The sequence below is a fragment of the Phaenicophaeus curvirostris genome, chromosome 2 (assembly GCF_032191515.1).
Source record: "Phaenicophaeus curvirostris isolate KB17595 chromosome 2, BPBGC_Pcur_1.0, whole genome shotgun sequence".
In the NCBI taxonomy this organism is placed as follows: domain Eukaryota; kingdom Metazoa; phylum Chordata; class Aves; order Cuculiformes; family Cuculidae; genus Phaenicophaeus; species Phaenicophaeus curvirostris.
In genome coordinates, this window is record NC_091393.1 from 71807480 (window position 1) to 72381936 (window position 574457).

General features: G+C 39.5%; 6 protein-coding genes and 2 long non-coding RNA genes across 14 annotated transcripts; 3 read left to right on the top strand and 5 right to left on the bottom strand.

Annotated features, from left to right (window-relative positions):
* Positions 1 to 913: 913 nt before the first annotated feature.
* Positions 914 to 26500, bottom strand: ABCC10 (ATP binding cassette subfamily C member 10). The gene is made up of 22 exons (XM_069852448.1): positions 26368 to 26500; positions 17952 to 18148; positions 15636 to 17004; positions 14154 to 14381; positions 13797 to 13953; positions 12966 to 13105; positions 12429 to 12508; positions 12125 to 12296; positions 11227 to 11325; positions 10799 to 10988; positions 10335 to 10412; positions 9747 to 9938; positions 9204 to 9339; positions 8607 to 8802; positions 7508 to 7851; positions 7173 to 7342; positions 5474 to 5634; positions 4803 to 5056; positions 4334 to 4479; positions 3769 to 3866; positions 3479 to 3591; positions 914 to 1418 (listed from the first exon to the last, which is right to left on the bottom strand). The coding sequence occupies exons 2-22, from the start codon at positions 18110 to 18112 to the stop codon at positions 1283 to 1285; spliced, it is 4620 nt and encodes a 1539-aa protein (XP_069708549.1). The 5' UTR covers positions 18113 to 18148; positions 26368 to 26500; the 3' UTR covers positions 914 to 1282.
* ZNF318 (zinc finger protein 318) lies at positions 26335 to 54896 on the top strand. Of its 2 annotated transcripts, XR_011337019.1 has the most exons (11): positions 26335 to 26697; positions 32551 to 32696; positions 37729 to 38362; positions 39479 to 40903; positions 43951 to 44050; positions 44826 to 45112; positions 48014 to 48217; positions 48691 to 48790; positions 49827 to 49945; positions 50390 to 54537; positions 54654 to 54896. XR_011337019.1 is itself a non-coding variant. In XM_069852446.1 (10 exons), exons 1-10 carry the CDS (start codon positions 26359 to 26361, stop codon positions 53843 to 53845), a joined length of 6810 nt encoding a protein of 2269 aa, XP_069708547.1. In that variant the 5' UTR covers positions 26335 to 26358; the 3' UTR covers positions 53846 to 54896. The 2 variants fall into 2 exon arrangements, 1 of the variants encoding a protein (XP_069708547.1); XM_069852446.1 differs by having other exon boundaries at positions 50390 to 54896.
* Positions 54897 to 55551: 655 nt separating this feature from the next.
* LOC138718171 (uncharacterized) lies at positions 55552 to 57223 on the top strand. The gene is made up of 3 exons (XR_011337020.1): positions 55552 to 55853; positions 56513 to 56631; positions 56817 to 57223. It is a non-coding gene; the product is annotated as an uncharacterized lncRNA (long non-coding RNA).
* A 5976-nt stretch (positions 57224 to 63199) lies between these two features.
* On the bottom strand, positions 63200 to 64842 carry LOC138717494 (uncharacterized). The gene is made up of 2 exons (XR_011336874.1): positions 64618 to 64842; positions 63200 to 64460 (listed from the first exon to the last, which is right to left on the bottom strand). It is a non-coding gene; the product is annotated as an uncharacterized lncRNA (long non-coding RNA).
* Positions 64843 to 65624: 782 nt separating this feature from the next.
* Positions 65625 to 84398, top strand: FAM98A (family with sequence similarity 98 member A). The gene is made up of 9 exons (XM_069852450.1): positions 65625 to 65684; positions 65893 to 65971; positions 68961 to 69109; positions 70676 to 70810; positions 73276 to 73460; positions 75829 to 75909; positions 77254 to 77370; positions 80814 to 80981; positions 82491 to 84398. Exons 2-9 carry the CDS (start codon positions 65919 to 65921, stop codon positions 83250 to 83252), a joined length of 1650 nt encoding a protein of 549 aa, XP_069708551.1. The 5' UTR covers positions 65625 to 65684; positions 65893 to 65918; the 3' UTR covers positions 83253 to 84398.
* Positions 84399 to 91853: 7455 nt separating this feature from the next.
* RASGRP3 (RAS guanyl releasing protein 3) lies at positions 91854 to 154769 on the bottom strand. Its single transcript, XM_069852449.1, has 17 exons — positions 154565 to 154769; positions 122665 to 122855; positions 121044 to 121146; positions 120340 to 120402; positions 119048 to 119179; positions 117594 to 117741; positions 114787 to 114960; positions 114272 to 114388; positions 113694 to 113969; positions 107644 to 107721; positions 103363 to 103479; positions 101033 to 101148; positions 100190 to 100337; positions 96626 to 96662; positions 94178 to 94303; positions 93083 to 93447; positions 91854 to 92588 (listed from the first exon to the last, which is right to left on the bottom strand). The coding sequence occupies exons 2-17, from the start codon at positions 122732 to 122734 to the stop codon at positions 92580 to 92582; spliced, it is 2079 nt and encodes a 692-aa protein (XP_069708550.1). The 5' UTR covers positions 122735 to 122855; positions 154565 to 154769; the 3' UTR covers positions 91854 to 92579.
* Positions 154770 to 168564: 13795 nt separating this feature from the next.
* Positions 168565 to 364760, bottom strand: LTBP1 (latent transforming growth factor beta binding protein 1). 6 transcript variants are annotated; one of them, XM_069852452.1, is made up of 33 exons: positions 364336 to 364760; positions 364035 to 364111; positions 348115 to 348403; positions 315478 to 315653; positions 293998 to 294165; positions 272192 to 272416; positions 268435 to 268712; positions 257200 to 257302; positions 251611 to 251682; positions 239668 to 239790; positions 238789 to 238956; positions 235622 to 235855; positions 234625 to 234647; positions 233498 to 233600; positions 232840 to 232935; positions 230683 to 230808; positions 229413 to 229538; positions 228611 to 228733; positions 225137 to 225256; positions 221094 to 221216; positions 219023 to 219145; positions 213416 to 213538; positions 210564 to 210689; positions 202777 to 202902; positions 200456 to 200599; positions 193238 to 193420; positions 191857 to 191943; positions 188658 to 188786; positions 187210 to 187350; positions 184704 to 184874; positions 174742 to 174864; positions 172023 to 172172; positions 168565 to 170756 (listed from the first exon to the last, which is right to left on the bottom strand). In XM_069852452.1, exons 1-33 carry the CDS (start codon positions 364758 to 364760, stop codon positions 170587 to 170589), a joined length of 4974 nt encoding a protein of 1657 aa, XP_069708553.1. In that variant the 3' UTR covers positions 168565 to 170586. The 6 variants fall into 6 exon arrangements, with proteins under 6 accessions (XP_069708553.1, XP_069708552.1, XP_069708555.1 ...); XM_069852451.1 differs by having other exon boundaries at positions 168566 to 170756; positions 232840 to 232938; XM_069852454.1 differs by having other exon boundaries at positions 168567 to 170756; positions 232840 to 232938; positions 235622 to 235690.
* A 55480-nt stretch (positions 364761 to 420240) lies between these two features.
* TTC27 (tetratricopeptide repeat domain 27) lies at positions 420241 to 550338 on the bottom strand. Its single transcript, XM_069852457.1, has 20 exons — positions 550195 to 550338; positions 546543 to 546720; positions 541213 to 541342; positions 533694 to 533834; positions 531234 to 531336; positions 527081 to 527245; positions 522995 to 523131; positions 521226 to 521338; positions 503065 to 503131; positions 477095 to 477208; positions 457142 to 457237; positions 454855 to 454977; positions 448716 to 448943; positions 439623 to 439721; positions 437849 to 437901; positions 433519 to 433684; positions 427425 to 427622; positions 424462 to 424573; positions 423780 to 423880; positions 420241 to 420483 (listed from the first exon to the last, which is right to left on the bottom strand). Exons 1-20 carry the CDS (start codon positions 550283 to 550285, stop codon positions 420361 to 420363), a joined length of 2538 nt encoding a protein of 845 aa, XP_069708558.1. The 5' UTR covers positions 550286 to 550338; the 3' UTR covers positions 420241 to 420360.
* Between the last annotated feature and the right edge of the window lie 24119 nt (positions 550339 to 574457).

The window sequence follows — 574457 nt, forward strand, 5'->3', positions numbered from 1 at the left end:
TTGGTTACAGAGGGCTAAGCAGTGGGGTAACCCCCCAGAACCACCAGCCCAAACCCTACTACTGGCCTGTGGGGCCGAGGGCTGCATGCAACACGGTGTGAAGAGAGTTGACAGAGCAGTGAGCACTCAGCCAGGAGGGAGAACTGGGAGAGGGAACTGGGGCTTCATCAGAAAGATTATATTTTTAATACATTGATGGATGATGTACCTTTATCAAATAAAACAAATGCAAGCCCAGAAACACTGTATCAGAGAACTGTAAAATAATTTCTATTGGAAGGGACCTCTGGAGACCAACCTCCTGCTCCAGCAGATCTAATTAGATCAGGTTGCTCAGTGACTTTTCCGGATGAATACCTCCATTACTTCTCTCAAGAATACAAAACCAGATTGTGACACAGGACCCCATGCTCTGGCTGCAGGAGGAGATGGCTCCCACATCCTCAGGGGAAGGAATGGAACCTGTCTCCGGACAGAATTGCAAAGGTGTGTACCTGGTAGGTGTTGCCTCAGTGCTGGGGAGAAGGGGAAAACCATAGACTGAGTCCAATGATCCCCATGGGATGAGCAATCTAATCCTAAAAGTGAAAGCAATTGTGGGTTTGTGCAGCTGGGAGCAGGGCAGGAGGGATAGGGAGTTTCTCTTGGAAAACTAGTCTCCAAATAAACTAGCCTTACAGGCCTTTAATGTAATCACATTCTGGTCCTTACAGGGGAAAGCCTTCTCCACTGTAAACTAGAAGAAAAGCAAGGTCCCTGGGTGCAACCTTCTGGGCTTGGAATGGTCAGTGCCCTCTGAAAGTAGTGGGGAACAGGTAGAGTTGTCTTTATGCAGAGAGGGCACCATCCCTGTATCTCACGAGGAAGCTGTGGGTCTTGGGGGAAAAGGGAACAGAAACCTGAATAACAGGACTTTGCAAGGCTGTTTCTACTTTATTTTAAATTACACATGTGAGACCAAGTCTCAGGTAGTCACTATCAGTCACTGATTCAATGAGCAGAAAAGCCCTCTGTAATCTCAAAGGGGAGCTTTGGAGGGGAGCAGTATCTCACCAGCCAGGCTTGCATGGCCTTAAGCACCAGGTCCCATCTTCCCTACCGAAGGAGGGGCTGCAATGCCATGTTCCTGTCCATGAGGACAAACAATTGCTGCCTGCAGGCAAGAATTAGTCCTTCCCTCACCTCAGCAGCTCCTGGCCCTGCAGGTACAGCACTAATGGATGGAGAGGAAAGCCAGCAATGGAGTCAAGGAGGGCTGTCTGTGCTCAGCTCAGGAGGGAGGTCACTGCTGCCTGCTGTGCAGGAGGTGCTGGAACAAGGAGCCATCTTTCTGGCTTAGGCGGGTGGGTGTATCCAGCTCTGCCACCCTCCCAGCTTGCATCACCAGTACACGGTCTGAGTCCAAGATGGTGTTCAGCCTGTGGACAGGAAACACCAGGACAGATATTGGTGGATCGAGAAGAAACCCTGGATACTGCTTCCCTTGCTGTCAAGGGGTGGCCTAAGACATGCCCAACACCAGGATCTGAAAAGCTTCCCTCTGTGCACTTGGGGACACGCTGCAGTCCAGCTCTCCGGAGAGCCTTTGCACACTGCTGAAGTGCACCCTCTTCTTAGGAGCTTCCAGTTGCTGGGCATGGCAAGGCACCAGGAGCACAGAGGGAAGTTCTGTGGAGGGAGAGCTTAGGGCACACCTGATTCTGGGACTGCACAAGAAGTCTTCATGCTCACAGGTGAGTTACTTCTGTTTGCCCCTGCATTTGATAGGAATGGTTGGACTCAATGATCCGGTGGGTCTCTTCCAACCTGGTTATTCTATGATTTCCTCACTTGCCACCTCCTGAGGACAGGAGAAATGCACTTGTGTATCAGATGCCATTCCCCAGCAGTTTGGCATCTTTGCTTATGCTGCCACCACCAGACTACTAATCACATCACCCCCAGCACATGTATGTGCCCAGTTCTGTCCAGGCTGCTAGCATGCAGAAACCTCTGGCCATGAGGAGGGAAGACAGGGCAGCAAGAACGCCTTTGCACAGTTGTGACCTGTTCAGTGTAGAACTACAGCCCAACAAAGCTGCAAGTCACAGGGAAGACACTGGACCGGACTTAAGCAAGTAAAAAGTACTGAGTTCAGGACTCCAGTTACACATTCTTCCCAACAAAAGTGGCAGGTTGCAGCACTGGAAGTGACCTGGAGGGGCAAGGGACAAGCACGGATTCACTTCCCATCCTAGATTTCATCCATCCAATTAATGGTTCACCTGAACCTGAATGGCATGGAAGAACCATGGGTACAAAACTAAGCCCATCGCCACCTCTCCCTCCTTACTGCCCCCAATCCCATCTCCCTTCATTCCAGCGGAAGAGGGGGTGGAGCGATGTTCAACAGTCTTGCTGCCTTGCCTTCTGCCACTCCTTCTGCTGCTGGTTCTCCTCATCCATCAGAAGTGGTCTACCCCACCCAAACCAAACACACACCTCAGCCCATAGTGCCCTTACATTTCTACCTTATTTATGCATAATATCCCTAGCGTAGGAGCCACATTCCCTTCACATCCCTCCTGCCTTGTTCCTATCTGATGTATTTAACAAGACTCACTGGATTCACTCGCCAGGTGCAGCCCACCCTGCCTGCCATCCATCACTCCCACTTCTGTGCAGCAGGACACCAGCCCCTGCCACCTGCTCATTTGATTTTCATTTTTGTGGTAACCCTTGTGCTTTGAAAACACTCTACATACAACTGCACAACCCTCCTCCAGATTCTCCTTCCCTTGGCAAGAGTGGGAGCACTGCCTAACGTTAACCCATCCCTTCTCAGTATCCATGGTATTGAAGCTTTTCCCTCCTCTCTCCACCTGGAAGCATCTCCTACTCTTACATTAAATGTCTCAGCTGTAGGGCAAGCACTGCTGCCCTGTCCTGCCTGGGCAGTGTCTATCTTGCCAGAATCGGGAGCAGGCTGGGACCAAAACTCAGGGCTTTGGAAAACAGAAGCACCCAGCGTTCCGCCAGCCCTGGCCAGGAGCGAGCTGCAGCCACATTGCTGCCGGCTGTCCTGCAGTGCCCTCTACTGAGCCAGAAACACTGGCTCCTCCCGGGTCTCCACGCTATACGCTTCTGTAGAATAGTTCACCATTGCATCTTGCCTTAATTCAGAAGGACCACGAGGTCCAGTTCGCTCCCCTGTCCCCAGCAGGCAGCGCCCAGGAAAAGCCATGTGCCACACAAGGTGGCATTTTGCTCTTTGCTGTCCTCCATTTTCTTCTGGGTACAATGTTTTCACATCCTGCTCCTCCCAGCACCCAGGGGCTAATAAAGCAGAAAAGGCGAAAGGCAAGATCCAGCCTTTTGTGCTTGAAAAGCCTAAGTATGGAGATGTCCCTGCTCAGCTCGACCACGTGTGGAAGGCACAGCCACTACTCTCTGTAAGAGGTGGGATGAATTTAGGTGCAGAGCGCTGCATCCTCTGTACCTGTGAGCAATTGTCAAAACGGTTTTGTCAGCAAAGCGCTGGCGGATGGTGTGCTGCACCAGCTGGTCTGTCTTCTGATCCACATTGGCTGTGGCCTCATCGATGCACAGCACCTGCCAGGAACAGAGAGTGAAGGGAGCTCCCACCACCACCGGGGAGACCCCAATCCCTGCCAAGGGACAGCCTGGGAAGGTATCACGGGTTGTCTGTTCCCCACTGCACCCCAGCTCCAGCACGTGCCCATCGGCAGTTCACCCTACCCCTCTCTCCAATGGAGGCAGGGCACTCACCTTGGCTTGTGTCAGGAGGGCTCTTGCCAGACACACCAGCTGCCTCTGTCCCACAGACAGACTCTTTCCCCTCTCTCCCAGCTCGCTGTCCAATCCACCTGCAGGATTCAAGCTCAGCAGTCACCCCACAAAGCTCTGCACAGGACCCCAAATGTCTCCCTTAGTCTGACATTTTCCAAGTAGCGCTCAAAATCCCAGTTCTGCTCAGGCCTTGGGAACTGGAGGCTTTATGCTTGGATGCACACAATAACTGGCACAGAGATGTCACGCTTCACTAGAACTAGGGATTGGCTTCACCCTCAGGCTCTGCTTTAACATCTTGCTGGTCTCACCAGCAAGATCCCACCACCTAATCTATCACCTGCCAGTCTCATGCCACTAAATCTCAGGGAATGTCACCAGGATCTCACTAACCTGTTCCCACCCTGGTGCTATTGCAGCCTCAGCTAACCAATTCCCTACTGTGACCACCTGGCTCCTTTTCCTTAGCTCTCTGACTGAGCTGAGGCCTTCTCCCCTCTCCCCATACCAGGGCACACCAGCTTCTTGCTGGGTTCAGACTTACCCATCTGAGTAATGACATCCCGCAGGTGGCACTGCTCTAGCACCTCATGGAGCTCGGCATCTGTCCATTTTCCCTGGGGGTCCAGGTTCTCTCGGATTGAGCCACTGAACAAAAATGGGTCCTGGGGAATGATGGCCAGCCTAGATCTGCAAGCAAACAAGAACTGAGGATTCATGCTGTAGATACTGCAGGAAAGCAAAGGCCACTTTTCTTTCTCCTGGATTGGGTTTATCTTGACTTGCTGCATATCTTAGAGGCACAGAGATAAGGGTCACATATTCAGCCTGGTTCCCTTAGCACAGCTGTTTAGGAACAGAACAACTCATAAGAAGCTGCCACAATCAGACAAGAGATTGCCAGGACAGTAAATCTTCTGCTCCTCACTCTTCCCTTTGGCATCCAGCCACTGACAGCTCTCAGCCTCCGGCCCCACCCCTGGCTGCCCTCCTCTCTGCTCAGCCCTCCGTACCTCAGCTCCTCCAAGCCCACCAGCTTGCTGTCAACACCATCTAGGAGAATCCGGCCTGATTTCAGCTCCAGCATGCGGAAAAGGGCCAAGAAAAGGGTTGATTTTCCAGATCCTGTGCGACCCACAATTCCCACCTTCTCTCCAGGGTAAACAGTGAAGTTCACACCATTGAGTGCATTGGGCAGGCCTGCTCGGTAGGCCAGGACCACCTGCTGGAACTCCACAAGCCCCTGGCTTGGCCAGTCATCAGCAACCTAAGAGGATTAACAGTGTGAGACAGAGTATGACTGTGACCTGCTGTCATTTTCAGCCTCACCTCCCCACAGGCCAAGCCCTGTCCATCCCTTAGGACAGATGGCTACTTGGCTTCTGAGCTGACCCAATGCACAGCCCAGCCTAATCCTAGGCTTGTTTTTCTCTCATAGCTTGGACTTAGGACCTGTTCTGCTCTCCTATCCCTTCCTGTCATTCCACCAATTCCTGCCAAAGATAGGTAAGTACCAGTACATCCCCTGGAGGGGATGTACTGGTGAAGGATGAGTGATCAAGGTGGTTTCTGTGGGTGCAGGCCCTCCACCCATTCACTGGAACCCTGTGCCTTCCCCAGGAGGCAAGTGCTAGGCACAGAGCCAGAAGATGGGCCAGTCTCTGAAAAATATTTGAAGTTTTACCTGGACCAGTTTATCCTGGGACTCCATGGGGATGTCTGTGGTGTATTCCTCTGTCCGCTCCACACTCACCATCATGGTCTCCACCAAAGTGAAGCTGGAAATGAGGCCCGAGAGCAGGTTTGTGACAGACAGGGCATATGACAGCACGAGACCCACAAGTCCTGTGAGGACAAAAGTGTAAGCAAGAATATTACTGGCAGGGAAGAAGCGGGGCCCTTGGTGGCGTGACAAACAAACGGGAGAAGGCAGCACTCTCAAGTCTGGGATCCCACTCTAGGACGGAGACACACAGGAGGAGGGACAGGAGCTGAATCACTACGCTGTGGGTGACTTGCAGAGAGACAGGAAGCAGGAGCTCTGGATCCTGCCCCGGTGCATGGAGATGTGCAGCTCTGGACTAGGAGAGGAGGAACCCTGGGGCCACAGCCTCAGAGTGGGCATTTATTGTGGGTGGAAATATTTTACATGATTATGGTTTAGCTGCTATTTAGAATTTATTGATAATTTAAGGTAGAGCAAATAGCTGGATCTTTGGCAGTATTTAATCATAAACCAATTTAATATTTAACAAAGTGATTGTATGGAATCTAGTATAACCAAAACAGCAACTTATCCACAGATTTGAAAATGACAAGATTCACACAGTATCTACTACACATAATAATAAGAATACATACAAGCACAGAAATACAAAGATATACACGTACACAGAGATGTACTAGTATTTAAGCATTAAAGATATATGGATAACCACTCTCACAAAGGCACATGCATATGTTTAAGCACATAGATAGATAAAGAGACAGATAAAGAGACAAGTAAATAACTAGTCTGAAAATTTCCCTCTTGAGATTAATGAGAATACTCAGATACAATGCATCAGCATTCCTTGCCCAGTGATTAACAGATCTTGAGGGTTTTACTTCACCTTGGCCTTTTAATTTGTTGTGTTAGCAAATGATATCATGCAGTACATCTGAGAGGCATCCCAGCTCAGGGGGAGATTACTGGACCCAGCCTGCTGCGATCCAGAAGAGTTCAAAGGGCCTTTCATATGACTGCTTAGTTAGAGGATCTGAGATAATCGCTTTTCGTCAGATATTCTAATATTCATTTTGATGTTTTAATATTCATCTTGGCCACAACTTAGATGATGTATTTCTGGGAACTTCTATTAGTTACCTAAGTCCACCCTACCTGGGCCAAACTCCAGGCGTCAGGTACGTTCAGCTGTCATAGGGTGACTGATTGTCAATCTCACTCTCAGGTGGTAAAAGGCCTTCTCCAGACATACAGGATCCCCCAAGTGTGACAAGAGAGCATCTAAGCATGCTGGACCACTGCACTTTCATAACAGGCATCCTCTCTTATACCGTATGCCCCGTCAAGATGACAAACTGTCAGTCCATCCTTTGGTGATTAGGAGAATTTAGTTCCCAAACACAGCAATTTCAGTTATAATTAAGTTGTGCCTCAAACATCCCAGATCACTGCCTTTGAACAATGGGAATTCTTTCCCCTAGCAAGCCTGGGTAATTCTGATCAGTATGTGCCTGATACGTGTGCCTAGACTGTGGGGGAAAAGAAAGAAAAGCTGTTGCTCAGAAGCCATGCTAAATAGCCTAAAAATTGCCTGCGTGACCTTGCAGAGAGGGAGAAATTGCACCACCACAACACAGAACAATCTCTGGCAGCCTACCTGGATTTGCCAGTTGCTTCTGGTGCTGGACGATGGCAATTCCTGCAATAGCAGTAACAACAGCAACTCCAATCATCTGGAGGCGAATGTCCAGCCACTGCATTGCTGTGTTGCTGGCAAAAAGGCAGCGCTGATTCTGCTCCAAGCGCAGCTGATTCTCCAACTCAAACCTGACAAGCACATAACAGAGGTCTGCACTGGGCTACGCACCACTCAACATCCACTCCTGCTGCACCAGACCAGGGGCATTCCTGCCACGCTCTCAGCAGCCACACCTCAGGATAGCCCTGGTGTATAAAGCCCTGGCTCTCTGGCAGATTTTTCCTTTCACTCACCTTTGTGTTGCCCGCATGGCTCTGATGCTGCTCAGTCCTGAGAGAGTCTCTGAGAAGTGAGTGTAAATAGGAGACAGGGTGATGCTGTAAAGGCGCTTGAGCTCCCGGGACGTGCGCCGGTAATAGTGCTGGATGGAGAAGTAGAGTGCGCCCAGAGGGAGCAAGACCAGACCAACCCAAGGGAGGCCATAGGTGATTATCACCAGCATGCCCAGGAGCCCATACATGTTGGCCAGTAAGATGTTGAGGACAAATGGCAGGCTGTCATCCACACAGTACAAGTCTGAGGAGAAGCGGTTAAGAATCCGGCCTGTTGGTGTGGTGTCAAAGAAGGTGATTGTGGCCTGGCAACAAGGCAATCAGAAAGTTAGACTTGGTCAGTTGCAGCGAGATCTAGACACAGAACAGTGCCCAGTAGAGCAACATCAGGGGGAGAAGATAAAGCCACAAAGGGGCAGCCACCACAGCCCCATTCTTTTACTCAGCTGGAGGAGAAATCTCCGACTCCAAAGCCAGCATCTACTTGCATCCAAACAACTCATGCTGTTTGCATGATAAAAGTAAGAACCCCTTCTGTGGCGAATGGCAGACAGCTATCAGCAGGTAGCCATCGCTCAGATCCCATACTGGCCCACAAGTAGTCAGTAAAAAAACTCTGATCCTAGTCTCTAATCCCAACTCTGACCTGGGGATTCAAGGAAGCCCAAATCCTAAAGAAAGTTAACTAGTACATACAAGCAACAAGCCCTAAATCTTGCTTAATGACTCCTTCCAACCTCATCTGAATTTGAGATCATGATCCTGCAAAAGCTACTGATTCTATTGGCCCAGTCAAATCCAATGAGTGAAAAGAAGCACATGCCAGCCATAAAACACCACTCCATGGAATAGAACAAGCATTACAGGATGTGTTTTGAACCCTAGCTCAACTGCCCCTTGTGCTGGCTGTGGTGCAGTTTTTTGGATATAGTCCTAAGGAAAGCTCATCAGGTAATACCCTAAACCCACCTCCCAAGCCCTTACTCCCAAATACGAGAAGAATGTCAGGGAAAACTGACTTGTGGGAGCCCCAGCCTGCCCTGAACTTTCTGACTATTACCTTTAGAACCCTCTGGAGCAGTCGGTTGTGAATGACAGTGGCAGCACGGATAGCACCGTAAGCAAAGAGGAAGGCTCGAAGAATGGTGAAGAGGGAGTTGGCCCCTGCAATGCCTCCGTAAACTATCAGGTAGAAGTTCACATCCAGTGAACCATTGGAAGGGACTGGGGAGCTGTCCAGAGCTTGAACAGTGGAGCTGGAACACAGAAGGAGGAAGATTACGAATCTGCCAAGGTCTCCATGACAGCAAACACACAGACAGGGCATGAGAACCCAAGAGCATACTTCAGGAGAAATTAGGATACTTTAACCTGATACTCTTGTGAAAGACCCCCACTTTGGTACGCTGGGACAAACACTCCAATTCCTGTGCAGCTAGGGGTCCTCCATCAGCCCTAGGCAGAAGCCCTTTTGGCACATCATCAGGTCAGAGTGTTTGATTCTCTTTCTTTGTCAAAGCAGCCACACAGATCTCCTGCAGCAGGGTGTCAGTTTATCCCTGCTCTCAACAAGGATCTTCACAGGAAATGCACATAAGGGCAAAGTTGGAGTGTATTTCCAGCTTCCTTTGGCATCTCCTGACCAGTGTTCACTTACACAAGCCCAACAGTGGAGAAGAGAAGCAGCTGTGGGGAAGGCAGGGAAGCTGAGGAGACCATCACAGAGGTATTTGCTGTCTGGGATATGCTGGAGATCCAGTGCGACAGCCACCAATCTGAGATATTTCTGGATGCTACAGAAAAAGACAGACTGCGTAAAGAGGGATTCAACCTTTGAGTTAGCAAATATGAAGCAGAAGAAATGGAGAGAAAGCTTCTGGACAGCTTTTTCTATTGTCTCATTGCCCAGTCTAGTCTTCCCCTGCCTTCTCCGCTGTTAGTAGTAGAGCGGAAGCAAAGGAACAACCTGGAACTGCGGCAGAGGCAGGGCACTGCTAGAGGAGCAGACATGCAACTGCAGCAGTGAGACAACAGATTCTGTTCCCACATGCCCCCTCCCAACTGTGCTACATTAGTTTGAGGAAGAGGAAATGGGTCTTCTTGCTGCAGGGAGAGCACTTAAATTCCTAGCCTCTTTTTTCCTCTGGACTTCACGCAACCTAGGAACAAGAGGAGAGGAATGTCTAGAGATGTGTCTCACCTTGCATCAGGAGCAGTGAGAAGAGGATGGATAATGCCAAGCAGCTGCCCACTGCCTGCCAATATGCCTTGTACACATGAAAAGCCACTGCCCCTTCTTTCTTCTCTTCCTCCTTGTGGATGAGGTGATTGGTTTGGGTTGATTCTTCTGCCTCTGTCTCTATGGCCTCTTCTTGGCCCTGTTCATCAGGGGCTGTGGGAACAGAGGCAAAAGCAAAGGTCAGTGCAATGTAAAGTTCCTCCTGCAGCAGCTCCTTGCTGTGAACAGAGCAAGTCTATCCTGCGAAGGAGACTTTTCTTTCCCTTCTCTCTCTCCTTTCAAGATAGGTACACCAGTCCTGGCAAACCTTCATCCAAAGCTGGACCTCAAGTGGAAAAGCAGATTCAAACACTGCTCCAGATCAATCCCCAATGGTATGTGGGCCTCCTCTGCCTCTGTGCACACACCACCCACAGCTTAGCACTGCCACAGCAGAGTGAGGTGATGGAAGCTCTGCTCTAAGGCCAGCAGCCACCAGCTATGGGTTCTGTCTGGGTGCTCAGCTGAGCTGTGCTGTCCCAGGCATTCTCACGCTCGCCAGGTATAGACCTTCATCCTTCTGCCTCTTGTCCCCATCCTTGAACTTGTTGAAGGCTTCCACAAGTGGCAGGATATCAGCTGGTGTGCCTGCAAAGAGACATGCACATGCTTCAGAGTCCATGATGAACAGATGATGCCAGCTACTCCCTGCCTCTTGCTATGAAATGACCCAAGTTTGTTCTCTCGTAACATTCCTTATTTTCTCTCCCAGCACCTGCACCTTTGAAGGCCTACTCCATACAGCCTGCTATGGCTTTCAGCTCTATCAGCTCCCCATCTCCAGGGATGTCCTGTTTTATCTGTGCATCTGCACATTCCCTTCCACCCCATGTTTTCCCACACGCAGTATCCTCAGGCTCCTAGAACTGCTTCTCCCACCAGTTAATGCTACCCTGTTATGTCCACCTTTGCTCAAGCCATTCCACAGCTGGTGCAGAGGCTCAAATGAATGTCTGAGAAGACGAACAGTGTACCTGTCTTAACTATCCTGCCGTTGTCTATCAACAACAAGGCATCAGCCTTCTCCAAAAACTCCGTCCTGTGAGTGCAAAGGATCCTGGTCTTGTGTTTGAGAACTCCAAGAACACATTTCTGCATAAGATGGTTGGCTACATCTGCATCAACAGCAGCCAGGGGATCATCAAGGAGGTAAAGATCTTTCTCCTGAGCAGGAAACAAAAGACAAGGATATAGCTCCTGACCCTGCCAGAGCAGGCAATGCTGTACAGAAAAGTGCAAGCGTCTCTGTGTGGCACATGCCAGCATATTTAGGCCAGCATGATGCAGTTTAAGACATGCTGCTAGAGCACACTGTGTAGCTGGCACCTATAGCTTCCAGATTCTTTGCATCTGGCTTGGCACTGGGCACAAACTGCCACAGCATGACTGCTTTGCTATTTACCTGGTAAACGGCTCTGGCTAGGGCTATTCGAGCCTTCTGTCCCCCACTGAGGGTCACACCATTTTCACCCACCTCTGTCTGGTCACCTGCTGGTAAAATCTGAAACATTCGAGAAAATCCATTTAGAAGCAACAGGAAACTACTGGGGTGCCTCTGACAGTAATTCCTTGGGTGACACCTTACCAAAAAAGAAACAAGAACAAGAGCTACGCCTGCACCAAAATCATGCTAGGGCCCATCCAAACAGTTTAGCAGTAAAACCAACAGAGTTTCAGTAGCTGGAAAGAGTTTCCTCTTGATTTGGTAGCATAGGCATAACCTACTACTTCTCAAAATATACCTTGCCTTTGGGGAGTATTCATAGCTCTGCCAAAGCAAACAGGAGTTCATAGTGCTTGGCACCTCAGAAAATTGGACACCAGGTTATAAACTAGGAGGGCAAGGCCAGCTTCCTACCATATATAACATCCAGGTTTACAGGATAATAGAGCCATAAGCCTCAAACCTAGAATATATTTATTAGTGACAGGAGGACCACAGACTCAACTGTTCCAGATCCCAGGCAAATTCCTTCTGACCCGAAAAAAGCATCAGCTGCTGATAGGTTCTGCCTGAAAAACTCATCAGTCATCAGCTCTACAAGCACATCTCCTTTGCCCAGGATCATGATCTTTTGGCTCAGCAGCAGAGGAAACCTCATCTGAAGCACTACCAGAGTGATTTCACACCGTGGGGTCAAGTATAGTCTGTGACTAGTAATCAGAGTAATGCTGTGTGACTGGGAAATTGGAAATGCAGTTCACAGACTGAAAGAATGAGAAATGTTCCCAGGGAAGCTCAGGCAGGATGCAAAACCTGGCTAAGAACACCCAGGCAGGTTTACAGTTTAGGCACTCACATTCAGGTCCTCAGAGAGGGCACAGGCCTCCACCACCTCCTCATACAGCCTAGCATCATACTCCCGTCCAAAGAGGATGTTCTCACGGACAGTGGTAAACTGTATCCAAGGCTCCTGTGTGGTCAGACCAAATCCTTGCTCCAGGTCACAAACATACAATCGTCCACCCTGTCTGCAAGCACACCAGAAATGGGTGGAAAGGGCAACAAAGGAGAACTGTTGGAAGATCAAGATGCTCTAGAAATAGGGATAGCACTGGATTGTTCCTGCCTGCTATCCAGAAAGGAGACTTTAGGCTACTTACTTAATGAGCTCTCCAGTGATGGCTGCAAGCAGAGAGCTTTTGCCAGAGCCAACCTTTCCAACAACCCCCAGGAGCATACCCTGCAAAGGGAAATGAAAAGGAGCAAATTGATACACCAATATAGGGTGGCTCATCCAGATTTCTTGAGCTGCACATAGCCTGCAAGAAAGCTGACTGCTGTCTTAAACTAGAACTATCTCAGAGGACCAGTAGCAGAGTTGGGTATGGTTGTTGGGTAAACCAGACTCTTCATACCGCGGGACACAAGCCTGCAAGGAGTGTTAACACTGGTACCCAGCTATGTTCCCTGCCCAGTCCTCTCCTACAACAGTGGTGGAAAGCAGAGAGAGACAGTTCATCTCTTGTCTGTAAGCCACATCTACTCCAGCACTCTTCAGCTTTGAGAGACGTGGTATGTGCCCTGTGCCTCTTGATCAAGAGAACTCCTCACAAGACCAGGAAAACACGCCAACCCTGCTCCATTATTTGGCTTCTGTAGTGCCATTCCTCTCTGTTACCTCCTGTACCCTTGCCCACCTTTCTCACTGACAGGTTCTCAATATGCAGCTGCAGAGTGCCTGTGGATAAGGGCTGCTTGGTGCTTTGTTCTTCAACTGGCACCCATGAGAAGGCTGCACAACGCATCTCCATGGCAGCAGCAGTATCTGAAGGGCTATCTGCAAGAGAGAAGTAGCACAGCATTGCATTGTTATGAGAAGGCCAGAAAATGAGGCACCTGCCATCACAGATATTATCAGCTTCGTTCCCAAAAGGATGGGACCACAGACAGGGCACTGCCACAATGCCCTTGAACCAACCACAGAATGAGACGCTTGCCTACTGACTTGCCCTTAAACTTATACCTCCCACCTCTGTCCTCCAGCTCCCACCAGACACACAAGGCGATTTACTGGCTGTCAGGGAGACACTGTAAAGATAACCTCTTTTTATCATTGTTGAAGGTAAAAGAATGGCAGGGAGCTGGCAAAAGGTAAGGAGGGAGACAAAGGGAGCTGAGATGGCTCGGGAGAGGGGCACCCACTCAAGCCTTTCTGCCAGGCAAAGCCAAGGCTCTTGATGGCTTCACTAACAGAGGAGGGAGCAGCTTCTTCTAAAGGGACACTAACAGCAGGGCTCTGTGGGGAGAAGCAACGACCTGCAGGTGGTAAAGAGGAACATTATAGCCTTGTCCCCTGTTTTCCACAGAAATGAAGTGCCTTCACTCTGCCTCTGACAACCAAATGTCTTGAGTCGTGGGGAGACAGCCAGCTGCCCTCCAGTACTGCCCCTGGGCCTCGCACCTCAGTTATCTGCTCCAAATGCCCCCTGCCCAGGGTCCCAAGCCCACCAGCACCCTTTCACCATTACCTAGAGCGTAATAAGTTTCCAGGTCCTGGTCCATGAGTTCAAGGAAACGCTGGATTCGATCCAGGGAAACCTTGGCTTCCAAGGTCCCATTCAACACCCATGGGAAGCTGTTGAGGGGGAGAACGAGCATCCCGACAAGGGCCAATGCTGTGAACACCTGCATGGGTAAGGAAGCAGCCATGAGTTGGAGGCAGTACTTCCCCTGCATCCAAACACCTTCACCAGTAAGGGCCTGAAATGCTGCAGGGAGACACAGGCTGGATTCATTTCCCAGAGCAGATGCCTCAGGACTACAGCCCCGCTGTAGTTTGTCCTCTGCATGAGACAAGGCTGAAGCTCACCCTGCTACCTACTCACCTTCGCAGCAGTGAGCTGGTGACCCAACAGGACATAGGTGATGAAGATGGTAATGGAGATAATGATAGGAAGTGCTGCCCACAGATACACGCACAGAGCATCCAAGTAATTGACAGCTCGTAACTTTTGCAGCTCTTTAGCTCGGAAGGCATTTATCCTGGTGCTGAAGTGCTTCTCCCAGGTGTAAAACTTGATCACACGAATGCCACACAGGAATTCTGTCATTAGCTGCAGGCAAAGAGGAAAAGCACATGGAACAACCAGTATCAGCCTAATGCACCAAATGCCAGCTAGGCATCTGGGCTCAGGCCAGGTTTGCAGTTGCCTCCTACTAGAGGCCAGGCTAGAGATACCAGGAACCATTTATTGCTAATTGCAATAAATTGCTATTGGGGCAGCTACAGGGGAACTTTGCTCCCACTCATTCCACCAGCTTCCTCAACCATTCGTGCTGTGGAAAAGCAACCATTTGCTCAGGAAAAGGCAAAACACTACACTGTTTCCCAACTGAAGGATGTGCAATATGGGTGAAGGGACATGTGGAATTACTAACTCCAGCATGGATGCCACTTAACTACATTAGCTTGACAGTGCCTTGAGAAAGTACCGCTTGACTCTCAGCCCTGGTCCTGCCACGACACAGGTAGGCTATCTGGAGCCTGCCTGGCTCACACTCAGCAGCTCGGGTGTCCCTGCAGCATGCTGCCCTCTCACTCCTCTCAAGTCAGCCTGTGCAGAGCAAGCCAAGATGTGTCTGTGCCTGAGATCAAAGAACACTAAAATGTGAGAGTTCACTCAGCAGACCAGACTTGCAGTAGTTGGAGAAGTTCCAGCATACCCCCATAGAACTAGATGCACCTTCTATCATCAAGAGAATTGTTGCTCCCAACAGGTCTGCCATGGAGCTGACTTATGTTTCATGCTTCCAAAGCATGATGGAAATAGCGAGTGAAAATGCTGTGCCCTCATATTAGTGATAAAAGGCTAGAAGATGGGAATCCAACGTTTGACGTAGCAAGGAGACAGCACCACAAATATGCAGAAAGCAGTGGAAAAGATGACTGAGGGTGTCACAGTGGATATAAAATAACTATGCCTGTAACTGTTGCTTCTGACAAACTGCAAGCTGCCCCACCATTGATAACATTACTCAAGTGATAGGATAGAAGCCTCTCCAGAGGTAACAATCAGAACACCTACCTTACCTACTACGTATAGAATAGAAACCTGCGAGGGAACCTGACTTACTCCAGGGCAACAGACCTTCACTATCTTGTGGGTAGCAAAACTGCATCACCCTGAAACACTTTTGAACCAAGTATGCATGCATGTGCGCCACCCCCCTCGCAGCCATTTCCCCAACAGTTGTGATACAATTCATCTGCTTGGGATCATGGCAAGCAGCCAAAAAGCCAATGTTCTAAGGAAAAACAGGGAGAAAATACAGCAACAAACTTAAGAGAGCCAATAGCTGCCCCTTACCTTGACCCGTGAGTCCTTGTGTTTCAGCATCTCTTTGTTGTTCATCATGATGCGGTTGGCTAAGACCTTGTTGATGGGCACAAGCAGTAATGCCAGGGCCAAGCCCCCAAGGAAGGCAACCCCCACTTGCTGGTAGAGAAGGTAGAGTGTAATGGAAAACTGGAAAGGCAGGCTCCACACCTCATGGAAGCTGAGGCAGAAGTTGACCAACCTACCGGTGTCTGTGCTCATGAAGTTGACAATTTCCCCTGTGGTGAAGCGGGCAAGGCTGGTGCTGCTGACACGCAGAGCCTTGCGATAGATGGCAGAGATGACAGCAGCCCGCACCATCAGCGACACCTTGTTTACCTCATAGTTGAACTGGTTCCGCAAAAGAGCACCCAGGAAGGAGCCAGCAAAGAGCCCGATGGCATAGAGCACGCCATGGCTCAGGGGCTCCTGCCGTGACTCCATGAAGTTCACCAACATGTTCAGAAGCAGAGGACCTGAGAAATCCAGCAGGCTGCCAGCCAGCCTGAGAAGTCCAAGGGAGTAGAAACGAAGCCCAAAGGCCACATGAAGGACTGAAAAGAGTCGCACGGCCTCCTGGGCATGATGTGAGCTGTCTGGGGCATTGCTACTCCCATCACCTCCAGCAATGATTGGGCTAGTAAGAGACACGGTCTCCTCCTCCACTTGGTGCAGAACTGCTTTCTTCTGCCAGCAAGCATAGAACCGATCACAGACCCTGGCAGCCTGGAGCTTGCGAGGAAGAACATAGACATCCTGTGGCTGGTTCAGCTTCCACTGATAGCCACGTTTCATAAGAGGGTTCATCCAAACATAAAAGAAGCGTGAGAGCAAGCTCTCACCATCTTCTGCCACTCCCTGCTGCTCAGGTACTGGGATCCCTGGCTCTGAGATGTGGGGGTCTTCTTGCCAGGAGCGATTGACGGAGAGGAAGTCTTGCCTGCCAGTGGTGGGTAAGAGGTAGCCAATCATATACATGAGCAGAGAGGCCAGCTGAAGGCAGAGAATGGCAAATCTGGAGGAGGCAGCAGGGTGTGCAGGGGACCAGGCTGTCCCGCTTTGGTAGTACCACACTAGTGTGAAGATGAAGGAAGGTAGCGGTAAGAGAGTGAGGAGAGCCAGGATGACAGGGGCCCTGGTAGAACCGTGAAAGGATCTGAAAAGAATGAGAAGAGCGAGGCCATGTGTGAGCCATGTCAGGGTGGCAATGCCATTTGCCAGCACTTCCAGGTACACAGGGCCGAGCTCCTGCTGAGAAATGGTGGCTGGGATGGTATCAGCAAGGAACAGGCCGGCAAGTACGAAGGAGGCAGTGATTCTGAATCCCCAGCCTGTCCTGCAAGGTGCTCCAGAGCCAGACCTAGAGGAGGAAACAGCAGAGAAAAGAATTACAGTTGAAATTAGATGAATTCTCTGTTGGTACTCTCCCTTCTTCTGCCTCTACTCCCTCCTTTATGTGTTTACCCTTACTTAACCTCCTGGATTAATTTCCCTAGATATGTAACTACTTCAGACTGTAGGCACTCCTAAACTACATCAGGTCAACGTAGCCCAGCATCTGATCAACACCAGAGATTCAGACGCTACCAAAGTATAGCATCTCCCTACAAAAATTATTTTGCAAATCATGGTCAAATCAGACTCCAGTCCCTGAGGATTTAAAAAAGAAAAAACAGGCATATTCAACCTCTTTAACACGAATTCTGGAGGATCAAATCCTGTGTCACATCTCCGACCCTTGGTTCTCTTGTTTTTGTGGTATTTTGTCTAGAAACATTATTTTTATCTTTGGTTTCAGTGATGTTATGAACATCAAGTCCATAAATTATTGCCCAACAAAGTATTTAATATCACTCAATTCATTATCATTTGCGGCCTTTCAATATCAGTGAACACTGCCATGTTTATGCATTTCAGAAGAGGGTAAACAGAAAAACAATTTTGCGTTTCTCTGAACTCCTTATTACCTTACATACATCTTCCATGCCATCTTGCATTTACATCCTCTCCCAGAAGACCCCCAGTCTTCCCAATCCCCATTCACTGAAATTCTTCTGAATTACTTTCTGTGATTTTATGCTCACTACCCTCTCTATTCTTTCTGGATTCCTTTCTGCAATGGAGGGACCAGAGCTGTACACAGTACTCTGAATTAGGACAGATGCTGACAAACAGAAAAACATTATAATATTGCATTCTTCTCTAATTACATATTCAGCACACTATAGAGAGATCTAATTTCCAGCCTTCCCACCCCACGTCCAGTCCTACATAATAATCAAGAGCTAGACAAGTTAGTTGACATACCTTGGAGTGCCAAGGAAGCAGGCACTGACCACTGCAAGGATCACATGAGGAATCACATTTAATGCCAGCTGATTAAAGCAATGGCCAATGCTGCCATGAACCCACACAGGGAATGGATCTTCTGGGCTGGTCCCACACAAACCAGCCAGGATGTTCTCCATCCTTTGCTGGGAATTCAATGTGAGAGACAAGAGCTCCTAGGGTAGAAAAGAAAAAGTAGCATGAGGTACAAAATGAAGAAAGTACAGCCCCAGTCCAAGGGGGATTGTGATAAGAAATGAACATAAGGCTAGAGGCAACTTCCTGGGTCACACAGTCCAGGCCCTGCTCTTGCGCACTTGCTATCTCATCATCTACTTTACAGTAGTCAGGCTCTAGCTTCAAATAAGTTGTTCGCCCCCTTAAATCACCCCAGGACCTCAACATTTTGGCAATTTGAAGCTTTCTGCTTATTTCCAGGCTGATTCTTTTTTCCCCATGGCCAGATTATCCTTTGAAACCAATACCAGGAAGCATTTGCTTTTCTTTTGACAATAAGCATAGAACAATTGGGGTTGGAAGGAACCTTAGAACCCATCTAGTTCAAATCCCCCTGGCACGGGCAGGGACACCTCCCACCAGATCAGGGTGCTCCATGCCTCATCCAACCTGGCCTTGAACACCTCCAGGGACGGGGCAGCCATGACTTCTCTGGGCAACCTGTTCCAGTGCCTCACCACCCGCACAGTAAACAATTTCTTCCCTCTTCAGGCCAGCTTCCACAAAGGCTCTCCTTAAGGCAGCGTGGAACCTTAAACTTCCTCTGGATCGCACAGGAGGATGCTGGGGCCCACCCAGGAAAGCGGGAGGCACCTAAGAGCTACACGGGAGCAGGGAACCAGCACGACTCCGTCTCTGCGTGCAGCAGCACGCTGGGCAAGGCCCCGGCTCCACAGGGATGCCTGTTCTCACCCCCTAGTCCCGCCTCCAGCCCGGAGCCGGCCGAGAGTCGGAAGCTGGGCGCGCTGGGACGGAGCGCCGCGGCGCGGGAGCTGGAATACCGGCACCCGTCACGGCGGCCTCCCGGGCGCCGGGAAGCCCTGGCTAAAGCGCAGCCCAGCACCGGCATCGCCTGCCGAACGCCGCGCGGGACACCCACCCCCGGCAGCCCCGTCCCCGCGCTCCCGCCCCCTGCCCGACCACGCCCCTTTCCACTGGCCACGCCCCCCGGCAAACAGGCCTTCCAATGGCCACGCCCAAACGCATTTCAGACCACGCCCCCTCTTCACTGGCCACGCCCCCCCCTGCCCCTGGCCACGCCAGGCCGGGCGATCTAGGGCCAGGGTGGTCGTGGATTTGTGTCTTCTCTTCCCAAGTAGCTCCAGCCCGGCTCTTCTCTGGACTCACTCCAGAGCCTCAACATCCTTCTTGTGGTGAGGGGCCCAGAACTGAACACAGGATTCGAGGAGCGGTCTCACCAGTGCCGAGTACAGAGGGAGAATAACCTCCCTGGACCTGCTGGTCACACTGTTTCTGATCCAAGCCAAGATGCCATTGGCCTTCTTGGCCACCCGGGCACACTGCTGGCTCATGTTCAGTCGCTGTCAACCAACATCCCCAGGTCCCTCTCCTCCAGGCAGCTTTCTAGCCAGACTTCTCCCAGTCTGTAGCACTGCACAGGGTTGTTGTGCCCCAAGTGCAGGGCCCAGCATTTGGCCTTGTTAAACCTCATGCCATTGGACTCTGCCCAGCGGTCCAGCCTGTTCAGATCCCTTTGCGGAGCCTCCCTACCCTCCAGCAGATCCACGCTTCCACACAGCTTAGTGTCACCCACAAACTTGCTAAGGGTGCACTCAATGCCTTCATCCAGGTCATTAATAAAGACATTGAACAGGGCTGGACCCAGCACTGAGCCCTGGGGAGCCCCACTTGTCACTGGCCTCCAGCTGGATTTCACACCATTTACCACCACTCTCTGGGCCCGGCCATCCAACCAGTTTTCCACCCAGGAGAGTGTGCGCCTGTCCAGGCCAGAGGCTGACAGTTTCTCAAGCAGAATGCTTTCTCCCTCATATTCCTCTAGCTCCTTCCTGATGGTCTGATTTACCCTCCCCTCCTTCTATCACATTTGGCCCACAGTGGCTGGCACAGCATGAGCATTTTTACACCCCCACCCACCAGGCACGGGAATATTCATGGACTGCTGTGCTTCCAGAATCCGGCACCAGCAGGTATTGCCCAGGCAGCACTGTTACAGGTACAGCATTCACTGCTCTAGCAGATGCTGTAACTACAGGAGCGCTTTGCCTACAACACAGCAGTGTACCCAGAGCTCTCCTAGCGCAGTAACACTAAAAACACGTACAACTCCACATTACCGTTAACCTAAAGACAACCAACCACAAGCTAAACAAATCCACTCAGTTTTATCTGGATTGTGCACAGTGATTATGTCTGTCCAGAGCATAAACACACACATAAAATCATTTGGATTGGAAGGGACCTTAAAGGTCATTTAGTTCCCACCCCTCTGCCATTTGGAAATATCTTGTTTGCAACAGTAAGCTTTGCTCATTTATTTCCCGATAGGTGAATGTCACTGTTCAAGAAACAAACATTATACATGCTCTCCCACTCCTAATATTCCCTTACCCTTTTGGCCAGTGCTGGAAGTGAACAAAGAAAGCTACTGGCCTATGATTTAGAGAGCAGCCTCAAATACAACACTCTGCCTTTACTGAAAGAGCAAACTGCACTGGGGAAGGTGAGTAAATACTCGACTTGCCAGCTGAGAGAAAACAGACCTGAGAGGACATACAGCCTCATCCCCTCCAGACTGTTACACAGAACAGGAGCGTGCAGGCAGCATTACCACACTGCCTGGCATTTTTACCTGCTATGGGTGGATTTATAGCAGGTGCTCCAGATACTTCAGTACGCTCTCTCACCAGGGAAAATTAGAGTGCCCTTGTAAATAATTCATCACAGACAGCAAACTTTACTTTCAAGACACATCAGAGATAAAATAAAGCATTCTCTGAGCTTCAAAGTGTTATCAGTGGGGTGCTGAGGAAGTAAAATATCAGTAACATTCCTGTCTGGGAAAAGAGAGCAATGCGGCTTATGGAGTGTGAAACAGCAGAGATAATAGTAAGCTTGGAGACCACAGTACCCCTAATAACAGTTTCCTGACAAGGAGCAGGAAGAATGCAGTTTTCCTAAATGTGTATATATACATACCGTTCCTTGTTTAATGGTTGCCTCCGAGGATTCTGATTTCTCACAGCCCTGAAAGCAATCTTTGCCTGTGTGTCATAGCTACAAGGCTGTCTATTCATAACCAAGCTAGCTACTGGTCATGTACACTGTGTGTATCGGGCCAGACTGCTCTTTTTCCCTACAGGTCATCCGAAGGCTTCTAGAATACTATTTCCTCTATAGGCCTTTATAATAGAAGTTTTACATCTTCTCCACTCAAGGAAGCAATGTTGTGAAAGTAATGAATTCTCAAGACAGCAAACAGGGGATGTGTGAGGCTAAAGCATGAGCTGCACAAATAAAACTTATTTATTTCCAAACGAAACAAAGAGACCACCACTTCCCCTGACTTAAGACACCAGAGGAGTTCTCGGGTACCAGGACAAAGGCCATTCTCTCTTCCCTGAGCTGATCACTCTCAGAGCTTTTCCATTTCAGCCACATTGCATTCTAGCATTCTCCTTTTTTTACGTGCTGTGCTCTGCTTGTTCATCTCTCTTAACCTCTTTATCTTCAAAACCACAAACTTCTCCACTTCAGCTGCAAGAGGGACAGTTCTCGGATGCCATGGATCCCTTTTTGTTCCGAACAGTATTATCTACACTTATATGGGAAAAGAAACAGAGTATTAAAAAACCCAGTTGACCCTAACTGATCTGAAATCACTGGCACCTGTTCCACATAAATACATGCAAACAGGAGCAAGGCATGAATCTAAATAGACTTTCTACCTCTTCATGCTTCTTTTGGGCTAGTTCCCCTCCTCCTGAATATTGTTGGCTGTGACATTCATTGCTAAGTATCTGATGGATTTAATATGTGCACCATGTGGAGTACAGGCTTGTGGGTATAATTTTTACAAAGTACCTCATGCACTAGAAATAATCAGACACCTGATATTTATTAAAAAAAAAAAAATCAGAGCATTCAAAATGGGATAAAACCCAACATCAGGTTTAATTTAATCTACTCCACAGGCCAGATTTTATTCATTTTCTATTACCCAGTTTTTCAGCGCTCTCGACTCATAAACCCACAAAGAGGAAGAGCTATCTGGGAAAGGGAGACTGCCCACCCCTCCCTTCTCTGACAAGTTTATAACAGATTACTTAATACCCCTGCCAGCACTCTGAGTCAGGGAAGGAGTGTAAGCTGCATGCAATCCCATGGCACTTCTCAGCTAAAAGTAACTGTTGAGCTGAAACAGGAGCCAGCCTAGACAAGCCTTTAATTCAGAAATATTAAGCTTGTAATTATAGATGGACAATTGCTTTCGGAGATTTTACATTTGGATGCTTTTTCTGCAGTCCCAGCCAGGGCTCTGTTATCAGCTGAACCACCCTCAAATTCCATGACATCATGGCCAAGGATGGCTTGATTATTTGGCTCAGTACAAAATTTTTCATGAGCAGTCTGCTCTGCCTGGACCTGAAGACATAACATACATATTTTGCCCTGTTTTCTAGGGGAAGAAATAATGCAAAGTTCAGAAGACAGAGGAATATCTTACACTGCACCTTGTGGTGAGAACTCATTTTGTCATAAAAATATAGAAACTGTCTTTGTTCTTAGTAGCAACTTAGCCTTTTAACGTTAGAGGGAGTACTGCATGGTCATCTCACACCTCTGTATCTAGTTTTGACTTGGTCCTAAGAGGGTAAGCAATTACAATTAAGGTCTTACAGGTTTTTTTCTGTTACTGTACTGCTTTTTAACCTAATGGTCCAACCTGATTTAACTTCAATTCTCATTTATGTTTACTTGTTTATACTAAGGACTGCTAGCTTTTATCATTATGTTCTTTTCTTTCTCACTGTCATTTACTCCCTTGACTGGCTTATTTGAGGCCTAACAAGAATTCAAAGATATCTTACTACCCCAACATTGCCCTCATCATCCAATTAACTAAAATCGCTCCAAGCAGCAGCTAACTAAGTTTGAAGATGAGCTTTGGAATTCCAAAGGGGAGTTTGGGAGCTGAACTTGTAGCAGAGCAGACTGACTGGCACCTCTTCTATCCAGTAAGAGTCTGGAGCACCACACACAGAGTATCACAAAAACCTCTGCAAAGCAGATAAGGACTTTGTCCAATTCTTTCAATCCCTGAAACAACCTGCAGCACTTCCTCTTGCAAAGAGGTGAAAATTCTCAATTTGCTCTGCACCGTCAGGCCCAGATTTTAGTGCTGATTTTAGGAATAATTAACTGAATCCAACTAGAGGTGCTCAATTCCTTTAAAAACTTAACTCAGCAAAGCATGTGATTGAAAGAAGACACCACAGCTAGTATAGAGTGAGTTTATAAGTTGTAATTGTAAAGCCATGCTCACTAAGATGACAGGGCGCTACAAAATGCTAATGAGCATAGACAGTCAATATTTTTCCTCCACAAATGGAATTTTTCTCTTCTGAGCACCACAAGCGCCATTTGCTTTTTTCTTCCCCGGAGTGTATACTTACTGGTGTGCAGACACAAGTTCTAATGAAATTTCTGATTAGCTATTGGTATCTGGATTCCTTCACTTTCCAAATACCACTGAAATCTATGCCAGAAACCACCGAGACATCTGTAGACCTTCAGATACGAGACAAGAAGAAGTTAGAAAATATTTTCCTGTTCTGGCATTTTGCAAAGCTTTTAGATATTATATGCATAACTTTATATAAAGTGACAGAAAAATAAAATAATTGTCTGTGTTTCTTGGATTTGTGGATTTATACTAAACCGTTTTGACACCAAACTGAGGTTTTAAACCATTCTTTAAAACTGATGTAAAGAAAGCAACAGCCTGGAAGACCAAACAAGTCCATCTTCTCCCTCTTGCTATGCTGTTTTTGCTTATTTCAATCGGTGAAACTGAGCACTTGACACAGATGCCCAACACTAGTGCATGAAGAAACATTTGGGATAGTACTATATTCCTATATAGTGATAAACTACTTTGATGTTATCTACAAAGCAAAACTGGGGGGGAAATTCCTGCAAAACTGCTGCCTCTGCTGCTTAGGGTAGTTACTTAAAACAAGTTAAGTATCCATTGCCTTCACAGTCACCATGTTTTGTTCCCACTAGAAGCAGATCTGCAGTCTGTGGAGCATCCTCAAAGATGAGATTCTTATGCCCAGATAGTTGTATTTGAATTAAGGTCACTGATTAACATTATCACACCAATGAGAGAAGGGGGAGGACTGGACAATGGTAATGGAAAACAAGATACTCTATATATAACTTGTGCTTATTTTGATGATGGGCACAACCAAGCGTATTTCCTGAGTCTATGCAGTGGTGCACTCACTCAGAAAATGTAAAGGTGGGGTAATCAGTTTTAATACACAATTGTACCGAACCACTCCCAGCAGAAATAACTTATTACACTATCAGACAGACCCCCACCTGTCAAGCCTGCTGCTGTTTAAGTTGCTGTTGCTATAAGTAAGTAGCATGTTTCAAATGCTGCACTACGTTCTAGCACCTACATTCCCCCCAAAACTCAGGAAAATTTCATGCAAGTCTGCAAAAAATGACTGGGTCTCCAAATGCAAGCTCTCACATGTCACCTAGCTAATGATAAAATACAATTCTAACGCATGAAACCTCTCCCAATTTCTAGACAAGATACAAAAGGAGCTTGGGAAACAGTTTAATTAGAACCTTCATTTCTCTGCATTAATTTTTTTTTCTACTGATAGTCCCTTTCAGTTAATTGAAAACACTTTTCCCCCTCCTCACTGGAGGCAGCCCCCCATCATGAAACAGCAGAAACGTTTCATTATGAGAATCAAAACTGCTGTACTTACTTGCTAAGCAAAGTCAGCAGTGGGGTGCTCAGGTGAGAAAGAGAAGGCAAGATGCGATTCCTCCATACCATGTCATCCCAGCAAGGAAATCTGTTCAGAAATTTGCTGAACTGGAGGCTCAGTCTCTTCCCATGGAGCAGCCAGGGATTGCTCTTTTACATGTTTCTACTTAAGGAGAACGCCCATACTAACAAGCTTCACAACACAGTGTGTGAGGGGGAAAAAAACCCCAAAGCCCTTTTGCTTTTGTCCTGGAGGGTACTACTGAAAATGCCGGCAAATAAACTCTAACACTCATTTTCAAGCTTTAGAAAGCAAGCATCCTTTAATCAAGCCGGGGCAACACAAGGGCACAATCTCCATCATATGTAAGGAGACAAGAGATGGTTACAGAACACATTTCCCACTTACATGCACACATGTAAGTTTTCCCATAAGTCTTATGCATACCCTGTTACTTTCCAAAGACTAATTTTATTGTTATCATTAACTTCACAGCAATCAAACCTCTTGCTAATTTAGAGCCAGCTCTGTTTGACCATGTATTTGCGATGGGGAAAGGCTGGAGAGGCAGTTACAGAAGAAGACACATCTGTTCAGCACAAGACTTTATCTTTTCCTGAAGAACAAAGAGCATAAGAGAGCCTGCAAAAAACCCATTTGGAATAAACAAAACAAAAGCAACAAAAATCATGCTATAAAAAAACCTTCATGCTATCAGAGAGACATTCTGTCCGACTTCCAAAAGACACTTAAGATGAAAACTTTAGCTTAAATCAAAACCATTCCATTTTTACTAAGAGGAACCGATTTTTGCGTCGCTTTTGCCGCGAGCACCTCGAGCTCCGGCAAGGGGGAGGCCCCCGGGCTCGGGCTCAGCCTCCGCGGCCACCAAGGCTCGGCTCCCACCTCGCCGACCGGGCGGAGCTGCCGTCGGCCTTCACCCGAGCGTGGCCCCCTCGGGGCCGCCGGAGAGCAGCACCAGAAGGAGAAAAAGGAGGAGGAGGAAGGGCAGGACGCGTCCATCCCCGCCTCTGGCGGCAGCGCCGCCCTCCTCGCTGCAGCCACGTGACCACCGCGCGCCGGCCGCCATTTTGTGCGGGCGGCCCCCCACTTCCCCGAGCAGCGCTTCCGGCGCGCGCTCGCCACGCCCCCTCCCCTCCCGCGAACAGCGGGGGAGGGCGGGCGCGCGCCCGCGCGCGTGTGTGTGTGTGTGTGTGTGTGGTGCCCGGTTCGGGAGCGCGCGCGCGCGCGCGCACGCGCGGGCGCGGGGAGGGAGGGCGCGGGGGGGGGCGGGCCGGGCCGGGTCAGAGGGATCCGGGGCGCCCGCGAGGACCCCCCCCGGTGCCGCCGCCACTGTCGTCGTCATCGTCATGATGTACCGCTCCAGCAGCGGCCGCGTCGGGCCATCGTCGTCGTCGTCCTCCTCCTCCTCGCACCGGCTGAAAGACGGCGGCTCCTCCTCGGGGTCCCGCGCCCCCCGCTCCAGCACCGCGGCGCCGGGACGCGGCCGGGCTCCCCCTCCGCCTCCGCCTCTCTCCTCCTCCTCCTCCTCCTCCTCTTCCTCCGCCGCCGCCGCCGCCTCGCCGCCCCGCCGCCACCGCGGCGCCGCCCGCCGCTCCCCGTCGCCGCCCCGCGCCCGCAGGCCGCCCGAGCCGGGACCCGCCGCGCCCCGCGCCCGCCGCGGCCCCGAGCACGGCGACGGCAGCAGGGTGAGTCCCAAAGCCCCGCGCCGCCGCCGCTCCCCCGGGCAGAGCCGGGCCGCGATTCCTGCTCCTTGGGCCAGAAGAGGGGTATCTCCTCAGATAAGAAGTAAAAGAGTCTTCTGATCTGAAAATCTTCTTCTCTCCTCTCTCTATTTCTTCTTTTCCTAGAGAAGGAGCGATATTCCTGCTTTTTCTCTTAGAGAAGGAGAGATATTCCTCTTCTTCTCCTAGAGAAGCAAAGCTGTTCCTGCTTCTTTTCCTAGAGAAGAAGTATTCCTCCTTCTTAGGGAAGAAGACATAAAATAATTGATTCCTGTTCCCTCTAAGGGACCTGTTCCTTGGAGAAGAGTTGTCACTTCTTCTCTTCTTAAGAGATACTTCTTCCTAGAGAAGAAGAAATAGAAGAATCTTCTCTTAAGAATCTTCTATCTACTCTTCTTCGTAGAGAAGAAGAAATAAAATAATTGATTCCTGTTCCCTCTAAGGGACCTGTTCCTTGGAGAAGAGTTGTCACTTGTCTTCTTAAAAAGGTGTATTTCTCCTCTTCTTAAGAAGGTACATTTCTTCTTCCCTTCTTAAGAAGAAATACTTCTTCATCGAGAAGAAGAAATAGAAGAATCTTCTTCTCTAAGAATCTTCTATTTTCTCTTCTCAGAGAAGAAGAAATAAAATAATTGATTCCTGTTCCCTCTAAAAGGCCTGTTCCTTAGAGAAGAAAAAGGAGAATCTTCTCTAAGAATCTTCTTCTATCTTTTCTTCTTCTTCTTAGAGAAAAAGAAATAAAACAATTGATTCCTGTTCCCTCTATGAGAGAAGGAGAGATATTAGATAGTGGACAGGTATGGTTGGAGTTGATGATCTTAAAGGTGTTTTCCCACTGAATGATTCTGTGATTCTTCTCTTAAAGAAAAGAATCTGCTTTAGGCATCTTCTTCTATATTCTTGTTAGAGAAGAAGTAAACTAATCTATTTCCACATTAAGTAATGTTTTCCTCTCTGATTTCCGTTACATTTTTATTTTCCTCTTATCAGCCTAAGCCATTTTAGATAGGCTTAAAGATCATGGTATCTTTTGCAAAGGCTGTAATTAGTCGCTTTCCTCCGTTTGCCACTGGTTTGTGTTATTGTGTAAATATTGGTTTAATTTATGGGAAGATAACTTTTTTTAATATGATGCCGAACAAGTGGTTTGGGTTTTTCCTGCTGTCATGGTGTACAAAGGAGGCTGTGTTACAGATATATGTCTCTGAGGTATTCTTTGATAGGTGCTGCGTTGTAGTTGGAGCTGTGTACAGTGTTCCAATTTTCTCGCTCGGTCTTGGCAAAACCTGATCTGGGTGTGTGAAACTCTGGTTTGGCATCTGAAGTGTTACCACCTTGGATGCAGATGCCATCATTCGTATTAAACCTAAGTGTATAGATTGTTTTTTTCCATGGAAGTTTTTGTCTATGAAAAGGTGTTTGGGCAACACTACTTTTCCTTTAGAAGTGATGTTATAGAGTACTACTTTTTGAGCAAATGGCATTCGCTCACTTAGGTTTCCTCTTGTTACTCATTGGTGCAAGGATTGTTTTGTCTGATAACTGTTACCTGACATATGTTGTAGGTTCACTATGTATTTGCATTTTGCTGAAAGATGAGATTTCCATATTGGACTATTTTAGGCGATGGTTCCATGGTCACTCAATCCAGCATGTATACAATTAACAATAACAGTAAATTGACTTTTTCCTCTTGCTCTGCAGTGTATTCTGTCCCACTCCCTTGTGTTCACAGTTATATTTGTGAGGTTGCAGGGTGAGGTGATCTGAGGAAACAATGTGGCTGAAAGTCAATGTGATAAAAATATATTGTCTCTATTATTCATTGCATGATGAGACCCCAAGAGAGAATGGGGATTACCCTTTCTCTTGGTGGCATAGGTTATTACTGTATTTCTTTGGAGCTGTAGCCATACAAGAGATCAGATATGATTGTTGTGGGATTAAAATTCAGCTGTCGGTGCTGTTTGTTATTTAAAGGTGAGCTGTCCTGAAGGTACAGGAAGATAATGCTGTATTTGACAGTTAAGTGGGGAAGATAATGTTGCATTTGACAGTTAAGCCGAGCCAGGCTGACAAGCTTGCCAGTGGCCATTTGTTTTTTGGCTGTATTTCGCTGTTGTCTCAGTCTTATAAGTTGGTTGTGGGATAGCCCTGCAAATTGCATGTAGTAAGACCCAGGTTGAAAATAAGTAATCTTTTAAAAGGAGATAATTTTTCATCTAGTTCATGTCAGTTTGTGTAGTGGCTTGATGGACAGTTGTGTGGTCACAGCTGAGGGGAAAACAAACTGGGATACAGGAGCAGAACTTTCTTAAACTGATTTCACCATCGCTCAGTCTGCTGTTTCACTGCATCCATGATAGGCTGTGAGTCTGTGCTGACTGTAACAAAACTTTCAATGCTGAGTGTGTTGGTAGTGCAGACTTGGAGAAATTTGAACTAGGAATTTTTGACTCGAAACCTCCCACACTCCCTTTAGAGGGAAAAAATAAAAGCCATAAAACCTCCACACTTTACACACATGTTATTCTTGTCAAACGCTATTCTTCCAGTGTTATTTTGCACCCTTCCAGCTCAAGTTGCAGAAATCATCTAAGCAAATTATTGCAGGTTCTTGATATTTTTCTTGCCTATTCTAATTTCAGAGAAGGACTGAGAAATTATTAACCCTAGAAATTAGGCTTCAGCAAGTTAGCTAGTGTTGAACTGCTGAGCCAAATAGATTTTTTGTTTATTTACAAGAATATTACTGCATTTAAGGAAAAACTTTCTCTAGGAAGCAGCTCTTATTATAAGAGGCAATTAAATATAGCTTTTTTAACCTGTATCATGCCATCTCTTGCATATGCTAAAGCCCAGTGTAAGTAATTCCTAGAGTGTATATTGTGCTCATTTTTTCCATGGAAATTTGTATCTACTAAAAAGTGTTTGACGAATATTACTTCTGCTTTAGAAGTATATATAAAGAATATATAAAGGATAAAGTGCATCTACAGGCTGATTTTACTTTTTAGAAGTGCTGTTTACAAAAGTGGCATTAATTAGAGAAAGAAAAAAACTGAGGTCATGCTGATGTTTTCCAAGCAGTGAAACCAAGTGGATCAAAACAAAGCAGACAGTAGATATGTTGGGTCAGCATAATTGGGTTAAGTTTTAATAAAGTTTTAATGACTTAAGCCACCTTCTCTAGAAAGTTTGAGGATCCAAAGTGTGGAAATGCAGAGAGTTACACAAATGTCTTAGTAAGTGGCATTTTAGAGCTGTCACTGAAAGGAGATAAATGATGACAGAAGACTGAGGAAGAGGAATTTAAGCTCCAACAAGGAGGACTTGGAAGAGGGGAATATATGCATGAGGGTGGATGTGGAGCAAAGACGTCGATGAGATAAGGGCATGGGGTTGAAATGCATAGAAGTTTTGAGTGCAGACTCTTATTACTGTCCCTACCTTTCATATAAATCGGAGTATGGAAGGAACAGCCTTAGAGATTTCTTATTCCTTTTTCTTGATTCTGAGAATTATTTTGTTTGGTTGATTCTTTTTTTTTTTTTAAGATAGTGTGTGCATTCCCAGGTTATCAGCATCGTTGCCCATTTTCCCTTGCATAACTGAGATGCTGACTGCCAGTGGAGCTGTGTACTGGATGCTGTAAGTACGGATGGTGTTAGTTTCTTAGTAGCTGGGGAAAACTTTGTGGGAACTGGAAGAGCAAGGAGTGACAGCAAAGATTTGGGGCGAGTATTGAAAAACATAATGGAGGAGAGGAAGGTCAAGGTTGTACTGTGAGAGGTTTTGGTGGGCTTTATTTGTTCCTGCAAGGCTGACACATGCTGCTTTTATTTGCTCCTGCTGACCTGCGTGGTTGTTCTTTTTGTAGTTCCTCTCAGCTTCTTTGCTTTCTTGTAAGAAAATTGGCTGAAATTAGAGGACTGGAGTGTGCTGGGTCAACAGAGAAAGAAGAAATGAAGAATTGGTATGCAATCTGTGCAATAATGTGGCAGTGGTAACTGCTTTAGACACCCGCTCAGGAAAGGAGGAAAATGCAGTGTAGTGCATAAGCAGGACTAGTGGTGGTGTTTGGTGCTCCAAATGAAAAAGCTGCTAAAAGTGGAATTTCTCAAACTGAAAAAAAAAATAGTTGTGAAGTTCAAATATGTACCACTGTAATCGCCGTCTCTGGGCTATCTCTATGGCAGTCATAGGCAATCCTCACATCCCAAACTTTCTAAATGTTAACTGTTTCTTTCCTTTGCTCAGAAGTTCGTTCTGAGATGTGATTGACACTTCTCTGTCTCCAGTTTCTGGAGACAGTTGTCATATGTGTGTTCAACTTGCCAACAGTCTGATGACAAAATGATGCCCTTCAAAATAATCACTTCTTGAGGCAGCCCTCAAAATTCAGTGTTACACTAGGCACGTGAGGTTTTGGAGTGTGTTTGTATGAGGCGCATGCAGCTTGTGTATGTCAGCCAGGGTGTTGCTGGATCGTATTGTGCTGCACAGCTGATGTTACAAAGTAATTAAAACGTGTTCTGGTAGATGCTGGGATTCAGATTAATGAAGCAAAACTCAAATCATTAATATGTTACCTTTGGATGAGGTTATGTGCACAAAGTGTAGATTTGTACTGCAAGTAAATTTTGTTCAGGCAAATTCATGAGGGAATTCTTTCGCTTTCTTATTGGAGATTATATACTATTCTTCTTTTGGTCTCTTGGTTTCAGCTGAATCTGCTGCATCTTCTCAGGGTGGATGCAGACAACATAGTGCACCTGCTGCTTACTACTGCAGTTTTCAGTGGTGAAAACAATATACAGTGCATGGCTGCTTTGGCAGAACTGAAGTTGGTTCATTGCTTCCTGTTAAGCAAAATCTAAACCATGTTGGTTTAAAAAAGTAAATCAAGTTATCTCTGTCTTCAGGCAGTCTCATCTGTTTCTTATGGAACTGCCCTTACTTTGATCATTCCTGTATTCTAGTGCCATATTATGGAAAGATGTGAGGCACAACTAGTTAAGCATAACTTACCAGTTACGTCATTTTCTGTATTATGTGTCCAAAGGAAAGTCTGTGCAGAGGCGGTTAGCTTAGAACTTCTCTGCTGTGATTTTTTCAAAGGTGACTTTACTTAGCTCTGGTTTAGCTCTACCAATAATAAATAATGATAATGGGAATTCTATTACAGAAGATGTTTCTATGGTCAATAGTGGTTTTATTATTGTGTTGCACTTAACCTGCTGGAAGCAGCATGAAGTGAGGAAAACAGTTGAAAACATCATTGCTAGGAAAATCTTTGTTTACACTGGTTTATGCTTTGGTTCGTGTTATTGGTTCATGTTATTACTAAAGCTAAAAAGGACCAGAAATCCAGACACTTTTATTAGGAAATTCCTGGCACTATTTTCTCATGCAATGTTTGTTTAGCTGCTTCTCCTCTACAAAGAAAGTAGGACAGCAGCAAATCTGGGACTTCTTGAACTTCTCTCTGTTTTTTCCACCTTCCGAAGTGTTGCTTTATGAAATGTATTTTTGAGTTGACAATTTCTCTTCTAGGCAATGTAAATATAGAACACGTTATTGGCAGCTAGGGTGAGAAATTAAATGCAGTCAATACCCTCCCATTTCTTTAGTAACTAAAGGCTAACTAAATAACTAAATATTTGGAACAATTGTTCTTCTAGTTTGATTTTTTTTTTTTAATTGATCCATTCATCCCAAGTCTCATATGTTAAGCAGACCAGAGTCACTTGCCTTTCTGGAGCCAAGATTAAAATTCCCTGATTGATGGGCTTGCACTCTTTCTTCAATTTACAGAGACGTTCACCGAGTCTCCGCTCTGAGTCTTCACTGGAACAGAGTTTGCGGATTACTGTTGGTAATGACCGATATTGCATTGGCACACCAGAGCGAAGGAGGCTGCCTGATAGACTGGGCTCACCAATTGATAACCTGAGTGACAGGTATGGTCCTCCGCAAATGGGGGTTCACGTGTGTGAGACAGTAAAAACGTGGGAATGGCTGTATTGGGTGAGACCAAAGCCCGGTGAATGCCTAGGGAATGAGGGTAGGAGGGCAAGCGTGTATTGATGCTTCCCTGGAGTGCTCCCCCAGCCTCTAGCAAGTCGTGGTGCAGGGGCTTCCTGAGCAAAAGTCAGTGCCTCTGTTCATAGTAACAGGTATTTCTTCTCTGATTTTTGTCAGCTGGTTCTGAAACCTGTATAATCTACAAGTGCCCAGAGTATATTGCAGGAGGGAGCTGCTTCTTTTGATATTTCACATCTTCAACCGCCTTTTATTACTTATGAACGTACTTAGTCCTGACTGAAAGGAAGATTGTTTATGGGTAGTGTAAAGCTTCATCTTCCTCATTTATTGGGAGGAATAATTTAATTTCTTGATTATTGAAAATAATCCAGAAGAAAGCTCTAGTATAGTTAGAAGAAAGTTTATTATGTTGACTTTAAAAACCCTGCAGAAGAGAAGTCAACGTGGTCGGTCAGTCTCATACATCATAAAACAAGTGTTAGAATTCTTAGGGTCCCTTGTTTAGAGCAGGAGAGAAACATAGTTAACGAAGAGTTGTCTTGTGTGTTATAAATACCGTTGTGAACAGTGAAGTGTTAAATATAAGTAGATACTGTTTAGAAATCCTCACCTTCTGTAGGAGAACAGGTATAATCTGGCAGAAGAAGTAAAATCAGAAGACATATGCAAATAAGATTGTTTTCTTTGCCTTCAGTTGTGAAGTTAAAGGTGTTATAGTTTGTGCACCAGAGCAGACAAGTGCAGTTTCAGGTCAGGAATAAGCATCCAGCACAAGAAAAGCACTGTTGCTTCCATTTTTTATGCAAATATCCCCAACTGTTAAAAAGAGAGAGGGAAAGAGGGAAGTGAGCAGAATAAGTGAATTTCCTGTCAAGATTTTCTCAACTGTAAATTTGTTTCAGCAGGTGGGGAAAACCAAATGAGAGTTTAGTTTTCAGTACTGTCACTTTTACAGCTTTACCTCACTTCTCCTGGGATCAGCGTTCGGTTTGTAAATTCCCGATGCAGTTTGCTGTCTTCCAAATGAAATGAGCACATATGCCCTGGGGGAGTACAGTGGTTGGAGGGAGTAGGAAATTGTGTGCAGGAGGACAGGCACTGCTCTGGAAAATTAAGAACATGAAGGCTTGGGGTGTGTGTTTGTCCCATTGCTTCCTTTTTTCCAGTGAGGTTTTTTTATTTAACCTGTTTTGTGGTTATGATGCAGGGTTGGAAGTAGCATCAAGTACAGCGGAGTTACTTTAACATAAGAGTGAAAATGACAAATAACTTTCACTTTATCACTGTTACAGGACACAAAGATGTAAAAATACAGTCAGAATAGACTCCTGTGAAGGTATAAAAGTGACAGATGAATCAAAGTGAGAATAAGAGAAAGTGAAACTCTGTAGACCTCAGTTTTTAAGTGACTACCCATATATTCATAGTGTAGGTATGCAAGAATTCCATGTGGTTACATTTACTGGTTTTTTTTTTTGTCCTATCTATTTGTGCTGGCTGCACTTGACCAAGTGGTGCCCAGTGTCCAGAAGCTTCAAGTGTGTTACAACATCCCTTAGCTTTTCCTAAATCTTCTAGGTACTGCTTTTGACTTCCAGATTTCTTCACTGTGTAGCCATTTTGGTTGTTTTTAAGACACTTTGTATCCAGTTAAGGACATTGTTTATAATGTATTTTTTCATCAATATTTTTTTCCCCTCTGAGGGGCTGCCCTGGTTGTAGGACACTGACTTTACATCTATCACTAGACTTTAAAGCAACCCTTGTTGTGAATCGTCATTGGGTTTAATACTGGGCGTCTCACGTTCTTATTTGGCACGTGGTTCTTCCTTGTTCTCACTTAAAAGAATAAAAGGGAAAAAGCAGAGTGTTTTCTGAACACGTCTCTTCAAATTTTGAAGTAATTGCAGCAAATAATTCTGAATTTAATTATTCTCAGCTATTTTTTGCTAACTACTGAGAGATTTCAAGCAATCTCTTTTAAAAATCTCTGTAATTTGCAGGGCCTTGGGGTGATTGAGAGGTTCATTATCCTATAAAGGGAATAAAATACCAAAGGGTGGCAATCAGGGATACTTTTGAATTTTCCTGTAGCAGTGGATTTTTCAGGATGCCCTAGGAGGATTTTGCAAGGTGTGCATCCTCATGCAGGCCCATCTTGAAACACGTGTAAGAACTTGCCCCGAGTTTCTAGGGCAGCTGGTCTCCTGCACAAGTACAAGCAAGCATACTGAGTGCTGCTGGTCTGTGACATCAAGGTCACCTAAGCAGCTTCAGTCTTCTACTTCGACAGATGAGTATTTTTTTGTCTTCCAGAATCTCAGTCTATCAAAGAATATCCCTGTCTTTCATCTCTTCCTCTGGCAGTATTTTTAAGACATTCTAGTACTATCTGAGCTGGCACAAGCTATAAAGAGAATCTCACCAGTTCTTTCATCTGAGGTTAATCCAAAAGATTAGACCATATCACTGCAGAGACTTGGTCTGTGTTAAGCTGTGCTCTGAAATAGCATTTTTTGGCATAATATCGAGAGTGACAGTTGGCTTGAGTGTGAGCAGCTCATTTGACTTCCTATTCAAAGACTGACTGTTAATATGGGAGTCCTGTTGGTTGCTGGCAGCAGAATACCATTAGTTATTTCTGTTTCTGTATAAATAAACATGCTGAAAAGTAAATTTACCTTACACTAGTTGTAGTTCTCGGAGGTGTTGTGTCTGTGTAGTCTATGCTCTGTTCTGCTTCTCTGAAACGGCATATTCCAATAATTCATGGATTCTGTGCTGGTGAAGGAATTGAGATGGTCACAGTGGTACTACCTGGTATCCTTTCTCAGGGATGCAATAACCTGCAGTGTAGAAGTTTAGACGAAGTACTAGAAAGATTTTTCTTTTTCGCTGAGGGTGGTGAAGTACTGGAACAGGTTGCCCAGTGAGGTGGTGGGTGCCCCGTCCCTGGAAACATTCAAGGTCAGGTTGGATGGGTCTCTGAGCAGCCTGACTAAGGTGAAGATGTCCCTGCTCAGTGCAGGAGGGATTGGACTAGATGACTTTCATGGTCCCTTCCAGTCCAAACTGTTCTGTGATTCTGTGACATTGCTGACTAAAAGCACCCAAACCAGTTAAGAGGGATAAATCTCTGTTGGACTGTATTTACAGAAAACATACTCCAAAGAATCACAGTTTCTGTGAGGCCCTTTCCTCACACCTATATTTAATGTTTGGATTTTAAATCTGCATCTTAGGTGTATAGAGTGTATTTCGAATATCTTTCTATTTTTAAGTATAGTAGGTTTGCCTTTCTTTCTGAAGTGTGATTAAATATTCCTTCTGCTTTGTTGCTGCAGTTAGAGTATTTGAATCGTAGGTGACACCTAGCAAGCATTCATGCAAATTACTTGCACAAAGATCTGCTGAAGATCTATGGTGAAACACATCTGGTGAAACACACCAGGTGTATTCATGCAGTTTGTGTGGGTTTAGCAGGCTCCTGGAACAGGTGACACTGGGTATAGACATACCTTTATGCAGGCAGTGAACAACAGCATTTAATGTATGAAATTTAGTTCTAGCTACTTTTTAGATATTTTGGTGCTTTTGGAAGGGGTGAATATGTGTAGTTTGCTGGAAACTGGAAAGGTACCATCTAATACTGTGGCGCTGGTGTATGCCATTTTTGCCTTATAAATGTTTGACTGATAAAGCATCTTATAACATGCAGAATGCTTTGCAATGACGCAGGTTAGAGGTAAAGAAGTTTTTTGTTGCTTTTGTTCTTAAATAGGTGTGTATAAACTATGAAAATACTCAAGAAAACTACCTTGTCTGTTTATGTCTGTAATTCTCTAGTCTGCTTACTTTAAAAACTGGGCTGTTATTAAACTGCACGTTTTTTTGAAGATGTCATTTGGTGTTACTTGATTTGCGCCTCTCAGATCTATGGAGGAACTTTTCTCAGTAGGAAGAGGTGATTTTTGGGGATTCAGGCAATCATTCACAGTTTATCTTGATTTGATGTCTTGATCCACTTGGGTAAGACTTTTCTCTAGGGCTGATTCCACTTAAGAAGCACATTTGCTTCCCGTTCTTGGAGGATCTTGATATATTTTTTAAATACCTGTGAGTAAAACCAGCAGCTGCTTGGGTTTGTTTCTGCCTGATGTAAAGAACAGTCCCAGAAGACTTTTCAGGTATGGGAAAAAAAGCCTTAGTTAAAATGGTACTCCTGATTGCAAGCGTGTGTAGGAATTGGTCCAAGACGTGTAGTTAGTTATTCCGGTGTTGTGCCCGTTCCACATCCTCTGTGCGTAATAATGCAGAGCCTGGCACAAACCCATCCTATTACATTTACTATCCCTGGCTTATAGATATCAAAAACTATGCTTCTTTTTGGGCATAGCAGTCTGTGTGATTAGTGGCAATCCTGTCTGCAGATCTGTTACAATGGAAAATGTTGCTAGAATTTGCGGTCCCTTCTCTACAGCTGAAGATAAAAAGAGGATTTGGTTGCATAGCCAGTGTGAAACTGAATTATTCCCTGAATAATTCATATGAAATGTGATCGTGGCATCTTCCAGGGAGAGATGAGGAAAGGGATTGTGGTCTGAAATATGATAGTCACGTGTTGGTTTATTTTCTTAAATGTGTAGTCTTTCTCCTTCACAGAAATAAACCCATCCTATCAATTTTTCAAGGCTCTCTTTCTGCAGTATGAGTTGAATTGTTCACATCACTGTGTTTGCAGATGACTTCCTAGGAGGGATGTGTTGTACCATTAAAAATAACTCTCCTCCTCTCCTCTGCCCTTTAACTGTATAAAACGTTGCTTCTGTTTCGTGATAGAGATGTTGTTATGAAACTGATTTGGAAATCTCTTACTTTTGAGTAGGAGGAAGTCTTAATTTACTCTAACTCAAGTATTTTTGTCTGTTGTATGCTTCTTTCACACAGGGATGATATGGCTGATGGTCCAATATTCACTAGAGGCCCCTCATATCCTCGAGGCCCTGAGAGATACCCATCGCATGAAGATGAACCTTCGAGTCCGTTCATCATGAGACATGATGAAGACTACCGTAACAGAGATGTTTTCCTCCATCGTTCAGATTATAGCCCACATTATGGTCGTCGAGAAGAGCTGCCTCGTGGATGTGACAGAGATGGTGACAAACTCAGGAAATCCTCTTACCCATTGAGGCCAGAAGAGAGGGGACGAGAAATAAAGCGTCCGCGGTACGAAAAGGATGAGAAGATACATGGTATGAGTGGAGAGCATCAGAGTTTCTCATCAGGAACACGAAACTATCGGAGACGAAGCCGCAGCCGCAGTAGAAGCCCGAGTCCATCATACCTGAATGAAGAATTCCGAGAGCTTGACCGCGCAAGGAGGAAAAGAGAAGAAGAAGAGCGTAGTAGAAACTTGAGTCATGATGTTTCTGGCAGTGGTTATGTGATCCCTGGCTTGACTAACACACCACAGACTTCTGAGCCTCGGTATACTTATAGGCCTGAGGAAATCCCATCTATGCCCAAAAAATCTATTTTAAAGAAACGAGTGGAGATGGAAGTAGAGTCTACTATTCAGGTTTGATCTCTGTCTGTCTGTCTATCTATGTATTTCTACTTTCCCAAACAGTCACTTCATGATACAGAATGTTAGTTTGATTTCCAAAATAGGAAAAGCACATCTATACGCTTTCCTGTCTTTGAGAGAAGGTATCTTTTTACAGGCCTATAAAAGCTAGGATTGCATTAGGAACTTTAAACAGTGAAGGCATTTGATAAGAATCATATTTGTATAAAACCTGAGGCAGAATGAAATATCCTTGTTGAAATTCAGCCCAGGATGCTCAGGTCTGGGCCAGCTTTTATAAAAAAGCTGAGTCTTTTTGTACCAGAGGCAATCAGGACATTGATCAAAGCTGTCTGTCTGTCACAGTGCCTCTTTCTTGTTTCTTTATAGGCTGAGAACTGCCTAGTGCATTCTCAGTACGTCTAGTTGAAAACATCTTTGAGTTTCACTACTTTTATCCCCTTTGGACTGTAGGCTAGGCTCAACCCTACTTAATTTGTACCCAGGTTACACCAATTCAGTCTTAAAATTAGCACAGTGGAAAGATAAGCAGTTGTGACCACTGCGATAGACTTTTTATTTTTCTCGTGTTTTAGCTCAACACTTTTGATCTGCCTGTTGTACTGAGCAGTGTTGGTTAGACAGTGATGTATTTATCTCAGAAAGTGCTCCAATACTGAAGATCCCATTCTATACCTTTTATTGGTAATCCTATTTAATATGGCATTAATTATGCATATCTGAAGAATTGGCTCAGAATAACACCAGTGCAGTTGTTTTTACATGTCTTAAGGTGTTGAAATCATATTTGTCTATGATGAAACTCAAAGTGCTTACGAGGTTTCAATTTAAAAGTTTCAGTTCTTATGCTTGCAAAAAATTAATGAAATATAGTTGTAGTTTCGTGTATTCTATGAGATGGATATTCACTGCTGGACAGGACATTCTAGAATCATTAGGCAACTTGTTTTGTAATCTTTTGTGTTGTCTTTCAACTGTATATTGTATTTTCTCACTCTTGGCTTCAGCTGTGAACTCAAGAAGTTAACATGTTCCTTTGTTTGTTCTGTGAGGTGCATAATCCTCTCAGAACATGCTGTAGTAAATAGTAACTTCTCTTTCTTTCAGCCTGAGGGCTTTTCAAGTTGTCCAGCACCCAGCAAGGATCTTCCTCTTCTTTCTAGTCATTCGTCTTTGCCTCAGAGCAACGACACGGCTCCTTTTGCCTCTGAAGTAGAGAACTTTCTCAAACGGTTTAACAAAGACTCTGTTGTGGAGTCTGCAAACAAGGAGTTTCGTGATGGTTTATATGAGTGGAGCTCACTTTCTGGGGCTCCCAAAGATGCTTTCACATTTGAAGAGAAGTTTGGAAGTTTCTTAAGTCATAAGGAAAAGGCAGAACCCAAATCAGAGCCTGCTGATCGCCATACTGACTTCCTGCTGCCTCATGAGAGAGCCAGTCAGGATGGCAGTGGTTTCTCCCGAATTCTGGGCATGATGGCTGACTCTGTCAGTGCTCAGGAGAAAAGGAGGCGTAGTTTTCCTGACATTGAGGATGAAGAAAGATTTCTTTATGGTGATGAGGACGAAGACACCAAAACTGAATGTCTTCCGATTCAGAAGACCCCAGCAAGTTGTGGCAATGAGTTAATAAGCCAGAGAATGAGCCCACTTCCTTCTCCTGTTCCAGCTGTCAAGCCAGATCCTTTAGAAGAGCCTAATGCTGAGTATGCAAAGATCCATGACTTGCTCAAAACTATTGGACTTGACATTGGTGTTGCTGAAATTGGAAAACTGGCTGTTCGTACCCAGGAACGCCTTCATGGCAAAAAGTTGGCATCTCGTTCTCCTGATCGTCGCTCTTCAGATCGCCGCAGACTGGACTCTTGGGACTTGCGTCGCAGCCGAAGTGACACTCGTTCTCCTGAGTCAGGCCAGCAGCGCTCAGTATCACCTCCAGTCTCCTTCCAGCAATCTAAAGATGCATCCTCCCTTCAGAAATCAGAATATAATACGAACAACCCAGTGGGACAAGATATACCTCTGTGTACACCAGAACAACCTCTTCCTTCTGTCTCTCTCATTCCCTCAATTCCACCAGCTCCTGCTAGCTTGCCACCTACGCCTACTTCTGTTTCCCAGTACCAAATTCCGAACTATTCCCAGTACACTGCCACTCAAATGCCCCAGAACTACCCACCTCCCACAATGGCTCCTCCAGGGTATGATGCATATGGGCACTATATGGCATATGCAGCCCCTGGCTGGTCCATGTACCCCCCAGCCCAGCAGCCTAATCCTGCACTGCCGGAAGCTCATGGTCTTCTTACTATGGCCATGTCAGCAAACCCCACGCGTCCCAACCTCCGGGTGATTGAAACAGTCTCCATGGGAAAGGATGTCCCTGATTTAAAAAGAGATGATTCTGTGCTCATTCGTGTCCGTACCACTCCTGCTCATTCCAAAGTACCCCCTCGTCCGTCTTCACACCCTCTCAAAAATACTGCAGAAAAGATATCAGATGAAAAAAATCGGGCAGCTCAAAAGCAGAAGGTATGTTACCTATTCTAATACCTCCAAATATGTTGGACTGCTTGATTGCTGGGGTAGAAGTGTTTCATTTTTAGGTGCAACTTTGTTTTTCCTCAGTTGCTTCAGTTTAAAAGCAATTGGACTAAATTTGATTTTGTGGAAGATTTCTAGGCATTTGTCTGTATTACTCTGTGGCAGTTTTAAAAAAATGGATTTAAAGTTCCCCAGAGTTGTATGCACATAGGTTATGGATGAACAGATGAGCTCAAGCACAAAGTTGAAGTTCGTAGAGGCAGCCAAAATCTTACAAAAAAACTATGCATGGTGGCCCCAGCTTGGCTTTAGTCTGCTGAGCTTTCGATACTGAAATGCCTGAAGATGTCTTGATGTATAGGTACCTGAAGGGGTGGTATAGGTAAGATGGAGTGGCGATATTTTTCAGTGATGTCCAGTCGCAGAACAAGAGGCAGTGAGCACAACGTGAAACATGGGAGGCTCCATCTGAATGTGATAATGTGGTACTATAATAACCATGGTTATACCTACATTAGGCATTCTTAAATACATGCTAAAGGATATCATAATTCACAGTTGCATAGTTTTCCCTCTACATTTATGTTAATTATCTTTTATAGGAATCATAAAATCAGAAGAATGTAAAGGAAACCGTACTTCACTTGGTGCATCTGGCACCAGTTTAGGTTATGGATATTGATGTTTTCTTCTTCTAGTTTCTCTGTTTTGTGTGGTAGTTAGAAAGTTAGAACATATGGTTAGAAAGAATAGTTAGAAAGATAGTTTTAGAATAGGAAACTGTAGTTATGTAACTGTCAAAGGACTGGAAGATGCCTGAAAGTTGTTTGGGTTTTGCAACTGGTCCCCTCAGTCTTTGTTGTTAAAATAAGGGAATAGAACCATAGAATGATTTGGGTTGGAAGGGACCTTAAAGATCACCTGATTCCAAGCCCCCTGCCATGGGCAGGAACACATCCCGCTAGATGACTTTGCTCAAAGCCTCATCTAACCTGGCCTGGAACATGGGGCATCCACAACTTCTCTAGGCAACTTGCTCCAATGTCTCAGCACCCAGTAAAAATTTTCTTCCTTATGTCCAATTTAAATCTGTCTTTACTTAGTTTAAAGCTGTTGCCCCTTGTCCTGTCACTACAGGCCTTGGGAAAAAGTTTTTACCATTTTTCTTGTAAGCTCCCTTTGAATGTTGAAAGGCCTCAATAAGGTCTCCTTGGAGACTTTTCTGGGCTCAGCAACTCCAACTCTCTCAGCCTTTCTTCATAGAAGAGATGTTCCATTCCTCTAATAATATTCGTGGCCCAAACAGGTCCATGTCTTTCTTGTGCTGGAGGTCCCAGAACTGAACACGGTACTCCCTGTGAGTTCTCATGAGAATGAAGTGGAGGCAAAGAATCACCTCTCTTGGTCTGCTGGCTGTAGTTTTGTGCAGCCCAGGATACAGTTTGCTTTCTGAGCTGCAAGTGCACAGTGCTGGCTCATATCTAATTTTTAATCTATGTATGCATATCTGCATTAGAGGTGTTCTTTCGGTGTAGCTGTGTTAATGATACCATTGTGTTGGTAGATCCTCCTAGTAGAAGAGTAGCGCATAGCAGGGGCTGGAGGCTTTTTGCCTACTGAGTTGTATTGTGGTTCTCAAAAGAAGTCAGGATGTGGAAAGGTGGGCTTCTGAATCCAAGAGAGGCTCATAAAAAAGTCACTTTAAATTTTTGGTCTGAGATAACCTGCTTTTTGTTTGAAGTGACTTAAAGGGGGGTAAACTGCTACATCAGCAGATAAGTGAACTTTCACTGCTTGCAGGAATAATAATTTCTTCAGGTGACATACCCTGGTAATTTGTCTGTGAATCTTGGCAGAACTTCTAGGTCTTGGTCTGCACTATAGACCTCTTTGGCTTGGGCTTAGTCCACAATTTTTTTTTTTGCTGGGAAGGCTTGGGAGTATAAAAAATAGTGTGCTCCAGTTGATCCCCCTGTGCTGGCAGAAAACTCAAAGTGAGAGAATGTTGTTTTGGTTATTGGGAAAACAAACAAACTTGTAGCATTTAAGATGTGACCCAACTGTGTTGGTAGAACTCCTTCCAGGGTTTACTCCAGGCTGGATCTAGGGATCCTGCCAACATTTACCTTGCCATAGTAGTAGTGATTCTCTAGGGAAGACAAGGCTTTGGGTCAGTTGTTTGTTTGGGGTAAAGTAAAAGTAAAGTAGTAAGTTGTAAGAGCATTGTGGATTTGCCTTTTGAAAAAGGAAGATGGGAAGGAAATTGTAAGAACTTTTCAGATTTCATTGTAGCATATTGCCTGGTTTCTTTACGTGAGAATCAATGAAAACTAGTGAAAAGCAGATTTGTGAGCTTCTCATGTCAGTGTTTACCTTATTGAGGTAAAACACAAACTTCATCCAGATGTTATTAATTTAGGACAGTTACGCCAGCAAGATATATTTGGTGATAAAGTTACAATTGGATGGAAGCTGAAGCCTAAGTAATAGCTAAAAATGGCTGGAGTCAAAGCAGGAGACAAGGTGAAGGGCTGTGAAGTCTTTTGTCACTGACGGAACATACCAGCTGTAGAGATAGCGCATGAGGTTTGAAGAGCCGTTTAGGACTGGTCTTGCTCACCCCTGCAGAAGGTAGTGAGCTGAGCCTAAGTGCCTTGGGAAGTGGTGCAACAAATAAAGCAGTTTTGGGGAGTACACTGTGAAGAAGTTGAGTCACCTTCCCTGGAGGTGTTTAAGGCACAGGTGGACATAAGGGGCATGGTTTAGTGTTTGATAGGAATGGTTGGACTCGATGATCCGGTGGGTCTCTTCCAACCTGGTGATTCTATGATACTATGAAGCATGAGCACATGTTATAGTTACCTGCAGGTACAGAGGAAGAGATGTATTTGTTGTATTGAAGTATTGAGGAATGTTTTGAGAACAGTGAACAGTGTTGTGTGGCTGCCAAATTGACGTTTTGCTGTCATTCTTGCAAGACTGATGAATTTATGTTGGGAATAGAAGAAAATCCAGTCCCCTTCCAATCTGTTTAGGTAATAGAAGAGAGAGAAAAACTGAAGAATGAACGAGAAGCACGGCAGAAGAAGCTTTACTATCTCAAAACTGAATTGGACAGGCTTCGTAAGCAGCAAGGTACAGTGCATCCCCTCTTGCTTTTTTTTTGTTCCACTGGGATGTGTCACAAGACATGGCATCTGCTAGGAGAAGTGAAGACCGGAATAGTAACAGTCTATGGTTTAAAACTAGTATTTTCATACTATAAGCAATGCAGGACTCTTGAGAAAGCACTGACCTAGTTACTCTATTAAAATTAATTCTATCAAAATCTGGCTGTTAACACTGAAGCAAACAGTTACTCTTGCATACTTTTAGGCACCTTGATAGGTTAAGTGCATTACACTTTGTGCATTTTAGTGCTTCTTTAGAAGAAGTGAGAAATAGTAGCTGAAGATGTGTCAGTGTGCCTTTTAATTTTTCATTAATGTTAATTGGAGAATGAGAAGTCCTCTCTAGACAGAGCTAAGTTTTTTGGTTTTAAATCTTTTGCTTGGTTCAAGTAAATACTAATTTCCCTCACCTTTGGAAAATTATGCTTTCAAGTTAGAATGTACAATTAACTTTTTCTTGTTGATTACACAGGGAAATAGTGAATATTAAATTGATTCTTTCTCTTGAGAATCATGGTGCCACTGTTAGGGTTGTGCATTAAGGCAATCTTTATAGAGGTAGATCATGCGGATGTAGTGATGCTGTACCTGAGAGTCAGTTCCATCTTTACAACTACCTACTCAAGATTTAATGGTAATAGTTTATATTAGTATTTTACTTGTTGCTAGAGTAGTTGTACAGATCTTAAGGCAATTTTCCTGTTTCATTTCCAACTCTTCTACTTCCTTGATTGGCTCAGGAGAGATGTTGAGGAAGAAACGTCGTGAGAAGGATGGACACAAAGACCCCTTGTTGGTTGAAGTGAACAGACTACAAGAGAATATTATGAAGGAGATTTCAGAGCTGCATAAAGAATCTGATGCAGCTGACAAGAAGCAGTCTGAGCTTGACAAAGTAGCACAAATCCTGGGGATTAACATATTTGAAAAATCCCGGAAACCATCTGTGGAAACCAAAGATTCCTTGGAAAAGAACAGCAAGTCAGAAAATGCAAAAAATGTGGAGAAAATATCTTCTTCCAATAAGGTAAAGTCTTTTGGCTTGTATGCTAATGATTTTCCCACTAAGAGACAAGAGACTGTTGAGACAGCTGCCCCCAGATGTTTACTAGAGGATCATTTGATGTCATTTGTTATCACACCTCATATGCTGGTTTTGATGGTCCATGCAGGTGACAATCAAGGTATCAGTGTTTATAATTTCCCTCCGGCTTTGTGCAGTTCGGTACCATTTACTGTTCTTGATCTTGGTTTTGCTGAGGTGCTGGTTGGATTGAAGATCGTCATGTGTGTTTGTATTTGTTTGGTCTCAGTGCCATACCAGGAAGACAGACTTTTTTTCTTTGCAACATTTCTGGCATGGCCTGTCAAAGAGGAATGTTTGTAGCAGGAAAGCCCTCTGCAAATTTGGAGCATGTTGGTCTTCTGACTTGGTGATGATGTTAACAAGTCTCAAGACTTACCTATGACTGTCAGCTTAACATGAATTTTATGTACATACTTCGTTTCTCTCTTAAGAAATGTCAGTGTGCATCAGTATGGTCTCTCTGACATGGTCTATACTGCTGAGTGCCAGATATACCAGAACAGACTTACCACATTCCAGAAGGCTGTTTTGACTTTAGAAATAGTGTATGATAGTGACATCTGAAAGGTAATGCATGCAGTCAGGAGATTAATTATCCTGCTTTTCAGATGTTTATTCAAATATGAAGCTGAGGGAGGTGATTGGAGATGGAAAATGCTTTTTGTGTAGGCCTTACTGTTTTTTTTCTGCAGAGAAGAAAATGTAAGTAGGTTAGGAGATAACTTCTTACAAAGTCACTCAGATCTGTGGATTCTGTAAACTTTTACTTATGCTTCATCCTGGTCTGGTGCAGAGAATTTATTAGATGTCTTTCATTTCAAAGCTTGCTTTTCTGTTTTGTTTTTGTTGTTTCTCGAAACATTGCTGAAGTTTAGTATCCACTCACTTTTACAAATTGTTTGCTTCAGTCCCCATATTGTACAAGGAACGTAGGTAACAATGTCTGTTAAATCCTACATTGCATTAAGTTATGTTGTTTTCTTTTCTTGAGACATGGTATGTGTGAATATATTTTTCATTATTTTAACTTTCTTTGTTTGTATTGTCCACAGCCATAATGACTTGATCCTCTTTTTATAGGTCCTCATTTTAACACTGAAAATGTTGAATTCTAATCAGGAACGTTTAATATTTTTAGATACCTGTAGGCATATAAGTCTTGGTCTCAAGGATTCACTTTGTAATTCTGATTGTTAACTTTTTTAATGAAAAGAAAGATGGTGCAGGCCTTTTGACATGGAGATTGCTTGACTCTGACAACCTGAGGGCAAAGCTGCATGCCTTTCTGCTTATTTGCAAGCTACTTCGTGGTCCCTTGCTGCTGAACTTGTGTCTGTGTGTTACATTGTCAGTGGAGAAGTGAAGCTGGCTTTGTACTAAACAGACAAATCTTCCCTTTTGGGTTCTAAATAGCAGTAAATTATAAAGACATCTTTGAGCAGAGGTGAAGCACAAACTGGACTTAAGACTTGGCTGTCATGTATCTATGTGAGAAGCTTTGTCTTTTTAAAGTTCTGATTGAAGTAGTATTTTTATAGGATATGTTGAGTGGGGGTATGTCTGTAAGTAACAAACAATGACACTTCTTGGACATGATGAACATCCTTCCATGCACTTTCTGCAGATCTTAAGTTCATCTGCTCATTGTTTAGGAGAACGTCAGGTTTGCTATGTTCTTGCAGACTGAATGTGTGCAAATATTTACTGGGTCACTTCTTACTCTGACACCATGAACTGGATTCTACTCGGATATGGCCATCTGTGGATTGTGTGGTGGCCTGGCTATTTCTTCGTTGTTTGATTTAAATTGTATGTTGTGTGGAGTGATGTCAATAGGAGAGAATCTATTCCTGTTTATCAAAAGGAATTTAAAATAAGGCAGATGATATATAACAGTTTTGAATCTGCTTAAGTAAATTTGTTCAATGCTGATAGTGAATAACTTGGCAATCACGCAACTGACTCAGGTTTGCTAAGTTAACATGGTGTTCTTTCCAGACTGCCATGCAGATTAGAAATGGTAACATACTGGGCTTTCAGCCATTGAAAGTGTAACTCAAAGCTCAAAATACACCTAGTACTATCATAATCTAAATTAGTACAGCTTATTCATGATCTATTTCAGGATTTACTTACTTTGCTACTCTTGCCAGTGTTAGCATAGTATTAATTTTGACTAGAGTTCTGAAGTGTCTGTGTACCACTGTATGGCGTCTTTCTGTACAAATTAATGTAAGTGCAAATACCACGTTTAAATCAAAACAGCTTATATATGCGCTTAAGTAATTAACAAAACACTACCTTTCTGTTATTGCTAAGCAACAAGTCTTCTGGAGAATTCAGGAACTCTCAAACAACCTGTTGAAGCTGATTGAATTAAATACTTTTAGTCAACTAATTCTTACTTCCTTTTTCATTCTGCTTTCATCCAAGCTACTTTTATAGTAACTTACGAATTCTTCTAGAGGAACCATTTTAGGTCGCCTGGGGACTGTTTGGCTAGTAAATAAATTGGAATATTCAGATCTTTATGTGAATATCATAAAATAGGAAGGGTGCATGCCATAGGGAATTGGTTTTTTTGGTTCCTTGATTACCTACACCATCCAGCCATTACACCTGGGAGCCTTATTGGAAGCTCTTCACTGTGGCCACGCAGCATCTTAGTCGGCAATACCAGCTCTCTGAAACAGTGGAATTAGCCGGGGCGCTGAAAAGCAGGTGATATATATTTTTATTTTTTTGGTGTGTGTGGCTTCTGCTGGAGGCAGGTTCTGAGTTCTAAAGCATTATATCTGTCCTGCTTTGTCTTAGAGAAGTGTTTCCTTTTGTTCAATTTAGGAGTCAAAAACTACTAATGAAAAACCCAGAGGCAGAAGTCCGAAGCCAGCAGAATCCTCTTCACAGCCCTCCAAACATCCTTTCCAGTTGGCCAATATTTATGAATATTATGATGCAGGGAACCACTGGTGCAAAGACTGCAATACCATCTGCGGGACCATGTTTGACTTTTTCACACACATGCATAATAAGAAACACAGACAGGTATGTTGCAGGCTTCCTTCACTAAGTGCTCTTCATATTGCTATAAATAATAACACTAAAACATGCATCACAGAACTACATTTTACAAGAGTATTGATGGACCCAAGAGTTGCTTGTCAGATTATTTTTCCCTAATGTTGGACTTCAGCAGTTCAAGCAGCTACCAGTGTGTTCCCACTGCTATAAGTGGGGCCTGTGTTCAGTTCACTAGGGAACTAGCATTTGCTACTCGTGTTTCATATGTTTACCTGGTCTTTGCTATCATTTGTGCTTTACCCTTTTCACAGGTTATTTTTTCATTATAAGTTGCAAAATAGGAGGGGAAAGAGAGGCAAACATAGTTCCTATAAATATTTGCACGTTGATTTTAATGTTCAGTGTTCTGAAAGGATGTTAAAAAAGGAAAAAGACAAGTGTACTTGCCTTGCTAGTGTAATATATGAGCCTGTATACCTCTGTCACTGTGCAAATAGACCCTGGATCCTTACAACAGACCTTGGGCTTCGAAGACCCAGAGTGAGACCAAACAAGACTCCATAAAACGCATTGATAAGATAACTGTTCCTGCCAAAGGTATGTGATTTTTTTCTTTTAACTTGGGTATCATCTCCCTTTGCTCTCCATCAAGTTTTTGTTGCTTAGAAAAAGGATTTTAAAAACTTTACCTTGCTATAGGAGCACATATAGATAGTTTACTATTATGTAAAAGGCAAATGATTTAATTACCTGTTTGTTCTTGTGGAAAAGGTCATGAAGCAAGAGTGTAGGAAAACATAGCATGGCTCCTTCTCTCCTTTTTAAGAGTTCTGGTTTTTAGTTTGAATACTAGGTGACTTTTTCTTTCTCCAGTGTAGTTCTGAAGTGATTTTTGCTACCATATTTAAATTCAGAAAATGACCACAAGAGCTTGCTGTGTTTGGGCAGATCTTGTGTAGTACTCCACACATTCTAGCATCAGACTGCTCCATTCAGTACGTTTTTAGTAAAGGTGTCTCTGAAAAATCACTGATGGGTACTTCATAGAGCAGGGATACAGAGTATCTGAGAAAGCCTTATGGAAGGGGTTGTAAGTGATTTGAAAATTAATATAACATTTGAATTCTGAATGTCTAAATTGTCCTGCCAGTGATCAATCTCAGTCTATTAATCTGTTACATATTTCTAGTAGTGCCCACTAAAGAAGATTCTGAAACGTTTTAGATAACTGCAGCTGGTTCTGTAGGCACAAGGATGCAGTCTTGCTGAACTTGAGTGAAAATACTTATGTTCTTTTTATAAACTGGATGTTTATTCGAGCAGACTATACCCCAAAGATGGAAAATAGATTAAGACTGTAGGAAATGTTAACCTACTTGAAAAGGGGATAGCCTTAATGTGATGATGAGCTCTAAAATAATCTCCATCATAGTAATCAAGCTTCTTCACTTTATGTGAAGCTCCTTGTATTGGTGTTTCCCATACTGTAAGCATGAGGAGAGCAGCTTTAACTGTTCCAAAAGGAACATTATTAGACGTTTTGCTGTTGTCCTTTGATATGTTTATCTGGCTTTGCTAAGAGCTTGCATTTATTAAGTTTTGTTTCTCTGATCATTTTCTTCGGCCTTTTCAGGCTCTGAGTTTCTGATTCCCATCACTGGATATTATTGCCAGCTCTGTCATGAATTTTTTGGAGATCAGATCTCAGCAGAGCAGCATGTGAAAAGTCATCCTCACAATGAGAAGTATAAGGTTGGTAATGAGTGTATCTGGAGTGAGTCATTCCTTACGTTAGCTCCTACTTGTTTTGTTTTCCTTTCCTGAAGAATGGCATTTGACTCCTCAGAGTATATTTATGTGGTTATCTTCACTACGTTCTACTGAACTAAATAAGCAGAACTTCCCACTACACAGACACTAATCTTTCATCTGCATGGGGCTAAAATGGTGCATAAGTCCCAATGTTGATTTTCAAGCTCTTCTGTGAAGTGGCAGCACTGCTGCAAGCCACCACTCACTTTGCATTAAATTTCAGAACCTGGAGTTTGCACCATCTCAGTTTCTTGGTTGGAAGTTCTCTGCTCTCTTAGTGTTGAGATGGCACTTAGGGAACAAGTCAAAACTATTACAGAGCTGAATTTATTTATTTATTTTTCATGGAAACGGTGGCTAAAATTGTGCTATTTATCTCCACAGAAATACATAGATGAAAACCCACTCTATGAAGAGAGGAGGAATCTAGATCGTCAAGCAGGACTGGCTGTAGTTCTGGAAACAGAGCGCAGGCGGCAGAGTGAGCTGAAACGGAAACTAGATGAGAAACAGAAAGAAGAGAAGGATGAGAAGAAAACAAAAATAATAAAGAAAGAGGAAGCAAAGAGTATCCCAGAGCTTGGAGAAGGGACTACTGAAACTCAAGGAAAAATAGATTCTTCTGGGCGCAAAATGGGTATCAAGCTTAAACTGAAGAAGGAAGATAAGAAGGAGGACAAAAAAGAAGAAACGAAAGAGGAATCTAAAAAGGAATCACCAAGTCAGACTTCATTTGGGAAATTCAGCTGGAAAAAAACTGAGAGAGATGATAAAACCCCGGGAGGACCTATTCCAAAGGAGGAGAGTACAGAAGGAAACAAAGAGGAGAGCAAGTGTCAGTCTGGGAAACCCCATGTCAAGCCCATTGAAATCAAGCTGTCTGGGAAAACTGTTATTCCGCACACTAGCCCATGGACACCGGTTGTGTCCACGTCAACACCAGCAAAAATCCTACCCAATATATCAGTCCCCACCATGATTTTCAAGAAGTTTCTACCCAATCTGCCAGTCCCCACCATGATTTTCAGGAAGTCTACTACTGCAACTGTTAGCAAACCAGCACCTTTGAACACCTTTTTATCCATAAAATCCTCTGGAGCTACCACCAAACCACTGCCTGTGGTAAAAGAAACCAGTGCAGATCTTCTGCTGCCTCCAGATATTATCTCAAAGGCTTTTGGAGGAGAAGAAGTAATTTTAAAAGGGGCAGAGGAGGATTTGAAAGCAGCAGAGAAAAATCAGTCTTCTCAGACTTCTGATATTCCACCTCCTCCCCCTCCTCCCCCAGCAGTCCAGCAGGCAGATGTCATCCCTGCAGATGAAGTAGCTCCAGGTGTGTCTGAAAATGAACAGACAATGCTGGCAATGCCTGTGAGACCCCCTCCACCACCACCCTCAACTGCTTTCAGTGAACAGGCAAAAAAGGTAGAGAAGCGAAACTCTTGCTTGGCCACAGCCAATGCTAAAGATCTCTATGATATTTTCTACAGTAGTGGTGGAAAGGGTTCGGCTGACAGCAAGCTTGCAAGTTCTGCACTTCCAAACGGGGAAAACGCTAACCTAACAAAACTTGCAGACTTATCTGCAAACATTAGAACAAATAATAGCTCATTGTCTTTGAAAGATAATTCTGAGAATGCGGCTACTGAAGTTAGCCAAGTCCATTCAGCTGATAGAAGCTCAAAACTGGAGAAAACTGATATTCAGGAGACTTCAGTACTTCATACTGACATGAGCCCTGACATGGAAAATGGTATTCAGAAAAATGAAGGTAAAAAATTTCAGACTCCTCTTTCAACAGATCTTTGGACTAAGTTGAAAGAAGATTCATCCCAGTGTAATAATCAGTTAACAGGGAGTTGGGTTCTTGGTGAGGATCGGGCTGAAATGAACAAGAAACCACTTCAGCCTCAGGTTTCAGAAATGCTGGTCACAGAACTGCCAGAAACAAAACCTGCTTCTGGTATCCATACGCCTGCAGAAATTGGACTTGTGGGTATAGGAGGTAGAGAGGAGGTAGGCAGTCAGGAATTCTGTGATCTGCAGAAAACAGAGGTCCAAGAGAAAGTTGGACAGGAAGTTGCAAATAAAACTGCAGTTACTAACACAAATGTTCCTTGTACCTTGGAGAAAGATGCAGAGATGGAAGCAGTAAAGCCTGAGCTTAACCTATATCCAAAATCTTTGTTATGTGAAACAAAGAATGACATTAAAAATTCGGGAAATTCCCATTTGATAGAGGAAAGGTTAAGTGATAACTGTAGAACTCACTCAGAAACTGATAGTCCAGACTTGCTCAGTGATTCTCAAAACTCTTCAAAAAAAAAGCCTTTAGTGGCAGTAATGACAGAGCAGAATTCTATTGATGCCTCCTTAAAAGATGTAGAACCAAAAAGTGTAGCTTTGGAAGTATCTCAGCCAGGAATCCTTGACAAAGCTCCCCGAATTTCAGAGACACAAAATGTGATTTCAGAATTGACAAGAAATCCTGGGGAGTGGGACACTTCCAGAACTAGTAATGGGGAAGAACAGGTCACCACAACCCATTCTTGTTCTGAAAGTGGTTGGGATCTATCAAATACTCCAAATATAGAAATAAAAACTGGTTCTAGTGAAGTCAGTGCATTAGAATTGACAGAGGTACAACCAGACACATTTCTTGCCAACACAGAAACTAGGAGTAACATATTAGAAGCTAAAGAAAAAGTTCAACCTGACCCTTCAGGCCATGCAGTATTAGATAACCAAACCCAAAGCCAGGAAGTTACATGGTTAGTCAATGCCTGCTCTGCAAACATTGTTGAGCTCAGATCCGGTGTAGAATTAGTAGTTGAAGTTGAAAAAAAATCATTAGGACACACTGGATCTGATGTAACGTTAGATAATGGTTTTATCAAGGGAGATACAAAAGAAGTAGGGACTGGAGGTTTTTCAAGGAGTCACTCTGGTCTTGTTCAAGAGTCAGTAGTTGCTTTATCAGCAGATTTCCCTAGGGAACATCTTTTGGAAGAAGCTGTGCGCTCCCCAGAATCAAAGCATGAGGTTGTAAGAACCTCAGCAGCCAGTTACTTCCATCTGAATACCACTCACTCAGGATCGAATACCAAGCAATCTGAAAGTCTCTCCGCAAATGATTCTGTGGATAATAAGAACGTTTCTTTGATATCAGAAGATGTGAAACACAGTGAGTCTCCCTCTGAGAAAGCAGAGCTTGAGTTCAAAAGCACTGATTTCAGTTTGGGAGATAGTAAGGTAAAACACGAATGTTTCAGCATCCTTACAGCAGGACTTTTAAATGAGAATGTGGAAGAAATCTCAAAACTAGAAACTGTTGCATCCATTAGACTGGAGTCCAGTGAACTTAAGAAGCTGGGCATTGAAAAAACAGTGGACAAAACAGAGATTACTCATTTTGCTACATTGACTTCTGGTAGTCGGGAAGATAACTTTTGCAAACAGATTTCTCAAGCAGCTATGCCACAGCTTGGATTGCAGTCCTCAAATAGTAACACTACAGAAGTCATGCCGGTTCTAGAAATGCAGGGCATTTCTCCGATGTCTGAAACCCTTTTACAAGTGGAGGAGAGTAAAGGTTGTGCTGCTGAAATGCTCTCACTGAGTTGCGATGGAGGTAGCACAGAAGGCCAGGCTTCTGGGTGCATGGAAACTCTCTGTCCTGGACTCAAAAAAACACACAGAAAGGAGCATGGCTCAGGAGGCAAGGGAGTATGCACCATCCAGAGCAAGAAGACTGAGCAAACAGAAACTTCTGACAGTAGTTTGGAAGCTACAACAAGTTCAGGAATCACTGAAAGCTTAGCAGAAAGCCCAGTGGGTTGAAGTGAACCCAGCCAGTCCCAATATTTGAGGAGCCAGAGCTGGGAATATGTATATGGTTTTTGTTTGTTTTTTTTTTTTTTTTGTTCCAGGTGAGGGTTTTGGGTGTTTTTTGCATCCTGTGCTCGGACTTGACTGAAGTGAAACTCACATCATCGGAAACCAGACACATTTTTATTCTGTACATAATTAATTGTGTAAAATGTTTTTTCATGTGAATTTTTTTGCCAATTTATTTTCTACACTCTGCTATTAAAACGGAATCTGTCATTTATAATGCGTGCGTCTTTGTTGTTTATTTTGGGGGCTTTTATTATTTGACCATTCTTGGATGATTTCCAGCTCACCCTGTTTGTGTCAGTAGCACCGTGAGTAGCCCAGCCACTGGGACAAGCTCAAGAACAGCAATTTAGAACTTGAGGAAATGGAGACTTGCAGAAGAGCTAAAACTGAAAGTTTCTTTAAACTGTAATGCATGGTTTTGTTTACTTTTGTTGTTTGAAATGCAAGAATGTTATTAGAGTTGATTTTTTTTTGTTCGTTTGTTTATCTGTCTCTGTGATTTGTAATTACTGTTGTATTTCATCTGTACTTAAGCTGTTTCACTGTATTGTATAAGCACATGTATGGATGCCACATCACTAAGCAAGGGGAGAAAATCTGTCCGACTGGCTTTTAGAGAAGAAGACTAATCGGTAAGGCTCTGTGGCCTGACATCTGGACCAGACATATTGAGGTCGCTTATGTGGTTTGAAATGGGTTTTTCTTCATTGTATTGTGATCCAGTAACTATTTGTGTTAAATCATTTAGCAGCTGACCAGCTCTGAAGAAGAAGATCAGAACCGTGGTGTCAGGAATTGGACTCGCTTCATGTGATACAGACACATGCATGCCTACCCCGAATGGTCCTTGAGCTATCAAAAGCTCTAGCGTGATGGTTCTCATTTGTAAAGCTTGTTAAAGACTAAAGTATTAAATGTGTTTGCTTGGATAAATATAACGTTTTTATTTGTAAATTGTTTTAAAAAAATAAACATATGGTGGTCAACAAGACTTCCTTCTTGATTTTTTTTCTTAACTCAAAAGTGTTTTATTTCAGTTAGTTTCTAACTCCTGTAGTAGCTGAGAAGATTGAGAAACTGCAGACTATGAAGACATTGACCAGTTAGCCGCCTTGGTAAAAAACCTGATTTATTCCCAGCTGAAGTCAATGAAAGAACTACTGTCAACATCATCAGTGGAAGTTTGTTTGAAGTCATGAGCCCTGTGTAAAGCTCCAGGTGGGGGGTCAGGGGCAGAACCCAAGCAGAGTTCATATTTCTGTAATCACCACCAGCATGTGGACAGCCAGATTGGGGAAAATTACCATTTTTCTTCGGTTTCCATGACTGTGTGCGAAGAAGGTATGAAACATTTTTCAGAATCACTGTAGTAGTTTTCATATTATAAATGTAAGAACTACTTAAGGTGAATTTGGAAATAATAGTATTAATGTTCAAGTCACCAAAAAAAAAAGGGAAGAGGCTTTTGAGAAAGGCTTTTTGAGCTGTTTTTACAATGTGAAGCAGTTACTGCATTGAATATGAGAAGTCTTTGTTAGTATTGTTGCCCTACTTTCTTCAAATAACAATTTGCTATCAAAATGAAAGAAAGGTTTAACATGTTTTGATACTTTTAAAATGGAGTTGGGTAATGATTAGAGATTGCTTACATCCTGGTTTATTAAAACGTCCTTTGTATTTGTTTCTCAGTTTTCTTTTGCAAATGTTTTTTTATTATATATCTGAGTTTATTTGTATCCATTTGACAGCTAAAATTCCCCCCTCCTCCCCATTTTCTCTCCCAGTTTCTTCAGTGAAGTGCCTGGTCTCTTGCAAATCCACAGAGGAACAAGGGAGCTGATTTTCTTGCCTGCCTTGTATTGAGGGATATCAGTACAGGGAAGGCTGATTGTTTTGTGCAGTTCTGCGGTTTGGGTGGTGCTGTTTTGGAGTACACACATGCCTTTGGGTTAGTTTTCTTTTGCAGATTGGTTTTTATGAAGGTATCTCTGCAAGCAACAGCAAAAAATCATTTGGACAATCGTCATCTTCAGGCAACCTTATTCAATGCTGTGTTACCTGTGTGGGACATACTCTTGATTAACTTTATTTTTGGGGGAAGGACATAAATATAAATCAAATATCCTTGTTATCTGCTCATCCTCATTTGTTTCAACAAGTATTGGTAGTGTTCTGGCTGGCCATGAATTGAGAGCAGCTATCACCAAAGGAAAGGAAGAGCATTGCATATAAGAAACTGAGAATTGTTACCTCTTATTTGTTTTCAGCTTTCCAGAAGCTGAACCTTCCTGTTGTACAAATTAAACAGTACTTTTCTTCATGCCCTTTATTCAAATAATTGTCCTTCTGTTCCTGGATGGAGTAGGGCACTACTCCATGCTGGAAGAAAGATTAATTTGTTCTTTTTTTGAGGTAGGAGTCAAAGGTACTTCTGGAACCGCTGGAATGGACAAGAACAAAATGGATAGTGTAGATGGTATCTAGGCAGGTTGGTAGACAAAGGCTTTTTACATTGTCTTGCAATTTCATGAAATGGCATATGTTTTTTATTTATGTATTCTTTTTTGATTTTTTTGTGTTTGTTTTTTGTTTTGCTGTGGTTTCCAGAGGCATGCAGTAATGATTTATCCCCTCTGCTGGCAGAGCTGTAGCGTAGTGCCCTGACTGAGAAGCCTTAAGTTCAAGGCTGGGCTTGCGCTCTTGACTCCAGATCCTCAGGAGGAGAGGTGAGTTTATAGAGGGGATTTGCTTGTGTGTTTGAATGGTGCGATACTTGATCCTTCCTGTCCTAGTTCTCCGAAAGCCATGTAAAGCATAAGAAATTACCTTTCTCCTGATTTTTAGAAAGCTGCTGTTAGGAAGGAAATAAGTATAATTGCAATGTTTCTTTCTTTACATTGCTTCAAAACAGACACAAGTAACTTGTAAATTCAAAGGACAATGGATTAACTCAAAGCTTTCATTTGATGCTGCAACCTTTAGTCTGCTGTAATGGAGGCTGGCAGAAAGGCCTATCTCCTGGATGAAATTTGTTGCAAAACCAAGCTTTTTTAAGAGGCAGTGGAAGATGATCCGTGGAAAAGCTGCTGGCATTCTGTCTGTCTATTTTATGTCCAGGTGTTTTTTTAATACTACTACCAGTTTCTTTTAACATCTGTGGTTGAATTTGGAAAGGAGAAGCAGCCTTCAAATGTTTACGATTTACAGAAAACTTTAAAAGCAAAAGACAAAATTTTAGTTTTAGACAAAATCCTGGTCAGGTATATCTTGCTTCTGGCTTGCTGAAATCTTGGTTTTGACTAAGATGTAACTAAACAGCAGATAAACTTTTTGCAGGGGGTCATTGTTTCTTTATTTTATTTTATACTTTTAAATGGCAGGTGAGCCTGGAAGAAATGCATCAACCAGTGTTCTGTTACTAATTTTTTCCAAATGCATTTGTATCTTAGTGGTAAAAAGTAGTAGATTAAGGTATAAGGTCTCTGCTATTTCTTAAATCTTGCCAAGGGTGGAATTAAATGCCTAATTCCTAGCTAAGGAAGGCTGCCCAAAGATCTGAAATTTTACCCATAGAAACAGGTAGTAGGAAGATTATTTTATTAGCCTGGTAAACTCCAAACTATTTTCAGAAAAAGCAAGTGAAAGTAAGTTATGATAGTGGAAGTTTCTTTAAAAAAAACCAAACCCACAACCATCCACCAAACTGGTGCATCTCAAAGCATGATCAAACTATATTTCTTCAGTGCAAAGGGCAAGAGAAATCACAGGAGACAGGTTTTTATGGTATTACAGAAAGGTAAAAGGAGCAAAATCCTTCCCTGAGACAGAATTCAGTCCTCTTCTGCCTGCCACACAGACTAAGTGCAAACATCCCACTGTGGGAATATAGAGCAGCCATAAAATTGACTTTATGTGACTCTTCTAACTCTATGTAGCACGAAGAAGGGGAGAGATGCAGGCTGTAGTTGCTAGACCATCCTTTCTGTTAGTTGTTTTCAGCTAATATGGATGTATTCCTGACTGTACCTGATTGAGCAAAATAACACAGCTACAGACTTACATTCTGCCTTAGAGCAGAAAACCCGGGCTCCATGTTTAATATTAGTGTATGGGGTTTGTTTTGTGATACCACCTCCACTTTTTGGGCTGTCTTGTTGCTTGCGGTGAGAAGGCTGATTACCATACAGTAGCATTTTTAGACTCTAGTAAAACAAGTCAAGCTGCTGTAATAATTTGTTTGAAGCTGTACAGCAACTGAGGTTGCAGAGATCAGAGCCATCAGAATTGCTGAGTGGTGGAGAACAGTTGAATACCTGTAGGAAATAAAACCTTTATCAGAGCTGCTTTGGGGGAAACAGCCTTCCCTTTTCCAATAAGCAGGCTGAAGAATCTTCAGATTACAGACAGGAGAGCACACACACAAGGTAGTGTTTTCAATTCATAATCAAATATTTTTCTTCAAGAAACTGCTTTTGCGGGAGAGCTTTAACTAGAACCTAGGCGACACTGAAATAAGTACCAATCACTTGGGATAGCACTCTGTCTAAGTAGTTTACAAACTTTAGATGCACGTAGAAGCAGCCCTTCAGGAGCAGTGGTAGCTGTGAAGAATATAAAAAGCCCCGTGACACCTCTCTGGTAAAATGGTAGGGATGATCCTCACATCAGTACTCCCATTAGGTTGTGTTCATCTCCTGTCAGACAGGAAAAACCAGAAATTAAAGGTAAATGCCAAGTAATTAGATGAGAGAAGGACTCATGTATCTATGCACCTGAAAGATACCTATTTAGAAATGCTTTATTAGTGAGCGTTAGTCCATTAGCAAAGGAGTATCAGTCACTATTTTTTTCTTGTAAAAGCTGAAAGCTTAATGCAATTAAACCTATTTAATATGGTGCTTTCCAGATACTATTTAAACTTCATGTCCTCTGCCAGTTAGTTTCACAAAATACATTGCTTTACCAAGTGTACAAAAGAGGTTCAAAACTAGTATGTATTTTTTGGATCTCTAGCCATATCCTCCAAGTTAGGATTACAGAAGTAATTGGCACTTGTATTTCATGCATTCAGTGCCATGAATTCATAGAAGGGATTCAGTGTGGATGGAGGGGGGTGGGTGGAAATCCCATAGCTGCATTTGATACAGTAATTTATAATTCATATTTGATCTCTCTGGTGTAGCAATTAAGGCGTGGACCCCATCGATGAAACAACAAGCGAGATCAACTTTATTGAAAGGATGCAAACCTTACATAGCGTTTCTGTATCCAGTAACAGCTATCCCAGTGAATTTCCACCCGTGAGAATCCCACAGTACAACGATAGAGTGCAACACACTGTTTTCCACAGATATGCCCCTTATCTTCATGTTTTCCATCTAGTGCGTTCTTTCCTTATTAACTTACGGGTCTTAATAAAGATTCCAAGGTCTCAACAAGCTAGCAAGCATAAGAACATCGGCTGTTTGTTCTGTGCTTGTCACTAATATTACGGGTACACCAAGGCATTGGCTGCTTGTCCCAGCATACACGCAATACTGGAATCTTTATGCCTGCACTCTGGTATTTGATGTAATACAGGCATGGCTAGCCTGTTTCAGGCTGGCTATGGTGTCTACAGAAAAGATATCATCCAAGATACTACATGACCTGTAATTATTCCTCTGAGAGTTGAATTTGTGTTTCAGAACGCAAGGCTTACAGGTTGAAAGTTTACTTCAAGTTTGTAAGATGAAACCAACTCCCTTCTTTATAAGGTTAAGATCCTAGATCAGAGCATCAAATACATAGATTTTAGATATCCTAGTTCTTACAAATCTCTTCTCCTAGTCCACTACCTGCATTCACAGTCTGTTCAACTAGAGCTGTTTTCACTCTGTATTAAGCTTGTTAGATTTCTTCCGGACTACATCAAAATCTTTTGGCATTGAAAGCTTTTGATGCAGAGGGGGAAACAATTAGAAGGGCCTCAGATTTGGGAATGTAACCATCAAACCCACCAGATGCTCAGCAAACAGAATTTTAGGATGAGCATTGGGTTTGCTGTAACAAGCCCATTCTCTTTCCTGGCTTTTGGTTAATTTGCACAGGAGCTGAGAAAATGTTATCTGGAACTGCTGGACTTCTGGAATCCTATTCGGAGAAGGTGGGTGCAGAGTTGCATGGTGGGAATGCTATCTCTTTCTCTTCTTTTTGGTGTGGGGGCGTGTTCTTTTCATAATTATTAATGCAGTTAATCAGTGAGTCTTTTTCTATATTCTTAATGGTTAACCATGCTGTCCATGGATATGTCTGTAATGTAAGTTCTTTTGCCAGAATACAAGATGACTGTGTATGTGTGGATGCTTCCTTTCTTTTGATTAAACAGTATTATTTTAAAAACAAACATTAAACTTTAATGAAATAAGACTGGATCCTGCGTGGTGTTTGTTTGAAAATTATTCTCTCAAGAGGAGTAAAAAAAGTGCAGGTTACTTCAAGGTATTAATAGTGGCGAGAAAAGGCAATGGATTTTGAAGCTTCTTGATTCATGGGGTCCTTATGGCCCTACAATAACATAGTCTCTGCTTTAGAGTAGGGAAAAGGTTTTTCAAAATTCCTATCTCAAATCTTAATCTGGAATCTTCTAGCTATTTTTAAACACAGCTATCTTGTTAAATTATTCATGCAAACTTTTTTTCGTATTCACAGAAATCCCTTGTTAAATCATTTTGCAGTTATCTCACCTGAGGGAGATGATGCTGTATTCCACCAACAAAAATGTCCTGACGGCAGCTACCAAGCCTGTAAGAGAATAAAGACAAACAACAGACAGCTTGTTTGGGGTTTTTTGCATAGTTTTATCAAAGCTGTTGATAATTCTAGAAAATAACGTGTAAGAGGTTGCTTCACAGTGTGTAGATGGGCCCATCTTGCTTTATGTCTGTGATGAAAAAACCCCACAAACTAGTTTGCTGATGTTGCTCAGGGAAGGGGAACATTTTGTAAATATTTATTTTCCCCACACAAGGTCCACACAGTGCCAACTTGTTATCTAGCAGCAGTGCCTGATAAAAAGTCTTACCCATCCGTATAATCTTAAGTATTGAATTGTCAGCCCTCAGCGTGCTTTTGTGTTACAAATCACCTTTACCTTTCTCCTTCCTTAATTTGCTACTGCAGAGGCTGACTGGGAAACTAATTACCATAGCACTGACATCCTTTGGCTAATAGAGGTGTAATGCAAGGAGTGATTCGGATATCCTGTCTAGAAGAGATTGCCTCTACTGTCATTCCTTTCTTCAGTAACCAAAGCAGCAGAGTAGCAAGAGATTCAGCTGCTCCAGAAAATAAAATAAACGTGTATTTCAACTGTTTCAACCTGGATTTTCAGCAATAAGGGAGAGAAGTGTTGGCTGGAGTTGCTAAACCTGGTAACCTGGCAGAGGTGAAGCTGCCTGCAGCTCTGTGTCCCCAGGCCCGGCCAGGAGCAAGGCTGAGTGCGTACTCCCAGTAGGCAGGCATACGTAGAAACACATGTATGCATCTACACATGGCCAGCCACAGAGACACAGCTAAAACCAGAAAACAGCAGTTGTGCAAATGGAAACGGGACCAACAGCATCATCATGGCCCTCTCTTTGGGAGGAAGGTCCTTAATGGAACACGCAGACATGCATACGTGTCCTTCCAGTAACAGGCCCTAGATACTCAGTTTATGCAGCAGTTAGCCCTGGATCCTTGTTCTCTCCAGCTGCAGGCACCTGCTCATACAAGCCCCTGACACCCACTGCCCCACTGGGGTTGCTGGTTTTCAGACCCACCTGCACCCACAAGCAGGCACGGGGACAGTGAATCCCCTCAGTAACTGGCCTCTCATCTCTGATCCTCTCGGGCAGAACCTGATAGGACAGCACTGAGGAAAGTCCAAAGCTGAAAGCAGTTAAAGGCTGGAAGAATATTAAGAGAAGCATCACATGTGCTTCTGTTCTTGATCTTCCCATGGTATTTGGTTTTTGTTAATGCTACCAACAGGTTATTCAGCTAATCAGAGTGTGGTGTGAGCCAGAACTGGCGTTCCTAGGTAGCTCATAAATATAGCTGTATGCCTGGCAGCCTGTGGGAATTTATCTGCAGCACAGTGGCTGGATTCCGCTGCATCCAGGCCCTCTGGAAAAGTTGCATCCTCCTCAGAGGAATCAGTAAAAACTTCATTCGCGATACGAAAGTGATTAGCAGCACTTTAATGTGCACACTTTGCACCTTGTAACACAAAGTTTGTTTCATGCTGCTCCATAGCTGCAGATTTCAGGATGCCTCTCTCATGGGTTTTTTTGACAACCACAGAGTTAACAGGCAAGACCCGGAGTGGTGTGCTGTAAACACTGTGGAAATTACTTGGCTGCAATGAAATAACCCCCACTTTAAGGTTGCCAGCTTTGGCTGGGTTTGTTACAGACGTAACGTTTACACTATCAGGGTGTGTATCTTCAAACTCAGTGACCCATTCCAGGCAAGTTCAACAAGCCTCCTTTGTGATGGCAGCAGGTCCTTTTGGTGAAGCAAATACAGGAACAACCAGAAATGCCCATACTATTCCTTTCATGATAAACTTTTAGTCTTTAAGAGGTGGTTTTCCCCTAAATGTGTAGATTGACCTGAACCAGCGGCTGAGCCATCTGTTAGTGAAGAATCTCTTCTTTGTAGCCCTTTGAGGTACTGTTTCTTTGTACTTCTACTTATCACGAGGCTACACTCCCTATTTGACTGCAGCTTTTCTTCTTTATGCCTGCCAAGGGTTTTTTAATGAATTAAGGGCAGCCAGGACTCCTCTGGAACATCACCTCACTGCTCTTGATGGACTGGGATTATTTTTGGCACAAACGCTTTTGGCTTTCCCTGCCGTGGCCTGACCATTACAACACACCCATCATTCTTATCCACATTTCCTTTTTAGTAGTGATGTCCTCTCTGCCATGTCCCAGGCAATATGGCAATGCTGACTAAGAGAACTAAGAAGAGAAAGCGAAATCATCCCCTATAATCCTATGGAGTCTTCCATTATTAATGATGCATCTTTATCCACATGCATAGCTTCCTCCTTGAAGATGCTGGCAATGGTGCAGCTGAGAAAGATGAACACCCCTCCCCTGCCCCCAAAGTTTAAAGTGGTGTTTAAACAGCTGCCAGAGTGTTGCTCTGGGTTTCACTGCCAGCACAAAGCCAAACAGGCTCTGTTATAGCCAGAACAACTTCAGCATCCTATTAGGAAATATTTCTTTACTGAATGTTAAAGGATTTTCACCAGAGAGCGGGTAATTCTAGGCTTGCTTTATTCACAACTCAGTGAGAGGCAAAAGCCCATACAAAATCATCAGACATTTATACATTTTAACATAGCATTATACAATAGGTATTTACTTCAAAAAGTTCTTGGTGTTTTTCCATGTGCTCCTAGCTCTTTATTCTTAACTCGGAATTCCACAAAAATCCACCTTGATAATTCATCTCCATTATCTCGTTTTGATTCTCCCTCAGAAGTGATACTTCAATGGGTCATGTTCCTCCTCCAGTCATAAAAATCTACTGCCTGTATTCTAAGTCTGACATTTCTTCCACAATCTGTTGATTCAGCTGGACTGGGGCTGTACATGGGACAATTGAAGAGTATTCTTTTAGTTGTCATAGAAGATTAATTTCCAGTACCTACTCTTATTATATTCTTAATATAATACTCTATTTATCTCAATCAACTATCAATAATACCTAAGTCCTACATGGATATATTTATCATATTTTCTCATTTCCCTTAACATTGAAAGGGTGGTGAAGCGTTGGAACAGGCTGCCCTAGGAAGTGCTGGAATTACCATCCCTGCAGGCATTCAAAAAACACGTAGACATGACACTTTGGGACATAAAATCATAGAATGGTTTGTGTTGGAATGGACCTTAAAGATCATATAGTTCCAACCCACCTGCCATGGGCAGGGACATGTCCCACCAGACCAGGCTGCCCAAGGCCTCGTCCAACCTGGTCTTGAACACCTCCAGGGACAAGGCATCCACTACTTTTCTGGGTAACCTCTGCCAGTGCCTCACCGCCCTCACTGTAAAAAAAATCTTCCTAATAGATAATGTAAATCTCCTCTGAGCTTAGAACCATTACTCCTCATCCTGTCACTGCACTCCCTGATAAAAAGCCCCTCCCCAGCTTTCCTGTGGGCCCCCTTTAAGTACTAGAAGGCTGCTGTAAGGTCTCCCTGGAGCCTTCTTTTGGCTAAAGACGCCCAACTCTCTCAGCCTGTCCTTGTATAGTAGGTGCTCCAGCCCTCTGATGGTCTTCGTGGCCCTCCTCTGGACTTGCTCCAACAGGTCCATGTTTTTCCCGTGTCGAGGACTCCAGAACTGTACAAATTCGGAGTGGAATAGAGGTGCAGAATCACTTCCCTCAACCTGCTTTTGCTGCAGCCCAGGACACGGTTGGCCTTCTGGGCTGCGAGCGCACATCGCCAGCTCATCTTGAGCTTCTCATCAACCAGCACCCACAGGTCCTTCTCTGCAGGGCTGCTCTCAGTCTGAAAGAGGTGAGCAGCGTTACAGCCCCCCCTTGCCCCCCAGGTTTAAAGTGACTCTTAAAACAGCCGGCAGAGCGTTTCACTGCCAGCACAAAGCCAGGCAGGCTCCGATACGGCCAGCGCTGCTTCAGCGCCCTGTTAGGGAAAATTTCTTTACGGAAGGAGCGGTGAAGCCCTGGCACAGGCTGCCCAGGGAAGTGGCGGAGTCTCCATCCCTGGAGGTGTTCAAGAAGCTGGCGGTTGCACTGGGTGAGCGCTGAAGTCGTTTCCGACCCTGACGATGCTGTGATTCCACAGAAGCCACATCGTGGGGAGGACACCGAGGGGCCGCCACAGCCAGCGCCGCCGTGACACGCGACCTCCCCGGGGCAGAGGCGGGGCTGCTCCTGCCAACGCAGGACGGCCGAGAATTCCTTCCCTCCCTCCCTCCCTCCCTCCCTCCTTCCTTCCTCCCTCCCTCCGTTCCCTCCTTCCTTCCTTCCTCCCTCCCTCCCTCCCTTCCTTCCCTCCTTCCTTCCTTCCCTCCTTCCCTCCTCCCTTCCTTCTTTCCCTCCGTCCCTCCTTCCTTCCCTCCTTCCCTCCTTCCCTCCTTCCTCCCTTCCCTCCTTCCTTCCTTCCTCCCTTCCCTCCTTCTTTCCCTCCGTCCCTCCTTCCTTCCCTCCCTCCTTCCCTGCCCGACCCGCAACCACGCCTGCAGCCCCAGCCCCGACCCCGGGCACCGCGGTTCTTACGGCGGCCGCAGAGGCTCCTGCCGGCGCGAGGCATGCTGGGACTTGTAGTTCCAAAAGAGACGCATTCGCTCGCCCTCTGATGCATTTTGAGCCTCCTGCCGCCCCGTTCCCCTCCCTCCCCGTCCAGCCTGTTGCTGCGACGCCGCTCGCAGCGGCACATTCCAGCGCCTGTTCCGCCGTGGGGAGGGAGGGGTCCTTCTCCGAGGGCTGCCCGCAGCGCAGCCTGAACAGAAAAGCGGAATCCTTGCCCCGTCCAGGGCTTCCTTCCCACAGAAACACCTCGGCACCCGTTCTCGCGCCCGCGTGTCCGCTTGGCAAAGCTTCCCGGCGCGGCGGGCGGGCAGGGGGCGCCGCGGGAGGGAGAGGCGCCGGTCGGGCGCGTCGCGGGGCAGCCCGAGGGGAGCCGCGTGCGAGGTCAGCCGGGGCCCCGCCCCGCCCTCCCCAGCCGGACATGCCAACCCGGCAGGCGGCGGCGCAGCAGCGTGCGAGCAGCGTACGTGGGGCTGCGGGGACGGGCGCTCGGCGGTCCCCGCCGGCCCCGCAAGGCGAGGGGGGCGAACGTTGAGCCCGCCGGGCTGGGCCGGGATAGGGAGAGGGGAAGAGGCGCGGCTGCGGGGACCGGGGGCGCTGCGGGCGCGGGGAGGGCCAAGTCTCGGGGGTCGCGGCGGGTGCCGGGGGCGCTGAGTGTTGCTGTCGCGCAGGTTTCCCCTCCGTGCCCCGCCGCAGGATGGAGTTCGAGCTTCTGGAGAGCGATGTGTTGGAGTCCCTGGAGGACCTGGGGTAGGTGCCCCGGGGCCGAGCGACGCCCTGTCCCGCGGGGGTGGGGTGGGGGTCGGCTTGGTGGCTGTTGTCGGGGGCTCGGTGTCCCCAGTGTGGGCTGGGAGAAGGAGGGGGGCCCTGGTGTGGGGTGCCCGGTTGCCCACCCCGGGGTGGGTCTCAGCTCAGGGTAGCAGCTGGAGCGGTACCTGTTCATCGGAGGTGAAGGTGCCGCTGCTAGGAAAGGACTGGTGGTGGTGCCGGCTGGGCTGGGGAAAGTACTGGGCCACCCTGGCAGTTTTTCAGCTGTACAGCCTTTGCGAGCATTTTACTGTAACCCCTCTGTTCAACAGAATGGCCCTGTCTGAGTGTGGGGAAGGGAGAAAGAATCGTAGAATCACTAGGTTGGAAAAGACCCTTAGGATCTTTGAGTCCAACCATTCCTATCAATCACTAAACCATGCCCCTCAGCACCTCATCCACCCGTCCTTTAAACACCTCCAGGGAAGGTGACTCAACCACCTCCCTGGGCAGCTTTTGGGAGAAGTTGGGGTAGAGACAAACTCTTAGGCTTTGTATTTAGTCGAAAAAAGTAAGAGCAAAAAAAATAGTTGTAAATGACACAGTATTTTTTACCTTTGCTTTCTTTTTGAACATAGCGTACCACAGGAATCTTGTGTTGTTTAAAGTTGTTGCTCTGTCAGAGTCAGTAAGGGTTATATAAATATGAAAGGGAGATCGAGGAGAACGTGCTCTACTGTAAGCTTGCATGTCTGTAAACTGTTGAAAGTTCAGACAAGAGTTAAAATTGTACTGCTGCTGCTTCTATGCTAACAGCTGTACTTGCTCACGTTGACCACATTACCATTAAATCACTTTGTGGTTAGAGTCATTATACTCCAACAAATATTGTATTTCCAGGCTAAGTTGGTGATGATGGTTCAGTAGTTTGACAAATGGGCTTCTGTTCCGGCAGGTATTTCTCCGTCTGAAGTGTGAAAAGGTCCCTGTCATGATGCACATTCTGTGGTTGCCTCCTCTTTTTTTCCTGATTTTTTTTAAAAGGTCATTACTGTCTTGAAGGAGTTGTGATTTGTGCTCCTTTTCTGTGTAATTATAGACAGAAAGCGTTGCTGTCAATTTTTCTAATTTCTTAAGTGAAGTGAACAATGAAAGCAGATTAAAAAATAATCCATATCAACCAAGACTGGCAACAGTGACTAGAAGGAGAATTTGGAGGGCGAAAGATGTGGGGCTCCAACAGTATTGGTAACAACTGGGAGAACTACTGCATCTTTTAATAGAATCATAGAATAACTAGGTTGGGAGAGACCCACCGGATCATTGAGTCCAACCATTCCTATCAATCACTAAACCATGCCCCTCAGCACCTCATCCACCCATCCCTTAAACACTTCCAGGGAAGGTGACTCAACCACTTCCCTGGGCAGCCTGTTCCAGTGCCCAATGACCCTTTCTGTGAAAAATTTTTTCCTAATGTTCAGCCTAAACCTCCCCTGGCAGAGTTTGAGGCCCTTCCCTCTCATCCCTGTCACTTGGGAGAAGAGGCCAGCACCCTCCTCTCCACAACCTTCTTTCAGGTAGTTATAGAGAGCAATGAGGTTTCCCCTCAGTCTCCTCCAGGCTAAACAACCCCACCTCTCTCAGCCGTTCCTCATAAGGTCTGTCTGACTAAATGATTTCTGTTTCCTTGTCCATGGAAAGCACAAGGCTTGTCATTTATTCCCTTCCACTTTGATCAGGTGTTTCTGTTCTGAGTCCCAGATGTTCCTTTACACATGTAGGTCTGAAAATTCTGTGGGATGGGACTTAAACTTGCTCTGATTACCCTGTTGGAATTACCTGGCCTACCGTGGCAACGTAGCAGGGTTGTAATACATTACAGCTTCCCACGAGCTGATAATAGTTGCTAATTTAGCAGCTCTCTGTGGTTAGATTTATTTCTGAGTGTGACTTAGTCGTTTTGGTAGAATGAAATAATAAGCTGCTACAGTGAAGACCAGGCCCTTTATAGGGAATGTTAAGTGCAAGAAGAAAGTGTGGAGAATTAACAATTTAATTTGATCTTTGAGAGTTGGTTTTTTCTTTTTAATTCTGAGGCTTGACAGGAGTTGACTGGACTTGACTAGGTTGCTGTGAGGTAGTGGGTGACTTTAACTAGAAGCCTGAAAGGGGGTTTCGGTTGATTGTGCTCCCTCTTGGATGTCTTTCTGGTTTGGGTGCAGTACATCAAAATAATACTGTGTGTTTTTTCTTAAATATTATGGTAAGCTCTGACTTTGTGCTTCTACCTGTTTGATAAGGCAGATTTTCCCTAGTCTTCTTCCTCCCCTGACAGAGTATCAGTATGCAGATATCCTGAAAACAGTGCCTTCTAAGGCCTAATCTGTATGTACACCCATGATTTCTTACACCAGGCCTAATTTTGGCTTATTTTTTTATGCAGAGAACTGATTCTATTTATCATTCTTGTTCCTATTTATCCTCTTTTGAAAAAACACCTTATTGTTTTGTGATGTTTGTATCAAAGGCTTTGTTTTGCATGGCAACCCTTTAATACATGGTATGAAATGACAGAAAAGTTGGACTAGTTCAGCAGTAATTATTCAGTGTTCTGTAAAGCAGCACTCAAGAATGATAATTTGAAACTGTAGTTGCCCTAGATAAGTATATTGTAAGTAACATCTTGAAGAGACAGATGCACAGAAGTTGTACTGTATGTAACATTTTCTAGGATGAAACCTTTGATGATGATATTTTGTGACACAGTCTCTGTGGCAGTAAGCTAATGTGCAGGGGAATGCTGGGTTTACTCAGATACTTTCAGTATGTTTTTTCTTACAGGTCAGTGCAGGAATCTTGCCAATTTAGATATTCAGCATTGTGGATGTGATTAGAGTGTATCTCTCAACATGTATACTGCATAGAAGAAATCTATCACAGAACATCGGTAGCAAGCATTAATGAACTGTGCTTTTGTTTTGTTTGTCAGTTACAAAGGTCCATTGTTAGATGACGGAGCTCTGGCTCAGGCAGTCTCTCATGGAGCCAGTTCTCCTGAATTCACCAAACTCTGCGCTTGGTTGGTGTCGGAGTTACGACTGTTCTGTAAACTAGAGGAAAATGTGCAGGCAACTAACAGTAAGTAGTCAACTCTCACATGAACGTGCACCTAATACACTTTATGCATACCATAAAGATTTGGGCTGACAATTGCTAAATCCTTTGTACCAGGGAGTATTGTTGGAACACTGTTAGATTTTTGGATATTTTCCACCTCGGAGTTGCCTGATGAACAGCCAGTAGAGGTTGAAATAAAAGTGAGGATCAAGCAGACTTTCTTCTGATATTAGTTTTTTCTTTTAGTTGCTAAACTACTGAGTTTTTTTAAAGTTTCTGGATGGATTTAAGGCAACAGTAGAGTTGTTGTTTTGGTTTTTTAGTTACATCATGAGAATACTTTTATTTCAATACTCCTGTTTGTAATTTTGATGTAAGATTTTTACTGATTAAGGAAACACTCTCAGGATTGCAGTAACCATATTTTATTTTTATAGTTCATTACCTTAACTGTGCGCTGACTATTTTCTCCTCTTTATGAAATACTCATAAAGAGTGAGGAGGAGTCTGAAAGTATTTCTTTGCTTCCTCCACAAAACCAATAAACCTTAGTTTTAAAAGAAAAGGGTTTTTTTTTTTGTCAACTAGTCATAACATGCTACAGATCAAATTGTTAAATCGGTATGATAACCTGTACTTTTGAATATCTCATGTATTAACTCAAAATGCCTTTATGAGCTTAACTTTCAGTCTGCTCAGTGGCCAAAGATTGCTGCCTTTCAGCAGCTCTTTTCCTTTTTCTCTCTGTTTGACACATCCGTCCTTTCTTCTTTTTATGACTTCCCTTCTCTGTAACAATACAGCATCTCACCTTTTCTAGTAAAATAAGGTTCCTGCTATACGTTATGTGTAAAAGTACAATCTATAAGTATTCTACCACGTATTTCAAATTCTCTAAGCACAATGACAGAAACGTGTTATTTGTAGTAACGGAATGTCCTACCTTCATTTTGTGTGACTTGAGTTTATAATTAACAGACATAATGGGTTGAAGTCTCTTTTGAAAAGAACAAAAGGTGTTAACTCTCACTAATCACTTTTTTTTTGCATAACTTGGCTTAACAAATTCAGATTGGTTTCACTAACTGCTATCACAAATATCAGTCTATGCTTTGGTTTACGTGACTAAATTATTTTTAGAGTGTGTTGTTATGAAATAAGATCCATCGACAAATGTGATCTTACAGGAAGGAGAGCTCATAAACCATCTTATTGATGACTTTATCAGAACTATGTAATGCGTTTGTGGTGGGAACAATTAGTTGATACTTAAAATAACGCTCTAAAATTTGTGATGTTTTTAATGTCACTTTTCATTGTAGAAGTTGCCAGTGGCTGGCTGTTATAGCTGGGAAAAGCTGTCAGTGAAACATAAGTTTACAATGTAGAGGTATATCATGGCTCAAAATAGGTTGTGCTACATATTTGAGAAACCCAAAGAATGCATTGGGCTTCCATTAAAGCAGGGGTTTAATGTTAAGTAATGCTTTGTTCCACTTGTTATTTTTTTTAAATTGCTAATTCACTCTAATCATAACCACATACATATATCAGCTGTAAACAGATAATTATTCTTTTCCTTCTAAGGTCCAAATGAAGCAGAAGAATTTCAGCTTGAAATGAGTGGGTTGCTGGCTGAAATGAACTGTCCATATGCATCATTAACGTCAGGAGAAGTGACAAAACGCCTTCATAATCAGAAGAACTGTCTCTTGCTGCTTAGTAAGTTAAAAGGGTGCTTGCAAGCAAATCTGTTTTTGTGCAAGAATCATAGTACTGTTTCTTAAGCTTAATAAGGTACCGTTTTGTTTACCACTATGTACAAGAGTAGTTACCTAAAATGAAGAATTATTTTTCCGTGTAATTTACACTGTCAGATTATTCTGGCTCTCATAAACTTACCAGTCACTCTGTAGCCAGTATATGATGAAAAATATTCTGAGTATGAACCTTTTTCACATTCACTAGCAAAAAGCCTGTCCCATTACTTCTCAAAAGGAAGAGGGAATAATTTGTAGACTTGTGCCAGGATTTGGCCACTGAACTTTTTTTGGAAAGGTTGTAAAAATGACCACTAACATTGGATGCATCATCATTTTGTAGCTCCCACCGTGGTGTCTTGCAAGGTGCAATAAGACTTGCATTTTCCTGTGCTCTGACAACAATTGGAATGGTTGTGAAAAAGAGAAAATATTGGTCATCTCCCTTAGTAAATAGCTTCAATGTTGCTTTCTGCTGATTGAAAAGAAATTAACAGTAGCAATGTTGATGTCTTCCATTAACTTTTCCAGCTACCTAATCTCAATACCTAAGTTGGTTTTATTGCTGCTTAGGAAGTTTTTAGAGGAGAAGAAATAGTACTTAAATTTGTAAGAAGAGCGTGGTGTTGCTTGACATTAAAAAATGTCTTTTACAAGTGTCAGAGTTAGAAGTTATACTACTAATTTTAATCTGATCTTAAATTCAATGTAAGTTAATTTTTCATTTGCTTTCTCAGTTGCTGCTGATTCTTTGGCTAAACAGACTAAGCTTCCTTTGTATAGCTGTGAGTTTACATCCCTGCACACGACCGTCATTATCACTGCAGTATGTTTTGGGGAGGAGTGGCTAGAAAGCTGCCCAGCAGAGAAGGACCTGGGGGTGTTGGTCAACAGCCAGCTGAATATGAGCCAGCAGGGTGCCCAGGTGGCCAAGAAGGCCAATAGCATCTTGGCGTGTGTTAGAAACAGTGTGGCCAGCAGAACTAGGGAAGTGATTGTTTCTCTGTGCTCAGAATTGGTGAGGCCACACCTTGAGAATACTGTGTTCAGTTTTGGGATCCTCCTTACAAGAAAGACATTGAGGTCCTGGAGTGTGTCTGGAGAAGGGCAGTGAAGCTGGTGAGGGGGCTGGAGAGCAAGTCTTATGAGTGGCAGCTGAGGAAACTGGGGTTGTTCAGCCTGGAGAAAAGGAGGCTGAGGGAAGACCTCATCACTGTCTATAACTATCTGAAAGGAGGTTGTAGAGAGGTGGGTGTTGGTCTTTTCTCCCATGTGGTAGGTGATAGGATAATGATTGGACTCGATGATCTGATGGGTCTGTTCCAACCTGGTTATTCTATGATTCTATGATTCTAAGAGGGAACGGCCTCAAGTTGCACCAGGGGAAGTTGGGATTGGACTTCAGGAAAAACTTCTTTACAAAAGGCTTATTGGGCACTGGAAGAGGCTGCCCATGGAGGTGGTTGAGTCACCATCCCTGGAGGTAATTAAAGGACAGGTAGATGAAGGGCTTAGGGATATGATTTAGTAGTGGAGAGGTACGGTTGGACTTGATGATCTCAAAAGTATTTTCCAGCCTAGCGATTCTATGATTCTGTTTTTCAGCCTTTGTTTTTAGGAATTATTTGTTACTGTTACGGGTCATCCAGTGTGATTAATGATAAAAGTATTGTTTAAACATGCACATCTTTTTCAATTCAGACTTCAAAGTTGTGACAACTGCAAGCAGAGGCTCTGTGCTAAATTTGCATTGCTGTGATCAATATCTACTGCTGTAAATTTGCATGTATACCATGTTTTTGTTTGATAAAGGGGTTATAATCTGATGGTAGACTCTTGCAGCTCTGATAGTGAAGAGCACTGTAGGCATTCTACATTCTACATTTTCTGGAATGGTTATAAACCTGAATTGTCAATAGTATTTTTAGAAGAGGGTTTTTTTTTCCACTCTGCATCTTGCCTGGGGAAGTAGGGGAGATTGATCTAACATTTCACTTTTCTCTACTTGTTTCCCTACTTTTTTTCTAAACCCTCAAGGACTGCTTGCTTGTCTAGCTTAAAGTGCATATTCCAGTCTCTCATCCTGCTTATTTCCATGTTCCTAGTCTCCTGTTTTCGCTGGGCAAAGCCTGAAGGGAAAGAGCTGTGCTCTGTAGAACTCTGCGATTAATACCTGTTGGAGTTGTAAGGATTTTTTTTCCAGGTTTCAGTTGTACTAAAGTTTTCCCCCGTTTGTTGTGTTGCTAGTATTGCAATCAGTGATTATTAGAAATATGAGCATTCTGTGGATGCCAAATTATAGCCCCCGCCCTTCCTAAAACAGTCCATTTGCACATTCGTTGGTTGTAAGTACTTGAGTTCTTACAGATTCTAAAATAATTTAACTTGGCTGTATCTGATACTGAAATCTAATTTCTCTTACTCCAGCATACCTCATCTCAGAACTGGAAGCTGCCAGAATGCTGTGTGTGAATGCCCCTCCTAAAAAAGCACAGGAAGGAGGTGGCAGTGAAGTCTTTCAGGAGCTAAAAGGCATATGTATTGCTTTAGGCATGTCCAAGCCTCCAGCCAACATAACGATGTTCCAGTTCTTCAGTGGAATTGAAAAAAAAGTAAGATCCAAAGGAATAAAACTAGAATATTTGATGTTACTGTTTTGACGGGAAATAGTTCTGCTACCATGGAGAGATTTGCCTCTTGTGAAACTCCAGTGTTTGAATTGTCAAGGGGAGTTAATGTGGCTCAGAGTATACCAAGAGTCAGGATTTTGAAAATTAATTTAAAGGCTTTTTCCATGCCAAGGCATGAGGTCAGGGACTGCTGCTATCATTGCCTTCCGTGGTGAGGTATTTCTTACTCTGCTCTAGTTTTTAATGTCATCACCTGTTGCAGAAGCCATGGAAAATGCTGAGCTTAGGCCTCAGGAAGAACATTAAGGAGAAATGTATTCCAAGAAATACACCTAAATGCGTTTTTACAAGAACCAACTGTTCTAAAAACGTTTGTTAAAAGGTGTTTTAACTAAAGTCATGTTTACACCTTTTCTTTAAGGCTTCATCAGTTGTCGTGGTTCAGTTTTTTTGTTCCTTTACATGTATTTGTTACACAGGTTGTTGTGGGTTTTTTTTTTTCTCCCTAAGAAATTTACTTTGGTTTTAGTGATATATATTTTTTTAATAAATCAGAGAAATGAAAGGGAAGGGACTGTCCAGTGCACAGACCAAAGGTGGAGGACAAAGTTTTTAAGTTGCATTAAGTAACCTAACTTGCAGGCTACAAGAGAGCAGAAGAGAATTTTTGTGTATTTTAAAGAAATATGGGACTACAAAACTCCCCAAAATACCTTCAGAGACATTTTTTGTCTGACCTTTTAGTTGCATTGTGCTTAAACAAATCTAAGCAACTGAAAATAATGATTAATTTCTTTGCGAGAAATCAATTTGGATTGACCTGTTTAAAAAGAAGAGGAGGATGGTTTTCTAGCAGAAGGCCAGGGTATAAAATGGAAGCAGTTTGTTTTTTGGTTTAGGCATTATAATGGCCATTAAATATAGATACATAAGAAATCCGTGCTTCCATTTTCTGTAAAAGGTAGAAAAGATTCGTAACAATGATAGCAAGATTTGCTGGTGAAATAAACTCTATACAAATACAGAATACAAAGTAGAAATCTTTTGAATCTGAGAATTCTGTTATGTTTTACTGATTGAATTTTCTTTTACATTGTCTTGCAAGGTTAAATGAATGTTAATCTCAGTGTTTTATATCCATTGGTAGTTATACGAAGAAAACTTGAATGGTGCTTATAGCTTAATAAAATACATTGGGGGATTTCTAACCTGCAGAGTTTTTTTTAGGAATCATATATAGCTGTGGTGCTTACAGTCCAAACACTTAAGATGTAAGTAGTGTTTGAGAAGGAGAAAGTAAATCTGACTAATAACTGAGAAACTTCTTTCACTTTGTCAGTGAAAATACATCGCTAAGTTGAGCAAAACATGAAAACTTAGATAAAAATGTGAAAATTTTACTCTTGACTGTAAGGTGATAGTTATAATGAAATAATCCTAAATTTTTCCTTTTTTAACAAATGAATCTTAAAATAGCAATATTCTGATCTAGCATGTGAAAATCAAGCCATGCTTTTCTTCACACATGCATAATGTAGTTTAGAGTTGAATCTTTTTATAATTGACTTTCTCTGTTAATGACCAACCACATTAAAACCAGAAACTACTGGTACTTGAATGAGCTGCTACCTCTGCTATTCTGAAAGCAGTTGGTTTTAAAATCTTCACGTTAAACAAACTGGGATCAGTAGATTTGGAAAACCAGGTCAGTGAGTGTGTTAAATCAACTCCTGGAATGGACGTCCAAGGAAGTTGAAAAATGTGGTTTGCAGCAATGGAAAAGTGACATTTCACAACTGCAACCTGCTTTGATCCAAGTTTTTGCTGTTCGGTTTCTTCCCCCTCAAAGTCCTCAGAAATCTTGATATGGGAAAGATAACCTAAGTTGTGCCCAAACTTTTAAAATGCAAGTTAATCATTGATGTGAAAATTTTAATTTTTGCCCTCTTGATTGTAAAGAGGGACCCTTCTTTAGGTTGTGTTATATTTCACATAGTCTTAATACAACCTTTTTGATGCAAATGTGGGTTTTTTTCTGAATTAGAGGGATGTGTAGAATAATCCCTCTGTCTTCAAGGGGAGCTGTACCTCATGAAATAGTTCTATTTTAACTGCAGCTTTACTCTGTAGTCCCTTCTCTTATTTTTTTAAAATGATAATAGCTAAATCTATCGGAAATAAAAACAATTGCTTTCCAAAAGTGTGCTTGGTTCTTTGTTCCAGATAAAACAACTTGGTATTGGAAGTTGCTCTGTCATGCCTATGACTGTCAAGAGCCCTCTCCTGTAATTTGTATCTTGAAAAGCTACTTTTTGTTAGCTGATGCTTAGTTTTGTGTGTCTCCTAACAGCTGAAGGAAACCCTAGCAAAGGTTCCGCCTACTCATGTTGGAAAACCTTTATTGAAGAAACAGCTGGGACCAGCTCACTGGGTAAGTAGTTGCAAGTATTAGAGACCACTTCACTTTTTTAGGTATGTAAGATATTGCTATTGGTTCTTTGTGTAATGTTGCCAAATGATTTTTGTGATCTCTGAAGATAATTTCTTGCAGTATTTTCCATATATATTAGTACAATCAGTGTTCAGTAACTGATAAGGTCTTAAGCTTATGAATTTCTATGTGCAGAGGCAGGCAAAAGATTTCCAAAATAAAGGAGTTTTACAGTGGTGATGCTGATCTATATGCTTGTGCAGTAGCTTGAGCCTTCCTCTTCTGCTGCCTTGCCAGCAGTCTGTGTGACCTACCCTTGCTCAGATGGTGTCACATCCCATCCTGTGGCTTCTTTCTGGCTAACCTGTAGGTATTAATCATTTCCTCTTGTCTTTCTGTCCTATTTGAGTAGTTGGCTTCCTTCATAGCATCTTCTCTAAGAAGCAGTGAGTGTGCAGGTGGAAGCTGGGAGAGGCAGTAGAGCCACAATTGTATCTAGGTAGGTTTTGTCACCTGCCCTTCTGGAAGGATGGTGTGCCCGGGTTAGACGCTGCTGCACCAGCATAAAACTGTGGCTACTGTTGTAAGATGCCTGAGGGCTCTCTTGTGCCTCTTGCTTCAGGTTGAAGCCTATCAACTCCCAGCAGTCTGATTCCTTCAGTGCTTGTGATGTTGAGGCTGAAAGTGGGCCCCACTACCCCCTTCCAGCCAGGCTTCAGTCAGTAGATAAATTACTTCCTTAATGGTGTATATCTTAGCTGTTGCTGTGACTAAACCACTGCCTGCTACCAGGTGTGTTTCTAGTGATACCTTTTTCCTGTAGGCCACTTTGTACTGTTTGTGTGCAGGTTGTGCTTTAATCAAGACCCTCTTACAGTACTTTACTTTTAGTCCTCTATCTTTGTCCTTAAGCTTACTACTTTTTAAGAAGGCAAAGACTCCCTGGTCTCTAGGATTTACTGTACGTCCTTGCTTCTCCTTCTGTTTGTTGCAGGTAGACTTTTTGCACTTTTGCTTCTCTGTCCTGTTGGTGCTGAGAAATGCCTCAGCAGTGCACACAGTTTTTATGTCCCTTCTGAAAAGAGACAGCTGTGCTGTTAGAAGTGGTAGAAGGCTGAATGTGAGGATAACTGAGCCTTTGAAGCCTTCAGGAAAATAGTGTCAGCAGGCATAGCTTGCTGTGAGCCCATTTGACAAGGTAGATAATTTTGTGGGCTTAAGCCCTGCCTAATATCTCTGTGTATGTTATGCTCTTCCATCCTCTTCCATCCACATGGTTTATTATCTTAAGTAGAAGCATTTTATATATAATCTATAGATTATGTTCACAAATTTTTGTTTCAGGAAAAAATTGAAGCAATTAATCAAGCCATAGCCAACGAATATGAAGTCCGAAGAAAGCTGTTAATCAAACGTTTGGATGTTACTGTGCAGTCCTTTGGCTGGTCAGATAGAGCTAAGGTATGAACAGCTTGCCATGAAGTCCTGGTTGATGGTAATACTATATAATAAGTATCTCTGGAAAACTGCTGCTTTTGTTCATTCTTCCTGAGTAAGAAATAACCCTAGGAGTTGTCTGGTTTTGGTTTGATTTTCTGAGGAAGTTCATGACAATGAAAGATGAGCAAAGTCTGGACTTCAGCAAAGCCTTTGACACAGTTTCTCACAGCGTTCTGCTTGAGAAACTGTCAGCCTCTGGCCTGGACAGGCGCACACTCTCCTGGGTGGAAAACTGGTTGGATGGCCGGGCCCAGAGAGTGGTGGTAAATAGTGTGAAATCCAGCTGGAGGCCAGTGACAAGTGGGGTTCCCCAGGGCTCAGTGCTGGGTCCAGCCCTGTTCAATGTCTTTATCAACGACCTGGATGAAGGCATCGAGTGCACCCTTAGCAAGTTTGCGGACGACACTAAGCTGGGTGGAAGTGTCGATCTGCTGGAGGGTAGGGAGCCTCTGCAAAGGGATCTGAACAGGCTGGACCGCTGGGCAGAGTCCAACGGCATGAGGTTTAACAAGGCCAAATGCCGGGTCCTGCACTTGGGGCACAACAACCCTGTGCAGTGCTACAGACTAGGAGAAGTCTGTCTAGAAAGCTGCCTGGAGGAGAGGGACCTGGGCGTGTTGGTTGACAGCGACTGAATATGAGCCAGCAGTGTGCCCAGGTGGCCAAGAAGGCCAATGGCATCTTGGCTTGTATCAGAAACGGCGTGACCAGCAGGTCCAGGGAGGTTATCCTCCCTCTGTACTCGGCACTGGTGAGACCGCTCCTCGAATCCTGTGTTCAGTTCTGGGCCCCTCACCACAAGAAGGATGTTGAGGCTCTGGAGCGAGTCCAGAGAAGAGCAACGAAGCTGGTGAAGGGGCTGGAGAACAGGCCTTATGAGGAACGGCTGAGAGAGCTGGGGTTGTTTAGCCTGGAGAAGAGGAGGCTGAGGGGTGACCTCATTGCTCTCTACAACTACCTGAAAGGAGGTTGTAGAGAGGAGGCTGCTGGCCTCTTCTCCCAAGTGACAGGGGACAGGACAAGAGGGAATGGCCTCAAGCTCCGCCAGGGGAGGTTTAGGCTAGACGTTAGGAAAAAATTCTTTACAGAAAGGGTCACTGGGCACTGGAACAGGCTGCCCAGGGAGGTGGTTGAGTCACCTTCCCTGGAGGTGTTTAAGGCACGGGTGGACTAGGTGCTGAGGGATATGGTTTAGTGTTTGATGGGAACAGTTGGACTCGATGATCCGGTGGGTCTCTTCCAACCTGGTTATTCTGTGCGATTCTGTGATTCTGTGACTAAAAAAAATTTACTTAGAACTGTTTTGTTGGATTTTAAAACAGTGTGTAAAATGAGAAGGTAGAACGTGTGTAATTAACTATAAGCCAAAACATACACTTAAATAGGGTTCTAGAAAAAAAATAGTAACAGGAAGCTACTGATCCAACCATTTGTGTCCAGAGTACTGTAACGTGAGTCATTAAGTGCTGTCTGTGTGATGGTAGAAAAGCATCTTCCTGTTGAATGTCCCTTAACTTACTTTGTGCTGTCCACAGTGATCAGATTTCCTTAACTCAGTGTGTCTGCAAGTGCAACTCTGCAGATGCACATGAGAAAAGCTGCTAAGGCACTACATGTTCTTACCTCATAAGCAGGATGATATTTTATGTGCTTCTTTTGTCTTTGAACTGTGCAAGTCTCTGTGACTTGGCATCTGTTCTCTCTTGAGTATGTGATCCATATTCTGCTTTTGAGAATAACTACATTGTTTCCCCATTTCCTGTGTTTCATACTGAAAAGGGAATGACAAGACTCAAAAAATAGTACATATCATTTGTTTTCTAGGACTAAACTAGATCTGCTAACATCTTATAATTATGCTGCTGGCAGTGTTTGAGACTGAGTTATTGGTGATAGACACATGAATCAAGTGTTTTTTTTCTTGATAAAAATAAAACTACCATCATATATTTATTTTAAAATTTGAAGAGTTATCAGAATACAGTAGTATAACTAAACAGTTACTTCTCCAGATAGTAGAAAAACACCCCTAATAAAGTTTTTACTGCTGTAAGTTAAAAAATTTCAAGTTTCACCTGAAAGAATAATGTCATAGTCCCAAAATATTGTGCTCAGAGCTCAGTCAGACTTGCCAGGGAAAAACATACTCCTGATCTGGTGAATACTATTGCTTCTTCTGTCTTTAGTCAGCATCAAGTAAATGACATGCATGTTTTCCTTCATTTATGAATAAACCCTGTTCAAGCTGGAATGTAAAAGTGGAAGCTTTTGTTTTTAAAGACTTATCACCAAATCACTTGGCAATCATAGAATCATAGAATAACCAGGTTGGAAGAGACCCACCGGATCGTCGAGTCCAACCATTCCTATCAAATATACAATATACACTCACAATTCTTCTCAGTTGCCATTTTCTGCCTTTAGGTGGAAAATAGGATTTTTGGGATTTTAAAACTTGCTCCTAAGTTCTTGCCCTGTCAAGTTTTTTCTTGGAAAACCTGGTTTACCTGTCCCCACTGCTGTCACCTGGGGTTCAGACAAAAAGCAGCGCTTTTGTCGTGTGTGCGCATTGCAATCTGGTTTATCCTAACTGCATCACACATCATACTCTGATAACTGAAGGTCAATGTAACTCATTTATTAACTCATGGCTGGTAGCATAGATTTCACTCATGTCTGTCAGCTGGAAAACTGCTGTTGTACTTTTGAAGTGTTCAGAAAAGCCAGTATGGTTAATGCCAAAACACAGTATAGGGAGAGAACACAGTATAGGGAGAGAAGTTGCATGTGAGGCAAAGCTGATGTGTAGGATCTCATTTCTGCTTTGGGCACTACATATATGAGACAAAGGACTGAATTAGAACAATCTCTTGAGAGCTTGAATTCTGCCAGTAGCTCTTGATGGCTTGTCTTTGTGAAGAAGCTGACTGGAATGAACATTGTGAAAGAGTTAACACTGTCTTTTTCTGTTGATAGGTGATGTGAAACAGTGAGGGTCAGGGTGCAGGCCCAGGAGGAGGTCTGGAGGCTGGACGCACACGTTTCATTTTCAATATGTTTAGACATTAGCACTAATTTGTGTAACTGACACAGTTCTATCCTGTGTTTGCCTGCCTGAAAGTAATGCAGTCTGCATTACTTATAAAATCTTAAAATGTAAGAATGTCAGTGTCTTGTCAGTTCAGAATAGTGCTTCCTATATTACTTATGGAATTAATTTGTGAAGTGCTAGCTTTGTTGCTAGCATTTAGCTACAAAGTGGTTTTAGCTGGTTTTATATTAATCTTTGTTCTATTTGCAGTGGTGTCTTACTCTTCAGTGTTGATTTGATTCGTTTGGTGAGGTGTACCATTGCTTTCCTATTACTTTAGCTGACTGGGGTTTGTTTTTCTTCTCTCCAACAGAGTCAAACAGAAAAACTGGCTAAAGTCTACCAGCCAAAACGTGCCCTCTTATCTACTAAGTGCACTATTTCCATTGCAAACCTCTTGGCAGCTCGGCAGGATCTGTCAAAGATTATGAGAACAAGCAGTGGATCCATCCGAGAGAAGACTGCATGTGCCATTAATAAGGTACCTTTAGAGACAAATGGCTTGTTCTGTCATAAATATTTAAATAATTTGAATGTAGTAATAAATCATACTTTTTTTTTTTTTTAGGATTGTAATTTGGAAATAAAGAATAAGAAACTTGGTGTTAATGTATTCCAAATTGTGTGTCAGTGAGAACTGCAGTTTCACCTGTTTAGGTTCAGAGTGCCCCTGCCTAGGAGCAGTAAAAAATTGCTGAAATATCTTTGATTACTTTGTGTGAATAGGCCTGCTCTGTCTTATTAGAATTACAAACGTTATTATACTGCTGCTACCTAATTCCTAATACCTAATAATACCTAAATGTGTAAAATAATACCTACATAGTAACCATGTTTCTGGACTATGTAAATAGTACGTATTAAGATCACAAAGCAAGGATCTCACAGGTTAGATGATAGTCAACTGTGTAGTTTTTGCACTGGCATGGTAGGAATATGATGTAGACTTAAGAAGTTTTCTTTGTTTCAAAAGTTATGATTTTTACAGGAGTGATAGGCTCATGAAAGTATATGTGCTGAACTTAAAGCTCTGTAGCTATGGTGCTTCTGAATGTGTGGGTGTACATGCATGCTTTTGTGTTTTGGGTACCAATTGTATTTCAGTTAATATCCTAACTAATAGAGGAAGGAATGGTTGTGTGCTGATTTGACCAACTCCTTCCACCCAAATAACTTTTACACCTTTTTAGTGTAGTTGGAGTTTGGAATATAAAAGGAATTAAGTGGGAAGACAGGTTTGACTATTGTGAGATCATATGGTTGTTTTACTAGGAATGCAGGAAGGCCCTGCTAATGATCCATACTTTATTAACTTATCTCCAATATCAATATTAAATATTCTACAGAACAGCAACATAACGTAACAAAACCTGCTTCGATTTATTTTTTTTTTTTCTGTTATATCACTTTCAAATTTGAAGCAATGCAAGTCTCCTGTCCAATTTTAAGTCTTGCTAAATTCTTCATGTCATAGCATCCTTGGACAACTAAAGACTTTCTAGAGTCTTGCTCAATTCTGGTCAACAATGTCTGACACCTGTTTGTTGGTGTGTAATTTCATCTCTGTGTGTCCTTACTGAAAAATAAGAGTCTTTGCACTTTGTTTACCAAAGATATCATGTTAGCCAATGGCTTCTACAGCGATTCAGAGCACTGTTTACAAGTGAGACCATGTTGCAATGTACTTGTAGTTGTTTGAGACTTGCAGTCTGCACTTACAAATGGCTTAGTGAAAGACTGTATTGATGCTGCCTCTACTGGTGTGCCTTCTGTTTGAACAAAAAAAGCAGGTCTCCAGACTTGTATTGTTAGCAGTGCTTAGAGTACTAGGTAATCCCTGTTTAATTGTTAATTCGAGATAAAGGTCTGTCATATTCAAACATACTGAAGTTTGCCTTTATGGAATCCTTCTTTGTGGTGCGTATCAGTAAGTAGGACTCTTCTGTGATGTGTTACAACTCCTACAGCAATTCTCCCTTTCCCTTTGCAGGTGCTAATGGGCAGAGTGCCTGATAGAGGAGGGAGACCCAATGAAATTGAACCACCACCTCCTGAGATGCCACCGTGGCAGAAAAGACCAGAGGGTGGTTCGCAACAAGGCGGCGGCAGAGGAGGAAGAGGTGGCTATGAATCCTCATATGGAGGGCGAGGAGGTTATGATCATGGGGGTCACGACCGAGGAGGACGAGGAGGCTATGACTCATCATATGGGGGGCGAGGAGGTCATGAACAAGGAAGCCACGATCGAGGGGGACGAGGAGGACGTGGTGGTTACGATCATGGCAGCAGAGGAGGTGGAAGAGGAAACAAGCTTCAAGGAGGCTGGACAGATGGTGGAGGTGGTGGCTACCAGGATGGTGGCTACAGGGAGAGCAACTACAGAGATGCAGGTTTTCAAGCAGGTGGCTACCACAGTGGTGGCGGCGGTGGTGGCTACCAAGGAGGAGGCTATGGTGGCTACCAGTCATCTTCATATTCAGGAAGTGGCTACCAAGGGGGTGGTGGTGGTGGTGGCTACCAACAAGACAACAGATACCAGGATGGTGGGTCCCACAGTGACCGAGGGGGTGGGCGTGGAGGAGGGAGGGGTGGACGTGGTGGTCGTGGTGGGCGTGGAGGTCAAGGAGGGGGCTGGGGAGGCAGAGGTGGACAGAACTTTAATCAAGGAGGGCAGTTTGAGCAACACTTCCAGCATGGGGGTTATCAGTATAATCAATCTGGCTTTGGACAAGGAAGACACTTCACGAGCTGAGGTTGCTAAAAACTTTTGCTTCAGCAGAGCTCATCTAATAGAAACCTGGTTTCAGAGGCCTGGCTTAATTGCTGCTTGAAACAATACAAGTTTGTAAGTGGCAGGTAGAATGTCTTTGGGTAGGATGTTTTGAATTAAGCAAAGTACACCTTTCTGTAGTTCCCTCCTCCTTCCCTGCGCTCCCCAATCTGTCCAAATTAAATACATCCTCACTGCCTGCTGCACCCTAAACATCAACTAATAGCCATGCTTTTTAGATGTTGGACTGGTTCCCTCTGCTCAAAACTTTTTTTTATGCTCAGACTACCTGCTGTGTTTGCCTTCTGCTTTGATTTAAAGAAATACCAAGACCTATCTGGTCAAATCTGTCTATTGTACTACACAAAAGAACGTATGCATTTTCCCTCCTAATCATCGTTAAATTACACATTCTAAAACCAGTTCTGAGTATTGCTTTTTGGCTTGCTGACCTCTTATTTCAGTCACGAAGATATTACACCTGTGTGCATTCATGCACAGTGAACTCTCTCCGACAAACAGGTTTTTGGTCTATTACATGAGCTCTACTGTGGATGCTGTGTTTGGTAGCCTTACTTCCCACTAAGCAGAGTTTTCCCACTAAAAGTTTTCCCACCTGCTCAAATCTGAAGACCGACTGCTGCCAAAATTTGCAAAGATCATTTAAAACTAAGCTAAATTGTGAACCGATAGCATATGTAGGCCTGTAGTTAGGTGTAGCAATTCAAACTGACCTGCATCCATCCAAAACAAGTTGCTCCTCCAAACCTAATTTTTACTTGAAATCAGCTAGAGGAAATTACAAACAGATTTGTTTTATTTGCAAGTTGATACCACTGGCTCAGCAAACCTAGGGCAATTTGTTTTGGGGGTTGTCTTTTTAAATAAATGCACTACGGCCTGGGAAGATTAGTTCCTGCCTGGAGGAAGCCCTTTTATTATTGCTGCAGAAAACAAAGCCTGGCTGAATTTGATGTTCTAATGTTGTTTTTTTTTTCTTCACTGAAAGCCACATAATGCTTCTTGCTGGGTTTTTTTTGTGTACATAAACATTGTCAAGCTGTGAAAGAAAATGGCTGAAGGTGTGCTGTTGTATAAAAGGTGAGCAATAAAAGTATCTTTATGTTCCCTTTGCTTTAGTCTTTTTTCTTGGTAATAATAAGCAGTTGCTACAGTAGCTGGAAACTTGTGGGGGTTTGTGGCTGCTTCACCTATACTACATCTTAGTCTGTTTTACATGTGCTAGTCATCCCAGCCCTACTGTGTATTATGCCTCCTGAGAAGCTGTCGGAACAGGAGCAGACAGGAGGAACTGATCTTCAATTACTTTGAGTTTTGTTCTGTTTCTCCCTCTGAACTGGTGTAGCAGCACAGCCTCTCCTGGGCATTGCTGTGTAAAGTTGTTTTATAGGCTGTGTGAGCACCTGTCTCCCAGGTTATGTTCTGGCATGCTGTGTGAACATGGTATGCTGCTGCTGGGAGCTCTCCTGATGTTCTCCAGACTTGTGGAAAATGCAGGTTCCTGCTGTTGTGCTTGGGTCACTGTGGCAGAGGGCTATGCTGATGACAAGAGTTTCTGGCTGCCTGAAGTGTGCTTGGGGCTGAATCCAGGCTGATGCAGCTAGGAGGAGTTCTTTGGATTACAAAAACAGCACGAGCATTTGAGAGAATTTGTGTAATGCTGGTGTTGCTGTAATTGAAGCTAATCATGTATTAATCTGACAAAACATAGTTGAGAGTTGATTTCCCTGTATTTCATTCTGTGATCAACCTGAAAATCTGTTTAATTTATTGTGGCCACTAGGTGCTGCTAGTGATTCACAGGTTGGAAGCAAAGGTCTCTGTGGAAAGTGCTCGGGCATCTAACTTGTTTCTTATTTTTTTCATGTTTCAAATAAATTTAACAAGCTTGACGAGAGAAGAGTTTTCCATATTGAATCCGGGTCTCTGAGGGTCACTGATACAGATTATCTCGGTGTAATACAGTTCAAATTATGAACATCTAAAAGTGAATGTCGCTGCTTCACAAACCTATTGGTGGTTTCTTACAGTGGCGAGCTCCAGAGATGACATCTCTCTTGTGGGAGGGTAATATCTTGTGAGCATTAGCTGCTGACCAGCTGCATTCACGCAAAAATAATTGGTCTTTTATTTAAAAAAACCCACCCTAGTATTCCTACAACTGGGTCAGTCCTGGACTGGGAAAGGTAGAGAGACTGACAGATTTAAAGAGCCTTTTGCTGGGAATGTAATATCTTCAGGTTGACAGCTCCTGCTTTTCTTCAGACCACTTCTCACTGTAAAGAGTCTAGTGTTTTCTGTCTGCATTAGAGTGCTGCAAAGTTGTTCCTAGCAAGAGGGAACCCAGGAGGCTCTTCAGAGAGCCTCTGGTTGAGTTGTATCAGCAGCTTCAGAGACATCTCTGTTGTTAGTTTCTCTGCAAGGCTGTAACTGCTGCAGTGGATACTCTTACTTTTGCACGCTATGACATGGTGATATAATGCTGAGGTGGGGTAGGAGCACAGAGCTTCCCCTTCCCCCTTATTCTATCTAGCTTTTTCTTCTCAAAATGTTGCTTCTCCTCCTCCATCTTGCAGGACTTGGGGTAAGCCAAGTCCTAGTTTATTGCTGTTTCAGGGGGAAAGTTTAAAAAAAAATTCAGAAGGCAAAACAGGAGGCTTTACTCTTTCAACAGGAAAGAAAACATTTTGCTTCTGCCAGCTGTTGTTATTTTTCTTTACTCTATTGTTTCCTTCTAGTGTGCTGTGACTTCTTTGTTCTCCAGAGAAAACAAGCTTTGTATATGTGGAGAGAGCAGCTTTGATTAATGAAAGCAAACAGCCACTGCTTTGTTATTGTCTGTATGATGCTCTGATATTTACTGTTTTCCAAACATGATTCCCACTGCACTGGGAAGAATCTCTTAACCTGAAGCTGGGAGACGAGAGGTAGGTTGTGGAGACTTAGACTTGTGGTGGATTGGATATACGTGCTTGGTTTTGTTGTGCTTGAAAGCAGAACTCCAGCAGATCAACAAGGCATTTAAGTCAGCAAGCATTTATACAGGGGAACAAAGTGAGCTTCCTCTTAGCCATAGTTGTTGCTACTCTTCTCCCACAAGCTTTAGGCATCTTGTTATTTTTTTTTTTTTCCCATGTTTGTCTTTCTCAGAAACTTCTGTTTCCTAAATGCTTCATTTGCATTGCCCATCCGTTCCATCTATTAGGATAACCCTCTCTTGAGTGTTGTCATTGTGCAGTAAAATAACTGGGGAACAGGACACATACTTGTTTTCCACATGAGGATCACTAGTATGTGACTTAGAATACCATGATCAATATGCATTGTGGTCACAGTTGGGTTTTCCATGCAGGTCTAAGGAACGGATAAAAAAATTATTTTTTACCGTGTGCAAAACAGTAACTGAACCAGGGAGAGGGCAGCAAGGGCTGCCATGAATCACTCACCCCACTGTTCAAAGTCTTTTTGCTGGTAGGTGTTCGCTGAGTGGTTTATCGTCTTTAGGATTGGTGTTGGCTGGTAATTCCTAGCTTGCTTGATGATATCCCCCTCCTTCGCTAGTAAACTCCCTGAACTGTGCACTTCATGGCGATACATGACAGCTGGTGGCCCCCAGAGGGGCTCCTCTTGCAATGGGTTAAACTTCTCAGCTGGAGCACATACTTCATGTCTCCATTGAACTGCTGTTTGCATCTGAATTAATAAAAGTTGCAAGTGCCTTGACCAACTTCTGGCCTAATTAAAACCAGACACTAGTCAGATACCTGAGATAGAGCTGTGAAGAAAGGGAGCGAGTTTCCTGTCAGTAGATAGATATGAGAAGTGGCTGGAGCTTGAAAAGTCCTGTGGGATGAGAGTATTCCTTGTAATGGGTTATTCTCCTGGGAGATCAAAGTTAAACTGTGCTGAAATGGGAAGAGTTGGACGGGGAGTCAGAGGATTCTCACTAACACCTGATGACTCTCTTTGGGTGTCCAAAAGGCTTGTGTGGGTTCTTAGAAGTGCTAGGAGTTAATTCAGCTCCCTGTTAGGCTAATGGAGGCCAGCACACAAAACTGTCAGCTGTCTGCTCATTGCACTTGGTTTATTCTTAATTCTGCAGTGGAGAGTCTTGGTGGTGTTGCTGCTAAAGACTGCCAGGCTTGCGGTTCTCTTTCCTCTCTGAATTTCTGATTTTCCTCGGACAACAGGGATGCTGCAGAATTATGCATGCATTTTTAAGGTATTGAGTGTGATTTAGCAGTCCCAAATAAGCTGGGACTAATAAGCTAAACTGCAAGCTTGCTTTATCACCCTCCTAGCATTCCCTTAGGTTTGAATCGCAACAGCATTGTGGCCCTGGACCAGCACACTGATGTGGATGTGAACTTGTTTCCCCTGTGTAGGCTCTCAAAATACTCATGTGCTTATTTGTTTCAGGTTGTGCCCTTTCAAAAGGAGACAAACTGAAAAAGCAAGTGCTATTACCAGCTGTAAACACTGTGTTCTCCCCTCTTCAGCTGAAAATAAGTTGCACCTCTAATGGCTTAACAAACAAGGCTAGAAGGGAAAAAATACTTTTCTCTTGTGTTTACCTTGTGCTTTTTATGGCTCTGAGTGCTGTCAGTGTCATTGTTTCCCCTTTATTGTCCAGTAATTTCCCTTCTTGTCCACGTGGGCCTTTCCCACAACACAGGAGAGAAAAACAAGTACAAAAAGTAGGAAAACACTATTGTAAAACCAAAGAAAGAGGGAGACTGCCTGTGCTGTGGGCAGGTGGGAGGTCATAATTCGTTTTCACACATGAAGCAGAGATGAAGGTGATAAGGACTCTTTAAACTTTCCGGCATTGGCTTAACTCATGGAAAAAGCAGGCTTTTTGGCTAGATTTCATATGGTCCCAGCAGTAGCCTTTTGCTGATGGCTTTTTCTGTCTCCTAAGACCAGATTGTCAGCAACTGCAAACAGCACTTCAGAGTTCAGCACACAGATTTTTCCAATGAGTTTAGCCTCTTGGCTACAGTGCTTATTTTGAAAATCCAGTTCAGATCAGTGCTGGTAACTCAAGAAATTGTTCCAAAGTTACATCTATTTCTCCAGTGTCCCTGGGTGGGCCAACTCTGTTGTCAAGACTCTCTTGAGAAGTACTTGGAGCTATTTTTTGTGCTGTACAGAGGCCCATCAGTTAGCAGGCTGATGCTGAATGAAGCAAACTATGGTTAGATTTTTTTTTTTTTGGCTATGATGACCATGAAACAACAAGTCCTTGTTTCTCCTGCCTCTTCTGTCTCCATGAAATCTTCAGTCGGATCTCCTTTCTTCCTTCCTTCCTTCCTTCTTTCCTTTCCACTCTGCTCTACTGGGATCCCTTTCCATTCATGGTGTCACGTAGAGAGGGAGAGCTGTCTCAGTGCGCTTCTTCCCACGCTTACTCACCATCTGTGTTATTTGTTCTCGATTTTGTGCAGTGTGGTTTTGTGTTGTTTCCACCCCCCCGCCCCTTGTCCAGGATCCTTCACACGCTGCTGTTTCCCATACAGGTGCCTCTAGTGTCCCACACTGTGAGGACCCTCCTGTGGCTGCTCAGGCTAACTCAGCTAAAGATGTCCAGGCTCCACATTATGAAGACCCTGGGGGCTGGCTTAGGGTGTGCATTCACTCCGGCTTCCACAAAGGTGTCTGCAGGGGTGACAGCACCCAGTCCACTCTGGTTTGGAAAATGTAGTATTTTAGGCGGCAGCTGCTCTTAAACTTGCTCTGCAGCTCAGCTTTTTGTCGTCTTCTGTATTGAAAGGGAAAAAGTCTCACCTTTCCCAGTTGGGGAGAATCCATGTTTCAGTCTAGCTGTGGTTAGCAAGCATGTTACTGTCTCCTGCGTTGCCCCCACCCCACAACTTCACCTGCCTGAGAAAGGCTCCTTGGAGAAGACAGCTTGTGTCTAGGAAAGTGTCTCTTTCTACAGCTGAGATTATTCTTTTAAAGACTGAGGGGGCAGAGGAGAAGACTGTGAGGAGATACAGAGCAGTGGATAGACCTGCAGTACAAACCTGGTTTGCACCTCACCCTGAAGGAGCCAAACATCCCCTTGACTCCGCAGTTGAGGCTACTACCTAAAGTCGACAACAAGGCTGAAGCTGTCTTATTTGCAGCATGAAGCTGTGTGCAGGTCTTGCGCAAGCACGAAGTCCTAGTGGGTTTGGCTTGACAAGTTCTGCGCAGGCATAATCTTCCCTCTTGCACTGTGTGGTAGTGGTTGTTTTCTTGGGGGGTGCTGTGGGATTGGAGTTTTGTTTGTTTTAAAAACACTTCCCTTCCCCCCTGCCCAGTTTCTTAAAAGATCCTGTGGGCTGAGACAGGGATGAATGGGTGTGCTGGAAGTCTCCAACATCATTTGTGATTGTTTCTCATGTTAGCTGCTTAATTTATCCAGTGTTCTTGTCATTATAACACTTTCTCCTGGACACTCTCCTGGAATTGCTGCATTTTAAAAGGCAGGATTTCACCAAGACCAGCAGAGGTGCATAACTCAGTCAGGAGCCGTGATCGCTGGTTTGTTTTGCCTTTTGTTAAATAAGAGGAGGTGAACAAGAAATTCTATGTTGCTTTGCCCAGACTGAGAAACTAAAATTGTTCAGAAAAAGATGTCAGCTTGAAGTAAGGAGAGAGAAAGATGCTTTAAAAAAAAAAATTCATGTATTCAGGCCTCCTCTGAGGTAAAGAGCTCATCTTCTACCAACTTCTTAAAATGGTTGCTCATGCCCTGTCAGCTCTCCCCGCTCAAGTGCTTGCTGGGAAACTAGCAGATCAGTGTTCTGCTGCAAACAGCCTGTTAATGCTGCTTCCCTCCTAGTCCCCCTTTTAATTATTACATCCTCTATGATGAGGATATAATATCCTTTTTGGTTGGCGGGGAGCTGAAAAAAGGCTGTATTTCTACCCAGCTTCTTCTTTTCAAGTTTTCCACTGTCTGTGAACCCTTACTGCCTGCAGCACACTCTGTGTTCCCCTTCTTGAAGTACTTAAACCAAAGAGTTTCCAGGGGGAGCAGGTGCTTGAAGTTTTCGCTTATCATGTGTGCTTCTCCTTGGGTGCTGCAATACTTTGCTTAGAAAGATCAGCTGTGTAAGCCTGCAGCCCGTGCTTGATCTGCAACTGCTGCTTGGGTAAACACTGAACTGACCAAAGCTACCAGACTTGCTGGAGACACATCGATGAAACCTCTACAGTGGGTTGAAAATTAAGCAGTCTATTTGCTAACAGAATGGTCCCACAGAAAGTGGGAGCTGCTTCTGTAGATGATGTCATTTTTTCTTGCTTAAATGTGAGTCTACATCTTGATGACAGTATATGTGGAAAAATGGTGTCCTGGAAAAGCCCTTCCTCTGAAGATCATAGAGCACCTACTCATGTAAACGGAATATGTGAGAAGCTTGTGTAAATATCTTGGGGAGAAGGTAAGTGAGAAGATAAGATCATGTACAAGAAACATTCTTATCCAGAACTAAATGAAGGTGGGCATGGTTTATGGGCTTGACAGAAATAGGAAAGCAAGTACCTTTCAAAGGAAGAGTTACAACTACCTTTTAAAAGCCTGCTAGAAATAGTCTGAGGTCTACAGATTAAACTCTTATGTGATGTTAAGCATGAAGTTGCACATGAACATTTCATTTATAAAGCGTTAGAAGGCTAATCTCAACAGATCCATCAGCAGCCTGGATTTAAACCAAATTTCTCTATTCAAATTCTTCGCCACATCGTTTTCATTTGTGTGCAAGCCATAAGCTGTAACGGTAGCTGTGTGTTCAGCCTGTTGTGACATGTCACCTGATCCCCTCCAGGAAATAAAGACCATATTTTTACTCGTGCCTGTTCTTTGTTTGTTGCAGTAAGTGAAGAATGCTTCTGGGCCCTCTTCCTAGCTTGGGAACCTGTGTTCCCTGCAGTGCTTATTTCTCTGAGTTCAATCTGAGTTAAGCAGCAAGAGGATGCTGTCTTTTTTCTTACCATAGACTTACCATCGTTGCTAGTTGTGTTGGAAAACAAAGGAAACCTGCAGGAATCAAGATGCAAAGTTGAGCAGGTATCACATAGTTGCAGTGCAGTTTACAGTGGAAGTACCACAGGGGAGTGCAGTTGTTGGTTTTGGTTAGGGAAGTCTACCTTCTGATCTTGAGGGCTCCTTAACTTGGTGAAGGGTGCAAGAACTTGAATTTTGTAGGAAATCTTACAGTTGGATTGTTTTAATATGCACTGTGTGCAGCCCATGCACCTGTGTTTTTACAGGGAGATGAGGGGAAGAAGAATAATGCGCGTGTGCTGCTTTGGAATGCTCCTTTTAATTTTGAGCTTTGTGCTCTTTTGTTTTGTGTTTTTTACCAGAAGGCAGCTCTGCATTTAAGGTAACTTCTCCTGAGAAATGCCACTTCAAACCTCATCCTCAAGCCATTACACATTCAGGTGCCAGATATTGTATTAGCAAACTGCTACTACTAGTTTGGAGATTGCTCTTCAGTACATTTAATCTTAACGTGCAGGTTGCGCACCAGAGAGAAGCATATCACATACACATACATAGACACACACTTAAAACTAAGATGTTTATTACATGCTAATTTTACCACAATCAGCACTGGCAAAGAGAACCCCTCTCCATTACGGTGTAACCAGACATATGCATCGTGTCTTGGAATTCCTTCAGACTCAGCCACGTGCTGTCTATTTAAAGGATCCTGCCTGGGAACTGGTATTACTGTGCTGAACTTCAATACGCTCATTGTAGCAATGTAAAACACGGCCAAAACTCAAAACCCCAGGTGTGCAAAGAATTTCAGCATAGAATACTTGATGAAAAGTTTTTGTTTGAGATTTAATCAGCATACACACATACTTCTTTCCTTAAAAGATCATCATGAGCCTCTGGAAAAGGAGTGTTACTGAACAAACTTAGATGCTTGGCTTCTGTCCTCACCATTGTTGTTGCAGGCTGAAATGATGCAGAATATTTAAAAGAGGCCAAATATATCCTTGCTGGCATGTAGAGGAAGTTTCCACAAAAGTCATACAAGAAAAAACACTGAGTGCAGAGATCCATTCTGCTGTGTCCATGCAATGTTCATCTAAATGGCTTACTTGTGAGGAAATAAATAGTACTTTGTAACATCTCTCAGCTAAGAAAACAGGGTAATGGTTGAATTTAAACATATGAGATAAAGGAGAACTTCCCATGGCCAAATGGGGTCTATGACAGTCCGTCAATGCTTGCTCCATTACAGTTGTTGTCTTCATTTTTCTGTGCTTCAGGGTGAGCAATCAGCTATCCTGTAACCAAAAGAAAGTAAGCACTTACATGCTAGCAAAAAGATGGTTAATAAAAGCATGAGGCTTTGAAAGGACAAATTTTACGGGTGAGAACCACAGAAAGCAGCCCAATATCCTGCCCTAGCCTAGACTCTTAGGTTTATCAGAAGTTCTTGTGACTATAATACAGGGTCCTGACCTGTGTGTTGCAAGGGTACGACAGCACAGAATTTGGTCAGATATCCACCAGGCTAACTTAATGATTTTCAAAAAGGAATGTGTCCCACTCCTAAAAGCACATACTGACACCAAGAGCCAAATGTCCAGTCACAGTAAATGCACGCTGCAGTGTAGAAAATAGATATCTGCGGATGATTTGGCATTCTTCTGAAAGTGACTCTTGTGCAAGAAGCAAAGGCAAATTTGAATGAAAAAGCATCCTGAAATTCATAAAATAACCCTATGAGAGAGACCCTAGCAGATTTAAAACTGTCTTGGACTCCTTTGCAACTCACCTCAAATTCTTGACTTTCCGGAAGGGTTTCTATTCCGTTGTGATCTTGTGTATGTTGTGGGGCCTCAGCTTCTAGCTCTATATCAGCCTGAACATTGGGCTTTTCATTCTCCCATTTTGCAAAGCCTTTGCTCTTCCCAGCTTTGCCATGGAATTTGGACTTCATTTTTGGGAAAGTGTGGGAGCCTGAATCGTTCCAGCCTGGCTCGTGCCAGAGTGGTTCTGTCTGCGTTGCTTGGCTGGTGGTCGCCCTCTGCAGCCGCACTGAAATTTTCCTCGAAGAGCCAGTGACAAGGGTGATAGCTCTGCCATCGAGGTCCTGGTGTTCTGCAGCAACACTGGGAAATTCAAATACTTCATCTTGGACTAAAAGAGAAGGTGGAATAGGTTATTTTAAATATTCTACTTCAAGATCTTTACAAAAAGTTATCTTAAGTCTCAGGTAGGGGCTTAAAGGTTCAGAATAAGAGCTGTCTGTTCTAGAAGGTTTGTGCAGGTCTTTTAATAGGTAAATCACTTTCAGGACTAGGTTTTTAGATGCTGTTACATATAATAATCACACAATGGTTAGCAGAGGTACTTTATGCAGGGAGCACTGGGGCATGTGGAAGAGAAGGTAGCAGTATCGCTTAGCAGCAGAACACTCAGAAGGAGGTTGCTCTTTATTCCTATATGAAGTAGTGGTATAATTAGCAATATCCATACGGTGTTTGGAAACTGTTTCTGGTCTTGTGTGCACACATTTCCCTCTTATTCCATCTGTACACTCAGGGGAGAAGGGAGAGCTAGCGTCCAATGTCTCCCTGCCCCTAAGTGGCCTACAAGGAGAAGTACAGGTTCCCTAATTATAATTTTATTTCTTCTCAGCTTGGATAGGGACACTGTTATTGAGGGCAGGGATCCTCAGGGAGGAGACCAAGGCCATCACCACAGAAAGAGATGTACTCTGAGGGCTGAATACAAGCTACAGTGCAGTGGAAACTATATGGGCTGCTCTGTGTGTTGCTGCGAAGAGAAATTAAAAATGGTAGCAAGGAAGCTTTCCATTAGAGAGGATTCCAGTAATGCTTTATAAAAGGAACAGAAGTGCTCTTACCTGGAGGCAGAGATGGACTGCTGGGCAGAGAGCCGTGGTTGCTGCCTACTGAGGTTCCTCTGGAAAATTTCCTGCACGCCAGCACAAGCAGGTCTCTGCATTGCTTATGACAGTTGGCACCGCAGTCTGTAAAGAAAGGAATTGTCAAGTCACAAAACGTAAACCCACAGCTGCCTGCTAATCCCTCAGCGCTATTAGCAGACAGATATCAAGAAAGACTTTGAAGGAGCAAATACTTTGACAGAAGGTGTGAAGGAAGTTACAGAAATGGATCATTTGTTGTAAACTGTGTTACAAAAAGTGGATCATTTCCATAGCACCATTAATAAAAATCTGGCAGCAGAAGGGAAGAGGGTGGTAGTATTATCACCAGAAATTAATCTAGAGGAAGAGAGCTGCAACTACTGGTACGGTCCTGTGTACACTATGCAGAAAGCCTCTACGTCACTGCACGAGTTGCCAAAAAGGGTGTTTTTGTTTTTTTTTTCTCATTTAACCCAGCAGAGCCCACTAAAGTAAACGCATTTGGTTAGAAGATGCTGGACCATTCATACTCTGACCCTCTAGAAGGACAGCTGGAGGACAATGAAGGCCACTGTAGATTAAAACTAGTCCAAGTAGCTCAGTGAGTAACATCAGCATGGAGTAAGCTCTGTGGATGCATATCATCCACCTAGATGAAACTGAAACCTAACCTCTGCAGGGCTTTGCTTCACTGCCAGTACACTCATCACTAGGTACATTTATCTGAAGTGCGACTGTAGTGAGGAACTTAACCTGCAAGAAAGGGCCAAAGAGTGGAGGATGTGTGCCCCAAGCACAGGCTCTTCCTCCTCCATGTCCTTTGCCCTTATCTGAAAATTTGTCTCACTTGTTTTGGTTGCTGCTCCATGGAACCAATGTTTTGTTCTAGGTGAGACATTGCCTAAGTATCATGTTTATAACTCTCTTCTAAAAGAACCGTTCTGCTCAGGGCAGCAGCTGCAGCATGACAGGTGAGAGTTCTGGTTTCTCCCATCACCTGGTTCATATGACTAATACAGAAATGCCTTCCCAGCTGTGGCTTTGTCTGTCCTAAAGGTAACAAGACCCCATCCAAAATGCAATAAAGATCTCTCTTAGCACTGGAAAACATCTTTCCTCACTTGTAGACCACACTGTGTAGCTTTATCTCATTATCCACAGCATTAGCGTAAGCAGCAGACCTGAAGAGATTAATTCCTCCTCTCTCCTTGCAAGTGCGATGTCAGAGGTTCAAAACAGTAAATGACAGCTCTGTGCTCAGAGGCAGAAATCATCCATAAAGGGCAGAGCACCACAGTGCTGCCTGCGTACACAGCAGCTGGTACTCACAATGGGCAGTCACTTAATTACAGTAAGATCTGAGCAAGAAGCTCTGCTCTCTTACTTTCATGCTCCATTGCCTAGAGTTTTGACTCTACAGAAGCACCTTTGGTCTCTCTCCACTGGGCTGCTGTTACGACCAATGATGCAGGACAGAGCTCAACTTTCAGATCTCAAGTTGAGTTTACAGGGCTGCAAAGCCTCACCTTCCCACTCTCATCCTACCAGTAACAGAACACAATTAGCCCTTTCTGTAGCTGCTCAGATGACAGTAATCAGGAATAGCTGTATTACCTATGGTGGCTTAGCCATGGGCATTTTCTCCAAGAAAGAGATGTTCATATCCTAAAAAAAACATTCTCCACCCTCCTCCTGGGAGCGAGAGTAAGATGAAGTGAAAAGAGTTTGCACATAAATGACTACATTTTTGTAAATAATTGAGATGCAACTACACAGTGCACTTCAGCCAGAGCTGCTCTGCTTGGGAAATAAATATGCCCAAAACTTCAAAGCCCACGAGAAACACTACGGTGTCGTTCTCGGTCTGACCTGCTCAATATGATTCACATATTGCATAAGAAATGAAACATTTTATGTGAGCAACAGAGAGGGTTGTCTGTAAGAGCTCTAGGATTTTTTAAAGTTGAATGTCTGGAGGAGATCTGCTAGGCCACCTAGAAATTAAATATTACTCTGTTTCTAGCTCAGGCACAATTGCAATGCAAAGGCCCGTTAGCCTTCACAAGAGGCATGTGAATGTATATGACAGACAGCATTGTGAATAGACTTTTTCCTGACCCCAAGTCTTGTGAGATATATTTCAGGATGTCTCAGCGTCAGGATGAGAACACTCGGTTTTCTAAGATGCAAGGTCTTTGAGACCTCATGAAGGTGTGCCTTTAACAGAACCTGTGTGTTCCTGCTGGGTGCTATGTCCTCTAATGCAGTGAGACTTCATGGCATACCAGCAGTCATTGTTCATAGTACAAAGACTATAAGAATAATTTGGATGAGCTGATGTCATCTTTGTAAAAAATACATTTGACCTACTTGTGTTAAAAACCACAACCTATAGCTTGAAAAATCCATGAAATATTTATTTACCTTTGCATTTGTAGCCTTGTTTGATTATACCCCAGAGCTGCAAAGAAAGACAAAAGAACGTCAAGGAATTAGAAAAGAGAGCTGGAAGGAAAACAAGGTCACAATGAGGAAGTACCAATGGCTACAAAAGCACAAACAGGATACAACTGCTCTTAACACCCTTCCTGTTAGACAGACCTCCCCCTCTAATGGTGATAAGACTTGTGTGGCTTCCCCCTTATTTCTACTACTTATAGTGGGGCTACCAGAGAAAGAGAGTCAGAGATGGCATTTTCTTCCACGAATGGGTGAAAAATTGCCATCATATCAAGCTTACTGAGACCAACAGAGTACGTTCTGCTTCTAGGCTCACTTAATGTTATCTGTGGGGGAATTTCCAGTGTACATCCATTCCCCAGATACGTGAGTGATCCATGCCATTCAAACACAACAGAAGAAAATACAACTGGGGATAAAAGCTGAGTTTTTGGTTCCAATACTGATCCCCAGCCATAACAAACAGATTTGTCCTCTTGATTTTTCCATTTAAAAAAAAAAGGTTGTTACCGGAAACAGGCAGAAAAGCCACTAAATTCCATCTTTCCCTCCTCCTAGAAGCTGTCCCTGTTGATGTACACAGCTTCCAGGAGGCAGTGTGTGCGGCCCCACTTTCAAATGTCTTGCAACATGAGTTGTACTGCTTGGAAGCAGGAAAATTCCCTAGCAAATTGTTATCTATGCACTCAGAACTGCTGCATCTGCAGCCATGGCATTACAGGAACAAGCATTTTCACTCTGAGATGCAGAGAGAGGAAGGGACAGTTTTTCTAGCACTAGCATTAAGGGAAAAAGATTGGGGACAACAGTGTTTATTTATCTTGACCTCATTCAAAACCTTAACAGAGAGGATGAGCACACCCAGGCAGTTGAAACTGCACGTGGCTCCTCGTTTATAAGAATCTGCACAGTGTGCAGGGGGTGAATATGGTCATTAATGAAATGTTCAAGATTGAGACTACAGAACATTCAAAATACAAAAATTAAAAGAAATAAACAAAAAAGAATAAGAATGGGAAGATTCTGGGGAAAAAAAGTCCCATATACTGCAAAAAAGAATTTGCAAGGGAAAACAGTGTCTTGGAGAAAGCAAAACAGATTAGACAGAGTGGAAGAAAGGTGAATATGGAACAAAGTGGAATAAGGTCCATAGAAAGCCTGCATGATGGTTGGTTACCTACCCTGCCTCGTGGTGCAACTCATGCTGTGGGACAGAACTGTGGCCCCTCCACGGGCATACCAGTTTCACACTGCTTAATGACATTAGGTTTTATCTTGACTTTTAAAATTCATATAAGTTTAATAACGGATATTTTATTTGGGACTGCTTGCATTACACTGTCATGTCAATTAAACTTGCTGCACTGCCAGTGCACATTATGTTGACTGTGAATCAGTGCATCAGTTTGAAATAAGGTTTCCACCCGTGGATGAGCAGCACTGTCACGCAGAACAAATACGCAACATATTTTGCAGTTGGTTCCTGTCCTATCAGCCCAAATCATCCATAGGACAATGCCAGTGACTGCGGTGAGTTGACAGGAAAAAATGACCTTATTTCCATTTCCTGTACAACCCCTTACTCATTTGTATTCCTGCACTGGATGTAATCAGGGAGACATGAAAAATCCAACAATGGCCAATTAGCAAACTGATGTGGGAGAAAAATATCTGGTGGAGAGGATATTGTAGGGCAGTCCTTGGACCCTGCTTTGCTATGGAAGCCTTCCAAACACGAACCAAGTGTCACGAACGCAGTGACGTCTTCCTGAGGCTGCAGGCAGCCTGGAACAATAGATTCAGGCCAGTGACCGCCCCTGCCCCATCAGTCTGCTGGAGCTCAGGAGCCCACCAGCATGCTCCTGAATCAGCACAGACCATGTCAACCTTGAGTTCTAGCGGAAATAGGTGGAATTCCTTCTTCTCTGTGGCCTCGATCAGTGGTTGTGATAGAAACTGTGAGCATTTGAACAAGACTGATGCATCACAAAAGAGCAAAGCAGAAGGTGGGAGCATGAATCATAGAATCATAGAATAACCAGGTTGGAAGAGATCCACCGGATCATCGAGTCCAACCATTCCTATCAAACACTAAACCATGCCCCTTAGCACCTCATCCACCCGTGCCTTAAACACCTCCAGGGAAGGTGACTCAACCACCTACCTGGGCAGCCTGTTCCAGTTCCCAATGACACTTTCTGTGAAGAATTTTTTCCTAATGTCCAGCCTAAACCTCCCCTGGCGCAGCTTGAGGCCATTCCCTCTTGTCTTGTCCCCTGTCACTTGGGAGAAGAGGCCAGCACCCTCCTCTCTACAACCTCCTTTCAGGTAGTTGTAGAGAGCAATGAGGTCTCCCCTCAGCCTCCTCTTCTCCAGGCTAAACAACTCCAGCTCTCTCAGCTGCTCCTCGTAAGACCTGCTCTCCAGCCCCCTCACCAGCTTTGTTGCTCTTCTCTGGACTCACTCCAGAGCCTCAACATCCTTCTTGTGGTGAGGGGCCTAGAACTGAACACAGTATTTGAGGAGCGGTCTCACCAGTGCCGAGTACAGAGGGAGAGAGGGACATGGACAAGGTTTGGAACACCAGATCTGGTCTGAAAGGAGGCATGTTTTTGCACTAGCAGTACTGTTATTGTTACTTTCAACCACTTCAAAAAGTTCATGAAGCACAAGCTGGAGATTTCACGGCTGATGGCAGAGGCAGACCGGCACTGGAGAGCAGGCACCATGTTCTGAGTTCACACCCTGTACATGGGTCACACGTAAGTGGAGCACATGGGCCTCTGCCCCTATTGCTTAAACTGACTACATGTGGACATTTAATTTTAGCGGAGTGTGTACATCAATGTAACTTTTAAATCATAGTCATTCCTTTCTCTTTACTATACTCAAAGTGGAAGTTGGGGGAGGTTTATAAACAACACAAATGTTGACATAACAAATTATTTCCCAGCTATGTGTAGGGCACTCTAAAAACTAAGTTATGGCTAAGAGAAAAGGCAAATTAAAAAAAACCTCAACAAATAAACAAAAAATATTCTTATTGTACAGAACTACTGGAAACATTTTCGATTTCTCAACCAAATTAGAAGATCTGTTAATTCAATAGAGAAAAGATAAAGGCTGCTATGGCCGTTCAGAGAATTATGAACATAGCTATGTTGCCTTGTGCAATTTCCTGAGAAAGAACGGCTTTTGCTTCATCTACAACCTCTGTTGCAGACACTCATTTTCCCTTGAGCTTGTTTACGTGGAAAATCAAGCCAAATTAAAGAACTCAAGATAAACCAAGTAAAGCCATTTGTATAGTCTCTAATATCCGTTAGTTAACATTATTTTATTTTTCCCCTGCAACAGTAATTCTTAAAAATGCCAGCATTCAAGAACCACTAAAACAAAACTTGATAGCACAGCTACAATATGAGCGAACACTTTCTGCTTCTAAATGCAATGAGATATTTGGCGGAGAGACTTCAGCAATGCAAGGAGCCAGTGTTTAAGATATACTATTATTAAAAACATACTTACAAATCCTGCACAGTGCTCACAGAAAGTTGGTTTAAGATACGTCATCTCCTGAAAGTTGTGAATAAACCCTGGTCCCATTTTACACTGGAACTGCGATTTAGCTCTCAGAAAGTAAGCCATCATTTCTTCTTTGCTTATAAGACCATCTCTGTTATGGAAGAAAAAGTAGAGTAGATCTTTCATTCTTTGAAAGAGCTGTAATGGTGCTGGCAGAGAAAGAACCTTAGAGCCTTTGTGGTTCTTATCCTTCGACTTTGGTTTCTTACCTGATCCTGACATCAGAGCACAGACCAGGTCATTACGTGAAGGACCCTGACTTAGTGCTCACACAGACCAAGCAGTTATGCCCCTGGCTGACCACCAGCTTTGACAGCAAAAGAGATTCTGGACAACAAGAATTATCAAGCCTAACTGGCTAGGAAATATATATACCTCCTAGAATACTTGTTACCTGCTCTCTGCTATGTACCCTCATTTCCCCTGTCCTGTACACAACTCATTTGTTTCACCAGTCTGATGCTTAGTCTGGGTACAGGATCTCCATTGTAATTTGATGCTACTGTAGGGGTTTTGACTCACTCCCAGCAAGAATTGCTCATTAAACTATAACATAAATGATTTTTAAAGTACCAGGTAAAGCAGGAGTCCAGCTCGGGTGGTCTTAGGGAATGGACTACAGCATAAGAAGTCAAATAATAACAGAAATCAGCCTTCAGTCACCTTCAATTCCTTAAGTGAGATGTTAGGCACGAGAAGAAGCTTGGGAGACTCTTTCTTCAGTATTTGTTTTTTCACGAGTTCTTAAATTCAGGAAAATAAACATAAAGAAACTTCCAAACTTACTGATCTTTGTCCAGCACACAGAAAGAGTCCAGAAAGGGGAAGTTGGCAGCTATACTTTCGAAGTCTTCCTGAGAAATATAGCCATCGTGGTCATGATCATAGTTCCTAAAGACAGACTGGAATAAAAAAGGAAATTGTTGTCCTATCCTGAATCTGTACCAGCTCTTGAACCTTATGATTACAGGTAAATGAATGTTCAACATTACTAATCAGATGCTCTGCTGCCTTGCTTTCCTTTTATTCCTTCTCAATACTGCAATAAGCGTATTATTCAACTGCAGGGGAAAAAATGGCTAATCTTTAAAGAAAACTTGACCTCAGTATTTATCTAGCCATGGTCCTCCACACCTCTTCAGACATAATTATTCTTGTTTTATTTTTCTTCTTTATTGGAAATGCCACTAAAAATCTGCCCTGTGTGACATATTCCCAGTGCTTAATTAAGTATGCTTTTTAGTCACAAAAAAAAGACAAAGAACAAAAACAACCTAAAAGCAGCTTTCCCATGAGTATTTCAGATGTTTTTGGCTTCACTTCTCTTTTAGCTTGTCACCTCTGCTCTGCCACAGTACTGTTTCAGTCTGATTTATTCACTAGCACTTTGAATTCCAGATCACAAGCACTTTGTACCTAACAACTCGCTCTCACCAGACTACCACAGCTCACCCCTAAGTGACAATAGACATGGGATCAGACTTAAAAGGTAATTCCTTCTTAGGAATTACTATATTCTGTCTAAACTATTGCAGGTATACACAGGGAGTCTTAAAGTTACATATGATGCTGATAGGAAAAAGATGAGTGTCAAAGTAAACATGACTATCTAAAAGACACGCATCAAATCACCAACTGTCTCTTTAGATTAAGATTTGGTTGAAAAAGACAAGAACTGAATATGCTGAGACATCTGAAAGACGTGTACATTGTCCTTATTTTATTGAGAATGTGATGAAGCCCATTTCTGAACCTCCATCAAATGACCTGTAACTGATGACTGGCAGACCTCTAAAATGTGTTGTCAAGAAGGAATTAATATGCAAACCCAATTAGTATTCAACACTTTTAGTAATAACCTCCCCATACACACTAAAACACAACTCGAAGCAGTTAGTAGAGTGCAAAGACTGGGAAAACACAGACAGTTGTACAGAGCAGTGCGGGCCTCCTAGTAAGCTATATCCATAACAACCCCAAACGATGTTTTAATCCTGTCACACTCAAGATCTTACATCCTGAACCAGGCCAAAATTGTGGAATGGGGGACTGCATCTCCCTCAACCACAGGAAAAAGAACAAGCCTCCCCTACTCACACATTCTGAAAAGATTAAGGAGTTGTGACAGACTTTCTATTTAAACAAGCCATCAAAGAGTGATTTTTATCAGCACATATGGTACTGACAAAAATGATATAGGAAAAGCATATGCTCTTCTGGCATCCCACATTAAGAGAAAAATGAATATTTTATTAAAAAGAGCATGTACAAAAAGTAAACCACAAGATATATTTGAGTGGGAGAACTGAAGACTTCCTTTAAGTTATTTTAACAAAATAATCCCAATTAATGACCTGTAACACAGGCAGAGTCAGAACTTAATAATTCCTCCCAGTCTTAGTTATTAATTTGTAAAAAGCAGAAGGAAAGCTTGCCAGGAACCAGGAAAATGTTCCTGGTTCAGGGACATTGTTCAGGGACTCACATCACTGAAATTCCCTTACACACCAGCACAATAAGGCTTAGTCTCTCCAAAGGAACCTAGTAGTGTTTGTTTTGTTAGCATTAACCAACATGTCACCTTCCAAACTGAAGCTGGAACATCCCAGCTATAATTCTTCATGACCCCATGCCCATATTTTTAAACTGATGGCAAGATAGTGCTATCTTTGCTATATGCAGTATGGTCTGGACAGTCAAATGATAGCAAGTTGAAAACCAGAAATAAGGTTTCTAGAAAACTCTGGATCTAGTAATGCATGCATCCTCATTTCTGTGTAATTTTGCTTCTGGATACAGGGTGAGTGGCTAGAGCTGCAAAAACTCAACTTTGTCCTTTCAATTTATATTTGCTCGTCAAACCTATTGAAGAGCAGCCAGAATTTGGATGCTTCTGAAAGTATGTTCCTTTGCATCCAAAAACTTGCTTACTAGTGCCATTGCTGGCTGCAGGAATAAAACAAACATTTCTGAAAGTACATACTCAGATTTGTTATGGGATGTATGAAATTCGTCCCAGCCATAACAAATCTCTTAAAAAGCTTGAAATTAATTATAGATATGACATTGTTAAAGTTATTGTTGTCTTCAGCCAATACATTCTTTGAAATACTTACATCCACCAGCTTTCGTATGTGTTTATTAATGACTGTAGGGTCAGGTTTTGGTACCACTCCAGATGCCCACTCCAGTGGCACTACTGGCTTGTTAGGTGTTGTCGGGGAGGTAGGCTGCTGAGAGATGGATCAGAACACAAAAACTTTAAAATCTGAATTATGAAGTTGGATTTCCCATTAAAAGCAGATCTATACATCAGAGCTACAACCACAAACTACTGGAGTCCCCGTGTTGTAAAATGTCCTTAGCACAACATCAGGCAATGAGACTCAAAGGAAAGGGGAGAGAACAGAGGGTCTCTGGACACAGTGGGCATCAGAAATAGGTAAGTCTGTTTTTTTCTTTCCCACAACACAGCCTGGCTCTTGCTCCCATCCAGAGGGACCGTGCCTGGAAGCTGGTGAGGGAATCTAGCAGTCTGAGTAAGTTAATGCTTCTGCTCTGTGTAGCTCCAAGAAGCGAGCAGGGTGCAGAAGCAGGTGCTCAGAAATCCCACAGGTTTCCAGCCAAGGCACACCAGGATGCACAGCTTAATTCATCTAGGCAGCCTGAGCAGAAGGGTTAACCTTTGACTTGCTCTGCAGTTAACACCAGCCAGACTACTTTATTTTGAAAACAGCTTGGTCTTGAGAAAATGGTAGCTGACAGATCACTTAATGCACAGAGCACGCAGTCCAACTCCCTCCATGCCCCTACAGTGCTTTGGGAGAAGCTCTGGCACACAGCTCAGCTTATTCAAGGAGAAAATATAGGACGAACCTTAACATGATTTCAGGTAAGGCTTCAAAAATCATCAGCTAGCACAAAACCAACTGACCTTCTCCTGCATCTACCACTGGACATCCAGCAGGTGAAGTAGTGTCAAGCAGAAAAAACTCAGCATGATTTGGATTGGAAGGGAGATGGCCCACAGCCTCAGAAGGCTGATAAGCTGATAAGCAGGGAATATGGGTCTCGTCTATCTCCCTGAAAACTGGTGTGACTTGAGAGAGAGATAATTAAGCCATTTAAAAATTTTACAGTCATTATTGTTTGTAACAAAGGTATTGTAGACTGCTGCTGGGATGAAAAATGGTCACAAGGTCATACTCGACTGTGTTCAGGAGGAAAAAAAATGAAGGATGTGTTAGTGGATTGTTTTATTATTTGGCTTCTCCTTAGTCAGCTGTCAGAACAGCTTTCATCCTTGATGGTTCTTGACTCATCATACAAATCTGCACAAGTAAGTTTGGAAAGAAAAAAACCCCTACATCCACAGAATTCAGTTTCAACAGGAAATACAGTGAATCTGGATATCCAGCTCTATATGGCAAAAGAAGTCACAGAATGTTTTAATCCTAAAATTAATGTCACCACTGATGGACCAACATGCTGGCAAGTGTTTTTGCTCTAAAAATGTGCAGAAATGCAGCAATCCTTTAAAGATTACATCTTACATGATAACATGTAACACGGCAGTACTGTGATGTTCATACAGCTATGGTCAGAGATTTGAAATGTGCCTTCTCTTAAAGAAATCTTAGACTAAAGAGACTCAAAGCATCAGTAGCAAAGTGTCAGAGTGGTGCTAGACTAACAAGTCCTCACAGTGTCCTAGGACTCTAAAAGTCCTTTTAACTCCTGTTAGTCCAAATGTGCAACGGCAGAAACAGACTGAATCCACTGGAATCTTACTCTTTCTTCTGGACTATTTAATTTGAAGCTTTATTCAATTTTTATGAGTTTTGACAAGTTGCAGTGAAAACTTCATGTTACTGCCCACTAGCCAAAGGGAAATGTTGCTTGTTTCTATTTCACTGATAGACTCATATGAGCAACCATAATTTTATTTATGTATTTGAAATGCATGCTATGAGGAAAGGTCCTAACCAGTGTCCAGACACTACCTAGCTGAATTTATTGAACAGTCAGAAACACTGTATCTGGTCACATTTGTGATTCAACCTGTATCTCTTTTCTGTTTCACCAACACAAGGATAATGGTATCATAGCCTGAAAAAGCATTTCTAAATGCATACAAACATGTGTTTGGAGAAAGGGAGGCTGAGGGGAGACCTTATCATTTTGCAACTACCTGAAAGGAGGCTGTAGTGGGGCAGGTGTTGGTCTCTTCTCCCAGGTGACAATGATAGGATGAGAGGGAATGGCCTCAAGCTGTGCCAGGTGAAGTTTAGATTGATTATTAGAAAAAATTTCTTCCCTGAAAGGGTTTTCAAGCATTGGAAAAGGCTGCTCAGGGAGGTGGTTGAGTCACCATCCCTGGAGGTATTTAAAAGTTGTGTAGACATGGTCACAGGGACATGGTTTAGTGGTGGACTTGTCAATGCTAGATTTACAGTTGGACCTGATGATCTTAAAGGTCTTTTCCAACCTTGACAATTCTGTGACTCTGTATTTTGGTGTTGAAATAACTTCTACTCAAAAGCAAAAGATGTATGTGTCTTCAGTGGCATGGCTGTAGTAGGCAGAGATGTCTTCTAGCCAATAGCTGTACTGCTAAAAGCCCCCTAACAAGAAGATAGCTAATGTTCAGGGAAAAATAGGACAGTATGACAAGGAGATGCTATACTACAACTGGTGGTCAGTCTTCAGTATTTTCTTAGGCTGCTACACTGACTGAAGAACTCTTCCCAGTTTAACAGAATGAAAGTCTTGCTCAAATCCCCATTGACAGCAGGCTTGTATGCTAATGGATCAGCTCCACTTTTGCCTCAAAAATGACAGCAACAGCCTGAGGCACTTTCTCTGCAGGGCACCTGCATGGGAGTTTTGCCAGTACAACAATAAATTAAGGAGCAGTTGGAATGATATAACTATAATGTCATATTGCCTTTGACTAATTTTTCCACATACAAAAGCTCTACAGATTCTTTTCCCTCTAAATTATCTTGTGTACTTTAGCACTCCACCAAAGAGAAGTGTGCTTCAAATAGTCCGGCATCTGTCTATTCAGCTGTAGCTTTCGACCCATCAGGGTGCTGCGGCAGCTCAATGTCACTGGTTATTTATTCATTGACCATCATGCAGAAGTCTCCTACAGTTTTTGGGTACTGTTAAAGTTCATAGCACTCTTAACACTGCCTTTGTCCTTCTGAAAGCATGGGCTGGGGATCAAAGCAGCAAGGTAATAATTGTCTTCATCTACAACAGTGTCCCATTAGTCCTTCCACAACATAGAACTGTAACAATTTGGCTTTGCTGGCAGTGGTGAAAGGATGAGGGAGCCAGAATGATTGTGATAAACGGGAACTACTGTGGTCAAATCATACCCAACAAGGACCGGAGACTTAGTAATGCAATTCCAGGTGTTCAAACTGAGTAACTTCTTTACTATTGCTCATCATCCCTCACTGAAAGCATAAATACATAGTCCTCTAATTGGTCTCCAAGACTGATAAATTATCTGAAAACACAGAGAAGCCCTATACTTAGAAATTCATTTTTTTTACTTCTTAGCTTTCAAGAATACTTCAAAATAATAAAAAATGCTGCAATGAATCACCTCAGACTACTGGACTCTGCTCTCACATGCTGCTAAGCATTTACAGCTGCCATTAGTCTCTGCTGCTGTCAGACTTGAGAGGAATCAGCCTGAAACCATCATGTGCTTAGTATGATAGGTAATAAGGATGTTAATGCAGTGATGAAATGCTTAGAGGGAAGAGGAGTCCCTAAACTTTGGCAACGGTAGAGACTCTAACACTTGAAATGAAAGCTCATCTGTTAGTTAGATTCATCTGTATCCTCAGACTTGCAAAGCGTAATTAAAAATACATCAACACATTATCTTTAGTAACATATACTAAGAAAAAAAATCTATTCTAAGCTGTTTAAACAGTGCTGGAAGCCCAAGACGCAGTCAATTCTGCATAAGGAAATAGTTTATAAAACAGTACAGCTAGTGCTGTGCCTTACCTAAACCAAATCTTTGGATTCAATGTTGTTTTAAATAACTGCACCAGCATCCAGAAAATGAAGTAATGGTTGTGCAAGAAATAATAGATACAAACTCACAAAGAATATCTTCACATAAAGCAGAACTACGTTTTCCAGCACTTGCAGAGGTTTTGTTGAAAAATAATTAATAATGAAGTCCGACATGTTTCACTATTTACTTGTCCCAATATGCACTAAAAACCTATAGTGACTGTGTTTACTGTACAAGCATACACACTCCATGAATATGGTTAAAGAAAATAATTAACTGTCATTTAAAAATTTAATCAGTTCCATGCAGACAAAATAAGCAATATGTGAAAATGCAGTAAAAGATGACCTACAGATTTGGAGTTCCTTGGTTCTAGCACCAGTGAGAGCTTGTAGATATCATCCTCAGTGTGATAGAGATCCAGGGAGAGCTATGTGTAAGAAAGAGAGAAAACCAGTAATATTTATTAGATTGGGTCAGTTATGACAGGCTTGTAATCAGACATACACCTCCCACTGAAGCTAAACAAAAGTTTTACTACTTGGAGATCAGGATACATACTGAAGCTGCTTGCAGGTGCTGGGAAAGCAGCTTTTCACAGAGCTAACAGAACCCACATTGGTGAGCGCACAGCTGAGCAGGTGCTATACTTGAAGTTTGTCACATCCTGACACGTGGAGAGAGGGACTGTGTGATGAACCTTCTCCAAAGAGGGACATTGCCACCGAAGATCATCCTTACACAAAATACATTCTTCTATTGGTTCAATGGTCGTGATGTCTCAGAAAAATGGTGTGGGGAATATAAAAAGTGCAGAAAAGAAATTATGAAGGGGCTAGGCTAGAAGTACTTCAGATTGTGTTCTTCCTGAAGAAGGGTCAGAGCATTGCAGCTTTTCTACAGAGATCAGCTCATGCAGCAAAAGCATCTCTGGAAAGCCCTGGGCAGCAGCTGACACATGCCCAGGAGAAGCAAGCCAGGTTTGACACTGCTGTTGATGCAGCAATCCCTGCTACTTATGCCCAGCTTGGGCTGTTCTCAATCCCCTCATACAGAGTAAGGCAAATTTGTTTTCATCTTCTCTTTTAAGAGAAATGAAAAATTTTTCTTCCATACACTCATTATTTTCCATAGAAGATTTATTTAGAGAAAAGAAGGGGTATAAATGCACTTCAAGCAAAATGAATCTGTTTGGTTTTACTTCAGCAGCTGCGGTCTTGTGCTGATGCAGATCTGCAGTAAATTACTCCTTGCTTGGAGTGATGAAGGAGAAAAGTAATCAACACTGTGGCTAATGGTTTGCAATGAGAAGAAACAAAAAGCATTTTTCCTGTGATCATGTCCTTATATTAATTGGCTTTGGAGTAATTGTCACGACTTGAAGTTATCATCCATGTTGCAAATCCCCAATTAAGCTAAGATTGAGTTAAAAGGATGTTTCCCAGAAGGCAGATAGAATTAGTACTGATTAAATGATTCAGACAGAAGGTTATTTTTAGAGAACCTGAAGTGTCAAATCAGTAATGAGCAGTAACGGTGACACGGTACTCTAGAAACAACCTTCTTGCAAGCAGAGTTTTGTGCAGTGAGTAAGAAAGGAGTTATGTCCTTTCCCAAGGTAGGTACACATCCCAGAATGAGTACATTGCTTTAGAAATGTCTGGATTTTGCAATATTAATTACTGTGTTGATTTTTGTGCTTTGTAACTTGGTTATGGGCGCAAGTGAAAGCCTGAGCATCCTGAAGGTTCTTTCACCCAGTCAGCATGCTGCTGTCACAAGGGAATGCAAGGACATGTCCTAAAGATAATATAGATCCAGTAACTGCTGTAATAAATATAATTCCTGTCTTCAGCTATTCAGTGACTGTATTCTTAGGTTCCTTAGTGGAATGAAATAAGCAGAACTCAGTTGGAGCACATGATATTATCAGGTCAGGATGGGACTGGCAGTAGAATTGCTGGTTCAAAAGATCTTGCCCTGTTTCTACTAAATAGCGCAGTTTTCTCAGCAGGGTGTGGATTCAGGGACAGAAATGCATGAGTATTCACTGAGCAAGTTTGTATCTACCCCTCCCTGAATTAGCTGACCTTATCATAAGCAGCAGTTATGAATTCATTAGGCACAATGTGTACGCACGTAGTGGACAAGGTATTGTCTAGTACAGAAGTTTCAAATTCTAGCAAAAAAAACTACAAGCACAATTACTATGCAGTTATATAAGTTTTAATTTTACACCATATTTGTAGTTTTGCTCTGACAGATAAAGTGTAGCTTTTTTTTTTTTTTTTTTTTTTTTTTTTGGTATGTGGAACTTACTGAACACAAGTTAGGGAGGGTCACTTTCAAATCAGTTGTTTAGATATTTCTCATTCTCTGCACTAGACTGTACAAATGACTGGGACTTTCCAGTCATTTGCATATTGTCTCACAACAGGTTAGAGAAATAGCTGCCGAGAACTAAAAATAGTGGGGAAAAATGGTGGCACCAAAGTCCTAATGCAATTAGTATAAATAGACTATAGACTATAGACTAGGCGAGAGACTGAGGTCCTCTTCCAATCCACAGAAAGCGATGAAACATTTACCCACAGGCTTTTATTCATGTTGTGAAATAAAAACAATGTGGAAGTACCGCATAGCAGGTAAGAAAATCCCTGAAGCATCCTTACCAAATGTTAGGTTTTCTAATGATGAAAATATCATTAGCACTGTTATTCCTCTCCGGTGCACCGCTAAGCTAATGCTTACTGCTTCTACTTCTACTTCTTAGCTCCATGTTTCAGATGCCAGGGACCAGTACAGAATTGGGTACAGACTCAGTGGAGATGGAGCAAGTGAGGCCAACAAGGTGGGAAAGGAGGAAGAACCGCAAAGACTAAGAGCAAGTGTGCATTAAGATGTGAATCTGTCTTCATGTAACATGCTCTGGCTCAGTGGCAGCTGAGTTGTGGCATGCTTATTTCTCTCACCCATACAACTCAGACTCACCTATATGTAACTCAGTGAGGTCTCACATCACTGAAGCTCCATCTCAGCTTTTGCAGTCTCCTAGGCCAGTAAGCCTGGCGTTTGTCTCACTGCCCTCATACAACAAACCTTATGCCTTATTTCTGGCATTTTAATATCCATGCAAAATACTGGCTTCTTTCAGCTACTCATTGAAAGATAAAATTCTATGAGCTAGAAGCTGATTTCTTTATGCTGACAATAAGAGGGAGGATGACGACTTTTAAGTTTGTGGGCAGAGATCTAAATCAAGAGAGAGCCCCAGCTTTCAAAATGCTGATCATTCAGTAGCTACAACTGAAAACCACAGAGATTAAAGTTCTCCTGTTTCCCATTCACCCTTTAGGTCTATACGCACAATAGCATCTGAAAAATGCCCGTAAGACCCTTGACCAGGTGGCTTGGAGTTTACTCCCAAGCTCTTGCCTCAGCTTTTAAGCCAAGCTCTCACTTCATAGTTCTTAACACAATCACCCCGAACATCACCATTTCCGAACCACATGAAAAGTATCAGCTTCCCCAGAGAGGACAGACCTCCACCAGTGAAGAAAAGAAAGACCAGGGCAAATTCCCACGTGCCCATGAAATACCCATTTTATCTTATTCGAGTTGCTTGACTAGCAAACCAGCACCCAATGATTTACTTCTCAAGCAAGCACAGGCCAGGCTGTTAGCACTTGTTAAGCGTGGTGTAAAAGGCAACACTGCAAGGAATGGAGGCCAGGCAAGAGATTTACACATTGCTTATCAGAACTAAACACCTACTAAAAGCCTGCCTAGATAGAAATGGCTTAATGGGAAAATGGCACAAGTGAACAAATAGTTGGGTCAGCTGATTCACACGCAAGCGAAAAGCACTGTACATGTCTATGCACATTTACCAGTTTTGAAAGGGAGTTATAAATAAGGTAAAGTAAGTAATAAGTAAATAAGGTAAAGATGAGAGAATTTTTTACAGTTTACATTAGAGATGGAAGACCTAGCAATAGGTTATTTATTCAGGCTCTGAAAACTGAAGATGACTTTGGCAGCAAGGGAGGCTGAACCTGCTAAAAGACCATTTGCACATAGCAAGGTTGACTATTTTTAGTCTGTTTTTGTCAGCTTTGGGCTGCAATCCTATTGTTCTTCTCCATTTCTCTGACCCCAGCCCATAATTTAAAACTTACTAACAAAAAGATTGACAAAAACATTTCACCTACTATTCATTATTACTATTTAAGAGAGCATTGCAATATCAAAAAACCCAAACCAGTACTGCAATGTATTCATACACACAAATGAGGACAAAACCTACATACTGGAAGAAAAATGAAAAATATTCATAATAATATGACAGATGGCAAAATTCAGGTCCAGGAACCTTATGTAGATATTTGTTTTTAGTTTTTCCAGGAGACACTGTCTTAAATCAAAACTTCCACACTGTCAAGCCTACTTAATTCACAATTACAATTCCAGTGGCTACTATGAAGACAGAATTACCCTCAAAAATTTTTAGGATACCTATAGATATCTGTCTTTGGGTGCCTATGGCTGTCTACATCATTACTGAAAGGTACCACCATGGAATCGTGCTAACAGGTAAAAAGCAGCACAAGTTAATTTGAAACTATGATCAGGTCCAGAATCAACATGACAGCATGCAGCTTCATTTATTTACAATCAGATTTACAATCATCTGTAACCAAAATCAACACTGTTATGTTAGGAATTAATACGTCAGAGCACAGTTAGCGAAAAGTACTTGTCACGTGCTCAGTTACTTCTAGTAAATGAAATATACTGAATTAAATGTTATGTAAATAAAAATAAAATCTGTATAATTTAGCTAAAAAACATCAAAACAAGGAAAATACTTTAAAAACTGAAAAACAGGTAAAATATGTAAGCTCAGGTTGATACAGTGATGGTGAAGAATCTGCAAGGTCTTAGAAAAAGATTTCTACTCCTTTAAGAAAGCAGGCTATCACCCAAAAGAGAGAAAAACAGCAAGTGAAAATGTCAGTAGTGGTTCAGGTTCCATGTCTCACTTCACATTGCCGAATTTCTGCCCTTTTGGGATCAGTCTTTTATTGCTCAGTTCTCTAAAACCTGAGGTTCCACTTCCCCCTACTCACAGCCAAGCCTCAAGTGAGAAACAATGCACTTTCAGAAATGAGCAGGGAGGGAAAGAATGACATGGGATAAGAAAGTGACTCTCAATCCCTACTAAACCAAAATAAAGTAATAAATATTTGCCTTTACAGTCAATTTTTTTAATTAGGTAGGTGTTGCAGTGGGCAACACATGATCCCTTCTCCTCCCTGTCTCACTAACTATGATTAGGACTTGTTCTGAAATTGCTCCATACGAAGTGCAATAGGAGAAGATTTTCCTATTCCCCTAAACTTTCCCACTCCTCGTTACAAAGAAGCAACGAATATATCCGCACCATCTTCATTGCTTCAAACTCAAGCTCATATTTGTCAGCCTCTGTAGTGCAAACTGTTCACTTGATCCATCCCAGCATAAATCCACCACTAACTCCAATTTCTAGATGTTTTTAATTCCAAGCCACTGTTTTTGCCAGTGACCTGAACAAACTGTGGTGCCGGGTCAAACACTGCTGCAGTTTAGATCAGTACTAAAGTGACTAAATTTCAATAGAAATAGTATTTGGCCTGATGGTTCAGGCTCCACGCTTCAGTGTGTTTTGAAATAAAGTGTAGTGTTTATTAAAATGACAGTCACTGTCTACATACCTAAAAAGGAGACTGAAGATTAATTCCTTTTAGCATTGTCAGCTGCAGCTTTTTTTTCTTTCTTTCTTTTTTTTTTAAATGTTTTATTCAGTCTTTGTGAAATCTCACTTTCCTTTGATTTGAAATTGGACATTCAAATCCTTCTCTGTAATTTGTGTGAAGTTTCAAACCTCCCCAAATGTAGCCACTGCCAAGGGGAAGGAGGAGAAGAAAGAGCAGGGGCTGCGGGGGCTCTTTAATGCTTTTTGCTTTAATGCTTTTTATTTACTGGATAGGAGAGCAAGAACAGAGTGATGGCCAAGGTGGAATTTGACTTGTGTGTCCATGTCAACACAGCACCTACCTTTGCACAGGAGTCATAAGCCTCTATTCTAAAAAGTCAAAACTTAGTTCTTGTTTCTCCTAACACAAATACAGCCCTATATCTGTCATTCTTAAAATAATTACTTGATAACAATCCTGTTTCTGCTTCCAGCCATCACATACTACAGTAATGAAACTCTCTTCATGAGATCTTGTTTCTGTTTTGTATTCTCTTCCTTTTCTTTTACAAAACTGGGATAACAATATGCACTTATCTCTGTAGACGTTCCTACTGACATACAACATCTAAACAGTAGAAGTGAATTGAAACTTGCTCAATACTTACGGTTAGCAGGTTAATTAAATCCATATTAGGCTCTAAATGATGAGAGGCAGTTTGTAGGGAAACCAGTTCACTCAAGGTGATGGAAAGCTGCTGCATTTTCACTATATTTACTTTGTTCTCATCTATCCAGTCAGGAAAAATTACATGGACAGCGATCAAGTCTTTCAAATGAACTCCTAAAATAGGAATTTTGAAGCCAACACAGTCAGCAAAAGCCTTGCGGTAGTTGCAGTAGTTTCCATTGGAAGAGACCAGCTCTGTCATTTCATTCCAGTCCTACAAATAGCCAGAGAAACAAGCCTCTGTGAAAGCATTCATAGCATTTCCTGAATTTGTTTTAAATGAGCACAACTCATGTCAGGGTGCTGACTGTTAATTTCCTCTCTGGCACAGGCAATTGAGCAGAGGATCTCCATGGGCTGCTCCTTCTCCACCAAGAGGAATGCAACCAAAGTACAGTTTAGGATGCCCTGCCATCATCCAAGTATTGTCAGTGAGACATCCGCACTGTAGAACCCATCACACTTCAAAGATGTGATGTTCTGCTCAATATGTCTATATTCTGGAGTCCACCATACCTTAGTGACTTCTGAAGACAGATGAGAATGAGTTTCTTTCAGGCGAGAAATAGAGCTGTGGCTTAGACCTCCTACAACTGCCATCAGTGTGTTGAAGTTCTGGAGGTGAAGGAGCTTCTGCAGGAGAGATTGGTCATGCATAGTTAAAAATTAAGGAAGGACATGCAGTAGCTACCCAGCGTCACACATGACAAGCAAAATTAGACAACTTATCACTGCTAAAGCAGAAATCACTAAACCAGAGGACATAACATAATGGTTCAGCATTTCTGTTTTTAATTAGCCTATCTCCACAAGAAACACGCAATAGTGATAGTTGTCTACCAGAATACGACAAAGAAAATTATTTTATAGTTACATCTGCCAGTTAAAAAATGCAAGTGTACCACGCCTGATCAAATAACATGCAGTGATGTTGAGCAACCTGTTCACTGAGGAAATTACTTGTTTACTCTGTTTAATAATCTCAATTATTGCTTTATACCGAAGGAAAACCACTCATATGTAAGACTTACCTGTGCAACATTGATAAACTTCGTGATTACTTCTGCCCTTTGCTGGGGTGTTGGTTTGCTGAGAACCATGAGCTGGACCCATTTGGAAATACCATTAAATAAAGCAATAGATCTCTCCAAAGTAGGATTGTTCTCCAAGCAGCCATGGATCACATAGCTTTGGTAGTCTGTGAACTAACAGAAAAAAGGCATTTTCAGTGTGTCCTTGGACAACTTAAGAATCAAATTGAAGCTTTGATCATTTGTTTCTCTTAAAGCTCCTGTTGTTTAGAAAGTAACCAATACTCAGGGCCAGCAGACACTGCTGCACATCAGTTCTTTCTTATAACTTTGTTGTTGTCAGTTGGTTTTTTTATTACTTAAACGTCAACTTAAAACTTTAGTGCTTATGTGTTGGGTAATAGAGGAGCATGCATGGTGAACGTGATTATTGTTTCCATGGAAACATATTTCCCATGATTTACTCAACACTTATAATGTTTTGTTCTACGTAGTTTTACTTGACATCCTCACTGCATGACACTCTATAGGAATTATCTAGATCTACAAGCAGGAAGCATATAAATAAGAGCTTTCATCCCATTCCAGTATCCTGACCAATTCCATTGCTGATGTAAACAGGCCCCAATGAAATCAATAGGAGCTCTGTCACTCTTCACAGGAGCTTGAGCTACACCCCAAGAAGATATGCTAACTATTTTCTTTATCCTATGTAAAAAAAAAAAAATTCTATAGCACAAGAAACTACTACTAAATCTTAGTTTTTTTGATGTTATTATTTATTCCCTATATGTTCACACACATAGTTCTACATGGGAGAGCTAATACTCCCAAGAATTTGATTTCCCTAAATTTTTGGGAAACATTTTTCAGTTGTCTCTTTAAGATGCATTATCACAAACTTGTGACATAACTTTAGCTTGTGCTAGTATTAGCAGCTAACATGGCTTTCTTGGTCTTAGATGATCAAAAATTGCCTGCTAGAAGACCATGTAATGACATACACTCTTACAAAACCGAGGCTCATCTCAGAGCTGCAGAGAAACAGTATCTCAGTGTTCAGACACTTTAAAAAGTTTGTTACAGTTAGCACTGCCTTTCCTTCTTCCCCACTTTTTAAAAATAAGTAAAACCCAAGATAGGATTCAGACTAATCATCTTTTACAGTTATGTAGCTTTGAGATAATACTTCAGTGCATCTTGCAAAAGTAAGCAGCACTCCTACATTTCTAAACGGTCCACAGCAGATCGCCTGGTCTCATTGAGGTCTCCAAATAGATTCTAGTTGTTTCTCTGTAGCAGTTCTCAGATATTATTTAAATTAGATTAGCAACACTGAGCTCATTTATCCACCTCTCTGTTTTGAGATATGGCTTACACTTCATTTCCTGGAAATGTACCATTCTTACAACTTATTAGTTACCAGTCTCATATAAACAACAAACACATCTTTCAAACCTCTTCATTGTATTACAGGATAGTATATGACGAATTAACTCTAAGTGGCTGCAGATAAAAACCTGAAATAGCAAAATTTGAGCCTAAGAAGTAACGTACAAATTAGACACAGTGAGGAAAAAAGGAAAATTAATTACAGGTCTGAGTTTTCTTTCTGGAATTCCCAAAGGAATTAAATTATATTTTAAGTCTACTTAGTTAGTTTCTTGTCTCTCTCTTCTTCATCCAGGTTAGCATTGCACAGACCACAGTAGGGTGTTTTCCCATGATTTGAAGTCCAAAGTAATAAACCTTTGAACGTTATTAAATGACATCAAAAGCAATTTTATTTAGACTAGTCTCAGCTCCTCATTGATCTCTTTTTTCCTTCCTCTCATGAAACAAACAAACAAAAAAAATCGTATATTTTTCTTAGTTTTGGAGTTTGATTTCTTTCATGCCTCTAAATACTTTAAAAATGCCTCATTTTTTTCTGAGGAACTTGCCATATTGAGAACATACTGCTTCCATTTGCTACCAGATACAGTGGCATCATGTGACCTTCTCATATGGTTATTTGCCAGCAGAAATCAGCCTTTCCTTTGCCATTTGGGTTACTCATTTGTTTTGCTTTAGCTCCTATTTTCATTTTCATCGATTTTTGCCTCTTATTCATGTACAATCCCGTGTGAAAAGAAGCAACTGTGTTTGAATTTTCCTCAGTGTCAATATGGGAGAAGGAGGAAAGTGAAGTTGTGTTGTCTCTGTTCTTGCAGGTTTTCAATATCCAATGGGCTAAGTCACCAAGGAACATGATCTGTCTTAGGGCTGATCCTTGCTTTGGGCAGAGGGTTTGCCTAGAGGCCTCCTGAAATCCCTTCCATCCTGAATTATCTTCTGATCCTAAGTTGGTAAATGCAAGGAAGAAGTGGTTGGGAGTGAGCAGAGACGACAGAAGTACTACATACATTTCAATTTCTACAGAAATTACTAATTGCAAAGACTCTCATGTTTCCTGAAAAATAATTAACTATTTTTCTCAGAGGAAAAAAGAACACATGAAGATTTTGAACACACGAAGATAAACTAATAATATTAGTTTAATCAGTTAATGCAACACATGGCTGCAGTAGCTTTTAGCAGTAATTTTTACCTAGAATTTCTCCACAAAACTTCTGTCACTAAAAGCATCAGTCATGAAAAAGACCAAGGAAATGCTGGCGTAGCCATGGCTAAGTACATCATAAGAAGGAATATAAAGATTTGCTTCACTGAAATGACAAGGGGAAAAACCCACAAATGTTAAATCACATGAATGACCTTTAAAGACAGGCTCCTAATTGCAAATGACAAAATTGTAAGCTTCTTACAGAAATTCTCCTAAAAGATTTATACTCCAGAAAAGTGAGATGTTCGGCTAGCTCAATGGGCTCCAGATGGTCAAAGAGCAGGCAGGCTTTTCCTTTCTTGGAAATCCTCTTTCTCTGTGTAACTCGTCTCATCCAGTCATAGGAAGGACTACAACAGAAAATAGGTACAAATCTCATTTCTGTTTGGGCACATGTGAGCGTAGCCCATGGTTTGCACACATAGCATAAAATTGCCAAGAGACAGGTAATGAGTTTTCTCATTTGTGACATCTGGCACATCATAATAAACACTCAGAGTAAAACCCGTTCAGGTGCATAACAGAAGATAAGGGTTTTAGAGGTGCTACTGCAAATAATAAACAATAGCAGGTTTCTATCAGACCAAAACAACAATGCACTTTTCTCTATGATACAGGAATCCATAATTAAAAAATGCTTTGGAAACCCAAGAAGAACAGGTCATATCCAATTCTAATACAAAATTAAAAAAAATACTTGAATAACATTAAGGATTAATCTTTACTCCATAGAGCTACGGGTCCATGAAATAATTGAACAATATAAACTGTCAGTCAAACAGCTAACAAAACAGTAAGAAGTGGGCAGACAAAAAGACAAATAATTTATTTGCAAGCAATGGAATAATTCCTACCCATATACAGTAAAGGCACTTCAGAAAGCAGAGAGAGGTTGCTGACAATACTTTAAAATGAAGACTTAACCATCAATGTTAACACAATTTCACTGGTCCTGTTCTTGCAGACTGTTTTTCAGCCTGCATTGTGATCAATAGTACTGTCCTTCCCGGTCACTATAACATTTTTAAATAAGGAAAAATCACTATGCATATTGTATACTTAAAGAAAATCTAAAATATCAGGTGCGATACAAGAGCTTGCCTGGTGATGTTTAAAAGGTAATTTTCATTTCATCATGTCAAAGAAACAGTAGCATAATAATTTCGATGCAATTACATTTTGATGCAAAACTACAAAGGTGAATGCTAAAGGTTATTCAGTTAAATCATAGAAAAGTAGTATACAGAAAGCCATTAGGAAAAAAATAACAGGTTACTGATGAGAGAACAGAAAAGCTTCCCTGAGAAAATGCAAGATTTACACAACATGCCAGTCACTGCACTGCCTGTCATTCTGTATGAAAAATTACAGGAAATAAGTAATATTAATCACTTAACTGGCACTAGCTTTGTCAGGAAAAATATTTATTTTCAATTTATACTCAAATCTTACACACAGATAAGAATCTTTACTGTGACACTACAACTAGAATTTCAAATTTTTAACAACTTCAAATTTAGAAGACAATACAGTCTTTTTGTAACTGCTTTTTTGCTCTCTCAAGATCATTATGGCTCTTGATGTTTTTATATTTTGCACAGAAACAGAATTCTGGTGTTACAGAGAGAAAGATGTTGAAGCTCATGACATCCTTACATGCTGGAGATATCAATGAGATGGATGTGATCCTCATATCCAAGCTGGCTGGCTACTTCTTGAAACTCTTCAGTCAGACGAATCAGCCCAAGATCCAAGTTAAACTCCGCAGGGAATTCCAAAATCCAGTATCTGAAATCCACAGACAGCAGCTAAGAGTTGCCCAGGGGGTTAGGCATAACATTCAGTGGTTGCATATACATACAAACATTTTATTTAATAGGACTTACAACTGTTTCAGACCCACTGGTCTTTGGGCAGAGAGGGTGGACTACCTCAACCTGTTACTTCCATTATTATTGGTGACACTGATGTGGCAAAAGCCACTTTATAAATAATTTCCTTTGTTTAACCCCCCACAGCACAACACAGCAGCATTCTATTAAAATGCAAAATTGAAATGATGCCTCAGTTGACACACGTGAAAGGCATGCACAGTGTCCTGACTCACACTGCCAGGACACTCAAAATGAAACTTGGATTTAGCCCTGGTCATAGGGAGTCAATTTCTCTGCCTAGAAAAGATTTTTCAATTCAAATGTGAATTGATTGACAGTTCTACCACAATAACCATGTAAATGAGATGTCTCCTCTGCTGTTTAAGGGGGTATGGAAAAGGCTTTATCAGTTCTGCTTTCAACAACTCCCCTCACCTTTTTCATAGAGGAAGTCCAGAGGAAGGAGGAAAAAACATTTGTTTGAGGCAAGTGTTTTATATTATATAAACTTAAAAATTCATGCTTGCTTTTTGGCAGAGAAATGTTCCTACATGAGCACAGCCTAACACGTGAAAGCTTTCCCATAGAAACGGGGTCAGAGACAGTCATGCAAGAATCAGTACGTGCCTGACTTGTATGGCATCGCTAACACACTCTTGTAATCATGAGTTACGTAGGGATTGTGTGAATAGAAGTTAACAGTCCAGAGACTATTTTCCTCCGACACACTAGATTACATCTCGAAGCAAAATGTGTCTCTATTCTGCATGGCACTGAACTAATCTCCCTCTAGGAGACGTCACACTCAAACACCAGGTAATTCATAGCACAAGTTTTCAGTCACCTCAATGCTGTTAAGTGTCTTAAAGGCTGTATGGCTCAACTTAAACAATTGTTTTCAAAGCACAGAAATTCACTCTTCACTACGGAGTGGAGATCAAATAGAAAAAAAAAGAAAAAAAAAGAAAGAAATGCTTTCTATTTCCATGGTTTAGTTTTAATGTTTACAAAAAGAAATTACTTCAATAGTATTCAGAGAAGCATAGTATGTTAGAGAACCAGAAGCTTGCTTACCTCATGAAAAAACAGATTTTTAATCTGAACTCATTGCAGTTCTCCCCACTGGCATCTCTATACGTATGCTAGTTAAAGAATGCTTTGTGTGCCTTGATTCAGTAATGTTGTTTTTATCCACAGAAGACTCTGACACTAGATCAGCTGAATAAAAAAACAGTATCAAACTTCTCTTCCAGAAATAAGCACAGTATACTCTGATACTTCATTCACTCTCACAGCATCTTAGGGGACAAAGACCATTTCCTGGCTGCCACTTTGTTTTTTGCACTAGTAAAAATGCCTCTATTTTACTATTGTGAATATTCTGCTAAGTGATTTCTTACCAGCCCTGGCTAAACCAAATATGATAATAGTTAGGATTCTTTAAGAGGTATAAATGACATGTAGGTGCTTAGCGACCACTGAAAGTTTATAGTATTCAAAGGCGAGCCCACCACGATACATTTGAAAGTTTACCTTGGCCACCTATTTCCACTTACCCAAAGTTAGTGCAAAGTGTGCCTCAGTATGCTTGTACGTATGGAAAAAGTCCATAAGCAGAATCATAAAGAAGCTCACAATCCTCCACCTTTTAGGTTGAAAAAATTCACTTCTAACCCTTGTTTATCAGTAATTAATTGACACATTTTTACATGCAGTCAACAGAAACAGGCTGCTTCTCATGTTGTAATATAGATTTGCAAGACTTTGTGAAAGGATATGTGGAAAGAAGCTTGCCAGCCAGCTCAGTGGAAGGCAGATACCACCGGTGCATTAAAAGAAAGGTTCTTGGCAAATGGCTGGAGCACCGATTTCCTTTGTCATCTGCAAAAGAGAAACAATGAGTTAACCACATTACTCTTGAACAGAGAGGAGCTTTTATTCTTCAAGCAGAATCAGATAGAAAGAATCAAAAGTGGAAATTTTAGCTCATTGCCTACCAAACAGGTAGGAAAGAAAGCCAAAGCACAAACTCACTCCTTTAAAGATAACTATTGCTAGATTGTAGTGCTAAGTATTTAAAAGGAAAAAAACCCAAACCAGTGATAAGTAGCCATGGCCAAAAAAATGGGGCATGGACAGCACTGTGCTAACTGTTACACAAAGGAACTGCCAGTTATTCAAAGAACAAATCCAAAATTAGTTTATAAAAAAAGGTGAGATGATTTATGTACAACCACTTTTTTATTTACAACCACTTTATAGTTTTGTTTCAATAATTATATTATTAAAAAAGGGATTTGCCTTAAGGAATTCAGTGTCGAAGCAGCACGTCATATCTGTGTACAGGGTTCTATCTCCAGCTGCCTTACAGACCCTCGAGTCTCTGCAATATAGCTGCTGAAACTACAGAAAGAGTTATTCCCTGTCAGGCTGACTGAACATGAGTCTTCCTCAACATCTGCAATCTTAGAGTGTTCTCTGTCTGTCACTATTTTAAAAAAGAGTAGATGATAATGAGTGTATGAAATGGGAACCACATGTCAGCTGTACTTGTGAAGAGAATGTGTATACAAGGGAGAGAGACAAGACTTCCAACAAACAAGTACATGGGCTCTGCTAATTCTTTCATTAGGTTTTAGAAGAACAGGTTTGATGGTGGTCTACAGAAATGCACATGTGAGTATTCACTACAGTCAGTAGCAAGATCTGTCCATCCCTCAACTATTTAATCTCTCTCACCTTTAGATATTTTAGATATTATTTCCACGAGGGAAAAAATTTAGTACTTCATTCTAATCAAAAACTGTCCTGCATTTCAACAGAATCTAAATGTAGCTTTGTCTATTAAGGCCTCATTTCAAAGGATTCAAGCCCATCCATGAACTCATCTGGCTGCAATGTGACATATGTCATGATTAATAGTGTTATGGACCAAGGTCTATTTCATCACTTCTTTCTCTCCAAACTGGTGCATCACATTTTAATAAAAGTAAAAAGATTATATGAACCTTAAGTCATATTCTTGCCAATTATTGCATGATGATTTGGAAAAGCTTCCAAAAAAATGACTGGTCAGAAATGCAGCTGTGTAACCACTCATGACAAAGATCAATGCCAGAAATAACTACATGAATAATTCAACTAAACACTTCTTTTGGTGAAGGCCAGCATTTTAAAAAACACTATACCCATGATTGTGCATTACAAGAAAATTTAATACAGTGTGCATGTGATTAAAATGCTGGTCCATGTGATTCTGGGTCAAAATAAAACATGGAAAATTTTACAGACCAGAAATGTTGTTTGCCAAGGAAAAGACTGGCTAAATCAGAGAACAGCAGGGATTATATTATAAGATGAATTTCAGAAACAGCAAAGTAAAATATTGAAAAAGCGTACCAAACATTTCAATACAAGCATTTAAAAGCTCATCTAATGTTGCAGCCTTCCCAAGTGTGTTTGACCCCATTGTCCTTTAATTGTTGTCAAAATGTAAGAGACATTTTCACCAAGGAGAAGGATGCTTCTTCAGCTGCACAGCTTTTTCACTTTATTGTTGGTTGCATTCTTAGCTGGACTTCAAGGCAAATCTGAAGAAAATAAAAGAAATCATAATTATATAACTGTATGGAAGACTTATCAGGATGCAATGTTTAGCGTTCGACTCATCTTTTCCATAAACCAGTTTTCCCCACATGATACAGGGCATGTGAAAGACTGATGTAAACCTTCCCTACATTCTAGCTTGTGTTTTTAAGTGTTGTCCAATTGTTTGCCCACTAGCACAAAATCCATAGCTAGGGTCATAAAACAGAAACCAGATGGTAAGTGAGGGGATGCATGTACAATGACACACATTTTGTTTAGGTCATTTTATTTACACTTGATAAGTAAATTTTTTTTTAATAACACTTCTTTTATGATTTTAAACATAACCGTAAGGTTACTGGTTCATGGTAATGCTAATGGTCTTAATTGGCACAGACCACATAAAATGTTTAATGACACTTACAGCAAACATTAAAGTAAGAGGCAATTTTTCAAAGAATCTTAAGATTAGTCCCTGCAGCTTTTAAAAATAAATCTCCCCACAGTAGCTGAAGACTCACAGAAAGCTGAACAGAAACTTTGAAATTGGACCATACATCTGCTATGCATTTAATTATCAAACATCCATTTACCTGGAAGATGCACAAAATACTCTGTTACAAGCTTTCAGAGATAATTTTACAGATTATACCTAAAGAAGAGAAGAAACCAGTATTTTATTGGCTACCTGTGACTAAGCCCTGCTACTGCCTAGCCATAATGTTTGAAATGTGACAAACAATAACAAAATACACCCAGCAACTTTTCTAGAAAAAAAAGCCAAGACTAGAGCTAAAATAGTTCTTGAAGTGAAACAATGCAGGCATTTGCGAAAGCTTTTTTCAGAAGTTGTTGCACATAATGCAGCTTTTTAATGTTGGTCATGTAAAGCACAGATGAACTATATACCTTCTTTAATTCACCCACAAATACCAAGTTTTTGAGACCTACTGTATCACAGACCTTGTATTTCAAACTCGGTCCTGCTAAGACTGCCACCCTTCACCCTTTTTACTAACCCACTCTGACCCCCTTTCAAACGCCACCGTTACAATGAGCACAAAGTGCTCTGAGCTAGGTCCCTGTGAGCTTGCACCCCTACAGATGCCACTGTGTTCAGCCAGCCAAGGGGTATCAGGCAGTGGCATCTTTGCTGTCCCTGCTGGTGCTACCTCTGCCAGCCAGCTCACACCCATGGCACTGGCAGGTCCTTCTTCAGCAAAAGGCAGGACCAATGTATCCTGACACAACTCCCACTTTCCGAAAAAAGGAGAAAATACTGCTCATTCAGGCTAGGTCTGCGCTACTGAACTGACCATGGCCAGACCAGTTCCCAAGTGCCGAGGCCAACTAGAAGAGGTTGGCCTGTACCTACATCAGTGAAGTCTCTCAACATCCTGAACAGAATTGACGCATGCAAGCTGCTTGTTGCTGGTCTATGGTAACTCCCACCTGCACCTCAAATCCACTTAGGGGACCACTGACTGGTCAGGGACACTCTAGCAGCACAGCACATTGCATCCTAACACCTGGAAAAGTGTCCTGCATTGCATATTTCTTGACAGACCCAGCTTCAAAGTCCTGCAGGGTTCAAGCTGCTCTAAGCATGCAGCAGTTTTGCTTGGAAGACCTTCAGCCAAAGACAGTATTATTTATTATTTTTAGATGAGTTCCTACAGGCACATTCCTCCTGGTTCCATCCAACAATGGATTTAGACATGACACGCTTCTCCCTGAAGCTGAGAGAAGGACTCTGCTCACTGAGCAGGGAGTTCTACAAGTCAGTGCACACATGATGCTGCAGCAGCCCAGGTCAGCCAACAGGAAATAGAAGCACAGAGATGCAAGCATTCAATCCTGCCTTACCAGCACTTTCCCCTTAGCGTGAAGAAAGCGCTTTCCTCTGCTTGAATTTGGTGGTGCAGAGCTCAATCTTGAAGGGACACATCTGTTTTTCCAGGAATGACAATCAGGGGAAAACTAGTTCTTTCACACAACAGTAAGCAGTCAGAACACTCATCTAAGAATCTAAGAAAAAAAGGGAAGGTGGGTACACAGTGGTCCTTGGCTTTGAACTCATGCTCGTCGTTGTAGCAGAAAGCATCCTAACAGTTAGCTCTGGGGCTAGGCTGGGCAGCCCCAACCCTTCCTGACAGAGCTGTGCTGGCACACAAAACTACACAAAGTTGTCTGAAGTGGACGAGAAGAAGACTACAGGGAGATACCAACCTGCTGGTCAGATCACACATGAGCCAGGGTTACCCTAGGTTCAGTCTTTCTTCTCAAGACTGTTTATGTATTTAAAGTGGGGTGGGGGTGGAGATGGGAGGAGTTGGGGGAAGTAAATAGAGCATTTGCTTGGTTAACTTGCTTTGAGAGTTAGCCAGCAGCTGAGCAGTGTTTTTCAAGATCAAAACTTTGTACTCTACCACCTAACTTTTGCTAGAAATTCCACTTCAGGCACGTTTGTCCTTTCTGACCGTCCCAAAATCCTTCCCTAAGTGCCAAAATTACTGGTTTGATTTTTCAGAGCCAGCTATCTAGCTCTTCCAACTTCATCTGGCTTAGGTTTTTTACAAGAGGAGAAAAATAAAATAATTTTTACATTGGCTATTTCAAAATATTCTTTAGTCTGCTCTTAAAAAATAGAATTGTGAAAAGCTATTGCATTTTCTGCCTATGCCTTGAAAATTACTGAGTGTGAAATGTAGGAGGCGAAGAGAGTCAATCTGTTTTTTCAGTTTTGTTAGTATTGCCATCCTCCATAATCTATGGCATAGGAGAAAATAATCTCTGTCTTCTGTTTGCAACAGTGTAAAGCCAGCCGTATAGCAATTAACAAGTAATGCTCTGTGTAAAATCGCAGGATTGGGTTTTAATTATATGACAAATACTAATCTAATAGATGCCTAGATCCTGATACTACAGTACCATCCCCTCAAATGGCCTCTCTGACCCTTATAGGGTTTTATTCTTATAATAAAGGAAGAATAAGACATTTCCACTGGAGGAAGAACTGGCTGACTGAGGCTAAGCCACATACCCACAAATGAGCCAAAATCAGATATCAGATCTCTTGACTGCAGACTCCAACAACCACAACCATTACATCATTACTTGTGTAATTAAGTACTGCTGTTCTACTGGAACAATAAACGCCTTGTCTGTATCATGCCACAATGGTATCCAAACACACCACCACCTCTACAGATGGATGAGTAAAACACAACAACAAATTTCATCTACATAAATTAAATAAATTAGATACCAATAGTCAGTGGTTCAATGCAAGAAAAGTACAAAACCAAACAGGAAAATAAAAAATCATAGCATATTTTTTATACATGTAAAGAATTAAAGCCTTTTGAAATAACTGGTTACTATTAAAAGATTGATTGTCAAGGGTGTAGTTGGACTTCCAAATATAGACAACCTAAAGGATCTCTGCCCTCAGGTGCTTCCCAATGTAAGACTGAAACTTTTCATTGCCATTCAGCTGTTTCAAGAGCATTCAGGAAATCTGGATGAGAAAGAGAGCTCACTCAATGTGATTACACAGTTAGTGAATGATAGCATACTATAATAAAACTAAAAAATATTGGTTTTGCCTTTTATGGGAATTATAAATCCTACTGGGCTTACTGCTGTTAACAGAGGCTGTTAGGGATACAGGAGGCACATAACCCTCCACGGCTACCCATTCTCTTTTCTGGAGAGAGTCCAGAGAAGAGCAACAAAGCTGGTGAAAGGGCTGGAGAAGAGGCCTTATGAGGAGCGGCTGAGAGAGCTGGGGTTGTTTAGCCTGGAGAAGAGGAGGCTGAGGGGAGACCTGATTGCTCTCTACAACTACCTGAAAGGACGTTGTAGAGAGGAGGGTGCTGGCCTCTTCTCCCAAGTGATTGGGGACAGGACAAGAGGGAATGGCCTCAAGCTCCGCCAGGGGAGGTTTAGGCTAGACGTTAGGAAAAAATTCTTTACAGAAAGGGTCATTGGGCACTGGAACAGGCTGCCCAGGGAGGTGGTTGAGTCACCTTCCCTGGAGGTGTTTAAGGCACGGGTGGATGAGGTGCTGAGGGATATGGTTTAGTGTTTGATGGGAACGGTTGGACTCGATGATCCGGTGGGTCTCTTCCAACCTGGTTATTCTGTGATTCTGTGATTCTTAATCAGGTCCATTGAAATGACAGTCCCCGCTGCAGGTCTTGCTAGTAACTCACCACATGCTGGGAGGGGATTTCAGAGTGATTGTCAGGATGTGTGAGGGCTACAGCAGTAGGAATATGATCGATACAGACCTTAGCACTCACTCAAACCTACAGCTTTGTCTAAAGGACCCCCTTCATTTATGTAGTAAATGCAACCACAATATTCCTATGAACCAAGTCATAGTATTAGGAATATCATTCTTTATTTCATGAAATATGACAATTATGGGATGGACATTTCCTAATGAGGGGGAAAGCAGAAACACCTGCAGTGATGTGCCCAGAGTTTACAAGTCTGTGATGGACTTAAATACAAAACACAGAGTCTCTTATAAGTCTTGCTGTCACCCTGGCTGCCACATGCACACAGACAGTCACTTCAGGCGGATGGCTTTCCTTTACACTTTGTGCAGTCTAATTGCATTTTGTGTTCAACATTTTGAAAGTCTTGACATGGTGTTATTGTGGACTGATTTAACAGGTGTATTTAAAACAAGCGTGTGAGCTCTTGAGACACTTAGGTTCAGGAGTGATACATTAGTTTTAAAAAGAAACAGGTTACCCTGCCAGCAAACTTGTGGTCTTGTGCAAAAGCACCAAATAGCGTGAACAGAGTGGGCAGCATGCAGTCAGGTTTTAAATGTTTGCTACTGTCTTTAGAAAAACCAAAAGACATCACTTTTACTGCTGGAGGCTAATAAGGGGAGGTCCACACCTACAAGCTATGGCCATTTAATATTAAAATGTCAAGCCAGCACAAATCCCTATGTGGGCACTTTCTCATGGGTTTCAAGCTACTTATATTGGTTACAGGTGCAAGCTAAGCCAATAAGTTAGGTTTAAATAGGCTTATATTTGACATACAGAGTAATACTTACTTAGCTTAATGAAATTTAAACAGATTTTTAGACAAGCCAGAGTAAATGTACACGTAGCATTTTCCCCATTAATTAAAGGTGGACTGTTTTCCTTCTACTTATGGACAATAAATAGAGCCACACACGATCAGTTCAACTTTGACACAGAGGCACCTCTGTGGAGCTCAGTTAATCCATAAAATTTCCAGAGGCTTGCATACAGGAGACTCATATTCTTTACAAGATTGGGACATTCTTAGGAATTTAGGTAAGTCAGACCTCCCCTCGTCTCCCCCTCCTCCAAGCCTACACAACACATCACTGAATGCTTGCCTTAAACAGTTTCCATCTGGCTGCTCGAAAAGGTGTTAAATGCAAGCTGCTGAGCAGGGACATTGAAGCAGTAGCAGCGTGCAGAAAAAAAAGCTGAGAAGAAATCGAGAGTCTCCCGAGAAGGTTGAAGGGTAATTTCCCTTGATACACCTTTTTCCTTTATCCTGTCTTCCTCATGTCCAGGGCAAGTTCTTCAGGACAGTTCATCTGCTACCCTGTAGATGTAGGAGAGGCTCTAGCAATGAGGCCCTTTCTTGTGACTGGTTTCCGCACATATTAGTGTAATTACCATAATAAGAATCCCAGCTGGGACACATGAGGGCTACACCTTTGCCTACACAGGTGCAATTGAGACATCTGTTTGGGCTCAAGTCAAGACAGGTCTTAGTTTGTCTAACGCATGTTTCCTGAAGTTTTCCCTCTCCGAGCAGTTAAATATTTCTTGTAAGTGGTCAATACCAGTTTATTTATTACAGAACACACAAATCCATTTCTAGAAAACTCTAAGCAAGTGACATACATGGCTGGGTTTCTCCAGCATCCTACATGTGCCAAAGCTGTACTAGGAAGGAAAAGGCAATAATGCTGACTGTCAGACAGCCTAATGCCACCACTTCTGTCCCAGTTCATGACCTCAACCATCACATGCAGCTGGCTGCAGGATGGCACATCTGGCCCGCTGATGATGGTTGTCATGTGGAGCTGGGACACAGAACAAGAAGAGATTGTGGCACGACTCCATGAATGCAAGATACAAACCTTGCTGGGGACGGGAAAGGAATAAAAATGAAACATGAGAGTCTCGGGCATATCCAGAGTGACTCACCAGTACTCATTCACCTTTGCTACACATCTTCAGACAGTAGTTACGCAATAAACCAGAAGTAACTGTCTGCACCCTATTATTTCGATTCACTCTTTTTTTGGATCAAAGGGGAACTTCAGAAGACAATAAACAAAGTGAAATATCTGTGTCTGAAAAGGAGAGAGGATAAGGGATGGTTAAGTGCACGCTGCTGGTGGATGGCTAAAGCCAAATCTCATGTAAACAACAGACACTCTACAGGGGATGTTAGTGGCTCCACAGCTCTACAGACTCCATGGGATAAAGCTTTACCTATTCCATTTAATTTGTTTACCCCAAATCTCTGTAAAACTTATTTTGTTGCTAATTAACATAAATATTTTATTACTGATTTGCGTATTGGGAAACAAAAGGTACAGGCATTAAAACACCTTTCCTTCCTGTTTCCAAGGCTCAACTTCACTCCAGATACCTCTCCTTCCCCCTTGTTGCTGCAGCAGATTGCACCCAGCCTCTTCGCTGAGGCCACAAGCAGTGCAGGAGGTCAGGGTCAGTACACAACTGTTTATCTCTCCTGCTCCTTCCTTCTCACTCTCATCCTGTGCTACAGCATGGGTTCTCTGTGGATCATGGCCCCTTCAGAGCTTTACGTTGGGCTTATCCACAGGACACAGCCCCTTCAGGGAAATACGTGCTCCACCACAGAGCACCTCCTCGTTCTCTGACCTTGTTATTCCCTCTGTCATTCCCACAGCCCTTCCCTCCTCCTCTTCATTCTCTTGTTCTCTCTGTGTTCTCTCCCCCTTGACATTTTCCACTTTTTCTTAAATATGTTTCCACAGAGGTGTCACCAGCTTGGCTGACGGGCTCAAGTTTGGCCTGCAATGTGTCCCTTGCAAAGGCAGCTGGAAGCTTCTGTCGGACACAGGGCAGCTGAATGCCTCCTCCCACAGAGGCGATGCCTGCAGCCCCTCTGCTGAACATTAGGAATTTTTTCACAGAAAGGGTCATTGGGCACTGGAACAGGCTGCCCAGGGAGGTGGTTGAGTCACCTTCCCTGGTTTAGTGTTTGATAGGAATGGCTGGACTTGATGATCCAGTGGGTCTCTTCCAACCTGGTGATTCTATGATTCTATGAAAACTTTGCCATTTATGTCCAATATAGCCTGTAAGAGATGAGTATTTGCTGCCATAGAACAAAAGTATGCAAGCTACAAGTTGTCAAAATGTATATCATTATGCTTAATTTTGAGAGAAGATTCCACTGAGCTAAATATTTACTTTTGGGTTATCACAGGTCATCACAGGTTACCCGATTAACATTGAAGGGTATTATAAAAGATTTTGAGGCCAAGACATCTACTCTTCTATAGGAATACAGGTTAAATGGTTAGGACCACAGGTAAGAAAGCAAGTGGATATACAGATCCGCTCATATGCACTATCAAACTACTAGCTCAGAGCCAAATAATGTTAATAAATTAGCACATGGGGTACAATATTTGCTGATCTAACATCAAGGAGAAGCTACAGAAAGCATGAAGAATGCTAATGGACAGTTACATGACCAAATAGTTCAGTAATAAGAAAGTTGCTTGATTAAGACTTGAGGTGCTTAGGCAGCATTGTGTTCAGCATTCATTTTCTGTCAAATATTACCAAGAAGATATATGAGACAACAGTGGTTTCCTCACTTATAAACTTCCTAAAATAATGGATAACTTGATAACTGGATTTGAAAAAATAACAAAGGTTTTATTCTCAAATGCAATTCTACTGTTTTATGGAACTAGTTATCTACTGTACTTCAGCTTTGTCCCATCAACTTCTATATTTGTTTCCTCAATTTACCATGATGGCATTTGCCTCTAATGATGGCAGTAAAATCTGAACATACGCCCTTGAGTTTTTCCATGTACTATAACGATGACATGTTACTTCTACTTCCCATGGATCAAGGTAGTACAACTGCCCAGAATACATCAAGCTAAAAGGAAGACTAAATTGTTCATCTTCAAAAAGAGGAAAACTTTCAGCCACACTTCTCAATAGATTTGCTACAAAAATTATTTTGCTAGTCCCAGTAAAGCAATAATAAAATCATAAATATCAGACATTTGATTAATATGAATGACGCCAGGGGACACGGCTCTTCCGAGAACCTTGGCTCTTCTAAGAACCTTTGCCCTTCAGACACATAAGAGATCTCCAGCAGTGAGGTACAACCCACTGGGAAGGGATAGCTAACAGCAGTAAGAGTTCACATACTCTAACTCAAATCTTTTTTCAGAAACCAGATCAATACACTGTCAATACCTCTTACAAGTTCTACTCTTGCCTGTAAGCCTTCCAAGAAACTCTTGGCAATAACCTCTGCTATTCACAGACTTGTGTACATCTCTCTTCAGTCTTTCTGCTTTGTTAACTCAGTAACACAGGTCAAGTCAGGGAAAAAAACACCTTATCATCACGTATTCTTGACCAATTACAGTTACATGCCTTTAATCAGACTGGGCCACACAAGAATAGGCTTTTAAAAAGTTATTTTAAAAAACATGGAGAAATAACCAACCCTTCAGTTCTCAAAGGCCAAAAATAATTTTATTATCATGTATCTGTTAAAAAATATTTTATTTTTTTATTATTGTTTACCTTTCCCAGCTATAAACCAAGTTGAAAAATCACACTTATTTATTAATTAGATTACTAAGAAATCCTAGGCCCTATATACATAGACTTTCTGACATGTTCATCTTGGAGATCTATTTTTTCACCCACAAAGCTTATTTTGTCTTATTTTTAACTAAGCCAGAATTCTTCTATAATAGCACAGTCCCTGGGTAGTGTCTTTTTGAAAGCTGTTAAATCTTTTGAGAGTTATAACAGTTTTATGAGTCAGCACAGTTTTAAACCACTTGCCAATCAATTTTAAGGCAAAGAGGAAACATAAGAACCTCTAACTTGTCAGTAACTTTGGTATCAGAGTTCTTGTCTGATAAACCCACGGTTTCTGAATTGATTTTCTCTTGGAAGCAGCCTGTTTCACTCCACATTAAGTCTGTAATTTCCAGTTATTTCCCACTGCAGACTAACTGCTTCTGGCACAATAATTTCTAGGCCCACGCCGGCAGACAGCCACATTGCAAACATGAGTACCACACATTATAACGATGGCACAGAAATTACAGACGTGAATGGAGCTTCTCAAGCACATCAAGCTCTACAGCTTGTACTGGTCACCCAAACAGTAGAATCATAGAATCACCAGGTTGGAAAAGACCCCTTGGATCATCAAGTCCAACCATTCCTATCTGAAGCAGAGATTATAGAAAAGTGTCCCAAAAAAGCATGAGGTTAAAACACATCTTCTCTTTCCTTTTCCATCTCTGCACCTGTGTTGTATAAAGAGAAGATAAAATGATTATCTGCAGTCACGGATACCGGTGAAGAGAGTCTTTAACACTTCCTACCTACCCACTATCATTGCAAGCATTGATGACCATATCTGATTTCCCACTCTTTCTGGTTTCCAGCGTTCCCCTAGCTGAAAAACAACTGTAGTTACTTTACATCTTATAAAGCAAGAGTACTATTTCATGAAGAGAGGAGTTTAAGTGTGCGTTTAGTTTTTCCTCTTCCTGGCTATTATCCTACACACTACCTTATACCTCTCCCCATGAATTCACAACCTACACCTATCCTGGTGTGAGGAGTGACCTCCATGTGCAGGGAAAGCAGTTTCAATGCTGATATTTTCTCCTGTGACTACAATCAAAACATGAGTTGGCTTCAGAAATGTCTTGACCACACATTTACAGCCTGGGAAGTACTTATCAGTGCAGTAAACTAAAGGCAGCAGCTGGCAAAACAATAAAGGCAGGAAGAGGTTTTCAGAGAGCTAAGTAATTGGAAGCTAGATGTCTGAGATGGAGCAAGACAGAGTTAAAAGGACAGAGGGGAAGGACAGAACTTTGGTTCCTTTTGCTCATTTGGCTGCTATGGCGCATTTCTGATGGCATCATCCTTTTTTCCCCTTTGATGAATGTAGAAAGCAGTTCACATCTAACTGTTATTTCCCCACTGATGTGCTAATAGGTCCCAGACAAGGAGAGAGACTAGACCAGTTGCTAGTGATCAGTAGCCCTTCTCACTCCCTTGTGGCACCTTCCCATTTATTCGATAGCAGCCACTCTTTAAAGAGGGGATGCAAAGTAAAATGCTACAGTACAAACACAGATGCACATGGCAGTAGAGAGACCCACTGTGTGATCTCATGCAAATTGCTATCTGCTGCACGCTGACATGAATCAGGGATGCCTGCCTGTGCAGTGCTGCAGTTTTCCATCTGCAGAAGTCACCAATGACTCACAACTCACAGGCAGGCAGGTGTGAAAAAAAAGCTGGTAGAGCAGAAGCACAGCTTGGAGGTCAGGAGAGATCCAGCATCTTTTTTTTGCAAAGTTCTATCAGCAGATGCTGGACATAAAAACACAAAAGAAATTCCTTACATCTAGCTATTCTCTATAAGTTTCCCTTGGGAAGATGGCTGAAACACTGGCAGGCTTCAGATTTCTTGATGCAAATACAGTATTTTAAACATAGACACACAATGTTTCTTAAACCAGTTCAGAGAGTTTTAAAATAGTAAGTCTCGAACAGAGAAGAGACAGGGAGACACTATTTGCTCTTTCTAGCATGTCTTACTAGATTCTGTACTGTATATTTTCAGGGGTAACCAAGCAACTGTCAGTCAGCTGACTAAACCTTGTTTCCTTACTAAGTAGTCTACTAAGAAACACACTGGTTAGTATGACCACATCAAGACACGCAACAAATGTCTAAAAATGTTTATAATACAAGAAGTCATCTACAGAGTACAGGATATGAGAATAGTGTCACCACAGTTGATTCCTATATCCAAGACTTTGGAACAGAGTGAGCTTTATTAATAACCATGTACCTTCCTAACAATAAGAGAGTTTGCAGCCAATAAGTTAAATGACTTCTTTAAGAGGAGCATAAAGGCAGCACAGAAATCTGTCATCAAGAAATTTGAAACACAAACACAAGGTCATCTGAAGAAGGTGCTGTATATAAAAATATACGGAACAGCAAGATATTAGAAAAAGGGGAAGGAACAGAGAAAAAAAGTCAATCTCAAAGAAAAAAGGAGGAAAAGCATCTTACAGCTCTTTCCTTAATAAGTAATGTATTAAACAAGTAACTTTGATCTTTAGTTTCCTAATATTATTTTAGTAGTTAAATATTTATTGCATGAAAGAATATTTAACATAGGATTGCAGCTACAAAACTATCCTACTTCCACAACCACTGAACACATGGCAACAACAGAATTTCAGAGAAACAAGCCTTCAGAGAAACAGCCCTCTTTGGCGAAGTTTGCAATGCTCATGTCTTAAGATACAACACTATAATTCTCTAAAACTTATTTATTTGTAGTGCAACCTGTATTTTCTGCCTAGAAGAGTAAGAACTATAGAAAATCCCAAAATGCATACTGTGTAGAGATGCCATGCCAAAGATTCACCATTGTTTGAAAAGCAAAATAAGCAGTTGCTTTTCATGTAACAGTTGAGAATCACATACTCCATCAAATATCTTTTTGGCTGTATGGATAAAACCCCTTCGGATAATTGGTAGTATAACACCTTTGCAGTGGCTGGTTCAGGCCATGCCAAGTACCTGTCACCCTCACAAGTAACTTGGAAGACATTGAATTAATCCAAGCCTATTTGCTTTATATTTATAGAGGGAACTCATAACTATCTATGCCTTAGCAGATATTTATGGAATTTAAGGAGCTTATCAGAATCTCTTGAAGGGTCTGCTTTACTCCAACAATGAATAATAATAAAAAAGAGGTCCTGTGGCTACGTGGTAAAGCTAATATGAAGTGAAAAATTGGTTAAGTAAGAGAAGGAAATTAAAGGGTTAGAGGTGTTAGGAAGATCTTGGTTTAGAAGCTGAGATAGAGGCTTAGGGACTTGTTTTCCCTCACCCAGTACTCAGCACTGAAAGACTGAGTTTTTTAAAGCGGTTTTTAAAACCGCTTACTCCTTTTTAAGTTTACTTGCAGGAACAAATTATATTTCTATAAGCGCTAGTATGCCAGGCAACCATGCCCAAGTCAGTGCAAGAATTCCAAAAGGAGCATATTTTGAAAGACAGACATGAAGCAAATTGCAAAAGAGCCTTTACTTAAGACACACAAATCTGAAACCCACCTCTTATTTTGGTTCCACAATGTGAGCTTAGAATTAGATCCAAAAGAAGGATTAAATGCCCAAATCCTAGCTCCCTTTGACTTCCAGGGCCTGATTCCAGGGGTGTGATTCTCAGTGTAGTCTCTCACTTCTCATGTCCTCACACCAGAAGCTGACTGGTTAGAGCTTTTAACCTCTTTCTGCATTTTCAGTTATAAAGTTCCCAAACGTCCAATGATGTTAGCATGTAACTTTCATTTCATAGCAGATAGGTGCAGCCATGACGCCCAGGCTCTTTTTCCAAGACATCTGAACACTTGTGAAAGCTGTGAGAGATACAGGATCAATTCCTTCCATTCATGGAAGGATCGGAAATCTCCCATTGTCTTGGTTGAGGCTACAGGGTAGATTTACCAACCCCAGTACATCAATGAAATTCCATACTAAATGAAATAATGGAGTTTCCTTGGGCTGCAGGGAGAAAGAAAGTAAGGGAGTGACTGTATCATTTAAGGGGAGGAGCACTTCAATCAAGAATAGGGGGAAAAAAAGTGAATTCTAGTTCCTGCCCCAGTGCCTACTTAAGATAAAAATATAAGGACAGTCATTAGGGCAGGGCCTGGAAACCAAGAGTTTTAGGAAGGGTGGCAGCTGTTCCAGGAAGTACGTGTTCATGAATTCGGTAAAGCAGAGCATGAGTAAGCAAGCTAAAGTAGGCAAGACATCTTTAGCAGAGGAGAGTATTATTAGTCTTTTAAGGAAGCTATTTCATGAACAGTGTGATAAGGCTGGAATGTCATGGCTATTATGATTCGGATGACAAAAATCATTATATGTCCAGACAGTAAGTTGACTCAAGCCCTAGTTCAGCAAAGATTTTCTGATGTAATTTTCCCTGCTGGTAATCAATTATGTATTTGCATAAACTGTTTTATTTACTTCCCACTAGCAAACCCAGAAATTTCCAAACAAGCTCTGGGTTCAAACACTGAGTCACTGCAAAACAAACAGAACTCACGAATGCATATCATATGAACCAGGAGGATGATCACAGATTAGATGGAGCTAACTGAATTATGGGTTATGAATGGAAGCCTATCTGCAATAATGCTGTTTCAGATTAAGGAAATACAATTTGGTGAGACCAGAGTTTAAGTTGGAGGAATGTCATGCCTTTTTAAAGAATGTGAAAAAGAATATAACATCTTGACAAAGAATATATGCAACCTTGGGTCATGTGTCAAAGGCAGCCTCAACCACATGTTTAGCAAGCATATAAATATACCCAATATAAGTCACATTCAATCTATTTGGCTGTATCATGTATGACTTTCTTAAACACTAGCCTCTGATGTGGATTTTTACATTGAAAAACATCAGCCTGCTTCAGGCATTGGGGGGCAAAATATACTTCAAAAAGAATGGAAAATTGTTGTTCATCTCATAGACCCCGATCCTACACACATGCCCCGCACTCCAAATTCTCTTGCACGAGCCCACCACTAATCTGAGTAGAACATCTGTTTCCATAGCAGGGGTTGAAAAATGAGGCTTTTGTAACAGTAGTGGAAGGAATTGTATATGGAAATGTATTGATATACGTAACATGTAATATATATATATAAAAGGTACCAGTATATTGATTTTTGTGGTAGTCCAAAGCAGACATAATGCTCAATCACTAATATTAAATTTGTGCTGATTTTATTATAGATTATACGGCTATTTTCTGTTTGCAAGACCTAAATATATAAAGTATCTGAGCAAGAATAGCTCAGGTTTCACTAAATTTGCACAGATTATTATGCCTGGCAGGTTCTCGAGATGCTGAAGCCTCTTCCCCTTGCCTGAGAAACTCCAGATCATTAGTAAAGAGAATATGCATAAATCACAGGTGGGAGAGTACAGTGCATAGTGAGTCACACCATTTCACCTAATCGAGTGAGGTCAGAGGACACTGCAGAAAGGGGAGCAGTTATTTAGAGAAGTGAGACAGCAGATGGCCACGAAAACAACAGTAGTAATTCTTGGGGGTAATCACATTTTCTGCTGATCTGTAAACATCAGTCCTGTGGGGGTTTCCACATGCCCACACTTTGATCCTGATCCCATGCACACTAAGAGGTAAGCCAAAGTTTCTGATGGGACCACTCATGAGTTCAGCTCAGCCAATACATGTGTTTGCAGGATTTGTCTTTGCATCTGAACTGCACTCACCAACCCTGTTTTGTTGATACTGACAGTGCTTGTAGTCAATAGTCTTTTACCTTGCTACAAGAGAAAAGTTCTCCCCAGACCCAATGCCTGTAATCTGGTGATCAGGTGTTTTTTAGATACGTTATACCACAAAGCAACCCTATTAATGAAAAAGTACTACCATACTGGACATTCACATCAAAAATTAAAAACACAGAGAAGAACAATGAACAGCAAGTATTAGAAGACATGTGGATTTGTTTCAGTTTCCTTTGTAGTCAAACACTCCTAATTTAAAAGAGAAGACCAAGTAAAAACATGCCTGTCAAATTTGTGATCATACCAAAAATATGTTAAAAGCAAAGCAAAATTTCTGTGCAGGTTGTTCAGAGTACCTACACAAATGTTTTGTAGGCAGGCCTATACAACTTAGGAAAAAAGGAAAACCATATAAGTACCCCTTCAGTATTTTTAAAAGTAGTTTCCTCTCTTTATTCTGAAACATCCTGGGAGTGGCTCCTCTGCATAATCGCATTTTAAACTAGAGAGAGGGGCTGGCAAAACTGCAGTTACTCTTCGGCTAGATGTTCTGCTATAGAGCAGAAATACAGCCATTCAGAGAACTGTAAGGCTGCCCTGATGATTCCCTCAGAGCAAAGGAAAAGCACTTAACAGGAATCCTACAAGGCTCTCTGTGATGAGTATGTACTGATTTTCTGCAGATGGACAGCAATGGTCGCACTTGTTACCAAATCTCCCCTGCTTGGTAATAAAAAAAATTCCAGGATGAACTCTTTCAGTTAGGTATTGGACTTTCTGATGATGCATCAATGGGAAAACCATGGGCTGAGTGGTTCCCTGGACAAAGCATACTGAAATTTAATAAATGTACTTCACGCCTTTAAAGACCTGCCTGGATTCATATGAATGTAATGGGGCAGGGGGCGGGGATGTAATGGTGTGAATCACTATGTGCCCCAGTGGTGGTGCACACTGACCACCACATGAACAGATGTTGCAGCTAGAATTTGTCAGAAAAGCCATAAAGTCAAGAAAGTCTGAAAACTCTAATACTCTCATTTTCAAAGTATGCAGTAAGTATACCTACCAAAATGGGTTGGTGATAAGGATTGAAAGAATTGCATGCATGAGAATCTTGTAATTTTGATCAATTTTTTTAGTTTTGTGGACAAAGGATTTAAAATCTAGTCCTGAGAGACAGTAATGACAGATGGAAGCTGTAAATACAGCAAGGTTGTTTACCTTAGATTTTGCAGATCCAAGTGATAATTTGTTCTCTTTTATTGTAAATGACCTTAATAATCAATAGTGTAGAGGCTCAATACTGAGTTCTCCCACCACATTTGTTTGAGACAATTCAGTGACCACTATGACAAGGTGTTTTCAGATATTTATTACTGGAAGGTGGGCTCAGTGGTGCAGTCATTTAATTTTTACTATGCAATCTTTGCTAGTTCCCTTTCATCCAAGACACAATTCCCAAGGATGCTCGAGAATAAAATCAGTTGCACAAGAGGCACATATAGCTGTCTTGTAATTTCTAGTTAACTAGCAAAGCCATGAGCTATGGTTAAAAAGACAAAAAAAAGTCTTCAGGGAGAAATAAATAAAGTTTATCTTTCTTATGTAAGAAGTCTTTGAATCAGGATTATTCTCTCCATCTTTAAAGGAGGGACCACATGACTCACTAAACCTGCCAGTGTTTATCCTTGGTACTGTTCTGAAATTCAGGGTTTTTGACTTGATATACATGTTCCTCAACAGGACCCCACTGCTCTCTAACTCTGCCCCTCTTTAATCCTCTCCAAAGCACCTGGCATCCCTCAGTCTCATCACATATCAGACTCCATCACCCATTCATTTGTTCCCATTCCTCCTAAGTTTTCCTCCAAAAAAAAAAGAATAAAATCATCTCTACATAAATAATTGATCAAAAGTTCCTTTATATATATCCTATACTCAAATTCTCATGTTTTAAAGCAAGTAAACAAGACCATAACAGTCAAAAATTATCAGATGAGGAAATCAATCATTCATGAAGAAAACCATCAAAAATGCAAGTATCCAAAAATAAATTACATGAAAAACTTGGAGATATTTAGGAGACTTACTCCGTGTTTACGAGTGTGTGTTCAATCTTAATTGAAATACTTAATTGAAGTAATACAATTATGCATTATTATCCAGAGTGACTCAATTATACCTTAAGCAGTGCGTCTTCCTGTATTTCTCTGATTCTACCTTTTTCTTTCCAAAAAATCTCTGCATTCATCTCCAAAATCCAACCAGTTACAAGCAACCTTCTTCAGACCTATCACAATATTTTGAGAGGGTATCTCTGTCAATTCCCCACATGAGTACTTTTAAGCCAAATAATGAAATTGCCCTATACGCAGTTGCTTCATTACCTATTGGCTAGCTCTACAGAAAAAGGAAAATACATTCATCATAAACAACCTCTTTACTCAATCATTGGCGTAAATAAACACCATTTTCCCTCTGCAGCTAGTATGAGCACAAAACACCGTACCTGTCTTGTTCCCACAAGAGAAAAACAACGCTATTGTTAATCACAGGTCAGAAAAATATAGGCATTCTGGGCATGAATGACTGCTTATCAATGAAGTGACAAAAATATGCCTCACCCTTAAGTGTTTTTACGAAAGGTCTAAGATGAAAATAGGAAAGCAGCGGCAGTTTAGGAAAAAAACAAAAACAGGGAAAATCACTTACTGTACTTGGTTCTGCCGAGGTATTCAACACAAACATCACCCTTCCTTGTCCAGCTGCCAAGTGCTAAAGCATGAAATGAGCAGCTGTTTCCTTCAAGCTGGGGCTGTGTGTCTTAACTAGTCACATGCCCCTCCTGATAAATCTCACTGCTGTGCCAGGAGGTCAGAATCTGAAGATCATTATTCCCCTTATTAGAAAATCCTTTTCATAACAGCAGCCTTTGCTAAAGCATTTGACTGGAACGTGGCGCTATGTGCTCCATAACTACTTTTTTTTTTTTTTTCCAAATGACTAACACCAAACAGTAGATAAGCTTTAATCAACAGTAGGGGCAGCACAAATGGAAAGTTAAACACATCCCTGTTGATTGCTTCAGGTTGGTTTCTGACTTCACAAATTGCTGTGTTTAAATTCAGGAACTTAAGCCATCAGGAACAGGACAATTTAAAATGCTGTGGCATTCATAGCATCTTTAAGACCAGGCCACTTTATAGATCAAGTAAAATATGTGAACAATCCCACTTCGGGGTTAATTGTACTTAAAGCACAACATTACTACCTCTCATGTTTGGACAGTGACATGATCAGTGCCTTATTAATACTGGGGACCATTTTAATTTTGGTATCTAGCATTTTACAGCACAGCTTATGGGGCTGCTTTGTGCTAGACATTGTCTAGTCAGACTGCAATAGCCCTGTTGAGGTGGGGACTATGGGTCTAAAGAGAGAGAGAGAGCAAATCAAGAAACAAATGCTTCCCCTGCCCCCATGTTCCCAGATACAGGACAGATGACAGAGAGACACCGAAGTCAAGAAATTAACAGATTCTCATGGAATTTCCCAAGGTGATATGCAGACATACATCACTGCAATTCAACTGAGGCTCTGCGCCTAACTCCCTTTATCTTGGTCACATACTTAAAGATATCTAGGTATTTAAGGACAAAGGCATAGTGTCAATGAGATTTTAAGGGTGAGATGCAAAACTTCGTTTTCTGAAATGCTTATTTGCATCCCACTTATAGGATATACTGTGCTGGAATTCCAGTAGCACTTTAAGTTGAAAAGACTGACAGCACACGTGCAGTTTCCATATCTCAATATAGTATGTGGTAGTGGTATTTTATTGTTTGGTAAGCGATTCAGATCTTGCAAGATTACACAGTCTCATTGAATTATAAAGGGCATTATAAGGGGCATGGTTTAGTGTTTGATAGGAATGGTTGGACTCGATGATCCGGTGGGTCTCTTCCAACCTGGTTATTCTATGATTCTATGATAGGGCATTCTTTCTGAAATACCACCTGCACAAGTAGTACTGCAACTGAGATCCAAAAAAATTCAAGGAATTGCTCAGAGCTAGATAGGTGCCTGTTGTTAAAATTATCACATTGTAATAGCATCTCTAGCTGGCATATTTGTCAGAAACCAATGAAAGCTTGCAAATCACTGAAGATGAGGGCTGCAGCAAAAAAAGGGTAACTCAGGTTGCTTCCTTTGACCTTACTCAGCTCTTCTTATTTTATGAACTCGCACATGGTTATGAAATCACACAGCCATCAGCACTGCCAGCACAGCCTGGAGCAAGGAAGAAGCCCTCATGCTAATTGCCCGTGCCTTTGCTGCTGTCTCTTTTTTCTGAAACCACTGGGTTTCCGTGGCAAATTTTCATAGAAAATGCCTCCTACCTTACATGGTCTCTCAGAACCCAGCCAGATATAGAATCATAGAATGATTTGTATTGGAAAAGACCTTAAAGATCATCCAGTTCCACCCCTGCTGCCATGGGCAGGGACACCTCCCACTAGATCAGGTCGCTAAATGCCTCATCCAGCCTGGCCATGAACACCTCCAGGGATGGGGCAGCCACAACTTCTCTAGGCAACCTGTTCCAGTGCCTCACCACTCTCACAGTAAAAAAATTTCTCCCTAATCTCTAAACTAAATCTCCCCTCTTTCAGCTTAAAACCATTCCCCCTCATCCTATCCCTGCACTCCTTGATAATGAACCTCTCCCCAGCTTTCTTGTAGGCTCCCATGGATGTACTCAGCCCATTAGAAGGCCTTGCTGGCAGCCTGGGAAGTAAAGATACCCAAGCACTGGCGGTTGGAACCCCAGTGAGGGGCTTTCTGCCATCATAGAATCATAGAATCATAGAATCATTAGGTTGGAAGAGACCCACTGGATCACTGAGTCCAACCATTCCCACCAATCTCTAAACCATGCCCCTCAGTACCTTATCCACCTGCACCTTAAACACCTCCAGGGAAGGTGAATCAACCACCTCCCTGGGCAGACCGTTCCATTGCCTAATGACCTTTTCAGTGAATAAGTTTTTCCTTATGTCGAGCCTGAACCTCCCCTGGTGGAGCTTGAGGCCATTCCCTCTTGTCCTGTCCCCCGTCACCTGGAAGAAGAGGCCAGCTCCCTCCTAGCTTTTTCTTGGGTTTGGTGCCTAGTTTGTCCTCCTCTGTGCCCACACCCTGGAAGCATGTGTAAACAACAAGTAAGGGAGATGGAAGCATCAGCTGGAAGTCTCTTCGGTTTATAAGGGAGGCTCATTCCTGGTTTTCCCTCCTTTCCTCCTTCTTCTCGCTGTTAGGACCCTCATAGAGAGCACTGTGACTTTGCCCTTTCGGTAAAAAGAGCATCACAACTTTACCCTTTTGGACACACATTTGAAAGGGCAGAAACACACCAAGCGTGTGACAAAGGGCTGAGGATGGGAACCCCTGGAAGTCACCAAGCCAGCCGTGAGCCCGAGAGGTGCTGCAGGGTGGCCCCACAGCAGCCCCCAGTGGCCCCAGGTGCAGCCGCCTAAGAAGCCTGAGATGCGAGGTCATGCTTGGAATGCTTCGACGTAGCGTGATGCCACATTTTGAAGAGAGGTTTAGACTAGGTATTAGGAAGAATTTTTTTATGCTGAGGGTGGTGAAATGCTGGAACAGGTTTTGCAGAGAGGTGATGTGTGTCCCATCCCTGGAAATGTTCAAGATAAGGTTGGATGGGGCTCTGAGCAATCTGACTGAGCTGAAAATGTTCCTCCTCATTGCAGGAGGGTTGAAACTGGATGATCTTTAAGATCCCTTCTGACCCAGACCATTCTGTGATTCTATGATTCTATGATTCTATGATTGTGTGCCTCCTCTATCCTTAAGGAGCCTCTGTCAACCACAGTAAACTCAATAGGATATATAATTCCACTGGAAAATAAAAAATATTTTTTTTAAGTTTCATTATAGTGTGCAATCATTCACTAACTGTGTGATCTCATTGAATGAGCTCTCTTTCTTATCCAGATTCTCTGTTCTGCCTTGATAAATGGGCTAAGTAATGTGCAGCACAAGGACGAATGCTCCTGGAATAGCAGGCTAATGGCTAGGCAAACACCAAATGCTCGCTGCAGATGTACAGAACCGTTTTGTCCCAGTGGGCAATCAGGTTTGGCAACATGTCAACAAAATTGCTCCTCTCAGCCTTCTTGGCAGGATGCATTGAGGAGGCCTTCCCAAGCTTCCTGGGGAACTTTCATCAGGCCTCTAAGGAGAGCATCCCCATACATAGGGCTTTGTGATCCTGGGGCCATCTGAGCTGTTAAGAAGACTTTAAAAGAGAGACAGAGGAGGCTGTGAAAACTGTGAATTTAAAAATGAGAAAGAAACTCTTGAGGAATGAGTTCATTAAGTTTAAGGGATTGGTGGAATGATAATTTCAAAGAGAGACCGATAGCTGCTCCTGCAGAACTGTGTTGGAATGTCTTGCAGACCTTGGTTACAGATGACTGCTCACAGAGCAGTGTATAAAATATCAGACCTTCCTCAGAGAAAGGAGAAAGCACTCCCTGTACTTCAGAGTATGGCCCATTGACCAAATCAGTTTTCTTTGATAATGCCATTTAATTTCCCCTAGAAGGCATTTTCATTTGAGATCAAGGGAAACAGAACTTTACATGCAACTTTAAAATTAATCCTAAGTTTCTTTACAAACTTGGTTTCAAAATTACTCCTTCTTGATACTGAAGAAATGATTTAAATGTGTTGCAGATAGTCTACCAGTTCACAAATGCCATTGGTATTACTTTGTTTCTCTAATTATGCAACATCAATCACACTCTTTTATATTTATCAAGACCCTTTGTTATAATCAATTAAATACTGGTAGTACCGGACCATTTGAAACAGTAAACAAAACAGTAACCCCTTTGCACTGAACAGCTGTCTATTTTTACTTGGTAGTCATGATCCACACAGGAACGTAATATGATGATAATGACCGAATGGCAATATTCCACAGACAACTTGGGATACACTCTATAAAAAGAAAAGGAGCCTTTGTACTTTCTGAAATGAGTAGACAAATAAATGGTTTTTTATGGCTCAATAAAAAATGCCATAAACTCATTGCGGTTTATGTGGAAGAGTTTATCGGTTCCTCATGCTATGTGAATACATTAAAGTCATCATGAAGCAAAACAGAGAAATAACTGGGGTGTAATTCCTGAAAATAAAAAATTTCAAAAAACTTGTGGAGGCATTCTTTCTTGCCTATTATTTCATTTCTTTCATACAAAACCTCATAAGATAGCTAAAGCAGATACAATGCATATAATGTGTTCTTATATCTATCTGATGACATCTTCTGTTTGAAAAAGGCTTTGCTGTTTGTTAAGCAACAGTATATTAGCTTCCTTTTCTGTGAAGAAAACATCTCACGACTGCACTGAAAAAGGGTACATTTTTCTCTGTGAACACTGGTGCCTCAAATAATAACTAAGAATGAACAGATATCTCAGGCATGCTATGAGACCTGCTAAACAGGAATAACAACAAATGAGTATTGCAATGAATTGTGATAGGGATGGGTGTATGTAAGGTGAAAATTTTAATTCCAAATACAATGGATAGCTTTTAAAAAAGTCTCAAAGAACTAAAGAATGGAAGAGGTGCCCATTTTGGTTCAGTTTGAGATCAGGAAGTTGTTATTCTTTTATTGGTGCTGGATAAATGGATCCAGAGCCTGTCCTTCCTCTAGGAGAGTCCTTATTTCATGGTTTGTTTTCAACTATCATTTCTTGTTTCTTTTTGGACATACTTGGTTATGTCTTGTTTATGTGTCATTAATTATAGGTGCATTCATTTATAAACTGATCACTGATAAAGAGTTTATCTCCGAATTAGTGCTTTGATACTGTGCACAATTTTGCAGTATAGAGTTATTTCCTGAATATGGCAATTATGCATGGCTGTTTTGTGGGTTGTCTGAAAATGTCTTTTTCTGTTAGTGTGTTCTTTTGGAGTTATGTAACAGGACATAAGGTTCTCAATGGACATAAATGTCAGGTTATACTAACTGCAAGTCTGTGATACTACAGTTTTTTCCTAAATGGTTGCACTGTGATTTGACTGCAGACATTTAGAATATTGGAATCCACAACTAGTGAACGGTGCCTGGTTTGCTGGTCTGCCTCACTGCCCCATATATTATGCAGCCTTCGCTATCAGCAGACGTGAATGAAAGCAGACTACGGAAGCCTTCACTTGACAGGATGTTTTATAAATACCTAGGTGTGATTAAAATGTCTGCTATAAATAGCCCAACAACTTTACACTAAGGTGCCAGCTAAAGGGTGTCTGAAGGACATAATGGAAAGGAAATTTTGCTGAAAATATCTTATATAAGTTTCAACATTACATTAAATCAGTTTTTAAAGTCTATAGGATATATTATACCCTCAGCAATCTAAGCCAATTCCAAGTTCTTAAATATAATGCTCTAGGGGGCACAGGAGTACTGCAAATGCACTATGTACCCAAGGTACACCCAAGAGTTGCACTATGGCTAAGAAAGCAAGACCTGAGAAGATAAGGTATCATCAAATTAGGTCATCCTCAGGAATGACCCTTGAAATCGTTCCTTTCTTTGTATCAGCAGTTATATGTCATAGGTGGAGCCTATAGCCGTGCCTAGAGTTAAGACTTCTGGTTGCTTTCCATTGGGAAGAAAATGGTTTGAATGATTTTAAGTATATGAGAATACTGTAATTTAAACTGAAACTGGATATGCTATGAACTTGCCTGAAATTTGGAGTTTATGAGCTAAGATAAAACATCCAGCAATTCCATTCTGAGAAAAAATGGAGGGGAAAAAAGTGTTGTGCTCTGTTAGACAGTTCTTCAAAGCGTGGCATTGAAAAATAATAGCACTTCTAATCTCTGAAGCAGATATCTGACCTCAATGGTCAATTGCATCATAGGAGACAGCAGGGGTTCTATTTGTTAACCTAGTAAATACTTACTCTGTAGGCTTCTGACTAATGTCTTCACTTGCTCAGTAGAGATTTGGGTGTTTGCTACTGTGGCTGCCGAATTCTCTGGGGATTAATACATTCAGCCAATGGTCTGTGCCCTTAGTGCTTCTCACGCCATGTTCCAGAGGGGCTCCTACCCATCCTTCCAGCCCTCTTCCCACCACTTCTGGGTGGCTTTTAGTTTCCCCCTAAGTGTTTGATCTGGATAGTGGAAAATCCAGAAGCAGTATGCCTGGAATAGAGGGGAATATGCAGAAGAGGTTATTGAAGTTAGAAGGAGAGAAGTGCAGTGAAGTGCTAAGGTGCAGAAGGGCTGGATGGGGGAGAAATGGAATGGAATGGAATGGAATATTTCGGCTGGAAAGTACCCACAACAATCATCTAGTGCAACTGCAAAGCACAGATATAGAAGTAAAGAGGGTCCAAGAGGTAGAGATGGGAGGTGAAAGGATAAAGTTTGATGATAAGAATGGATCTTATAAAAATGGGGGGAATAGCATGACCAAATCACTTAAGGAAGTCTTTTCACTCATGTATGTTACTAGTAGCTTCCCTCTGGTTTGTCTTTTTTTCCTCTTGATGTCCAGCTTAGACTTTGTTGTCTGGCTTGTGGAAATGCTGTGCGCTCACAACTGTGAGTTAATGGTAACTGTGCTTTACCTCTTGTAACGTTTTCTCTGAAGAACTATAGGGAGACATTAGATTTCAGGGATTACAAATATGGCATGAAAAGTAGGGAACAGTCTTAATTTTTCTGCACCTTTGGTACTCAGATTTAGAAATGGGATGATAATGACTAGTGGGACAAATGAAAACCTCAAGCCTACTCAAACAAAAACAAAATCCACAAAATCATCTCTCCTTCTCCCTTATTCCCTCCCTCTCAAAGCACACAGTATTCACAGAGAAGTTAGCAATTTATAGTTCCTTCCTTATATCAACATATTTAAGAAATTGTAGTTGTTAAAATAGTTCCTATTATTGTAAGACTACGATGTATTTTGTTTCTAGTTAATTTTACTTGGTAATGTTTCACTGAGAGAGGTCATAATTCTTGGTTTTGTGTTTGTGTTGTTACAGGACATGTTCTGAAAGGGTCATCAAAAGCCTGCAGCATAAATTGAGTGCTAATTGGCTGTTACAGTGAAGAGGCTGTGGTGGAAAAGGAGTTTTTTTTTAAAGTAATATTAAGACCCTCATCAAATTAAGATCTTTAGTATTATTTATTTACTTTTGATGATATGTGCTTGAGCCAATAAACTTGTCTTTTATCCAGTGTATGGTCTTCAGACAAGGAATTGCATCAAAAGCATCTCTTGATATTCATTCAAGGTACTTGGATAGACCAGGATGTGGAATTCCTTATGTCTTGAAAAGCACCAAGTGCTCGACACTATGCAGCATGGGTCATTTTGGTTCCAAGTTTCTTAGTGCTTTCAGCAACTTTTTCTTGTTTAATAGATTCTTAGTTGTTTTATGACAAGATTGGATACTGCTTGTGAGTTTATGCAAGATGCTTCTCGTTCAATAGCGTAAGTCCCATTTTTACAAAAGCAGCAGAAGTTAATGAAATAGCTGATCCAAAGCAACAGAAAAATAACTGTGTATGTTTCTCACATTGTCAGTTATTGAAATGAAATTTGTTTCTTTTAGAAAGAATTTCTATGAAGAATTTGTCTCTTTTAGAAACAAATGAGAAATCTTGTCTTGTAATCTCTGAAGCAGAGAGATGGACTGAAAAATGCAAGTTGTTCTACACTGTAAATGCTCAAGGGTAGTGTCATTGCTTTTGCTAATAGATAGGGTGAAATTGTGCCATGTAGTCAAAGCAGGTGATAAGGACCTCTTCTGTAGCAATAAAATTGTATTAATGAATATTTTGAAAAACACAGTTAAACAAAGCAACAAAAGCTTTTTGCTGTCTATTACCAGCTAAGTTGAATAGCTATATTCCACATGGTAGATGTGCTTGTATCAGAAATAGAGCTTGAAGGACATGCTGCTGTAATTCTACACCTAGACACAGCAGCACAACTAAGCACAAAAATAAATCTGTCGTAAAGGGTATTTTTTCCAATACTACCTCTATTGCTCTGAAGTAGATTTCTAAACAGTTTTGAACATTTAGAAGAGATTAGTTTTCAAGGTTTCTCCAGGCATCCTCATTGTGGTTGACCTGCTGAGCATCTTCGAAGATGCATCTTTGTCTCCAGCCTCACAGTATAATTGTGGTATGGTAATAATCCAAAATAGCAATGAAACAATTTATGATATGATGTTGGAAAAATAAAGCATGTCAGGGTATAAAAAATTCTAAGAATGCTGAGCTATTTAATCAGAGAAACTGGTACACATTAATTTTTGTTCTAACTGAAGTGACCTATAGCTTTACAATATAAACTATCATGAATTAATAGGACAATTCCAGACCTGCTAGCTTGACAGAGCATTAAATTCCCCACAAAATGAGTTATTGTGTGTAGGATCGAATCATGCTAGTATAGCAGGCGACCCGCAATGCTTTGTATCACACCATAACTGCCCTGGCTGCTTGCTGCCTTTGTGCTATCTTGACTAAGTGGCATCACTTCTTTGTAGTACTGGCAACAGACTGGCCAGTTTGCATTTTCATACTCCTGGAGGTGTATGGTTCTGCATTATAAAACTGTTACACCAGGGCTGTATTTTGCATTGTGCAGTTGCTTGAGCCCACACAGTCTGTTTGGGGATCACTGTGATAATAAACTGGTCTGCAACCATTACTAAACAGGTGGCTGAGAAGCGTCATTTCAAATGCGATAACCAATGCAGATTGCAGAATCCAGAGCAAATTGCTGAAATGAGTTTACAGAAGAGCTGAGGACTGAAACATGGTAGTGTGCTTGCCATTTTCCCCTGCCGTCAAGAGCTGAGAAAGGTTTCTCCTTCCCATAGGGTACCTCTCTGCTTCCAAAGAAGTACTGTGCTATGGAACAAGGAGATTGCCAAGCCTGAAAATCTGTGGAAATAGGACGAAGAGAAAAGACAAGAATACTGCTCAAATCCACCATGTCTTTTTTTATGCTAACCCAAGACCTGAAGATGCCTGTATAGTTACTGAACTTGCAGACTCCTTGGATGAGACATTAGTCAGTGTTTCCTACTGTATTTTTGATAAAATTTTGCTATGAACAAATATTGGTAATACTAAGTCACGTAGTGGAGTTTTACTTTGTTGTAGGTGTTCTGTGAATACTGTCACTTGGGTTGTGTATCAGCTTCTGTGTTTTTAGGCACTTAGTTTCTTAAAGCACATGCCATCACTTTCCCCCTAGCTGTGTTTTCAAAGAAGCCCTGGAAGTTGTATGTTCCAACTCCTCTATTCTGCTACAGAGTGAGAGATTCTTTGTAGTCAAAGGAACTTTGAATGCTGGTAAGAGAATATGGATTGTGGGCAAGGTGGACTTGTACTCCACAGCAGTCTTTCTTGTTCCCCTTCTCTCTTTTTTTTGTTTTGTTTTTGTTATTACCATATATTTCATATTTCCACAGCACTGTTCTGCTGTTTTATGTTCATATAATATAAATGCACTGCTACTGATGATTGCAAAGGAGGCCCCAGGTCAAGTCTCCCTCTTTTTCTCATCTTTTGTGCAAATAATAAATCTTTTTAAGCTATCTATGTGTGTTCAAGTGATAATAAGAGATTTGACAATTTCGTATGTCTCCATTTGTTTAACATTTCTATGTTTCATCTGCTTCTGAACAGTGGCTCCTTATTTTGTACCACAAATTGCACATGGCCTGTGGGAAATGAGAAAACCAAAGGTAAAAATATAACTGCACTTTGGCATGAAGAATAACTTGCAAGGCAGCTTTTTCATTCGTCCTTGTTTATGCAATAATATTTCTCTAGTCCACTAGAAGAGAAGGAAAGCAACCTAAGTAAAGTTAATGGCTTTTTCCGATGGCACATAGACTTCTGGGAGAAACAGTCCATCTTCCATAGACACATTGACCTTCACCGTTGTGCAGTAAGCTGGTACAAAGCCTGTGCAACATTTAATTCCCATTTGAGCCAAGGAATTTGTGTCAACTTGAACAACTTTCACTGTAGTGAGTTGCTACTCATGTATGAAGAACATCATGATCTTCCCTTTAAACTTTTATCTTGAACCTGCTATACGTGTATGTTCTGTTGGAAGCAGGCAAGCTTTTGTGTTTTGGAAAAGAGGAATGGTAAGATTAGCATGCTGTGTTTGAAGTCAGACTAGATGATCTAATGACTTTGCCTGCCTTTAAATTTTATCAGCCTGTTGAAATAATTTTGCTGTAAATCAATGGGACTACTCATATGTTTAAGCACCTGTAAAAACATTTGCATGAGTCAGGATGTTATTCAGCACATAGTTATAAACTGGGTATTTTAGACATTATCAAAGAAATAATTTTTTAGCCCTAACATTTCTGTTTTAAGTGTTGAGCAGCTGCTTCTTTTTGTATAATTATTTTGACGCTGTCCAATTTCTTACTATGTTTTAGCTGGCTTTCTTTTCATGTTCCCTCTCCCCAGTTCTGCTATCTGAGTGAGACTACTGTAGACTGTACACGTGTTCTCAAAAAACACTTTGACTGCCCCAAACAGACACACTGGTAAAACTAAGTTGCTGCTCTGATTTCTTTATTTTATTTTATTTTATTTTATTTTATTTTATTTTATTTTATTTTATTTTATTTTATTTTATTTTATTTTATTTTATTTTATTTTATTTTATTTTATTTTATTTTATTTTATTTTATTTTATTTTATTTTATTTTTTTACCTGTAACATTAGCAGGCTTGATTGTGACTTGCAGCACAAAGCTCCCTTGTAAGGGCACCTGGTACAGTGGAATAGGGGCATAGGGAGAAATTAAGATACTTATGTTGGAGCAAGTGCATGAGGAATAATAAATCCTACTAAACTTGAGCTAATTTTGCACGAAAGCATGGGATAGTTTGTCTGTCACCAAAGTGCATTATTTTTTAAGTTAAATGATTTTTCTTAAGGTGAGTCACCTTTCCTGGAACAAGAAACCCCCACGCTGCCCACTCAGTATGGACAGTTAACTGAAGTGTTTGTTTGGCAACCGTAGACTTCCTTACATCTCCTGGCAAAATAATGGCAGGGTAGAAAGCATGTGAACCTCCACTTTCTTCTGGTATATCGAATTCTCCTGTTTAGTATTTATCTTGGAGTCTTAATAATTGCAACCCTGTTAGTACTTGTGAACACTCAAAAGTGTTTATATACAAAGAATCTCCTACAGAGACCTTAGAATCTAACAGGTAGTAAGATTTTATAAGGTGCAGGGGTGTGAATTTCATTCTGAAGCCTTCTGGAATCATTGGATCTTCAGGAAAAAAATCTGAGTTTGCAAACTTCGAACTCATGAGCTTGTCAGCTCTAACAGCGTTACTAATTCTTGCAGTTACAGAGGTAAGCTTGAAAACATTGGCCATAAGTTCTCAAAGGCAGAAAACCTTAAAGTAATTTCTGAGCTGTTTTTTTCTAAGATAATCTGACTTATTTTGAAAGAGCACAGTACGTTTAGAGCACCACTAGCCATACTGCTGACACATTTTCCCTGATTCCAAGTTGTTTTGAACCTGGCTTAGATGCCAAAATGGGAGAAGAGTGAAGAAAGAGTAGGGTAGCTTCAAGCCAGCGTCATATTCCCTGTACAGCATACTGTAAGAAACAGAAACTAGTTGAGTAGCCAGTGGAGTATGTTGTCCTTATAGTCAGAACAACAAACTCTGTTGTCAGTGGTGTCAGCAGCTCTCTTGGCTCCAGTGGATTTGCATCTGTGCATCTCATTAGAATTTGTTCTGTTAATTATTCATTAAGGATATGTATTTATTAAGAGTATCAACTAGGCAATTCTAAGTACCACCTATAATATTTTTTTATACGAATACATGTGGAAGTGCATCACTATATTATTTTAGCACCTCTTCCTGTATAATTACATCTCCTTACAGCTAAGCAATAGTTACTGTTTTGCTACTACATTAATGCAGTAAAAAGAAGCTTTAAAATAATGTTGTGGTGAGTGTTACAGACTTGAATAAATCTGAATGATAGGGTGTTTGTTGTTCAGTAGTATTGCACTAACTGATATCTCATGGAAAAGATTGCCTTTGTTTAACAGCAGAATTTGCAATGCTGCTTTGCTTGGGTGAGTATTTACCAGCAGTTTTGCCTCCATTCCTTCTCTCCATCCTATGAGTTTTACAAAAGCTTATCTGTGGTTACACAGTTTAACCTTACATTTTTTAATTGAAACAGTTGGGGTTTTTTGGTTTTTGTTTGTTTGTTTGTTTTTGTTTCTGCTTAGTCTTTGTGCAGTGAATCAGTTACTGAAATTGAAAGCAAGGAATGTTACCTGAGTGAGAGCATGCTTTGCTAGTTACTCAAATTGCAGTCTGAAGAGCTTTTATCTGTACAGGTTTCTATTTTTATCCATATTACAGGTGTTCTGTTCTTCACAAGACAAGACTTAAATAAATGAATACTTTGAAATGAGACAAAGAAAAGCCTGATCCTTTCTATGAGCAATGACTAATGTCTGCTTCATTGGAAGTGCTGCTTGGCACCTCCCTGGATCAGAGTTTCAGCTGACTGCTGTTATTTACAATTGTCCTATCGCAGCTTTTCACCTACATGGGTGACATCCTGCTTGCTATCTTCATAATAACAGACTCTAAACATAACAGCATCCATGGGGATACAGCAGAATAATAACACATCATACTTCCTTTTTACTCACCAGCAACTTTTTGCCATAAACCACTAATCCTAAGCAACATCAGAATAATAAATAAATAATCCGAGTAGTGTATGCATAGAGGTAGTGTGTTAACACAAGTGAGACTAATACAAAGGGTTTTTTCCATAAATCATTCAAAGAAGATGAAAATTGCAAGGTGAAATCCCAAATCTAGTATTCTATAGCTTCTATCCTCCTGCCTTCAAATCACAACAGCATTTCCTTTGTTAGAAGAGCAAAGGTCATATTGGAAATCAAAATCAAACACAATGTAAAAATAAATTCTCATTTTTCTTAATAGTCTGTCTTGTCAAAGCTAATTCCATGAATTAATATGGTCTGTACACTGGTATGTCTTAAATATGTCTCTTTTGTTAGGAATGGTTGGACTCGATGATCCGGTGGGTCTCTTCCAACCTGGTTATTCTATGGTTCTATGAAATAGGAGCACCTTACACAGGCAGTCATGATATCATAACTCTCTGTGTAGTATCTGGTAATAAGTAGACTAAAAATTTCCACTCACATTCTACTGTCAGTTTAAATTAGGCCTCAGAATGGTAACTACATGGTATTGCAATGCAAAACTACAATGAATAATATATATTGATATCTATATATAGTATATTTTTAATGCATGCCTGCATACATACACAAATAACCCACCATAATAAACTCTAAAACTAGAGAAAATTCAGATGCTTTAATTTTGGCTAAGTTCATATGTTCAAATATACCTCATGAGTACAAAATTAAATTCTCATGGAATTTCAGTTAGAAATGATGTATTTTGATATGTTTATGTATTCTAAATTAACACATCTTGTATAAATATATATTACATATACTTCTCCATTTATCTGTCTCTAAATCTATATATTTAACCCAATGCAGAGCTGACTTCATTATTTTTTCTTTGGGGCATATGGTTACTGTCAACATTTCTCTAGTACTGAATCACAAATTATAAGATGAACATGACTCAGGTGAGGAAAACAACAAAGTTATCTTATGGATATATGACAAAAAAACTTCTTTTGCTTAAGGAAAGTTCTGAAGAATTCATAATTGAATTCAGACTTTTTTACCTAAAACTCAGGCGTCCTACCAAACCTTTATCTAAAAATCAGATATAACTCCTTCTCCAAAGCTCATTCTGTTTTCATTCACCAGTCTGACTACATATAAAAAGACATGGAGAATGCAGCAAGCAGAAATGCCTGAAAGAGACACTTACCTTAATTTGAGAGGTATCTAACTTTCAGCACACTCCTTTTTCTTTTAAAGAGTTCTTTGCATGGTGCTGTGATGCTGAGATTATTTGCTGCCTGGCAGTGTCCTGTACATGACTCTCACACTCAGCAGCCCTGGGAGGGCCATGGAAGGAGAAGCAGGACTGTGCTCTGTTCATTCCCAGCAGCTTCACTGGGCTGGGGCTCTTCTGAGCTCAATTAGTTCTAGATTGTTTGGCTAAATGGCAGCCACACTTCCTTCTATTCTTTCCCAACTTAGTTTTCCTGCCTCCAGTGGTGCTTTTTCCTTTCTTTGGACTATAAATAGGCCTGCCACAACACAGTCTATAGCAGTAAGGAAGGCAGGAAATGCATTTAAACAAAGGAAAGATCTTAGGGTTTTTTGCCCCCCCTCCCCCAGCAGAAGAATTTGATAAAAGATTGCCCTGCAGACACTGTTCTCCTGTGGAGACTTGACTTGTTAAAAAACATGCTAGGATATAATTTTTTGTACTCAAAAAAAAAAAAAAGAGGAGAGATAGCAGCACTAGGACTTTCGACCTTAGCCTCTTAAGTAATTATCACCTCCCTTAAATATTTAATTTTGATTATATCTTTGAAATTGTTTGAGATTACAGAATCAGAACAAAGATTTCCTTTGGCTTAGAAAAGAGGACAAACATGGCTAACAGGTTATAGGATGACAAAATGTATGATATAGGAGGTGCAAATCCCAGATGCTTAAGAGTGATGTTTAAAGTCTGTGAATCACCAACTCATCTAAGTAGTTTCTTCCTCAGTGAGATCTACTTGCAGCCTGAAGTTGGAGACTAAGAGGTTAGAAGCCTTTAAGCAAATGAAGTGCACTTACATGCATGGAAACCTAATTGTCATGCATGAATTCAATGTGATTGGCTGTGCAGCTGTAGCTCTTGAATGGCAGCTGTGTTAAAATCTTCAAATACATTTTATGACTTAATTTGAGATAAAGAATTATTTTGACAGGCTTTAGGTCAAGTTTTCATCAGAAGCTTTCAAATTTTAAATATTTTCAGCTTAGTGGTTTTAAAAATACATAACCATGCTTCCAAGGACCTGTCAAGCTTAAAAACCAAACACAAACCAAACAATATTTTCCCATTATACTCAGTTAAGATGATAATGTTATACTGTACTTACCTGGCACTTTATCTCTTCTCACTCTTCCCACAATTTCTGCTGTCTGAGGTACACGCCTTTCTTTCAATTTATACAAATAGTGTAAAATGCTGTAAAAAGGCTTTCTGCTAGTCTTTACATTGGTAGTTTCATGTTAGAACAGCAATGTGCTTATTGAAGGTAGCTAAGACTGTAATGCATGGTTTGGGATTGGTGATTATTTTAGTGGGAAGGTAGAGATTTAAAAGGTTGCTAAGATATTGCTACACGGATAAGTAATTTTTCTTCTGTTTAAGGTTTCTATGTGAAATATACACATATGTATCCTGCTGAAATTGGTGAGAGTTAAGGTCCTGTGGCATTTGAGGAATTTGGAAAATGTTAAACCTTTTGTTTAAGTCATATTATGTAGGAAATGATCATGACTGTTAGCTAGTATGGTATTTTATGTATGAATTTGCAAATCTGTGTTAGTTTTAGGTAGGCTAGGCGATGCCAGAGAATTTTAAAAATCAAGAGCATCTTTAGGAATGTGCGTGCATTTTTGAGAACTTTGCAAAGACCTGTCTCTCATGACAAGAATGTGATTGTTTATGAAGAAAAGAAGAGACATACAAGTGATGGGTGAATAAAGATTTTTGTTGATTTCTCAAAAATCTATAATAACTGAAGACCAAGGTTTTCACTGAAAGTACTTTTTTTTATAAAGGTAAACCAGAATGGTGCCAGTAGAGCACAATTGGCAGGAGAATGCTTACACTGATTTTGCTGGCAGCCTTTCTTTCAAACACACACATCCTTTCTTAATGTTATTCAAAGCATCTCCGAATATTAAAAAGAGAATGCAGGGCTAAAGCAGAATTTTTTTCCTCTGTCACTCCAGTTTTTCCCACTGGAAGAAATTCTCACCCATGTGCAAACTTTTTCACTCCCATTTTACCCTTACAGTCTTGAGGAGTGTCTGTCTTGAGGGAGGTCTTCAGAGCTTCCACTTCAGTGTTTCCTTTGGGTATCGATCAGATAGCTGATGGAGTCACGAGAGAGCTAGGAGCAGAGTGAGAAAGAGTTGCTGAAGGCAGATACTTGTAAGGTGCAGTTACATTTTTCTGTGTCAAAGCAGAAGGGTTGTATGGATATTTTCTCCTATAGCCCCATTTTTACTCACCTTTCTTAAGCATTAGCCTATAGGACAAAAAATGGCTGTATGAGCAGATGCAGAGTAGCACTGTGGTGCCCAGAACTCGGGGGGATGGTTTTGGTCCCCTGGAATTCAATGCATCTTGTCTTTCAGGGCACTCTGTGCCCTGAAAATACATGGATGTGTGAACGTGTTAAGAATGCAAGCAAACTGTATTTGGTGAGTTCCTGTATGCAGAATCATCTTGTTCATGTAAAGAGAAATGTGAATTCTTTACCAGAGAACTCAGACTGAGATATCCAATGGCAGCATGACAAAAACACTGCTTTTTGCTGGAGACTTCAAAGAAGCTTTGCACAAATAATTTTGATTTCTACCAATGAGTCACAAAACATGAAACTAGATGCTTTGATATGATTTCCGCTCTAGTGATGATTACTGAGTTCGTTCTAGATCCGCGTGTGGCCTTTCACAATTAGAACGGTGAAAATGGTATCAAATTCCCACGACATTTCAGTATGGAAGGTTTTCAGAGCAGCCTCTGAAAGAAAAAGCTGAACTACTGAAGCCACCTCCTCTGCTTTTATGTTGCCCCTCCCTTGTGCTGCTGAGCAGCATTGTGTTATGCCACCCTTTCCACTGACATCAGTGGGAATGGGTTTGACATAAAGTCAGCACCAGCAGGACAGCACACTCTAGTTTTTCATGCCTATAATTCATTAAATAGCTTGAATTCTTTACAGTGTTATTCCTGTCCCTCTTGTCTCCTCACTTGTCTTCTTTTTGCTTTCATGTTTCCTTGCTTTATGGAATATGTTGCAAGAAATGACCTAACTTTCCGTGGTAAAGCTATAGTGAGGAAGAACAATAATAAACAGGTTTTTATCTTGTATAGCTCTTGTTTAGTCTACCTAACTTAACACCAGGGAAATAACTTGTCTCAGAAGTATTGAGTAAATTATAAAGACACAGACTTTCCTTTTGATTTTTGATCCTGTTAAACACAGATGGTCTTTCTGGACTGCAGTGCAGACTGTGGGCCACATTCCTATCTTCTACACATTGGTGTTGCTTCATCAGCTTCAGTGGAGCGGCACTAATTTGAGCTGTCTGGGGAATCTGGCCAATTGGTTTTAATGGATCTGTGCCAGTTCATAGCAGTTGAGGAGCTGTGAGTTTAAAGGGCTTTCTAATTGTAGTATATATGCACTCTACAGAAAATGTATCGTTTTCCTCCTCTCTGCCACTCAAGCAAATCATCAAAACACAGAAATATCCCAAAAGATCTACCACTTACAGCTATGGGGCAAGCTGAGGAACAGTTCATTGTGACCTGAAAAAAAGAACTCATGGAAAAAATGTGGGTTGGACTCAAGCTGTGAGTCAACATACACTTAGAAGATAATGTGCTGGTTGTCTGCCCTGTGTGTTTGTGGCCTCGTGAGGTTAGCGTAGTTATGCTCTGCAAGCCCTTACGCCATAAACTACCTTTGTGTGGTTCAGATTGGTTGTGTGGTAATGAAGGGAGACAACAAACAGAAGTCTAATTTGTTTTTCACCTTCTTGCTTACCAAAACACAATGCATGTTTTTTTCTCTGTACCTTATAAAAAGAACATACATTAAACCTGATGGCATAATAGTGAAGATTTATGTTAAAGCTTCATTTACAAAATATACAAGTTCTTAGGGCCCAAACTTTATGTGCATCCCCATTTCTTTCCTGTGACTGATTTCTGTATGAACAACCAGGAGTTTAAATCTTTTAGGAAGGAGGATAAGGAAATATTATCTTCATGGTATTGATGAGGAAATAGAGTAACTTGACAAAGGTATCACAGGAAGTAATGCTTTTATGTGGAAAGCTTATTTTCTTGGTTGTTTTTGCTTTTAATCCTTTCTCCATCTTGTATTTTACTTGTCCCCTCTTCACTTTCCAGTCATATCTTCTGACCTGCTTAGGGTATACATAATTCAGACTAGCAGAACAGGTCTTTGCTTCCAGCCAGCTCATGGTTTCATCTTTTATATATATATACATATTTACAAACTGATTTATGGATAACACGTAAAGTTTTCACGCAAGTGCCCTTGTGTTTTTTCCCTCGCTTGTAAGAAGCTGCTATAAAAAACTGCAACATTAACTCGCTGTTCTGCAAAACTCCTTTGTTCCACCATCCCTCAAAAGTGTCAGCACTGTTGCTGTAGAGTGGCAGGTAGTGTTTTGTTCCACAAAGGTAAACTGTGCTCCAAGAAGTTGTTCTTCTGGTGCTGCCCATCTTTCTCGGTGGCTTCTCTGCTGTCCTGGCTGCTCAGAATAGCATGTCAGACCTCCCCACCCCTGACTGCATTCCTTGTTCATACAGGGAGGGCAGCTGCTATCACTATTGCTAGCATTATCTCATTATTTCCTTTTTCCCACCTGTATCCATCCTATTTTCTTGGTTCAAACCTCCACTGAGAGAAAACCTTTTTTTTACAGCACTTAGCACAGCAAGGTGTCCATTTTTGACTCCCATGCATTATGACACAATGGTTTTAATAATGGATGGAAGATCTCAAGCATTGTAGTCCTGCACTTCAGCCTTTAGATGGGTGATCTTTTCTACTCTTGTATTTATTTTAATGTGTGTCTTCTAGAAATGAAATTTCCAAGGAAAAAAAGTGAGAAAAGAAACAGCAGTGACAAATTGTTTCCTCCTTTGTAGAATAATATAGTAATAGAAGAGTAACAATGGGTTTTACAGGTAATCTCTAAGAAAAATACTTCCCTGCCAGAATGTGCTAATTTTCATGGTTGCCAGAAGCTGGGTGCACACCATTTTACTCACCCCTCATAGTCAGATGTAGATTAGGAAAGATAATATTTAAAAATGGCTAGTATTCATCTACTTTTTTATTGGCTTGATGGAGTTAGGTTCTCATTTACACTGGTTTCCCATATGTCAGTGTGAATTTATTCTCCTGTAGCTTCCTTTGCCCCTGTTCCAAGGGGGTTCCATTTGCCAACCAAACATTTCTGGATTTCAAGGTATCGATTTCTTATATTGGCTAGAGCAGGGGATACAGATTAAGTTGTCCTAAACACTGTTGTGTCAGCTTATGGACAACATCGTAGTCCAAGCCCTTTAGCTGCAGTTTAGGGTAGGGCAGGGGTATGGCTATACAGTTCTCCGTTGGAAGTCTAGATCGTGTTGACAAATATGTTCTTCTGCTGCAGCGGTGAATTGACCACCATAAATCATAACAGAACATGGACCCTTTTTCTGGCACATGTGCTGGGAGTGTAGGTGATTGATTTGCCCTACCAAGAGGTGACATCTCTTCAATCCCAGATCTCTGTTGCCTGCACCTGTCTCTGCTGCAGACTCCTCTTCTAAAAGGAAGAGCTGCTCCTTCACAGTTCCTGTCAGGTGCTGTGATAGGATGTCACCTCCTGGCTGGCCGTAAGGGGCCTTTGAGAGGCCCCAGGGGACAGGAATAGCAGTGTGCGCAGTGAGAGTTCCTAAGCATGAGGTTTCCCCAGTGACTTCAAAGGCACAAGGATCACACAGTGGATATCTGGTTTGTTTTGTTGGGAAGATGAGTGTCTGTTTGTGGTTGTTTTTTCCCACCCCCTGCATTCCTAGGAATTGTTCCAGCTCAGTTAATTCCTCCCCAACCTCCTTGACCTCTATGTATGAGCTAGCTTTACATGAGCTGGACTAGCTAACTGCTTTCAGCTTGGGGTAGGAACTTTGTTGTGCAGGAGATTAAATAGTTGAGTTCTCATGCATCAGGAAGAGCCCTTAGAGTCAGCTGGATTTTAGGTGACAGCTTTTACCTTAGGTTAATGGGTGTTTTAAAAAACAGCCATCATAAGACTCTAGTTGCTCTGCAGAAACCTTGAAAATTCTATCGTGCTTTTACTCTGATTTTGACTTTAGGATTTTCAGTTGCTGTTCTGTTCTTTTTTGAGGCTCACGTTTCACACTTCTCCCTTTGCAGAAACACAGATTCTATCTTTGGAGCTTTTCCTAAACCACTGTTTCAGAGTTACGAATTTTCTTATTCCTTAAACACGAACAATGAGGCACTTCAGATGCTGTGCTGACCTCTAGTGACAAAGGCAGGTGGAAAAGTATCTGTGCTGTTAAAACCTGTGAACAGCAGGCTTCCCTGGAGCTCTCCTTTCTGCAGTTTTCAGACCAAAAAAAATGATAAAGACTTAATCTCTCCTACTGTACCTCCACTTTTTTATGATTTTTGCTTATATTTCTGTCCAGCTGTTGAACAGCTGGTGCTGAATTCAGATCTCCTGCGTGTTGTGTAATGGGAGAATTCTATTAACTTTTATTGATATTCATTAATTATTAAAAAAAAAATTTGCAAGCTGCCGATACTTCATTCCATTTATGATCCTACTATAAAAAGCCTTATATAAAGAGAGCTGAAATCCCAAAACTCAGAGTTCAAAAATTTTGTTTTGACTCTTACTTTTTGTCCATTAATTGCAAGTACCTTTTAGTTCATGTTTCATATTGTCAACAGGGGAGTTGGAAGAGTTCAGTGAGAGGCTACTTGTTCTGAAACATAGGAAAAAAAAAGATAATTAGCAAATTTCTCCAGCATTACTAGATCTCTTTCGAAAGATTTTAAATGCTCTCTTCCTCACAGTGTTGAACTGCTTTACTTTTCAAAATTTTGAAGTGTTAGAAAACCGCTGTGGTTCTTTATACACTGGGAGCACAGTTAATCCCTGTGTGTCACTGGATTCACTGGAGTAGCACCAAAATTAGGTGGGAAAATCTTAATACAGATGCTGTCAAATGCACTTCATAGAATCATTGAATAGTTTGGGCTGGAAGGAACCTTAAAGATCATCTAGTTCCAGCCCCCTTGCCATGGGCAAGGACACCTCCCACTAGACCAGGCTGCTTAAAGCCTCATCCAGCCTGGCCTTGAACATCTCCAGGGATGGAGGATCCATTCTGTGATTCTGTGATTCTGTGATTCTCTGGGTAAAGAATGATCAACATATAACAATACAACGTGCTTGTACAGCAGAATGAAGAGATGACAGTGGAACTCATGGAGATCTAAAACAGCAACATTAGAAGTATAAGGGAATCACAACAAAAGAGGGCTGCTACAAGAACCTTGTGTTTGGTGTGCCCTGGAGGCTGGTAGACCATGTGCGAGGAGCTTGTGCTGAGGGTCTATGCCCTTGAGTCCTGTATACAGCTGGGTATCTTGGAGCTGTTTGGTTAGGTGTTTAGACAAAGAAAATGCCTATAGTGTTAGAATTTCTCAGTCTATCTTCCTTGTGGTACGCATCTGCATGTTTTGTTAGGTCTAGTATTTGGTAGATGGGTCGTGGTTGGGATAATCCACGACATGTAGGAGTTGTGGGCAAAAGGACATCTTTATTGATTTTACAAGACTTTTTATACCCTTTCAGGAACTGCGCGTTCATATATGATTGGTTTAACTAGAGACCAACAGTTTATAATTGGATGACTCTTTCTCAGTTCTAACTTCATAATTGGGTGATTCCACCTGCGGCCTGGCAGCTTCCTAATCTTGTTTACTCGGCTCTTCTTGGCACCTTCCAGCTTCTCCAAGGATACACGGGCATCTGTTCAAGGCCAATGTTAAGCTCACACTCTGACTCCCCGAACGAGCCGTGGTTTCCCACATAGATGCAATGTTTTTAGCAAACACTCAGCCATAAACCAAGTTTTACTGGATGAAGTAAGGGCCAGCTTGACTAAAAGTAGTTATTGCTACCTGCTTGTGGAATAACCCAATACCAGAGCTACTACCAGATGTGAAAACAAGATATATCTCTGGATGCATTATGTATTGTTTCATTCAATAATGAAACCCTCAAAAGCTCCCTATCATCTGCTTTGTCTAATATTGCAATGAGTAATATTGTTAATGTAATTTGGAGGTTTTTTTTCAGCTTAAGGGAATTTTAAAATAATAATTTTCTATTTTCTTTAGTTTTTGGCAAACTGACATCTAAGCTTGAGCAAATGTGAATGAAAAGTCCATGTTCATTCAGCTCACTGTTGTGCAAAGGATTTCCCTTTCCTGTTTTAGTTTTGAAAATTTCTTATTCCATGTTTGCTGTTCAGCTCAGTTTGTTGATGCTGCAGGCCAAAGAAGAACACATTCATTGCTGAAAGCATATAAACATTTCTTGCTTGTGGTAAAATAAGGAAAATGAACATCATGTAGCTTTGGGTAGTTTTGGGAAGAATACAAACTTGACTTAGTGGTGGTGTCTTCTGTTTCTGTGAGGAGAGAGACCTCTGTGACAGATGGGATCAGTTTACCTTGGTGGAAGATTTTTCTTAGTACCGGATAGTAGCTATCAATTTCCCCACATGCCAAATCTGTATTTAGAGATTGAAAATTACTTTGTGGACTCCAGTGCCAATGAACAGGAAGGAATAGGTGCATGGGATAATAAGGCTTTGGGCCATGAGCAAATGAGAGGGCAAAAAGCAGAAGTAGGATTGCAGTGAGGACTGGCCCTGCAAAAGGGTATCAAAAAGGATAGAAAGTGAGGAATGCCTTTGTGGCAAGAGCTAAGCTGCAGCAGGAAGGGGAGGTGTGGATCCTGAGGATGGTGGCCACTCATAAAGTGACAGGGACCATTTAGATGTCAGGAAAAGTTTAATTCAGTTTTAGGTGGTGTCATGGTCCGCCCGTAAGTGGACGCGTGGTGGTTTGTTTCATTTATGATTTCAGAGTGCAAATAATTCAAAGAGTCAAGAGAGTCAAATTTCGATCTAAACTGGCACTTTATTAGTTATGCCTATAAAGCAACTTACAGAGATCAAGACAGACAGAGATCAAGAAGAGAGATGGGGAGAAGAGGGAAGGAAAAGGGGTTCATAGCTACCACCACGGGTCCACAGATGTCCAGCGTCTCTGGGAGTCCTGGTCCAGAAGGCGTTCCATTGTTTCAGTCTTTGATAGAGGTGATCCCACAGTGGAGGGGTGTTCTTCTGTCTTGGTCTTCTGTTACCCCCCCTAATTCAGGTGCTCCAGAGCTGTCTTTTGTGCTAGTCAATACACCTGTGACCCACCTTTGCCTGTGGAGATGTGCCAATCCCCACCTAGCAGGCCACACATGCCAAGAGATGAGTGTCTGCAGGTCTCCTCTCCTTGCGCATGTGCTCCTTCTGGTGGCGGTGGTCGACCTGGGGTCTCCTGATGCAGGCCAGTAGTCATCATCACCTTGCACGCATGCTCTATTGGCTATGGGTCTATGGGAAGTCCCGTCATTAATCTTCCTGTCTTTTCCTCCTCGCTTCATGGATCTTTCACAATGGTAGGGAGCAAGGAGGCTTGAAGACAGGTACAAAACATTTTTGAGATAAGGAGGCAGGTACAGGTAGTTAGGTACAAAGCATTTGTTCCGTACCAGCTCTGGCTGTTTTTCTGAGGCCTGCATTTGTGATTTATACAGTCAAGTTCTGAGGCTAAAAATGAGAAAATGTTGAGACAGAAATCGATCCTTTGACCGACTCTTACAGGTGGAAATAGATTATATCAGGCTTGTAACTTTGGAGCAGGTCCTACCCACCCTTCAGGGCATTTGCCTCCTGGTTAAGAAGTGGCAGAAATTGAACTTTTAATGTGAAAGAAATAATAAAAAAAATCTTCTTTGTTGCACTCAAAACTTTTCTGCCAGAGACATTCCTCATTAAACACACATGGTGGGATTTTTCAAAAAAGCTTGGCACAGCCTTTGTTCTGCTCCCACTGGAATCTGTGGAGGTGCCACAGGTTTCAGTGTGAGGAGAGCTAAATCAACATGGAGCACTTTGGTAAATCCAGCCCAGAGCGGATCCTGGCAGTGTGAGTAAGTAGGGATTGGAGGTGATGCTGAAACTGTCACATAGAAATTTTCCATGCTGGCTAACAGTATCCTCTCCATCCCCCTTGGTTTAGCACGAATGGAGAGCAGCATGTGGCAAAGCATGACTTGAGGGGAAGAGAAATCAGTGTAGAAAGAAATAAGAAATCCTAATTTCCTTCCTCCTCTGTGTCTTTTGTCAGAACAAAAACTTTGCTGCAGGACTTTCCTGCTACCTGAGGTTGCCACTCAGCTTTTCAAGAGCATATTGGTCAACAGCAAGCAACAATGCACATCGTGCACACTGCTCATTCCAGATGGGATTCTCCTGAGATGGGCTGAGCAGGTTGGTGTTCTGTTTTTTCCAAAGTGAAAGGCTCCCAGCATGTACTCGGGTGTGGGAGAAGAAGGGAAAGGCGTGATGTCCCCTCTATCAGATTTCCTGTCTCACATAAAGATAGGGAGCAGAGGCTGCTGTGTCAGGTCACAGCCTCTCCACATGGAAAAATGTAGCTTGGAAGGGACCTCTGGAGGCTCCTGGTGCAATCTCCTGCTTCAGGAAGGGCAAACTTCAAAGTTTGGTGAGGTCACTCAGCTGCTGTAGCACAGAGAGAAGAGTAGAGTAATCACAGGCCTCAAACACAGCTGGGACAGAACATGCAGCCTGTAGACTTCTGAGTCAAAATATACATCTGGTGATTCAGTGGTTTTGAAGGAAATTTGTCATGGCTGGCACCCAGCATTTCTTTAGTTTATGTCCTCCTTTCCCCACCAGACAGTAATATCACTTATTAATGCAGGTTATCACAGGTTAATCTTATTTAAACGCATGTTCTCTGGTACATGAGTGCTCAGATAGTAAAGGTTGGCAGAGCTGGTGCTGGTGTGCAAGGTCTTTCACAGCTTGATGCGCAAATGCAGCCTATGCTAGATGTTCAGGCTGTGCCCCAGGAAAGTCCAGATTTTCTAGTTCTCCTGTGTTAGGATGTTCCTGCATGTGAACGCAGTTGTTGTCTCCCAGTCCTTCACATTCTCCCAAAGAACACTGTCACTCTCTCACAAGCTGACATTGTTACTCATCAGGAAGCCTTCAGCAAATAGATGATTTTCCTGATTCACTCACTCTTACTTTTCCTGCTTCTTGTTTTTGGACACATTGCTTAGCTTCCCAAGGTAAATTTCAAGGTTGTTCTGATAGAAAAAGTTATATTAATACCAAATAATGACCTCCAACGAGAGTAGTAGCATCTGTGACACACAATTCACCTCCTTTTTGCTTAAATTGCTCCTTAATAGCTCCCTTGGCCTGCTTAGTGTTAGGAGAGTCTCCAGCAAGCACAACCTACTCTTCAAAGTGGGTGGCATTACTGAAAGAACAATACTGTAGTCTCTTCTAGAGGCAGCAGTGGGGTTTTTAAGTTTGCTCTGCACTCTGAAGGAACGCACTGTGGTTCAACTGTTGGCCAGAACAAGCCCATGACATGCTCTAATGGTGTCTGTCACCTTTCCTTTTGAAAAGCTGAGAAAGAGTGCCAAAGCCAGAAGCCCCTCCACTGCTATATGGACATCACTCAAGGGGCAGTAAAGAACCCAAAACTCAGATTCAAACCCCCGTGATGGGGAGGATCACTGCGAGCTAATACTTCATGACAACCGCTTTGGTGCCTTTAGCGTTTTAGGACTTCTCTTAGTCATGAATTTATTTGAATGTGTCATTTGCCCCTGACTAGCTGAATATTTGTCATGACTGCCAGTTTTGTCTCTCAGATTGAAATGATCTGTCCAGCTGTGACTGATTTTTTCTGAAGGAATGTTAGTGCTCACTTTGAATAGTTTTAACATTGGCTAATTTTTCACTGAATAGCATCCCAACATGAAAGTATCTATTCATGTCAGATGTCTTTCTAGCTGAAATGTGTGTAACTAGTTCTGTAGTAACTTCTCATTGACACAGTGGCATCATAAGAGAACAGCAGAATTCAGTTCTACCATGTCAGCAATTTTATTTTTTGTAGCAAGGAAATGGCTGGCTGAAAAAGGACTAATATTTTTTTTTAAGGGTCCATATGAATGTAAAAAGTCATGGTGCCATTTGGTATAAATTGTAATCAGTTCCAGACTCGGCTGCACACAGAAACTTGAATCACGGAATTTTAAGTGGTAGTTTCTGTATTTTTAGGGCTCTCACCTAAACCACAACTCTTGTTACAAGTAAAAGGCTACATCAGTGGTGTCCAATCCCTTGTCTTAATGATGTTAAGAAAATGTTTATTTAACTATGAATCAAAATTGTATTCCTAAGCCCTGCAGCTTTTCAGGTGAAATGACAGGACCAGCCTTACTACACTGAGGCAAAGTAGGTGGGCTCCAGAGGCTGAGGTCAGGTTGGCTGAATTTCCTTTAATTCCTTCAATTGTGGTTCCTTAGTTAAAGCATTTCTGAAGGCCTGGAGCCAGGCAACGTGGAGTACTAAGCACTGGTATGTAAGTGGAGGTTAGGCTGTTTGGTCTGCTTTTGGCTCCTGTGTGTGTTTTAAGGTATATTAGAAGTAAGAAGAGGCAAAGGGAAAGGCAGAAGCATGCGCAAAGTATGCTGTTTGCCTATAGTCTTTGTAATAGAAGAATGTGGCTGTGATGAGGACATGGCTATTGAACCAGAAGAATGTTTTCAAGCTTCACTCAGGGCTTGGGTCAACTGCTGCCCTCTTGAATCAGGCAGTGGAGATGGAAGGCGGCTGCACACACCAAAACCTTTTGTGAATTGCTATTAACACATCTTAGTAGGCCAAGGGGCCACTTAGGCTCAGGTTTGGTGGTTGGTTTGTTTTCCGCAGAACCAGGGCTAGTGTGTGTGCCATCTCTCTGAAACCCACACTGATAGCTTTTAACACTGTGACCAATTGCAACCATGTGTGTAAGGCAAATGAGATGAAAAAGCCAGTACAATCTGAGGTCTGTGAAGTCTGATGAACAGCTAGAGACAAGTGACTCAACTAAACCTCCCTGCTGAGAACATGGACCACATTTGGTTTGGCAGCAGTTGTGTCAATGCATGTGCATCCATCACCCTGCCCTGGCACCCACAGCTGGAGACGCGTGCTGCCGGTGCTTGTTGCAAGTGACAGAGGCGCGAGGAGCTGGAGTCAGTCTGCTGAGGAGAGTTACGGAGAAAGGTCATAGGAATTCAGGCTTCATTTCAGCTTTGTTGCTCATGGAACAGCTTGGGTTTGGAATGGCTGTTTTTTTGTCTGAAATAACACAAAGTAAGGGCTTAAAGTGTATATTGTCTGGGATTGGCAAAGTCCCAGGCTATTCTAAATTTGTTGTTTTAAAACGATGTAATACATCACCAAGAAGCTGATCTTGTGGCTCAGAATTACACATTCAGTGCAGCGTTTGTCCCCAAGCGAAGACTTCTGGGGGTACTGAAGTCTGAGTGTTATTTCCTCAGCTGTCATACTGGGGTACTCCCAGGAAAAGCGGAGACCCAAACTGCCACTTTAACTCCCTTACTGGGGAAGCACTGAAGGAGTGCTGGGTCGTTGAAAATCTGAGGCTGTGGTGCTGACCGCAGTGGCAGCTTTGGGGCCTCTTCCAGAGCTGAACACAGCCAGTGTCTGAAGCAGGAGGAGGCCACTGGCGATGGGAGTCGGGGGAGTGCTGTCTTGTCTATGAATTTGTCATGACAGCTGAAAGCAGACCAGAGCTCATCTTGAATCCAGTGAAAGGTTGTATTCATGACTTTGGTTTTTATTAAGATCAGAGGATTAACCTTAAGCAGGACAACTAAGAGCTCTTTAGTTACGGAATTCCTTAGTAAGACCAGACCTTCCTTCCTTCCTCCTTAACCACAGCATGTAAGCAAGAATTAATTATTATTTATTTCTGTAATTATACACCAGCAGTAGTGTTTGCAGGCCACCTCTTTTGACCGAGAGGAGTGACTTGCCCTCCACCCCTCTTCAGCTTAACTCTGGAAAAATCAAGGCAGATGGGCACATTGCAAAGAGTCTCTTCTTTAAAGATCAACCCCCCCCCCGCCCCAGTTTTACTCAGGAAGTTTTCTTGCATTTTAAGATACCATCCGATCTTAAGCATACACTATCTTCACTAGTCCTAGTGTCAAATTCCAGCAGATGGAGAGAAGGGGCCCTGGGAAGGACAGTTGCTCCTGCACGTTAACAGGCACATGAACTTTAATGAGATTGACTGAGTGTGCAGTACTGAAAGGAATAAAACTCAGGATATTTTTGGTTCAGTGGCTGACCTAAATATTGGAAAAAGAAGTTTGATTCAGAACCAAGTGAAATATTTCTTTCTTTTTTTTTGGTGAAATGAGAAATAAAAATCTAATTCTCAGACAATCAGACCAAATTTGACCCACTTTTTAAAGCTGCATGTTATCCTTTTCCTTTTAATGCAGGGCAGGTCTAAAAGACACAGCAAAAATATTGCATTTGGAAAATATCAAAAGGACCCTGTTTTGGGATTTCCAAAGCAAACTCTCTTCGCTCTGGAGAAGGTCAAAGTGAAACGTCAGTCAGTCTCCTCATCTCCTTCTCTCCTTCTTCTGAAAAACAGAGCTGATGGGAAGGTACAGTCCATCAAGAAAAGGAAATTCTCCCCCTTCTCTCCAGTATTTCTTAAAACTAGGCCATTATACTGAAGAGCCTTATTTGTAGATTTAGTGGGAAATATGCCTAAACCAGAAAAGAAAAAAATTCCATGGGAATCAGCTTCCAAGTCAAACAGTTTCTGTAGGTCTGTGTTTGAAATCTTCCCTCTGGAAGTCTAACTTCAGGCATGAACTAATTCAGATTCTGGTCTTATTAAAACAGCATGAGAAGGAAAAACCAGCCAGCCAGCTCTCTCTAACTATTGTAATGTAAATTAATTCTAGCACTGTAAACACCTGAGGGCTTGATTCTTGTAACATAAAACCACCAATAAAAGAAAAAAGAATGCCTACAATTAGTAAACAGCTTTTTTTTTTTTTCTAAAAAAAAAGGTGATTTTATTGAGGTTTAATATACAGCTTTAATATGTTAGGGTAATCATACAAGATCTCTCTTGTGTTCAATTTACATATTACAATACAGACATGAGCTCAAATCTTTTGTTTTAATGTACAAAAGTAATCCAATATTGTCCACTAGCAGCTTTGAACTTGGCAAGAAAGGTTCTAAAAACTTTAAGTGCAGTAACAACCATACAGAATACAAAATGAATATAAGGACTTTTCGCCAAGGTATATAAACATTTGAAAAAAATGGTGCCTGCTCCACAGGGCAGACAATTAGCAAATTAAAAAAAAAAGTCACTGACCAATGTTCCAGAGAAGGAGGAGCATTACCCTGTGTAACAGTTCTTACAAAATGGTCTAAGACTATCTGTATCATAGAATTTGTACTGATCAGAAAGAAGATCTGTAAAGAAACAGTAGGCAAGGAACTGAACAATCAAAAACTGACATAGTAATATAAAATATTTCCATCACTATTTAAATGCCAAATTAATCAAGCAATAGTAAAAACAAACAAACAAACAAACAAAAAACTAAAAACAAAATCCAAAAAACCAAAGCTCCTCTGTTTAAAATAAGAGCACTGTTTTTGCTTATTTTCAAAGATACATTTTTTCTTATGAACACACTATATACTTGATTGTTTCTTTCATACAGAGTAATGTGTCCATTTGGTCTGTCACTTCAGTGAAGCTGATTTACAATCAGCCCATCGTGTCTCACCTTTGACACACTTTAATGCTTTTCTCCCCTTACGTTTGCTACTCCGGTGCCTTCTCTTCACAAGTTAAATACTTTTCTTCCTTTTCTTTATACAGTGCAGAGTATATGGGCTTAGGATATGGAGGTTTTCCTCTACTCCAGTTCACTGTCTAGTTCTGAGTTCAGAGGTGTGCAGTAGTTTGGCTTGTCCGAAGGGACGTACCCCGGGAGACACAAACACTTGTATGAACCTTCGGTGTTAATGCATTTGGCATTCTTGCAGAGAGACATCCTGTTGTTCAGCTCATTGCACTCATTCACATCTGCAAAAAGGGGACATCAAAATGCATGCGCTTAAGTCTGGTGTGTAGGTAGAGCTCATTTATTTCCAGCACTGTCAGGAGTATAATATGCTGTATGAATACACTGAGAATTATATTTTCAGTTCAGATCAGGCAGAATTAGGCTGGGTCAAAAGCTATAACAGATGAGTATTTTATTGGGAAGAGATGGACGTTATCATAGGAAATTAATATTGTACCAAATGGCCTTAAATTGTTAGATCACCAACTCTAAATTCAGCCTAAGCTGCAAACAACAACAAAAAAATAATATCCAATTACAGGTTCTTATCTGATAACTGAAAAGTGGCTTAGAAGAAAGAAGCTCCAAATTCTTGGTAGAATATCTGTATTTTAAAAAATCAAATGATTTAGGAGCTGTTGGTGTTGTCAACAAAATAGTTGTGAGCAGCAAACTACCTGCACTTGTGCAGCACTGGCCTGAAATACACAGGAGCTACATCTTTTCTCTCTAAGGAGGCCAGCTTGTCATGAAGTCCTAAAGATTACAAGGCATGCAAGCAGCTCATCAGGATACAGCTGGGAGACCTCAGCTGTGGGTGACAAAGCACAATGCTAAAGCAAGGCCAGTAGAGACCTTAAACTGAAATACCCATACACAGGTTCTACTAGGCTTCTACCCTGAAGGATGTTGGTTTCCTTAATCTTCTCACTGACTTTTGCCATTCGCAGGTTTTGTTGTTTTAATTGAAGACGTAGTCACTAGATGTCCTAGTTGGCAGTTGTGCAGACTTACTACTTTGAGAGTGAGAGGAATAGTCTGGTCTGCTGATGGTTGAAATCAGTGAGAATGAGGAGCCAAGCCACACTAAGCAGTTATCAGAACATTTAGGTGATTCAACCACTCTAAAAATCTGCTCTTAAAATTACTCTTCTAGTCTGGATCCAGTTCCATCCTCTTAGCTCACTAAATAATTTGAAAACATTTTTCTATATAATAGTGTTACATTATTGATGTAAGTTTAAACTTTATTGCACAAATGTGTGTCTGCTCATTTCTAGGCCCTTAACTGAATGCAGCTGTAATGACCAAAGTTAACTGAAGAACACCAACATAGTTATTTCTGTAACACAATTTACCACCTTTTGCAGAAAATCAAAGTTGGCATCTTTAATACAATTCAGGTGACCATCTCTAACCCCTTTGTTCCAGACCCTCCTTAGGTCAAGTGACTGAGTAAACTGGCAGCCTAACAGAAGAACATGAAGTCATAACGCTGTTCTCACCAACACAAGTCATTTTGGCCATGTCCAGGTGGTACCCATCAAAGCAGTCACAGGTGTAGCCTTCCTGGACTCTTACACATCGACCATTTTCACATCCGTTCAGAATACCACATTCCTCTGCTTGTAACTCCTCAAAGCTGTTCAGAAAACCTGGGTGGAGAAAGAATTGCAAACAAGTTACAGAGCTGTTGAATCAGAATACCCAAATGTGTAGTAAGAGTCTGAAATTCTCTCAGAAGTTTATTGGAATGTGACTTGACTTTGCAGAAAATAGGACGGCCTTACCAGATCTGCACCATCTGGAGTTTTAAATGCACTAGAAAAGTGCTGCGATGTGTTTCAAGATGAAAATCAAATAACTTTGTGACCTCTCAAGTTTTTAAGTTTGTTTTAAAAATCTGTGACTTTTTTTTTTGTAAAGGAAACTGTAATTTGACAATATTTTTTTTAAAGGATAAATCAGTGTTTTCTAAATAGCAGCTTTTATTTCAGTTATTATGTTTGTCAACCTTTATGGAAACAAAGGTAAAAAGTGGCAGAGCCGTTTGAGGTAAAAGTTCCTTAAAACACTATTCTAGAAAAACAAGTGTGTGTGTGTGTAGGGGGGAAGAGATGACTTCTGATTTATCTGGAAGAAAACGTACTAAGAAAATCAATCTCAACTGCCTTAAGGAACGTAAGAAGAAATCACAGACTGCTTTCCTATTGTGGGTTTGGTTAACAACCCTTTGGCTTGTACTTCGGGTACTGGTGCTAGTACAAATACCTATAAGTACCAGTTGCTCCTTGTCATAATGCTAGATGATGAGCAGTCAAATCTAAGGGGTTGTCTCTGCCCTCACTGCTTTGTACAATGCCTGTTGGGCTCCCTGCCTTAGGGCCTTTCTGACTGTTGTGCTTTCATGTATAAGGAAGGAGTTATATTCAAGAAAGTATTTGACATTTTCACAAGTTTGGAGATTCTCTCCAGGACTGAATTGCTCATGTTAGCCCTGCACGAGGTTTTAAACTTTCTATGCATGGAGCAGTGAGGTATCAGGACTGCAGATGGCAGCCCATTGCATCAGAAAGAATTTTGAGGAAAAAGTCAAGAGTATTTGGGAGTCATAGCTTTATCCGCATAATGAATATATATGGCATAGAAAAGGAGAGGTAATTGGAGCCAGAGTGGAATATATCTCCCTAGCTGCTCCATAACTAATATAATTAATACAGGGACCCCACAAACAAACTATTGTTTTATCTAAAATCTGTTTACTGATTTATATTGTTGCAACAGTTGTGATACAAAGACTTCCAACACTACTTAGTAATATGAATTTCTCCTTTTCCTGTGGCAACTGTATCTGTCAGGGAATATCCCTCCAATTAGGACAGAGTCTTACAGTAGTGTTTTGAGGATTCTTGTGCATTTGCTTGCCACTGCATCTGATCCAGTGATAGGATGGAAGCAAGAGACATGAACTCTTAAGCCTCTGTCCCTAAGACAGTGGACTCAAAACTGTTTTAAAGCATTTATTGATCAGTGCTTATAACTTGCGAAGTGCTTCTTTCCCACTCAGTATTTTGTTCATCACACTAGTTACTCCGTCACCTTTCTGGGCTTTTCACTGTGTTTGGTACTTATCATCTGTGTGACATTTCAAACAAACATCAACACTAATTTATTGTTTAATTCAAATCATCTGGAAAGAAAGAAATGAAACATTTTACAATTCTGTGCAGAGCTATAAGGTCATTTAGATGCCAAACAGAAATGAACTCATCTGATTTGTGTAGTTCTGTAGAGATGTATACTATGAAGTGCAATGTACGCGAGAAATGCCTATCACCCTTCTACAGTGTGCTGCAATCCTCTTGTCCCGTTGTGACCTGTCACTGTTACTTTAAAAATAACTCCTTGTATGGGACACTTTGATAAAGAGCATAGTGGCAACTTGTAGGCTATATGTACAGAACAGGGAAGTTACCAGTTCCTCCAGATACCTCCACTTTTCTTCTGTAAAACTGTGACGAAATATGCTGAACATTACAGGGTGGTTGATTTTGAGAAAGATGCTGACAGCTGTAAGCACTCCTCCCACAAGTCTTAACAGTGAGCTGGGACAGACTCGTAAAGAACCTTGATATTCCTGAAGTTCAACTGAGATGCTGTTTACAATCCCTCACACCCTGCCTGGCAGGCCATTCCATCTATCCTGAAGGCTATATGCATGCATCCTCTCTGATCACACTGTGCTGTACATTTTTTTCTGTTGAGCTAGAATGACTTGCTTGCTGTCCATTTTCCTCACACAAATTCTGCTGGAAAATAAAAGAAAGCTGGTGTGAAGGGACTTTTTTTTTAATCTTAAACCAAATGCACTCTGAGGAAATCTGTCCCATGCTCCAAAGGAAAACGAATTTGTGAGAAAGAAAACTGGCAATCCCTTTGACCTTTGGCTGTAAATCTGTTGGTAAATACAAATTTAGTACACTTGGAACAAACTATTTCACTATATTAAAAATCAATATTGTGCTCTGATCTCAACCGGGCTCTTAATACAATACTGGCTCTTGAACCAGAACACCTGAGAAAGCTGGTGTCACAGGAATAACTGAAACATAAATAGGCCACACTACGAAGAAGCAAACAGAAGAATGAAGCCAGCTATAGGGGAAATAATCCAAGTTAAAACTCTCATTTCAAGTGTTTTACATATCAGAGAAATTTGCTTACGGTCTTCAACAAAGTATGGATTGGTTTCTGGAGTGTAGTGCTCCTCGAAGTCAACCAAAGCATCTTGTCCATATGGCTGTCGAGATCCTGGAACAGGAATGTTGCACAGCTGGGCATAATCCTCTGAGGGGAGAAAGAAAGTAGGATATGAAACTAATCATATTTGTTACACAGGCTGCATTACGTTAGTCCCAGTGAGCTGTGGTTCATGTTAGCTAGAAATAAACTTATCTTCCTAGAAACACCATAAATCTGCAATTTCCAGAAAGCATTCTCCCTTCAAGATGAATGTCGTTAAAATGTTAATGAGCCAAATACAGACTATTAAGTCATAACAAGGATAACACCAGGGACAGATTTGAGTAAATAACTGTACAAAAAGTTATGGGTGAGGTTCTTCTGGCCTGCACCGGCAGGAAGAGCAGAGGGATGCAGTGTATCCTGCTGCCAGTGCACCCCTCTCCAGGACTAGCTATGGTTACACTTGTCATTCTGGTGGAACAAAGGCTATAGGAGACCATCGTGGCTGCTAGCAGAAGCCACCCCAAAGGAAGCAAAACTGGAGCAGGTGGGACCATATTTCTGGCACTGTCAGCCAACCTGCAAAAATCACACAATGAAAAGATCCTTCTAAAATAGCACACACCCACCTACAAACAAAGGAGAAATAGCTGTACTCTGATTTTCTGCCCCTCTCCAACAGTGAGGCTACACAAGTTGAAGCAGACTCTTCATTTTACATGTTAGAGTCCATCTCTGGAATGCCGATGCAGAATTTGATTTTTTAATTTGATTTTTTGTGTCATCTCTGTTTCTATTACCATTTACTAATATATATATGAGATAATTTATTTGAAAATAGAAATGTTTTTAAAATCCAGCAATCCAGGTGCTCCTGTGCTGTTGCTACAGACTATTTAGCATTTATTTCTGTGAAGACTGCCTGATGTTCTGAGAATCAGGCAGAGTAAGAATGGGAAAGAAAACCACCAAAAGAGAGAGAGGAAAAAAAGCCCTAAGCAGATACAAAATCCAAGAACTGCAGATGCTTACAGAGCCAGAAACCTCATGCTGTGTAGAACTGTCCCAGACAGCAAATAGTTGGATAAATCTAGACTGCCTTTAGACAGTGCAGAGCACAGCCCTGCTTGCTGCCCAGCACTGTGATTTTATTTTCACAGGTAGTATTCTCCTGCACCTGGAACAGTTTAATTTTGTTCTGAAAACAACAAAATGTTCAAAAAGTCTGTTTGAATCCTGTGGTCTACAACTTGGTTCTTTGAAAGCATAGGACTGCACAGAACAGGCAAAAATTGTCAGTCCACATCCAGAACTGTCACAGCTGCCAGTCTGAGCCTGCAGAATGAACTCCTCAGAGAACTTAGAAATTGCAAATCATGTCACCTTCTGCTTCGATGTAAGGTGATTTCCTCCAATGTGCACCCTCCAGAATATACTTGTACATAGTAATAATTAAATTCAAGCAACCTTCTCCCAGGTGAAAAAGTGCACTGCGCATGAGAGACATCCCATGGCACATGAAACAAAGCCAGCATGAGAAAATAAACAGTATATAGCATGTTACTTACATCCCTTAATGCACAGCTTCCCAGTGAGATACTGTGATAGCAAGCATAGTTTTAAGAGCTGCCATAGGACCAGAAACACCATATTCTTCCTTCCCCACATCTAACCCCAGATAACACCCATGTGCAGGGACAGCCAGTTTATCACCTCAGTCTGACTTCTCCAGTGTTTTGTGTTGAGCTACTCATTATGCCCAAGGGCTTTGATACATACACAAAGAAAAGCTGGGCAGAAGTGTGAAAGCGCTTTCTCACAGACGTACACAAATGTTCTTGGCAAATGAAATCTATGCTCTACTGCAAAACACTAATTCATCTGGCCTGTGTGGAAGAAATCGCCACACAAAAACAGCCAGTGAGCAGCAGTGGGACAAGGCAAGCAGGTCTGAGGGATGACTACTTCTTCCACATGAATGCGACCTGAAAAAAAACCTTGAAGTTTGTGCAATACTATTTGATATTGCAAGGTTGCCAATGCAAACTTGTTTATTCTCAAAAGAATAAAGAAATGTTGACAAGAGAAACTTGTTTCCTGCCACACTGGTCCTTCATCAGTCCAGTTCTAGATATCTGCAATTTTAGGACTTATAAGTAAAATCCTGGCTACAAAACTATGAACAGCTGTGGTAGGGCATGCTGTAAACCTGGTATTTGTTACAAGGAGTTGTAACCATATCAAAGTCTTCTGTGAGGCTATAAATACAACAGTAATAATCTACTAAATTCTTGAATTATGCTTAGTTAATCATTTGTTAATACACTCTAATATTTTAATAACATACATTATTTGTTTATAGAGTTTTAATACAAAAGCTGACAGAGCATTTAAATAGCTGTAAGTCACTTTGGAATGTATATGCCTATTCTCTCTCTATGTAATTTATACAATTGTTTTGTTACATACTGTGATGATTTGGAATTACCTATAATACCCTCTTAATTCTGTATGTTCCACTTAGTTGTCCAAGTACTGTAGACTTTTAACTACCCCTGAATGACAAAAACATTTTAGTTGTCACAGAAATTAATATTCACTTTCAAAATAACCTTCCATGAAAATTAAAATAAAAAAAAATCTGTAATTCACAAACAATGATAAAACCTTTTTTTATATGGATTTATTTCCTCTGCTTGCTCATATCCTGGCTGTGATCAGGCACAATACAACTGAAGTTCAAGAGGAAAAAAGACATATTTTTAATATAATTTTGTCTACATTGTTCCATGTGTTTCGAAGTTTTTCTCATAACTTGCAAATGAAGCATTAAGACAGCTTTTTGTACAACTTAGGACAGCTGTTCTAAAAGGAAGCTAAGGTATGGTTCCAAAATGTAAAGGATATTTTTAAGTCATACGTGTACAACTAAAACAAGTGTGTTAGGGGATTACAGCTAGACGTACATGCATACCGGCACAGAAGTTTGCTGTAATGGTGAAAGCTAGACTGACAGAGACGATGCAACATGAACTAGATGGACTGACTGGCTTTTTGGTGCTTGTTCACACAAGTGCAGCTGTGCAAATATGCATCGGATTTGCATATACAATTGTAACTGCGCAATCCTAAATTCTCTAGTCAGAAAAGCTATTCCATATTTCATGTTTTTAAAACAAAATATTATACAAAAAAGTTTTTCCTGACACAACCATGAAACAACTGAACCACAGACAATCCCAGGTTCTGCCCGCAAAGCAAACTTTATTCCTATTCCAGCTCTTCAGAACAGTCACCATCACACATAGAGAAAAGGAGCCAAACCTATCAACACCAAGGCAGTTCCTTCAAATTATTTAGGAATGCAACAGTTTCATCATGGAAGAAATCACTGGAGAGAAGAACAAAGCCAAGAAAGCATTTATTACATGCAATACATGTCCCTTCCCGATCAGAGGTCCTGGACATCAGTCTGAATCGGTCAAGTTCATGCTCTCTAAGGAGATTGCATCACCTGTGAACCAATGCTGTAGATATTTCTGCTTTACATTTAAATGGTTCTATTTGGTAACTTAGGTGATTTCAGCAACATCTTCCATGAAGAGATGCTAAGGTTTGTGGTGGACAGCATTCATATATATTCTACAGCTCTTGATGCTACAGAAAAAGGGAAGGGTACCAGTCTTAAAAGATTGTTTTCATGAGTTAAGAAAGATATTCATGTTCTCACAAGGAGACAGCCTAAATGAAATCACTGAGGAAAAGCTCACAGTGGGTGTAAAGCTCTTGTTAAAACTGAAGTAACTCCCAATCTGATTATTTCAAAACCTCACAGAATCACAGAATCACCAGGTTGGAAGAGACCCACTGGATCATTGAGTCCAACCATTCCTATCAATCACTAAGCCATGCCCCTCAGCGCCTCATCTACCCATGCCTTAAACACCTCCAAGGAAGGTGACTCAACCACCTCCCTGGGCAGCCTGTGCCAGTGCCCAATGACCCTTTCTGTGAAAAATTTTTTCCTAATGTTCAGCCTAAACCTCCCCTGGCAGAACTTGAGGCCATTCCCTCTCGTCCTGTCCCCTGTCACTTGGGAGAAGAGGCCAGCACCCTACAACCTACAACTTCATCTTTTGTTCCTCAACTGATGATGCTCAAATTTCCTAAAACAAGCCTCTCTCTTCTACTACTCAAGGTAGATTGTTGACACTTGTCGTAAGAGTCAGGTGTTGGTCCTGCCACAAATTTGCAAATGGCTTTCTGACTCCTTGCTGACTCCTATGTACACTTGGAATGTGAAGTTCCCTGAGGAAAACCCTTCCAAGGCTATTCTGCTTGTCTCTTCTAAACTTCAGAAAAAGCACAGAAACCCCTCATCAACAGAAATGAAAGCAGCCAAAAATCTGAACACCTGAGCATATGACTTTGAGTATTCAAAGCCCAGTCACCGCAATAATTTGAGCTCAAAAGGTAATCCTTGGCAGAAAGGAAGGAGGCACAACGCCATCCTAAATGGAAAGACAAACAATGGTCTCCAGAAATTAATCCAGTGCCTTCCTGCTGATCTTTACCATTTGAACAGAAGACAGATGGAAACTCATCCTTTACACACATTGGTTTCCCCTGTGCATCCAGATCTTCATGGGTGACATTTGGCAGAACTTGAAGGAAACCCCATGTTCTCCAAATATGGAAACTCAGCCCAGAACTAACTCATAATGTTCATGAAGCTCCTTGCAACAAAAATGCAATCCAAATACTTTGTTCTGCCAGAAGGGGTAGAATTCAACAACTACAAACAAGCATCTCCAAGGGCCTGCACCCAAATTTGTCATCCAGCATCCCTTTTTAGTCTATGGAAAGACATAACCATTTCTAGGACACCATCTCATCCTAATTCCAGATGTCTGGAACAGGGCAGAGGAATTTAATGCTCAGGGTTCCTTCTTCTCTTTTTCCTGATGGAAGAGGAAACTGGTAGGACCAACACAGATGTGGTTTTCTTTATAAGAAAAAGTGTGTGAAATTGGCCAAGAGAAATCCTACATTACACAGCCCTAGATAATTCATGTTACCCACTACCCTCAGTATTTCCCTAATCTGGACTTTGTAAATGCTAAGGTGGAGATAAGGAGAAACTTCAAATACAACGTATGTGTTCAGCAGTTCTTTATGAGACTCCTAGTCCCACAGAACAGCTGTGACATCTACTGACTGGAGTTCTACCATCATCCTTTCTGCAGATCTTCTGAACATAAAGTGTTTCCATAAAACCCCATAAACTGCTAGAATTTAAAATGCACAACAAAAGAATAAAAGGTGTGTATAGGATTATGCAAATAAGCAGACTGATAAAATGAATGCTGGTGCCCTTTACAGTAGCCTAACAATGTGTTCGTAACCTTATCTCGCTAGTAAGATTACCAACAAATTTGTAGTTATAGATGTAGCGATGTATCCCCACCCACAGAAAATAGTTATTAAAACACCTGTTAAAACTGTGAAGTCCAAGTCCTACCTTACCCCCTTCTCCAGGTGGGCAGCTACAGAGGAAGAAAGCACCCTCCTTAACAGATTAGTGTATCTGTAGTTCAGAGGCATATAGTTCTACCTTCCTAGCATCCGAAGGTGTTACTGAAGCAAAGGTAGTACTGCACAGCAGTAATAAACTCCAAGAAGATAATTTTAAAAAGACAAAAATAGGTAGTCTCCCTAAATTAGACACCGACTCAACTCTCCCTAAATTAGACACCGACTCAACATTTTCTAGCTGTTACTTCTACCTCCTCCCTTCAAATTTCCTGCATCCTGAAACAATGCCCCTTGTCTAAAATCCACTCCAGTCCTGTAAGAGTTTCACAGGAGCTTCTGGAAGCTCAGCAGGTTCACAATTGAGGTGCTACATGTTCAGGTTAGCAAGAGGTGTATATGGCCTTATTCTAGATTTTTTCAGTCTTGACCAGTTGCTGTGTTCTCTGGCATGGATGCTTTGATCCTGCTGTTAAACCCATTGGTATCTGTCCTGCTGCCAGTTACTAGAGCACAGACTCTGGATGGAGACAGTTGGGTCTCTGGGCACTAACAGTAAATTGAGCCAGGAAGCAGAACTTCTGAAGTCAGGTCATACAACAGTTTTTTTTCTTTTTTTTTTAGGGTGATGGTGTGTAATGAAGGAAGGATGTTTTACTTTTGTTATCTAAACCAAAAATATCCAATTTTCTAATTTTTCTTAATTGGTCAGGTATTACAGATTACAAATAACGGACCTTAAATAACAGAGCTTTCTTAAGGATAATTGCTAAAAATTCTTTAGGCAAGTACAGCCTAACACCACAATAAGACCATTGAGGATACATTTCAGTAGTTAACATTTTGGTATTGAAAGCAATCTGAGAAAGGCTTTATCTGTAATATCATGATACCATAAGACCATGTTAGAACCAATGTAATTGAAAACAATCTGTCTTCGTTTCCTTCATTTAAAGTCAAGAAGGCCTGCCCCACAAAATTTCTTGTACAAGTAAGATGTACTCAATCATATTGCTACAGTTCACATTTGCACTATTTGGACCAGGAGTTTGAACTAGTATTTTGAATTTGTTCCTTGATGTTGTCATCAAACTACTTTTCAGTCTTACTGTTGTTAAGATGCTGCTGTTCAGTCACAGGATTTCAAAAGGTGCTACTCATTTTTGTCTCAGGCTCTGAATATTTAGTCTTATTTTCAGTAGGGGTTGTTAGTTTGATCAAGAACACACCAGTAGTTTCAAGAAATTTTAGCAACTACATTAATTCTGTTTTCATGCTGATGAAAAGCTGGATTTCTTTTTCATTTATATGGATCAGTTGTTACAGAAGTTCCCTATCTTGCCACTGCTTTTATGCTCAACATTTAAATCTTGTAATGAAAATGAAGTACTTTAAAAATAATCTGGGACACAAAAGTTAGAAGTTATTTTTTATTAAAGTTGGAATTTACTTAAGGAACTTGCAAATATATCACTTATGGTGGTAGTTCTGTACTTCCTTCTTTCTAAGTGCAGCATCTAGATCCTTGAATACAAGGGGAGTATAAATAAGGTAAAAGGAAACCACTGATAAGTGAATGATCTGCTCTATCATCTAACCCATTTGATGGTGGAAGTCAGTGATGGTAACTCTTTTCACATCCCTAGTCCTCTTTAACATGTGTTACAAATCTTCAGAATACCCCTAACTCAGGAAACAGGCAAATACCTTCAGTAGTAAATCTGGCCGACACAATACACAAGAATTTAAAAGTGGAGGAATTCCAGGTTCCCCAGCCAGGGCTTGAACCTGTGACCCGCTGGCCCAGAGGTGTGAAAGCACTCTCTCGAGCCAATGATGTCACTTTAAGTGCTGCAAACTGAAGACATGTCAAATGAATCATTTATTCAGTTCAGTCAGCTTTAAATTTTCTTGGTAAATGTTCATGAAAAGGGAAAAAGGCTTCCAGGTTTCTGTGTGTGTGCATGCACATGTGTGCAAGGACACATGAGCATATACCACCTTCAGTAAGAAATGTAAGTCTGTATGTTTGTTCTGAGATAATAAAGATTCAATATCCTTTTAGGTTTTTCAACCAACTATGTTCCAATGTATAAGGATGATTTAAAGTATTTGGGATCAAAGTAAGCCTCATCATTTCAGTTAAAGCAGATACTTTTCAATGTATATTAAACTTCACATAAAAAATATCTTACGTCTAGAAGGAGAAAGTTTTTATGATCCAACATAATGCTCTTCAGCCTTGACTGAGGGTCATCCAACTGATGTTTAGCATGTCATCCATCAGGAACCTTCATGTATTTTTAAAAATTAATTTCCTAGTTGGGAGTTGTACCCCACTGATGTTACAGGATTACTGCTTCAGAATCCTGTGGTCCTAATGATCAAAATCCTTCTAATTTCAAGCCTAAATATGTTTAGACTGAACTTGTTCCAATTTTTTCCTCGCATCAGGATGGGTGTTTAATATAAAAGCATATGGGAAACCTCCATGATTATGCTGTTGTGAAGTCTTACCATTTGCAGCCTTTGCTCTGCATTTAGGTTTGGCTTTTTAAATCTTCACTTGGAAGACAGGTTCTCCATTTCCTGAAGATTTTGGTAGTCCTTCTCTGTTCCTTTGCAGATTTATCCTTCTTTAAAAGTAACTAGATAGAAATCTCCAGAAGCATGTCTTGTGCCTACCTGAACTCTCTCTACTAGGAACAGCTTTCCTTCCTTCTCTCAGGACTGCATGCTTGCATGACACAGATGGGTCACTGTCACCATGTGATGAACTTCGTGCAAAGGAAAACTCCTTTATTCTGCTCTGTCTTTCCACCTGAGGAGCTCCAGGTCACAGCAACAATTCTTGCTATTAGCTATTGCCCTGTATTTATTTTACTATAACTTTTTGTTCCATTGCAATTGTTATTCTAGCAGGTGTAGTAATTCAGTGCCTGGGTGTGTCCTCTTATAAGATTTATTCTGACAAAGACATTTCAGAGATTTCCATATCTTATAAATCAAGTTGCTGTCATGTCTTGTTTTTCTTCTTTAGTCTTTTTCTGGGGTAAGCATCAGCCAGCAGTTACTCCAGCCAACATCATCAAAATCAGGCACTTTTTTCAACTGTTGCACTTCCAAAGCAAACGCGAACAAGTAAAGATATATAAGAAGAGGTTCAGGGATCTTGCAAGTAAATTATAAAAACATAAAGCTCAAGCAGACACAAAAAAACTGCATTAATGCCTCACTGAACTGTCTATGTAGTTTTAACTTCTGAGTTCTTGCTACAAGTAGAGCATATAATGCTTTGGCCACAACATTATAGTTAGAGTAGCACAAGCCCAACTGAAAATCTAGGTATGATCAGAGTAAAATGCTTTACTAGTGCAGCATGATATTCCTACATGGAAAATCATATTACTGAAAGAAACATTTGTTGTAAGAAAGCTACATCCAATCTAGACCTTGGAGTAGTTTATATAGGGGAAGAAATTAGTATGGTACCAGACTTTATATACCAGGCCTGCTAAAGATACTGACATACCCCAGGCACAGCATGACATGTACCTGTGCTGCTTCCACTGGTCTCTTCTCCAGTTCCCAGTTCCCAGTCCCCAGCAATAAGTCTGTGGGTCAGTGACAACGTTTCTCTCTATATCCATTTAGCTTTTGTAGTCACCACAAGAAGTGTGACTGAAATATCTTGGAACAATGTCTAATTTCTAAACACAAACAAATAAAAATATGACTGCCAGTCCGCTTTCTTTAACATTAAGTTATATTCCCTGGAAATTCTTCCTTATTGGTACTCCTTTTCTCTTATCTATCTTAAATTGCTCATCTCTACATTTCATAATACCTGAGCATACAGTCATATGAAAACAACTCATTCTTTGATAGGCTTAGTGATTCTAAATCACAACTTATCAGATCCTTATCAAATGCACCTAAGAGCAGCCAGCCTGGCAGAATATCACACTGAAAAATGCATCTGAATATATAACACCAGCAGGCAAAATCCCAAACAGTTTTGTAATCTGCTTAGTATCATGAGTGTGTGCGCACATGAACTTCATCTGATTTTTCACAGATGGTTTTTAATTTGTCATTCACGTTAAGGAACTCTGCTACCTTCAAAATGCCCTCCTGTTTCCACCAAGGTTCTACATTGCTAATCACTGATAGTTCCACCTGAAGGAAATGGGTCTTGTAATTGACAAAACATAAAAGCAGCTCCATTTAAAAAATCTAGACTGTAATGATTTCCCCTTAATTAATAAGAAAAATTTCCATTAGTTCTTGAAGGGTTAGGGTGCTTTTTTGTTCTTTCTCATATTATTAGCCCAAGCATAAACGCAAGGGATTAAATTGATTCAGTATTTCAGATTTCATTCCAAGAACTGATATGTACGTTTGCTTACCTGACTCCTTCATAGGACATAGTGCACACTGCATGCCCCAAGCTTCACCGTACAGGCAACAGCACTCAGTATATGTAGTCTGCTTTCCAACCAGAGGTCGACTACAAACAAAATCATCACTTAGATGCTGCCAGCAAAGATCCTGGTAGACCTCAGTTTCTTCAGTTTGTTCTGATGGAGAAGACAGCATTAGATCACCATTCCAGCACTGTTATTTTAAAAAGATACTCACATAATGCAGAACTTTCAAAACTTAGCTTAGAAAAATAACCTAGTTTTACAGACTTTGCTGAATACAACTTTAAGATGAGAAGTCATGAACATTTTTAAGTACTTGAGGTGGCTCATTTGTTGATATCTCAGCTTTGCAGAAAATTTAATAAAATTAAAAAATAATAAAAAATTTATTAGGGCAATTTAAAAGGACATTGGGTTGGACACCTAAAAAATAAAACTTCCTAAATCAGTAGTCACTGTTGAACACTTAACACTGACTCTTTCCATTGACTCAGCTCTGCTGTCCCTGTTACCAGAACCTGACAAAAACCAGTATGTTAGGGCAGAGGTGGATATTTGTAGCACTCAATCCACAGAATGAATCTTTAAAAGTTGTTATTTTGCTTTTCTTATATTGTTGTTAATGGCATCAGAAAGAACTTCTACAGCTAGGGCAGAGTTGAACAAAAGTTTTACATGGGCTCAACGGGAGACTGGACAAATAGTTGGAAGAGAGTCCCATTAACTAAGCAGACAAACTACATCAGGCTCAGGAAATCCCCTGAGCTGAAAATAGCTGGAGGCTGGGAGAGTGCTGGGGAGGGTGAGATGTGTTATTTATCTGCTCTTCTCATCCCTAATCATCCAGTTAAATCTATTGTTAGAGACGGAATACTGCTGAGAACCGCTGTCACATTCTTAGTAAGATTAACAGAAACATGTACTTTTGTCAAAGCTCGAATATTTCACAGGCATACTAGTTTTGACAAAGATCTCAGTAGGAGCAATTCCTAGTCCTAGCAATCTCTGATCACTGCTGATCGGAGGGAGAGGAACTATAAACTTAATTTTCCACATGGAGTGTAAAAACCTCAGCACAATTGCTTTGTAAAAACATCTGCAAGGCATTTTGTTCCAACGTAGAGTGAAAAATAAGTGTTGTCACAAACCAAGATTCTGTTTTGTCTGTGCACATCCTTCTACTGCATCTTTACATCATGGATAAGTAATGAATTGAAACCTGGATCAAGAGTAAAATGGTAAGTTCTGAAAATGCAATGGTGATTGGCATTTAGATACCTATTCTACAAAGAACTTGCCAGAATGCGCAGTGAAGAGCAATGGTGGGTCTCTGCAACCAAACACAAATTCTGCTGGCAGCAAAGGAACCAGCCTGCCCCTCTCTCCTCTGCTTTAGGGAGGACGTTGCCAGTAGTGATACAAGGGCTGAGTGCTTTGTGCTGGGTGAGAAGATCATTGCTGTGTCAGCCCCACTGTCACATGATGAAAGACCCTTCAGGCCCTTGCATTCTCTCCACATCCTAGATGAACCCAAAGGACAATCCCGTTCTGGGCTTGTTTAACTGAAGATTGAACAATAGAAATGCTGTGGTTCTTTCACAGTTTCAGGCAAGAAGACGGCAACGTTACTCCTCAAAAGTATCAGTCTTACAACCTGGAGTGACTAAAGCAGGCATTCAATCTGTATTCCCATTTTCTTTCACAGAAGCATCTTAGGAAAATTCATCACAAGTTGCAAGGACCAGAGGTCTGGATATATGGCTATACAGAGCCAATATTAATCAAACACATTGTAACATTTCTTTCAAAGATGTGTGTGGCAGAGGAAAAGCTGTTCAGACTGCAAAATGCTCTGGATTTCTGAGACGCTTCTAAGAATCTCATTATATCAAACATTTTTTTCTGACATCAGTGGCTCCTGAAGTTAAAAGAACAAGCAAAAACCTTACGTTAACAGTGATGCTGCAGCCCACAGCTTGAAAATGTTAGCTCAATGTACCCTAAATATTAATCAATTGAAACAGGTACAATTTCAGCTATTTCCTCTTATATCCTGTTATTTTTTGTTTTATTCTTTGCTTTGTTAGAAGCAGTCACTGACTTCATAATGAATCTCCAGAGTTAGCCACAGCCAAACTCCAGCCTTAGTAAGACGGCAAGCAGGCTGTGCCTCAATACCTACAAGGCTGGATGAGGCAGACACAGAGCTTGTGAATGTTGGGGCTGAACGCTCCCCAGCCCAAGCCTAATCTCACTAATACTTTCAGGTATCTCCTGTCTGCATTGGCAAAGAGGAGCCTTTGTAGAGTCCTATATCATGATGCCTTCTGGATCCACAGATGATGGTCCAAGCATTGCCGTCCAAAATCCTCCAAAAGAGCAGGCTCATCCAATCATGACCCAGTCTAAGCTTACTGGGGTCTGCAGCCATGATAGCACCACCTCACAGAGGTGCACTCACTTCAGTAACATGTATAATGGATCATACCACTTGAGTCTGCTGGTCTGATGCATCGCTTTTCTGTTGCGTCCAGAACCATTGGGTGTGTACAGAAACAGTTGTAAGATCCTTCTGTGTTAATGCACTGGCCATCAATACAGCTGTTTGGGTCCTGACATTCATCCGTGTCTTTAAAATGGAAGGAAATGTATCAAGGAGAGCCAGCACAAAGTAGTAGCATTGTGTCAACCCATGTTTCTGTTTTTATATTAGGAGCAGATTTCCCTCAGTGCCTCCTGTTAATTACCACAACTACCAATTTCTGGTAGAAAAATCCTCCCTGTGCCTATGGAGAAGGACAGGTAGATCAGCAGGATGTTGACATCTAATTTTCAAGTACTAGAGAGCATCTGGATGAAGAGGTGTGCTGGGGGGCCGGAGTGCCAGGCACACCCTACATCTACCAGAGCTATAGCTGCTTCCCACATTCCTATGCCTTTAAGACAGTACTAGCAGGCATTAGAGGTGGGCATACTCTCTGAGATTCTTCGTGAGCTGGTTAGGAGAATGGACCCTCTTACCTAGCCAAAGTGGTTCTCTGTTCCTTAGTTTGTCTTGTAGAGGAAAAGTGGAAATGTAGCTCAAAGGGAAGAACAGACCATTTTACTCAGCAAAGCCTGCACACTTTGTAAGAAACAATCACAGAATCCCAAAGTGCGATCTCCTACTGCGATTGCAAAAATTACTTCCTTTCATTATGCTATTCTGAACATTATACATGGTTTTCTGCTTACACAGCAAAAGCCAGTCTCCTGGTTATGAGCAATTTTCAGTTGAATACCAGAACCAAAGGGCTACAAAGTTGTGCAGACTAAAATGACCTTAACAAGGACCTGAACTGTAATTTCACATTGCATATTAACTCCTCGTGAAAAGTATCTGTCCTTGAAAAAAAATCACCTGCATTAATTTTATTTATTATGGTAAAACCAGCACACTTATTGAATGAAAGGTGAGCTTCAACATACAGGCTTTCACTGCTCACCCCACATACAAAGAACAGAAGGCTAGGTTGTATCTTGTCAGAGTGAAGCGGCAGTGTGCATAGAAGGAGGGAGCAACCTCTGATCACTTTGTGTTCCCTGCATAAAGGCTGGTAGCAGCTCTAGACTGTGCACTCAAAGGAGCACAAGTGGCTGTTTTGGAGTTGCAAACTCGTGGGAGCAATTTGCTGAAAAAGAAAGCAAATAAAGCAAACCCTGTTCTATGAGCCATTGCCATGTCAGCCAGAATTGCTGCCCAGCCAAGCAGAAGAGAAGGGAAATGACCCAATGCTGCTTAAAAAGCTGCAACAGGCTTTGGAGGCCCAGAGTTCCCTCCCCATGCTGGGAATACCTGCCCGATGGGCGCTCTGATGGGAATCCATCTGTACAATTCTGCTTGTTTTGCCCATCTGCATACCATTATAGTGACAAGACCACTTTAAATAAACTTACCAAAGCACTGGAGCTTAACAGGGTCATAGTATGTGCCTTGTTTGCAGTAGCACTCGTAACCTGGCTGCGTATTCAAACAGAAGCCATTTTTACAGATCTCCTGTCCAAAGAGTTGGCATTCATCAGCATCTGGGGAGAAAACATTAAAGGCCGTGTTACCATAATGAGGTCACGTAGAGGAGCAAGATAGAATAAAGCCTGTACACTTCTCTGTTCAAGCAAACTTCACTCTAAACAGATGGCCTCAGGAGCACAGATATCCACAGGAAAAAAACCCACTGATATGGAAGAGGCTACGGTGTGCTTGTGGCAAGAATGGGAAAGCACCAGGACTAGCGCACCAGCACTTTCCCTTACCCTTGTCAGAATAAATCTTGTGGCACACAGAGATTGGAAGAATCTGCAGCTCCCTTTTCTTTCCTTTGAAATCTTTCCACATTGCTCTTAGCTCCAAGTAAAACATATGAAGAATATGGCCTGTTCTTTTCCAATATAATTTATTTTACCCAAGGGATTCCCACCATGGGTCTAATTTAGGCACACCATATAATCACAAAACTAACTAAGCAGTTATGATTATGCTTGTGACTTTTTTGTGACTACCCTCCTCTCTCCACAGAGTTTGGTGACTCTGCTGTGCATGGCAAGGAATATTATCTATGCACTGCTCATGACTTTGTTTTTCAAAGCTATATGCACAATTTTTGTGGAGACTTCCCATTGTGCAGGAAGAATCGTGTCTATTGCTAAATATAAGGCTGCAATTACTGTAGAACAAGTGACAGCTGACAAAAGAGAATCTACCATGCTTGCAAATGAGCTCATATATAGCTTTTCATGGTTGTATACATTTTTTCCCAGTCTTGTATTTATGTACTTGTTACTGTTGGAATTCTATTCACTTCCTTTTTCCAACCTACTTTTCATTTGTTAGAATAGTCTATTAAACCTAGGCTGGTATTAAAAATGGCAATACAAACCACAATGTAAAGTAGACGGTTCTTGTCTCAATACCAATTGTCTTAATCCCTTGTCTTCTATAGATTTACTCCCCATTTACTCCAGGATAATGCAGCTTTTAGCCCAAAGCCGTAATTTCCAGCTTTATAGCAGTTTTAAAGGTGAATTATTCAAATGTTAACTTTTTTTCCAGAAGAACTGAAAGCTGTTTATTTTTACAGCCACTCTTCCAGATGCTAAGTGGCTTCAAACATTAAATATTTTAAGTTTGACTTTTGAGCAGCAAGAACAATGTGAAGATTAATGAAAGAAATGTCATGTACATGTCTGCCTTTTTCCTATGGAATACGGATTTGTGTTTGGGGAAAAATAGGAAAGCCTGTGAGTAGACTGAAGGAAGGCTAGCTGTGTATATTCACTTCTGACAGATAATTCCAATTAAGAAAATAGGAGTTGCCTCTACAAGCAAAAGCTCACAGAACATATGAGTTAGTCTAACAGAGGAAGATCACATTACTAAAAGTACTTATCCATTTATTGTTTGTCCTTTATGCCATTCCTAAAATTATTACAAAATAAACTTACTTTCCATGAAAATAGAAAAAGTCTTATTATGGCAAGGATTTCTGGAAGACATTTCCAGATGAACTATTTCCACACTTCAATATTTATGGAAGCTAGAGAGACTATCAGCCCTGAGGTAGCACAACACAAACAGTGCAGATTTTCTCTGAGACACATTTGGACATTCTGTACATCCAGCATGTCCAAAAACTACACTTCAAAGATATACAGAAATCTTAGATTGGCAAAGATAAACAACATAGTTAAACAACCTCTGAACAAAAATGCTCTCAGAGGGTATGAAGTCCTTTAAGATGAGCTCTGTGACAGTGTTCTGTCTTGTCTAGATGTAAACTGTCAGTCTGTTCAACGCTGGTCCCTGCTACCATCAAGTCTCAGGCTTGGATTCATTCCATTGCACTTTGCACTTTACTCCAAGTTGGTGGACAAGGCAGCACCTATAGAGACTGGAGGTCTTACGTGAGTTACCCTGTTTAAATGCCCACATTAGTTTGAACGAATCTGGGTATCAGTGCCTTATAACCTTCAGTATCTTTTCCATGCCCCACGCACTTTACAGGTGCAAAGAAACACCTGCTGAGGATAACACAAAAAAATATTAGTAGGACAGAGAATTTGATTCAACCATGGTCTATACTCACTAACTCAAAAGGAAAACTGACCTATTAGTGTCCTGCTTGGTGAGGAAGGATTGTTCAAAAACGTACACATAAAAATTTTTAGGAAAACCCCCCCAAAATCTTTGAAGTCCCACCAATCTTTGTCATCTCTTGGAATCACATCTGAGAGATCAGTGATTAAGCTAGACGCAACTCTGACAAATGTTTATCAACCATGTGATACTATGCCTCTATGAAGATCTTTAAAATTTTATCGCATTTTTATGTGATATGAACACACAGTACTGTCTACATTTAGTTCTTTATTTCTAAAACAGTGATTCCAATAGGAACAAATGTATAAAATGTGCAATTTTCTAAAGATCCTGTAGCTGCTACATAACTCACAGATAAAACGTTGATTTCATTTTAGCTAACACAAACAGAATGCATCTATGCCAAGGAAAATTAATCTCACAAATTATTAATATCAATGGCTACTTCTCAAACTCGAAGAGGAATTTTTCTGATCTCATTCTTCTTTCTTAGTGATGCTATCTCCCACCTGCCCACACCCACCAACTCCTTTTATCACTCATATTTCTCCACAATCTTTTGTTCAGTAATTATGTCATTAAGGTCTGTAATGAAGATATTATTGCTGAACTTCTCAGTTTTTATATTCATTCTTATTTGTAGGTCTAATGTTTAACAGAACTTCTCTTCTCTCTCCCAACACTACAAATGTTTATTTACAAATTTAAGGTGGCTTTGTATTTCATATGTAAATGAGTATTTGAGGTTTGTGGTCTCAGCAGCTACTTTTACAGTAAATAGCACTTAGTATAAATTAAACCAGAACATTACAAAGACTGTATAATTGACATTCTTAACAATCTGTCAGACAGCAATTTCCAGTAATGTTTCATATCACAAGCTATTTTTGTCATCTAATAAAATTTGAATTAGTACGTTTACGTTGCTGGCTCACATTTCTAGTTAATTAACTACCAGACCTTCTGAGATAATTAAACTTAATACAAGTCAGTACTGACCTTTGTAATTCTGAGCAAGAAGCCCGTAAGACGATTCTCCAGAGGGAATGAAGCCTTTTCCTTCAGGACACAAATCAGTAAATTCAGCTAGGAGCGAGAGAAAACAAAAATTATGTCGTTAAGAAAAAGCTACACTCATATGTATGTGCTACATATGCGTTTCAGAGTATTTTGAGAAATCTGAGGTGACATTTTGCGTTATTCACATCTGTCAGGCAATCATACACACCTTTAGCTAAATGGCAGATGCCAATGTGACAGCCCAACCTTCCCCTGTTCTCAGTTTGCAAAGCTAGCTTACCCACAGCATCACAAAGCTCCATGCAAACTAATTTCTCTTGCTCCTTGGCAGGAGAACGTAGTCCTGACTGGGTTTCATGGTGCAGTGCAGTTATAACAATACCACTAGCCAAATTACCTTAATTAAAGCTAGCATGGGCTTCTCTAAGCTATACTGCAAGCTGCAGTCTAGAAATACCCCAACTGAGATCCAACCCCCTGCACACATTCTTCAGCCGTTATACAGGAAAAACACTAATTGACTGCAACAGAATATGGTGTGGATTACAGAAGGAAAATATTTAAAGTGTGTTGGAGACTATACAGAATCTAATAAGCTTATCCAAGCAGAGAGGCTCTTTTTGTAACACATTTCATTTCAGTTTCACTGATTCTAAAGCATAGTTAAAACAGGAATTAAACATGATGATACATTGGTGTGAAAAGTAATCTTTAACCTCCAAGAGTTTCCATGTGGTCTCTTACGTGATTTTTTCCAGCTGGATTCTGAATTTCAGCCATCGCTGTTTATGTTGCAAGTACTGTTTTCAGTATTTGTGAAAAATATCATATGGCTCTGTTTTCCTAATTTAATATTTAGGGGTTAAACAACGGTCTGCAGACAACATGATTAATTGAACTGCTCAGTAAGTAGCAAAATGTAAAACTAATACCATAACATATATCAGTAATTCACAGTGCTGTAGAAAGAACATTACAAAGCATAGCAAGAGACTCAAAACCACTGTAATGCTTACCTTGGTTTTCCAGCTTGTGGGAGAAATATAACATGTTACCATAGCATTCTGTAAAAGCCCCTGTGGGAATCCATCTTTGTTTAAAATCAGTTGGAGATAATGTTGTTCACTAACAGGCTGTTTTTATCGCTATGGTAACTGCCATGAAACCAATGGATTTACACCAGGTATGAATTATTCCTACTAACTTTTCCTCCATGGAGGTTTCCCATGGATAAATCACGACTACATACTATAGAATATGGGATTTAATGGGCAAGCCTTTTCTGAAGGCACAGCACACTACTCTTAATATAAATACAATGCTTCAAAAGTTTGCAAAGGGATAGAAGGCCTCCTCTTACCAGTTCCAAAGACAGGGCATGGGAAGATTTCACAGTTATCACCCCAGCCAGCACCCAAGGTACAGCAGCATTCTTGTTTGGTTACATTGGACGTGAGCACATTGTCACAGAAATTAGCATCATTTAGATTGTAGTAACACTCCTTCTTTCCATCTTCATGTTGATCAGCCTCTACTGGTAATTCTAAAGGTAAAAAGAAAACATAAATCACATAAGATTATAAGTGAAATAAATCCTTTTACAGGAGAATTGGAAAAGCCCCAATACCTCAATGTCACCATAGTGAGGAGCAGCATTATCAGCCAGGGGAGAAAATGGTTAAGTACAAATTTTTGGCTAACTTTTTTGTTTTTAGGAAAAATGATGTAAGTTGATAACCTTTCTTTGACGTTTTCAGACCTGTTCTCCAACTTGGTCACAAAGGGATTCTTCACATTTGCACTTCTTCCATTTTTAAGCAATGCATGAAATACCTGCTCTCATGCTCAGCTACGTAACCACCCTGCCCACCTACTGACATTGTGCTTTCATGTATGAATCTGGAAGCTCTTTACAGAGGTGAGCAAACATTAGTCTCATTTTACAATTAAAGGAGCTAAGGTGCAAACCAAAAAAAGCCCCATTTTTAAAAGAATGAACATTTCCAGCCCCTCACTGGGAAAAAAGTGTGTTCCACACCTGAAAACAAGACCCTGTATGATTTTTGCAACAGTAACTGTCTGTAATGTACATGTCAAGTTAACTAACTCTGCTTTACTTGAAAATAGGCTTTACTTTAACATAGGCACCCAGCCAAGAAGTTAGATTTTCTGCCTCTAGTTGTTGAGTGGGTCCTCTCACGATATTTATAAGGACTGGAGGCAAAGTAGTCTCTCCCACAGACCAAATAAAAAAGTCCTATTAATAGTCAAAGACGTTTCTAAAGCAAGGCACTCCTAAAACACACCAAGAACTGAGTTTGAAAAGAAATATCTAGTTAAAGCTTCTGCGTTTGCAGAACTCTACCTAATCCTGCACTTCCACGAAATTTCTCAGGAACTCAGAAGTGGGATCCATCAAATAAAATTGTTATTCATACTTGATCAATATTAAAAACTTTTCATAGGTCATCCATAAGGTAACCGAGCTTTAAAATCAGAAACTCTTACACTTATTAATCAAAATGAAAACTTTGCTCAGGAACTTAAGATAGACAAATCTTGTGGCAACTAGTTTGTTTCCTTTTACTCTTGGAAAGTTCTTTATGCTTTGGACTTAACAAATGTTTAACTCACAGAAACCTACTAAAAATTATTGCATGTTGACTGATTTTCCATTGTTTGAGATTTCATTCCTTTCTACTCAGGCTCTTGCACAATATGCAAAACATGAGACATTTCTCAAGTAATGCACATGTCCAGGCAGGAATAAAAACCTTACTTTATACCTGAATGACAGTGCGTTTCAAAATGCTAGAAGATTAGTGAGACTCAAAGAGCTGTGGTGTATAAACTACTTTTGTTTGCCTTGCAATTCTTTTCAAGAAAATGCGTAAGGTTGGCCCACTCCCAAGTATCAGTGTACCTAGGAGTGAGAAGATCACTTGACCACCTCATCTGCTTGCTTCTCCCTCTGGTTGTCTTTTGAGGTCAAGCTCACCCTCTTTATGCCAGATAGAGGACAGATCTTCTTCTAGTCCCATCCAGTTAAAAAATAGTGGCTGTGAGGTGGGGGCTTGAACATAGCAATTGTCCAACAAATGCTGAGGGTATTAAAAGAACTCTAGCTCTTATTATCTCAGGCTTTTTGTCCCTGCTCACCTACATACCCCCAAGCAGATGGGGCAAGACAGCTTTACGGAGTATGCAAATACTAGATCCATTTTGAGAAAAGGATGCTTAAAAATTTCAGTATGGATTACCTATTATTGCAATTTAATAGAATGGACATGTGTAATTGTTCCTTTGGCTTCTACTTCTAAACAAACAATTGGGCTTATTTCTGTTTTCCTCAGAAAAATGACAGTTTCTGTTTTGTGAGGTTGAGGGACCTCTATTCAAATTTAGTACAACGTTGCCACCTACAAGGCAAACATTGCTGTTTTGCCAATATAACTAAGTTGCACATTAAAGGAAGCACCCAAGCCAGTGCTCATTTCATCTTGGTTAGTTGAGCCTGTGGTCTCCCCTCATTAGATAATTACAATTTTCCATAATGCACTGAATTCCATAAAGTGCAGTGGCTCTGCGGTATCAGCTGCTGTACAATAGGAACTACAGTAATACTACCCTGTGTCACAGAAACACAACTGAACTAAATCTGTTATTCCAGGATGAGAGTGCAGTACTTTACCCACCAAATTATACATTTTCCTTGGCCACTTGCCATCTGCCTACTGAACCAAAGCCAAATCTTCAACTGGAGAAAAACCACAGCAGTTTTCATGCTGCTTAGCAGAGAAAGAACACCAGAAGCTGCACCAGGAGGAAGGGGAGACAGTCTCATTGGGTCATTGTTTATTCCCATTTTGCATATGATGTGTTGGCCTCTCCTCCCGTTATCTATTCAGCAGCTTAAAAGTCTGTTGTTTACACAGCTGTGACTGAGGGTTAGTCAAGCAGGCGTCATGAATGTTTGGAAAGCAAATGAGACAAATCTTTTATTATTTTTTTCTAAACCAAGACCTGTCTGTGTCTACAAGCTTATAGTTTCTCTCTCATATAATATTAACCATTTAGAAAACAGGTTGTTTTTAAAGGTGGTTTCACTAGTTATGTTGATAAAATATGATGGGAAACAGATACTTTTTTTTCCGTATAATTGTTTCTTCAGTTTTTTTGTTGTCAGTAAATTTAAAATATCTCTCTACCTAAGGCACGCTTGTAAAGCAACATAATTTTATCAGGTTGCTGATGTGACTACTCTGCCATCAGGCTATAAAAGAGATTCTGTATAGCTGGTGGTAGATTGAACTGTGAAGTATTTATTAGAAAAAGATTTATATACCTTAGTATAACTTGATCCAACAATATGCTTTAGAATATGCTTGATGCAAAAATATGCTTTAGCGTTACAGGATCCACTGGATAATCAGGCTGTTAGCATATGCTTAGAATTCAGCATACATTTAAATATTTGCCTAAACAGCCTGTAAATAACTGAGATATACCCCCCCCCCCCCCCCATATAGAGCTGTTTGGAACTTAAATACTGCAGCCCTGTATCACTGCCTCTTATTCACAGGTGGAAATCAGTAATGTGACTGCTAAAGTGAAAAATCCTCATTACAAGTTCATGACTTCTAAAACCTCAGCAAAGACCCTGGAAGCTACACCACTTAAAGTGTGTGTGTGCAGTGTATTTGCACGTATGTGTGTACAATACAGGGATTAGTGCAAGTGATGCACATTTAAAAATATATCTAAGGCCATTTTCATTGGTGACTGAAGAGTTTCCTTTGAAGTCTTAGCGTCCTGGGAAGCCCTAAAGGTTCAGGGCATTCAGAATTTGTACTCAGACCCCAAATTTCTAGCTTTGGACAAGCTTTTGGAACAGATTTATAAACCATTACTTGGCAGACTCAAGTGTTTTATGCTAATGGTTGGTTAGAATGTGAAAGGTGGTGATTTTATTTTAATATAGATCAGTCTAGCAGGGACTTGTCTCATACAATTATAGCATGGTTTGGGTTGCAAGGGAAAGGTCATCTAGTCCTACCCCCCAGCAATGAGCAGGAACACCTTCAACCAGATTAGGTTGCTCAGAGCCCTGTCCAACCTGACTCTGGACATATTTGACCATGTTTGGCCACTAGAACTGCGACTTTTACTTGTAAATACTGTTAAATATCTTACCATAAATAACATATCACATCTCATGTAACCAGGAGCAAGCAGTGTCTAAATTAGCTGTAGGTACCTAACTGGGCCCTGGTACCTTAGTGGAGTTCTCTTACTGAAATTCTTTTTATTGGCTGAGCTGTAATTTGAATTTCTGATTGTACTGACTTTTGTATATATAAGTCAGATTCCTGTGGATAAGCTTCTGTTTTTACTATCCTTTATAGCTTCTGGATTCAGTACAATGAGATATATTAGTAATATTAGTACATATAAGTAATTTAGATGCATAGTAGAATATGCATTTTTCTTACACAGAAACAAATAAACCCACCACATTAATAAAATTACTGAAACTGCATTCAGCTTGGTACTTGTTAGAAATTAATCATAAATGACTTTATATATTTTGTTAAAAGAATAAATGAGAAGCCTTTAACCCAGACTCTTGGGTACAAAGATGTATAACAACAGTTTCCTCTATTACAAGAGAGAGCTACATTTTGTGAAGAGCTGGGCAGAGAGGAAGGGAGTAAGACAACGAAACCTTGCACAATTACTTTTTTGTTTGTTTGTTACTAGAACGTGACAATATGGGCTAGAATTCCTGACACGTCCACTGACGTGATTGTTGCAGGACACAGCTAACAATAGATGAATTTCCACTGAGTGAAATCTAAATAGGAAGAAGTCTCAAGACCCCTCATGGCAAGTAAACAGAAGTGTGAACACACAGCACTCCACAAAGCTAACAGCATTTAACCACATGCAAGAAGCTCCCAAATGGAAGCAACTTCACCTAGCTGGATGAGCTTTTCTTCATGCACAAAAACACAGAAAGAGAAATAAGTAAAACTGAGTAAACAACACTGAACTATAGAAGGATGTTGAGGCTCTGGAGCGAGTTCAGAGAAGAGCAACAAAGCTGGTGAAGGGGCTGGAGAACAAGTCTTACAAGGAGCGGCTGAGAGAGCTGGGGTTGTTTAGCCTGGAGAAGAGGAGGCTGAGGGGAGACCTCATTGCTCTCTACAACTACCTGAAAGAAGGTTGTGGAGAGGAGGGTGCTGGCCTCTTCTCCCAAGTGACAGGGATGAGAGGGAATGGCCTCAAGCTGCGCCAGGGGAGATTTAGGCTGGACATTAGGAAAAAATTCTTCACAGAAAGGGTCATTGGGCACTGGCACAGGCTGCCCAGGGAGGTGGTTGAGTCACCTTCCCTGGAGGTGTTTAAGGCACGGGTGGACGAGATGCTAAGGGGCATGGTTTAGCGTTTGATAGGAATGGTTGGACTCGATGATCCGGTGGGTCTCTTCCAACCTGGTTATTCTATGATTCTATGATTCTATATCTGCAACAGGGTAACGCAGATTAAATTCTTCCTTTCTGAAAATAGGCACGATTCAAGCTAATGCTGACAGATGGTGTTCACATGCACTGTAGGAGCTCTCAAAGCACCATGCCTGACTTGAGTATGTGGCTTGTCAAAGCCACAGGATGTGTGGCTATTCCATTGCTCTTTGGAGGAAGAGAGTATGCTATTCCTACATGATCATGCTGCTGCTGATGTCAGGGGAGGCTGAAGTACTCATCATTGGGCGAAACAACAAAGCTGATATTTGCTCATCCTGCATTGAGCACATGGGGCTTATGCCACATATACATGAGGAGGAAAAGACTGGTTTTGTTCCTTCAGCCAACACCTGAGCAAGGGTCACCCATTAGTACCTAAGTTGGAACAGGAACAAGTGAAATGAGCAGTTGTAGAAGAGTGAAGTGTGTATTGTCACCTCCTGAAATCAAAGAATCATGGACTGGTTTGGGTCAGAAGGGACCTTTATAGATCATCTAGTTCCAATTCCCCTGCCATGGGCAGGGACACCTTTCAGTAGATCAAGTTGCTCAAAGCCTCATCCAATTTGGTCTTCAACACCTCCAGGGATGGGGCACCCATGACTCCTCTGGGAAATGTCAAAAATGTCAATTGACTGGTCAGACTCTGTGGTGTTGAGAAGTGGAAGCCAAGAGAAAAAATATCCAGCAAGGCTGCAGGATGCACAGGAAAGCCAGAATTCTTTTTAAGAAGAATTAACAACAGTACTGTCCTCATTTTCCTCAGGAAGAAAGGTAAGAGAATAAATAGTAAAAACTCTGCTCTTAGTACTCTCACTTTTCTTTATTCTATTCCAAGGGTATATAGTGTAAAGTAAATCTTAGTGGGTCCTGCTTTGTGTGTCTTCTGGTCTCTTATGTGAGATCTTCAAGGATGATGGCCTTATCAGAGAAGAGCCAAATGTGAAGCACATGTTTTGCTAGGCCCAATGAAGGCTGGAGAAGAAGGAAGAATGGTGATCATCATAAAACTATGTCCACCGGTGACAACAAAATGGAATTAGTACCGACAGCAGAGTATTCACCTGTTAGCAGTACAATCAGCCACACTGCATTTTTCTTCTTCTCTCTCTCCACAGTAACATTTGTGTATGTCCTCAAATGCTCCTTGGACTTGACTTCTTTTTACATGGGCTCAGGTTCTCTGATTAATTCTTGAGCTTTGATTTTGTTTCAACAAGTAGCTGAACTCTCCCAAGTACTAACTTCCTCACAGTACCAAAACACAGACGGCATTCGCTTCTCCTGCAAATCTTGGTAATATAATTTAAAAAATCTTCTTCTATAAATTCACTGAAGATTATTAAATGCTGCTACCTCAGTTATCACCAGCAGATATTTAAGTTAATCTGCTTCATGGTGGAAAGGTACTGCAGTATTTTTCCTTGCAAACAGGAATGGAGGCAGTACCACTGGACACTGCAATGCTGCCTTAGCCATCTTACTTTTTTTTTTACTCCTCCTTCATTAAACAAACTCTTATAATCCTGAATCTTTGTCACAAGATTTTGCAAAGGTTTCAGTTCAGCAATCAGCTGTTAATGATATTTCACAGGCAACTTCTTGAGTGCTGCTGAGTACTACATTGAGTGATCTAAATACTTGTTGCAACTAGGTCACAGATATTTCATGCTGGTGGATGTTTGTAAAAATTTGAACAAAAAATAAAATCACTAAGGTCACAGACTTGATTCCATATCACATTTCATTGTTACAGTACAGCAAACAAGAGATTGTTTATTCCTAAATGCTGTGATCATTGATTACTGCCAAGTCTGTTGATATATAAAATCTACAAGGTGTTTCTGCTACATTTTCACTGCTAATGATTCACTGATAACAGGTTCCACCCTAGAAACACCTCTTCTCATACACACGCTTTCAAGAAGACAGTTTTGATTTTTTCTTTTGTAGTTAAAGCAAGAACAGTGTTTAAACCAATTTTACCTTTCCACTGGTTACTCATGCAGTGAAAATCATGCCAGGCATGCAAAAATCTGCTGGCATTTTACCTGGTGAGGTACGGAAGCGACACTGTCCGGTCATTGGATCATACTCCTGGTTTTCATCAGAGCATAGGCACAGGAAAGAGCCGTCAACATTTTCACAGAGGGCTTCACCACATACTCCACTCAGCATTTCACATTCATTCACATCTGGGGAAAAAAATCCAAAACACAAATCAATTCAGACCCACTACTGACAGTTCGTTCTTTCATCTGCTGTATCTGTGCCAATGTTGTCAGTCAGATTGCAGATGTGATCCCTGGGGAAAGATTAAAAACTCCTTAACTCTTAAGGGGATCCATAAACAAGTAGTCAGTCCTTTGAAATAAAGGCTTTGAAAGCCACAGCACAGTTTACAGACTATTGGAGGTTATTAGGTACTGCTTGTAGTCCAGAACATTGGCTTTCATTTTTTTTCAGGTTTGTTGGGCTTTCTTTCTCATTTTAAAACACTCCCTTTTCTTTGTACACTTTTCTTGAGATCTAAGATTCAGACTAATTTCACTTGTTTTCTTAACTTTTTTGTTTTCAAAGGAGTAAAATGAGCAGGTTTCCATGTCAGTCAGACTGAACTATGAAAAAAGAACTCCCTTTTCTTCTCAAAATCCCATTTTCCTCTCTAAATCCACTGAACAGTGAATTTCCCAGCCCCACTGCCATCATGTGCTTCTCATCTGCATGGCCTCACAGGCTGCTCTGGAACTCAGAAGAGATATGCTGAACACTGCAAATTTCCACTCCCCAGCCCCCCTCCTATATTTTTAACTTGGATTCCACATACCTGCTAACTAGTCTACACAGAAATGCTTATTTTGATTGATGGGAGAGTTCTCTATTCTCTACTGTTTAAAAAAAGGTTATCAAATAATGTGAGAATCACTTAACTTTACTCTTTTCTCAGTTACTGAAGTCTGTGTTTGAAAATATAATTTGTCTACAAATGGCAGAATCGGAAAATTAAAATTTGCATATCACAATTCAGAAATTTCTATAGTTGAGTATGATCTAAAGTATAACTTGTGAAGAAATGTTTTATCCTTTTTACCTCTTATTCAGCAAGACTGAAAATCTAATCATATGACTGAATGTTTTGTGTGTATTTTGATAAAAAGATGCATTTTAACTTATAGTTTGATAAGAACTTTTAAAAGTTCTTAGATATTTCTTTATCCATTTGCTGGATTCCTGTCATAAAAAATAAGCCATCTTTGGGGAATCTTGCTTGGCCATGAACTAAAGACAATTTCTTAAAATTGTTTTGGTAGATAACTGGCATCTAAACTTATAAAGTATTTTATATTATATAGCATATGAAAGAAAAAAAACCCAATACATTATTTATTGCTGCAGAATCACTTCATGGCAACTTAACATTAAATTTAGTTTCACAACAGCTTTTGCTTTCCTTTTTTATTTTTCTTTCTATGCTTCATTTGTCTTCATCTGCAAAAAATCACTGTATGCAAAAATATACCTTGGCATGTGGCAAACTAACCTTCAAATGGCATAAGCAATTTTGTAATAAAACTAATATATTAGGAAACACATATAAGCACTCCCATAAAAATTCTAAATCCTCCTCTCTGTTCAGTATTCTGCTTAGGTCTCTGTTCCTGGTGAACATGTTTCACCCTGAGCCTGACTTGAAGAAATATCTTAATGAATACTTTTCCTTGAACTGGTATTAATTTTTTATATTAGAAACTGGTGCTTCCTCACATGGCTCTTAGGTCCAGCCACCACTACTAACAGCAAATCTGGAAACCTATTACTCACAAGGAAAACGTGAAGTATTTACAAATCTACAAAAATCTCACATCTTTTCATGGTGATAGGTGTCTGTTCAAATATGATGTGCTTAGAGAGATGTGCCATCTAACTCAGACTGGCTGTACCACATGCCAGACATTATTTCCTGTAGGGGGTAGTACGGAGTTCTGATTCTTCAGCTAAGAGACTAAACAGATGTCGCCTTACAATAGACTGAAGTATCAAATGTAACCTATTGTGATTTATAGTTATGAATGGTCCTGACATGCACAATAGAAGGTTTTCCCGTCTTTTTTTTTTTTTAAAAGAGATAAAGTGAGTGCGTCAGTTTATTTGCTGTTGGTTTCCATTCAGTCCTGACAGTTTCTCAATAAACAAAAACACAGTTAAGATTCCATCTGGCATGAAGTGAGTAACACACAGCTCAACCTGGTAACTGCTGCAAATTTAACAAGAAATGAAAGAAAACAAAAATGTCCTTGTGAAGAAATGCTCATATGCTGCTTTTTGCTCTGTAGAACCTTGCAAGAATGACTATTTGTACCTGAAGACTCACCTGTACACCCTTGCCCCTCCTGTATATCCTGATATCCTTGGTAACAGAGGCAGCGGTAGGAGCCATCCATATTTTCACAGAACCCATGACTGCCACATATTGTGCCGTTTGCACATTCATCAACATCTGTAAGGAAGGATTTTAACAGGCAGAAAAAAAAACAGGCCATTTTTGCAAATGCATGCAGCAGTGTCCCTCTATCCATTCACAAGGAAAACACAAAGGACAAGACACAAAAATTTAATGCAAGCACACGTACAATTTAAGACATTGTTTCAGTGTTAGCTTTGTAGGAAATATGTCAGACAATGGTTTTGGTCAACTGTTTCCCACCTGCTTCACCAAACTTAACAATCATGACACAATGCTACATACCATAGGGTAAGTCACAGTTTAAATGCGACTATCTCTCTGACTGACTTACAGATTCTGTCAGTGTAGCATTAAACAGTCAACAACATGTGTGAAACTGAACCCACTGCACCTAGAAGAAGAGTTCAAGAGCACAATTACATCCGACGTGCAGAACTGTTGCACTGATCTCATTCTGGCCCTCAGCACAGAAGAGAATTTCATGGTGTATATGGAAGTGGTAAATACCCGTGGACTGAGCCTTCTGCGGGCTTTAATCCTGTATGTTTACACATAGGAATGATCTTACTCAGGTAGGGAAAGTAATTACAATGCCTGCATGTTTTTTGTACTGACCCTTTAATTTGTATTTCCTGTTTGTGGTTTGCTGGCCTCAGAAGAAAGAGTCATGTGCATGAGTAACCCTGTTCTTCGACTCAGCTGCCCATCAAACTATGATGAAGCAGATCTGCTTGTGGCAGAATATAGTTTATTTTTGTCTTTTACTAGTGCTAGGAGTGTATTACTGTTATCTGCACTCAAAGTAAGAACTAAACTGAAGGCCCTCACTATCTGTGGTCATTAAGGTGTCATGGTGTGTTTTTCAGGAGGAAGAATATTAACTGAAACTGGGAATTTACCAGGATACTAGGATTAGTACCTTCTGCCTTCTAAATTCCTCTGCAGCCTGAAGCAGAGAAATTATTGCTATATTTCTTTCCTAGAAACCACTGTAACTATTAAGTAAGATTCCTGTCCGCTTGGAATTACCTTCTGCATTTTGCCTCAGGGGTAATCACATTTTAAATGGTGAATAAAGTGATTTGCTTTTGATTTATCTGGGTATTAGCTACTATTGCTAATTCTGCACATTACAGTAGTCCTTCACATTAAGGAGTGTACCATTGTTCCACCTCCAGTGGAGACCTTAGGCACTCACTGAACTGAAGAGCTAGTGGGACTGAATCCTGCATTGCTATAGAGAGAGGACTTCTTTAAGCAGGTGAGCAGCACTGCTGCTTGATATCTTTCTGAAAAGAGAGAGTAGGGCTCATACATAGTCCTGTCTACTCCTCCTACAGCCTACATGGCTGTGGCAAACAAAGGCCTAGAAAAGGAAGCAAAGATGCACCTAGTTCTTCTCCTGAGAGCGCTCACTGAGCAAGATAATTTTCACTTTTACATTGTATCTTTTGCTCAGGTGAAAGGGAATTCTTGGTCTTTGAACGATACAGTCACATTTCCCCAAGCTATCTGAAATTGAGCAGCACATCATCACCATTAGCACAGGTTACCCACCGTGCTGCCCTCCTGCTCCCCAAGTGCTCAACTTCATCCACACTTGCTTCTCTCTGCCTCAGGAGAGAGACTTTTTTGGTGTCTGGAAAAATAGCTTTTCCTACGTGTTGTGGTTGCACTTTGAACAGGTTTAGAATTGCATACAGATTCTTAAGGCCAGAAGAGACTATCCACAACCACTTAAATAGGTTAAAAAAAGGTCTCTGGCAATTTCTGTAGCAATGTAGTAAATTATGGAGTTCTAAGAGCTTTTTCAGAAAGGCATCTAATTTCACTTTAGGATGTTTAAGTGATGGAAAGCTCACCTTTTCTCCTACTGAGCTCATGCACTGGTTAACAACCTTCATCTAAAATACAAAATTTGTGCAAAAACTGTATGTAGTACATACACTGAGACCTAGGAGATATATTTGAGTACAACTGATAATTATAAAAAATGACCTTGCAGATGGAACTCGCATAATAATTTATTTGGTTTGTTGGTTTTGTCAATAAAGGTTTTAATGGTCTTTATTAACCAAAGGAAAAACATAGAAAGAATTTATCTTAGAAATGGTTACTTGTATTTGTCAAAGAATACAACAGCTAGTATGCTTCATTCTCAAGGAACTGAATATGAACATTTGGGTCATTTCTGCGTACTGAACTTATTGAAATCTACCAGAAATTAGAATTAATTCAGCAACAAGAGTAAGAAATATATCTGTACTAAAGACATTGGCAAAGGCGAGAGGTCAAATATTACCATTGATTTCCTTTCCTTTTCCAGTCACCATTATGACAGAATTACAAAGAGATGCAAATGGAGTTACTTGACAGTTTTGTTTTTCTGGTCCCTCTCTCTTTCTGCTGTGCACTATACCTGGATAACATATCTTATTTTAATATTTAGTCTCATGTGATCATCAGAGTTTCGTGTATCTGGTCAGAAAGTCTGAATAATTTTATCTCTTATTCAGAAAACCCTGCTAAGAAAAGTTAAGAAAGCAACTTAAAAAATGAGTAAACAATGGCGGATTGACAGCTGGGAATTTAGGACAACAGACATTTGTATTTTAGTGGCCAACCACAGTTTAACAACAGAAGTTCCTGAGCCACAGGACACAGTTACTCTGTTAAAAGCTTAGACAGAAGTAACTGCCAATGGGGATTTAAAAAGTACCTGAAACACAGTGTTTCTCTTACTTAATAGCTAAATATTAACGGAAACAGATAGGGGAACGGATCATGCAGCTGGTTCTCCAAAGGTAAACTAAGGTCATTGACTAAAAGCACGCAGAAACCAAACTTGTAGCAAGTGTCCTAATTTAATGGCTATAATGTAGCCCCAGAAGATAGCTATGTTTTTAAAAAGCCACAGTCTGAACATGACCGGATTGTTCAGTGCATGGGAAATTACAGAGAAGGTCCAAGCACTAAATATTTTTCCTTGTCTAGACAACTCACTCAAAGGACGCTGTTTTACAGCCGGAAAGGGCATTTGTTTCTTTAATCATCCTGTAAAGCATGAAGATTGTAATCAGCAATTCTCTTGCTACACGGAGACAAAGCAAGGGGAAAAGCTAAATACGAAACTAATATATCCTATGTCTATACAACGACTAAAGCAGTACTCCATAATTACAACTTGATTTAGAATCCACGACTCAGTACTGTCTGCTTTAATCAAAACTCCATTGATCTAACGTCATCAGGATCTAAAGAAAGGCAAAACATGTGCATGCTGAAGTGCTCTTCCCTACAGCTCAACATGATGTTCCTGTTTTCTGCCAACCTGAACAAGATAAAGGCATATTTAACCTCATGTATCATATTTAAATACCACTGAAATCTACATACATGGCAAAATGTCTGGAAGAGAAGTTGTTTCATAGGACAGTTCTGTACAGCGCTTAGGGGAACAAAGCTGTGATTCTATGACTTCCAGGGCTGCCCATAACACCCATATATAAAAATCACTTTCATGAGAAAATTAGAAAAATGAATATTTTTATAAAGACTTCATCCATCTAGAGACAATAATGCTGCATGATCATTCCAACATTGTGGTGATGTGGGCAAGACAGATTCTCGTTTCTCCCTCTGTGATCATACTTCTCTAGCCAGCATCCAGATAAGAAGTAGTTGATGCCCTAAAACATCTTTATCAGCAAATGTGAGAAGGCTGGTGAATTCTGTGATTACCAGCTGGGAAAACAAGAAGGTAGCACACTGGCCATACTATGGATACTTGTATATGTTTGGCAGAAGCATCAAAATTACTCCCTGCAACAGAATAATCTCCCCACATAAGAGCCCTAGATTTGCCATACCCTTTTCCTAAAGCTGCCTTGTCTTCTTCACATATGGGCAGAATTCTGGTTGTGATGTACAGTTACAGCAAATATCTACTCTTTTGAAATATCTTTGCGGCAGAGGTACATTATTCGCAGCCCTGCTCCTTGGTTCCCTCATTTTCAGACTTCTAAGGTGTGCAGTCATCATAAATGGTGGACTACTTGTGTGTACAGATTTGTAAATGATTCTCTGTCACAAATGGTCTGTGGATGCTCCATGCAAGCATTCAAAAGGCTCAAATGGCTCAAATTCAGTGGACAAGGAAAGGAGAACAGGATATAAGACAGTAAGTGAGGGGAAAGGAAGAAGCAGAGGTTGGAGACCTCTGGTGGGATGTCTAAGTTTCTCTGGAGCGCCTGTTGAGGCAGGCAGTGAAGCTCAGGGCTTGGGGCAGAGAGAGGGGAAATTGAGGGAACTACTGAGAGACATATGGGATTGGACACAGAGACAGAAGAGGCGTCTGGGGCAGGGCATTGACTTAAGCATCAGAGAACCTCTAACTTGAGTTTCTGCCAACGCTGTTGACTAGCGGCCAACTGGGTAAACTGCTGCCTTTACAGGAACCCCAGAGAGCTCGACAGGGAGCTAGGGAGCGCTCTGAGGCCCTCCTTTTCAGAGAGCCTGGTGTAGCCAAATTGCTAAGCCGGGGGCCAAGCAGCAGTGGAATGTCACCACTACAAGAAAAGTTTGTCTGCACCTTGGAAGAAGACAGTCTCCACAGCTGTTCAGTTTATTTTGGCCAATGGCTGTAAAAACCCTATACCGGGACTGAACCACATGGGTTTCTTAAATGCTTTATGTTGTTGTTGTTTCTGACTTTTCAAAAAAAACCGAGTCAAACTCATACAAAAGCAGTCTGGAGATATGGAAAAACTGCTCCCCAGGCACAGAGAGGCATCTGAATCCATGAAAATTTCCTCAGGTTCTTTCTCTGATGATATAAACAGTTATTCTCACTCACTTAACGACATAAATTCACAGAGGCATCTAGTGTAAAGAACAGTAGCTCATGCGGCTGGAAGCCACATCCTTTCTCAGTACCTGGAATGTCACGTGTCCTTTTGCTTCTGATCCTTTTGTTTCATCTTGCCTTTTTGCATGAATCTTACACCACTGCAAATATTATCACTTATGCCATCAGTGCTCCCTTCAAATGAGGTTTTTCAACGCTAGAATTGTTTTTATTAAAATGACAGAATGGAGAAACTAATCATGGTAGAAAAGGAGTGCTGCTGCTTCAGAAGACTAGAAGTACCCTTGCTTCGCCAAGTTATTAAAATACTTTTCCAAGTACTGAATATAAAGTCTGATCTGTATTCCATACACACCACCAATTACTTGTGAAGCACACTCAACTGGTTTTGTACTTGTTGTTTTATTCTTCATTAAAAAGTTCCAAAACTACTCATAATCCTGGAAATAAGATCTTGTGATTTCATCTTTTTTTTATTTAGTACACGTTTGGCATTTTTGTTCTAATGGAGATTAACTTTGTACTACTTCATCATATGTGACGGTAACCCTTTCCTGAGAACGGTGCTACTTAATAACTGCCACAGATCCAGACAGAAAGGCTCATAGTTTCTGGTGCATCCCCTAAAATTCGATGCCATCAACATCCCCTAACCCTCCCCCCAACCTTTTTTTTTGTAAAGTTGTGTTTCTAGTACTGCCTTTTTCAATTTCTGAGAGTTTGATTTCACATAATAAGGGATCCTCTAACTTTGGTTTGGAATAAAGTGTTTGGTTTCTACTAAGAGCAGGCTGCATTCTTCTCTGACCACTTTTTTTATTTTTTTTTTTAGCTGTGCTCAAAAGTGAGGCAAAACACCTGCTACTACTTATCTTGCAGAGAAATTGAAGCTATTTAACCATATCCTTCCTAAACACTGGGTGAAATGTATACCTGCTGCCAAAAGAGTCCATGAACATGCTCTGGAATTATCCCCATTACTTGAAATCACAAAATACTGCCTTATCCATCAATTAGAGGAGTTATTCAGATTTACTATCCCTAGCCTATTTGACCAGGCTTTTGCCCTGGCAGTAAGAGACACATTCTTTCAATTTACGTCATGATTATGAAATAAAGTAAATGTTTAGAGAGGAAAAACCACCAAAAATACCACATTTTTTAAGTTATCAATAACAATTAACAGACAAATAGTGTGTTCGACGTCATGCTATATCTAAATATACAGCACTTATTCCCTTATATCAGCAATACTCTTGCCATTAATATATTTCATTAGGTATTGTATTACTAACTATATGGCAGGATATATCCCAGCTCAAATATTAAGGCTGTAATGCTGTATTTCCTCAGGTAAAAATAAGGGGAGTGAAAGCAACAGTCAGATAAAATTTTCAATACACCTCCTCCACTGATAGAAGAACCTTTTCACTATCCCTAAGTGAACTATAAGAAGAGCTGGCCCATGAAAGCAAATCGCATATGGATTTACTGGCCAATAATTTGGGACATAGAAAAGCTTGCTTACTTCTTAAATGCTTGAGATCCACTACTCAAAGGTTTTAACACCAAGCTGTCATCTTCTCAGTGCTTCTCCACTGCATGTATTCTGCTGAACCACCACCCTGTAATTTTTTCCCCTCCTGAATTTTTCTTTCAAGGCGTCGTCTTGGACAGTCCTCTCATTCATAAGAACAGCCATTCTTCAGCCAGTTAGGGGAATTTTTGTTTTCTATCAGCATCGCTGACTACACAAAACCACATATCTTCTTGGTGTCATTGAACTCAAGTCTCCTATTTTAAATTCAGCGCAGGAGAGCAGCAACACTAGGAAATGTCTGCATTCCATTACCAACAGGATATATTCTCATGCTATAACCAAATTAAAATCCTAGCTACACCTAAATTCTAAGCCCCAGATTGATGTTTCTCACCACTGTTATTACTGGAGCAACTTTTAAAACCTTATATGAAAAATACTTTTATAAGCATACCTGCATACACTTAGGAAGAATAAGCTGGCTTTAAGCACTGTAAAGACCTATTACTGCTTTTTACTGCATTTCTGCCACTTCAAAATGCCTGAGGTTCTACCATAGAATGCATCTGACCACAATTCTCAGTGTAGATATTTCTGTTGTTCACCTGCCCCTTTTCAAAAGACAAAGAGTCTTGACAAGCAAGGTTTTGGTGTCTCTCACACAGCAATGAGAACATTCAGGCAGCTCAGGGTTGCTGTTAATACACTTCAGAAGCTTTAAATGAAATAATCCTAAATATTTATGGCAGGAAGGTCTTACCCACTGAAACTTATCAGAAGCCTGAGATCCAAACTCACTTGACATGCATTTTATATATATTAATTCCTTCCAGTGTGGCTCTAATAGAAATAATTTCCCATCTATGAATAGATTTTCAGATTGCTGATTTCATATATCTTAACGTAAGAATATCATTCCCTCTTTTGCCATCATTTCCCATTGTTAGCTTAGTATTCCTTCTTTTTCACTGATTTCTTTAGCTCACAAAAAACATAATTCAATGTAAAGGCAGCAAATTCATTAAAAATTAAGAAAAGTAAAACACAGCTTGTATCAAACATTAACTACATTACACTGCCTATTTTGTGCATTTCCTGTTATACTACTTATAATTTTAAACAGCAACACAGCACACCCTGCACTTACAAGAACAAGAGCGAAGGGCCCATAGGTGGAAGATTGCAGTGTTAATAGTGTTTTTGGGGTTTTAGACCCAAACTGACCACTTTTCTAACTCAACTAAGAACAGCAAATCAATGGGAACGCATTATTGCAATTTGCCTCACCTTCACATGTTCGGCCATCTGCAGACACAGAAAAGCCCCGCTCACATATGCACTGGTAAGAGCCATCTGTGTTCAGACAATTCCCGTGAGGTGAACAGAGGTCAGATCTCTCACATTCATTGATATCTGAAAACAAAGGCACATTAATAGCTCGGCAAATCCTTGTACCCTTAATATTAAGCCTAAGTTCAATTAGTCTTAAAAGCAGCTCTTACTTCCACCAGCTATGTAAACAGCTATGTAAATGGGGCTCACTTTCCAGAGTAAACAAATCTTTTGGAATCATTCTTAAACTCCCTATAGGCAGGTATGTTCTCCTGTATAATTTTCTAACTATATCACTCTCCGTGGTGAGGATGAGGCAGATGAGAATGATTTGTTGGATATCAGTATAAGCTCCATAATAGACAACATTTCTTCTTTGTTACAGAAATTCTCAGACAGCTCCATCTAACTGCTTTTTCATTGCTGCACGCTGTTCAATTTGTGCATGTGGCTTCATGTGCTACCAGCATGTCTGGAGTTGCATCTTTCTCAGTAAGCTGCTTTTATATAATTGAATGCTTTTTTTGCTGATGGTGAATGGGAATGGTACCAAATAAAATGGTCCCTAAACAAAATTACATGTGTGGCTCATTCATCCACCATCGCAGATAATAGAATTTCTTATTCCTTAACTGGGTCTTTTGTTGCTTAGATTCTGGCCACTGTTACAGCCATACAAAATCCATCAAAGTAGACAGTAATTTTGATAGGCTAGAGAAATTATGACTTCAATACAATAATTTCAAGACCCATGACATCCTTTAAAGAATTTTCTTTAGATACAGACTGATTTTATTCTGTGTGTAAACCTTCTAAGCAAATGTCCTGAAGTTACAGCATATACGTGGAAAGAACAGAGGCAGCTTGGAGAAGGTGCCATCCGTATGAGGTGCACAACGAAAAGGCAGAGCTCCGTGCTTCACACAACACCTACGTGTTTTCTCTGAACTCATAGTAGATGCAGATCAATCATGAACTTCCTGAAGCTCTCTGAAAGGCGGGTAAGGTGAGAAATCAGCAATGACAAGGAGAGCACAGTCCTTTCACAGGACCCACGCTGTTCTCAGGACTAAGCTGTCAGTTTCTTAAAACTGTCAGAAAAGTACCAGAAACCGAACCAGCTGATTACGCAATGTAGAATGATGTATTAAAAGACAGGAAAACAATATTATGAATGTTAGAGAAGTGAGAGCCTAATTCATCCGAAAGAGCAAACTGTATGCTTTCTGATGTTTTGGACTCTTTTCAACTTTGCTCCTTCCCAAGACGAATGTTCCTAATTTCTAGTCTAGCCCAGATTCAACTTGCAGACACTGCACTCTGGGATAAATCTGCCATTTTAATTCAATAGCCGTCTACTTTCTATTATGGTTTCCTTTGAATGTAATAAGGCTATGATCACGTCACCTCTCATTTTTTTCTTCAACAAAATAAACAGCTTAAAAGCATTCAGCCCTTCCCCCGACCCAAGCCATCAGCTCGCTCTGGTTCATCTTTGACTCTCCTCAGGTGAACAGCATCCATTTTGAATTGTGGGCGCCAGAATGTTAATGTACAACAATATACCAAGAGCAGCTGTATCAGTGCAAAATAAAGAAATCTTGCTTACTGCTGTTGGATATTCTGATTTTTCAATCTTCTTGGGAGTGCATTAGTCCTACTGGCCACAGGGTTGCACTGGAAGCTCATATTCAGCTGACTGTTTCTGCCCCCTAGATCCCCTAGATTCTTCTCGGTGATCATGCCCTAGAAGGAAGTCCACTCTCCTACAAGCATGACTGAGATTCCTTCTTCAATATAGAACTAGATATACTGAAACACATATTATTTGCTCATACCTATATCTTGTTCATACCAAGATCACTCTGCACAACTGGCTGTTATCTGGATCTTAGACCAAGCCCATAAACTGCTGCTTTACATAGTGGAGTCAAGAGAACAGAGTGGTAACCAAAGCTGGCACTGATTTATATAGCTTGTGATCAATTTTCTTTTATCTGCTGAAAAAGGTCTAATGCAGCAATTTCCTACATTGAATGCAACATTTACTGAATTAGAAAACAGGCACATAGACTACTCAGAACTTTTGCAGGGAATTTACTGTTGGTTGCACAAGATCTTCAACATAGATCAGCTGGAATATGGTCACTCAGCTCAAGTCTAAACTATGCATAAGAGAACAGCCAAAGCAAAGTCCAGTTTCCTGCTTCTCCAGTCATTTAGAGCATGGACATGCTATTACTTTCCAGCTCTAATACCATGGTTCTTGTCTCATAAAAACAGATGGCAAAAGAGAGTCATGAGGCATGCCTGGGTGTTGTGCCAGCAAGGACTTGGGATTGTTCAGAACTAAAATCTGGGAAATATTTTTCTGGGTTTGGCAATGCTGACTCAGCCTCGGATAACCTATTCTCTTACTCCCCACCGATCCTTCACAAATCATCACAAGTGTTTTAGAGGCAAGAGTGACTTAATGCTAACTTTGGTGCTCTTTCTGTTACATCATTGATTCACAAACATATAACGTTCTGTCAAAATAAATGTTTCTGGGATCGGGAGAAAATGTATCACTGTATCTCTGTTAGTTTTAAGATAGATCCTCTTCCAAGTTCTGAAAGCTGAGATTTCAGCCTCATGAAATAACTTCTCAGCATATATTTACAGGCAGTAAAATGAGAAAAGTAAGAAAGTGCTACAAATGATAAACAAAATTAGTTTCTCTTCCTTAGCATGATCTGTGACTATCACAAGTTATGATTACAAACTTGCACATTTATAATAATTATATTTTTATAGCTGTTTCATACCTTGACATCCCCTATTCGTTATCTGCTGGAAACCATCTGGACAAGTGCATTTGTAAGACCCTTCAGTATTCATGCAGCTTCCTCTAAGGCAAACGTCACTAACTTGAAGGCATTCATCAACATCTGAAAGAAAAATGTAACTGAATTATTAGATGATGTAAAAACTGAAGAAACTTTTAATAGTGATACTTGCATACTAACACAGCAACTTGAAGCTACAATATTGTTTAATACCCGGGGGGGATTAAGTTTATTACATTTTGGAATGTAATTTTAATTTCTTCATCAAAGTTCTTGTATTTCTAGAAAGCTTTTAAATTTGAGTTTACGTCATTTATTCTTAGCAAGCATGTCTAATATCTGACATGCATCTCTAATCAAAGCCATCATAAAAGAGCTTTATACCATTCTCTCCCCTACTTTAATGGTGACTGTGGTTTTACAGTAGTACGAGTAGGAAGAAAATCCAAGCAGCTGTACATTTAGAAGACAGACAGAAAAGATGCCTACTAATGCAAATTTGTAGTTTGGAATATGCATCTTCGAACATGTTTAGACCACTACACAGCGATCCCTGAGCCGGAAATGACCCGGCTCTGTTATCCCCTAGAGAACTGGCAAGCCCGGGCATAGCTGCTGTGACAAGACGTGCCTGCGGAGACTACTCACAGAACAGCCCCATAGCCAGGAGGCTTGCAGGACAGGGACCACGCAGTGCAGACTGCTGTGCTAACGGTTGCTTTTTCAGAGGCAGTTCATGTGGTGCTATACAGCCACTCTGCAGGCTTTGCAGCTTGGCCATGAACCTGAACAGCTGCTTTTGCACAGTGCTGCACCCAAGCCATAAATCCAGCTCCGCAGTCAGGGCATGCAGGGTCTAGCTCCCAGCTGCCTATACACAATGTTCCCAGCATCAGGCCTCAGACTCTGCCGTAGTGATTTGACATCCTTGGGATAAACTTGTTGACTGACACACATCACGGCAACTTTCAGGACAGTGGCATTGTCTCCACCTAAAGTCTTTTCTTCCCCAGAGGAAACATAGCACAGTTGCTATGGGTACAGGACTAACTCAGCAAGTGTCTGCATTCCAGCAATATTTTAACATACAGTTTTATTTCCCTACAGTAAAGATCACAAAGTATTTAATGACTGAGCCTCTAGTTTTAAAAGAAAACAGAACTTAAGAGAGACAAGTAGAAGAAGCATCTCACAAGCAACTTTCCCTTGCCTCCACATTGCCCTACCTCGTAATTCACTGAGTCTATTGCTCCGATAATGCAGATGGTTTCCTTTGAAAAGCAGTTATCAGAGTTTTTCCACTGACTTTGATAATCCTGACTTCTTAAGCATGGATTTTAGCCAATTAGAATTGTAATTTTTTTCCTTTGTTGTAGGAATAAATAACTCTAATTAGAAAAGAGGATACGACCTCATTTCTACAGTTATCTCTGCAAAGCCCTTGCTTTATCAGAGTGCAGCCATCCTTGGGATTTAATCTATCTGATAAAAACAAGAAACCAGCATAGCTTTCTTACATAAATGAATGTTATTGCAGATAAAACCCCACTTCATGCTGACAAAGTTGTGACCTCTTAATAACCACACAGTTTATAATCATTTTCAACTGAGAAATATTATTTAAAACAGCAATTAATATTGTCTAGGAGCATGAGAAAAAATTAACGACTCCCTTGCGCTGAGTTAATGCCAAGTCTCACAACAAGAACCTGTCTTTTGCCAAATGCACTCAAAATGTTTTATCTTCCATATAGGATGCAAACCCTCACAGCTCCTATGGCTGCTGCAGAAGAATCTCCAGAAAAATTAGGGACAGTAACTCATCCTTGAGATGTTCAGTGCTTTTTACCACCTTTTATAGGTGCATGCTTTGAGCGTTTGGCTAACAAAATCTCTGAAAGCTCATACAAGAATACTGGAGCCTCCCATGCTTCAGACGGGCCCTTCCAGTAAACCAAGTTCTTTGAGATATATAGCCTATACACAAGCCTAGCTGGTGCGTATGCATACTTGCTGTGGATATACCCACCTGTGGATGCTCATATATAACAATTCCAGGCTACTAATTTCCAAGCAGACAATAGCAAGTCCCTACAGGTACTGCAGAAGGGAAAAGTTCTTCAGCCTTGGATAACAGAGCATACAGGCATTTGCAACAGGAATGGACATAAGGATTATTGCTTTCAGATAGAACTGAAGGTATGAAGGCCTAAGTCTAGCTTCTCATTTTCTGAAGAGTTCTATGCAAGGATACATGCAAAGTATGTATGCTGCACGAACACACCAACGTATGAAACAATTACTTGCAAATTACCTTTATTCTTAAACAAGTGAAACACTGTGCAAAGACATCCAGACAAAAACTTCAGCCAGAGAGTTGCAAAAAGCACAGCTGAAAATGAGCACAGCATAATTCTGCCAAATTCTGCAATGTCCCTAGAAGTTTGCACAACAGTATAATGATCAAACCAGCAAACCGCTTCTTGAGCTGCTATATTTTTAAGAAAATTTCTCAAGTGGAAGAAATCCTTATTAAATAAACAAGCACATTTGTTGCTAGTGATTTTCCAATCACATTGGCTTTACAGCCTGACATATTTTTGGGTATCCTCTAATGTCACAAATGTCCACTCTTGAGTCTTTGAGAAACTGGAGAGAATTTGAACCACTGTTATTTTTACACAACTGTGCTATGCTGTACATCCACAATTACTGCCATCTCTTTCCTGCTTTCTCTGTGAAGTGTTACAAAACACTCAGGTAAATAATCTGAAAATCAGAGGCCATCACGTGGAGAAACAATGGATGTCTCCTTAAGGAGAAGCTCTGCCCTGTAGTCCATGCACGCATCTGGCTGAACTAACAGTCAGAAGTAAAGTCATTTTCATGAAGATGGGAACATGGCTGTGAGGCTGAAGACTTCTGCTGACATGAAACGAGTGGGAGATTTAAACCTGTGGTCAATTGAGTTCCCTAGATGTGCGCTGAATACTTCAAGAAGTCTTCAAAAATAATTACATCACAAGGTGAACAAAAAAAGGGGAGGTGAATATACAGCTGATAAAGCAGTTGCACAAAGCACTCTTACTGACAGCAGAACAAGCGCAGTCTGTTCAAACTTAAGTTTTCAAAGTGCAAAAGACAGTCTGCAATATCCTGTACATCAGAAAATATTGAAAGGATACAATTAAAGCACAGAAGAATTTCTTCTACTTCAAGTGAAGAACAGATTTTGTGCAGGACTTGTAAGATGTCTGAAAATCTTCTGAGAACGAACTGTCTCTATATAAATAAACTATTCTGTCACTTGCTGGAGAAGCTGTAGATTTGGTTACAGACTGTTGTAAATGAGACAAAGATCCCAGGGAGCAGTTTCACCCTCTTCTTCCCTTGTATGATCCAATCCCTCTTCTTCCACCTTGAGAGCTTCTGAAATTATTTTTTCCTGGAATTTGCCCTTGAACAGGGTCAAGAAAAAAGTGAAGATAAAACATGGACCTGTCCTGACAGGTCACCACATAGGATGGAGAGCATCAACTGTTACATGACTTTTTGGGCTGTCTGAAACGCACCAAAGCAGTCTGAAGAGCAGTTCTGGAAAATATTTGGTCTTAACTACAATGGATTTAAATCCATTTGTGTATTTAATTTGGTCTTCTTCACCACAGGATGGTTTAACTCATCTTTTCATATGCTCACACATACTAATAGCATTTATTAATTCAAAATATCTCTCTGCAGAATTCATGGTTTGTAAAGCTACTTGCTGAAAGAACCAAAACGCTTGAAATGGTTATGCATCCCACTCTCTCACCATCTGCCTTTCTGCTATGCGTCAGAAAGAAAGAACTGTTTCTTGTTTAAGGTCTACAAGGTAAGAACTTATAAATTAGACTGCACCAATAGAAGATTATCATCACACATTTGGAAAAAAAAGGAGGTCTAACACACAGTCAGCAAAGCACTGGCACAGGCTGCTTGAAGAGATGATTGGAATCTCATTTGCTTAAGTCTACTCAAAGCAGATTAGATGAGTACCTGTCAGGAATGACACCATATGGTCTGTTCTACCTTTGGGAAGTGGGACGAACCAGTGATTCCTTCTACCAACTTTTTCTTTGATTCTTGACACAGTATCTCTGTATCTGTTGCAACTCATGAAGATCTTGAAGCTAGGTGAGAGCAAAATTCTTTGAAACAAGTTTCTAGTGACTTGCACCACCAGCCCACATCTCTTGAAGCTGACACAAGTGATGCTGGTACTCTCCAAGAACTCTGAGAAGACTGTGTTAAGTTCTTCGATGACCAGATTCCCCAGACAGGTCAGTAGCAAAGAATATCAGCTTACTGAGGAGATTTTATAAGATGTCCTTATTCCTTGTTGGTGAGATCTTCTAATGTTCCTCATTAAATGTGGGGAATCCAGGGTCACTGTTGATTACAGTCTGCTCTGATATTACAGGTTTTTCTTGGGAAGACAGCATTCAGTTGGCTCAGGGGAAACTGCTCTTCTGCCTGGATGACTTGACGAGGAGGATTCCCGATCTATTGCTGTCAAGCAGAAGGCAGGAACTACCTCCTAGAGTGCTGTGTGGAGGATAACCTAGCAGCAGAACATTATTACATAGACCAGCAGTAAGAAGCCATGTCTTTCATGGTCTAAGCAGCTTCAGAAAACACACCAGCCACCAGAAAGCTTTTATGTACTAATACCACATGCACAGTGAGGCCTTAAGTGAGTCTTTCCTTCTAGGGTGAGATAAGTAATTGAGGTACAATCTTTTCTGGAGCTTGCTAGTAACCAATCTCATGTGCTCAAGGTGCTGCTGAGTCGTGCAGCAGATATGCCGTATCAGGTGGTATAGACAATGACGGAGAAAAGGGAGTAGCTTTAAGATAATCCATTACGAAAAGATCGATTTGCCAGTTACCACCAATTAAATTGTTCTACTTGAGAGATAATGGAATATTTCTGTTTTCTATAAACACAGCACTTTTCCCTACATTTATGTTGCATCTTTTACCTCTTATTTTTGTTTATACAAGCTCAGTATGTAGACTGCCTTCTGAGAGAGTGAAAGCTGTGAGCTCCAGCAGATCCCCCTGGAGCTCATCTTATATTACATATTTTTCCCATACAGTAGACATGTGAGATTGTGGTGGCTGGCTACAGGCTCCCAAAACCAGCTGGAGAAGTGGTTTTAACTTAGGAGGCCCCCACGAGAATAGTGTATGCTGGCAGACGCTTTTGTAATACAGAACCTCTGTGTCAGAATTTGAGTAACAAGGTTTGGAAAGGCTTAATTGTTTTTGGTAATTATGTCAACTGCTCTTCCAATCTTACTGCTGGAAACACACGCGCTGATTTCTTGTATGTGGGAAGAAGACAGGGACGATTTCTAAGAATCCATTAAATACATGGGTGCGTAGGTGGAGATTGTTGAAAGGCTGACAGTAAAGTATAAAGAAAGAAGGAAGAGCAATGTATCTTTCTGCCCCTTTCTCAAAAAAGTTCATGCCCGTAGCTGAAATACTCAAGATATTATTGAAAAAAAATGAATCTGTAGCTCAAGTCCACAAGCTTACCTTCACATTGATCTCCAGTAGATGATAATGTGTAGCCTGGGCTACAAATACATCTGAAAGATCCTTCTGTGTTCCTGCAGCGTCCATTTGTACAGAGTGATCGCTGCTGGCATTCGTCTATATCTGTAGCAGAAGAGACGATGCAAACATAACACATCTGAAAATACCAATTACTAATCAAATGGTGAAAAAAACAATTCTCAACAAAACAGCAAAACAGAGTCTCAATATCCAGTACTACTACTTTTGGTCTTATTTATTTAACAAATACAGACAGTCAATATAATGCATAAAAGTATAAGGAATTGCAGACTGAATGCCTTCCTTGAGATGACTGTGTGTGGCATTCTCTCCTGGTGTGTCACTATATCCCTTAATGCATAAATGTGTACACATACACACATGCTGCTTGAGAGCTGCTTTTGTTTCTTTTATATCAAGCCAGACACTCCAACGAGTCAGCAAAACCCACAAAATACTTTCCAGCAGCATCACCACCTTTTAACAGGGTGTGGTTTTCAGATGCACACTGACAGGCTGTTCCCCTGCGAGGCTGTACCTTAAGGCTCCTTTAAATACTTGCCTTGTAACAGCATTAATCCTCTAAGTATGGGGAAATGTCTCTTTGCTTCCACAACCACAGCTAATCCCTCAGTGCTTCAGTTCTCATAAACTAGGGTCAGCTTGGGTTAAAAGACGGACTTTAACATCAAACTGTCTTCCCTCCCTTATTTATAAAATACTTGTTAAGGAACAGTAATTAAATCAATATGATAGGTTCTTAGTCAATCCTAGGATTTAGGCATGGCTGAAGGTCTTTCTGAAATTATACTCCAATTCAAACAGAAGAAAGTTACTCAATGACATTTTTCAGGTCTGTGTTACAGCTATGTAGTCTGACCTCTTAAGTAACGGTCCCTTGTGACCACAGAAGTTTTGAATTTAAGGATCACTGACTATATGGGCCTGCATGAAGCATCTGAGCACGTGTATGGGTCCTTCCTTTAGAAGGGTGTACTTTAAGAAGAACAGTCTGTACATACCAGCTCAGCTTGGCAAGGGCCCTTTTCCATGAAAGGCTCAGAGGAAGCAGTCAAACTTTGTCTACATACATTCTCCAAGACCAGTCTGCTGTGCGTCCTAGACAGCACATTTAACTCACTCAAGAAACTTACACCAATGTTTTGTTTCAAACTTCTTGACAAATTTACATGAACGATCATTTAGTTTTACTGTATTATTTTTAGCACTCAGAAGTCTGAAAGCGTGTGCTACACACAGACACTTAAGGAAAGACAGGGGGTAGGGGAGGAGGAAAAGAATTAAAACCAACATCTGACAAGCAATCTTCAGGTTTCTGAGTGCTTCTACAGCTTGGAGACATTCCCCAGATTTCTACCTTTGGGAAGAGGTTTCTGTAAGAAGAAGGATATTCATACCTCCTGTACAAACTCTAGGTTCTCTCTCAGACTACTCCACTCTGACTTCAGACCTAATTTTGTTCCACTGGAGCAGTCCTGATGGGAAATTTAGATATGGAAGAAATATAGAACCTAACACTTTGGAGGTACAGGTACTGTTCTTGGAAATACGACAACAAACTCTCTCTCTAATTTAAGTACTACTTGAAATGCAGTGACATCAATGCCGGTGTCAGCTCAGTGTTAACTGACACTGCTGGGTTCCTAGAGGGTGCAGCCTGGCTTTTTTCAATTCCACTTACCCCTAACACAAAACCAAAAAAAAAAGATGGAAAGAAAAGCAGTTAAGGCAACGAAAGTCACTGTCCCCAAATCTCCAAAATGGCAGAAATGCCAAGCATTTTGCAGAAATTTAAATTTAGCAATATAAATATTACGATATGTTCTTGCTTGGATTTATAACAAATGTCAAAATCTACAGTGTGACCATGGGAGTCATAAAATGGAAATACGTATTCTTACATCTTTGGTTGTCTAGCCTCACTGCTGAACATTAATTGTTTCTCCATTAAAAGGAATATTATTGGACAAACAATACTACATAAAAGGTAAGTGCAAACCTTATGAATTTAAATCATACTCTTTCCTACCTTCACACTGATCCCCTGATGCAGAGAGTTTGAAACCTTGGCCACAAATACATCTGAAAGACCCATCCGTATTTTCACATTGGCCATTTGTACAGAGATTGCCGTACTGACATTCATCTATATCTGCAAATACAAAGAAAGTGTAAGTGTATAATTACCTTGACAACAACCACCTTTCAGTTGAGCTTGGGAATTTATTCAAATTCTGCCATAAGTATGGTTATACTCAGTTTTCCTGTACATTTTGACCTTCACAATTCTGCAGCAAGTATGATTTTAAAAAAGTATTTGATCTTGAGCAGGCTTTAGTTCAAACACTCAACTATAGTCTGAGTCCACATGTCTAAACCAATGCTTTCATCCCAGTAATGTAAGGACTGCAGTTTAGGCTAAGAAACCTTTTTTCTTCCTTTTCTTTTCTTTTTTAAAATATGGGTTGTGGTATCAACTAACTGCGTCCATATCATCCTCACCTGATTAAGATAATTTTGCCCATAATTTTCCCAAAATAGCTTAAACCAGTGCAGCTTTAATACAGAGAAGAAGTCAGCGAGTGCTGGCACATTCATTCTTGCATTACAAAGATTTATACTTAGGACATGTACCTCTGATAAAAGTACTAGCAGCTGTGAATACCTCGTAACCACTGCCACTTATCCTTCTGCTATTGCAAGGAACAGTCCAGAAAAGAAGACGCAGCTCAGGCTGCCAAGGCTCTATTAGAAGCTGTTTTCTCCAAGCCCATTTTTTAAACATGTGCTCTGGTCAGAATCCCCCAACTTGCTGGCTCTGCTAGTTTTTGTGGAGCTTACCTACAAGTGTAAAGAAATGGATAGGGCACATCCTCTTGCAACCTAAAATAGACCCCCAACTGCATTTTCTGCTGTTGAGTTTTTACTGTTTTTTTTAAAGCTAGGTCAGTTAATGTGCAGGATTTAGAGGAGTTCTCCAGTGCATAACTAAAGACTCTATCCAAAACACATGTACATGTGAGACCTTCACAGATGACATTTTTCAAATGGACTTAAAGGAGACAGATTCTAAAGGACTTAGATGACACCTGAAGAATTTCAAGGAGATTTCTGCACTTCATACAGGCTCCTTTGTAAGGCTACTCTATATATGCAACAGGGAACTCGATTTATGTCTTTATAACAAAAGTCTTAGAAGCAAAATCCCTCTTCCTGATCACAAATAATTTTTTTTTTTTACAGGAGGACTTGAAAGACACTTTTTTTCTATAAGCTATCTCATAGATACCTACTTTCATTATTCTCTGAAAGATGAGTATTGAGATAGGCCACTCTCCCTAACCAACATGAATATTGCTACATTACTACTTACAAGCCATTTTCAGGAATTCCTTCTGAATGCAATTTGTATAAAAAAAACAAAGAAAAAAAGCAAACATATAAATAAGTAATATCTTTCATTACAAATGCAGGCAGAATTAATTCAGTATTCTAAAATAATATTGTCTTTTTCTTAGGAGTGGTTTTCACTTAAAAAACCAAAAGGGTAATTTTCAAAATTTATATATTTATTGTGGGATTGTAGGTGACCCTGTTTGTACGGAAAAAGTTTTATTTTTTGGCTTCACTGATGCAGAAAGAGTCTTACATCTTATTTGGTTTTATGTGCCAGAAAACATTACCCCAAATTATCCTGTCTTTTGCCACCATGAAGCACAAAAAAATCTATCAACAATAAGTGAGTAAAACTACTGATTATTTGAGGCCCTTTAGCTGTTTAGGCAGCTGTAGCATGGGGAGAGATGGAAAAAGGTTAGAGGTCTTCAAATAATCATCATAGCTCTTATTAGGTATTGTGAATACCTGCAGTAACTATTTTCCTCATATACGTTTATCATTCATGTCTTCTTACAAGCTCCTCTACCATCTGACTTTGACAAAGCCCATCTCTCTCCAAACACAAATGAAATTGCCCCTATTGTCTATATTTCAAATGCCACACAATTCTTATTTACTTACTTGAGCCTCTAACTCTGTAAATAAGATACCCTGTTGCAGCCTGGCCAAGAACACAAAGTGACATCCTCCCAAAAGACAACAGTACAGATCCACAGGTGCTCTGCTATGGCAGTTCAATAGGTGATACTACTCACATCCTTTTGCAAGCCTAATTTCTCAGATCCCTACTGTTGCAAAATGTGCTTGCTCAACAAAACACAACATTTGCTCTCAATGTCTATGATCAATACTCTAATTCAAGAATTTATTAAAACATAGAGAAGTTAATTCAGCAGTTAGGTATGCAAATTCCTAACTGAACAGCAAACCTTCTTCTTTTAAATACAGTTTCATCTGCTTACATCCATGCTACTTGAAAACAAAGCCTGCAATATTATTTGTGATTTCTGGATGAGATTCAAAGATGAAAAGACTTTCCCATAAAGGCAGAAGAAAATCCAGGAACAGAATCTAAATCTTCTGAGATGAAGTCCAGAGGATTAACTGATTCTATTGGTGACCCCTACAGTAGGGCTAGAGGTAGATGAATCAGCTCTGTTGACCTCTGTATGAGTTTTGAAATCTTCTGATGGGTCCCTAATGCTGTACAAGCTGAACATTGTTAGTTAATCATGTATCTGCACAATCCACCACAGTGATAGCAATGAAGATAAAATGGTCTACGAAGTTTTGACAAGCTATTTTTTTTTAATTTATTCATCAATGTACACCTCTATGTGTAAATGTGTAGAAATGTCAAGAAAGATGAAAAAAACCTTTGATTACAAATAAACTTTAGAAAATAAGGATTTAAAATAATCCCTGTACAACACAAATCCACCAAGGAACCTGGGACAATAGCAGTTTCAAGACAATCAGATGGCAGGGTGTGCAGGTGCCACTTTAAATTTCTTCCGATATGCATCTCACATTGCATATTCCCACCTGAACTGTAGTTCAAGCTGTTACACATAAGTCTGAAGAGAACCAATTGACTTGCATTTACTAAACAAAAGCAATTATGTTCCTGGCTTTATATCCTGAAAGATTCCATTATCAATAGCATCAAAGAACTACAGAATTGTTACACTATACTTTCTAGGGCATCAAGTTCAGGCAGAGGAGTGAGCAGAGGTAAAAAAAAAATTACTGAATACAGCACTGGGGAAAACTAGCAAAGCTGCAACTGACCTAAACTAACAGCAGAAACAAATTAATTTATGAAACAATGGACTTAAATGTTTCATAGATAACTTGGGAAATATTTTCCTTTCCAGTGTATTTGAATTGTCTCATATTGCAAAGCTTTAAGACAAGCTCTGTCTGCATTACATTTTCTAAAATGTGTATGGCTCATTTCCAACATGATGTAAGTCTAGGATAAACAGAAAATGACGACTGAGCACACCACTAATGATGTGAGTGAGATGTCTAGGCTTAGAACATTTCATAAAACAAAGGAAAAAGGGAAACTACATGCAGTAATACAAGGAAAAAAAGAATCAGCAACTTGGAACCAAGACTTATCCCTTGCGCAAGTTTAGTTTTGTTTGTAAATCCGAGCAGAGCAGAGCCTTCTTGTCTATCATTCTACTCCTACTAACCCGGTTAGAAAGAATTCGAGTGAAACTTATGCCATGGCATTTTCAACCAGGCAATTTTCTTAAACAGGTAGAGAATTTAAGCTTGATATCTAGAAAGAATGCAAATTTACATATTCCAAAAAGAATTAAATAAGAGGAAACCTTTCTCAAAAGAGCACATGGTGCATAAGATGCAAATGTGCACGGCCCACTAGTGTTTACCTGGTAAAATATCCCTTTCAGTTCCATATGTTCTATTTGAAGAATTTTGTTTAGTAATTATAATTGTATTGTTTGCAGTCTAAATTCAGTGTTCACTCACAGTAATACACAATTTAATCATATACACTGTGTCTGAGAACATAAAGCCATTTCAATTATTGAGTGAAATGGGGAGAGTTCAGCCACCAGGTTGTAACATGAATGGAATAGAAAATACAGAATCTTGGAACAAAATGATAACGAGAGATACAAGGAGTACTGAACGTACCATGGCACTGTCCATTCCAGCCTCTGAATCCTACTCTGCAAGGAATGCACTGGTAAGAGCCAGGAGCATTGACACACAGTGCATCCGGACAAGTAGCTGGAGTCAGGCATTCATCAATATCTTCAAAAGAGAAGATGAAAGGAAGTATCAGTCAAAGCAATAACAGAACACTGAACAACAAACTAATCTGTTTTTTCTGACTGTACATATGTTATACTAATATGTTTAAAGAGTTACATACTTCATCTGCTAGAGACCTAGGAAGGTACAAGTTCACACAGATTTGTACCAGTGAAGGGGCGTCTCTGAGATATAAATTAGTTCACAGTACATGCAACTGAATCTGAATTTTCTGTTATGCTGTGAATCTTTGGTAGGGCCTCCATAACATGCAGTAGATTTCTGGCTTAGATAGGCAAGAACAATTTTGCTTATGTCACCCCTTTACCATATTGAAATGTCCTGATGCTCTTCCTATTGTCAGTCTCAAAAGCCTTTGAAAGCACATTGCAAAACCAATAAATTGTAACTCTGACTTCTCAAAGCAAAAAGGAATTTGGTATTGTACAGTGTCCCAGAGTTATGCGGCATCTAAGTATTATGTGGACTATAGATTTAATTGTATGAATCATAACCAAAGAAGTTTACAGGTTATAGGGAGTTAACTATGTCTGAAAGAAGGCACAAACAACACATACATCACTAAGGCTGGCAATGTTTAAGGTGATAAGGGGGCTTCTTGGATAAAAAGAGGTTCTAGTTTATCCACAACAAAAGAAGACATAGGTCTTGAAAACCTCATGGATCTCAAGTCAAGGCTCTGGGCATCTACCAAGAAACTTATCCTGCACCACAGAAACCCACAATATATGCAATATATAGAAACTAAAAGAGACTGTGTACAAAAACAACATTCAAAGACAAATTGCTGTCAAGCGACCAATGATCAGAAGATGGTGGAAGTGAAACCGTGTGGACAACCTCATTCCAGTCTGCTCCCATACTTGAGTATCACTTTATAATACGATCTTTTATTACATAATAATTATAAACTTTCTTACAAAATATTTTCTTTATGCAGCACATAGAACTAATGAAATCATCAAAGTGACCTCTAAACCCAGCTTCCTAAGCTCCTGTCCCTTCCCTGTCCAAAGCCAAGTGGTCATGTCCTCTGCAATTAGAGACAGCTGCTCCAGCACAGAAAGCAGGGAGGCAATTTACCTCTGGCTTTAGAAACAAGCTCACAGAAGCAAAACAGCCTCCAGCACTTGTAATTTAACTGGACAATGCTCCAGCTTTCAGAGAATTAACATTCCAGCTCTAAATAACTCACTGGATGTGGGCAAATTACAACTTTTCATAGAATGATGATTATCTAGCTGAGAACACTTTCTCATAAAAGCAGCAACAGGCCTCTTCAGCTGATATGATGCAGACCTGCAAATGTTTCTCTGTGAAATTGCTGCGAGTTTTATTTAATTAACAAAAAAAATCCACTTTTGCTGAAACCTTCTCTCAGACCTGCCTGCCCTCGAAACACACAATATGAGTGATATCTTTGGTACTGAAATTTTCAGTCAAAATAAAGTCTAAATGCTGCAAGGCTTAAAGAAATCACAAGAAGATTTCATAGGAACACTTAATTGCATGCAATGATATTCAGCTATGCCTATAACACTGTTCTACATAAACAGCAGACTCTATAACATACATGCCCAGGCTAGGCACACAACAGACCTTGCACAAGCATAGCTTGAAGGCAGAGTGAAGATGGAAGTGAGGAAGTGTAAGTGAAATGTGTGTATTGTGTGCAGTTTGGAGGACTCTTGCCTTTGTTTTTGAACTGTGGAGGAGGTGGAAAGGAGTTATTTGTGGAATCTGGAATCTGTCAGTAGGGTGACTATAATGTGTAGGTGTAATGACACTGTGAAATGATTCCCCAAATGTGTCATTTCCTTGGTTTGATGGATTTGGTGTGGGAGGGTTTCTCCCTTAAGCAACCTTAAATAACTTTCAGCAGAGAATTTTGTTTCAGAAATTACACATTATTAAGTTAAATGATAGAGGACTACCACCACACTACTTAACATAGAAGTTAATAAGAAATTTGATGCACTGTGATGTTCTGATTTCTAGACACTTTTAATCACAGATTCCCTACTGACAGAGAAGATTTGGAAAAAACAGTCATAAGTGTAGAGTGTGTGAAACATCTATTTAAATTAAAAAAGCCTGAATAGAAAGAAGAATCTTTTAGCACTGCTCAAAACAGCAAATACAGCCACAGCAGCTTTAAATTGGTTATTTGCTAGGCAACCTAACATGTTAACAATATTATTCTGTCCTAACTAACTTAGACTGAAGCATGAACAAAACTATGTTTAAAATGAAATGGCTGCTTGTGGTTTTTAGTTCACAATTCAAGTTGAAAATGAAAAAAGAAGAATGGCAAAAAAAGGCAAAATTATCACACTGAAAAATAATGTGCAGTTTTGATGTTTACACTTCCTAGGATCTACTGCAACATGAACTACCTCCTAGACAGATATTTCCGTATTTTAAAAAATTCAACTTCTCAGATGCTACCTGCTGTAATATAGGAAAAGCTATAAATTGTTCTTTTCTTAAACAGAAATTTAGTAAAATATGTAGGAAAGGACTAACAATGAAATTAAGAAATTCCATGGTAAAAGCTGTTAAAATAACTGTCCTGGAATGGTTCTGTCCATAGAGGGGGAACTCTTTTGTAGCATCTTAAGTATAAATACCAGGAATTGAACTGTGGTTCCAGATATCAAAAACCTGAAAAGATTGAAGAGTACTCAAAAATATTTCTTGTTCAAGATTGCACCTTCTCAGAAGGTGCATTCTCTCCAACCCTTTGTAGCTCAAGCCATAGTGCTAAGCCTCCCTTGAACAGCAGGTAATGTTAATAATTCCAAACAGTGTTAACATTTAGCATTATTTTTGTGATACAAATGAACAGTAACTCCACTTCATCATCCAGGACATACTGCAGATAAAATAAACAATGTCCTTTTGAACATTCTGCCATTTTCAGCTGGTGTACCAGGGAAGTTAAACGATCTGAAGGCAAATTAAATGAAGAAAGTAGCTGTGAGAGATTACCGGCAGTAAGATTAAGCTAGAGAAATTACCCATGGAAATAAGCATAGAGTGGGTTGGTAGATGGAATTCTGAACACAAATAGATATAAAACCACTATGCCAAGACATTCCATCTGAAATCAAATAGCAAATTGAGATTCAAAGGAATTAAAAGCAACATACCATGCAGAAAAATATTAATTTCCATCTAATGGTCAGATTTCTTAAAAAATAAAGAAATAGATATAAAGTTCTCTGTTGAGATCAGAAACAGAAGTCAAGGTGGACAAATGGCTTATCCTATTGCAGTTGCTTGGCTTGGCAACTGTTACTGTATTACTACTGGCAAAGACTGCAAACCTACCTTTACATTCACCTCTCCTGTTCATTTGGTATCCGCTATCACAATATTCACATCTGTATGAGCCAACAGTATTTATACAAAAGCCATCCCCACAAGTATGAGGTCTTGAACATTCATCAAAATCTGCAAATGAAAAAGCGAGGTTAAGAGAAACTTTGCTTCACGATGAAATTATGGAACATCTCAGCTCCTCTAAACAGTGTTATAATTAAGCATAAGTAAGTAAGTTTGAATTTTTTGAAGCTGGTTGTAAGCCACAGCCCTACAACTCATCTTACTGAGCAGTTCCATCTTTACCTCACTGCTTGTAATCGCAGAGAGAATGAGATCTAGAAACAATCAAGCAGTAGAAGAAAGGCCAGTGAGCAGCCCTATGGTTGCAAATACAATACGCATCATTAGATGTATATTGTGCCCCAAGCAGCACTAACCTGAGGAAGATCACAGCCATTTCAGGCTGGCTGTGTTGCTCTGCAAAGTCCATGGCTGTTAGTAGCTATTTTAAAAATACAGTTTGCTACAACTGCTAGTCTTTGAAAGAGTTTTGATTTTTTGAATGTGTATTTTCCACCATAGAAGGTATTTCTACTAAATGGTAGCTTTCCTAAACAAGCATGATACTGAATAAAGTCTTGTTTTTCATAAATGGAAACTGGTAAAAGAGTTAAAAATGCGTCCAGACATCAGTCCAATACCAATGACATTGAGAAAAAAAGCTGAAAAGGGCATTTTAGGAGGGTTTAAATAAGCTTCTTAACTGATTTTTCTATTTTTATTTTCTACAAAGGAGAACAGTAGTTACCAATGCAGTCAGTTCCATCTTCACTGGCCATGAACCCAGCCTGGCAAATGCATAGGAAACTTCCTTCTGTATTTTCACAGCGTCCAAGGGAACAGAGATGGGGTGCCTGATTACACTCGTTAATATCTATAAAAGATATAAAACCATAAGAATATAGAGTAACGCATTTAGTTGTGATTAATTTCGTGCATTCCATGCCATGCTTTTGAAAACACTGATCTTGTAATTATTTTAACTATTTGAAGAAGTATATATTTTTATCTCCTTCAGAACTGAAAAAAAAGGCAGTAAATAGTTTTGGCTGGAAAAAATGCTCTTATTGCTAATTTTACACTGGCTTGAAGAATGTGACATGATTACTATTCAAATCACTTCTCTGTGTGCAAACTGGGCACAAGCTATAAGCATGGAACACTAAAACAATTTGGATAAAACAGAAGGATTTTAAGTAATTGCCATTTGGCTGCGTATCTGTGTAAATTATTTTTTAATACTGTAGTTGCACCTGACAGCATGCATTGTCAGTGTGAAGTTACTGAACTTCTGGTAGCATGCAAAGCTGATAATATGTAATCTGGCAACATGATATAATAAACTCTCCCTGATCCAAGTTACAGAGGAACAAGCATGCTCTGAATGAAGGAAAACTATCAATACAGCTACTTCCAAATCTGAAAGAGCACGTACATAGCCAGTCTAGGCTCTGCCTCACTTTCATCAGAGCCTTATCTTCCAGAATTTACTAGCTTAGAAGGGGATGAAGACCTCACTTTGCAGATCACCTCATGTGCTTCTGGGATGTTTGTAATATACTTTTTCTTTTCAGTAGAAGTTTGAAAGGGAAAACCTAACAAAATGATGGGATTTAGTCCAGCTGCAGAGCTGGTAGCTGGGTAAATCATTCTTTAATTCACTTATTCTTTCCCCAAACAGAAGTGCATTTCTTCCTAGCACTCTGACGATTTTAGATACCTGATGTAAAGCTGAGAAGCAATGGTCTATCTAATCACTTTTTCTCTCATCTCACAATGGGAAAGACTCTCATTCAATTTAATTAAATTGAAGTCCAGCTCTGAGTGGCTGAAAGTCTCTGTCAGAGACTATGGCAAACTGTTTAACACACAAAAATCTAGTTCCTATGTAGACTGCAAGCATTCAGTAGAGGAAGCAACTCCTGACTGCTCTGTAGCATATTTCCACCTATCAAACTCTATGTTTCAAGCATTTCATAGCACAGTTATTTTAGATTTTCAGAAGCACCCATTCATACCAGAGCACTTTGTCTGCTGCTCGTTAAGTTTGTACCCCTCGTAGCAGATGCAAGTGTATCCCACAGGCAGATTAACACAGTGTCCTGCTCCACAGATATCAGGATTAACTGTACATTCGTTGATTTCTACACAAACAAACAAACAAACAAAAAAACCTTTAATATTAAATTCTCCCAGATAGTTCAGTAAGTGCATAACATTCTGTAATCCAAATAGAAAGATCAGGCCTGAAGACAGCTGGAACATTTCTAAGTCCTGAGTTTCTGTAATAGTAACTTTATCTGAAGAATCTAGAAACTATCTAAGCTTTTCTGAGTGACATATTCTCATGGCCCATGCAAGTTCTATAAATGAGTACATAAAAATAAAGTAAAATTGAGATAATATCAAATAAAAAAATATGATTTAACCTCTGTATCAACATTTAAAAAAATGATTGAAGTGGGTTACCGATGCTTTTTACAGAATACTCATCTGTTAATGGCTTGGATGTATATAGTAAGATAAAGAGATTCAGATATAGGCTGCATTAGACGCTAAACCCCAGTAGTTTTAGAAATTATTGAAGTATATGCATAACTGCAAAAAATACTTATGACCGTGTTTAGTTGCAATTTAAACTAAGGTTATACAGCAGCATGAAATCATAATTCCTGAGAAAAAGTTATCATCTGTAAAGAATATTTTTTTATCCAGACTACTTGGAAATACATTGCATTTAAATTCAACTAAATCTTAAAGTGCAGAATTAAGACACTCAAACATCTCAAGTCTAACTCCATTCAGTTTTTGTCCGACAAATCTTACTTCACTTCTACTTTACTCTTGAACAAAACTCAGAACTCTATCTGAACAACAGATTGTTTTACTTGTTTCCAGCATGCAGCAATTTCTAGCTCCACTCCTTTTCCTAAGGAAAAAAAAAAACAGCAGAACATTGAAAACTATCTTTTTTTTTTTTTTCTAACTGATGTAAGTTCCCAGCAGGGTAACTTCTTCTCCTTGTAAGGAAGCAGGGAGGTAACTGACAGAAGGGGTGCAGTCACAGTAGACTTCCAAATTCTGGTTTGGGAGTCATCATTAGTAGAATTTATACACGGGATTGACAAACTGTACTTAGAGACAATTGAAGGGGGCAGCTGAACGCTTACAGAAGGAGAGGATATTTTTCTGTACTCTTCGAGTAGATTCATGAAGATTTAACTGCAGTCAGAACTGTACTGGGTGATTTAGGCCCTGTAGATGCTGCAAACAATTAAAAAATACATTCCTTCATAAAGGAAAGCCACTTTTAAAGAATTAAACTTTTATGAAAGCATGTGCAATTTTTCCCTGTGAATGCAAACTGGGAAACCTCTTGGTAGATCTAGATAACCTCTACCATATACTATACTGCATCCTGAAGTATTTACCTGGATATTGCAGTTACTTCAAAGCCTGTGTTAATTCTGAGGGATTAGACAATGTGACATTGTAATGCTTTCATATATACACGCATAGTACATTCACCTTTTTGTTTTCAAATCTAGAGCAAGTGAAATTTTCATGTCTTTTGGACACAGACATCGCTTAGACAGTTTCAGCTATGACAGGAGCATTACTTGCATTTCCATTATTTTCATTTCTTGACACATGGATGTAGAAAAGGCAACTTTACCACATCACAAAAGGAAGAACCACAAATATCAAAAGAACACTTCAAAATACATTTTACAATAATACCTCAACTGCTTTTTGTAGAACATGCTGATCTACAACCCATGAAATTGACATCCCTCAAAGAACGTGAGTATGTATACTTCACGAACACAAGTGCTAACCGTCTGGAGACCTGACTTGTATCCAAGAAGTCTTCAGTTCTGAACTTCAGTTGCAGATCACAATCTGAAGTGGAATTATAAGTTTTTCCTTCTATCATTTATTTGTGGGCACAAAAATGGAAGGTACAACCTGGGAGGGCTTAGTCCTGGCTCTGTGGACAGCACCTTTGCTGCTGTGCTGTTCTATACTTTCTATCTCTTTCCACAGTATTCCTTTCTGTTCAATAGCTACATTCTCTTTGCTACTACAGTTAAGAAGTAGCATGGAACATTACAGTGTCAGGAACTCACAGTCATGTCTTAATTTATTTTAGTCCTAAAAAGGAAGTACAATACCTGTAACTTGAGTAGGTGCAATTACTTGACTTGCACTTGAAGTAGAGACTTCAGGAGCAACTTCAACAGGCAGAGGAGGAGATGTTTTCTCAATCACTACTGTGGGACATGGAATAGAAATCAATCGTATCCAAAAACCCTCCTTAAAGCATTGAAAAAAACCTTAAAAAATTCACACACGTGTGAATTCACACTGAATGAGCTAGACACTATGGAGCTTTTCATTAGTTTATTCTGCTTAGCTCTGGAGTAGACAAAATAGTATAACTGGGTTTTCCATCATTCTGTTGCTGGTGAAGAAAAACTGAGGTGCTAAAGAAAGCACGTACAACGGTAAAACTTTTGCAGTGGAAGTTATGCGTAAGTCCACAGGCAGGCAGTAAAGTTTCCTCTTGAAAGGGACAAAAGGCCTCTAACTCTGTTAACATTAAAATTCTCATGTATGTAATCTGGGATATCAATTTTGCCTCAAATTCATCTTTGACTCCTAGAGGTCATCCAGTCAGTGCCAACCTTCCAACTCCTCCCACTTCAGCTTCCATCATTTCAGCGCCTCCCTCCCCCTGATTCTGCTCACGGAGAAATTGCTGGTGAAGCTGCAATAAGTTTTTCTAACTACACGTTCTTCCATACTAAAAGACAAGTCAAAACAAATTACCTGGAAACTGTGGATGCAGGTTAATTGTTGAAATTCCAGGAGAAAGCTGAGGCTGCCCAGGCTCTAGATAAGGCTGCTTTTCTTGATCAAAGGAAGCTAATTCCTAAAACAATGAGTACATTCTTACATTCATTACATTTGAAAACATTCTCTAAATTCAGCTATCATAACAACTCACAAACTCCTGGCTTAAGAATCTGCTAATATTCTCACATAAGCGGCTTTTGATAGTAGGCCATTAATTACCACCAATTTAAGCATGAAAGAACATGGAATACTATGTTTACAGAATGGCATACAATTTAACATCGATTTTATTTGAAGTAGCCAATCTGAGGAGCTTCTATTTGCATCTTTGGTTTTGTCCCTCCATAGGTCTCCCACACTGTGGTTTTCAATTACTTACAAGAAGTATTTAATTGCTGTTCAGTGTCATACAAAAATGTATAATCACGTATGTCTCAAAGACTTCCACCACTGTGAAAGGTTCTCTCTTAGGTATTGCAGTGATTACCTTATTTTCTTAAAAGTGTCAGATCCTTATAAGTTCTTAGGAAAAATGAAATGATGTGCAGCTGCAGTTATTCCTAACGAATGCCATTACTTTCAGCGCAGAGAACATGGAACCTTCAGAATGGGGGACTTAACACAGATATGCACCTGCTCTTTTCCACTGAACACACAGCAACCCTAAAAAACTAGGAAGCTAACTTAGGCATTAATGTAAGTCTCTTAATCAGGTGTCACAAATGTTTCTGAAAACTTCATACTGTTTCTCAACAATTCATTGTCACTAGCTTTCAGTATCTGTAGTTCTCCTTCACAGTGTCTGCATTTTTTGCTATCTTCTTTAAAATACAGGCTCTAGGAAGGGACAGAACAATATCACACTAGACCCTCCAACAACATCCTAAAGAGAGGTTAAAGTTATCTTTTTCCTGTACCTCAGTACCTGTCTCTGGTTGTATATAATAGCATGACATCTTTTTGCCTCAGGATTTGCACTGTAAGTGCTCAATGAATTGTTTGTTCCTCATAAATCCTAGATGTTTTTCAGATTTATCACTATCACATCTCATGCACATGGTCTGCAAGCTAATTCCTAGATAAACCACATCATATTTTACCTGATCAGGGGATGCAGTTGCCACTAAAACCAGAAAAAAAAAAAAAAAGAAAATTAATCAGCCTTTACATAACGTTTACTTACACATACCATATAAAACTACTAGCACATTTGAAAGTGGCTGTTGCCTTTCCACAAGAATTTCAGGCTCTAACCTCATTCCAAAATAGTGCAGACTTGAAGCAACGTTCCTGAAGCAAGTGTAAATGCTAATCTGAAACCAGAAGACAATTCTACACATTGACCAATGCTTATAATTATTTACTCAATATTCAGCTGCCTTCTATGCTTCTCAATTGTTTAATTGTTTCCTTACAAAACAATCTGAGTAACTCACAAGTTATTAGCTCACTGATTAAACTTTTTAAATTCCTTCCAAGGAATATCAACATCTGTAATTATTTAATGCCTTAATGTTATAGAAGTAACCACTAATGAATTTGCAAGAAATTACTGTAAAACAAGTAATCAAGTTTTGAAATTTGCCTTTTGATGAAGTAAGCAAAAGTGGTTTGCGTTTCTTTTCTCCATAGAAGTGGCTTTTTTTTTCTGGGAAGGAGAGGTAGAAATTTTTATTTTCCATTGCCGTTTGCCCTTTTTGAATTTATCACTCTTGCACAATGACATTTTCTGACCGAGGGTGAGAAAACATCTGTATCTGAACATGCGTCCACTCATACTGAGCAAAGCGATCGAGTTGAGCCTTGTCTCATTGTGACAGGTTAGAACATATTGTATAGCCATCTCTTTATCTCTCCCTCCCCATTCTTCATTCCCGAACTATAGGGTTAGTCTCATTTTTCTTTTTTTTTGTATAAGACCTCATATAAAATGTCAGAAGTAAATCAGGTAACACAATACATTCCATAAGGTGGAATAATTTGCTGTGGAAAGTGATGTCTCTTTGTTCCACACTGTATGCAGCTACTCCGCAAAGAAACATACCATTGAAGACACATGCACAGAAATATAGAAAGATTAAATTTTCCCACTCTCACCTTCTTGCACAGCCATCTCAGTCTCACTTTTCTGTGAGAAGGTCAGTGCCTCCACTGGCTCTTCCTTTGCTGGGAGAGGTGGAGGAGAAGTACCTTTAGCAACAGGTTGAGTAATCGGGGTCTTGCCAATGACAGGTGGCTGTACTCTAACTGCAGGGTGATGATATAGCTTGTTTCTGTGAGGACCAGAAACCGTATAACCCATTCCACCAGGGCAGATTTCCTTAAAAGCAGCTAGATTTGGGATGGGAAAATATTCCTTTTAGGAGTCTAAAAGTGCAATATGTTGACATAGTGGAAAATATAATGACTACCACTAATAAATTTAATCTAATATTGTATATACATTTTTACAAAAAACTACTTAAAGACAAGCTATTCATTGCATGCTAATACGACTGAGCATTCTCCCAAGAGCATGTTCTGGCTGTTATTCCCAGAAGGTTTCCACTCCAGTTTACCACCTTTCTTCAGTTACATTTAATCTATCATTATATCAATATCTTTTTTGTATTAATTCTCTTCAAAAAGTATATCCTTTCTGAGTATGCAAATTGCCATCATCACCTACATTACATAAGGAACGAAGATCACTATTTCTATCATTCTCTCTTTGCAGAAGTCAAAGCAAAAAAGCTCATCGCCCTTACACTAGAGGAGCAGAAGAATATTCAACCAGTAACAACATTCATTCACAGGACTGACTACATCAGAGGTCTCATACTAGCCCTGATCCAAATTCCACTGAACTGAATGAGTCTTTCCACTGACTTCAGTGGGCTGGATAAAAACAAAATGGGGCTCATAAAAAGCCAAATCATCACTGGAAGAGAAGGGAAATAATCTCATTTATAAAGATGCTACAGAAAAAGGTAATGAAAGTCAGGCAGCAGCAGCACCTGCTCTGATCTCTGCAGCTGCTCTACAAGACCATCAGGTTTTTGCAGTCCTACTGGAAGACTAGAATGAAAAAGAAATACAGGTCAGCCTTCCTTCCCATGTACAATAATAGCTATGCTCCTGTCACAGACAGGGAGCCATCCAGGAGTCTTGCGGAGGCAGTGCTTTACCGTCCTCATTGCTCTAGATAAAGGATGAAGGGTCAAACTGATTAAACTGAGTGGATTCAGAATGATTAAATACTTTTTGTTGGGAAATGCCAATATCCAATTGTGTCACAAAAATGGAAGGTGGGAATTGTGGCAAAGAAGGAAGACAGTGAAAATTTGATGCGTGTCCCTTCAGATGCATACTCAGGATGCAGGAAATCTTGTTTCAGGGCACATTCTCTCAAATGCACAATAGAAATGTGAGCCTTATTCTATCACAGCTCTGACAAGTGCTCTCAACACCTGGGTATACAAAACTGACCTCTCTTGGTCTCTCTTTATCTGGTTTACTTTGTACAAATATTTTAAAAGCTATCAGAGAGTGAGATCACAACTTTTTAATTCAATGGCTCTTAAATTAACACGGGATGCTGCAGTAAATACATTACCCCATTCTGGAGTATCTCACTTTCACACATTTTTCACAGAAAACTCTGAAAGGTTATGAATCTAACCTGTTATAGAAAGGAACATGTTTTTAAATAATGAAAGTTGTCATGAAATGGGAGAAGTGTTTCCCACACACCTCATCAGAATTTTCTAATAACAGACTTTCTCTCTGAAGGGTTTTTGTTAACAAAAATTACTAAAATAACCAATTACACATAATAGTCAAGGATGTTTTCTTATGAGTAGAGAGCTGTCAACAAAAAGATACTCCCTCTGCTCCAGAATGCACACAACTGGGCACAAGGCCTCATGCAATATTCTCACAAAAGTAAAGCATCTGCACTCAAATTGTGAGTCATCTGATGAGAATATATTTTTTCTCCATTATAAAGCTACAGAAATTTTACTTATCTGAAAGTGAACTGGACTTCTAAAAGCCAAATTAGTGACCTAGCAACCCAATAGGCATGCAGGAAACAATGGCTTTAAAAATTGATTGAAAGAAACAAAAGTCTTGGTCACTTCCATTTCTGCAAGCCCAAGTTTAAAAAGTACGGAATCTGCTGCGCTCATCATGGCTCTGATGCCAGCTGTGGATTTCCCAAAGCAGCTGGCTCATTTTGAAAATCTGAATATTTATAAGATACTCCAGAGAAATATATGACCTGTATCATAACAGTGACATCTGCAACAGTGACTTGAATGAGAAGAGTGGATTACCATAACAAATACATTACTAAAACAGTGAACAGGCTGGACATCATGTATATTACAATATGCAATGACACTTTTAAAAGATGAACTTGACCACATATTTTGGCAAAAAACCAATATTCAACAGATTTTGACTAAAGACTCCAACTCTGATCGTTTAAGTCTTAAGCAAAATCAGGGAATAGAAGGTACTCAAAAGCAATTATCAGTATCTGTAATATGAGGTATTAAGATATCTATGAGCAGCCTAAATCGGGGTGGTGAACAACCAAGCTAGTATTTTGCAAGTCCTTATATGTTTAAAAACCGGCAGGACTCCAAGTGAACACTGATAATACAAGTGAACTTTACCTATCAAGTAAGGAATGGTTTAAGTGAAAGGTGTCCTGAAACGTTTAACTACCAGTTTAATGTTAAGAAGGCAACACTGTACTTGTAACATTTCTCATAATGGATGGTAAAGATATGAAGGAAGGTTAGAAAGCAGAGATACTGCCATACATATCCCGCTAACTGTAATGTAAACTGCAACACATGTAGTTCTGTAACCTAATTCTCAAAAGTTGCCACCCTTTCATGAGTGCCTTTGTTAACTGAAGAGTATGAAATTGTTTTGGGGTTACTTTGCCTCTATCAACAGTAAGAACATAACGTACAATAAATTCATCCTCGTGTGACAGAGAATCAAAGTTCAAGGACATATTCTAAGATGCAAATCTGGAATTCTATCACAACAAATCAAAGATAATTCCTTTTTTTTTAAATCACACATCCCTCTGAACAAAAATACTAGATATGTGATTATTCTATCACGTAGAGAACTCATAATTTCCTGATGGATGCTTCTTGTTTAACCCAATTATTGGATTTTTTTGGTGTGTTTTTTGTTTTTAAGCATGCGTAACAAACATAGGGTAGGGGCAAGAGCTTTTATTTTTAATGGGCAGTTCTTACCTGTTCCTGGAAGTGGACACTTCTCACAGTTTGGGCCCCAAGCTTTGCCAACACTGCAACAGCAAAGCTGCTTACTGAGCTGAACAGAAAGAGGATGCATGCACTGCTTTCCTGCACTAACAAACCGGTAGCAGGGTCCTTTCTCTTCAGCAATGATAGGATTATCAGCTGCAATGAAAGTGGAAGACAGAATGGTACTGCTTACATGAAAAGCAAAACAAAGAAACAACACAACACTTTCAACACCAAACTAAGTGAGAAATGTAGTTGTTTTCTATGCCTTTTTTTCTTCTTGAAAAGGTGGTTGATCTCAGACCAAGTGAAAGCTCATTAACAAACAAAAGTATTTGCATTCATGCTGTTCACAGCTTTTTCTCTCTCCTAATTCTTTCTTAATTTTTAATCCTTCTTAATCAGAAGGAAATTGTGCCAAAGATAATCCTGGGCTAAATGCTTAGTAATGGAAACCACTCAGGTCAAAGCGACAGAGGTGGAAGAGGGGAGAGCAGAATACAAAGATGATTTTGGCTGAGGAACTAGCAGAGAAGGTAAAAAAATTGTGGGGAGAACTCCAGGCTGTTGAGAAAGAGTGTATGAGAGGCTGGATGTGACCTTGAAAGTTTTGTGGCAAGAGAAACAGGAAAAGATGGCAAGGAACCTGGACAGCCACTGGTCGAGACCAAGGCTTCCAGGACAAGGAGACAGAAAAGAAGTACAAGCACTAAGACTGACTAAATAATGTAAATAAGCTGAGAAGAGGAGACAGGGACAGCAGAAAAGATAGGGACAGCTCAGAAGTGTTGGGGTCAGTCAAGTAAATCCTCATCTAAAGTGCAACTAAGTCTCCATTTTGGTACTTTGATTAGCACTACTACTTACCGACGCATCTTGAGAGGGTAGGATCTGGCACAAACCCCATTTTGCAGGTGCATCTGTAGCTGCCCATGGTATTCAAGCACTCACCATTTGGGCATACTCCCTGTAACTGACACTCATTGATATCTGAGGGAAAATTGAAAATAATCAGGCACTGAAATATGTATTAACATTCTTCTTTCTTCAGAAGTTATCTTACCTTTTTTTTTAAACATGTGCAAGAGAACTGTTACAAGTTAGCACTCAAATCAACACTTTTCCCCATACTAACAATATTCAATTTATAACTATTTTAACCACTGCTGAGAACATAACAGAAGAACCATTACATTTATGCACCATTCTCAAGTACGCTGAATTCAAAAACCAAATACATTCTGTCAGGCTTATCAACATATCTTTTCCTGACTAGATGATTGATTGTGCAGTCAAACACAACTCACAAGAACATTCACAGAAACAAGTTTTAAGCGATGTAGTATATTTTATACAGGATGGAACACTGCATGACACATCTTATATGGTTTTTATTAGTATTTCTATTCAATAGTGTCTGAAGGTTCAATGAGCTGGAAGAAGCACAACGCAAAAATACCATCTCTAGCCTAAACAGCTTACCATCTTAAAAGCAAGAACGTGCTTCGGGAAGCATGGAACAAGTGATGTGGGGCAAAAAGAATTGCCAGAACGTAACTTTCTAATGATGATGCAGGCTACCTGCATTGGTGTCAATTTCAGGATCTCACTGAATTAATCTACAATGCCCCAAGCATTTGGCCCCAGGTCTTTACCATATTTGGGGTTTTGCCTATAAGTTACTTACTCTTAGAGTAAGTAGGACCTGTCTGACAATCATCTGGATACCATCTGTAACTAAGTTAGCCAAACTGGGATTTTATTTCAGGAGACAGTAACAATATAACTTGCACTGATAATCAAAACCTTAAAATAATTTTTCAAAAACCACAAAAAAATCCCCTAGCTTATATTTTTCTGTCATAAATTGTCATGCCTCCTCTTTCAGAAAAACAGAAACAGTACATTTAAATAGATCTAACTTAAAATGTTTATGTGTATTATTTTTACATCAGACTTTCCCTCCTTATCCCTAAGCTAGGAAAAAAATCCCTACCTTGCTGGGTAAACAGGCTTCAAGTGGAAATCAGGTACTTGAGCTATTTCCTTGATAATTGTGTATTAGTGATCATTTTATCTAAAATAAATATTTGCTACCTTTCCACTTAGTTTTTAAAAAAGCTTCATCATTTTATTTGACCTGATTGTATGCTGCTGCTTGATTCAATACTGTCAACAAGGGTAAGAAGTTGAATCTGTAAAATACAACAGACGTGCTGGAGTTTGCTTTTGGAAACCTACAGAAAGAATCTTTCCTACCTTCTGCTTCATTTTTCTCCTCAAGTTTGGCTACCTGTCCCATTACACAGGAGTGCACAACTTAAGCGCACAGGACAGCAGATTCTAGCGGTTGTCATGTCTGCTGCAATTTCTTCCAACTATTCAGTGTTGAGCCTACCCCTCAGCTCTTCAAATGCTCTACCTAATCTAGTATCTTGACCCCATTTGGATGAACTTCACCACTATGCACGTAGCCACATGTGACAAAGAACGATAATTTATATCCTAGAATCTTGGATAAAACTTGACGGAAACCACATGAATTACAAAGGATCAGCTCTACCTGACAGGAATTTTCAAGTGAAATTCCCAGACTGCATGACTTTATGACCTCAAAGGGAGCAAACTATTTAAAAAGGAAAACGTAAGAAAAGAACACAAAAAACTACTGAAATATTCACCTACAGCAGTGGGAAGATGTTCCACATAAGCACAGGATTATCTTATTTAAGGACTGCACTAATGAAGAATTAGTAAGTTAGACTCATTCTGATGCAATCAAGGACAATTTTTTAGACAGTTGCTTCATTTGCGTTGCTTGACTAGGTTTTCTTTTGTCCTGAAATCTCAAAATATGATTGAAGGCATCTACAGAATGCCAACTGATCCCAAAAGAGTTGTTTCAATGCCATTATCATTTGTGACTGTTGTGAGGAATGAACTTAAATCTTAGCAGCTAACAAATTGAATACGTTATTGAAACAATCCTGATAGAAATATATTGATGCTTTGTAAAGTTGCCCGGAGAAAGGGACATGTTGCTAACCCTCCACTTTTAAACATCAGGCACGCCAAGGAACATAAGATTATGAAATGCCTAGAACCTGATACAAAGCAAATACTGGAATACTCAAGAACCCACTATTAAATTTTCTACCTGTTGGCAATTTGGGTTGTCAGAGAAGTCCTCAAATGCTAAACCATGGAACAATTTTACTTGCTTTGATGAAGCACTGACTCTGTCATGACAAACAAGTTAGAGTAAGAGACACTTCTATTTATGTTCATTTCAAAATTAAAATCCCCGACACAATTACACAGATACACAAATAACACCTACACACATGTGCGAAAAGATTTCGGAGGAAGAGGAAAAACACAGAAGTCAAGAGATGGAAGAAAGAGAATATAAAAAATTTAAAATTAAGATACATATTTTTAACAAGACTGTGCTCTTTTATTCTAACGTGACTTTTGCTTTTTATTGTTTAATATTAGAATTGACATTGGATCATACAGCAAAAATAATTGCTCGCTATCTACACTGTAACAGCCAGACATTTGAAAACTATTTTCTCCCCTTACAAATTCACAATATACAATTTTATTTTTAAGATAATTAACATATACTGCTGGGAAAATAATGGCAGATATCTCCCTGGGGACATACACTTTTGCTGGACTATATATCCATGTAGAATTAGCAGAAACACTTTGTCAAGTGAAGACAGAACTTACATTTTAAATTAGTGAAAAAGACAACTTCTTTTAAATAGTAGTAATTTGACTTTAATTTTATAGCCCTTATTTTCTAGGAAAGACAAAATCTCTTGTATGTTAAACATTAAAATACATTGCTATTTGCTTGTATGTCATCATTATGAAAATTTTGGCACTTTTCCTTCCTATCTATGGAAGGGTATTTAAAAAAGGTAAGTAATTATACAGCTTAACAGGACTTCCGATGTTTAAAATGATTAATGATGCATTTTTCATTTATTAGATGATGATTTTGTTTTTATTTTGTTTGTTTGTATCAAACTTCATTTTAAGGAATGTTAAAAATCTATATGTGGATAAGTTTTATTATTTGAAAACTGAAAGTATATCGACATGTAAAACCCAAACATTAAAATCCTGCAAAGACAAAGATAAGAAGAGAAAAAAAAATATAAAACCTGCTTTCTAACTTGAATTTGAATAATTTTATTCACAATACTATTACCTGTACTACTCAAATGAACCATACCTTTTAAGTTGGTAGAACTATATCTGTAGGTTGTAGAAGATAAAAATGGTGTCTGTTGTTATAATTCTCAAGCAGTTTTTCAACTTTGAATAACTCAGCTACTGAATTGAGATGCACATATATATAGTTATTTACCGTGAAATGAAAAAACATATGTTCTGCAGCAGGGGGTATAAAATCTGGCTTTGCACTTAAACAAATTCTTGTTACAGGTTACAGACTTCAACTAGCGAGTATCCTTCAATACCCAGTAACAAGCTGTGTTTGGATTTTATAATGAATTTTTTTTTTAACATGGCTTATATTTAAGTCTTTATACAGATAAACTGTAATCATGAATTTTAAAGGAAATGGAATTTAAATATTATCTAAGTAGAAATTATGCACATTTTTACAGATCTGAACTTACTTCATGTCATTACTGAGAAAAACTGGTATAGGAACGTTATTGGATGCATTTCACGATACTCAGAGAATCCCGTTTTAGAGTTTCAGCTACTAATAGTGAAGATTTCATGGCATTATTTACTAAAGTGGTTAACTTATAGGTAGATGGGATCTTCCCATTATTCATCAATACACAGTCATCTTTGCAAAGAATTCAACTATTCTGCAGGGAACATTCACAGATACTGTCATTACTGCCTCTGTATTAAATCTCCTCCCAGATGAACCATTCTTCTACATCTAGTATTTGAAAATATAACGCCTTGTTCACATGTACTGTTATTGCTACTTGATGTGGGCACTGCTACATTTAAGTACCGGCTTATATGTGTGTAAATGCCAATAAATGCTCCTTCTAGAGTTCCTGAAATGGATATTCCTTTTGCTAAATTTGTCCAGTTTTTTTAAGTTAACTTTATTGTTTATGTTCTGATGCCACAGCATAACTTAATTATGGTGTATTTTTTAATGCTTCTTTTCCAAGTCATGTCTTCTCAATAAGCTCACAGAATTACTGAGCTGATGCTCTATGCTGAATTACACAAGCCTTTCAAGAGATTCAACAGAAACAAGCTACAAATCGATAAAAAACCTTGACTTTTTTTTAAGAAAAAGCATACATATGTGTAAGAATAGTTATTTAACAACCTTGGTTAAAAAAATAATAATAATTAAAAAATCCTTTCCAGATTTACTATCTACTTCATTTTTTTTCAGACTGTGGTGAAAGGCCACCTACTCAAAATATTTCCTACCACCTGCCAGCTTGCCCAGCTGTGCAAATTGCACTGGAATCAACTCATTCAGGCAGCTGGAAAATAAATCTAATTCAAGATTAACAGATTTTTTCTTCTTTTTAGCCCTCTATTTCTTGTATATCAACATAAACAATATTTCAGTTTGAAATGAGCATAGCAATGAGAATTTATTTGCTTCATTGTAAAAACCAGAGAAAAAGTTACTTTAAAATTGTCTGAATAATCTTTTGTTGTGCAGAACTATGAACTGATAACATGCTTGTAGAATGATTTGATCAAACACCTTCATCTACACAGAGGAAATGTTTAACGGGTTATGTAGTAGTACTATAAAACTATACATATGTAAATAAACTTTTTAAAGATCAAATAAATACTATTTTTCAGTTTTCAAGATAAAAAGAGTAATGAAGTTCCATTGGTAAAAAGACTTTGTTAGTGATGCAGGAAAAAATGCTTAAGCAAGGACCTTTCCCAGACAGCACCCTGCATAGCTCCACCACAAACTCTCACAGGAGGTGCTGCTATTTATGATTTATAGAGAACTGGTAAATAAAGCATTGATTTGTAATAGTTAGTGCTTGATAATATGAATATACCCTTCTCAATGGTAATAAGCTGGTGTAACTCCACTGGCATGAAAGAAGCACTGTCATTCTGCCATTCAGAGGCTTTGCCATAACCAGGGTCTTGACAGTGGTCCTGCAGTATTGTACAGATGAGACTGCTATGTCTCAGCTCTATATCCTCTTATAAGCACACAGCTTGATATATGGTGAGGTGAGCCACCACACTCTCCTCCAGGGCTACCACAGTGCTTCCAGTTTCACACAACTGAGATGCTATAACCAAACCACTGGTAATCTATCCCACAATCCTTCCCACTAAGCAGAACTTAAAACAGCCTCTCCTAACAACAACAGCTAGTGTTTGATACTTTCCCATACATCTTTATTGGTCTAATGGGTGTCAGGTCAACTTGCTCTCAGAAAATGCCATGTGTTAATGACTCACTGCCACTGGATTTCCTGGGAAAATAAGACCAAGCTAAACTGTTTCCTAACTGAAGCTTGTCTGCTCACATGAACAGCGTGACTATGAATGAAGTAATCTTCATGAATTACAAAAACCCCAACAACCCCCCCAAAACAGAAGTGAAAGGGGAAGATGGGAACATAGGACAGTATTCACTTAAACAAGAAAGCACATGGAACTTGCTATAAACCATAATAATTACATATAGTTTTACTGAGTCCAAAACCAACTGCATCTTCAAAGAACTTTACATACATAAGATGGAAATCAATGGATAACTCAGATATCAAAATAAAATTTTACTTTACTCATGTTTTTTTCTGCGTGCTTTCTAAGAATGTTCATGAAGAAATTCTATTTAGATTTTTGTCCAGGGTAAGGCAATATTCAGGGTTTCATATGAGAAACACCCCAAAATAACTGTGTTCTGAAAGCATTTTAACAGAACCTTGTTCCACAAATAGTTAACAGAATCAGATGAAGAACCAATCTCAGTTTTTCCTCAGGAATGCACAGACACAAATTTGCAATTGCATGGGCTGAATATCACAATACAAAACCAAATTTCATTAAGTGCAAGTGGAGGGAATAGTTACTTCAACAACCTATTTTCTTCTACTAACTATGATTTAGGATAGGACTGAATAGTCCACGAGATATAAAAACCCCAGCAAACTTTTGAAAAACAATGTAACCCTTCTTTGTTACTTTTCTCTAAACAGTTCTTTCTCGCTTAAATATCCAAAACGCCAATAGCTTTTCAACAACTCAATCTGTACCATGAAGGTCGGGCTCTTGTACTCAAATAGTGATTTACTTATTCAGCTGTCTTACACGCATTGCACACTGGGAAATTGTGACAATTGAAAAAGAAATGCATGAATCAAAACTTTAAAGTGAGAAAAGTTAGATATGGGATCAAATTATCCTCTAACGTACTTAAATTTAAGCAACAAAGCATTTATAGACCTAATGGAAGGTTTCCCTCTGGCTAAGGTATAGGTATTTGTGTACAGAAGGGAATGATGTAGTAGAACCACTTTATTTTTCCACTGTATGATCACGCATGGAAGAACTCTGTGCTGGAGTGGAGGAAGGTGTTATCTTCCAGTGTTCTGCTAGAATTCTCCAGTTCTTCAACGGCTTTTGAAGTAGATTAAAACATTTTTGGGGGCTATATTAGCTGCTGTTCAACACTACTTCGGTTCTCTACTGGAAACCTACATGCAATACTCTCGTACCTTTCCTCGGGCAATAGCATGCCAAATTGAATCACATTCAGGAAGTGAATCATTTCAGGTTTATTCCAGGATTAATGAAACCATAATGTAGCCTGAGTATCCCTTCTCCAAGGATAACAAACCATGCCAAGTGTAAACATCCAATCCTAGGAAAAATTCCTGTGCCTACTTATAACAAGATCTGTACCTGTCACTTACTGCTGAAAGAACACGCTTTGCTTGGTTACTGTCAAACATACTGAATTATTTATAGGGAGCATTGTAAAGCTACTGTAATGTCCTTTAGCTTGTCCACTCAGTGAAATACTTTCCTAGATTCCTCAGCAAGCAAATATGAAAATGCTTCACAGCTACTGGTCTTTGACACATTAACAGATCAACACAACCTGAAGAGACTGATACCTGCTACAACCAAGCAAAGAAGTGCAGGACAGCTAGCTGATCAGTGGAGAGCTGTTCTGCTATAGACAAAAGTTGATGGTTGGAGTATCATCTCTGCAGTGTTTCCCTTTGGCAGCCTCCAGCTGGAAGAGTATTTAGGAGGAGAAGATCACTGTGTTTTGGCTGTGTTAACCATTATAACAGCTCTTCAGACCACCCAGGCCCAGCTGGCCTAATGCAGAATCACAGGAAACACTTAGGTGATGGAAAGCTGTCTTCTCTGCCTCCAGCCTTGTAGCTCATTTGGACACATGGAGCAAGCCCCCTCTCTACCCTTTTCAGATAGCGAGTGAGGCCCATATTTGGTCACAGACATACTGGAATTTGAAACATTCCTATAAAATGGAATTCATTCTTTCACCTCCATGATTAAAAGACTGAATTTATGCTCAACAAAATCATCACATTTTGGAGCATTTAACCACATTTAAACATTTAACTTGAAAACAAAACTCTAGAACTGAACGTACATGTTTATTAATGTGTTCTGCAGTCTTCTGACAGTATGTTATTTATATTTATCTATTCATTTAAAGAAGATACTCTTGCTCAAGAAAACAGTCTATGAGTTAAAAAAAGTCAGGGGTCACTACAAGAATTTTGAACAATGCAACTGTAAACAAAAGTAGTCTTTAATGTGTTTTTTGAAAGAAATCATTGTTATCTTTCATTTAAAGAATGCAGTGACATTTCTTTTCAGGAGCACTGGTTTTGAAATGATAGTGTCAACTATAAAAATTGGATCAGGGTTCATTTTTTACTATAGTATGCTGAACTAGCTAAAAGACACTTAAAATTTTGATAAACAAGGCTGAAGAACACTAAAAAGCAATTAGTAATAATTAAAAAAATAATCCCTCTCAAAACAACAGTTCTCATTTGTATATAATGCATTTTCTATTTTACACATTTGGTAGGTGGTTTTTGATAATGTAAATAAATCTGTCTCAACAGAAAACAAAAAATTTAGATTCTCAAAGTCACAGTATATGCATAAACAGAAGAAAACAATTTATAATTTTGGAATTTTTAAGACAACATATGACACAGATGACAAGGCATAAAAACTAAACACGCAACAGCTTCTAGCTAGGACAGTCATGCTATTAAGAAGGTCTTATGAAAATTGGACCAAGAAAGGGAACTCGAAGAAGAAAGCTGAATCAGAACATCACAGTCTTGGTAGCTGCACTGAGATATTCAGAATAAACCTGCGGCTAGAAAGTAACTGCAGTCCTTCTCATCCCCTCTGTCTTAAATGCCTGGTGCCAGACGATACAAGCAAGCCTAACACTGGCAGCCCACAGCTGACTCTATGCCTAAGCAGTATTGAAACATAAATTTCTGAAGCAGGACTTCTGCACTTAGCTCTGATATCAGATTTCTATGCTTTTCAAAAACTCACTGGCTTTGTTTAAGTGACTAAGTAATAAAACTGAACAGAATATTTTTATCCCCTTTTGAAACAAAGCAAGCAACTTGCCTTTCAATAAGAACCACACACACTTAAGACACTTTGCTGCATTTAAGCAAAGCAAGTCATCTAGATGAATTATGTACTAATTACAATTTGTCAAAGTGTTGGGTAATGTCTTAATTAGAAATGACCTAGTGGTCAGTCATCAAATGTTATTTAGTGTTATCTGCCTTTACAAATGTTTTCATGCATTTAAGTGCTGTAATAAGCACAATATCTCATGTTGCAAATTAAGACTGGAATATATAATTTATATCTTATTTGTGAAAATTCAAAACATTGTGGTAGGTATACACTAGGCTTCACTGGGAGTGCTGGCTGAATGATCTCCAAATTGCAGGCAACATCTTTTATTTTCTATGAAAATCAATTACAACTGTACCTACTAACACCACTGAAACTACTGTTCCAACAGTTTCTGCTATAGCTATATTGTTAAACACCATGAAGAGCCTCAGTTCTAAGAAATAAATAACATCTAGATTTTACTGCCACCATTATAGTTGATTAAATAATAATCTATTCAGTGAGAACAATAGGGGGTAAAAAATCCAAAACAACAATGTTTGGTTGCTAATGAATTGATTGCAACATATATTTTTAAAACTACATAAAAACCAGTTGCTTATTCTAAGAAATGTGCCACAGATTTCTTCTGAGCTAACAGAGCAGAAGAAATCAATCCAACTAATTTTGTGCTGCTGCATGGAATTTACTGAAATGCAAGTTTGCAGAGTCACACTTTTCAAACACACAAACAATGTCCAAACAGCAACCCAGCCCAGTTTCTGGAGATATATTTATCTTTCAGCATACTCATCATAAAATATCTTCTTTGAAAGAAGGTTAACTTAGTAGATGAGTAACACTGAATAACTTTTCTTATGAAGCAAATCTCTTTTATTGCTTAAAAGTAATAATATATATATACAGCATGCAGAGAAAACAAATTTATCACTGTATTTCAGGAACAAATGTAGAAGGGCAGACTATACCTTCAAAATTTATTTTAAATCATAATGAAGCCAAGGAAGAGAAGCTTGAAGTCCTGAGAGCACATGATTACGCAATGTGATCCATCAACATACAAGTACTAGTTTCTGCAAACTCATATACATTTAATGTTAAGCACATGGGGAATTTTCAAGAACTTCCATGCACAACTTTTTACTTCACTGAAAAACAAGTGTTCAGGTATTTTTCCAGTTCTTCAAGATAAGATTTTTAAAGTGCTCTATTGGCAATATGTTAGTTTCCTGAAAAAAGAATCCAAACATTTCACCAGCTGTTTTTTTCATTTTATTTCAGTTTTCCAAGAAAACCATTTGAAGAAGGAGGAAACGGTAAATATAATTCCAAACAGGGAACCAGAAATTAACATTGCATGTGGGTTCTGACAAAGAAGTTGCAACTTCTTTGTATTTTGGTTTTATTGACAGCCTTAGGGCACCCATGTGTGTACATGTAATAAATCATCCCATTGAAAAGATAATTACTGAGGGGGAAAAAAGCTTTCTTGATAGCAACCACACTAAACTGTTTGAATTAGCATACCCACAGATGGTTCTTTGCTGCCCTACACACACATTAGAGAATAATGTTTCATTACATTAGTTCACTAACTAGAAAGGAAAAAAACCAGGACCTGGTTATTAATCACACTAATACCATAAAGGCTTTGTAAACTAAAGGAGGCTTTTGACTGCAAAAACAATGTAGAACAAAAGGTTAATGATGCTTTTAGGCCTGAGTTTTCAAAGGCAGTGAAAGTTGGATGCTATCTAGGTGAAAACAACAATCTATTTAGCTGCAGGCAGGGATTGAGAAACAAATCCCCATTACTATTTGGTCTGGCAATGCTGGCCCTTTCTGAGTGTGGACACAGCATGCACGCCTGTTCAGCAAAGAATAATCTAATTAAAATGTATACTTGCGTGTGGACATGCTGTGCCACTCCTTTCCAATTAAATTTTAAGGATTATTAGAAGAACACAAATACTCCTGTGCCAGCAGCTTACACAGTTTGCTCTTCACAGCTATTGCGGTTGCTTTGTTCCAAGTCTGTGATACAGACAGTTGTTTCTTCATTAACCCCACCCTCTTCTCTTCTAGAAAAGCATGTCTGCTTCAGATAAACACTCTGAAAACACCCATAACTAACATCCAGAATGACACAATCTCTTTCAAAATGGTTGGTAATACCTTACTGAAATACACGTACCACCTACACTGAGGTGTGAAAAGGTGGCCCATCCATGCCTGCACTCACCCCCTTCACCTTTTCATTTTGTAGTCCTCATCACTAATTTGCCATCAACATCTCCCTTTCCCTTTTATTTCTTAAGAAATCTCTACGGTCTTTCACTGCATCTCATGAGAACAAGCTCTTGAGATGCAGTTCTCTTCCATTTAGCTTTTTACTGTTTTGATCCAACCCAATTTTCTCTCACAGTCCTCCAAACACCCCTACCCCGCAAGCTGATAAACCTCTAGGTAGAGAACTGAGCAGCACACAGACTCAACTGTATACATTGCCCTCAGCAGTGGAAGCAGCGTTAAATCTGTGTTTAGTGCTCTAGAATTTTTTTTTTGGTTGGTAAAATAATTTCTTTATGTAGCTGGCTGCTGTGCATTCCTTCATTGACATGCTAACTGCAAGCTTTCAGTTAAATAAAGTTAGCTTTATTTCCAAATATATATATATGTCTACATATATCCTTCAATGCCAATTACTCTTTCATTTTCTTCTCTCCAATGCCACTATTATTTGTTGGGACCTCTTTGACACTCGCAATGTCAACAATGACTAACAAGAACCTGAACACAGATCAGTGCCATCCTTACTGGAACTCATTCTTCCCTTCCTTCCTTCCCAGATCTCTCTCTAGAACACCGCTGCAGTATTCCTCACTTCTTCTCAGAGGTCTTTTCTCTTGTTTATTTGAGCTGTGCCAAAGAAGTTGGACAAGCAAACTCAGAGCAAACTAAAAAACATCCTATGGCATCTCCAATATTTGGAAAGTGTTAAAAGTAGCCTCAGCACCTTTGCCCAAATATATATCAATGGACTGGATCAATTCATCTAAGTTGTAAATATCAAAGAACCTGTCACAGAAATGTGGTACTCAAAATAAACACAATCAATTGTGGGTGCTATTGTACCTTGACAAAATGTAGCATTGATCCTCTTGTAGCCTTGTGGGCATTCCATCATAGGACTATATCCATGGTAAGCTGAAGAAAAAAACAGGATTTCGTGTAAGTACTGCTGAATTATATGCTTCATTGAGAGCCCGACAGCCAAATTATTATGTATCTATAAGAAAAATGATTATAAGTTTTTATGACACATAGTTAAGCATAAAAGGTCAAGAAAGTAAAATTAAAGGTTGCACAGGTAACCTTAATTCCATTTCTTTCTCTATGTACACCACCTAAGTCTTCAGTTATCCAGTTAAACTTACATTTTTTTCCAAGAAAATAAATCTTTGAAATCAGGACAGTATCTTTCATTCTAGTTATTCTCAAATATTCAAATAGTTTCTCAAACCAGCTATAAATATCATGTGGGGAAAATAAAGTTGAAGATTCATGATGGAAACTCAGTGGTTATAAAACTGAAAGCAGCATCAGAAAGCAGAATTATCTTCAGTGTTAGGCATAATTGTGGGGTACCATTTTTACAGCCGCAATGAATTAAATAAAAATATTTGAAATGCCTGGAATATACAAGTAAAGTAAACTTTTAAAACAAGAAAAAAAAGGTCATGTTTCTGATTTACCTAACAAAGTTGCGGAATTTTAGAAGACTGTGTGGCTTATTGGTTCATCAGTGTAAACTGTCAAGGCCCTAACAACACAACAAAACACAGCCTGAATTCAGTTTTGGCAAAACAGAAAGTGTTCACTTAACTAGATTAAGGTTGCCTTTGAGACTGAAGAAAACTGTTTACCGATTCTTAAATTTTTATAACAGCACAAAGGAGAGCAGTAACTTCTTTGTTATGCACTAAAGGCTAACCTCTTGGCAAAGCCCAGTATTCTATTAAACGTATAGGACTAAAATCTTGGCACTGTGATCACCTAAGTGCCTTTAATACGGGTCAAGAGAGTTTTTCATAATTTGAATGCTACAACAGAGATACCTTGCATTTGGTCAGATCTTTTGTTCTTCTTTAGAAGTGCTCTAAATGTTCACAGGCAAAAAAACCCCAAACACATTACTCCCCAACTTTACTGCACATAAACTGTCAAATAAGGCAGAACAACTGAGTGAGATAATGTTTTCAAATTGGCTTCATTCCACATATAATGCCTGAATTGCACATTTATCCCTGCAGCTTATTTTAAAACTGGTAACTGGTTGACTATAAAGGCGGGGGGGGGGGGCGGGGGGGGGGTGGAAAAAAGACTAATTTTCATCAGTTCTAAATCTTGTCCTATTTATTGCAAAAATTTAACTGATGATCTTGAGTACCAGCTTGTGGAGTGAGACAGTTTTATATTAAACTGCTGTGAACTTAAATTTTATTTAAAATAATTGCTTAATTAAAACATTAAGAATCGCCTTAGAGATTGCTTAAAGTGATAAAATGGTTGAACATATAAATAGCACGAGTTTTGAACACATACTTTTCATCTTCACAGTGACTACAACCATTTTAACACAAAATCAAATTTCAAAATTTCATCTCTCAACAAAAAGTGGCAGCTACACATTTATTTTCAAGGCAGCTCCAATCTCTTCACAATGTCAATACTAAAACCAGTTGAAACACAAGGTGAGATTTTCAAAGCACAATGCATTAGACCATTTCTGGTCCCCCAAAAGGTCAGTGAAGCTACTAATGATCGTGTTGGCAGGTTCAGATTCATAATTGCACTGACTACGTCCTAACTTATACATTTCCTGTTACGCTTGATCCAATTCACACTAAACCCAGCAGAATCTTTCTAACTTTTTGTGGCCAAGAATGGTACCCTGCAGTACAGCCTGGCAGAGGAAAACAGAAGAAGAGCAGAGTTGTAAATGGAGACCAGCCTACAAGCTATTCCAGGCCTTCTCCAATGCTGCAATACGTTTTCCCTTCCAGGGTGACTCAGCTGCTCTAGAAAGTGCAATGGTGGAGTGAGGTCAGAAATTTTAACCTTTCCCTCCCTCCTCATCCTCCTACTCCCACACTAAACAGGAAACAGTGGCTTACTAGCAGCTGTTTTCTTCCTTCTACAAACAGCAGCAACGTAAGCAGGTTGTAGTAGAGTAAGGAGGTTACTCAGTGATGGCTAGTGATCCATGCAGGAGCTGGATTAAGTCCTACATTACTTACCCTTTACTCACTTTGACAACCTGTTTGTAATTATTAGCTGTTAGCAAAATGCCTGAACAATCATAACACTTCCCATGCAACACAGAAATGCACTTTGTCATAAATGTCGTCTTCTCTAGAAGCTCTCAAAAATGGAGATCTGTTCCAAAATTTTTTCTTTTATTTTTTCAGTGGTACTGAATAACCCATAAACTCATAGACATGGTAGCTGTCTTAGGCCAAGGCAATCGACTTTGCAACAAGACAGAGGCCCTAACTGAGCAGTGGCTGCTACCCAAAATATGCAAAGGGACAAAACTCTATTTAAATCCATGGAAACAAGACACATGTAAACTTAACTACATCCTTCAGTAGTTGAATGAAGAGAGAAGAAAAATACCTGCTAATGAGACCAAAGCATATGCTTAAATATTTTGCTGAAGTGGGTTTTGCAGAAGATCACATTAAACGCAACCTGTTTACATATTATTATAAAAACAGGTCAATCTTAAACAAAGTTTAGAAAGCATAAAACCATAAAAGCAAAAGGAAGTATGTTTGTTTCCAAAACATCTACAATAAAAAGGGTAATACCCATCTAGTGAAATACCAGAACAAGCCAAAATGACATGGGACTAATTTGGGACTAACTGCCTGCTGAGACACCACCATGGACACCAATTAACTGATAACTTACTAATAATTTGCTAGACTTCTATGACTTTCCATTCAATACCATGAATACTTATATCTAAATAGAGGTAAGGATCCCCTTTTTACCACTGAAGCATTTTCATTACTGTAAAAAAAAAAACAACTTGATGAAATACAAATCTTTAAGCAGGCACTTTACACTTCCATGAAACATAATCTACATTTATCTTTGGAAATTGTTTGCTTCACAGAAGCATAACACTTTGACACTAACATGAGGCTTACTTTGACAGCTATGCCCAAAGGACATTTAGGCTCAGATCCAAAACAAGTCGTGTGCCTAAGTTCAAATTGAACCACTGTAAAACTCTAAGATGCTGTAAGATCACTTACACTCCTGCAACACTCCAATTTTATCACCTTAATTTCTTAGAAATCTAAAAAGTCACCGTTTTCACTCAGACAGAACTGCCTTAAGTCACGGCATGATTGAATATCGTCATCCAGACTAAGAAATTACATTTACCTCTACCAAAGCTTCCTGAAAAATTCAATTAATATTCTTGAAGCATATACCTATCAAATTATATTCTTGATATAATTAGAGGACACTGTATTTTAATCTGAAGAAAACAGTGCACCCATTTCCTACTCCCTTCTTCAAACACTACTGTATAGCTAGAGTTCTCATCTAGAAAGATAAGAAATGTATCCCATTATGTGTAGGAGACACAACCTCTTACTTTCCAGGAATGCTTTAATCACAAGGACAGGATTGTTCCAAGTGGCAATGTTCTCTGTCCCTTCTTTAAATCGTAGTTTTCTTCCAAAAACCAATTCAGGATTGAGCCAGAAAGCAAGAGTGAGCATGACTCATACCATAAGTAATTAAGGACTGGGAAAGAGACTGGGTTCCTAGTCCTGTTCCAAGAATTGTTTCTACATTTTACAGATAAGGGCATCTCCTCATAAGTACAAAATGTAGATTAGAAACATTTTTGGTAGATAAAAGAAGTCTGAAGTGCTCCATCTTGCGCCAGTATACTAGCCATTAAGCTTTCATTATGAAAGACAGTGCATATTTCATTAGCATTTTAAAAAAATATTCTTTCTCAGTGCTTTGAAAAAAGGGCAGCACACTTCCCTTCAGGAGAGGTTTTAGGGTGAATTCAGGCACTTCTCTGTACCCCCCTAGGAAGCATCTGGGCATCATAGTTTGTTCCAGTGATTCCCTGTTTTCTTGCTCTTAATATCATGCTGAGCATGTTGGCATTAAGAAGCTGCCTGATCAACATGTTGTCCACCATGGATTCCAGGCTGAGGAGACTCGTGTTTTACCTAAGCTATGAAGAACTAGCATACGGGCTTCCCTTTGAACCAGGCACCAAAAATTTGTATTAGTACTTCCAACCAGTTTCTGGTTGAAGCACATGGCAGGCTTTTGTGATTTTCCCAAGGCACACCTATATCCACTAAGCAACATTCTGCACACTCACATGCTTCTGATGAACAAAACTTTCAGTTGTAGTTGAATTGCTATTTCACTGGATTGCTACTTCTTTAGAGAAACCTAAAAAAATCAGGACAAGTTTCGTAATTCATACACCACAACAGAATGTAAGTCTCTGTTAGAAACTGCATTTATGTGCTACAGGAATAAAAATCTAGACATCCAAGTCTTTTACTAACTATGAACCTCAAAGACCCCAAGAAGGCTCTCTTTTGGAAGCATATCAGAAGATAAAACATACTCCACACCACAAAATTTAAAAGCTTCATGAACTAGCACATCAGATTAAGTCAGTACAACTTTATATCAGACTCTTCTGTGGAAGGAGTCAGAGAAGTAGTATTAACACTAGATTTTCTGCTAGAATTGTATTTATGTCCACTTTAAGACTTGCAGAAAAAAAAAAAAATGCTTCCAAACACATCAAACATTGGACGTGCTTCCAGTGTTGCTCGCTGTATAAGTAACAAGGGCCTAGAAGACCTAGATTAAGAATGACTGCAACTCCCTGCACTATTTTTGAGCCACTAAATGCAGGTCCACACTGGCTGCAAAACAGAAATCATGTTACCTTTTCTCATCTTTCATTTAGTGATGAAAATATGGCATGACAAAGAAGTACTACCATTCCTGTGCAACAATAATGTCATTCACAAAAAAGCTGAAGAGACCAGCTTCACCTATCATGTAAAGAATTTGAAATGTCTTTCACATTATAATATGATGTCAAATCATAACAAAACAGTGAGGTCTTTGTCATTGCCTAATTGTTGAGGAAGATATTTCAAAACCAGAGCTAAAAAATGCAGCTGACAATTCAGAGCTTGGAAGACTTTGGCTTCAAACTTGGAAGTTCATCTGCAGTCCCAAGAGGTCACTGCATTCTCTCCAAGCAGTAACTGGCGCCTCTATAATTTAACATTTCAGTGCAAACTTTTAAAAAAATAAATCTAGCTGGAAGAGGCAAGATGATTCAATGTCATTATCCTTCCTGCACTGAGAAAACACAATGGTGCATCACTGACTTAAAGAAGGAGAAAAGGCAAAAAACCCCAATGACGTTAACTTTGCTGGCTGCACTGAATGTCTGCATATTGTAACTCTTCTGGCATGCAGGAGAATTCCAGTTTCTGTAACTTGTTCCTAGTCAAACCATAGCATACTCCCTCTACTATATTCCTTTTTTAAATTGTTTATTTATAAAGAAAAGGAAAAATAGTAATTGAGGGGGAAAAAAAAGCCATAAACTGATCCAGAGAATAACAACAAAATAGCACTTACATGGCTTCTTGGGACATTTCTGGCACTTGTTAAAACCCCAGGAAGTACCCACGGTTCCGCAGCAGTCTTCTTGCTTGGAAAGGCCAGGAAGTGCTTTGCCACACTGGAATAGTCAGGTAAAGAATACTCTGGTTAACGATACTGTACGATGCTCACTTCTAATACAACGTTATTTTTCAGTCATCTTGAATGAACCTCTTGCTGCGAGGCTGAAGATTCACTAGAGCTCTTAACTGAACTTAAACAGTGCCCTTGCATCTCAATGGCTCTTTACACAGGCCTGAGTGAATTAGGTGACGTATTTATTTACCCTGTGTCAGCTTGAAAAGAAGAGAAAGAAACAGAAGAGAACAGTATGTCACAGGAATGAGTGATTGTATTTCCAAGGTAGTAACTTGCCATTGGTACCTATTCCTTAAATTTTTCCTCATAAAAATGTGCTCATTCACTTTTTCAAAAGAATTATCTCAAATGCCTTTTTAATTATTACTCTCTTGAAGAAAGCCAAAAAGTATGACTGTGATTTCTAGAATGTTATTCCCTATGAAAGTCTCAACTTCCTGCTAACTTACGTTTAATGTTTTTGACCACTCACTGAAAACTCCAAAATTACGACAGATTCTGCTGCCCAGATACTAAAGAAGGTAGCACAGATAAGATGACCGAAGCTGAAGTTACTGATGTCTGTGCTATTCCAAACAAGTCTTACCCTATGCAAATATTTAAATTAACCTTGCAATAATTTCTAAGGCCAATATTCCTTTTATCTCTTCACCAAGAATATTCTTATTATGCTTTTTATTACTAAGATTACTAATTTTTAGTATGTTACGAAATAGTTATGTCCTCAACTTTTGCAGTTTTCTTCCATTTTGCACAGTAAAGAAAGCTTAAATATATTTCTGAGATGCAGAAAAAATACATCTAAATCTATCAATTAAGTATAAAATGGATGTGCAAAAACCACAAGAGAAACACACAACAGCTGCACTTAGTAATACTTTCAAAGCAAACACTGATATGAATAGGCACTGCAGCAAACAATTCAAATGTGCTGAAGTGTGACTCTCTCAGTATGCTGTGAACAGACCTTCCTTGATCTCAGTTTCCTTCCTGACAGCACACAGACCTCTGCTCACTGTCACTTAGCTTTCAGCTCAAGATAGCTGGCTCATCCTATGGTTGCTTGCCTTGTGGTTGCTTGCACTTCGGATGCTAACCCAGTCATTCTGCAGTATGGGATGCATGCTGAATGCACTGACAGCTTCCTCCACCTTCTGAAAATTTTTCTAGCATGCTCTTAATTGTCCTGACATCCAAGAGTCAATGTTTTCAAAGCAGAGTTACTCTGTGTAGCTTCACAGTGTGACTGCTAACAGGATAGCAGCCTAACCCACAACGTCGGGGCTCTGATTCATCAGAAGGTCCCTCTCTTTCCATGGCAAAGGCTGGCAAGGCATCATCCCAGATATCTTCTCTGCCCTTTTTTCACAGATAGTCCCCAGGCGCCTCCTGAAATACCTCAGCAACAAACTAAAAGCAGCAACAGTTTCTCACTTGAACACCAGACTGTAATGCGTGACCTGCAGCAGCTCTATCCTTGCTGCTTGTGAAGCTCAAAAATCTGTCAAGTAAGGGATGTGTGAACAGCCAGGAGCATCCTTTGTCTCAGTTCATGAAACAAAGCTTTCAGCACCAGCACAACTTGCTGAAGTTACAGTTCACCTCTGGCTGGATGGTATTTGGCTGTGTTAAAACAGTGAAGTGTCAAAGCAAATTGTGTCTTACAGACGCAGGCCTAGGCTTACACTATGGGAATGCATGTCTTTTAGGCTGTCTTGTTCTCCTCTGGCTTGGGCACTAGCAGGATTACTACGAGATTGACCATTCCTGATTTGTCAGTTAAGAGTCCAATCTGTTTCCAGAAGCAGCTCTTGGTGTGGCACTTCACAAAGACTTTTGAGATGCACAAAGAGGGAATTCTGCACAAGCCCCCTGCGATGCAGCAGCTTGGCTGTTCTCACAGCTGGAACTAGCTCCTTCAGCTGCTTCTAGCTAGATGATATACAGATCTTGCTGCAGTTCCCAAAAGCTCAGAAATCTTTCAACTGGAGAGTACTCATAATGTATCTTCCAAGTGGCTGCCCTAAAACCTCAGAGAATTCATGTTACGTCTTTACATAATGCTGACTTCTCAACACACATCCCAGGTGAGCATGCTCTATTTCACTTTACAATCATAGCTACTCAGTTTTACTTTATCATTACAGCTGTTTAGTTTCTTTCCCAGAGTATGGACTGCGTCCTCAAAGACAGAGAAGCCATTTACTAAAGCTGTATAATGTTGCTGTTACTGAGAATCAGATAAATCAGTTTGCACTCAACTCTTCTCCCTGCCTTGTGCCTCAGTTTTACAACTCTTCTCTCTCCAAAAAGAAGTGGGACGAATCAAGACTGGTGCTGCACCTCCCCTTATGATCTCAGAAATGGAGCATTCGGGCAGTGAGGCACATTAGTGTTCCTCTGCAAGGTCACAAGCTTCAAACATACATCCCAGCAGCTCGTGTGTGTCCAGGCAAGACTCCACTAACATGAGAACCAACATGCCACCCGGAACATAAAAGCTGTTATTTAATAGTAGTAAATTAAAAGCATATAAAACAAAAACACCAAAGAATTAAGAAAAGGAGGAAGAAAATGAACTGAAGCCCGCTTATAATTTAGGTGTGGTGCTATAGCATTTGCGCTCTATTGAAAATCATGATCTCCGTAGTCCTAACTTTTTCAAATTTCCATATAAAAACCATGAGTAAAAATAAGGATGCCAAAGCCTGAGTCATCTGGCAACTGTAGTTTGTAGTCCTGTCAGTAAAAACTGGCAATGATTAAAGCTGCTGCTTCCATTGCCTCTATGGTGAATTAAAGCTTGAAGAATCAATGATAATTTGGTTTATGTCCAGATCATTGTAGAAACTGGCCAGCAAGGAAAAGTAACTGCCACATGGGGCTCCTAGTGGTGTAAGATCTGTGTAATTTTTGACCTATGCATCAGAAAAAATGACTGCTCTGCAAAGTTCTTAGCAAAGCAGAAACAGAGAGTTCTATGACTAATAAACCCTGATTTCTCTGGTACATCTAATAACACTTCAGATACTTCCAACACTCATGGCATTGCACAAAGTGTTTCCTAGCCAGCTACAGTTTCTTAAGATGTTCCTCCCTTTCCCAAGCCCTAAGCATCAATGAACTGAAACTGTTTCTGCAGGTCTCAAAAAAATTTTAGGTAATTTCTATCCATTTCAAAAGTCTTACCCACTTCCTACTACTGAGAACTCCTCATTAGTTCTTAAGACAGTCTGTTCCAGTCTCTGAGTCACAAGTAACTGGAAAAGTCACTTGGGGGAATCCATAACTATTTTTAGTTTGTCTCACCATTCAGCAAAACTCCAACAAATAAGTACAAGCCTAAAATAAGCAGGGTAGCTAAACACAAGCACAAAACTTGCACTACGCATGAAGATGCCATTCCCTCAGCTTAGGTTTACACTTTTCTATCCATCATCCACACACATTTTAAACTCATCTAGCCTGTATTCCTGAGGGCTTCTGGAAAAGAGAACCGATTTTCATGAATGATACCTCTGTCACAAGCTTATGATTTGGAGATAATTCTTACTGGTTCAGAAGGCAAAGAAGTCATGAAGTATCAGTATAAAGAGCTCAACTGTGCTGAAAGGGGCTCAGCAGTAGCAGCAGTATGAGGCACACATGGTACTGCTATAAAACAAAGTTCTTCCTGGGTAAAGCACTCCCAGACACTGAAAGTATTGTTTCAAATCCACATATTTTTCTCCATGCGTGCCTGGGCTTCTATGCCAATATTTTATATAACTGAAGGAAGTACTGAATATTCCCACTGGTAGACTGAAATTCTGGCTGACCCTGTGCTGGTGCACAAAGGCCACCCCAAGCCACATCACCTCTTTGTTCATCTGTCCAGATTTCTGCCTCTGCCCCATCTCCACAGTCTTGGAATGCTAACAGCACTTGAGTTGTGTGCTGCCACCAGAGTTTCATGTGTTTTCCAATGCCAGGGAAAAGGAAGGATAATATCCTCAAAATCCCTTTCCTAAGGCAGCAGAAGGAATTTATTCAGCTCCCTGTAAAGTGCAGCAGAGGACCTAGTCTGGCAATTAGTCTCAGGGCAAACGCATTCTGGCCAAGGGACCACAACATTTCCTGGGACTCACTCCTGTGTGACCCATCTATAAATCCCTGTCACGAGATGTTATTTAAAACCACAATACAGGCATAAATAAAGGAGTGTCACATGATTAACTATGATTGAAATCGATAGGTGCTTTGCCTGAGTTAATAGCTAATGACTCTGGGATCCAGCTCAAAATACTGTATTTCACATACCACAATAGCAGTAGTGAATGGATACACTGTTTAACTTTCTGTAAACTCTTCAACAGGCACAGACCTTGGATTGTTGCTTCTTTTTTTTTTTTTTCTCTATAGGCGCGACAAACAAAGTAGGAAACCTCAAATTTAATAAACCATATTACTGAAACAATTAACAAGCATACGTAATAAGCTTACTGACCAGCTGAATGACAGGTTGTTACAGATGAAGAGTATTATCCAATGCAGCACTGGCTCACTAACAAGGCATTGTCTCATAAGCAGAAGAGAGAAACTTAAATACTTCCAGACTTTCTAAAAGAACTGGTAAAGAATTTGTTTTGGCTTGAGCAGAACATTCTTCATACGCAAGTAAAAATTATCCAGCTTTCTTCTATATGAGTAATTAAAACAATGTTTGGTGCTTTTGGTATGCAATATATCTTTAATCTTCTGATATTTCAGGGTATTGATCTTGCAAGGAATCTATTGTGAATGAATCATTAATCCTGGAAATGAATCCACACTGCTTTCTGACAGTCTATTTGTTTAAAAACTTCAGAAGCCAAACCATAAGCTTCAAGGAATTCCAGACGGTTATTTTATGACATGGTATTTTTAAGACTATTCTAAAGAAAAAAGGTTTCAAAAGTGTTCTAAGAGAAAAAGCACCAGTATGAAGCACAGAATTTTACTTCTCTAATTCTTCCTGCCTAAAGAATAGAAATAGGGAAGCTCATTTCATATGCCTGTCAAAAAATGAAAATACCTGAAATGTATCTCCATAGGAAATGCTTCGTGAAATCGGAAGTTCAACAGGTATAGTTATACAGTTGAATGAATAACCTCAACTAGCATCTTACTATTATCGCCTCCAGACTACATACACTACAACTGTATTGCATCAGTAGTACTGATATGCTAAATGATGCATTAAGAGCTATCAACACATTTTACTGCTCCAATTTCTAACTCAAAAACTTTGATGCTTTTGTTTAATAGTTCTCATTGTGAAAAAAACCAGTGATCTAACCTCAGTTCCTAAAAACTTTATGTATATTCACGAAGTTAAGTACACAATCAGTGTATACCCTTCCGTGAATAAAGTAAGTGCTAAATGATTTGCAGCCACAATTCTTATCATGATAAGATGTTGACATTTTCTGACTTTTCCCAGCTGCCACCTATCATTTGGCTTATTTTGTATTCTACCAACTCTTACAGCAGAGAACAGGATGGTGCTCAAACCAAAAGAAATGGATAGCTCTTATAGCTTTCAATAAAGTCTTTAGTGCTAGTATTTACCATGAATGTTATGTAGCTTAATTTATTTTTTTAAAAAAATATATCTCAATACACTTGTTTTGTCTGCTATAGGTGGTATATTTTGTTTTTCTTCAACATGATTTTTCCAAAATGGTGTATTATAACACATCATCTTTCACTTCACAATACCAGAACAACTCTTATTCATGCATCCTCCCAAAGAGAGCCGTAACAAGTACAGATCTTTTCTGCAACACCTTTCAAAGTACTTTGCAAGAGAAGCACAAAGCAAAATTCAGCTAACAAGTGACAAGCAAAGAGTGGAAGATATCTCCCAAACCCTGTAAGCTGGAACTGACCTAAGTTTAAAACACCTCAACAAAAAGGGAGGATCAGAATACAGTATATTTTAAATTCAGTGATCACTTTAGAAAGCAGTCCAGCTCCTCTCACTAGCTACACCAGCACAACTGAAGTACAGGGAGTGATGAACAAGCATGGGTAGACATGACTTCTCAGTCAAGCTTCTCTTCTGGATATTTTGGCATATGTTGCCTTCAGCCAGGTGAACAACTTCAATATCTGTCTCTCTTAAGAATAACAAGTCTTTTTTATTTTGGTTTTAAATTATATAAGTCATCTTCGGTAAAACCGACACTCAAAAATATCTGCTGAAGAGAACAGCATTACTTGTGAATCTAGTAAGAAAAAGACTGCTTTGGAGAAATTTGGAAATATCAGCTTCTCCAATTTCTTGCTGCTTTGCAAAAAATGCCTCCCTCTTTACAGTTAAGCAAAACAGAGACCAAATCAATTTTGAGAAAAAAGGCTTTTTAGCCAAAGTACTGAAATGCAGTAACCATTGGAAAACACATGAATATACTCAGTCGACAATTCAAAGTGATCTTAAGGGGAAAAAGAAAACAGTAGTTGATTCTGTTTATTTGAATTTTGACAGATAGCAGGCATTTTGCATTATTTTCTTGATTTAAATGCAAAGTAATCATATGCAAAATTAACAGGACTTGAGATTACCACACAATCCTTACTAAGTGCACCACTGACACTGTAAAAGCATTTTGAGAAGTAACAGGATATTCTGTGTCACAATAAAAGGCATTTTTATTAGAATTAAAATTAAAAGCAGCTGAAGAGGAGGAATTAAAGAAGAGAAATATAATCTTCCTTATTTGCTTGCCTTTTAAATAGGACTTAAGAGAATAAGTGGTCTAACACAACTGACTCCTTGGATTTCAGAAACACAGGACTACATGGCTGTAAAGGACCTTGTAGGACACCATGTCCGGTCTTCAGCAGTGTAACATACAGTGCTCTCCATAAATCTACTGTTCTCCATCTTAAGTGGGACTTTAGTCCTACTGCTTCCATTGTATCTGTTTCCCAACTTTGAGTCTTTATTTTCCCAAGACCATTTTCTGTATAACCAGTTTAGGTAAAGGTTTGTTTCCTATATTTTTATGCCGACAATAAGTTTCTGGCCTGCAGCTTAACTGCTAGTTTATGATATATACTGCAAAAATATTTTTGGTAGTAGGAAAGCATTTGATGAACCACTACTTTTGTATGAAACACAACATAGTAAGCTATCATGTAACATAGTAAGCTGTCCTGGAGCAACAATCGTTAATATCTCAGTGAAGAGAAATAACTGCTAGATGTTCCACTCAGAGACAATAGAGGCAGTCAGGAAAAGTGAACTGACTTGAGTAGAAAGAGAACCATACAGAACACTATTTGCTCTCTATTTTACTGTTTAAAAATTGAAATATTAATACTACTTTTATAGTTGCTCTTTCCACTTTATCTCACAATGCTGAGAACATTTCAGGAAACAGTCACAATTATGCATCACATGAATATGTATATGTATTAATGAAAACATGTATCTTTATTTAGCTATCCTAATTAAACTAGGAATTTTATTCCTCTAGCCCCTATCTCTCTCCTCCTGTCCTTCTAAGTTTGTAGACTGATATCTTTGGCAAGTCTTCTACTACCCTTTGCTCATGGTTATAGTCACTTAAGACAGTATAGGCAATTCAGTGAGTAGGAGGTATAGAAGAACTTCTGTGTTGTTAATTAGGAATGATTGGAGACCTGAGAATATGACCAGATTCTTCAACTATCTGTGTCATATGCCTTCCAAGTACTGATTCAGGGTGGCTCCAGTTGCTAACTTTAGCAGTATGTGCTCTTCACACTGCAGAAAATATGCCCTGGCTGTCTTGGGATTTGAGTATAGCACCTATCCTACTATTTTCCAGGATTACTGTTTTTAAATGAGATATATTAAAGGAATTTAACTAAGGTGAGGTGAGGAAGAATAAAGAATGTGTTCGGAGATGAAACATATTCTGCCGAAGACTGTGAAAGAAAACCAAAGAATTAAAATCAGAGAGGACTTACAATTGAAAGACCAGCTGAAATTCAAGGAAAAAGACAGAGAGAACAAGAGATGGAGGGAAGCACAGAATAGTAGAGGTTACACACAAAACCACAGCACAGATTTTGATACTGTTTTTATCCTGCACTTTTAGTCTGGACTGGAAGTAAGTTCAGCAAAGTCTTTATTAACTTGTTTGATTTGCCTGCGAGAGGCCACACACATATTCTTCCATCAATCTGCTCTACAGACAGTAAAGTCACCTCTGATCCCACCATATTTAATAAAACAATTCTGAAGCCAAATATACAATCCACCCTGCAAAAAAATGTATAAACACTGATGACTGTTGGAAAAAGTAAGGGTACCAAAATTACCCAGCCTAAACTCCAGAAAAGTACTTGTAACACATTGCTACTAAAAGGGAAAGCTCAGTTTAGCAGCTCGCCTGAACAAATAAAAAGAACTCTCATATTTAGCAAAGCAAATATCAAAGAAATGTAAAACCAGCTTCTTTTAGAATAGATCTATTTAAGAGTAAAAAAAAATAAAATTAGGTTTCTTTTCCAGTTCAAGGTCTATTTAACACACAAACAAATGATATGCATTGCCTGACTGTAAGAGAAATACATTAACATTTCAGGTTCAAACTTGAAAGATGAATGAGTCACTTAAACCTGTATTGATGGTAAGACCTTAAATAAATGCTCTACAAAACGCCACCCTAGAACTCCAATTCTAAACTGAACCATTAAATTAAATAAGAAAAGGCCTCTGAAATTCTTACTATACTCGTGTCCAAGACTGACTCTGAAGGGATCAATGACATTTATAAGAAATGAAAACATATTATTCTAAACCATGAGGCACTACCCCTTCTTGAGAGTACTGCAAAGACATTTTTCTGGTGGAACACTGAAAAAAATCATAAAAATTGGAAAGTAAGCATTTAGAGGGCAATACAAGTGTGCTTCCCCTTTTCTCCCGCTTTAAAAGGAGCATGTTACTGTTTTCTGGTGACTGATGACTAAGCTTTAGTTTTAAAACCACTGTAACGTGATGGGCATGTATAGCATAGTGCGAGTTTTGAATATGTGATTTGAAATGTCTCACTCATGCACACAGCAGAAAAAAAACAGATAGGAAGTTTAACCAGTGTAGCAGGTAAGAGAGAGAAGATGCAGCACACACTGCCAAGTGTAAGATCAAGGAAGGAATTTTGTCTTCTCCTATATAGGAGTGCAAATAACGTTTCATTTTGTCATGTAAAATTCATAGACTTTCATTTGAACATGTGTTTCAACATTTGACAAAGAACAAATTCAAGATTTTATTATTCCTGAAGCTGACAAGCATGAAGAGGATAAATTAACAGTGTAATCCCAAATCAAGCATTCAACAATTCGTGAATACTAGCCTTCAATGTTTCATATGCAAATATAACTCCAGTCTTCTAGAAAAGTTTGGGGGCATGACAAAACTTAAATCTACTTCTTCCACAGTGTTTTTCAGAATTAATTATTTTAAAACACCCTCATCCTAGCTTTAGCAGGGTTGAGGATCTTCACTTCCACAGCAATGAGTCATGAAACTAGAGTTAGTTCTGTCATTAGTAGGAATGCTACGATACTCTACAGAAGCCAATCACTTAAAGGAGAAAAATATTTCACAGGAAAAGTTCTTCGGAGATGACAGAGAATGTCCAACACTAAGGAACTGTGATTTCAGTTTGAAGTTCTGAAAGGTAACTGAAATCATTACCTTGGGATCTGTCACGAATATTACCCTCACTCTGCTTCTGATTCCATCTTGCTTCTCCTCCTATCTGTCCCCCATCACTGATCTCCTCCAAAGCTCCTTGCTCCTCTGTGAATGAGGTCTCTTCTTGTTTGTTTGTTTGTTTGTGCTGCCTGGGAGCAATTTCCTTGCTGTCAGCTCTAACATTGGGCATCACAGCATTCACTGACAGCTGGAAGAAATACCTGTAAAGGACATTTACCGTCCCTTTGAGGGGAAGGCAGACCATGCTGTCTGCAGATGAAATCTTTGCAGAATTTTGTTGACAATATCTAACAAGTAACTGTGGAATATATATATATATTTTGATGCTTGAACACTTGCTAATTTTGGGTGCGTGTTCTTGGAAGGACCAAAAGCAGAGTGACCTTTATGATAAATTTAAGTTTCACTTCAAAGCATGCAGATGATACAAATCTTCAATGAAACAGTGATAATTTACAGCCTGAGTAAAACAGCATATTCCTTCTCTAACATCATCCCTCAAAACAAGTGAGTGATTTTCAGAAACCTCTCAAAAAAATTCAGCCTGAGGCACATGTCGAGCAGGAAAAAATTCAGTCTGAAAAGTTAAATTTCAGCAAGGTGATAAGCAATAAGTAATAGGGTCTTACTGATTTTTTTACAATGTCTCCACATGTGCTTTTTTCCTCTCAATGTATATTTGTGTATAAATGCAAATATGCAAAAAATGATAATGCTGTGTTGCTCATTACAGTGCTTTGAAGAGCTGAAAGAAGATATGTAATTTTGAATGGTCATATGTAAAAACCTGATGTGATTGTATTATTTTAAACTGATCTAAGGTTTTAATGCTCTAGCAAACACTCAGTTGGCTTTCATGGTCTGATACAATGGTCACATTTCCATAGATTAAAAACATTAGCCCACAGTAGTGTAAAACATACGAAGTTCTTGAATATGGATTTCAATGAAAAACGCAGCTCCTTGAAAAACACCAGCTGTTGAGATGCACATGAAAAAAGACTCATTAAAGCAAAGAACAAGCTGTGGAAGCTAGTGTAATCTCAGTTGTTCAGTTAGGAGAGAAGGAACTAGAATTTAGAGTATCTTTTTTTTTTATTTGGAGAAAAAGCTTATAAATGGAGAAGTTGTGTATAGAATAACTGAAATCAGAATGTCAGGGGTCCAAGTCTGCAGAAAATAAAGATATGAACCGGAAGGAAAAGGAGGTTCAGGAAAATGTTATTTTGTAAAAAAATCACATACTTAAAATAGTTTTCTTTTAGAATAGAATGTTGAGTACGTCCTTTCCTGATGATTGGTGAAAAATTTCTTCATTCTTTCATAATATTGTTTTAAAGCTACCTGTCTCAAAAGTCTTAAGAAGCATTTCTTACCTGTGTCCCAATAGTCTCCTGGAAGCAGCGTCCAAGCTGAGTTTTAACTGAAACAGGAAACATATGAGGAATGGGTTGTTGATTTGTGTAAGTAGTATGTCCTTTCTGGGTCTTCTGATATGGAAGACCTTGGTAAGAGACCTGTGGATGTCCTGGCTGAGGTACTTTTGCTTTTTGTCCTGTCGATGTGCTGTCAATTCTTGAAACTTGATGGATCTGAACTGAGGCTTCAGGAGGATGTTTCACATGTATATTCACTATGTTAGGAGGGAACTTCACTAAAATAAGGGAAGGAAAAACAAGTGAGAAAACTTGGTAATAAATTATGCAAAAAAAGGTGTGATAAGCATCTCTAAGACAATTCTTTTTTGTACCTTTGAATTTTTACAGAATGCCTTAAAGTGACTGAAATATAAATGAAGCCCAAATTTAGGGTTTAGAGGGAAGGCTGAAAGAATGCACAGTCTCATTAACAAAGCAAGAAAATGAAAACTCTTCACAAAGGAAAGAATGACTTTATAGGATTGTAAAGACTGCTACATAAATATGGATGTCCAGATTGAGTGGTGTGACACTAATATTTGTGGTCATACTGTATAATAAGAATCTTATTCAAAGTTCCAGAATTCAAATTCTACTGGGTTATTTTTGGATATATTGTAAGCGTTATTTTCTTTTTCAGATCCATCATTTTTCTCTGGACACAGAAAAAGCTTCAGATTTTATCCCTTCACCTTTATAGACCTGCCAAGTCCTGAGTTTGCCCCTGCAACAGTTGCCAGCACCTCAACCGTCTAAAACCACCACTCCCTTCACTGAACTCCAGATTCAGGATTTAGCAGATAAAGAGGGAGGAAATGTTTTTCAGATATTTCCATTTTTAAATACAGTTGTAATTTTAAGTCTGGATATATAGACTGAGACCCTCCGATAACGTAATGTGCACAGAAACTGTTTATGAGCCTCAAGGCTTCTTAAAACAAAATGTCCTTTAAACATGTAACTCAAATTACTGGGGGAGGGAGCATGGAGTAGAGGTGCATAAAATAATTCGTAGATTGTAAATTACATAATGAAATTAGCATTTATTGTGTCTGGTTAGGTTCCTCTCTTCAGCAAGCACTGCACAGACTACTTGAGGCCAGCCAATCTATTAGATGTAACACCCCTTCCAAACATAAAGAACCAAAAAATATCAATTGACATACTTTCTCTACAATGCATACTGAATTGTTGAATCTTCCAAATCACCTACTTGCTTCCATGAGGACAGACTGCTCCTTTGAACTTTATTAGACATTTTCAGTTCTTATTTACAAATTTCAACCTCACAGTTTCATTTCCCAGGAAGCATATTTCCTTTATTTTAGCTACTTTAAAATGACATTATTTTGTAGAAATTACTTTTGGGTTTTTTTCCCAAGTATTAACATTTCTCTAGGCATATTTCAGTACTAATTAGTCTCACAAAGGAATTCCTTAAAAAACAAAAAAGACGTTTATTTTAATCTGTCCTGCATTGCTTTGCTTATGAAAGTCTCCCAACACACTGCAGACAGAAATGTCAGGAATAAGGTAGTAGAAAGTCAGCGCAATATAGCTGCAGGGCCCTAATGGCTCTTCAGATGTCGCCTGCAGCAGAAAACAACCTTCAAGCAAAATTTATTCTATGTGAGTTCTGTTACCGGTAAATTCACAAGGAAAAGATTCAGTGTTACAAGAAGCAGCAGTAAGGTCTGTCTTGGGATACTAGACTGTTTTGCAGGGCAAAGCAAGACAGCATAGTTTGCTATGGAAATAACAAAACTCACCCCAACTTAGCATCATACTTTTTTATGTATAAAGAAGGATCCCTTCACCAGCTTCTCCAGCTGATAAATCTAAAGAATACAATAGCCCTCAAAAGAAATCATTGAATTGCTCTGGTTTAATCTATCATTCCATCTAGAGATGTTCAAATTTAGGCTAGTTTCTCCTTCCATTTAGTATTATCACCACAATGCTCTCCAGGTCTTGGATCACAGCCTAGATGTGCAGATTAATTTTTGTTTCTGCCAGCCAATTCAGGACGAATTGTTTTATTCTTTCCTTGAAAGAAATGAAACACTCCTCTCTCCACAATCCAACATCCTCATTTGGGCATTGAAAGAGAAGAAAAGACATGGTGACTGCTGATGCTTCTGATGAGGACTTGAGGGTCAGGAATAAAAATATTCAAGAGGTCAGACATTTTAGCAGTAAGAAATCTATTGTGTGTTTTAGGACAGCAACGCTAAATCTGAAAAACAATCATACCTATTTTTTTTTTAATTGTCTAAGCTAATTTGATCTCAAAGTAAATAGTCACAGAAATAAATTTCTGCTCTGCTAAATGTTTAGGTAATTATACTCTCTAATTTGCTCACTCCTCCCCTTCTTGTTGTTGTTGGCAGGGGGGCGGGGGACTGGAGGTTTTATTTTGTGTGTTTTGGGGTTTTTTTGAGTCAGAAAAGTTCTGTGGAGCTCTAGGGAATAGTACTCCAACATGTCAGTGGAAACTATTTCCCAATGGATTCTGTAGCAGTCCCTAGAGAACAAATCCATTGAAATAATGGAGCAGATACTTAAAAGTGTTCACAAAATATTGTGTTTCTAGGAGGATACTGTCAACGCTTCCTTCACGGCTATGTCCATGTCTGAAAACAGAATTATTACATTAGATTATATTTACCACAAACATAAATAGTTTGGCATCTGTTAGCAATGTTACTCAGTAACTAGTTGTCTCAGGCAACAACTGAGACGCCTCATGTCTTTCCCCTATAATATTTTGTTGTCATTCAGAGGCAGCAATCTTGGAGAGGTAATTGTAAAATTACCCTCAGCAAGAAAAAGAATCAATCTGACAATTCAAACAAACAAAGTTCACACAATTCATATGTTGTGAAATTGAATTGCAGGGGTTATTCTATATGGGCGGGATCTCACCCACAAAAAAATGCAACCCAGAGTCACAGGACACGCAAAAGAAAAATCCAACACTTCTCTTCAAGACCATCAGAACTTGTTACCACACCAAAAAAGTACTAGGGAAAATGGAAACCTGAGGCTCACTTAAGTTTTTTTGACTGGACAAAATTTGATTAACCTCACAGCTTTTCTTGTTCCTGATCTTCTGCCTTCTTCTGCTTCCTCTGCCTTCTTCACAGCACCAGTAGGAAATGTTTTCCAGTTTTTACTATGATATTGTTATTGACTGAATCATATCATGGCCTATCTTCACCACAAAATGAACTTCTAGAATTCGACCAAATGATATAACAAAGATAAATACAGATTGTATTTTTAGTTTTACATAGCTTTAAATTTTATTACATTGAAAAGCATTGTCTCTTCCCTCCTCTAGTACCCATGGAATCACCTGCAACTTTCTATCTAGGTAAACTGCAATTTGTAGACCTGGTTCAGCCACAATCCTTCTCTTTTTGAACAGGTTTACACTCCTGGAAGAAGCCCCTGGCATTACCCCTTGACTCTGCAATCTGCATTAAATTCCACTGAAAGTGAAGTAAATTTACTTATAAACACTTTTCAATAGCACTGTCATTTCTTACTGTTTCAGTCATCAAGCAAAATACTTCCCAGTCATTCTGGTGGGCTTGTGATTAAAGTTGTGGTGTTAATATTTGAACTATGTAGACAGATCACTATCATTAGTGGTCAAAGAGTCAATACAATCAACTTCAAAGGGAAAAATACTTATCATGGAAAAAATTACCTTTTACACCTTGCTGTCCAGACATTGTCAGTGGTAAAGTGTGAGTAGAGTGGATAACTTGTGATCCTACAGCCTTGTTCGCCTGTTGTGGGTGATGGTACAGTTTGGGAGTATTGGCAGTCTGCACAGGGATCTGACAAAGTTTACCAGTGTAATTAGGAGGGCACTGGCATTTATCTCTAGAACTGCACTGGCCTCCATTCATGCATGGAAGGTGGCAAATAACTGAAAGGAAAACAGAAAGAACAATTTTATTAATGACTTTAGCTTTAGTATTATCTGACCACATATTACACAGAAGTTGAGAAGAAAAGGACTAGGTTTGGGGTCCTTTGCTCTTCTGATATCTGAGGAATGACTGTTCATCTGATACGCGCTTTTGATTGCCTTTTGGTAGAACACTCCCTTCCCCTCCTTGTGATCTCTGCCTGGTTCGCATCTTCCCTCCATGACAAACCCTCCTCCTCTGCCTGCTTTGCATTGTCTCACCAGGATGAACAGGGCAAGGACATTCTTACCTTAGAAATCCCATCTATTTTATTTCATTATGCTATTAAATAAGAAGCTAACCTGGTGCCTGTCTGTAACTTTTATTTACACTTCGGTACAGGTATTCTGATATAGCCAGTCTCTCATTTCTGAAAATTCTGGACCACCGACACTTCCCTGGAAGACTGGGGAAAACCTGGAGAGTACACAGAACTAGGGATAAAATTTCCATTTTTACTGTAAGCCTTGACTGTTTTCTGGAAAACAGTATCTTACTGAGTATCTAGATTTTTGCTTAATATTTATCTCTCAGTTAAAAGAAGCTAATTTGTATACTCACCCACAAAGACCATAAAAATGTAGAAAGAGTATACTCAAATAATTTCAGAGACCAATTCCTAAGTAATAAAGTATTTTAACTTGCAATATAAAGACAAGGGTAATTACTTCTGTGCCACCTAGTACTTGCACATTACAGCAATATCAGTTACTCAGAGATACAAACAGTAACAGACACAGTTCAGCAGTTTCTAAAAGTATTATGTGAGACTTTATAATCAACCATAATCTGGCTGAGCTGTCAACATTTTCAAGAACTAAGTGATGTAAAAAGAACAGGAAAAATACCATAAGCTTTGTTTAAGACAAACTAAGGTCATTTTTTCAAAAATAAAAGATTTTTTTTTGAGAAACAGCACATTTGTCAGCTTTAAGATAAGATTCTAAGTGCAAGAATAAATAAATAAAAATCTAGACTTCAGAGTAATTATGGCATTTTGCCAGAGTGGTATTGCTCAGTCTATATTGAATTACAATAAAAATGAGAAACTGTAGATAATGCAAGGTAATTAGGAGCCTAGTGCTTATTATTCTAAGTGGCGTAACCTCTGGACAACGGCAGCCCACTGCTATTATTAATACCACAGAACATCAGTACTGGAAAATGAACTTGCATGTTATGTGTCGCAAGAAGAAAAAGCAGGACATTCAGCAACCCAAGTTGTTCCAACCCAGATGCATAATTCGCTTGGCCCACGAAAAGCCCAAGAAACAGCGCAATAAGCCTGGCTCATCACAGAGCACATTGTACTGACAGGAACGGTACTGCCTGATAGCCAGACAGGTTCACGCACAAATGTAAACTGCCAGAACTGTTTTTCCACTCTGTTCTGCAAATGTATATTTAATATTTTCCTCATCTTATCTCATATTTTCATTTCATTTAGAAACTGACTGAAAGTACTTCAAGCTGTAGTACTGCATTAAAAGGTCTACTTGACTTTAGAAGACCGTCCATGCCAGAGAAGGCCTCACTTTTCTGGGTTCCAACATTGTTTGGACTTCATCCGAGTGCGTAAAAGACAACTCTACCGAACAGGTGTTACTTCCAGGCAAAATGAAGGATTTTGGACCCCAGCAGTAGTTAAAGCATGACAGATATTCCTGCCCCTGGCACCATTATGGATCCCTTAGACCGAAGTCCAGAGGAGTGCCACTAAGATGATCACAGGGCTGGAGCACCTCCCATATGAGGACAGGCTGAGAGAGTTGCGGTTGTTCAGCCTGGAGAAGAGAAGACTCAAGTGAGACCTTCTAGCAGCCTTCTAGTACTTAAAAGGGGGCCTAAAGGAAAGATGCGGATGTGCTCTTTATCAGGGAGTGCAGCAATAGAACGAGTGGTGAAGGTTTAAAGTTGAAAGATGGGAGATTTAGATTAGATATTAGGAAGAAATAATTCATGATGAGGGTGGTGAGGCACTGGAACAGGTTGCCCAGAGAAATCATAGATGCCTCATCCGTAGAAGTGTTCAACACCAGGTTGGATGAGGCTCTGACCAACCTAATTCAGTGGGAGGCGTCTCTCTGCCCATTGCAGGGGGTTGGAAATAGATGATCTTTAAGGTCCATTTTATCCCAAATCATTCTATGATTATTGTCCTGATCAGCCACAAATAAGCAAGTTAACGCAAACGACAACATACAAAGAATTTTAGAACAACTACAAAGAATTTTAGGTCCTTGTAAATATCTACCTCAGCAAGGTTGAAAACTAAGGTGGTTTTCCTCAGAAAGTAACATGGCACAATGAAATAGTGTAAAGTAGTGTTAAGGGAACAGCAATCTGGTGCTTGAAAGAAGTGCAGTGAAACAAAGACAAATAGCAATAGGGTCACTGAGAAATTCTTTGAGCAGAAAAAGCCTGTTCCATAGCTTTTCCTTCTACCCCCTCCATTTTGGAGGCAACAAAGTAAAGTGTAAAATCCAGCTTTTAAACAACATAAATATAACCAATATTGCCCTGCAATTTGATAAATTACTTTCTTTGGAGCACCTGTTCCTATAAAGCAGTCAGCACCTAGAAGGCCACGTGGTGCAGGCACCTCTGCATTGTAGGGTGCTCTTCACGCTCCCCTCTGCTGCAGAAGTCCACCAAGTTACAAACAGGCATGTTAAAAGCTTTGCTTCCAAGCAAACAAAAGTTTGTGCTAAAAATACTGGGAAGATCCCAATAGAAAAGGGCTCATTCATGTCCCTTTTTGTAACTGTTTGCTGTGGATATTCACACAAATAACTTGTGCAAATATGTGCAAACAAATGCCACTGAAAGGGCTAGCATGAGGTAAATAATGAAGAATGTTTAATTTCTCAGTATTTACATAGAACAGAAAATAAAAATTCCAAACTGCCCACACTATCATGTGGTGCAAGTCACTCAGTCACTGATTTTTGTAGATATATTTAAATCTCTTGAAGGTCTGGCCAAATGTATGAGGAATGAATTTTAAATAAGAATATATTAAAACCATTCTAATATAAAATTTGGTAATAAAAAAATAAAAAATTTTGAAAAATGCAACTGTAAATTGTACACAGCTACATAAAACCACATAGGATGCAATCCCCAGGCTAAACTGAAAACTTGATAATCTCAAAAGGCAAATATTATGAGAACTTAAAAAAATTAAACAAAACCCAAATCCAAATAATGAAGAATGAAGCATGCTGAAATAAAATATCAAATAACTTAAAATAGGTAGAATAAGCACACAACACACGCGATGTTTTGTCAGGTAGTTTATGGCCAGGAGACAGGGCTACATTTGATTACAACACTGGTACTGGAAATCATAAGCACCCAACTTCACCAGAGCTGGAAATAACCCAGAGACCATTTATCAAAAGTGAGCTGAAGCTGGGTAAGCCTCTGAAAAGGCAGAGGAAGGAAATGCTGCTTTTCCTTGACAAGGCTCTGGGAATCTCAGCTTACAAAGACCAAAAAGCCCTGGGGAAAGGACCACTAAAGATAGGAACAGGATACAAAGCCAGGGTATGTTTGAACAGGTCAACTTCTGATTAAAGTTTTTTGCTTTGTTTTCTTTTGTCACTGAGGTTGAAGAACTTAAAGAAACAGAATGGCTGAATGCTGCTAGAGGCATAGGGGACACTCCTGACAAAACCCAGACCCACATGCTAGGAAAGGCCATCTGAAGATGCTGGGTTTGCACATGTGTTCACAACTGGTGTTTAGACAAGGAGTGCACTGGAGCCTGATTCTCACTGGGCTGTTGCCATTTCCTCTGAAAAGGGGGAAAAAAAGGAAATAAAAATATCCATTACGGTGAGAAACCCTCTAACTGCCTAGAGCCTGGCAAAAACGTAGAGATAGGTCAGCACTAGACAACAAGAAATTTCAGTTCACTCGTGGGTATCTTACAAACAAAACAAATCAAGTATTAATGGACATAAAAAGGCAACAAATTCTTCATTTCAACCTGCTGTAAGACAAATCTCTCAGCTGTCTTTTAAGAATCAGCCAAATTACAATTAAGCTAATGTAATGATTTCTTAATATAAATGAATATCCATCCTTTAGAAATGTAGAGATAGGTTTAGGGAATTTCAAACTTTCTAAGAAATATTCTTATCCTTGGGCAATCTACTGGTGACAACAAGCTTTGATTTCTCTGGCATCTAAAGGCCTTAATTCCCCCCTGCCTGGCACAGCTTAGTGGGTACCACTGTTAAAAATGAGCCAAGCAGAGAAGGTGTGTCAAGATGTCCCCACAGGGCATCTCTGAAAAGCTGAATGCACAGAAAAAGGAGGATATTTGCAACACAAGTCCTGATAAAAGTTGCCACGGCTTTAGGTTGGAAACATAAGACTAGGGTATGACACCATGAACAAAGAAGCTAGGAAACCACTGATAAACAGTTTGTCCATGTAATTACATCATCTAACTTGTTTTCAAGATACTCAAACAACTTTGAACAGCTCCAGACAAACTAATTTAATCAATTCCGAATGTTTTCATTTAATCAAAATAATGCACAGCAAAACAAACTCCAAGCACCTAAATCCTCCTAATCCTTACAAAATAGCCCATGCTTACCCAAATAAGCCCTAAGGATTGATGGAAAACCTCTTCCTGTAACCAGTGTTGAAGAAAATGATGAGTTTTGGAATGCTCCTCTTCTGACTCTCCAAATTGCTTTTCTTTTATGCCGCAGGGAACGTGTCAGTTTCTGTCTCACCTTCCCTCACCACTCTTTGCCTTTTCTCCTTACCTGCTACCAACTATTCATGTGTAAGCACTATTCAATTACATCAGCAGGTTCTCCAAGGAAAATCTTAAACTGCTCGTTAGATTACAGTATTTCCACTGAATGCATCATAAACCAGCGGATTAATTTTTGTCTCGGAGTACTACACCGTTATCCAGTGTTGTTTTGGGCATCTTTCACCTATGCTGTTACTAAGCACGAAGGGCCTAGCACGCAATTCTACTAAATACAATTTTTCACAGGGAAAGAGGTGGCATTCATTGAGGGGAAGCACTGCCATATACAACTTTCTTCTTATGCAGTGCCTCTAAACACCATACATTTTATGTAAAAGTTGAAACCCAACGGTGCTATTCACATATCTACGCAATTATTCTGAACTTATATCTACTTTCTTGTTGCAGAAACTCTGTTACTTACATGAGGCACAGAGGCATGAGCTACAGTAACGATGCTGTCCTCCAGTTTAGACACTTCCCTATTCCCCTATTTTTTTTTGCCATGCCTTACTTGTTGTCTCTTTATTTTCTAAGTACTCCATCCTAAATGATTTTGTTTTCATATTCCTGGTTGTAATCCATAAGTGTTAGGTAAAGAAGTTGAAAGTTAAATAACCAATTTCTTTTTTTTTAAGTAAGATTAAGAGAACTTTGATATTACAAAACTGTGCTTTGGGAAGCAGAAGGAGAAAAGAAAATAAGCTTTAAATGGCCCTGTTTTAATACCACAAGACCTCTACATTCACCTCAGAAATTATCCTAATGTTTGTATTTTGATAACTTCTAAGAAAATCATTCTATCAAACACACTTTTTAAAAGCAAATTTGATGGTGATAGCTCCAGCAGCAGATAAAAAATGCTCTTTTCTGCTCACCACTGAAAACAGGAAAGGGATGCCCTGCTCATGTGAATAGCTTAGTCACCATCCACAGATCCCATGTTACGTACAGCTGCTACTCACTGATCCAAACAGTGAGGATTGGAACCAGAGCTGGTTCCAGACATAAGCAAACATGTAGAAATGGATACCCTGCTACTGCTGAGAGAGCAGTCAGGGTACATAACATACAGCATTATTGCTTGGGGGATAAGCCCCCCTGTCACAGCAATTTTTAATGAAATCTCTAGTACTCAACAATGTAAAAATGTTTTGAGGCTGTCCTCCAGTTTCCTTTGTTGAATGCATCAACAATGGCTTAAGTATAAAGCATGAAGTTAGCCAGAATAATACCCTGTAATACGCATAATAACATGCAATTATATTTTTAAAGATACTTGTAAAAGTAAGAACGTTGCTGCAAAATCAGTGCAGGAAAGGTGGGTAGAACAACAGTGAGCACTTTCTCAGTTGGGTACACCAAAAAATTACAATGCAAAAAAAACAATGGTAGAGCTGTCATACAGAAATATCACTAGTAAATAGTTCCATTAGATTTATTACTAGTTTCAGTAGTTTTAAATTAGCTTACATAAATATAGATTCCCCTCAAATGGCATGAATTTAAACATGTAATATTTGTAAAACAAATAATTGTAAATTAGTAGGAATGACAGACAACAACAGTATAGTTAAGGCTCATACTTCAAAGAACATCATAACTTCAAAGTACATTTCTTAAATAACGGCAGCTGTTTTTATTAGATTTGATAAATTTGCGAATTAGAACACCAAAATCTACTCCCAGGATTTTGTTTCTCCTTATTCTTTGTTTCTGCAGTCATAACTATCATCAATGTAATACATTCGAAGCTGTTATATGTGTTCCTTTGCATATGAACACCCAAGTCTCAATCCTGTGAAAAAATGCAGCAGTCACTTCAGCGTTTGCATTAACATTCGCATTTGTTCAGTAAGAAAGAAGTAAAACACAGAAATGTTCACAAGTGGAAAAAAACTACTTTGTCATTCAAGGTGATATGTTCCATTACGCCAGACTTCTGACCAGAAAGTGATACAGAGCTATATTAAATGAGGTCCCTTATACTACCACCTTCATACTGCATATTAGTACATGTATAAATATTACAAGGATCTTACCAAGTGAATTTTTACTCTGAACGCTGCAATACATTAATAGAAATCATCATAAAAGGCTGAACATGATACTGAACGCACTTCAGATGCCTCCTCCAGAAAGAAATAAGGTCTGCAATGAATGCTGAAAAGGAAAATTTCAAACAAGAACCCACCTCAAAACTAATGGCATGATAAGAAAAAATATGCAGCTACTAAACTGGATTCTCAGCTATAGGGAATTACCATGGTGACTGATTTCATTAGAATTTGTCTTATATTTCTTAACTATTATTACCAAGGGATCTTTAACAAAGCAATGCAGCTCCACTTGGGAATAGGATCATAAGTACTGCTGTTTATCCAGACAAGGAAACCAAGTCATTGCCAAAATAAACAAGGTTTGTGGTGTTATTCCTGTCTGGATCGTGCACATATTAAAAGAAACTCCCCAAACACTACAGATAAATGCAGAATGATGACATGTCCTATATTCACTTCTTACTTGCATCTGCCACTCCCACAACACAGTATCAGTGCTAAGCTGCATTGCAGGGTCATTTAATTGGTTTGCAATTGAGTGCATGTGATATTTCAACACTGTTAGCATCAAAGATGCAAGCAAACATCAGAGTCCAAGGATGAACTCAACTAATAAGAATTCTTAAACAAGAGAATGAGTTGCCCTCAAGTAGCAAGAACTGTCTTCACTCCACTCTAACACAACTGCAACCATAATCAACTCTGTCAGGAAGCCCAAAGCAGCAGGATGCCTCTAAAAATCCCAGAGTAAGGAGATCTGCGTACACATCACATATAGATGTACACATTTAACTTCTACATAGGACTTCTTTACCCAGAAACTACCAACCAGGATACATAAGCCTTGGGATGATGTTTTCGCTGCAAAGAGCACCCTAAACTCCTAAGTATTATGATAATATGGGGCTTTTAAATATTAATTGCTTTAGGGAGAACAAAGGAGAACATGAACTGTCCTAGAAATGCATCTCTCCTTCTATCATATTATGACAGAACAGATGAAATATCCTTATTTCAGTGTGAGGAAACCAGGCAGAGCAATTAAGGGGAAAAGTGTTTTAGCTTCCACCTCCTGCCAGTGGCATAACACAGCATTTGTTCGCCAGTTTCCAAGGCCACACTGGAAAAACGGGCCCTTTCTGAGGTCAACTAAATTCTGAGATCAAACAGATTCTCGTTTCCTCTATTGAAAATGCTCATTAATGTAACCAGAGGGCTACTTAGAGATATCTCTTAGACTGTGAAATTTATAAATATTTTTGAAATCTAGTTTTTGTTGATCCAACATGGACCTACAACTTTAAAGCAGAGAAAAAAAACCTGTATGCTTCTCCGAAAGCATGAAGTTTCATCCTTTCAGCACCTTTATTAACATTATCATCTTGAATTTAACAGCAGTCATATACAAGATGGTACTTACATCTACTTTGAAATCATCTCTAACAAGTATTTCTAGTCACTGATGCTCCAGAAAGTAATCAGGCATTTCTGTACAATGCATGTATGTTGGACAGACTGTTTCCACACACAAAGCAAATAGTCATTCAATCCTTCTGCTTTTATTCTATCAGCAGTAATTAGTTTATAAATGTGCCTGTCGTATCTTATCTCCTGTAGCACTACCGGGCTTCTCATGTAATAGTTAATGGCTAGCCTGGAATATGTCTCTGTGAATTCCTTAACTATCCTTACTACCTTCCTGCATTTAATAACTTTTAGTTTATACTTATCATTATTTTCCCTCCTTCTATTTGTCATCGGTGAACCCCTGTGTCCCACTTATCATTACAAAATCAGGTTGGGGTCTTCCTTCATCCTTGCAGAATCATAACTGAATACTTTCAAAAGTAATTCCGATCTTTTCAGGCTTTTCCATTTATTTTTCCTCCTAATCAATTCCAATTTTAATTTTTGTTTGTCAAAGAATCTCCACTGAAAAAAAGACAGGTGCGATTTCACATTTTAAAATATGCTGTCACGAATACTAAGGAATTGCTCTTGCTCTAGAAGGGTTCTTCCTGTCAACAGAAAAAAATAAAGAAATTTCCAAACAGCCTTCTCTTTCTGTCACTCTCACTATTCCATGAAAGATCATACCACATAGATTTTGTTTTTAAAAAGAGACATTGCACTTAGGAAGTCAACAGCTGTCAGCATGGCTATGGCTATTTGATGATTTATCAATTCAGTTACTCTAAATTTGTTGCATGCTTACATTTTTGAAAATAACCCCAAAAAAAGTTATAGATACACTATGCGTCTGTTGTAGCCAGCACCATTTTCAGATTGCAGTCATACCGTTTTACAAAATAAACTTAATATGCTTTCTCATACACAAACATGTATTTTCTTTGCAGTATATATGTTGACAACAAAGTTCCAAACCCAGGAACTACAGCAGTTGTTTTTTTTAAATTCTATTACAGATCTAGAACAATGCATTTAAAATAAAGGAAAGGAAACACTAAAAAAACCCCAAACCCCACTTCTGGAATGCAGTCTAGCTATCTCTCAGTGTTTTCACTGTTGTTCTCACAAGATTGGAAGATGTATTTCTTCAAATAAAACTGTATTTCATCAGTTCTTCTCAAGCTCCTCCATGTACCACTAAAAGTACAAAGCTTTAGCAAATCATGCTGTACCTTAAAGCCTAATTGTAGGAAAGTCTGTGATGCTACTTAATGCAGCACTATGTGGCAATTACCAAGGAAGGCAAGTAGAAGAAAGCATTGCAAAATCAGATCACATGCATCTTCAGGCATTTTACACTATCACATCACCTAAAAGCAAACTTTCCATTTAAAATTCATCCTCTAACTTAGCTGGTAAGTACAGGCTCGGCTTCTGGGATGATCATTATCTCCATGAGTAATTGAGCTTGATGAGAGTTGCTGAAAGGTTGTCTAGTGATTACCATCACTTAATGCTAGTGTCAACTCACTCTAAATTAGTTGTAGTAAGTGTAACAAATTAGGTATACACTAAAGAAGAAGAACTGCCTACTTATGAAAAAGGGAGCTGTCTCAGGCTACATGCTTGCCCCATTGCATCTCAGTTTTTCATTATAAAAGCATATCAATAGCGTGTCATCAGTCATACTTTAATAGAAACTACATTGTCAAGTATAGGAGATCCCAATAATAAAAACTGGGAAGCAGGTTCAGATCATAAAGGACAATGCTGCAATGCATTTTAGAAAAATATACTTTTGTTGAATAAGCATATTGACCAGCAAGAAATCCAGAGCAAGCATAAGATAATTTCACCACACTACATGTAAGCCTTCCTCAGTTTTAAACTCAGTACTTCAAAACATCTCAGAAAGAAAAAGTTGAATGTTGGTGACTTGAAAATGTGCACACAAATTCAATCAAGAGACACCTGATATGCCCCTAAGTGTTTCACCCATCCCTCAATGTGGGGCCAAAGGGCATGGAAGTCTCACAGGATCTGTATCATGTCCTTTCAAGCTCATGTGATAAGCTAGCTACCCTCAGACACGTCAAATGCAACCATAGGTCTGTGGTTTAGGTGACAGACATAAGCACCATTTGGCCGACAGCTACCAAAACCCTTAAAATATTACCATGTGGAAAGAATGGGATGGCTGAAAAGACAATATTTGAATATTTGAATGCCATCAGAAAAATAAAAGGCATGCTCTGTCATGGAAAACGGCCTAAAGCTGTGGTTACTCAACAAAGGTTATATCAAAAATTATGGTAGTTGAGAAATGATTGACAGGAGGATTTGGCTCAGTAATAGGCAGTATATTCACAGTCACTCTTTGCTAAATCTGCTTCTAATATACTCAATATCTGGGACAATTCAGACACTATTTTTAGAGGTAGTGGGATAGACAGTGGTAAGTGATGACTCACTCCTACCCTGATCATATTTGGTGAATCTATTCATTTTATTAGAGCTGATCCTGATGTCTTGAGCGTAACACAAGATACTAAATCAGTATACTAGGGGAAAAAACCTCACTACTTTCTGTTCATCAGGAATTAGTGCATTGTAAGTGACCAGCGTCAGACATTTGACAATGATGCTAATAAATACTGAGAAACTAGTCTATGCATTTCTTCAGATTTCTACAGTGTGTTGATGTTAATTTTCCTCTTTGTGCAAGACATATAACTGAAATAAAATCTCTTGGGAAGGTTGGGCTTGAAAGTGTAGCATGTTAACAACACTTCTTTAAAATCATCATTCTTTAACAATTTCCTGTAGAATACAAAATATAAACAGATTGCAATAACCTTACCATTGCTGACAAGTGAATAATAGACATTTATGCTGAGATTCATCCCATTTAAGCTTCTGTGCCTTCTTGAGCCATCTAAGTTTGGAAAGTTGTTACCTGAGGTTTCCTACTCCGTCTGTGAAAAGAGGCTTCCGCAACAGGCGTTTCAGGACATCCATAGGACAACCTGTTACAAAGGTGTCTCCAATCACCCACTACTAGGGTCCTGACTTGGGCACACCAGTAAGATTTGGTGAGTGGGATTGTGGTGGTTTTGGCTGGGACAGAGGTAATATTCTCCATAACAGCTAGTATGGGTCTATGTTTTGGATTGGTGCTGAAAACAGTGTTGACAACACAGGCATGGTCCAGTTACTGCTGAACAGTGCTTACAGAGACTCAAGGTCTTTTCTGCTTCTCACGTGATCCCACCAGTAAGCAGGCTGGGAGTGTGCAAAAGGTTGTGAGGGACCAAAGGAATATTCCACACCAAAAGATATTATGCTCAGCATATAAAGCTGGGAAAAGAAGAAGGAAGGGAGGGGGGACACATTCGGAGTGATGGCATTTGTCTTCCCAAGTCACTGTTACGCATGACAAAGCTTTGCTTTCCAGGAGATGGCTGAACATCTGCCTGCGATGGGAAGTAGTGAATGAATTCCTTGTTTTGGTTTGTTTTCTCACTTCTACTCTTCCGATTCTCTCCCCCATCCCAGCCAGGGGGAGTGAGCGAGCAGCTCTCTGGGGCTTAGTTGCCAGCTGGGGTTAAACCATGACAGTTACGAACCTCCAACTTTAGATCCGAACTGCCTATAAACACTGATCCACTGCACTCCATACCAGAAGACATCCTCCAATAACAAAACAATGTTTAGAACAGAAAACGAAAGCCACAAACTGTAGTCATTACAAACATATCCATAATTTCCATGCATCAGGAGACTGCTCTCTGATTACTGTAACATTACCACATTGCTCATTTAAGAGTGAAAAAGTTTACAAGAATAAAGACTAGATTCTTCCAAGTGGACACCAAATAGCACACAAATAATAGCTCATAATCCAGACCTTTCTGGACTAGTTAAAAAAAACATGAAAAACAAACTATCTAAGATTTTCTGGCACTGGCTATGTTACAAGAAGCTGGAAGGTTTTCTAGGGAGTTGACCTTGAGGCAGTGACACAATATGAGAATATTGGAAAGGATATTATTCAGAGACTGAGTAATAAATTAGATCATAGGAGACCAGTGAAAAGCAAGAGACTCAAATCCTGGAGTTCTGAAGAAGAAAAGGAGCAGAGTCAGTGCTAATGAGTGGGAATGATAAAGGTTACTCTACAGAGAATATACAGTTGGAAATCCATTAAAACCCACACAACTTAAACACTTCTCATATGTGTTGTTAAAACAACCTCAAAGAGCTGTATAATTGGCTATACAAGCTGAGTAAACCTAATTTACAGTCAGGACACTGGCTAGTCTTGTCCATTTCTAAGCAATTAAACTGTGCATCCAATTCCTCTGAGCTGCATGCAACCCCATTGACAAGCTTCATACCACAATGTTGTACCTGACCAAACATCCGCAAGTACAAAAAAATTCTTTTGCCCCCACTGTCACAATAGGAATTCTTGCACACATGTGACTTCAGACTAGATTGAAAAAAAAGGTGTTCTAGTACTAACATATATAGCATCTAAGAGAGACATGATGGACAGACACACTGCCGGAAGAGAATATTACAGCTTATGCTATGGAGCTGGTCTCCTTTGTTCCCTATACCAATAGTCTCCAAAGCAGGGTGTGCTCATGCCAGGTGGTGTGCAAAACAAGCTACTAGGATGCTGAAAAGAAATATGTTTTTTACTAATAACAAATAAAATAAATTTTCAAAATAGTTTATTTTATCATTATCTCATCTATTTTTAATTTCTGTTCTGTGTATGCTTTATTATGCACACACATATGATATGTAGAGTAATAAGTGTATATCATTTATAAATAAGCAAACACATATAGGGAGTGCGTGCTCAGAATTTTTTTACTGGTAGGGAAGTGCAATCAAAAAGTTTGGAGACTGCTGCCCTATACAGTCTACGAACACAGGCAGTCCCTCTTAGGCAGGAGTTGGAGAATTTGCATTCCTAAACTTCGATATGAAGAGTTGCTTAAAGTTCTGCAAACATGGAGCTTCTGAATAATGGTAAAAATAATGGTAAAAATTTTCCTTTGGGGCTCAACTTATCATCCTTAAATTAAACTAAACATACAACTAACAATGTATTTCACTAAAGAAAATAAAGATGAGAAATAGTCTTTGTGACTGGCTTTCTTAAAACTCAACTCCCTTCCTGTGCAAGCAGCAAATATCCAGTTTTCCTTCTATTCATTGACTGGCATCACTCAAGACATTAAGAGATTTGCAAAAAAATGTTTCAAATTGCTGTGGACTTGAACTTGACTCACATATGTAAATACCAGGTGGAATGTTCACTGGCCCCTTTTAACAGTTCAGATTTTTTATGGATAGAAATCTCAAAGAATTTAAATGAGTGTGTAATGATATGGCTTATGTTCCAGAAAAAAGATCCAGAAATCTCTGTGCATCTGCACTACAAAACAGGCCTCTCAATTACAGTGATACTCAAATCTAAGAATTAATTATAGATGGAATGAATAGGAGAAAGTTATACAGGCTACACTGTGCAGAGACAGGGGAATTACCTGGAGCAGAATAAACAAAAAAAAGAATAAATGGTAGAGGGAGGCTTAATGGGGAAAGACTGTGATTAGTAGAGCAGGGATAGCTGCTTGCACATTAAATATAAACCTGCTTGCTAAGAAATCTCTCTGTGATAAATGACATATTTCAACCAGTAAAGACATTTCTCAGACTCTTCTGTACTTGCATAATTCAAAGGCAACTTTCTTCTTTTTTAAGCTGAAGTTGGCATATACTTGATCTTCAGTGAGGTATGTGCAAAGACATTTGGTTTAGCAATAACAAAATTATGGCTGTACAAGGTAGAGTGTTTATTTGAATATGCAACAATGTAATCATTCAAATAAATGCACTCTTAGTTCTGTTTTTACAGTACTTCCAAGTCAGATGCACATAAACTAATCCCTATAAATTAAAACCATATACAGTAAAATAAAGCATTATGCATTTTAACTTTGTGTTCTGTTTTGCTTTAACTTTGAGAGAAACATATTCCATGTGGTTTTGAATGGCTGCAGGTGTGGATTTTGTACCGTTTCCATTTGTGGTTTTTCCTATGACTGCACATCCAAAAAACAGTACTCTCTAGAATATAGCTTGGCGAGTCCTTTGACAGCAGATGGACTTCTGCTTTGCAGTGATGGTCTGAAGTCCTTAAGGTGTGCAAGGGAGTGGATACGAGTCGCTAACAGGTTTGTCTAAGTTCAACCTCATTAAAATCATCTGTCTGAACAATGCATTTTCTTTAAGTCAGCATCTGGCCACTGTTGGAATCAAAGGAAAAGATGTTAAATTTGAATAATTATTTTAAGATTATGAAGAAAGAGCTCACAGATGCTGTAAGCTGTATGGCAGAAACCAGAACTACTTGTTGATGACAAGTACTGATAAATGCATAGGGGAAAGAAAACATTCCTTCTGAACAGATGAGGATATCAACAACAACAAAGTCCTTAAGATATAATTTTTCTTTGTAATTTGAGTATACGTGGCCAATGATTAACGTTTTAAAACCCTGAGCACTGCTCAGGCTACAGACTGATACACTTAGATCACAGGATAGAATTTTAGTCCACTATTGATTCAGATTAGGAAAGTCTATGTGACACTACCTGGATGGTAAGTAAATGAATTCATTCTCCTGTCTACTCAAATTTACTTCGAACAAAGGGAGATTGGAAAAAAGGAATACCTGTTAAATTGATGCTTATGATAACTGGTTCCTCCCAATGTGTTTTATGTTGGCTCTTCAAACTGGGAAATACCTTTTTTCCTAGTATTTTCTATAATGCAGAGGATGTAAACAGTTCATAAAATAGTTCCATCATTATTTGCCCTCTTTCTGTGTTAGCCACTAAGTCCAGTTTCTGAGGAAAAAATACTTGGCCTTTGTTTTGCTACAGCTGTTACAGTGCTGCTGCATGAATAAATATTTCAAGCATGGTCATCATTTACACAGATTGAATTTCAAATTACCAGCTAAAACAGTGAATAAACTCTAATGTCCTGATCCTTTCTTCTCTTTTCTTTTTTTTCTGAGAGAAAGACACACTTTGATAGACTGAGCAACTTACTTGATTAGTTTAAAAACTTAATCTTTTAACCAAGTTGCCCGAGAATTCTGAATTTTTCAAGTGTCTGCCAGTGACTGTTAAAAGAAAAAAAAAATTCATCTAGCAGCAAAAAGAGCATAAAACAATAAAGCCTGGCAGAGCAGAATTTATAATTACTGCTGCAAAAGTAGCAACAAAACTTCTACCAAATAAGGCTACAAGGTAGCCAGTATAGAGACAGTAAAAGGACTCAACTGACAATACCGGGGGAATAGCAAGGTTCTTATATCGTAACTATTTCAGAAAAGGACGATACTACAGCAAGTTCAAGCGCAAAAGCCAAGCCTATTTCAAAGTCTCACTTCACTCTTATCCACAGAGAATACACTACTAAAAACAGACTCTGAATTATCATATGCTGCTCTTGAGCTAAGCAGTTATTCCAGAAATAAGCTCCTCATCAATTAGTATGTCTGATGGAACATAATCAAGTTGAAAACCAAAGCATTTAGAAAAAATCCATTCTCCTTAGTTCCATTACCAGAAGGAATTAAAAAATCTATGCATGACATTTGTTATCAATTATTTTAAACCCTCCATTCGAGAAGCTACATGTACATCTGTTAAGTTTCAGCTGAAGCCATAGTAACAGCGTTTTGCTGGGACACAAGTTACACAGATCAGACATGATAGGTCATCTGCCCAGGCTGACACCATTCACCAAGTAGTAAACATCACTTAGTCATAGAGAAGAAAGCATCTCTTCTAACATGCTGCCATTCTAGCAACTCTTACTGAACCCAATAAAACAAAACAAAGAAGAAAATATGATTTGTTGAAAGCTGAACAACATTGTGCACCTCACAAGATGCCAGAAGAGTCTGTAAATTCTCACTAATCTACACAAATACTTCTACAAGGTCCTGGTCTTTTTTATGCCTTTATATGCCATCAAATTTGCCCTCAAATATTATTTACCATAAATGCCTTTCTATACCAAACAATATTGATAGATCTTCCTCAAATATCATAATCTTACAGTATCTCTTAAATGTAGTAGCATACGTGTAGTATGTATCATATGAAGCAAAGAAACAACTTCATTGCACAGGAAATGGCAGCAAGACAATAACATTCATTACTCTCAGATTTCCCGTCATACATAGACCACAGATAATGTGCTGGTTTGCTTACAGGTTTTTGCACAACTTCGAGACGCCCAGAAGTGCTTGAATAAAAAGCAATGTTAAATTCTACAGCACTGACAGAAATTCATGATCATGTACATCTGAATAAAATTCTGGCATCATATCAACTTTTTAGAAAATAACTAGTTTATGTTTTCATAGTTCTGAATAATTATGCTAGTTCTGAATAATTGTGCTCACTAGACTCTTTCTTAGATAGGCAATTCTGTCAGAATAAGAATTACACAGTGAGTCTTTACTAAATTCCCTTTGAATAACTCATTGTTTTAAAATACATCGGTCAAATTTTCTTTCATTACTTTCAACAGAAGACCAAAAAAAAATTTGAGCAAAACGTTGATGGTGCTTCTTGGAAGTTTCTGCCTATACATAATTGGAAACTTCTGGACAACCTCAGTTATCCAAATATATTTGTACAGAGTCAACACAGTAAAACAGGAAATTTTTTTGATAGAAAATTCCAACAGGGAATATGCCAAAATTCAATAGGCATTCTAACTTGAGCATTATTGCCACAGGGCATGGAATATGCAGATAAATGTGATACATGTTGAAAGTTCTAAACTATATGACTAAAAAAATGTACCTAGTCCTTCAAAATAGGAAGGACTAGTTACATTTTCACTATGGGTGCTATGACACCATGTCACCAATTGACATCTGGTGGATTCCTATTAACATGTTAATATGGGACTAGAGACTAATGGACCTCTTACAGATGAGAAGAGAATGAACAAACATCTTCTCATCACTTCTCTGTCCAGGAAGAATGGCTCACATGGACTTGAGGCCACAACACATATCCAACATAATTCTCAACCTCACAATTCCCTACAAAGACCAGTGAAGCTGGGAGAGAAACACTTGAACTGTCACTCAAATTCAATGAAACAAGAAATAAAGGGTTCCTAAAAATCTGCTCTTCTTCCATGGGAAGGCACACAATAAAATATTCCTTCATCCCCAATAACAGCCTGAGTAAACTATGGCTGTGCAGAGCAAAGTCAGGAGGAAGGACAACTGTGCAGGGTATATGAAAAGGGATCAGAAGAAAAAGGGAAGGCAACGCTAAAAGAAAAGATAGTGAAGAGCATTAAAGAGTGACATAAAGGGGAGTAGCAGAACAGTAATTCTATCACCACCTCTGCCACAATTGTCTTCTATGATCTTGGGGGAAAAAAAAAATCTGAAAACTCTCTTTGGCTTCCATCTGCAGAATGCTGCTACTTCCCTGCTTGACACAAATACCGACAAGTGCCCAATCACAAAGTTTTTACAGAAAGATAGGCACTCCACTAAATGGCATGCATCTATAACTTCTCATTTGTAACAGTTTGAATGAACCACTTTAAATGAGACTCAGTACTGCAAATGAACAGTGAATATAAACCTAAGCAGTAAATGACTGTTTCCTTTACTAAGTTCTGTCACTCCTGTGCAATGAATGAGGTGAAGATCCTGTGGAAAAAAACAGAACGTAAATCTATAATTAAATACACATGCACAACAGGGAAAAAATTAAAGAGCATGAAGAACATTAATTTGAGCATTTCCTAATTCCTTACTGCCTCATTTTACAGTTACAAATTAGTTGCTGTCCTCCCACTCGTTACAGAGAGAAAATTCATTTCAAAAATAGGTATTTTGGAATGTGGAATAATTTTTGAGGAGAAACAGGACACATCGCTAACTTCAACAGTGAATAAGACAGAAACCTCATGTTATTCTACACATATCCTCTCCTATGTACATACATTGACCCTGTTTTACAAGCCTCTGTAGATATAACAGGACTGAAATACTATAAAAACTGCACATGCATCAATCCAATAGAATAATGAGAATCATCTATTCAGCAGAAGCTTCTACTCAGAATATATGCTGTCATTCTTCAAGCCAATGAAATACTGGAGGTTGGTTAGTTTAACAGTGCAACACATCCCATTCACAAAATGAAACTGCAAAAGAGCCCAAAGTTTCACTGAAGCAGACAGCAAACAAGGAGATCCTTCCTTTTAAATACCAAGCTTTCATCACCTTCAATTGAAATGCTAGAGCTTTTCATGAGAACAGCCAAAATCTTAGCTACCTGAAAAACTACATTTCCCCCAATCTGTTTCTGGTTGTGGGCTTTTGTTTTTAATAGCTTATCCATATCTAATAAAATTTTCAGGAAGCAGGATTTGTTCCTTGCCTCGACACACTGGTACCAAGTTTCAGCTGAAATGACAAACTGAGCAAATTTTAAGAAGCTAAAATAACACATGGGAAAACTTGAGCAGTTTTAGTACAGGTACTGCAACTTACTGTATCTGAAAATAAAAAGTGTTTATGAAGTTCAGGACAAGGTTTAAAACACAGACACAAAATTTTACTCTGATTCATTACTAGAAAGAATGGATTATTAAGAACAAAGTGATGGCTAACTGCAAACTGTTGCCAGAAAATCTAAATTCAATCTTGTGTTCTGTTCTCCTTCTACAGAAATATTTAGATCTAACCACCTAAAGCAGTTCTCAATTTCCCCACTCACAGTATGTATCTATTATTAGTAATAGTAGTCAGTTTCCCAAACAGGGCATGTGAATTTATCTTTTCTGGATTTAAGAAGAACGTATACATTTAAAAAATATACTGAAAAAACACTGTTTGCTGCTTCAAGTACGTATTTTCTGACATGACATTCTGTTTCAAGGTTGTGCTTTTAAAATGTCAAATGATCAGAGTAAGAATTTCCATGAATTTCGGATAAACAGTAAGTAAACAAGTTTAGAACAGGGACTTGAAAGCCAAAAAACCGAAGCAAAATCTAATACAAATGTTAAAAATATAACAAAAAAAATTATCTCGAAAGAGCCAAATTACTTCTACTTTGTGTATCAGGAGACACGTCTATCAGGACAAGCCTAAGCTAATGAGAGGCACTAGTTTGAGAACAGGTATAAAAATTATTTCAGTAATATGTATTTTAATCTCTGATTCAAAAGCTAAAAATCTGAGATTATTGACATAACTCCATCTACAGGTGTAGATACTCTCTGGCTATTAAGAAGTTAGATTCACACAGCATTTTTATTTTTAACTGGAGAGCTTTGAAGTCATAGTCCAGATCTCTTTCTTATTCCTCTTCTGTAAAACTGACAACATTTAGAGATGTGGTGAATGCTTTTGGTCCTTTGAAGAGTGAAGACAGATAGCTATAGGCAGGTTAAAAATCCCTATTTATGTGTAGCAGCTTGTTTTTATACATTTTTAAACATAACGCTCCCTTATCTTTCCATCAAATACTCTTATGAGCTACTTTTGTTGAATATTTCTGCTCTATTGTACACAGTGCATCATGAGCTGCATGGCCTGAGGCCAGGAAGGAAGGTGTGGAACACGTCTTCACAGGTCGATTTCCACTCTCCAAGTTTTCAAGTATTTGAGAGGTCATGTTACAGCACAAATTTACATAGCAGACAAATTACATGACTGCCCATTCTCAGCATTTCATAATTGCAATAAAAAAAATAGGTCAAATGGAGGGAGGGGGGGAGGAGGAGAAGAAGAATTACCCTACCCTTTCAAAGGAGTCAGAAAATTAAAACTGTACTTAACCTTAGTATGTGCCAAAACATTGGTAAAAATCTCTACTGACAGTAAACACTAGTTAAAAGCATTTGATTTATAATTCCTTTACAAAATACTTTTCTTTTTTAATGCCTCAAAACAGTCATAAACAAACAAAACCTGTGCCATATTGCTGTTTTAAAATACTGGTTTTATTAGTCCAAAATACATATATTTTTACAAACATGCATGTTATCAGGGAATGGGTTATGAATTTCAAGAGCTTTCAGCCACAGCCTGGTAGTCTAGTAGGACTGTTAAGAGAGCGAACTGCTTTTTGAATCATCTATCGGGATGAAAAGAATAATAGTTTGGAATAGCATTTTTCTCCCTCAGAGCCTGAAATACAGTGCACTTTTAAAAAGGGCAGTTTTGGCCAGACTCAGCACTGCCTAACTTTGTGTTTATATTAGATGAAGACTAAAATTACAATGTTCATATCTGACATTCTTTGAGTACAAAATGGTAAAATAATTAATTTTAAGTTTTTTTAGAAAATGACGCTATATTTTCAAGATAACAACAAAATACCTTCTAAGACCAGATAGGGATATCATAATGTGAAATGACAAATTTAAAAAATGATTAGGTATGTCTCCATATATCTGTATTTCTCTTACCAAGACTGATACTTGCACAGAAATTGCTACCAACATCATATAGTGTACTGCTAAAATATGCCAATCATTATCCTAGACAGCTTTCAGGATCTGTTTAAACACAGTCAAGCAGCTGTGGGGTTTAGACTGGCATACTGCTGATACTCTTATTGAGCAAGCAGAGAGAATAAACATCAGCAGAGAAATGACTGGCTTCAATAACTTCAACTGGACTTAACATTATTTCAGTTTATAAAATGACTAATATGAAATCTGATTTACTCTTAGCAGTAAGAAAAATTTTTAAGCTGATGAATTTTTTAAAAGGATTGCATTTTTAAAGAACTCCTGAACAATTTGTTGAAGACAGAAACACTGCGATAGCTGGGCTTTAAGTGCATTTGGTCCCTATTCAACAAGCAAAAAGTGGAAACAGAACTGACATTTTCTCTATTTACTAACACAAACTCCGAGGGATGAATTTTACCAAAAGCTTCAGCTTAGCATGTTGTAGCCCTGCAGCTGAAAATTCAGATGAAAAATATGGGAGGTTTTTTTCTATGACACAAAAGAAACTTTTGGGAACATTTCTGAAGGATACCAGAAAGTTTGTCTAACATACAATGGTTCCTACTTAGTGCAGCCCTTCAAACAAAGAATAACAGATGCACAACTGGTATTAATAACAAAACATCTCCTCCCTCTGTCAGTCAAGAGAGGACAGCTAAGGACAAATACAGTCCTAGGTACTTACCTACTCGGAAGTTAGTGGCTGTCAGTGTATCAGCAGCATGGCCATTTTCACTAATGAGGGTGGTGGTATTTCCCTTCTCACAGTTGTTCTGACAGTTGCCTTTGGTACAAGTCACTTTACAGATGCTGGGTGTAAAGACCACCTTGATGCGACCAGTGTGATTTCCCACTGTCAGCCGAGGCAAAGAAAAAAAGAAGAATAAACAGATCACTTTGGTATCCATTGATTTCCTTCAAAAAATTTTGGGAAAAAAAAAAGGTGGGGGGGAGAAAAAGGCAACAGGTCTACAGGAGGAGGGCAGTCTGCAGTGCTCTCTCTCACAGATCTCCAGTGGTGTCTCTGAAACAGGAGTAGGAAGCTTAGCAAACAGAACTCCGGGATCCGCTCCAAAACCACATTTAAAGTCAAGTCACTGGAGTGGGATTAGTAATCACAATGCTGCACTTTATTCACAGGCAGACAAAGAGCAATACCAAGAGCATGACAGCTTAAATAGCCAACCCTGACAGGCAGATGTAATGTAAAGAGGCCGGCTGTGCACCTAAGGGTGAATAAACTCTTGTGTCCTCCTGCATACTTTTCCTGTTTCTGCACTTATTAAGTCACTATTTGTAGCTCGACCCCTGGAAATGTTTTAGGCATGCGGCATGTCTGAAAACATCTGTCTCAAATCTCCTGGCACCCCAGCCTGAAGTGGTCAAACCTTGTGACGCAGCTGCCGGGACCCATTTTTTCACAGTTTTTTGGCACTATTTTTCCACAAGGATTTACATATTATACACTGAGCTTTGCTGTCAGCTTTCCTTTAAGTAACAAATACCTTGGAGAAAAGGGTAAGTATCAATGCTTGAAAATAGTGGTTCTGAGCTCAAAGAGAAAAAATGGCTAGATTCTTTTATGTATAGAGACTTTTATACATATACACATATATATGTATATATACACATTTCTAATATGTACTTACAGTCATTTTAAAAACTTGAACATAATGAAGACTGAGCAAACACTAATTTTAAGTTAAGCTAATTAGAATGACTCGTTACAGAATTTGATTTAAAAACAGATGTGAAACCAAGTACATCTAACAGCTGAAGACAAAAAAAAGATATTAAAACTACTTATTAGGAAAATTAGGGAAAAATAACAGATTCCATTGGCAATTATTTAAAAAGCGAACAGTTTGTGCTCTGCACACTTATGAATAAATTCAGCAAGTTCTTGTAACTATATCACAGCCAGCATCTTTGTGGAAACTATTAATAAATACTTTCATATCAAGTCTAACAATCCCAAGAAATGGCACACAGAAAAAGATGAATCTCCTTTGTCATATCACAGAAATAAAAAATATGCTGGATAGTTGTCTAACCTAGCTTATGAAATACCCTCTGGACAAACATCTTCTTGAAAAATCTCAAGAAAATGATCTTCCCACTTCAAAAGAATATAAAGTCTTATTTCTGGCTCTTCATAAACAAATAAATTAAAACAATTGTGCCAACTGTTTTGTCTACAGTAAAGGCATTGCTCTATTTGAACAGCAGCTGTAGTACAGATGCTCCCACCTTACTCTCCCTAAAGAACAGTTAGAAAAAGCACAGCCCAGACAGACACAGGAATAAAATATATCAATTAAAGGCTAGTACTGTGATTTTAGTTGACTTAGAAGACACACTGGATTCCTGGATGCTGACCCTTTCTTACGAAAATTGTTACTACATTCCCAATGAACAGGTCTAAGCGGCTTGTGACTTGATGAGGCTAAAACTTCTGAGCTTTCCTTTGGTTTAGTAGAGCTTCAGCAGCCACACTGCCATCTTTGTATTTTATTTGCATAGTTTTACATATATCTTTTCCCAGAAAAGCCCTATCCATTTTATATTTTATATTTTCACATGTTTTAGTAACATTTTTCCTTTAGGATGTGATCTAATTAGAAAAACATGGTTAGTTGAGTCACAAAAGTCAGTCTTGCCTACACTGTAAAAACCAGTATTGGGGGACCCAGACAAGTTTTCCAGCCTAGCTAAGAAAAAATACGGCTTTGCCAGTATAGATGGAACTAAATCATGATTTAATTCTCCTTCATCATATTCTGTACTATGTTGTTGAGTGTTGAGCTGTGGCAAAATTTGAGCACAATGTTTATAACAAAAAAATAACATTTTAAAAACAATTTTTATCACATTGTTCAGATTTTACCAGAAAAATTCTGTAGCATAATTTTTTTGGTGTAAGAGACATCTTAGTATGAGACTGAAAGGAAATGGTAAATTTTGGGTGAGAAAATGTTAGCGTGTAAATTTGGGAGTAACAACACAGGAGCAAGAGTTGCACAGTACCTTCCAAAGCACAGGCTAGTATCTACAGAGATAAAGAATATCCATGGAAGAATATTTAAATGCAGCTTTTTAGGGAAGTAAATCATCGGAAAAGCAACATTATGTAAGCCCTACTTCCTAACAAATATTCAAATCTTTATTCAGCAATGCTTTCGCTATAAAACAAATTCCATTCTCACAGATACTCCTGTTTTAGTAGTTGCGAAGAGCCGGAAATAAGACAGCTTCATATTATTTTGACATTGGAAGATTTTTTCCATCTTTCTCAGGTTTATGAAAACTATAATAATTATTATTTTCTTCTTCTTACCTAGCAGGGCACAGCTTTTAACTTCTTTAATTCTTCTGGAGACATTTAGGAAAGATACAAAGCTAACGATGGCCTCTGAACTGAAAACTGACCAGTCTATAAAGAGGTGACTCAACACAGTGACATTATCTTCATCCTTCTCTGCAGTTCTACTGAAGCAGACAATACTTTCCTCACACATCCTAAGGTTTAGGGATTTTAATGGTGAGCATAATACATTCAGATTTAAATTGAAAACAGACCACAAAGCCTTCTCCTGAAAAGAAGTTTTTGGCAGATACTCTGCAAGGTTACACTCTTGGACTTCCTTGAATCCTCTCCCTTTCTTCTGTTCTGTAGGTTTTCTTTTTTTTTTTTTTAACTTCTCTAAAGAGGGAATAATTTGATTCTAAATAAGAAACTATATAGTTCAATATCACTTACCTGTTTTGGCAGTATTGATGTTAACAGCCACAATTTCAAGCTAGAAATCCATTGCTGCCTTGACCTCTTTTGGTTTTGGGCTAGTTTTTATTAAAGAAGGATACTGCATTTTTAAGGTAGCATATAGATTATTTTCCTCTTTAAATTCCAGAACCTTTGCTGATGATGCCACTGTGACATAGACATGACAAGATCTGCAACTTCGATTATCACAAACTCATTTCTGGAAAAATATCATGGTTCTACAGCATTGCAACATACCTGGAATCATTATTTTTTAAATATATAGACAGAAATGTATCATAAACTTTTCAAAATTGATTTTAAACATGTGGAAATGAAACACCTTGCTCTGATCTTAAGTATAACACCAGACTGAAGAAATGCAAATGTGAGATCAGAAAAATAAATAAGTCTAATAAAAAACAAGAAAAGCAGAAGATACAAACACCAAATAAATAACAAAGCTACTGAGAAAAATGGCAGAACTAGAGATAAATTCAGATTGCTGTTTTAATAAAGATAGGACAATCAGGATTACTAGTACTGGCTAAAATTTCATCCCTGAGCTGGCCAACAAATTCACAGTGAGGAGCCTTAGCCAACTGTGCCATCATCCTGCCTTATAGTCCAGGTTCGCTCATACCTAAAAACTCTTAGATACATTTGTCAAAGGGGATCAGTGGAAGAACGTACACGTAATTTCCAGAGTCTGTGAAACTCTCTTGAGCCAGATTTAAAAAAGCGAGATGCCTGGGTAGAGTGATGAGATTTTTCTTGAAAATTGGCACCACACGTATGTGATTTTCTTTCCATCTCTGTAAGTCACTATGATATAATACTATGAACACTGCAAGCTCCTGCTGTGATAAATTTATGATTTAGCAACAACTGCAAGAGAAATGGAAAATATAAGCCAAAGGATTTCTTCATAGAATCCCTTCTGCCCCCGTTGTCCATCTTGGTAAACTAATTATCTTTTTTTTTATTTTTCTGCATTAGCAGAAAAGATGTATGAGTTAAGACAAGGTAGATAGCAGGTTTTAGGTCATGACAGTTCAGCAGCCATGCCTAGACAGAGTTGTATAATGAGAAAGATTCCACCTCATCCTCCTAAGTCCATTAGTCTGTAATGCTACAGAGCCTTCACTTCTTTCTACAAGGATTTCTAGAAACACTTTTTTCTTGGTTTTATGGCTGCCCTCACAGCTTCAGCATTCTGCAAAGATTTAACCAGAAAGTATTCAGTAGACGTAGTGGGTCTCAGATTATCTGGCACATCCTTGTTTTGCAGGAAGAGAATGGCTTAGCAACCCTAGTAAAAGCAGAACTGGTAGTCAGTTAAAAACATGACTACACTGTACTGTCACATAGGTCAAGAGAGGCAAAGAGCAGAAAAATTTTTCACATGTCAAAATAAATATTATGATGTGTATGGCGTTATTGTGCTCTAAACAAAAGGATTGACAATAAAAATCACAAGCAATGGCTTATACTGTGGCTGGTAGAGTTTACATACTTCTCCCATAATCCTTGTACAAAACTTCTTTCTGGCTCTACTGTTAGAGGCATTTGTGGCTTTCTTTAATACCTTCACTTATGACAAATATCCTGAGGCAAATCTCCTGAGGAAACACAACTAAACAAAATTGTACATTTCCCACTAGTACCTCCAAAAGATGATATACATCACTCTGCTTTCATGACACCCTACTTCTACTCTGAATCCAGCATGTTTCCTTATGTGCATCTACACAGAACCTCATCAGACTTGAAGATTCTACCTTAAAATTATATTCTTTTCCCAAAGGTAATAGATTATCTCAGGCAATTTCATATTTTCAAATGATAAGCATGATGCATAAGGGGAACTTCGGAATGAAATCTCAAATCAAAGCTTTTAAACAGCAAATAGATTCAACATTTAAAATTCTCAGATTACCAACTCACTCTCTTTTATCTTAATTAAATGCTGACAGAGAAAAAAGGAAAGAAGCAGAAGGAAATTACTTACTTCCTACAACAGGTGTCTCCCAGTTATCTCACCAGTCCTCTTGGCTTAGTCCTTACCGCTAAATGTGCTTGTTCAGCCAAAAGGAAAACTGACATTGCATAAAAATCATCCACGTAAGTAAAACAGTTCAGCTTTTAGAACTACTGTCAAATGACCTTTCTACACTTTTGACAATAAATGAGAAAGTTTTGTCTTATCAACACTTACTCATCAATTTAAAATAAGTTTAAAAAAAAAAATATCCCAAACCTATTTTCCAAAGACCAGAACAAGCTGAAACGTGGTTATTGTACATCTTGGGTATGTCAGCATCTGGAATATACACTAACACTAAGAAAATTTAAAAAGGGAAAAGGAAAAAAAAAAAAAGAAGAAAGAGATAAATGCACACACAGAACAGAAGGAGATCCTCCCTAAATTTCAGATTACACATCAAGACAAATACAACCTCTGGTAGGATAGGAATGACTGAAAGAGATTATGAGAGGTCACCTAATCTCCCCTTTCTTCTTTTTTTCCCCAAAACAGCATGAAATAGCAACATTACACAAAAAGTTTGTTCAGCCTATTCTCAAAACCCTTCAGTTTCGCAGGTTCCACAGCCTCCCTAAGGAACACACTGCAGAGCTCCAGCCTCTCTTTATAAGAGTATTCCTAATACCTAATCCACATTCCCTTTGTTGCAATTCAAGTGTATTATTGCCCTGCTTTATCAATAGCAAACTCTGTCAAAACCTTATTTCTCTCAGAATCAATTTCTAACATACTTGAAGTCTGCTGTTGTGAATCTCCCTTGGTCTCATTTTCTCCAGACTAAAACCACCTAAACTTTCTATCAGTTTAACAGGCCATATTTTGAGGCCCTCTCTTCTTTCTTGTTTTGCTTTCAATATCACTTACTTGGTCTTCCATCTTTCCAAAAATACACTGCCCAAAGCTAGACAGTACTGCAGCTGAGATCTGATCAGAGCAGTAGAATTAGTTAATACAGCTTACGTAAAATGCTTCTGATACTATAATTTATTTTTTTCTCCCCTGACAGTGCACTATGGATATTTCATACTCGGAACCAGTCTGCAGGCCAGGCCAAAAGGGCACAACAGGTCTCCTAAATCCACTTCTGATCTGTTAATATGTAGATCATCTCAGTTAAGTGAATGTGGAACATTTCTCACACAACCTTAGCATGACTGAATTCAGCCCTCCCTCTGCTCTGAGCACTGAAGTAAAATCATCTGCATTCAAACCGTGCCCATCTGAAAACCAGGAAGACTAAGAGCCTTACTCTTTCTGTAAGTCACAAGCACAAACAAGTTTGAAAACTACACGGATTCAAAAAGACAAGGCACAGCTGCTGGGCAATTTCATTTTTGGCTTCAATATAAAATGCCTGTCTTCAGGTAGGGCAGTGCAGTTTTGCTCTTTCAGAAACTTAGTTAACAGTCTGCTTTCACACCTCACACCCAGTTCTCTTTTCACAGGCATTGGGAGAAAGTAGACATGGCAGCAAAACTAAAAATAAGACAACACAGCTGCATTTCATCCAAGACCCAATGTCTTCTCTGATGCTTAAACGTACTCCCCACATTTGCATAAGGTGACGTGTATGTGTGCACAGCCACTCAGTCAAACATTTTTAACAAGAAGGCAGTGCATCAAACTGTACTTTATTTACCATGTCTAGACAACTATAACTATGCACTGTTGACATGGAATTATTTCCAGCACTCCTACTTTTTGTTATTTCTGTGACTCCTTATTTTTCATAGAATGACAGAATGGTTTGGGTTGGAAGAGACCTTAAAGATCATCCAGCCCAGACACCCCCTGACAAGGGCAGGGATATCGTCCACTAGATCAGGTTGTTCAAACCCTCATTCAACCTGGCCTTGAACACCTCCAGGGACAGGGTATCCATGACTTCTCTGGTCATAGAATCATAGAATCATAGAACAACCAGGTTGGAAGAGACCCACTGGATCATCAGGTCAACCTGTTCCAGTGACTCACCACCGGCACAGTAAATAATTTCTTCCCCAATTCTAATTTAAATCTCCCCTCCTTAATCTTAAAACTGTTACCCCTCATCCTTTCGCTACACTCCCTGATAAAGAGCCCTTCCCCAGCTTTCTTAAAGGCCCTCTTTAAGTACTAGAAGGCTGCTATAAGGTCTTCCCAAAGCCTTCCCTTCTCTAAACAAGTCAAACTCTCTCAGCCTGTCCTCATAAGGGAGGTGCTCCAGCCCTCTGATAATCTTTGTGGCTCTTCTCTGGACTTGCTCTAAAATTTCCATGTCCTTCCTGTGCTAAGGACTCCACAACTGAATGCAGCACTCCAGGTGACATCTTATAAGAGCAGAGCAGAAGGGGAGAACCACCTCCTTTGACTTGTTGGCAATAATTCTCTGGATGCAGCCCAGGATACGGTTGGCTTTCTGTGCTGCAAGCGCACATGGCCAGCTCATGTTGAGCTCCTCATCCATCTGCACCCACAAGTACTTTTCTTCAAGGCTACTCTGAACTCATTCTCCACCCAGCCTCTATTTGTGTTTGGGGTTGTCCTGGCCCAGGTGCAGGACCTTGCACTTGGTCTTGCTGAACTTCATTAGATATGCACAGGCCCACCACTCCAGCCTGTCAAGGTCCCTCAGAATGTTATCCCTTCCCTCCAGGCAGCCTGGCATCATCAGGAAACCTGCACTCAATCCCACTGTCTATGTTACTGACAAAGATGTTACACACACCAGTCCCAATACCAACCCCAGAGGAATGCCATTCATCACCGGTCTCTGCTTGGAGTATTCCATTACCTAATAAGCTTAATCTTTGATATTCTGTCACTTTTCAAGTAGCCAGTTTTACTGCCTTTATGCAAACCAATGGGACTTCAAAGAGCAAAACATGATCCAGCTACCTATTACAACAGTATGTTGCCATTCTTATGGCCATCATTGCTATTATACACGCTTCTCTATGTACCTATTTCTGGCTAGCCACATCACTCCATCTTCACATCATTTCCTCCTTTTGTCTTGTTCAGATGCTCCTACTACGACCTTATCCCTCCAGTCAGAAAAATGCTCTGACTTCTTGCTTCTATTGCAGTCTTGTTTGAATTCATCTTCTTCTGAAGCCCAGACTGCTTCTTCAGCATTCTTGACAGACAGGCAAAGAAACCATGCAGAAGACTTGATGTTTCCAAGTTAAGAAGAAAACTCAAAAGAAAGTATCTGGAAAAGCTTTTTCCTTCCTGGTTATCACAGGGATACAATGCCTTCCTTGCTCACTGTCACAGCAGAAAGAAGAGGGACTTCCATCATTTCCCTCATCATCACTACCATCCAGAACACCCTAAACTACAGCAATTTTTTTGTTTTATCGTAGGACAGACAAGTAACCCACTCCTCAGTTCTCTTAATCTCAGTTTAAGATAGAGATGAAGGTAAACAGTGTATTGTTTGATCTAATCTATTGCACCAAACTTTCATTAATTTTGACAGATTCTGACAAACTCTCTGCTGTCTATAACACAGGCTTGTTGTGTTTTAATTTTATATGAATGTCTGCCACTTAAAGCATCAAAAAAGCACATGCAGGCAGAAGGGATACCATTTTGAAAAGCATTTATAATTGTATTTACATGCCCTTGTCATGGTTTAGCCCCAGCCCAGCTTGACTGGTAGCCAAACACGAGCAGTTGTGATCTCAGTCCTGCCTCCACCCAGGGAAAGCAGAATAAGGAAAGAAAGACTTGTGGCTTGGAAACTAAAACAGATTTAATGAAACAACAACAACTACAACAATAATAATGAAAATATTATTAAATAGGAAAATAATGTAATATGTACAAATATATGAAATTGCTCCCCCTCCCTGATGACTACGTCACTACAGGCACAAGGAAAAGATCACAGGCTGGACTAGCAGCAGGAGGGAGCTAGACTTAGGAACCAGATTAAGGAATGTGCGGATCTGCAATTAGGGAAAAAATACTCAGACAAGGTCTGTATTGGATAGTGGCCATCAAAGAAGAGAGCTTGACCCTCGTGATCCCTTGGTTTTAAACAGTGTATGATGTATATGTCATGGAATACTCTGTTGGTCAGCTTTGGGTTATCTGTCCTGTCTGCCCCTCCCTGCATCCCTGCAGATGCGACCCATTTTTGCCCCTTTCAAGGATGGCCTTGGTTTCCATAGGAATAAGTATAAACAATGGCCTGTCTGCATACACATGCCCCGTGTTACCACTTCTAGAAAAAAAACCAACTGTTGGAAAAACATGCAGTTAACTTTCAGAAAATGAAGTTACTAAGACAAAGCTTAGCTGAAAAGTTAGAAACTGATTCTATTTTAGGTCAAATCAGAACAGTGTGCCCCAGGAGCCTTTTGCTGATACAGCAACCCTTTACTGACACAGCAGAGGAATTCACGTTAATTACAATTTTTGTCCTCTGCAAGTGAGTGCATTACATACAAATTACACATAGAATTAAAAGCTGAGATTTCTGTGAGCAGGTTTTATGAATCACTTTTTGTCTTTCTTACCTTTTTTACCACTATAAAGATTCTCTATTTACAGTCCTCAGGAAACAAACATCCAATCTTGAACTATGGCCATTTTCCATGTTGAAGCAATCTAAAAAACTTTAATCAATAATTGGTAATGAGAACTAGCACTATCATTTCCCTTTATATAGCTTAGGATGTTCCAGAAAAAGATACCAACCCAAATAAATTAATAGAGGTGGCAATGTGGAATAATCTGATGGAACAGCCTCAACTCTCTTCAAATTGATTTATGGGCAGATAATTATTTTACTCTGGGGTTTGATTGTTTTAAAGGTATTACATGTAGACTAGATCCACAAATGGATGCACTGCTAAAAAGCTAATGGCATGAAGCAAGCAGTCTAACCAGCATACTGAGGAGGAATGTGCCCAACCCATGAAACAGGAAACGGAGAGGACATTAAGACTGCTTAATTCAAATTCTTTTAGGGGCCAGACACATTTCTTTGAGAAACTGAACTACTCTTCATTACAACTGGGTGCCAAACCCCACCATGACTACACTATTGCACTCCTTAGGGAGCTTAATCCTGCAGAAGAGTTTAACAAGGCTTAGTTGACTGCACCTCTAAGGACAGGCAGGCAGACAAGTGCTTCACCTACAAGTCTGGGTGGGAATTAAGCAGAACTTTAGCATCCAGATGGCCTGTCTTCTTCAGAGTAAAGCACTTCTGAAACAGGACTTCAAGCCAAAGTCTCACGTTTTGAAGTTCACATCCATGCTTCAGGTTTGGGGCTGGAGACAATTCCAGTTGTAGGGAATGCAGCACAGGATTCAGGTCCACAAGCCTTTTTTAACTCCCATTCAAGTTATCCAGATTCTTAGGTACCTAAAACATATCTGGACCCAAAAGGCTTTCACTTGAGGCATAACAGAACAAAAGCCACATTTAGCTAAATACAAACACTACCACCCACTTTATCACCAGGACTCAATCAAGAGGGTTCAAATTAGGCCTTTATACACCAGGAATGAAATTCATTCCCACCTGATCTCACTCATCTGAAATTATGCATTTTGCCTAAAGGTAATTATCTAGTCTCCATTCACAATCAGGACATCAGACTTTACCCTGCCCTAGGACAGTTTACAAGTTGAAAGAGTGTTACTTTTTTAGAAAGTTTTGGCCCTCTCAGCATACATGACTCCCTTAAACAAGAAACTGGTTCTTAGGTGCAACACACTGAAAGTGTTTACCTTTTCCAGGAAGAACAGGGAATAAAAATGAAATTAATGTTACCTTACTAAGTATATCCACTTAATATTCCATTTCCTGAAAGGAAGCAACTGAAAAGCACTAAGGAAGTCAACAAACTGTAAACAGTGACAAAGGACAGAACGTCATGGAATCATGTTATAAATTAATATAGTCTTCTCCGCATGCTGCATCACCATTAAAAATCTTTTCTCTCTACACTGCATAAAGATCTTTTTCTCTCTTAGTTTTTGGAGAAGGGAAAAAATGATCACAAATAAGGATGTCACTGATTTTGAAATCTCAGTTTCAGTGGGTATGAAAGGATCTTCTTGCGCTTGCTTTTTTGTCAACATTTGTTTGTTCCTTCTGGCACTGGCAATGGCACTGACAGAGAAGAGCACTTACCTATTTCCTATGAGTAAAACCAGACTTAACTACTTGCACAAGTTGGAACCAGGTCTTCATATCCAAGAACCTTGTATCACACCAACTCTGGGGTACACTTGGTTAAGGTACTTGAAATGTTTAATTGTGTGGGTTCAATCAGTATCTATATACAGCTAAATTACTATTTTTCAAAGACATCACAGAGGTTTTCCCCTACAGAATTTTCCGGAAAGCCTCTTCTCTTTTTCTTCTTAAGAAATCTTTGGGTTTTGAGCCAATTCTCTTTCATCACAGCAGTTGAGACGCATTTGTCTCAGTCTGTGTTTTCCCCTACCTATAACACATTTTGGACTGATTTTAATTCCGTTTGCCAGATCATTAATCTGTTTTTCCAACATTTTTGCCCACACTGCTGTTTATCAGTCTTGGCCTCCATATTTTAAAGCATAGAGAGATGATCATTCATTTTTAGGTAAACATAACATTTAAATTAGTTCCTATAAAAGTGCTAACAGCCTTTGCCTGTCATGCAGACATTCAGTTACTGGTAAGCTCAGGGTCATAAAATCTTTGTGGTGTCAAAAGAGAAAAATATAGTACTTTTTTGGGGGTGCTGATTTACTGGCCTCCTCAACTGTGAATCCTTTATAGATATACAAACAATCATGAAGAGAGCTTAGAAAGAGTATTGTTAAAATCCCTGCAGCTATAGCATATTAAGAGAAGCAGTTTGCATTTATACAGTTGTTCTGCCTCCAAGAATTCTAAAGAAATCCACAGTCTTTTATAATTGCTACATAAAATATGTCCATTTGTTAAAGTTATTTTTTCAGCATTTGTCACTACTTTATAAAGCAAAAGCAAAGCAAAAGTGCTGCTTGATTTCATAGAGTTAACTGCATTAGCATGAATGTAGTTACGCCACTTAATTTATATTTGGAGTTTAGCCTCTTGTTTTCAAGTCCCACTGGAATCAAATGCAAACTTTAAATGGCTGTTATGAATTGTCATGCCTTTCAATAACAATACGGGTAACGCTCTTAAATGGGAAAGAGGAAAACGATGCTTTACTAAAATTGTTCGGGCTTTATCATAAAAAAAGCCAATGTTGTTTGACCCTGATGCTGACTGCATCAAAATTCTTTCTTAAATGTTTTAGAATGTCCCTGAAAAATCCTCCTCCCACCCCGCCTCTTGAAGGGGAGCAAAGGCTTTGAACAGACATGCAAATGTTTTGCATTTGAGAAAACAAAACAAAGAGTCCCTGACATTTATACACTTATCCCATTCCCTTATTTGTATTTGATTATGTACAGCCTCAGAATGTCAGTTCCCATGAGTGACTGAAATGAATTTGACTCTACATTCCTTCCAAATAGACCATGTTGTGACTTTTCTTTTTTTTCCTGCTTGTTATTATTCTAACCGTTCACTCTCTTTTTTCCCCACCTCATTCTGCAAGCTAAACCTTCTTCAATTACAGTATAGCCTTAAAATCCCTCCCTTTCTATGAAATTTCCCAAACCATCTAACTAGAAAAGTCACCACTGTTCAATTCTAATAGCCATACATACACATGTAGACTGAAGTTCCAAGAAACACAATGCAATGCTCTAGTTAAGACAAGTCAGTGAGAGAATTATTTTGATATTTATGCAGAGCAATTCCACAAACAAATACCGCAAAGGATGGAAAGAATATCTAACCCACTGAAGACCTGTGGGAGCTTTTATCCTAAAGTCCACAAACACTGAATTATGGTAGAACATCAAACCATACAGATGCATTTACGTGGAACATGTGTCATATCACTCTATGCATTTATCTAAAGAGTAAACCATTTATGTTCTTTACAGCTGTTTACTCATATTGATTTATAGGGAAATGCTGTTATTAAAATCTAAGTGTCATGTAGTGAAGTCAGAACAGTGCAATTGCACAAAAATAGTTTAAATTGGAATTTCAAAATGACACCTGCTTTTGCTTAAACCAACCCACAAAGTCAGTGAAACCAGCATGTGTAAATTCTGTATCAGCTTAAAAAAGAGCTTCTCTAAGTTACCTGTTAGGTTTCCAACAGCAGAAGAGCCATTGTTATGCTGAAATCATAATAGAGCATTCTGCACATCACAGTTCTAAGAGGTGGAACATCTCCTTCCACATTAATCTTATTTCATGTATATAAACATATGTAAAACTGTGTTGAAAAATATGAGGCAATATAATATACCAATAGTTAGAAGCTACTTCGCTTTCATATGATTGTTTCAGCTTCATCTTTACACAAGAATTTAGGTGCTGCCCACAGAACCACGTGCAGATTCTAGAAGTCTAATACACATACACACATACTTGCCCAGCTTCCAGCCATTGTAGGGTCCATATTCACTAATCATTAAAGTCCATATTCACTAACCATTATGTAACCTCTGCTACTGAAATTTGAGACATGTTCATTCTCTACCTAAAACAGAAAGGAGACAAATCTCCTTAATACATTTGATAAGGAATTTTGGTAAAGATCAAAAACCCCCTCCATCAACCTAAAAGAAAGGAGTCTTCCATACTATTTTATTGTATAAACTCAACATGCAACATCGATTGCAAAATTTGCATGCGTTTTGTATTCTGAAGGGAACAGAAGGCCAGATCTGCAGACCAGACCCATTAAATAAAAAAGTCTGCTGCCTACCTGGGGCCTCAGTTAGAGATGTGGAAAGAAAACTTCCAGCTCTGGTCAGGCCCAAGGATTATCGCCCCCTACTGATTTACCAAGTAGGCAGTAATGAAATTCCAACAAGAAATCTGAGGGCAATTAAAGGTACTTCAGGGCCATGGGACATGTGATGAAGGGATTAGGTGCACAGGTACGATGAGGGAAGGAGTAGGAAGAGCCAGGTAGTAAATACCTAACTCTGAACCTGGTGTAAGGAGCAAAACTTTGTGTTCTTTGATCATGCATTGGCCTGCACGTCACCAGACTTGCTGTCCAAGGATGGGGTACACTTTTCCCCGAGGGTCAAAAGGATAATTACCAAGAAGCTAGAGAGGCTCATCAATAGAGCTTTAAACTAGATATGAAGGGGGAGTGGAACAAAACCAGGCTTGATAGAAAAAAGCCTGGGAATGGCATTCCAGTGTCTGAGGAATGGTGTGCTGGTGAGGACCTTTGGTCTGCCACCTCAGAGGAAGTGGAGGATAGCACTTCAAATAGCAGCAAAGATGTGAAGATTATTAATGGTTAGAAAATTCAGTGAGCAGTCACTTAGGAATTAAAACCATTCCCCTTAGGAGCGTAGTGGGATCAACAGCCCAACAGAAGTGCATCTACACCAACGCACATTGCATGGGAAAGAAAAAAGAGGAACTAGAAGTTATTGTAAGGCAAGAAAATTATGATATAATTGCCATCACAGAAACTTGGTGGGATGACTCGCATAACTGGAGTGCTGCTATAGCTGTCTATCAACTCTTCAGGAGTGACAGGTGAGGAAGGAGAGGCGGTGAGGTAGCCCTTTATGTAAGAGTGTTTTGATAGCCTTGAGCTCAATGACGGTATTGATAGGGATGAGTGCTTATGGGTAAAAATCAGTGGAGAACCTAAGAAGGCAGATATCATTGTGGGAGTCTGCTATAGGACACCCAGCTAGGAAGAAGAGGCTGATGAGTTATTCTATGAGCAACTGGGGGAATTCTCACAGTCACTAGCCCTTGTCCTTCTAGGGTACTTCAGTTTTCCAGATGTCTGCTGGAAGTATAATACAGAAGAGAGGAAACAGTCTAGGAGGTTCCTGGAGTGTGTGGAAGACAACTTCCTGTCACAACTGATGAGTAAGCCAACTAGTGAAGGTACCCCGCTGGACGTACTGTTTGCGAGCAGAGAAGGCATTGTGGGAGATGTGATGGTTGGAGAATACCTGGGACAGCCATCATAATACGATAGACTTCTTGGTTCTAGGAGAAGTAAGGAGGGGGGTCAGTAGAACAGCCACCTCGGACTTTTGGAGGGCAGACTTTAGACTATTCAGAAGGCTGGTTGATAAAGTTCCATGAGGGACAGTCCTTAAGGACAAATGAACCCAAGAAGGCCAGATGCTCTTTAAGACGGAAATCCTGGCAGCACAAGAGCAGGCCATCCCTATGTGCTGAAAAATGAGCCAGTGGGGAAGAAAACCATCTTAGCTGAGCAGAGAGATTTGGGTGGATCTCAGAAAAAAAAAGGAAATTATATGAGCTTTAGAAGAAGGGGTAGTCATCTCAGGAGGACTACAGGGACTAAGTGAGACAATTTAGAGAGAAAATTAGGAGGGCTAAAGCCCAACTAGAACTTAGATTGGCCAGTTCTGTGAAAGATAATAAAAAATCTTTCTACAAATACATCAACAACAAAAGGAGGGCCAAGGACAATCTCCATCCTTTACTGGATGCAGAGGAAACAATAGTGACAAAGGATGAGGATAAGGCTGAGGTACTTGACGCCTTCTTTGCTTCAGTCTTTACTGTTAAGGTAAGATGTTCTCTAGGTATTCTGCCTCCTGAGCCAGAAGACAGGGAGGGAGAGCAGAACAAAGCTCCCATGATCCGAAATGGTTAAAGACCTGCTTGGCCAATTAGACACTCACAAGTCTATGGGACCGGATGGGACCCACCCGAGGGTATTGAGGGAGCTGGCAGAGGTGCTTGCCAAACCCCTTTCCATCATCCACCAGCAGTCCTGGCTGACTGGGGTAGTTCCACTTGACTGGAGGCTGGTGGATGTTACATTTATTTACAAGAAGGGCCAGAGAAAGGATCAGGGAAATTACAGGCCTGTCAGTCTGACCTCGGTGCTGGGGAAGATCATGGAACAGGTCATCTTGAGTGCCATCACACAGCACACGCAGGACAACCGGGTGATCAGGTCCAGTCATCATGGGTTTATGAAAGGCAGGTCCTGCCAAACTAACCTGATCTCCTTCTATGACAAGGTGACCTACTTGATGGATGAGGGAAAAGCTGTGGATGCAGTGTACCTGGACTTCAGTAAAGCCTTTGACTCCACTTCTCACATTATTCTGCTTGAGAAACTGTCTTCCACTGGCCTGAACAGGTGCACCCTCTGCTGTGTGAAAAATTGCCTGGGTGACCAGGCCCAAAGAGTGGTGGTAAATGGAGCTGAATCCAGCTGAAGACCAGTCACAAGTGGTGTCCCCAGGGCTTGGTGCTGGATCCACTTCTGTTCAATATCTTTATCAATGACCTGGATGAGGGGATTGAATGTACCCTTAGCAAGTTTGTGGATGAGACTAAACTGGGAGGAAGTGTTGTGTCGATCTGCTGGAGGGTAGGGAGGCTCTGTAGAGCTATCTGAACAGGATGGATTGATGGGCTGAGGCCAATGGGATAAGGTTCAACAACGCCAAGTGCAGAGTCCTGCACTTGGGACACAACAACCCCATGCAGCGCTACAGGCACGGGGAAGAGTGGCTGTAAAGCTGCCTGGCAGAAAACGATGTGGGAGTGCTGGTCAACAGCCAACTGATTATGAGCCAGCAGTGTGAGTGTGCCCAGGTGGCCAAGAAGGTGAATAACATCTTGGTTTGTATCAGAAACATCATGGCTTGCAGGACCAGGGAAGTGATTCTGCCCCTGTACTCAGCACTGGTGAGGCTGCACCTAGAATACTGTGTTCAGTTTTGGGTCTCTCATTACAAGAAAGACATTGAGATCCTGGAGTGTGTCCAGAGAAGAGCAATGAAGCTGGTGAAGGGGCTGGAGAACAAGTCTTACAAGGAGCAGCTGAGAGAACTGAGTTGTTTACCCTGTAGAAGAGGAGGCTGAGGGGAGACCTTGTCACTGTCTACAACAGTCTGAAAGGAGGTTATAGAGAGGTGGGTGTTGGTGTCTTCTCCCAAGTGATAGGACGAGAGGGAATGGCCTCAAACTGTACTGTGGAGGTTCAGATGGGACATTAGGGAAAATTTCTTCACTGAAAGGGTTATCGGTCGCTGGAACAGGCTCCCAGGGAGGTTGTTGAGTCATCACCCCTGGAGGTATTTAAAAGACAGGTAGACAAGGTGCTCAGAGATATGATACAGTAGTGGACAGGTACAGTTGGACTTGATGATCTCAAAGGTGTTTTCGAACCTAGCGATTCTGTGATTCTATGCAACATCAATTGCAAAATTCAAATACATGTTGTATTGCCTTCCTGAATAAACAGATTAGGCTCATTTTCCTTCTCAAACATGAATTCATTCTTGGGATAAAGCACGTGTTCATAAAACAAAGTTATTTCCTTCATAAAATGCCATTATCAGCAGTAGATAAGGTGCTCTAAGCCTACTCTTGAGTTTTTCTTTTGCTTTTAGTGCAATTTCTGGTTGCCTCAGGCACTAATTAATATATTTTCCACAATATGTCTCTAAGACAGAAAAGTGGTGGCTTCATCATTGTACACATGAGGAATTGTAGCCTAGTAAGGGGTACACAAAAGTATCCTCTACAGGCAGGCAGCACACACCCCAACAACACTGGGCAATTGCTTGCAGAAACAGAAATTCTACATTTTTTTAGCTCAACGGAGAAAATCCACAATGCCACAAAATCCCTCAAGTGTCTCAGGCTGGAAAATAAGGTGTATATTTAAAAGCATTTTCTGAAGAATCATTTTACATCAGAAGTGGACAAAGTAAAACTGAAAACTTCTTAGCCTATTACTGCTGTAATAAGCAGTTCTCCCAATAACCGTGTTGAAAGAAATCCCAGGAAGTGCACATTAGGTGTAGAATTTGCTTATTATCATATATATTCTAGACCAATAGAAACAGCACAGAATTCCTTTTTCATCAGCATTACATTTATAAAGCCAGGGAGATTAGCACTGATACTTAGAGGATGATCTCTGCTCAGCTTACACTCAATAGTGGTTACTATTTAACAGTGGCATTAAAAGAGTAGTGGAAAACGTCTGAGGTAAATGTACCTGAATTACTAGAAATATCATCTTCCTACTGTTTTATAGACTAACGCGTTGCATACAGAATTTATATAGCTGAAATTTCTGTGCTGATGCTATTGCTACTGTTAGACTCTTAGCATATTTTTAACCTTGAGGTTTCAAATATTCAGGCAGATTACAGGTCAAGCGTGCCAGTATGTACTTTTAAGAAAGCAATGCATCCCTTGAGAATTACTCAGAGCTTATGGCGAGCCTATATAAGACAGGCTATTTGGCTGGCTTTACCACCATGTCCAAGTATTTTTAATGTTTACATTGCAAATATTGAGATCCATATGATCTCCTCCTTTTCAGTTATTTTTTGCTGATTGTATCAATTCCACTGCAAGCTTATTTTTGTCACTAAATATTCAGTCTTCCTACTGGTGTTAAACCATATTTATACTTTCTTTGCAGCTGTCAGTCTATCGCACAGGAGCTATTTTCATTTGCTTGAGAAGGCTCTGAATTTCCAAAGCCTTATACTGAAGTATTTGTTAATTCTACACAAAGATAACTCAAGATTAATTTGCAGTAGCTTAACTATACCTGTGTACTGATTAAACAGATACTTTAGAGTGTAGTAACTTTAACAACAGAAGATTTAGAAGCATGCAAGCAAAATAGCATTTTGGCTGTAAAGACAAGCACTTAAAATCATATAATGACATATTTATGGCTCTTGAACTTTCTTTTTTTCTATACTGAATGTGGTATCAAGTATTATATGGCTACTGCTTCTTCTCTAAAAAAAAGTTATTTATTAACAAGGAAATAAAAAAGTCTTTAAGTATACAGCACTAACTTTCTGGCTTTAGCGTTTTAATGAAACTATTACATTTTTGCCTTCTTCATTTTCAAGTACCTCCACATTGTCATTAAGGATTCCTTTGCACAATGAAATAAGAGACATTCAAAGAAATGAGATTATACATTTAAAAACACTGACAAAATACCATGAGATCATTATCCATTCTGATAAATTTCCTCATATTAACAAGAGAAAGAATGTCATTCCTGCCCTAAGCATGACATAATCAGCTGGAGCTCATCGCTCAATTCCAGACAGGGCTATGAACTGCTTATTGGTGGTTATCACAGAACACCTGACATGAAATTTCACATCCTAATCTCACTGCACTGTAATTAAAATACTGACAGTTGAAGTTTTTTGTGGAAACAAGTAGCTTTCTATCCTTGGAATCCATTTAAGCATCTCTAGAAACCAGAAGCCACCCTAAATAGAAATAGCTGGCCACATACTAGGTCTCCTGTTGAGGCTAGGGATACACAATCTTAAACACTAATAACACACAGCTCAAACTGCAATCCCTGTTAGCAGATATCTAAACTCCTTCATCAGAAATTGCAGTCACCAATTCCCACCTCACAAATGTAGAGGAGGAGACAAAACAGGCAATGTGACATTTTTTAGGCTGCTCAAAAGTGCAGTATCAAAAATTTCAACAATTGGCAAATAGACTCAGACTTAATCCTGCATTTTACCTCTGAGGTGACACTTGAGTCATGGTTGATCTTGCCAGGCCACAAAAACTGTTTCAACTATCTGTCCTTTAGGTGTATTAGGAACCATGCACTTTCCAATAAAGGCAGAATGTTTCATTAATGCGCTGTTCACTTATGGGCTTCTTAGGATTTGATAACAAGTGCTTTACATCTTCAGCTCCTGGCTTTCCTTCTCCCAGTCACATCGCTCAAAGTACTGTAATTAACAGAGCAACTCCAATAAGCTGGAAAGAGCTAGAAACACTGGCTTCTTGTCTTAGGGCTGCATGGAGTTATTATTTCCTTATGCTATGTTAGAAGAAAAAAAAAAACCACTCTCATGCAACTCATTTGTTTAGTGGCAGCTTGGTACTTGCAAGGAATGCTGAACTTATCTAAGGCAGACAGACTCAAACAGCCTGAAAGAAGGGAGCAAAACTAGCGATTTTTTTTGGCCAGTATCCAACTAGCAACAGTCACTCTAAGTGCCGGGAGAACTATGCAACCTGGGATTTGTATGCCCTTTGGCTAGCAAGAGTCAGAAGAGGCACAATCCAATCCCAGTGGCCACTAATATCTTAATTGGAAGAAAGTTACAGCCGATTGGAAGAAAAGCAATGGCCTCTGATTTGAAAAAGGGATTATTGGATGATGTTGACAACGTTACATATTTTTTTGAAGCTTCTGAGAAAGAGATGTAGTGCTTTGTGAGCAGTATGCTTCACTACTTGGAAAATGTTAAGACCTCTGGCTGTTCCCTCTTCTTCCTGGTAGGGTGGAGATTCTTATTAAAATTCTAAATTCTATGAACTTACACTTGAGGAAAAGGAAGCAAGGACTTGCATTTAAGTATAAACAGACAGACCATAAAGATGTGCAATGCAGAAATGCAAAGATACTCATGCAAAGAAACTATATTTACAGATTTCATTCTAACGAAAGGCTCTTTCCCAAATCCTCAGCAGAACATATTCCTCTGTGCTACAGCACAGGAAGTCTGTTAGGAGACTGCAAGTACCTTAGGTCTTATGTTAATAAGTCCAGGATTTAACTGTGGGAACTGTTCTCCAAATCAAGCCAGGAGACACTGTGTAATACCTAACCAATAATTCATCAAGCTTCTCATCTTTTAAGCCAAAACTTGTCCTCAAGGTTCCCACACAACGGGGCATGAGTCAAGGCCACAGTCTGGGCACCTACACAATCCCTTTTTTATAAATATAATGCAGAAACTCTCATGCAGCGAGTGTATACACTGTGTAGAATTGTATAAGTACATAATAAATTAAATATATAGAAGAAACAGTCACCAATGAGACCACAATCCTGGACTCCAGCTTTCCCAGAATGGTATCCATCATACCAAAGTAAAGGAAACCCTCATCTTATGCTGACTACACCCACGGTTATGCCCACTCTAGGAAGTGCTCACAAAGCACCTTTTATCTGAAGGAAAACCTATTATCTAGAAAAAGTGTTACGAGAGTCCAACACCCAATCAGGTTAATGTTTTCTTCATCCAGGAAATCTACTTTACCTCTCAACAGGATGCAGAATGCTGGAGTATTTGCTAACCTAAGAATTATCTCATGTTTAATTATTTTAACCTTTTTCCGTCCTGAAGTCTTACTGCAGTTCAGGTGAACAAAAGATACTTTCAAGATCTCAAAAAGAAAACAAAGGAAACCAGTGTCAGGGGCTGGAGCTTTTAATGGGGAAAGAAGGGAGTACGCTTTCTGCAGTTGTACTCACACTGAAAAGGTGACGCAAGCTGATCCTGGCCCAGCCTCAGTGGTAATGAACCCTCAGTGGACTGTTCTCCTGAGATCACTTTTTTTACTGGATAATATTTGGGTTTGATCACATATTCCTGTGTTTGGCCATGATGAAGATTCATCATCAGTGTCTGCGACGAAAGAGGCAGCATCCTGTTTTGTGGGAAAAAATCAAATAGAAGAGACAGAATGATGTAACAATTAATAAATGAAATTTAGAAACTACTGGTAAAAAATTACAGACAAATTCACCTGTACTCCGCTTTCTCAAAATACAGTTTGGGAAACTCACTAACTTTCAATGAAGTGCTTGATTTTCCATGTATTCAGCATTCTCATTGTCTTGTCAGCTCAACAAACACCTAACAAATAAAGACTACAGGGATTACCACTTCCTCTTCGACACAGAAAGAGAAGTATCATGGAAAATTCAGAAAGAAAGGAGGAATAGGATAAAGTCTTCCTCAAAGCCATGAGTTGAAACTGAACATTTTTAGCACACAGAGCTTTCTAGACTAGTCTGAGAAGCAGCAATGCATTTAATTCTCTCTCCATTTCTTACAACTGTTATTTCACACCGGGTATGTTAATTAGAACCTAAGCACAGTTGGCTTTCCCCCTCTGCTCCCAGAAACTCTGTTCCCTTCCCTATCATATACGCCTCTAGCCCTAGAGCACAGCACTGCTCCTCTTCTCCTTTTTCAGTCTGTCTCTCATCTCATCAGAAGCTCTGTCTCTGTTTCCCAAACCCATGTTATTTTCCCCACCCATCTTCTCTCCCATGCACTATTCAGCATCTCTGGTAAATGTCCCATAACCACGCGGCTTCCTTTCACAGCAAAACTATTTCCCCTTCCTGTTAAACAAGATGATTCCTTCAAGCTCACCAATTCACTCACTGTCTGTCCCAGTTCCTTACTTGTATTGTTAGATTTCTCCCTAGAGACCTTATCTTCTCACTGCACAAAACCTCAACAATTTTCAATAGAAATTCCCTTTCCTCTCTCTCAAACATACGGTTATTTAGCCACCATCAGCAGTACCATTTCGTTACTAACAAACAAACCGTCCTTCACTCTTCCACAGTGATTTACCCCAGGATAAACAAGCAAGGGAGCAAACTGAGCAGCTGCTAGCCACACACAATGAAACTGTGATCTGCTTTGGGGCCCCTTGACTACAAAGTTCCACTACCTAGCAAATAACAGCACACCTTCAAGTATTAAACCTACTAATAGCAAGTTTTCAAAAAGTTTTAGCCAACATGGATCACAGTGTGGAGATACGCATTCTGTCTAGAAAGCTGCCTGGAGGAGAGGGACCTGGGGGTGTTGACTGACAACCGACTGAATATGAGCCAGCAGTGTGGCCAGGTGGCCCAGAAGGCCAATGGCATCTTGGCTTGTATCAGAAACGGCGTGACCAGCAGGTCCAGGGAGGTTATCCTCCCTCTGTACTTGGCACTGGTGAGACCGCTCCTCGAATACTGTGTTCAGTTCTGGGCCCCTCACCATAAGAAGGATGTTGAGGCTCTGGAGAGAGTCCAGAGAAGAGCAACAAAGCTGGTGAAGGGGCTGGAGAACGGGCCTTATGAGGAGCGGCTGAGAGAGCTGGGGTTGTTTAGCCCGGAGAAGAGGAGGCTGAGGGGAGACCTCATTGCTCTCTACAACTACCTGAAAGGAGGTTGTAGAGAGGAGGGTGCTGGGCTCTTCTCCCAAGTGACAGGGGACAGGACAAGAGGGAATGGCCTCAAGCTCCGCCAGGGGAGGTTTAGGCTAGACATTAGGAAAAAATTCTTTACAGAAAGGGTCATTGGGCACTGGAACAGGCTGCCCAGGGAGGTGGTTGAGTCACCTTCCCTGGAGGTGTTTAAGGCACGGGTGGATGAGGTGCTGAGGGATATGGTTTAGTGTTTGATGGGAACGGTTGGACTCGATGATCCGGTGGGTCTCTTCCAACCTGGTTATTCTGTGATTCTGTGATTCTTCAGAGTGTAGTGTCAGTTACTAACCTAATAAGAGTAGCTACTAGGAATACATTATACCTTCCTCTGAGCAAAGGACAAAGAATGGGACGCTGTAAGCCTCCCTCACTTTCTTCTCAATTAAAGGTCTGCAATAAGTTCAGTCTGTAAAAGTGGAAAAAATGCGAGAGTCATGGGATTTGTAACAACCACCCCACGAAGATCCACAGTTCTGCAGGGTAAATAACTGTCTTCTGAGAACAGGGCATGGGCACTGCATCACAGAGGACAGCTGAGCAGCACTTCCCCGCAGTGGTGGGACTGAAGAGCTTCAGCTGAGTGAGAAGTCAGACAGTTATTGCATTGTTTGCTTAACATGCGCAGCATGAGGCAGCCCCTATCTCCAAAGCAATGCCCGATTCCTTAGTCATGTTATTTGAGGATGCTCAGTAACTGCTGTAGCCAATGGATTTGTGGTTAGAACAGACAATGGGGTTTTGTCCTACACAAGATGCTCTTGTTAACTTGGAGCAGTTTGAGAAAAAGCACAATCATTAACAGAGACACCATACGACTCTTACATAGAACAGAAACATAATCCTCAGACAATTTCCAAGTAAAATTTTTCTGATTTTACTAATTTTCTAATATAGCGCTTACACACTCATATTCAGTAAAAGTCTGTTCCACAGATTAAGAGAGAACGATGTGCTTTCTACGTTGTCTTTAGGTTTCATAACAGGAGATCAAAAGATCACACAGTGAGGGGACGTTAGAGGTCAGGCTCAGAATTCAACACAGCTTGATAAGAAGTACCCCCCAGGAAGATTCCTCACCCTGTGATAAAGCTGAAGTCTCTGCCTTCAGTACAGCTTATGTAGGAATTTCATTTCTTTTCAGAGTCACTGCAATCCTTCCAGCACAATCTAGCATCTCTACAGATCTCATTCAATGCCTATGTACTAGAAAAATAATTTCTGTACCTGGGTAGAAGAGGCTCTATACCGAATTCTTCGCATGTGATGTGTAAGCAGGCCACGACAACAGAGGTCAAACTACTACAGAAGTTCAATGGTGTAATTTTCTTTGACTGGATACAGATAGCTTCTGTCACTTAAGCACCTGTTCGTATGCACAAAAGTTTAAAAGTTGCCCAGTATTGAACATCATCTACTAGAGTGGAAGTGATCTAACAGGCAGCAGGCCTTTGCCAGATGGATGGCCAGCTTGACTGGTCTTGCTTACCAGAAGTGCAGTTCCAGTAGGAGCCGATATGGTCACACATGAAAGCATTTATGAGATCCCTCTGCTCTGACTGTTCTTTTGATACTCAAATTATTCTCAGCATGACCTAATTATTAAAAGATGTTAGTTCATAATCAAAAGGATACCACATAGTTAACTGAGATGCTGCATCTTCAACTAGAATCAAGGATACTGCTCAACTACATCATGGGAGCTATATGAGACCAGTCATGTAGCTCTGCTATCAACAGTTTTGGTTACAGTAGCTACTGAAAGTCACGGGGCTTTATCTTCCTAAACTAGCATGGGGTGGGGGGAAGGAGGCCAGGACCAGGTGGTGGTGTCCTTCAACTGCTGCAGGACTTCTAAGTAAGAAGATAAGATTTCTAGTGGGCTCACTAACACAGTAAGGGTTACTTTTTTTTTCTCACTTGTATTGATCCTGCAAGGTCCTAGGTTCTGGTTGGGAGCAATCCACAGTTTCAGTACAGGATGGGGGATGACATGATTGAAAGCAGCCCTCTGGAGAAGGACTCAGGGGTGCTGATTGATAACAAGCTCAATGTGAATCAGCAACATGTGCTCGCAGACCAGAAGACCAACCGTATCAAAAGAAACATGGCCAGCGGGTCAAGGGAGGTGATTCTGCCCCTCTATTCCACTCTTGTGGGACCCCTACTGGAATACAGTAGAAGAATATAGAACTGTTGGAACCGGTCCAGAGGAGGGCCACAGAGATGATCAGATGGCTGTCCTCTTCTATGAGGACAGGCTGAGAGAGTTGGCGTTGTTCAGCCTGAAGAAAAGAAAGCTCTGGGGAGACCTTATAGCGACCTTCTAGTACCTGAAGGGTCCTACAAGAAAGCTGGGGAGAGACTTTATACAAGGGCATGTAGCAATAGGACTAAGGGCAATGGCTTTAAATTGGAAGGGGGAAGACTTAGATTAGACATTAGGAAGAAATTCTTCATTATGACAGTGGTGAGACACTGGAATAGGCTGCCCAGGAAAGCTGTGGATGCTCCCTCCCTGGAAGTGTTCAAGGGCAGGTTGGATGGGGCCTTGAGGAGCCTGGTCTAGTGGGAGGTGTCCCTGCCCATGGCAGGGGATTGGAACTGGATAAGCTTTAAGTTCCCTTCCAACCCAGACCATTCTATGATTCTACGATCCCCGTGAAAGGAATATTCAGAACTAACCATTCTAATTGACCTGAGAAGACAGAGGAGAGCATGAGCCTCAGAGAGCAGGCAAGTAATGTTAGCACCAAAAATTATTAATACTAATGTAAAAAGTCACAAGGAAACATTTCAGGCCTAGTTTGGTAACAAGAATCACTCCAGTCCCTACTGAGCCTTAGGAAATTACCTCAACAGCTGTACTACAATGTAGGGTGACTCCTGCCAAATTCTGGAGCTCTACTTGAGCCCCTCATGCTGGTCTTGTCTTCACCTGGGGGCCCAGGTGCCACGCCCACAACCACACCTGCAACAGCTAGGTGTGCTATTATGCTCAGATTTATTTAGCTGTCCCAAAGCAAATGGTTCAGGCAGTTTAATCTCTGCTCAGAATATACAAGAACAGCAGTGCTAGGCACTGAATGGAGTGTTTTCATCTGTTCTCAGTGTTGGAATATCCACACTGAAAAATAAGTAGCAGGATAGACAGATTTCTTCACAATACTACTCAAGGTTCACGGCCATTAGGGTTAGCTGGTGCTATCTCACTACCACAGCCCATGGAAGGATACTCTAAGTAGGTCACAGACACTCTAAAGCAGGTTTTTATGATTTAAAACAAAGAAATGAAAGGCATACTCATAAACCAACGACCGCTATACTTAATGTTAAGAGAAAGATAGTTCTTAAGTATTAATAACAACTATCACTGCAACTGAAGGTACTTTATAGCTTCCCATCTTTAGCTTACCTCACATCTGAATGCTGCACAACACAGTGGAACTCCTGGGCATTGCTACAACACAGAACATTAAAGTACTAGCAATGCTCCCTGTAACACTAGTTAAAAAGATGAAATCGTTAGTTTCAGACTTTAAATTTTGCATGAAACAGCCACAGCTCTGAAACATTTTTGTATTACACAGGCTTATGTCACTAATTTATCAGGCAGTGTGTAATAGATGGTCAAAACTGACATTAACTTAATAAACTTGACAAAATCTTTCCATTGCTGAAGTGTAAACTAGGCAGACAAACAAATGTCTAATTGTATTTTCAACAAACAAACAATTTGATAAACACATAAAAAACCAAAACTGTCCTACAGAAGGAGAACAAACATTTGCAGCTAACCATCATGCAAAAGAATGCTCTCTTGCTTGATAAAAGCAAACCAGGAATGTGATGTATCAGAGTAACCCTGGCAAGCAGGAATGAGACCAGAAACATTTGGCATGAAAAGTACTGTCTAGACTAAATAAGACAAGCTTGACTCAGGCTGCTTTCTTCATTTTATTTACTGTAAGTCTTATGCTTCCACACTTGGCTCCTAGCTAGCAATACTTAAAAAAAAAAATAATCTAAATTGCTAACAGAATTGTTTTATACAGACCTACTTATTACTCCCTTCTTCACTATCTCCTCTAAAACTCACAATGATCAATCAAAAGGAGAAGAGAATCCAGCATTTTCCAAAACGATGAGACAAAAAAGAAAACATGCAGGACAGTTTAAAAGGCATGGAAACAGAACTAAATCCCCTCCTCATAAATTATTAAAATCCAGTTGCTAGTTCAGCCTGACCTCTGCCAGCTGTTTGCCCCTTATATTGCTTCTCTAATTTTTTTTAAGATACATGAAAAAGTTTAAACTTCCCAGCTGATGATGAACAGATGGGATTTCTTCAGAGCCCTTTACATTAGCATACCAAACATAAATCAAGCATGGCCTATCTCACAATGTTCTACCAGTCATAAGAAATTAAAGAGAGGAAGCATTCAAGATCTTTCCGTCACTGCAAAAGTTCTCCACAAAATTGATTTTATGTCAATAAATGTACTTGTAACACATAATTAAAAATACTGTCCCTGAAATGTGGTCCAAACACTGCAAAACAAGCATTGATACCTGCCTACCCTAGAACAACTAGTGCTGCATTAGTATTTTTATTATATAATATTATTATAAATGGTAATTCTATCAGGGATAAAAGGAAAGTTTGCCTACTAGATCTTTTCATTAGAACAAGCACAGCAAGTTTGTTCTACCCCACTCCCCAAGTGCCATCAAGGTACTGAGTCTTAACCATCTTCAAAGTAAACCAGCCCTTAAGAAAACAATATGCATGAAGACTAGGAATATCCAATATGAGACTGATGAACAACAGACACTACGTTGTAGCATCACAGTAAGGGCAACTCACAAGCTTCCCTTTTCACCATGCACCAATGAACAACCAGAAGCTACAATTTATTGATTATGTTGTGTATACCTTCACCAATACTTAACTAGTGAAGCTCTTCGTGAATCGAGATAAATTAATTTCATATCTGGATTGTTTTATACAAGCTCTCAGAAATACACAGACCTTCAATTTGTCAGCCATCTCCTACTAGCAAAGTTCAAGGAGGTAAACAAGAAAAGCCAACCCCCCCAAAACCTAGGCGTGTTGCTGACTTGTTCTCGTTGATCTGCTTTGGTTGATTTTGTTGGGTTTTCTTTTCCAGGACTTGACATTTGATAATACTACATTCATGTAAGATATGTTGTCAGTGTCTTTTAAAAATCAAGGAGGATATCAAACTCATTAGTAATTCAGCTTTTAAAAGAGTGGCTGCCAATGTTACAAATATTTGCACTAAAAAAATTGACTTTCTGGCATTTGCTCTATTGCAACAGTATGTAAAGATGAAATTCCCCAGTAAATGGCAAACTCTGTCAACCAGAGCACCGAGCAAGTTCCATACATAATCTTTACTGAAATTAACGTATAGATATCCCTTCCCTGTTTCACATTACATTTTCTATAGAAAAATCACTTTGTTTTCATACAGCTAGTGGCATGATACTGAATAGCACACTGACACCATGTGAAAAAAAATTACTCCAATAAAGACAAATTAACTAGTGATAATTTCTAATCTGTCCACCTACGTGACAGATTTTGGTATTAGAAAAGTATGCTGAAATGACAATTAAAAATATAAACAAACTCCCACAACGGCTGCTACACGATAAAGGCAAATGAGCACAGCTGCTGCAAAGGAAAACCAGGCATTACTAATCTACTCAAATTCTTGAGCATGTTAAAGAAAAACAGCGGACAAAGAGTCCAGTTGGTTGATATAATTTATTTGAGATTCGAAAAAGACTTTGAAGATTTATCTTACAAAAGGCTACTAAGAAACCCTAAATTATAAAACAGTGTGACAAGTCTAAAATGGGCAAAGATATGAAGCAGAACAGATATACTTTTTTCTTGGACACATATTAATTATGTTATGTCCTTTTGAAATCTATCAACGTGCACATGGTTTAGTAATACTCACTTCAGTTAAGTAAGTAACTTAGAATTATTTAAAATTCTGCTACAGTAATTCAGAAATTCTCAAATTAATTTGGTCTTCCAGACTAGCAAGCATATATTTACACAAATTCATTCTGAGAATACACTTACGGTCTTGTCTGAATTAAACAGGTCTGTCATTTAGGAATCTAATAAGTAAATAGAAGTAAATATACAGGTAATGAACCTAAAACCTCAGTCTACCCTTGAGATTCTGACACGTTAAGTCATGATTATGAAAAAAAAAACCACACTGAGCAAGTAACTACTACCCCATCATGGTTTTGTGTAGATGCAGATGGATTAACAAAAATGCATTGCCACTACAGCTCTCTATGCCTAGGAACTGTTTTAAAAGTATGACCTGGCTGGTGTAAGCAGAGCTTCTCAGAAGGGGTCAGAAATAGGGAATAGAATTATATCCTGTTTATAAATCAGACTTATGTACAAGTAGGAAAAGGTATGAAAAAGACAAAACAGTTGAATAGTGCCAGACAGGAAGAGAGAAGGATTTAAGAATACCCGAGATGCAGACAAAACCAAGCACTTACAAACACGACAATGTGTATCAGAAGCAATCAGAATTTGTGACAATTACTGATGTCTACAGTGACTGCAGTCAACCAACCAAGAGACTATAGCATCAGCCTGATCAAAGTTTCCAGCATATAAAACTGGATGAAAAGATAAAACTCAATGCATTACTGGGTGCAAAGAGCTGAGGAAAAAAATTACAAGAAAGGCTTTTAACCCACAAAGTTAAAACAGAGTCCATAAAGTGTCCAGACAGGGAAAAGCCAGACTCTGTTCAGTTCTGAAGAAAGTTCTTTAGGGACAGTATGACAGAAAGATATAAAATAACCCTTAATTAAAAATTAACACAATAAATTCTAGACTAAAAAGAAAATACTTTTTCCATACACTGCGGAATCAGTTTATGGAAAGAACCATCACAAGACATTATGGAACATAATTGCTTCCAAGGATGCCAACGTACATGGATGATGAACACACTTCAAATTTGAGAATGAGATCACCACAGAATAAACCTCAGAAATTCCTTTGCTACAGTATAATAAGCAATGCAAACAAAGCTTTTCTCCTGGTAAGGAAGTGCCAAGAAGTGTACAGGTCAGAGCACTTCATCCCTTCATATTACACACTGATATTATATGTAAGCACAATACTCACTTTGACCAAATATTATATGAGAATAAACTATGTTTTCATGTGTTTGAATGAGGTGATTACTGCACAATAACCATCTTAACAATATTTACTGAAGGCTTTCCAAATTTATGTGTCAAGGAGCATAAATGCATAGTAAGATACAACAGGCAAGCCTTCAAAATGTCAAGATTAAATCCAGATTCTACCTTCAGCACACGTATTTCTCAGCAGAAGCTCTTTTTAGTATACCAAATCAGCAGCAAGAAGCTCTGACCAACTGTACTGGCTAGAGAATAGGATCCCTGAGACACTCCAGGGACTGCTCTTAATAAATAAAGCTACAGAATTTAGCAATCCTAAGACTGAGAGTCAGGAAAAAAAGAAAAACCAAAACCTTTATCCAGGTTCTCCTTCACAGTGGCAACCTAAATTCAAGTGATGCAGCAATAGCATGCTCTCTGCCACATCTGGGAAGTCTGGAAGGGATGCAAGACAAAACCAGAAGTACGTGTGCTCTACCCCTGATGGTGAAAAGATAAGTAGTGAAAAGCTTTGGAAGCAGGAATAATATTTGTATTAGGTGAAGAACACTTTTCACATCTACACTTTCAAATGTACAACTACTTTCTTAGCTGAACTAGATAAACAACCTATATTATCTATTTTCATACCACAAAATTGAGTAATTAAGATTATGCTCTGTTTTAAGTCATCACAAAAATGGGATGTTTCTATTTGTGGGCAGAACCAGGGAAACGGGACAACAGCAAGCTGTTACCAGGAATCTAACTTTGAGGGTCAAGAGTTTCAAAAGCCTTGTGACATACATCTACAAATAGTCTGAATATGACATCACACAAAACCCCACATTTTCTAAGCAATTCAGGTATTCACGCAGGATCAGAGGACAGTAATTTCCAAAAGTTAGTGAATTTTAGTTCTTTTTTTTAAATTCAGCCATATAACTTCTTTTTCTTTTTTTCATTAAAACTGCACAGATATAATGCAGTATAACTACGTTTTCATGATCATGGATTTTCAGATAAAAAACTTCTGGGGAAATTATGTGTATGCATCTGCATAGAATCATAGAATAGTTTGGGTTGGAAGGGGCATAAAAGACCATCTAGTTCCAACCCTCCTGCCATAGGCAGGGACACATCCCACTAGACTAGGCTCCTCAAGGCCCCATCACGATACAGTCGACCTTCAGGGCTGCGAGTGCACATTGACAGCTCATGTCGATCTTCTCATCAATCCGCAACCTCGAATCCTTCTCCACAGGGCTGCTCTCAATCACATCATCCACCATCCCACATTGAAATTGAGGATTGACCTAACCAAGGTGTAGGACCTTGCACTTGGCCTTGTTGAACTTCATGAGGTTCTCACAGGCCTGTCCAGGTCCCTCTGGATGACATCCTGTCCTTCCAGTATGGCAACTACACCACTCAGCTTGGTGTCATCTGCAAACTTGCTGAGGGTACATTCAATCTCCCTGTCTAAATCATTGAGGAAGATATGAAACAGCATTGGTTCCCGCACAGATCCCTGAGGGATGCCACTTGTTATGGATCTCTATCTGGACATAGAGACGTTGACAATTACCATCCAACAAATTTCTTATCCACGAGAAGGATGTTGTAGGGGACCGTGTCAAACACTTTACAGAAGTCCAGATAGATGACATCCATCCTTTTACCTGTGTCCACTGCTGTGGTTACCCCATCATAGAAAGCCACTAAGTTGGTCATACAGGACTTTACCCTATTGAAGTTGCGCTGGCTGCCACTAATCACCTCCCCATCTTCCATGCGCTTCAGCATAGCTTTCAGGAGAATCTATTCCATGATCGTCCCAGGCACAGAGGTGAGGCTGACAGGTCAGTAGTTCCCCGGGTCATCTTTTCTACACTTTTTTTAAAAAGGGCACAACATTCCCCTTCTTCCAGTCACCAGGGACTTCTCCTGATTGCCATGACTTTTCAAATATTATGGAGAGTGTCTTGACAACCACATCTGCCAATTCCCTCAGGACTCTGGGATGCATCTTACCAGGTCCCATAGACTTATGTATGTTCCAGTTCCTCAGCTGGTCACGAGCCTGATCCTACTCTACAGCGGAAGAGGCTTTACACCCTGGTCACCATCTTGTTGTCCACTGACCAAGGAGGGGTGAGGAGAGCAGTTATCAGAGAAGACTGAGGCAAAAAATGTTGTTAGGTACCTCAGCCTTCTCCTCGTCTGTCAAGAGGAGGTCACCATTTTCATCCATCAGTGGTGGTACATTTTCTTTAACCTTTCTTTTCTGATTAATGTACCTGCAGGAGCCCTTCTTGTTAGACTTCATATCCTTTGCCAAGTTCAGCTGCACCTTGGCCTTCCTGATCCCATCCCCACATAACTGGGCAGCATTCCCTTTACACATCCCAGGTTACCTGTCCCTGCTTGCACTGCCTGTGTAGTTCCCTCTTCTTTAGTTTGACCACCAGGTCTCAACTCAGCCACCCTGGTCTCTTCCCTTTCCTGCCTGATTTCCTGCATCTGGGCACTGAGCGCTCTTGTGCTTTATGGAAAGCATCTTTAAATATCTGCCAGCTCTGTTCTACTCCCCTGTCCCCGAGGACCACATCCCAGGGGGTCGTACTGAGTAACTCCTTGAAGAGCTGGAAGTCTGCTTTCCTGAAATTTAGGGTCCTGACTATACTCCTCGCTTGCCCCAAATCTCCCAGGACCTTGAACTCCACCAGTGCACGATCACTGCAGCTTGGGCTGCCTTCAGTCTTGATGTCACTGATGTGATACTTGTATGTGTGACTTGTATTAGTATGTGTCACTTGTATTAGTGACCATCAGGTCCACTATTGCGTCCCCTTAGGTGACAGTCTCTATAAACTGGATTAAGAAATTATCTTCAATGCACTCCAGGAGTCTCCTGGATCGCCTACAGCTTGCCGTGCTACTTTAATCACCCTGACATATGCTGGAAAAGACCCCCAGTAGGATGAGAGCTTGCAAGCGTGAAGCCTCCTGAAGCTGGAAGAAGATGACTTCATCAGTTGGCTCTCCTTGATCAGGTGGCCTGTAGTATATACCAACCACAAGTTCCTATTGGTTCCTCAGTCTTTTATACTTTTATACTTGCTTAACTTAATCCTACTAGAAAAAAGATGGGTTGCTTGAAAATTGAGTGTTAAAATAATCTTTCAGAACATTAACCCAAATAATACAAAGACAATAATGTTTTTGTCTGAGACAGGTGCATGATTTTCAGCAAAAGTTACAGGGATAAATGTGAGCATTGATTTCAAATGAACAGTGACTCACCATTCCACTGCTAATGAGCCAGATGAATGGTATTATTACAATGCTGCACTGCTGTTATTTCTAAAATAAACAGGTAGAAGACAAGCTTATCTAGTGCACTGAGGTCAACGACAAAAGCTAAACTGCTGGAAATCTCAGTTTTACCACTGATCTTGCTATACTGAGCAATGCAGTTTACTACAGACACAAAGGTTAGAATAGACACACATTTTTTTCTCCTCTCCATTTCTATACCTGTAAAGCAATGATCTACATCATAACCTAATAAGATGCTGCAAACTATTTAACAGTGAAAGGTTTTAAGATCACACAGTGCTCAGTACATATGCAGAAGAACACCGAAACAGTTAAACTGGTTTTAATGCAATCTGTTGCCCTGACACTAACATAAACCCCTGATTCCACTGAAGTCAACAACCAAATTCTCATTCATTTCATTGCTGGCCATGATTTCATTCCAAGGCTTTGTTACTAGTAAAGCACAGCCCTGCACCTTCAAACTTAAAACCATGGACGCTATGTTCAGCAGCCTCTACACCATGCCTTGGAATGCCACAGTAGAGATTCCTCTAGGTTCCTGAAACCCACATGTAACACCCCTGGAAGGCAGTGAAATGCAAAAAAAACTTAAAGAACCCCATATCCCTGACTTCAGCCCATGATCAACATGGGGACAAAGTATGTGAAAGCAATTTAGGTCTTTTTTATAATAACAAGTCCAACTACAGTTCAATTCAGCTTGCAAGAAAGCAGCTATGAAGAATTTCTGACATACGGCTGAACCAACAAAAGAACTTGGATCTCCTAGTCCAAACCACTTCGCCTACTTTAAAAAGTATAAAAATACTGTGACCAAAAGCCCAGACTGCATTCCAGAGGTCTAGGAATAGCTTGTTTTCCTATTTGCAGTAGGTAAATTTGAAGTCTGTAAGGCATTCCTCTGGTTTTTAAGGATGTCTCCAATTTCTCCTCAAAAATTCACTTTGCTTCTGTCTCTACATGTAAAATTCTGCTTTCCGTAGAGCTATGAGCTTTGTTTTAAGAAATATTTTTTCAGAGTGGATTTTGAGAAAATGCAGTTGATACGCATCTTCCAATACCTTCACAGTACTTGGGTTTGGTTCACAGGTTTTGGTACAATGTATTACAAGTATATTCTAAGTCGCTGAATTTTGTGACTTAGAGGTTTACGTTACGCACAAGCATAACGCTTAATCACATTTCACAGTACTTAATATTTTTTTCCCCCTGTTGCATAAGGTACTTCTCTTAAACATAAGCTGAATACTGTCAGTCCAACAAGACTAAACTATAGAAAGAACAGGTTATAAGGTGTTTGAAATTACATCCTTCGGGGCTCAATTTAGAAGCTTCTCATCACATTCTTTTGATTTGTATGCTTTGTTATTCAAGTTTCTGCTAGAGATCTTTCTCTTTCCTCATTAATAAGCTCAAAAAAATACATGCTTGAACTACTAAACGTATTAATCTAATTTAAATTATCTTAAAACACCCAGTGACTGCTCAGCAAACCAGAAAAAAGCAGAATGTGCTTCTGGAAATAACATACTGTTAATTTAATGAACTACACACACCATCACTTACAAAAGTAAACACTTTTAATTGAAGAATATGATCAATATACATACATATATTCAGATTTTGTCAAAGCTGCTGAAGCACCACAGTAACCTAGAAAGATAAAGTTAAAAAAAAAATTCCTAAAAGGACCTAATTTATTTTAATATTTATTTTTAAGAAGGCTTTCATGACATACCATTCTTGATTTTTATTTTCTGTAAGGGGGGCGGGGGGGGGGGGGGAAGAAGGAAAAACCCCAGCATTTATGTACCTTCCACAACAAAACTATTCAGCTATGCCATTCAGAATCTACAAATTCATCTGTTTATGATATCGTTTTAACTAGCATACAATATATCCAGGTTTGTTAACTTCATGAAAAATGGAAAACTGAGTGTAGCATTTCCCTTTACAGGGATGAGTTCTTTTATAGAATTTTAAAAATCAAAACAAGATTTCAAATGGCAGTCACAGAACTGAAAAATCATCCTTAACATAGCTATAGTTTGGGCTGTAAAGAAAAAAAGTCAAAATTATTCTGTTACTAAAATTTACTTTAATTATAAAACAAATCTAAATTTGTATTTTTAAATCAAATGACTGACAGTATATTTTCAAATCAAACTTACTGCCAAAACCAACATAAAACAGATTGTTTACAGTATTTGCATAGGCTAATACATGTTGAATCACAAAACAGATCAAACAACCATATGCACATAGTAAAACATACATCTTCCAAAGAAAATCTACTGAGATAATTTGTCACGGTAGGAATGGAATCATGAATCATGGAATAGTTTGAGTTGGAAAGGGACCTTAAAGATCACCTGATTCCAACCCTCCTGCCATGGGCAGGGACACATCCTACTAGACCAGGCTCCTCAAGGCCCCATCCAACCTGACCTTGAATGCTGTCAGGGTTGGGGCATCCACAACTTCCCTGGGCAACCTGTGCCAGTGCCTCACCACCTTCATCATGAAGAATTTCCTCATGTCTAGTCTAAATCTGCCCCTCTCCAATTTACAGCCATTCCCCCTAGTCCTATCACTATGTGCCTTTGTAAAAGGTCTCTCCTCAGCTTTCTTGTATGCTGCCTTCAGGTACAGGAAAGTCACTATAAGGTCTCCTTGGAACCTTCTCTTCTCCAGGCTGAACAAGCCTCACTCTCTCAGCCTGTCCTTGTATAGGAGGTTCTCCAGCCCTCTGATCATCCTTGTAGCCTTCCTCTAGACATGTTCCAACAGTTCCATATCGTTCTTATGTTGAGGACTCCAGAAATGGACACAATACTCTACGTGGAGCGTCACCAGAGAGGAATAGAGGGGCAGAATCACCTCCCTCGACCTGCTGGCCAAGCTTCTTTTGATGCAGCTCATGATACAGTTGACCTTCTGGGCTGTGAACTCACATTGACAGCTCATGTCGATCTTCTCATCAATCAGCAACCCCAAGTGCTTCTCCACAGGCCTGTTCTCAATCACATCATCCACCACCCTGTACTGACACCACGTGTTGCCCTAACCCAGGTGTAGGACCTTGCACTTGGCCTTGTTGAACCTCATAAGATTCACACAGGCCCAATTCTCCAGCTTGTTCAGGCCCCTTTGGATGACTCCCCATCCTTAATAAATGAAAACTACTCAGTAGTATCTCAGAAGCGCTGATAAAATCCTGTATTTTGAAAATATCCTGTTCTGTGGTGCCAGCTAGTTTGTGAATTACACATCCTCAGCAGCCTGGCAAAACTTGTTCCACTGAACTTTTGGAAACTAGCATTGCTGCCAAACAAATCTTTTTGAGGCTTGTGTTTAACCCCACATCCAAACAGCCTGCAGAAACTCTGCAGTACTTGGTTCTGCATGAAGCAAATCCTCCTCTCCCTTAGTAAAGCAACAAGGATTTCAGAAAGCTGAGGATAAAATTGTGAAAAATAACATTACACATTTCCAGGTCACTTCACTACCTTGAATTATGATGATATGGAGCACATTCTTCCTGTTTCCAACACTTAAACATTCCTGTAATTGCCTGGTATTTCTTGACACTTTTTGAGTCCTTTGGCAGGGCTCGCTGCTCAGTGCTATTTTTAGAAATGCCAGCAATAAATACCACAGGTACCTGCCTTTACACACCATTTAATGATGAAAAGGCATAGCTATTTGGAACCCCTGGGCTTAGCACACTACTTCTAAACAAAGAGTGAAAGATGGAACAGTCACTGCTCATCTCCAGTTCTTTAAATGCTCTTTTCATAGACTGGTTTGGGTTGAAGGAGACCCTAAAGATCATGAAGTCTGAACCTCCTTGTCACGGGCATGGACATCTTTCACCAGACCAGGTTGCTTAAAACTCTATCCAACCTGGCCCTGAACACTTCCAGGCATGGGGCCTCCATAATTTCTCTGTGCAGCCTGTTCCAGTGCCTCACCACCCTCATAGTAAAGAATTTCTTCCTTATACCTACTCTAAATCTACCCTCTTTCAGGATAAAGCCATTACCCCTTGTCCTATCACTACAAGCTCTTGTGAAAAGTCTCTCCTCAGCTTTTCTGTAAGCCCCCTTTAGGTGCTGGAAGGCTGCTGTAAGATCTCCCTGGAGCTTTCTCTTCTCCAGGCTTACACGTATACCTGGTCACATACAACATGAGCAATGAACAAATGCTGTAAGCACACCACAAACTACAGGTCTGAGTGACAAAGGCCCTAGTTCTGCCCTTTTACCTGACTAGAAGACGCAGAAATCCTGCGATCTCTCTTTGGTACTTGCTGGCCAGGCAGCATGCCATCTTGAGATCAGTTTCAATTCTTCTCAGGGAAATGGCCAAATCATCCTGCTCAGGATATTGATAGGTGACTGTACTATTAGTAAAGCGGTGTCCCTCAGGGGTCTGTATGGGGACAAGCATTGTTTAATATTTCCTTCAATGGCATAGACAGCAGGATTGAGTGCACCCTCAGCAAGTTTGCAGATAACACCAAGCTGAACGGTGTGGTTGATATGCCTGAGGGACAGGATGCCATCTAGATGGACTTGGACAAGCTGGAGAAATGGACCTTTGTGAATGTCATGAGGTTCAACAAGGCCAAGTGCAAGATTCTGCACCTAGGTCAACCTCTAGTACCAATACAGGCTGGGGGATGAAGGGATTGAGAGCAGCCCTGCAGAGAAGTACTTGAGGGTACTCACGGGTGAAAAGGTGGACGTGAGCCAGCAACATGCACTCACAGCCCAGAAGGCCAAGTGTATCCTGGGTTGCACCAAAAGAAGCATGGCCAGCAGGCCAAGAGAGGCAATTCTGCCCCTTTGCTTAGCTCTGGTGAGACCCCACCTGGAGTGCTGCATCCAGTTCTGGAATCCTCACCACAGGAAGGACATGGAGTGGGTCCAGAGGAGGACTGCAAAAATGACCACAGGGATGGAATACCCCTCCTGTGAGGAAAGGCTGAGACGCTTGGGGCTGCTCAGCTTGGAGAAGGCTCTAGGGAGACCTGATTGTGGCCTTTCAGTTATTAAAGGAGGCTTATAAGAAAGATGGGTTGAAAATTTTTAGCAGGACCTCTTGTGATAGGACAAGGGGTAATGGTTTTAAATTAAAGAGGGTAGATTTTGACTACATACAAGGAAGAATTTTTTTACAATGAGGATGGTGAAACACTGGAACATAGGAGGGATGGAAGGAAGACAAGCAGGAAGGGAAAGGCAAGAGCTAACACTTGACTTTTATAACAACTGCACACATTACTATTTCAATTCTCTGTAACAAGTTTGACAATTAAAAATAAATATTTTCAAAAGACAATCACTGCAATTCACAGTTTAACTGAATCTGAAACTAATTCTTTACCTGACTGACATAAACAGAGTCAAAATCAGCTATGGTTCCTCATAGCACGTGTTTAAGGGTTCAGTTGAAAAAGTACTTCTGAAAGTTTGTGCCAAGCATGCTAAAAGTCTCTAAAAATAGGTCTTTTCTAGCAAGCACTATGATGTTAAGAAGCTGAAGACTTTAGCAACATATATATACTGTTTTCTATATAGTTAGGAATGTTTTCAAACTATTTTCAATTACTATAATTGCATTATAATCTGTATACCAGGTAGATGTTGAATCATAATAGCACCTACTTCCAATACAGGTCAATGGTATTTTAAAACTTCGTGAATTTTATTAAGAGGCACAAACTGAGTAAAGCAACACAGAGATCAATACGTCGATGATCCGGTGGGTCTCTTCCAACCTGGTTATTCTATGATTCTATGTCAAGCAACTTAACAACTGCTATGAACAGAGCTTATAACCTACCTCTCTCAGCATCAAAAAGGAACTTTGACTTTGAACTGTACTTGTGGGAAGGAAAACATTTAAAAAGCCTTCCCACAGAAGTTTGTATCTACAACAGTCCTGCCACCAAAGACCAAAATGTGTGGCAATCATCTGCTTTTATTGCCTCTCTGGTTTCATTCTTTTGGGCTGGAGGAATCTCCCCACATCCCTTTCTTTCAAAAGAGAAAAAATCTGACTATTCAAATACTTTTTAAAAAGTCGTGATCTAAGTAAAATGGCAACATGTAAACTTTTGTGTTAGGGATGCATTGTCTACACTGTAATCTAACAAACTGAAAGTCACACCTCCTAAACCCTGCACCTTGAAGCCCAGGGACACAAAACTCAGCATTCAGAACATGGTTTGTAACATTTGTTGAGAAGAATCTTTCAGCTTGAAAGACTAAAGATGAAACTTGGCACACTTGGTCTTGTTTCAAGAAGGAAACTTTCTTTTGCCAGACTTGAAAAGGAATGGATTTTAACATTTCCAGCTTGGAAGAGGAAAAAAAAAGATTCTTTTTATGATCACATAACTTAAAAAAAATAAACACAGAAAACCAAGCAAACAGCATCTTTGTCTTTTAAAACTTTAGCATATCTTAATGAGGATGAATATTTTGCCCATTTAAAGAAAACTAAATTAACTGAAAATGTTGTAGAGTGCCCATGAAGTATAACATTTTCAAGAAGGGAGCACTGCCAATGAAAGCAAAGAATGCTCATTTTAAATCAAGAATCATCTGCTTGTTTCCACAGCTAGTTTTAAAACAATTGTAAACTCTATCATTTCTTAGAACACCCTTGTTTACTATGAATAACTTCAAAATGGCTGCTCTCAGAAAGAGCTACCTGAAAGCATTTACAAAAAAGTACAATAATTAACAATAGCTGCTGTTTTAAGCTTTTTAAAAAGCCAAATAGACTTAGAAAGCAAACAAACAGCAAATACTACTAGTAATAACACTAAGAAGCTAAATGTAATACAGTGCAAGCCCTAGAGACCTCTGCCAGGATTCCAATCTTGCCACGTGAAACACTAAAAAATACACAGCAAGGCAGAAATTCCAGTGTAAGGATCATACCAGCCAAATACACATTGCACGAAGTAGGAATGAAAGAAGAGGAGCTCCGAGAGAGGAAGAGATTTCCCAATGTGAAAGAGAAGATGAGCAAGAATCAGCCACCATATCTCCTCCAGATCATTTTTATAGAGAATTTGTTTCATTTTCAGCAACGGCAACACAATACAAGTAAATATCAATTAAGTAGAGAGCACCTATAACATGTCATTCTGCTGTGAATTAACTACGCATCATGAAGAAAAAGGAGCTGCAGTTCATGTTACATGACAACACACGATAACATGACAACATCCTGCTACCCTGTACAGTGCAACCTAGATGGAGCATAAGTTAAAGGAATGCTGGGTCTCTGTCCATACTTACCTGGCCCTGCTAGATCTTACCTTTGGATTAAATTAAAGCACTCATTACAGAAGCTATGTAGTCTTTACACAGTTACACTCCTTACCTTGAAATTCCACCAAAGAATCCAGCAGGCTGAAGTTTAACCCCTATGACAGCTCTAGACGGAGCTTTGCTATGAAATGTGCAAGTATTTCAGGAAATACTACAGTCATAACAGCGAGACCAGTACTTTCACTTGGCTGAGGGACTCCACATGCAGGGAGAGTTAAGAGCGCTGACAGCAGAGCACTCAAGAAGAAATGGCAATATCCACACAAACAGTTCTCCAAAGGCACGTTAAGTGCCTAAAGGTACCGTGGCAGGAAGACTGAAAAAAGTGCTTATGTCCTCTTAAGATCTTGATCAGCCAAAGCAGACAGAAGTAAAATTTGCTCCCCCAGCAAAAAATGGCATCCCAACTACAGAAATGGTATCTATGAAGAGCGTGTGTCTCCCTTCTCCAACAGGAACCCGAAAAATGGATGAAATGCCATCCCTCCAAATAGACCAGCTATTACAAAAAGGACTGACAGACTGACAACTCTGGAATTGCCCCACCAGGAGCACTGCCCACAGAATTAGAAGTTCCCCCTCTACTCTTCCAATAACAGCAGAATTTAGCACAGGATCGGAGGAAAAGAGGGGGGAAACAAAAAAAAATACCCCACAGCTTATACACCTCTTTTTCCTTTTACAACCCCAATATCTTCAGTCTTCATCACCTGAATTCCCATTCCAAATGTTCCAAATGTACAGCTGTGGGTTACATCTCTTTCTAATCTCACTTCCAGAAGCACTTCAAAAGACAATCCAATTTAGGAATTCACTGGATTTCTAAACAGTCCATCAAAAAAATTTACAGATACAGCCCTCCAGGGTGCAACAGAAGGAAAATACTTCATGATACAAAGCATACTCTGCAGTGAAAAGCCGCTGAAATAGCAAAAGGGGGGATGAGGGGGAGTTAGCTTCTTGTTAAGGATCTGCATGTGTGCAACAGCTGGAATTCCCAAACAGGCATTATATAATAACAACAAAAGCTGTTCAAAGCAATAAAGAGGCACAGCTGGGATTGTGGTGACCAGCAGTTGTCCTTCAGTTTAGAGCTTCACGGTTCTAGTGCAGGAAGCAAGAGACACACCAAAGCTTTTGCTCCAGTAAATAAATCATAGAATCACAGAATAACCAGGTTGGAAGAGACCCACTGGATCATCGAGTCCAACCATTCCTATCAAACACTAAACCATGCCCCTTAGCACCTCATCCACCCGTGCCTTAAACACCTCCAGGGAAGGTGACTCAACCACCTCCCTGGGCAGCCTGTTCCAGTGCCCAATGACCCTTTCTGTGAAAAATCTTTTCCTGATGTCAAGCCTGAACCTCCCCTGGCAGAGCTTGAGGCCATTCCCTCTTGTCCTGTCCCCTGTCACTTGGGAGAAGAGGCCAGCACTCTCCTCTCTACAACCTCCTTTCAGGTAGTTATAGAGAGCAATGAGGTCTCCCCTCAGCCTCCTCTTCTCCAGGCTAAACAACCCCAGCTCTCTCAGCCACTCCTCATAAGGACTGTTCTCCAGCCCCTTCACCAGCTTCATTCCTCTTCTCTGGACTCACTCCAGAGCCTCAACATCCTTCTTGTGGTGAGGGGCCCAGAACTGAACACAGTACTCAAGGAGCAGTCTCACCAGTGCCGAGTACAGAGGGAGAATAACCTCCCTGGACCTGCTGGTCACGCCGTTTCTGATACAAGCCAAGATGCCATTGGCCTTCTTGGCCACCTGGGCACACTGCTGGCTCATATTCAATCGGCTGTCAACCAACACCCCCAGGTCCCTCTCCTCCAGGCAGCTTTCTAGACAGACTTCTCCAAGTCTGTAGCACTGCACAGGGTTGTTGTGCCCCAAGTGCAGGACGCGGCACTTGGCCTTGTTAAACCTCATGCCATTGGACTCTGCCCAGTGGTCCAGCCTGTTCAGATCCCTCCCTACCCTCCAGCAGATCAACACTTCCACCCAGCTTAGTGTTGTCTGCAAACTTGCTAAAGGGTGCACTCGATGCCTTCATCCAGGTCGTTGATAAAGACATTGAACAGGGCTGGACCCAGCACTGAGCCCTGGGGAACCCCACTTGTAACTGGCCTCCAGCTGGATTTCACACCATTTACCACCACTCTCTGGGCCCGGCCATCCAACCAGTTTTCCACCCAGGAGAGTGTGTGCCTGTCCAGGCCAGAGGCTGACAGTTTCTGAAGCAGAATGCTTTACTGAAGTCCAGGAAGACCACATCCACAGCCTTTCCCTCATCCAGCATCCATCTAGCTCCAGTCCATCAAAAGGAGTCTCTGCTGAAATCTCAATGTAAGTAAACTGGCTACTTGCAGCCCCAAATATTTCAACCAAAACGGATGTGGTACAAGTCATAAATGTTCACATCCAAAAGTTCTTACAAAACTGTCGTAACAACAGATTGTACTTTGTCCACCAAAGCACTAGAGGCTTCCCTCAAGGCAGTTTGCCACAACAACCTGTCCACTTCTCACGCCACTGTGACCTAAAAGGATCTATCAAATCACTAGCCTATTTTGTAACAAACTCACACTTCACACCTTTCACACCATGCCTAAGTGGGGCTATGGTCTTTAGACCAAGGTTTGTTACAACCCAATTAACAGCAAGAATACTAAATCCAACTGAGGTAACTACATATTACGTGTTAACTTATGGACTAGCACTGAAGCGTGCACCAGCACTGTTCAAAAACGACACCAGGACTAACACTTATATTGTCAACAAAAAATCATCTCCACGTTCCCTGCCAACACACACGATCCCAGTGCAGAGGAAGACCATTTCAACTAAACAGTGACTTCAGCTCCTGCAGCCTGATGACTACATTCCCCTAAAATGATGAATGGAGGTGTTCTTGAGGGCTGATTCAGTGCCTGGCAGCACATGGAGATGAGTAACTACCTTTGAACCAGTTGTTCTAGCACACACACAAATAGCACTGCCAAAGACTACAGAAGCGAGCATAGCTCAGTATCAGAATCTTAAAACACTAGTCTCAACTTACTGGTAATTGATGCCAAAGATCCTTTATGTATGCCTAGTACTGCTGCAGCAATTAATTTAACCACTAACCACTCAGAACCACATTACTAGGCCTAAAAAGCTTCTGACCTTCATTTGGAATAGTGTGAGGACACAAAACCTCAGCACTGAAAATGCAAACTCTTATGTGGTCTCTACATAAGGAGACCCCTGCGCAGAATGCCCTGCTGTAGTAAGAAAAAAACCCCATCAATTCTGTTTTAGAATTTCTAAGCTTGCATAATTAAATAGCTATCTATATTAATATGTTTAAGTTTGGGATGAAGAAGATCCAAGGCAGCTGATCTTCCTAAGACCAATTATTATAAAGTGCATGCACAACAGTGAGAGAGAATGAGAGGTGTATAACTTTTTTTTTAAATCCAAACCAAACGTTTTTAAAAACTTGAATAGCAAAGCAAGAAAAACCTCTAACTCACTCACTATTAGGAAACCCAACAAAGAATCAATTTGGCTAAGAGGTAAAAACGTGTTCTGGAGAACAGCTGAGACAGTCTAAGCTGGACAACCTCTCCAGGAGGAGAGGTGCTGTGCCCCTATATCCTTGGTACACCTATGGAGCTGGATGCTAATTCATTGCGTGCCAGGTGATTGGCTCTAGGTAAGAAGTCTGAGCGGAAAAGGTGTGTTAACAGTCACCCACAACATTTGTACCTAAGTACAAGCACTCAAACATTGTCCTCTCTACACACCCTTAGACATCTTACTGTCCCCATGTCTGACCTTAATGCACCAGCAGAGCAGGTTGGGTTTGTGAGGAAGGCTATACCTGAATAGAAATTCAAGAGGAAAATGGTGGGGGGCAGCGCGGGTAGGAACACACAGACTGAGACACAGAACGGGACACAACTCATCAAGAGAAAGGCAAAACAAACACTGTTATTTTTCCTTTCCAGTTATTAGTTGCAGAGCTAGAAATGCAATTCCCATTTGGGGAAAATAATGTGATAAAAGAGGGTGTTGCTGTACCGTGTTCCGCAACAGAAATGGAACAGGAGGATCGCAAATAATTTGAGACTGATTGCGACTGCAAGTCATTTGTTTTTAACCTGTGTTTAGCAATCTGCCTACTGAAGCCATAAGAGAACACAACAGAGCTCACATGTATCGATAAGTGAACATCTGTCATTTGAAGAGGGGCTTCAATAGAAAGATGATTATACACAATGAACAAAGTAGATGGTTCACAAAAATGTGCTGCCAATAAATGACATATTCCAACAAATTCAAGCCACCTTTTACAAAATCCTGGCATTCTGCTATAAGAAAATAAATCCTAAGTAGAAAGAAAAGCAAAGCTTGCCACCTACTGCCCAATGACTTAATAGTATGTACTAGTATTGTCTATCTCCTTTTAACAGACTATTTTAGCTTTGAAAATCATTTCCCTGACACAGAACTTATAGAATCGTGTCTTAAGTTGTCTTTTTAATAAAACAGAAAACATAGCAATGCACAAAATATCCAAAAGTGGTATTTTCCTTTAAATCAATTTTGAAATGCTTATAAAAATCCCTGACAAGCCTGAATTATCATATATCATAGCATCCAAACTGACAAAGAATTCTTTTTAATATCCTCCTCTGGTTATTCTATGATTCTATGATTATTCATTGTAAATAATTCCTTTGTCCTGGAATTCTGGAAATTCCGTGTCTCATTGGTAGAAATGATGGGTTTTTTGTTTTCAAGCACAGAGAAATTCTCTTCAATAATTACAATGCTTCAGTGAGTTAGTAGTCTGGAGGTAATTATTTTCCTAACACACCATGTATAAAGAGTCCCTTCCGAATAAGGGCAGGTCCTTTGCTTCATGTACGAAGACAGTCCCTCTTCGGGTCCTCTACTACATCTAAGGCCCTGTGAGATAATCTGCCTCTCACCAGATACCAATGAACAGAAACACTCAAACTTCAACATAAGACAACAGGAGTAATAAACCTCCTTGGCAGTGGTTAGATTAGTAACTGATTACACTTTGTCTGAGACATTCGTTTGGGATTCCTGAGAAGAGTTTATCAAAGTACAAGGCTGTGTGCCAGATGTAACCTTTATGGGGCTTAGGTAAAGTGCTCCTTAGTAGGAAAAAGTCTGCATCTCAGTGAAGTATCCAGACTAACACCAAAGAAGAAATTAAGTTTGCTAGAGATGAAGTATACGTCTCTTGGGGATCCCAAATTATGAGCATAACAGGCTATTCATAGATGAAAAATCAGAGAGGCATTTGTAATTAATCAGACAAGCCCCATCCTGAACATACATCTGCAATTGTCTAAGGCCAGCACACTCCATTCTCCGAACAAAGATTCTTGAAGCATCTAGTTATCTGCTACACTAGCCAAACACTAAGACTAAGTAAACCCCCTGAAGAGGGTTCTTTGTGTCTTTGTTATCTATTTAATAAGGTTATTAAGAATAAATTCTCAATACAGACTGGAATTATTAAGATAATGCCAAAAGTTCTACTGATACCCAAGAGACAAAATCAGCTAGTAGTTCCAGCTAACTTTTTTAACAGGCTGAAGATCAAATACGAAGCAAGATTTCTGATAAGAAAACTGAAGGCAGATACAGTAAGATATAGTAGTACTGCAAACATAGTAAGCCTTTTCTCCAAGTCCGATATATCTAAAACAGAGGAAAACGTCCCCAGTCAGTTGGATGATTACAACACTAAACAAAAACACCTTGATTTTTCTAAAGAGAGAATATCGTGAAATCATTTTTCTATACTTGAAATCAGCAACAAACTCTATTCTCACTTTGCTTTTCTTCCTTCAGAAGTTAAACATACAGATGTATTTTGACAATAGACATTAGTTTTCCAAATCAAACTACTAAGACCTATTCTCACAGCTCTAAAGAAGGGGGAATTGAGTGACATGAAAACAATTCCCATCACCTTTCTGACCATACATGCTCCAAGGGAAGTGGCTACTTGCAATGCTGTTTGCTTGGGGTTGTTGTTTTTTTGTTTGGTTTTTTTTTTTTTTTTTTAAATTTCATCCACATCCTATAATCACTACTGCAGGTTACCCTTACCTCTTTGGGTAAAAAGTCTCAGCTAAGTATAAAAATGTTGCATAGTTACCTTGGTATCACAAACATTTGCTAATAGTGCAACCTTCTTAAAAGTAGCTATTCTGAATGTCTACAAAGACTTTCCACCGTGTGACAACAGCATTATGTCAAACCAAATTTTAACAATACAAATACTGCTTACTAAAAGCACACTGTCGTGCTATCCACGAAAAGCTGTGCTCCTTCAGTCCCCAACAAATCACTGGAAAGAAGTAAAGTTGTTCTGATTGCTTACCAACATCTCCTGAAATAATTCCTTGATGATACATGATAAAAGGTACGATACTAGTAGAATTTTTAAAAAATAAAAACCGGAAAAAGCCACATTGGAGGAAAACATACAAATTTAAAACACAGTGACCAATGACATTGAAAAATCCTCATAAAGTCCTCACTACACATTCCCATGCAAAGACCGAATGGCCAGGCATGTGGGTTTTTTAAAGCTAGGAAAAAAAATAAAAAAAAATTAAAACACTGGTTTCAAATGGTGGCTTGCAGCCTTCTTTTCAACTAAGCTGAAAGCACCAGCATAATTTTAAACATAAATTACTTTCCTGAAAAGCAGTGCCTCAAAAGCAGAGGCAATAATTTCTATACACATGGAGTATGCCTGAACCGTTATGTCTCTATTTTGCTGTTATTAACATACTGGAATATGTTCATGCTAGTGTATCACTCAAAGAAAATAACTTGATGACACGTTAGTTAGGAGTTGCACTCGGTTTGCTAGGATTGTGGGAGGGAAGGCTACATTGACATTCTCAAAAGGAATGTGCCTTACAGAATAATACGTATAACCGACCTGCATAAAAACTTTTAAATTCCATTAGAAGAAATCAATAATCTGAGGGATGATAGGGTACACTATGGTACCCTGCAGCATGTCTCTTGTTAAAAGCATTGTGCAAAGGTACCTCAGAATCCACACCGAAACAGCTCACAATGGAAAATTAACCCTCCTGATTCTCCCTAGAGCCACCTTATATTAGTGAACCTGTAACTTGTAAGCACACTGCGAGTTCATTATATGTTAGAAGCCTGTACTGAAGGTACACAGTCATCAGCTTAACACCACAGACGGAACTGCCAGGTTTCCACTTCTCTGACACAATGCAGCAAACTCAAGGACTGCAGGGAATACCTCACCTCTGACCGCTAGAGTTAAATTTTGAAGCCTGAGAAGCAGTAACACCTCCATGTTCCAAAGCACATGGTTGTTGATACAAGCTCATAGGATTTAGACATTTTTTTATTAGAATAAATCAAATAGCCCTGGCCCTGAGATCTAGAATAGCAGAACCTAATGGTCCACGACTTACAGACAAAAGCTCTGATGCCAAAGCTAACAGTCTATGGTTTCATCTTAACAGTGTAGTCACAGCCAACTCAAAGATTTGATCAAACCCTTCTATACATTCAAAATGCTTAAGTACACACTTAGGTGTATCAGCTCTGAGTACACATACAGATGCCTAATACGGCTTAAACCCCAAGTTGCACCAAGAACAGGAAAAATCACATTTAAGAATTTGAATGTGGAATATTTTGCCTAGAATAAACACTATTAGTTTTCCAATTACTCAAATTACAGTTCAGTTGCTTCCAGCTCCCCTGCGAAGCTCAAAAGAAGAGATGGTCTCTACTTCTGAATAAAGAAGGCAGTGCTTCATACAAGCTGCTAGCTTTGAAGGGAAAAAGTATCACCAGCAGAAAATGTAACAACTGAACAATAAATTTCAGAAGTTAAGAAGTCATCAGACTTCCTAGTTTTATTTTGGATTGCAGTGGTTTTGATTTGTTTTGTTTGCCTTCTATGGCATGATAACTAGCTCAGTGCAGGAAGGGTGCACAATGAATCTTTTTAACCTTGACTTTTTCAAGGTGTTTCACACAGCTGTCTCCTCATGTAAAAATTGGTGAAACATGGATAGCTGGATTATAAACTGGGTGCAAAAACTGCTTGGCTGAATAGTTGGTATTCAGTGACACAAAATACAACTCACAGGAGGCTGAGTGGGTAACTATTTGTTTTCCTTAGAGATTAATACTGGAGCCAATACTGTTCAGCATCTTTATTAATGACCCAGAGAAGGAGAAAAATGCAGTCTCAGCAATTATACAGACAATTCCAGTTTGGAGGAGTGATTGTTACACCGGAGGCCTGAGAGATTTTTACAGGCTGGAGAAACAGGCTCATAAAGCTCAAAGGCAAACACAAAGTCCTGTATACGAGATACAGCGACTCTGTGCAGCAGTGCAGGTTTGGCACTGAAATGGCTAGAAAACAGCCATGCAAAAAGTGATCTGGGGGTCCTGGTGGACAAGTTGAACATGAGTAAGCAGTATGACCCCCCGTGAAGAATGAGAGTCATCTATTGGGCTGCATTAGCAACAGCACAGCCAAGCGGATCAAGGGAATGATTGTTCCCTTTATCTGGCACTCATGAGACTGCATGTTGAGTACTGTGTTCAGTTATGGTCTCCCCAAATCAAGAAGCTGCCACAGTGGACTGAGATCAGCAGACTGCCACCAAGCCTGTCAGGGACTGGAGTGCATAGCGTGTGGCGAGAGACTGAGGGAAGTAAGTCTGTTCAAGCTCTTAAGACTAGGCAGCTCAAAGGGCTGATGTTGCAATCTACAGCTGCCTCTTGAGACTACACAGACTTCTTAGAGGTATACAGCAAAAAGACAAAAGGTAACAATCAATATGCAGCAATGGAAATTTCATCTACATGAGACTTTTTTTTTTTTTTTCCAAAGAAGGTCAGACACTGCAACAGGAGCTCAGAGACACTGTGAGATCACCAACCTTACAGCCCTGAAAACATTCAAAGCTCAACTGCACAAAGCGCCAAGCAACCTCACTTTAAGCAGAGGGCTGGACTAGATTGTTTCTTCTTCCAATCTGAATTTTTCCATGCTTAGAAGCATCATGCTTAGAACACGAACACTACCCAGAAGTCTTTGCTTTCCTTAAAAAAAGTTTCATTTTTAAAAAAAATTAACAAGTCCATAGAACTGGATGATCCTTAAGATCCCTTTCAGCCAGAACCATTCTATGATTCTATGTCTTTTTGGACAGAAGTCCAGTATTCCACCAAGACCTTCCATAATGTATTTTTAAACAGATATCACAGGTTCAAGTGCAGGGCTCTTCTAACTAAAAAGCAGTAAAGTTTGACTTTCTCTGTACATCTTTAGTATTATAAAATAATTATCTATCATAACAGTGATGAAAATGGATGTCCACCAGAAATATTTACTTTCACAGTAGTTATTAACCTTCGAAAAAATGTTTCTCTACCCTTTTTTTAGACCATCACCTGGTCAGTCATCACATCTTAGAACCACGCTTCCTAAAAAATAAATGACATGCAACTAAAGATACAAAAGAGAATGAGTACACAGGACAAGAAATAGCTAAAAGAGCAGTCTCTCAGATTTTGCAGTAAACCTCCGCTAAGTGCTTGTACATCACACAATCAATAAACTTTACAGATTTTATATATATATATATGTTAATCCATAACTTGCAATAAGAGATTATATAAAGAATACATCCCACTTTCTATTACAACCACCATATAGTTGATTTCAGTAGGGTCACATCAGCATGCCCAGTTCCTCTTTCAGTAAGCTTTTTTCCCCCGATCTAAATTCACACTAGTCTCACATAAATGCACAAAAAGTTAGGGAACTATTGGAAAAGATACTACATCCTGAACAGAAGGAAAAAAAAAAACAAACCAGTAAACCAGTTTTAAGACACAGGTTGATAGGTACACTAAAATTAGCAGGTGATACACCTGCCTGTAATAACATGGGATGAGACCCAGTGATTCAGGAACTCTGGTTTGGTGAGGCCCTCCAAAGAAACATTTCTAGATGCTGACACACCAGTAAACCCAAATCTGCCACCTAAAATTTGTGCATCCACCTCTCCTTTCAAGAGCTTTGTTTAATGCAATGAAAAAGCAAACTTTCAAATTTCATCAACAACTGCCTCCAGAAGAGGCTGAAGGAATTGTGCTGTGACACATCAGCGTGTTTTGAGCTCCAGCTAGTTAATCCTGCTCCTCTTTCTGGTGACCATTTCCAAAACTGTACTAGGATGTTCACTTTAAATAAAAAAATTCTGCTCCCACAGCTGGTAAATACAGAAAAATCAGGCTGTTGGAGCTATACTGTTGCCAACAAGTGAGAGAATGAGATGTGAAAGGGACTCCCAGAGTTACTGAAGAGCTATCATAGGAATTCAGGACCACAAAGCATGTCTGTTATTGAGATCAGAATTCCCAACAGGTTCCAATAAGAAGCAGATTTTTGTCTGAGACACCACTTGTTTTCAATTACAGCCACCTACATTTTCTGCTAACATTCTTCTGAGATGAGACCCTGTACCTGATAATATCCATCTTCAGCCCAGGGCTATGACAGACTTTTCTAGTGCTAACTGCCTGTGTTCTAAATCCAGGATATTCCAGGAAATTAATCTCTCTCCAGGTTTCCTTCTGTTCAGCACTGTATTCTAAAAAGAGATCTCTGGGAAGAAATAAATGAATTTTCTGCTTCTCTAAGTATCATTGCCATTGTGATCCTCTGAAAACATGTAAGAATACGTCTCAGTGACTTAAGCTGGAAAAGTTGCATTCATATTCAAAACAGAAAAAAATGACATAGGATGGCAAAACAGAAAAAATAGAAGCACTGAAGAGACAACCCTTCTCTAGGAACTTATTTTGGTATTCCACGTTGGGTTCTGTCCTGACTATCCCCAGTCCTTGACAGCTCTGCATAGCAGCAGTGTCTAGATCAGCACATCAACCCCACTGATAATCGATGATCACACTCCTGCCATATCCTTCCCTATGTTTCTAGGAGTGGGAACAGAAAAAAGCCATTCCAAAAATATCTGGGCAGCCTCACGCAACAAACAAGAACACAAGACATTCAAAGAGGAATTGAAGCAGGAACTAGCCCATTTGCTCTGTGTCAATGGCAGAGACCTGACCTTAGAAGGATTTCCTCAGCCCTGTAAATTGTCCTAATACTCTACATGAGAACTACTGCTAGCATTCATTTCAATAGTTGTATCTAAACGTCAACCTTCTGCTGCCGCACTTTATACAACTGCTTTAGTTTGTGAAACAGCCTGTTTCCTCTCCATCCTCCACTCTGATGCCTGGCTCCTGCCAAAGCTGTAGGCTGGCTTTCTTATGACTCCAATGGCTCAGTTTTACATTTTCACACTCTGTTACTAAGCTGGCTGAAATAGATTTATCTTTATGTGACCTCAAAGACTTACAGTCCTATTTACCTGAAAAGGTCTCTTTACACGTAAGAGAATATCCTTCAGTTGAGAAGGGTCACATGAACAACTGAGTCCACCTGGGTTAACACTGTTTATGGAAGGATGCAGAGACATTTTGCATAGCAGATAACTGTTAGTCTGAAGTTACTTCTTACATTTGCATCTCTGTATCTGGGATGTTCTCTCATGTAAACAAACACACATTTTTGTGAAGCATGACATGCTCTAGGCACCCTCTAAAAACACTCTGAGCATCATAGCCTGGCAACTGTCATAGTAGCATAGAAGAATACCAGTTTATCATCTTCTCTTTTCATACAACTTTTTACCCCTAAACTCTCCTTTTCCAGGAATAATGGCAAATAAGTCTTCTCTAGGGGCATCCACAAGCTTTCTAAGCATGGTTTCAGAATGCTTGGAAGAGGACACTTTTTTTTTTTCAGTTAAGAACAAACCATGTTCTTTTCTCCTTTTTTTTAACTTTTCCTTTTTTTTTTCAGTATATCTTACATCCCAATTTGGATAACTGGCCTTTCACACAACAGGAAGAATTCCTTGAGAATGCTTCTGTGTGGAGGAAGGAAGAAGGAAAGAGAAAGACACAGAATACGCTCTACAGGAACCAGTACTGATAAGACAGAAATTGTTTGGCCTCTTTGTACGGATTTGCTATATTGCATTTTGTGGGGCTAAGCAGAGTAGCCAGGTGCTGAGAATTAGCAGTCCTGCTGGTCTGCATTGAAGGGAGCAGAAATAAGCCTGCTGATTTTACTGGTAATTTTCCCTCCACATTAGTTGCTTCAATAACCCTTGCTTCACAGATGGGAATGAAACTGGGCTCAGAGTACCATAAAATACTAAAATCAGGTAGCATATTAATAAAAACAACATATAATTACAGACGCTTCAGACTCACTTGAAGAACTTTAACTAATGAAAGTAATATCAAAGTCTGGCTGAGTCACCAGCCACTGAAGAGGTAGAGAAAAATAATCTCCAACAAGAGGAGTGTTTTCTTTCTACCTATGGCAGGCAGAAACAAACCTGAACCTCAAACGCAAGCAAGCAGAAGTATCCATTGTAGTAAAACTACACATGCTTATTTGAAAATAGAAAATATAATGCAAATGGAAGAATGCAACACAAACACCAAATCTTGCTCTCCTTGGTTATGCAAGGTGTTGAAATTCCATGCCAGACTCTTCCAGGCTAAGTGCAAAAAGTCATTACTAAACGTTAAGAATAACTCCTCTCAAATGAGTACAGCATTGTCATTCTAATGAAAATAAAGATAACCAATACTAAGGGATATTTTGTTCAGGTGAGGAGATCTGGCTCATAGGTAATCAAAGTTTAAAAATCCACTACAGTCTGACAGTTAGAATAGAAACCTCTTTAGAAAATCTGTGTAAGCTTCCAAGTACAATGATTTGAAAACACTTGCAAAGGAAAAATGTTTTATAAATGTACCATACTGGACTCCTTTGAAAGGAAAGGAAACACTTACTGTGGTTGTATTTGCTGAGGTAACCCAACAGAAGGCTTCTGCTTGATGGTGAATGCCATCTGAGTCATAGGGCCAACCTTCAACGGGGTCTGCACCTTCTGAGAGAAGGTCTGCTGGGCAGCCTGCTGGGGTATGGGCCACGGGGGAACAACAGGACTCCGGCTTCCAGTGGAAGATGTGTCTTGCGTGACTGTATCCTCACAGGAATTACCTTTTGTTCCTGGTTTACACACACAGAGCTGAGGTCGCAGGCACATCCCTCCGTTTTGGCATGGTGGTGCACAGTTAGCTAAGAAAAGACATTTTAAAAAGTACCTGTGAAACAAAGCATGAAGGAAAACGCAAACCCTCCCCACAATTGAAAAAAAAAAAAAAAAGTGTTAATTGTTAGTGTTAATTGAAGTAGGAGGGAGCTAAGCTAAGCTCCACAAGACCACATATAAGTTGGTATAGCTGTTACTGCTTTCCTACATAAGACATGCACAATATTCAAACACCCTCAAAAAGTAAAATGCCTGTGAACTAAAAATTTGGAAACACACAAGTTCAAAATCAAGAAATATAGCATTATTTTATATTTTCCTGTTAGCAGCCTTTTGTACTTTCCTTCCTGCATCCTCCTTCCCCATACTGTAACAACCAAACTGCATTCAATGAAAAGATATTATGCAGTTTATAGAATTTTACTACAGATCCAGGCTTGGATTTATTCTATTACTATTTAAAACCATAGATCCTTCGTAGGTACCTAGAAGGAATCCTTCAGTCGTATTATAGATGACCAAAATGATGTAGAGAAGTGTGAAATGATTCAACCCCCACCCCTCTGCAGCCCAAATGAAATTCCCTTCAATACCACCATTGTAATAGCATTAAAAAGGAGACACAAACCGCTGCTATACAGACACAGCTACACCTAGGGGTTGCATTCTTTGAAGAAGCAGTGGTGCTTGCGACTCCCCTGAACCAGCTTCTATACATCCTTTGTACTACCAGTGAAAAGGGATCAAATTCTTCAAGACAACTCTCATTCAGATACCTGCATGCAGATTGGATTAACTACGCTATTTGAGCAGCTCTATACACTGACTATAGAGGGAGTCCAAATCATTAGCTTCAACCCAACTCCTAGCTTGTAGATGTGGTTAACACAGACTCAATTCTATTCTGAATAAGCAAGAAACATTGAGAAAAATGAAATCCCACCAAAAAAGAAAAAAGAAAAAGAGAAAAAAGAAAAAGCAGTTGCTATTTGTATGTATATATAACACTGCAAAGGTATGCCTAATTTTAGTATTTATTTTGGATGCCTAAACTTACAATGCTATTGTAGTTAGAGAAAATTAAAATAATACAAAGATAACTAATTAATTCTCTTATCCATTGGATACAATTTAACAGTAAAACACAAGTCTAATTAAAATAGCTATCAAAATATCTTCATTAGTCCCATTAGAGATAGCATACAATTAAGCATTTATAAAAAGAACCACTGCTGAGCTACTTCACTCCTTCAAACTAAGCATACTTTTAATATTGTTAAAGACCTTTTAACACAGATATACCAGATCGTAAAGATGATAGTTTTTAGTAAAATAGGCAAGAACCCATCTTAAACTCTAACATGTGATTGTGCACCATATTTTGGTATATCAAACTGCACAATTATTTTATTTTTTCAAAAAAGAGTCAGTCCACAGCCCTGCTCCAAAGAAACTGGAGTACTTGGAACTTCAATCAAGCTTTAAACCCTGGACTTATACATAAAAATAAACACACAGACATATATGCAAAATAACTTATTAGGGTGGAACTGTGTTAATTTGGAGGACTAATCTATCAACTGGTAATACCATCTGACACAGACGTATCTTGTCACCAACTGTACACAACATCAGAACTGCCCTTCAACTTGAACTTGAGCTTTGCAAGGTGTTCTCCTCACATACACTTCTCTCTTCCTTATGCTGTTCAGCAACATCTCTCCTTTTCAATACTACTTAGCCAAGCTAGCTTAACTGCATATCCCTGGCAACAAAAGTAATCATTTGGCTACTTATATTTCTGTTTATTTTTGAAACTGTATTTTGTCTTTGACTGCTGGAAGACCAAAGACTATTTTCACTGTGAACTTGAGAGGGGACTTAAAACAAGCATATGTGGTAATACACAAGCCGACTCTTGCTTGTGCCTTACTAGATTTTGCTACAAACAGTAAAAGTTTCCTTATATGCACATGACTGAAATTAATTATATCTTTGGAAAACAGATTCAGGAGCCTTAGATCCTAATTAAGTTTCACTAGCTTTGGAGAGACCCTAAGACCAGAACAGTGACCCCAACATCTGGGTCATCTGCAGAAAATGTGCAAAGACCACAGTGAAACAATTTAGGAACAGTTGGGAGTGCTTCATAAAAATTTCACATAAAAATTTCTGTGAAAGAAAAAAAATTGGGATTTTCAAAAGTCTCATTTTTACATCATTAAAAAACATCCATACTGAACATATATTTCTCGAGATTTATAGCCATGCATCTATATTAACCCCCAGGCTTCTTAACCAGTTATTGAAAAAAACAAAAATCAAACACAGCAGCAAGCTAAGAAGACCACCCCAAAAGTCGATGTAACAAAATATGCAGCCTGCTACAACACTGATCATTTTGTATCTCCTAACTATCAAAAGTGAAATAACAATTCACGCAAAAAAATAACAGCCCTGAGAAAACTGCCACTCTCTTTTTCTTACAGTTAAGAACAAAAGCTATGCTTCAGAAGCCTAATAAAAAACTTAAGTTTCCACTTATCAAAGTGAACCTAATAAGGTTTCAATGAATTTAAAAATATGCAGCTGAAAATAGAACCTGTATTGAAACTATTTTTTTTTTCAGCCGAATAGACTTGAAGATTCTTATTTCACTGACAGCAATGTAAACCCTGAAAGTTTCACAGGTTTACATACACATAAAGCACATGAGGCTCTGCAGGACGAACCACATTGCTCTAGCTGGCCTTATAACAAAACAAGCACCAGCAGATCCAGCAACTGTATGATTAAGAAGACTCAGTTCGTACCAAATCATGTGAACAGTGACAACAGGTTGAACAACTGATCCATTAGATCTTCACAACAATGCACCCTTTGACTGAAGTTCTCCATCTACGTTGCGTAACAGAAGATCACAAAATAGGATAAAAGATCGCACTTTTAGGAAAGAATTAGAATGAACATTTTAATTGATAGAACACAGCAGTTTAGTTTGAAAAATGTTCAAGACAGCTGCAGCATGCCAAATGTATGACCTAATTATTTTGTTTGAAGACAACAATAATGGCACATCTAGCTGAAAACACCATTATTTTCCATAAAGCTAAGCTCCCAAACACTGAAGCTTGGAAGTATCAAGTTTAAAACTGAAAAACGGGCCAATCTATTCCTGCTAAAAGCAATAGGCTTGGTCCTATTCAGCTCAAGGTGGTCAGGACTGGAAATTCAAAATGGAGCTTGGCAAAGATGTAAACAACAAGACTAGGCTTTTTGGGTCAGATCACAGATCCACTTAGTCCAGCCTCCTCTTTGCACTGCTAGGGTGGATGCTAAGGAAGTGCAAGAATAGGGTGAGAAGTAGTATCAGTTTGTACAACTACAGCCTTGAAGAAGCAGAGGCTCAGCAACCTCCTGAGCAAGAGTGCCGGTTTTGTGTTTAATAACCATCAACAGAATTTTCTGTAAGGAGTTCACTGATCTGCCTTTTGAACTCATTTCAGCACCCAAAACTTGCCATGCCAAGGAAACTGGCTGCACTGAAATGCCACGCATAGCCACATAACCAACCTCCCCCAGCTTTCCAGAATGTGGTGAAATAACATGGGGTTCTTTGGGGCTGTTTTTTTGAGTTTTACGACCATGCAATCTGTACCTACTAAAAATAAATCCATGGTGCCACATCTGCTTTGGAAGTCCCTAAATCACAAAAAGCTGAAAGCATTTTCTGTGCCTGTATCCCAAATTATCCATCCTTTTTACGCATCTTTCCCTAATTAACTACTGCTAGCCACCATCACAGACAGAATACTGGGCTAGAGAGATTTACAGAGGCCTGTTACAGTTGTATTTATGACATTCTTTCAGAAAAGCAAGTATAAAATAACAACACTGTCATTAGGCTTAAACACAGCCCTTCCAGCACATGTGTATGCTGTTTTGGAACTGATGTATACATATGCACTTTCAGTCCATATGTTCACCTTATTTTGGTTAAAGAATGTGTGTATATATACATATATATATTTGCATGAGCAAGACCTAAAATAAAATATATATATATATAACAACTTTAAAATATGTAAATATTTTAAAACTTCTACAAATAGAGGATGTACTTCTGTTTTAACACTTACAAAATCAAGCATAATTTCATAGAATCCTAGAATGGTTTGAGTTGGAAGGGACCTTAAAGATAATCTAGTTCCAACCCTCCTGCCATGAGCAGGGACACCATCCACTAGATCAGGTTGCTCAAAGCCTCATCCAACCTGGCCTGGAACACCTCCAGGGATGGGAAATCAACAGCTCCTCTGGGCAACTTGTGCCAGTGCCTCACCATATAATTCATAATATTAAAATTGGTAACTATAAAATAGTATCATATATTGAAGGAGTTTAGATAAAAATTTCTTTTCACATTTCAAAAATGTCAAAATAGAGGTACAACCCACTCCACTTGTCAAGAATAAACTTTAATATTAAATTACTGATAATTCTTGAATTAAAATCAGATTCCTAAGCTAAGCGCTTTGATTTTACCTTGATTCACAACTACCTTCTTTAAACAGTAACATCTCATTTACAAGTTTATTTGCTTGTGTCTCAAGATCACATGGAGAATTGTCAACAAAAACATACTATTCAGTAAGAAAATCACAATATATGAATTTAAATGGCCCAATGGGAAGCGCCTAAGTTTCTAACCTTTCAGCTTCAGTTCCACCTTTAAGCATCTCCATTATCAAGCAACTGCTGTTAGTTAGTACTCAGATGTCCACAAAAACTTTTCAATGTCACTCCTAAATTTGTCACATTTGGACAGGATTACACTACAACAGCATTGCAAATTTTGTGTTAGTTCTAGTGAGTTCCTTCACTAGGTTTTTCCCTTCTGTTTCCACATAAAATTTAACGTGTCTCCCTCCTGCCCCTTAACCATATATAAACAAGCCTCTGTTTAAGCAGAATGCACTGACTTCCAACAAATTTCATCACTGCACACATCAACGCAGTATAGATCAACTTCTCTCACAGGACTGTGTAAATCCTGTCAGGCACAATACAGGCTAGAGGGCAAATACAGTAATTGGAAAGAGGATTGTAAGCATGGGGCTGTTTCAGATTCCAGAATAAAACAGTCAAGAAATGATGCATGTATCAAATTTACAGAATGCAGAAAAACCAACACTGTGACATGAATATCTCTGTGCTTAGAGCAGAAATTTCAAGTTCCTTTACATGCAACGTAGGAATACTGTTAAAGGCAAATACTGTCTTCCTTATTCCATTAATTCAAGTTTTCTATTCCTCAAGCACACAAGAAAACTAAACTAAAGCTCATCCTGGTTGAGTGCACATCCTAAACAAAAAGTTGTGATACAAAGGCACCTTTAAGTCCTACTGTGTTGAAAGACAGTGATGACCTCCCACTGATTCCAAAAGAAAAGTAGTGAAGCATTTCCTCTGTAAAGCAAGAAGCTGTGGGTTCTGAAAGGAAAGGAGCATATTCTAGCTTCCCTGAGAAAAATCTGAACATGGTGCTGACATTCCAGAGAAGAGCAAAGTTTATAAGGGTTTCCTGTTGTCCAAATTGCCTTATTGATTAGATCATCACCTACTCTCACACTTTATTCTGGACACCATTTTAAGACCTGTAAGTCACTGTCAGGACTGAAAATGGAACGTTGGAAACTAGACACCCAAAAGCTGACTGAAGGAACATTTGGTGCTCACCATCTAATGATTTTCTGGGGACCTAGTTCTCCATCTGAGTATCTGTCTCCAAACAGTTCTCAAAAGATGAATTTTAGCAGAAATACATCCAACAAGTCTAAACATTCATTGGGGATGGCAGAGGAGGAAATTGTGACCAAGGATGAGACAACCATATTGTAAGACCCTTCTAAGAAAAAGGTTGAAATTACTTAAATAAACAGAAGAAATAGCATTAACTGCACAAAACTTGTATGACCTGTACACTACTAACAGAGGAAGTATTACAGCCATCTGTGTCTTCCTACTTGTTTTTTATCATAACTATATCGTCTTAGGAATTCTTTCCCTAAATATATTTCAAATATAAGTACATATCACTGTTGGAATTCTTCACTGGTCCACTTCAAAACAACTCATGCATTCCCATGCTAGTGTGGATGGCTACCTAAACATGACCTCCAAGAAAGGAGGGAAACAAAACCAATGCTTTTTGGCATACAGATACCTTCTAAAACAAACAAACAAAAATCACAGTGTTTCTCTCCCAACCTAATAACAACATAGCATACTTTATTAAGATTATTTTCTATGTATCTTCATAGTATTACCTCTAAATGCTAAGATTTATCAGAATTTAATAGCTGCTATACTCAAATACTTCAAAATCCTAACTTCAGCAAAAGAACACATTCTATCAGTCATAAGGATATAACATGCTGTTTGATACTCAGCATTTTAATTCATGTTGTGTTTACTGAAGTTTATATAGCATAAATACTTAAGACTTACTTATACTGTAAAATCTAGGAGACTTTAAAGTATTTAATTGTAGAAGATCATAATTATACATATTCTGACCCTACAAATCCTATAGATCATTCTATCATTTCATTATAAAAAAAATCACTTTCATTACTGAATAGACTAAGCAAAGGAAACCAGCAGATTCACATGTTACACACTGTTCTTGCGGTAAACGCTCCAGTGTACAATTCTTTTAATTCTCTTAGCCTTTTCTCATTACAGCGCTTATTCATTTTGTAACACAAAATGAATTTGTAACACAAAATGAATTTTCCACAAGAAACATGCAGGGAACTGAACAAAGTAAGAGAAACTCAATAAAGAGACAATTGAAAAATCTTAACTGGATGCAGGGTTCAGATGACTGAAGTGTTACAGAAAAGAAATACCAGAGAAAAGACTATTAATCATAATAAAGTAATTAAAATGCTAAGAGCAATAAATTTTTTATTAAATCCAACCAACTCTCAATAAGAGATAACCATTTAGTTGAGCTCCTCTTAAAATGCAAGCCTAAATTGCTGTGTAGAGATAATAAAAAACCTGATTTGAATTATGAAAAAATGAATCTTGCCATAGGACACAAAACAATCCTTTATCAGGAAGCAGCTCTTCAAAACTCTAAGTTTATGCAGGGATTACTATCTGCATTTCGCAAAAAAAGAACGTGGCCAAGCAGAACTATTTTTAGCTCTGTATTTAAATGAATATCTTGCCTTGCTAACATGTACAGTCATTGCCCCCCTTCTGTGTGCATTCAGGAATGCACAGAGATGCTACAGCTTTGCTTTCTTTCTGTAGTCAATGGAGAGGATCTGTTTTCTAGGAATAAATTAGGCTACCCAAGTTAAGTAATGACACTTTTAAAGGTAAAACAAAGAAAAACTAAAGCAAAAACCTCAAACCCAACCCAGTATCAGTCCATGTCAGTTACAGAACACAGACTCACTTGACAACCTGAACCACCCATAACACGCAGACGCCCAGTACTGTAGTATCTGAAAAACGAGCCAGCTGAGGGAGGTGTGTGCCTCTTCTCTGTCAACCCTCCACTAAGCCAGTAGCTCTCAGGCAATCCAAGATTGCTTTAAGGTGGGATCACAGTTGGCACAAGCAGCCCCTCGTGTTGGAGGCTGTAAAGAAGTGTATCATTAGAGGTGCTCCACCCAATTATTTCTCAAAGCCTGGCAAAGGGCAGAACCCCACCCCACAATACATCCCCACTTTCCCAAAGGCAAGGAGGCTGGCTGATCCTGTACACATAGCTGCTTTGCACTGCTTTCTCACTTTGCTGGAGAGGAAGGAGAGGAGAACACATCACTCCTACTTCCAGCTCTTCTCCATGTTCAGGAAGACCAGCCTTACAGAAGAGAGGTGCAAGACTAGCACTGTAAGTAACGAACTATCACTTTACTGTCAACAGCCTGCAGAAAACAACAATGTTCTGTCACAGAACAATGAGAATACTGAACAATGGCTGGATGAACCATAGTTTACCCAAGCACCTATGCAGCTTTCTACACCACTTTCATGTCACACATCGGAAATAAACAGCAAACACATCTGAAAGGGAAAACAAGAAAAAACGTCCGCAGTTTTCTGCGTTCCTTCTGATCCTATATCAACAGACAAAGTGTTCAGGACTTTTCAACCATTGTATATTTATCACAACTTTACTACATGTCCTGCTTCTTTTGTCAACACTGTCTTCTGCAACAAGCTGAACGAGCTCACTGTCAATCTGTCACGTGCTTCAGTGCAGGAGCATCACATCTTGAAAAGTTTCTTTTAAGGTTTGCTTTGTTTGGTTTTTAAATCTATACACAAGTAGCATTTGTATGGAGTAGATACCGCATTGTTATAAACTTATTTGCTTTCAGTGGAGTCACAAGCAGCTCACAAAGAAAAGGGTGAGTAGGTTTCACCTCATAGTAACTGTGGACTTAAATTTCTTCAGTGAAATGTTGCAATGGCACATAGCATGATCGGCGTCTGTACAGAAAGGAGCAGGCAGCAGCTCCCTGTCTTCTCACAGTTCTTACTGACTCCTCTTGCAGGAGGCAGGCTGGCTGCCATCACTGGCCAAGAGAGAAACAATGTGCTTAAAGTCTGTGTTACTGCTTTAGCTCGGGTCAGGACTCTCTCTTGAGGCATCTTATCAATTGAATTCACCAAGGTTTGGGTTGTATTGTGGGACCACCTTAAGGCACATTGCTGTGGTTTGAGCTAAATTAAAGTCAGTTTTGTGACTAATTCAGTTACTTTAAGTAACTTCATTCTCTGAAAGCTAACTGCAGGTTTTTGAGATGGCATTCTTCTCCCAAAATGATAACACAGGACACTGGTATGCCAAAAGGCCAATGCCTATACTTAACCAAGGCCATCCTCAAGCTGTCGGAGAAGGGGCTGCACCTGCGAGGAGGGGAGAATAGGGCAGGTGACCCTAAACTGACCAACAGAATACTCCATCCCATATACACCATACTTAGTATAAAATTGAGAGATCACGAGGGTGGGTCTGCAATGGCCGACATCCAGCAAGGATCTCATCTGTCTGGTTGCTCCTGATCCCAGATCCATGCGTTCCTGAATCCAGTTCCCGAGTCCAGCTCTGTCCAGCCACAGACCCATTCATTCATGTCTGCTCTGCTGTGTTTTGGTGATGTATAGTCATCAAGGGGTAAGGGTGCAATCTCATACATTTGTATGTATTTTATTACTTCATAATTATTTTCATTATTATTATCATTTCATTAAAGCTGCAGTTTCAGTTTCCAACCCACAAGGCTTGTTTCCTCTCTTTTCCCTTCCCCTGAGTGAGGGGTGTTTTAGAGGCTTGACTGCATGGTTTTAGCTGCCGAACTTTAGGTAGGTGGGGCTAAACCATGACACACAGGCACTGTATTTCTTTCAGATACAGATAAAAACAAATAATAAAAAGCTAACCTCAAACCATGAACACTCCCAAGAGTGCACCTAATGTATTTCAGCCTCACACTGGCATTCATTCCATGACACCAGACTACACCTAGTCCACAATAAAATACTAAGCCCTGAAACACGCATACCATGGGCTTCAGGTCATCGAAACCAAAGGCTTTATTCTATAGATCCGCCCCCATTAGTACACACTGCTTGCAAATGCAGACAAAACCAAAGATTACAAGAATACAAATCCTCTCATTCTTCCCCATTCCCAAGAGCAATAAGTGAAAAATAAAGCGGAGTAGGACTAACAGAAAGGGCCAACAAGAGCTATCCCACTACAAAAGCCAATCTGTTTCTTACATATGAAATTAAAAAGTTTTATTTAGGTATTACGGTAGCAAGCACCAGCAGAGGCAAAACCAAGCTACTCAAACAATGGTTTTCGATTTTTTAATTTTCAAGTGTTTAAAAGCAACATCAAAGAACAAATTAAAAAGGACTAATGTGTAGGTCAGTTATGAGGTGAAAACAGTCAGGTCTCTTTAAAATTGAGACATTTAATTTTGATTTAGGGCATAATTTGAAGGAGATTGATACTGCTTTTACTGAGATGATGGTCTTAGAATAAGAGCAACATTGGGGAGAGAATGTTATAGTTAGGCTTTGTAAATGCAATGTAAATGGACAGAACTTGCTAAAACTCAAACCACAAAACTGTAAGTACATGCCTCAGGGACCATTTATGACCAGAAAGCTTCCATGAAGCACAGCTGCAAACATTTGAAGTACTCAGTTCCAGTGATAAGCTCTCCTGGATATACCACCATTTCCAAGAGCTGCACTGAAGACTAGAAAAGTGTAAATTATGAGCACCCAATATGAAAACAAATAGTGGTACAGAGTTTTATAGCTAAACTCATGTATGCTTACCAGTTTCCAGGTCTGGATCCTAACCCTACATCTGAAGAAGACCTAAGCATACAACCTTTCCCTCGCCTTCCCCAAGCATATTTAGTAGCACAACCTAGAAGCAACCTAGGGCATGCTCCATCCACATCTTGGGACAACTGGGGGTCTAAAACTGCCAGTCACATTGTGAATTACTCTTGTCCTGAAGGAAACACAAAGTTGCAGCATGATAACTCATCAATAGCGAGAAGCCTTGATCTGGAGGATTAGGGATCAGATGGCTCAAACTGAATAGCAATACACAAGCATAGACCATGCAGATTCAGGAACTGAACAAAGGGGACCTTTCCTCTGGACAAGTATTGGCATAACTTTCTAGTCTCCTCCTTCTCCAGCAGAAAGATTAAATTGCTGTGTATTTTTTTTATTCTGAAAAATAAATTAAACCTTGTTTCCCTACAGTGTATTTATTTAATGTTGAGTCAAGAAGTCTTTCAAGAGAGATGAGAATTAGCAAGATAATACTTAAGAGAAAAAAAAAAAAGACAATAGACTGTCTTATTTTCTGATAATCTTTCCAAGGCATCTGACACAGGAAAGAACTTAATGACCAGATTTCAAAGAATCTAGTCCAGTTCCAACTCCAGAATCCTCACCTTATGCCCATGCATGGAATAGATGCATGTACATGTACAATACTTTCAGCTAACAGAGACACAAAATTCTTTTTCTCTTAATTGACAACCATGGGGTATGTGGGCTCTGCATCTACACAGACTATTATTCCTCTCCCTATATGAGACTTACTCTAAACATAATCCTGCAAAATCCACCTCCTCATCTGTTTGCCCTATGAACTTTTCTTGCAACTCTGCAATAAGGAGCTTAAGCTCCAGTATTCCACTAAAAGCCAACTCTCTTCTTCCTACTAACGTTTGTTAATTCTCATTGTTAGGCTAGTGAAAGTTAGAATTCCTCCAGGCAACAATGGTTTTGAAACCATCCAGCATTGGGAACGCTTACTAATAACCAATATTGGTACTCCAGCAGGTAATTTCTTTCTTGACTTCCCAACATGAAAAACAGCTCCTTGTAATCATTAAGAAAAAGCAAACAAAACCAGGACAAATAGAAGAGCAAATTTGTAGGAAGTAGTAATAGCTAATAGAAATTTAGCAGCAAGTACCAAAGTAGAAGGCAACAGGTTTCAACAGGGTAAACATACAGCTGAGAGGTAGGAACTCCTAATTTCCAGCTTAGGCCTTCCAGACAGTTGTTGTAACTTGTCCAAGGCCACGTTTAACCTATGACTTTATTTCCATAAGTGAAATAAATAAAACCCCCCACAATCTAAGTTTTACTTGCCTTATAGCCATTTTATAGAACTAATTAATGTTCGTATAATGCTCTGGTTATGCAACACGTACTAACAAAACATTATGCCTACAGCCTTGGCAGTATCTTATTACTGCACTTGAACAGATTATAACCCACGATAACTCTGGCTGGAAGACAATCTTTGTTATAATGCTTTTCACATGCTTATAACTTTTCAAGGTCTCTATTGCTGTGGTTGAGCTTTCCCCACCTTTATCTTTACCCAAAGGTAGATGTTCAGAACGCTTCATAAAGTTGGTTTGGACTGTTAGACACCCTTCTCCCTATGTAAAGAAATTCTGAATACTTTTAATGCTGAACACTATGATTTCATCTTTTTAATTAGAATGAGGCAGTTCTTCATAAGCAAAGTTACACAAAGTTTGAAAAAGAAGTTCTTAAGATAAAAATTTATAATGCAAAGCAGAAATAAAAGGCACAGTTATGCGCCTAAAATCAGATACAGTAGGCTCTCTCATACAGGTAGATCACAAGAAAACAGCAGCTCACTTTCTGAGGACAGACTGTCAGGCTTCCAAGAGAACACAAATACTATAAACACAACAGGCAGTTCAGCTTCAAACTAAAATATAGGAAAAGGACTTAAAAAGTCAACTCGCCTCTCCTCCACACACATGCTGCCCTCTGACCTGCACAGAAACATTCCAAATGCCCCCTGTTGCTGCTACCAAGGGAAATGCGATGCAGCTACCACTGCTCCCAGGCAGACTACCACTCACCTGGGATGGAAGTCACCCAGGGAACAGCAGCCTCAGCCATAGCCACTTGCATAAGAAAACACAGCTAGCAAACAGCACCAAGCAAGACAAAGGCAAGCAGAAGATTAACAGCCTAGGCTGAAAGACCATACCTTTTTTCCTTTAACCTCTCTTTCTGTGGATTACAGGCAGGCTTACTCACACAGGTGCAGCAAAGCAGAAACACATGCTGCTTGTTCCAGCCCAGGATTACACCTGAGCTAATAAGCCTCCCTCGTCAGCGCTGGCTCTCAGCACTCTGGTTCTGGAAGCGTGATGCAGACAAATGGAAGTTGGCTCTGGAAAGAGCCAGTATGGGTCTGGGGTTTATTAGCTCAGGCTTTGCACCATGCAAAAGAATATAAACTGGCCTGAGAGACCACATAGCTTATTAAAGGGATACTGAGCCTGACCTAATAAACCCTGACAGATACAAACTGACTGTATGAAGTCAGCTCAGGTGTGCCCGCATCCGTGGCACAATTAATCTACAACTGAAATAATCCACTCAAAAAGAAGAATACACTATCAGCATTTATAATTTCTTCTTTTCCACTAGAAACAAAGGGGTTAACATTTGTTCAGTGATAGGGTTTCTGTTCTTTTGAAAGGAACAGTTGGGAGGTTCAAGAAAAGGAGATATCTGGATTTTATGACTGTGAGACTAATCTTCCACAGCTAAATCAAGTCAATGCTATCTCACAGTTTGCCTAAGTTACAAAAGTGTATTTAAAGCTTCCCTTGGCTTGCCAAGAGAAGCGCAAAACTGAGAAAACCCTAGCCAAGTGTATTGCAGCAGTGCTAGGAAGTGTCAGAGTAACATCAGAGCAAGCAGCAGGAATAATTAATGCTAAGGAGAGCCCAATATCAGACACACAAAATGAGAAAAAAAGATCAAAGAGAAACTCCCACAGGCCACCTCTCTTTTAACTCTTTCTCTGCTACTCCATTCCTTCAACAACTGTATGAATAAACCAAGTAATTAATGGATTTAAATGAAATTCTACACCGCTATCCCATAAAAATACAATTGTCTGACTTAATCCTTACTGAAGACACTAAAATAGAAGGGAATTAAAAAAAAAGAGATGACAAAAATAGAGAGAACAGTTGAACTCTAATGGGAGAAGTCAAAAAGACAAAACTGAAAGGACAAAACAAAGATAACTACTTAATCTATAAACAATAGTTAAACAGTATGGATTGATGTTATATGGAAATTAAAGTTATGAGAAGACAGTAAGACCCCCAGACAGGAAATCTTTTAGGGTTTATGTTAAAAATCATGAGAATAAAATTAGTTGGCAATAATACTGCAGTTAAAATACAATTTTTTACTTAATCCCCTGAAATTAGGAGGATTTTTTTCCCATTCTGATTAGTCTTTGAGCTAAGGCAGGTGTTTATTAAGCTCTGCAATTAGTCTCAAAATATCACTGTAAGCTGAAGGAAATCAATCTAGGACTTCTAACATGTTAAGCAAAAAAGGTGACTAACCTAACACAGCGGTATGTATTTTAAGCTGAAAATGTTAGTTTTGAAGACTATGCTAAAACACAGGTCTAAACTGGTCAGGGAAATGTGAAGTTTTGTATTTAACGGCCTACTGTAATAATGTCTTAGCTTCTTAGTAGGGCAAAGGTGCTTGACCTTACTGAGGATTACAAATGAGATTGCTACCTATTGTGAAAAATCCCACACAGGGACAAAAGCCTCAGAGTTTGCATCTTGAAAGTACTGTCTCTCTCAGAGAGAGAGGTCTGTTCTGCTGAACTAAAGTAATGTTTCAAGATCTGCCAAACCGACCCTCCAAGTCTCAGTGATAACTAGAGGGGTTTCCCAAAGAAGTATGTCATTCCAGTCTTCCATGACCTCATGGCAACATCACTCCAGTTTAGCCATTCACAGTCATCCTGAATCCTACTTAAATTAACAGACATATTTCCTCTTTCACATTAGAAAGGACAAGCACAGTATAATAGCATCGGCTCGATTAGTGTTATTTTAGGCACATATTTTACGTTTCTAAATATCCTAGTAAAGCTCTACAGGAGCTTCTTCAAACCCACTTCTTTTGCCTCATTCAGCACTGCAGAAATTCCATGCCCTACACATGGGATTGTCACGTGGGCTGCCAGTGAAGGGACAGCATGGGTGGATGGCAATTCCTTGCTCCCCACCTGTGCTTCTCTGGCAGGTTCTTTATCCTTTTAAGCCTCCCTATTCAAAAAAATTGCTAACATGCAAGCACTTACGTGTGGGAGCTTTTCCACAAAAAAACAACCTCCATAAAGCACTCTTCCAAAAATACTGCTAACTACGCTGAGAACATGAGGCACTCGCTGTTCATAGAATCATAGAGTAGTTTGGGGTAGAAGGGACCTTAAAGACCATCTAGTTCAACCCTGCCGTCATGGGCAGCAAGTTTTTAAAAGTCTTACGAAGAGTGGCTGAAAGATCTGAGATTGTTTAGCCTGGAGAAGAGGAGGCTGAGGGGAGACCTCATTGCTCTCTACAACTACCTGAAAGGAGGTTGCGGAGAGGAGGGTGCTGGCCTCTTCTCCCATGTGACAGGGGACAGGACAAGAGGGAATGGCCTCAAGCTCCGCCAGGGGAGGTTCAGGCTTGACATCAGGAAAAGATTTTTCACGGAAAGGGTCATTGGGCACCGGAGCAGGCTGCCCAGGGAGGTGGTTGATTCACCTTCCCTGGAGGTGTTTAAGGGATGGGTGGGCGAGGCGCTGAGGAGCATGGTTTAGTGATTGATGGGAATGGTTCGACTCAATGATCCAGTGGGTCCTTTCCAACCTCGTGATTCTATGATTCTACGTCCCACTAGATCAGGCGGCTCGAGGTCCCATCCAGCCTGGCCCTGAACACCCCAAGGGATGGGGCAGCCACAGCTTCCCCGGGCAACCTGTCGCAGCATCTCACCACCCTCACGGTGAAGAAATTCCTCCTTGTGTCTGTCCCTTTCCGGTTTATACCCCTTCCCCCTCGTCCTACCAGCACAAGCCTCTGAGCACTGAAGGTTAGCAAGGAGAAGCTCAGGGACGAGAGGCGAAGCGTTAGCCCCGCGGCAGAAGGGCAGCAGCGCGGTGCCCGGGACCGCCGGCTCCGCTCTCCGCCCGCCCCTCCCCGGCCCCGCCCGGCGACTCACGTTTGATGCACCTCTGGGAGCCCGTGGCCTTGCTCCAGCCGTGGCAGCACTGTCCCTGTCCCCCGCAGACGTTGACCCTGCGGGAACAGCAGTGAGCGGCGGGCGGGACCCCGCTCCCCCCGTCCCTCTCCCCGGCCGGGCCGCGGGGCGGGCGCTGGGCAGGGGAGGGAGAAGGCGGGAAGAATTAAACCTCCCGAAGGGCGCGCGAGGGATCTCCTCGCCTGGCTCCGGCCGGGAAAGCGGGACGGCGCTTCCCGGGGACGGGGGAGGCGGGGGGGGGGGGGCTCGGCGGGCGCCTTACCCCGGCGGCTGGTGCTTCGTGCGGAGGGCCGCGCCGGCGCCGCTGCTGTTGCCGCGGGGGCTCGGCGGGGGCGGCTTGAGCCGCGGGACGAAGCGGGCCGGCTCGGCGAAGGGAGGAGCGGCGGGGTCCGGGCGAGCGTGCCCCGCGGCGGCGGCCGAGCGGAGCGGGACCCCCGGCTTCCCGGTGCGCCGGGAGCGCTCGGGGCCGCCGTACCTCGCGTTCGGCGGCGGCGGCTGCTGCTCCCGCGGCTGCTGCTCCCCGAGCCGGGGCTGCCGGCCGCCCGAGGAGCCCGCCCGGCCGGGCTGCAGGACGTACGTGATCCTCCTCAGCCGGCCCTTCGCGGAGGCAGCGAGCGCCGGGGACAAAAGCGCGCAGGCGGCGAGGACGAGGAGGAGGACGAGGAAGCCCCGTCCGATCCGAGCCATTTCCACACGGCGGGACCCCCCCGGTGCAGGGGCTGGACCCCCCCCCCGGTGCTTCTCCTCTCCCTGCGAAAGGACGCGTGTGCGTGCGACCCGCGGATCCTTCGCCGCCCCCAACCTGCTCGGGGAGGGGGGTGTGGTGAACAAGAGGGAAAAAAAACAAAACCAAAAAAAAAACAAAAACGCCTCAGGTTCCCCCTGCTCGCCCCCCAAAACTGTTAGAAAAGTTCAGCAGGCAAACATCGTTGGCTGAAAGGAAACGGCGGGTGCGAGCGGAGCTGCGAGCCGGAGCGGGGAGGGAGGAGCAGCGGCAGCAGGGGAAGGGAGTTCGCTGGAGGCGGGGGGGGTCCCGATGGAGAGCGGATGGTTCGGTGGCTGGAGCTGCCGGGGGGTCTGCGGGCGGGGGTAAGAAACGGTCCTTAAGCCGGGCTGAAGGAAAAAAGAAGCCAAACAAAAAAAAAAAACCTCCCTCTTTTTTTTTTTTTAAAGAGTTCCTCGCCGAGTGAGTGTGTGCGGGAGGGGAGGGGGCGGGGGGCAGCCCCGGTGCCGGCCCCGCGCAGCCAATCTGGGGCCGCCGTGACGTCAGGGCGCGGGGGGCCGGGGCGGGGGAGCGGGGGGTCCCGGCTCCGGGGGCGCCTCCCGCACCCGGGGGGGCGAGGACGGACCCGCCTGCGCTTCTGCAGCGCCCGAGCGGCTCCGCGGTGGCCGGTGTGCGGGGCGGCGGAGGGCAAACAGGGAAAGTCGAGTCCAACCCCTCCTATCTGCCACCAAACCGTGTCCCTCAGCACCTCGTCCACCCGTCCCTTAAACGCCTCCAGGGAAGGTGACTCAACCACCTCCCTGGGCAGCCTCTGCCAGTGCCCAATGACCCTTTCTGTGAAATATTTTTTCCTGATGTCCAGCCTGAACCTCCCCTGGCGGAGCTTGAGGCCATTCCCCCTTGTCCTATCACCTGTCACTTGGGAGAAGAGGCCAGCACGAACGCGCTGCTCCGAGCAGCAATCCTAGCAGGACTAGGAGGGACCATATTCTTTCTTGTTTTTCTTTTGTGTTTGTGATGTATGTTTGCGTGAATTCCAAAAAAAAACCAAATACAAAGCACAGTTGTGCACTTGGAATGAATACATAAACAAAACTGCCCACCTTTTTCTCAAGTGTGTATTAACCCATGTCACCCCATAGTATCACAGAATCATTAGGTTGGAAAGGACCTACTGGATCATCGAGTCCAACCACAAAGTATCGTAAATAATGACAAAAAAAAATAACATTCACAAAATGCCCCAAAGGTTACATCTTTTAAAATACTCAGCAGCTGATGTGACTGAGCTCTTTCCAAGAAACTTTGCACACAATCAAACACTTTGCAAATGCAAGAGCTTGGAATCCAGGTCCTACTCCCTGGGTTCTCCTCTGTTTTTTTCCAGAGCTTTAAGGACACTGACCCTGGCTCCAAACTGATGAGATTTTGTACTTAAATGCTCTTGGCGCAGCTATGCAGCCGGCATGGGGAGCAGGAGGGTTTTACATTGACAGGATTCCAGGCAAGAGCTGGTGTTAGGAGCACAACGGTCCCTTCCTCCTTAGTCCTCATCTATTTAAAACTGCTCAAAAATAAATAGTTGTCTTAAATAGATGAGAGTTTGGTGCTTTCTACAGTGTAAGGGAGCCACACTGCCGTTAAAGGCTTCTGCTCCTGTGCTCTGAATTGAAACTCAGTGTTTGAAAAGAAAATGCCACCAGCACTGAGTGCTTCTCAACCCAGAGCAGGTTAAACTAGAATGAAACTCTGTGGTGGTTCAGAAAAAACCCAAAACCTGACATAAAGCCTGAAAGCAGCTCCAGCTTGAAGATAACTAAGATGTTAACTGTGAGACCGCTGCCTCCTCTCTTAGCAAACGTATAAATCTGTTGGTTTTGTAAGTTGGAAGATATTCTCAGCAACTCAATTGTTCAGCCTTCTGAAGGCTAATTATTGTCAATCCTAAGTATATGAAATGTTTTTACAGTTCTTAGGGAACAAAAAATACCCTGGAAGCAGAAAGGTGGGGTGAGGACTGAGTAAGGAGAGAGAAAATCATGTGGTACTCAGGACTGTTGCTCTGCACAGGACTGCTGTCCTTCAGAAGTTTTCCAGAATGAGATCACAGCTACATGTGTGGCTGGGTTTGTTGAACAGAGGGCAAAAACTACATCATTCCACAGCAGAGGCCAGTTGCTTTTAAGAAATGTGGGGTTCGAGTCATGTCAAGCAGGGGGCAAATGTGGTGTATTACTGGCTACTGTACAACAAATGCTATGGGACCTCAACAGAAATATATCCACAAAGGTGGATGCCTTGCATAAAATGATCTAGGTTCAAAAACATTCTTGAAAAAAATGTTAAGTATTAGCCAAGATTAATTGGTTGAGGTCAAGCACTCCTCACAAATTTATATGGCAGATCTGACTTTCAGTGTTCTCTTTTTTTGTCCTTTGACAAAGAAATCCACACATTTCTTCTCTGTTTCTGGTTTGGGGGACTTTTTTTTTTCTTTTTTACGCCCCGCCCTTTCCCGACCCCCGCACCAAAAAAATATTGGGAAGGTTCTGAGTGTTAGGTACCTAGCTTGGCTACAGTTATACAATGGGTTGGCCACAGAATTTTTAACAGCTAAGAGAGTACTTCAGTGAACCACCACTGCAGTCTAAAGCTCAGCTCAAAATTTCTTCACACAGAGTCCCTGCTTCCAGAGGATGAAAAGCACACCTGTCCAGCACAAAACAGCTTGATGCTGGCCTTTCAAAAACGAGCCAAGTGGCTGCTAAAGTTCCTGAGGATCCTCTAGTAAATGGTATCACTGCTCCTAAGAAACTTCTGGCTGCCTCCCCAACTCCTGTGGAAAAGGCACCGAGCGAGTTTGCAGTCAGAAGCAGAAGTCAGTATCTCACACCACTTACCAGACACACCGGCCTCTTAAAGAACTGGGAAAGCAATGCAAGCTGCTTCTGTTCCTTTTCCCCATGGTTTGGTACTAAAGAGTGAACACAGTGAAACATACAGAAAAGTTCTTAGTCTGTACACCTCCCACCAGAGGGACAGCCCTCTGGGTGCTCTGCTGCAAGGTTGTAGCTGAGGCTGAGAATGGCAGAACTGACTGGAAGACTGGGAGAAGGACAGATGCAAGCGGCAGAATTGCTTTGAGGGTCAAAGGCTTAATGGACAGCAGAGAAGCCAGTCTGAGAGCATGAGTATCTGCAACAAGAAGCAAAATAGCAGTATTTAAAACAAAATGAAAGCAAGAACTAAACTGCTGTACATGTTTTTCTTCACGTCCCATGACTTTGGGCCTAGTCTCATGAGTTGAGCAAGGAAGGGCAATTTGCTTTGAGCTGTCAAAGTTCACACACTCAGACCTCCGCAATTCTTTTTCAGCAAATGAAGATAAAGGACTGTGGCTCCATGTCTCGTGAAGGATGTGTCTAGTGCGTAGGCTCACATGCCAAAGCAGGGACTTTCACAGGGTGCTTCGGGGAAGATATACATTATGTTGAGAGTGAAGTCATCTGAACACAGGTGATCGCTCAGCCTTCCTTATGCAGCATAGTGCCACAGTGGCTCCCTGTGACCTGGTGTCCAGGTTGGCCAGGCAGCAGCTTGAATGATCAGCAATGCCCAATGTGTTGGGCTACAGGGCCAGCAAGTGGCCCTGGGGCTTTTGTGGAGCAGCAGGCAGCAAGCCTTAACGTTTCAAGGGCAGATAGATTGGCAGCTCACAGTTAACATATGTTTGATAAGGTTGAATGCTGTGTTCAGCTCCAATTTTGGCTGTGGAAGAGCACTTTTAATAAGTTTCAGTAACAGTACTCCAAAATTCTTCTTAGCTAAAGGAGGAAAAGTAGTCTGTATAATTTCATATGAGCTGAGAATTGGCTGGAGACCTGTATCTGCTGTTTTTCTTTTCCATGCAATACAAGTATCTGCAAAAAAAACCCCTGTATTTTGCAGGCTAAATTATACCTTTAGCCACAGCTTTGTACAGGTAATATGACTCTAATTTAGAGGGTATTTCTTTTAAACAAAAGAAAACAGGTTAGTCTGATTGTCATGAGAATAGGGAAAAGACATAATTGACCTTTATTATGTCACTAGAGTATATAGCATGTATGACTGAATACATATTTGAAGTAGATTTGCAGAGTAAGACCACGTCAATGTTAATGTAATTTCTACACGGTATTTTTTGAACAGAACTGTACCTTCCAACCACAACTGTTGTTTGTTCCTTCAGGCAGAAACTGTAATTATCTACAGTTTGCAACTAATATCCTGAGGCCTCAACTGTTCCCAAGTGTTACCACGGTATAAATATCATTAATAATGTTTCACAAAAAGACAAGCCCTGATGTGTGAGGCTTGGAAGGAAGTGGCTTAGCTTTTTTGAACCCATTCACTACTGGTGGCCCTACTTTGTGACTTGAAGATCCGTGATGATCAACCCTGTCGCGTCTCAGTGTTTTCAGACTCACACTACATTACCTTGGGTAAACAATCTTCTGCCTCCCCCTCCTTGGATTTACTACCATGAATGCATCTTTGTAGCACCTTCCTCAGCACTAACTGTGAAAGGAGTCATCATTTCCCAATGCACATTACTGCCACTGTGATCAGGGCTCTGTTGCCATTAGGCACTAAATCATACTGGCTTTTCTGACTGGGATTCACACAGTCCTGAAGCAAACTAGCTTTTCAGGGACAAAGGAACTTTTATGATGAGACTTGCAGCTTGGTCTCGACATGAATTCCTGTCTTGGAGCAATACGGGTCCTGTGTGGCACTGGGCATCTGAAATAGATTAGCATGCAGATAGTCCAGAGCTACAAGTCTGGATTGGAAAAGAAGACAGACTAATGATAGCTGGGGTAGCGGTCATTACTCCTCTTTGGACTACTACCAAAAGAGTTTGCCATAAGGACTTTTTTTTTTTGCATTAGTCACACTGAAAGTTGGATCCGTTTGGAAAAACTCTAATGCCAGTCTATCACTATTGACCACCACCATATCCAACAAAATACATGCTTAAGGCAAGCAGGAGTTGGCTTCTTTTCAAGTTTCTGACATAACTGTCATACTAAAAGAAGCTGTGTTAATATGCATAGTCTTGAATTCCATTTTCCTGTACTAGCAGAAATTTCTACTAGAATATTTGGCAGTTTCACAGTTATCCTCACATATATGAAATAACTGATTCAGAAATACAAGATTTTTTTCAAGATATGAAAGTTTCCACACTGTGCTGTTGCAATTTTTCTTCCCCTCAAGAAAATAAATATATCTTGTCTGTAAAACAATTAAAATATCCATTGAACTTTTTAATTACACTATTCCTTGTAATTGCCTGTTTCTTTGTACAATCCTGTGTACACTGAAAATAAACAAACTGTGGAGAAAAGTAGGTGGAAAGGACCACAAAATTGAGAAACACATTTAATTATTTCACTTTACCTTAGAAGATATATTTAAACTAACACATTCTTCACAAAAAACAAAGTAAATATTACAACAAATATTTGAAAACTCTTGCAGCATGGCTGTGTCATATGCCAAGAATACTAACCTCTACAAAAGTAAATTTCAGCAGTGGATCCTGATTTTTCACTATTACACTCTGTGCTCCTCAGACCTATGAAAACTGAAAGGAAAAAAAAATCCATGTAAAATAAAGCCTCTCCTGACTTGAATTAGCATCAAAAAAGTCTTAAAGATGTCATAATTATACATAATCCAGGCAGACCAGCCCATCAGCATAAGTAGAAAAGAAGCAGACGGAAGTGATATGAGACTATGGAGAGAAGAGCCACAGCTTATAGGAACACCAGCCATGATTACTCCTTCAGCAGCTGTTTAATAAACTGAAAGGTAATGTTTTCACCCTCTTATCTGTACTTGGTCTCCTCCTCTGACGGTCTGGGATGATGCTGGGTGGGTAGCTTGGGTCTCTACTGTCTCCTTTTGCTGTGCTCTCCATGTCACAAAGAGCAAAACTCAGCCCTGCTTTGACTTCTGTGTTAGGAACTAATACCTAAGCTTGACTGTCAGGGTAAACAATTGTTTAAAGACCAGCTGGGCACACAGAGCAGCTGATCCTGGCTCTCTGGATTAAAAAAAAAAGGCAGAATACTACTTCTAATGATGTATTTGGGGCAGCTTCCAGCTACACCAATGTTAGGGTTTGGGAGTATGTGTATAGGTCCTCTGTCTGCTGCTCTTTCAAGGTTTGTGGTAGAAGGTGATGAAATGAAAATTACAAGCTTTTTTTTTTTAACTAGGTAGGGAGAAAAATGCTGGGCTTTAATTTCCATCACCTTTTCTCCAGTAGCAAAAGGTGTCTGCAGAGGTGTTTAACGTCAGTCTGCAGTGTGGCTGTCTATGTTTAGCATCAGAACATTTGAATGCTCACCCTGGCCTGAGCAAGGAGCAAGAGGGCTTCCGAGGGCCCCCTCCGCCCTCAGTTATCATGTGAGTCTGTGATGAAGTGTGGCATCATGCCTAACAAGCAGCCTCAGGTGGAAACAGGTACAGCTTGTGCCCATTTGGGGTGAGACAGAAACCAGTTTCAAGAAAGTAAGCCTGCAGGGTAACAATGTACAAGGCTTCCTGGTGTAGATTGCAGGTGGTAAGGAGCTTGAGGACTGGAAGTGCTAGGACATGTCAGAAGGGATGAAGCAGACCCCACAAAAAGTCTAAACACCTGGGCTAAAACATGACACAAGGCACAGTCTGAACTGATCTTGCCACCAGGCAGGTTGTAACATAAGAGTACCGTAGGCAGCCTTACCTGTATTTAGAGAACAGAAATTCAGTCTTGCCTTATAGCAAGGGGGCTTAGCCAAGATGGGCCTGGTAGGGGCTGAAAACAGCAGATAATTAAAACATAGTTTGTAACTAGTAAAATAAAAATGTGCATGGCTGCTTCCAAAGCAGATGAACTGTAGCTGTCCCAAATAGCCTGCGAGATCCTGAGCAAAACAGGCATGTGGAGGTCAGAGGATGGCTGTGATTTCATTTGCCCTTATCTCTCTAGCTTCACATCTGATTCCTAGTTAAGGGCTTTTTTTTCTGAGGGAGGCTAAGTATGCCCAGCAGTAGTTCAGATGTTGTTGCATTCCTGTGCAAAGAGACAGCATCAAGAAGCCCTGTTCCAGAGTTGTCTTCTAGGAGAAAAGAAGAATGGGGGAAGGACCCGCCCAGCAGTTCTCAGCAGGGACTGTGATCCTAAATTGTGTGCAATGGACCACGATTCTACACAAAGGCGTGGAGCAGGGGTATAAACTGGTAGATATGCTATATTTCTCAAGGGCTTCAATCTCAGTGAGCTGAAATCAATGGAAAACATCCATACTAAGTTTCCTGGTCTCTAGGTTGAAGCTTCTAGGTGGAGTATGCTAGAGTATTTTGTGCAATGGCTTTAACCTGCCTCAGAGTCTGTCACGTCACCCAATCCTTTTTCTTTTCCTGTTAGTTAGAGTCAATTTTGCGATGTTCACCTGTTGAACTCAGGACACGGAGCCTAAACAAAGGATGACTATGAAAATTATTAATTTTTATCCTCCCTTAACAGCTGTGTTTAAAATAATTCTCTATAATTGTCAGATTGTTTTAAGCTTGCCCTCAGGGTTTACCCTTTTTCCCTAAAGCAGAAGCAGATGAATCTAAACTGTGCATGGTTTGTGGTCTGCCTGCAGCGTGCCCGTGACATCGTCCTGCTCTCAGACATTCTCGTGACAACCAGCCAGTGAGTCACGCAACCACAGCTCCTCATTGCAGGCAAAGGGAGCCCACCTGAGGGGCAGCCTTTCATTCCTTCCTTCATACAAGCACTCTCTTACTTTCCCAGTGGGGCTCCAGTCTGCGGCATAGGTGGTGTCTCCGCACAGGCGTGCTGGTTGTCTCATCAGAAGCCTTTTGCACACAAAAGCAGGCACTCCTGCTCCATGTCTGCAGGCTGATTTATTAGAATAGACAGATTTGCAGGGCGATACAATATTGCATGCAGCAGACAGGAACAGTAAGCACAGAGTCTTTTAGCTACGCATATTTATATTGCTATCTGAAAATAATCTGAAGATGTGCCTCAATGCTGAACAGTCCGTCTGTGCATTGGATTCTTGTTTGAATCACTTGTAGTTGGTGTGTAAAGAGTAAAGCCTTTATCTATCCAGACTAGGGTCATCCAGGAAAGCAAGCATTTGTAGCAATATGTTTCAGCTCATGTATCCCTTTTTTTTCTTTTTCTCATTTTACTTGTGTTGACATTTAGCCAGCAGCACACAGAAAATCCAGAAAATTGTCTAGATTCAGGATCCACGTGTAGATGAATTTGCTAGCTCTGTTTGTATTAAAGTTTAAAATTTTCAGGGGAAAAAAAAAAGTAGATTTCTATCCTTTTCTTTCAAAACAAGCATAGCATTTTTTAGGATCACAGTTTTGACTGATCAGAGTATGTACAGTCTTAAACTGAAAAGATGTCATCTGAAGACAAAAAGAATAATTTTCCTCTGTGCAGAAGCTTCTTGTCTATTCCTATTTAAAGCACATCAATGGCCATCTCTGACCTAAGATCAAGTAATTCCCATTCTCCTTCTAAGCCGGATTCATGTGTTTTTTGCTGTGTGGCTGTAGCTATGGCTGACAAGGATCAGGATTCTTCTCCAGGACAATAAGTCTGATGATTTCCAGCAAGGTCCCTTGCAGGAGTTTTTCAGGCAGAGTTGATTTAAAGGCAGCTGCAATTGTGAAAATCAGAAATTATGACTACCAATTATTTAAATTGAGAGAAACCCTCTCCAGTTGAGAGGATCTGAACAAAGACCATATGTAAGTCCTTAATATTGACTGGCAAGAGCACCATTGGGTTTTTTGAGTGTTTGCCAGTTTTGCGTAAGATACACTACATAAAGTCCACAGGGTCTGCAGAAATTTCATACGATTCTTTACAGTTCAGTTCATCAAATATTGGTCTTTTCAACTTTAGTGTTTCATTATTTAAAGCAGCTTTTTCAAGCCATGGCCATACAGTTATTCAGTCTTCTCTTGCCATCTACATATTATCATATATTTTTTGAAGTCCAGAATGGATTTCTACTAAATGATTTAGCTCTGCTCAAAGATAGGGCTGAAAATTGAACTTTCACTCCTACTAGCTGTTATTATGTTTGACTAGTTTTAAAATGAGGTGGGTCTTTTTCCTTCTGAAAAACTTAAGATTTGTTTATATTGCAGAGAGGATGTAGGTAATTTGACAACACAATTAAGCAGAACAAAGTCTTTTTACAAAACTACACAAATAGTTAGTTATTCTGAACAAAAGATTCACAACAGCAGTTTAAATATTTCCTTATAACTTGATGTAGGGTTTGTATTAAGAAAAAAAAGAAGATCCATATTCATAGCTCATGTATTAAAAGTGTTTGTTTAGAATCTGCATCCAAATCTCATCTCATCTCTCTTCCTCTCTGTGATCTTCAAGTTTTCAGGCAGGCAGCACCTGAGGACTAAATTCTGCCCTGTTCTGGAGAAACCATGGAGTTTTGCTTAACTTATGCATGTTTTAGACTGCTATTAAGAGCTCTCATCAGCACATTAGGGAAGTGTGTTTTTTCCCTTTTTTTAAAAACATGTTTGTACAGATGATCTAAGGCTGAATTTACATTTAAACTAAACTTCTTTGGCAAGTAATTTTCTTGAATGTAACTCTTTCCAAATGTTTCCACAGCAGATTTTTTTTTAAGTGCTGGTGATGTTGTCACAAGGCAGGTAGCTCATTATTATTCACATCAGAAATAAAAATAAAAAAAAGAATTCTGACTGAATTCTCTAGTGGAGCTTTTTGTAAATGAGTATATGGGGTTTATATTGTTGAAAGACCTACTGGAGATTCTCAGTTCCTCAAAGAAGGGAGCATTTTTCTTTATTTTTTGGTGTGTGTCTCTGCTATAAAGAAATGTATGATGGTTTGTCTTATATATTGAAAAAGAGTTAACGTGACCATCTAGTTAAGTATGACATACGTGTTGGATACTCCATTAGCTAGTATTCACAGTTAAAATAAATATGCTTTAAGGTACCTTTTTCCTCTCTCACTGTGCAATAATCTCCAGTACGTTAGCCTTTATCGTGTATCATGAAAGCTTATCTTTTCAGCAAAGGAGGCTTCGGGCTCTCTCTCACTGGTAAAGTAGTTTAGCTCTATGCCAAACAGGAAAAATTCACCCTTCCCCAGGGGTAAATAAAATCCCTATAAGCAAGAGTTCAAGTCAAGCAAGCTCTTCACTAGTTACTCTTTCCATGAGTCACACACTTTTTTCTGCAGAATCTGTTCAGCTCCTTGTCTCAGTGATATGAGTGTATCCCAAATTGCCCTTTATAGCCAAAAAGAATACTAACCTCTAATACTAACAGGAATAAGAGCCCTCTGCAGCTATAGACCTGCCTCTTTTCCTTCTGCTCTTTTCTTCACTTTCCCATTCCTCTTGCTGTTTTCATAGGTCTGGTTGTCTAATCAAAACAACATGCTTACCTTTTAGGTTTCTCATTATTTCTAAAGCAGCCATCAATCTTCCTAATGTTTTTCAGTCAGGGAGATGCTCTTCTTTCTTTATACTATCTGACGGCATCTGCATTAGGAAATTATGTTGTTCGCATGTGATCATTCTTCACGGCGCTCCAGGGCATAAGGCTTAGCTTGAAATCTGCCACAATGTAGGGGTGGACACCAAGCCTGGGTTCAAGGGCTAGCACCGCCTGTTACAGTTCACTTCTAGTTGGTAATAAGATTCTTATCTTGGGAAAAGCTAATGCTCTTTGAGCATACTTGCTGATCCAGTAATCAATTAATACTGCACAGTGTCTTAACTATTCTATGTAGCCATTGTTTCCACAGCATAATTCCAGCAAGAACAAGAAGTAAGAAAATATTTTTACTATTGTGATTAAAAAAAAAAAAGGAACAGCATTTCAGAGAATAACCTGTTGTGTCCAAAAAGTGATTAGCATCTTCCATGGCTAGGTGTTTTGTATGGTAGATGAGAAACCTTCCTTCTAAAGTAAGAAAGTAATACATTCAAAAGAATAATGAATGCTTAAACTAAGAACGTGGGTAAGAAGCTGTGAGTTAGTTTTCATCACTGTTAGTGCTGATTCCACATGTTACCAGCCCATCTAAAATACTATCCACAGCAAGCAGGCTGTTCCTGAGAGGGAGCTTTGTTTTTTATTGGGTATTAGAGCAGTACATGCATGAAGATCTGTGTATTGTCCAAGAGGATCTTGTCACAGACAATAATCCCACTGAAGCTCTTGGAATGTTTTCACAGTTTCATTTTCCAGGATATCTCCAGAAGTATTGCTGGTGAAGTCTTGGCATTGTGGAAGATAAATTACTCCCCCGACCTTCAGTAGCAGGTTAGGCCACTAGGTAGACTGTTGAATCCAAAAGGAGTTACACTACCGTTTTGGCTCCCTAAACCTGTAATTTAAAGGTGTTTAGAGTCACAGGTTTATAAGTATACTGGAGTAACATAAACTATAGCACAAAATGCTTTCAACTGCAGGCAATGAAGTATTTGTTTATCTGTATTTGTTTAACTAGTATTTGCTACCTACAGCTTTTCTGGTATACAAAAATAAATGTCATTAGGATTTCTATATAATAAATGTCAAGGTACTTGGAAGAAAAATCCAAGTCCTATAACAGGTTTTGCTTTGTATTAAAAGTACAATGGTGTGAAGAATGAACACTTTCCAGGTTCCCTTTTATCACTTTAAAGTGTTGTCTGGCTTTTCCAAACCATATGCATAAATACGCCTATAAAACCTGGAGATAGGAAAGCGCTTGTTTAAACATGTGCATGCCCACAGTACCATAATTTACAGAGACTCAGAGTTGGCACCATGTTCTGACATAGAAATTTAAGGTTGCACCACAGGTACCGAACAATTGCTCTAATGTCTGAAATATAATGGCCACACTGTTTTGTTTCCAAGTTCTTTAGGAAAAATCAGTACAGGTTTTTTTGGTATGATATTACTTCTCTAGGTACTGCAGAAAAATATTTGTGTATTATTTCTGAATATAGCTGTTAACTTGTAATACTATTTGAAAAAGCTTCAAAGTAAAGCTTAGGTACAACTTAACCAGTGGTGGCTGGAACTAAAACTCAGAAATTCAGTGGAAACACTGTGGCAGCCTGTGGACTCAGAAGCTGCAGGTGGAACAATAAAACATGAACAAACAAACAGGCTTTCTAAAAAATTTCCAAGCTACTTATACCAGTTACATTGTTATAAACCATCAAGTCAACCAAGCACTTTGTTTTATGAGGTGTTACAGAGTCAGAGGAAAAGAGGTTGGGGGACTGTATAAAAAAGTAACAGTGCAAGGTAGGAGAGGAAAAAAATTCCACATTTGTTCCTTAGAAGGCAATTCCCTGTTCTGGCTGAAGTTGCAATGTATGCTGTGTAACTGCACACATCCTGGTACTCCTCAGCCCAGAGATGTTCACTCAGTGACCCCCAAAGGTTTTCATAGCTTAGTCTCACAGGTTTTCCCTCCACAACACTGCAGGGTTCACTGTCCAGCCACCTCTGCATACTGCCACTCCTTAAACAGTTGTAAGGCAGAAAGATTATGGTGACATGTTCATTCTAAGCTTATTTTTTGACGGGAAGCCATCTCTCTGCTTTTCTGTTGTCCAAGACTGTCCTTGTCATCTCAACTCAAGGAGAGCACCTATGTGGGTTGATCGTGCTAAGCACAGAGCTGCCAGTGGCCTGAGAGGGTGTACTAGCCTGTCAGGAAAACTCTCTGCGAGGCTCTAAGAGGAAAAGGTAGTTCAGCAGTTTAAAATTACAGTTTTTTTTGAAAGAGACATTCAAAAAGGTGTGCCAAAAAGAGATCTTTGTAGCCTTGAAGGACCTCCATCACCTCTGCTGCATTTGACTCTGCTAGATGGGAGCCTTTGACAGAGTTATAGCAATAATTTTTTTCCATGCACTTTAGTAGTTCTCAGCAAAAACTTCAGCTATCTGGCTTTAAAATGACACTGCTGTGCCTCACTGTCTGCCTCAGATTAATTTCTAATGCTCTCTAGTGCTATTAAGCAGCTAATAATACTCACACCTATGTGCCACTTCTCATTTATGGACTTCAGCACACTGGCACAGCTGCACCCCCGTTTTACACAGGGGAAAAATCAAGGAACACAAAACCGACACTGGACTTTCTAATGCACGCTTCAGTTTGGGGAGCAAGAGGCTGATGATTACTTCTTGGTTGTTTCCTCTAGTGTGCTGGGGAAGGGTTTAATTAATCTCAGTGGACTTCAGGCGTGCAGCCGTCTACAGGGCTGAAGGCCCCACAGGGTTCCCACACATCCTGCAGGCAAGGCTGTTTGTGCTTCGGGTGCAGGGGCTCAGCCTGAAGTGTGGCAGCACCCTCCCGACACAGCCCCGGGGCACAGCACGTCTGCTACATCCAAACACAGCGTGCTCCCACATTACAACCATAAGCAGAAATAAAGTGGAGGGAGATGCACTGCCTTGGGAAAGTCAGTGCATGGAGTCAGAGGGAAGGAGAAGGGCAGAGGGAAACTCTGTAAGGAGAAGGGAATGCACTACTGAAAATTCCAGGACGGTGAGGGAAATTGCAAAAAGGGAAAGGGAAGGAGAAGAGGGGGATACTCTCCAACTCATATACTTGCGTTTTGATCCAGCAAAAAAAACTAGACGTCACTCAAGTGTCCTTTGAATTTGGGGATCTGGAATACAAACACAGTGTGCACCTGCACCTGGCAAGATGTGATTTAAGGATGTGCAGGCATATTTAAGCTTGGCATCCCCTATTTTGAGTGCCTAAATTTTGCACTCTTATTTTTTTTTCCACGTAGATATCTGTCCATGTTCCTGCCCTGTACTGGATACATTCGGATTTTGCCCAGTTCTCATAATTGTCACACCCAGGTAAATTAAAGCTTAATAGAACAGGAATCCAAGCTGCTATCATTACATGAGAACAAAATGGACTGTAAAGTAAGATCCAGGGTTAGATGGGTCAACAATACAGTCCTCATTGTTAGGAGCAATGCCATCATCCATGGCGCAGAGGCGTATCAAGGCTATCAAGACTTTTTGCCCCATGACTTCTTTTTTATGGCTCTTTTAATTTCCAGCCTCCATTTGTCTATCACCACTTTATATCAACTCCCTGCTTTTGGTATGAGAATTTTCTTTTCATGATAGCTAAGTTTGGGGCCTTTCCTGGGTGGATAACATGTATGTAGAGTTGATTGTGAGTCTATTGGCATATCATCTATGGATTAATAACAACCTCTATGTCAATACAAGTCTGTATTAGAGGATGCCAGTTCTGAATATAAGGGAAAGATATAAATCTGCTGTGCTTCCTAACACTTTGAAATAGTTAATATAAAACATTCCTTTCCTTTCCAGAGGAGTAGAGATTGTTTTTGTCTTAAACAACTAACAAAGGTGTGATGTTCAAGAATTATTAAGCAGACTAACAGATATATGAGTTAAATAACTAAACTTTAGTCTTTACAAAACATTGAATTAAGCATTGAAGAAAGGCTTGAATAATTAGAGAGAGACAACATTCATAACTTTTTAGAAAACACCAAATACTAGAGAGTTTAGTCTGACAGTGAAGCTTATCAGTTTAGAAAAGCAATGGAATATTGGGAAGCATACAGTTACTTGACAATCGCATCATGGCTCTTGTGTTGAACTAAAAATACACACTGGGCTCCTTTGTTGAGTACAAAATACTTTCTATGTGGTTAAAGTTTTAAGACATTTGTACATTTACTAGTTAGATTGTTAGGTAAAAAAAAACCAAACCAAAACCAAACAAAACCCAAACTGATTAGAAGTATATTCTAAGAATAAGCTATCTTTTTTTTATAGCATATGCATCCAAATACTCAGAAAAGAATATAATCTGACTTTCTAAAACAGTTTAAAGAAAGTCATCAGCAGCTGTTAGGTTCTAATTTCCTTTCAAATTAGATTATTAATTTAGGTGTATCTAGAAGGTAAATTTGGCTATCCCAGTTTAAATCTCAGTCTTGTGTTGTTCCTTAATTTGTAACAATTCCCTATTTACAAAGAAATTCTGAGTTGCTGGAAAGCTGTGCTATCAAACAGCTGGCACAGCCAATCAAAAATGGGATTTTTGTTTTAAAGTTAATATTGCCATTCATGGCTGCAGGGTGAGTGTGGCTTTAACCCAGCTGTTCAGGATAACAGGGAGCAGACAAAGGCGTGTTCCACCCATTCAGACCTTGCTGCACTGCTTCTATGTAGCCTTTGCTTCAGGAAATGACGGGAGGACACGGGCTGCCAGTTGTGGGGTACCCCTAGAAGTTCATGGGCAGAATTATGTTTCCTCAAAGTTCCTGCATCTTCATCCACATGGGTACAGACTAGGATAAGAAACATGTGGGGTGAGGAAGTGAGGAGCTGCAGTCCAGCTTCAATGACCTACTGCACAAGGGGACACCCCAGGCTGGAGCGGTCACCTCTAAGGGCTCCTTGCTTTGCCAGGGCTGCTGCCCCAGCACTGCTCCCTCACAGAGACTGAACCCTCAGCCTAACCCATTGTAAGCAAAGAGCAAATTTCTGCCTAGCAGCTGGGAAGGGGAAAACCAAAACCAGGCATCCCCACCTCTTTGAATCTTCGGTCACGTTTGAGTGAGTGAATGTAAACAAGTGTGCTTTGATACTTCTGTGCCTGTGCCTGGGAAAGCAAGCAGAAAGCAGGGCTGGAACCTGTGCATGGGAGGTATGCAGCACAAACCCCTAAAATTAAGAAGCTATAAATGTACTGCAGAGTCAGAAGTAAGTGAAATGTTTTCAGAAAATCCTAAAGAAAAGAGTAGAAGAAAAGCAGACCAGCCCTCTGGAAAAACTGCTTTCCTAAGTCATAAAAACCTGTTTTGCCTGTCTGGAAAAGTTGTCCACAATGCTCGGAACGGTATGTTTTTATTTATAGTTTTTTTTACACCAAATGAAAAAAACCCAGGGTCAACTGCTGTGAGCGCGCAAAAGTACTATCTTTTTTTGCTGAGAGATATATATTTTTAAAAGCTGGAGTTTGAGACATGAAAGTGAAATTGTTGAACAAAGTTAAGAAGTAAACTTAGTATTTCAGAAACATGCTTATGTCCTAACTAAAACATTTTTTCAAATATGCTTTAGTTTTTTTAATGCCATATGTAAAAATATTTCATATTCTTCACTTATGAAATTTACAGAAATTCAGAATCTCAAAAAGTTTTGAAAAATGGACGGGCCAAATGTGGTGTTAATAAGCCCAAAAATGTATTTTATTGAAATGGCCTGAAAAGAAGCCAAACTTACAAAATTGAAAGGAAGATATATTTTATTATTCTTTTTTTCTGAGGGCATCTGACTGTGCAGGAATGCTTTGTTGAAAATTTTAAGATGGACAAATAATCAAAAACTTGGTGCAGAATGGAGCAGCAGACTGTATTAATTAAACCACAATTATCTTTGTGGCACTATTTGGTTTTGCATGGTCACACAGTATATTCATGCATATTGTATCTAATCCTTCTATCACTAGATAGACAAAACTCCAGACATCAGGAATTTGGTTTGGCTAAGTCAAGCACAGTGACTTGTTTCAGATGCTGATATGTTTCTTCAAAAGAAGCATTGTTACTTTATCCTGTCTATTCTATAGCTGTACTGGCTGAGGCTCAGATCGCATGGGTGTGCTCAAGGGAAACCTTCAGACAACACCCAGATACTGCAGAAATTTTTGAAGCTGTAATGAGGCTTTGCCTGGGTGTGCTGCTGTATCTGCAGCTGAACTGGGTCAGAGACTTATACTACTGGGCACCCTCCTAGCTGCTCATTGTCGCTTTTTCTTTTTCCTCCTGCTGGATGTTACCCTCCTCTGACACCTGCCTCTGTGTCTGCATGGCTAGGTTGACATTGTGAAATTACGTAGTTATCATTGTCATGATTGCTTTAGCATTGACACCTCTCAACAGGTACTTGCTTTATGGATCTGTATTTCTCTTACTCAGGTCGGCAATAGCAATTGGCTTTTTAGTTTTTCATGGGTGGTAAACAAAGCGGAGCGAGCTTTGTCAGCGGGTGCACTGACACCTGCACCCACCAGCGTGGCTAAGGCTGCTCCAGGAGCCCAGAGTTTGTAGCATCAGAAAGTCATCAGAGGCACTTCTTACCTCGATGGGCTGATGAGTCCTTTCTGGGTATGCAAGCCCCTCTTGAGCTGTCCTCTTGAGAAATGGTAACCTCTGCTCCAGTTCTCTGGGCTGGTCCTCATTCTCAGACTTTGCTGCACTGTTAGTACAGACCCCCTTGGATGCCAATCAAAGGCAACATTTTAGTCTCAGTTTGGTACACCACGGGATAGCTGTTAAGGAACAGATACAGCTAGGGTTTTGCTGCTTTTATATATAGTTATATAACATGTGTGGCAGGGTTCCCCAGAAGTCTAACAAAGTGTAAGCAGAGGACAAGGTGAAAAGAGGCCAGGGAGATTTGGCAGCCTGCCGCCGCAAGCCAGTGTTTGCCGAGTGTATGTCACGGGCAGATCCTGTGCAAAGGTCACAGCAAGCTAAACATTACAAATCCTAAAAGGTCCTTGCACAATTAACATTTTAAAAATAATGTATATTATATAAACTGCTGTGTTTTAAAGAAGGCAGGAACAGGAGAAGGTAGCCTGCAGCCAGGAATGTGCTAATTAAAGCATACAGTAGAAATATTAACCAAGTACCTTAGGGGTGGGAAGGAGGCAGGAGGAAGAGGGAGGGCATCGCATAGTCCCCTTAGTACCATGTTGTTTTCCAGTGCCCTGAAAAATGGGACAGACAGACAGGAAGAGAGCAGTTCTGCCACCTTTGCTGGAAAAAGCTGTTTCCTCCAAGGCAGCTGCTCTGCCTGGGCCCGAAAGCCACATATAACAATGGTTCTGAGTGCCCGCCAGCATGCACTGTGGCTGGGCTACGCAGTACACACTGCAGCCTCATGAGCCCATGGAGACCCTAGAGAGGATGCTTATCAAATGAGGTTATAGTAGGGGGTCTTATTTTACTTTTTCCTACTTCTGTATGGCAGACTGATGGCTTGAAGTAAGCCTCTTCTTTTAGTCTCAGTTTAAGGGAAAATTTGACTGTAAATAACCTCAGACAATAAAGCACTGTTACTGTGAGCATGGCTATGTTTAAAGCTTTCCCTGTAACCATCGTCCCTATCTGTATTTTTCAGGATACTGTAATGATAATATAGTCACACAGGCTGTTTGGGAGATCATATCTCTGGGTCTGAGGTGAGAGAGCATCTGCCAGCAGACTGCCTTAGCCAAAAAAAATCCTCTGACACACAGGGTGAGCGAGGAGCTTGCCAAGTACTGAGTACTATAAGAGAGTTTGTAATGATGCAGTGAAGCCTGCACATGTTTCTTTGCCTCTGGTTCCTTGCTGCTATGGAGCAGTATCTTTACAATATGGACCAGCTATTGGCTTGCTTCATTTAGACGTACCAGCTTGTCTTCCTTTTCTGTCCTCAGCTGATCTTGCAGGTATAGTGGGCTCTTCCTACTGGAAAACCCTGTTTGCTTCTATCCTCTCTCCCTCAGCACCACCCTTGTGTATTTCTGTGGAACTCCTCACTTAGTTTGTTCTGTACCTTGACAGAACGTCTGTTGTCTTTATCAGCCTCTGATGTTCAGGCTGCTGGGCATATATCACACAGAATCTTGGGGCTGGATTTCCCTGGCAGGATCTTGGGGAGCTGCCAGTGGTAATAATGAGTAAGAAGGATGGGCAATCTTAGCCAGATTCTGCCACATGAGAAACTGAGGGACTTAATAGCTATTTGGATGTATGTGCCCTTTACACCTGCCTACAACTCATTTGCATACCGTATTTTTCTTAGCACTTTTTGCCTGATCTTTTGAATAGCGTTTTAGAGCAGCTCTCAGTATCAGCAGCAGGAAGAACAGGGTAGTCCTGTTAAACTTTAATTTGTAGTTTGTGCCAATGGTAGTATTCAAACATCAGCTTTTACTATTGTAATTACATAAACTTTCTTGCATGCAAGCACCCCGTCAAAGGAATGCATACCCATACCAAAAGTTCTTTCAATACCATTGCTGGCATTTGTTGTATATTGCCTGAACAAAGAAAGAGAATGGGTCTTTTCAACCATTTAGTAATTCATACCTAAGGTCTTTGTTTCTGGGGCACAAGAATGAAGCTGGTCCCCAGGAAAAAAAAATGGTTAAAAAGACCTCAATGTAATCTTGTTTCCCTTCATGATTAACTGCAGTTAAAAAAAAACAAAAAAACCACACCAAAAAAAAAAGCCCGGAATCTCTTTCATAAGCTTTAGGTCACTGGAAACATACTGGAGTCATGCTGCTTTGTCAGCGGAACAGGAGCTCCCAATGTGACACACTGCTAAAAGAGACAATGGTGCTCTTGGATACACAATCATGTACCCAAGGGTGTATCAAGTAGGATGGCTACCGTATGTTGGCATGCGGTCCTGAGCAATTACTGCTATAATACTATTCAGGCTTAGTGCTTGCAATTCAAAAGGGATGCTGATAAGTTACAGAAAGTTCAGAGAAAAGCCACAACAATGATTAATGTGGATGTGACCAATCTTCCTTGTCCTAAAAGCCCTGTACAAAAAAAATCTTTGTTTCATCAAAAGCCAGGAAAGGGGAACTCCAGAAACTATCATTAGAAGACACTGGTCCCTCAAGAGTCCCACTGCTCACTGCATGAAAGATGAGACATAATAGAAGATGGGCTCATGACTCACCTTCTTCTGAAACCATGCTGTGGTCCTGGCATGAGGTTGCACCTTAACTGCTGATGTTTCATGTAGCTCAAGCGCTGCTGGTTAGCCACCTGGAAAATAAACATCATGTATGAGAAACACTATGAATTAGGAATACTTAGCTCATCAAAAAGAAGGTTAAGGATTGATATGTTCAGAGACTGATACATGAGTAAAAAGACTGATAACAACTGTTCAATTCAGCGAAGGAAAAGAACTCTGAAGGTCACTTATGAATAGTATCCTTGTTTCTTAAGGTGAACACTTTTTTTGAATGTAACGCAATATTTGGCATTTTGAAAAGGGAATCTTGAGGTTGCTTTTCATCTTCCCTTTTAAAGCCATTCTGCTCTGCACAATTCAGTGTATAAGTATTGCTTACTCATATGGTAAATGACTGTAGTTATATAAAAGAAATCTTGTACAAAATTATTAATTGTTTTTGCTATACTGAAAAGAACAACTAAAAATGCTCATACCCATTTCTAACTTTCTACTTTGGAAATATCTGTTTATGACACAGGAATTCATAAACTTGAATAAAAAGATATACCTTGAATTACTAACCCGACTATGGCAGCTCACCTCCTTTCTGTTGCTGGGTGTTGTTGCCAGCAGTGTACATTTACTGTCAAATTGTGCAGGGCCTTCAGACTTATTGCAGTAAAAAAGAAACAACAATGTTCAGAAGGCCAGGATGAACTCTGCTAGCAGAGTTTTTAAACTTCACAGTGTATTATGGCACAGAGCCATTTTTGCAGTCTGCAGGTATGCAGAAGAGGTACTAGGGGATGTAGAAAAGCAGGGAATCTGGGAAAACAACTCTCTCAATGACTAACTCTAAAATAACATTAAATGTGAATGCCTTTTTTTGAAACATCATAATTGGCTTTTTTAAGAATAGGCTAGTAACAATCACATGACAAAGATGAGCACTTCAGCAGCCATTATTGTGGGGTTTTAAAATAACAGAATTATTATACGTTATTATTCAATATTTTTTGTCACCAGTGGTAGAATTGAGTGCTCTTCAGCAAATAAACGCATTGGTGAATTACTCTCTTTCTTGGTCAGCTGTTGTGTTGAAAGGACTCTTTTATCCTTTGAGTGGCAGATGGTATGTGTTGCTGCTGGGAAGCAGCAAAGTCCAGTTCCGGACTTAGAGGACAGGCTAAGAAATGCCAGTGGAAGCTTGTGCAATGTGTGAGAATCAGCCAGTTTCAGAAAGGAGGGAGAAGCCCTGGCTGGTGTTTCCGAGGCTGATTTTGGACAGCCATTTGGATTATCTTCCTGATGACATCACTGATAGTTGCTTTTAAAGCCACAGTGATTTCTAGACGTTGCTTAATTTTCCCAGCAGTTTCAGAAACCATCTCAACCTCCAGGAAGTCAGATATTGTTGAAATAACTGCCAGACAGGACAACACAAAACGTCCTCACAACAGCAGAGGGAAATGCCACTTTTTCACTTGCAAACATACTAGAGGAAAAGGAAAAGTGATTAGGAGAGTCCTCTAAATTTAAGAGTTGTATATCATCATCCTCTGTGTGAGTCCAGATGTTTTTGTTATCAAGAGCCCAACTCTATCAAATTACGATGGAGCCATAGAAACCAGTAAATCAGCCTAAACTTTCTATCTGTACCTCAATATGCTACATCCAGTATCCCCGTTGTTTCCAGAGACCAGAAAGAGAGCAGCCTATGACATTAGGCAGGTACTTTTTCTCAGCAATAAGATTTTGTTTCCTATTTCTCACTAATACTCCATCCTGTCTCCAACAGTGGGTCCAGTCCTGGCATCCCAAGTGGCATCCCTACTCCCACGCATCATCTGGGCAGGGAGAATCAATGCAATGAATTTTGCTGTTGCTTTCTGTATGCGCCCATTAGTGCCACTAACCATGTTCCTGAGATCTGACACGTGCTGGAATACTTCTTCTATGCATTTTTCTCCTCGAGTTTTGCTCATTCCAGTTGTTTGCTTAGAAAAATGAACTAACTATGCTCATACAACTTTTAAACATAAAGGAGACTTTTGAAAGCCCCTCAGTAGAACAGTTCTAGAGTGAAATCCAATAGAAATGTACAGATGTTGTTTTGACCACCAGAGGGGGCCTGCATTGTCCCGGATTTACAGTAAAAGCAGAAAATCGTGTTTTAGGAGAGAAAGAAAAAGGCAAGTATGTATTTGTACTAGGGTGGCACCTACAGGTACTGAGTGATGATCAGCTGATTGCAGCGCACTGAAGAGATGAAGGGAAAACAGGTTGGTGTGGAGTGAGCAGAGTGTGCTGCTTGGTACCCATTCCATCAGCCCAGAAGGTATCCTACGAAGGAAATTCTTGAGGGAGAAATATGAGGTTTTCTGTGAATCTGGATGTGAAATACAATGAGATTATTTAATCTGTTATGTTGAACCACTGCCTCCCCCCATGTTCATTTCAGGAAAAGTAGTGCTGTTGATGCAAGTCAAGTTTTCAGAACTGATATTGAATGTCATCATATTAATATCTCTATTTTAATTTCAAATGGGACATTTTTCAGTCATCAATATTTTATGATCATTTTATCATCATTTTATCATCTAAGTTTAGACTTCCCAGCCCTAGAACAAAGAATACACTTTGAAAATGCAGTTTCCAGTTAATTCTTCTAATTATAGTGAGAAATCCTGGCACAAAATTCGACATACGAGACTGGGGAAGCTCAAAGAAAAAAAAGCAGGTTTTTCTCCTAAGAAAATGAACTGATATATAACAAGAGAGAGATCACTTTTCATTGATATCTACTTAGTTATACTCTAAATCTCAAAAGAATTTGTTTTTTCTTTGCCTGCACTTTTTTTTAATCTGAGTAAAAATCAATGCAAAGCATACATACAACCATACCCCATACTTGTGCTCTAAAACAACTTTCAATGAACATCCATATACAATCATATAAATAACAAAACAGCAGAAATTCTAATCCAGCATTTAACACACACAAAAAACCCCTGTTTATGTTCTGAGACTTCTACAGTAGGCCGTCTGTACAAAACAACAACATTAACACTATTGTAGAATTTAAAATGCAGGGAAGTTGCTGCTGCTTGAATAGCCATTGACAATCTTGCATGTTCTTGCTTAGAAACTTTATACAAAGAAAACAAATCTTTCAGCTGAAAGCCTCATTCCTAGAGTGACCCAAAGATACATAAATAGGACCACTTAGGCGCACAGCATTTGTCCCTTGGCCTGACTTATTCATTTATTTGTAGCAGATATGAGAGCTCGTGGGTGGCCTGACATGGTCCTCATTCAACTTTATTTAATTACTCACTTGATTTCACTTGAAAGAACTATTAAAATGGCATCTTAATTGCTCAGTGATATCCAGATTCTCTTTCAAAGCCCATAAACTGTCAAGGATTAAAAATGATGTCACTTTTCTGAATTCCCTATTCAGAGGGGGAAGAATCTCCAACTCTCTCCCTCTCCTCACTCTTGCTGTAAGCAGGATTTGAGCAAAACAGAAGACAGATGAGGCACTACAGCCCTGAAGCTTTAGACAGAAGGGAAAAGTTATGTTTGGGATTCTCAAACCCTGGAAGACAGATGTTCATAGCCACATGCCACTCTGCCCCTAAACACACAAGAACTGCCATCCCAGGCCAGATGAAAGATCCATCCAGCCCAATATCCTGCCTTTGACAGCAGACAGAACAGGGTGTGTGCAGAGTGATTCCCTTTCCGCCCAGATATCTTCCTTTCTGACAATCAGCAGTTTAGGGATTTCCTGAGCCACATTTTGCATCTGGACCAGCACTTTTAATAGCCAAATGGAAATTGAGACCCCTTTCTACCAAGGCAAAGCTAGGGGGTCTTGGCTGTAGCTGCAGTTTGGCTAAGGTAGTAGCAGCGGCAGAGAGTGGCTTTACTGCTTCTTTGAATTCAGTGGTTTCTGCTTGTTTCTGATATAAAAATGCCATAAATTCAGGATTGGCACTAAGGAGAATTATTATCCAGCAAACTTTATAAAGCTAGATTATGCCATCAGTAGTCTTCTTAAACAATCTATTAGTTTTGTGGAAAGCCTTGTTCTTACACAAACAAACATACAACCTACATCTGCAAGGAGATGATAACTGCAAGGCATATGGAATCTACCCCTTAAATATCTTATGGATAAGAAAAGTTTCGTTGGATGTTTTATTCAAATGCACTTCAATATAGGTGGGAATTAGAAAAAGAATAGATAATTGTTAGTGCAGAAGCATGGAGCAGAGCAGAACATTAGGACACTTAGCCTTAACATCCCTTGAAGTACTGCAGATTCCTTGTGCGGCAGACCTCGCATAAATGGCTAAAAGGACCAGCTCTCATGGATCCAGAAATTAGATTAATTTTTACTTTTGGAGAAGGGGGAAAGTGAAGAGAGAACACTTTCTTCAGGAAATTAGATTTTCCTGTTCTCGATCTCCATGCATATCTTTGCATTTTCTTTGTTTTATTAACTGATTTGAAAGAAAAATCATCTTGCCTCTCTGCCTTAAATAAAACCATCTCCCCTTCTCCTCCTGATCAAATGCCACCTACTTTCTTAATTTTATTTTTATTTTTATTTATTTTTATTTTTAGTTAAATAAAAAATAACTGAACCCTGAAACCTGGCATGCAAATAGTTCTAATCTTAGTGTACACACATGTTCAAGCTTGAAAACAAACTGAGTAAGATAAAAATAAGGATGTTGGCAATTCCAAATATGTCTGTTTGGCATCTGCTAAGACCTTTAGAATGTCCTGATTAAAATCCTCCATATTTTGTGACTTAACACAGATATACCTGCCTTATCTGGATGCTCAGAAGGCTCTGAAGAGGTAGCAGGCAATGAAGGGTAGAGATGACCCAGTTATCACAGCAGAACCTAGTACAGAGTGAGAGGAAAGGAAGAAGAAATTGTGTAAACAGACACAAGAGAGAGTGTTCTCTTCTAAGAACTGGAGCTCCCAATACTTTTGTTGCATTCCGCTACTTTAAGCTCTGCAGTTATTAAGTACTAAGCACTTCCAGTCCATCAGTTACTGAGTGTATCACAACATCCATTGAACTGGTCCTACCACATTCCATTTCAGTGAATCAAGAGCATCACTGACTAATTTTGTGACAATTTAGCTCCTGATTCACCAGAGTGTTTAGGTACATCTTCACCTTCAAGGAAGAGGGATACCACTCATGTATATACTCAAGAGGTTTACTTAGTTGGAGTTTACTTAGTCTGGAGTTTATCTGCTCCAAAGCCCAAAAGCCTAACATCTGTGCACTGCAGCTCCCAGTATCTTAAAGCTTCCCAAGGGAGACTCGAAGTTGAGACATCCCCGAGATCGAGGTCCAACTTCCTGTTAGGTAGTAAGGTGCAGGCTTTCTCTATTTCTTTCATTCTCTCTCAGGAGCCTTTAGAGAAATCAAACACCTTTTAGGAGCTGGGGTCCTCTCAAAACACTTCCCCTCAAAACAGTTCCCCTCTCATAGAGGGCTGCAGACAGTAGAGATAACACTCACTCTCCTTTAGTCCCCACCCCTCCTTCTTTTGCCCTTCTGCACAAACTTCTCTGCATTCCACCACGCAGTCATCAGTTCTGCCATTCCTGTGCAGCCATTGCAGAGGGATAGAAGAAGAAAGTCTGTCTGCAGGGCTGAAAAGGGAAATCAAGGCAGAAGGAGAAACCAAAATTATTGCTTTCTGTAGACCCCCTTCAATGACAAATGCAAGATAGTCTTGCCCATAACTTTTGGCCATCATAATATACTACATTTAAAATGCTATTAATTGATCCTCATGTTGTGAGTAAATTCCCTTAAAATCATGAGAAAGTATTGCTATGTAAAGAGAAATTGTCAGAGACTTTACACACTGATTTTGTGAGTTAGGATTGCTAGAAATATCCACCTGTGTGTCAGAGCTAGCGACTCCTGCTAGAAAAAGTGATGCTACTGCAATGTGTTACTCGACACATGGGTGTGTGTCCCTCAGGAGAGTGTCCAGCCTAAGCCCTGCTGGACATTTGCTGGGCTTGAAGTTAAACATTATTTCACTGAAAAGAAGGGCAGGTATTGTTCTGGGTACCAGTGGGGCATGTACACGTAAGTAAAAGTGATCCTGGCAATCTTCAGGGTCCCTGAGATTCATCAGATCTTCCATTTGAAAAGACTTTTCTATCGTAACAAAACACAGTGAAATAACATTGAAAAATTTCAAAGTGTGTTTTAGCTCTAAGTTGGATTTCTCATCAAGACATGAAATACTGAGAACCATTGCTACAAGATGAAAACAAAATACACGTTGTTGCATTTGTGTATCTATTTTATACCTGAGAATCTGGCTTTTCCTTAGGCATGACTTAAAGGCACAAGCAAAGGATTAGTTCCTTCTGTGCCTGTGTATGTGTATACATGGACACACCTACATACAAGAACAGCAGTCATAACAGATGTTTTATCATTTAGAAAAATCCTACTATAGGAAAATAATGCTGAAAGTGGCTTTTTACAGCTCATTAATTAGAACTCAAATAGTTTCCAGTTATGAATACAGCTCTCAAGAAATTAGTGTTTCTGCCTATTACTTATGTCACTTACATTCCACGTCACTTAAAATTCAAGGAGTCATTTAGCTTTACATCTACTGGCACAAGCTGATTGCAGACATATAGTCACACACAGTCCTGAGAGCACCACTCTTGTTAAGCTTAAGACCCCAGTTTTTTCAAAATGCAGAAATGACAGTTAAGTTCAGATTGAAGAGTCCAGTAGTTGTAGTTATAACAATGCAAACAAGAGGCAGGGTGTGGGGTGTGGAAAGGCAAGTTAAAAAATGCTTTGGAGTTTTACACTAAATATTTTTTTAACTTGTTTTTTCCCCCTGTTTGCTGCTTGCCAGATGTTAACAGGATTGTTGGTGCATTTGCACAGCTGATGGAGATCTTTGAGGGCAAAGTTTACAAGAGACTTATAAAATGCATCTCTAATTCTCAAATACAATTTATTATTTTTAACTACCCCAAGTGAAAGCAATAGAATTCCCTGCTCAGCACTTGAGGAATGAGTATCTGAAGAGGAATGCAGCAAAATTGCCCCCAAATAACATTGTCCTGACCCACCAAACACAGGGATGAAACAAATGAGATGATGGTTCTTCACATCCCCCCCCTCCTTTTCTGAGAAGTCAGCATTCTGAAAATCCACTGAAAATAAACCAGTGTCAGTAAGTAACAGTTCCGGAATTCTCCCTGGGAGTTAAATCCCAGCTGAGACACTAAATCACTTCATGAGAATGTGTCCTATTGTGAAACATTTGTATCAGGGTCCCATTGCACTGTCCTTGGGTGCATTCTTTTTCTAATAAAATAGACATTTTATTTCCACTTCGGCACATTACAAAATTTCTACCAAATAATAGTTCATGTAGCAGTTCTGTAATAATCAAAGAGACATGCCGGATACATTATTCTAAATTTTAGTCCTAATCCTCCAGCCAAATAGTAATGATGATAGCCACTTATGTAGTCACTGAAGCATAAAAAAGAACTTTTAAAAATATCTAATGCTTAAAAAGCAAGCAAACAAACAAACAAACAATCACACACACAATAGCTTGCTTGTCAGAGAACAAACAAATTCCCCACAAAACATCTGAGAAAGAATGAAATGGCAAAAGTTTGGACAAATTCAGTTTAGGAATTTTGTTTGAGTCTCTGCCTGCACTAGGAAACTTTCATGCTTTCCTGTTTTATAGTGGCATGAATGCTGCTGCATTAATGGAGTGACAAAGGAGACAGTAATATGCACAAGAGAAGACAGGTTTAGCAAACTGAAAAAACATTGCCTGTTTCCCTGCTACAAGACAGTGGGTACCATAGCTGTAAGCAGATGTCTTAGACCAAAAGTAGAAAAAAATGATTGCAGAGACAAGCAACAGATGTGTAAGTGACATTGCAGAAACACACTCAAAGCCAAGGTGCTCTGTTTCTACTAGAAAAATAACAGCACTATGATATGTATGATAACTTACGTTGTAGGAGGCAAAATGCTCCAACTTCAATCCATGTGGCAATGATTCAAACTTAATTTGTCACCTGAACTTCTAAATTCCACTGGAAATGGAACAACACGTTGTCTTGGAATCACTGAAGAGTTTTAATGTGTCCTTTTCCTTTTTAATTAAGTAGTTGAAAACAATCAAGCAGATTGATCTACACTTGCAACAAGACTATGATTTCCCCATTTTTCACTATGCTCTCCCTCCCCCTCACTTTCAAATGCTGAAATTGCATAATTTTATCTTTCTTTTTTTTGGAAATTAGGAGCTTTAATGCTTGAGGTCAGCAGGAAAAGCTGCTGCCCACCTTCCCATTTTCAGACCCTGGACAGCAAGATACTCCAGTTAACATGTCCTGAGAGCCTGCTGCTGAGGTCCAGGTAGTGATTCAGAGCTGCCCCAGAGTTTGGGCCAGCATGCTAGGAGAGATGCGACCTGATCTGCATGTTCAGAACCACATGTCAATGGCATTCTCCAGCCATCCCTCTCCCAGAGAGGCTTTTACTCATAAAGATGGAGGAACAGGGACAGCAAGCTGTCAGATGTCCGTGCAGTGGACATTTTTGTCCATAATTGTTACATACCATGCCCCTTCTGGGAGCACCTGTCCAAGGAGTTCAGACATGAGTTCAGTTTTTTTTCCTCAGGCTCAGGAAAGCCAAGTCATGTACAGTAACACCAGGAAAGAGCTTACCTCTGTCTCAGTGGTCAGGGCATTCCTTTGGGAGGAAAGGGTTCTGGTCTTGGTATCTGCACTAGAGATCATTTGTAATTTCTTTTTAATAAACAACTGACATACATATGGATATATATGTATACAGGCACACCAGTAATTGAGCTTTGAGCTAGCATTTGCTGAAGGTGGGCATCCTCAGCTTATTGTGATAAGTGGCATATGGTGCTAATGAGCACAATTAAGTTTTGAGGTACTCATATCCGTGTTTGTGCAGACCTGACATCCAACTGGATGTGTGTTAAATATGTTCTCATCTTGCTGATTGTACTGGGTCCCTTCTGAGGGCTGCAGGATCATGCCAAGCATAGCCAGAAAAGTAAGTGTTCCTGATGCTCCAACTGGGGGTGCAGAGTAGAAACCCAGGCACATCAAGCAGGGAGGGACTTGATGACTGTAGGACTAGCAGGCAGCAAAGTGAGGGCTTTTTGGCTTTGTACTTTGGTATTTCCAGCTTTAGCACCTATGCCCTTTGTGAGGCTGAACCTGAAGCTTCAAGTTCACAGTAATATCTTACATGTGTAACCAGAGAGGAATGCTTTTCCTTCAAACCTGAACATCTATATTTTTATTGTTACAAAACCTTTTATCTGAATCACACAGGAAACACGTTTTCCCAAATCGTTTTCAAGGAGCAAACAATATGAAACAGTGTATCTGTGAAAAAATTCAAATGAACATAGCAATTGTTTTGTAAAGATTAACGGCTTTTCTTTTGAATGTTGAAGACAAGGGAAAAGGAATACATGTACTCGGAGCTTGATGGAAGGATGAGGTGAGGGCAAAGGATGTATATAATTCGAATATTCTGTCGTTTTGAAAACTGCCACATCGCCTGCTATTTATATCATTCAGTTCATGAAATGAACTAGCTCAAACATGGAGGACATCAGTATTCAGCGAACTCTCTTTATTTGTCAACAGTCATGCACAGAGAAACTTAGCAACATCTCTATAAGTGTTTGGTGGAAATATGTGAAACTATGTTTTTAGGGAACAGAATCTATTTTTTGAACTGAGCTGAAGAGTACTTCATATTCCTTTATGTAGTACAAACAATATAAATTAAAGGTAAAGTACTGGACACAAATCAGTTGCAGCATTCATGGAGAAAAAATTAATTAATTCTCTGTGCCCAAAACCTTTAATTGCAATATTTGAAGATTACTGGCTTCCTCTGATACAGTTATCCTAAAGTTTCAAAATCAGAGTGTCACCACAACAATTTCTTAAATAGTTTTCTACTTCTCTGCTTTCTACATGGAAAATTTCCATCAAAATATGTTTTTTACTTAAACCTTCATGTTTTTGCTGCTTCCGTATGCTACAGAGGAGACAAGAAATATCAAATGTTTTTTTCAAAATGTATTTCGAGACATAGAAGAGACAGAATCAAATCAGTTACCTTCATGACCTCAGCAAAAACAACAGATTGTGTTGAAATCCCGGTCTTTCATAGGCTGCTACCACTAGAGGAGAGGCACATGGGAGATCAGTAAATGTTTCTTAAACTGCCTGGTCATTCAGCTCTGTTGCTAGTAACTCAACAGGCTTCCCATTTCTGCACTTGATGAGATACTCTAATCTTGGAAAAAACCTTCACACACATTTCAGTGTTATTCTCATTTTGCTGGGCAGACATCCATGCCTCAGTGCAGGTACTGGTGTTCACGTTATAAAAACAGATGCTTTAACGCCGCACATAATGACGTAACAAGATCCCATGGATAGAGGATGAAGTTAGATATGTTCAAGTGGAAAAGCACACGAATTTCTACTGTGAGGAATTTAAGCAGGTTAACAGTTTATGAAAGGATGCAGTAAATTCTCCATGACTTCAAGTCTGTGTCAATATTGATTTTTTTCGCACCTGGCTCAAATGTTCTGGGCACAAACCAAGAACTGCTGGGTGAAATTCCATGGTTTGTCCTATAAGGAAAGCTGAAACGGATTACTATTAATAGCCCCTCCTGGCTTTAAAACCTATCAGTACTCTGACCTCTAATCAGAGTGCCACTAAGGCATTTGGAAGAATTCTCTAATCTGTTGTTTTCAGATTTTATAAATTGTATAGTTTTGGAAACATGCTCCTATTTCTTAGTCTTTGCTCCACTTTTTATTTTCCTGATATTTTTGAGAGGAAAAAAATAAATCAAACAACAAAACAAAACTTTTCCCAAAAGATCTGCTTAAACTACGAAATGTTTTTTGCCTGCTTCAGATGCAACCTGGTTTTGTATACTTACTCTAAGATGGTAAGAATTTTTTTAACTGCTTAACATTGATTTTATCCTGAAAGACTAATCAAGCAGCTTTTTCCAAAGATAATCAGGGGTCTTACTTTAGCAATCAAGAGATACTACTTCAAGTAGAGCATGTGCTGAACATCTCTGCAGGAACACTTACTGTGTTAAGGATTTGCTCAGTGTTAGAAGAAGAAGGATCCTAAAGCTAAATGACAAAATCCACATTTAGCTACTTTTACAAATAGTGAATACAGATAAGCTCCCCTGACATGGCTGACTGACGTTAGACCCATTCTGTTATATAATGTTGAACATAGATAAGCCATCCGGACTCATTTCCCCTTTGACTTCCAGCAATCTAAATAAGTTAATGCACATTCTTTTTTCATATCACCTGTCTTTCATATGGTGGATAGCAGAAGATAGAGATCTGTCCTATAAGGAATCTGCAGACAATTGACTTTCCAGTGAACCCCTATAATGTATAATTCATTTTGCAAATGAGACCCTGCCAAACCTGGAGAGTTTGTGTGCAAAAATGTCCTGATGTGATTCAATATTTTATTCAACAAACTGCTATTGTTACCATTCTTGGCCTAATTTCCTAGGGATATTGGAAATGTGTAATCATGATCTGCATCTTCCTTCAATAATTTCTAAGCAGATGGCCAGTTACAGTCACTTTTTAAGAGGAACAAGATATATTAAAGAAGTACGAAATATAATCAATTCCTACAAAGCTCTTCAACTTAACTGAGGATAAGCTTCTATTATTGTCCCTTCAAAAAATAACAACAGTGTTAGACATCAGCTAATGCAACACATTGTGCGTATCCCAGCTCTGGGAACAGGTTTGGTTGGCATTTGCGCTATAGGTCAGATAAGATCTTCCCACAAGACAGAAAGCTACATATTAGACCTCAATAGCTTTGCTGCTCATTAAATTGTTTTCTATACAGTGACTGATAGATTTCTTACATTTTTTTTTTAAGACAAAAGTGTTCATGTGGTCCCAGTCTGCCACACACCAAGCTGCTGCCTGCAGGTGCAATCCAGGCTGCAAGGCTACTTCCATGCAAAAGAGGTTCTGCGTCCCAAGAACCACTGCTGCAGTTCTCTGTTCTCTACTGACGAAGAAGAGTCCTCTTACTTACCCAAACACTTCAGCTTGGGAGACATCATCTCCCTCCCTTGACTTGTGAGCAGATCCCACAACTAGTGTCCAGTTCTCCCTCCTAAGAAGGGCTGGACTGCTAATTGTGAAAGCCATAAAATCTTATGCAGTAATTTCATCACATTATTATTTTTTTTAGTTCATTATACTGTTATGGCTTTAGTTTGCTGCTGGAATTCTGTGTTTCTGCCTTCTTTTTTGTAAGTGAAGTACTCATCTGCAAACTGAGCAGTGTAGTATTATGCTGTATCTATAAGGAGGTAAAAGCCACTAAAAAACCCACAGAATTGAAAAATGGCCCAGGCTCGTTGACAAAATTTCTCCTGGAATTGATAAATACTAGATAGACTGCAAGAAAAATTGAAAATAAACTTTAAAATAAGGCTGTAATAACTAACCAGTTTGGACAGTCCTATGGAAACTTAGAAAATCAAGTTCAGCCACAAAGATTTAAAATACAGAGGCAGAAAGATCAGATTCTTAGACTCCCTAAACACATGGGAAAAAATATTTGTTTTGAGTGAAATATCTCCCAATACATTTTTTTAAAAATAACGTTTACTTACATAATTCGAATTTGTATGTGCAAAGAATAACGTAGTCTTTAGACCCTGACATCATCTGTCCCATCTCTCTGATGAAAACCAATTGTACTATATGCCTTAAATAATTTGTCAGTGGAAGTTCAGCTAGAAAAACAAACGCCTAACAACTTTATTGTTCTGTTTCTGAAAGAATTCTGCTTTTCATTAAAGCCAAAACTAGTTACGAAAGCTGCCTTTAAAGGCTGTGTATGGCACCACAGACTGACACTTCAGCAATTAAGTAAATTATGGCATATTTACATCATCAGTCACTAGATATTAGCAAGAAGTTGCTATAGAATTAAAGTTACTGGTGGCCTTTACAGCATGGGCAGTCAAAGCATTATAAAAATCAACCATTCAGTCACTTTCCCAACATTTTTAATTGGTTAAGATGACATAGGAGTGGCTATCTCTGGCATTGTGAAATACCACGTATAGCCAAGCCACAGCTTTGGTGGTTCTGAGCAGGACTGGGGCTTATTGCTAAGAACATTTAATATTCTATAGTAAATAAATATTTCATTATTCAGATGTACAGTTGTTTGGGTTTTTTGTGGTTTTGTTTTGGTTTTTTTCCCAAACATATAAAGAACCTGGTCCTATGACAAACCAGTTTGTTACTTCAGTAGTTTTGTCATTGACTTAATTAGAGTCAGGACAAAACAAACCATTCAAGGTGCATTAGCTGAGCCTATGCCTGTGCTGGGTAAGAGTGTGCTCCTACTGTATCTCCAGCCTTCCCTTTCATGCGCTGTCTGAACTAACTCCTTGCTCTACACAGTATTCCTTTTTTTACTCTCCCTTTTTAGGGAGACGATCCTGACAAGATAACATAGATCTCTTGAAATGTAGAGTATCAATTGTACTGAATCATTTCCTCAAGAACTTTTATCTTATTTTCAGAAAGCATGACCTATCAAGAGTAGCATTAGTCAGGGTTGAGAACTCCAACATTTCCTCCGTCTGCTGTCTGAAAATTATCTTTAAAGTTCTCATGCTTATTCTCATCTGACAGGTAGATCTTATTGAAAAATTTGAAAGTAAATATATGCAGCTGTTCCATAAGCTATGTAAGGTTGGAAAAAATATACTTTTCCTACTGTATGAAGAAGAAAAAAAACATCTTGCCTTTCTCTGCACAGCTAGGAATGCCTGCTCCGTTACATTTGGCGTGTACGTTATTCTGCATCGTATCTTTGATGATTGTGCTGGGTGACAAAATCTCCCACCATCAGTAACTGAAAAAGATAACTTCTGATTATATTCACTCTCCCCAAACCCACATCCAAGTGTAATGAAACTCTCCTCGCTTTTCAGATTGAATTTTTAGTGTCTTGTACTCTTTATGTCAGTTTTCACTGGTTTTAATACAAGCAGACAACCAGGCAAATTTACTCATTTCAGTTGGTTCTTGTCCTACTAGGTGGTAAGAGCCTTGTATGAAATGCTTAGTGACTTTAACTTCTGTTGACCTCCAGGCAGCTGAGTGCACTCAGCATCTTAAAAAACTGAGCCCCTGCATTTATAGCTTCAGACGTGGTCACAAAATAACTATGAGGTGCTTTTGAAGTAGTTTTCAGGACTGCCTGTTCCCTTCTTCTGCCAGGGACATCAGTGAAATAAAGCACTGACTTTCCATTGAATAAAAAAAAAAAAAAACCAACAGAAAAACGCAGGGCTCAAGCCTTATATTAGAGTAGGGATGTGCCACACAGTCTGTCTGAGCTTTTGGGGCACCGTTGCTGTTACCTGAGAGTGAAATAGGAATGGCCAGCCTAGAAGTTATTATCTCTCTAAAATGCTGCAGCCTCCCCCAGCATACCAAGGGAGGTGGGACTTAGCCACACAGCATGAAACACCGTAGGTCTAACTGTGCAGAATCTGTGTCTGCCTGAAAAATAAAAAATAAAGTGGGCATGAGAAGAGACAGAGATTGTACCTTGCAACCACGTGTGCCTCTGTGCATGTGCAGGCAGCAGAGCAGGGTACTTCAGTTGGAAAGGGCAAAGCAGAGCCAGGGAAAGGGTGTGGTGGGGACCAGGCATGCTCAATACCTCTTTTATTTCTACAGCTGTATAGGAAATTTAGCTGTTGGCAGGCTGCCTTGGCAAGCCACACCTTGTCACCTCTTCTGAGCAGAGAGGAAAGAAAGAAGGGGAGCAAAATAAAAGCCCTCTGTGGACCCAGCCACTAGTCCACCCAGAGCCAAGGGCGTACTGAAATGTGGTGTCTGAGCACCTGCTTTGCTTTGGCTAGAGATTTCTACTTTACCCTTAAACTGAGGAATAGTTGTTGGCCTAAGTGCTGGAATAGCAAATGCTGGTAGGACTGTGAAACATATAGCAAGACTAGATGCTTTCCCCTTCTCAGCATGGGAAAGAGCTCAGCTGAAGTACTCGGCCTCATTTGGACTCTGCACTTCACAGATAGAGCCAAATGGAGATAGCCCTGAGCAGAGCAATGGAAACTAACCTGGGGTCCAGAAAACTTGACGTAGAAGGAAAGATTGAATGAAGTTGAGTTGTTTAGAGAAAAGGATTAAGAGGAGACCTGATAAAAATCTTCAGTATGTAAGGCTGCAAAAAGAATAGGAATAGGAAAGGAACAAATTGTTTTCCAGGTCTAGTATAGACAGGATGACAAGTAATATGCTTAAGTTACAGTATGAGAAATGTGGGGAAAAGAGTCCTCTAACAAAGAAGAGAAAAAAAATATGGATAGTTTGTCTAGAGAGGTCATTATGGGTGTTATTTAAGAACAGATCAGAAAAATTTCTACTACAAATAATGTTGGTTCAACAGATCTTTCCTTGGAACAGGGACTGGGCTTCATAACCTTCCTGAGATCGTAGCTTCAGAAAAATCTAAATGAGATAAGCTGTGTGTCATGGTCATACTACAGATCCCTCGACAGCACATATGATTGAAGTACCATACTGACAGACGAAACGAATTCCTTAGCTCTTCAGAGGAGGAGCCTGGGGACTCATATCAGACCCTATTGTGTACTTCTTTCAGGCCATGCCTTCTGAAACTCATTTGCTTTTGATGTTTCCAAGTAATTTCTACTTACGTGGGAGCTGAATCAGTGAAGGCAATCTTCTAACCACTGATAGGGCCTCACTTGGCCTCCTTTCATATGATGGAAGATGGGGTCTGAGAAAAGAAGTCATATTCTCACACCAGTTGTTAGATATCACAGGGTTTTTTTAGGTCAACAGACTTCTCTTATATCTGCTTCCAAATGTGGATTAACAAGGAACAGGAACACCTCTACAGTAAGCAGAGCCCTGGGGTGGGAAAGAGCCTGGTTTTCAGATAAGTTTAAGAACAGAACTAAAGAAACAGAGCCACATACCTTCTGTATGTGCACAGGGGCCAAGAGCCTTCTGCCCCACTGCAGCTCAGGTGAATCCTCTCCTCCAACCAGCCCAAAGAGAGCAGGAATCCTTCCAGGAAGGGTCACCATCCTTTTCTTCCTGCTGGCCAGACAATGTCCTCGCCCTCATTCAGCTCTGCAGGAAACACATTCTGGTGAGCGCTGCAGTTTAAGGAATGCAGGCATGTTAATTATTAGAGCTTCAAAAGATACAAGTTCCAGTGGGCTGGATTCCAGAGCTCTGAATGAAATGAAAACCTCATCTTGATCTCCCTTGGCCCACAGTCTGGGTTGTTAGTGAAAAAATAAAAAAGAAATAATTGAATACACACAGAAGATGGTTTACCAGTACAAAACAATAGTGCTCAGCTTTAGGAATATGGGATCATTTTAAATCAAAAGCCATTGTTGGGCAGCGTTCTTTACGCAGGCTCAGTCTTCACTGCTGTTAAGAAAATTCAGCAGGAATATGTCAGTGTAATATTTACACTACTCTCCTTTAAAACAGATGTAAGCACCTCTCCCCCTACTCTACTGTTTGTTTGGAGTTCACATCTCAGTTCCTGTGCTGTGACCATACCATGCAATCGGTGTCACTGAGATTCTGAAAGCCATAAGCAAAAAGGATCATTTCAAAATATTTCAGAACTGAGTTGCTTCATCTGTAGCTTCTAATCTTCCCCTACCCAAGTTTCTTGCTATTTCTCCCCTTTTGCAGGAGGGTATGTAAAGCTATTATTCTGCTGCTCACCTCCCTCTCTGTCTGAGGAAGCCTACGAAAGAAGCAAAAAAATATATAATGCACTCATCCTCTGGCTGCTGAAAAGCTGTGATTCTAGGTATTGAAGGTAGGAAGGGTAGCACAAGTGTTTCTACACCTCTAGCTACTCAGGTAAGACAATGCAATCCAGGACAGAAGTCCAAAATTTGGTTTCTCCTGACCAGGTTCATACTGTGATACACATGGACAAAATAAATTTTTAGATAACGATTAAGCACCAGATGGTTCATCTAGTAAAATATTAGATCAGATGGTATCTAAAATAATTTGAAGTGTCTGCACAGAAGGAAAAGAAGGATAATTCTCTTATGTGAGCTTGAAAGCCACCATCACATATGAATTCTGTAGAAAACAGTAGAATCTCATTCTGTACCCTAAAAAGTATTTGTCCATTAAGTGAGAGAAGGAATCATGTGAAGACTGACTCAGCCACAGAGGCATGCCTCCTCTCTAGCCCAGGCAGAAATCCAAGCTTCTCCTTGCTAGCCCACTGGTGCAAGTTATCTGAATGTCAGAAGGTGCAAATCCCCAGCTCTTTGTTTTGTGAACCACAGAAGTTAAATAATTGCTATTTCTAAAGGTTAAAATCTCTACTATTCACTGCTAGCACATGACATGTCTCCTCTCATGATGGCTGCAGCACGTTTCTGAGTAGACTTGGCACAACTTAAAACTCAGCTCCTAAGTCCAGTTCTGCTTCTTACTTGCTGAATGGTCTGGGTCAAGTCATTTCAATCTTTCCCTACAGGTGAAACTGAGCTAATGATACCTCTAAAAAGCCCCTGGAAATGGATGACTGAAAAGTTCTAGATACTATTATTAGCTTATTTCCCCAGCAGTTCTTAAAATTGCAGGGGACTCTCTCACAGAAATACAGACCATTTAAAAGAAGTCAGGAAATTTTCTGTCTTCAGACTCTAAGCAGAAGAAATAAGGTCCAAACCTAAGAAACTGTGTGGTGGGAGTCCAGAGTTACTCATTTAATTACAATATAGACAGCTAAATCAACCTCCAGTTCTTACCTCATTCGTGACAACTGATTCACAAGAGTTCCCCAGCACCCAAACAAGGCAGGGTTTTCTGTGAGAGAGCAAAAGAAAAGTTAAAGGGAGGTCTGTCTGGAATCTATGAAAAACATGGATGATATGCTTTCAACACATTCCAAAAACATCAAGGATGAAAAACTGCATTTCAGTATGGCCAAGAGTTCAAGTACTATAAAAGCACCATTAAAATGTGCATTTGTATTGCATCACTGAGGCAGAGTATCAAAGGATACATACTAGTGCTTCACTTGACTGACTTTAATATTAGCATTGCTATATCCTGGCTGTGCTAGGATATCTCTTTATGACTCTGCCTCTACTATCCAAATATATACATGAGGCACTAGAAGTTGTTTCAGTGGACTACACTGAAGAACAGCATTCTTATAAAAATAGTAGTGGATACTTTGTATTTGACTGGATAATTACCTACATAATTATGAATGAGTGTGCAATTGTGAAAACTACAAAATTAAGTCTAACACAGGTGCAAGCTTTTATAGCAGGGCTGAAATGGAAATCTTCTATTCCAAATCTATGCAATCTGGCTTGACCAGCATAGTTAAGCAACAGCTGAGGGCAGTAGTCATGTGGATTCACCAAAAGAAAAGAACAAAAGCACCGTTTTGGAAACATATTACACATCTGCTGTTGTGCACATAACATTGAAAATGAGGAAATAAACCATCAAATCTGCCTTCTCTTATGGCAAAAAGTTTGAACCAGGTTTTCCAGCACATGAAAGATCTCTGATGTTCGCTGCAGTACTGCAGCCTGAAATGCCTAAGTTATTTTCAAAAATAACTACAAAATTGGAGTCTCTGCGATCATTCTTTTTGTGTTCACCTGTGTATTCATTCCAACAATTTCTTAATGGTATTTCCAACCAACTTCTAACACTGATAGAATCATGAAAGATTGCTGAATTCCTCCTTTTTTCTGGAAAGTAGACAGATGGGTAGAGATGCTATCAGAGTCCTGGCTCTGAGAAAACTTGTGGATGTGAGTCCCAGATATGAGAGAAGCCTCATGGGAGAAAGCCCTTATATAAACACCCCAGCAATGGGAAAAGCTTTGCCTGGGGCTCATATCCTCTTAGATAGTGAAAGTCAATCACCCATGAGACAAATAACCATAGGAAACCAGGCTTCATTAGTTCTGCTGCCACAAAATGACTTGTTTAACAAAATGGCTATTACAGGATGTTTGAAGACAAGCATTGTACTGTAGGCATTTTTGGGTTGTTTTAGTTGGTTTTTTTTCCTTTTTCACCAAGTATTTCTCTTTATTAAACTATAAATTGTGTGCCTAACTGACCAAGAAACACAATCACACTGCCATAAATAGGGAGTCAAATAAAATAGCAACCTATGAAGCACACAACGTGAGAGTTCAGTGAATGTTTGCACAAACCATGACATAAGTCTATTGAGAACAACAAAGAATGAACAACTAAAACTACTTACCTGCCTCACCAATAAGTGATGCCTGCTTTTTAAGAAAAAAAAATGATCTTTTGCTGTCCTAAATTTTCAGCAATGGTTTTTCACCTGAAATGAGAATTGTTATTGAAGAGTGAATTTTGAAAATACAGCATGAAGAACTAAGTCTATTTTGACAACTCATACCTCGTCAACTCAAAAATGAAGAGCACACAATGTTTAGTGACTTCATTTTTAATAATGGGTTTTATGTAGAATTTTGCTTCTTGGAATTCTCTCCATTTGGGAGAGGAAGAAATATAGTCAAAGTCCCTTTGTATTCTTGTCAGGAGGCACTCCTCAAACACTAACGCTAGTTACAAAACTAACACACTGCCCATCAAATTCTGGATTTCACACATACACACACAAAAAACACCCTCAACACCCAGAAAATCTTATTGTGATTCTGCCAGCATTCACAAAAACAGACTTTTGCCAGGGTCAAGGAATTGAGTCTTTTTGATTCCTTAGTATCATGAGGCTAAAATAGTAAGGCTCAGCATCTTTCTTCCCTGGTGGTCTGTTAGTATGGATTCATAGTGGTTTACATTTTTCAGGTCTGAAGCAAGTTGCAGACTTTACACAAAACAACAACCCAAGTTCATCTCAGACCAAGTGTCCAGCAACCATAAGCCTCACTGAGCTCTGACTCGACTCAGAAAGCAGGGAGAGCAAAGGTGGCCACAGTCCCATACACGAAATAAGCACATTGGCACAGCCAGAGATCCATCCACTGCTGTAAAGAGCAATTGCTTGAAGGTTTTATTGATCCTCTCATGCCTCTAAGGATTGTACTTACTCCTTTCTTACTTCTTCATTCCTTCCTGGCAAAAAAAGCATAGTTTGTAAAGGGCTGCAGTCATGCAGATACAGATCAAAGCTAGTTCTTTAGTTTAGTCCCTTGTCAATATCGTTCCCAGTTAGTAGGATGACAGGAAAACACTTCTTAGATGTAGGCAGATCAAAACTCCTGCAGAATATTATTTTCTTTACCCTTCTTAAGCCCCACTTAAATCAACTTTTTGCCTTTACTATTTTGTTTAAATCCTCCTTTCTCCCCCCATCTGTTTCTGAAGTAAAGTCCTTAATCTTTCCCTTTGTACATTAAAAGCTGATTCAGTTCGATACCTCCCTCCTCCACTTTCTGTGACATCATTTCCAGCTTATTTCCCTGCCATGGGAACTACTTTATATGTCTTGTTACAACTTCTTCATGTCTAATTTTGAGTTCTCTTCACCCAGCTTTTATATGACTGGAGCAACAATGGAATGCAGGAGGCAACCCAGCATCAGACTGGAGCTAAGACAAACACTGCTGATAGGAAGACGATGAACATCCTCTAAAGAAAGAAATACCTGATTTTTTTTTTTCCCTAGCTTGGCATGCCACGACTGTTCTCTGCCTCACATAATGCTCTGTCCCAGAAGCAAGTTTCCATGTCTTGGGCAGAGTTTACATTCAATTAAATGCAATTCGGCATTTAATGGATATATTTAGATAGGGGATTTTAATCTGGGTCTTTCGAATCCCAGACAAGTACTGATTATTTTTTGACATGCACTTACCTCTCATCAGTATTTACAGATAATTCATCTAGCCATTTTGTAATTATTTGACACTAATTCTTTTCTGTTTCAGTACATTTGGTGAACTTCACCGATATGTTCCCTAATCAGTCTTTCTTTGTAACTCAGTTGAGTCACTACTCCTGGAGGTATTTAAAAGTCATGTAGTTGTGGCACTTAGGCAAATGGTTTAGTGGTAGACTGGGCAGTGTTAGGTTTATGGTTGAACTCCATGATGTAAGGGTCTTTTCCAATCTAAACGACTCTATGATTCTAAACAGTTAATTAACACCAGAACCCTCACCAGCTAAACTCTCTTGTACCTAAGCATCATTACTTGAAGTCCCTCTGCTATTTTTCAAACCTTGTTGATGCATACATTTATGCTGACTTCCAAATTTGTATACTGAATATTCCACGGTCCTCCACTGATTTAGTCATTATGTAAAAATAACACAGTCAAACGGGATAAGGTCTGTTAGTGACATAAACAGGGGCTGTGACTGGAATGGAAATAGCTATATGTAGGCACATGTTCATTGAGAAGAGAAATGATCTGTAAGAGTCAGGCGTCCTGGGAAACATGAATTAAGAGGGTAAGTGCTCCAATGCAGATATCTGATCCTGCACATTCCAGGCTATCCTTGATCCTCTGATTCCTTCCCCCACCCCCACCTTGTATCACTGTAAATAACATTTCTGAATATGAACCACTCTGCATCTGGCACACAGAACTGCTTATGCCAAGCTGACTACACCCTTCCTCTGGGGCATAAGGTCATGAATCATGATAAACACAGCAGTATAGGAATTTCACACCATATAAAATGATTGTTTACAAGCAACAGCAGTGATTACTCCAAAAACATCTCAGAAAAAATGGGGGGGGGAGTTAACTAGATATGCAGACACAGTAATTAGGCTGTAGCTACTACCAGTTATCTCTTTATCCAGCAGTCTAAGTCCTCCTTTACTCTTCTCCAGCTTTTTCTCTAAGGAGACTTCCTGCAATGCCAGGAGAAGAGAAACATCATTTAAATGCCCTGCCCCCAGCACAAATCCCCTAATTCAGTTCCTTTCCTTGCTCCCCAGGAGGAAACAAGACAAGAGGGTGCCTTGTGGGGTATAGTCATTTTGCTTACTAGCTTGAGACTAGTCAGATTTGGAGACTATCCAAACTATTCAGTCTTTTAGCCCTCCCTTATGCAATTGCTCCAAGCATAATCCCACTGGGAGCAGGCTGTCAGAAGACATCCAGCACTCATGAGCCTGTGTGTTCTTTTGATGTGTGGCATGGATGACCAGTCACACAGAAACAGCAGAGACATCATCTGGGAAGAGGTGAAGAACAGCTTCCCCAGCCTCCCTGTTCTGACCAAGTAGAGATCATGGGCAGATGATGTGGTACACAAAGGCAGGACAGAGAAACAGCTTCTCAGTCACATTTCCAGCCTGGAGCTGATACTTCTTAGCTGAGATGTAGGGATCCTGGTCTAACAAAGTACCTGCTGTAGCATTCCAAGGTTACAGTTTGTGTTTCTTTCCACTCCAGCTTAGTTGCAAGTACCACCTACTTAAAGTGGGAAGCCAATTGTTTCCTGTCTCCCCATACAGCTATTCACCCACAATGTATGGTCACAAATAACACACTAAAACTCCTTGTAGCCCTGCAAATATGTGTGTACCACACACTGAAGTGCAGAGATTCTCACTGTTGTGCAATCAGCTATAAGACATTGGACAGGGTAGGTTCTACATGCCACAAAGAAATCCCTTTCCCTCACTCTTAGTCTTTAGGCAACAAAGATTACTTACAGGCTCATTCTTTCTAAATTTAGAAAATTCTCTTTAAAGCTGAAAACTCCACACAGGGACTTTCCAGATCCTTCAGAGCTCTTGGAAACAGCAACAGCATGTGTCCTCCTCCACTCTCACCAGTGAGATATTTAGGAGTTCCTTTGGGCTCATCTTAAAAATACCCGGAGTACAAAAATAAGTCATGCCTGAAGGTCAGTTAAAATGAAATCTTCCAAATGGTGTTGAAAGTGTTCCACGAGATGCAGCTGAGAGCAGGGGCTCAGATTTATTTCCCAACACCTTTCATATAGCTCAGTCCATACTTATGCTGATGGCAAGGGGAGCTAGGGAAAGATTCCAGAGGGTCAAATACTGCAGATCTCTTCCTTTCTGTGTACGGATGTGGACAGACGGACTGAAATGGTGGCAGCATGCCTGGCACAAAAAGATCTTGCTCCATGACCAGGAATCCATAAAACAGGGTTACAGAAAAAAACAGCTACAACTTCAACTTCTCTTGCCATTCAGCTATAATTCTCTGCAAAGGCGGCTGCTATGGCCAGGTTGCACCACTGGTGCTATCATCCTTAGCTGGAATATGGCTCACTGGGGACTGCAGGCATGCATTAATTTCAGATTTCTATTTCTTCCTACAAAGTAAACCCTTTTACAGTTATATTTTTCTGAAGATATTCTGGGCATTAGTATTTGCTCTCTGCAGCTGTGAGAGTCTTCTTTGACTGCATATAGAAGCTACATCTGCTATATTCACCATCTGCTGTATCATAATATACAAAAATAACATTAAGGTGGAGATACAAACTGCCTAAATGAAAGCAGAAGATTAAAATCCTTGTTATAGGGCAGAAGAAAGTTTTTTAATTTTAGTGGTTGATGCTCAATAGCAAATTTGATTATTTTATGGTTCCCATCTTTTTATCCTTTCCTGTTTAATTATTCTCTCTTATCAGTCATTTAGAGACCATTGACCTTCAAGACTGGCTTAGTTCAGTCTTGTCCTCTTCTATGTTTTCTTCTCAAGACTGCTGTTATCTACTCATTCTTCCATCTGTGGCTTATTTGTCCTGTCAAGGCAACAAGCTTCTCCTTGTCAGCTCCCCAAGGTCATCTCTGGGACATCTTCCATGTGTGTAACTATATCCAAAACCAATGGCTCTAAGGTCTCTTTCAAAGCCCTTTGCCTTTTATAAGGCTTTACTTTATATCTCCTCTACCCGCTCACAGAAAATCACATTAACTTGTACATAAACTGAATGTACTAAAAGCTGATGTTTATTCCTCTGCCCACCTTGCAGTCCTTGAACTGTGACTTTCCTGAATGAGGAACTGTATTCTCTAGCTATGTCTAGACTGATCAAGCTAATAGTGTCTGAGCACAGGCCCACGACAGTCATCGAGCCTGCTGAATCGGTAGCATGGCCTCTGGCATGGTCTTGGCTGAGAGCAGCTAACTCTCTTCCTAGCATTATGTGGGCATAGTTCAGATTTGGATATCAGAATGGGTGGGGGACTGTTCCCAATAAACTTTTGACAGGACCAGCATTGTTTGGGACAGAAAAGCACTTAGATGTACGGATGTGAGCTCTGCCACGTCAGCATGGAGCAGACAGATGTCCTACCAGAATTCACTGTAAATGTAAAGGAGTCCCTTGCAATAGGGACTGCTTGAGATGTGCGTAGTGCCCACCTATTTGGGATCTCAGTCATGACAGAGATCTCAGCTTGCTCCCTGAACCTCAGTAACTAAACAATGGCTATATTCTGCCATTTCTAAGATTCTAGGAGTGCATAAGAACATTTTTACCTTCTCCCTCATTACCTGAATACCCCTTTCTTAAGGTAAAGGAACACCTCACTTTTACACTGTTGTCAGACAAAGCAGTCCCAATCTCCCTTTCATATGAGAGAAGCCAAGAGGAAGGATCAGAAGTCTCTGCACTCCCATTGATCTCCTTGAGCCATCTGAACTGCCTTTGCTGACTCAAGGGTTAACAGGGAGTAGCCAAGTCTGCCAGGGGCTTCTTCTCCAAACCCTGCCTGTGAACCCTGTTCCTCTCAAGGGACCCTGCTGGGGCTGGAGGTGACTCCAGAAAAGCTGTGCTGCAGTAGAAAGGAGAGTCCTGGGGAGGTACAGAGCCTCCCAAAGAGTGTCTTGAAGACAAGACTGTGGAGATTAGTTGCAGCAGGGAAGGGTGACATGTGAGGTGCTAATTTAAGGCAAGGAAGAGGCAACAGAACTGTTCCATTCTCATGACTCTGAAGGGAACAGGGTGTCAGCCTTCCTTGATGTGATTGCAGATAAAGCTTTTATTCCCTCCTAAAAGGCCCTTCTCTGAGTCCAAAGAGGAGAAGAAAAGATCAATAAGAACCTGGAAGATGATCTCTCTCATAGGGCCTTAGAAAGGGGAATTTGGTGACAAAAGCCACAAGCGAGAAAAGAGCAAACAAAAGCAAGAATGTTTGTATATGTCCTCTGCTGTCAAGAACTGGCACTTATAGCTTGATACCATTCTCGGGCCAAGCATCAGGAAGGCAAAGACTGATACCTGGTAGAGTGATCATCTTCCTTGCACACCTCTGACGATAGCACATAGAGGTTTTGCTGCTACTTTATTTTAGAAACAGTAAAAGCAAATAGGAACAAGGAGAGTGCGTGCACTTTCTTAACTAGAATTTATTTTCAAGTGAAGAAAAGTCAGAAGAATAATTCAAAGCTCTTTTAACTGGGATTCCTAGTCAAAGCACTGCTACATCGTCCTTTCCAATCCTTGGCACAGAGATGAGATCTGAGATCTTCCAAACTCCACTTCTTAATGGCTGCAATACAGTCAATATTTATGAGAGATATTTGTAAAACAATATTTATACCCATGCCCTCATTCTGCCACAATTAAACACCATTTCTAGAGTTGTGCTGAGATCACTGATAGTATCAAGTGCACACAGGGCAGTAAATTATAAAGCCATAATAGCATCAATTGCCTTTAAAAGGCACAAACCCACACACAGAGGCACTTGCACATACACAGTTTTGCCAAGCTTTAAGGACAAAGTTATTTTTAAGCTTCTGTCAAATAGACGCATGACCGCTGCGAAGATGTTTATAAATTTGAAATGTCTAATATTATTTGATATCTTCCTTCTGAATTTCTACTGTTTTTTTTAAATTATTTTCCCAAATAATTTTAGAAATATTCCTAAAGTCTGAACACATTTAAGCTTGCAGAAAGACACATTTAAGGTCTGGTAACATTATACTCAGGTAAGTTAGAAGAATCACTGCTTTCCCAGGATGCTGTTCTTCTGACTGTGCTGGGATCCAGCCTCATAAATCTACACACACACACAAGTAATTTTGCTCCACTGCATCCAACAGGACTATGCAAACTAGTCAGTCTCACATAGAGAACAAGTTGTAAGGGCTACTGTGGGGGCCCCAGTTTAGGAAGCATTCTTTATACTACCAGTCCTGAAGTGAGCAGAAAGCTGTTTGACTGTGTTTCTCAGGGGAAGTTCATGGCCTCTGTGTTTGACAGATCAGAACAACACTGCCGCTCCATTCCTGAAGTGCTGATGCAATATTTTCACTAGAACTCTCGCAGAGAATGTCCAGAGGAAAAAAAACCCCTAGATTAAATTTCAGTGACAATAAATCAAAGCATGAATGCTTAAAACAACTCAAATGCAATTGCTTTTCTGCATAGATTCTACCTTGCCGTCACTGATGCAGAACTTTGTTGTAGCACTGTTATTACAGCAAGAAGTAGGATCAGGGAGGATATCAGGTTTTCCTTTGGATTTATGTCTTGGAAGGCGGATGTATCTGCAGTGATCCAAAACAAGCGCAGGCAGATTTGTGACAACGTATCCTAATAGTGTTCACTGTTGTCACAGCAAGCTGCCTTCACTGCCTTTCCAATAATTTCACAAGGAAGTATGCATGTGAAAAATAAAAATTTGTTATGTGCAAAACAATTTCTAGTATGAACGCATGAGAAAATGACTGGAAAATATCCAAACGCTCAAAGGAATTATGCATATATTTATGGTTTTAAGCAACTGATTTGTCATGTCTTTCCAAGGTTCCTTGGCCCAGCTCCCCAAGCCTCCATGTGCAGTATTAAACTGACCACTCAACTGAAAACCCTGGCAGAAAAACAACACAGGATTCAACTGCTTTTAGAAAAAAATTGCAAACCTTCCTTCTCAAAAGCCAACCAGCAAACCAAACAAATCCACCCCATTAAGAGTGACATTCACAAAACTGACATCTCTTTCACTCAGTTAAACTTCATGGAGATAATAAAACCTTAACCAGAAACTCTGAAGTTTTGCCTCAAGCAGAATGCTTGAAAGAGCAAAAATCCAAAGATCCTGTAATATCCATAAGAGACTTGGTTGCAGTCAGTTATGTTACATAGCAGGTGCTCCAGCACTGCAGTTATGGGTGGGAGCATTCATGTGCAGGATGGATAAAACACTGAGAAACAGAGTCCCAGACATGTCACCTTGTGCAGCAGAACATCCCATGTTGCTTTGCTTTGCCTTGAGGTGGAGAGAGGGCAGCTACAAGTAAGAGAAATATCTGTGTGTGTGTGTGTATTTTTGTGTTCGCAACATCTGCGATAAGTTGGGTAGTAGGTGTCACCCATCAAAGCACAAAACTCTTGGTATTATTCAAGACAGTGAAGCACTCATAAGAATACGACAGACACAGGATGCCGAGGGAGCAGGATAAGCAAAGGCTTAACCTCAGGAGATTGAATCTTTCTCCAAGATGTTCAGGAAGCTTGGGAAAATCCTACTGACCTCGGTGTCAATCCTGCTAATTAATAGTTTGTCAAAAGTTTGCTATAGTTCTGGTTAGGAACATCTCAGGACCCAAATCACATCTGACAATTGTTTCTGCAGCAAAACAGCGTGTGCAGACAGAATCATGTATCTTGCTGTCTATGCTATCTCTGAATGGTGTCACAACACTGTGTTCTCAGTACTATTGCTGTTTCATTTCATTTCATGGACTTCACTTTTTAATTCATACAGGACTCAACCTGAAGTTCTGTTTGAACCTATGAAAGTTATTCTACATCAATTCTTCTGAACTTGCTTTGCTTGCCTACAAGCTTTCTTAGAGATAACTACAGCAGTAAAAGCCCTTGTGGAGCACAGACCAAACACAAGACATACTTCAGCTACAGAAAAAACCCTCTGCTTACATTGAGAGAAAATTAGTTTTGTAGTTATAGATTACAACAATTGTCTGGTTCCAGCAGCTTGTCAAGATTGTGAATTACTCACCTGTTTTTCTCTTGCAAACAGAAAATGCCAGCTGGCTGAGGCTGTGCTCATTACGCCTGGTTTTAGGACTGCATAGAATTTACAGTCAAATTACAAGCCTCTAAAAATAGAACATGACAGCATTGACAACAGGAAAGCCTGAACAGTGCAAGATAGACTGGCATAATCAAAAAATTGTAGGTATTGCTGAAGCGTTCCCAAAAAGACGTAATTCCCCAGCCCATATGGGCTGTTAAAACCCCTACAGTACAGCGATGTTTGTGCCTGCAGTTCAGTTTCTCTAATTTTGTGTATTGCCAAGCTGTGACTTACCTTTGCTCTCCAGCTGTATCTGTTACTTCTGGTTGGTCTGCCATCTCCCTCTGGCGACATGGTAGTTTGGTCTGGTTATTTACTGCTTGCCTCCTCTACTCAAGGAAAGGCTTGAGCCTCCCTACCCAGTGAATAGCGCTCATTTTTTTTTCCTTGTTTCAGCAGTTCCATGAGGACCATCATCACTTTCTCTGGGATGCTGTTCTCTTTCCACAGTCTGTTTTCTGGCAAAGGCTTACCATGGTCTTGACCCCCCTAAAACATAAAGGTACTTGCCCTCTGTGTCATCCCCAAGAGGCTCAGCCAAGGCTGAGGGAAAAATATCCTTTCTCCACTCCTTGAAGCAGCTCACATCTCACTATAAATTACATTTTTCACGTTGCTGTTATCTACTCTCTATGCCAATTGCAACTTTAAGGTCTTTCACAGCATCTCTACTACCAAGAACTCACAAAGAAACCTTAAAGAAGTGGGGAAGACAGATTACACGGAGGGAAGGAAGGAGTACTACTAATGGAAAGGGACAAAAGTAGATCACCATGGGGCAGAAGCGCACAAAGAACTGTAAAAATCAGAGGTGCTTTGCCAGGGACCAAAGGTCACAAAACTGGCGGAGCTGAGAGAAGATCACATAAAGGTGGTGGGCAAACCAAAAGAACTAAAACTTAAGCAGAATAGAAGGCTCGGAGGTATAAGGAATGACTACACTTAACATGAAAAGCATACAATGCTCATTTAGAGATAACAGTTGAAAGGGGCTGAATTGTAAGGGTTAACTTCTAAATGAGAGATGCAAAATTTAGCAGCTTCACTTCAGCAGTGATGTCATTTATCCCCGTTTTCCATTGCAACGCTCTTGGCTGGTATTTCTTTGCCTGGTTCATTACATCGATTTTTGGCCAAGAACTTTGGTAGCTGACTCACAGGTCACTGAGGCTTAAAACAACTAGAAAATAAAAGGAAAAGGGATACGTCACATCACTGGTGATTACAAGGTTATCAGTGTGTTTTGAAAACATTCAGGTCAGAGTAAGCTGGAAACAGAAAAATGGACTTTGATGCTTGGGTCAACTTGGAAATGAGTTCTATACAGAAAGAAAAACTAATTGTCACATTTTTGATCCCAAACTACTCAGTTCTTGCAGAGACCCTATTTAGGATTAGATCAGTATTACTGGATTAAATGTGCAATAGGTTTTTTATCTCCCCCAGTACAGAAGGGCAGTGACTTGCTTACTTGTCTTGTCCCTACCTGGCATCCTTGTCTTGCTCAGTAGAAGCCAGCGCGAATTTGCAAACTTACTTTTTTTGCCTTAACAATGAGATAAAAAGTGTGAGAAAAGCAAGTGAAAGGACAAAAGCTGTAAAATAGTAAAACAGACATCCATGAAGACTGCTGTCGTTCTCAAGGGTTTTTGTTTGTTTAAAGAGTAGAAAAAAATTTACTTAAGATACAATATAGAAGATACTCCAAAGAGTAAGGGTGCTTCCTTTTTCAGTAAGGAATGATAACTTAACACACTGCCAGGGTTATCAATTTTCATCTCATTTGCTGAAAACCAAATACAGTCACTAATAATGATTAGACCTTGGTCTTCCATGGATGTTAATAGCTAAAAAAACAACCTTCTGCTACCATATTCAGTCTATAAATGATTACTCTTTTATTAGGGTAGCTAAGGGATTAGTAGAAATGTTTGTCTAATGAATGTAGCTACTATATTTGAGCACATGCCCAAATAAGCTACTTGTTGATTGAAACCTATCTATTTATAAGTACTTCTGAATGGCACAAAAACTATCCATACTGCAGTATTGCAATGGCTTTTGCATAACAGTAAATATTTTATTGTCATTCACATTGTGAAATTCACCTCATTTGCCAGTTTTATTTCTGAAACCTATAATGTAAAATATACAGGACAGACTTCCCTACATCTGGCCTGATTTGCTCATGACATTTTAGCTAAAAAGAAGCGTTACTTTTTTGGAAGTTCTCAACAGGGGATAGGCACATCTTTTACACACACTTGTGTACATAAAACACCTTCAGAAATGCAAGTTAAAGGACTTTTTTAAATTAAGTGCTACCCATGTCTTAATTCAAGGTATCCATCAACATTTCATGATAAAATAAAATAATTTCTAAAATTGCACTCTGTTTATTCTTCAGCCCTAATGCAAAGTCAATTCTATTGCTGTTTGAATTCAAAATGCTTCATAAAAGGATGAAACCAGAGTTTTGTTATGGCAGACATCAACAGAAATCTCTTAGGTGAATGAAAAAATGAACACAATGTATGTTTAATTGTATCTGTTTACATATTTTAAACCTAAATAGTAGACCAACAATATCTGGAAAATGGAGTTGAAACAAAGGATGGAGGGAGTATGGAGTTAAGGCAGACAGTGTTTAAAGGTATTTAATTATGACAGCACAGCTTTTTTTCCCCTGAACTGCAGTGTGCATTCACAAAATCTCTAGTTATTACACCTTCAAAATTAACAATTCTCTGTAACACACACACATGACCATATATATATGTGCATATTTATACATGTATACATACGTGCTCACATATATATACACAAATGAGATAAACAAAAATAACCAAATTAATCTCTTGAAATAATTTTTGAAACACAAAGCACTTTGTTTGAGTAATGACACTTAACAACAACTCCATACAGTTGATCATTTTCTTCCTTGTTAGAATATTTTCCTACCAAACTGATCTATTTTTAAGTTCAGAGAATCCAAGTAGTACATTATCAGCTGCTACCTTTTCCCTATTTTGTGTGCATTTCTGGTACAGATCTCTGCCTGAACACAGATGAAGAAAAGTTAAATACTTGTATGTTATTTTCGTTTGTATTACTCTGCAAATAGCATGAGCATTTTCATGAGCATTCCCTTTCATCCCCTGAAATACATTCCGTCCATCTGTACTGCCATTTATAGTCACTGATATTGAAACAGAAATACTGAACAGGAGAGCTAAGTGAACATAATTTCAAAGTGACTTTATACCTTCCTGGACAGTACTGCCCCAAAGCAGGAAAAAATTAATGCCTAGGTTTTTCTGCTTGAAAATAATTAGAGGCGTAATTTTAACTAATGTACATACATATCCAAAAACTAAACTTATAAATGCATCCTCTGAATTTGCATCTAAGACATACACCATTTTTGGATCTGAAAAATTACTCCAAGCTTTCTTTCCAAGGCACTTATGGTACAGAGCTCTGCAGGAATGATGGGATGAGAGCTGCCTGCGTTTCTGAATGAACCAGTCAGTGTGATAGAAGGAATATCAAGGGTGACGTGATGGAACTGAACATTTACTGACATTTACTCACGATGACCTGCCTGAGTCAGCGTGGCCTCACCAACCCTAAAACCATTCATTTCTATCCATGAGCAATGTCCCAACCCAGGAAAACCTTTTAGCACCCCACCCAGCTATGTACACTTCTTCTGCATAGACATGGTGAATCAGGAGAACTTCCCTGGGTTCTAACAAACAGTGGCTGAAAACACATAAACAAAACCTCCTAGGGCATGGAAATAAATTCTTTCTTCATGCATCATGTTTTTTCAAGCCTTACTGGCTTTATACTCATCTTCAAAAGCCCAAGACAGTTGTTTTTCCTATCTGGGCAGGTAGAAATTGAAAAATTCTAGACTCAGCCATTTTACCTCCATTTCACACCAAATTAGCTCTAATAGCAGACAGATGACAAAATGAGTAAACCCTAATAATTCTAAAGTCAAAAAGAAAAAAAAATTGTTGGGGGGGGGAGCTGAGCCAGGACAAATTGAAAGTACCTGAAGTTCTACTGTGAATTTTAAGCCATTCCTGCAAAATATTGCCTAATCAGGTCCATGCTACACTAATTAATTGTTATGACAAGCTGTACATACAGCACTTGAAAATAACAGATGTTATAGAGGTATTTGTAGGTGTGACACAACGTCAGGAAACGACTGTCCAGTTGTGCTAAACCCTCCAGCATTCTGAAGCCGTCATGGGAGCGATCTGAGTGAAAAACATTCCCATATTAGAAGACAGGTGCTCCCCATAAGAGGAAGATACGGGAAGTCTGAAGAGTGTTCATAAACGTTCTTTTCTCTTTCTGTATTAGTAAGTTTCTTTTTGACAGCCAGAGCTGTTTTTTTCCAGCCAGGTGGGCCCCTCACAATACATATGAGCAAAATGGAAGTATCTCCAGTGAATTCACTCTGCACAAACTTTAATTCCTCTTCCCTTTCTGGGCTACTTCAATGAATAAGTGTTTTGGAGCTAGTTCTCCCTCCCTAGCAGGGAGTTAAATACTGGCAACAAATAATTTATTCTCTATTCTAAGCAGCTTTACAACCATATAAAGCTTTACAAAGGTGTCAAAATGGTTTCCCCCTCACATACCAAAATAACACATTTTTACTGCTGCTTCAAATCCAATTAGTTGTTTGGTTTCCTTTTACTTTTGCCTTCTGACACAGTATTCTTGCCATTTAGTAACAGTATAGTTTTAACGACTGTACTACAGACAGTGTGTTCCCAGACTACAGATAACCACATTTTTGCATCATTCTCACATGGAAGAAAGAGTCAAAATCACAATGAGTGAGGAAACTATTTTGTATAGGTTTCTGGAAAACCCTGAAAAACCTTTTAATTCTAGATGAGCTGCAGCAAAGATGCTTAAAAATGAAACAATGCAAAATAGCCTAGATGAAAACAACTTCTTAGGGTCTAGTAAGAGGTATTTTAGATTAGATTGCTGCTTTATTGCTTCCTCGGTGAGTGGAAATCCCCATGCTTATAAAAGCCCCTCAGCATAAGAAAGACATGGAGCTGTTGGAGTGGGTCAGAGGAGGGCCATGAAGATGATCAGAGGGCTGGAGCACCCCCAGTACGAGGACAGGCTGAGAGAGTTGGGCTTGTTTAGTCTAGAGAAGAGAAGGCTCTGGAGAGACCTTATAGTTGCTTATAGTACTTAAGGAGGGCCAAAAAAAGACAGGACAGACTTTTTAGCAGGGCCTGTTGCGACAGGTCAAGGAGTAGTGGTTTTAAACCAAAGGAGAGTAAATTTAGACTGGATAGAAGGAAGATACTTTTACAATGAGGGTGGTAAAACACTGGAACAGGTTGCCCAGGGATGTAGAATCATAGAATCATAGAATAACCAGGTTGGAAGACCCACAGGATTATCGAGTCCAACCATTCCTATCAAACACTAAACCATGCCCCTTAGCACCTTGTCCACCTTAAACACCTCCAGGGAAGGTGACTCAACCACCTCCCTGGGCAGCCTGTTCCAGTGCCCAATGACCCTTTCCGTGAAAAATTTTTTCCTAATGTCCAGCCTAAATCTCCCCTGGTAGAGCTTGAGGCCATTCCCTCTTGTCCTGTCCCCTGTCACTTGGGAGAAGAGGCCAGCACCCTCCTCTCTACAACCTCCTTTCAGGTAGTTGTAGAAAGCAATGAGGTCTCCCCTCAGCCTCCTCTTCTCCAGGCTAAACAACCCCAGCTTTCTCAGCCGTTCCTCATAAGGCCTGTTCTCCAGCCCCTTCACCAGCATCGTTGCTCTTCTCTGGACTCACTCCAGAGCCTCAACATCCTTCTTGTGGTGAGGGGCCCAGAACTGAACACAGCATTCAAGGAGCGGTCTCACCAGTGCCGATTACAGAGGGAGAATAACCTCCCTGGACCTGCTGGTCACGCCGTTTCTGATCCAAGCCAAGATGCTATTGGCCTTCTTGGCCACCTGGGCACACTGCTGGCTCATATTCAGTCGGTTGTCAACCAACACCCCCAGGTCCCTCTCCTCCAGGCAGCTTTCTAGACAGACTTCTCCCAGTCCGTAGCACTGCATAGGGTTGTTGTGCCCCAAGTGCAGGGCCCGGCATTTGGCCTCGTTAAACCTCATGCCATTGGACTCTGCCCAGCGGTCCAGCCTGTTCAGATCCCTTTGCGGAGCCTCCCTACCCTCCAGCAGATTGACACTTCCACACAGCTTAGTGTCATCCGCAAACTTGCTAAGGGTGCACTCAATGCCTTCATCCAGGTCATTGATAAAGACATTGAACAGGGCTGGACCCAGCACTGAGCCCTGGGGAACCCCACTTGTCACTGGTCTCCAGCTGGATTTCGCACCATTTCCCACCACTCTCTGGGCCCGGCCATCCAACCAGTTTTCCACCCAGGAGAGTGTGTGCCTGTCCAGTAGTGGGCGCCCCATCCCTGGAAGCACTCAAGGTCAGGTTGGATGGCGCTCCAAGCAACCTCATCTATTTGGAGATGTCCCTGCTCCTGCAGGCAGGGTTGACTACATGATCTGTAAAGGTCCCTTCCAACCCAAAACATTCTATATGCTAGTCTGATCCCCATAAGACACAGGTTATATATTTCTTATTACTATAATACTGCTTTAATTAATAACTGTTTCTAAATCCTAATGCAGCAAATATCCTGCTATTTTGATTGTATATAGTAAAAGACACTGCCCTCTTACTCTCAGGACCTCACTCCTACTCATCTGCAAGCAGTTAACACCAAATTAAAACTGGAAAGAAGCTGATGACCTAAGAAGCCACCTCAGCCCTGGCCCTTCCCGCAGCCCCCTCCCCCAGTACCCCCTGCACTCTCCACCATGACCATGCCCTCACCTCGGCTTCTCACCACTGATGGGCCAGCCTTACAGCTCCTCTGCTCGGCCAGCAGCAGACAGACAGACAGACAGACACGCTCTCCTACTGGCTGTGTGCCTGGCTGCTGAGGGCAACACACTGGGCCCAGCTCCCACTTCTGCTGCGTGCTTGCCCATATCTTCCTGCCCTGGTGCTTCTGCTCCTCCACTTCCAACATGGGTCCCACAGAGCCTGGTGCCTCGTTGCGATGCAATCAGACAGAACTAATCCTCAGTAATCGACCTATAAATATGTACAAGTAGCTGTGTTCCAGAAAATCTCAGCCTAAGGAATCAAATCACACAACTGTGAGACAGTGAGAGTGGATAAAAATCTGAAAAAACAGTCTGAGCTGTAAAGAAAGCTGACTATGACAGCAGCACTATACAGAAATACATTTATTGAGGGTGTTGTTGCATTAGAACTGTTACCATTTCATCAACAAAAGCTATGGCAAAAGAAACATGTTATTATTGTCTTCCTGTCATGAAATCTGGTCCGTAAGTCAGCACTGGTCTCTCAGCTGGTTGCTCAGTTCCTGGAGCTCAGCAATCATGTTGTCCATAGTTGTCACCTCATCAGCTATCTCGCTGTGGACCTCATTACTTGTTACATCTACAAATAGTTGCTGCATGACAAGAAGAAATACATTATTTTAAAATATACATACAGTTTCTTGGTTTCAGAATGGAGACAGAATACGGGAAGCTCATCACCACTGTCCTGCCTTTCATATTTGTGGTACCTATAGTGGTTTCTCTTTTTAAGAAGACACCTTTGTGGCAAATGAACAGAAGGTGCAAATATATATGTGTATGTATGTATACGTATTCACATACACATGTATGTGAACCTGAGGTCTATGCCACACTCATGTTATTTGGTCAAGAGGGCTGAATCCTCCATGTGGACGCTGGCTTTCTGCTCTGACTTGACTGCCTACACGGACTCCTAATCCCATCAACAGTGGAAAACTTTACCACTAAACTCAAATTAGAAGAGCATCTCACATACTGTCACTGCAGTTTACAAATCCATCTTGCTGATAAATTAGTATTTGTGAATTTTTTTCCCTAGTGCAATATTCTGTTGAGTCCTTTTCTCCAAAGCCTTAAACAAACATGTTTTAACATTTGATGTCAAGACACATGTGGGTGTGTTAAGTTATACAAAGGAAAACAAAACACTATAGAGTAATAAAAATAGTTTTTTCTTATGATGTGAACAGAAACAACAAAGCAGCTAATTCATGAGCAATCATAATCTTCATGTATTTACAGAGAAACCAAGGAAAAGGAATGCTAAATGACTTGTCTGAAACCTTGAGATGTACAAGCTCTGACTGGAGCTTTGTGCATGCTGCAGCTGAACATGTTGCTATTCCAAGGCCAGGAGCTGTCATTTGACACAAGTACTATGGAGGCTATGTGAGGTACCACTCCACAGAAATACGGTGGTGGTGGTGGTGAACCCAAACATATGTTTTCCTTTTTTTATATAAAAAGATAGTGATTCACACTTAATTTGACACAAACCAAAAGCCTACATTTAGAGATAAAAACAAACCAAGAAACAAAAGTTGCTCTGGAGTACATCTGTACATCATTATATCATCAAAACATAATGGGACAATACAGATACGTATATAAACAAAAATGTACTCAAAAGGCCTGAACCAAGATCTTCAATATGCCTAAGAACAGTGTTGTCACTGAACAAAGGAACATCTTACACAAAACTACGAACGAGTTCCTGCTACAAGAACAGATTCTTTCATCCCCAAAACCTCACACTGGGAATGTGACAGAAAAGTTTGGTTCTTTCTGGCTAAGACAGCTAAATAAATCAGGATGATATAATTAATTGTTCTTTTTTTTTTTTTCTCTCCACACAGTTAAAGAGCTCCATTCAACTAGATGCAGCCTGGGGAAGTTCTCATGCACCATCCTTCTTTGGGCTTTGTGCCCCATGTTTCCCCACAACAGTACCCACACATGCAATTGCCAAACAGCTCCATGACCTTTCTCCTTTTTAGAGACCCCACCTGTCAGATCTGAATGATGCATGGGGGCAAGGAGCAGGAGTGAGCTCACTATGCTATTTGTCAGAGCGTGTTACTGCCCAGAAGGATCTGTACAGAAAGGAGCCCATTAATAATACATTTTTGAGTTGCAACCTTTAGCAGAGTGTGGGTGCATCATGTCTGGCAGAACACAGAAGCTAGAATGTCAGAGATAGAGATTCCAGGAAAGATGACAAGTTCTGAGAAGCGACACTGTTACACCTGTACAAAAACTACTGATTTGTTCCAATTGCATGTCCTGACTACAAATTTTTGGAATTTTATCTTTTAAAAGTTACTTCTATTGTTTCTTTATTCCTTCTGAAACCTTAATGACTGAGCCTGCTCTTAGCCCATTTTTTTAACTGCTTTGCTCTGTTAAAAGGAAAAATAAAAAAACCCTCACAAAGGGTGACTCACAAAGCAGCAAGAGGAGATGCCGCAGTCAAGCTTGGACAGGCATAGACAGCACTAAGCTGTTTGTGTGTAGTATCTTACAGAAGATGACTGAGTCCTTAAACCACAACACACTTCAGAAATTCAATATGACTTCAAATTAAAAATATGATGATATCTTGGAAAGTACACAAAACCAATGAGGTCACACCAATAGCTTTAACTCTAACACATTAATTTTCTCAGAAGTGCCATAAAACCTAGAGGCACCATTATCTGCCATTAACATAGATGCTCATTAAATTAGTGCCCTCAGAAATTAAGAACACAATTTACTAGACTCACCTATTCTTCATCTTGCAGATACTGCACAATCTTGCATAATACACATCACCGGTATTTATATAATTTATGTGAAATAGTCTTGCTTTCTCTAGATTCATACTTAGTCTATGGATATTTTTTTTTTTTTTTGGGAATCACAACAAAAAATACATACGGTGGCTTTTTTCACCACATTCTGAAGACTTACCTATGCCACTATCTAAAAGCACAGCTACAGAGCCAGCTTTTGTCTTGCTATACAACTTTCTTGAGCTTTTATTCTTAAAATTATAGGATTTTATATAGAGTGAGCCAAGTTTAGCACACTGATGATGGATCAACACTTTGTAACACAAGCACACATGTTATAAAACTTATGCTCTGTAATTCCCGTTTACTAAGCCACACACACAGCCAGGAAGAATACTTTTAAGACATTAAATGTATTTTAAATGAAAACGTGTTCCAGATCAGTCCTCAGTTAAACAACAACTGTGTCTCACATTGTAAGATGAAGGGTAAAATTAGGTTAATATTAGTGCAGAAACAGACTTGGCTCTTTAGGTGCCTGGCTATAGAGGCACAACTCCAAAAACCAAGCCCACAATTCAAACATGATGATATTTTCTGATGGATTAATATCTGAATTGGTAGGATATCAATGAAAACTTTACGAAAAATTAGTCCTTTCTTAATAAATAACTTTGTTTTAAAAATACTTCTGGTGATGTAAAGTAGTCCTGGCATGTTTTGGTCCTTTCTGCAGGTTTACATCCACTCTTTCTGAGATTAACCTGCTTGCCCTATGACTACTCATGTAAGCAACAGGTCTTTGAAATGACTGATTTCTTCCAACACCTGAGTCTGTTTGCCCAACATTTTAGATAGAATTCTATCTTAGTCTAAGAGACAGCATTGACATTTTAGAGCAGTAGGTTTACTTCAGTCAAAGCTTAGGAAGAAGAAGGGAAATAAAAGCCTACTTAAAACTGGGATTCTTAACAATGTAGAGCTGAGTATAGGATAGACAAGTATTATTTGATCTATAAATGACTCAAAACAGAGATACAGTCTCTGGCAAAAGAACAAAGATTCCTAGCTTTCAAACAAAAATTTCTGCTTTTCAAATAAAAAAATCCTACCTTTGCTTTGGATGACAAGCCACGTAAGTTGAGCCGAGCTGAAGAAAGTATCTGCAAAGCTTCCTGATGATTAGATTTGTTCTTGCTGCATTTTATAGCCACTGGAAAAGGATCCCAAACCAAAAAAGCATTACCTCTATAGCAATAATCTTTAAACAACATTTAATTAAAAATCTTTATACCTTCCATATAAAAATTCTTAATGTAATATCCATAAAAAGAAACAAAGAAAAAGAATGCCAAGTAATTTTGAGAAGATACCTCTAAACCTAACAGGTATATGTATCCTTCCTGAACGTAAGGATCACTGTACAGTGAATACTCTTATTGAGTCTAAGCTTTTTCTGTCTCCTGACTTGTCACTGTCAATCAAACTTATGTGATAATTTGAGGACTGAGATGAACTATAGATGCATTTTCACTTGCATTTAGAAATTTCTAGATTATGAAATTAATTGATTCCGTATTTACCAATCATCAGTTTACTCAGTCACCCAATGTAATTTCTATCTCGTTCCAAGTATATTTTTGTATGCATTATCAGGATGCTGCTCTCTGTTAAGAGGACTCTCAATAGCAGGAATAATTATAGTAGGCAAAGTATATTATTTCATAACTAAGTTTAATAAATATTTGCTAAACTCTTAAAAAATAATTAAAGTTCTTTTCAGGTAGAACATACCATGTGCAATCTCTATGGCTCCTTTCACCACTTCCTTAAAAGAAGAAACATCTCTCTCCCAATCACTTGATTGAATTTCACATTTATGTGCCTTAGTGAGGCACTGCAGTGACTGCAAGGAGGAAAAATAAAAAATAACAGTATGTGAGAAAAAAAATTATATTAATTTAGTTTAGTATCTATTAAATTAATGCTCAATCCAGAAGATGAATGTATCTTTACTAGGCTTGATTTCCTGTGAACTGGAGTAGTGTCCTTCTCTGCAACGGAAAGCACCAGCTGTAACACAGATGTTCTTCATCTATACTACATCTCAAGTATGAAAGTCATATAAAGTAATGTGTCTAATTTTTATGTTTTAAAAATCTGTCTAGACTGATGGATGTGACCCATGTTTGCCAAGTCATCGTAATTAAATGCACATGAAAAAGGGAAAAATAGTTGTATTCACACTTCGAACTGCAGTTTTGTACCTAAAAACTTATAACTGAATACAACAAAACCTTCTTTCCATGTATGTATTCTTGGCAAATAATGTATTCTAGAGAAACAGCTATTAGCTCCAATATTGCTGTGGTCTCAGTGTGAACAGCAGAAATAAATGTAAACAATATGGGAGGAAGGTTCCGTTAAGAAATATAAACACAGCCAATTTAAGCAGAAGAAATCATTGCTTGCTTTTGAATTAAGTTTTCTTTCAACAGCATCAGAAATATGAAACAAATACATGCCAGAAGTTACGTGGCTTGCTTCAGTGACAACTCTGCAATTATCTTTTTAAAGAGTTTAAATATCATATAAAGGAATAAAAACTTTCAGTGTAGTACATGAGTGCAATAAAGACTTCTGACAGCTGAACAATGACAAATTAGATCTGGAGGTTGCCATCCCAGAAGCTTCTACCTTCTCTCTCCCTCCAAAGTTTCAATCACTATGGCATGGGCAATTGAACTGCTTATGCTGCTGTTAATTGCAGTAAAGGTGTATTAAGTCAAACCAGAGAAAATTAATATTTTTCATAATAACTTAGTTTTTAATAGGTAGTAGTTCTGGACAGCAGAGGCAAGAACTTCCAAGAGAAGGAATAACAGTTTTTACAGCAGTTGAATTTCAGTCTGCACACATCTGAATGAGGTGGCAGGTCGGATACATAAAAGTGAAAGAGTATATATATGCTAAGCTAAAGAAAAAAAAACCCACAAACCCAACACTTCAATAGTTCTACACTCCTAGCTTGTAAGCCCTGCCTGACTTTGATTCAGTTAACAAAGTGCTATTGTGAATTGTAACTGTAGACTCCAGTGATTTATGGCATCAGATACAGCAGCAGAGCAGAAAAGTAAAAACTCATCAACCAAGCTCCCCTTTATGACAACCAGGTTGTTCCTTCAAATGCAATAGTAGGAACAAAATTCATTAAATATAATTAAGGTACGCACTGAATAAGGTATTACATAATTGAATAAAGGTCAAATCCTTCATTTGTAAGGAGGTACATGACACTATGATAGATCTCTCTCTCCTGTGTTGCCACAGTATAGTAAATAATGTCCTTTCAGAAATCATTGAAATTTTGCATAATAAACGTGGGTGGAAAACTACAAGGATACATCTGGAATTTTTCTACATATGGCTATATTCACTTATTATCTGACTGATACACGATGGTGGTTATGACAGTGAAGACAATAGATACAATTGTACTTTATAAGGTGATATCAGAAAGGCTACCAGTGATTATCTATTGCATTGCAAATTAATTTTTACACTGTAAATTAATATATACTATAGCTGTAGGCAGTTTTGCTCTTTCATAATCTCCTTTTATGGCACCATCATACCAGGATACTTGGATACACATGTAAGCATACCTTAAGTATTTAAAAACCTAATTTCATTCTGCAGGGCAAGCTCAACCATATGTATTTTCCATAACCAGTCTGATTAGGAAGCACAGTTAAAGTCCTGTCTACTCAACAAATTGAAACCACGTTTTTAACTGGGTTAGTGAAAAATTCTGTGATGTAACCAGATTCTGAAATGATTACATTCATAGTATAGCCAGGGCTTTTGCTACTTTGCATGTCTGAGTAAGAATTTGAGGATATATTACAGGATATTGCAGTGTCTATACTTCTGAATTCTAAGTAGGCCAAATCCTTTTTATTGTTCAGCTGTAAAGAAAAATAGAGAAGGAAATAAGTGAGGAATTTGAGGCAATGACTAAACGAGGCATATCACAGGGTAAACAATAAGCAAGGCCCAAATAATTATAAGTTTAATCCCACGGGCATACAATTTGTAGGCCCAACCATCAGCATAATATGCTTGACAGCAAGTGATGTGCAATCCTCCAGACTGATATTTTTGCTCAGGACAAAGGCAGACCCCCACTAGGATGCACATACTGAATGCAGACCCTGTGTATTCTCAGCTTTGGTGAAGACCTGGTAACTCCTAAGTATTTTTGGAGTGTGCAAGGCTACTTGAATTTTGGAAAGTTAATATCAAGTGCAAAGCACACTTCAGCATGCAAAATAAACACTTCTAGCTGTGCACAGTGGTTATTTTGGTAATGCAATCAACTCAGTTACCTGGAATGTGATAAGAACAACAGCTGGAGGGAGCAGAGAAAAGTAAAGAGAAGCCAATGGTTCAACAGATTAAGACTTAAATAGCATTATTTAATTCCAATCCAAGCTAAGTAAGGACAATTAATACTGGTAAGAGAGACAGATTGTTTAAAAATCCACAAAACCTGATGTAAAACATTAGGCTCCTGTTACGTATTAAAAATGTGTGCTGTAGGAACACAAAAAGCACAAAATAAACTTATGGAAACACTAAAAAAATAAAACACACCTGGAACAAGAGCATGTCTTACTATAGTGTTATAGTTTGTTAGAGAACAGAAGTTTTGTACCCTAAGTGCGTATCCATAAAAACCTACACAACACATTCACCTTTTCAATATCTTCACCATTGTCACTCTGTCCGTTTCCATAAAGTCGCACATAAAGTCTCCAGATCTCCCCATCATTTGTCACTCGTGAAGTCACTCTGCCAAAGAGCTCTTGCAATTTCTCCTTCAATCCACTCGCTGTCTCTCCAGTGCGATCTGCCATACCATCCACTATCGCTCTGACCAGAATAGCCAGCACCTTAAAACGTAGTAGGCAAGAGGTTTTATTTCAAATCAACATCAGTATATATGACGATATCTAACTTTTGGTCTCTCTTAATAATCCAGTAAAATACAGATACAACACCATATGACAAGTAGAGGAAAGATTTACTATGAACTACATTATTAGGGGAGTAATTCAACTTATTTAAACCTCATGTATCAGATTCTATGGTTGGTGAGGATAAAGAGGCCAAAGAGCTAAAACAGAAAGTTGAGTTTGAAAGAGAACGGCATAGGAAATTGTGACAACACCTCAACGATAGTTTCACCCTATCATACTTCTTAAAAATGATCAACGAGGTAATAGAAGACACCCTTATTTACAGGACCTCTATTTAACAGAAACTGGAAGATGTGTAGTGGATTAAATGGGAGCTGGTAGGCAACTGAATGCTACGTTTGGAAACTCTGATGCACTTCTGGTGAATTACTAGTGAAGTCAGTTCAATCAAACTTTTTACAAGTACTCATTTAATGGCTGCATTTCCTGAGTCACTGGCTTGAGAACGTGGGATCTGACCTGCAGAAATACTGAGAATGTGCAGCTGCTCAATGGGACAGGGCTTTGTATGCATAAAATGCTACATAATATCAAGTGTTCCAGAAAAAAACATGAGCCTTCATGTCTCTAACTGGATGTGAAAAATTAGAAAACAGTTTCAGTGTGTCTCTGTTCCTCCTCAAGAAAATTCGAAAGAGCAAATGTAAATTAAGAAATGTGATCATATGGTGAATTAGAAGAAAATAAAACCCACTAAAGCTGTGGCTTATTAAGTGAGAACTACCTGCTCTCTGTAGTGCATGAGACACAGAAACTGAGCAAGAAATAACGATAAAACCAAAAAGGAAGTTTTGCATTGAAGATAGGTTGGTAAAGGGTATACAAACACGTTCATGCTGGTACTTTCCAACTTGTGAGGCTATCATTTCGCAACTTTAATACTTCAACATTTTTGTTCATGGGATATTAATACTTAAAATGAAATCACATTAATCGCAATATTAATATCAAGGCAATAACAAAACCAGTTTCAAAGATGATCTGTGGATAGCCTCCAATCAAATATACCACCACTCTAGTAACAGTAGGACAGAAAGCACATCCTCACAAACCAAGATGTAGTTCACTGTCAGAAAGTAATTCAAGAATTATGACAGTATCAAGGTATATTCCACTTAAAATAAAGACATACACATTTTAGTATTTGTGATATATCATTTTCATAAAAAACTTTTTCTTCTATAAAGTGACTCAATTAACATGCATCCCAAGAATTAATTACTGACTTTTATTAAATATAGGAAACCTTTGGCAAAAAATCCAAATAGATCAAAATGGTAGATGATGTTACGAATTAAATCTCTGTAACAGAAAAAGTGAAAAAAATTGTACATCTCCCTCTTTTCAGAATCAATATGAACCCATAATAGCACCTGAACATCAGCTAAACAGCTCCCTTTCTCCTGCCCCCCTAACTGTAACAGTATAGCCCTTATCAAACAATAAGACAAACTGGCTGTTCTTTTATTTTCTGCTAAAGATTTTCACTTAAGATAACAGAAAATACAATCAACTATTAATAGTTGAAAAGTTCCAAAATTCATATTGCATTCATGATTTGGACTAAAACTCAGCGTTAAATAAATCAGGGTCTTCTACAATGATTTGCTAGAAAAACATCAGTGTATACTGATATTTCCATTGCTACAGCATTGTAATAAAAAAAGAGATGTATAAGAAGAAACATTAAACTATATTCCCTTCTGAGAAGGAGTCAGAACTGCTCCTGAGAATTCATACATAAATGTATGACTTCTCAATGAATTTCTCAGTTTAATAAAATCTTTACTTAAAAGTCCAAAAAGTTACTTCACATGAATATCATGGATAGATAACAAAAGTTTAAAAACCAATGATATTTTATTTGCACATAAAAAAAAAACTAGTCTCCTCAGTCAGTAGGATTTAGCAATACAAAAATCACTCATATTCCCATACAGTTCAGGCTTTGCTTTCATCATAGTAATGTAACTCTTATTTTTATAACTCATCATGTAGGCCTTAGCACTGTGGCAGTTAAAATAAAACTAGCTTGAAAGCCTAGATTAAAGGGCCCATTAAACAGCTATGAATCATTAATGCTACCTGGCTGTGCCTAGTTGTTAAATAAAGTTATTTCAAATTGCAAGTGAACTATCATCAAAAAAAATGCCACTTTCAATGAACTGGGTTTCATATGACCACAGTGCTGAGTCTGTGTTTGGTATGACATCACACTATTTGTCCTTGTCCTTTGCTTTTGTGAATAATGCATTTACTGAAAACTGAACAAAATCCACCATTGGACAAAACCTTAGAAACAAACTCAATCATTTTAAAATGCTGTGATTGCTATCAGTTCATCTTATTTCACAACTGTTCCCTAAACAGCTCCTTTCATACAAAAATTCACTTAGTCAAACCATTTTTAGAAGCTTCACTAATGCTAATCAAATATGATCATGCTCAAGTAAGAAGAGAAACCTCAGATACCAGACCCAAAGTGACAAATCTGCTGTCTATAAGCTCTCCTTATGCCCCTCCCAAAATAAAGACAACTGTCATTGGTGAGCTACTTAAATGAAATAGAGCTCCAGAAATTATTAATTCCTACACTCGCTCCTCAAAATCCCTTTGGAACATGCTCTTACAGCCTTTTATTAGAAATAGTCTGGCAATATGAACTGCTGAAATGAGGATATTTGATGGAAAGGGTAACAGAAAAACTTTGCTAGATGCTCAAGAACAAAGAATTCTATAGAGAAACCATTTGTCCATACTTCTGAATTCATATTCTTTGACAGCACAGGATGAAGATTTGGTTTCTGAAAGCTATGTAGCAAAATAGCTTTTCCACCCACAAAATAACTTGGTTATTCACAGAACTCCACCTTTCCAAGTAAAAAAGACTGCTTGCTTCCACAGACATGCACACTGGTGCAAAGTAGCGCGATTAGCAGTTGCAGAAATCTTTATGGTATATTTAGCACCTCAGACTAATAATTCAAAGACTGACTTGATAATTTCAACAGGTAGGGCTTTCTCCTCAGGTCATTTTTTAGTGACTGATCTAACAGCTGAACTACAGATTACTCAGTGAGCATTAATATTTTGTTACATAACATCTATATTAAAGATTTTCAAAGTATACTTCTCAGTAGGTTCATGAACATTGACAAGAATATGGAAATTGGAAGAACCAGTAAGAAGAGAAGGTAAGAAAGCATGCTTATTACATTTAAGGAAAATACCACGAAACTGAGACTTCTGAAAGTACATCTTTGCTGTAATCTTTTATTGCACCGTTGCTCATTTAAAAAGAGCCCTTCAGCTTTTCCTTTTATAATTCTGTCTGCAGAATCTGTACATACATATATTCAAGCCTCATGATATCCTGACCTCAGAACTTTTCCCGCAAGGATGATATCATTAAATAACTAGAATAGCTTAGACGTAAAATTTCCCAAAGCTGCATTCTGTACTCAGAAGCCTGGCACAAAAACACAGCACTAGCCTAACAGAAATCAAACAGATGAAGACATGTTATTAGACGAAATTAACCATTTAAACATATGACTTCATACTATGCTGAAATATAATTTAAAAAGCTGATGCAACTACATAAAACAAGGACATTTCAAATTGTATATTCAATTGCATAGTCTTAATTGATGCATTCAGTCTTATAAGTGGTATTCTGCAACAATGATTATGCTAAAAGTGATTGGTTATTGGTTTTCCGTTTTCACAAAGAACTAGAAGGAATGACTCAACTTGTTTCTTCCAGTTCTGTGCATATTTATTTTTCTGGATTTTTAAATTCAAACCTTCTTTCTCAGCACTCTATCACCTAGCTTAGTAGTCTATCAATCAAAATCTATGATGACTACAAATACTAAATATAACCTGAAAGAAGATCATGCTATGTTGCATGGAAACAGAGGTGTCTGCTTCTACTCGCTCACGTTTATGAATTTACTTTGTTAAAATACAATTGCACCAGAGGGTTATAGAGGTTATTATATTTAAAATAGGCCAGTTGGCAAACGGCAGATATCAGACATTAATGGTGAGCAGAAGCTGTTAGTTTCATGTGCCTTTTTTTATTTTGCCATGGGAATACTCTTCTTTCTAAGATTATTGATTAAAGCCTATCTGAAATTCTTTAATCAGGCTCTGAGGTTTTTCTTGGCCAAGTAGTAACATCCTTCAAACTGAGGACAGTGTATTAGAAGTTATGATGAAACCCGTAAAGCACGTTACATATCAGAAGCCAAAGTTAAAATTAGGATGCAAAAAAGAGAGGATACATAGCATATATATGCATGCCTGCAAAAAATATAAGTTGTATGAGAACAAGATGAAAAAAGTTATACAACAAAAATAGAAATTTAATGCAAACAGTAACCTCAAGCATTTTAATAAAATATTCCACATAAAATTTGACAAAACATACAAATAGGCATCTGTATAATCTCAAAACACCCTAAATGGGCAAAATTCCTGGTCAGCTGTCAATCTGAGTGAAATAATACAGTGGATAACCCCTAAAAATACTATTTAAACTAACAACTGAGAAAAAAATTCATTAAAAAACCCCAACCATCTACGAGATGCGCCATGAATAAACACTTAGGCCCCACCAGTAACACAGTACTGTAGCTGCCAAGCATACTAATCTTTACCATATAAAAGACCATTTTCCACAGATACTTGTAAGTGCAAAGAGAGTTTGAGAACTTTCACTGTTCAGCCATATCAAACCCAAAATATTTTATAGATACAGAATATTATCCTGTGCATGGTTGGCTTTACAGTAGTAAATACTGTACTCGATTTGTTATTAAAAAATAACCTGGAAAAAAATTTAACATCCCTGCCCACAATGACAAAATGAGAAGTTTTCACAACCATAATTAATTCTATATGTTCTCTCTCCTCATGACTGGACCCAAACTCCCAAGATCCAGGAAAGCTACTTTTAATCATTTTATGGGATAAGAAAAGAAGCATACTTCTAGGAGCCATGACCAGCAGCAGCTGCATCCTCTTACACTAAGACAACTCCCTACGAGCTCATATGCTGTTCAATCAGATCCATTAATTTTGCAAAGGCTTCTGGAGGTGTTTCTCTACTTTGCTTAAGGGATTCTTTGGCTTGCCTTTCAGATCCACTTTGCTATTTTCATCGAGTATATAGAATTCTGCTTGGATCAGGACTTGGTTTTAGGCAAGGTATCATCTCTGCAGAAGCTGTTAAAGCAGGTTCTCCAGACTCTATCCAGAATGTACATTTACAAACACAGAAGTTAACTGAGCTTAACCGAACCACAGTGAAAAATGAGCAAAATACCTCCTTTATTTTAATTTGTTCAAATTATTAAGAATCAATGTTCTGACTGTAATGTAGTCAATCTATGAAACATAATTCACTTTCAAAGGCTCATTTGTGGAATATGTAAACACATGGGAAAAGCTCACTTTTCTTTAAACTAATTTATATTATTTCTGACACTAAGATATGCAGGAACAGTATGGAAAGATGGGGTTATGCATTGTGTTTTATTTAAGAACAGATCTTAAAACAGCAAAGCTCATATCTGTCCTTCCACAAAGTCTGAGGCAATCTGTGTGCAAAAGTTTTCCTTTTTGTTTTTCCTTTTAAGTCCTTAGTCTTACAGTCCAGATCTCAAAATATTAAATGGATGGCCTACAGAACTTCACTGGTATGTGTACTATCATTACAGATACCATTATCAGCAGAAAACCCTCTCTCTCTTCCAAGAAAAATTTGACCATACCGGATGACTTAACATGAAAACTTCCCCACCTGTGTATCCTTGTACTTTTCTTTTAAGTCCATGAGTCGGTGATAAGCTTTAATTGCTTCTGAAAACTCTCCAATGTCTGTACTGGTAAGAAGATAGTTCTCCCATATTTGCCAGTGCTCATAGTTGCACTTGAGAGCTTCTTGGAGAGTTCGAAATGCTTTGATTCTAATCAATAATAAAAGGAAGAACAGAAAAGAAGATTCCATATTAAAGATTTAACATAGAAGATTTTTATATTAAAATCAGTTGGCATTGTATCAACCAAAGAGCTGTTTATTTAAAACATCAGGTTTAGAAAACAGTGCAATGTAAAAGTCATTGTTCATAATTTACAATATTGATAATTCCTCAAACTCTCATGCCAATTATTTTCTATCATTTCACCCAACAATACACACTGTAGAGTCTGACTTAGGCATTTTCTATGTTAACTCTCATAATTACATTTTAATAAAAATTCATTATAATTGTGCCATCTATGAAAATATTTTTTTTCTGAATTTTTAACTGGAACCACAAGAGAACAACCTTACTCATGCTGCAGTTGTAACATACATTAAAAAATTAAAAATCACAGAGTTCATGGCAAATCCAGAATGACATTGCCTCATTTCATCATACAAAAGGAAGGTTACCTAACCATAACAGCTTTTTTTGTGACCTACTTTAAACAACTGCACATACCCATTGCACAGAAGAAAACCATGTTTTTCTTTCATTAGCTGGAAGATTTACTTACACATTCTGTTCCCTGATGCTACACTGCTCAGCACAAACGTGTCAGACTGATCTCTAACACTATTAGGGTCCTTCACCAAAGGTGCTGCTCATTGAACCATCTCATAGTGTCAGGAGAAAGTGTTGTGGAATAAGGGTGGGCAGAATAATTCCTACAAAGTCACTGTCAAGTCAGGAAGTATCTTTATTCTTTCATATGGATCTGCTGCAAGCAACTCTCTACCATTCTCTTATTCAACGACAGATGTAATAGCATTTTCTGGTAAGGAACAGAAGACTGTTTGGCCAAATCAAGAATATGGGCTGCAAGCAACTGACCTTCAGTTTACAGAGGAATATGCTCCTGCACAACACACAACCGATGCGGCCAAAGAGGAGGAAGGAGCACTAAGAAGTCTTAATGTAATCCAAAACATAGGTTGGTATGGTCTGGGGGCTCACTGTTTAAAGCTGTAATTATAGTGCCAAAAGTTTCAATACATTTGAAGCTTTTTAAAAGAAAAGCTTTGCTATAGAATCACAGTGATATGGTTCTTAGGATTGTAAGCTATTGAAGCCTACTCTCAGCTGGACAGGCAAGATATATAGAAAAAACACAAAACAATAAATTCCTTTAAAGGAAAACTTGAAACAGTGTTTTCCCAGGCTGGTAAAAATTGTCATACCTCACCATAGAAAAAGTTCTTAATAAAGACCATATAAAGATGGCATGCTATCAAAAATTGCAATTTACTTGCTCTAAATGCTTGAGTAATTTGCTAAAAGTGCTGTCTCTAAAGGAAGACAGTACAAAGAAATTGTTGGTTGAGTTTCAAAAAGAGGGTCCAGGAGACTGTAAACATTCCAGCCAGGAAAAGGGAATACCTAACTAGTGGATCAGTCCCTTAAAAGTTTTGAATGGCTGGCTTAGGGAAAAATGTAAATAACTGCCAGTTTAAGCCGATGTTATTAAAAGAGTTACCAGATACACACGAAGAGAGCAAAATTATTGAAAGAAAACAGGTCATTTGGCAAAGGCACAGCAGAAGAGTCCACAGGCAAGATTTTCCCATGTTCACTCCCCTTTTCTCTCCTCTGATGTATGTGATGTTGTAAATGTACTAACAGCTGGGTCTCATCCAATGTTAACAGTCATAGTAATAGATTTCGGACCCCAATTTTGATAGATTATATTAGAAAAGAACAAGAGACCTGCTTCCCCCTCTGTGGATCTTGATACAATTAAGGCTTGGATCTGCCACAGCTCTCTGACAGGCTGGAAGATGCTCTGGCTGACTGACGTATTCCAATCACCCTGAGAAATTGTTTCTGAAACTGCTCTTCAGCATCTGCAGGATTAGCCTGTATAATCTCCCCTATCTTCTCAGAAAAGTTAGTAAGTTATCAGGAGGGTTGAAACCAATAAGATGGAACTGTGAAATATAGACTAGATACTAGAGGGATGAGATGGATATCCCCTATTCCTCAAATCATCACTCTTGCTTCGCCAAAAAGTCCTCTAGGTTGTCACAACAAATCCCCTATGCATTTAATAAATCGTAAAACGATGCAATACCCTTACCCAGGGCAATAGTTAAACCAGTTCATATCCAAACAGGAAACAGGAGGCAGTACCAGTGCATCATCCTGTCCTGGAAACTGGGAATCTTTCACCCAAAGGACAGAGGGCCAGTCCCAGTTTGTTCTGAGAAATAACATACCTAGATTTCAAAGGCCTCCTGGCACTCAGGGAAGTTTTCCTGGTAAACCAAAGAGACTAGAGTCTGGTTTCATCACAATTAATTTTCTGGAGGAAATTCAGAATACACAAAAATTGTGGACTCTTAAATTAAAAAAAAGCAAACTCAGACACCAACAAAATCCATTTATCTGAGCATCAGCGAGTTGTTAGCCTACACTTTGCAAAAAGACTTACACATTTTATATTTGTCTGCTGTATGAGACTCTACTAAGTCTACAACAAATGCATAAACCCTGGGTAGGACTGATTTAAGAGCCTGGTCGGATTAAAGCTCGATTTTGGGGTGTGTTTTTTTTGGTTTTTTGTTTGCTTTATTTTTTTTCGCTAGTAGGCTTGAAAAATGGGAATTCACACTTTCACTACCACTCAGACCCCTAAGATAAATTAAACTGAAGTGTACTTCTACAGATATCCTCTGTTTTGAGAGTGGGTTAAACTAACTAACACACAGTGTTCGTCTATAGGTGACTACACAAATAATCAAAGTTGTTGCTATTCCACAGCAAAAAAAACAGGCCATGCTCAGCTATCAGCACGTGATACTGATTTAAGATTTCCTGTACACATATTCCTCTCCCATGCGATTCCTATAGTCAAAAAAAGCTCGAAACACGCGCCACTTTACTGCTATTGATACAATATCAAATGTCACAAGTTTTGGAAGCATGCAGCATGTCAAATCACAAGAGTAGATTAACAATAACAAAACTAAACCAGTAAAGTGAAACTCATCCCTCAGTAGTTTCTCTGACTTGTAGTAGATGAACAGAGAGAAAAAATATTTTCATTACTGATAGTTTTACGAAACAAGCATAAGCCAATACACACTGGGCATCAGACATACCCTTCTGAACTTCATGCAAAAGAATGAGAGATCTATCACACACAGTCTACGGCAATAAATTGGGCATTCTCAAGGCACTGCAGAAGATGAAAGGAACTATGGAACAGTTAAAAGAAGCTCTTTATTTCGATTGCTTTTTAGTCTTGAGTAGTTATCCTAGCTTTCATTTTATTTTCCCTCCTGCTCCCATTAGTACACAAAACCATCTGATGAATTAATTCATGACATTCATTTATGACATCGCTTCCCTTTGTATGTTTATCAATTTACTCTTTCATGTCAATTTACTATTCTTTTTCTCTTTTTTAGTTTGCCTCCTCATGTTAGATTTTGAGTAAGGCTTTTAAAAATTTATTTTATTCTTTTGCTTCATGCTTTAACGACAGGTTATAATGTGAAAAAAGATTTTAAGTTCTTTCATGCATTCTGTGTTTACAAGTAACTTCTATTGCATTGAGATGAAATACAGAACAACAAAGACAGTCCATTTAAGTCAAAGGTTCTGGTACTAACGGTTAATTTGAAGGGAAAAGAACAACCAAGCTAGTATGTTTATAGATCTCCATCTGCTTTAAGAATAAAAAAAGCAACCCAAAACTGCCTGCTTTTCCCTTAAGTCTCCTGAGATTTACATAGTATGAATTGACATAGGACAATATGTATTTTGTTAAAATGGATATATCTTTTAAACTTCATAGTGAAATTAGTTTCTGAATTAATTATCAATATTTTGCACTGTTTGTACTTACATCATCATCATCATAATAATTTTAACAAGAAGTAGTGTAGGGTGAGAGACTGCTACTTTTATAAAGCTTATAAAACTATTTCCTGAAAAATGAAATAAGTTACCAATGATCCAAACTGGGAGAGGGAACTGAAGGTGTAAGAATTACAAAATAAGAAGTAACCACATTAGAAGAATAAAAACCTCCTTGTAAAAAAAAAGGAAACCCAAATTATTTATTTTGGAAGTGGTATCTTTTAATCTTTTTGAAGTACTTACTTCTGTTTTAATCTGATATAAGCCGTTGATAAATTGTTCCAGGCCTCAGCATTCTGTAATGATAAAAGGAGAAATGTCACAAAAAATTATTCACTTGTATTACGCTTACTTTATAAAAATATGTAAATAAAACTACAGTGAAATAAAATCGATTTCGTTAATCACACATATTAACACATACTTTTTGTAAAAGAGTAAAAATATTACAGTGAAATAAAATATTACATTGAAGTAAAAATCCACAAATAAATATTACTGACTACAGGAACAATCGGGTGTATCAGTATCAATTAATGGCCTTCTGGTAGGAATACACTAAGTCAACTCTTGCCTTCAGTTTAAACTGTAAACAGACATTGTCTTCGGGATCTAGCTGGAATGGCTGGAGAGGTCAGCTCATCATTTCTTACTAGCTGGAAGCTATTTACCTGCACTGCTCTGTTAGTGGAAAAAAATACCTGAATGTCCCCTAATGCACCTCAGGCAAAACCACAAGGGTTTGTTCCAGCAGTGTTTACCAACTGTTTTAGCTGAAAAGGATTATGGAGTGCTCAGACAACCGTTCCTCTGGTAAAACCAGCACAGCCATGTACAAAAATTACTCCTGCCTATCACCTTATTCTGCTGGTAAATTTGAAGCTGCAGCTCTGAATTCAGCAATTTGACAAGCATAAACTTGAAGAACAGAACCTGAGTAGTGCAATGAAATGTACGCTGGTACTGCATGCTAACCTCAGGCTTAAGGAGCATTTAAGTCACGTTGGGAAACATTTTTCATGCTTAATTCATGAAAACGGTCATTACATCACTGCAGATCATTGTATAAAGATAGGTTTCACCTCCATAACTAGGAGACAGCCCGGCATCCTTTACTCACAAAAGAATTACCACTTAACCCACTGGGAAGTCAGCTGGCTATTTCATGTGGATACAATCAAGAGCAGGCACCAGACAGATGTATCTATTTGGAAGTAAATGTGCTGTACTGAAGCAAAAAATTAATACATGAAGTAAAAATTCTAGTTAAATACAAGGTCATCTCTATGCACATTTTTTTCCAAGTTACTTAATTTTATTAATAAAGAAAAAGAGAATACTCTCTCACCTTTCATTGCACTCTCACTGTTTCCCCAAGAGAAATGTATTAATAATGGTTTCTACCACATAGGTGGTATTAACTTTAAGTGAGCAACACTCTGGCAGTCAGGCCTTTTGACAAAAGTATTGCCAGTGTATTCCCAAAAGGTAATCCAGCTGACCTTTCTGCTATGTCAAAGCACAGTCACACTCAAATGCAATATGGTACACATGCTTGCCCCGTGCATCCTCAAAAAGTGGCTAATAAGCTCCATTTTCTCTGTGCTTATGAACTGTACAGTTATAAATGTATCTGTCATACAACTGCTTATTTGACTTTTTTTTTCCAGGATAATTTGATTACTTAGAGGACTAAGTATTTTAATCTCTGTCTTTAGCACTTCTCACAGCCTCCTCACTCCCTTTTCTCTGTTCTAGCAACGTATGCAAGCATAAAGGAATTTCTGCTCAAACAGATTTTAGCATTCACACATGTATACTTGGACAAAGTTAAGTATTGGGCAAGCATTTTTATGATGCCTCATGACAAAAATATAGGGATATTTTGCAAGAGTTTAATATATTCAGAGAGCTAAGGTTTAAACAAGTTTTTCATTACTGCTTTGCTTGTTTATAATGAAAACATCCTTGTTGCTTTTAGACAAGCCATCTGAATCGCTGGTTGGAAAGTACATACATCTGGTTCCAATGTCACACAGCGCTGAAATGCTTTGGCAGCACCTTCGTAGCCTTCTAAAGCAATGTATGCACAGCCCAAGGAAAACCATACACCTAGCTGGAGAGAAAAAATGGATTATTACATATATTTACATACATGCATTTCTACACAAAGTAATAATTTTGCTTGGATGCTCAAACATACAGTATGCTTGTTGACTTTAACTGACTTTCAGCTATCACAATAGTATTGCATCGGAATAAATAACATCCTGTATGCAGAATATAGGAAAAATTTAGGTTCAAAGTTTTAATAAATATGCATAAACAAAGGTGTTTGATTATATAAAGACCACTTAACCATACATGAAGTGCTTTTTAACAGCACATCTTCATTTAGAGATTCATTTAGTAATAGCTATTTAGAGGTTTGCATATTTTGCTTTAGCTTGTGAAAAATCCACATTCACTTTATAGTATTACAGCTAGGTCAAATGGTAAACATCAGGAAACATATTTCAAGAAAATCACATTTTACAAGAAATATTTCTAATGACAACATGAACACTTCAAAATCACAGCTCTTTCTACTTTTCAGGATATTCATCTTCTCTAGCTAATAAGGCAAAGTTTAGAGAGAGAAATGTACTTAAATAATGCCTTGCATAGAGAACAGAACTTCACCATTTCAATAATCTTGCATTCTAAGTGTGTACCTGTCGCCAACAAATATCTTTCATCCACAAAGACTCAAATAAAGGCATAAAGACTCAGATAAAGGCATAAATTAGAGCAAATTATATATGCATTCTCAGAGCTCTTCAATAGCAAGTTCCTGATTTGCCACACAATTAGTTCTCAAAGAGCTTATGCTACCTGTTAGAAAAGCTCTGTCACTCAGTTAATTATTAAATTCCAAGTACATTCACAGAATGTTTTCTGACAGGTTCTTCGTAGGAAACCATAATGCTATTTAAACACAAAAACGTAAGAAACATTTGCAAATCATGGATTTCACAGGCTGAGGGTAAAGCTGTTGGTTCATATGCAAGGAGCTTCCATCTCTGCTGTTTAATTGCAAACTCTGTAGCAGATATTTTTGCACTTTTTTCCAAATGAGACTCATTTTTGTGTCTGAGACCCAATTTAACATCAGTACTGCGATGTCTGCTACAGCCTGATTAACCCGATTTACTGCAATAGAGTTCACAGTTAACCTGCTTCAAAACTTAGATCCCAGCACACAAACACATGGCATTCATAACTGTCAGGTCTGGCAGTCTAGTGGGCAGTCTCCAAGGTATTAAGAAAAGAACTGAACAAGCTTGTCAACAGAGATATCCTGTTGCATTTGGGGCTGCACATGGGATGGCTGATGCTCAGAGAATACAGGTGAAGACAGAACTATCAATTACATTGGGGCTGGACAAACATGAAAATCTGCTTTTCAGCACTGTCAGCATGTCACTTTTAAAGATCTTTAAACTCATTATTCAAAGAAGAAACTGTACATCAGAAAAACACCCAAGGTTTTCTATATCTCAAGGGGCAAAACTAATAGGAAATAAACATTTAGTAGATCTCATTTCTGAAGCATTTTTTATCTACCAAGTTTCTAGAAGCCCAGCATTCCCACATGGCTGCTACCTCATTAATGCTCCTTTTTCTTCTTTCTAGATCCATAACCTTCTGAGCATGAAAAGTTGGGGTAGAGATGGGGACCAATCAAGTACGAAATTGAAGGCTAGCTCCAGCTTTATAGCTCAGGACACAAGTTAAACAAGGCTTTTGTGAAGTGTGACAGAAAAAGAATCATTGCATTTCTTATCATTCTAATGAGACAGCAGCACAGTCTTACTTCTGAGCTTGTGCTTTCAGAGTCTGTTTGACTAAAACTTCCAGCAGCCTAATTTTTTTGAGGCTGATGGTGAGCAGCTACATCTCTCAGGAACTGGCTTATCAATGCTTAAGCTTCTCAGCTCTTTTCTCAAGGAAAAGTTACAGGAGAAGGAGAAAGTAAAACGATTCTTTACTTCTGTGTAGAAAAGCTACATGAGCAGGTAACTAGTAAAAATCATACAGTGACTACAAAGAATGGTAAATAATTTTCATTTCTTAACAATTTAAAACAAGATTTTTTGCCTGGCAATAACTATATGTGAAGGTTGCAACTGAATGGAAAAATGTGAGAACTGGACATGGTGGAGAGAATTGGGAAAAATGTCCAAAAGGGATCCTTTAGCAGACAAGAAGAATGAGATGAAAAGTTTGGGGTGGGAACTAAATCAAGGAGCTGAGATGCTATGACAGGGAGGCAAAAAGTATACAGAAAAAGGAATAGGTCACATGAATGGACAATGTTGCCATATGATAAAGAAAACCTCAGCATCAATAATACAGAAAATAATTGTGTAAATGAGCGTCAGAACTGGTATGGATTAAAATTTCAGGCCTCGGTAAAAAAAGCAAAACCAAGACTCTAGATCTCAGAGTATTTGACTAAAATGGAGAAAGTAACATACTAGGGTATATCAGAAGACTGTGAAAGTAGAAAACCCAGAAAATATAGGGAGATTACAATTATTCAATATAGTTTAGCAAATTCCATAATGGATGCAATTCCAAGGCAAAATTTATTTTGATTTGAAGAAGCTAGTCAGAAGACAGTACTTACGTTGATCTTGACCAGTATGCTGTACAAAAGATAATTTGCAATGTATCTAGATTTACTGGTCCTTCAAGAACAAAGACAACTCATTTAATAGGGAGAATGTTAACTTTCAGAGGTACTTAAAAAACAAAAGCTATGTTAAAAATTCAAAGGTGCAGCTAAAAGAGTAAAGGTCTGCAGAAGACTTGAAACATTTAAAGACAAGACATTTCAAGGTTTGGAGCATGTTGTCTTTCAAAAAAGATCTAAAAAGACTAAGCAATCATAGAATCATAGAATAACCAGGTTGGAAGAGATCCACCGGATCATCGAGTCCAACCATTCCTATCAAACACTAAACCATGCCCCTTAGCACCTCATCCACCCGTGCCTTCAACACCTCCAGGGAAGGTGAATCAACCACATCCCTGGGCAGCCTCTGCCAGTGCCCAATGACCCTTTCCGTGAAAAATTAGTTATAGAGAGCAATGAGGTCTCCCCTCAGCCTCCTCTTCTCCAGGCTAAACAACCCCAGCTCTCTCAGCCGTTCCTTATAAGGCCTGTTCTCCAGCCCCTTCACCAGCATCGTTGCTCTTCTCTGGACTCACTCCAGAGTCTCAACATCCTTCTTGTGGTGAGGGGCCCAGAACTGAACAAAGCATTCAAGGAGCGGTCTCATCAGTGCCGATTACAGAGGGAGAATAACCTCCCTGGACCTGCTGGTCACGCCGTTTCTGATCCAAGCCAAGATGCCATTGGCCTTCTTGGCCACCTGGGCACACTGCTGGCTCATATTCAGTCGGCTGTCAACCAACACCCCCAGGTCCCTCTCCTCCAGGCAGCTTTCTAGACAGACTTCTCCTAGTCTGTAGCACTGCATGGAGTTGTTGTGCCCCAAGTGCAGGGCCTGGCCTTTGGCCTTGTTAAACCTCACGCCATTGGACTCAGCCCAGCGGTCCAGCCTGTTCAGATCCCTTTGCAGAGCCTCCCTACCCTCCAGCAGGTCGACACTTCCACCCAGCTTAGTGTCGTCCGCAAACTTGCTAAGGGTGCACTCGATGCCTTCATCCAGGTCATTGATAAAGACATTGAACAGGGCTGGACCCAGCACTGAGCCCTGGGGAACCCCACTTGTAACTGGTCTCCAGCTGGATTTCACACCATTTACCACCACTCTCTGGGCCCGGCCATCCAACCAGTTTTCCACCCAGAAGAGTGTGCATCTGTCCAGGCCAGAGGCTGACAGTTTCTCAAGCAGAATGCTGTGAGAAACTGTGTCAAAGGCTTTACTGAAGTCCAGGAAGACCACATCCACAGCCTTTCCCCTCATCCTTCAGCCGAGTCACTTCGTCATAGAAGGCGATCAGGTTAGTCTGGCAAGACCTGCCTTTTGTGAACCCATGTTGACTGGGCCTGATCACCCGGTTCTCTTGCATGTGCTTCATGAGAGCACTCAAGATCACCTGTTCCATGACTTTCCCTGGCACTGAGGTCAGACTGACAGGCCTGTAGTTCCCTGGATACTCCCTGCGACCCTTCTTGTAGATGGGCACAACATCAGCCAGCCTCCAGTCCAGTGGGACTTCCCCAGTCTTCCAGGACTGTTGGCAGATGATGGAAAGGGGTTTGGCCAGCACATCCACCAGCTCCTTCAATACCCTTGGATGAATCCCACCCGGCCCCATAGACTTGTGGGTGTCTAGTTGGGCTAGCAAGGCTCTGACCACCTCCTCTTGGATCACGGGAGCCTCATTTTGCTCCTCTAGCTCCTGGGTTTGTACACAGAGGGAACAACTTTCTTTACAATTAAAGACTGAGGCAAAGAAAGCATTAAGTACCTCTGCCTTAAGTAACAGTTAAAAACAAATATAAAGCAGATTATTAAGAATAAACGGACATACTTTAAAAGCTGGTGCACTAGACAAATTAGAAAGCTACAAAAGAACAAGTCTGACAGGTTAAATGGAAAAACGTGGTAGCTGTGTAAAAATCAAACCGAACCATACAAAAACAAACTAAAAACCCCAGGGTTCACTACCTTTGATCTACTACCGCAACAAAATGATATTTTATCATCCCTTAGATATCTGGAAAGGCAGCATGAATTTCTTAAGTAATAAAACAAGGACAGTGACTCTTTAATAATATATTAGGATACAGTTTAAGAAAGGACTTAATCTATTTCGTGGGGAAAGAATGGCAATAACACCCTTTTTTTCTGGGGAGGGCACAAAATCTGCTGATCCTACTGGCTGATGTAACAACTGCTCTGAGTAAAGGGACTGGCTGAAAGGTAACATAAGGAAAACTTTGTCCAAAGTTGAAAGAAGACTTCTGTCAAGGCTTGTGGAACTAGGTTAAAGTTCTTTTTTGGAAATTAAAAGAAGTGCATTGGCTGGAGTTCAGATACTGCTACTGATTGGAAAAACACATGAAAACGAGCTGTAAATTTTTATCCTATTCAAAACTGAAAACAGTGACCAGCAAAGGAAGATAATTTAGGCTTGGAGTCTTTGTTGAAACTTGCCATCAGGAATTTCCAGGCAAGTCTAAAAGGTTCTGAAATGCTTTAAGAGAGTCTAAACAATTCTCTCATATTAGTGGGAATATGGTTCCAAAATAACATTAATACAGTATAGCTGATTTTTTTAAAAGAAAAAACACCCCAAATTATACATCTGAAGACACTTTTTTGCATTTTTAAAGCAATTTCTACTATTCGGATATGGAAAAGACACAGATTTTTATTTTTTTTCTTTAGAATCCAGTATCTCTTCAGTACAATACTCTTAGCAGTACAGCTGTGATATTTTAGAAACAATCTATACCCTGCAGAGCAAAATTAGTCTTTGGACTTTGTAATTACACTAAAATATTTTAAGAGCTTTAGTTGAGTGAAATCCTAGCTGAGTACCTTGTAATTATTCGTACATTGAGTTTGCATGACAAGAGGTTTGATAGCAGGGGGAGCTACAGGGAAGCTGCTGGAAGGTGGGACTGGCTGGCTCCAGGGTAAACCCATCGCTGGCCAAGGCAATCAGCAATGGTATAACACCTCTGTGATAATGTATTTAAGAAGGGGGATAACAGAGGGGCTACCAGGGTTCTTGGTACTGGTCCGGTCTGGTTTGGTTCAGTTGCAGAGAGAGAAACCACATGAGGGAGAAACAGCGCTGCAGGCACCAGATGCAAGAGGAAAAATAAAAACTATGCTGACATCAGATGTGAGGAAAATAGCGTGGCAAAGAACTCTAATGTCAGAGAGGGAGGAGGAGGTGCTCCAGACGCCTGAAGAGAGATGTTGCTTGCAGCATGTGGAGGTGACTACGGTTGAGCAGGCTGTTGCCCTGCCACCCATGAGGAGACCTGGTGGTGGCTGCTGGAAGGGGTGGAGGTGCCCGAAGGAGGCCAGGACACTGCAAGAAACCTGCACTGGAGCAGGTTAAGAAAGACTGCAGCTAGGTGGAAGGACTCACATTGGAGAAGTTCAGGGAGGACTGGGAAAATGGGTTTCATGGAGCTGGGAAGGACTCCTGTCATGGGTGAGGAGTCCTCCCTCTGGAATGAGTTGCAGAGACAACATATGATGAACCAGCTGAAACCCACATTCCATGTCCCCTAGCACCACTTGCAGGGAGGAGGTAGAGAACATTGGGAATAAAGTTAAGTCCAGGAAGAAGGGAGGGATGAGGTAAAGGTGTTCTTTTTGGGATTTGGTTTTGTTTCTCAATATCTTGCTGTACTTCGATCTGTAATAAATTGATTGATTTTTTTTTCCCCCCAAGTCAAATCTGTTTTGCCCATGAAAGTAATTGCTGAATGATTCCTCCTTGTTCTTACCTCACTCCAGGAGTTTTGCCTTTGTTTATTTCAATTCTCCTTCTCAGAAGGGGGAGGAGTGAGTAAGCAACTACATGGTTCTTTATTACCCACTGGGTTTAGCGGCTCCATGACTCTTGGTTGCCAGCTGGGTGCTCAAAACCACAAAACTAATTTTTTGGCATCATTTATCTCCTCTATAATGCAGTTTCTTTTGAACACACCACATTGACAGAACATATTATAGTTTTAAGTAAGCATAACTGGAAAAAGTCATAAAAAAGTCTGTATAGACTCTAGCTCAACTCTTGTTTAAGCTACTTTTACAATTACAAGATGAGTGAAGAGGTTTGTTGAGAATAAGGCTCCCATTGCATTGTCCAAATGTTTAAATTCCAGATGTAGCTGATGGCAAGCTAACTTCTAAAGTGTGACTGCTTTCCCAAATTTGAGAGAATGTCACTTGTCTTGCTTCACACCCAGGAAAATTATGCTGAGATGTTATAAGCCAAATAGTCCAGCATAAAAAAGGATTATTCTTTTCTTGCAGACTGTGACATGGTGGTGAATAAAGTAGACACAAAAAAGGTACTAAGAACACACTATTTCTGGAAAATTCAAATGTGAAACAACTGGATGTAGAGAACCATATGCTGTTCAGCACAAGAACTAACAAATCTGTAATTTAACAAGTTGTAAATTTTATTATGCAGACTTTCACCCCTGGAGAACTGACTGCATGAGCTATTTGATCTCTGGAATTGTCTCATTCCAGCCCTGCAAGATGCCTGCAGTGAAAGTGCAAGAGAAACACATCCATCATTCACTAGGTACATTCTAGAACAATGAATTCTGTGAGTAGCAGAGCTAATGAAGACGAGTTTCATGTATTTGAACTGCAAGGCTGTCATTCCTCTGTGCATTCTCCAATTTCTAATATGGTGGTTGGCTCATACTGCAAAGACCTACTCTCAGTGACCTCAACCAAATTTGACCAGCTGGCCAAAGAGTACACAAGATTAAAGGAGGGTTGTCAGAGAATGGTTTTATCCATTATGTAGTTTGGGGAATCACTTGCTGCAGTCTAAAAATCCCTTCCTCCAAAAAAGTTTCCAATATAATTTCTTTATAATAGAGAATCCTTGTTTTCCTGATAAATTATTCACAATTCTGGGAACAATTTCTTAATGAATATTTTCCTTGTGTTAATGTCCTTGCATCTAGAATCGCCTTCCTCTCTGCTCTTTGTCCACAAGACATCCTGGAAGAGGAAACTATTCATTTCTGTAATGACAGAATATACAGACAGACTTTAGAAGACAGCAATATGTCAATCCACACTATCCATTTGCTCACTCTGCTTGAAACAATTTATCTGAATCTTAAATAGAGCTTCCTGAGCAACAAGAGGAAGATGTTTGCTTTTCCATATAGAGTGGCCTATTTTTCTTGGATTACCTTTCATTTTAAGCTTCCTTTGGATAGGACACAAAATAAAGAAGCATCTCAGCAGAATATTTCTAAGTTTTGAGCCCTGTAGGCCATCTTCTGCAGCTCTTTATTATCCAGAAGTCCACTTGATCTCAACAATGTTCCTGTCTAAATAATATATATTTTGTTGGTATTTGTTAAGTCAGTAAGAGAACTGAAAGTGAAACATTTCTGTCCATCTTGCTTTCCATTCTAAGATACCATTATAAATTACCCGAAGTTCACTAGAATAAAAACAGGAACCTGATTCACTGGAATAAAATCCATCACTGAAATACAAAAAAGTTTCAGGATATAAGATTTGAAAGGTTGGATCCCTTTAAATTTTTCTACAGTAGAAGTCCAGATACTTATGTGGAGCTCCAAACAGCAGGTTCAGCAATATTCTTTGGAAGGCAAGAAGGAATATCCTACTTGCATACAGACCTGGAAATGCCTATGAACAGCACTATTTACATACATAAAGAACCAAAAAGCTGTTTAAAATTCACAAAATTTTCACAGGGTGGACTCTACTGAGATGTGATATAGTGTCTAAGAACCTGAAACAAGACTATAAAAATCGTCTGCAGAACAGCTTGCAAAAGATCTGTCAAAATATCCAGCTTCATCAAGAGAACTCCTTTGACTGTGGTTTCAGTTTTGATGCTTTACCGCACAAAAAGCTACTGTCATCACAAGCGCAGCACAGTGATTCTCAGTGACCCCAGAGCAGGGCAGACTAGAATACTGGAAAAAGATTTCTGTGAAGTACAGAGATCAGAGTTTGAAACTCAAAGCCAACAGACAAGGCAAAAGCATAATTTCATTGAAACCTACACAGCACTCTTCTTACGGGTATTTTGCTTGACGCTTGTTCATAGTTTATTTAATGGTAATTATTAATTATCAATGGTTTGATCTCTTTGAAATATAAAACCTTTAGGGGTAAGGAATTAGCTGCATGCAAGGACCTGAATGCAAAAGGATGTCTTCTTTTCTTTACACTACCATTTTTAGCCAGGTCTCCAAGTAGATGGCAAAAAATTTGCTAGGAATAGAACAAAGCTGTTACTTTGACAACTGGGCAGAGAACTGCCTTTTGAAAAAGTGTGTAATCACCCAAAATTGCACACCAACTAAACCAAAGCCATATGTATATCATTTCCCAACCTGCATAGGGTTGATCTGCACAGAACGTTCAAAGCACTCCACGCATTCCCTGAATTCCCGGTTGCGGAGATGAAGGAGCCCTTTGGATCGTTGGGCACGGGCACTGTGGTGCCTGGAGAGCTCCCAGGCCTTGTCATAGTACTGATGGTCTTTAAGAACATCACCAAGCAAACAGTATAATCCTGGTGTTTCCTTTTTCTCTAGCTCCCGCCTGAGTATTTCTTCCGCCTGTTAAAGAACAAAGAGAAATCAATACATAAAGACACTTTCTTTTCAGTTAATCACCTACCTGAACAAATTCAACTTTATCATGTCACAATCATCAGTTGAAGCAGGGATAGTAAGGAAACACTATATTGATCCAACACAGCACCAAAGATAAAGTTTAGAAAGAATCTGTTTCCAAACTATTTCTAAAAAAACATACTTCTACAACAACGTAATACGTCAGCTTTTCAGTTAATGCACCAAGGAAAATGTACCTATTAAAACAAGAAGCAGTTTGCTCCTCATTCTATATATATCTTAGGTGTGTATTCTGCCCCAAAAGCACACACCAGTCCTGGACGTCAAACCTATGCGTACTTCATAACAATGTCGAATCAGCACCATTAAGGTACGTGCAATCCTAATATCACCTGTGGTTTTATAAATCCTAATAAGTACTCTTGCAACAACTGTCATTCTTTTTTGTCTAATTGCTTTTTTCTGACTGTAGTTGTTTCCATTTGATTATGTCTGAAGCCACATCCACTTTCATAGTTTTGGTTTTGGAAATGCTACTCTTTTACAGAAGATGCAGCAGTTGTAAATTTATTTAAATATTTGAGATAAAATATATTCCAAATATATACAGCATTATGGAAAACAAGACACAAGCTGCATCTCTCAGACATCTAGTAAGGGCTGTGACCAATCTTCAAAAGCTCTTTATCTCAGGGTCACTATCTTGCTCTAACAATAAAATCATTGTTTCTTTTTTAAACAAGAGATAGCCTGCTTTCTGTGGCTTTTTGAAAAGACAAATAAACTGGAGAGAAGATCTGTTGTTCTGACTGAACTCTCACCTCAGTCCCTTGCTACAAATATGTAACATACATAATTCAGTTCAGTATAATTTTTATGTTAGAAAAGATCTATTTTGAAGCATCTAAAACCAAGAAAGATTTGATGCAGCCTGCCACAGCTCTGAAGTTTGACATTGTAACACGAGTCCTTCTTCTATTGTAGCTACTTTATCTAAGAGGAAAACTTGAGTTCATCTCAGCATTTAAATAATTACTGCCTTTCCTGTTTCTGTAAGAACTGCTCTCTTTTCCCTTCAGAGGATCTCTACAGAACCAAAGTCTATACCTCCTTTTCCTCCAATCAGTAAAATTCATTGATCCTGCCTGAAAATCATCTTTGGAAAAACTACTTTGTTGTACTTTGATTTGAAATATTTAATGTCTAATAACTTAGACACTTCACTCGTATCATTTTTGTTAAATAAAGTAGCAGCAAAAGTCTACAAATAATTAAAGTGCACAAATGTGAAGGGATGGATTGGTTAGATTGCTAGATTGCTAGATCTTAAACTAGCAAAAATAGAATCCCATTAAGAAGAAAAATAGTGGTTGGATATTAGGAAAATAACTTAATGGCAAGTATTTTTAAGAGCCTATGGAACAGCTCCCCAAACAAAGGGGAAACTATTACTTAAAATTTAGAATTAGTCAAAACATTTGAAAACCTCAAGGAACAAGAAAATTGCACTTCAAGAGGGGTTGGTTAAAGGGCAGTTTACTTCCTTCCCCTTTCCTGTCTCCATTAGTTGCTATGAAAAGATTAAAGGAACACATATTAATAGATTTTTAAGATTATTTTTTCTTCGTAAGAGAGAACTGGGAGCTTTATTATTGCAGAAATCACATTAGGCACCAAAAGGTAAGGTTTTATTTCCCTTCAGATAAATTAAAAAGACTCAAGTGTTGCTGTGTTAACAGCAGATATGAAGTGAAAAGTACATTAAGCACTGATTCTTTAGCTCTTCTTCTGCAGAAGGTGCCAAGTTTAGACTGCTACTCTGTGGCAGTGCCTAATACTAATCATGCACTAGACTAGGAAGTCAACCATTCACTAATTGCATTTCACATTTAAGAGCATGAAAACATCATGCTGTGGTCTAAGGTTACAAGAATCCACTGCCAACATAAATATTTCAGCACACAGATAAAGCAAAGAACTAAATAAGCATACGTCTGCCTTTTTCTTCATCTGATTAGCTATCTGATCACCTCTCTGGCATGTTACAGATCTTTTTATTACCTAAATTTTAAAGGCTAATACAAAGGGATCATAACCACAAATTAAAAAAAAATGTATTCTCAAAACATTTGTCTTCTACAAAACCAAAAAGTATTTTAAAACAGGATTTCTCATGTTGCATAGGGTTCTGTGAAGAAAAATATTTTTTCTCCTAACTTTGCAGTAAACTGTTTTCAAAAATGCATATTCAATCTTTGGTAAGAACCCTGCTTCTGCAAAAAGCAGATCTGCTCTTAACAATAAAAAATATTATCAAGAAACATTTTCCACATAGCTTATGCAATATACATAAAAGAAATATAACTACTAGAAATCTATTCTTGCTAATTAAACAAATATTAATGATTAATTTGCATGCTTTATAATTAAAATTTATATAAGAAAATTAACAATTAAAAGCCACTTAAAAAGAAAAAAATGAAGCTGTATAAACCTTGCTAAATGAAAAACATTTAATCATGGCAATACTGCTTTTCCAGAATGGTCTGCACCAGAATGGATGGAATTCAACACTCAGTTCAAAAGTTGGTTGATTTAAACATGAGAAAGACTTAGACTGTTATCTTTCCTTCTGGACTACTACAGTTGGCATGGGAATTAAACAGGCAACACTTCACAAAACTCCATAATCACTAAAGAAGGTTCTGTTTTAAATGAAAGGTAGTACCTTCTTATTATTCTCTACACAGACTCCTGGAAATCAAGTTCAAGATTCATCTTGCATTTGGCTTCCCAGCCCTAAGCTTCCATTTATGAACCCATCCACATAATCCCATGCTTTTATTTTACTCGTTTCCTAAATATCCTATTAGCCCCAGTCTTCACAGACATGCCAGTTCCATTGACAATTCATGCCTTTGCTAGTTTAAATTATTTCCCAAAATGCTTTTATCTTTCTTGCTTGCACATTACTTGCCAGGCTACCAGAGAAGTAGCATGAAGAAGCACAACAGGTGAGCATGGAAAGAGGTAGTAAGAGAAAAGGACAGCTCTTCACTTTTCATCTTTCTTGTTACCTTATGCATGACCTTGGGCAAGTTATTTATTCCTCCTCCTTAATTTTGTAGCTACATGTAGGAGTGCTTACCTTCCTCTAACTCTGTTATGATATGTAGTAGAAATCAATCAAGTTCTTGAACAATCTCATTCAGTAATCAGTATAGCACCACTTGACTTTCCATCTGGGAAGCATTTCCTTTATTTAAAGGTAAGCTTCTGAGATTTTTCTACAATTGTGTTTCCTAGGTCAAATGTTTTAGAGATATTTAGCTGATGCTAAAAGGTAGGTGTTATGAATTTATCAAAAGTCAGCAGCTACTATGCTTTAAGAGCTCTTGCAAGGAAGAAAGGCCTCACTTTAATTGGAAGAACTGAAAATTCACATCTCCACTTCATTTTTACTTTAGCAGGGAAACAGTATAATTTTTAGCATATTATCCATTTCTGGTGAGGTTAGAGAGATCTCTTTCACCTTAACCAAATAAAGTGGTTCAATATAAATATTACTCCCCAGATCTCTACATCTCCCTCACAGTTAAAAGAAGGGAGAGGGACACTTTTCAACACCAGTTCTCACTACGCACATGGAGATTAGTGTCTGCTTTTGCAACAAGCCTGTTAAAAGAATACAACAAGTAAGAGACTGGAACGAGGAAGCCACAGGAACTATCAACACACTGCGCATTAAGATTTTATAATACCTTTTATTTATTATACTGTGCTTTGCTTTGCTCACTGCTTGGCACTTTGCAACTCTTCTGTTAACTCATATTATGACAGCAGTTTCTACTAATTTTGTTCAGATTATAAAACAAGTGAGTACAGAGCCACATTTAGTAACAGTATAAGATAAACAAAAATGTTAGCTAAATGTTAGTGACAACTCACACTACGATATTTGTACTGCCGGATGGCCCTGTTATAACCAAGTTATATATTTCCCAAATGCATAATATAGAGCTTCACATAGCCTTATCTACGTGCTCTGTTTCTTTGTCAGTGCATATTCAAAAGTAGGAGGAAGGAACATAACACACTACTTTGATGCCTAAGTACTCATCAAATGCATTGATATTGATGATATCTGTCCTTTTGTTAGATCTTTCAGTAATTAAATTCAGGGTTTTTGTGTAAAAGCATTTGTGACTGAGAAACATAGAGTGTATTCTTTTGGGCACACATATCTTAAGTTTTTTAATGACACGAGCATCCACTGAACAACACACTGCTCTGGTAGATTCTCATACACTTCTAAAAGAATAACTGCCATGATCAAAAAACATAAAAACATTTTTGATAAATACAAGCAGTTCACAGGCTGAAAGCTTTTTGACAAGAATAAATAGTCACTCCCTTGATGTACACCTAAATGTTTCTAATTTTCTGGCTTTTTTGATCTGTACCTAGTTTTTTTCTCTAGTGCTACTGTTACTTTGTACTTACATAGCATTTTCTGTTTTTCAAAGCACAGCACAAATTCTCATTCTGAAAGCATTTCTAAGCAGTTTCCTGTGTCAGATATCCTGTCCTATTCTCCAAGTGCCATTTTCATAACTCCCTAAGGGCAGTTTGTGAAAGTAAGTAGGACAGAATGCATTTCCAGGAAATGAAAATATTCTATACTCTATTTCTCTACTATACTGAAAAGACTGGGATATTAGCATACCAGCCCCAAGGCATGAATATTGTGACACAGAATTTGCCAGCAAGATACATCCGTCAGTTTATAATGATCAAAATCTAAGCATTTATGCTCAATAATTAGAAAAAAATATATATAAATACAAACAATTCTACATTTTTTCTGTTAAATGAAGTTATAACTCTCTGTTCTGTAAACTTAAATTAGTTTAAGTATCGTCTTTGTGATTTTGCCTATGAAGACACAATATATGAAAGAGAGAAAGTGAACAGGGAAGAGAAGAAAAAAAAGTATTTTTTCTGCGTATTTATGAAAACTATATAAAAATCTGAAAACAAAGCTTGACAGCATGAGTTCCTGTTACAGTCTTTCTGTGTGAGAGATTGCACCAGAAAGTAAACACAGCTGAAGTTACAGACAAGTAGACATTACTTCTAAGTATCATTTTCTAAAATCTCTATTGCTCTAGTAGTAACAGCAAAATAATCAACAATAGGAGGGCAGTTACAGCTTGCTACCAGCATTTTTAAAGAATTCTGTCACCCAGAGAGTTAGATGATGGATTTAAATTGTCGTTTCCTGGAGCTGATCACACATATCTGCAAGAGTGTCAAAGAAACGATGGAGAAGTTCAAGTAAACAGAAACATAGACTTAACAAAATAAAGCCTTTTAATCTTATGCCACGTCTTGTCTCAAATGTTTGATTATGTAATTTGAATATGTTAAAATTAGGTAATTAAAAACATCTCTATTTAACATGTTTTTAAAAACAAGTAATAGTTTAAACTCAAGTGGAAAAAAAATCAAACAAATACCTCCTCCAGGCAAAGCTCCAAGACCCCATCATGACAGCTACAGGCTTCTTGGAATGCCCACATTACATCTTGCTGTGTGTCCATAATTGTTAATTTTCCTTTAATATTTTCATCAGTAATCACTACCACAACCTTTTTGCTTCCTAAGTTATTTCTTATTTATTAGCTTATATTGCATGTAGTCATTACGCCAATTCTTTTTTGTTTTAGCATTTAAGGGTTATGACAGACTCATGTCATGTGTCCATTTTTCCTAAACAGACTTTCCTCATCCTGTAGAAATGAGTGTTATTAGTAAATAGCTCAAGCCAGTCTTTCGTACTTCAGACTCTATTTCAAGACAGTATTTAAGCTGTAAAAAACATTTTTCTTACCTTCCCATGTTGTCCTGCTCTTTCATAGCAGATTACAGCATCTTCCCACATTTCCAGCTCCTCAAATATCTGTAAGGCAGAGCTGGTGCATCCCAGCTCAAAGAGCAAGTTTGCAAGCTGACGCTGGAAAGAGAAGAAATTCCAGGTAACCAAAGAATAAGATAAGTGAATGCTATTCGCCATTCTAAAAGATGTTAGAGGCATTTCTAATGTCAACAAGAAGCAGAAAGAGAATACGGAATTATTCTCTCGAAACTTCACGCTGGAACCTCAAACAATGTATATACCTCAAAAAAAAAAAAAATCGATAGAACAATAATTGTTTTAATCCAACTTTAGGTCATGTCAGTAGCTTAATTACTTTGAACTAGTTTATAACATAATGCAAAAAAGGAAACAAATATGACAAGAATGCATTGACAGAGTTGAACTTCTACTCCTCGGATGAGGCATATGGCCAACGTGGCTGGAGAGCGGCTGCAACAGGATGCTGGGAATTCTGAGAGTAGGAAATGGAGGCTGAAGGAGGGCATTAAAGCCTCTTACAGCAATGCTAGTAATTTGCACCTGTGCAAACAGAGATGGAGAGAAAGGTTCTGATACAATTTTGTTAGCTAATTCTGAGAAATCACTAATCCAAAAAGCCATTACAAGAGGGTGATAGCTTTTAGTCAAATCAAAATTGAATTTCAGTAGAGGTTCAAGTCCCTAGTTTAGTCATAGCTAAGTCAGCCTCTTTGTTATTTCAAATACAGCTGTTAGTTCAGTGTTCTGATGAAAATAAATGAGTAATCTTTTCAATTTTAAAATAAATAAGGTATGTTTTCATGACCTTGAAAAGTTGTCTTTGGTCTTTTGTTTAATTTTTAAGAGGAGATTAAAATCCTGTATAGGTTTTCTTCTTTGAAGAAAGAATAACTTATTTACTATGTGTGACAGACAATTTTTTTTGCAAAACCAAGTAGGAGTATTCTGTAGGAGGACACCTAATTATCCTATTAGATCCCCTACAGTCAATCTCTGCAGCGTTTTTGCTGATCCAAAGTGGATTCTCTGAAGTTCTCCGCAGATGTCATGGACCTGCCTTTATAGGCTTGGGTTCAGTATCTGTTACAAATCCAAGAAGTCACCATAAGGGAACAGACTGATACTTAAATAAAAAAGAATTGAATGTAGTTCTTTGACATAAATGCATAACAAACCCTGGAAATATGTGACAACATCATTGTTTGTCAGCTTGGTTTAACAACCACTTAGGAAAAAAATCCACATTTGCCAGTAACTGGAAGTAAATCTTATGGTTTATTAAATTTACTCAGAGTCAAATTTGGTAAAATTCATATAGGCAATGCCTCGTCATTACTACAACTGGAGCCATCTTCCATTATAAATCCCTATTGTAGGATTGATATCATTGGCTTGGAAAATTGGCTTGGATTGAGAAGTGCCAATCTGACAACTGGAAATGAAAATCACATTTGTTAGTTTTATTGCAAATGCCAGTTGAATGGTTGTGTGGAATAATTTGAGAATGCTAGGATAAGATATGATTGGTTAAAGCAACACGCATTGAGATTAGAAATCAGAAAGGAATAAAACACCATTAAAAGGAAGCAACATGAACACCTTTGGATCTATGGGACACAAAGTTTTCTTAAGTTTGTTAAATACAGCATAATCAGATAAGACTCGAGTGTGTTGATTTCTGTTACAGAAAGACTTTATCATGAAGGTAAACAGTGTAGTTTTGGGGAAAACAATCCTGTCAGGACATGTAAAAAGGAACACCTCTCAAAAATAAAAGTATTCTTGGCTCAAGCAGCTCTTCAGTGTACTTTTGACTCCTAATTTGGCTGGTTTGACCACGATCCAATTCCTGAAAACAGCCGAAAACGTGTGATCATTAAAAGATGACAAAAACACAAGTAATATCGTAAGTAAACCAGTAATATATGGTAAGACAGTGGCAAGATTATTTTTTACAGGAGATATGTTGGCAGCTTGACAGTCTTGGTCCATTTTTTACTGAAGGAAAAAGGAAAGTAAAGAACAACTGCTCTGCAAACAATTACTTCTATGCATGACAGAATAAGACATTTAAAAGCAAAACACTGTAGAACTTAATTCATTCCATAAAAATCTTGTGTGTGGTTAGACTACATCTTTACATCTACAGTGTTCCAACTCAAGATCATATCACATATTCTTGACTCTGAAGTCATGCAGTATCAAAAACAGTAAGAACCACAAACTTCTAAGTAAAACATGAAACAGGATTGCTTCACACCTGTATAGCCCAATGCGGAGGCACCTGACAACAGTAGAAAATCTTCATGCGTTCGGATACCGATGTATTTGCATCTCCAAATTGGTCTGCAAGCGCCTATAAATGCAAAATATATTCTGATTTAATATATACTTAGACCTAATTAACCTAAAAATACATAAGTCCAAAGCATTGTGGATATTACGCACTCCTGACATAACAGAGAAATACTAACGATAACACTAAAGGCCAGTAAGCTTACACCATAATGCTACAAGCCTTTTCATTACCTCATGTAAGACAATGCAGTAAACATTTCTGCAAAAACACTTCATTAGAGGTAATAATAAATAGAAAAAGCTTTGAAAATATTCAGATTTCAAAGTGGACAGGAATAAGAATAAAATTTAAAATCCTAAACAAATACATGTAGAGTAAAACTCTGTCAAATATTAAAGTGCCCTTGCCAAATACATTTCAATCCTTCAGCTAGTTTCTTCCTGTCTAAAATAGTATTTAGGCATGACATTTCTCATTTAAAAGGGAAAGACAGACAAACATATTATAGCAGGCCATATTTTTGAAACACAGTTCTAATACAGAATAAATTAGTGACTTGGAGCACAACTCAATTCAGGCCTTTTTTTTCCCCCTTTTGGTGAAGCTTTGGATTGTTGTAATATTTTCTTCTGAAACCTTTTGAGAGAGAATGGAAACTTTTGCAGAGCAGAAGTACAGCAGCTTTAGCACTAACTTTTTTCTCTCAAAATCCACTATGAAGTTATTTAAATAAAAATCCAATAGCAAGAAAAATATAATATTAAATGCAGCTATAGCCAAAAAGTTGGTTAGAATATTTGAGATAAGAAAGAAACTTTCTTCAAATGCCAGTCATCACTAAACTAGCAAGTTTTAAGCCAGGGGTATAAATAAGGGATTATTAAATTACTTGCCTTCATAATTCATCTATCCAAGTCTCAAATACAATTGGTCAAGATTTATAAAAGGAGCTAGACAGATTTTCAGAATTTTCTCAGCATGGAAAATGAATACAAAGATTCCCAAACAAAAGGAATAGGATCACTTCTTTCTCTCTCTTTCTAAATCTAAATGTTGGCTACCCAACATATTCAATAACGCAAATAACAGTTGTGCAAAATTAAAATAATCAGTTATCTGTTTTGAACTAGTAAGCAACTTGTAACTGCTATTGATATTAATGGGATTTATTAGGTGGCTCCATTGTTTCAATAAGAAAAGAAAATCAAAACAGGCAGCAATAATTTAGGCTTTAAGTCTATGCTTAACCTCCTAATTTGAAATACTAGTATTTAAAATATTCAATCTTATTCACATTCTTTCTCATAAAATTACATCCAGAGGCTGTTTGCTAGAGATTATCCAGAAAACTACTCCAAGAAAATGACTGAGGTGTGATCGTATTAACTAAAGGGACAGACTAATAAAATTGTATCCCTCTACACAGTTTCAAGCTATCCAAAAGGAGTCAGATTCAAATGAAATCTTTCAAGTGTTATTATTTAATTACAGAGTTCATTTTAGTACAAACTATATAACAAATCACATTTCAGTTTTAGTTCTTCTGAAATGTTTGAATGCTATGCAGAATTACATTTTTCTATGTTCTCTTGCAACAAAAATTAAACTGAGATATTGTCCAATTCCTTGGGTAATAATTTTACAAATCCAGACACAGTAGTGAACTACAGTTGGAAAATTTAAAAATAATAAATTGCTCTAAGCCTAGGGAAAGCCAGGAAATCCTAAATATGCCCTGTAAAATAATTCTTTGAGGAGAACAGGAGATGGAAGGAAGAAAATGTTTCAAGAAAATCAAAATGTTTTGGTTTTGTTTCAGCTTTTTTAAAAAAAAAAATCTGTCGTTCTGAAAGAAAAACAGTTTTTCAAAAGCAACATATTTTATTAGAAAATTTGTAGCCATATCCTTTCTACACATCTCAAGCAAAAAAGTCATATGTAAATGACACGTTGCAGGAGAATGAGTATTAACAAGTAGAATTCTCTACCTTCCCAAAACAAATACCAAGCTCTGTTCAGAGTTCCAACGAACACTGAAAATTTAGGTAGAATATATGAATATTACACATTCTTTAAAAATGAATAAATGCTAATGAACTTAAAAGTTATTAAAATCCATGGTTTATGTACTCTCTTGAAAAATAAGCTCCAATAGTTTTCCTACCAACACGCTGATTGTGGCATTATTTTGCCTTGCTTTTGCCCTCCTTCTCTAACAACTCTATGATATCCCACTTCTTACCAGTCTTAAATTTCTGAATACTCCTCTTGGAAGTCCCACACATCAGCCCGATCTCTCCACATTCTGCCTAACTACCTGTTTCCATTTCCTTGCCCTTCTTCTATTTCTGTCCGTTACCTCTGGATGTTTTATAATTCTGCTGTCACAACTCTACTGCCCTTCTGTTCTAGCTGCTCCCTTAGCTCCATGCTTCCAGTAACTCTCTTGCCAGCCACGTGCTCTATGGGTAGGTTTATTTAGCAGAAGTCAATAAACCTTTAGCAAACTATAAAATATCCTTAATGTTTTCCTCCTTCATGTCATAAAACTACCAACCTTCAGCATCTGCATCTATGACTGTTAGTTCATAAGTTCTGCCAATTGCTACTTGATGCAAACTAATTTTAATGTTCTCAAAGATGATGAAAATACCACCATTTCTGTATCCATCTCTATTTTCCCCTGCTTTATCCTACTTTCAGTGCTAACCCCTAGCACCAACATTATCATCTGTCCTTTACAGGAAGATTATCTCTCCAATCATTTAATCCATCCTTTTCTTTTGGTCACTGTCTGCTCAGATTGTCAGCCTCTTGCTTAGGCCAGTCTTGACCTATATTTAGGCTTAGAAAGTTCAGTATTGTAAATACCAGCATATACCATAAACAGAAAGCTTTCCCTTCAGATGTCAAAACTAAAAAAAATTCCCTGTTTTTGCTCTGCTTGTCGAGCTCCTGAAAATTACAAACTATATAGCAGCGAAACCTATTGTTAGTACTTGCTGAGCACCTACAATCCGAGCCCCTCAATTTTACAAAAGTACACTAGGAGTACGTAAAAAATTAAGTGCATCCTCAAGAAAGAAAGGGAGAAGGAAGGCTTTGCAAAAACCTACAAATTGGCATAATTTGAAACAATAAATTACCATAATAATCTTGGATTAACGATTAAATAGATAATGTAGATTACACAAATGGCCAACTCTGGGCATCTGTCTTTACTTATACAACCTATATACCTTCTTAAATGCCAAAGTATGGAGCACAATTTTGTGACTGTCTGGGTCTCGGCTTATGCATCAGGCAATCAAGTGCCTGATGATGCATAGACACAGTTGGAATTGTTCAGCTGCTTGGAAAGAAGGTGTCTGGAGACAGAGGGAAAGAAAAAAAGGCATCCGCAAGGAAAACAACCCTGCTGTCTCATCTCACCTCATCCTCACTACGGTTTCTAAGAATTTAGCAGGTGTGTAGCCCAAACTAAACTGGGCTCACATATGGTATTTACTTAAGAACAAAGGTGAGAAAAGTTTTGTAAAAGTAACAGCAACTATATGTGTAGCTCTGTGGTTGTACAATTTCAAAATTCTTATTTTATTCATAAGCTTATTTTACAAATTATGAATAAACAGGAAAATTTATCAAAAAGTTCCTTTGGTTACTCACCAGAGAACTCAGTCACACAGATAAGGAGTTTCTATGGCTCAGTATTTACGAAACAAATTTAGTATTTATGAAGCTTTTTTTAAATCTTATGCAACAAGAAGCTCTCATGGACCCTGTGATATCTGCAGACTTCCGCAAAACTTCCAGAGATTCATCCCTAAATTAATTCAAACTTTCATACAACTTAAGACCTAAATGATTTAAAATCCTGACTAAAATTGTTATTAAAATACTTGTCTAATGGAAAACCTACACAATAGTTGAAGCTTCAAACCATTAAATGACTTTTTTATTTTTTAAATTGTCATCTGCAAATTATATTTCCTAACAATGAAGCCTGAAAAAGGCTGCACAAGAAAGAACCATACTCCGAGTTAATTTGGGAAGCATTTTGACAGTAACTGTCACAGCCTTGTTCTGTAAAAGCTTACTTAGTAATACATAAGTACAGAGTTACTAAAACAGGTGCATTCCCCTGAAAAAATCATATATCCCATTATCTGTGTCTAAAATTCAGAAACTGTATACACATTAGAAAACAGGTGACAAATACAGAGAATTAAATATACAGAATAATTAGGGGTTTCCAAATTTTCTTTACTGGGAATTAGGTCAGATTTTTTAAGTTTTTCTAATGTACTGTAAGTGTCTTAGTATCTTGTGGATATGTAATTAGATCTTGAGTTACACTATTTGGGAAACTCATTTTAAAAACATGCAAGAACTATATTTATAATCCAGACAACAAACATGTTTTAATAGTTCTTTGTCAACCCAAGGGCTCCTGTAATGAAGACCACTGGGACAAACTGAAACATACTCGGGCTTCTGAAATCCAATGATCAAAATACTTAATCTCCCAGTGAAGCGATGCTAGAAACTATGAAGCAATAAAACCAGTTTTCATATAACAATGCAGTAATGTTTTGCTTAATGGGAGAGAATAATTTTTAGTTGATAAACATGGACATAATGCAGAAAAAAAGAAAACCGTTGAGATTAGTCTAAAGTTCATGAGGGATACTCTAACCAGATAGTGACTACATCATAAATAGACATAACGGTAGTATGTTTGGACTTACTACATTCAACCATAATTGAGAACAGCATTTTGAAATTTAAGACAGTTTCTCTGGACTAAAATGACTTAAAGTACATAATGTGATAACCTTTAAAAAACTCACAGATTTTTAAATTACATATTTCTTTTAAATGATGAAAATCTCTGAATAGTCAAGAACTAAGACATCCAAACACAAACCAAAAGCTATTAAGCAAGGATGCATTTCAACATCAAGGAAGAAATCCTCTCCCTCATTTATCTAATTTTCACAGGGGAATTATGACATTAAATACTTTTGGAAAAATTTATTACAGTGACCACTATTATAAATTATAATTTGTGATTTACAGAAAGTCAAAAATATAATTTCTTACATTGAACGGAGATGCCAAGATGAAGAGCCCTACTTACTAGAGATTTTACATTATTCACATTCTTCAGAGGATGAAAATGTCCTGCAGAGAATTCTACAGAAGTTCAATGCTTAACGGGGCAAAATTCTTATCCTTTTCTAACCCCTTATTCAAACATAAGTCTTGGTTTCATTAAAATCTGGTAGCCTTGAAGGCTTCCATTTCTGCTCACTTTGCAAGCTCACCCTTTCAGTCATTCTTCCAACGACATGATTGCTTGATAGGACTGGCCTCCATGTATATTTAAACCAACCAGAGGACTGTATCACACTGCTCCCTAGGAACTCACAGCTGCGTTAGAATTTGTTAAAGCTAACTTTAAAATGTTGTATAGCACTGACTGCTTACTTTGTATGACAAATGAATGGTTCCAAGGCAACTGGAACACAGCAGCTGCCAATTTGTCAGGATGCTTCACAGAGAAAAACTAACATGGCAATGCAACTCTAGAACTATAAAAACAAGCAGTGTGTGAAACAAAACTAACTGCAACATTCAAGGAGAAGGCTTCAGGCTGCAGGTTTCCAGAGCTAAGTCTGCTTGCATTGAACGTGATGGTTTAACTATTTTGCCCAATATATTGGTAAAACTGTCTTGATTGTACGTAATCACTACATTGAAAGAAATTGCACTGTTCGGTGTCCAACGTTATTTGCCTTTTTGAAATAGTCACAAGAGAAAGACCCCAGTTTACACAGAGAAGAAACTAAGTGAAATGAAACAAGAAAAATTCTATGCATATTCTCTCAAATTAGTATAATCCCTTTTATAAAGCAGACTACAGCTACTACTTTGATTTTTATACACCCCCACTTATGACTGGGCACAGAAGTCTTCTTGACCTCTAAAGAAAAAAGGTCATCTTGTACCGGATTGAGAACTATCCACCCACAATATTTTTCTAGTAGTTGTTTTTGATTGATTCTTCATTTAAGATGCTCCATATCTCGAGAGCGTAAGTACTCATAGTAGTAAACACACAATGTTTGTTTTATTGCTTCTCCTCCAATATCTCCTATTTCCTTCTCCCCTGAACAGTTAAAGAAACTCAACATCAACTAAACCTCAGCAAATACTGAGAAGTTTCAAGTTTCCGGGCTGAGAATGCCAGTAGAGGCTTTTTTCAGGACAGCCATCTCTGTGGCATTTGCACAAATGTCCAATATTGCCGGTGCCTGATATCAATAGGAGAATACTGCAGGGCTCTATTCAAGACAGATTATGCCTAGAAAAATTTCTAAAATGTTCAAGCTTGATGCATTTAGGGCTGTTATTTCCTTTAAAAGCATGAGCAAACCCCCATTTTTTTAAAACAAAGTTTGTGCCCATTTTTCAGCAAAGGAAAAACTTGCTTATAACTGTTAATAAAGATCTGACTGATCTTGTGCCAGAAACCATCTATTTTTGTGTACTGCGATCTATCCTCCCCACGTCTGTCGGGCATTAAAGTGTTATAAAGCATAAACTATGTAAAATATTTATGTTTTGTAATATATAACAGGAATATCCCTTTGAGAGATATAGCTCTTCCTCAAAAAAGCCACAAAGAGAAGGTGATAGATAAGCCTAACTCTTAAAGATTTATATGCAGTATTTCATTCTTAGTTTATGTATAAATACTCATAAACATACATGCCTCTATGACTCATTCAATCCATTCTATCCTCCAACTACAACACCCTGCTCCAGAAAAATAATCTACTGGAAACATCCTGTACTTTTTCTGTTGCTGGTGGATTTGAATTTACCTACTATACACCACATAGTTGCATTTTGCTTACAATAAATTGTACATTAGTATACATATATGCAAGCATTAAAAAAAGACCAGTTGCCTGTAAGCAGCAGAAAAAGTCTCATTCAAGCTTTATCAAAAACACTTTAAGTAAACATATTATAAATGAATATTTAAAACAAACATTTATATATGGCAAAAAAAAAAATTATAATTTAGGAATTAGATAGCCATTTCTGTAGAATGAAAACAACAGATATTTAAAACAAAGAATTTCAGAGGAAAAGTTCTTAAGACCAACTAACTGCAAGTACGTAAGTGTTTTCATCTTCCTCCTATCTAAGGTAGAGACTGGATGATATTTTGTTACACAAATAGAAATCTCAAGGGAAAAAACACAACACAAACCAAAATGTGATGCATTCAGGTAACTCAGTGCAGTCTTTTTACTGGCAATCATATGAAGCGTAATTCCTTCATGTTACTTAGATGTCCTTAGACACCTCTAAGAAGACAAAAAATACTGTCTAGATTACCTAGATATCTGTAACCTGAAACCACAGATATTCAACTACTCTAATCTCACAGATCTTTTTGCAGCATTTCTATTTACACAAGCTAATTGCTCTTCTGCTGAAATCTGGTTTTCAACTATTCTTATTTAGTTTCAGATCTCAAGGACAACTTTAGTTATTTGCTGAAGTGGACAGGAGAATGAAGAGAAAAGACAGACAAGTTTGGTCTCTTCTGTCACGAATTTGATCAGAATGTCTCAGGTAACATCTCAGGACACCCATTGTTTTCCCTTCTTACAAGGAAAAAAAATATTTTTCCTAAGAATAGCTTCCCTATACAGTGAATGTTTGACTGATACCCAGTAGATTTTGTTGAAAAAACTACTTGGCGGGAAACACACATTCTTCCAGTAGCTGAGCCTGACCCAGCAACCATAGAGTACATGATGGTAAATACATTAGAAATATGACACACAGGCGTTTAAACTTTAGCTCTCCCAAAGAAAGGCAATTGCATATAAAGAAGTCTGTTTTCAATATATGTATTTTCTTGAAAGATATCCAGTCCAGCTCTTCACATGTTCCTGGAAAGCTCTCTCTATACATCAGGGAAAAACAAACAAACCCTCTATCATTTTCTGTTCATGATTGAGCCACGCACCAAAGAGGAAAATAAGCCTCTTCAGCAGCAATTGGCTTGAAATCGGCTTGATTTCCAGTAAAAATGAAAATGCATTAAATATTCCATGCCTGATTGTATGACATATTCAAATAGAAACACATCAAGGTTGCCTAAAGACCCAGTCCTTTATCAAAAAAAAGGAAGAACCCACAAAATACTTTTCTTTCCATAATCACACAGCAGCATTAGGCACAGCCTGTCAATCTGTCAAGACAACCAAAATAAAATTTTCATTCTGCTGGACGGAGTTTTGTGGCCTGTGCAGGTCACTCACACCAAACAGGTTGAGGCACAGAAATTGGACAACAGCAGCTTCACAAAAGAGCAGCTACAACTAAACATGGACTCTAGATACTCAAAACTTCGCCCAAGAGAACCATGGGCTGCAGAAACAAAATGAGAGTCAGTGTAACATGTACACCCTCTAATCTCTCTGTAGCCTTCAATTACTCAACTGAGGACAATCAGCTGCAAATTCTAGAGGCACCAGTCTTGCATGGGAGGCTTTTCCATGCAGATCTTCAGGAGGAACAGATACACTTTGCTTTCAGCAGCCTCATTTTACTTGAGATACTCTAACCTGGGCACAGTGAGAGGACTGAAAAATGAACTAAATCCTCCAAAGGCAGCTGCCACCACCTGCCTTTCTGCTACCATTTTTTTCAGGGAAACAAAGAATGCGAGCCCAGGAGTCTGCTGGGCTTCTGTCCACTCATCCAACCCTCAGCCTGCACCTTTAATAGACAACCAGAGGGAAGAAGACAGATTTCAGGCCAGGGGAACTGTCCCGGCGAGGCGCAGCCGGAGAGCTCTTGAAATAGTTTAAGACTGCACTGTAATCTGGCATTTTATAACTTCTAAGTGTCTGAACTTGCAACTTTATTAATGACCTCTGTTTGCATGCATTTTACACAGGGGAAAATGGAGTTTAGCAGGAGTTGAAGTGTTCTGTGGTAGAATCATTTACTGCGTGTTTCTATTTCAAGGCAACTTCAATGTTTGCACAAATCTGCATCTGGAAAAATGAGCAGGTATAGCACAGTGATATGCGTAATAGCTAAAACCAATAGTATTTATGCCATTTAATATTTACTTCAGGCACAGTATTGCTTACAAAAACATCTCCACATCTCTCAAAATGCCCTATTCTTATCACAAAACCACAATGTATGACTTACAACATTTAGACAAGTAGCAATACTGTAAAGAAACTGGGTAACTGAACAGCAAATGGAAGTATTGAAAAGAGCAAATAACATATCATCGTGGAATTCTCCATATACTGATCCAAATGATTATTTGAATCAATGGTCCTAAATCAGCTTCCAATCGACTGATTCTTCACATACTAGATTCCCAAAATTTCCTACCTCTGAATATTTAGAAACCACCTACATTTACAGTATTAAATAGGTTTTATAGTAATACAACCTGTGACCTACTGGAGTGCTAGGCCCTTGGCATGACAGAAATTATTTCAGTAGAAATACCTATAAGAAAAAGCAATTCTGACTCCTACTACAGAATCATTTTCATTTTTGGAATTACTTCTTGTTTTTGTAAATGGTACTTTCATTTAATCTGAAAAAAAAAAAGAAAAATAACGTTTTCCCTCATTAATTACACAATAGCCCATTCTTTCCTAGTTTATCTTTTCCACAAGCATTACCTTTCTTCATTATTTCTAAATTTATCTCACAAAGATTTGTCACCAGTTTAATGACCTTTTTTACAAAGTCCTTCACCCCACTATCTGTGAATCCGTACTTTCTAGGTCAATGATTACAAATCTCCATGGAGTATACTTCATTAGTTTTGCAGAAACCAATCTGCTGAAATCTTACTCTGAACTGCTGTCCAAGAAACAAATTGCCTAAAGTGTTCTCCTTGATTATCCCTGGTGCTGACCTACATGATAAAAGTAAAATGCTTCCAATGTAACATTCTCAGACTCTACCCTGATTTGGCTATACAACGACGTTCTCGCCCCTACTTCAAAATTTGAGTAATTCTTTTCAGCTTTTCCCACTGAAAATCTACTTTGACCATAAATGTCTGGGCTTCTCAAAATTATTGCTTGAATTCTGATCTGAAGAAATATATTTTTTTTTGTATCAGGAGAAAAGTCTTACTGACAGACTGTTTATTCTTTCTTAAGTGAGTATATAAGGTGAAAAGCAAGAATCACTGGACTAAGTTGGCTTTGATTTATTACCTATTCCTACTTTTACATCTATTAGAGCACCACTATTTCCATAATCTTTCACTTTAAATACTTTTAAAACTAAAATCAGTCTCTAGTCTCTTATTTCCTGCAGTGGTTAAAGAAGCACTAAAATACCTTCTAATGGAAGAATTTTTCAGAACAATGCTGGATCACTTTCAAAATATTAAAAAACACACAGACAGAAACACTCCTACAAATAACATTTGTCTCACTGTTATTGTTCTATTTCCCAGCAACTGTTTTTGTATGTCTCAGCATCATTTCAGGGTCCTATCTACTACACGTTTAACTATAAATTAGACTTGTGACACTGAATTAATTTCTATGTTTTGAGGGACAGTTCACCATGGCCCTGGAACTTCTTGAACTACAATACCCTAAATGTTTAGTGCCTTCTCGTCATGCTGAAAAACTCATTCATGTGGCAGGCTTTACCTCAGAAGACTGGGGATATATTCCTCAGAAAAAACAGTGGGAGGACAAAGAGAACAGCTTTGTTTTATTTAACTGTTTTAACTTCTTACCTGTAATAAACTGATAACTAGTGAATTATAACTGTAAAACTATCATAGAATCATAGAATACTTTGGATTGGACAGGACCTTTAAAGGTCACCTAGACAAACCCCTCCCACAGTAAGCAGGGACATCTTCCACTTGATCAAGTTGCTCAGAGCCCCCGTCCAACCTGACCTTGAACATTTCCAGGGATGGGGCTTCTGCCCCATCTCAGGGCAACCTGTTCCAGTGTTTCACCATCCCCTATTGTAAAAAATTTCTTCCCTACATCTAGTTGAAATCTACCCTTTTTTAGGTAAAACCAGTTACCCCTCGTCCTATTGCAACAGTCCTTGCTAATAAGTTTGTCCTCTTCTTTCTTATACGCCTCCTTTAAGTACTGAAAGGCCTCCATAAGGTCTTCCCAGAGCCTTCTCTTCTCCAGGCTGAACAATCCCAACTCACTCAGCCTTTCTTCATAGGAGACGTGTTCCACGCCTCTGATCATTTTCAAGGCTCTCCTCTGGACACGCTCCAACAGGATTGTGTCTTTCCTGTGCTCATCAGGGCATTTCATTCTTGCCCTGCATATAGTTTTATTGTTCTTGAATACTATTAAAATCTGAAAAGAATGCAAAACTCCTTAAGTTTGTCTTAATTTGGCATTTAAATAGCCATTTAATGAAGTGAATAGTTTCCACATGTTTAGATACTACTGCTCTAATCAATTGAAATATGCACACAGATTTGTGTAATTGAAGATTAAGCATACTTGAGTCAGAGAGAACTGATATGAATTTACGCAACTGGAATTAATAAACTCTAATATTAGTTCAGTCAGCAAATAATTTTGGGATTTTTTGTTATGTTTCATTGTTTTCTTTTGATATTCTGGTAACTCACTCTTCCCTACTCCGTTACTACCTGATTCTGAAGCAAACAAGGGAATTCCCTTTTAATTTATTCCCTCAGCATCTCCTACGTGTTTAAGCTAGATCATAATCCAAAACCATTCAGATCACAATGACCTCAAATCCCAAAATTATTCAGGCAGAGACTACCTCTTGAACCTAAGCTACTGGTTTCACATACACAATCACTTTGATGGTAGGGAAGAGGGAAGACTAAAAATTTGTAAGGCATCTACGCAACACAGCTTGAAGTACTGGACTACCAATAAGACATGTTTTTTGCATAAGTCCAAGTGAACTTCTAAGATGCAGTAAGATGTTGACAGTTGTAAGGGGAAGTATGCCAGGGCAGAAGTTATTGACAAGGGTGCTGGAACTGTGCACGTCTATTTTTTTAAATAAGTCAAGTAGTAGAATCTTAATGTGAAAGTTTTTGTTTGTTATACCAGGCCCTGCAGATGTGTATTTCAACTCTGAAAACAATACTTGCCAACTAAGAAACAAATATTCACTTAGGTTGTCAGTGTAATTTTACTAAAATAACCTCCAGTTTCTTTATAATAGGGATTTTGCAGCTGGGTGGGGAAGGAAAGCACACAAAAGGAAATGAGTCCAACAATCCCAAATGAAATATAAAGCCTTTTGATATCAAAATTAGCACAAAAGATGTCAAGGTCATGAATGGAAGATAAGCAGATTAATGAATGAATGACATAATATTTCCTTTTCATTTGAAACTGAGAGCCAAGCAGTATACCAAGCAGAATACCAGGCAGTTTAGATGCAACTGGCATTTGGAATGTTTGTTATAGTGAAACACTACCACCTAAAGAAGCTTAGTAAAACAGATGAGGCCTCTAATAGCACAACAGCATTACTGACTTTCAAAATTATGAGCTTACTCTTCTGGACAAATATTGAGCCCAAAATTACTGAGTGCCAGTGCTTAGGATATGGGTTTCAATGTTAAATCCTGTTAACAACTTAAGCCTCAGGACAAATACACTTGAAGAGGACACAAAATCTTCAGAAAAATACTATGTATATTTTTTTTACCTTTATGTAATTTACACTCTTTTTTTTACTTATTTTAGTGTTACTTTTTTTTTACTTAAATTTTATATTAATTAGATTATCCTTATCAAGCAAGTGTATCTTCTTGAATGGTTTTGTTTTCAAAGCAAAAGCTGTTTCCCCTGTCAATTATTTTACTAAGTTTCATGATGTAACAAAAGGAGTAAGCAGAACTTCCCTTAAAGTGTCTAGAAAAATCTAGATTTACTTGTGAGGGACAGGTTTAAAACCAGACCATGCATTTTCTGTGGCAAAAGCAAGAATCTTGTCATCCATCAATTCATCAAGACAGTGCTACATTTAAAATTACAAATACAGGGTAGATCAATTTGCGTTTGGGAAAAGAACATTGTCATTTCCATACATGCATCTGACTCCCTTCTTGGTACCCTTGCAGCTTATTTGTTTACAGTGCAGCATCTTAGTCTCTCTCTTACTCTGCAGTCTCAAGTTCGAAATATATCTGCTTGACCTTAGGTTTAATCTGTGTCTTTATATGACCTGGGAAGAGGAGAGGTAATTCTAGTCCTCCACTCCAAGAGATCTGCATCGAAGCTTCCCCCTTTTTTCCTATCAGAGGCCTTGACATTTTTGTCACAGCTCAACAGAGCTCCATACATCTGTCCTAAACCAATACTCGTGTCTCATACAATCATATGTGCGGAGACTCACAAGGAGGACAAAGAATTTCAACTGCATCCTGTTGATATGCAAGTCCTTTGTTTGCATCTAGTTAGCTAGTTTTGGTACTGCCGCTGGTGAACGGTAGTTCTAAAACACTTTCAACGGGGCGCAAAACCTGTAGAGGAATTGCGTACACTTCAAAATAGTAAGCATGCATTAAGTTCCAAGCTGTTGTGGTTACACTGCTTTTATAGTTCCCAAATCAGCTTGCTCTGAGGAAAGACACAACTGCAGTCAATGCTGAAAATTAGATTGAAAGACTGTTTGAATCAGCTTTGCTCTTCGTGTTTTTCCCTGAAGAGGGAAGTAAGGACAAGGATGGAGAAAGAAATAAAAAGAAGTAAAGCTGTCAGTATATGGTTAGATTTTAATTTTGTTACAGAAGAAAGAGACAACTACCTTAACAGATAAGGGAGAATCTGGTTTGCAGTACCTGGCATGAGAACTGGACAACGCAACTCAAGAAAATCTGTCTAGCAGTACTGGGCTAGTTCTGAACAGTTTGTTAGCTCACCTCAGGATACCCAGATTTGCAGAGACATTTATGACATACACCTATAAATATCCATCTAGTCAGTTTAGCAATAGGTGGGAATAATGTGTCTTCCATGCCTTGCATCTGGATCTGATTACGTGTGGATCTTAACTATTTTAATTGTTTAGTTCATTGAAGCCGTGCTTATAATGCTCATGCCTCCCAGTGCAAAGCTTAGGCAGAAAGATGTGAGTGTTGTGTCCTGGAAACATGTTTTTCTTTACAACTTGCCGCCTTCACTTTGTCTATAAAAAAAGTGTTATAGTACTGTATAGTACTGTTTAAGATGGCTTAAGGATCGTCCTAACTGACATTATAACTCCTAATATCATCATTCAAATTGTCAGGACACTGAGCGAAGAGATTTTTAAAGGAAAAAAGGTAAAAGCTTTTAGAGCTACAATTCAACAGGAAATATTTTGGAAAAAATGGAAGGCTTAGTATTCTTGGCTGCTTTTAGAAAGTGCATTGACACTAGAAGGGGAACAGTTCAGGTACTGAACGTAATTCTCAAAAGAGCAAAAAGGTTTGTACTTGAAATGTACTAGCTAAGAAAATATGAAGAAACCTGAGCACAGAAAGAATGGTTTCATTCTTTTCCCCACACCAATTAATAGCACTGATCCAAGCTGGCAAATACAACGGTGCAACAGAAAACTTCTAGGCAGAAATCATTACCTGGAAAATTATACTATTCAATATTCTCTTTTTTTTTTTTGTTTGCCAGTGGTACAGAAACACTTTGGGTATTCCTGAATAATTCCGGGCAGACTGGATCTCTGATCTTTTTCTTTCCCCAACAAAACGCATAATTGCATAGTAGAAGAAAAGCAGATAGTCAAGCACTACCACATTAATTATTTTGAAGTGTGCCAACAAGTGCAGTGTATCCCCAGAATCACTTGTGTCATGTAACATCTTCTATCAAATCTGTCATTTGCTTAAGCAAAATGAAATACATTCTGGAAATGTGTGTCGAGACTGAAATCAGAGCTATCACCAAGAGGTCACTCTCCTTGTGATTGCTTTCTGAAGCAATAAGGTTTATTTCTGGGGTTCTGCAGACCTTGTGATCTTGCATAGAATTCATTACGGAAAGGTTTTATAAGACACCTGGATTTTCTCCTCTTTTAAAATAGCTTTTGGAACATGTGTTCTAATAGTAAGTACAATTCATAATAGTTGAGAAATTGGGATATCAATGGAGGATCTCTATAGAATAGGAGAGGTGTGTCTTCCACTTATTACCCTGCTGAATGAAATCTCTCTCAGTTCACCAGTGCATCTCATATATCCCACTAATCTTCCCTTAAAACTTTCAACTTAATGTGAAACAAATTTCTTAGCAATTAATTTTTCTCCTCTCCTCTTCCATTCCATACACAACTAAAATAAACTATTAGAATCTTATTTAATGTGCTCCTAGAGTACAAGAGGTGGATATAGAACAGGAATAGGAACTCCTAGTACAATAGTTTAGCTGAACGGACAAATGGTGTCATTCTCTTGGTCATACTGAAAGTCTCTCTATATTACTCCAGCCACGGTCTTGAGAGGCCAGATCATAAAGGTATACAACTTGAGAGGCAAAAGAAGCATGAAAAATCTGTTAGCCTCAAATCAGCCTGGTGGGAGTAAGATGGCTCCCCTCTCCTTTTTTAACTCTTCCCTCAAATGCTGAATTTGTCCAATGCAGAACAACTGCCAAAGAAAGCAAACACAGGGAGCAAGCTGGCAAGAAGGTGATAGATTAGTTTTGAAAATAAAAAGGATATGTTTCTATGATAAATGACATAACTTTGTTGCAGAACTATTTAAAGATCACCAATGTGAAAATAAGAAAACAGCAAAGTTGCATTCAGGCTCATAGAGCTGAAGATGACAGTTCTGTTAGACCTATACCAGCCCTTTATTTCCATGGGTGTATATAACTTCGGATTTGAAAGAACTGAACATCAACCACCATGTTTCTACAGTATGAACAATTTAAAAAAAAAACCAAAAAAATCTGAATTTACCTATTTCACACATACAGAAAAATATTAGCTGCTGGAGAAAATGACACTCTGAAGTATTATTTAAGTGAAAATTACAGGGCAGTTGACACAGAATTCCCAATCACACACATCTGTGTAAGACTAGGATATAAAACAAGATCTCTCGTGACCTTTCAATTTCAGACATAATGATTAGCCTATAATATTGTTAGTCTGCTCCCAGATCTCCTGAAGTCTTGTTAAAAACACCCTTTCGAGACACATTTCTCTCTCTTTAACAGGCAAATTTCTTTGCTGCCAAGAAAAGCGAGCCAGAGAGAACTGCATGAAACACTGAGTGTGTCGTGCTGTGTGCTAGGAAAACCAAGGGATTAGCTGACAGACATGCTATCGCCAGGTGCTGCAAGCAGCAGAAAATACAGTCAGAAAGGAGCACAGAACGAGCTGATAAAAGCAGCAAGCATAGAGGTAGCCAGTGTAACCACACAGATCAAGCTGTAGGAAGTAGTTCTAACAAGTCCAGTAGGATAAGCCTGAGCAGGCTACTGGTGTACCAGACAGCTTCACCGATGCTCTCACCTCCTCTACTCCACCATCCTTTGTACAAAGCATGGCATCTTAATTCATTTTGCTTCATTCTTAAAAATATTTTAAAATCCATTGAAATGGAAGAGCACACTTATTTCATACATCAAGAAACTAGAGTGGGTTGCTGTCCTTCACATGCCTTAAACTGATTGGTTTATTTTAAATCATTTCTCTATTTTAACTTTTTTTTCATAGCTCCTCGACCACTCAAATTTCCCTTTTTTCTCCCTCATCCTATTACTTGAGCTCTGGCTGCACTTTCAGCAGTAATTTGTGGTTTAACAGTTTATTCCAAACAATTTCTCACTATTAATAACTTCTGAATTACTTTCTTACAATAGAAGGCAGTTGATCCCAAAACTGATGCAGAAACGGCAGGTTTTTGGTTATGTGGAGAGCTGTTTATCAAAACCTACTCCTCTTTCTTCCAGTTTTCTCCCTCTCCATCTTTTCCTTTAATTCCCCTCTTCTTCCCACTTCTTATCTTCCCTCACCTACATCCATATGGAAAAAAAGCCCCAAACACCCAACCTTAAAAAAAAAAAAAACACCAACATTCTGTATCCAGAGACACATTTTGGTTGGCAGTACCTTAATCCAGACTTCAATACGTGTTACACTGGTCATGGTTAAATATTCCAGTGGAATGTAAAATAACTATTTTAGCTCTTGAATACTGTTTCCTTTTCTTAGAAAAATGGTTGGAAGAATGTATAGGCTTTAGGAATCTTTAATTTTTGTGGGTCCAAACCTGCTTTATGCAATAACTGGACAGAGAAAACCAGTAGCGTCCAAAAAATATTAAGAACAATCCCTCTCCTCCCCAATTCAAGTTGCCTTCTAGCTGAAGTACATTCCAGAGTACCCAGAATGATCATTTTAAAACCTGTTCTAGAGACTATATTATCTGTAGTTCAGATTTTTAAGGTAATCAGAAAAAGCTTTTGAAAATGATCATGCCGATTACTTTTGAAGCTTTCCAATTAGAAAAAAAAAGTTATAAAACCATTTCACAGAAACTGTTTAATGTAAAGTAGGGATAAATTCAATAATCCGAGTATGGCAACTAAATTCACCCAATACTCTCATTTGAAAAATACCTGCAATTATTTTCAAGTAATTAAAATAAGTTAAACAAACATAGCTAGACCCACAAAAAATGTGACCAAAAAATCTCTTCTTTGATAAACCAACAACGTGGCCTGGCTTGCCTTAGGGATGAAAAGAAGCATATGCCTGCCTAGTGATATTAATCTAAAAAGAAGCTTATTGGCTATTTGGAAGGATTTGCTGACCCAGAGTAGAAGCAGGTAAAGGTGGAAATGTAAACAGTTGCAGTAAAAGGGGACAGGAGAATCCCAGCATCAATAAATCGGAGTCTATAATGGCTCATGTACTCTCCAGACAGTCCTAAAGTAAGTAACTTATAGGATTTAATTTACCACTTCTTACTAACACCCTCTTACAGGAATTTAAACAATTACTTTAAAAATCTGATATTGCAAAGAACAGGGGGAATCTAATCATATTCATCCCAACCTCCTCCCTTAATCTTCAACATCTAACCTTTCTACAGCAATCTGAACAACTAAACATGAAATTGTAAAAGACAACCAAACAAAACAAAATCCCCCAACAATTTGTATGAAAACAGCTTTGAAATCCATTTTCTACTGATAAATAGCTGCAGAACTCTTTAGCTCTCTGGTACCTTCATGAAGATGATATAACAAAAAATCTTGTGTTATGTATGCAACTAATATCAGCCACTTTCCTGATTCCTCCTTAGAACTGTTAGAAACCATGAATCTTAAAATCCTGATCCAATGGAACTAAGGAATGAAAACCTTAAATGGAAAGTTATTCAAATTATTTGATTAATTTAGCACATATCAGTCCTTAAACAACTTCTAACTATTTCTGGAAACTGAGCTTGATGCATTATCGAAACAACACAAATACATCATTATATTCAAACCTCTAGTTTCATATAGTGAAAGAAAACACAAAAAACCTAAAGATAAAGATAATACTTAAAATCACAGATTGTGTGTCTACTGTGAGGTCACCTCCCAAAATGTCGCAGTGTGTGCTAATCAATCCTTTGCTTTACTGCAGCTGCAGCACACTATGATGTCAGTTAAATGTACTTGCAAAGATAACCTCTTCATGAAGATTTCCATCATGGAACTGTCAAATTGCAGAGTATATCAGTTTCCAGTACTCAGGTTTAATCAAGCTAGACAAAAATGTTGGAGATACTCTAACTGTTTTATAGCTTAGGGCATCAGGGATCCTGAGATTATTTTCCAAATGCCGTCAGATGCTATATCTCCCAAACATGGAATCCTGGCTTCCTTGACACTCCTACTGACCCCAGGAAATTCCACTACAGCAGCTCCATGTCCTCCTCAGCAAAAGAAAAATGTAGCAGCACATCCAAGCTGCACTGCCTTCAAAATCTAGGCGTTAACAATGATTTTAAATGAAATGTCAGCTTTTTGGGATTTAATTACACAGCACCATAAGCGTAAGTTTTATACATTCCTGGCTGTTTTATTCAGCAGGACTGTTGCCTGATGGACACAGAAATGCCTCCTGTTCATGTGTGGCAGCAAGGCTTAACAGCATAGAAATGACCTAACAAAATTCTGTAATATGAATGAAAAAACCCCCATAACTTTATATAGCCTACAGATCTTCCCTCTGAAAAAAACATTGTTTAAATAAATCCTATTAGTTGACACATTTCAGAAATTTTAAATTTCTTGTTTGCATTTGAAAAATTATCTTCTCTCTGCTTGGAGCAAGACTATTTAATTACTGCCTTAAACATGCAATAAAAATACTAATCACCAAGTATCACATCAAAATGCTGAATCAAAAATGTTGCTTTACTCACAAGTATGTTTTCTTGTTCTCACAACACCAATGACTATTTGCTAGTTTCAGTGTTTTCTACAGACCATTTACTTGAGTAAAAACTGTGAAAAACAATGATAGCAGTAGCAGCTTTACATTAATGAACGTCTACATAAAAAACTCCTCAAATCAGAAGTCAGAAACTAGAGGCAAGAAAAGATTTTAATTTCAGTCTTCTAATCTTGTCATGTTTTTTTGAAGAAAGTGATCATTTATTACTTGTCCACGTAAGAGTTTATCTCAAGACTGGATGACATAAAAGGATCTGTGGTTTATGCATCTAATTTAGAGATGTAATTAGAAAATTATCTCACAATACAGTTCACACAGAACAACTGCAGAAGCCTGTTTCCATCTGATATATAAAGAACCCCTATTTATAAAAACACAGCTCAGAAGTCTTACCTGAATCTGCTTCATTGCCCGTTCCATTCTCCGGGTGCTTCCTTTCTCAAGCTTGGTCCGAAGGAGTAAGGCTGATGTCTGAATCGCCCAGAACTTTGGCTGAGAGAGCAAGCACTGCAGCAAAAAAAATAACATTTTTTTCACTATTTCATTTTACAAGACAATGAAGACAATAAGTTTTTTAACAGTGTTCTCAAGCACGGATGCTGTTTGCTATTCCAGAAGTCAAATACGTGTTTGTAGTGCTTATTTGATGAATTCAAGGTTGTACCTTACACAATTTTCAATACAAAAGGTGGCCATAAAAACTATTTTCTCCTCAGCTACAGCAGCGCTGCATGTATATGTACTCAAAGGGTGCATAGACCAAACTCCATAAATTAAAAAGGCTACTCAGAGAGGAGAATTTGAAACTGAGCCATCAGGCTCAGCCTTCTCCTGCATACTGGACAGTTGTAGACAGCAGCAGGTACCCTGCTTCTTAAGGCCTCTCCTCTGAAGCAAGGTGCTCTGATGCCTGCATTATCAGCATCTTCCACATTAAATAGGTTGAAATTGCTAAGAATCTGAAGAATATTAATTAATTTACAATGTGCCGTGACTTGAGAATAACAGGACAAAGTTTTGATGTGTAGTAGATGTATAGGGAATATGCAATAATCTAGATAAAAGGTTTTCCTAAAGACACGGTAGGTTACCACTTGGAATGCCCTGCCCTGATGCCAGGAACTTGGTACCAGTTTCTAAACACGGATTTTTAGGAAAGCCCAATAGAAGACATGTAGCCAATACAACTTTGATATCCCTTAATAATGTACAGACTGCTTGGATTCTTTTCCGTATGGTTTCAGACACAGTATGCCATTTTTCTGCTAGATATTCATTTTGAAAGGGAGACAGCAGGAAAACTTCCTCGCTAATTTTATTGACACTACAAATATGGTGCAGCTTCTCTGAGAAAATAAATTTGTCTATAGATATTTGTAGATTGGAGAAAAAACCCCAGTGGGTTCATTCTTTCCTCTCAAAGACCTCCCGAAGCATTAAAAAATATATTTTGCTGGTGGTCTATGTGAAGTATCTGACAAATTTCTGTCATATTGTAATCTGTTTTAATTTTCCCTAGTGTTTTCACAGGAAAGGAAGCAGAAAGAAACAAGCTAAACCAAATTATCTCCAAGCAAAACTACAGTGGGAAGACAGGCAACAGCAAATGAAAGAAATATGAATGCATGTACAGTCACCAAAAACTTCAGCATCAGCAGATCCTCCCTCTTGTGACCAATAACCTCTGTAGTGACTCTTTTATGACTTCTATTCAGTATTTCATTAAGAAGTACTCAAAGGTTTCTACAGTGTCCTTCATGTGCTGAGAACCTAGAAGTATTAAGGAAACCACAGCCGCTGCTTTCTACATTCTTTATAGTTTCAAGTGCCCAATTATAAATTAATTATGATATGTAAATCTGTTAACTGGTCCAAATGCCAGTTCTGAGAGCTCATCGCTCCCATCTCATCACACTGACAGGCTGAGAGACTTGGGCTTGTTCAGCCTGGAGAAGAGAAGGCTCCAGGGAGATCTTATAGTGACCTTCCAGTAATTGAAGGGGTTGTAGTCTGCAAGAGAACCGGGAACTCAGAAAAGCCTCTCCTCTGTCTCCATGTACACCTCCCCTACACTAGTGTCTAGGCAATGATTTAAGCAATCGTGCTGTATGAGGTATGTATAAACGTATAAAAAATATATTACGTAGTGGGGAGAAGAAGCAAAGAGAAACGGTGGAAGAGAGGCAGGGATAATTGTTTCACTCTTCTGCAGGAGCAATGACAGTCTTATATTGAATAACAAACCTGCTTTTTCTATGTATTCATAAAACCAAAGGTAAGGTATACCTGCTGTACAATTATGTGAGAAAAATTTAAACCCTCTAACAGTTTTATTGACACAAAAGCAGCACTGCAACTGTATAGGACAGTGAGAAGTAGGCTTATTTTTCAGTTAAGAAACACCTCTAAGTTTATACTTGCACTGAGCTCAGTCCTGTGCCAAAACTCAAATGCTCGCCTCTTCATTGGCTAACTAATGTCTAAAGCACCACAGATACAAAACAATATATAAAGGGCACAAATGTTTATACTCAAAGAATAATTTCAGAACATGTATCCATAACTATTAAGCAAGCTTTAATATTCTACCCCAAATCTCAATATATTCCAGATAATAATTTTTTTTGTAAGTCTCAAAATCTTTATATTTTCACATGAAGCTAAATCTAGGCTCTCTTAATGAGATTATAGGTTAAAATAAAACATCTGGAAAAAAAACCAAACCTAAACCAAGATTATGCAAGTTTTGTTAACATATCTGAAAGTTTATCTTACTGTACCAAAGACAGCTAAGAATATTAACAAAATTATTCTAAGCCAAAACCACTACTGAGAACCTTCACAAGCCATATTTGTTCTTATTTTAGGGAAGGAACAATAAAATAAAGAAAAGGAAACACAAAAAAAAGATGGGGTGAGAAGAAAGAAAACAATGTTATGCAACATTTTCTTTCTGCACAGAATGGAATGTTTTCACATGGGAGAAGTCATTTCTCCAATTCTTCCCCACATCTTTTCCTACAAAAAAGAACTCTTCATGTCATCCTCTCCAATCATATCAAAGTGTAAAAAGAAGATTACCAAAATATTACACAAATCACAATATTTCATTTAATATATCATCATTACATGACATTGGAATGAAACATGATCCTTAATGTCTTAATAACAAAGTAGCCCATTATTGTACAATATCTTCGTAATATCCCCATTACTATGTAAGAACAAAATGGGAAGTAATACCTGAATGGTGAGATAGGTGCATGTTACCCATAATACCCAGATCAAACCCACCCAACATGAGTTCTGCCAAACCCACGCTAAGTCTCAGGAACCACTAATGAATGGCTCTGCTTCATCATTATTCGGGATTAAACCTACGTGTGATGCACTCCATGATCACTCTGACAACTTTATGTTAGAGAAACACAGAAAGAATGATTGCACAATTTACAATGTCTATGTAAATTCAGAGCAAGTGAGCAAGTATCTTCATGGAAGCTTATGCCCTTGGTATTCCATATGTTCACATACATACAAACTTATACATGTATTATTATTGTTATTATTTAAGGAAACTACACACAGGGAAAGTAGCATGCAGCTCAAAATCAAGACTGTAATACATTCAAGAGAAAACAGAAAAGTTAACCGAAGAGCCCTGGGAAAGCTGGGATACAAAGAGAAGCGTTACACTATAGTATAAGATGTCCAGCTGATAGACCCAAACAAAACTGAAGTCTTCTGAAGGGCAGGTGAAGAAGACTGTATCAGTAAGCTATGACTTACAAGTAGAGCAACTCTTCTGCATCTACTATTGAAAAAAGCAAGAGGTCCTAAGGAATTCTCTTGGACATCAAAGTCAGGAAGAGCTGACATGGGTTAATTAAACATGCTAGACAAGCTGGTACAGATGATGCTTAACTGCAGTTCAAAATAAATTGAGTATTTTCTGATTTATACTTATTATAAATTCATGCTTTAAGTAACCCATTCTTTTATTCTTGTACCTTGCTTGCTGATAAACAACCAGTAGCCTAGAAAACTATTATGATTGCTGTGATGGAGCTATCACTTGAAAGTGGGCTTTTCAACTATGAGCACTTCTAATTGCAACTAGTTGTGGAATTCCCAAGAGCTTGCGTATCAGCCCATCGCTGACCCAAAAATATTTTGCTTTTTGGCCAAATTGCCAGGATGTGGTGAAATTAGTTACTTGAAGGTACAGACATGAGGCACTCTTGAGGATTGCTCTGTTTTTCTGTCATCCCCTCCAAAGAAATGACCTTTAGTTTAGATTCACTCAAGTATTTGCTAACATATTTTAAGTTACAAACAAATAAACAGAAAGCACTGGGAGGGATTTAGAAAAAATAGAAAAAGTCCCTTTATAGTTTCTTTTCATTACCAATTTCAGTTAACATACTTAAGCAGTTTTGTTATTTTCTTTTCCAAAAAGCTGCACATAATCAAGCCTTCCAAATTACTTATGTGGACTAATTGACGTCTATTTATAATTAGCCTTACTTCATATAACCAAGTCTATCGTTATAATTCATTCAGATAATGAACATGAAAATCTTATTTCTTTCATATAAACAAAGGCAAAATGACCACCTTATAACTCATTTTATGCTTTCATGCAAGATGAGAAATTATTGTGGGTTTTTTTCAATACCCTATATTATGCACAGTAGTCGGATGAGTACATTAAAAAAAAAAAAATAGTTGGAGGCATTTGACTGACGCATGAACAGGCAAAACTCTTGCTTCTTGCGGCTGCTTTGCAGGCATATCTGTTAATCTCTGGTGAAGGACTCGACCAGTGAAAGCTGCCTTACAAGTGCTTAATTTGTTTTTAAACGTACAGCAAAGGATACTTTGATATAAGAAATTCTACAGGATTCAATCCTAAGAAACAAGACAAGAAAACTAGTACGGGATTAGGAAGAATTTTATTTTGCTTTCCACAGTCTCATCCAAATGATCTGACACTTAAATTTCCATGTTAAGTAAAGCAAGTTTTTGAATGTGACTTTTTGTAATAAATGACACTTGTTTAATTTGATTTTTTTTTTTTTAAGTTTGTCCTAGCACTGAACTGGTGACAAAAAAAAAGATAAAATTATACAGAATTAAAAAGAACCATCTCATGGAAAAACCTCAAAGATGCTAAGTTATTGTGGAGAAGTTTATTCAATTTTAACCTCTATATAGTTTCAACAGGTTAGTATTTCATAAAAGATACTCTTTGCAATTCTGAAAAAAGTATACACAGTAAACTTCTCCCTGGGAAGCCATTAGATGAACTTTACAAAATTATTTCTAATTGCTTAAGAAAGATTAAGGCAAGCCAACGTCTAGAGTGAAGCAAAAAGAAAAAGCTTTGAGAAGTGTCCTTTAGAAACTTCTCTATTAATTGTGCTCAAACATAGATGATTTCCAGTACTACTGGCAGCTTTTGGGTGAAATTGGATTTGTTACCTTAAACAGTAATGCTGTATAAAGCACATTTGTGACTAGGTGGTTTCCAACACCAGTATGTTTTTTCATGTTGAAAAGCATATTTGAAAAGCACATTTTTATCCTGAAAAGTATAAATATCAAGAGGATATGAAAAGTACTAGATTTCTACTTACAATTAAGCAGCAGAATCATGGCCTGGCAACAAAACAAGCCAGTCAATAAGAACACTTTTCGCTTTTCTGCTTGGTGTATGAACAACGGAAAATGTGCTATTTGCCAAAACAGGGCAAGCAGTTTCTCTGTTTAAATCCATCATACATAATTCTGCTGTACATGCCCATTCTGAAGGTTTAAAAATAAATAAGAATCAAAAGAAGATCTGATTATATATCACCACCGGCAAACACATAGCACTAAACTTTCACAGACCTTAAATTCTTCCTGTACTTTTTTAATTTTTATCACAACACTCAACAGCTCACTAATCCTTTGCAGACCAGAAATTGAAGAGTATAACACAATAACTATGCACATACACAAAACCTCAAAGCACAATAAAAACATAACTAAAATAAATTACTGTTTTCTAAACAGGGAAAATGTAAGCTGTTTATTTAACTGGACAAGAAAAATTATTTGATGTTTAAATTTATTTAAATATATGTCAAATGATTGTTTTTAAGCACAAAATGGTGTTCTGGTGAATATAAATCTTTTAATGCAAAAAAGTTGCTTAGCAACCACCTAAAGTAGCTGTTATCTTCTTTTATCTATATTTAAATTAAAAGTTTGTATTTTGTAATATCATAGTATGCATGCTCTGTGTTCTCTGAGATCAAGTTGCCAGTAAACTTTAAAATGCACTCAGAATTACAGAATGTTGAATAAAAATTGGAATAAGCAGCTTTTTGTCTTTAATCCATCATTGTTCTCAGTTCAGTGCTAACCCAAGATTTTTCATCTTTTTGTTTCCCATCATGATATTATATACAAGACTTCTCTATTGTTACATATAATTTGCACTGTTATATATAATGAACTATAATTCCTGAATGTAAATCTCTACATGTATTAGTAAAGAACTGTGTTAAAATTGAACCCTTAAACTAAAATGTGTATCTGTAAACCCCACTTAATTAATTCCAGAGAAAGACTAAACACTATCATTTTGGAAAGGTTACATTTTTTTCATACTAACACAAGAGCTCCTCTGGTCACTTCATAAACAATCATTTTATTGAAATCGAATAATCTGCAGTTCAGATGGAAACAACTTCCATTCCTATATATTTATATATAACAGAGTATTTTCTATTTCACTTAGAGTATCAACTCAATGCATGGCAAGTTGACTTTAGGTTCAAAATTCAAACATAAGCTGACAAAAAATAAAAATTCTTCTTGGACAGTGAACTGGAATAGGTGGCAACAAGAAACCATATGCCAAATTCTAGCCTACTGACACTGCTGCTCATACATGAGAAGTCATAATAATGGATTCTGCAATACAATCCTCAATTTATATAAAACAACATGACTACAAGATAGTTCTGAACAAACAACAGTAGTTAAGTTGGTAAAAAACAAATAGGATGCTGAAACAAATAATTTCAAATCATCTTCTACTTACAGCCTCTGTCATCTCTAATTACTGTCACTGCAGACAACATTCTCAAATAACAATTTTGAAACTTACACCAGTAATCAGGGCAGTAATTTAAGGAGCTAAAAATTCCTCACCTTCAAATTTATCTTGTTAATAATACTTATCATTGCATGTGTCAATAGTTGGATAAAACCTACTAATCTCAAAAAACAAATTTAGGGCATCTGTTCAGGATGGCAAACCTTCAGATAAGTAAACTATTAATCTTTAAAAACGTTGCTTCAGCACAACCAATTAGAAGATATAAGGTTGTATATTCTCCAGTCATATTTTATTAGCTATGAACACATTTATATTTTCTAAGGTTCACCAAGAAAAAAATAACATTAGGATTTCACTCCAGATGATTCTTGTTATAAATTGACAAATTCTAATCCCATTTGGCATAATTACATCCTCAGAAAACGAACAAGGAAAATAATATTTTCATACCTTGAGAATGCAAGGCTTCCGTAAATCTTGGCAGTGCATATATTTAGTATTTAACAGGTAAAAAGGCAGAAAAGCAGAGAAGAAGAGAGAGTCTGTAATTTATTCAGTTAATCTAATTCCTGGCTAGACAACAGGCTTAGTAGATTGCTCTTTTTTTTCCTCTCTTTTTCATAGATCTAATCAGAAGGAACACTTGTGCTAGTGTGCATTCTACTCCATGTACATCGCTTCTGTCCATGTACATCTCTCCTCCTCAAGGTGAAAAGAATTGCTCAGATACAAAAAAACATCAAAAGTCCTGCTGATATGCTTTATAACAACTAGTCAAACCTGTGCTGAATATGGCTTGACACATCTGTTTCCTTTCACTAAACATTGAAAATTACACTACACTTAAAGTGATTTGGACTGGAAAATCAAAAATCAAAATATCACCAATTTATGCTGCAAATTAAAAGTGTATATACATCAACATAAAAGCAACTGCTTAAGATTTCTGGGTTTTCACTATTAAACAGACAGTAATTTTAGCTAGCAACTGACCACATCTTTGTCCATATGGCTTTGACAGCTACGATGTACTTAAAAAAACCCCAAACCATCCAGTAATATACAAAGTCTTTGGAGTTGCAGACTACTAATTGATCATACAGTCCTAGGGCAAAGCTATCAATACAAGGACAATTTACATTTTCCTTGCAAACACCAGAACTTCTATAATACACATAAAATGAATTACATTTCAGGCATTATTCCAAGTCTTGTGTTAGTGTTTCTTTTTCACTGTTGCATGGGGAAAATGTGTTATTACTTTGTTAGGTCTTAAATATTTTCTTGCCTAACAGTACCTGATATAAATTCTACATGGCACCTTTCGAGCATTAAGCCAAGACCATTACACTGTAACAAGAAAACAAAAATACGCTTGAGCCTGCATGACGTGCATTAGCAGTTCTGTATTTTCCTTTATTAGGTCTTTTAAGACAGCATCTTACAGAGTCATATGACAATTTGTGATTTTTTTTTTTAAGGTTTCTTCGAATTATCATGATCTAAATGCTAGCTGATTTTTAACCTAACTGTGCCTGACTGTCAGGTAAACCAGAAAGACAGGCAGAAATCCTGAAAGTATTAATGTTACAGGGGAGAAGGATTTACTTTCCTGCACTGGCTGAGACATCAGCATGTGCACAGTCCCATTTTCCAGCACTGCTTTAATATTCCATATATGTTTCAGTAGGTTTAGACCACACATTCAGCATATTTTTTCCAAAGTCTAAAACTATTCACTCAACTGTGTGACAAGGGTTTATTTTTGGTCTATAAAACTAATCCCAGGACTGTACAACTGAAATAGCTTTTCACCACGACAGGTGTTAGCTGATCATGAGCAGAGCTGGGCTTGAAGTTCTTAGCCACAGCCATAAGAAATACCTCTCGGTGTTAAAAAGTCAAGGGCAAGGCCAAAACACCGTCACTGATTGCATCAAGCAACAAGTTTAATTAGAATGGTATTTCTAAAATTCTCTTTGTCTAATCTTGTCTGGAAGGCTCAGTACTCAAGCTGTAACATCACATCATTGTAAATATAGAGTACCTTTTATTAAATTTAACTAAACAAGAAGACATTGTTTGATTTTCTTTTGCATTTTTATATACTTCAATATGTTTGAATGGCATTCACATGTATGATTTCACAGTCATGGATAATAAAGCATTTGAAATAAAATATTAATTCTGAGAGATTAAAAATTAAGTACACGTACACACACACAGAAAGGAAAGTTCCTTTTTTCCCCATCTGAACCTATGAGTTTCCTTTTTGTCTGTCACACAGCAAAATGTATGCAAAGATGTTAAAAACCTAGCTAACAGTTAGTTATTTGGACTATATTAGACTAATTTGGAAATTAATATTAGATTCAATATAGTGGCAATTACATTGCACTTACCTAAAAGCAACATAAGTTCTTAAGTATCTCATTTAATTTCAGTTGGCAAGTAACTCTGCAATTTATCATATCTGGAATTTATCACAACCAAATGTACATTAAATACAACATAACTCATTAGTTGGCTTAATCAATTCAAAAATTAGAAAGGAACACTGGGTAAATTTTCTTCTCACAAGACTTAAGAGTATTCCATCAGTGTATACAATAAGGTTTACATCATTTCACTTTAACTGTACTTCCCACAGCTTTTTTTTTTTTTTACCACACTCAAACAGTCTTCTGTAGCAAATGTGTAGCTCTTGGTAACATCAACCCAAAGGAATCTTCATATTCCATCCTTTTTATCACTTGAAATACATTTTCCTTTCACTGCATTGATTTTAAGCAGTAACTCCTACTCCTTCTGATATCTACCTTGCAAAGAACCGATACCTGACAATTATTTACACCAGAACAGGCAGAAAAGTTTGGAAATTAGGCCCCCTGGCTCTTTTTAAACAGGTAGCATCAACCTTAAGGGCCTCCTGAGAAAGCCTCTTACTTTCCATAGAATTTATGAAGGGAACTAGGTTCCTAGCTTATGCACATAGGTTCGATGCCTAATTGAGGTGCTTATTGCCAATGAACTCTCTAGACAGGTTCTCAACAATGTTATTGTATCTTCCAGAGCTAAATCTCATCAGTGATGTTTCCCTGAACTTGCCATGGGGCTGCAGACACCTCCAGAATGACTGTTTCATATGGGTGGTGGTGAAGATACGCTCTAAACCAAATTTTTCTAGAGACAACAAATTTCAAAATGAAAAAAAATCTAAGCTGTACGACACAACCTGCTATATTTTTTAACTCAAGAAAAGGACCAAGCTGAGAAACATTCAAGTGCACATATTTAATCAGTTTCAGTATTACACTATGCTAGCCGGTATACCAACCATACACATAAAGCAATATCAATCAGCAGCCCCATTAGTAAAGTGAACCGTCTCTTTAAAAAGAACAAAACACTCCATTGTGTACAACTCTTCTTAATTTCCTCTAATGCAACACAATTAATTATTATTTCTGTAGATGGCACTACAAAAACCAAAAGAAGTCAAGAATAATTTTCATTGAAAGGACTACGTATGGTCTCTTTTCACAGAAGATACTGGAAAGGAGTACTGAAAACAGAATCACAAGTGAATTTTCTGCAAAATAAATGCATCTTCTACTTTCAAAAGTTAAACTCTGCCAAAATATTGCAATAAACTGTTATCTGCTCAAAGATACTGCGTCACTATCCTCATAAGAAGTAGCAAGACACCTCAGTATCTTTCTACCTGTCCTTAAAAGAAAGCATTCTTTGCTCAAAAATACCCAACACGGCTGCTTCTCAGCAACAGCATAACATTACTGCATATTCAATAGCATCCTTTTCCTTTGTTCAGTCAATACTCAGGCTGAGCATACTTAGCTGACAATATAGCTAGAAGTCCTGATGGGTGTAAGGTTCATTCAAAGGATCAATTTCTGCCTCAACATTTTCTCATCATGTGCTAAGCCTCAGAACGCGACTGTATAAATCACAGATGCCCGCCTTACGAAAACAGCCAAAGCTGGTACGGAACAAATGCTTTGTACCTAACTACTGGTACCTACCTCCTTGTCTCAAAAATGTTTTGTACCTGTCTCCAAGCCTCCCTACTCCCTACTATTGTGAAAGATCCATGAAGCAAGGAGGAAAAGACAGGAAAATTAATGACTGGACTTACTACTGGCCTTCATCGGGAGACCCCAGGTCGACCACTGTCACCAGAAGAAACATATGTGCAAGGAGACCCGCAGACACTCCTCTCTTGGCATGCGTGGCCTGCTAGGTGGAGATTGGCACATCTCCACAGGCAAAGGCACGTCGCAGGTGTATCGACTAGCATAAAAGACAGCTCTGGAGCAGCTAAATTTTCAAAGAAGATCTTCCCCACCGTGAGGTCACCTTGATTGAAGACAGTGGCAGTGGAACGCCTTCTGGTCTCGGACCCCCAAAGACGCCAGACATCTGTGGACCCATAGTGGTAGCTATAAACCCCTTCTTCTTCTCTTTTCTCCCCATCTTTCTCCTTATTCTCTCTCTCTTTCTATCACAAGCCACTTTATGGGCACAATTAATAAAGTTCCAGTTTGGATTGAAATTTAACTCCCTTGACTTGTTGAATTATTGCTTTTTCCTTTGCACTCTGAGATTGTAAATTAAATGAACCATCATGCCTCCGCTTATAAGTGGACCGTGACACGGGGATGACTTCCCAAAAGAAAACATCCTCAGACTTCACAACTTCTTTGTTCATTCTTTTTTCTCCACCAAAGGCAACACAGACAATATTCAGGTAAAATGAGGTTGCCTCACCTCTAGTCGCAGTTCTTCTAAGTATCATTAGTTAGGAGAACATCCAACTTCCCTTTCCACTCCCCATGATTGTCTTATTTGAAACTTGAAGTCATCCCTAGGCCAGCTCTCCTCTGCAGTGAATTTAATTTTATTTTTGAAAGACAGGGAGCAAAAAAAAATTTACCTCAAGTCTACATCTGCTGCTTTTACTAATAGATATAAATATATTATCCTGTAAAAGTCCGCATATTTCTTTTCCTTTCTACTTCTATGTATGCTTTCTCACATGCAGGAAAAAAAAAAAAAGGCAAAGAACAAAACCCAGCAACTTACTCTCCCTTTCCCCAAGTACATTTTTCAGTCCTGAACAGGGCAATGGTTAAGTACTTATTAGAATAATGTTTATGACCAAAGCTCAGTCCATATCTGTTTCTTCTTCTCCCTGCTATAGTCTTTTTGTCTTCTGAACACACATCAATAATTTCCTGACCTCTCTGTTAAGCTGGATGTTCCTACAGTGTTTCTTGGAAAATCTCCTGTCTCACTCCATAACCCTGCAACTCAGAAACAAGCAAATATTGTCTTTATTAAGAAAATGAAACTAAAGGGGCTCATTTGATGCAGACATAGGAATTCTGGAATCTGATCTCTAGCCAGAAGTAGGAGATACACAAGTGTGTGATGATCATCTTTCCAGCTCACTGTGAATTTAGCACTGCAGATAAACCTAAAAGAGCCACCCAGTATTCCCTGCATTATACACGTCACAGTGAAACAGGTCAAAGAAAACGAGCACTAGAGACACATACTCTTGTAAGGGAAGCCTCTTACGTTCCACACAAAAAGGTACATGAAAGGAGCACGAAGACTTATTACTGAAGAATGTTCAGTGGAAACAATAACAGACTCAAAGAAAGTTTTGCATGGATTCAAATATAACAGAAATACAGAGAAGCAAGCTCCATTAGCTTGCATGGAACAAAAATAGAACAAAAACACTTATAGCAAGCTACAAACATGATTCTTTGATCCTGCATAAAACAGTCTGTTACTTAACTTGCATGCCTGCAAGTCTGTAACTTTCAGAGACACCTATGGAAGGAACAAAGATCAGAATTCAAAGTCATTTTAGACACACTGGAAAATTCGACTCAAATCAGGTTCTGCTAAGAAAATGTTTTATAGTTTTTTTCCCTCCCTTAGGATTTTCTACTTTCTCATAATAGTACAGAAGTATTATCCAAGTGTAAAATTGTTCAGTTCTGCTTATATATTCAAACTGCAGATCTACCCTGGATTATTTAAAATTATTAAATAGAAATTATTATAACATTATTAAGAATCCAAAATTATTTTTCTTCCATGTTAACAGGCATCAGTGGGCTGCTATTTAGCAAGCTTCTAACAGCTTAAAGCCCTGCAATGATACTAAGTAGTATACATATTATATCCTCTAGTAATAGTTAAAAAAGAGGGTTTTTTAAAATTTGTAACGCTTTTGCTTAAAATGGGCTTTGGGTTGTATGTTGGGTTGCTTTTTCTTGTCATTTTGAGAGACTATTTAAGTTCAGAAGTAAGTTTCCCTTGGAGGTTTTCAATTAATTTCTTTTAGGGAAAGGAAGAAACTAGAGAAGAAAAGGAAATGTCACAAAGAAAGATGATATTATTTCATTTAAAAGACACTGCTTTCAATGACTAGCAGAGTAAACCACATAAGATATGGCTCCTACTTTCACATAGAATGGAGTCTAGCCATATTACTGACACTCGCTCTCTTGTGCCAAACATATCACATATTCTGTGTTATGCTGAAAATAACTTCAGCCAGATTTGACTGTAGTAGCATTGTCTTTTTCAGCTCTGTGGTTTGGATTTACTCCTGAAACAGCATAAGTACAGACTTCCACACCACATCACAGTACTGCATTTATTTGCTAAGGCCCAATCTCAACAGCAATAAATCAGGATTTTAGATTCAAATGACTAGGCTTTAACTCTTTGGTACCAATGATAAGGATTTCCCTAGGTATTAAACAACAGTGAACTTCTCATTTTAACTGCTCAGCCTCAGGAATTTCACCATCTATGCCAAGCACACATCATGTGCTCTTTCGATAATATCCTGAAAAGCATATTAAAGAAACTGCTCTCTGCACAGGTAGTAAAACACTGAATTTGGTTTGAAAACATCTAGATATCATATTTTAAAGATACATCGTCTCAAGACTCTATGCAATGTTAAATGCTGCCTGAAGACTTGCAATTTTTTTAGCCTCCAGACAAACAAGGAAAATGACTGAAAAAATGGTGAAAGAGAAAACAGGTGCCAACGGAGAATATTTTCTAACTTGTTCCAGTGAGATTGGTCATGCAGGAGAAGAAATATGTCCTACTCCCTGCTAGGTATTCCCCTGGAAACTACCACAAGAGACTCTTAAATCCCCTGCTCTCCTTGCTCCATCCCACTCTCAGCCTTGTCTCTCCCCTGACAAAGACTGTTTTTGGAACACATAGTGCTGTAGGTTAACTTATCCTCTACTGACAACTACTGACAAAAATTTATTCCTCAGGAAGACCATCAGTCATGACTTTTCATCTTTCAATTTTTGGTACTGCTGCCTCTGGCTACAGACAAGAAACATGATCCATAAATGCTTTCTTCAGGTTAGTCAACTCTTTTTAAGCATGTATTATTATTATCTTTAAAATCATAGAATCACTAGGTTGGAAAAGACCTTAGAGATCATCAACTCCAACCATATCTGTCCACTACTAAATCATGTCTCCAAGCACCTCATCTCCTCGTTTTTAAACACCTTTAGGGAGGGTGACTTAACCCCCTCCCTGTGCCAGTGCTTGATAACACTTCTGTGAAGAAATTTTTCCTAATGTCCAATCTAAACTTCCCCTGATACAGCTTAAGGCCATTCCCTCTTGTCCTATCACCCGTCACCTCGGAGAGGAGACCAACACCCACCTCTCTGCAACCTCCTTTTAGGTAGTTTATATGTATAGAGTAATAAGGTCTCCCCCCTCAGCCTCCTCTTCTCCAGGCTAAACAACCCCAGTTCCCTCAGCTGTGCTTCCCGAGACTTGTTTTCCAGCCCCTTCACCACTTTTGTCACTCTTCTCTGGGCATGGTCCAGGACCTCAATGTCTTTCATATAGTGAGGGGCCCAAAACCGAACACAGTATTCGAGGTGCAACCTCACCAGTGCTGTACTCGGCACTGGTGAGACTGCTCCTCGAATCCTGTGTTCAGTTCTGGGCCCCTCACCCCAAGAAGGATGTTGAGGCTATGGAACGAGTCCAGAGAAGAGCAACAAAGCTGGTGAGGGGACTGGAGAACAGGCCTTATGAGGAACGGCTGAGAGAGCTGGGGTTGTTTAGCCTGGAGAAGAGGAGGCTGAGGGGAGACCTCATTGCTCTCTACAACTACCTGAAAGGACGTTGTAGAGAGGAGGGTGTTGGCCTCTTCTCCCAAGTGACAGGGGACAGGACAAGAGGGAATGGCCTCAAGCTCCGCCAGGGGAGGTTTAGGCTGGACATTAGGAAAAAATTTTTCACAGAAAGGGTCATTAGGCACTGGAACAGGCTGCCCAGGGAGGTGGTTGAGTCACCTTCCCTGGAGGTGTTTAAGGTACGGGTGGACGAGGTGCTCAGGGGCATGGTTTAGTGTTTGATAGGAATGGTTGGACTCGATGATCCGGTGGGTCTCTTCCAACCTGGTTATTCTATGATTCTATGATTCTATGAGAACAAGGGCAGAATCACTTCCCTGGTCCTGCTGGTCACGCTGTTTCTGATCCAAGCCAAGATGCTATTGGCCTTCTTGGCCACCTGGGCACACTGCTGGCTCATGTTCAGTCAGCTGTCGACCAACATTCCCGGGTCCTTCTCCACCAGGCAGCCTTCCAGCCACTCTTCTGCAAGCCTGCACGGGGTTCTTATCTCTCCAGAAGAATACTGCTTTATATACTGCTGCTATCTGATGCAGCATTGAGCTTCACTCCAACAGAATCTTCTGATAATAATGTTAACTAGTCAAAACCAGCTATCACATTTTTTTCTGTAACAGGAACAGCCAAAAAAAATTCAGAAATAATTACATGCTTAAACCAGTGACCTAAAGTAAGGCTGTCACTGACTTTACTATTAAGCTATGTCAGAACAAAGTATAGTATTTCTATAGAACATCTTCACCACCTTCAGTCTGTAAGAACAGTTGTTTGTAGAAGAACAGTGAGGCACAGCAGAGGAAAATCCACACAATGCCAGACAGGACTCTACATGGAGCGTGTCATATCTGGTTTTCCCCTGTTTAGAACGCCAACATTCACCACAGGAATTCTGACTACAACAGTCTCTACTATTCAGCAGTCTACATATTGAGATACTTGGTGTTCAGAAATCAGTGTAACATTGAGTGCAGGAGGCACGCCTCAATTACTGTTTGGTGAGCTATGTGGCATAGAGTCAAAGCCTGGAGATAAACATGATAAACATGAGGCAAGAGCTGACAAAGGAGACGGCTGAGAGGAATATGGGATGGAAGAGTAAACAAAAAGGGAAGCTGACACAGGCACAAATGACTAATACTGAAAAAAATGAGTGGGAGATTGCTGGGGAGCATGAAAGAAAATTCTCTCTTGGTAGTCAAAAGTGAGTAACATTCCTAGCTTTGACAGAGTTGTGTAGAGAGAAGCTATACTCTGAATAAATTTGTTAGAGACCAAAGGCAAAGTCTGGGATGTGCTCAGACTTGAAAGAAGTCAAAAGCATAAGCTGCAATGGATTAAGATTCAAATGCAACAGTTTAGCACCTGTCCAGTTGTATTATAACAATAAACAACAGCAGTTACTAAAATAACTGTGAAAATTGGATAGAGAGTCATAGAATGGTTTGGGTTGGAAGGGACCTTTCAAAGTCATCTGGTCCAGCTCCACACTGCAGTAAGCAGGGACACCTTCAACTAGGTCAGGTTGCTCACAGTCTCGTCCAACCTGACCTTGGATGGATCCAGAGGTGAGGCATCAACCACCTCTCTGGGTGGCTCCACCGTTTCACTGCCCTCAGTGAAAAAAAAATTCTTCCTTATCTCTAATCCGAAGACATTTCCTTAGACAAAAGAGGCAATCATTTTAGTCATGCACCCCTAAGCACTGCTTTTTCCCAGCTGTCTGAGATTTGACAAACATGTGCCTACTATTAGGTATGTGAAAGATACAGAATACGTAGACCAATAAATATACACATGGCAGTTCTTACACAATAAGCTATAGGATGAGAAACCTGGCCTTATTCCAGCAACTGAATAACCTACTTGCTTTCTGAGTCTTACTGCTAAGCTATGAAACTCCTTCAAACTAAGCAAGACATTCAAAACAAAATAAAAACCATTTCCTAAACATAGTTCTCTCCCTTTATTCTAAAACTGAAAGGGTTTCGCTGACATATACTAAACTAAAAGGCAAAGAAAACATACTCAGTTCTAGTCAAAGATAAAAAACAAATCAGGTATGACACTAATTTGAGAGAATGCAAAAGCATATGCTGTTCTTCTCCAAGTGTTGTAATTTTAAAATCAAACACCTCATTTTACAGCAGAGAAAAATCTTCTACTGTCTTTTGTAAACAGACTGAAAGTTATTTTCTCTCTCTTCTTTTGTCTAGACAAGATAGAAGGCATTGTAGAATGTGTTTGACCAACATATTCTGACAAATGTACTGAAGGAAAATCTAGCTGACCCAAGACTTGAAATCTTTAAAGAAAAAAGGCCTATGCTCTAATGTAATTATGCAAGATATGCTTAGGGATAATATAGACAAGGCAGTAAAATCTTCTTAAGTACATCAAACTACACCAACTAATGTCTAGTGTCATGATTTTCATTTCAGTTCAGAAAATGCCTCAAATCTCAGCTTAACAGATAGAAAAACATTACATAGTTTCAATATGTTTAAAATATTCTTGCAAATTGGAACAAATAAAACATGATGCTTCTGAACATTTTATTGGCATTCATTTGAATAGTCTTCATAACTAAGAGCTCTACTTGCCATGATTAATGCAGCCAATTCAAACATGCCAAAAGTAATTATGCCATACTGCATTATTATATATGCTATGCATATAAATTGTACACAGAAAAGTGTTTGAATTTTCTCACAGTAATCATGAGACTCATTCATGGTAAGTTCATTGCCTGGAAAGTCCACTAAAAGAGCTGGCACTGTCTCTATTTCTTGAGCTAATCTTCATAAACAAGAGTATGAACTCTTCCTATGCATGTTATCCTAGTAAAAATGTATTTTGGAAGAAAAAAAAAAGAGTGATGGGGTTTGCTGGCAAGAATACATAATTCCTACCCTCCCTAGCTTTAGTCATAATGTGCTGCTTAGTACATCATCAGTACTAGAACTCAAGCATTTTGTAAATACAAGTAAAAAATAAAGTGCACAACAACCTCCATGCAGATGCCTTTAAATGTATCACAAATTAATTTCATCATATTAATTTCTGATCAACAGCACTTCAAAGTTACATTTCACTACTTAAACTTGCTGGTTTTAAATAAAAGACAGTAAAGGAAATACTGTAGAAATCATAGAATCTGAGCTGCTTAACCTTCATCCTTCTATAAAATAGATGGTACCATGCTTTTCCACAACATACTGAAGCCAACTAATACAAGGGCAGCACACCATACAAAAACATACCCAAGATTACTGCTGAACAGAATGGGGTCTACTTCAATGAGAACAACTAAGTATGGAAATGGATATTTTGCTGAATCTCAACTATAAGCATTCAGGAAATTTTTTCAAAAATAGGTAAAAAGCCCCAAATCTTTCCCCTTTACCTCTCCATTCAAATGTCCATGGTTTATAGACTTAGAACTTGATTTAACCATCATTATACCCACAAAAATCTTAAATCGACCATCAATAAATGCCCAGAATAAAATACCATTTCGAAATCCCTTCCAGTAACTTGGCTACCTAATCCTTTAGGATTAAAAAGGCGAAAGGGGGGGAGGGAGGGGAAAGAAAAACGCATGGGAGACATTTAATTCTTTTCATGCCTGGTTTTGGGAAAATAGAAAAAGTAATTCCTGCAGAAGCAGGGTAAGAGATTTACTTCTTATCAAGTTCATCTTATACTTTTTCCAAAGTAGCTGGAACTGACCGTGCCTGTTTCTTTCAAAAAAAAACCCCAAACCCACAAACAACAAAACACTGACAACTCAGTGATGATAAATTAATCAAAATTTATCAGATTTACACATTTCAGAAGACATCTTGTGGGGGGAAGAAAAACTTCATGACTGCTATTTCAAGGACTATGGCATTCTAATCAAACCTATCTTAAATTGTATAATAAGACAAAATAAACTGTTACTTTTTCAGTATTTCATCTTTAATATAGATCAGAAAGAATGTTGAAGGTGCTGATATGAGAAACATTCTACTTCTGCTACAAACTACAGACCTGACATGATCAAAGAAAATTCAACTCAGTTGCTTAGAGACAGTAGCAAGTTGACCAGCACACAGGAATTCAACCACTTCCATTTTTTCAGATGCTATGGAACAAGCAAGACGAGAGTAATATTTGAAATGTTGGATTAAAAACAATACCAAATTAAGGGACAATTCTAAAATTAGGCAGAGGAAACGAGGGCAATACATTAGGTCATCTAAATAAACTTCAGGAATAATTCTTCCTCACGTACTGTAAAAGAACAAAAATGTAAGTTTATGTTATAAACCCTTGTTTAGTTCATCTGCTCCCTCCTCAGCCAAACAGGAAGATCAGTAGAATGTTAATAAAAAAAAAAAAAAATTGACTGCTAGTACTGATAGCATAAATTGTATTGATCATCAGGGAATATTAAGCTCTACACAAAGTAGTGAGAATGTTTCATTTCCTTCAGACGATACCTCAGACAGCATTTAGCTGAATCGGGGGTTTATTTTCATCTTGTTGCAAGGAACTTTCTTACTGAATTGCAATAGTTATAACTAGTGAAGGAAACAAGAGGGGGAAGGGAAGCCTGTGACACATCAACTGGCTGTCAGAGAGGTTGCTGGAAAAAATAAGTGAGCTGTTGATTGATAAAGAAGAAGGAGGAGGGGGAGAAGAGAAGCTGCTGTGGGAAAAAATGTTAGCAACTGTCATCAAATTTGCCTGCTTAACTTCTCAAATCCTTAGACAAGTAAATAATCTATTAATATTTAAACATGATTTTCACTTTCTTTTACCACTGTGGTTTCAGTGAGAATGCTAAAATCTACACCTTGAATAATTCTGTACAGATTATATGAAAGAGCAGACTATTGTAGAAAGGCAAGGTTATCCCAAATTTCTTCCTGCTCAGAAAGGCACAAAATAAATCAGGAATCGTCTCCTGTAAGGTATGATGCAAGGAGAGCTGTGGGTCCCTGGAACTCAGGGAAGAATGTAGACCACAGAGAAGAACAAAGTAGAAAGGGATAAAAAGTGTCATTTGTTTTGAAACCTGATATTTTGTAAAAGAAAATAACTTCAAACAGATTGTTACTCAATCCCAGTTTTGGAAGGGAATGCAAGCTTCTCCCCCTGCGCTGCAACATGTGTACTACAGCACTCAGTTACTTTACCCTCAACATTTAAATGCACATAATACATCAGCAGCAAAAATAACTGACAACACCAGGTTAACTTTCTGTCCACAATACATTGTAAACATAAGTATCAAACATTTTGTGAATACGCTTCCAAGAAATCTAGTTGAATCTAGATTAAGAGAAAAAAAAGACAGAAAGAAAGGGAGAAAGAAGAATAGAATAGGTTTGAATTAACTTATTTTTTAAAAGTCTTACTACTACTAGCAGGGCTTTGCTGAGAGAAAGTCTTTGCGGCATTATAATCCTGTAACCAACAGAGGCTATTCAAAATGGGCAATGCAGCTTAAAAAAGAAGTGAAAGAGACTTTTTATAAAAAGCCACGAAAGTTACAGCAATAGAGACACATGGCACTCTTAATGAGCTTTTCAATGCTCTTGCTGGTTATAAAACATAAAGAAAACTGCAGCCATTTTCTCAACAGAGAAAAATGCACTACTTTTATTTGAGCTATATAAACAACTTCTCTTTAGAAACCCAACAGGCATTTTAGTTTTACAGAGGCTTTCATAGGAAGGCTTAACATTAAAAATATCATATGCTGTGATTTGATTGCTGCCTAGCTCCACATTAATTTCATAAATGTCATACAAAAGATGAGAAAAACAAAGCATTCCCACTTCCACCCTCCAATTCCTCCCCCACAAAGCCTCCTCACTACACTGAAAAGCAGAAAAAGTATTCATATATGCATACACACGCTCTCAAAATGTGCGCTGTACGTCCTTTGTCATCTTGAATGGTTTTCCAAAGGATACAAATAGGGGGATAATGTGGGAAGCACAAAACAAGGGGCTTCTCTTCCACATTTTGTGGTTGCTTTTTCTGCTTAGTCTCCTATAGGTTAATACTGTTACAACCACTCAAAAACCTTCGATCATAACTTGCTAATAAGGGAAAAAAAGTCATATCCTCCCACACTGGGCTTTAAGTGGGCATTTACCACAAAGCCCATTCTCCTGTGCAAAGTGAGGATGAGGACAGAGGAAAGGGGTAATGTTAAGGGCCAGGTGCAGCTCCTTAATCCTAGATATTCTGCTGGAGTGTCATATCAGACTATGAAACACTGAATACCTCCCCAGTTTGTAAACTATAAGCTATGCTTTCTATTAAGCTGTAAGAACTTGTATTACATTGCCTAATCTTATCAACTTACTTAAATAAAAATATTTTTCACTTTTGTAAGAGAAAAACACAATACCAGTATTAATCCTTCTCCAATTTCCCTCTAAGAACTGCATAATCTTAAAATTAATACAAAAAGGATGATTTACTCGTTCTTATATAGAGCTTTCATATATTCCTGGAACACTGTTACATTTTAGAAAGATTTTTTAGTTTCCTTTTCTTAATTTTATGTTCCTACGATGGGCATCTTTTGTAAAGCTTTAAATGTAATTTTTAAAAAATCTTTTTAGAAATACACAGTAATGTACACCTGTGCATTTGTGTAACAATGTTGTTATTTTAATCTCCTGTTTGGTGTATTGTCTTAATGCAAATAGCAAATACTTAATAAAAGTGATTTTGAGATCTTACTTTTACTCATTTACAAAGAGAAATTATTTTTTTCCTAAAAAGCTATCTGGGCCACCAATATACAGAGATCAGTGATGCATCTGTGAACTTCTAGGGAAAAAATGCTGCCCAACATAAAACCCAGCAGCCTTCACATTTCTATTTCTACATTAAAAAGAATGTACTGAAATTTGGATTCTTGCATCATATAATTCCTACTTCCCATACAGAAAGCCCTGGGGAAAAATAATTATTATAAGGAAGAAACCAGTAATTCTAACAGAGAAGTACTGGGTTTCTCTACTGGTTTACTGACCCTCTCTTAAAAATGGGTTTTAAATGCAGTATTCAGTTAGCTAAATCAGAAAGTTTGCCAAATACGATTTGGATAACTGTCTCTGAAGTAGCTTGTGGGACATATCTTAGTTTCCTTAGGAGTCCAAGTGCTGCATAACAGAATTAACAACATTATGACTGTTCCCTTAAACTGTTGTGTGTGAGAAAATGAATACTTAATTCCCCTTAAAAGCAAGTGTTTAATTTTTTGTTTATTCTTAAGTGCATGTGGACTACATTAGTTCTCATGTAAAGATACCAGAGCAACAATTTAAATGTAAGTAGAGAAAATGAAAGTAAATGAAATTTATCTAATTTCAGCTATAGATTAACAGCTTAAAAGTTGAAATTTTATGCTGATAACTGAACAGATTTGACCAGAACAGCTCAAGCACTGAAGTCCAAATGATTGTACCAAGAGGAGCTATCCCAGCCAATGAGACTACACACACAAGTATACAGGATACAATACACCTGCACCCCTTGCTTCAAAAATCAGCAATAATAAAAGTAATTCATAGTTACAAAAGCTAGTGCTTTTAGGAAAGTGGTAACTATTCCCAAGTAACTTCAGTAAATGAAAAGCAGCAATCCTTTTGTATTTGACTGCAGTCACCAAGCAGTGGCTATTAGTGACTTAGTAGTGTTATTTTTAGGATTGTAAGCTATGTTGTTTAATTAACCTGTCTTACAGATGTAGCAATTTTCAACTTCTACAGATATAACAGGAGATCTAGAATGCCTGTTTGCCAAACTACACCTAGTACTGGGCAGGACCACATCATCTATTTGAGTTTATTTTGGTCATCCTTCCCCTGTCCTACCATCTGGACCTTAGTTCTCTCTGCTGGAGAGAAAGTGCAGGTCAGATGCATTTGTTTCACAATGTCCAAAGCAAGAGGATCCTCTTGACAATTCACTGATCTATTGAAAATGCCTTACAATTTCTCAGGCTTCCTAAGATATCTCGAAATGCCCTCCTTTCTTCAGGAAACAAATTTCAGCTGATATCAGATGAATGCATGACAACCATCTAACCAGCCTGCAGATTTAGGAATCCACATGTAGGCTGAGAAGATGCCTGCTCACACACACACACAGAGCAGTTTAAGTGAGGCTTAAGAAATCACCAGAGCAGCATTGATATAGTGCTCATTTGTCTGCTTCACCAGGTAGTACCAAAGCTTGGTAAATACCTTAAATACAAGTGATAACATTTGTGATGCCACTTATTTACCCAGCCAGCAGACAGTGTAAGAGCCAAGGCTGCATTAACACTCACACAGAACACCCCCTATTGCCAGGGAGCACAGTAATGGATTTGTTTGCCTCAGTGACTAAGACCTAAAGATGCAGAAGAGCTCAGAGTCTTTACCATGAAATTCTACAGTGACTATCCACAATTCCAGGCTCAAGTGGAAAAACACCACAAAAGATGCCTTTATTGAAAAAGGCATAAAGAAGCTAATATCTGATTCCTGTTTTCAGTTTCCAGAAAAATTTGGGATGGTGATGTTACATATCATACTTGTTCTTGTTTGCGGCTTGGAAGCATAGCTCCCAAGATCAAAATAATGGTAAGATTGATTTGTGTCCCTACAATTAAGTAAAAGTTTAAAAGAATGCTATTTTGATATTGAAATTTATTCTTTCATCTAATTTTCAGGCTACCAGTCCCTTCTTTAAGTCACTGCAGTCCACTGAATTCTGCACTACTAGTGAGATCTACACTATTGTTTGTTCATGGCTATATACCCTGCACTTTTTTGCTACTCAGAGCACAAAGCACTAGGTAAGCCTTCATGTATCTTTCAGCTGTGTTTCTCTGGAGATCTACCCCAATAGTGGCTGCTGATCTTATAAGAGAGATCTTATAAGAGTAAAGCAAGCTGTAGCTGACTTCAAAGCTCTCCTGTGAGGAATCAGCCACTAGATGGCAGAAAAATGCAGTTTAATTTTATCATAATTATGAAGACTTCATCAAACACATCTCTTGCATCTCAGGTAATAGGTAATACCATCTGTCAAGCAATGAAAGGTAACTGTAAAACTTATTCTCTTTCTTGCCTAGTATATGTGCTACCTTGACTTCTCCTCTGCAGTAAAACCTGAAGAGTGTTTAAATGTTTGAAAACTCAATTGTTAAAACAACTAACCTCCACTCTTGCCTTCATTATTCTATGAAGTACTCCATTACAGCAGTAGGGTCAATCTTGTTAAAGATGTTATGTTACCACACTATAACTTCATTTAATATTAAAAGGATAGAATATATGGAGAAATTATTTCAAGAGTCAGGTATATAATGGCTGCAGTTCCACATAAGGATTACACAAAAAATAGTGGGTACTGGGAAGACTGAAGCAGGGTTTGTACAAAGAAATTCCAGGGAGTTTGACAGGAAATAAAATACAAGAAGCAAAATTGAGTTTTCATAGAAAACCCTGAAGTTAAAATATATTATTTTAACAACAAATATGGCAGATTTTATTTTAACAAGATTATATGCCTGTCTTGAAATATCACACATTTGCATTAAAATTATTTTTGCCAGAAGAATTACACTATAATAGTTCCACCGTTTTTTAAGAAGTTTGCAGTACTCAGTTCACCAACTTTTTCATTCCTATGGCTTGTTATATATGTGCATTTGCTTGTTTCGTACATATTTATTCTTTCTGTAAGCTTTTTTTCCTCTCCTTTAATGGTCATCATTCTTTAATACCCTTAGTGGGTACTTCTATTACTACAATATGAAGTGAGAATAGACAGTCTCACTTTTCTGCATTTCAGTTTTCTCCTGCTCTCTATTCGCACCTTTTTAAAAAAAAACAATCAAAACTGTTGTTCAAAACAGAATATTTCAAAAACCGTATCCTGAGAAAGCACTATGAACATCGTAGCAGCAAACAGAAAACCTACATAAACCAAACTGTTTTACAGTGATTCACTCGGTTCTCTCATGCACAGTATCTTGCAAGTACCGTGTTACCACAGTGACCTAAACAAATATTAATTTTAAACCAACCTATTTTACGTTTATCTATCCAATAAAAAGAATAGAATTTTCTTTCTTTACAGACTGAACTTCCTTTTACCACCCCAAAAAAACCCCAACTCAAAACATTACCATACCTAACCTTAGATAACTGTATATAGTCCTCTCAATTACAAGTGTCAGTGATAAAATTCTAGCTCAAATGAAATCAAAGGGACTTTTACTGAGGTCCTATCTGCAAATTTTCAACAACAATTTACTTTTTCAGGCGGTACTACTATAGCAAAAGGGTCTCAGACTACAAGGCACGTATAGGAGAGCAAGCCCTCTTTACAGCACCAAAGGTGAAGTCAAACATTCTGGAAAGTAAGCAAAAATGGCAATATAACCACAGGCTCCCCCTCCCCCTGCCCCATGTTCCATCCTCCCCATAAGCTATTATTAAAAACCACACAAAAGCAGAAAAGATCGAGGAATAAAGCAAATTGTGTTTTGTCTTGAATAAAAAATAATACATTGAAAAAATACTAAAAGAACATCTGATACAGACTGGATAAATCTGACTGAATAAAGCTGAAATTCTCTTTGAAGTCCACTTAAACACTAGTCAAAAAAAGCACTTTCAACATTATTGCCATTAGAAGAATTTGCTGTAAAAAAGTATGGTTTAATCTTATAATACATATCGATAATAAAAACTAAAGGACACGTGGAAAAATAAAATGTTTTGTGTGTATTTTCAGGCGGACTTTCAGATGTCAAGCTTATCCTGCACGATGATGGCTCAAAACTGGGTTGAACTTTAATTTCTTGAAATAAGAAAAGTTAATGAAATCACTTGAGTACTCAAACAAATAGTGTCTACAAACAGTTGAACATGATTGACAGCTTACTCCTTGGTACTTAAATATTAAGGGAAAATTAAGTGAAGGCTAAGAAGTCCAGATAAATTACTTACTGAAGTAAAAGCCAGAAGTTCCTCTTCAGTTAATTTGTGTATGGGACTGTTCTTTTGGAAGTCTATACTGTGAAGGAAACAAATGAAAATAAAACAATCCTGATTTAATCTTTAGAATAACATCATGCAGAACATGTTTTTCAAACTTACAGAAATTCTGGAAGCCTCTTAAAACAAATGGGAGTTTGGCAGACACAAAACAAGGCCTAGACCTAAAAGCAGTCACAGAAAAAGAGCCATTTAAAGGGCTGAGGTATTTTAGTGGTGTCTCTCAAAGGCCACTCTAAATTGAAATGTCTTGCTCAGTTTAAGCTTATGGGAACAACAATTTTACGAATCCTAAACAGTTTAAAATCCATTCTCTGTTTTTAGAGGTCTGTTTTCAGTTAAAATTCTATGACTAATTGAATACAGGTTCTGCAAAGCAAAAGAACACTAACTCCTTAAAAGCATTGCTGGGCAAACACTCTTTGTAGTCACTCAAGGAACATGATTAAATAGGTCCATCTCTCTCTAACCAGCATTACCGCTTGCTTGCGGCACCCAAAGGGGGAAACCAAGAAGAATTCACAGAGATGAGAATTAAAATCTTTATTCACAGCTGGAGAAGGGAGCAGAATAGAGCTGGCAAATCTTTAAGGATATTTCTAGAGAATGCAAGAGCTCTTGATTCCCGGGGTAAGAAATCTGGAAAGAAGGGCAAGAGACTAGTGTGGATGAGTTGAGACTGGCTGGTGAAACTGAAGTGCGAGAAGGAAATGCACAGGCAGTGGAAGCAGGAACAGGTAACCTAGAAAGTGTGTAAGAATTCTGCCTGTTTGTGAAGTGATGGGGTCAGGAAAGCCAAGGTGCATCTGGATCTGAACTTGGCAAGGAATTCAAAGAATATTAAAAAGGGCTTCTACATCTACCTTAGCCAGAAAAGGAAGGTCAAAAAGTGTACACACCAATCTCCCCTCAGTGAACATAACTGGCAAACTGGTAATGTGTGAGTTAGGCTGCCTGTGTTTCTACAAAACAGAGGTTTTGGCATTAAGATAGAGGGCTTTGCTGAATTGAACTTATAATCCTCTTGCAAAATATGATTTCATAAGCTATTTTTCACTAAGAAATTACTAAACAGATAGTTTGGAGAAAGATAAGACAATGATTGATAAGTCAATGTAAGAAAATCTGGTAGCTCTTCTGGTACAGTACAAGATATGCTTAGGAATATAAGTGCTGATAAACAACAGATTAGGTAAGAAACCTAGTATGTAAAAATTAGTCTGGTAACAGTGTTACAATAGCTTTGGTATAGCTTGTAAAATTGGGAAAGCGTGGGTTTGCCTTGAAAGAAATGGTATAAAAGCTGTGTGGTTTTCAACAAAGGCTGAGCACTTTCCTTCTTGTCAGAAGGGGGTGCTCCCACAATTATAATCGCGGATAAATAAATAACGCTGCTTCACAAGACACGTGCCTCAGTTTACCTATTTGAATCGTGAGGGTTTCTCACAGTCACAATGGACAAGGAGAAGGCTGAGGTACCCAGCAGCTTCCGTCTCAGTCTTCACCGGTAATCCCTCTTCCCACACATCTTGAGGGGATGGACTGCAAGATGGGACTGGGGCAACAAAGTCCCTCCCACTATAAAAGAACATCAGGTTCACAACCACCTGAGAAACTTGAATATATATAAGTCTATGAAACCTGATGAGATGCATCCCAGAGTCCTGAGCTGCCAATCCACTCTAGGCAATATTTCAAAAGCCATGGCAATTCAGGTGAAGTCCCTGATGACTGGAAAAAGGGAAAAATCACATGCATTTTTTAAAAAAGGGTAGATAGGAGGACTGTGGGAACTACCGACCTGTCAGCCTCACCACTGTACCTGGAAAAATCATAGAACAGATCCTCCTAGAAGCTATGCTAAGGCACCTGGAACACAGGAAAGTGATTTGAGACAGCCAGCAGGCTTCGCAAAAGGCAATTCCTGCCTGGCCAACCTAGCGGCCTTCTATGATGGAGTGACAAGGGAAGAGCTGTGGATGTCATCTATCTGGACTTCTGTACAGCCTTTGACATGGTCTCCCATAACACCCTTCTCTCTGAATTCAAAAGATGTGGATTTGATGAGTGGACTGTTCAGTGACTGAGAAATGGGTTGGATAGCTGCACCCAGAGGTCAAGGGCTCTATGTCCAGATGGAGATCGGTGACAAGTGGTGACCCGCAGGTGTCCATACGGGGACTAGTACTGTTTAGTATCTTCATCAGTGACATAGACAGCAGGATCAAGTGCACCCTCAGCAATTCCACAGGTGACGCCAAGTTGAATTGTGTGCTTGACAGACCTGAAGGATGGGATGCCAGTCAGTCGGGTCTGTACAAGCTGGGTAAGTGGGCCCATGTGAACATCATGAGGTTCAACAAGGTCAAGTGCAAGGTCCCGCACCTGGGACAGGGTAACCCCCAGTATTGCTACAGGCTGAGGGATGAAGGGATTGAGAGCAGCCCTGTGGAGGACTTGGGAGTACCGGTGGATGACAGGTTGGACATGAGCTGACAATATGCACTCACAGCTCAGAAGGCTATGTGCATCCTGGGTTGCATCAAAAGAAGCGTGGCCAGCAGGTTGAGGGAGGTGATTCTGCCCCTCTACTCTGCTCTGGCGAGACCCCACCTGTGTCTAGCTCTGGAGTCCTCAGCACAGGAAAGACATGGAGCAGGTCCAGAGGAGGGCCACAAAAATGATCAGAGGAATGAAACATCTCTCCTATGAAGGAGAGAGTTGGGGTTGTTCAACCTGGAGAAGAGAAGGCTTTCAGGAGATGTAACATATTGTGGCCTTTCCATATTTAAAAGGGAGCCTACAAAGAAGATGGGGGACACACATTTTAATAGGGCTTGCTGTAACAGGACAAAGAGTAATGGTTTTAAAATAAAAGAGGGTAGATTTAGACTTGATAAAAGAAAGAATTTTTTACAATGAGGGAGTGGTGAAACACTGGAACACGTTGCCCAGACAGGAGGTAGGAGACCCATCCCTGGAAACATTCAGGGTCAGGCTGGACAGGGCTCTGGGAAGCATGAACCAGTTGAAGATCCCTCCTTTACTACACGGGAGTTGGACTAGAAGACCATTAAAGATCCCTTCTAACTCAAACCATTCTATGACTCTAGAGGTCCTTTCCAAACACAACAATTAAGTTAATTTTTCGTTTAATGATACTTACAGTTCACATTTTTCAGTCTTATGTTTTCTAAGCAAAAGGAAGAACAGTATTTCTTACTGAAAGCTAGAAATAAGCTGACTTTTTTTTTACTTTGTACTTAAAAATTTCTCTCTACACTGTGCGTGTTACTGGGTATCACAACACTGATCTCTCAACATCATCTTCCAACAACCTCATATCAAATACAGAAGGATGTGTTGTTCTTGGGTTTTTTTGCAAGGTTTTTTCCCTTTAATCTTAGTTAAAAAAAATAATTTAGTTTCATTTCTAAGACTCAGATTCCTCTATTTTGAGATAAGATCCCTTATTCCCCCCCCTCTTCTGGAACTTTGGAGATCTACTCTTTAATAGTGCTCTTAATAGTGTTTTCTTATCAAACTTTCTGCAAAATGTTTTTGGACTGAGGGAGCTGTCACAAAAACTAAGTGGCACATGGGAGCTGCTGTCTCAAGTTATTGAAATTGTAACATCTAGAACTGTCATGTAAGTTATATAATAAAGAATCTAAAAACATACCAGATTTACAGTTGATGATTATTCACAGCAACATAGGCCAAAATAATAAAAAGTACATCTTTTTTTCAAAGTATTGAGATATTTAAACATATGGTTACACTTGCACTTATGTCAGTTCACACAGAAGTAATTTCTTGAACCTGAACTGAAATTATTTAACTGTGGTTCTTTACAGTTCAAGGTTTCATGAAAAAAGGTTTTTCACCTCTTTAATAATAAAAGTCCCCTGGTTATCAACCCACCTAGTTTTCTCCTGTAACAACACAGGAACCTAATAAATTAAATTGAGCCAGTGGGTGGATGAGAGAGGAAGGGTATTACTGATCAAAATTTCTTTAAAAAAATATTTGCACATTATTGCAGGGACGAATACAAACAGAGTAGCTGACAGTCAACGATTTCTACAGTGGAAGAAAGCCTGAGAAATCTTCCAATTCTTCTTCCCACTCTACAAAACTCCAAACTCAGACAAATGTTTATCCAGTCTATTCCTAAGGACCTCCCATGATACAGGTTCCACATGTGCTTCATAACATTCATACTGAAGTTTCATAATACCATCAGTTTGAGCAAGCTGTATAAACCTGGCCACAACAAAGTACCAACTAAACTTCTGGTTGAGTACCATTGAGAAAGGATTATAAAAAGCAAGTGAAGACCTTGACACCACCTTTTATTCTTGTTATGTTCAGTAAAGATGGACTCTCAAGAAGAAAAGCTAACTATTACTCCTCCTTCACGTTTATTAACTATTACAGTAATGCATTTTCACACATCTTCCCACAGAAAAGAAACCAGGTTATTGGTGGGATTTTTGAAAGTTTCAGACAACACTGCTAGGAAACAATTCTGTCAGATGTATCACTGGGTTTTTTTCCTTACTTAAGAATATTTTCCTGGAAACAGGAAAATAATAAAAAAATTCTCTGCTTTCCTCATCCAATATCAGCTGTTGGCAGAAATATTTATAGTAAGTTTGAGGTAGTCTCCAAACACTAGACACTAATACAAATGTGACTTCAGGTGAAAAATAACACATTTCTCTATCCATGAGGGTAAAAAATCAAAGAAGTTAAAAAGGCAGCAAGAAAACTTCAAATATTATAACAAGAACATCACAGCAGCTAGGCAACCAGAATGTTCAATGACATGATCAAAGCTTGTGAAAAGCCTAGGTGAACCAAAATTTTGACAAAATTGGAACTTATTTTTCATCAGTGTAAAAATATATTGATTCAAGGTATCTTTTCACAACAGTGCGAAGTGAAGTCACTAATCACCACATCATTCAGCTTTGCAAGGTATTTTCTGTCAATTCTTGAATCCTGCCTTAGGGAGCTGAGTGAAATAGAAGAGTGAAAGAGAACAAAGATAAACAGACTTTCTTTAGACAGTTAAAACAGAACCGTAGAGTAAGATCTACTCTGCAGCAGAAATAAGTATTTTCTAGTAAATCAACAAAAGCTAATCGCCAATAGCTTATAAATGACAAGTTATTCTTTAATCTGATTAATGAGATTTACATTGGCAGCCTAATGGATTTGGCATGCCATTTAACTAACTAGTTATATAATTTTGGAGTTAATTAGCTATAATTTTCTAACAGTGGACTTCAAAGGAACAATTCCAAAGTATCTCTTTTTTGAATTATGACTAAATACTCTGTTTCAAGCACTGATTTAAAAAGTTGAAAAGTGTTAAAAGACACTGTTAAAAGCTATTAAAAATAAAAGTGTTCTTCAAATAGCTGAAGTTGTATTAAAATGCAGAATACAGAAAGGATCAAAACCTCTGGAATAGTAAATAATAATAATGAAATATCTCTAGCAGTATAATTATGGAGTTTTAAAAGTGTTTCAGGAGTAACTAACCAAAGAGTAAAATTTGGTGCTATATCCTTCTTCCAGTACCGCAGGAACAAAAATTTTTGAGAGTTCAAAGGACCATATGACAGCCCTGGTATAAAAGCCATTGCACAGAAGCTGTATTGCACTAGCATTTACTATAGAAGAACATATTTAAATTCCCACCAGAGAGCCTTTTTGGGTAAGGGAGAAAATTACAGGAGAAAACAATCTTTCTGAAGTTAGGAAGCTGCAAAGGAGGTTGGATGCTACTAAGTTAACAGGACCAATGGTATTAAGAAAAAAAGTTTCAAGTGAGTTTTGGGATGAAATAGCTGAGACACTAAAAGGAGTGCATAAGTCCTCACTTAAAACTACCTCAGTGCCTGACAGTAGGAGAGCAATAAAAATGACACCAGCCTCTAAAACTGGTGTCAAGGGATCGGTGTAACTACTAGCTGGTAAGCATATAATCTGTTGCAGTGAGAAGAGACTACATAAATCATAGAATCACCGAATCATTTAGGTTCAGAGAGACCCCTGAGATCATCAAGTTCAACCGTAAACCTAAAACTGCCAAGTCCACCACTAAACCACGTCCCAAAGTGCTGCATCTATACGTCTTCTAAAGACCTTAAGAGATGGTGACTCAACCACTTCCCTGGGCAGCCTGTGCCAGTGTTTGACAGCCCTTTCACAATACATGTAGGGAGAGTCTGTCAGGCTTCTATTAAATAAAAAAATATTCCTGCATCATAGAACTGCTGGGGGCTTTTGGAAGGTTTGATCCACTCAAGGATATCCATAAGCTGGTTGATGAAATCAGCTTGGGTCTCTAAGATTTTTTTTTATAAGTCCCTTTCTTCCCTTGAAAGAAAGACTTTCAAAGAAACTGAGCATTCATGAGATAAGAGGGAATGTCTTGGCAAAGGTCAGTACCTGATTAAAAGATAGGAAATTATATAATCAGCCATCCTAATGGAGAAGGTCACCAGTGTAATCCTGCATAGTTTTTGTGCTGTGATCCGTGTGCTATAATATTAATAAACCGGAACAGGAGAATGTATAGTGAAGCAAGAAAATCTGCAAGTGATATAACATTCTTTGAAATAACAGTGAGTAGACAATAAGGAACTGCAGAACGACTTACAGGATAGCGCAAAAGGGTAATAAAATAAAAATGCCAAGCAATGCACAATAGGAAACACAGTCCTACATTCGTGATAAAAGAGGCAGGCTCTGCTCCAACATTTTCTGTTTGGGAGCAGTCCTTTAGCACAGCAGCTGCTTGAAAACAGTAGCTCAGTACTAGACAGTTGTTAAAAATGCAAATCAAAATGTAAGTAATTAATCAGGAAAGTAGGAGAATAACATACTAGGGTATACTATGTAAAGCCTACATAAAATACGACAAAGTCTTTGTTTGTCAACTCATTAATAGTATGTTCCATTCAGAACCTTTCATTATGAAAGCAGTAATTCAGTACTGGAAAAACTTCAGAAACAGAGAGCTAGAATAACTTTATAATGATGAATAATGATATTGTATACCTCATAAATATATAAAAACTTCTACAAAAGAATGTCTGATTAGCCTAGGACTAACCAAAGAGGGACATTGTAGAAGTTTTCAAGGTTGTTAGGAAATAAAAGAGTTAAGTCACTAAATGAAGGTACTGGCAACCAAAACTACCTGAAAGAGGGTTTTTTGAGCAGTACACACAAAACACAGACAGACACCTTTGCCAAAGGATGTCCAATACAGGAAATTTACATAGGGTCAGTGGAAGATGACAAATACTTGAGAGATCCATTGAGGGCTACCAGGCAAACAAGCCAGAGTAGGCTCAGGAAATCACTGTTTAAAGGCTAGGAAAGTATTACGGAGAAGAGAACAACACATGCCTGCCCTGCCTTAGGTATATTCTTCACCCTTATTCACCCTTAGGTATCTTCTCACAGCCATTCTTGAAGACAGTATCAAGTCAGATGGATGAAGAAAACCGCTGAGTTATTTTTTGCTTATGTTTCCTGGCACATTACCTCTCTGCAAGTGCAGGCAATGCAAATTCAAGTTCCTCAGGTAACTACTTAAAACTACAGAGAACTAGCATGAGATAGGTGATGAAGAAAAGATAGGTCAGACTCACAAAAACGCACATGTGGAAAGTATTTGCTGTATTTCTACACAGTTTTATCAGCTGTGTTAATTTTGTGAATGAAGAGGAGCCTCACACTTCTTATACAAGCTATATAGCATGACCTTGCCACAAAGCACAAAGAAAACTGCAATTATATGTATATTTAAGCACATGATCCAATTTGCCTAACTTTAACGACGTAAATTTTAGGCCTTTAATCTAGCTGATTGTCTCTGCTTCCTTCAGAATCAAAGCAAAAATACAGATAAATGTAGAGAGTAAAACAAGTAAAACAAAGATAGTAAAACAAGTGCCTGAAGTGAAATGAATCATACTTTGCAGGTGCTGATTTCTCCATTGACTAGAGAACAGACAGACAGCTAAGATTAGACTCTCAAATTTCAAGTAGCTGAATGTTTTCCTGTTTCACCAACCCAAGTTTCCAATATTTCCATTACCGAAACATATATAGGGATATTTTTTTCCTAATTACTCAATGGATTCAAAAGCTCATATTTGGTAATTCTGTTAAAAATCCTTTTGTCTAATGCTATTCAGTGCTTACACAGCTGTTTCAGGTACTCTTTTACAGATCACTGCATAAGGCGTATAACATATTATTATCCATTGTATCACTGTAAATTAAAACTTGAGCTCGCTCATGCTTTCTTCAGCAGCTCAAGACTGTTGCATAGTCCTTGGCTGAGCTGAGGCACCTTCAGTATAACACAGTATTGTGACCTGATCTGACCCTTGAGAGACAGCAAAAGACTGGGAAATAACCTGCCATTGGACATTTGCTTTCTTAGAAGCTTCTAGTGCAGTACCTAATCTCTAAAAGCCTTCCCCTCTTAAAAAATGGTGAATCAAATGATGAGAAGGTATTTTCTTCCCAAGCTGCTGACATACAGCTGCTGTTATCTATTCTAACAGTGATCTAATTCAGGCTATTTCTAAGTTACAATAGAAACATAATCCCCTCTCAGTTTCTCAGCATTTGAGATGTTCAAGACCAGGTTGGATAAGGCTATGAGGAACCTGCTCTAGTGGAAGGACTCCCTGTCCATGACAGTGGGGTTAGAAATTGATGATCTTTAAGGTCCCTTCCTGTCTTGAGGATTAAGTTGAGGACTAAGTTCTGCAAACAAGTCAGCAAGCAAGGTAACAGGATGATTATGAACAGTATCACAATCCCTACACCTAATGCATACATAATAAATGTTCTGAGCCATGGACCCAGTCCAAAAGAGGACAACCACTTGTCTAAGGGATTAGAGACCACTTTGATATTTCGTGTGTTATCTCGTAACCATTGCAGGTGCTGGTGAATTGACTTAGAATTAGAAGACAAATTAAAACAACACATTCCCTCAAAATCTTCACAACCATGACCTTGAGCCAATAATAAAAAAATCAATGGCAGCTCTGTTTTGTAAAATTTGGTGTCTCAAACTATCCATATCTTGTGCCATTTCAGACAAAATTTCAGTAGTTGCATTAGACTGTTTTACAATCCAACATGCCAATTTCCCTAAAGTATTCAATGCATGTGCTGTACCCACACCAGGTACAAGGGATGCAAAAATTCGGGCTGTCGGACCCCAAAGTTCCACTTGATCATTACAGTCAGGTGATAACGCTGCTATGGAGCGTTTGAGACGATGGTTAGGAAAAAGAGAATGAATTTCAGACACATTTGGGGCAAATAAAGCCAGTTTTCCTAAGTAACAGGGGCCTCCCATAGGGTTTCGGGGAATTCCTTGCCAAGCACGGTCCCCACATATCAAATAAAGATCATGGGGCAATTTCATCGCAGTGCGGTTTGCCCAAATTATGGTCTGATTCTTTGCCCATCCATAAGAAGGTCCACCACACATATATGTGGCATTCCAAAAAGGCCATTCTTTAGGTGTTAACCACATTAGTTTGTCAGTTTTCTTATAAATATAAAACCCTAATTTAAAACATCCATATTCATTGGCTGTTCTATTCAACATGCGACTGCCTAACAGTTTGATCTCTTGGGGATCCCAAGGTAAAGAAACATTTAATCCTGCTAACAAACGGGCAGCACATTCATCCTGCCTCGTATGAACATCACAATTCCCTCTGGTCAGACCCTTAAAGTCTGACTCGTTGAACCCCGGAATTCCAAGTAGGCAAGTTTGAAAAGGGTCGGTGGCGGATGCCAAAGAGAGACAAAAGGAGGTTACACCCGTTTTGTTTGCCCAAGTTACCCATAAGTTAGTTCTTGGACTGATGTGACCTTGGGTCGACGACACAATCATGAGAACTAGGATCTCAATCCACGTCATTATCAGAATTCGGGAGCATGTTTTCAGTAGTTGCAACATTCAGTGCAGCCTTCGGTGCAGCCTTCGTCCACCTTGCTGGGACCCAGATAGGACCTTCACCTAAACCAACATCCCATTTGTGACTACGAATGTGCAAAATACAAAATGCATTTTCCCTTTGTTTAATTGCCCTTTGTAATTGGAGAAATAACTCATATAGTCTTTTGTTTTGAACCACTTTGATAAAGGCGTCTTCAATACGTTCCACAATTCCTGCAACATATAATGAGTCTGTGACAATGTTTAGAAGATCAGTCAAAGTCATCAATGCCCAAGTCACAGCAGATAGTTCCAAGGTTTGTAGAGAGTCTGTTTCTTCTGCAGGCAAAATATGATGTTGCCATTTTCCGTCTTGCTGCCACGTTATGGCTGCAGTTCGAGATTTCCTTCCTGCGTCAGTATACGCGGTGATGGCTTGGGGAATTAGATCCCGTTTTCTTTTTGGACAGGCAAACCAGCGCCATTTCTCCATCCATTGTAGCAGGGGTGATTTAAATAAATTGATGTTGACGCTAGCTGAGGTACCCAAAAGGGCTTCCTGAAGGTCTTCGCTGTTGTCAAGATACCACTGGAGAGCGAAATCTGAGCGATGGCTCCTAATAAATGATGCTGGCCCAGCCATATGAGTAGGCTGAGTTCCTGTGATGAGATAAAACGAGACGAACAGCCAGTTGTTATCCTATCTGCTACTTGCTGTATGACACACTTCTGCTCTGGAGTTACTGAAATTGCTTGAGCAGGATTTGTGCCTTGTAGTAATGGTCGTAGAGTGTCTAAAAGTTCATTGGGAATGCCCACAATAGGTTTCAACCACTGTAGGTCTCCCAAGAGACGTTGAGCATCATTTAATGTTTTCAGATTCAAATTTAACTGAATCTTTTGAGGAGATACTGTACGTTCTGTTAAAGTCCAACCTAAGTATTTCCATGGCGAAGAGCGCTGTATTTTTTCAGGAGCGATGATCAATTTTGAATGAGCAAGTGTTTGCCGAATTGTATTTACTTGTTTGTCTGTAAAAGGTGTTGCTTGTGCAAATAATATATCGTCCATGTAATGGTAGATAATCACTGATTTCCAATGTCTCCGGAGTGGTTGAAGAGCAGCATCAACATATAGCTGGCATAAGGTCGGGCTATTTCTCACACCTTGAGGCAATACTGTCCATTCAAAGCGTTGATCTGGACCTTCTCTATTCAAAGAGGGTAATGTAAATGCAAAACGTCTTGTGTCTTTTGGGTGCAAATCAATAGTGAAAAAACAATCTTTCAGGTCAATGATCAGTAGAGGCCAATCTTGAGGGAGCATAGATGGATTTGGGAGGCCTGGTTGTAAGGCCCCCATAGGTTCCATTTGCTCATTCACAGCTCTTAGATCATGCAAAAGACGATATTTTCCTGACTTTTTCTTGATAACAAAGATAGGAGTATTCCAGGGACTAATAGATAATTTTAAATGTCCTTGCTGAAGTTGTTCCTGCACCAAATGATGTGCTTGCTGAAGGCTTTCCCGTTTTAAAGGCCATTGCTTAACCCATACTGGTGTATCAGTTGTCCAAGTTATGGGAATTGGGAAAGACCAAGCAATGGCTACAAGGTTAAAGGGTGCTCATTTGTGAGAACCAGTCCCAATTGAGCGAGAATATCTCGGCCAACTAAACATTGAACAGTAGGTGGCAGCTGAACTATTGAAAAAACAGCAGAGACTTTCCGGCCATCAATTTTTACAGTCACGGTAGGTGATTGTTGGGCCAGTGTTAGACCCCCAACTCCAGAAACTGTTACCGTAGCTGGCTGAATTGGCCAATCAGAAGGCCAAAATTGTGGGGCAATTATACTAGAATCCGCCCCAGTGTCAAAAAGTCCTAACAATGTAGTATGAGTTCCTTGATAGGTCACTGTAACTTTACGTTTAGGACGCTCTGAGAGGTTCATTGTTAACAGCGTGAGTCCTCCTGTAGAACCAAATCCTTTGTCTTCTCGGGGAGAAGTAGAAATTGGAGTCAGCTTGTTGGTTAATTGTGGCATTGGTATCAATTGAGCAATTCGTTGTCCCTTGCGAATACAAACAGGTGGAAACGGCGTATGGGCCATAATCATGATTTCTCCGGTGTAGTCAGCATCAATGAGTCCAGGGAGTACGAAAAGTCCCAACATTGAAGCGGAGGATCTCCCAATTAACAGTGCTCCTACTTGTTGTCCATCAATTTTTAGTGGTCCGATGATTCCAGTTGAGATCTTGTGTGGCTGGTTCGTCAGCAAATTAGTATCTACTGAGGCTGCCAAGTCGAGCCCAAGGCTGCCTCGGGTTGCTGGCGAAAGTGTAGAGGCAGTGCCACTTGTGTCGTCGCGCGGAAGCTGCGAGTCGCGCTCCCATTGAAGTTTCCCGATCTGCGGCGACAAGCTCCAGTATTGTGTGTATCAGATCGGCATCGGGCACACCATATTCCTGTTGCTGCACATTCTCGCCGAGTGTGTCCGAGCACTCCACAACGATAACATTTCGGCCGGCCTCTGGGTTGTGCATTCCTTGTTTGCGCAGCGGACACTTGGAGAGGTGCAAGAGCAGCTAACACTTGTGATTGAGAGGCTTTTGCTTGTTCCTGTAAGCCCTGTCCTAACTCTTTAATAGCTTCAACTACAAAGGCTATAAAGGTACCAAAATGCTCGTCACGACCTTGTTTAATTCCCATGTAAACTGGTACACCACCCGGATCCTTTACACGAGTAATTGCCAACCGAACAAGGCGCATAGCTTCACGTAGTTTATCTGGGCCGATAAGTGCCTGAGCCTCCGTTCGCAAAAATGGTCCCAGACCCATTAATTCCTCCATAGTTATATCATAAAGGGGATCTGCTGGGTCTCGCTGCACAGCTAGACATTGATTTACCAAAGTTTGCCAATGAGCATTAAAAAGCAGTTGTTGATGTGGTGAAAAAAGGAGGCGAACCACTCCTCTACAGTCGGAGGGCAATAATAACTGTGTATCCCATATATAATCTAACATTTGTTTAACGGGTTCACTGCTCACTCCAAACTGACTAACAGTGGATCGGAGCTGTGATAAAAGCTTCCAGTCTAGGGCTGTTACAGTAGCATTCAATCCACCGCCGGGCAAGGGATGATAAATTACTGGGCACGCCAACTGAGCAGCCGCGTGAAACACATCAGCATCTCCCGTATCTACACCCTCTCTAGCTAAAGTTGCCCATGCTTCTCGATGCTCCCTTGCCATGGCTTCGGCCAAATCCGATTCAGCACCAGGCAAGGTATCACCCTTCAGGCTAGGAGACGTGGTAGATACCTTGATAGGGGTTGGAATAGAATCAGAGGGGAGTGGATCTGGCGGTGAGTCTACTGCCGGGGGAGTAGCAGCTGGCAGAGAATGTGGAGGCACCGCCGGGGGCGCCGGGGAAGTAGCAGCTGGCAGAGAATGTGGAGGCACCGCCGGGGGCGCAGAGGGAACAACTGCATCAGGAGGTGGAGGAGGTCGAGGGGGAGGTAGAACAACAGTATTTGTGCTGGGAGGTAAAATAGGAACCTGCATCCAGTCAGAGATATAAGACTTATTTTTATCTTGCGCGGCTGTGGCATGCACGGCGGCTTTTTGTTCTGCCTGGTACTGTAACAGCTCATTATGTATAATTTTCCATGCTTTACCAAACTTCTTTGCGGTTTTGTCCCCATCAATTGCTGCCTCCCATAATTTATCTCTGAATTTGCGCCATTCAGACAACTCGTGTACAGTATGCGGGTTTTGAAAACAACCCTGCTCTTGACCATATGCTAATAAATTTGGAAGTTCCTTTTTTAAATCTACATCTTTGACCTGCCGCTTAGTTAAGAAACAGGTAAATAAATCATATGCTGCTTGCCTCTCCATACCTTAAAACGTCAGCGCTGTTGCGGCTCTCCAAGGTCTCGGCAGCACGTATCGACCAGGCTCGTCTATACGGTCACCTGGGGCTCGGCGCAGTTCCTCCTGCGCTTATAGCCGTCCTCGCCGCGTAAGGACTCAAACCACTCGTCGTTCCGCCGTGGCAACAAGGCTCGTATATACGGTCACCTTTATCACGTCGGGGTCACCATTTGTCGGAAACGACGGGAGACATGCACATCAGATGATGATCAACAAGTCTCAATTTATTAGGGATAAAGCGATGACATATATACACTAGTTAATTAGCTCATACATATTGCAAAATAAAGGCTCATCATTGGTTACATTATTTTAGTCATTTATTACAAAAGGTCTAAATATAACACAATACTGCATTATTCTGTTACCACGGCTATTATAATTATCTAAACATCAAGTTCTTAAAAAGAAACAACTACAAACATGATTATCTCAGTCTCACTACGTTCTGTACTATGATCTAAGCGGCTTTGAACTTGCTAAGCCTTGCGTTTCAGCCATAACTATTGTAACATAATAACTAAGCTTAGGTAGCCAGGCTTCGAGGGGCCTCATGACCTTTTTCTTGTAACCAAGTGCTCACAAGGTCATCCACACCTTCCAACCATAACCATTCTACAGTTCTGTGAAAACATTATTTAAATCATACAATGGCCCATTCTTGGAGTTTTTTAATTTTTTTTTTATTAAATTGGAACTTTAATATCTTTTTCCATCACCTTCTGAAAGTTTGGTTTGAGGCTGTATACGAAGTTCTGGCCATAGTCTTAAGGTTTGACTATAAAACAAATTTTATACCCATCATGACTGGTTACTTTCATGTATTTTCATGCTTCTGCACTCCTAGGATTTTTTTTTTCAATATTTCTCTTAGGCTGCATTACTCCTGCAGGGAGACGACCTGAAGACACCTCTAGACAGTTTCTTCCTATACAGATGCTACTAAACGTGGACACTCCAAGATTTCCTATTCCATTTTAAGTGAGGTAGACTGGGGTGGTCTTTCCCCCCCTCTATACTTTGCTTTAGCTACACTTTCATTATCGTAAGAGGCATTTTTTTCTCTTTTAGATTTAGTTCTATAGACTGTTCACTATTTGGAAGAAAAAGAATTTGCAGAAAAGAAATAGATTAACCAAAAACTTTAAAGGAAACTGCCTCAAATTACAGATGCCACAGACAGCTGGCTGGATACAGTTTACATTGTTACTTTTTTATGTAAGTGGATTACAAATAAATTAGTTGCTCTTTCCTTACATCTGTGCATCAGAGAGAGGTATAAAAAAAAATTCTAATCGATTCAGGCTCATGCACATTATTTACAAACTTGCTTAAGCATATTGTATGAGATGTTGGTTGGATTATTGTAAAGGCTGTTATAAGATATTTCAACACTTCAAAAAATATTTTATGTCCTCTCAAAATGTTTGGGAGGAGGAGATGAAAATTCTTGTACTGATACTGCAATAGTACTTTGTTTAGCCATTTGATCATTGTAACCTACTTGAGATGAAACTTACTTCACAACAGTAAACGTTACGTGTATTAAGATAATCCCATAGTATATGCAACATAATTGTAATGAAGCGTTTTCTGGAAGTCATAACAATATTTGTTCTGCTATCCACAAACATTTCTGCATGCCGCTGATTTTGAGTTAACATTAGCTACAAAAATACCAGCTGAATTACAGGCATTTCTGAATTACAGGCATTTGCTGTAAAACAAATACTACCAAACACAGTCAAATGTACAGGAAAAAATTCATCACAGTTACTCTTCTTCTTTACCCTGCAGGCTGCCTCTCTTCAACAAAGCAGGACAGTCTTTAAGAGTGTATCTGCACGAGAAAAATCATCTGCTGCAGACAATGGCAGTCAACAGCACATACCATTAAGGTGGTGCTAGACCTAAATCAAAGCCTACATAGAACAACTTTGGAAACTTAAAGGAATTCCAAAGCCAACATATTAATTATGAAATGAGGAAGTCCTCAAGCATGAAAGAAAAGCAAGGAATTTGCTATAGCTAAGGTTGAGAAGTATGTTTTGCTTAAAAGCCAATGCTAAATACTTTAAATATGTACATGCTTCCTGGCAAATTGATATGCAAACAGCTGGCACAGACACCAGGGGTACAGCCAGGAATCCAAGCCTAAATGCCACTCAGTCACACGGATTGTATCTTAAATCCCCTCAGAAGAAGAGTTACCAAAGCTGGCACTCTAGCATTCAACTAACATCTCTGCAACATGCCTGAACAGAAAATCTTGTCTCCATCTGTGACTGAAATAGTTTTGAGTTGTCTAATATTATCCCACCAGCTGAAAGGCATTTACCATTCCTCTGGGGAATCAATACTAAATTTTTGGTTTGTTGGTTGGTTTTATTTTCTTAAATGAGCTTCTTGCTTTGAGTCCTGCCAAACTCACATAGCACTTGGATTATAATATTCATGCACAGCTTGCAGTCAAGATGGTTTCTAGACGCTATTCAGGACCATGACAGAGGTGGTTTCAAAGTGGTATATTGTGCTCAAGAAACCTACCATGCAGTCAGTCAATGTCACGCTCAAATTCTACACTTTAAAAAAAAAAAAGAGAGAGAGAGAGGACAAAAGAGAAAGACAAATAGGCAGATTAAAATTTCCTTCAGAGAGCTGCGAGCAGGGGAGAATAATATAATCTGAATACAGGAACATATTATGTTAAAAAAATGCAGCGCACATGAAAATGCTCCTCAAGAAGGGGAAGGCTTTGCCTTGACTTGAATCAGTGCAAAAGACTTATGTCTACACTGACTACTCCATTCCTTTGCCTTCACAATGGATCTAGATATGGACTTGAAAAGAAAACAACTTAAGCCTTGGGGAATAAAGAAAATACAAAGCCACAGTACATATTCCATTCATGAATTCCTGATTACAGTGGATGGCTGAATTGTTAAAGGATATAGCTGAAATTACAGACATGTGACTATAACCAGGCAAGCATCTGGCCCTTCAAAAAGCTGCAGTCTGAGAAATGGGCATGTCAAAGAAAACCCTCTTCTCTATGATAATGACTTCCACTGCACTTTACAGACAAGAATGGGAAATATGAAAATTTTGGGTGTGGGGAGAGAGGGAGAGAAATATTATGTGTGCTACAAAACAAAGAAGAAGCCTGATGTCACAAACAAACTGACAGATGCTGCATTGTTAGCATATTGAACTGTCTCACTAGCCTTTCACTGGCCTGTTACTGCTGACACCCTATCACAAAGATAGGTCTTAAAACATCCGTGTGCCCCTACAAACAGAACACCAGTCTGAGACTTGGGAACTAGCATTCATGTATTGTTTGGCTCCTGGCCTCCTCCTGGCTTGGGCAAGACATACTTTAGCAGTACTGTAGATTCCATCATTTTGCAACTCGGAGATCAGAAAAATGTATGAATGATGAATACTATATCAAGGTCACAATTTTCACTTTGACACACTAATACTTCCGAAACAAATCACACACAAAAAAAGTGTGTGATAACTGCCATCAGATAAATGACCACTATGTCATAGAAAAAGTATTTCTCTATTAGAAAATGAGGATAAGTATTAGAACCCATGTTATTACCCTCAAATCTGAAGTTGTTTTTTGCTCTTCAGTGCTATTTCTAAAACCCATGTAGTACATAATTCCTGAAAGCCAGGACAAGAAAAAGCTTCGGTGCAAAACCATGTGGAATTCGTACCAAAGCTTGTAACTAGCAATGGATGCTCTGAATTTATACAAGTATTCCCACTGCACTGAATATCAAGACAGCATTTTGTTTGAAAGACACGGTTGATCCTCATAGGAAGCTGACCATTGCAGACTCTGAAACACATTTTCAAAACCTGCCATCACCATATAGTAGCTAAAGCCACCCTGCACTCGAGGCACAAACAACAAGAAGATTTTTCCAGAATAAGAAAACAATACAGCAATTAATGAAACACTGCTGAAATTCTGAACTGGACACTACCATTCACTCTAAGGTAACTGAAAACGCTATCCACGTATAATGTGAAACTTATAGCATTTTAGCCAGACTGTAAGATAAGGAAGGAAAAAAAAAATCCCATCAACTCATCACTTCATTATTTCATTATCACAATGATTCATGCAGGTTTTTATCTGAATTAATTGACTTAACTTACCATATTCCAAGGATTACAGCAAGCTCTTCTGCACACAAATCAGGTACCTTGTGCTGATCAGTATCTGCTAGTTTTATCTCATTAAGCAGTGTATCATCATTTAAATCATAATTCTGTTGGAGGAGAAAAAATATTTTAAAATAAATATGAATAGTTGCAGAGAAACTGATGCCTGCAAAATATGAAAAAAAACCCAACTCAACTTGTTGAAAAAGGAAAATACGAACATCGGAAAACAACAAAATGGAAATTAATTTACCAGAATTATGGCAGGATAACTAACTGACTAAGCTAGCAGAAGGAAGCATTGTCCAAACCATTTTTGCTACAAGTACAGCGGTTATCATGCTGGACAAACAGAATTCAGAGCAACTTTCAAGCTACCTGAATACTGATTTTTCTACTTAAATAAGGGATGAACGGGATTTTCCTTCCCAAATTATTGCTTGTAGCATTATCAATAATATCTTCTTATTATACATAATCTGTTTCAGCTTGATTGTATAATGTTAAGTGCTCTCCCAAGCTGCAGGTTTTCAGGCTAGCAACCACAGACCTCTGTAAAATTATGGATTTCATTCAACGTATCAGCAAAGTGCAAGTAAGTAAAGCATGCCTTCTGCCAGCGCAGTTAAATTCCTTACACAGGGAACTGGTCCTCCTCTTCTTTCTTTTGTGGTTTTTTTTTGGTTTTTTTTTTAAAGGAGTTTCGCAAATTAAAGAAACAGATTGAAAAAAAAAAACCCACTGAGGCAGCACCTCCAGATATTTTCCTTAGTAAAGGCAAGAAGGGCTATTCTGAAAAGCTCTGCTCCTGAACAAGTACTTCTGACTTTCCATCAAACTTACTTTGGAACAAATTATTTAAGGAGTACTTAGTTATCTGTGGCTGAAAAGTGAATTATTATGTTCACAGAAATTGTTATGGGTTGCTATACATAGTTTCAATATAAGTACAAGTTGTGATATACATGCAGCCAATCTCTTTTCATCAAAGTTACTACAACAGTAAAAACTTACTAATGGACACAAGAAAAGCTAAGATAGTTAATTTCCTAAGATATTTGTGCATTCAATTTAGAAACAGAAGAGTATGGTCAGGTTCTTCTGCTTAAGATCCCTGCTTGACCTGGAAGTCTGTGAAGGCATAACCTTTATTTATTAAGGCTCTTCAACCTGAAGAGTAAATCTTGGATCATAATGCCTTAATTTATCTCTAGCTTCTTCAGCAAGTCCAAATAACTCTAAATCCTGTCCCGAACATTGTCTCATGAAGGAAAAATGCCATCCCAAAATAATTCAGTGGTTGTTGAGAAATTTGTAATTGAAGTACACCCTTAAGACCAGAAGGGTGAAGTCGCATAATTCATGCCAGTAGGAATATCTAGACCGATTTCCTATCTTCACACTGGTACTAAACAAGTCAGTTAGTCCTTAGGAATCTGTGCATTTCTATTTTGAAAATCTGTCTCTCATCTGTTTTCTTACCTCCATCATTCTCAGTCACTAGACATTAACACATAAACTGTAGAAGATCGTATTTGCAAATATGCTTCTAATTGAGTAGCCACATCTGTCTTGCAGACGGTCATATGTTTACACCATGTCCTTTAATATTAGACAAACAACTGCCCTACATCTTTTGCAAAAACATTCAGAAATCATATGCAAGTTTCTCCCAAGCACCGCATGCTTTTTGCCTTGCAGACAACTAAAAAAACCTTCAGAACATTTTCATTTCAAGAAATTGAGTCTTCTCAAATACATACCATTGTTAAGCTTTCTAAAGGTGTTGGAGCTGGACTTAGTTCTCTGTGAGGAAGAGGGAAATCACCTGTTCTTTGGACATCCACAATAAGCTGTGCAACATATCTTTCCTGAAATCGTGTTCTCTTCCCCAAAGCACCTAAAGAAAATTAATACAAGTTTTTATTAATGAACACTGAAAACCAGTAATCCCATTGTATACTAGAAAGTTGCTCACAAAAAAGTAACATAAAAAGAGAAATACATTGAGAATTAAGCTATGGAATTTAGTAGTGGTTTAATTCTTCTTGACCTCTTTACAGTGAACCACATGTTCTCACTGCTAGCTATGGGATACAAATGACATATACACTGCAAATCTATAAACACAGCTAAGTAGGACTTGCAAAGCCGCTTTTAGGTAAATTCCCCATAACCCACCATATTGTCTCTTGAAAACTCATTGTCATGAAACTTCATCAGTTCCCTACTTATTCCCTAGCAATAAGTCACAACAACCATTCGATTTGCCTGCTAAAGTTAATGACAACATCGACATATTTAGGCAAATGAAAATCCCATAATATCTGACAGGCCATCATTTTAAATGTTTCATATCTTCATTTGACGACTTAGGTCTATGAAGAAGGATCACAGACACAAGATTACCTTAATACAGCACATAAGATACTGTAAAATTAACATGGGAGAAAACGAAACCACAACAGACCAACAGAGTGTGAAACGAACAAAGGCTGTTTATTGAATTAATCAATATTCAGAATGCACAAAGTGAAATTCCTTTCAGTGTTGTTTCTTCAGTTCTTTATTTGATCCTTAGACAACTTTTACTGTTTTTTAGGGTGGCAATTTGACATTTATACCAAATTGAAAACACGTCTGTTAGCAACCTGTTTGCAAGCTGCAGAGAAATCATATAATAATTTCAAGAGAGTAAGCCAAGAATAGAGCTAAAAATTACTCTATAAAATTTGGAGGTTGAATCGCTTATTATTTACTATGATACAACACTCAGATAATGTGAACTGCGGAAGTCAAATAACTGAAACAGAAAACTGAATCCTGATCCACTGTTGCTTTTGCAGAACCAATGAAGATCAAGTTCTTAATTATAACTTCGAAAATTTTGCAGGACAAATTCTTTCAGGTAAAGACAATGTGACTGCTCAAGTGACAAAAGCCTGTGGATGAGGCCAATGCCAGCAAGATTCGCCTAGCACAGGAATTGAAGCAGCAGTCATTCCCCTTCTCTTCCTGGAGGTGGAAAGAGAGCAGTAGGGAAACCAGAAATTAAACTGATTTCTCCTTTTCTGCCAATTACTCCTCTTAATGCAAAAGCCCTGTGTTAAGAGTTTATGAAGAAATGAAAAACGTTCTAAAAATATCACCTTACTATCACAAGGCACACTGCAGAGAAGAGAGACACAGATTAAAATACTGGGTACTGATTCATACTAATTTTACACAGTAGCATTCAGTTCTCTATTCTAATAATCCTTGAATATCATTATGCTGTAATTTACTTCCTATTACATCTTACTGCTTAAAACAACTGAATAAAACATGAAGTTATGCCGGTTACCGAGAAATTTACTTGTTATCACACAGAAATTGTGATGTGTTAATGCACACCCCCCCCCCTATTATTTTAAGCAAAGAATTTCTCGCTGCTACAGGGACAAAACATAATTGTATTTATTTGGATAACACATATCATGTGTTTAAGCTGGGGGGGAAATTTTCTTGCTTTATACCACCACAAATCCTCACAAAAGACAGGAAAACTACGGAGTCTTTGCCTTCTGTTCCATACTACAATTTCCCAGGGATGCATTACTAGGCAAGTAAACAATAAAGCAGACAATATGCAGACCTCTGATTTCAGCATTATTAATCCTCCAGACCTGTTTGCCTTAAATTTATTTTGGACTACTACCCTTCATTTTAGTAAATTTATATGCAAGAAGGACCACAATCTTCCCTTTTACTGGAAATTGTTTTGTGGCATTATTGATGGCTGTGACTCACTGTGAGGGACATAAGCATGCTTTTTAATAAATTATGTATACAGCACAGACCTGGATTAATAGAACTTTAAAAAGTACACAAGCCAAAAGAAGTATGATTTATCCACACATCCCTAAAATAACTTTGTAAAATATTGGGTCTTAATTTTCTCTTTAAAAACAGCATAGATGTCCATGCCATAATAAAATGTTCAACTAGTAAGGAGTACAGCCATTAAAGAATAAAAACCCTCTCAAAATCCTTTCCTAAAAAGGAAATTCCTTCCAATAGCCTTAAAAAATGTCTTTGCTAGAGACTGAATTTTTACATTAGAGCAAAGTCTTTTCTGATGATGTAACATTCCTTCCATTTAGGCAAAAAATGCATGTCAAATGAAATTGTCTAGAATGACAACAATTCCCACATGTTCAGTTCAGTTCATTTGCCTTCAGGTTAGTTATTCATCATAACTATTCTAATTCATGGAGATAACCCACAGAACTTTTAGGAGTTTCACAACATTTTTCCAAGAGGCTATGTCACCACAATCTCTCTCTGGGACCAGCATGTCCTCTTGGTAACGTAATTAAAAATATAAAAAATTCCACTGCGTCCAAACATTTTTTTGCCCACCAAATGAAAGTGTTTTTCCTAGGTTAGTTTCAAGGAAATTATTAAGCCAAAATCCAAATATCTCCCTCAAAGGGGGAAAATAAAATCCAACACGTAGCTCTAATTTGAGGAATATCAGTGAACATCCACCTGCCACTTTGATTTTACTTGTTCTTAGCTATTTAAACTCTTATACCTTGAGTGTCACCACAAGCACCAATGTTTTTAATAGAGGAAAAGAATACAGGTTAATTTTAAAAGAAAACTACCTTATAGTATCAAGCTAGCGGCACATGCCACATACGCAACAATTCACACATACAGGATATGTTGCACATAGGAAAAAGGGATAGGATCAACTGACATATGTGCAATTCCTTCAAAGAAACAAATGTAAATTACTCCTGTGTTTTAAGCAAGCAACACTGAACATAGTAAACTCATAGTTACACAAAAACATTATGCCACAAGATTTTCATTACAGATTTTGCAAAGTGAACGTCTAAAACCTTTGAAGAAACAAGTATGGAATTCCACAAAAATTGTTTTGGTTTTTTGTTTGGTCTGTTTGTGGGTTTAACATAAAATGTTAAACTGACTCAGGCTATAAGTAGGGGTAACTGCAGTTCCCATGTAAATATAAAGCAACAGCTAGCCTTGCAATATACAGTGGTGTAATAGGTAAGGAGGCAGCAAGTTTCCATTCCTAAGTAGTTACCACTAATAAATCTATTAAAAAACCCCTATATAAAGGCTTTTGCATGTCTACTCAGGCACAGAAGTTGTCACACAGAAGAGGTGTGCATTTTATGTCATTTTAATTATATAGCAGGATGAGCTAGACCAAGCAGTGACAAATCTATACAGGTAATTTTAAAATAAGTTACAAGTGCAGCAATCTGATCTGTCTGGCTCCAAAGCACAGGTTCTGAAAGGATAAAGGCTCCATAGTTATTGAATCCTAGATATTCCGTTTCATCAGAAGTTTCACATTCTACTTATTTCCTGTGATAACAACAGTCCTGGAAGTGACTTGTAAAAGCAATTTACATGGAACAGATCTAGGCTAGTTGCATAAAACGCGAAAGACTGCATTAGATCCATGCAGACTTCTTTGTAAGTGTCTCCAAACAAAATAAAAAAACAACAACAAAACACAGAAAATCTATTCATCACGACACAAACTAATTTTAGGAGTCCCATAACAGAGACAACTACACCCAGAATTTGATATGGAATATGAGAAGGAACAATTGCAGTACCACAGCTCAGACACACCCATATTAGGGATGACATTGTAACACTGGATGACATTCCAAGCAATGCTAATTCTTAGAAGATAAGTAAGTCCTACCCATTAAAAGTCAAGATTTTTTCAAAACAGTTTCTACTTGGGTGTGTAAAAATCCCCAACAAAAGTTAGCTTGACCCAACAAACCATACTGATAGACTGTGCAAGCAAAACTTACCTGTAAGATTAACCTGCAGTTTCGTTATGTCTTTAGCTGTGTTGAAACACTGTTTAGCTTTTTTATACTCATAGTAATACAGAAATGTATAGGCACACTCAAGCTGGAACTGAACTGCTAAGTGCCAGCTTTTATCACCTGTGAATACAGTTTCTGCTTCTGTCACTGCAAATTAAGAAAAAGAAAAGCTATCAGGATGCATTCCAGGAGTATGATATTTTAAAAATATATTTCAAGTATCACGAAAGAAACTTTACACCTCCCCAGATTTAAAAATCTACAGTCAGTGTACAGAAGATACGCACTATTTAAAGCATTTTTCAAATTTTATATCTCAGGGTTATTACTAGAATAAAAAAAGTTTTATCTTATATTTACAGTGAACTTGAATTGGGATATATTACTCTTGCAGGAAATAAACAACTTGAATTGTCTTCAACCTGCTAAAGAAAAAAGGAAATCTCAATAGAGGATATTGAGGTAATATCCTCCTTAAGTAGCAGGCTTTAAATGAGAAAGTTTCATCGGCATATTGAGCAACGAATAGGGATTTGGGAATCTCTAGGGGTTTTTTTCTTCTTTCTTTGGGGGTGGGCATTTAATAAATACTGATTTGTTGAGTGATAAGCATCATGTTCTCCAACTGAACAGGAGAAGATACCTTTTTAAATAAATCTGAAACCTTTAGGAAAGTGGACTTGATATTTTTTTCATCCAGCACAGAAGTACTCATATTTCTTGTATATTTAAATTCTATCAGTCAAATATATAAGTGACAAAATTATATCCTTGCATAGTAAAATACAGACCATTAAATTAAAATTATTGAGAATTATTGCTGAATGACAGTAGTTTTTTACTTTGGGCTCAACTTCTTTATTTTGCCAGAATATGTTTCCATAATAGAGTCCTTTAAAAGCTCATAGCATCACAGTACCTAAAAAGACTGTTAATCAAGACTAGCACAGATGCTAGTTATTTGATGGATGCTTAATTTTTCAAACATGCTCTATTAAGATTAGTAAAAAGTTTTTACTATTTGAAAAAATTATATTATCAAAGATTTTTTTAAACATTTTTCTCTGACTTTTTAATGTAGAGGTTTGGCAGTCAACTCTAGCCTGAAGAGATTTTACTGTTTAAACCTCCTAGGTTTTTGGTTGGGTTTCTTTATTTTAGAGTACTTGTTAACTCTCAGAATCTTTCAATTAATATAGAAAGCTGCTAAGCCTGGACATGTTTTTACACAGCTTTTTGAAGTCAGTTAATAAGATTTTGTATGGATAAATCCTGCCTAGCAATTTAGGTTTCTTTTTTCAAAGTCTGAAATCAGAGATTTTGTTTAATGAAAGCAACTTGGTAATTTAAAAATAATACTCCAATGGTTTTCAACTAAAGTAGGAAAGAGAATGCAGCAGGTTGCAACCTAATCCTTAAAAAAAAGAAAAAACCTCAAGAGACTACTATTTAAAAACAAACGCTGTGCAATTTAATCTCTGCTTTTAACATAAAGCCCATTTCAAATAAATTATGTCCAAATTGAGAAAGTCAGCTGAATGTTAACCTCACATTCAAGTAACGTACGCTCTCAATTAAGAAATGATCTAAGATTTTAACACTTTTGTCCATATTTAACATTAAACTTTTTCTCTTTTAAAAAGTGAATAATGCCCCCAGGACAATAAAATATCTGCTTTATTAATAAAAGCTTTGGGTTTTATAAAAAGAGTAAAAATAAAAAATTTCATTAAATTGTTTGGGACATCTGCCATCTCTACCTGCCTTCCACACCCTGTACACACACACTGCCACTCTGATGGCTTCCCAGAGGTGTTATTAAAGGTACTCAAAAATGCATCGAGGGTTTTATACAAAAGTAAACATGCATTGACTCTTTAGTGTAGCACAAAAATGCAAATTTCCAATTGAATTATTTGATTCAATTTAAATTGGATATGAAATTACCTGTGCTAAAAGCTTACACGCTGCTGCTTTAACAAACTAAAGTGATAGAGAGAAGCAGCCTTACCACTCCCTATTCTATTTACTTACGATGCTAATGGCAAAACTTGACAAGTTTAGGAATTTGAGACTTCAAGGACATTTGTGGAAAGTTTCACAGCATTACTAGTACTGATGTAGCTGCATAGAAGCACTGATGTCCCAAACTTAAGACGGCCCCTGGCAACCCGTGCCATGTTCAGCACAAGGCCGAGTGGATTGGAAACTGTACTGAGTACTACTGGTTTTGCACACCTGCTTCAGAATAGCAGGGAATCACTGCACACTGTCTTCTGTTCAGGTGATGATGTCGACCTTACACTTGAGAACAACATATTTTAAATAGAAAAGATAACTGCTTCCAAATTTGATTGTCTGTTCTCCAGTAATTATGACAAATTTTTCTATTTGAGTTGATACAAAACAAGCAAGAGCGTTTTTCAACCCCAAATCAAAAACTAGTAAAAGGTTTATTAAGTATTTATTTTATGGAATACAAAAGTACCCGTTTGACCTACCAGACAGCTTAATTACAAAGTAAAGAAACTGTTAAACGCAGCAGGCAGTAAAGCCTATCTGGAAAAAAACTCACTACAGATTCAAGCGTAATTTGCATCATCTTCTCTGGAAACCGTATCTAGGAGTCTCAAAACAGTTCACTGGAGACTGATGTTTTAGTACTAAATTGCATATGCAGCAGCATCCTCTGCACAGATCAGCGCTGCACAAACTACTGTACTTCTACCCAGTATCACCTAGTTATTGTATTTTAATTAATTTGATGATTAGTTTTCTTTCAGTTTTGTTCCAAGTTTTTTGATATTTGCAAGAAGAAAAAATCAGACACATAAATGTGTGGCAAATTTCTCTATTACAGATTTTATGTATTCAACAGAATCCAAAAGTGTTTTCATGTACTCTGCATTCTCCAAAGTTAATGTAGTAAGACTATACTGTCAAACAAGAACTGCAGTACTCTAACAGAACTGCAAAACCGCTGGAATACTCAGAACAACAACCTGTGCAAGATAACTCTAGAACTTGGCTCAAAATTCTCTAATAATATATAAAAAAAAATACAAAAAAAAACACCCCATAGTTTAAATCAATTGAAACAAAGCCCTTCCACTCCAGTTAATTTAGTGCTGAGTAGGAGCATTAAGTCTGTGTTCTTTACTGCTGAGCACCCCAATAAAATCCTACAGTCAATTCCTCTACTGTACTAAAATCATTGTTACCTATTTGGAAGTTCTTCAAGGACCAAAACATACTTCATATTTTACATACACTTTGCACGGCCTGGACCTACATATGGTTCCAATCAGAAAAGCTCCATTAAGATGCGGTAAGAGAGGGGAGAGATGAAACTTCATCATTTTAAGACTGCTGATTTTGTCAAAAAAAACCCAACTATATGACAACTCACCTCTAAATTCAGAGATTTCTTAAATGTAAGTCGTTGGAAATGTCAGGTTTGTGAGTTAAATGAAGGCTCTTTAGCTAACTAAGGGGTGAGGTGTGAATGTAGACGTTTGACTCCTTTTTCCAGCTTTATAGGTTGATGTAGCAAACGTTAACAGTCTATTAAGGGTTTGTTCCTCTTGGAAAAACATCCAAATAATATAATTACATTGACATTTTAACTTCCTACATCATGCTTTTGTAAACATCAATATACATATTACATAATCTAGTTATAATGCTGCATATTTTCTCTATATATAATGCAAAGAGATAACAGGTTGCGAAACTTAGGTGATGATAGAGAAAACTGGCAAAAAGTTTAAGTCTCCTATGAAGATACATAACGAGGACACTCCCTTTTCAAACCAAAACAAGTCCAGTTAAATAGGGAATGAAAACCATATTGAATGGCATTAAATGAGCTTGCAACAAGTTAACAGCATAAAACATGGGGAAAGAAAACCTTTGTCTACAATCACACATTCCCATTTTTATCTCAGAGTCTGGAAAATCGCACATGCCACACAAGTTGGTGTCAATTTAAGTGAATCCTGTCCCCCCCTACAGAGGGGTTACATAAGCATCTGATAAGCATCATGTTGTGAGAGCTTAGCCTATAAATTGCCCACCCCTGTGATATCTTACAACTGATGCTGCAGGCCAATAAACCCAGTAATAAGAAACATACCTTGTTTTATACAGGTCTGGGCAAGAGTAAAAAGCTCAGGTGATCTCTCCTCTAACAACTGCTGGTGAATATTCACATACCTCAGAGTCCACCAAGATAATGTCTGAAAGAAAACACAGATACTTCAAGTTAATTAAAAGTTTCCTACTTATCTTCTTTTATGTCACATTCATTAATAGACAGCCATGATCTCACACTTCAGTAATCTTTCCAGTTTGAAGAGTCTCAGACTATTTATTTACTTTTTGTATATGAGCTATTCAGTATTTATGACCATCCAGCACTGTCCTTCTATGCATTTTTTCCTGTTCTGTTTAATCATTTTATTTCTTCAGCTGAGGGTAGAAAGGAGACTAAGAGAGGTGGAAGAGAACCAGAAATGCTCATGAGAACACCTTACAGTCACAACTGAAAGCATTAATGTTCGTGTGTGGACTTTAAGAAGGGCAAACGCTTTACTGACCTAAGTAATGGTTCTAGAGCAGAACTGAAACACAGCTCAAGAAATAACTGGTTATAGAAAGCTGCATATACAACATGTAAGTTCCCCAGCATATATCTTATCCCTCCCTAGATGCACCAGGTGGAAACGCATGGAAAAGCTAATTGATAATATAATATTTATTCTTAAAATTATACTTAAGATTATGAACACAGGGCATACTTCTACACAGGCTCTAATGATTACTTGTTACTCTGCTAGTGTTAGCATGGCAATCGTTTCCTGTGAAACAGATGTTTAAGTGCCTTTGCAAGTCACCCGCCTTCTGAACTTTTTATACAGTAAACTTGTATCAGACCAACCTAAATGCTGTACAGTACTCAAGCAAAAATATCTAAACCAATCACACGTAGTTGACTAATGTCCCTAGAAAGGAATCATCAAAAAGAATATTAGCACCTGTTCCAAAAAACAATGAAATTACTTTTGATATCAGGCTGAACAGAGTAAAAGCACACAAACAGACTTCCTCAAAAAGGTCAAATCCCAATATTTCATCACTTACTTAGAAACCTAAAAGCAATTAAAATAAGTTTTGCTTTATATTATATAATGAAGTATTAATTTTCCCACACAACTGGATATCCAGCTTAATGATACTATTTCCTGAGCCATGATGCTTGCCAATCAGAATTGTTAGAATCAAACAGAACATATTTATAAAGTTTCAGGTAAGCCAGCTGAGCTCTCTACAAAGTTCTGTTAGCAATGTTAGCCTTTTGGGAACCAAATTAAGAATTTTTGAATTATTTCTAAGTATTTAATCTTCCATTTACAATAGCATTTTGTAATAAAACAGGGCTTTATTAATGCTTTAGATAATATATTTCAATGTATTTTACCATTTTAAATTTATTTGCACTAATCTTAAGAAGCAAAAATATTAAGAAATTCAGTTCGAATCAACCTGAAACAAAAGCTTTAACTGCTACATCAACCTGCTGGCAAAAGTGGTTTTTATCAGCTGCTGCCTTTGAACTACTATCCAAACTTGATGTAGCCACAAGTAACAGAACTTCCACTGGGTAGAAGGCCCCTCTTTATGTCAGTCTAAGGGGAAGCAGCAAGGGAATTCTCTGTACCAGGTACATTTTCTGCCTCCCTGACCCAATTGCTGAAATTCAACAGCAGTCATATGTGAATAACCAGGAAAATGATGGAGGTTTGGCTTCCAGAAATGCAGTACAGCCAACATCTCCCACACAGTTTAATTCATCACTCATACAAAGACCCAGCTGGGAATGGATGTTGTCAGCCAAGCATAAAGAGAGACCATGTGGCATTTTGATCTCCAGCCAAATTCTGTTCAACTGGAATGCAATAAAAAGGAATTGCTGTTGTTAGAAGTCCTCTAGTTCCACAGAGTCCTCCTACTAACCAGGCTGCTGCTAAAATACAAAGGAGGTAGAGACAAAAACCCTCTTGAGAAGAGGTTCATCATATTTTATTGTTTTTAACAAGTACAACAGAGATTTCAGGTAGCCTTCACATGGCTGCTGCAGAAGAGGTAGAGAACAATGACAAACAAAAGAGACAACTTCCCATGGCTTAGAGTTCATGCAGTTAATGGTTAACAGTATACCAAAGCTTGTTAAAAAAGACATACTATATGTATGCTGCCTTACATGGCATTGCCTCTCACTCCTCCCCCTCAAATAATGTCAAAAAGTGTCTTTAAAAAAAATGCTCCTATTAAATGTTCTAATTTTTAAGGTAATGAAGGCATCTTTCTTCTCTTTTGGCGAAGACAATGAGAAAATAGCTTATCGTTAAGAAAAAAAGATACTCGCGTTTTATTATAATCACAGTCTGACCTGTTTCCAAGAGAGAAAAACCTCAGAGCTACAGGAAAAAGAAATAAAAGTTATACTGATTCAAGGAGGTATGAAGAAAACAATGAGAGAACAAATTAATGAGTAGTAGCTGGCAATCATAATCATTAGTCACATATTTCTTACCTGAAAAGATGCAAGTTTGTGTCTTGAATTCACAAGGATTATCCTGGCTATAAGCAGCAAAACAGGATGAGAAGTCAAGGTATACACTGATTCCCCATCTAGAACCAGCATCTTCAGAATAGCTGCATGCAATGATTTTGGCTGAAAGATGGATGGAAAAAGAAAATGACAAGTAAACACAAGTAAGTTTATAAACATATGTAATGTAGAGTTCAGAAAAGTAACTATCCATGTATTTAAGGAAAATGTTTGCTGAAAACATTAAAAAAAAAATCATTCTCTTGAAGTCTCAACCTTTTACTAAGTCATGAGGAATTCTGCCTTGTTTCTTGCTGTCCTGATACACCATATCAACATGATCTGAAAGACTCCAATTTCCTCCCTCCTGAAATGTGTATGTCCAGTCAACACTATTCCCAAACACATTCCAGTAATATAATCCTTCCTATGACCCAGGGAGGAAAGCTTCTGGTAAATCCATGTCATTCAATTCATAATCACTGAAATAAAGTAATTTGTTAATTAAGTTAATCCTACAGCACTCAAGAACACTAGATTTTCCTCCACTGATGTCAATATGTGTAATCTTCCTCTTTCCCCAGAGAGATCTTCCTGCTAGAGTGGCATAAGGGCAGCAATATTAGAGCCATTCTTCCTTTTGTCCAATGAATAAAAACCTCTCTCTGCTTTGGATGCTTCTGCTTCCCTCCATGATGTTCCCTACAGTGATTCTTTTACTTAATGGGCTTGAAGTAGCTCTCCAGGGAATCTGTCTCTCAGTGGTGACTGTCAGATGTCAGTCATCTATTCTTCTCCCCCTTTTACTGCAATGAAAGCATTCAAACGGTTTATCTTCAGACTCAGGGAGACGCCAGTTCATCAGTTTATTCCTGGTTCTCATGTGGCAGGTTTCCTTTGCAAACTAAAAGAAGTAGGGCTGTTGTTTTCAGTTGGTGTGAAAGGGGCAAGAAAAAGGAATAGAGGGGAAATAGAAGGTTAAATGACAGCTTGCATTGAAGTCACTTGCTGAAAAAGATTCTTATTCAGCCTAGCTAACATGGAGAGAAGATATTTGAATCACATTTCAGCTTTTTAAACTAAATGAATAATGTAATTCCTAAGTTATTTGACCCCCCCTTTCAATACCCTCACCAACAGGTTACACTCAAGTTAAGCCACATTATTACCCTAGCCCACTTTTTAATGACCAAGTAATCTTCAGGCTTTTTTTCCTGATTTGCATATGTTTGTTAGTTATTTCTCCTGTATTAACATGGAAAAATATTTTTACATTTAAGACAGTGACTCGGGACTTTATTGACTTGAAGTATAATTCTGGCATGACATTATTTCAATCCCACCATGGAAAACAAAGTCCACAATAGTCAAACAAACCACTTGAGAATAAAAGAAAGAAACTACCAACTGCAATATACTAGATCCTGCCCACCTCCAGTGATTCAGAAAGTAACAGCCTTACCAACAAATCCACTCTGATTTTGAGAGGTGAATTCATCATTCAGTATTTCTAAAGATTCATTTTTAAAATACATGCACACATACAATAGGACACAATGTAATTTTGAGTTTAACATAAACATTTTTCCTTCTGTTCACATTTTATTATTTCTATAAGGAAAGCAGACCACACTTAAAATAGTGGGAAAGCAAAGAAGCTATAAGCTTTGTAACAGAACCATTTTCTAAAACAGCCTGGCCATGCTATAGCAATCTAGACTTGCAAAGCACTGTAGCAACCAATTAATCTCAAATTCACATTTCAAATCCTTTCATGGGAGAGCTCACTCCAGCTAATGTAACATTACAAGGAATGTAAAGAGGGGAGGAAGGAGAAGGGAGAGATGATGGCATGTCACGGCTTTAACAGTAAGCCAAGAAATCTCAGAGCCAAAGAACTGCTATCTTCTATTTTAACAAATTCATGTTCTTTTCCATGAAGCAAATCCCACACAGGAAAGCAGATATCCTTTTTTTAGCCAAGAAAGCCTGAACCAACTTTAATTTTTCTAACTCCTGCTCTAAGACTGCATTATCAGTGCAGAATTCTAACAACAGAATTTACTGCCCTAAGGTAGCATAAGATGAGAGAACAGCTGTATAGAAGAGGTAGACGTTTAAGATTTTACAGCCTCAAGACCTGAAAAGTTAGGAATTAAGTTCACAAAAATCTCTAAAGTATTGGCTAAGAGTAAAAAGAAATGTTTAGCTTGCCTTCTTGTGCTTAAACACTTAAGCATTCAAAGTATTGAACATATCTTATGTAACTCAAAAAATCCACATATTTCAAAACGGCCACAAGCCAGAACTTCTAACACAATATTCCTGACCTAGTAAACTGGGGTTAGCGTGCTCAGTTTCTCTATTCTTCACCAGACTTGCCATTAAAATATGTAATTATTTTATTCAGGAACAATTTTCTTAAAGCTCAGAAATATGTACAATATAATATCGTTATGAACATAATGCTGTGAAATCCCTGAGGTGAACATCCAGTTTCTGTTGGACCTGCAGGTGGTTCCATTTGATCACCTCTGGACCAAATACAGACAAATGAAGGCCAGTTCACTCAAATACGTGTTTTTTTTATCTCAGAAATGTAGCTGGTTCTGTATTCAACTTCCAAACGGTAACTTAATGGCTATTGCTAAGTAACTACTACTAAAGCTGTAAATCAGCTGCAAGCTGGACAGTACTTTCAGCTCTTTCAGCTTTCACAGTCTTTCAAAAGTATTTCCAGCACAACTGTTACTTCCTGAGTAATGATGACTAGAAAAAAAAATGCTGTCATTCACACTCAATTGCTCTGAGAACAGAGAGTATGAGGACTGCAGTTTAGAGTCTTCATGTTCTTTTCTTGATAATGATAATTAGAGGCAAAGTGAGCATTTGGTACACCTTCACTTTTGTATAAGGGACTGCTCTGAACTGGCCTTCTTAATGTTTCATCAGCTCTTTCTCAGTCTTGGGGATCCTTTCCCTAAATCTAAAAAGGTGAGTGCAGACACACACAAAGACAGAAAAAGCCAGACTAATGGCTTGGGAAGAATTAATTAAAAACTGTGGGTGGCAAAGAAAAACATACTTTCAAATAAGGAATCTGTATGTGGTAATCTCTGCTTTTAACAGTACAAAGGCTACTGTATAACAACTTGTCATTTGGCAAGGCAGAAGTGATACATCTTCCAGAATACGGAAGGACATACTGAGGTTATCAGCCAAAGATTTGGTCCTCTGGAACAGAATTTGCTCTTGAATCTAGATTTTAGGGGATGGGAAATCTGGGTTTGCTTGTAATTGCTTCCCTCAAACTTTGAACAAAGGAGATAAGATTACAGTGGAGACTTGTCTCCAGTTTCATGATCCAAATCAGCAACAGGTGACCCGTGCAGAGCCGAGTTGCAGACTGAAGACAATAAAAGTGAACTAACATAACCAAGTCTTCCCCGAGTGCTACATGTAGAAATAGTTATTAACGCTCTTGTTCATTTTCCCTATGAGGGTAACTTTGCTCCATTTTGAAGAGAGTATTTTCCATGTGGCTGCATTAAGTATCTCCCTTCCTTTCTATATTCACAGCAAGGGAATGCAGAACAAGGCTGGAGGCTACTTTAGTATATTATCTTTGCCTGCAAGACTGCTTCCACATCTAGCCTTTTTCATCCCTCTATATATTCCCCACAAGAGGGAGAAATGTGCAACATCTTCAAAGCCTGTATCTTACTTGTCACTGGTATTTAAACCATGAAAACATCAGTCAGTCTAAAATTCAACTCTTTCTTCTTTCTGGCTAGTTTATGTTAATGGAAGCCAAGCATCTGGGTCTCAAAAGTTCAAATTAACAAGGCCAAGGCATCATACTGGATTTGAGACACTAGTACTACATACATTGGTGGTTTTCCTACCAAAGATGAACACAGCTATTTGTATCAACAGCAGTGTAGTGGTATTACAGTCTCTTCCAACAAAAGGATCAAATAATACATAAAAGAAGCAGTAAAATAAGTATAGGAATAACTATTCAAATGCATTCCAAATCTCATTATTTGTAATCAATCTGGAAGTCATAAAAAGGCAATCAGGAGCTGTTGATATATGTATTTGGAGGATTCCAAACAGTTATTTACATGTGTTATTAATTAATACATTGGGATCTTCTTCCAGATGGAGATTCTCACCGTTACCAAATACATCCTACCTACAAATATGAAAGCAGACAACAAACAACTAAAACAGCTTGTCCTCACTACATTCTTGCAATCATCAGTGGTCTTAATTAGTTCTACTACACAGTTTTGTCCTGATCATCTACAGAACATACCAAATTTGATTCTACAAGCTAGTACGCATACTACTATGCTCCAACTTCAATAGCTCTGTACCTTTTATTCCCTTGCATGCAGGGAGACAGTGACAGTTCTTAAAGACGCATGTAGCCTATTACTACATCCAACTTATCACAAGCACTTAGCTCATTAAAAATGTTTTAGTCTAATCCTAGCAAATTCAAAGCCAGAACTGCTAATCCATTTTAACTAATATCTAACACTTTTTAAATCTTTTTTTAACACTAGTCACTTCCTAAAACACTCAAGGTAGTATCAGTCAGACTTTTCAACCGCTATAGTAAAGTCCCAAAGTTACTTCAGGAAACAGAAAGACTCCTAATAACGAAAACACTAGCTTGTTTTCTGCTTAAAAATTACCGAACTACTTCTATGCATGGACGCAAAAGACAGAAGCACAAGCCAATTCTGTGGGATATAAAAAGCAATCCTAATAGAATACACTAATGTAATCATCATTTACAAAGAAGGCCAAAATCAATTTAAGGGATGGGAAATAACATACATATAATCGTGAATATTGTTCATGGAAGACATCCGAGAGGCCCCTACGAGCAACTCATCTAAAAGAGGCTGTTTTATTTGTTCTTCACCAAAATTAATTATAGTCTCATGCATTCTTAATGCACTCATAAGAAATTAATGATGCATTCAGAAGTTACCTTAGAGCAGAAATGAAACTACGCCACTGACCCAGAGGTGAAATTTTCAAAGCATAGAAATGGCATCAGTTATGTAGCCTGAAAGCAGAAAGTTAAGACTAAGGCAATAAAGTATTCTGAAAATAATAGTATTGAATATAGTCCTGAAATAAATGAGACCTTGCAAGGCCAAAAGTTAGTGATTTTACTAAGAGCAGGCTAAAAGAAACATGAAGACAATTTTTTAACCCTGACATGGGAATAGATCATTTTAGTCTGAAAACCTGAAAAATGGAAGTTCTATTTTAAAGAGGTGTATTTTCTGTCTTGATGACAGAAATACAGAAGATTACAACAGATGGAGAAAATCAGAGCTATATTTTTAACCCACATTTTGTGAATATCTGTGTATGCAAGAAAGGAAAGCTGGATTAATGGAAGTACAAAAATGTCAGTTTATTGAGATGTTCATTTTTACAGAATGTTTATACACTAAGAATGCTTGGAAAGTAAGTACATAACGACAATTCAAAACATACAAAAGCTTTTGAATTGCGACATTTAATGAAGAGACCTGAACATTTTATTTTAGGTTAGTGCGTAGTGCACTTGGGAAAAAAGCCCACTAACATTTTAGAAGACAATAATATAGGCAGCAGCAACATAAATAAAGGTAAAGTACTTCTTTATGAATGCATAAATAGCTAAACCTTACAGCAATGTCAAACCCTGATGCAGTACTCATTAGAAATCGAGTATGCTCTGGTCTGTTTTCTTTTTTAATCTCTTGCCGATATAGTTTCTGGAACACCTCCTTACACCTCAGCATAAGTAAACATATTTCAATGCATTACACCCATAGCCACAGGAGAAACATAACAGAAACTAAACAGGAGACATGTATTCCCTTATTCAACAGCCAATTAGTACCTCATTCTTCCATTATGACAGACAGTAAACAGGACAGTTAATAGACAGCATGAACATTGTGTTTTACAGGTCTGAACTCTGTCACTGACAGCATCCTGGCATGCAGCGTCCGATTTTACAGGCTGCATATATACACTAACATAGCATACTAGAGTTCTTCAATAACCAGAACCCACAGATATTATAATACTATAATCTTAAAGATAAGAAACAGATTAAGGAGAATAGAAAAAATTAGTTTGTTTTGTTTTTTTTTATTATACATAAGGGCAAACTGAATTTACATCCTCCTCAGAAACAGAATAATTGAAAATTTCTACTAACTCATTTCATACCCTAGGAGGTTTAGTACACTTGGCTTCTACTGTTACTTTTTATTTAGTCATCATCAGATGAGATTTTAATTTATAGTATCAAAAAATGAGCAAAAAATAAGCCCACATACATATCATGTCAGCTCTAAAGAATAAACCAAACTGATAAACACTTAAAAAAGGAGGAGAGATACTGTATCTGAATTAGTTATTTAGAAATAAAAACCATGCACACAAATCTAGGGCAGGACTTTTAATTACGGAATTCTTGCAAAAAAAGTACCACAAAAATGCAACACAAATCAAACAGTTTTATGTGACACTTTTCATATACTCAAACTTCCCCTCATTCCACAGTTCACAGCATTTACATTGGTCATGGTATGTATCTTACTCACATTGACATTCTAAATTCAAACTCATGTAGATTTAGCATTAGCAGAGACTAGTGGTATGTTACTCCCTGATAGACTGCATTAATCAGTATTTTCCATAGCTTTAATTCCAAGAGGAAAAAAAAAAAAAAAAACAAACCAGGAGAAACTGTGCTGAACCACAGGTGCACGAGAGTCTGTATAGGAAGTGTGGTACTGCCATGAGAAACAATATATGCATCTCACAAATGAAGTTACGGTGTTAATTAGTTATTTACACAAAAAGATGCCAAAGCAAATAAAATGGACAGTCCTCAGTTTCATCTCCTACGTTCCCCCCCTCTTCCAAAAGCTCCGTTTGAGTTAGCATTTTTGTATTAACAATACTACAATTCACTTGGCATCATCCATGAGCCCAACAGGATACTCAGCATCCAGATCTGCTGTTCTTAGTATCTGCCAGATATTCTGCTATTTGCAAGACATGGAGCTTCTACCTTACCCTAAGGAGGGAAAATTTCTAAGCCATTTATAAAAAAATCTTTCTTTGATCCAGCTAAGAATGCACCCCAAAATCAATAAATAAAAAGTTTATTGACCACAAACGCCCTTACAGCAAATGCTCCCATATAATAAATACATCTTCCCCTTCCAAAACCAACATCTCCAGCTGGAAATCTCTTAAGTAGAGAAACAGAGTAACTATTTTGAGGACATTGGCTGTAAAACTGATATAGCTGAAGATGCTTTCAACAGCAGCCAGTAAGATCAATGACCATGGCAATTCATTCTAGCACTGCACCTCACAGACGTACTTTCTCCAACACATCTGTGTGTCATGGTGATTTGTGAAAAGTAGTGACTGTAAACGGACACTTATTAAAATCCAAGTATACCTCACAGAATTTCTGCAACAATGCAGGTGGCACAAAGTCCTCAAGCTTTAACCGTACAGGAGGTCCAGTCCAATTGCTTTGAACAAAGAGCTGCAAACTGCCCACACCAAGTAGAAACATCAGCCTCTGCCTGCAATAGCGATAAGAAAAGCAATTAGCAACATATCACATGCATTATTAAGGCTACCAGATCTGATTAGTTCTTGTACTAATTCAAAACGCGCAGCCTTAAAAAAATAAAATAAAATTTATTTAAAAAAAATCATTCTCTCGTTAGGAAAATACAATGAATGTAGTATTCAAGAATGTATGTGCAAACCTAAAAGGCTTGAAAATATATTTGTTTATAGTGGTTGCAATTAGTGACAAACTTTTTGGAAGCAAGGTTAGTTCCTATGTTTCAAAATTAAGGCTGTATCAAACTATCAGTGATCAGAGGGAGATTAGCAGAGGATGCAGATTATCTCACGTTTGCCTACTGCATGGCTGTTCTGTCTTCACAGGATGCATCTAATCCTCAGAATTTCAGAGAAAAGATACTGCATTAGCTTATGTTCCAAAACAGCATTTTTATTTTTTGGTTTGACTTAGCTGTTTATTTTCACTCTACAGCTGCAGACTTTTAGGAGATTTACATAAATTTCTGGACTTTTAATAATTTAGAACCTTACTGCGTTATAATCAATCGTGCCAACAAAGGCCCTGACACATACATAACATGTCTCCTGCCTACAAAACGTTAACATTTTAATTGTGCTCGTTTTATTTATAATAACTTGGTAAGTTAAGAAGCATAAGCGAATTGGGGGGGTGTGAAAAATGGTCTTTTTCTTTCTCTTTTACTTCTGTAAAACAGGACTTAGAGATGCCAGAGTCCTTCAAATGGAAACAAAAGGCTAAAGTGTTATACAATCCCTAAAAAAAACAAAGTCAAATAGAAGAGCCACATACAAATAAGCAGCTGGTGGGCAAGAATGTGTCCAAAGATGCAGAACAATGAGAATGCTTCACTGAAAGAAAAAAAACCAAACAAAAAAACCAGAACAGAGCCTTCAGGAGAATAAGAGAAGAAGGAAAGACTGGTATAGAGTTCTTGTCAAACTAGACAAGATAACATTTACACATTTACTACCTGTCACTATTCAACCTGTACTATCTAGCAGCAAATATTATTTTAATACATATCTAAGATTACTATTAAACTTCTAAAGTCCAGAACACAAAGTACTAAAAGTTACTGCATACTAAATTATTACCATTACACACAAAAAACCACAGAAATATATTTTCCAATTACTCTCCTACAATAATCATGCTTTGAACCTTCTGAAAAGAAAGATAACATAGAGCATGATCAACTATATTGCCACTGTGATTTGACAGATACACCTCATTATTTTATAATTTACACTATTTCTATTAATAAATTTAACACACTTAATTTAACATTACTGACATTTATATGGTGGGCAAACTTGTTTTAAGCCCTGACACAGTTATATCAGTGCAGAAGGCCTCTGCAACAGCTGATAACCAATTCCATTACTTTGGCTGGGATACTGTCTTCCTATTGGCTAATTTGTCATCACCAACTGATTTTTTTCCCCCCTCATTGTCAGACCCGTGGCCAACTACCAGTCTCCTTATCTCACATTCTGCACCAGAAAGTCAATTCCAAGCTCTCAGCCCTGCAAATTCTAGCTTCCCTTGTCTATTCCCTATTTTCTTAGGAATAATAATAAAAAAAAAAAGACATTCTGTCTCCCTGACTGCCCTTCACACTTACAATGCAAACCTGTAAACCCTCACCTCCCAGAGGCTGCCTGAAAACTGCTCTTCTGTGCTGTCTGAAAAGCAGAGGGAGTTCTGCTAGTTTCTCACTTACTATGGTGAACTACATAGTTTATTTGTTATATTTCCTTAAACATATGTCTGCATCTGTCCATCTTGTTCTTCCTTTCCCTGTGTGAGTGGGGGTTTTGCTGCCTATTTTTTCTTTAAACACTGTTTACACCAAGTCAAGCAGGATTCTGATCCATGATATAAAATGAGATGCTTATATACACTCTACTGTAATATTCATACTGCTATATCTGAATTGCTCAAATTCAAAATAAATTATAATAGAGCATTTGTACTTGAAAATCGATAAATTCGCATATAATGCTGGAATTTACATACAAAATAAGAGTGAGAAAACACTCAATAGACAGGCTATGCTTAAAAGCTGATTAAGTTGCAGGTATTGGGAGTGTTCTTTACTTTTTAGTGAAGCTAGAAATTACAGAAGAGAAGTCAAGGCAAAATTAGACGCCACATCGATTTTGGTTGTTTAGTTTTGGGGGTGGTTTTTTTTCCAATTCATATGCATCAAATTAAGCTGCAGAAGAAGCAAGAATTTATTCTTTTTTGTTTTTCAATATATATAGCACACCAGTTAACCAATCAGATGCCGCAAGAGAAATACCAGGAATACCATTCAGTGAAACCATAACAAGCAGTTATGTTCAGTTGGGAAATCATAACCAGCTTTATTGTATGGATTTGTTGTGGAAAGTTTGGCATTCATTTATGCATTGAATAAGTTAGAAGTAGTAAATATGCAATCAAAAACAACATTTCCCTGTTGTCTTAGGTACTGGAATCAAACATATTAAGAGACCTTAGAGGTATTTTGAAACAAGCTCTCCAAAAATATTCTGTCATTTGTTGCACCTTGCATGCTACTCCTTCTAATCTTCAGAAGCAAAATGTACGTCAGGCAATGACTGCACCTCCTTCTTACAGAGCTCAGGAAAAAATAAAAAGGCATTCCTCCTCTACATGGTTAACACATATTACAGCTAAATCTTCCACATTTTGCGTATTTAAAATACAGCCATGAAGGTATCTTTTTCTGTAGAAGATAACTGTTAACCACTGAAGTGAGAAGCAATAGCAGGGAAAAAAAGGAAAAGAATCTCCTATTCAATAAGTTAATTGTAAAGAATGATTTTAGACTTCATTTTTAAGCCATAAAGGTTAAAAGCGACATAGTGAAAAAATGTCTGCGGCCAGGAAAGGAGGGAAGCAGTTGAAGTGATAGAAAAAGCTGCAGCAAATTGTAAAACACTGTTAAATATTTTCCTTACAGAACCATGGTTTTGAAAGCAGAAAATGTTACGAGTTACTCTTTACGAGTTCTTTTAATACTGTTATTAAACCATACTTTGTACTGTGTTTATATTGTGCTAAAAGAATAAGATTAACATTATCCAACTTTCTATTTCCGATTGAATTCAACTTCCATTGAGTTTTTTGACCTCCAGAATTACAAGTTTCAGTTCAGGGGAAAAAAGCAGCACGTACTTGAATTAAGTCCATCTACCAAAAGTCACAAGAAAACCAGTGTTTTACTGAATTTTCTGAACTAGAACTTAGAGGTTTGCTGCATTTTTGAAACACTCAGAAAAAAAAAAAACCACCATAAAAAATACAGGTTTTTTTAAATTACAGGCAACAAAAGGTTGCAAAAGCTGCATTAATTCTTTCCTTAAAGCAATCACAAGGCATAAAGCCTGCTGGTAGGAAAAATAACTATGTAACACATTTTAACCTAGAAACTCACTGGAGACAACAAACAGGGTACAGATTTAAGTGCTGTAAGCAGTGCCCACATGAAATAGGAAATTATTTGTCTCTCGGTAGAATTTTTTTCTATCAAGAGAAAGTCACAACTTAACTTCCTTCAGCACTAAATCATTCAAAGCTTCTGAAACTATTACTAATGAAGCTTGAAAAATTCAAGCTATACACTTTTGTTTTGAATAAAACCCCAGGGTGTAATTTTGAGCAGAAATCCCTCTGTCTGCTTTTGAAAGGTAAAATATTGTAGATTTTCCTCCATATCTTCTGCCAAGGAGGGTTCTAATCCTGCCTAGAGTTGCAGAGAGAGACAGAAAAACCTCAAAGACCAAAAAGCTGAAGTATGAGCATTTGAGGAACAAACTGCTTTACTGTCTGCAGTGGAACAGCAGCAATAGAGTCACGTATACGGCACACAGACCAATGAAAGCTCCGAGGGGGAGCAAGACAAGATGACACATCACCATGACGGGATATGTACAAAGTATTACTTAATACATGATACAGATTAATATTACCTTTAAGAAGCTGAAAGGTTCATAAAGGCAGAAAAAAACACATTTCAAGAAGAAACATATTTCAAGCAATGATTAAGATTAGGATTAGGTCTGTTTCAAACGCTGCCTGACCTGCCTAATTAAGAATAAACTATTGCAAGATGCCAGAATCTAGCAATATTGAAAAATCTAAACTCCAGCTAATAATCAACATCAATAATACAAGGTAAGAAAAGAGGGGGAGGGGATAAGAAATACCCAACTAAGAAAACAGAAGCACATCATATTGTATACCACACTAGAAGATAAGGTTTTGACATGCTGCGATTACTAACAAACCTCAAATCAATATTTTAGAGATGACAACTATTTGTTTCTCTCTGGTATTGTAGCAAAAACTCTTGGGTTTATATCTGTCATATCAAAACACATCCATTTGTATTCAGCTACACTAACTGGCAATACATTACCTTCCTATTTATGTTTACCTTCTCTAATCTTTTGCTCTTTTTTCAGCAACACTTTTTCCCACCCTCATCTTTTAAAACAAATACATATATGCACATACACACACATACATAGTTTTCTCCTTCTATTATCCTTAAGGTGATACATTTCAGTCTATTCACTATTTATACAGCGAACTGTAAAGTCAGACTAACAGCAAGAATTAGCATAGAAGGTACAATTAGAATCAGAGAAACTCTTGTGAAGAACATAATTAGTCGATGAATAGCATCCATGAGTAATACCTTACTCATTTTACTTTGAGAAGAGTAGAACAACCTCACTATGCATCAGACTTATATACAGGCATTGTTCAGAAAGCAACATTACATGGTACTTCAAGTAGCCACATAAATGTAATGCAACATTTCAGAGGGAAAACTGTTAATTGTTAGATAATACATGGCAACATAAATTTAAATTTGTTGGCTTCTTTATACCAGTAGCTTCAGAAGTAACCACTGTAAATAAAGCTAGTGCTTTCAACAAACTCTATGTCACAGTACTATCCAGCAAAACAACGATAGAGAAAAGACACCACAGGGTACTTGGGGAACAAACTGAGAAATCTGTTTTCTTTTTTCCTGTCACAACAAGAATTTTGGAGGACTTATGTCACATAGTACAAAATTTAAAAATGCCTTTTGTAAAAATGAAACATCATCCCTATTAGTCTTCCACATAATAAATAATAATTTCCACCTTTCCATGTTATCAACCTCTGCAGAACAGTCCAGGTATGCTAGGACCTGTTTCTCCAAGTAGCTGTCAATGTTCTCCTCTGTCACAGAAGATGCGCTGAAAATATTCTGGATGGATGGATTTGAAAATATTTCCTCGTATTTCCCATCAAAAATCAACTGTAATAATGATCCGCTTTCTGGAAGAAAAAAAAAAGAAAACAGAAAAAAAATAAATCAGTGTCAACTTTGAAACAACTTGTCTTACAAGAACTGTTCAAACGAAAACATATACCACTCCCCTTTCTAGGGCTGAACCTTCATTTACAGTGCAGGAAAAGTGCAGTTGCATTGAAACTGATGAACAGCAGGAGTAGACACCACTTTATCCAATAGAAACTTTACAGAACTTGTATTAATGTCAGTGAAATACAAAGTGTCAGGTGAATGCAAAACACAAACTCACACTGAAATTTCAGGAGAAATACATGAATGCCCTGTCAAATACCTACACTGCAGTTATTGGAGACTACTTCAATTACCACAAGAGGGTTTTCTTCCTTCAAAACTATGTGCATGTGTGCGTGTAACAGTAAAATCCTGTAGATAAGACAATAATATCACAGACTAGAGAAACCTTTCAGGTGAAACGTGACAAATAAAAATAGTTCAAGACTTGCAAGAGTTCAGAGGATAAATTCTCATGTAAAAATGCAGAAACCGCTCAGTCATTCCTTTAAATGCTTAGAATATTCACTAATATATTTTTATCTTCATAAAAACTATTTTCCTGCGATAAGTTTACTATGTCAATGAAAAGTCTGCATATGGAGCCAGATTCTTAAGAGTAACTACTAAGGTGGATTTGAATCCATGAATGTTTCTCCACTGAAGCCTTTCAAAAGAAATGCAAGTCATGAAGTGCTTTACGTTTAATTCTTAAGAAGCTTTAGATCCACCAAGTTCTTGACTCAGACTACAGCTTGGTTCACAGGAAGTATCTTTCCTTTTTCCTTCATATATGCCACAGTGTATTCAATCCAGCAGCCCTTAGAGCAACTTCACCATGTTAAAATCTTTTATTCTTGAGCAAAATGTTCTTGAGCCGGGCCCAGAGAGTGGTGGTAAATGGCATGAAATCCAGGTGGAGGCCAGTGACAAGTGGGGCTCCCCAGGGCTCAGTGCTGGGTCCAGCCCTCTTCAATGTCTTTATCAATGATCTGGATGAAGGCATTGAGGGCACCCTTAGCAAGTTTGCAGACGACACTAAGCTGGGTGGAAGTGTCGATCTGCTGGAGGGTAGGGAGGCTCTGCAAAGGGATCTGAACAGGCTGGACCACTGGGCAGAGACCAATGGCATGAGGTTTAACAAGGCCAAAGGCCGGGTCCTGCACTTGGGGCACAACAACCCTGTGCAGTGCTACAGACTAGGAGAAGTCTGTCTAGAAAGCTGCCTGGAGGAGAGGGACCTGGGGGTGTTGATTGACAGCGACTGAACATGAGCCAGCAGTGTGCCCAGGTGGCCAAGAAGGCCAATGGCATCTTGGCTTGGATCAGAAACGGCGTGACCAGCAGGTCCAGGGAGGTTATCGCGCCCCTGTATCGCGCCACTGGTGAGACCGCTCCTCGAATCCTGTGTTCAGTTCTGGGCCCCTCACCACAAGAAGGATGTTGAGGCTCTGGAATGAGTCCAGAGAAGAGCAACAAAGCTGGTGAGGGGGCTGGAGAACAGGTCTTATGAGGAACGGCTGAGAGAGCTGGGGTTGTTTAGCCTGGAGAAGAGGAGGCTGAGGGGAGACCTCATTGCTTTCTATAACTACCTGAAAGGAGGTTGTAGAGAGGAGGGTGCTGGCCTCTCCTCCCAAGTGACGGGGGACAGGACAAGAGGGAATGGCCTCAAGCTCCGCCAGGGGAGGTTTAGGCTGGACATTAGGAAAAAATTCTTCACAGAAAGGGTCGTTGGGCACTGGAACAGGCTGCCCAGGGAGGTGGTTGAGTCACCTTCCCTGGAGGTGTTTGAGGCATGGGTGGACGAGGTGCTAAGGGGCATGGTTTAGTGTTTGATAGGAATGGTTGGACTCGATGATCCTGTGGGTCTCTTCCAACCTGGTTATTCTATGACTCTATGAAAATCAGTATCTGCCTGCACTGCAGCTGTGGCTGCAAGTCATGCAGATGTACTAACTGGTTTTAAACTAGTTGATGCAGGGGTCTGCATAAGATAGGTGCCTTAACATTAATCTGTCATTCCAGTTAGCAGCTCTTGTGCACTCAGTGTTACTATAGCTACGCCAGTATCAGTACCCAAGCCAGCCAATGCTAGCACAGGTACAGATCCACACAGCCAGCAGCTGCACAAGGAAGCAAACCAAACACCAACGCCAAACTCCTCCAGCTAAAACATATCTCAGATATACAGGAAGACCAAGCACAGAACCAATTTCAATTGGAGCGATGGATGACTTGGTAAGAATGGATGATAGAGATACATTCATTCTGCTATTTCTGGACCACACCGCCGACCACAATTTACTTTTCTTCTTTACAACAGTGATCAGCCACGTGATGTAAGCGATCATTTGTACTAGATGATTTTAAGCTGCAGCTGGAAGGGCATGTGCAAAAGAATCATAAACGTTTTGCAGCTCTGCTGACATTGTACTTTCAACAGAGAACAAAAATAATGAGAAGCTTTCTCCAATCTGTGCTTTGGGGAAGACAAATGACTACTTCTTTATATTAGATTATAGTTGCCTAGACGACACTAGTTTGCAGAATAAACTACTGGCTGTGAGGACACTGATGAAGAACACTGATGTTTACTCTCTCCGGTAACACTGTAACTTAACTGTAAGGACACAAAATCTGCTTCTGATTCTGTTTAGCTCCTTGTAAGTCACCGTACAAATTCAAGGTCACAGTCTTTACATTTAGTTCCAGTATCACAGATAGGAAATGCCTATATAAACAATGACTAAGAATCATCACAAATCCCATCATTTTGTAGCCCTGCTGCAAAATACCTTCATTCAGAATAGCCTTCTCCACATCTTACAGCAGCAGACTAATTAAAAAAATAAATAAATAAACAAAACAGACCAGAGCTAAAGAAAGAAAAAGAAAAACACACACCACAAAGAGCATACACAGCTCTCACTGAAAAGAGATCTAACAGATGTTAGTCACACCATCTAACAATCCCGGAGAGCACAACGGTTAAAGTTAACCAAGAAGCAACAGAAGGAAGAGCAGAGTAGCTCCACACAGTTTCTCTCCCAAAATTCAGTGAGCGCTCGGGTAGGGATAAAGGACTCTTTCCATACGCTACAAGGCTGTTTTAAAAGGCACAGCACGTGACTCTACCACAGCTGTAATTCCAGCCTATCTGAGATACGGCAGCGCCTTTTCTCGCCAAATTTTAAGAGCCGCTGCGTCCCCTGGCAGCAAAGCTGGGGTCAGCGACCACCTCACCGACTCCCCTCCAGGGGCTGCCCTCCGCTGGTCCCTCAAGCAGCTGTGACTAAATAACTAATAAAACAGAGGTAACAGCCCACGCCCGGCTTTTTCTCCCCATGTTTCCCTACAAGAGGGACCGGCCAGGCGCGGGAGGGTTTACGCTGCAGCCGCGGTCCCGGCGGAGACGCCGGTGGTTCCGGGTCCCTCCCCCGCCTCACCTGCAGCCGCGACCTCGCCCTGCTTCCACTCCCGGGACTCGGCGGCGGCGGCGGGGAAGCCCCTCAGCAGGGAGCGCTCCAGGGCCAGCATGGTCCCCCCTGTCGCTGCTGCCGCCGCCGGCGCGCCCTTCGGCCCCACGTGCCGGAAGCGGCCTCAGGGCGCCGCCATGACGTGCGCGCGCGCCGGGCACGCCGGGAGGACGCGGCGCCGCGCAGGCGCGCGCCCGGGGCAGAGTGGGGAGAAGGAGGCGGGAGGCGGGCGGAGTTTCTCGTCTGCGGTCTGTGTCTCCGCCCTGCGCCTCGAGCCGCGGGGCTCCCTGAGACGGGAAGAGGGGTCTAAGCACGCCCAGTCATAGAATCATAGAATAGCCAGGTTGGAAGAGACCCACCGGATCATCGAGTCCAACCATTCCTATCAAACACTAAACCATGCCCCTCAGCACCTAGTCCACCCGTGCCTTAAACACCTCCAGGGAAGGTGAATCAACCACCTCCCTGGGCAGCCTGTTCCAGTGCCCAATGACCCTTTCCGTGAAGGATTTTTTCCTAATGTCAGGCCTAAATCTCCCCTGGTGGAGCTTGAGGCCATTCCCTCTTGCCCTGTCCCCTGTCACTTGGGAGAAGAGGCCAGCTCCCTCCTCTCTACAACCTCCTTTCAGGTAGTTATAGAGAGCAATGAGGTCACCCCTCAGCCTCCTCTTCTCCAGGCTAAACAAACCCAGCTCTCTTAGCTGCTCCTCTTAAGGCCTGTTCTCCAGCCCCTTCACCAGCTTCGTTGCTCTTCTCTGGACTCTCTCCAGAGCCTCAACATCCTTCTTGTGGTGAGGGGCCCAGAACTGAACACAGCATTCGAGGAGCGGTCTCACCAGTGCCGAGTACAGAGGGAGAATAACCTCCCTGGACCTGCTGGTCACACTGTTTCTGATACAAGCCAAGATGCCATTGGCCTTCTTGGCCACCTGGGCACACTGCTGGCTCATGTTCAGTCGCTGTCAACCAACACCCCCAGGTCCCTCTCCTCCAGGCAGCTTTCTAGCCAGACTTCTCCTAGTCTGCAGCACTGCATAGGGTTGTTGTGCCCCAAGTGCAGGGCCCGGCATTTGGCCTTGTTAAACTTCATGCCATTGGACTCAGCCCAGTGGTCCATCCTGTTCAGATCCCTTTGCAGAGCCTCCCTACTCTCCAGCAGATCGACACTTCCACCCAGCTTAGTGTCATCCACAAACTTGCTAAGGGTCAGTCCAAGTGGCAGCCCAGCGGTCCCGTGCCTGCTAAACCCTGTCCCCAAGTGCCGCGTCCTGCACGCTGTCTGTACGCCCCCAGGGATGGTGACACTACCACATTTCCCCCTGGGCAGCCTCTGCCAGGGCTTCACGGCCCCTTCCATAGAGAGATTTTTTATAATATCCGATGAAAACCTCGCCTGCTGCAACTTGAGGCCATTCCCGCCTTGTCGCCTGGGAGAAGAGGCCAGTGCCGACCTTGCTACAACCTCCTTTCAGGCAGTTGTAGGCACCGATAAGGTCACTCAGTCTCCTCCAGGGTAAACAACTCCAGTTCCCTCAGCCGCTCCTCGTAAGACTTGTTCTCCAGTCCAGCTCATTCCTAGGGAGCTTCCATCTGTCCCTATGAACTTGCTTTCATCAGTGGACGATGTGTTCATGTTTTCTCTTACGCAGCGTTTGCAGAGGATTGGGAAGTTAAAAAATGTAAAACCAAATTTTCAGCTGCACAGGTGAGAAAAACAGTGGTGTTTCAGGTTTGAGGTAGATCATACAATCATAGAATCACTAGGTTGGAAAAGACCTCCTAGATCATCGAGTCCAACCATCCCTTTCTACCACTAAACCATGTCCCTGAGCACCTCGTCTACCTTTCTATTAAATAAACACCTCCAGGGATGGTGACTCAAACATCTTCCTGGGCAGCCTATGCCAGTGCCCAATGACCCTTTCTATGAACCTCTCCGGTGCATCTTGAGGCCTTTCCCTCTTGTCCTGTCCCCTGTCACTTGGGAGAAGAGGCCAGCACCCACCTCGCTACAACCTGCTTTCAGGTAGTTGTAGAGAGCAATAAGGTCTCCCCTCGGCCTCCTCAAGGCTAAACAGCAAGATAATAGAGAAAACATGAAGTATGGTTAGTTACCAGGCAGGATTTCTTTTGAACAGGTGTAGTTCAGATGCCTGCATGCCTAAAGGTGGTTTGGATACAGACATGTGGCTGAATTGGCTTGTTGAGATTTAAGAAGGGGTGAGGACCATGCCTTGGTCTGTTCCTATGTTCATTTCAGCACCTGTCCAGATACCTATGGGAACAATATAAAACAACAGAGTTCTTTTCCCTTACTAAAACCTTTATAAAGCAATAGGAGGGAGAGATAGTGTAGGCCACTGTGTAATGTAGGGAAAGAAAGTCATTGAAACCACTCTTTGAGAATGTACAGCAAAGAACATGGCCAGTTGCAAATAGCCGTGGTTAGCTCTTCCCCGATACTGTGGTGATGCTCTTAAAAGCGCTGACATTAATCTTCATTGATCATTTAGAAAATTTTATCTACTAATATTACTTAATCTCTTCTTGTATGGTACACAAATAATGAGAAAGATTGGGTAGGTCTGAAGTAAATATATACTCTGTAAAACAAAATTGTAAGATTTGAGGTGCAGTCTTCCCACTCTTAATAGATTAGTTTTTCTTAAATTTAGCCATTCATTTATTCTTGTCTTTCCTGATATCAATGGATATGTATTTGTTGTTCATTTAGCAAATACTTCTTTGTTCCTTCTTTTTTTTCTCCTTTCTGTTCCATCAGAAATTACCTCATCTGAACTTCTATAAACTAATTCTTGCCTGGTTAATTAGCAGAACTTTACTCTGTCTCAACTACATCTGTGAGTTTTCAGACAAAAAAACCAAAGCTTATGTGAAAATAATTCAATTTACATTCAAACAAAAGAAGAATTCAGAAATTACTCTTTCATTAAATAAGCATGTTGTAGCATGCCTGAGTTTGGAAAGGGTTTAATGCCTTCTGAAATGAGCTTACAAATAATCATCATCTCACGATAACGAATGATAGGTTTTCTTACAGCAACAGTGTCTGTCCTACTTTGCTAACTTCAAAAAGAGAGAGAAGGATTTAATTTTTTTCTTTTTAATATTAAAGGACTTTCATTCATTGGATTCTCTTTGTTGGTCTCAACAAAAAAAGCAGAACAAAATTGGTTCCAATCACATTACTTCAAACAGAAATTTTAGCTGGAACAGATAGAATCTTGCATTGAAGCTACATGATAACTTTCATCTGTTTTGTGTATTCAGTAACGTGATTGTATTTTTCAACATAGAGTATGAAAAGTGCACGGTCATCTGTAAGCAGAAATGTATTTTTGAGATTATGGCACATTTTAATAAAAGAATGGATAGTTCTGGTTCTTGTCACACCTGTGTGTCACAGGGTGGCTACCATTCTGCTGTGAGACTGTTCTGGTGTGAGGCTGGTAGGTTTCACAGGAACACTGAGTATGATGGTCAGTAAATGACGACGAGGTGACAAGTTGCATATTCTGGAAACCCAGCTGAATTTCTAGCACGTCACGTTTCACCATGGAACAGTGAAGCTCTTGGTTAATCAGTTCCAATTGTGCTTGAAAATCAGTTACAATGTTGCTTTTGATGTTGAGCCTCCAAAGTCTGAGGTATCTCTGTGACTTTTGACTTAAGTAAGGTTTGGCATGTGACTTAAAGAATGAGGATGATCCGTCACTCCCGTTTTATAACGTAAAATTCAGTGAGAACTGTGTGTGAAAGGTGTGTTTTAACTACAGAATATTCCATGTGAATAAGCAGGAAAATACCTAATATGGTTTTGTTACTATTTTTTATTAACGCAACAATATAATAAGCAGTCCTCTTCAGCTTTCCATCTTAGGTTCTGAAACGAGATTCTTATGTGATCAAGGAATAATGCATTTTGTACAAATTGTATTCCAAAATTGTTGTAGATCTACAGAACAGTCACTGAACTCTTAGATGTTACAGTGTACCTTCCAATATGGTTCTTCCAAGTGGTAAGTGAGAAGGATTTAAACTTAATAGTGGTATTAGCTTAAATGTTCTGTGGTAAGTTACACCCTGCCTGATGAGAAGTGTACTATCCCAAAAAACACCCAGTTGCTTACGGCTTTGCCAAATAGCACAAATATGTAGTTTCATGTTTTCTGTTTGGAAAAATGTCCCTTAGCTTGGACCTGAGGGTGAAGTAGGTACACTGTATCTTTTTCTTTTAAAAAAAGCAAAGGCACAAAAATGTTTCTTTCTGCATTTTCTTCTTTTCTCTGATATGTATGTTTTGGATATGGAGGTATTTAGTGATTGGGGGAGAGGTGCCCTCTATGTCAAAGAACGACTTTTTTTGCCATCTCAGTTCAGCATAGTTTTGCTGTGTGATAGAATTATAATAACAGAGGAATAAAGAGTGTGTAAGGACCCTGTGTTAAGGCAGGAGGCCTCAAATTCTGGCAATGGCAGAAATTCAATTGATATAGTAAGTTTAATCTAGATAATCCCTTGTGCAATATTTATTAGAAGTTTTTCAGGTTTTTTACAGTATTTTCAAATGTGATTTTGAATGGCATCACTGTGGAGGCTCTTGGACCTCCAAAGTTTGAGCCAGGCAAAACTGACTGCAAATGTTAGAAGCTGCAAAGAAGGTTCTAGCAAAATAAATAACTAGATTGTAGTGGAAGGAAGTGGATGGAGAGAGAATATTCACCAGTAGGCCTGAGTGACCTTTAGCAACCTAGTATATTTACTAAAACAGATTTTCATACTCTCCATAATGAGTTTCTCCCTAGATCTTTCAAACTACTAGCTGTTTTGAGGATTTTCTGTCCTAGGAAGAAAAATACCAAGATAAATGTTCTCTTTCAAAACCTGCCTCAAAATGCCTGCCAATATTTACAGTGTATTTACAATTTGACACAGTGAAGGATTGATGAGATCATTAACAGTGGACTAGAATGACTCATTTCCCTGTCCTTCATGACTGCTTCTGCTGAGCTCTTTACTTCTGGCTGCCCAAAGGAGAAACTGACGTGTTCTGAGCAGGCTTCCAGAGGGCTGGTGGAAAGCATCTCATATTTTACATTCTCCAAAGGTGACCAAAAGATTCTTCAGATCTCACAAATTTTCTGGGTACTGCCAGCACCCACAATTCACTCAAGGTTTTTTCATTCATTTTGCACAGTTGTTAATCATTAGACGACATAAACATCAGGAAATCTGTTGGCGTCGTTCACCATCTCTTGCTTACCATAAGAATAATTCTTGATATTGATAGGATCAGGATTTGACTTTCATTGACATGTATATGTTATGTACAATCTTTCAGATCCTATAGTAAGGTGAATGCTCTCTGTTATACTCCAGTCCCCTTCCAGGCTTCCTGTGGCTAGTAGGGCAAAAATAAGTTCCCATAGGTTTTCCAGCTGTTCTTTTTAGTTGCAGAATTATGCTTTGCTTTTTTTTCTGTGGGAAATTCTTTCTCCTTTCTGCTGTTGTAGGTTAAGGAACGTTCTAGGAAGTTTATGACTAAAAAGCAGTCTAGAAATGCACACGATGAGAAATTGCTTTTTACGTTTTGTTACGTGCCTGAACTCTGCTGATATATTTTGCATCCCTTCTGTTCAAAGGATGATTGTAGCAATTATTAATAAAATCAGGTTAGCATGTACTAAGGGATTAGACCATGTCTGCATGTTAATTCATGTTCTGCCACAAACTAAATTACAGGGCACTGTGACCATACTTTGAACATGAGACTAGGGAGAATATTCATACTATGCTAAACTGCTTCAATTGAAAGAAAAGGGGTTGCTTTAGACTTATGTTCCATCTCAGAGGAAGACCTTTCTTGTTGAATTTTATGAATAAAAAATTATTGAAGAGAAAACAGTCCTTTTTTTAAAGTCTTGAGTCTTCGTTTTACAATATTTGTCCAAATTGCCTAAGGTTCTATGTGGCTTTGTATTACCTCTCTCTTTGCTGATAAAGAATGGCCTAAAACAATATGGTCACTTTACTGAGGATCAAAAGTTGGCTAAAACCAGTTTTATGGTAACAAATTTGAGGGGGGAAAGGTGAAAAGGAAAAAAGCTTATCAGAAAGTTGTTAGAGGTGTGGGAGTCTATTAAGAGCTGGAGATTACTTTTTGTCTTTGTATGGGTTCACACAGTGCAAAAATATGTTGTGGTCTGACATCCAGAGTGGCTTTGAGTTGTCTGAATTACAGAGCTGCATCATAATGACTCATTCTCATTGCGTACTGACATCCCTGCTGGGAAAGAACTGCTGTGTCTCCCTCGTAGCAATTTCAGTTTGCATATTTTTGTGTTCTCCTCCCACTGAAGATTTTGTTCTTACAGCCATCTACAATCAGGATTGTCCTCTTCAAGAAGATAGGCGCTGTTTTGCAGGTGCAGTAAGTCATTTATTTCAGTATTAGAAGCAAATGTTTACTCCACCAAATGGAGAAGGAATATTAAAAGCCATCTAGTATCTCTAGGGGCTTTGCTATAGCTGAAGTCCCTCTCTTGTCAATGCAGAAGAGGACAGTAACACAAGCACCAGTTGCAGATTTGTATTATTTGCATTCACCTTTCCTTTGTATATATAACATCTAAACCCTTTAGAATAAGCATACTAGTCCTTATAAGACAAGCAAATGAGTAGCCACTGAAAGAAAAGTCTTTCTAAAGTTGGTCAACCAGTGCTGTGCATTCTTTGTATTCAAAAACAATCCTGCCTGAGATGAAACACTGCATATCCAGTGTTTCCCCCCCAAGTCCTAGAATGAGTGAACCAGGAATGGCACACAGAGTAGATACTTCACCTCCAGGGAAGGTGACTCAACCATCTCCCTGGGTAGCCTGTTCCAGTGCCCAATGACCCTTTCCATAAAAAAAATTTTCCTGGTGTCAAGCCTGAACCTCCCCTGGCGGAGCTGAGACATTGTGTTTTCAGGGCAGATTTCCAAATTTATGCTGGGGGAGGTGAGGATTGTGGCAGAACCCAAACTGTCCTTTTTCTGTAAATTGTGATTAATTTTTTTCCCCTTCTTATGCTTATCATCTTCTGTAACCTTGATGACACAGCAGATGATCTGACCTTCCACGAAGTCATTAGAATTGTTACTGCATTGCTCACAAGGACTTTTCAGGTGTGTGTTAGTATTACCGCCAAAGTCTTTTCAGCACACTCAAGCAAAGAGCATATGAAAGTTAATGTCTGGCAAAAGTCCTACAGAATTTGCTGCTAAAAATTTATAAGCCCACACAAGATGAGAAGAGAACAGGCTAAAGAGGCATAGTGATAGTGCCCTTCTGAATAAAACATCTTTTCTTAGAACTTCCAAGGAATAGATTTTGGGTCTCTGCTGCTGCCTATGTCTTGATAATATTCTCAGATCTTCTTGTCCATTTTTTTTTTTTAATTGAACTTTATGAACTCCTGCCTTGCCTTTTCTCATCCAGGAAATTAAAGCTTATTTTATTTATGTCCAGTTTTTCGTTACAGTTGGCAGTAATTCTAAGGCTGAGGGCCAGTTCACTGTTCCCATACTGGATGCTTACATGCCATTTCAATCTTTAATGAAGTTAAACTTTTTAAAATTGTTTAGCTAGATTTTTCCCTTATTATCAAATAATCCTTCTTAGAACTCATTTACAAATTATTTTTTTCAGCAAGAGCACTTCAGAGTGGTGAAAATGTATTTATACATTTGTGCTTAAGTTTTAATGAGTTTTTTTAAATTACAGAAATCAAGCATGATGATATGAAATTTCCTCAATTGAATTAAGTAAATGTATCATCATAGAGACTGAATACTCAAAGACAAATTCATTAAGATTTCTTGAACCTTACGGACAAGTGGTTTGGTTTGATTTTGTTTTATGACAACGGCTAAAGAGCTAAGGAACCAGAAGGTTTCACTGAAATATCTTCACTTTATTTTTTTCTGCTAATCAGTAATTCTAAACTTCAATCTGGTTTCTTTCTCAAATTTTTCTCTTCCCTTTATGAACTTCCTATGAGAAGAGTTAGAATGGTTGAAAGGGAATCCTTAAGAGTGTTCATGATAGTCTTCCTATTTGTAATAGTTGCTATAAAGAGGATGTACAGGATGCTTAGCACACACATTTGGACTTTTGTGGTCTTCTGATGTTAGGAATCTTGCCTAAATGATATCCTGACCTCCCTGATGCTTTTTCCTTGTGATGTCTCTTCGTAAGTTTTTCTCTGAAGCTTGAATCACATTGATGAGAGAAGATTGGATTCACATTTGGTAGCTACAAAATACACTTTGTAGCTGTACTGGCAGAGAAACAACTTTCCTTAGCATAGAACTTTACTGGTCTGCTGTACTGAAGGTGTAGTTAGGAAAAAGGAAATAAGATCTTTCCATAGATGGTTGTGATCTAATAAATAGGCCTGTGTGTTGCTTAAAACTACACGTTCTGTTTGCAGTGCTGCTCTACCATACTTAAATACTTTTGAGTCTAATGATGTTAGACAAATGATTCTAAGCATTTAGTCAAATGCTTCTCAAAAAAAAACCCAAAACCAACAAGGAAAAGAACTTTCGCTTCTCTTCTTCCTGTGCTCTCCTCTTTTATCTCATTCTCTCAGTCCTCATTGCACCCACACAGAGTGCTAAAATTAATAATAAGTCTCATTGTGGGAATGACACTTCCGTGACCTTAGAAAGTCTAGGTTGAATTACAGCTTTGATTGGAAATTGCTGCTGATTTTTATTAGGGTGTTTTTTTGAAGTTATGTATTATTCAGACTTAATGGTTTCATCTTCTAAAATAATGCTTTATTACTTTTCTGTAAACTTTGGAAGTTTATTGAGAATTGTGTGTTCCTTTGCTTCTTTTCTACAAGTGTACTTTTAATAGCCAAATTTAGATTGCAGAGCTGAGATTGAGACTAATGGGCATGGAGCCAGATTCCGATAGCATCACAGTGTGACACAGGGTCAAGACTTAATTTACTCTGATTTCTAGTGTGAACAGCTTCTCCTCTAATGTCATCTCTTTGCTCCTGTCATAGAATAATAGCTATTTCTATTTACATCTCATTTCTATGCTAGTACTAAAAAGGGAAGAAAGGTAAAGGATAAAGATAATGTCTTTGCTGTAGTTGAATTATTTCTGGGAGTATCAAAGTAGGTGTTGGGGACTCGATTTTGGTCCTGCTTTCTTAAAAATGCATAAATAAAAGTAAATTAAAGCTTGTATCTTTAAATCGCTTAGTTACTGTACCAATATATGGCCATTTATTCTGTGAAGCCTTCAAGTTTCTAATTTCAATGAACCTGTAGCAGGGATTTGGTATGTGAAACCTGAGGTCTGCAGAAACTACAGGTCTTTATCAGAGATGTTACACCTAGCTTATACTTGTAATTAAAATTGTGTCCTGAGCTTTTGTTAAAAAAAGATGGAGTAGAATCACAAACACATTTTCCTGTTTTTCAGTTCCTTATCTCCCCTTGCAATGACCTTCTCCTTAAAGTTCTTTGTGACAAAGTCAAAAAATGTGTTTTCTCCCTGTCTCTTTTTTTAATATGTCATACTGTCCTCCATTTCTGGCAGTCAGGTTTCTGGTCTTTCTAGGTTTTTAAGTGGTTATTTGGGAAGTCTGCTGCTGGTTTTGTTTAGCAGCATTTGTATGATCTACTCCTTACTGTTTATTGGGATTTGAGTTTTATATGCATAGGATCTTTAATCACCTTTTTTTGTTATCTTAAAGTCTTGAATTAATTTAGGCAGATGAAAGAGATCAATAGGTAAGGTCTTAAATATTCTTGATAGCCAGATGCTCATATATTTTGCACGCAGAAGTCTTCCGGCTACTGTCAGACTGACAAATGAACTGCGTTTTGAATGTGTCCCCTGTTTACTTTAATAGCCAAGGTATTCCAGACTCCATGTTTCATCTCTGCATTTAAATGCATAAACCTAATAGCAGAGAAGCTTCATATTTATTAGTTTATTATATCATGCATTGCCACCAGAAATAGTTTATTTTAGACATTTGTATCTTCAGACTTAAAATCCAGACACAGAATCTTTTATCTGCTTTAGCCTTGCACATGGGGCAATTGGGAGGAGAGGAGAACCTTATTTCAGTAACTGGCTTTTAAACCCTAGAACTGAAAATGTAATTCCTTGTCACCCATATTACCTAGAATTATCTTCCAAATTTGTTTTAAATTTGTTATAAATCAAAACTCTCATCTGAGCATTTATACAGATATTTTAGTTACTCTGAGGTATTACTGCATTATTCCAACCTTTGCAAACAGGCTTAAAATATCTACAGCAGTTACTATATATTATTTATGATAAGGACTGGTATCAAAATACACACACTGTCCTGCTGTAGGAAGGTCCCACACTCAGAATGTGCAGAGTACTTGTTCTCACAATATCAAAGCCTTGAGATTGTGGACACAGAAGCTACGAGGTAATGCAGCACATGGGAGCAAAATTTAAAAGACATTATAAACTGAGTTATTACCTTACTGCTAGAATAATAATTGTAAAATTCAAGACATTTGGTATCATAAAGATTTTATCATTGCTTAATGACTTAGAAATACAAAAATAAGGAAAACTCATGGGTCTAAGCATAGCCAAATTCTCTGCCAAGGTGCAATTTGGAAAGATGCCATTTAACCTCCAGGAAAAGATCCTGCCAGAAGCTTGGACTAATAACAGTGTTCATACTCACTGCCTAAACAAATAGACTTAATAGTCTATTAGATGATGAAGATACATAAAAATACATTAACAAATCCCAATAATTGGACAACAACAACATCCTAGTCCCACAAGGATTAAAAAATAAACAGGACACTTAACATAAAGAAGCAGAAAGAAACTATATGGCCCCTGTATTACTTTTCTTCCTAGCCTGATTTTCCTGGGGGAAGAGTGCTCTGAGAGCAGAAAAACCTCCAATTGCAGCTTGCAGTCAGCTGAGACAAATCCACTGGAAGTCAGGCCTCACTAGCTCTTGTGTATGCAAAACTCTTGTTTTAATATTCACCATGATCCTTAAAATTTCTTTTCAGGGCACACAAGTTTGGAAACTTTTCCTGGTAAATTTTTCTGTCTCTTAATTTCTCTTTGTATAATGTAGCTTTTTGTACTTACATCTATTTACAGAATCATAGTATCAATGTACATCTAGTCTAAACTGTGCTGCCTTTTGCAATGCAACCCACTGCCATTGTTCACTTCTGTCTGATATTGCAATTAGCAGTGCAATTTTCTTTCATAATACGACAAGCTTACACTTAAGTCTTCTTTTCAGCAAAATAAATGCATAGCTTAAAATCTCCAGATTTCAGTTCTGGAACAGAATTTGTGACTATAACTGATGCTGATGTCTTCTGGGGAAGGAAGAGGAAGATTGGATTCTGATGTGCAGTGATTCTCTTTGTAAGGTTTTTCTGTTCCTGTCATTGTAATGCCAGTTGCTGTCAATCTGTTCCAGACCTAACACGGAGGATGCGTTGCTTTGCTTCAGGTTACTAGTGCAGTCTTGAGAAAAAAAAATTCTAAAAACCTAGTGGCTAAAAAGGAGATGCAAGAGGGAGAGATGACAGGGAAAGGGCTTTACATTCTCCTCGTTGAGTCAAACCTGCTGAAATCCTCAGACTGCAAATTTAACAATTATTTTCTTTTGGTGTCTTAATTTCTCTTGAGCTACAATACATAAGCTTACTGAAACATCTTTGATTGGTAGCAGGGCCTAACAGGGATTTATGAGCAAGATCATAGAATGGCTTGGGTTGAAAGGGACCATAGAGATCATACAGTTACTGCCATGGGCACCTCCCACCAGACCAGGCTCCTCAAGGCCCCATCCAACCCAGCCTTGAACATCTCCAGGGATGGGGCAGCCACAGCTTCCCTGGGCAACCTGTTCCAGTGCCTCACCGCCCTCATCAGGAAGAATTTCTTCCTAATGTCTAATCTAAATCTTCCGCCTTCCAGTTTAAAGCCATTCCTCCCTCATCCTGTCACTACATGCTCTTGTAAATAGTCCCTCCTCAGCTTTTTTGTAGCCCCCTTCAGGTACTGGAAGGTCACTAACAGGTCACCTTGGAGTCTTCTCTTCTCCAGGCTGAACAACCCCAGGTCTCTCAGCTTGTCCTCATATCAGAGGTGCTCCAGCTCTCTGATCATCTTCATGGCCTTCCTCTGGACCCGTTCCAACAGTTCCATATCCTTCTTATGTTAGGGATTCCAGAACTGGTCACATTATTCCAGGTGGAATCTCATGAGAGAGGAATAGTGGAGGAGAATCACCTCCCTCATCCTGCTAGCCACACTTCTTTTGATGCAGCCCAGGATACAGTTGGCCTGCTGGGCTTTATCATCCATGGACTTGCTAAATTTAAATTATAGACTAAATAAGCTGGCTAAAAAAATGAAATAATCTCATTAAAATACTCGTACTGCACCTGCTTTTTCAAAGAGAACATGAATGCTACCATTAGGTTCTCTATATTTCAGTGAAATTGAATGTTGCTGCTGGAATTGTTGCTGCCACAGGGGCTACTTCCTGGTGGTTCCCAGCTGCAGCAGCACAGGCCACTTCCTTTGAACATTTAAAGCTTTTTCTGGACCCAGGAAAACAGCTGTGAATTTTTGGAACAGTTTATTTAGGGAAGGGATTCCTGCTTCTCAGTGCGTAAGAGGTCACAACTCTAAGTTACTATTCTAAAAATGCTGTCAGGAAGGGCAGGGTTTGGTCTCTGGATTAGTGTTTGAGGCCAGACTTTTCTTTTCTGAAGCTGATCACGCTTTAAATAAAAAAAACCAAAAACAGCTGATAGTTTTCAGCAGTTATAACAGGTTCAAGCCAATCAGAAATAACCAGTTTTAAAGGATCTTCCTTTGAACATTTCTTTGGAAAACTTTCTCTCAGGCATCAGAGCTGTGCTGATAGTGGAAGTCAAGTATAAAACAGTGTCTGGTGCTTGTTTCTGTAAAGAAGCCTAAAGCAAATTATTAAACATAAATAAGGTTTTACTACTACTTTATTCATTTGTATAACTTGCAGGACTCCTAAGTCGGTTTGTAGCAGACTTCACTTTTTAACCCCAAGCAAATATGAAATTCTGCTTTCATGGCAAGAATGACCTGGGGGGACATTCAGAACTTGTCTTTTGAAGGAACTCACCAAGAGCTGAGGGCCAGCCAAGATTTTCCTTCTTTCCTTCATGCAAAGAAAAGCAGCAGCCATTGTCAAAAGTAACTGTGGAAAATAATATACTGTGGAAATCTCCAAGCTTTTGAAGATTCAGAGAAAAATTGTTTGCTGAATATGACTAGAAGATGAATTCACTGTGTCTTGGTTCTTCTTTTGAAAAAGAACAACTATCCCTGTTTTCATCATTCTTTTCATCCTAATGATGTTTTTCTATACACCAGAACTAAAAGCGAGATAGATCCTTGCTCATTTATGCATCTGGATACATAATTTCCTTAGAGTAGGCTGACAGTTTCTGTAATGTGTAACTTGAAGAAGATCAGTAAAATATAGTTGTAATTTACAGAAAGTCAATGCTAAATGTTACTGCTTTGTGTGCTATTGCAGCAGCAGGCTGCTTTTTTTTTTGTTTGTTTTGCAGCACCTGCTTCAGTGCTACTGTAGTCAGATATCTGCCCTCAGAAAACTGTACCGATTGCTCAAGCAGAATATCTACCTTTAAATTCTCTTATAGTTTTTGTAAGTGAACCTTGTGCCTGTTATTCAAATGACCAGTTGAAAAGTGAAAGAGATGTCTTGTTACTGTGTGGCAAGACATTGGTTTCGCTAGTTACATTGGTTTCGCTAGTTTCATTGGTTTTGCATCCAATTCTGGCAGCTGGCAGATTTCAAATCTCAGAAGCTCAGCAAGTTCAGTGCAGGATAACCTTCAAGCTGCAAGTAGCTTGGATGAAACCATACAATGAAATAAAACAGAGAACAACTTCTCTTGACAGCAATTCATCTGCATTCACCTGATGCAAGAAAACAGTGAGGTTTTCCTCTAATGTTGATAGTGCAGTTCAGTGCCACTGGCTAGAGCTTTGCTTATAATGAGAGTGCTCACATAACAGAGCACTTGTAGGTTTTTCTATTTGCGGATCTAGGAATTTTTTTTTATTAGAGAATATTTCAATAATGATTTTCAAATTCACATAAAAGAAGGATGTGGTCCTTTCTTTTTGAATCTCCAAAGTTGTGTTTATTCATGTTAGGGTAGCACCTCTCATAGGCCCTGCTGTGCCAGTCACTTTATAAACTGAGCATTAAGCAGCCTGTCCATTTCCAGAAAAAGAGTCAAGTTCTGCAACTGAGCTGATTTGCTTACTCATTGCCCAGGGTAATTTTCTTTTTTTTTTTAATCAACTCTATTAAAATAGGACCCACAAATCTTAATCAGAGCAGAAGAACTGGGTAACAGTCCTTTCTACAGGGCTGTTAGGGCAGAGTGAGTGCTTGTTGCTCCTGAGGCCAACAAGCTGAGGGGGACATGGGTCACACCAGCCAGACCCTACTGCCCACAGTGCCTAAGGAAGGCTGGACCATTGGCCGTGCTCAGGTTCAGCCAAGCTCAGATCATCATACAAACTCACCACAAAGAGGAAGGTCCAGCCTCAAGGCAGTACAAGGGTGGCTGAGAACCAACAGGACCCACAGCTGCAATGGAACTGAAGAAGAATAACACTGTTGACAGCCTAGCTCAGGCAAAAACAGTGGCCCTGGGCAAGGTTTAAATAGAGCTCCTGGGACGCTGGGCAGAGGTGTTCGTGGAGGCCTCAGGTGAGGCTGGTCAGGGCTGTTAAGGCCCTGATAAAAATGCTTTCAGTTTTTAAGGTGGGAAGGTAAAACGGGTTGTAAGATGTACATGGAGATGCTGTGGAGTGCTAATGTAGTAAAAGGCAGAAAAAATAACATTTTCATAAGCCAGCTGTGTGAACAGCTGCATCTTGTCTGATCTTATCTTTTTTAATAAAAAAGAGCTGAATGCTACATAAATAACGTATATACAATCAGTACATTGCAGGAGCTGTCATGGTAGATACTGAAAAAGGATGAGAAAATGAGTGTTGAGAAGTAGCATTGCAGACAAACCTGGGAGGGTTTTCTGTTTATTTTGTCCTTAATGCAGTGTGAAAGATGGCATGAATATGTTTGTGGAGGAAAGAGTAAATAGGCAGTGGGAATGGATGTTGCTAGCTAAGCGAGGGATCACGCTGTACCAGTTTACATACATGTATATCAAGAGGTCTAGTATCTTCTTCAGGAGGTGATGAATGAGGGGGGCAGGTGGACATTTAAGAGGTTTGATTCATTATTGTTGCTGACAAGAAAAATAATTATTAATAGTAGCATTTTATGCGGAGTGTCGTGTTCTGGAATAACTGCCTGGTAAGTTGTGGCAGCATTGCTGGTAGAGATTAAGCATCTGGACATGTGGTTCAGTGCTTAACCATGAGTATTTTGAAGTTTACTTTGTTTCTTTGGAGTGCATTAGGATTTTCCAAGCACAAGAATTTTCCTCCCACACACAATTTGCATCCTTTTCTCCAAAAGACCTCTTGGTTTTCTTGGAATAAAGAGCATTTCAGCCTCATAGCTCAAATGCAGGGCAGATGGTGCCCTTGCAGAATTTAAATAAGATACCAGCATGTTGTCACCTGTAAGTGCAGTGGTTAAAGCAGTTCCGCAGTGCAGTCACTGGGATGTCAAGAAAAGAGGAAAGAGGCATTTTGCTTCAGTAAATGCGGCGTACAACAGTTTTGTGAGTTGGTTACTGCTATTCTTTGGCTTGCAGCAGTGCACCTGGCAGAAATTGATGAGAGTGAGGAACATGTGCACACTAAAGTCCTGTGAGTTTAAAAAAAAAAAAAAAGCAATTGGTTTCAGCATGTATTAAGTTGAGGGAGTTAGAGGGAATTTCATATATCCATAGCTGGCAGGTTTAATTTGTTGGCTTTAGCATGGCCTTAAATGATAATGGGCCTCGGTATGAATTTTTAAAATAGACTACTTTTGTCAATATCAAAGGCTACAAAAAAAAGTTGTGAGCTGCAGTCTGTTCCTAAGTTGAAGCAATAATGGAGAATGAGTGCATACATTTCCCTCTTCATTTGTATTAGTATTGTCATTATCATTTAAACATTACATTAACATATTGCTCAAATGAGTCATTGTTTCAATTACTGAATTCCCTTTTATATTTTCTTTTTAAGAGGGGCAGAAAGGTGAAGAGCTTGGAAAATAATTTGGATGGAGCAGGATTACTTAGGCTGCCATTTTGGGGAAAAATGGTGAATTTTTTACTGTTAACCTTGAAAATACTGTAGGAGTTGAGAGAATCAAGCATCCAAGTATGAGGTAAGTACTAAACTACTTGAATAGCCTGGAGCAAAGGACCTCAAATTACCAGAAGAGACCATTTTTTAGAGAAAGAAGTCAAGCTTTGCATGAGAAAGGGAAAGAACGATGCAAATGTTGGAAAAGTTTTAATAGTTTTTGAAGTGAGAATGAGATAAGTGAATGTAAAAGTCTATGAATTGATAAAGGGAGTCACACAGGGAAACAACACTCAAGAACACAGTGTTTTAATTTAAAATGTTGTAGTGAGAGGAATTTGTACTTGTTTCAGCTAAAGTTTTTTGGATCCTATTCTGCTCCTGACTCTTGAGAGTCAGCAGTAAAAATTCTGTTTGGGGGGGTTATTTCATCCCAGGTGCTGACTGATTGCTACCAAGGATTGTCCTCATTTAAGGTGGCAACTTCCAAGATGCCACTGAACCAATCCACAGCCAGAGATAATCCAAAGCACTTGATACTGCACATTAATCTATTTCTTTTCCCTTCTTCCATATCAATATTGACAAATGGAGAAAGCTTACCAACGTACATCATGGGGAAAGAGATGTCATCCCTGTCAGAACAAAGAAAATTATATTTGATTTTGCTTTCTCTTATGACGAGCAGACTCACACACAGATACAACTACAGAAATACTGTTTCTCTCTTTATGAAGGATAAGAACAGAAGGAGGGGAGAAAAAAGGTTTATTGTCCCTGAGGTGTTTCATTTTTATTTTGATGTATCATGTGAGAGGCAGAAGGATTCCCAGACAGTATGCAGATAATTGGGAAGAGTTGTTTTTGCTTTCACTGTGTATCCAGGAGGATGCTTTACAGTTAATGTATTGTTTGGGTTTTAGTTGTTTTTTTTTTCTTTTTTTCCTGTACTATGTACTAAGGTTTTCCTGCTGCAAGGACATGTTAATGATATGTCTTACTCAAAAATATATTTCAGGGCACGTGTAGTGGTATTTAAAATTTGTGAGCTAATCAAGCTGAATAAAAATGAATAAGGATCACTGGTGAGAGGATTAAGTTGAATTCACCAAGAAACTCTCCTGTCATAGTGAATCAAATTACTTTAAGGATCTAGTCAAATCTATAAATAGATTTTTTAAATTTTTCCCCCACAGAGAAGGACACTAACAGGCATGGGGTAAGTTAAAAATTACCATGGTAGAAGAGCTTATGTTGTACTTGCATGAACAGCTGAAGTGGCCAAACAGCTCACTGCCTCTGAAAATGAGAGGTCTTAGCACCCTTCCCTTGCTTCCATCTGCGTTGCCCTGCCCGTTCCTTGGAGGTTGCACTAATACCCAGGAGACCTTTCCCTTGGCAGGCCCCAGTTCACGACAGGTTCCCCTCTGTACAGGCAGCTCTTTGGTCAAATTAAGGGTGACGCTGCAGTGCTGGAATTAGTCAGATGAGCACTAGAGCTGTAGGAGTGTAGGTCTGAAATGAGGAAGAGGGGATCATCCTCATTCCCACATCCGCGACCTGTTAGATCAAGCACACAGCTGCATACTGTGTTTCAGGATGAAATGGATAATTAAAACATTTGTGTTCAGTATCAAACTTGCATACCTGTTTTACAGAAATAAACTGCCCTGACTGCTTTACAGTCAGCTGTTGAAGTGTAATTTGAACATGAAATAAAAAAAAATGAACCAATCCATGTTTTTAAGTGTTATTTCTCTTTTGCTCAGACTAGGTGTTCTGCAAAGTGTTATTCGTTTCATTGGGGTGTCTGTAAGTGATGGTATAGAGGTCTTATGTGCAAAAAGCTGGCTTTAAAGGAGCTATTGGAAAGCTGATAGAGCTCCAGCCCTGCAAACATGGTGCTCACTAGAGGCTGTGGAACCCATTTTAAAAGCTGGTTAAAAGCTGAGTGGATATCCAGCTTCCCACTTCCCTTTTTATTCTGTATATGAAATAGCTGTTTTAAAGAGGACTTTCTTCTTTTATTGTAGCTGGGCTGTGTGAGCTGTAGAGCACATAGGGTTAGATCAGCTGTACAAGAAAGAGAATTGCTGTGCCTTGCCCAGCAGTGTTGTTGTTACGGAGCGTAACCACTGCTGCAGTAAGGAGAAGAGGTTAAAGCTATGCAAAAGCTTTGTTTTGTCCTATTTTCACCAAGTTGATTTTCATCTATTTTCCCCAAAGGAAAAAAAGAGCAAATAGAAAAAGAAAAAGATTTGAATCAAACCATAGTCATTTAGTTCTTCTAAAATTTGACTTGGAGAGACCTTATGTGAAGAAACAGAAAGTAACAGCTTTGACTTGTAGATTTGATCACATTCCTTCCATATTCTATCGTGCTATATATATACCTATATATATGGCATATTATTTTTCCCCTCTCCCCTTCCGTCTCCTTTTCCTTTTCTACCATGCTGCTGTGGTATTTGAGTAAACAGTTGCATTTTGGTTAAGGTGTAGACTGCAATTTGACAAGTTTGGTTGCTTTTGGGGGGAGAAAAAAGATTATGTTTCACCACTGTACTGCTGTTTCATTGTTTGTGAATTCTTATGCACATCATGGCCAAATTTAGTTAAAAGAATTTGTATTCAACTCTGTATGTGTACAAATGGTGAGCACAAAGTGCTGAATTGTTGCTCAAAAATTGTTAAAAATTATCATCCTTAAAAAAAAAGAGTCATTAAAAAGGGGGATGAAAGCATGTGTACAACTTGAAAAGTTAATTTTAATTTTACTTGTCTTTTACAGATTTCATCTTACTGTTAGCTGGAACTGGATTTTTTTTTATATTTTAGAAAGGCCCACGGTTCTTATTGCTACAGCACCAAGTTATGTATATATTTTCTCAGGCTGTAAAAGTGTGTCTGTGTCAATATAGTATTTAGGTCTATTTTATGAAAATTAAACCTACATTTTCCTTGCCAGCAGCTGACATCAATCATGCCCTACCCTCTGCAGTAACCTTTAATACTAAACAATGTTCCAAAAGGAAAATTTATTAGATCACCGATTTAGATTCTCTGACATCATTCTGTCATGAAAATGAAGTGATTTACATGAAAAAATATATTACCTCTGCTTTTAGACAAAATGAGTTTATGATGATTAATGGCTTTACTGCAAGTATGAGGGAAACTGGCAACGGCCAGACCTTCTCAACAGAAACATGACCCATGCTCAGTTTTCTTCATTTTCTTCTTCCTATTGTAAAATGGATTTGGGTTTGAGTAAATTAAAATGCACAAATTATGTCTTGTAAATGAACTAAGTTATAAATGCAGAGTATCCATGGTAACACCACTGCATAACTGGGACTGGAGACAAAAGGGAGAAAGCAATTAGCGTGAAGCACAGTCTGAACCGTCGTGACAGTCGGGGACCTGGATCGTGTATTCTCTGAGCAGGCCGTTGTTGAGGTAGCTGGAGGTTTTGGTTCGGGAAGAGCAAGCTAAAGGGTGATCACCTCCAGCTCTCCCTCCTGGTCAGCATTTCCATGATTCTGTGATAAAACAGAGTTTGAGCAGAGGACTTTGTATAGAGAATGGTCATACAAATGGCGAAACAGCATTTTAACAAGGATGCAAAGAGCAAATCATCTTTTCTGATACATGCCTTAAAATGACACTTGTACCATTTCCTTTAGCTTCCTAAGAGCTGTCTTTTTCCTTAGATGTCATGTAAGTAATAAGTCCTATACAAAGGCCTGAAATAGGAAGAGAAGATGATGTTAAATAAGAACTCTGAAATATTTTTTTCACGTTTGCTGACTGAGCCAAAACCCAAAGGCTGTTCAGGCAAAAGCTGTTCAACTACAGAAACACATTTAGGAAAACAGGAAATAATGGCATTTTTTTTTCCAGAGGGCTTATGGAACAAATTCAGCCTTATAAAAAGAAGGCAAAGGTTGTGGTAAATACTGCTGGCAATTCAATCTGCATGGAAACTTTGCCATCAGTCACAGGATGTAATATTTGGGAATGACTACAGAATAATTTGTGCATGACAGATCAAGCTTTGCTGTGGAACCCCAGATTCTACCCAGCGGGATGCTTTTCATTGCAGCCCATGATGAATCCTGGGGTTCTGAGCACTGTCTCGTTGCCTCAGTGGAGCTTTGATGCATAGAAGGTCAGTGTTGCTGAAATGTGGGAAATGAATTATCAGGAGAAAATGAAAACTGGATGAATTTACGGTCATGTTTTGTCCTTAGTGACATTGACTGGACAAACTGCCTTTGAGGGAACGCTTGGCAAGGAAAATCACTTGCTGTTTAATTCTGTGCCTGAAAACGCATTTGCAAGTTAAAGCAAAAGTGTATTTAAAGTAGTAATTAAAAATACACTTAGGCAAGTCACACCAAGCGTTTTCAGGAAGACAGCAGTATCACAACAAGTGTTTTAACTGTGTTATTTTTATTCAGATGATTGCTTACTCCACCTCCATGTCTTGCGTTAGTTGCATATGTTGAATTTAGCATTCTACTGCAGTTCTCTATATGCAGTCTTGAAATTTCAGCACTGCCCTTCATTGATTTCTGCTGGCACTACAGGCTCTTGAGAGCTCTTCAAGATAGAACCATCTTTCCTGAATTACACAGTTGTTTATCAGGAGCCATGTACTGTTGTTCTCCTATTCTTTGTTTAAATGGCTTGGCTTCTCCTCTGATACAGGTTATTGATGTTCAGTTCCCTGCTGTGTGTCATTTGTTCATCTGGCTATTTGTTTTCTAACATGAATGATTTCCTTGGAGGAACAGCTAGAAGAGAGTGGAAGGAGGTTTAACACATCAGTAGGCAGTGCAGATACAAAAGGATATTCTTGTTCTCTGGAGAACCTTTGCTTCAGCCTCCATTCGCTGTCAGCAGCAGCAATTGTTTGTGACTAAGTGTATATTTGTAGTAGGGATTTTTTTTTTTTTTTTGCTTTTTAAACTTGAGTGAAATCTGTATCGAGCTCAACCATCGTTAGGATGTAATTTCCACCCTTGTCTTCCCTGTTCCGTCATGTGGATCAGGTGGTCTCTATTAGGCCCTTCATGTTGCTGATGTTTAAAGCCTCCCAGGGAGCTGTATGACAGCAGGTGCCTCGGTGCCACTGTGATCCCCCCCTGCACACTCTGTTGCCTTTAGTGATCGTGAGGCAGCTGGGAGATACATTGCATTGAATCTGGAAGGAATATTTTTTCCCCTAGTTTAGGGCTTTCGTAATGCCCTGGGACTTATCCAGAATCCCCCTCACTAAAGCAAAATGCAGCCAGCCAGATGGCCGCATGATTTCTCTCGTGACGGCTGCTGCGCTGGAGGCCAGCCCCTCAGTGTCCTACATCACACCAAGTTTCACTGGCTGGAACGGCCTCAAAATCCAGTTGAGATCTGCACAGTGACAACGTTGTAGTTGAGAAGATGGGTCTTATTGACAGCCATAGAATTTCCTTTCCAGCAGTCCTGGTGTGGGCTATTAGTTTTTGGTCTGCCGCATGACCGCTGTTGCTTCTTGAACCATCGCCACGGTGTGGTGCCAGCAAACATTCACAAGGTTTTCAGGACAGCCTGCACTGTAGCTGCAGTCAGGATGGAGACTGGGACTTGCATCCCACAGGACTGTTCCTAGCCAGCACGCACAGGGATCTGGCAGCCTGGCTCCCCTAATGTGAGAATGCCAGTGCTTGGCTAGGCCGATTGTGCATATATGATAACGGCCCTGTTACATCCTACATTAACCACACCAGTACATGCGCCTCGTGTAGCATTAAAAGAGGTGTTGTCAGACTCCGAGCTTGGAATTGTGCTGCTCTGGGCTTCAGCCATGACTCCCATACAGCTGCATGACATCCAACTTATTGCCACCTTTTCCGACGTGCTTAAAATAACAATATTATTATTATTATTATTATTATTATTATTATTATTATTATTATTACCAGAGGCTTCACACAAAGGAATTTTGACTGACAAAGTCCTGGAAGTTTGCATTGATACCATTATTGCTGGTTTAGGCATGGGCAAAAGTTTTCTGTGGCTGAAAACTTACACTTTCAAGGTGAGCGAACAGGACTTATGGAGGCATCCAAACCATTGTTCGGGAGTAGCTTGCAGGACATTTTCTGTTGGTATTCTTTTTGGAAATCACATGCTGCTTTAAATATCTGAAAGAAAATAGAAAGATGGAAAAAACCCCCCACAATTTGTTTTTCTAATATGTGCTTCTGTTAAGCGAGAAAATGTTTAATGAATAAACAGAGAGAAGTCTTTAATGATGGCAAATCAATGTTTAGTTTTATATTATGAGATTTTAGTTTGCTTTAATTTTCTGGTTGGGGGGTTGTTTTTTTCTAAGATTTATTCCTGTGTTTGCTATTGCAGGACTGGGATGTGGCTGCTTTCTGCCTCTAGAGCTTTATGCAAAGAGTTTGTGAAGCACTGAAGGCTTTGTGCTTGTCTGTGGATGTGGATCTGTAGGTAAGAACAGTGAATGCAGGTGCAGGACAAATAAGAAAGAAAAAATGCAGCAAGTGTTTGAGCAGGAAGCATGGAGCCCAACAGAGGCAACGGAGAAGTGTCTGCGGGTTTGTAAAAACAATTTAAAAAAATGGTGTGTTTGAGAAGCACGTTCCTCATGTAAAACCATGTCTGACTCATTGCTCTAGCAACCTTAGTTGATCAACCTTAATTTTGCAAGTATACATTTATGTTTGTTTTAAGCATAATTCTGGGCATTACTCTCAAGGTTTAACAACTTCTGTTGTGTGCAAGTCTTACTGCAGTTACCTCATGTCTAATTGTCTTTAAGGAGGACAAGAATATGACTCTTCTTACTCCCAAGAGATTTTCTTAGAGCACTGCTTACTCTGGTTCTTGAAATTAGCTCAGGTCTCTTCCCATCAGAAGCTGCACTACTGAACAACCTGCATGGTCTCCGACTGATAAAGAACCCGCTTCTTTCCTTTCTGAACTTCTGACTAAACAACTTTAAATCACAAAATCGTTTGGTTGGAAAAGACCTTTGAGATCATCGAGCCCAGCCGTACCTGTCCAGTACTACACCCTATCCCTGAGTACCTCGTTTACCCGTCTTTTAAATACCTCCAGGGATGATGACACAAACACCTCCCTGAACAGCCTGACAACCCTGACAGTGAAAAAAATTTTCCTAATGTTTAATCTGAACCTGCCTTGGTGCAACTTGAGCCCATTTCCTCTCATCCTACGGCTTGTTACTTGGGAGACCAACACCTACCTTGCAACAACCTCCTCTCAGGCAGTTGTAGACAGTGCTAAGGTCTCCCCTCAGCCTCCTTTTCTCCAGGCTGAACAGCCCTCAGCTGCGATTCATAAGGTTTGTGCTCCAGCACCTTCACCACTATTGTTACTCTTCTCTGAATACGCTCCAGGACCTCAATGTCCTTCTTGTGGGGAGGGGCCCAGAACTGAACACAGGATTCGAGGTGCAGCCTCACCAGTGCCGAGTACAGGGGCAGAATCACTTCCCTGGACCTGCTGCCCACATCATTTCTGATACAAGCCAAGATGCTGTTGGCTTCCTTAGCCACCTGGGCACACTGCTGGCTCATGTTCAGTCAGCTGTCAGCCAACATCCCCAGGTCCTTCTCTGCCAGGCAGCTTTCCAGTGCTCTTCCCCAAGCCTGTAGCGCTGCATGGGGTTGTTCTGTCCCAAGTGCAGGACTCAGCACTTGGCCTTGTTGAACCTCATCCCACTGGTCTCAGCCCATTGATCCAGCCTGTTCAGATTCCTCTGCAGAGCCTCCCTACCCTCAAGCAGACTGACACTTTCTCCCAGCTTAGTGTCTTTCATGAACTTACTAAGGTTAAACTCAA

Excerpts from the sequence above, each read along its gene's own strand:
- ABCC10 (XM_069852448.1), bottom strand. The coding sequence starts at position 18,112 with ATGGAGAACATCCTGGCTGGTTTGTGTGGGACCAGCCCAGAAGATCCA. Across the intron at positions 9,939-10,334 it reads CAAGAGGCAGAAGGATGAAG|CCCCTGATGAACAGGGCCAA; the intron begins GTCTATACCTGG and ends CTGTTCCCACAG. Across the intron at positions 1,419-3,478 it reads GTTTTGACAATTGCTCACAG|GCTGAACACCATCTTGGACT; the intron begins GTACAGAGGATG and ends TCCTGTCCACAG.
- ZNF318 (XM_069852446.1), top strand. The coding sequence starts at position 26,359 with ATGATGTACCGCTCCAGCAGCGGCCGCGTCGGGCCATCGTCGTCGTCG. Across the intron at positions 32,697-37,728 it reads ATTGATAACCTGAGTGACAG|GGATGATATGGCTGATGGTC; the intron begins GTATGGTCCTCC and ends TCTTTCACACAG. Across the intron at positions 44,051-44,825 it reads CAGGCTTCGTAAGCAGCAAG|GAGAGATGTTGAGGAAGAAA; the intron begins GTACAGTGCATC and ends TGATTGGCTCAG.
- FAM98A (XM_069852450.1), top strand. The coding sequence starts at position 65,919 with ATGGAGTTCGAGCTTCTGGAGAGCGATGTGTTGGAGTCCCTGGAGGAC. Across the intron at positions 69,110-70,675 it reads AAATGTGCAGGCAACTAACA|GTCCAAATGAAGCAGAAGAA; the intron begins GTAAGTAGTCAA and ends TTTCCTTCTAAG. Across the intron at positions 73,461-75,828 it reads TCAGTGGAATTGAAAAAAAA|CTGAAGGAAACCCTAGCAAA; the intron begins GTAAGATCCAAA and ends GTCTCCTAACAG.
- RASGRP3 (XM_069852449.1), bottom strand. The coding sequence starts at position 122,734 with ATGGGGTCAAACACACTTGGGAAGGCTGCAACATTAGATGAGCTTTTA. Across the intron at positions 120,403-121,043 it reads GCTGGCAAGCTTCTTTCCAC|GTATAGAGATGCCAGTGGGG; the intron begins ATATCCTTTCAC and ends TAACTAGCATAC. Across the intron at positions 93,448-94,177 it reads CAGTCCATCTCTGCCTCCAG|TCCAAGATGAAGTATTTGAA; the intron begins GTAAGAGCACTT and ends CTTCTCTTTTAG.
- LTBP1 (XM_069852451.1), bottom strand. The coding sequence starts at position 364,760 with ATGGCTCGGATCGGACGGGGCTTCCTCGTCCTCCTCCTCGTCCTCGCC. Across the intron at positions 233,601-234,624 it reads CAACTGCATCCCCTGATCAG|GAATTAGCTTCCTTTGATCA; the intron begins GTAAAATATGAT and ends TCATTGTTTTAG. Across the intron at positions 191,944-193,237 it reads ATGCCCTGTCTTTGGAACTG|CTGAATTTACTGATTTGTGT; the intron begins GTAAGAGGAGGC and ends TCTCGCTCCTAG.
- TTC27 (XM_069852457.1), bottom strand. The coding sequence starts at position 550,285 with ATGCTGGCCCTGGAGCGCTCCCTGCTGAGGGGCTTCCCCGCCGCCGCC. Across the intron at positions 437,902-439,622 it reads GTGTGACATTGGAACCAGAT|AATGCTGAGGCCTGGAACAA; the intron begins GTATGTACTTTC and ends TTATCATTACAG. Across the intron at positions 433,685-437,848 it reads TATATCAGATTAAAACAGAA|AATCAAAGCATTTCGAACTC; the intron begins GTAAGTACTTCA and ends ATTATTGATTAG.